This window comes from Crinia signifera, chromosome 1, assembly GCF_055691185.1.
Source record: "Crinia signifera chromosome 1, ASM5569118v1, whole genome shotgun sequence".
Taxonomy (NCBI): domain Eukaryota; kingdom Metazoa; phylum Chordata; class Amphibia; order Anura; family Myobatrachidae; genus Crinia; species Crinia signifera.
In genome coordinates this window covers 471,172,284-471,740,793 of record NC_139217.1, presented here as the reverse complement: position 1 = coordinate 471,740,793, position 568,510 = coordinate 471,172,284, and the positions used below count along the sequence as shown (strand labels likewise).

Here is a 568,510-nt window from a genome sequence, read left to right as displayed (position 1 = left end):
GTGAGAGATAGTACGTCCCACCATGAGGAAGAAGACGGGGTAATATCGCTGTACGCTATTGGTGAGAGATAGTACGTCCCGCCCTGAGGAAGAAGACGCGGTAATATCGCTGTACGTTATTGGTGAGAGATAGTACGTCCTGCCATAAGGAAGAAGACAAGGTACTATCGCTGTACGTTATTGGGGAGAGTTAGTACATACATGGTAATATCGCTGTACGCTATTGGTGAGAGACAGTACGTCCCGCCATGAGGAAGAAGACGAGGTAATATCGCTGTACGCTATTGGTGAGAGATAGTACGTCCTGCCATGAGGAAGAAGAGGAGGTAAGATCGCTGTACGCTATTGGTGAGAGATAGTACTACCCACCCTGAGGAAGAAGATGCAGTTAGATCGCTGTACGCTATTGGTGAGAGATAGTACGTCCCGCCATGAGGAAGAAGATGAGGTAATATCGCTGTACGCTATTGGTGAGAGATGGTATATCCCGCCATGAGGAAGAAGACGAGGTAAGATCGCTGTATGCTATTGGGGAGAGGTAGTACGTCCCGCCATGATGAAGAAGACGCGGTAATATCGCTGTATGCTATTGGTGAGAGTTAGTATGACCCGCCCTGAGGAAGAAGATGCAGTTAGATCTCTGTACACTATTGGTGAGAGTTAGTATGTCCCGCCCTGAGGAAGAAGACGCAGTTAGATCGCTGTACGCTATTGGTGAGAGTTAGTACGACCCGCCCCGAAGGAACAACACGCAGTAACATCGCTGTATGCTATTGGTGTGAGTTAGTACGACCCGCCCGAGGAAGAAGACGCAGTAACATCACTGTACGCTATTGGTGAGAGTTAGTATGACCCGCCCTGAGGAAGAAGATGCAGTAAGATCACTGTACGCTATTGATGAGAGTTAGTATGACCCGCCTTGAGGAAGAAGATGCAGTAAGATCGCTGTACGCTATTGATGGGAGCTAGTATGTCCCGCCCTGAGGGTGAAGACATGGTAATATCGCTGTACGCTATTGGTGAGAGATAGTACATCCTGCCATGAGGAAGAAGACGAGGTAAGATCGCTGTACGCTATTGGTGAGAGATAGTACGTCCCGCCATGAGGAAGAAGACGAGGTAAGATCGCTGTACGCTATTGGTGAGAGCTAGTATGTCCCGCCCTGAGGGTGAAGACGAGGTAATATCGCTGTACGCTATTGGTGAGAGATAGTACGTCCTGCCATGAGGAAGAAGACAAGGTAAGATCGCTGTACACTATTGGTAAGAGATAGTACGTCCCGCCATGAGGAAGAAGACGAGGTAAGATTGCTGTACGCTATTGGTGAGAGATAGTACGTCCTGCCATGAGGAAGAAGACAAGGTAAGATCGCTGTACGCTATTGGTAAGAGATAGTACGTCCCGCCATGAGGAAGAAGACGAGGTAAGATCGCTGTACGCTATTGGTGAGAGTTAGTATGACCCGCCCTGAGGAAGAAGACGCGGTAATATCGCTGTACGTTATTGGTGAGAGATAGTACGTCCTGCCATGAGGAAGAAGACGAGGTAATATTGCTGTACGTTATTGGGGAGAGTTAGTACATACATGGTATTATCGCTGTACGCTATTGGTGACAGTTAATATGTCCCGCCCTGAGGAAGAAGACGCGGTAATATCGCTGTACGCTATTGGTGAGAGATAGTACGTCCTGCCATGAGGAAGAAGACGAGGTAATATCGCTGTACGCTATTGGTGAGAGATAGTACGTCCCGCCATGAGGAAGTAGACGAGGTAATATCGCTGTACGCTATTGGTGAGAGATAGTACGTCCTGCCATGAGGAAGAAGACGAGGTAATATCGCTGTACGTTATTGGGGAGAGTTAGTACATACATGGTAATATCGCTGTACGCTATTGGTGACAGTTAATATGTCCCGCCCTGAGGAAGAAGACGCGGTAATATCGCTGTACGCTATTGGTGAGAGATAGTACGTCCTGCCATGAGGAAGAAGACGAGGTAATATCGCTGTACGCTATTGGTGAGAGATAGTACGTCCTGCCATGAGGAAGAAGACGAGGTAATATCACTGTACGCTATTGGTGAGAGTTAGTACGACCCGCCCAGAGGAAGAAGACGAGGTAATATCGCTGTACGTTATTGGTGAGAGATAGTACGTCCTGCCATGAGGAAGAAGACGAGGTAATATCACTGTACGCTATTGGTGAGAGTTAGTACGACCCGCCCAGAGGAAGAAGACGAGGTAATATCGCTGTACGTTATTGGTGAGAGATAGTACATCCCGCCATAAGGAAGAAGACGCAGTAACATTGCTGTACGCTATTGGTGGGAGTATTAGTATATGATACACTGTTAAGTGCCATATCACGGACGCCCCCTGGCTAGATTATGAAGGTAGGGATCCAGGAATGCCCATTGCAAATGCGATGGCTGCTTCAGGGAGTACCTTAGGGGCCTAATTCAGGTTGGTTTGCAAAAGCAAACTCCTTTAGTTGACAAAACCATGCTGCACTGCAGGTGGGGCAGATGTAACATGTGCAGAGAGAGTTAAGTTGGCCGTACATCAGAAAGACCTGCTTAAAATAATGATTACGCCCAACTTTCCCTTCAACTCCCCGACTGGTCCTTGGTGGTTTTTGGACACACAATCTGTCGTACAATCCAGCCGCATATACGGTCGTCTCACAATCGATTGTATGCACCTAACCTGTCTGATAACTGCCACACAATGACGCCGGTTGTATGAGCCGCTGTACGACCGATTGCCTATGCTTAATAGCGCGTGCAATCCCCAACTGATCAACTGATGCAGCGCGTCTGATCACAGGACCAATTCCCCAACCCGCAGGACCGCGCAATTGCACTTTTACGTCTTTATGATAACGATGCCTCCACTTTGTGAAGAACTGCGTCCACCCTGGAATCAGGCCCTTTGATGCTCTCTTCGTACGTCCCTTTTATAGCGTCTGTGTAGCCTGAATCAGCCATTCCAGGCTGCATCCAAGTATACGGCAGAAGAGCCTACAGCCCATACATAGGAGCTGGACCTACAAGTATACGGCAGAAGAGCCCTACAGCCCATACATAGGAGCTGGACCTCCAAGTATACGGCAGAAGAGCCTACAGCCCATACATAGGAGCTGGACCTCCAAGTATACGGCAGAAGAGCCTGCAGCCCATACATAGGAGCTGGACCTACAAGTATACGGCAGAAGAGCCCTACAGCCCATACATAGGAGCTGGACCTACAAGTATACGGCAGAAGAGCCCTACAGCCCATACATAGGAGCTGGACCTACAAGTATACGGCAGAAGAGCCCTACAGCCCATACATAGGAGCTGGACCTACAAGTATACGGCAGAAGAGCCCTACAGCCCATACATAGGAGCTGGACCTACAAGTATATGACACAAGAGCCTTCAGCCCATACATAGGAGCTGGACCTACAAGTATACGGCAGAAGAGCCTACAGCCCATACATAGGAGCTGGACCTACAAGTATACGGCAGAAGATCCCTACAGCCCATACATAGGAGCTGGACCTACAAGTATATGGCAGAAGATCCCTACAGCCCATACATAGAAGCTGGACCTACAAGTATACGGCAGAAGATCCTACAGCCCATACATAGGAGCTGGACCTACAAGTATATGGCAGAAGATCCCTACAGCCCATACATAGAAGCTGGACCTACAAGTATACGGCAGAAGATCCTACAGCCCATACATAGGAGCTGGACCTACAAGTATACGGCAGAAGAGCCTACAGCCCATACATAGGAGCTGGACCTACAAGGATACGGCAGAAGAGCCTACAGCCCATACATAGGAGCTGGACCTACAAGGATACGGCAGAAGAGCCTACAGCCCATACATAGGAGCTGGACCTACAAGTATACGGCAGAAGAGCCTACAGCCCATACATAGGAGCTGGACCTACAAGTATACGGCAGAAGATCCCTACAGCCCATACATAGGAGCTGGACCTACAAGTATATGGCAGAAGATCCCTACAGCCCATACATAGAAGCTGGACCTACAGGTATACGGCAGAAGAGCCTACAGCCCATACATAGGAGCTGGACCTACAAGTATACGGCAGAAGAGCCTACAGCCCATACATAGGAGCTGGACCTACAAGTATACGGCAGAAGAGCCTACAGCCCATACATAGGAGCTGGACCTACAAGTATAGGGCAGAAGAGCCTACAGCCCATACATAGGAGCTGGACCTACACGTATACGGCAGAAGATCCCTACAGCCCATACATAGGAGCTGGACCTCCAAATATACAGCAGAAGAGCCCTACAGCCCCATACACAGGAGCTGGACCTCCAAGTATACGGCAGAAGACCCCCCAGCCCATACATAGGAGCTGGACCTACAAGTATACGGCAAAGGATCCCTACAGCCCATACATAGGAGCTGGACCTACAAGTATACGGCAGAAGAGCCCTACAGCCCGCTGGACCTACAAGTATACGGCAGAAGAGCCTACAGCCCATACATAGGAGCTGGACCTACAAGTATACGGCAGAAGAGCCTACAGCCCATTCAGAGGAGCTGGACCTACAAGTATACGGCAGAAGAGCCTACAGCCCATTCAGAGGAGCTGGACCTACAAGTATACGGCAGAAGAGCCTACAGCCCATACATAGGAGCTGGACCTACAAGTATACGGCAGAAGAGCCCTACAGCCCATACATAGAAGCTGGACCTACAAGTATAGGGCAGAAGAGCCTACAGCCCATACATAGGAGCTGGACCTACAAGTATACGGCAGAAGAGCCTACAGCCCATACATAGGAGCTGGACCTACAAGTACACGGCAGAAGAGCCTACAGCCCATACATAGGAGCTGGACCTACAAGTATACGGCAGAAGAGCCCTACAGCCCATACATAGGAGCTGGACCTACAAGTATACGGCAGAAGAGCCTACAGCCCACACATAGGAGCTGGATCTCCAAGTATACGGCAGAAGAGCCTGCAGCCCATACATAGGAGCTGGACCTACAAGTATATGGCAGAAGAGCCTACAGCCCATACATAGGAGCTGGACCTACAAGTATACGGCAGAAGAGCCCTACAGCCCATACATAGGAGCTGGACCTACAAGTATAGGGCAGAAGAGCCTACAGCCCATACATAGGAGCTGGACCTACAAGTATACGGCAGAAGAGCCCACAGCCCATACATAGGAGCTGGACCTACAAGTATACGGCAGAAGTGCCCACAGCCCATACATAGGAGCTGGACCTACAAGTATAGGGCAGAAGAGCCCTACAGCCCATACATAGGAGCTGGACCTACAAGTATAGGGCAGAAGAGCCTACAGCCCATACTTAGGAGCTGGACCTACAAGTATACGGCAGAAGAGCCTACAGCCCATACATATGAGCTGGACCTACAAGTACACGGCAGAAGAGCCTACAGCCCATACATAGGAGCTGGACCTACAAGTACACGGCAGAAGAGCCTACAGCCCATACATAGGAGCTGGACCTACAAGTATAGGGCAGAAGAGCCTACAGCCCATACATAGGAGCTGGACCTACAAGTACACGGCAGAAGAGCCTACAGCCCATACATAGGAGCTGGACCTACAAGTATACGGCAGAAGAGCCTACAGCCCATACATAGGAGCTGGACCTACAAGTATACGGCAGAAGAGCCTACAGCCCATACATAGGAGCTGGACCTACAAGTATACGGCAGGGACAATATCTTATGAGCTGCCCCATACGTAAGCCCCAATCACATTATCTGCACATTGGGGGTGATTCACATTGACTTGCTAAGCAGCATAAATGCGCTGCACAGCGAGCCATCTAACACCCCCCACGCGAACATCCCTGCCACAATGCGAATGAATGTTTAGCACAGTGGTTCCCAAACTGTGTGCCGTGGCTCCCTGGGGTGCCTCGGGACACTTGCAGGGGTGCCTCGGGTTGGTCGTCCAGGACCAATTCAAATTATTTATGATCAATTATTTCTGGACAAAGCCAGTGCTGGTGGCTGCCAATCATAAAATATGTACAGTCAGAACCAAATCCTGCCCTTTACCACATGACTGAACCTAAGAAGCACATATAAACACAATCTACTTAATTTGATATATATTTTTTTGGGCCTAGGGGTGCCTTGGAAAAATTCTGATACTCTAGGGTGCCGTGATTAGAAAAAGATTGGGAACCCCTGGTTTAGCATAAACATCCATTCACATGGGGCAAAAATCATCCGATGGTCGCCGGGCATGAAACGATGTTTCGTCTGTTCACAAATATATGACCGATATATGCGGCGTGCGGCTCTGAGAACGGGGCAGGAAACTGATGTCCTGTGACTGTGATTTGTATTCAAAATGGACAATATCATGCTGCACTGCAGGTGGGGCAGATGGGGGTTATTCTGATTCACTCGGAAAGGCACAATCACTCTCTGATGGACAATACCATGCTGCACTGCAGGTGGGGGTTATTCTGATTCACTCGGAAAGGCACAATCACTCTCCGATGGTCAATACCATGCTGCACTGCAGGTAGGGCAGATGGGAGTTATTCTGATTCACTCGGAAAGGCACAATCACTCTCTGATGGACAATACCATGCTGCACTGCAGGTGGGGTAGATGGGAGTTATTCTGATTCACTCGGAAAGGCACAATCACTCTCCGATGGACAATACCATGCTGCACTGCAGGTGGGGTAGATGTCACGTGTGCAGAGAAAGTTAGATTTGGGTGTTTTATTGTTTCTGTGCAGGGTAAATACTGGCTGCTTTATTTTTACACTGCAATATAGATATCAGTATTGAAGTACACCCCCACCCAAATCTAACTCTCTCTGCACATGTTACATCTTCCCCACCTGCAAAGCAGCATGGTTTTGTCCAATTCTGTAGAATTACGCCACTGCCAGTGTATGGGGTTCAGGTTGCCACGATCACTTGAAAGATATGGGGGGTTGGTACTCAGGGGTTAATAGTGCAGAATACATTTCTATGGTGCAGGCAGAGCTGGGAGGTTACAGGCAAATCTGCCAGCACATGGTTAATGCTGCAGGGTAGGCTGGGTGGCTACTGGCAGTGTAATGGTAGTGCAGGGGTTAATGCTACAATGTAATCTGGGTGGGTACAAGCAGAAGAAGACAGCACAGGGATTACTGGTGCAAGGTGATCTTGGAGGGTACCGGCAAAACTGGCATTGCAAGGGTTAATGGTGCAAGGTGATCTGGGAGAGTACAGGCAAAACTGGCATTGCAAGGGTTAATGGTGCAAGGTGATCTGGGAGGGTACAGGCAACACTGGCATTGTAAGGGTTAATGGTGCAAGGTGATCTGGGAGGGTACAGGCAAAACTGGCATTGTAAGGGTTAATGGTGCAAGGTGATCTGGGAGGGTACAGGCAAAACTGGCATTGTAAGGGTTTATGGTGCAAGGTGATCTGGGAGGGTACAGGCAGAAACTGGCATTGTAAGGGTTAATGGTGCAAGGTGATCTGGGAGGGTACAGGCAGAAACTGGCATTGCAAGGGTTAATGGTGCAAGGTGATCTGGGAGGGTACAGGCAGAAACTGGCATTGTAAGGGTTAATGGTGCAAGGTGATCTGGGAGGGTACAGGCAAAACCGGCATTGCAAGGGTTAATGGTGCAAGGTGATCTGGGAAGGTACAGACAGCAGTGGCATTGTAAGGGTTAATGGTGCAAGGTGATCTGGGAAGGTACAGACAGCAGTGGCTTTGTAAGGGTTAATGGTGCAAGGTGACCTGGAAAGGTACAGGCAATACTGGCATTGCACGAGTGTAAGGAGATCTGGGAGGTTACAGGCAGAGCTGGTAATGCAATGGTTAATAGTGAAAGGTAAGTCTGGAAAGTACAAGCTGCCAGCAAGGAGTTAATGCTGCAAGGTGAGCTGGGAGGGTGCACTCAGTACAGGAGTAATGGTGCAAGGTTAGCAGGCAGGGTACAGGCAGAGCTGGTAGTGCAGGGGTTAATGCTGCAAGGTGACATGGGAAGGTACAGGCAGAGCTGGCAATGTAAAGGTTAGTGGTGCTTGGTGGGTACAGGCAGAGCTGGCAATGTAAGGGTTAGTGGTGCTGGGTGGGTACAGGCAGAGCTGGCAATGTAAGGGTTACTGGTGCTGGGTGGGTACAGGAAGAGCTTGCAATGTAAGGGTTAGTGGTGCTGAGAAGGTCCAGGCAGAGCTGGTAGTGCAGGGGTTAATGCTGCCAGGTGACGTGGGAAGGTACAGACAGAGCTGGCAATGTAAGGGTTAGTGGTGCTGGGAGGGTACAGACAGAGCTGGCAATGTAAGGGTTAGTGGTGCTGGGTGGGTACAGGCAGAGCTGGCAATGTAAGGGTTAGTGGTGCTGGGTGGGTACAGGCAGAGCTGGCAATGTAAGGGTTAGTGGTGCTGGGTGGGTACAGGAAGAGCTGGCAATGTAAGGGTTAGTGGTGCTGGGTGGGTACAGGAAGAGCTGGCAATGTAAGGGTTAGTGGTGCTGGGTGGGTACAGGAAGAGCTGGCAATGTAAGGGTTAGTGGTGCTGGGTGGGTACAGACAGAGCTGGCAATGTGAGGGTTAGTGGTGCTGGGAGGGTACAGGAAGAGCTGTCAATGTAAGGGTTAGTGGTGCCGGGTGGGTACAGGCAGAGCTGGCAATGTAAGGGTTAGTGGTGCCGGGTGGGTACAGGCAGAGCTGGCAATGTAAGGGTTACTGGTGCCGGGTGGGTACAGGCAGAGCTGGCAATGTAAGGGTTAGTGGTGCCGGGTGGGTACAGGCAGAGCTGGCAATGTAAGGGTTAGTGGTGCTGGGTGGGTACAGGAAGAGCTAGCAATGTAAGGGTTAGTGGTGCTGAGAAGGTCCAGGCAGAGCTGGTAGTGCAGGGGTTAATGCTGCCAGGTGACGTGGGAAGGTACAGACAGAGCTGGCAATGTAAGGGTTAGTGGTGCTGGGTGGGTACAGACAGAGCTGGCAATGTAAGGGTTAGTGGTGCTGGGTGGGTACAGGCAGAGCTGGCAATGTAAGGGTTAGTGGTGCTGGGTGGGTACAGGAAGAGCTGGCAATGTAAGGGTTAGTGGTGCTGGGTGGGTACAGGAAGAGCTGGCAATGTAAGGGTTAGTGGTGCTGGGTGGGTACAGACAGAGCTGGCAATGTGAGGGTTAGTGGTGCTGGGTGGCATAGGCGAATCTAGGGGGTGGTCCGGGGGTGCACAGGACCACCCATTATCCCATTTTGTAGCTGAGTGATGGAGCTTTCCAACGAGCCTAGCCCCGTGTCTCTAGCCCACTGGGAATCGAAGATACGGCCAGGCAAACCTGGAACGTTTTCCCTATAGGATAACATGGGACCCGCTAATTCCGACCCCCACCCAGTTCAACGGCTGCCAATTCCCCCTTCGGCATCACTGAAGGTTGATCTCAGTCGAACCCAAATCGCTGGGCCTTCAATCTGATACCAGGCTGGATCCATATGGGTTAATTGGTTCCAGGGATATTGAGGTTAAACCGTTTTTTCTTGAATGTAATTTCATGACTGTTTATGTTCTTTGAGGGCAGATTTCTCTTGAACCAAACAGCCCAGTTTCACGGGACCAAAATCATTCGAAGCCAACTCAAAAGTTCTTCAATATGATACTGGTCTCATGTAAATGGGTCAGTTGGTTCCGAAGATATAGCTGGTTGGTTAAAGGGGGGTAGGGAGAGGGGAGTGGTTGTCTCCCCCTCACACCAGAAAATGCAGGGACTAGGCTGGTAAATAGCAGTAAGTGACCTGGAGCGCACAGCAGCAGCAGCACCATTCACCACGACGGACCTGCTCTTTCCTCTCTCTGGCTCCTATACAGCAGGTGGGAGCGGAGGAGGGGTTGACAACCGGCGGCACTGCGCTAGAGGGCAGACGTTCTCTGGCTTGTAGGCTGCCGCGCATGCACTGAAGAGGCGGCTTTCATGTTTAAAAAAAAAAATCGAGAATAAAAGGTGAAGGCTGGCGGCGGCTGCGCGGGCCACATGAAGAGGTCTGGCGGGCCGGATTTGGCCCGCGGGCCTTGTGTTTGACACCCCTGATCTAGAGAGTATCATGGGCAGTCATGTGTTTGTGGGAGCGGTCGTGGCTAAAATGACAGGATTTATATAATTTTAGCTCCACTCGCGCTGGACGTACGCAAGGTGATTGTCAGGAAGTAGGCATCTGGGGGTTGGAAACCGTCCGTTTCATGGGGGCGCCAAGAAAAACACTGGGAGTGTCCGGGAAAACGCTAGGCCTCCCGAAGCAATTGAGGGGAGAATGTGTGATGCCAACACCAGGCCAGATATACCTGTATTCTGAGGCCACCACTAATCTGCGACTGACACAGGCTGAGCCGACGCTGACGTCACAGACCCTCTGTCTGTCAATGTGCGCATGTTATCTGCACCAAGTCAGCTGCTGCTCTGTGTCTCTTTCAGTGCTCGTTACCTGCACGCAGTCAGCTGCTGCTCTGTGTCTCTGTCAGTGCTCGTTACCTGCACGCAGTCAGCTGCTGCTCCGTGTCTCTGTCAGTGCTCGTTACCTGCACGCAGTCAGCAGCTGCTCTGTGTCTCTGTCAGTGCTCGTTACCTGCACGCAGTCAGCAGCTGCTCTGTGTCTCTGTCAGCGCTTGTTACCTGCACGCAGTCAGCTGCTGCTCTGTGTCTTTGTCAGTGCTCGTTACCTGCACGCAGTCAGCAGCTACTCTGTGTCTCTGTCAGCGCTCGTTACCTGTACACAGTCAGCTGCTGCTCTGTGTCTCTCTCAGCGCTCGTTACCTGCACGCAGTCAGCTGCTACTCTGTGTCTCTGTCAGCGCTCGTTACCTGTACACAGTCAGCAGCTGCTCTGTGTCTCTGTCAGTGCTTGTTACCTGCCCGCAGTCAGCTGCTGCTCTGTGTCTCTGTGAGCGCTCGTTACCTGCACGCAGTCAGCTGCTGCTCTGTGTCTCTGTCGGTGCTCGTTACCTGCACACAGTCAGCTGTTGCTCTATGTCACTGTCAGTGCTTGTTACCTGCACGCAGTCAGCTGCTGCTCTGTGTCTCTGTCCGTGCTCATTACCTGCATTCAGTCAGCAGCTGCTCTGTGTCTTTGTCAGTGCTCGTTACCTGCAGGCAGTCAGCTTCTGCTCTGTGTCTCTGTGAGCGCTCGTTACCTGCACGCAGTCAGCTTCTGCTCTGTGTCTCTGTCAGTGCTTGTTACCTGCACGCAGTCAGCTGCTGCTCTGTGTCTCTGTCAGTGCTTGTTAACTGCACGCAGTCAGCTGCTGCTCTGTGTCTCTGTCAGTGCTCGTTACCTGCACGCAGTGAGCGGCTGCTCTGTGTCTCTGTCAGCGCTCGTTACCTGCACGCAGTCAGCTGCTGCTCTGTGTCTCTGTCAGTGCTCGTTACCTGCACGCAGTCATCTGCTGCTGTGTCTTTGTCAGCACATGTTACCTGCACCAAATCTGCTGCTGCTCCTTGTCTCTGTCAGTGCTTGTTACCTGCACGCAGTCATCTGCTGCTCTGTGTCTTTGTCAGCACATGTTACCTGCACCAAATCTGCTGCTGCTCCTTGTCTCTGTCAGTGCTTGTTACCTGCACGCAGTCAGCTGCTGCTCTGTGTCTCTGTCGGTGCTAATTACCTGCAGTCAGCTTCTGCTCTGTGTCTCTGTGAGCACTCGTTACCTGCACGCAGTCAGCTGCTGCTCTGTGTCTCTGTCAGTGCTCGTTACCTGCACACAGTCAGCTGTTGCTCTGTGTCTCTGTCAGTGCTCATTACCTGCACACAGTCAGCTGCTGCTCTGTGTCTCTGTCAGTGCTCATTACCTGCACACAGTCAGCAGCTGCTCTGTGTCTCTGTCAGTGCTCGTTACCTGCACACAGTCAGCAGCTGCTCTGTGTCTCTGTCAGTGCTCATTACCTGCACACAGTCAGCTGTTGCTCTGTGTCACTGTCAGTGCTCGTTACCTGCACGCAGTCAGCTGCTGCTCTGTGTCCATGTTGGTGCTCGTTACCTGCAAGCAGTCAGATGCTGCTCTGTGTCACTGTCGGTGCTCGTTACCTGCATGCAGTCAGCTGCTGCTCTGTGTCTCTGTCGGTGCTCATTACCTGCATGCAGTCAGCTGCTGCTCTGTGCCTCTGTCAGTGCTCGTTACCTGCACGCAGTCAGCTGCTGCTCTGTGTCTGTCAGTGCTCGTTACCTGCACGCAGTCAGCTGCTGCTCTGTGTCTGTCAGTGCTCGTTACCTGCACACAGTCAGCTGCTGCTCTGTGTCTCTGTCACGCAGAGGTTATGCTGATTATACGAGGTGTACTTTGTATTCACAGACAAATTATTCCTCTCATGCTCTCTGGTGTAATCGCCCCAGGAGGGAGTCAGTCACCAGCTGTTTATAGCTCTCCCATGACCCTCTCCCTGCAGGCCCTGTATGTATACAGTCAGCACCAGGATCTTATCTTAGTAACCAGAGCCAGCCACGGATACTGAGAACCACAGGAAAGTGCCACCTTCAGCCATTCCTCAGTGTGACCTTTACAGTCCGCTTCTGCTTTTCCCACTTCTAAAGCAAAGTTCTTGGGCTAAAATAATGAAACAATTCGGCACAGGTAAATCAGTCAGGAAAATAGGGGGTTATTCAAATCTGATCGCTGGGCTTTGAATTCACAGGCCGGGCGATTAACGATCGTAGCACGCACGGCTGAGTCCACCCTGTGATAAAATTCTGCTACCCACTCCTGCCCCTGTTAATGCCTCAGCAAGTTTTATACTCGCCGAAGGCATTCACATGAATCAGGCCCCTATATTATCTGAACATTTTGAAATACTATTGTATTATGTAATGTAATAATGTATTATGTTTGTGCTCAGTATGTACATACCTCCCAACTGTCCCGCTTTCCATCCCGTTTATCCCGGGGGAGCTCAGGGGAAGTCGGGGCCAGATTGTCCTTAGGAGTGTGGTATGGTGCTCCGACAGGGGGATCCAGACGGTCAGTATCCCGATGTTGAAATCCTGACTGCCGGGGCTTGCAGGCTCGCTGCGCTCACCACACCCGCCAAGCTGCGGGCTCGCCACAAGTTCTATTCTCCCTCTATGGGGGTCGTGGACCCCCACAGGGGAAAATAGCCCTTGTGAGTTGGGATACCCCCTGTCGGTGCACCGCCAGCCAGGATTCCGACTTTGGGATACTGACCGTCGGGATCCCCCCTGTCGGGCAGTCATCCGGCACCCGTCCTTAGGACAAGTCGGCCTAATGTATGGGGGCCAGGTGCCCATGTGCAGGGGCTGATTTGGCCCCCTCTTCGGTGGAGACTGGCGTTGTGCCATATTCTACTGTGAATGTGAAGGTCTCCGGTAACATGGCACCCACGCCCGAAGACACCTCTATTACTCATGTGTGAATCACTGGAAAATGCTTGTGGCGGCCATTTTCCCAGTGATCTTTGTGCTGCCAGCACCGGACCGACAGAGTATCGTTAAATGGGCACCGGGTGTGTGGGCCCTCGTGGACCCATTACACATACAACAGTGGCAATCTGAATAGCTCAGGGTTGCCTACCGCTCCCAAAAATTGGGTCCCCTTCCTTGGGTCCCGGAAAGGTGGGTAACCCTCCCTGATACTGGAGACACCCCCTGAATCTCCCTGGCCACAGTGGGGAGGGGGCAGGGCTACAGATGCAAATTGTGTCTTTTAGCCCCACCCCCTCCTCGAAGACCTGCAATTGCAGGATTTGCAGTACTGGGGGATGGGGCTTGATGACATAGACATCAGGCACCTCCCCACCCCCGAAGTGCTGCTGACAGTCTCCTCGCCAGGCTTCTCCCGGAGAGGAGACTTTAAAAGTAGGCAACCCTGTACTAGCTGCCGCGCGTGGACGTATCCCCTGAGATTGGTCTGAAGAAGTACTGAGTACACCACTGAGCCAATAAAACCTGGGCCACCAGGCTATTTTACATAAATTGGGTGGAGACATGCAGATTATGCTGCTTCGATCCTCAGCAGACTGTGACACCCTGGTGTCTATGGGAAGCATCACTACCTACTATATTTACCAAGGGTCTGGGACGGATATTAGACAGCACTTACATCGACAGCCATTACATCGACACCATTAGTTTGACAGCTCAATAGGTCGACATGGTTTTAGGTCGACATACCATTAGGTCGACAGCTCATTAGGTCGACAGCTCATTAGGTCGACATGTGTTTAGGTCGACACTACCATTAGGTCGACAGTGTCTATGTCGACAGTCAAAAGGTCGACATGGGTTTTTTCACTGTTTTTTGGCCGAAATGTCGACATGGACACAGTTTGAAGTGTACCGCAGCCCCTCGCATCGCGCGCTTCGCTCGCGATGCTTCGGGCACGGTGCCTCGCTGCGCTCGGCACACTATTTTATTCTCCCACCACGCCCTAGTGGATAGTAGGGCATGAAATACCGCCTGTTGGCACATGTCGGCTCAAAAAACAGTGAAAAAACCCATGTCGACCTTTTGACTGTCGACATAGACACTGTCGACCTAATGGTAGTGTCGACCTAAAAACATGTCGACCTAATGATCTGTCGACCTCATGATCTGTCGACCTAATGACATGTCGACCTAATGGTATGTCGACCTAAAACCATGTCGACCTATTGAGCTGTCGAACTAATGGTGTCGATGTAATGGCTGTCGATGTAAGTGCTGTCTAACAATAGTCCGGATACCATTTACCAACCGTTATTTATATAGCGCACACATATTCCACAGCGCAGTCCAATTAAACTACCAGTATGTAGTGTGGGAGGAAGCTGGAGCCACTGGAGTACACCAGTGCAAACATGGGGAGAACATACAATCTCCACATAAACAGTGCCTTGGTTAGGGATTTAACGTATGACCTCAGGTCTGTAAGACTGTAATGCTAACCACTACGCTCATCATGCTGTCCCTCTATTGGAGTGTCTCACATAATACAGGTGATTATGGAATTACGGAATAATTATTTTCCTGATCATTGAATTCTCAAATATTAACTGCAGTTTTCTACGATCACTTTCACACATTTCTCTACACAAGATTAGTTTGTAGTAAGATGTAGCTGTGTTACACAATAAGTAATTCTTGTACAGCTGCATTTATATAACACAACCAATGTGGTGACTACACAATATACTTAGTTACAGTATTTGCTGAGTGTATAGAATGGATTGTTATGCGCCACATTAATACTCCTTTCACACTGCAGCTATAACACGGTATATTGCCATTTTTTAAGCGTTTCAAAATGGTTCTAGCTGCAGTGTGACAGTTCCAGAGTGAATTTACCGGTTACAAAAACCGGTATTTGAAACCGTGTTCGTACACAGTTCTGGGCCAATCCATTTTGCAGTGTGAAAGCCTCAGACCTGGTATTTAGAACTAGAGATGGGCGCTGGGGCCGAAGATTTAGATTTGAATTCGTCACGGGGATTTGGATTTGGCTTTGTCGAATGGCAGTGAAAGGCTTTGAATTTTTTTTTTTTCAAAAATGGTCAACAAATGCCCAAATCACGTAATTTTTGTGTTGTTTTTTTGTCCCTAGAGTAATATCAACCTCAATAACATTATTGTCCAGCCCTTTCCAGACAATTTTGACCACTTTACAGCTCACAATGTTGTTTTCATTCATTTTAGGCCAAGGTCTGCAGCAAGCTGGCTGGGTATTAACACACAGAACCTCTGACAGTATCAGTATGGTGTATTGGGGTGCAGTACACACAGAACCTCTGACAGTATCAGTATGGTGTTTTGGGGTGCAGTACACACAGAACCTCTGACAGTATCAGTATGGTGTATTGGGGTGCAGTACACACAGAACCTCTGACAGTATCAGTATGGTGTATTGGGGTGCAGTACACACAGAACTTCTGACAGTATCAGTATGGTGTATTGGGGTGCAGTACACACAGAACCTCTGACAGTATCAGTATGGTGTATTGGGGTGCAGTACACACAGAACCTCTGACAGTATCAGTATAGTGTTTTGGGGTGCAGTACACACAGAACCTCTGACAGTATCAGTATGGTGTATTGGGGTGCAGTACACACAGAACCTCTGACAGTATCAGTATGGTGTATTGGGGTGCAGTACACACAGAACTTCTGACAGTATCAGTATGGTGTATTGAGGTGCAGTACACACAGACAATAAAGAAGAGCAAAATAGTTTTTTATATTTAATACCTTAATTTTAATACGCAGCTTGTATAACACTGCGTGGAGGCTAAACAATCACACACGGAACTTCTGACATTATACTATGGGTGCAGTACACACAAACAATAGAGAAGAGAAAAATTGTTTGAAATTTTGGTACTTGTGTATTATCACGACGCCCACGAAATCGGCCGCAAATCGCATGCAAAAATCGGATGTGATTTTGCGGCCGATTTTCAGCCGATTTTTCACTTTTTCAGGTTGATTTGTATGCTGTTCCATCATTGCACACCTTGCACACCCCCGATTTCCATCATAGTGCATCGCATGCAATATAGTGGCATGTGATGCATGCCATGCAATGCATGTGAAACGATTCGATTTGTAATTGTACAATCACCTTAAAGGTTCTTACAATGTTAAATGCACCCCCATTTTCAACACCACCCCCACTATCAACGCCAACCCGAAGTGTGGCGAGCGCAGTGAGCCCGCGAGGGGCGGCTGTATGCGTCCTTTCGACCTTTTCATACCCCCACTATCCACGTCGGCGTGGAGTTGATTTTAGATAGTGTGGCGAGCGGATGTGGAATACATGTAAAGTAATCCGCGTCCGCTCGCCACGCTTCGGGCTCGGTGGCTCGCTGCGCTCGCCACACTATCTAAAATCAACTCCATGCCGACGTGGATAGTATGAAAAGGTCGGAGGACGCGTACCGTCGCCCCTCGCGGGCACGCTGCGCTCGCCACGCTTCGGGTTGGCGTTGATAGTGGGGGTGGCGTTAACAATGGGGGTGCATCGCATGCCACTTGCTGGCATGCGTTGCTATGTGATATTTCATTGTACAATCAGGGGCATTTTCCCGAAAATCACATCGCATACCATCGCATAGTACCTGGGGGTGTGCAAGGATGGAATAACAAATCGTCAAATCGGCTCTAAATGGCCGAAAATCTGCAAAAAATCGGCCGAAAATCGGACGCAAAATCGCATCGCAGATCAAATCGGCAAAAAAATCGGATGCGATATCAGATGCAATTTAGAGGAAATCGAGCGACATGATAATACACAAGTACCAACATTTTTACTGTTATTTTTTTGTAATGTGCAGCTTGTATAACGCTGCGTGGAGGCAGAACAATCACACATGGAACTTATAATGTATTCTATTGGGGTGCAAGTACACACAAAAACATAAAGCCCCCCCCAAATAGATATATATCTATTTTATATATATATATTTTTTTTTTTTTTTAATGGACAGGGCTTGTATAACACTGCGTGGAGGCAGAACAATCACACACGGAACTTCTGACAGTATACTATGGGTGCAGTACACACAAACAATAAAGAAGATAAAAATTATTTTTATATTTAATATATCAGTTTTAATGCACAGCTTGTATAACACTGTGTGGAGGTTGAAGAATCACACACAGAACTTCTGACAGTATAGTATATGGTGTATTAGATTGCAGTGCAGCACATAACACCACACACCACAATGAAAAAAAAAATTTGAAATGCTGACTGACAGCCTGCCTGTGTACTGTACCCCACTGCACTGACTGACAGCCTGCCTAACACACGACCAGGGGCGGATTGGTGACTAAAAACGGCCCGGGAGAAATCCCACAGCAGCCCGGGGGGGTGGGGGTGCTATTGGGTTCGCCCCCAGGGGGAGGATGCGTGCTATTGGGTTGCCATTGCTGCCGGGGGGGGGGGGGGGTTTGGGTGCTACCGGGTTGCCGTGCCGCAAGGGGGTGGGGAGGAGGGTGCTATCGGGCTGCCGACGGGGGGGATTTCAGGGTGCTATCGGGTTGCAGCGGGGGGGGGTGTGTGCCGTTCACTCACTGGGCTAGTCTGCTTCTCCCCACTTGCAGCAGCTCCGGTGGCAGGGAGGACAGCACGGCTCCAGCTCCGTGGCCGCCATCTTTATCCCTGACAGCGACAGCCCAGTCGGGGGGAAATCGGCCAAATCCAGGCTGGCCCACCGGGAAATGGCCCGGTTTCCCGGGGCCCAATCCGCCCCTGCACACGACCAGTACAATAACCCAGCACAAACCCCACTACACTGCAGAAACCCCTCGGCACTGCACAACACCCCTTTGCACAACACGTCCAGACCCCTGCACTGCAGAGCTGTGGGCAGCTTGTGGAAGCGTGTGTGGAATAGCGCTGAATTCTTGAGACGCCAAGCCTTTAAAGACTCGCCGTCTCACGGGAATCTGCCACGAGATTACCGCGTTCGGCCGTGCTTGGGTTTCTGGACAAAGCCAGAAACTCGCGAGCGTGGCTCGCGGACGTCGAGCCTGGCCGTGTTCGGAGCGGTTCGAATTCCACAGAATCCAAACCACTCATCTCTATTTAGAACACATGACTGTGCCACAGAAGGTGATAGGCCGGTATGTCGAACACATGACTGTGCCACAGAAGGTGATAGGCTGTCTCCCTGCCTGATGTCACAATGCTGAATCAGGAAACCAGAGAAATAGCATATGAAGTAGCGGAGAAGCATCGCTGGCATAGTCCTACACTACAGAACATACAGTTATAGCAACATGGACTGATGAGGAGGGGAGGGAGGTGCTTAGATAAGAGGGGAGGCAAATCACTGGCACTGTAAAGGATTCTCTAATATATAACTAAAGACATTTGTAATTGGTCCTGTACATAAACATCCACAAACAGGCTTATTTTTAGCTATAATACAAAAATGTGAGCCATAAAATTCCAATACAAATGACATCCACTGTTTTCTATGGGTGAAACGGATTCAGTGTGAAAGGCACCAACCCGGTAACGAATCAGTAATATACCGGTTACAACTGGCAATGTGAAAGGGGTTTAATACCGCTTTCACACTGCCAAAACGTTTCAAAAAACGGTATTTTGAAACGTATTTAAAACGGGTCTGAGCCTTCACATTGCAGTAGATTACCGTTTTAAATACCATTTAAGTACCATTCACATCAGTCAACCCGTTAAATCCCCTGAACACGTTTCAAGGCAGAATGCAGGGGACAGCCTATAACAGGTCTGTAATCTGTTGTTTTACTAAATACCGTTTCAGAGCCATTCACACTGCATAAAAAACGGCTCTGAAACGTGTCGGACTCTGCTTTTCAAACGTTTTGAAATACCGGTTATCTTTAACCGGTAAATCAACTCTGGCGCTTTCCCACTGCAGCCTTAAATGTTTTGAAATGGAAAAAAAAAACGTTTAACTTGCTCAGTCCCGTTTTAAGAAACGTTTTCAAATACCGGGTCTAAGCAGGTTTTGCGGTGTGAAAGCAGTAACTGTTATTCATGTAATGTCTGCTGCAGACAGATGGCGCCCCCTACTGGACATTACAGTGATAACCTCTGTTTTAGTAGTGCTATAATGCGCCTGATTCAGACCTGATTGCACAGCTGCAAATTTTTCTGTTCACCGGCCATTTGCGCAATGATTGACAAGAAGCATCCATCTAGGGGTGGTAACCATGTCAGGGAAAACGCTGCCAGTCATGGGCTACGCGGCGGCTGCGATCACTGGTGCCCAGTGTAAAAATAATTAGATGGCGAGTGGCCTCAGATGGAACTTGGACATATTCGCTCAGGTGTGAACAGATGTGAGGCTGTACACACCCACTTGCACGACGAGCACATCAAGGGCAGAGGCTAAACTGTTCGCTGGATGTGCAAATTCGCAGTGTGCGATCCGGTCTGAATCAGTCCTAGTGTACCATCAACTGCGTTTGCAGTAATTGTAGTAAATTCCTGTATAAAAGTGCCAGAAACAGGAGCGCGCCCATGATTACAGTATGGCAGCAATTTACCAAATGCAATAGCGACACTTAGTGTAGAGATTTCCTGCAGTCTCTAATCTAACGCAGGACGGCGCCGAGCTCAGGACTCCACCTGGGGAGCGCGGTCTAAAGCAATTTACCAGCTCTTATAGCTTTAGGTGACGTTAGTAATTGCAGCCTGTGTTTAGCTGCTTGCTAGTCAGCGAATATATACACTGCTTAGCAAACAGGTCTGAATCATGCCCAATGTTATCAATGGCGAACGCATGTCTACTATGCAAGCTGGGCTTAATAGGCTCCTTTTAAAAGCAATTATTCTTAATTAAATAGCTACATAAATGAATAATATAAATGTTTGAGTCAATTTTAGGACATCATTTACACTGGTAGTTATAATATAATGATATATTACATACATCAGGTAATAAATCGGATGAAGCAATGCACGAGTAATGTGCGTGTTACAGTGATGGTAAAAGTTGTGATCCACGAGTACAGTAAGGATATAAATAAGCCCTGATAATCGCTCAGCGAGAGGTGTCTGCTCATGGATTCCCAATATATAATTATCCGGTATCAGCAGGGAGGGGCAGGCGGGGGCAACACGCGTTTCACCTTCAGGGGATCTCGCCTACTTATAAACGTCTGAAGCTGTGACAGGTATTAATCAATGCTCGTCATCAGCCTCCGGAAATAGATTATAAATCTAAGTACATTGTTTGCAGTCTGAGAGAAACCGTCACGTAAGTTATTTGTAGAATTATTATTATTTATTATCATGGATTATTTATATGGTGCCTCTTAGGCTCTGCAGCACTGTACAGCGGTGAAACGTACGTAGGTCTGATTGCTTGGGCCAAATACGTCCCTGGCCCCGATGTTCGAATTTCACACTGGCCGAGCTGTTAGATCCAGGAGGGGCAGAATGTGGGAGGACAGGGGTGTTAGCAGGGGAACGTCCAGCGTGGCAATGACGTCAAATGCTCCCGCCCCAAATTGTGCAGTTCGCGTCGGGAATATAAGGCAGTCTAGAAGTCTAGACTGACTTTGTGCAACATGCAGGGGGTGGGTTAGCGAACACAGAACACAACCCCTCACATGTTAGAGAGGGGATTCGCTTTGGCAGGGCGATGGGCAGCGTTTACTTGGTCGCTAGGCTGCGAACCTAATTACATAGGGAAAAGCACTTGATACACCGCTTTTCGATCACAAAGCTGGATCCGTCCCTTTCACATTAAACCCGGGTCAACCCAGATTTGACCCTTCTTACTACCTGGGTTAAATTCCTGGGTTGATACACAAACTACTTGCACGCATGCACAAAGCTATATTTTGGCCCAATCTGTACGCATGCACACGCACACACGCACGCAACCCACTTAAACATGCTTATCACCACACTTCAATTATATATTTTGCCTTACCGCATTGTCTAAATGTAAAATAACTAAATAAATGAGTGTTAATTATCACTTTCTAATTAAGTGTTTTTTTTCAGTTTCTTTCGCTCTGGGTAATGTCCCGAATTAAACACTACTTTGAGAATTGTTGTGCTTTCAATTTCAAAATACACCTGTGCCTTTCCTATGTATAATATGAGTTTTTCCCTAAATGTGTAAATTGTTTACATTTTTGTGTCATGTGTCACAAAATATGTGGGATTGTAATCTCAGTATTTTGGATTGTAGAGACATGTCCCCCTACCCTTGTTTTCTTGGTGTCTCCACTTTCTATTGTATGTTTCTTTTTTTTTTTACATTTTATCTAAAAAATAGCCTACAATAAAAACACACTTTTTACATTAAAAAAATATGATGTTATTTGAATGCCTAACACACTATGCATATCTCCATATTGGTTGGCTTAGGTGGGATGTTGGGGTGGTTCTTGGGTAGGGGATTGGGACCATTGGGGGGGATGGGATTGACTGGAGGGATGGGGTGTAGGAAACAAGGGATGGGTATTGGGTGGGGGATTGGGACAATTTGGGAAATGGGGTAGACTGGGGGGATGGGGTGTAGGAAACAAGGGATGGGTTTTTGGTGAGGGAAAGGTCAGGTTGGAGGGATGGGGATGAGGGTGGTTGCTGGGCCAGGGGCTGATGGGCCGCCACCTGGCCCCTTGTGCTGCAGCGCCTGCGTTGGTTATCTGTGATCTTGCATTTGAGAAAATAAAAAGAAAGGGAGAATCATTAACAATCTGAAATGATATACTGTATGTTCATACCAATAATCAGTGGCGTAACTACAATTTGTGCCCCCCCCCCCCACCACCCCATCGCTGTATCTGCCACCACAGCCCAGTCTGTTGCTGCTCTGTTCCAGGCCTGCTGGGACCAGCAGATCTTCCTTTTTGCGGTACCGGCGCTCCTCCTGTTAGAATGTCACTTGCAAAATGGCCGCCGCCTTACAGCAGACCGTTATTTAGGATGCAAGAGGAGGTCGCCGCCTCCTCTAGCATCCTTAATAACCGTATGCTGTGAGGGGGCAGACATGAATCTTTTCTAATCCCGGTGGGCGGCATCAACAGATTCGGTGGTGCCCAAACCTGCCCAGCACCTCCAAGCCACAGCGGGGTCTGTGGAGCTATAGTTATGCCAATGCCAACAATTAGCACACACACATATATATATATACACACATACACACATACATACATACATACACACACACATACATACACACACACACACACACACACACACATACATACATACATACATACATACTTACATTTACTGTTTAAGCACGTCTTTGCTAACATTTGCCTGCTATATGTCACAGGTACAGTATGGAAGATGTTGCTACTTACCGTAACAGATTCTGCGCCTCAAACACAATAGGAGGGTGGGTTGCCACCTGCGGAGGTCGGACCACCGGCGCTCCAACTGCAGGATGGTCCTGCGCATACCAGTCCTCCTGCAGATCTGGCAGCGCACCTCCGCATATGCCCCTTGTTTGGTGGCAATGGAAATATAGGGCCCGACCCTGTTATCCATGGCTTTTACCAGGAGCTTGGGCTCCAGCTTACTAAATGCTGGTTTCTCATATTGCCAATGGCTTCTGGATTCTTCACTGCTTCTTCTGGAGAACCTGTGGCAGGAATTGGCACAACCCAAGGAGGACCCACAAAAGCAACACTACTACGCCACACAGTGCGTAACATAAAAAAGTGTAACCCCCCCCCCCCCCGCCGGGAAAATTTTCAGCACCCCCCCCACAGTTACAACACAAGACCCCCCCCACGGGAAGCTGGCAGGGGGGGTCCGTGCGGCGCGGGGGTACCTGAAGGCATGGAGTGGTCCCTGCGGCACTGAGTATTACATTGGCGGCAGGGTCCCTGCAGTGACCTGAAAATAACACGTTATCGCCAGGTAGGTAAAACAATGGCCGCACGCTGATTGGCTGAGATTCAGCCAATCAGCATGTGGCCAGTGTTTTCAATGTCAGAAGCGCCTCCTGCGCCGCCTTGCGGATAGTGTGTTATTTCCAGGACAGGTCACTGCAGGTACCCCGCCAACGTAGTACCCCCGCGCCGCACGGACCCCCCTGCCCACAAGGAGGGGGGAGCTGGTGTAACAATAGCGCCCTCAGACCCCCGGCACCTCCCCGCCGTCGCCGGGGCTGCGGCACTATAGTTACGCCACTGACGCCACATGTTCTGTAATACTGACCTTCATTCCATCGTTCTGACAATAAGAAGGCCACGTACTGTACTGCTGGAATACTCATTTATTCAGCTCCATCAAAAACAGAATTTCTACCGATTGCTTATTCACCAGCGTTGCAATAAAAGGAATATCAGTGTCTGTATTCTCTACATTTGAAATTGCGAATACGGCCCCATTTATGTCCGTGGTAATTTATATGGACACATTCCCCCATTACTATAACAGCACCAGTGTGCGAATAGTGCGGAACTACTAATGTGCATTACTGCTGCTGGGTTCCGCATAATCCTGGTTGCTAGAATATATTCTTACTGCACTGCTAACCAAGAAGGCCAATCAATTACCCATATCATTAATAACTAGCGACTAGTGTGGGCGAATTACAACTCTCCGGTGATACGTGCTGACCACCTGCTGACACAACGCTGTTTGTACGGCGGGATCTCTCTGTGTTCCTATTCTCTGCCATGTTTATAATTCATCCTCTGTAGAAGAGTTAATGCAGAGATGTTGGCTGCAGATGGGATCTGTCTACAGTGTATAAATAGACGACGAGGCGCTGTCATTCCCATGTAAAGGGAATTTAGGGCTTTGCACTGAGAAGCATGGAATAGATTCCACTGGGCACTTTTCTTCCAGAATAAGCAGCGGCGGATAGCCAGATAGGCAGAGTAGGCAGTGGCCTATGGGTCCCGCACCTATTAGGGGCTCCGTGACAACAGATCAAAACAATAGTGATGTGATCTTGAAAGATCCGAAACTTTACATGAGAGACTCTATTTTACTATAGAGAAAATACTGTGGTAATGTAATGTACTGTACCTAATAACAATAACAGTATTAAACCAGCACTGATAATAGAGTGGGGGGAATTTACTAAGGGAATTGCACCTAAAGTAGGCGTATTCGTATAAGCTAAATATGCGTATTTTAGGCGTATTCGTATTTTCGGCATTTACTGTGCTGAAAATATGCCTTTTTTCCTATTCATATTCATAGCATACGCCAACAAAAGAAAACTACTATTGGCCAATCAGGAGTCGCAAGGCCACTAGGCGGCCAATAGCGCTGTTTGGGAGGTGGAGCCGCAGAAAGTAAACAAAGCTTTCTGTGGCTCTACTCAGTTCATAAAGGGGGCGCGACCTGGCGGTTTTCTATTTTGCCAAGTACACGGGATGCCCACATGGAACGCAGAGGATGTGATCTACGCCGGAGGACCCTGGTGAGTATGGTTTCCTTCCACAGGTACCCATGTGGATTACTACTGGGCCAATGGACGGACGGACACTTACCTACGTGTCAAGGTAAGTATCAGTATGTATGGCCTCTTTATGTAATAAAAATTTACTCTCATTGTGTCAGTGTGTGTTTATTTAACTCTTTATACTTTTGTGGAACTACAAGTTCCAGCTTCTCCTTTAATGCCTGGCATGCTGGTTATTCTATTTTTTACAACACCACCAGGCTTCAGCCTGGGCAGGTAAATTCTGGAGGGGAGGACCCCTTTATTGGGGGAGTCCCCACTTATTCAGGTTCCCTGCCAAGGCTTACTGGTCAGGGGTAAATTATTTGGCCGGGGATACATGTATAAAAAAAAATCTCCCCCCCCCCCCCCCCCCAGCTGTGTCATTACCCTGCTGGCTGGTTAAGCCTGGAGCTGGTTTTCAAAATACGGCAGGTTAGTAAATCTGCCCTATTTCTGAATGGTATTTTTCAATAATACAGCAGTTGGCATTCGTATTGATTTGTATTAAGAATATGAATAGAGTCGTATTCGTATTCTTGGTAAATTTCCTATGATTATTGAGGGATTTGCGTTTGGGTCCTGATGTCTGTGAGTCAGATGCTGCCCTCTGCTGGCACAAACTGTAATACATGCTGGTACACAGTAAGGCGTTGGGGGGGATTTACTATTTGCAGCCATTTCTGTCTGTAAATGGCAGTAAATTCGTATTTTCTAATTTAATGCCCCGCATGCTGGGACTTGTGGTTCTCCAAGTCCCAACATGCGGTGCAGGCTTTCCGGGACTCATAGTTCCACAGCAGAACCCAATAGTTAATGATTCTATTTTTAACACAAATGGAATCAGGGGCACTGGTGACAGCCTCGGGCTTCAGACCGGGCCAGGGTGTCCTGGGGAGACCCCTTCATTGGGTGGTCTCCGCTCCCCCAGGGTCCCGGCCTGCGCTGACCAGCCAAAGGTTAATACTTTGTCCAGGGATCTTATGCCCAAAGGGACCCCTACTCCTTTTGTCCCCTGTATTTTGGGAACCAGGGCCGGACCAAGAGCCCTGGCCCTGGTCCAAGTTTCAGAAATTTAGGGGGACCCCAACTTTTCCGCCCTGAATTTCTGGCACCAGGACCAGCTGTTGTTTTTTAGTTATTAATTATTTAATCTATTTTTTACGCTGCAGCCGGCAGGGATCTGACTGATCCGTGCAGGCTGCTGACTCCTACTTGTATGTTGCGGCCGTATACTGTTTACGGCAGGCATGTCCAAACTATGGCCCTCCAGCTGTTAAACTACACATCAGGGCCTGTCCCGCTGTCCCTCCCACGGTCGGCAGTGTCCCGCGGTGAGAGGGGGCTGTTGGGAGTCCCCCCTGTCGGCTGCTAAGCAGCGGGGAATAAACTCTGTGCGCATGCGCACAGCATCTATTCCCGCAGCCAGGGGGCTGGGGGCATGGCTAGAGGCTCACAGAGCCTCTGGGTCATGCCCCCATAGCGGCAAAATGGGGGCGTGGCCTCGCGGGGAGCCGCGAGTATAGGCCACGCCCCCTAAATTAGGTCATGCCCCCAAATTTTGGCGCGCCTTCGGCGTGCATCAGCTGTGTCCCAGTTCAGGCGCGAAGAAAGTTGGGAGGTATGCCTAATAGCAAAACTGTGGCAAGGCATGATGGGACTTGTAGTTTCACAACAGCTGGAGGCCCGTAGTTTGGACATGCCTGGTTTACGGCCTTCAAATGCGAATACGAAAACGCAGCCCTGGCCATGCTCCCATAGTGACAAAAATGGGGGGCGTGGCTTACATCCATGGGGGGGGGGGTGTAATGTAAAGCAGTGGTGTGTGCACTCTGGCTGTAATATGATGGCTTTAATATGATGGGAGGGAAATGTGTATAATGTAATATAATGGTGTGTGTGTGTGTGTGTAATGTAATAGCAGTGTGTGTACTGGCTGTAATATGGATTTGCCAGGAAGCAGATCACGCCGGGCATAGTGGTGGCTTGTGTTAATGCAATAGCCGGGCAGACCAGTGGACAACCCATCCGGCTCCGGCTGTATCAGAGCAGGTCCGTGGCACAGCTGTTTCAAAATTCAAGCCAATTGGAGCTCACGGTTTGGCAGCCAATCAGGAGCGACAGTGGTAGCTCCTGACTGGCTGTTGGACTGCAATCTCTGATTGGCCCACAAGACACGCCCTCTGGGTGGAGCATGACACACCCACAGCGGCACACGGCATTCTTCTAACTAAAATCTCCCTAAAACTAGTTTTCAAAAGTGGGCAAGTATGAGTATAATAGCTATCGGGGGCCACCAATACTGCTGCACTCCTCGCTGGAATCTGCTGCAGTACCGGGGGCCACCACACTCTGAGTAAGGTCCGTGAGCCCTGTGAGCTGCCTGTCCCTAAACACTGCTGGGTCCCTGCACCTCATGAAGCAACACAGCCAGGTGAGTGCTGTGTATACTGGGGGTTGTATATAATGGGGGGGGGGGGGGGGGGGGTGGGTGTACCGGGGGCCACCAGTACTGCTGTACTCCTCACTGGGATCTGCTGCAGTACCAGGGGTCACCAATCCTGCTGTACTCCTCGCTGGGATCTGCTGCAGTACCAGGGGTCACCAATACTGCTGTACTCCTCACTGGGATCTGCTGCAGTACCGGGGGCCACCAATGCTGCTGTACTCCTCACTGGGATCTGCTGCAGTACCAGGGGTCACCAATGCTGCTGTACTCCTCGCTGGGATCTGCTGCAGTACCGGGGGTCACCAATACTGCTGTACTCCTCACTGGGATCTGCTGCAGTACCAGGGGTCACCAATGCTGCTGTACTCCTTGCTGGGATCTGCTGCAGTACCAGGGGTCTCCAATGCTGCTGTACTCCTCGCTGGGATCTGCTGCAGTACCGGGGGCCACCAATGCTGCTGTACTCCTCGCTGGGATCTGCTGCAGTACCGGGGGCCACCAATGCTGCTGTACTCCTCGCTGGGATCTGCTACAGTACCGGGGGTCACCAATGCTGCTGTACTCCTCACTGGGATCTTCTGCAGTACCGGGGGGCACCAATACTGCTGTACTCCTCACTGGGATCTGCTGCAGTACCGGGGGCCACCAATACTGCTGTACTCCTCGCTGGGATCTACTACAGTACCGGGGGTCACCAATGCTGCTGTACTCCTCACTGGGATCTTCTGCAGTACCGGGGGGCACCAATACTGCTGTACTCCTCGCTGGGATCTGCTACAGTACCAGGGGCCACCAATGCTGCTGTACTCCTCACTGGGATCTGCTGCAGTATCGGGGGCCACCAATGCTGCTGTACCCCTCACTCGGATCTGCTGCAGTACCGGGGGCCACCAATGCTGCTGTACTCCTCACTGGGATCTGCTGCAGTATCGGGGGTCACCAATGCTGCTGTACTCCTCGCTGGGATCTGCTGCAGTACCGGGGGCCACCAGTACTGCTGTACTCCTCACTGGGATCTGCTGCAGTATCGGGCCACCAATGCTGCTGTACTCCTCGCTGGGATCTACTGCAGTACCAGGGGTCACCAATGCTGCTGTACTCCTCGCTGGGATCTGCTGCAGTACCGGGGGCCACCAATGCTGCTGTACTCCTCGCTGGGATCTGCTGCAGTACCGGGGGCTACCAATATTGCTGTACTCCTCACTGGGATCTGCTGCAGTACCAGGGGTCACCAATGCTGCTGTACTCCTCGCTGGGATCTGCTGCAGTACCAGGGGTCACCAATGCTGCTGTACTCCTCGCTGGGATCTGCTGCAGTACCGGGGGCCACCAATACTGCTGTACTCCTCACTGGGATCTGCTGCAGTACCGGGGGCCACCAATATTGCTTTACTCCTCACTGGGATCTGCTGCAGTACCAGGGGTCACCAATGTTGCTGTACTCCTCGCTGGGATCTGATGCAGTACCGGGGGTCACCAATGCTGCTGTACTCCTTGCTGGGATCTGCTGCAGTACCAGGGTTCACCAATGCTGCTGTACTCCTCACTGGGATCTGCTGCAGTACCGGGGGCCACCAATGCTGCTGTACTCCTCACTGGGATCTGCTGCAGTACCGGGGGCCACCAATGCTGCTGTACTCCTCACTGGGATCTGCTGCAGTATCGGGGGCCACCAATGCTGCTGTACTCCTCACTCGGATCTGCTGCAGTACCGGGGGCCACCAATGCTGCTGTACTCCTCACTGGGATCTGCTGCAGTATCGGGGGTCACCAATGCTGCTGTACTCCTCGCTGGGATCTGCTGCAGTACCGGGGGCCACCAGTACTGCTGTACTCCTCACTGGGATCTGCTGCAGTATCGGGCCACCAATGCTGCTGTACTCCTCGCTGGGATCTACTGCAGTACCAGGGGTCACCAATGATGCTGTACTCCTCGCTGGGATCTGCTGCAGTTCCGGGGGTCACCAATACTGCTGTACTCCTCACTGGGATCTGCTGCAGTACCGGGGGCCACCAATGCTGCTGTACTCCTCACTCGGATCTGCTGCAGTACCGGGGGGCCACCAATACTGCTGTACTCCTCACTGGGATCTGCTGCAGTACCGGGGACCACCAATGCTGCTGTACTCCTCGCTGGGATCTGCTGCAGTACCGGGGGCCACCAATACTGCTGTACTCCTCGCTGGGATCTGCTGCAGTACCAGGGGTCACCAATGCTGCTGTACTCCTCACTCGGATCTGCTGCAGTACCGGGGGCCACCAATACTGCTGTACTCCTCACTGGGATCTGCTGCAGTACCGGGGGCCACCAATATTGCTGTACTCCTCACTGGGATCTGCTGCAGTACCAGGGGTCACCAATGCTGCTGTACTCCTCACTGGGATCTGCTGCAGTACCGGGGGCCACCAATGCTGCTGTACTCCTCGCTGGGATCTGCTGCAGTACCGGGGGCCACCAATACTGCTGTACTCCTCGCTGGGATCTGCTGCAGTACCGGGGGCCACCAATGCTGCTGTACTCCTCGCTGGGATCTGCTGCAGTACCGGGGGCCACCAATGCTGCTGTACTCCTCGCTGGGATCTGCTGCAGTACCGGGGGCCACCAATGCTGCTGTACTCCTCGCTGGGATCTGCTGCAGTACTGGGGGCCACCAATGCTGCTGTACTCCTCGCTGGGATCTGCTGCAGTACCGGGGGCCACCAGTACTGCTGTACTCCTCACTGGGATCTGCTGCAGTATCGGGCCACCAATGCTGCTGTACTCCTCACTGGGATCTGCTGCAGTACCGGGGGCCACCAATACTGCTGTACTCCTCGCTGGGATCTGCTGCAGTACCGGGGGCCACCAATGCTGCTGTACTCCTCGCTGGGATCTGCTGCAGTATCGGGCCACCAATGCTGCTGTACTCCTCGCTGGGATCTGCTGCAGTACCGGGGGCCACCAATATTGCTGTACTCCTCACTGGGATCTGCTGCAGTACCGGGGGCCACCAATACTGCTGTACTCCTCGCTGGGATCTGCTGCAGTACCGGGGGCCACCAATACTGCTGTACTCCTCACTGGGATCTGCTGCAGTACCGGGGGCCACCAATGTCTTTTTTAATGTTATTATTTTAATAAAATGTCAGAATTATACAGACAATAACACTATTGTACACTCATTGTTTATAACCATCAGAGCATTTATATACTATGTAGAAGATATTTGGTTGCTATGGGCAATTTCGTCACTCTTTTCACACCTTAATTCATCAACCCTACTGTGAGAAATGCAGCTGAGAACATACATGGGGATAGATGTACTAAGCCTCGGAGAGAGATAAAGTGCAGAGAGATAATATACCAACTGTCGGGAGGCCGTCTCGCACTAACAGATGGCCTGTGACAGCGGTGGTGCCTCCTTCATTGGGCAGCAGAACCCTGACACCGGATTGCTGTCACCTGTCCCTTTGTGGCATGTCATTTTGTCACTACGATCTGTGTGCATGTCCAGAGCCGGCCTTAGGCATAGGCAAACTAGGCAATTGCCTAGGGTATTTGGAATGCCTAGGGGCATCAGCAGCTTCTGCTGATTAAAATGATATGCAGCATGTCTATATTCTGTGTGTGAGTGAGGCTGTATCTGCATATGAAATAGTGTATTCATAGAAATCACTGTAACATAGCATTCTGTATGCAGGCACAGCCACAGTCGCACACAGAATATAGGCATGCTGCATATCATTATAATCATTGGAAGCTCCTTGTGTGTGCTGGTCACATAACAATGCTAATATGCGACATATGTGTAACAGGCATTATGTGTGTCATGTGTATAAGGTCATTAATAATGTGCAACATATGTGTAATGGGCATTATGTGTGTCATGTGTATAAGGGCATTAATAATGTGCAACATATGTGTAAGGGGCATTATGTGTGTCATTATGTGTATGAAGGGCATTAATAAAGGTTGGCACAATGTGTAAGGGGCATTATGTTTATAAGGACATTAATAATGTATGTTATGTGTAAGGGGCATTACTGTGTGGTATTATCAGGGTTGCCGAGAGAAAGGGGTAGGGGGTACAAATTACCCAGGCCAAAGTCTGATGGAAGGGCCCAGTCGTGGCCCTGGGCCCCCTCCCCTTAAGTGACAGCAGCAGCTGCAGCTCTTCTCCTCTGCACAGCACACACTGCTTTGTGTTGGGTTGCAATGTGGCCATGGAGGTGCTTAAAATACAATATTTTCTCAGGATTTTTTTCTAAGGGTATAATGTGAATAATGTGAGGAGTAATGTACATCAGGTAAAGTGGTACTACTGTGTGATGTAACGTGAATAAGGGAGACCATCGCATTATATAATGTGAATAATGTGAGGAGTAATGTATATAAGGTAAAGTGGTACTACTGTGTGATGTAATGTGAATAAGGGACACCATCGCATGATATAATGTGAATAAAGTTGCACTACTGTGTGGCATAATTTGAATTGGGGGTACTATTGTGTGGCCATGCCCCTTCCGAGCAAGAACACACCCCTGTTTGGGCTGCGCACCGAATGTGTGCACTGTTTCTATTTAAAATATTGCAGGTAGGAGCACCAAAATGATGACTGCTATGATGAGGGTTGATGGTGCTGGGAAAGGGGAGCAGGGTCAGAGGCGGAACTAGTGGCGGTGCTAGGGGGCACCAGCCAAAATCTTGTCTAGGGCATCATTTAGGCTAGGGCCGGCTCTGTGCATGTCTTTCACTGACCGGTCGCTGTGTGATTCGCACACCAGTGACCATAACCCCCATATTCCTGCTGCTCTGCTGTCGCTGCAGTGTCAGTTCTCTATTCCTGTGTTTACTGGAATTATACGAAGCCTTCCATAAAAGTATGACAGCGGTGTAACTGTAATGTGCTGCTCTGTGGTGTCTGACTGGTAACCACTAGGTGGCGCAGCAGTGTAACTATAATGTGCTGCTCTGTGGTGTCTGGCTGGTAACCACTAGGTGGCGCAGCAGTGTAACTATAATGTGCTGCTCTGTGGTGTCTGACTGGTAACCACTAGGTGGCGCAGCAGTGTAACTGTAATGTGCTGCTCTGTGCTGTCTGGCTGGTAACCACTAGGTGGCGCAGCAGTGTCACTAACGCCTACAGTGATGACTAGAGACAGGATAATATGCAACAAAAAAAGCTTGAAATAAGCATGCAAATATGCATGAAAAATACTTAAAATATGCATGAAAAGTGTTAAAATATGCTACATTAAATAATGAAAAAAAGTAATTTATAACTTATTTATTTAAAAATCAGCATACAATTAGTTGCAAATAAACCTCAAAAATAGGCCCACAGCATCTGCAGATGTCTAGTGCTATACACAGGATTTTTTTTCTTCCTGGCTGCTACAGCAGACAGCAGCGTCCAAAGCTCTTGTTGCATCAACTACACGGACCCTCATCTCCAGCGCTGATGGATCAAATGTCAGCATAGTGTGTGAGGGCGGCGCAGTGGAAGGCTTCCTCCCTGCACCGCATACTTACTTACTGTGAAACGGCATTTCCTCCGCGCCACGTGATGTCACAACCCTTCCGCCCACCTCCTCTGCTGCAGAAAATCTGTCTCTTGGTGTAAAGTCCCAGGCCAGGGGCAGGCATAGGTTCAGGAGCTTCGTAATGGCATCTGCCCTGACTGACTTTTATCAACATGGATTGGCAGCCTAGAGCAGTGAGAGACATATTGCCCCAGCCTGCACAGAGCAGTGTCAGACATAGCGTACATCCAAGGTTCCCCACACTGCCCACAAATTGCCCCAGCCTGCACACTCTACCACAGGGGTGTCAAACTCAAATTCATCGGGGGCCGCATCAGCAGTTTGGTCACCCTCAAAGGGCTGGTTGTATCTGTAGGTCCCCCTGTATAATTATAATGCCATGACACCACAGGCTGCTCCCCCTGTATAATATAAAATGAATGCCATGACACCACAGGCTGCTCCCCCTGTATAATAATAATGCCATGACACCACAGACTGCTCCCCCTGTATAATATAATAAAAGTAATGCCATGACACATAAATGATTATACAGGAGGAGCAGCCTGTGGTGTCATGGCATTATTATTATTATACACGGGGACACCTCAGGAAACAGCAGATATATATATATTTTTTATTGTGAGTGTGATCCTCATCCTCACTTACTGTTTCTCCGTCTGTCCTGCAGCTCCTGCGGCTTCCAGCTTTTCTTCACTGCTTGCTGCGGCCACACTGTCCCCGACTCCCGGTCCAGCTTCCCTGCCTGCTCCTACTTCTCTACAGACGCATGGGCGGGCGGCGTCATCGTCATGACGTCCCCACCCAGTGTCTGTCACTGCCGGGCATCAGAGGGAACAGGCGGCCGGGCCCTCCTCCACGTAGCCGTGGAGGCCGGCAGCCATTTTTCTGTAGCCGCATACATATGTGCCTACAGGAACATGGCCGCCGACAGTGGAGGAACAGGTAAGGCAGCCGCGGACGTGGACGCGGCCCGCAGCACTCCTGTTTTAGACACACTGCCCCTGCATGCTATCTCCTCGCGCGGGCCACATGACGAGGTCTGGCGGGCCGGATTTGGCACGCGGGCCTTGTGTTTGACACCCGGCTCTACCACTACCTAGCCAGCAGCAGCAGGGCAAAGCAGTGCTGTGACTCATGGGTGGAAAGATAGCGGGGCATAAAATATGCACCATCACTAGATTTTAGATAAAATATGCAATAACCAGTGAGAATGGGCAAAATATGCAAATGCATATAATCCTGTCTCTAGTGATGACATTGCTGGGATCTGTACAACACAGCTCAATAGGGAATCATAGCAGAGCAGGAAAAAGTATGGAGTACGGGTTATAGGGCCGACTCTATGAAGGTCGACACATGAAATAGGTCAACTTAGCTAAGGTCGACAGGGTCAGAAGGTTGACACAAGAATTAGGTCAACAATGGGAAGGTCGACAGTCAAAAAGTCGACATGAGTGTTTCATACCTCCCAACTGTCCGGCTTGTCGCGGGAACGTCCCGATATTTTGGGACATTCCCGCGTCCCTCCGGCCGCCGGCAGTGTCCCGCGGCGGGGGGGGGGGGGCAGTTGGGAGTCCCCCCCTGCAGTCCGTGAATAGACACTGTGCGCGTCTATTCTTGCAGGCTGGGGGCTGCTGGGCATTGCCCCACAGCGGTGGAAAACGGGGGCGTGGCCTCGCGGCAGTGCCGCAATTATAGACCACGCCCCCTTCCCGATAGGCCACGCCCCGAGAAATCGCCGCGCGCCCTGTCCCGACCCGGAATGTACAGGAGTTGGGAGGTATGGTGTTTCCCTTTTATTGTCCTGTATTAGTGTACCGCGTCTCCTCGCATGGCTCCCACCTCCCAGCTAGTGCCTCACACCTCCCTTCTCCCACCTAGTGCCTCACACCTCTCTGCCCACCTTCCTTCTCCCACCTAGTGCCTCACACCTCCCTGTCCACCGCCCTTCTCCCACCTAGTGCCTCGCACCTCCCTGTCCACCTCCCTTCTCCCACCTAGTGCCTCCCACCTCTCTGCCCACCTTCCTTCTCCCACCTAGTGCCTCACACCTCCCTGTCCACCTCCCTTCTCCCACCTAGTGCCTCACACCTCCCTGCCCAGCTCTCTTCTCTCACCTAGTGCCTCACACCTCCCTGCCCAGCTCTCTTCTCCCACCTAGTGCCTCCCACCTCTCTGCCCACCTTCCTTCTCCCACCTAGTGCCTCACACCTCCCTGTCCACCTCCCTTCTCCCACCTAGTGCCTCGCACCTCCCTGCCCACCTCATTTCTCCCACCTGGTGCCTCGCACCTCCCTGCCCACCTCATTTCTCCCACCTAGTGCCTCACACCTCCCTGCCCACCTCCCTTCTCCCACCTAGTGCCTCCCACCTCTCTGCCCACCTTCCTTCTCCCACCTAGTGCCTCGCACCTCCCTGCCCACCTCATTTCTCCAACCTAGTGCATCACATCCTCACACCTCCCTTCTCCTACCTATAATTTACTGCCTCATGCCCACCTCCCTTCTCTTACCTAGTGCCTCACACCTCCCTGCCCAGCTCTCTTCTCTCACCTAGTGCCTCACACCTCCCTGCCCACCTCCCTTCTCCCATCTAATGCCTCGCACCTCCCTGCCCACCTCCCTTCTCCCACCTAATGCCTCACACCTCCCTACCCACCTCCCTTCTCCCACCTAGTGCCTCATATCCTCCATGCCCACCTCCCTTCTCCCACCTAATGCCTCACACCTGCCTGCCCAGCTCTCTTCTGTCACCTAGTGCCTCGCACCTCCCTGCCCACCTCATTTCTCTGACCTAGTGCCTCACACCTCCCTGCCCAACTCCCTTCTCCCACCTAGTGCCTCACACCACCCTGCACACCTCCCTTCTCCCACCTAGTGCCTCACACCTCCCTGCCCACCACACTTCTCCCACCTAGTGCCTCACACCTATCTTTGCCCACCTATGTGTCAGTGCCTCATACCTTCATGCACAGCTCAATTCTCCCACCCACTCCACACATCACCCTGTACAGCGCTGTCACCTATAACACATCAGGTGCCTCACACCTCAGTTACCAGCTGCCATTCACACCTAAAAAACCACACCACACAACTTCCACCTGCATCAAATGTTGATTACCTGTGCCTCAAACCTCCCCCTGAATAAGCCCCCCGCATTAGTCTCCTATATAACTGACGTCAGCAATGCAAATCACAAGTGTGACGAGGCGACTGTTGTGTAAGTGTAAGAACACGCGGCTGGTATGTGAGTGTATAATGGCGGGAACACAATGTTCTCCTACGGGGAGTGTGGTTCATACGCCGAGAAGGTAACGGCAATAAAAAGGAGCCAGGAACACAGCGGTCTCCCTCACAGCCTGTAACATGGCAGTTAGGAGCTGAGAGGCCTCTCTCCCCATGGCTTAGTAAATAAGCCCCTTAATCAGTTATGGCAGAGGCTGAATGACAACCCTCACTAGAGGCGTACCTAGATACTCGTAGGCCCCATAGCAAAAGTTTGTAAGGGCCCCTATTAGCAACTGATGGTGATAAATGTATGTAAAATATTATTCAGACAGCAAAGATGGGCCCTGGATGGAGGGACTGGAGGCGCAGTGATTGACATGGGGTGTGGCTCATTATTTCAGCATCCCTGTGAAGCCACGCCCACATTTTGAGCGGCTACGCCTACTATGTGGGAGCGCGCTCCATCTTGGAAGGTACGACAATATGCGGGCCCATGCAGAAGAGCGGGAAGATCTCAGCCCAGCTATATACTGCATGCTTCGCACATATGTACATGGGGCACCGCCCCTCTGTCACCGCCGCGCACGTATTCTGTGTTTCGCGCGCACCCCTGGCAGGTTATAGAGTTGCACAGTGTCAGCTCCGGTGTGTCAGAACAATGCACCTCTTATATCACCGGCTCCGCAGATGCAGGATACCTCGTGTACAACAAGGGGGATCCGCAGGGATCCTGAGATCATTCTTCTGGATCTGAAGCCGGTGACATCATCGTAGCTGCAGCTTTGTCATTTCGTTCAAAGTCTTTTTGCTGCATTTTATTATAGACAAAGCTGGTGCGCCGCCTCACTGTGCCCCCGCCAACTGCTGGAGTTATGTGGGCAGGAGGTCTGTTAACCCCTTCTCAGCCTTGTGCACGCCGCAGATCTCACGTGCAGGGACACACCGGCTTACGTATCACACGTTGCAATACTTATGTGATGGAAATGTGCATGTATCGGTGCTATGGCGGCTAATGACGAGGGCGTAAGCTCTTGGGCCAAGTTGAGGAATGGCAAATGTTACAAGTAATTGGTTAGATATAACAATGTGCAAACATTTTCCGCAACAAATGAAACCATTTAAGGGTAATTTATTTATTCCGATACTGAGGGGGCTCATTCAGAACTCGCAACGATCTGCGCCCTGATGCGCAAAGTACAGAAAATGTCCAATTTGCAGGTCCGCAGATAGGGGATGGCGCTAAATGATGCAAATTAGTCTGTTAGTCCCACTCCCTCCAATCAGCCTCCTTTTCCTACGGGCTTCACTAGGAAGTGGGTGGGAAGCGGAAGAAGCTGTCACTATTCTGTGGCGACAGGGAACTTCCCCAAAAAATGGGAGTCTCCCTGCATTTCTGTGAGAGTAGGTAAGATGTCCTGGTATTTGCACTGTGCTGGAGGAAGTTAGTGCCCCAGTGTGTCCGGGTGTAATTGGCATGATTATAGTGCAGGAGGAGAATGCCATGGGGGTGCGCAAAATGTATAATTACACCATTGCGTATATAGTGTTACCCGAAAGCATTACTGTGTGTGGCATACTGTGTAACAGGCATTACAGTGTGTGACATAATGTGCAATAGGCATTATGGATTGTGTGGCTTAATGTCTAAGCCACACTTCTTACTATAAGAAGGAAAAATGACTGGGGGGGGGGCATACAGTTGCTCCTGGCACCATTTCACCTAGCCACTCCTCTGGCTGAGGGCGCCTCTAGGCACAACAATAATGGGACAGAATTGCAAAGTGCTCACATAACTAGGGTAGTCCCCCGCGTGCGCGGCCTAGCTGCAACCCAGCTGCGATGGCAGGCGCCGGAGCACCATTTTCCGTCTCGCAGTGGCTGCGTGTGATGTCTCACAGCTGCCGCCCCAAAAACAGTCTGGACACATCTCTGTTGTCCAGATCGTGGCCACCCAATGCCGCACCATTGCCCTGTCACCGCTCCACCCATTAGGACTGCGGTTGCATGTTTCCAGAACGTGATTGCAGGATGAGGGCTGCTGCATTGAGAGCCGAAGGGCGGGGCTTCGCAGGAGGACTGGGGGCAGAGCAAAGGCAAAGCTCTGTGTCTCAGCAATAAAGATATTCCCGGCTTGTGCATCATCGATGGTGGGAAACCATCTGCTTCTCACCCATGGCAAATGTATTGGTCATATACCATGGCGCTGCAGCATGGATCAAAATTCAAATAGGGGAGCCACACCCACTACCAGTAAGTCAGTTTGGAATGGCAGTTGGTGGCAGTGGGTGTGGCTCCCCTATTTGAATTTTGCACGGTGCTGCAGCCCCACCTCTGGGCCACCACTGGTTATATACCATCAGTGGTTTTGAAACATGGATGGTCAATGGCCACCTCTACCCTACTTACCCCCTCCTGCTCTTGTACATTGTAGTAATGGGGTTACCATGTGGTCTACTAGTATATATATTGGACAACCCCATTTAAGTGGGGCATAGTGTAGGAATTCGGCAGCAGTCAATAATGTTACCGAAGGAGGATATTTATGTGTTCCCAGCAGGTAATAATGTCTGTATGTATCTGGGCAGAACATGGCCACACAGAGGAAAGGGGTCAGCGAGATTCCACCACACAATAAACAAGCAGAAGGCATCAGTAAATGAGTGACAGCCATGACACATCAAACGCTGCCCCAGGATGTTCGTCTGCCCCAGGTTGTTTTTCTCGTGTCTGTCCACATGCAAATTTCTCTGCAAACAGTCGACAAGCAGGAAACAAATGTGAGAGAAATATTTCCCTCTGAGATGTTATCTGCATTCTCATCACCTAGAGGCTGAATACCGGCGGGCACATGGTGGTGAGGGACAGAGATGAGATACACGCCGGGCACATGGTGAGGGACAGAGATGAGATACATGCAAGGCACATGGTGGTGAGGGACAGAGATGAGATACACGCCGGGCACATGGTGGTGAGGGACAGAGATGAGATACACGCCGGGCACATGGTGAGGGACAGAGATGAGATACACGCCGGGCACATGGTGAGGGACAGAGATGAGATACACGCCGGGCACATGGTGGTGAGGGACAGAGATGAGATACACGCCAGGCACATGGTGGTGAGGGACAGAGATGAGATGCACGCCGGGCACATGGTGTGAGGAACAGAGATGAGATACACGCCATGCACATGGTGGTGAGGGACAGAGATGAGATACACGCCGGGCACATGGTGAGGGACAGAGATGAGATACATGCAAGGCACATGGTGGTGAGGGACAGAGATGAGATACACGCCAGGCACATGGTGGTGAGGGACAGAGATGAGATGCATGCCGGGCACATGGTGTGAGGGACAGAGATGAGATACACGCCAGGCACATGGTGGTGAGGGACAGAGATGAGATGCACGCCGGGCACATGGTGTGAGGGACAGAGATGAGATACATTCCAGGCACATGGTGGTGAGGGACAGAGATGAGATACATGCCAGGCACATGGTGGTGAGGGACAGAGATGAGATGCACGCCGGGCACATGGTGTGAGGGACAGAGATGAGATACACGCCAGGCACATGGTGGTGAGGGACAGAGATGAGATGCACGCCAGGCACATGGTGTGAGGGACAGAGATGAGATACACGCCATGCACATGGTGTGAGGGACAGAGATGAGATACACGCCGGGCACATGGTGTGAGGGACAGATATGAGATACACGCCATGCACATGGTGGTGAGGAACAGAGATGAGATACAGTTTGACCTTGTTTTCTGGTTTAGGTCAAACATTGAACCAGTACAGAGAATCGCATAGACCGCCGCATTTGGTGCAAAAATGATCTTATGCGCGCTACAAAAATCACACGTGTCCTGAGGCCGCCAGGAAATCCTGATTGGAGAGGACTGACCGGTGCAACAACCAAGATATTTATAGCTGCCATGACCGCCAGGAGGAGCTCCGCCCCCTGGCAGTGTTCTATGTCTCATTACATAGGAGAGGGGGAATACCAGTTGAGGTGCCCTAGGTGCTACCCCTCGGAGTATGGCATTCAGACTTATTGAGGGCATACTTATCTGCTCTCCCTAATATATATAACCCAGCAATTGTGGGCAAAGTGATATATTTAGACTGATATACTCAGATTGACCAGGAGAGGGCGCAGAACAAACTATACATCTGCGAAATACCACTCCAAAGCCCGAAATTAATTATAACAATGTGTAACTCCTATTGATCACTGTGCCCTGTGTCAAGAGGCTAAACAGCATTATACTATAAACTGGAATAGTGTGACAACAGGGTGTAACATCAGAGTCCTTACTGCTGAATAACAGCAACAACAAAACTCATTTTTCCATCAGGGCCACATAAAATGGACATTTCTCTGGGACAGACACTCGTGTAAATTTTTAAAACACATTCATTTTCTTCTCTTTGAACACACTATCTGTATTTGTGTATGTATTGTATGTGAGTTTAACTTCTTCAAAATCTCAGCTGTTTATGTAAAGTTCCCATACCCTGATATAGGGAATATTGGAATAAAAACCATTAAAAGTTATATTTTAAAGAAAAATTTCATGTGCGTTCCCACAAACAGCCCCTTCCTTCTTTTCCTGTAAAATGTATACATCCATGGTGTAGGGAACAGCACCCCCATTCTTGATTAAAAAATTCTTTTTGGGGTCTCTTTACCCTGTTTCGAATCAGGGATCCATTAATCCATTAGGTTGTGCGAACACACACCAACTCCTCACAGAGTAAAACCCCATGTGAACATCTCCCTGAAGTTGTAGAAGATTTTTAGGGAAGTCCACTGCACCCCCAGAAGAGCGGGTGCATCTCTCTCACATCCCGCCCACTTCCCAGGGAAGCAATCAGGATAGGAAGATACTAGTTCGTCTGGAGAGGGTGGTGCTCAAATTATGCAAATTAGCTATGTCTGCACTTCAAAGTACCCACCTGCTTCTCCTCTCTGGGATTTTTCCAGAAAGGAATATTAAAAAAAGTAGGCAATTATGTTACATCTGCCCTCCTGCAGTGTTGCATGGTGTTACCCAGGTGCACATGTTACATCTGCCTCCCTGCAGTGTAGCATGGTGTTACCCAGGTGCAGATGTTACATCTGCCCCCCTGCAGTGTAGCATGGTGTTACCCAGGTGCAGATGTTACATCTGCCCCCCTGCAGTGTAGCATGGTGTTACCCAGGTGCAGATGTTACATCTGCCCCCCTGCAGTGTAGCATGGTGTTACCCAGGTGCAGATGTTACATCTGCCCCCCCCCCCTGCAGTGCAGCATGGTTTTACCCAGGTGCAGATGTTACATCTGCCCCACTGCAGTGCAGCATGGTGTTACCCAGGTGCAGATGTTACATCTGCCCCCCTGCAGTGCAGCATGGTGTTACCCAGGTGCAGATGTTACATCTGCTTCCCTGCAGTGTAGAATGGTGTTACCCAGGTGCAGATGTTACATCTGCCCCCCTGCAGTGTAGCATGGTGTTACCCAGGTGCAGATGTTACATCTACCCCCCTGCAGTGTTGCATGGCGTTACCCAGGTGCAGATGTTACATCTGCCCCCCTGCAGTGTAGCATGGTGTTACCCAGGTGCAGATGTTATATCTGCCCCCCTGCAGTGTAGCATTGTGTTACCCAGGTGCAGATGTTACATCTGCCTCCCTGCAGTGTAGAATGGTGTTACCCAGTTGCAGATGTTACATCTGCCTCCCTGCAGTGTAGAATGGTGTTACCCAGGTGCAGATGTTACATCTGCCTCCCTGCAGTGTAGCATGGTGTTACCCAGGTGCACATGTTACATCTGCCCCCCTGCAGTGTAGCATGGTGTTACCCAGGTGCAGATGTTACATCTGCCCCCCTGCAGTGTAGAATGGTGTTACCCAGGTGCAGATGTTACATCTGCCTCCCTGCAGTGTAGCATGGTGTTACCCAGGTGCACATGTTACATCTGCCCCCCTGCAGTGTAGAATGGTGTTACCCAGGTGCAGATGTTACATCTGCCCCCCTGCAGTGTAGAATGGTGTTACCCAGTTGCAGATGTTACATCTGCCCCCCTGCAGTGTAGAATGGTGTTACCCAGGTGCAGATGTTACATCTGCCCCCCTGCAGTGTAGAATGGTGTTACCCAGGTGCACATGTTACATCTGCCTCCCTGCAGTGTAGCATGGTGTTACCCAGGTGCAGATGTTACATCTGCCCCCCTGCAGTGTTGCATGGTGTTACCCAGGTGCAGATGTTACATCTGCCCCCCTGCAGTGTAGAATGGTGTTACCCAGGTGCACATGTTACATCTGCCTCCCTGCAGTGTAGCATGGTGTTACCCAGGTGCAGATGTTACATCTGCCCCCCTGCAGTGTTGCATGGTGTTACCCAGGTGCAGATGTTACATCTGCCCCCCTGCAGTGTAGCATGGTGTTACCCAGGTGCAGATGTTATATCTGCCCCCCTGCAGTGTAGCATTGTGTTACCCAGGTGCAGATGTTACATCTGCCTCCCTGCAGTGTAGAATGGTGTTACCCAGGTGCAGATGTTACATCTGCCCCCCTGCAGTGTAGAATGGTGTTACCCAGGTGCAGATGTTACATCTGCCTCCCTGCAGTGTAGCATGGTGTTACCCAGGTGCACATGTTACATCTGCCCCCCTGCAGTGTAGCATGGTGTTACCCAGGTGCAGATGTTACATCTGCCCCCCTGCAGTGTAGAATGGTGTTACCCAGTTGCAGATGTTACATCTGCCCCCCTGCAGTGTAGAATGGTGTTACCCAGGTGCAGATGTTACATCTGCCCCCCTGCAGTGTAGAATGGTGTTACCCAGGTGCACATGTTACATCTGCCTCCCTGCAGTGTAGCATGGTGTTACCCAGGTGCAGATGTTACATCTGCCCCCCTGCAGTGTTGCATGGTGTAACCCAGGTGCAGATGTTAGATCAGAAACATTGATGGTTATGAACCATCCTGAAGACCATAATGCAGGCAGGTATGCCGGCTGGGTATAGCTACGCTGTAACCCCCATCGGGTCCTCGATTCCCTCTGTCTGTTATACATTATATAAAAGGCTAAAGGTGCCCATACATGCACCGATTTTGTGTGCTGAGAGTTTTGAACTTCAAGCTGCCATGCGATTTTGGCACTTGAAGTGGATGCGATGCGATTACTGTTCAGCCTCTTTTTTTGTTTTTAAGTTAATAGTTACAAATGTACATCGCATCGCATGTACTACTAAAGTACAATATTGTACCCGCTGGAACGCGCATCGCATCACATCCCCACAGGTACCCGGTGCGATTATCGCACATGTGATGCGTTTTGAACTTTAAAATTTCAAAACGCATGCGATAATTGCAGCGTGTATGGGCACCTCATCTGGAAACCAGGGGGTTAGGACAGAGCTTGGAACTGGGTGTTCTCTTCAGTAATCAAACACTTCAAAAAAAGCGACCAAATACCAGTATCAATGTTGAAAATAATATCCACATTTTAATTCAATGAATGCATGAATAAATAAAATCAAATACACAGAGTATATACACCGGCCGGTGGTTAGTAAAAAGAAAAAAAAGGAAAAAAAATCCAATATGATGCTTTAAAAAACGGCAGTCCTTTGTCTCCTAGTGGGTTAGTACAGATAATTATTTTGTCAGAAATTAGTACTGTGTTCCCATTAACAATGGTTGCTGGTAATAGTTATAAAAAACCTTTTGAGTAGGTAGCCCACCGGATATTGAGGTGGCAGGTAGACTTTGCTCCACCAAGTTCCTGACAACAGGTATATTATACTTGCGGTCTCCGCTCGCGATTTCCAGTCTGTCAGTCAAAGTGCCGGCCGGCGCTTCTCTGTGGCCACAGTTAATGAGCTGACGCGTTTCCCCTCCTTAGTGCATCGGAGGCTTTCTCAAAGATCCTCCTCACCTGTATGAAGTACCGTCACTGACCACTAGAGGCCACAATTATCTGTTTCAAACTTGCTGGCTATGGAGAGAGGGAGCTGTGAGGACAGAGATTGGAGGTAGGAGCAGATAGGGACTGGGGGTGGGGTGGTGATTGTGGGCTTAAAACAGTCACAGCTCAAAGTGAAAGTAAAAACGGTCACAGCTCAAAGTGAAAGTACATTGTAGAAACCGTCATTTTGATAGGATTTTAACTAGTGTTACATTATCATACCCTCCAACTGGCAGCTACAGTACCATTTTTTTTATGGCCTGTAGGCTTTTGTGGGGTCTCCAACTGCCCACTGTAAAGGGGGCGTCATCGCTGTGGGGGTTAATGTAGGGGCCCAGTGGGTGCCCCCATTACCAGGCAGCAGAAGCTGCTTTCTCAGCCCAACACATGCTGCTGTGTGGTCAGGGAGGGGCCTAACGTTCTGTATTGTATTCTAAGGATGCATAGCCACGCCTTCCACAATTAGGCCACACCCTCTGAAAAGTATCTGGGCCAAGCCAGTCTCTCTACTGCCCTGATGGTTCCTACCCATTGATAGTTAAGCCATTGATGTTTAATGACCGCTCCATTCACACTATGAGAGGGGTCCCGCCGCTTCAACAGGCCGCACCGCCACAACAGACCCCTCCTCCACGGAGGCGGTTCCCAGAAAATTCCCGGAGCTGGGTTTCAATCCCAATCTGCCCCCTAGGGGCAGAACATGTAATTGCTGGGACTCAAAATATTGCGTATGCCCCCTGCATAGTGCCCTTTCTGGGGGGTACAGCGCCCACGTTCACAGTTCCCTGCCACACTCTTGGTATCTCCATTACATCCATAATATAGTTGTGCTTACAAGGACCGAGCTGTGCCACTTCCTCCCGGGAAGCCAGAGGGTTAAACATACAATGGCAATAATTGCTCATTTTTAAGTGGGTGTCCTGAGTGGAAAGCCCCAGGGACCCGGATTTCTCCACTGCCAGGTTTCCAGATAAAGAGCAGTCTTACTTCATTTCCATATGCATGAGCACAAATATAATCCCAAGACAGCAAACACAAGAGCAGAGACACAAATTACAGCTTATTCATCTGCTGACATGCTATTTCTATCACTGCTCTAACTAGGACACCCTGTGCTGCCTCTCCGCAGCGAGGGCGCAAATCTGCCGCCTACAAGACCCTGCTGGGAGAGTAGAAACCAAACTCGTGAGGATCCGGGGCCTCAATGCCAGGGGGGGCTCTAAATCGGGAGTCCGTGTTCATGCCATGAATTGGCCGAAGGGTACATGTCACAGTACTTGATAAGAGGGGTGACTGACTCACAGACCTGCCATGTGTCGGGTGACTGCTGGCAAGCAATGCGCTTTTCTTAGGAAATACTGTATTAAATGTTCAGGGATGATCCTAAGTCGCACAGATCTTTGTTCATGGTCTCAAATTGAATACAGCGCATTAACAGCGCCAAATTTCCGCATTTTTAGGTTTTTTTTACGTCTCTCCATCAGAAGCCCTGTACACATGCATCGATTTTTCACGATTTTCAATTCTATTTTGCTTATAGAAGCAAAATCAAATTGAATCCTAAACAAAATCGAATGGTTTTTGTGTCACTTTCGATCTGCATTCGATTCGATGCGCACTTCCGTTTTCACAAAATCGCACAGAAAAATCTACTGTGCAGCCAAGGAAATATCAAATTCCATCTAGTAAATCGAATGTGTACAATGTACCATCATACCTCCCAACTGTCACGATTTTAGAGGGACAGTCCCGATTTTCGGGTCCTGTCCCGCTGTCCCACCCGTGGCAGGCATTGTCCCGCTGCGGGGGGTGGCAGTTGGGAGACCCCCCAATCTAGTAGAATAGACGCTGTGCGCATGCGCACAGCGTCTATTCTCGTATCAAAATGAGGTTGCGGCTAATTAGCATAAGCCACGCCCTCATTTGCATACGCCCCGACCCCTTTTCGGGCGCTCACGCAGCTTCGCCGCGCAAGTGTCCCTATTTCTTCAGGTCAAAAGTTGGGAGGTATGTACCATGAATGTATATCGAATTCGATATCGGATTCAATATCTGATGCAAAAGTACAGATCGATTGCCAAATCGAATGGAAAGATCTCATGCCAGATCTAATAGAAAATCGAATCTAACATCTTGCAAAGCTTCAAACGGGCACTGAAAGCTCACCTATTCATCAAAGCATACCCTTCCACTGCATAAACCAGCTGGTTCTCCGACCCCTTGCCTGTTTACATCCTGCTATCTAACCACCACTCCCTCGCTTGCACCTCTTGTAATCTGTCTGTCTCCCCTTCCTACTAGATTGTAAGCTCCTCCGAGCAGGGCCCTCTTCCCTCCTGTTGTCAAAGCCCACTTCTCTTCACATGTCACTCACAGCTCTCCTATACTCAAACACTCAGTGACCATCTTCATACTCATCTCCATCATTGGCCTCAAGCCTCTAGTTGTATGTTGATTGGGTCCTCACTACTTACATTTAAGCTGTAATGTGTATTGATCTGTGGCGCTCTTTATTTGTACTGTATTTTTGTTATTTATTCAATGTAATGCCAAGTTTTGTCTCCCTGTATTGTTCCTTTGTACGGCGCTGCGAAACACTTGTGGCGCCTTATAAATAAAATTATAATAATAATAATAACATCGAATCAAAAGCAAATCGATGTGTATGTACAGGGCTTTAATCTGACTTGGCCAGGTCTGTCTTTATGTGTGTATCGATTTACTTTGATTTGCCTTCGATTTCCCCTATTCCACCCGTTTCCAATTTGGCCTTTGCTTCCACATTCGATTTCAAATTCGATCTGCACTTTTGCATTCGATATCGATTTCGATATCGAATTTGATTTATCTTCAAGGTACAGTGTACACATTCGATTTACTGGATCGAGTTCGATATTTACAGTGTATTTTGCTTTTCGATATAGAGAAAACGGGAGCGCGCATCGAATCCAATGCGACGAAAGTGTCTTAAAAACCATTTAAATTTGATTCAATTTCGTTTTAATTTTGCTTCTATAAGCAAAATCGGATCCAAAACCTGTCAAAATTGAAGCGTATGTACACCCCTTTCTGTGACAAAGGGAGGAATGGGGTGTGAATCAGGCATCGATGTGATTTCTAAGTGCTCCAACGTGTGTCGCTACAGCCGCCGTGTGTTACACCCCCTAAATTAGCAGATTCCAGTTCAACATGAGTCTTTCGTGTGGTTTTTTATTACTTATTATCCATTTGGACATAAAGGGAGAATATAATAACGTGTAAATGTTTATTTATTTACATTGTCTTATATAGTGCGGCAAATTCCGTTACGCTTTACAATTGGAATCAACATTGATTGGACAAACTGGGTAATCAGGCAGACATGGAGGTAGGAGGGCCCTGCTCGCAGGCTTACAATCTATAGGGAAATAGTAAGGATACACAAGGATAGGCACTATCTATAGCATGTCGGCTTATGTCGACATAGACACAATTTTTTTTTAAACTCACGTCAACTTTTTTCTTGTTGACCTTTTGACCCACACCCATTGCAACCTAACCAATAACCACAGCCCCCATGTGGTTATTATTCCTTATTATAGTGCTTGCACCACACATAAATTAGGGAACGGGATATTAGATTGCCAACCCTAATTACCCTGTTGTGCCTTTAGTATTAGTGCGCAGTCTATAAATACTACAGAACAAACAGCTAAAACCAAACCAGTTATGGGAGGAACAACCCCTGGCGCTAACAATATATAACACAAAAAGAGAAGAAAAGCATCTTTGTATACAATACGTTCCTTTATGTGGAGATCCGGGGTCCCCTCCCAGCAGCGATGTTTTGATGTTAACGTTCCCATATATGCCTGACATATTCTTTAATTACCAGAGAGTGGGGTACGCCCATTTAATATCACCAGACAAGTCCCCGAATAAGAATAATACATTGTCACGTCATTTACTTTGAACACTTAAGTTGAAAATATAGAAACACGAATCCAACACCTTTGTAGAAATCTTTATGTTTTTTGCACGGTCTTTGTATCGATGTACGGAACATTAACACCGAAACATCGCTGCTGGGAGTGGAGAAGAAACCAGAGATCTCTACATAGAAAGGAATGTATTGTATAAAAATACGCTTTTCTTTCTCTTTTTGTGTTATATATTGTTTAGCGTTGTTTCTCTGATTCTGTATTACAGTAATTTATGTGCTTTGAAATGTGGTGACATTTTGGAAGGTATACATCCTAGGCAGCTTTACGGTGCGCCAGTGTGGCATGGACCCTCCACCCATTCCATTTCCTTAAGTAGTTACCAAACTAGCTTTAACAATGAGGGTAAGACCTACACATTTGTACATTATGTCAGTTTTAGGGATGAATTTGTGTCACACCCCTCACCTTTGTCACACCCCTCACCTGTGAAACACCCATCACCTGTGCCACACCTCTCACCTGTGTCACACCCCTCATCTGTCACACCCCTCGCCAGTGTCACACCTCTCAGCTGTGTCACACCCCTCACCTGTGAAACACCCCTCACCTGTGCCACACCCCTCACCTGTGTCACACCCCTCACCTGTGAAACACCCATCACCTGTGCCACACCCCTCACCTGCTTCACACCCCTCAATTGTGTCACACCCCCTCACCTGTGTCACGCAGCACACCTCTGTCATACCCCTCACCTGCATCATACCCCTCACTTGTGTTACAACCCTCACCTGTGTCACACCCCTACACCTGTGTCACACACCTCAGCTGTGTCATACCACTCACCTGCATCATACCCCTCACCTGTGTCACACCCCTCACCTGTGTCACACCCCTCACTTGTGTCACGACCCCTCACCTGTGTCACACCCCTCACTTGTGTCACGACCCCTCACCTGTGTCACAACCCCGCACCTGTGTCACTCCCCTCACCTGTGTCACACCCCTCACCTGTGTCACACCCCTCACCTGTGTCATACCCCTCACCTGTGTCATACCCCTCATTTGTGTCACGACCCTCACCTGTGTCATACCCCTCACCTGTGTCACACCCCTCAACTGTGTCATACCCCTCACCTGTGTCATACCCCTCACCTGCATCATACCCCTCACCTGCATCATATTCCTCACCTGTGTCACACCCCTCACCTGCGTCGTACCCCTCACCTGTGTCATTCTCCTCACTTGTGTCACGACCCTCACCTGTGTCATACCCCTCACTTGCGTCATACCCCTCACCTGCGTCATACCCCTCACCTGCTTCATACCCCTCACTTGTGTCACAACCCTCACCTGTGTCATACCCCTCACCTGTGTCATACCCCTCACCTGCATCATATTCCTCACCTGCATCATATTTCTCACCTGTGTCCCACCCCTCACCTGCGTCATACCCCTCACCTGTGTCATTCTCCTCACTTGTGTCACGACCCTCACCTGCGTCATACCCCTCACCTGTTTCATTCTCCTCACTTGTGTCATACCCCTCACCTGTGTCATACCCCTCACCTGTGTCACACCCCTCACCTGCTACATACCCCTCACTTGTGTCACGACCCTCACCTGTGTCACACCCCTCACTTGTGTCACGACCCCTCACCTGTGTCACACCCCTCACTTGTGTCACGACCCCTCACCTGTGTCACAACCCCGCACCTGTGTCACTCCCCTCACCTGTGTCACACCCCTCACCTGTGTCACACCCCTCATTTGTGTCACAACCCTCACCTGTGTCATACCCCTCACCTGTGTAACACCCCTCACCTGTGTCATACCCCTCACCTGTGTCACACCCCTCACCTGTGTCATACCCCTCACCTGTGTCATACCCCTCACCTGCATCATACCCCTCACCTGCATCATACCCCTCACCTGTGTCACACCCCTCACCTGCGTCGTACCCCTCACCTGTGTCATTCTCCTCACTTGTGTCACGACCCTCACTTGCGTCATACCCCTCACCTGCGTCATACCCCTCACCTGCTTCATACCCCTCACTTGTGTCACGACCCTCACCTGTGTCATACCCCTCACCTGTGTCATACCCCTCACCTGCATCATATTCCTCACCTGCATCATATTCCTCACCTGTGTCCCACCCCTCACCTGCGTCATACCCCTCACCTGTGTCATTCTCCTCACTTGTGTCACGACCCTCACCTGTGTCATACCCCTCACTTGCGTCATACCCCTCAACTGTTTTATTCTCCTCACTTGTGTCATACCCCTCACCTGTGTCATACCCCTCACCTGTGTCACACCCCTCACCTGCTACATACCCCTCACTTGTGTCACGACCCTCACCTGTCATACCCCTCACCTGTGTCATACCCCTCACCTGTGTCATACCCCTCACTTGTGTCACACCCCTCACTTGTGTCATACCCCTCACCTGTGTCATACCCCTCACCTGTGTCATACCCCTCACTTGTGTCACACCCCCTCACTTGTGTCACACTCCCTCACTTGTGTCACACCCCCTCACTTGTGTCACACCCCTCACCGGTGTCATACCTTTAAACGGCTAGCTTTTGCTTCTCTCTTAGTAGCTCACCCAACACCTCTATATAACGCCCATCTTACTAAATTTCTCCCTTAGTATTAGGGACCCACCAGAGAGACGAGGTCACGTAGATGCTGTTTGGGCTGTTTGGTGGGCTAGTATTTCCTGGCCAATAAATGCACCAGGATCATCGATATTGCTCAATATGAGACCACAGAGCTTACTATTATTATTGCAGCACCAGCACTGTATTTAATTGTAGAATGGGACAGCTGCCGCAGAGCACCTGCCGACATCCAACTGCCGACTGCAGACTCAAGCAGTGAGGGGCTGCTACGGTATATAACAGCACCATACATCACAGGGATAACGATTTCAGGGTTGTGTTACAGAAATGAGCTGCACATGATTTATTAGCAGTTATTTATAACGCACAGAGAATATTCCAGCCATTCGTGTCAGTCCCTGTCCCAGTCAATGTATATTTCTATTACAATGACACACACCTGGGGCGTAACAAAAGGGGAGGGGGCCAGTGTACCGCCTCTATCCAGGCCTTCTCCCCTCCCCACCTGCCAGCAGTGCGGCTCAGTGCTCGGAGCACTACAACACTCCGGCCTTGTGCCAAGAAGCAGGAAGAAGGAGGGTGACCCCCTTGGATTCAGGGGTTAATAGTACATACTGTAGTACAGGGGATTATGTGGACTCCATATTAGTTACAGAATGACTGGACAGACCTGGGTTAATAATACTGAATATATTGTACAAAAATATTAAAGAGGCTTTATAGTAAAATCTCTGTGAAGGTGAAACGCGTCGCGCACGTGGAATTAGGCGTTACTGAAGCCGCTGAGCCGCCGGTGCAGGATAAGAAGCTGAAGAGAGTCACTGAGGTGGTAACTAGTGCACTGGGCTGGGAATGTATATCAGGGGATAAGGTGACATCACAGAGAGATTTATATGAGGTAGTCACCAGAATCTAGTGCCATGGATTATTAATTCCCACCGACTTCTTGTACAGTTTAGTTTTAAGCCGCGTTATAGACTGGGAGCATCACGGTAAAACAGCCACGTTCCTAAGAAGCTTGTACCTATTAATATATGCTCACATGTATGGTCATGCCAGTACGGTCATGCCAGTATTATTAATATCATATGTATTACATTGGCTCACGCTCCGTGACACAGCCTCAGTGGTTTCGAGCAAATCCCCATTCCATAGTATTGCTGCATTTTTCTAATTTTTGGGGTGCATTTTAGAAATATACGTGAAATTAGGCAATTCTTAAGCGACCCAATTTCGCCCACAGGTGCTTGGTGCCCCATAGGGATCAAGGCAATTCTGATTACTGGTCACTGCTAATTCACACACCAGTGAATCGGACCCAAAGTGCGGCTGATGTCAGAGCGCAAAAGGGTGAGACTTTGGATGCCGTTGTCAGCGTTCGATCACTGCAGCAATAACACATTGTACCCTTCACAAACCAAGGGATTGACCCCACAGTCCTTAATCTTATTCTGCAGGAAAAATGTCCATATAGAGCTTGTTATTTATGTTCCAGGACGAGGGATAATGAGCACAATATGATTCTGAATCTGGCAGCACAACGCTCCACCGGAAGGCATCTCTCGGGTGTGTTCGCAAAGGTAGCCATCTTGCCTCATTGTATAGAGAACTGGCCGCGCAAGAGCCTCCGTCAACGCGCCTATGCCTGGTGGCACCCGTAAGCCCTGAAACTGCAGTCTAAGGGCTAGTGGGGAGCCACAACAGTGCGGCATTACGGGGGCGAATGCAGGCATGTCCAGATCTTTTATGGAGTGGGCCCTGGCGGCTGAATGACATCACACGCAGTCGCTGAGACCCAAAAGATGGCGGCCTGGTAACTGGGTTTGCAATGTTGTGATTGCATCACGGGGAGAGATGCGGCACGCAGTTCGGAAGTTTTAGTTGAATGATTATTCGTACAAATACAACTCAACCTGAATTAGGGCTTTTTATGTTAATGAATAAAAATCCAGGGAAAATGAAAAAAAAAGTTTTTTGTTTGTCGCTACTACGATACCCAACTACAGTCCCCTTGTGAACCGCCATAGGGGGGTAATCAATCTGGGATCCCGACTGTCAAAATGTCCCAACAGTCGGAATACTGGGTTGTTTTTGCTCAGCTGGACTGTAACTCAATTCAATGTTCCGGCTGTCGAGTGTCGAAAAGTGGGCGTGTCAGCAAAATCGGGCGCGGATTGTCGAAATAACAGCCGTGAATTTGACAATCCGCTGCCGTTTCCGTCAAAACAGATCCCACTTCTTTTAAAGTCGGATCTGTTTTGTCGTAATCTGTCTTCGAAGCTGTCAGAAATGGCAGCATTGAATATGTGCCAGGGTTGAAGACCCCCCCATAACAAGCCAGGAGGATAAGACCTGAGCATCTAATCACCAATAAATCTGAGAAGTTGTCACATAAACTCTGCCAAACACTCGCTTTCTGCTCCCCGGGTGCGGCTGCAAGTGGCAATCGCTATGGTATGAAAGCGGCACGCTCCAGCAGCGGGCAGCGAACAAGTTAATCTTTTCCACACAGTGATTATAGAAGGGGGCCAGGGGGACGCAGAGGAGGAGGAGGAGGAGGAGGAGGAGGAGGAGGAGGGGGGTATTATTCAGCTGTGTAATTGAGTCAGCAGTGAGTGCACAAAGCACATCTGTCTGTGGCCTCTTATCTGACCAGGAGGCATTACAGCCAAGCCTCTGATTCAGCACCACGGACAGCTCCCTGCAGGGACCATGGAGGATACAGGAAAACCACCGGTTGGGAAACTAAAGGCCGGCGGTATACCGCTACATACATCCCGGTGCAAGAGTGTGGCAATGGGCAATAAAACAAGGGGTTCTGTACTGCCCCCCACTCACCTATTACCTCCCCTATTCCCAAAATATTTGGTACTGTATCAATAATGGTACTTCGACTGTCTCAACCTTCCCATTGTCGACATAATGCTTGTGTCGTCATTCCGACTCTGTCGACCTATTTCAGTGGTCGACCTATGTTGACCTTCATACAGTCGGCCCTTTACCAATACCGCAATAATGGCCAGACACAGCACCCCTCCTTTCTGACTCATCGATATAATTCTACTCCAATGTACAATGTATATGCATATCGCCAGCATATTCTGTGGTGCTGTACAATGCCAGACCAGCCGCTGGGTTACTACGGCAGAGAGGTAACTGTGTAGTTAAAGTGGAAGGAAATGTTTTCCTGGATTACACTTGTGCAACTCTACACTTCAGGCCAAGATTCATTTCTCTCTTTGTCAAACATCTCCGGTCCCTGCCAGGAGTATGAATAGAAACTCCTATTTATACAGCGGAGGGAGAGCGCCATCGTTGTCCTGCATTTTAATCATCGCATTTAAGAATTTGAACTTGACCCCTACACATGCATGAATACCTCAGACGTCTCCAGAGCTAGAGATGGAGTCATAATGTCGACACAGCCAGTTAGGATGTTGACACTGAATATGTCTGCAAATGTGAACATTCTGCAGGGACCGGAGGGTTATGGTGAGGCTGCGGCAGTGGAGGGTTAGACTTAGGTTATGGAAGGGAAAGGTTAGGCATTAGGAGGAGGGTTAACCATTGGGGGGGGGGGGGTGTTAGGCTGCAGGAGGGGAGGTTTGGGGTTTGACACTAGAAGGAGGGTTAAGGATAAGCACTGTGATAGGGGGGGGGGTTAGAGATAAGCACTAGAGGTGCGTGAGGTCAGGGTTAGGCTACAGGAGGGGAAGGTTAGGCACAGGTATAGTGACTGCCAGAAACACAACAGAATCCACCTTAAGTTATCAGAACGTCACTGATGTCCCACCATAACAGGTAAGTCACCACTAGACCACCAGGGATATCTAGTTGCAGGGGTGCCGATTTGAGTTTTTGCTGGAGGGTGCTCAGGGAGGTGTGGCCTCGTGAGTGGGGCGTGTCATTTAGGGAGGGGGTGTGGCCCTGCAGTGTGCTGGACCTGGGCGGTCCTGTGTCATGGTGTGCAGCGGCTAGTGCTGCACACTGTATACACGGTAGGGATGGCCATCGGTGCAGACGCCATCGATGGCGATTCTGCACCCAGCCATCGATAGTGGCAAACTATTTGATGGATAACCATCGATAGTTTTAGCTATCGGTGGTCATCCATTATATTTGACTGAACGGCCCATGGGCCAATCAGAACATGGGGGCGGGACTTCCGGATGTCGGGGGTGGAGCTATGCTCCGTGTCCCGGCACCTTGAAAAAAAAAAGGAAACATTGATTCTCCTTTGACATCGATGTAGGGAAACCATCTGGTACTCCCACATCGATGGCAAAAGTATTCGACATTGGCCACAAACCATCGATGATGATTCCTAATACACGGCACATGGTGGTGTGTTTGCCTCCCACTGTGGGCACACATGCTGCACGGAGAGGGCGGTGTGTGTACGGGGAGAGCACACATTGGGCAGCACACATGCTGCAATCTGCCTGTTGGTTGTTGCTCGTCAGGTGGCAGGTTCAGTGGTGTGGGTGCAGCGGACACGAATCAGCAGGTGGATGTGGCCTGGCAGTGGGACTTGTCGCAGAGCAGCACACGGTACTCACCCGTGTGTGCGCGCTGTGGCTGCTCTTGGCAGATAGGACCCAGGGTTCAGGAGGCAGGATAGCAGCGAAGTCCTGACAGGCGGCCTGAGGGGATCTGACATAGACAGCGCTGGGAGGCCAGCATCTCCATCTTGGTTTTGGGCAAAGTACAGTCATTGGCCAACAGTAGGTCTGTCTACCCTCCCTCTCTGTGACCGCCAATGGTAGGCACCCTCTGAGTATATAGAGGGGCTACCTGGGCTATATGGCTGTCAGTATTAAAGTGTCCTTCATCGGCCTGTTGCGGGAGTCTCCTGGTGCTATCGGCCTTTCTGCTTATTCTGTGCCCCGTCTGGCTGCCGTTCGAACCCGCCCACAGGATTCCAGGCCTTTTACTCTTACTGCTGGAGCTTTTGCTCCGCTACTTGGGCCCGCTAATCCCAGCCTGACCCATCGGTCGTTATCTCAGCGCTAACCAGCTGGGTGTGCTCTGGACCAACTCCTCCCTTAGGGACTCTATTCCTCACGTTTCTCCAGCAATCAACCTCTTCCAGTACCTCGTTTCCGGATTCTCTTCATTATTCCTACCTCTTCTTCGGTTATCTTCCTCATCATTGCCTGGACTCTCTTACAGATACTAAATAAAAAGGGACTCATCTCCAAGAGGCTGATTTTCAGTTTCTCTACGAGTGTTGATGTATGTTACCAGTGCATACCTCCCAACTTTCATTGGTGGCTCAGCGGGCCCTTCGTGCGCGGCCCAAAAGTTTTTGGGGCATGGCCTCATGGCAATGGAGCGTGGCCTTCAAATTGCGTCACTCGTGCAAGGCTACGCCCCGTTTTGCCGCTGCTGTCCCTCAACGTCTATTCACCGCTGACCGTGTTCAGCTCATCCCAGATGCTCCTAAACTGTTATTGATTGAGATAAAGAGCAATAAGGTGGCCTGTAAAGATGATGGGATATATATATATATATATATATTTGTACACCACTGTGGGTCTTGTGGGACTGACCATCCACAACAGTTGTGTAACCTTCCTTACATGCACATGGGCAGTATGACTGGCGAGTCCCCGAGCGCCCAGACACATGTGTTAACAGCATTACAAGGGAAGCAGGGCCGGATTAAGGGGGGGGGGGGGCAGGGGGTCAGAACCCCTGGGCCCCACTCTAGCTAGGGACTCCCTGTGGTCCGCATGTAATTAAAAAAGTGTTTTTTTTTTTTTTTTTTTTAAGCTAAAGGAGTGGGGTAGTGATGCAGCTTCACCTGTCTGCCAATGTGACAATGATTAATGGTGCTGAGCATCGGGAGCTGAGCGTGCCGTCACTAAGCCACGCCCCCATGACGGGAAACCGGTGAATTTGCATATCTCCGTAGAGGGGACGGGGCTAAAATGACAAAATCGTACCATTTTAGCTCCGCCCCCTCCTCTGAGACCTGTGGATTGCCGCGATCGGGGGCGCAGCGGGGGTCTCCCCTGAATCCCGGAGGGTTGCCCACCCTTCCGGGGTGCCGGGAGGGGGACCCGATTTTCGGGAGACTCCCGGCTATTCCGGGAGGGTAGGCAACCCTGTGATAAGCCTGGACAGAAGCCCGGCTAGTAACTGCAGCAAATCTCTGTCCTTTCCCAGATATTCCTAAGTGGGACATTTTTTTGGTTGTAACAAGGAAAGAACACAGCAGAAGTCTCTGCAAACTTTATCGGGGAGGAATCCTCTAGATCCCTCTCCGTCGGCCCCACTAACAGAATGTGTGCAGCGCCATTCCAGAAAACAAGGTGATAGCAGTAGCTTCTTACTTTGCCTCTGGGAATCTACCAGGACAGAGCTTATTTGGATGCTCACAACAGCGCCTCAACTATGATAATTGCAAGTGATCATTTTGATAACTGCGTGGCTCATTTCTTATCATGACTGTATTATATATGCGGTTCTTGGTAAATATTCCCCAAAAGGAAACTGGTCCTTGAGGCATAGACATTGGGGAAGGAGAAAGCAGCCTTGTCATTTTGCTGAATCGGCCCCAGTGTTTCCCCCTCTTGCAGGGAAACATGGATCCCTCACCTGCCCAGTCTGCACTCCGGCACAGTGTCATCATACAACAGTGACTTGGTCTCATCAAAGCTTAGCCTACCTCATTGTGTGTGTCTGTGCCTCATGCCTCACTGAGGCCACTAGTTCCTATTTGCACGACTGCTTCTCCTCCTGTCTGTGTGTGGGTGGCTGTGGGGGGATAACAGTGTTTTCTGGCCCAGTGTGAAGCCTCCGGGAGATGTCACCGAGATGTTCTCCTGCCTAAAAATAGTCCCTTTTTGTGAATGGAGGGAAAGGAGCCCAAACATGTGACTGGGGCTATATACAGCTCAGCTTAGACACAATGACACTCTGCCTGGTGTGGGCATCCAGATGGCATGGAAGGAAGGGCACAGTACTGCAGGGCAATGAGGTGCAGAACCCCCGGATTACACACGCGTTATCCCGGCATGGTGCCAACATAATAGCCGTAATCACTGTAATAATGCCCTTCTGCTGGATTATACACATATAACTGACAGATTGTTATATGGTGCACTGATGTGTAACTCCAGCTGCCCCCTGGTGAAGGGAAGACCACCCAGAGACTGGGATATACAGGTCCCATACAGGTGTGAGAGGAGGCAGCACTGTCTAGCACAGGTGTACATTATATAAGCTGTAGCATTATATGTCAGTCAGTAGTCAGCGAAAGGAGTCCTTCATGACTTCCGTGGGAACAGGGGTGCTGAAAAGGGGGCGAGGAGGATACAAAATTCCCAGGGCACCCGCGGAGCCAGGTGTTGACAAATAGATGGGTTCCAGATAGAGACAGTAAAGGCTGGGAAGTGATCTGATTCCTAGCCTGCAACTTACCATCACTTGTTTTACCCAGGGCCGGTGTAAGGCTTCTCAGCACCCTAGGCAAAACTTTAGCCTAATCCCCCCTTACTGCCACCAATACCCACTTTCCAACTCCTTAAGGTATAATTGCCTAACATTCCAGAATGGCAGGGAGGCTCCCAAAACTTGTGTGGTCCTCCCAGCCCCCTGGAATGGAGTGAAAGTCCCCTGCTTTCCATGGAGTCTCCATTTGCCACCCACAACAGAGTACAAGAAGGAGAGGGCAGCAAAGTAGGGCTGTAAGCCTCAAGGTAAAGTATGGAGGTGAAGTCTTACAAGTTCCACAGCAGCCACCTGCATTAAGTACAACAGGGATCTTCAGAGACATCCTTGATTTTTTGATTGGCAGACTTGGTGGCGCCCCCCAGATCTTGGCGCCCTAGGCAGCTGCCTAAAGCTGCCTAATGGTAGAGCCGGCCCTGGTTTTACCAGGACTATGGGGTTATAGCATGGGTGTATTATTACTGTTATCCTTTATTTATATAAACTCATCTAGCAAGTCTCCCCTACTTATACAGCAAGTCTAACCCACTCATGCAGCAAGGCTCTAACTCATACAGCAAGGCTCCCCTACTCATACAGCAACTCTAACCCACTCATACAGCAAGGCTCCCCTACTCATACAGCAACTCTAACCCACTCATGCAGCAAGGCTCCCCTACTCATGCAGCAAGGCTCCCCCACTCATACAGCAAGTCTCCCCCACTGATACATCAAGTCTGTCCCACTCATACAGCAAGGCTCTAATTCATACAGCAAGTCTCCCCCATTCATGCAGCAAGGCTCCCCTACTCATACAGCGAAGCTCTCTAACTCATAAAGCAAGTCTCCACTACTCATACAGCGAGTCTCCCCACATGCAGTGATGCTCTCACTTAGGAGTGGGCAATAAGCTGCCCTCCAGCTGTTGATGAACTACACATCCCAGCATGCCTTGCCTGAGTTTTACTATTTGGCCATGCTGAAATGGATGCAAGGCATGCTGGGATGTGTAGTTCATCAACAGCTGGAGGGCCGCTTATTACCCAGCCCTGTTTTAACTCATACAATAAGGCTCCCCAACTCATATAGCGAGGCTCCCCTAATAAAGCAAGGCTTCCACACTCATACAGCAAAGCGCCCCCACTCATACAGTGAGGCTCCTCAAATTATATAGCAAGGATCCCCCTCATACAGCGAGGCTCCCACAATCATGCAGTGAGGCTACCCCGCTCATACAGTGAGGCCCCCACTCATACAGCGAGGCTCTCTAACTCATACAACGAAGCAAGGCTTCCGCACTCATACAGCGAGGCTCCCCCACTCATACAGGGAGGCTCCCCCACTCATACAGCAAGCCTCCCCATCTCATACAGCATGTCTCCCCCACTCATGCATCGAGGCTCTCTAACTCATACAGCGAGTCTCCCCCACTCATACAGCGAGTCTCCCCACATGCAGCGATGCTCTAACTTAAGGGTGGGCAATAAGCCACCCTCCAGCTGTTGATGAACTAAACATCTCGGCATGCCTTGCCTCACTCATGCAGTGAGCCCCACATTCGCATTCATGCAGCGAGGCTCCCACACTCATAAATTGGGGGCCCCACTGATACAGTGAGGCTCCCACACTCATACAGCGAAACGCCCCCACTCATGCAGCGAGATTGCCCCACTCATGCAGATAGATTCTGAGCTTCAAACTAATGTACTTCTATTTCGAGTCTGGGTGGGGGTAGGAATTGAGCATTCCTCTCTTCTGAAGATTGTTCATGATGATGGTTGAATCTGTGGTTGATCTGTGACTGATACTGTGATAATCCTTGTCACAATGAATGTGGCAAATTCCAAATAGAGGTCAAAATTATTGTTCCGTCCAATCAAAGGAGGGATGTGAGCTATAAATCCAAGGATGATGGGGTACTACGAGGAGAGAGGAGATGACACAGGGTCAGTGGGACCTTTACTGCACAGCATAGGAGAAGTAGTTGTGGAGACCAGATTGATGAGGTCATTCATCACCTAACCCAGTGGTTCCCAAACTGTGCGCTGTGGCTCCCTGCGGTGCCATGATGAACTTGCAGGGGTGCCCTGGATTGGTGGTCCATGTATAATTAAACTAATTTCTGACCAATGTAATAGGCTAATTGTGGACGCACATAACTGAGCCCTGATCATTACCAGTTACTTAATTTTTTTTTTGTCTGATTTGCTTATTGAGAATGTTTTTGCATAGGGGTGCAGTGAAAAAAGTTCTGATACTCTGGTGCGCCGTGTATCAAAAAAGCTTGGGAACCACTGACCTAGCCTCTGCCAGGACTGGGGGGCGCGGTGTTCCTGGCTGGGCCCAAAGTGGACCAGTGGTGGAGACTGGATACTGGAAGCTGAAGGGTTTCATGTCATGATGGGGGATCTGGTCATTGGGTTACCAGCAAGTAGTTAGACAGTCATTAGTTCGACATGCATTTAGGTCGACATGTGCCTAGGTCAGTGGCGTAACTACTGTAAGGCAGCCCCAGCAGCCGCTTGGGGGAGCAAGCAGCAGTGGGGTCTTTGTGGGCGCCGGCACCCGCTCGACGCAACAACATGCTGCTGCCTGCCTCTGCCCACTGACTGAGCACTGGAGGCGAGTCAGCCACAGCGCGGGTGCGGCCATGGCAGAGATGAGAAATACCCCACTGATTCAATTGACTGTACACAGAGCCGGCTCCTGGTCAGGAGGGCGGGCGGACGTGCTAGTGCGGCCTGGGATGTGTCGGAGCTAAGGGAAGCAGCAGTGTCGGCTGGTTTCTCTTCCTCTCTCCTGCTTTAGCTTCTCCATCATGCGTGTGATGTCATCACGTCACACACTGGGGAAACGTGCTGGAGAGGAGCCCGGGGGGGGGGGGGGGGGTCGGGCGTCACAAACTTTTTGGCAGGGGGGAGCAAAATCTATAGTTATGCCACTGGTCTAGGTCGACATGCAGGATGGTTGACATGAGTCTAGGTCGACAGGGGGGACTCCCAACAGCCCCCCCTCACCGCGGGACACTGCCGGCCGCGGGAGGGACAGCGGGAAAGGCCCTGATAATCGGGACTGTCCCGCTGTAATCGGGACTGTTGGGAGGTATGGACATGTGCCGACAGGCGGTATCTCATGCACTACCATCCACTAGGGCGTGGTGGGAGAATAAAATAGTGTGCCGAGCGCAGCAAGGCACCGAGCCCGAAGCATGACAAGTTGCACTTTAACCTGTGTCCATGTGGACTGTGTGAGGCCTGGGAGCCGATGCTGTGGCCTGGGAGCCGATGCTGTGGCCTGAAGTTACTAGGATAATGTGACCTCTGTCCAGGAGTCAGCTGACACCGTTGTCATAACAGCACCAATGTCTGGGAAATACGTCGGGGAACACCAGGCGACAACTGGCCAGTCGGGGAGGTGACAATACGATTCCTGACAACCTCCACTCTATACCTGCCATCGAGCCGGCCTCGGATCAGGTAAGTTCGGGGCGGTTCTGTTCTCTGGGAACCGACCCGCTCATCTCTCATCTATACTGAGGATAGTAAGCATCAGGCTGTAAGGAAACACTTGTGCAGGGTGGGATTCCCAGGTTGTGTCTGACTAGCAGCAATGGATTTCCGGTATCCCAGGGCAGAAGTCAGGAAACAGGCTGGGGTCAGGATCAGCGGCGGAAACAGGAATCGATGAGAAAACAGAAGACAGCCTGGAATCATGCCATGTCCTACCAGTGGCAAACGCAGGATTTTCAGAAGGGGGTTTCCAGAGGGGTGGAACAAAGCACGGAGATAGACACTTAGGTGACCCAGTATATGCCGGGTCAGTTAAAGTATTATAGATAGACCAAATGTATATAAAGAATAATTATATATATATATATATATATATATACATATACACATGGGCGTCAACAGCAGAGTAGACCCCTGGGCATAGCAATGTATTGGGGCACCTACCCATCCTCCAGAGGTAGGGGTGGGGGAAGCTTTGATGTCCCCCGGGTGGCAGGGGGTATTATATCAACCGCTCAGCATGTAGGGCCTGGATCAGTAATTTCCAATATTACCCTTTTACTGCACAGATGGTGGGAGATGGGGTGGGAGAAGGGGGCATTGGGCTGAGTGAAGGGGCCCTGATACATAACTTCCAGGGTGGTAGAGGATGTTTAATATGCAGAGGAGGGGTGTATAGTGGAGTGGGCTTATTATTCATAATTTTCTGGTGGGAGGACAGCTTGCTTGACTGCAGATATCTCCAGTTCTCAGATATCGATTTCTAAGATTTGAATTGGAATTAAAAACTAGAGAATCCCACCTACCAAACGGTATTGAGAGGGGATGAGAGTTCAGGAGGCAGAGCAATCTGCCAACGAGAATATAAAACTACATACCAGGTGTGTGGAGCTGGAGCAGTAACCAGCTGCTGGAAGGCTGATATCTCTGGTTCTGGGAAAAGTAGAGACAAGATACTAGTGTCCATCAAAGGGGGAGAGTCCCAGCTTTTGGAATATACCCTCAGAGAAACTCTAAGTCAGACAGAACCTTAAATATCTGACTGGGAAGAGCAATTAACAGGCTTGGATGGGGACCACTGCTTTGAAGTCAGATATCTCCGGTTCCCAAGGGCCGATTTTAAAAATTCTTGTACCTATGGAAAGAGGGGACCCTCAGCTTTCAGCCTAGAGCCCTTAGACTCCTGGGGGGGTTTCTGGGTACTCAGAAACCCCCCACCTGCGTGCGCTACTGTCCTACTGCAGAGACGCAGGCCAGGAATGCAGGCGCATAGGAACTACAGAGACTGGAGTTAGGAGCAAGGACTCAGAAATCTGGCGGTGTTTGCTAAAAGCTTACAATAATACAGATTTGACGACTTTGTAACTCTTATACAATTAGGCCGTGCCCCAGGCAATGGCAAAATGTCAGGAATCGGGCTCTGCGGGGCCAAAGTGTCGTGATTTGCCCCACCCTCTCAGAGCTACAATTCCTAGACCTGCCCACTTCACTTGGACGTGGGTGGGATGCGGGAGACCCATCCACGCTTCCAGTAGTGCAGGGAACTAGCTGATAAACTGGGAGTCTCCCGCACCTCCCAGGGGAGTAGGTACGTATGTAGTAATATATCCGCCGGCCGACTGTAGTTACCAACCTGATATCTCCATCAGTGTTGATTACTTGACCCCACAAGCTCACTGCCTAGGTGTCACCACTGACCCTAATCCATGTGCTCATTATTTCTTTGGGGCCTACAGTATTTGCTAAGTATTCAAGAGAGATAAATTGGAGAGAGATAAACTACCAACCAACCATCATTTTTCCAACACACGGGGGGATTTACTAAGATGGGAGTTCTATTTCAGATGGGATGAGCAACAGATCAGATACTTAAACTCAAGAAGGTATCAAATAAATAAGAAGTTGTTTCTGATTGGTTGCCAATAGCAACATCCCAGGTGAAATAGAACTCATAGTACATTTCCCCCACAGCCTGTGATGTGGCAGTTATTAAATGATTGGCTAGTATTTAATCTCCGCCCACTTTCTCTCCCAGGCTTCGCAAAGAGACCCCTTAATCCTCCTCACTACAGACACATCAGGGGGCCCTGTTATATATATCAGGCCGTGATCTCCTGGGTCTCATTCACTAGACTTATTATTACACTTTACTTCGTTTTGTCATTTTTAGCATTTTATTTATCATATTTATATAAAACCTCCCATCTTACCTGCTCTCCAGCCGCCCCCGCCCAGCCGATGTCCTACCCCTCTGGAGGCGGAGATAAGAATGTTATAAAAAAGTGAAATATCTCTTCTCCGGTTTATATAAATATCGACAGGATAAACCCCTCCCCCATAAGGTTGTATGGGGGAGGCCACCCTTGCGGTCAGGTTGAGTTGCCGGTTCCCACCATAGAAGCCAATGTTAATTCATAACATGGGCTTCTATGGAGCAGTGCTCCTCAAGAGCACTTTCCTGATTGGCTGAGGGAAGAGCCGGTGATGGATTTCATTATTCTTGGGAAGGGACTGAGAGTGTCAACACACTTGCAGCTCCCTCAGTCCACCGGAGCCGGGTATTTAGTTTTGACACAGCTGTGGATGCTACTGGAATGAAGCGGACGCGATCTACACCAGTGGCTTGCACAACAGATACTTCTAAAGTAATAGATTCTGGCCTACGTTTTCGCCACTGGGGGGGCATGCCAAGCAGCTCCGTGAGCTGCGGGCTATGCCCCCAGCCCCTCCGGCGCATGCATCTATTTATGTGTGACAGGGGCTTGCCCACTCAGCAGAGGATGCAGAGCAGGGAGGCGCCAGGTAGGAGAGGTGCTCCCCCTGCTCTCCAGCCTTTGCTGACATTCAATAATCCAATAATGTGCAACAGGCATTACGGATTGTTGCATAATGTATAATGGGCATAATGGTGTGTGGCATAATGTGAAATGGGCATTACAGTGTAGAATAATGTGCAACAGGCATTACGGATTGTTGCATAATGTATAATGGGTATTAAGATGTACATTTTTGCCGCGCATCTACAGCGTGCATTATCCTGCATTTTAATGTGCATGTATGTGGGGGGAGCACTAATTCCTTTTCTGACGCAGTGCAAAATGTCTTGTTACATCACTGCTGCTACTGGCCATATTATGTGAATGAGGCCCTGCTACAGGCATTATGCACCATTTTTTTTTCAGCATGCGCCATTTCCATAGACAGTCTCTTTGTAAAGTATGGGAGGGAGCAAATTTAAAGTTTGCAGGAGAGCGCAGAACACCCTAGCACTGGCCCTGCAGGGGGGGACTCCCAACTACCCCCCCCCCCCTGCCGTGGGACACTGTGGCCCTGGGAGGGACGCGGGAACGTCCCAACAAAAGAGGACATTAGAGCAACAAATGAGACAGTTAGGAGGTATGTAATGGACACAGCCATGTGCACAAAATATCACAAAATATCTCCCATCTCGACCACTCCACTCTGCATAAGATCTGCGTCTCTCTTCTACACGGATCACTAGCTCCCATTCACTATTGCAGGACTTTCATCGGGCTGCTCCCACTCTGTGGAATGCCCTTCCACGCACAGTAAGACTCTCCGCTAGCCTCCAAACTTTCAAGCATTCCCTGAAAACTCACCTCTTCAGGCAAGCCTATCATATTTATATACCGCACACATAACCCTCTGAGGCACTTATGTATTATATAGCTTCCCTTCTGGACTTGTAACTTGGTGGGACTGCTATGCTATTACTGGTGCCTGTCCTTGTGTTTTCCTCCTATATCCCTATAGATTGTAAGCTTGCAGCAGGGCCCTCCTACCTCCAAGTCTGTCTGTTGTTACCCAGTTTGTTTTATCACTGTCTAATATTGTAAAGCGCAACGGAATCTGCTGCGCTATATAAGACGCTGTAACGGAATCTGCTGCGCTATATAAGACACTGTAACGGAATCTGTGGCGCTATATAAGACACTGTAGGGGAATCTGCTGCGCTATATAAGACGCTGTAACGGAATCTGCTGCGCTATATAAGACGCTGTAACGGAATCTGCTGCGCTATATAAGACACTGTAACGGAATCTGCTGTGCTATATAAGACACTGTAACGGAATCTGTGGCGCTATATAAGACACTGTAGGGGAATCTGCTGCGCTATATAAGACGCTGTAACGGAATCTGCTGCGCTATATAAGACACTGTAACGGAATCTGCTGCGCTATATAAGACACTGTAACGGAATCTGATGTGCTATATAAGACTGTAACGGAATCTGCTGCGTTATATAAGACACTGTAACGGAATCTGCTGCGCTATATAAGACGCTGTAACGGAATCTGCTGCGCTATATAAGACACTGTAACGGAATCTGTTGCGCTATATAAGACACTGTAACGGAATCTGCTGCGCTATATAAGACGCTATAACGGAATCTGCTGCGCTATATAAAACGCTGTAACGGAATCTGCTGCGCTATATAAGACGCTGTAACGGAATCTGCTGCGCTATATAAGACGCTGTAACGGAATCTGCTGCGCTATATAAGACACTGTAACGGAATCTGCTGCGCTATATAACACGCTGTAATGGAATCTGCTGCGCTATATAAGACGCTGTAACGGAATCTGCTGCGCTATATAAGACACTGTAACGGAATCTGCTGCGCTATATAAGACGCTGTAACGGAATCTGCTGCGCTATATAAGACGCTGTAACGGAATCTGCTGCGCTATATAAGACGCTGTAACGGAATCTGCTGCGCTATATAGGACGCTGTAACGGAATCTGCTGCGCTATATAAGACGCTGTAACGGAATCTGCTGCGCTATATAAGACACTGTAACGGAATATGCTGCGCTATATAAGACGCTGTAACGGAATATGCTTCGCTATATAAGACACTGTAACGGAATATGCTGCGCTATATAAGACGCTGTAACGGAATATGCTGCGCTATATAAGACGCTGTAACGGAATATGCTGCGCTATATAAGACACTGTAACAGAATCTGCTGCGCTATATAAGACGCTGTAACGGAATCTGCTGCGCTATATAAGACACTGTAACGGAATCTGCTGCGCTATATAAGACGCTGTAACGGAATCTGCTGGGCTATATAAGACACTGTAACGGAATCTGCTGCGCTATATAAGACGCTGTAACGGAATCTGCTGGGCTATATAAGACACTGTAACGAAATCTGCTGCGCTATATAAGACGCTGTAACGGAATCTGCTGGGCTATATAAGACACTGTAACGGAATCTGCTGCGCTATATAAGACGCTGTAACGGAACCTGCTGCGCTATATAAGAAACTGTAAATAAATAATAAATATTTATAGGAAGCTGTGACACATGTGTGACAGCAGATGGTGTAGAAGGTTACACGCGTGCAGACCCCATTGATGTTCTGTGTACAAAGCTCCCGTCACTTGTTTTCCTCCCTTTAATCTCTGTCTTTTATATCCCGAGTGTCAATGCCTTTTCCACTTCACAGAGCATCGCTTACAGCCTTATGGTAATGATCACCAGCGGTGAGAGTCCTGGTGAGCCAGACGCAGGAGTCTGACTGCTGGGTCTCATCATCCGGATAGGACTATCAGAGTGTCAGCTGTGCGCTCCACGGGTTTGTATAAAAGATAAGACTCCCGGAGTCCACCCGAGACGTCTTCTTAAGGCCAAAGTAATAATACCCCTTTTATACCAAAACGCCGGGTCGCCCCCGGGTTTTTGCACTCAGCTTCAAGCCGGCGTTTAGTCCCTTTTCCACCAGTGCCCCCCCCTCCTGGCGCAGGCGGTTCCTGAGCCGCCGCTTGGAGATGACATCATCTCCAAGCACCGATCGCCGCCGCTGGGACCTGGACCACTGCACTGGGGGCAAGCCCAGCACTAAGGTAATCTGCTGGGCTGCCCCCAGCCCCCGTGCACCCCCCAGCCCTTGTCCGGGAGGTGAATGGATGCCGCACACAGGCCGCACACAGGCATCCATTCACCTCCTCCGCTGCTGCTGTCTGCAGAGTATAGCAGACAGCAGCGGAGGCTGTGTGTACCCCCCCCCCCCATCCAACCTGCAGACGCTGCGGTCCGCAGGTTGCACGTCCCCCATTGGGAGCCAGGTCGGATGACCCGCCGTACCCATTTACACCGCCCTCTACCCAGGTCCTAGCTGTGACGGAACATTCGGAAACCCGCCGCTACTTCTCCTGCCAGTTTGGATGCTGCAGAGTTTGGGTGGGACAGCTGAGGTGTTGGGGAGCACCGGAGCAGGTATTGATGCAGACCCGGATCTGGCCAGCTACAGGTGGCAGAGCCCAGATCTGCTGGAGGGTCTCGGGTCCCACTCCCCCTCCCTTGTTGCGAGAGGACAGGCTGCTGCTGCAACACAGCTGGGGAGAGAGACAGCTGCACCGGCAGCCTGTCCTCTCAGGGGGGCCTGCCGGCATCCCATCAGTCAGTCTCCCATATGTATTCCTGTGAGAGTATACGTTTGCAATAAATGTGGTCACATATGATGAAACAAAGTAAATGACACCCCACAAAACTCCTGTTGACTTTCTCTAGGTCAACTTTTTCCATCTCAACCTTTTGACCCTGTCGACCAAATGGGGCTGCGCTAATGACGGTCTATGTAATACTGCCACACCAATAAGAACCTGCTGTGCACAGTCATAAGTCAGCCGGGTGTGTCGCACACAGGGAGAGCCGTGTATAAAACACGCCTGTATGTCATACAGATCACTGCGGGACCACTTAGTGACCCGTCTCGCCCCATTTAGTGCCAGTGGTCTCCTGCTCTGTGGCACTGGAGGGGTTAATAGTAATTAGTCAGTGCATGATCGAATGTCGGGCTGGCAGTGCCATTTCCCGCATAAGGACCTGGCACTGGAGGTCAGGCTAAAGGACCCTTCACTGATAAGCCTGGATCGGGTCTGCGTCAGTGCCACTCAGACAGACGGCACCGTTTTACTATGGCAACCATTGGAGCACATGGAGTGTCTCTCATACAGGATGTGGTCAGTGCTAGGAGCCCGGGACACGGATTCTCTGTAACATGCCTCTGACGCGGGAGAGTCAGGGAGGAACCAGTACAGCTTCACCAGTATCACCAGTACAGCTTCACCAGTACAGCTTCACCAGTACAACTTCACCAGTACAGCTTCACCAGTATCACCAGTACAGCTTCACCAGTACAGCTTCACCAGTATCACCAGTACAGCTTCACCAGTACAGCTTCCCCAGTATCACCAGTACAGCTTCACCAGTACAGCTTCACCAGTATCCCCAGTACAGCTTCACCAGTACAGCTTCACCAGTACAGCTTCACCAGTATCACCAGTACAGCTTCACCAGTACAGCTTCACCAGTACAGCTTCCCCAGTATCACCAGTGCAGCTTCACCAGTACAGCTTCACCAGTACAGCTTCATCAGTATCACCAGTACAGCTTCACCAGTACAGCTTCACCAGTATCACCAGTACAGCTTTACCAGTACAGCTTCCCTAGTATCACCAGTACAGCTTCACCAGTATCACCAGTACAGCTTCACCAGTACAGCTTCCCCAGTATCACCAGTGCAGCTTCCCCAGTACAGCTTCACCAGTACAGCTTCATCAGTATCACCAGTACAGCTTCACCAGTACAGCTTCCCCAGTATCACCCTATACACAGGGCGTATATGCCGCTATACACAGGGCGTATGTGCCTCTATACACAGGGCGTAAGTGCCGCTAAACACAGGGCGTATGTGCCGCTATACACAGGGGTATGTGCCGCTATACACAGGGCGTATGTGCCGCTATACACAGGGCGTATGTGCCGCTATACACAGGGCGTATGTGCCGCTATACACAGGCCGTATGTGTTATGCTTTCCGCTAGGCACAGAGCACTGGAAACCGGAAACAAGGAACGGGAGGTCAGGCGTGAGCCCGTAGCCGGGACCGCCGGTTAGGACGGCCATAGCGAACCCCATGCCTCCCAACAGTCCCGATTACAGCAGGACAGTCCCGATTATCAGGGCCTGTCCCGCTGTCCCTCCCGCGGCCGGCAGTGTCCCGCGGTGAGGGGGGGCTGTTGGGAGTCCCCCCTGTCGGCTGCTAAGCAGCGGGGAATAAACGCTGTGCGCATGCGCACAGCGTCTATTCCCGCAGCCAGGGGTCTGGGGGCATGGCTAGAGGCTCACAGAGCCTCTGGGTCATGCCCCCATAGCGGCAAAATGGAGGCGGGGGAGCCGCGAGTATAGGCCACGCCCCCGAAATTAGGCCACACCCTCGAAACTTCCGACGCGCCTGCGGCGCGCACAACTACGTCCCGCCTCCGGCTCAGGCAAAGTTGGGAGGTATGGAACCCTATACTAACTCTGTTGAGTACCCCGGGCAGATGGCAAATCCCTGCGGGAACTAGGCTTCACCTGTGGCCGCCGCGTTCGAAGGAGCGAGTTAAGCCCGCTCCAACTCCGATGCAGCTAGGTCTATGAGTGGACAAGGGAAAAGCGATCGTCAGGGGTAACTCAAAAGGAAAGACTAACTACTGGGCCTAACTGAAAATAAACCCCTGTCTGCCGGCACCAGGCCAATAACGGGAATGCGACCCAGTCGCAGACACAAGGAGGACAGACGGGGAAACACCACAAGATAACAATACAAAACTAGCAAGCGAATCCCCAAAACCCCCAAGCAGGGATAGAGAAAAAAGGAAGGACCAGGAAGAGTGTAAATGACCTAAAGAAAGATGGTATGAATAAGCCCACGGCGGGGCAGGTCCAATACTCCAGCAGGGGAGCTGGATGGAGAGCAGCACAGCCTGATAACAAAAAAGGAACGTGGAGGCTCCAAAGACAAGTACCAGGCTCCAAATGAGCACTTACGTGACCCAGGGGGCACTGAGGCAGCTGATCAGGTCCCTGGAGAAAGCAGGAGAACCAGCATTCATCAGGATAGACAGGCAGGGAGACCAGGAACCAGCAGGAACAGATCCAAGGGGCAGAGAAGCACTGGGATGTGCCAGGGACCGGGAACGCGCTGGGAGACGCTATAACCGGCGTCTGTGCCCAGCAGACGCCGGCTTCTTATTCAAATTTGGCGCCGCCTGCATGACGTCAGGCGCGCCGTGCGAGCGCTGCTGCTGGGCGGAAGTTCGGGGACGTTGCCTAGCAACGCCCTGACGCCCGGACTGAGAAGGAGACTTGGAACGCTGCCAAGCAGCGTCACCAGCCTCACAGCCCCGCGCTCCATCCGCCGACCGTCCGGGTACTGGAGATACCGGACGGCGGCGTGTGACAGTACCCCCCCCTTGAGGAAGGGTTAACAAACCCTTACCCCCAGGTTTATCAGGGAACTCCCGAAAAAAATCCTTTTGAGATTGGCGCATGAAGATCCCTGTCAGGAACCCATGACCTCTCCTCTGGACCGAATCCTCTCCAGTGTACCAAGAACTGCAAAGAAGCTCTCACGAACTTGGAGTCCAGAATTTTCTCTACCGGGAACTCCTGTTGTCCCCGCACCATCACTGGGGAGGATCCAGCGCCACTCCTGCGAGGAAACTTTTGAGAAAAGAACACCGGCTTAAGCAGGGAGGCATGGAAAGTATTGGCTATCTTTAGGGATTTGGGTAGAGACAGGCGAAAGGCTACCGGATTTACCCTCTTGATGATCTGAAAGGGACCGATAAATCGAGGCCCCAACCTCGCTGAAGGTTGGTGAAGTTTGATGTTACGGGTCGAAAGCCAGACCCAGTCACCAACCTTAAAATGACAAGTACGTCTGGACCTGTCTGCCGATACCTTCTCCCTTAATGCGGCCTCCTTGAGAGCAACGTGAATACTCCTCCAAATGACTCTAAGTCGAGAGGCCGAAGAAGAACCCGAGCCGGACGCTTCAGGACTTAAGGAGTTGGCTCGCGGATGGAACCCATACACTGCAAAGAACGGAGAGGTCCTGGAGGCTGAATGATGAGCATTATTATATGCAAATTCCGCAAGCGGTAAGAAGCTTGCCCAATCATTCTGTAATTTGGACACAAAGCATCTCAGGTATGGGTTGAGTGACTGGTTCAATCGCTCAGTTTGTCCATTGGACTGTGGGTGGAAAGCCAAAGTCAGACTGGTCTTAACTTTTAATGCTGTGCAGAAGAGCCTCCAAAACTGCGCCACAAATTGTGGACCGCGATCAGAAACAATATCTGAGGGTAGACCGTGCAACCTAAAAATATGCTGCAGGAGCAGAGTTACCAACTCCTTGGCTGATGGCAATTGTTTCAAAGCCACAAAGTGCGCCATCTTAGAAAACCTGTCTATAACGACCCAAACAACCTGACAGTGAGCAGATACAGGTAGTCCTACAATAAAATCCATTGCCAAGTGTGACCAGGGTCTGACAGGAATGGATAAAGGGATAAGTTCCCCGATAGGCCGAGACCTAGGGACCTTATGCCGAGCACAACCTTGACAGGATAATACAAATTCCCGGGTGTCTCGTGACATGCCAGGCCACCAGGCGACACGGGAAAAAAGTTTTAAGGTTTTGAAGACCCCTGGATGCCCAGCCAGTTTGGAATCATGAAACTCAGAAAGGACCCTGCGTCTAAGAGATGGCGGAACATATAACTTGTTGGTGGGGGTTTGGGCTGGCGCCTGACTCTGCGCTTGACGGATGAGACCTTCCAGAGTCTGTTGGGCTCCTGCATAGATACAAGACGTAGGCACTATGGAAGTCTTGCTGGCCTTGTCATCGTATTGGGGAAGAAAACACCGAGACAGTGCGTCAGCTCTGATGTTTTTTGAGCCCGGTCTATAAGAGATCACGAAGTTAAAGCGCATAAAAAACAGCGCCCACCGAGCCTGTCGAGCGTTAAGCCTCTTAGCTGTCTCAATATATTGCAGATTCTTGTGATCCGTGAGAACGAGAATCTGATGAATTGCTACTTCTAACCAATGGCGCCACTCATCAAAGGCCCATTTGATGGCAAGCAATTCTCTGTTTCCAACATCATAGTTGGCCTCTGCCTGTGAAAACTTCCTGGACATATACGCACAGGGATGTAAATCCAGTGATTTCGGATCCCTTTGGGATAACACTGCTCCCGCCCAGACTTCGGAGGCGTCCACCTCCACAATAAAGGGAAGGTCAGGATCAGGATGTTTCAGAACAGGAGCCGAGACAAACGCTTGTTTCAGGGATTCAAAGGCCTGCTCCACTTGAGGGGACCACCGAGATGGATCAGCACCTTTTTTGGTTAAAGCCACCAATGGCGCAACAATAGAAGAAAAAGAATAAATGAAACGTCTATAATAATTGGCAAAGCCAAGAAAACGTTGGATTGCCTTCAGACTGGTAGGTCGGGCCCAATCTACCACAGCTTGAAGTTTCTTGGGGTCCATTTGAAAACCCTGAGAGGAAATAATGTAACCCAAAAAAGAAACCTGTGTGACTTTAAACTCACATTTCTCTAACTTGGCAAATAACTGATTTTCTCTCAGTCTTTGCAGGACCTGCCGAACCTGACTTCTATGTGATCTCAAGTCTTGTGAGAAAATCAAGATGTCTTCTAAATAAACGACTACAAACTGGCCCAAAAAATCACGAAGGACATCATTGATAAAGTCCTGAAAAACAGCGGGCGCATTAGAGAGGCCAAAGGGCATAACCAAATACTCATAATGCCCCGTCTGAGTACTGAAAGCTGTTTTCCACTCGTCGCCTTTCTTGATTCTAATGAGATTGTATGCCCCTCTGAGATCAATTTTAGAAAATACAGTAGCGGATCTTAATTGGTCAAAAAGTACCGTAATTAAAGGAAGGGGATAGGTGTTTTTCACCGTGATTTTGTTTAAGGCACGAAAATCAATACAAGGCCTTAAGGAACCATCCTTCTTGGCCACAAAAAAAACCCCTGCACTGAGAGGGGACTTTGACGGGCGGATGAACCCTTTCTTAAGACTCTCCTGTATGTAATCATCCATCGCCTTCGTCTCCGGGATAGATAAGGCGTACAATCTACCCTTGGGCAAAGGAGAATTGGGAATTATCTTGATGGCACAATCGTATGGACAATGGGGCGGAAGACTATCAGCTTTCCCTTTGGAAAAAACATCTGCAAAGTCCTGATAAGGGGAAGGTATCCCAGAGAGGGAGACGGAAGCCACCAAGGCCGAAGTATGAAGACAATGCTGTTTACAGTAAGGACTCCAATGGGCAATCTGCGCCGAACTCCAGTCAATAATGGGATTATGTTTAACTAACCATGGATATCCCAAAACTATGGGAACGAGAGGACAAGAAGTTAACAAAAATTAAATATGCTCCCTATGAAATAATCCAATAGTCATCGAGACTGAGGGAGTCTGAAAAGAAATAGCCCCATTGGACAAGATATTACCATCCAAACCTCGAAGAGTAACGAGGCCTTGGAGTTTTAAATGAGGAATACCCAGTTTCTGGGCTAAACTAATATCCAGGAAATTTCCGGCTGCACCACTATCAGTAAATGCAGTGCTGGAAAATTGATGTTCCTGAACAGAAATGCTACAAGGTACTAATACAGAATCGTGAGAGGAAAATAATTGCAGGCCTAAGTGAACCCTCTCCTCGTTCACTTGGCCAAGGCTTTTACTGGCCTATTGGGACAGTTCTTAAGGATATGCCCTTTATTGCCGCAATATAAACAAAGACCTGAAGTCAACCAACGATTTCTCTCCTCCGGAGAGATACGAGTCACCCCAATTTGCATGGGCTCGTCAACCTCCTCCGGAACAGGAGGAACATAGGGAAGAGACCGAGCTTGAGCGCCCTGCTCCGACCTCCGCTCCCGGAGACGACGGTCAATCTTAATAGCCAGTTCCATCAGTTTATCAAGGGAACTAGGTACGGGGTACTGGATAAGGCTATCCTTGAAAATGTCGGACAGGCCACAGCGGAATTGACTTCGTAAGGCAGGGTCATTCCACCCGCAATCATTCGACCAACGGTGGAATTCTGTACAATATACTTCTGCTGGGTTTTTCCCTTGTTTAAGGTCTCGCAGATGAGTCTCCGCGGAAGCCTCTCTATCAGGGTCATCGTATAGCAACCCTAAAGAACTAAAAAAGCTGTCAACCGAGGATAAGATCGGACTGTCAGAAGGAAGCCCAAAGGCCCAGGTCTGCGGGTCCCCCTGTAATAAAGACATAACCAGGCCTACCCGTTGAGACTCTGAACCAGAGGATTGGGGTCGAAGTCGGAAATACAACTTACAACTCTCCCTAAAGTTGAAAAAAGCCCTCCGATCCCCAGAGAATCGATCGGGCAGGTTCATCTTTGGTTCTAACACCCCTGACTCTGGAGGACGCATCCTCTGCTCCTGGGAGGTTATCTTTAGGGACAGATCCCGGACCATTTGGGTTAGCCCCTGGAGTTGATCCGAGAACGTCTGAGGAGTAGGATTCATAGGATTCCCACGGCAATTCTAAACGAGGAATTTGTTACATAAACCTCCTTTATATAACCTGTTTTGGCCGGTTATAATGTTATGCTTGCCGCTAGGCACAGAGCACTGGAAACCGGAAACAAGGAACGGGAGGTCAGGCGTGAGCCCGTAGCCGGGACCGCCGGTTAGGACGGCCACAGCGAACCCTATACTAACTCTGTTGAGTACCCCGGGCAGATGGCAAATCCCTGCGGGATTCACCTGTGGCCGCCGCGTTCGAAGGAGCGAGTTAAGCCCGCTCCAACCCCGATGCAGCTAGGTCTATGAGTGGACAAGGGAAAAGCGATCGTCAGGGGTAACTCAAAAGGAAAGACTAACTACTGGGCCTAACTGAAAATAAACCCCTGTCTGCCGGCACCAGGCCAATAACGGGAATGCGACCCAGTCGCAGACACAAGGAGGACAGACGGGGAAACACCACAAGATAACAATACAAAACTAGCAAGCGAATCCCCAAAACCCCCAAGCAGGGATAGAGAAAAAAGGAAGGACCAGGAAGAGTGTAAATGACCTAAAGAAAGATGGTATGAATAAGCCCACGGCGGGGCAGGTCCAATACTCCAGCAGGGGGGCTGGATGGAGAGCAGCACAGCCTGATAACAAAAAAGGAACTCGGAGGCTCCAAAGACAAGTACCAGGCTCCAAAGGAGCACTTACGTGACCCAGGGGGCACTGAGGCAGCTGATCAGGTCCCTGGAGAAAGCAGGGGAACCAGCATTCACCAGGATAGACAGGCAGGGAGACCAGGAACCAGCAGGAACAGATCCAAGGGGCAGAGAAGCACTGGGATGTGCCAGGGACCGGGAACGCGCTGGGAGACGCTATAACCGGCGTCTGTGCCCAGCAGACGCCGGCTTCTTATTCAAATTTGGCGCCGCCTGCATGACGTCAGGTGCGCCGTGCGAGCGCTGCTGCTGGGCGGAAGTTCGGGGACGTTGCCTAGCAACGCCCCGACGCCCGGACTGAGAAGGAGGCTTGGAACGCTGCCGAGCAGCGTCACCAGCCTCACAGCCCCGCTCTCCATCCGCCGACCGTCCGGGTACTGGAGATACCGGACGGTGGCATGTGACAGTATGTGCCGCTATACACAGGCCGTATGTGCCGCTATACACAGGGCGTATGCCTCTATAAACAGAGCGTCTGTGCCGCTATACACAGGGTGTATGTGCCGCTATACACAGGGCGTATGTGCCGCTATACACAGGGGTATGTGCCGCTATACACAGGGCGTATGTGCCGCTATACTCAGGGCGTATGTGCCGCTATACACAGGGCGTATGTGACGCTATACACAGGGCGTATGTGCCGCTATACACAGGCGTATGTGCTGCTATACACAGGTCGTATGTGCCGCTATACTGAGAGCGTATGTGCCGCTATACATAGGGCGTATGTGCCACTATACACAGGGCGTTTGTGCCGCTATACACAGGGCGTATGTGCCGCTATACACAGGGCGTATGTGCCGCTATACACAGGGTGTATGTGCCGCTATACACAGGGCGTATGTGCCGCTATACACAGGGCGTATGTGCCGCTATACACAGGCGTATGTGCCGCTATACACAGGGCGTATGTGCCGCTATACACAGGGCGTATGTGCCGCTATACACAGGGCGTATGTGCCGCTATACACAGGGCGTATGTGCCGCTATACACAGGGCGTATGTGCCGCTATACACAGGGCGTATGTGCCGCTATACACAGGGCGTATGTGCCGCTATACTGAGAGCGTATGTGCCGCTATACACAGGGCGTATGTGCCGCTATACACAGGGCGTATGTGCCGCTATACTGAGAGCGTATGTGCCGCTATACACAGGGCGTATGTGCCGCTATACTGAGAGCGTATGTGCCGCTATACACAGGGCGTATGTGCCGCTATACACAGGCGTATGTGCCGCTATACACAGGGCGTATGTGCCGCTATACACAGGGCGTATGTGCCGCTATACACAGGGCGTATGTGCCGCTATACACAGGGCGTATGTGCCGCTATACACAGGGCGTATGTGCCGCTATACACAGGGCGTATGTGCCGCTATACACAGGGCGTATGTGCTGCTATACTGAGAGCGTATGTGCTGCTATACTGAGAGCGTATGTGCCGCTATACACAGGGAGTATGTGCCGCTATACACAGGGGTATGTGCCGCTATACGCCCTGTGTACACAGGCGTATGTGCCGCTATACACAGGGCGTATGTGCCGCTATACTGAGAGCGTATGTGCCGCTATCCGGGTACTGGAGATACCGGACGGTGGCATGTGACAGTATGTGCCGCTATACACAGGCCATATGTGCCGCTATACACAGGGCGTATGCCTCTATAAACAGGGCGTCTGTGCCGCTATACACAGGGTGTATGTGCCGCTATACACAGGGCGTATGTGCCACTATACACAGGGGTATGTGCCGCTATACACAGGGCGTATGTGCCGCTATACTCAGGGCGTATGTGCCGCTATACACAGGGCGTATGTGACGCTATACACAGGGCGTATGTGCCGCTATACACAGGGCGTATGTGCCGCTATATACAGGGCGTATGTGCCGCTATACACAGGCGTATGTGCTGCTATACACAGGGCGTATGTGCCGCTATACTGAGAGCGTATGTGCCGCTATACATAGGGCGTATGTGCCGCTATACACAGGGCGTTTGTGCCGCTATACACAGGGCGTATGTGCCGCTATACACAGGGCGTATGTGCCGCTATACACAGGGCGTATGTGCCGCTATACACAGGCCGTATGTGCCGCTATACACAGGCCGTATGTGCCGCTATACACAGGCCGTATGTGCCGCTATACACAGGGTGTATGTGCCGCTATACACAGGGCGTATGTGCCGCCATACACAGGCGTATGTGCCGCCATACACAGGGCGTATGTGCCGCCATACACAGGCGTATGTGCCGCTATACACAGGGCGTATGTGCCGCTATACACAGGACGTATGTGCCGCTATACACAGGGCGTATGTGCCGCTATACACAGGGCGTATGTGCCTCTATACACAGGGCGTATGTGCCGCTATACACAGGGCGTATGTGCCGCTATACACAGGCGTATGTGCCGCTATACACAGGGCGTATGTGCCGCTATACACAGGGCGTATGTGCCGCTATACACAGGGCGTATGTGCCGCTATACACAGGGCGTATGTGCCGCTATACACAGGCCGTATGTGCCGCTATACACAGGCCGTATGTGCCGCTATACACAGGCCGTATGTGCCGCTATACACAGGGCGTATGTGCCGCTATACACAGGGCGCATGTGCCGCTATACACAGGGCGCATGTGCCGCTATACACAGGGCGTATGTGCCGCTATACACAGGGCGTATGTGCCGCTATACACAGGGCGTATGTGCCGCTATACACAGGGCGTATGTGCTGCTATACTGAGAGCGTATGTGCCGCTATACACAGGGAGTATGTGCCGCTATACACAGGGGTATGTGCCGATATACGCCCTGTGTACACAGGCTTATGTGCCGCTATACACAGGGCGTATGTGCCGCTATACTGAGAGCGTATGTGCCGCTATACACAGGGCGTATGTGCCGCTATACACAGGCGTATGTGCCGCTATACACAGGCCGTATGTGCCGCTATACACAGGCCGTATGTGCCGCTATACACAGGGCGTATGTGCCGCTATACACAGGGCGTATGTGCCGCTATACACAGAGCGTATGTGCCGCTATACACAGGCGTATGTGCCGCTATACACAGGCGTATGTGCCGCTATACACAGGGCGTATGTGCCGCTATACACAGGGCGTATGTGCCGCTATACACAGGCGTATGTGCCGCTATACACAGAGCGTATGTGCCGCTATACACAGAGCGTATGTGCCGCTATACACAGGCGTATGTGCCGCTATACACAGGGCGTATGTGCCGCTATACACAGGGCGTATGTGCCGCTATACACAGGGCGTATGTGCCGCTATACACAGGGCGTATGTGCCGCTATACACATGGCGTATGTGCCGGTATACACAGGGCGTATGTGCCGCTATACACAGGGCGTATGTGCCGCTATACACAGGGCGTATGTGGCGCTATACACAGGGCGTATGTGCCGCTATACACAGGGCGTATGTGCCGCTATACACAGGCCGTATGTGCCGCTATACACAGGCCGTATGTGCCGATATACACAGGGCGTATGTGCCGCTATACACAGGGCGTATGTGCCGCTATACACAGGGCGTATGTGCCGCTATACACAGGGCGTATGTGCCGCTATACACAGGGCGTATGTGCCGCTATACACAGGGCGTATGTGCCGCTATACTGAGAGCGTATGTGCCGCTATACACAGGGAGTATGTGCCGCTATACACAGGGGTATGTGCCGCTATACGCCCTGTGTACACAGGCGTATGTGCCGCTATACACAGGGCGTATGTGCCGCTATACTGAGAGCGTATGTGCCGCTATACACAGGGCGTATGTGCCGCTATACACAGGCGTATGTGCCGCTATACACAGAGCGTATGTGCCGCTATACACAGAGCGTATGTGCCGCTATACACAGGCGTATGTGCCGCTATACACAGGCGTATGTGCCGCTATACACAGGGCGTATGTGCCGCTATACACAGGCGTATGTGCCGCTATACACAGGGCGTATGTGCCGCTATACACAGGGAGTATGTGCCGCTATACACAGGGGTATGTGCCGATATACGCCCTGTGTACACAGGCTTATGTGCCGCTATACACAGGGCGTATGTGCCGCTATACTGAGAGCGTATGTGCCGCTATACACAGGGCGTATGTGCCGCTATACACAGGCGTATGTGCCGCTATACACAGGCCGTATGTGCCGCTATACACAGGCCGTATGTGCCGCTATACACAGGGCGTATGTGCCGCTATACACAGGGCGTATGTGCCGCTATACACAGAGCGTATGTGCCGCTATACACAGGCGTATGTGCCGCTATACACAGGCGTATGTGCCGCTATACACAGGGCGTATGTGCCGCTATACACAGGGCGTATGTGCCGCTATACACAGGCGTATGTGCCGCTATACACAGAGCGTATGTGCCGCTATACACAGAGCGTATGTGCCGCTATACACAGGCGTATGTGCCGCTATACACAGGGCGTATGTGCCGCTATACACAGGGCGTATGTGCCGCTATACACAGGGCGTATGTGGCGCTATACACAGGGCGTATGTGCCGCTATACACAGGGCGTATGTGCCGCTATACACAGGCCGTATGTGCCGCTATACACAGGCCGTATGTGCCGATATACACAGGGCGTATGTGCCGCTATACACAGGGCGTATGTGCCGCTATACACAGGGCGTATGTGCCGCTATACACAGGGCGTATGTGCCGCTATACACAGGGCGTATGTGCCGCTATACACAGGGCGTATGTGCCGCTATACTGAGAGCGTATGTGCCGCTATACACAGGGAGTATGTGCCGCTATACACAGGGGTATGTGCCGCTATACGCCCTGTGTACACAGGCGTATGTGCCGCTATACACAGGGCGTATGTGCCGCTATACTGAGAGCGTATGTGCCGCTATACACAGGGCGTATGTGCCGCTATACACAGGCGTATGTGCCGCTATACACAGAGCGTATGTGCCGCTATACACAGAGCGTATGTGCCGCTATACACAGGCGTATGTGCCGCTATACACAGGCGTATGTGCCGCTATACACAGGGCGTATGTGCCGCTATACACAGGGCGTATGTGCCGCTATACACAGGCGTATGTGCCGCTATACACAGAGCGTATGTGCCGCTATACACAGAGCGTATGTGCCGCTATACACAGGCGTATGTGCCGCTTTATACAGGGCGTATGTGCCGCTATACACAGGGCGTATGTGCCGCTATACACAGGGCGTATGTGCCGCTATACACAGGGCGTATGTGCCGCTATACACAGGGCGTATGTGCCGCTATACACAGGGCGTATGTGCCGCTATACACAGGGCGTATGTGGCGCTATACACAGGGCGTATGTGGCGCTATACACAGGGCGTATGTGGCGCTATACACAGGGCGTATGTGCCGCTATACACAGGGCTTATGTGCCGCTATACACAGGGCGTATGTGCCGCTATACACAGGGCGTATGTGCCGCTATACACAGGGCGTATGTGCCGCTATACACAGGGCGTATGTGCCGCTATACACAGGGCGTATGTGCAGCTATACACAGGGCGTATGTGCCGCTATACACAGTGCGTATGTGCCGCTATACACAGGGCGTATGTGCCGCTATACACAGGGCGTATGTGCCGGTATACACAGGGCGTATGTGCCGCTATACACAGGGCGTATGTGCCGCTATACACAGGGCGTATGTGCCGCTATACACAGGGCGTATGTGCCGCTATACACAGGGTGTATGTGCCGCTATACACAGGCCGTATGTGCCGCTATACACAGGACGTATGTGCCGCTATACACAGGCGTATGTGCCGCTATACACAGGGCGTATGTGCAGCTATACTGAGAGCATATGTGCCGCTATACACAGGGCGTATGTGCCGCTATACACAGGGCGTATGAGCCGCTATACACAGGGGTATGTGCCGCTATACTGAGAGCGTATGTGCCGCTATACACAGGGCGTATGTGCCGCTATACACAGGGCGTATGTGCCGCTATGCACAGGCGTATGTGCCGCTATACACAGGCGTATGTGCCGCTATACACAGGCCGTATGTGCCGCTATACACAGGGCGTATGTGCCGCTATACACAGGCGTATGTGCCGCTATACACAGGGCGTATGTGCCGCTATACTGAGAGCATATGTGCCGCTATACACAGGGCGTATGTGCCGCTATACACAGGGAGCATGTGCCGCTATACACAGGGCGTATGTGCCGCTATACACAGGGCGTATGTGCCGCTATACTGAGAGCATATGTGCCGCTATACACAGGGTGTATGTGCCGCTATACACAGGGCGTATGTGCCGCTATACACAGAGCGTTTGTGCCGCTATACTGAGAGCATATGTGCCGCTATACACAGGGCGTATGTGCCGCTATACACAGGCGTATGTGCCGCTATACACAGGGCGTATGTGCCGCTATACACAGGCCGTATGTGCCGCTATACACAGGTGTATGTGCCGCTATACACAGGCCCTATGTGCCGCTATACACAGGCGTATGTGCCGCTATACACAGGGCGTATGTGCCGCTATACTGAGAGCATATGTGCCGCTATACACAGGGTGTATGTGCCGCTATACACAGGCCCTATGTGCCGCTATACACAGGCGTATGTGCCGCTATACACAGGGCGTATGTGCCGCTATACTGAGAGCATATGTGCCGCTATACACAGGGCGTATGTGCCGCTATACACAGGGCGTATGTGCCGCTATACACAGGCGTATGTTTCCCGCTATACACAGGACGTATGTGCCGCTATACACAGGGCGTATGTGCCGCTATACACAGGGCGTATGTGCCGCTATACACATGGCGTATGTGCCGCTATACACAGGCCGTATGTGCCGCTATACACAGGGCGTATGTGCCGCTATACACAGGGCGTATGTGCCGCTATACACAGGCGTATGTGCCGCTATACACAGGGCGTATGTGCCGCTATACACAGGCGTATGTGCCGCTATACACAGGCGTATGTGCCGCTATACACAGGGCGTATGTGCCGCTATACACAGGGCGTATGTGCCGCTATACACAGGGCGTATGTGCCGCTATACACAGGGCGTATGTGCCGCTATACACAGGCGTATGTGCCGCTATACACAGGGCGTATGTGCCGCTATACACAGGGCGTATGTGCCGCTGTACTGAGAGCGTATGTGCCGCTATACACAGGGCGTATGTGCCGCTATACACAGGGCGTATGTGCCGCTATACACAGGGCGTATGTGCCGCTATACACATGGCGTATGTGCCGGTATACACAGGGCGTATGTGCCGCTATACACAGGGCGTATGTGCCGCTATACACAGGGCGTATGTGCCGCTATACACAGGGCTTATGTGCCGCTATATACAGGGCGTATGTGCCGCTATACACAGGCGTATGTGCCGCTATACTGAGAGCATATGTGCCGCTATACACAGGGTGTATGTGCCGCTATACACAGGGTGTATGTGCCGCTATACACAGGCCGTATGTGCCGCTATACACAGGCGTATGTGCCGCTATACACAGGACGTATGTGCCGCTATACACAGGCGTATGTGCCGCTATACACAGGGCGTATGTGCCGCTATACACAGGGCGTATGTGCCGCTATACACAGGGTGTATGTGCCGCTATACACAGGCGTATGTGCCGCTATACACAGGCGTATGTGCCGCTATACACAGGGCGTATGTGCCGCTATACACAGGCGTATGTGCCGCTATACACAGGCGTATGTGCCGCTATACACAGGGCGTATGTGCCGCTATACACAGGGCGTATGTGCCGCTATACACAGGCGTATGTGCCGCTATACACAGGGCGTATGTGCCGCTATACACAGGCGTATGTGCCGCTATACACAGGGCGTATGTGCCGCTGTACTGAGAGCATATGTGCCGCTATACACAGGGCGTATGTGCCGCTATACACAGGGCGTATGTGCCGCTATACACAGGCATATGTGCCGCTATACACAGAGCGTATGTGCCGCTATACACAGAGCGTATGTGCAGCTATACACAGGGCGTATGTGCCGCTATACACAGGGCGTATGTGCCGCTATACACAGGGCGTATGTGCCGCTATACACATGGCGTATGTGCCGGTATACACAGGGCGTATGTGCCGCTATACACAGGGCGTATGTGCCGCTATACACAGGGCGTATGTGCCGCTATACACAGGGCGTATGTGCCGCTATACACAGGGCGTATGTGCCGCTATACACAGGGCGTATGTGCCGCTATACTGAGAGCGTATGTGCCGCTATACACAGGGCGTATGTGCCGCTATACACAGGGTGTATGTGCCGCTATACACAGGCCGTATGTGCCGCTATACACAGGCGTATGTGCCGCTATACACAGGACGTATGTGCCGCTATACACAGGCGTATGTGCCGCTATACACAGGGCGTATGTGCCGCTATACACAGGGCGTATGTGCCGCTATACACAGGCGTATGTGCCGCTATACACAGGGCGTATGTGCCGCTATACACAGGCGTATGTGCCGCTATACACAGGGCGTATGTGCCTCTATACACAGGGCGTATGTGCCGCTATACACAGGGCGTATGTGCCGCTATACACAGGGCGTATGTGCCGCTATACACAGGGCGTATGTGCCGCTATACACAGGGCGTATGTGCCGCTATACACAGGGCGGTACTCTTTACCTAGAACGGCGCCCATCGCGACCATCGTATGCACTAAAAAACGGGTGCGATGCGATGCCCGCGATTTCCCATAGGGATCAATGTTTACAATCCCAAAAATACAACAATTCGTAGACCTAAAGATGGAACATTCGTATTTGTATTTACAAATACGAATGTCCTACACCATCGATAGGATACAACAGAAATCACCATTCAAAAGAATGGTGATTCCTGATGTACTAAGCAGCCGTACTGACAATACGGCTGCTAAGTGGTGTAAAACAGGCATGCAAATACGACAGTAAAATAGAACACCATTTTCCTGTTCTATTTGCGTTTTAGCCTGCACGGATCAGTCAGATCCGTGCAGGCTTCAGTGTAAAAAAATAGAAAAATTAAATAAATAAATAAAAAACCGGCGTGGGGTCCCCCCCACAGCCGTAACCAGCACCAGGCTGAAGGAGCCGGGGCCGGTAATTAAAAATCAGGGAACCCGACAAATAGGGGTTCCCCGATTTTTAACAACCAGCCCCAGGCTCCAGGTCCGGGGCTGGTTCCCAAAATACGGGGGACAAAATGACTAGGGGTCCCCCGTATTTCAAGAACCAGTCCCAGGCACAACCAGCCAGCAGGGTAATGTCACAGCCGGGGGGAGACTTTTTATACAAGTCCCCCCGGCCAAAACATTAACCCCCTGACAGGTCAGCCTGGCCAGGGGCCCTGGGGGAGTGGGGACCCCCCCAATGAAGGGGTCCCCCCCCTCCAGGACTTACCTGACCAGGCTGAAGCCTGGTACTGTCCCCGATGCCCCTGGGCGGTGGGCATCGGGCTGATTATGGTGTAAAAAAAAGACTAATCTATTGTTTTTTACTGTGGCACTACAAGTGCCAGCAAGCCTCCCCAGCAAGCTGGGACTTGGAGAACCACAAGTCCCAGCCTGCTGGGCATTAAAGGGCCCGCTGGGTCTTGTAGTTCCACAGTTAAAATAATAGTACACAAAACACACTGACACACTTTTAAAATAAAACTTTAATACATACAAAGCCCACACATACTAATACTTACCTATCTTCTTCCCATAGGTAGCCCTGGTCCTGTGTCATCTTCTGGTCCTCCTGTGTCGTCTTCTGGTCCATGTCGACGTCTTCTGGATCCATGTCGTCCTCGCTGTCGGCGGTCCGGAGTCTGACGAAATCCATGGAGGAAGCTGTGGAAGGAAACCATACTCACATGTCCCAGCGCGACGTAGTCCAGGTAAGGGTCTTGGCAAAAAAACAAACCGAACACCCCGAAACCAGACCGGACAGGGAGACGCACGGTACTCTGTGTACATCGTGCGGCTCCGCCTCCCGAATGCCACTATTGGCCGCCTTGCGGCCTAGCGGCTCCTGATTGGCCGCTAGGCCGCAAGGCGGCCAATAGCGGCATTAGGGAGGCGGAGCCGCACGATGTACACAGAGTACCGTGCGTCTCCCTGGGCCTTATTTTGGTTCACTCTTTCTGACAAAATACTTCTTAGATGGACAAAACCATGTGCACTGCAGGTGGGGCAGATGTAACATGTGCAGAGAGAATTAGATTTGGGTGAGTAATTTTGTTTCTGTGCAGGGAAAATACTGGCTGCTTTATTTTTACACTTCAATATAGATCTCACTTTGAAGTAAAACCCCACCCAAATCTAACTCTCTCTGCACATTTTGCATATGCTCCCCTGCAGTGCACATGGTTTTGTCCATCTAAGAAGGATTTTGTCAGAAAGAGTGAACCAAAATAAGGCCCCCTGTCCTGTCTGGTTTCGGGGTGTTCGGTTTGTTTTTTTGCCAAGACCCTTACCTGGACTACGTCGCGCTGGGACAGGTGAGTATGGTTTCCTTCCACAGCTTCCTCCATGGATTTCGTCGGACTCCGGACCGCCGACAGCGAGGACGACATGGATCCAGAAGACGTCGACATGGACCAGAAGACGACACAGGAGGACCAGAAGACGACACAGGACCAGGGCTACCTATGGAAAGAAGATAGGTAAGTATTAGTATGTGTGGGCTTTGTATGTATTAAAGTTTTATTTTAAATGTGTGTCAGTGTGTTTTGTGTACTATTTTTTTAACTATGGAACTACAAGTGCCAGCGGGCCCTTTAATGCCCAGCAGGCTGGGACTTGTGGTTCTCCAAGTCCCAGCTTGCTGGGGAGGCTTGCTGGCACTTGTAGTGCCACAGTAAAAAACAATAGATTAGTCTTTTTTTTACACCATAATCAGCCCGATGCCCACCGCCCAGGGGCATCGGGGACAGTACCAGGCTTCAGCCTGGTCAGGTAAGTCCTGGAGGGGGGGGACCCCTTCATTGGGGGGGTCCCCACTCCCCCAGGGCCCCTGGCCAGGCTGACCTGTCAGGGGGTTAATGTTTTGGCCGGGGGGACTTGTATAAAAAGTCTCCCCCCGGCTGTGACATTACCCTGCTGGCTGGTTTTGCCTGGGACTGGTTCTTAAAATACGGGGGACCCCAAGTCATTTTGTCCCCCGTATTTTGGGAACCAGCCCCGGACCTGGAGCCTGGGGCTGGTTGTTAAAAATCGGGGAACCCCTATTTGTCGGGTTCCCTGATTTTTAATTACCAGCCCCGGCTCCTTCAGCCTGGTGCTGGTTACAGCTGTGGGGGGGACCCCACGCCGGTTTTTTTATTTATTTATTTTTCTATTTTTTTTACACCTTGCAGCCTGCACGGATCTGACTGATCCGTGCAGACTGCTACAAATAATTTGTATTAGCGGCCGTATGTACGGCCGCTAATACGAATTGTTACACCATCGGAGGGTTACAAAGCAGTCGTATCTGACTGCTTTGTAATTTCCCCTCCGGAACACGACTTTGCATACAACTCAAACAGTCGTATGCAGCCCTAGGGGAAATACCAATACGAAAAACTAGGTTTTTCATATTGGTAAATTTCCCCCTATGTGCGCTGTCTGCGTGCCGTCTGCTGCACAGCGTCTCTGTCCGCTGCCAATGTACACCATGTGTGCTGGCAAATAAGGTGGTCTCCTCTGCTCCTCCGGTGGATGGAGCAGCTCCTGCGGGGTCTCCGGACCCGCCGCCGCCGCCATTGTGCAGAACAAACATACTTTCCCTCCACATTCGGATCTGGCTGCAGCGGTCTTGAGCTGGTGTCACCTAAGCCGGACCAGCCAATCCCTGTAAGCCTGCTTCCAGCATCATCACCCGGCCAATCGTTTTCCACCTGCAGGTATAAGAGTGCTGGGAGAACTTCAGTGCCTTGTCAGTGCTTCCTTTTTCTTCCTTGCAGATGGATGTGTGCTACTGCTCTCCAGGATCCCAGCGCCTGTGTTAAGCTACCCATCCTAAAGAGACCAGCGCCTAAATTCTTCAGTGGTGCCGTCTGTGCACCAGCATTGTTTCAGGTATGACCCTTCTTTATCTTCACCATCGATTGTCCGTCTGACATCAAACGCTTCAGCATTCTTTAATATCGATAGTTGACTCTCTAATACTTCTGCATTCTTCCGTATTTATATATTTATTCTTCAAGTTCTACAGCGATCGTTCATTCCACATCGGTACCACAGTGTCCTGAACAGTCAGTATTCTCCCGTACATCTTTCCTTTCATCAAGACCCATTCACGGTATATTATTTGGGACTTTTCTTGTCACTTCAGAGTGTCGAGTTCATGTCATTGACTGTTCCTTATTGATTGCCTGTGAAGAAATGATATTGATTACAACTGTTAGCATCTGCCGTTGTTATCACCTGACATGCTTAATAAAGACTTGTTGCCACCACTAGGCAATTTTAGGCATTTGCTGAGCCCCGTCGGGATGCCAGTATCAGTATTCTGACCGCCGGCACAATGGTTGCCGGTTGTGAGCTTCTCCTCTGGCTGCCGCCACTGCACCCCTGTGTCCCTGAGCGTTGCTGTCAGTGATCACGCCGTAGGCTCAGGGACAGGGGCTGGCGGTGGCCATCTTCTTCCGGAAGCCAGGTTGAATATAACCCGGCTCCTCTCTCGTTATGGCGCTGGTTATAGCGTCCAGTGCGCCTGTCCTGTATAATACCTCTGTCAGCGTGTTCCTGGTCTGTTCTGCGGTGCCTGCCTGTCAGTCTGCTGTGCGACTCCTGTACTGGTCCGTGTTCTCCATCTCTAAAAATAAGTCATGGGTTGCCGGCCCTTGTTTATTATTATTTTTCTGGTATCATCTCTCTTGCATTGTTGCATTTATCTCTTTGTCTTATTCACCTCAGATCCACCTTGTTTATTGTTACATTCCCTTATCATTGTTGTTACTTATATCTGATTACATCTTCTTGCATTGTTGCATTTGTTGGTAATTTCCTTCTTTGGAGGTATCTGCGCACTCAGGCTTGCTAATCCATCTTGCAGCACCTGGCCTCCTGTGGCAGCCTTGTCACCCATAAGACCTGGCGGCACCGGGGTGGGGGTGGAACTAATCTACCCCCACAAACGTGGCTGTTATAGGTGAAGCCTTAGTTCGCAGGAGGCTAACAGGACAGCCGGGTGTCCGCAAAAAGGTGCCTGCGCACCCCCTGCCAAACACCTTTATCCCATAACAAGCCCAATAAAAAAAAAAATTTAGATGATGGTGTTTGAGTCTATTGTTCCCAGATTATCAGTTCATATATGTACTCCACAATATCCCTGTGCTGAGAATTTCCCTCAGTAATGACTATTTCAGGGTTTCCCGTAACAAATTATTCTGTGTGAATAGGTCTGTATCAAGGATTGTAACAGTTTTGTATATTGAGAAGTCTATAGAGAGTCTGTGCTACTGGTTTCTGGGGTAGTTATAATAGGTCCTAGTTATTATTCTCAGGGAGGGTCTCTGTTTACAATAGGCCTGATTCAGACGTGATGGCTGATGTGCAAAGTTGCAGATGACTGCGGCAAAGTAACCGACGCCACGACAGAAAGAAAACCCTGCCCGTGCAAATCTGCAAATGTATTGTGAATGGATCCCATTCACAAGTGTGCGTAGCTCTTCCACAACTCGGCAACAGAATCAGGCTGATGGAGGCTGACACTGACGTCACAGACCCTCCCTGATGACACCTGGGCGCGCCTGCGCTTTGTCTGACACCTCCAGAAACGTCGGTTACCACCCACAAACGCCCGCTTCCTGTCAGACATAGTGTGAGGGGATTGCATTTAGATCTAGCTAGCGACCATCGAATGATTTGTCCTCCATGCTCACATGCTAGTGTGGAGATCGGTTCGGCAGGTGGGGGGGTTGCGCTGCGTGGGGCAGTGTTTACCTGCTCGGTAGGCAGCCAATAAACACATCCTAGCGAGTAAGGGAAGCTCAGCCCCGGTTACTGTTACCAATCGTTGTCCACGTGGATGGTGAATGAGATGACTTTTTAAGAGACAAAAGAAAAAGAACTTGTTTTGACGGGCTGTCACATTGACCTGCCTTTTGCACGTCAATCATTTGGGCGTGACCAATTGACCGTTTTTCTCTATACTGTGATTCTTTTCATCGGATACCTGAATTCTAAAGTGCGGTAAAGAGATCCTATAACCCAGATTAGCCAATGAGATGCTTGGAGTAACTTGCGCTGGGACAATGACCCTTCTGGCTACAGGCCGCCATTGTCTTAGATTTCCCCCCGAAATGTTCTGTTTTCTTCATGCAGAGAAGAATCAGCGTAATGTAAATGGGTTTGGAGAGGCCGCACATGCTTCCCGCCAGCTGCCATGATAACTCGGGTATAACAAATGGCGCTGGCCGCGGAAAGGTTTGTTTTCCGTGGCACCAGGTGTCCCGGTGAATGCCGGCTGATCAGCGTTGGCAGCTCCGTCAGCGCAGCGAGCAGTTAATTCCTGAGAAGCAGAGAATTGATGTGACAGCTTCTGCTGCTGCAGTAATTAATGTGGACAGGAATCAGCGGAGAAACGTGATACCCTCGAGAGCGGAGATATTAATACAGCGGGTATTAATAGGACTTGCCGGAGATTTCTTGGCGCCGTATCGCACTTGTGTGAACATACGGAGCGGCGAAATCTATGTCTGCTGTGCGGATTGTCCCATAATACAATACAAACACTCCAAAACCACAGCGCATATTGACTTAGTGTCAGTCGGTGCAGAGCAATAGGAGCGATGGGGCCTTCTGTGCCAGCAGATAACTTCAGAAGGAAGATGGGCATGGTAGTTTTGTGCCAACCGGCTGAAGAAGTAACAAGGGCTAAAGTGGAATGTGTTCCAAGGTTTGGGGGTGGGGGCAGCATGGTTCAGGTGTGTGTGTGTGTGTGTGTGTGTGTGTGTGTGTGCAACATAATTAGCAGTATAAAGTATATTAAAAGTGTGCGGTGGGCAGAGCCAGCTAGCGGAGTAGGTAAACCCTGGTATGGCAGTTATGACCCCGGACGAGCTGCCAGTGGACTGGGGTAGGGAGGAGAGAAGTCAGCTGATTTAATATAAGACTTGCTCGTAAGGTGAGACAGGTTAACAGTCTATGGCAGGTGCGGGATATCTGGAAAACGTGAAGCTGGAGATCAGCACAGCAGGATTTCCAGATAGCTTGTAGCTGGGGACACCAGCACTGCAGGAAGACAGGAAGACTGGAAGACGTGAAGCTGGAGATCAGCACAGCAGGATTTCCAGATAGCTTGTAGCTGGGGACACAGCACTGCAGGAAGACTGGAAGACGTGAAGCTGGATATCAGCACAGCAGGATTTCCAGATGACTTGTAGCTGGGGACACCAGCAATGCAGGAATACTGGAAGACGTGACGCTGGAGATCAGCACAGCAGGATTCCAGATGACTTGTAGCTCGGGACACCAGCACTGCAGGAAGACGTGACGCTGGAGATCAGCACAGCAGGATTTCCAGATGACTTGTAGCTGGGGACACCAGCACTGCAGGAAGACGTGACGCTGGAGATCAGCAGAGCAGGATTTCCAGATAGCTTGTAGCTGGGGACACCAGCACTGCAGGAAGACTGGAAGACGTGAAGCTGGAGATCAGCACAGCAGGATTTCCAGATAGCTTGTAGCTGGGGACACAGCACTGCAGGAAGACTGGAAGACGTGAAGCTGGATATCAGCAGAGCAGGATTTCCAGATGACTTTAGGCAGCGGTGTAACTAGGTGCCACGGTGCCCGGAGGAAGGGTATGTTTCGCACACCCCCCCCCCCCCCCCATTTTTTTTGCACTGTAATGCCCATTCCACATACTACAACACACCGTAATGCCCATTAAACACAATGCCACCCACCGTAATGCCCATGACACATAATGCCACCCTCCATATTGCCCATTACACGTAATGCCGCCCACCCTAATGCCCATTACACATAACGCCACCCGCCGTAATATCCAATATTAATTATACCACACAACATAATGCTTATTACATATTATGCCACATAAATCATGCCAGGGGTTCCATGCTCCATGCCAGGGATTCCATGCTCCATGCCAGTGGTTGCATGCTCTAGGCTGCATAGGAGGGCTCTGCTAGGGCAGGGCAGCAGGGGCCGGGGTGGCAACTTAGGGGAGGGCTCTCATGCTCTAGGCCAGGACAGTGGGGGGCAGCAGGGAGCAAAGGGGGCCAGCAGGGGCCAGGGAGGCAACAGCGTGTCATTTGCGGTGCGCGCCTGCGATTCTGCCCTGCACCCCTTCGGCGCCTGGAGCTTGTGCTCCACCGGCTCCACCCTCCCTACGCCCCTGACTGCAGGACAGCAGAATTTAATGAAGCTGGGAACACCAGCACTGCAGGATAGCCTGATAGCTTGAGGCTGGGGATATCAGCAGGTCAGGATAGCCAGATGGTATTGAGTCAGGAAGTGCTGGAGATGGTAACTGCACTTAAGGAGGTGAGTAAGGCAGGAGCTCTTTACATACTGACAGACAACAAAGCACTGACAACTACAAGTGCCTGGAGCTGGGCTTTATACCTCCTGCTCAGTGCTGATTGGCTGGAGTGGAACTCTGCTTGGAATCTGTCTCCTGACTGGCTGTAGCACTGGAGCAGAACCAATAAGTGTCATGGCGCTACCCATGGAGAAAACTGGAGGGGAACGGTGGCGTGGTGTGGCCTGCAGTGATGCACAGTGAGTGGCCAGGTGTCAGAGTCAGAATGCTGCAATGGCAGCACTGGAGCACCAGTTGGGACAGCGGATGAAAGACAGCGCTTGCAGGTATGACAAGGCGCGGCTGGGGAGCGCTGTTAGCCTCCGTTTTGTGACAAAAGCGATGTTTATGCACATCTGCAACATTTTAAGATCTGCACATGTACAGATTTGGGTCTGCCATGCCGCTTGCCGTGCCCCCTCAGCCGCAATGCTGCTGGCATTTGGGGGCGGTAATGGGCATTGTTACAGCAAACAGGGGCTTGTCTGTCCCATTTTCTATATGCACTCCAGGGCTACGCTGATGGAACACATACAGATGGCCTGTGGTCAACAGACCATAAGCACCATCGTGACAGGGACTTGGCAAGTATTTTTACTCCTTATCCCCTAACCTTCCCTACGTGATGACTACATGCCCCCCTCTGCAAACTACCCTAACCTTCACCCCTTAATGCCTAACAGTCCCTCTCTGCAACCTATCGCTAATCCATCGTCCCCTAGTGCCTCAACTGAACCCCCAAACACCCCACCCCAAACCAGAGCATAACTTGGCTGAGGGGATACAGCATTGGAATTCCAGCGCAGGTGCTGCGGCCGCTGGTCGGAATTTCGGCATCTGGATTTGGACTGACGGTATCCAGACCATCACCATGCTAAAAAGCAATTAACCACTAAGTGGAAAAAATCGGGCGCAGTGGGTTATAAGGTTATTTATGTCTGTATATATAGGTCCACAGCTAAGATGGCTGCTCCCAGACACCTAGAAGGACTAAATTGCCTCTCTAGAATCAAAAGAACAAGAACTAAATTAAAAATAAAGAGAGCGCGCACTGTGTTGATCTATTTGATTTTTTACTCAATTAAAAATAGGTATAATTACACAATAGATTTCAATAAAAATACACAATATAAATAATTACATATGCAGATACAAAAAAATAGATATACAATTTAATTTGATTGTGGGCATCCGACATTAATCTTAGACCTGATTAGTAAGAAGTGCCTCTGTTTAAACAGTGGAATCCTTATAGAAAAATCGGTAATAACACTCTTGAGAAGATTGATGTTAAATTCACATTGGACTGTTCATATGAAATGATATAGATATTACCAATCGCTGTCCTCGTCTGTGTGCGGTGTTAATTGCAATCCTCACATCCGTCCGCTTCAACCGGTGTTGCTCTGATGTGAATGAGCCGGTACCGGGAGCAGACTCTGTGATCTGGGTGTCTGTTCGTCCGCTACAACCAGCGTGGCCCCGAGATGGAAAGGGCTGGCGCTGGGAGCTGACAAGCCGCGATGTATGTTGCTGACGACCAGCGTGGCCCCAGGTGGAAAAGGGCTGGCGCTGGGAGCTGACAGGTCGCAGAGTGTAGATGGTAGCCCAGGAATCCTGACGGACAGACGCACCTGGAAGGCACTGGGATCGAGGACGCAGAAGGCGTTGAAGTGAAACAGCAGGTAGCCGAGTCCAATGGTATAGGAGTTAAGGAGTATAAATCACTCAGAGGCGGTCAGGTATCTTTGGAGAGGTCGGATGCCACAGGTCCTTGACGCGTTTCTCCGTCTGCGAATACTGACGGTTTCATCAGAAGGTAGTTTGTTAGTTACCTGCCCAGGTATAAAAAGGTAGTTCGGCCAATCAGCTTGTCGCAGCAATTAAGCCGCACCTGTAGCTTCATTGTGGGTCAGGCAATCAGAATATGTATGTCTGCAATTAAGCTGTACGGACTCAGATGTAGTTTGCATAACAATTCAAAAGATTTATATCTATACTTTAAAAAACTATATATACAGCAGTATAGCAACAATTTTCAATAGTTTTCATTATTTAGTTCTTAAGGCATCAACGAACGTTTAAGGAGAATAATTAAACTAAGTTTAAATGGATCTATTAGCATTTCTTTCTAGCAAGGAGGAACCAGTTCGAGTCTCATCCTGTCTCATAAAAGTATTTTTATTTTTCATCTTAATAAGCTTTAATTCTTAAATTGTCTAACAGTACAAAGACATCCGTATAACATTTATTGGGTGGTCTCAATTATAATGTATATAGATAACCCCATAATGGACTTTAGTAATTATTAGAAATATAGAGAGATTAATAATAATAATAATAATAAATATAAAATAAAATCACTATTATAATCAATACATTGTAACAGGAGAAACGATTTTTTAGAAAATATATATATATATATATATATATATATATATATATATATATATATATATATATATATATAGCAGTAAACCGATCATTTTCTATATATTAATTTATTTTTAATTACGGAGGAAGGATTTATTGGGAAGAGGCAATATAATTACATAAAATAAAATAAGATGTAAATATAAATATAAATACAAAATTAAAGTACAAAAAACATACAATTAAGTGGGGAGGACACCATTATAGTTATTATTTAAGGTCCACATCTAGCAAATTTTCGAATATTCGATCCTATGTTTAGTTCGTACGGGTATACATGGTCATAGGAGTTAAAGATATGTTTATAAACATCCAAATTTATATATCAACACAGGTGAGACATATGGTTTTATCTCAATGTTTATAATTTATATATAGGGATAGGACAGCAGAGGATGTTGTCAGGGAGAGTTTTTTTATTTTTTCTTCTTTTCATATTCAAGACTAATGAAGAGAGAAAGAAATTGTTGGATTTAAGTGAAATAAAATAAGAAAAAATAATAATAAAATCAAAGCAGAGAAAAGAGCAGTCAAACAATCAATCGGAACCTACTTTTATCCCAAAACATTTGATGATCAATGGTACAGGGAGAAACCTGCACCAAGCTATGATTATTCAAATATTATTCAGCTCTATGTTATCATTAAGACCTACTGGGAATAGGGTCCCTAGTGAAAAAATCCAGAAAGCTGGTTGTAGCGGACGAACAGACACCCAGATCACAGAGTCTGCTCCCGGTACCGGCTCATTCACATCAGAGCAACACCGGTTGAAGCGGACGGATGTGAGGATTGCAATTAACACCGCACACAGACGAGGACAGCGATTGGTAATATCTATATCATTTCATATGAACAGTCCAATGTGAATTTAACATCAATCTTCTCATCACCATGCTAAATGCTTCATGCTGTAAGTAGGAGTTCACCTTGCAATTTTCTCATTCTTGATAGTTTCAATAGATTGCTCACCTAATTATTTTCAACCATGCACCTAAGCAGACGCAACGGGTGACACCACGGCGCGCCTGGTCCTCTTTGCGACGACTGTAGTTGTAGCAGTGACATCACTATAAATTTTGGGTACTCTTTACCTAGCACGGCGCCCGCGATTACAATCGCGGGCGTCGGGGGTAAAAAATCGCGGGCATCGCGGGCATCGCGGGTAAATCAAAAACGGGTGCGACGCGATGCCCGCGATGCCCGCGATTTTCCCATAGGGATCAATGTTAAAAGTCAGATTGGTCGCGATTTTAGCGTTAATTGGCTCAATGCCCGCGATTTTTACATAGGAAACAATGTTAAATGGGCCACAGAGCCCTAATAGTCCCCCTGAAGTGTGAAATGGCCCCCACAATTTTTAACGCCACCCCACGATCAACGTGAACCCGAAGCGTGGCGAGCGCAGCGAGCCCGCGAGGGGCGGAGGTACGCGTCCTCCGACCTTTTCATACCCCCACTATCCACGTCGGCGTGGAGTTGAGAATAGAATAGTGTGGCGAGCGCAGCGAGCCACCGAGCCCGAAGCGTGGCGAGCCCCGCGAGGGGACGCGGATACCTTCACAGTTATACGCGTCCCCTCACGGGCTTCACAGGTGTCCGTGGCGACGCGGACACCTGTGAAGCCCGCGAGGGGACGCGTTTACCTGTGAAGGTATCCGCGTCCCCTCGCGGGGCTCGCTGCGCTCGCCACGCTTCGGGCTCGGTGGCTCGCTGCGCTCGCCACACTATTCTATTCTCAACTCCACGCCGACGTGGATAGTGGGGGTATGAAAAGGTCGGAGGACGCGTACCGCCGCCCCTCGCGGGCTCGCTGCGCTCGCCACGCTTCGGGTTCACAATGATCGTGGGGTGGCGTTAAAAATTGTGGGGGCCATTTCACACTTCAGGGGGACTATTAGGGCTCTGTGGCCCATTTAACATTGATTCCTATGTAAAAATCGCGACCAATCTGACTTTTAACACTAAAATCGCGACCAATCTGATTTTTAACATTGGTCCCTATGGGAAATCGCGGCCATCGCGGGCATCGCATCGCACCCGTTTTTTAGTGCATGCGATGGTCGCGATGGTCGCGATGGGCGCCGTGCTAGGTAAAGAGTACCAAATTTTGCAACCAAAAATATTTCTGCCACCCCCCCCCCATACATTTATTATAATTTGTTTACTAAATGCTCAGTTACAGGGGTTACATGCTTGTTGCCAGGGATTTACATGCTTGTTACCATGGGGGTTACATGCGCATTGCCAGGGGGCAATATTAATATATATATTCCGGGAGCAATATATATATATATCGCAACACGGAAACTTCCAGGTAGCTATATACGCTGTCCAATAGGACCTCTAGCATCTATCCATCTGTCCTGTAGAACCTCTAGAATCTGTCTCCTCCAAGGTGGTGGCCATTTTTGGAAGGACATTTTCAGATTTTGACATATGGATGGCCAGACCCAATTGAATCTGAATCTGAATTGAATCGCTTGGGCTGCAGTGACATTACTATGCCACTGAGTTGTAGGACTCTAATGACTGTTAGAAATGGTGAAAATCAGGGCCAAAAGTCCAAGTCAGAAGCTCACTACACCCGTGGACAAGCAGAGCTGCTGCAGGTAGACAATAGACTGATCCGAGCCGTATAACAGAGTGTAGCCAGGAGAATTACAAACCATAGTCAGCCATAATCAGAACCTGGAGCAGCTCGATGTAAGGGGCTAGACCACAATGATCAGGCATTGGTGACAGTGACGTCTCTTAAAAGTGGAGTGCGCTACTTTGCAGACTCCATGTTGCCAATGCTCAAGGGAGCTTCATTCCCTATACCAAGATGGGGGCTGAGGCTGCTGCTGAGCATGTGTGGAGATTCTGAGACTGTGTGAAAGCCCCACAGTAGGAGAAAGTAGTATTGTAATTAGTTCCAATGAGACCTGTGATTACCTTCTGTTTTAGCTGCTGTTCCAGCATCCAGTTCCTCACCGGTTCCGCTCAGACTCCCCGCCATCTATCAGTGTGTATAACAGTGAGTACGGCTGTCTATAGTTATAAGGGATTCACTGGTGTGTACAGAGTCTCTGCTGAATCTTCAAGACTCTACACACATATCTCCAACAACGCCCTGCCTTATATACCCACAGCCTGCAGGTGATTGGCTGTGGCCAGTAAGTGGGAGGAGACAAAGCACAGAATCTACAGCAACTGCTGTGGCTCAATAGCGGACCACTTTTACTCAGGGGCCATCGAAGACTGTACCATCGATGGTCAATGGTTTTAAACTATCAACAGAAAACCAACGATCATTTAGCCATTTCGGCTGGTATTGCTCATTTGCAGACTGGCACCACTGATATTTTTCGGGAAACATCAGATATCGCTATCATTAGCACGACATTGGTCTCACATCACCGATGGGTAAAACATTTCCAATCACTTGTAGACCGTCAGTGGTGGCAAACCATCGATGGGCGATGGCCATCACTACGCACCAGCCAATATAGATATTTAATGCTGCACCATAATATTACATAGTTACCATAAAAAACAACACAAGGCACATCCTGGCGTCTAACGCTGCCCGTATTAAAAAATGTTTATATTAAATAAAAACAGACAATTTTCCCCCATTTCCCAAATAAATATTACCAGTTGGGGTTATCCAAGAATCCTAAAATCAGTATGTGAAAACTCTGGTGTTACATGGAGAGAGTGTCGCGTTCAGCTATGATGTCACAACCAAGCGCTACACTCCCAAACTGAGGATCCAGCAGGGGGCACCAGGGTTACTGTGAAGTGCCAGAACACTGAAACCCCTGGGCAACGAGCAAGAAACTCCTGGCAACGAGCAAGAAACCCCTGGGCAACAAGCAAGAAACACTGGGCAACGAGCACGTACCCCTGGCAATGATCAAGAAACCCTTTCAATTAGCATGTATCCCCTGGCAGCAAGCAAGAAACCCCTGGCGACAAGCATGTAACCCCTGGGCAATGAGCAAGAAACTCCTGGCAACGAGCAAGAAACCCCTGGGCAACAAGCAAGAAACCCTGGGCAATGAGCACGTACCCCTGGCAATGATCAAGAAACCCTTTCAATTAGCATGTATCCCCTGGCAGCAAGCAAGAAACCCCTGGCAACGAGCATGTAACCCCTGGCAGCAAGCAATAAACCCCTGTCAACGAGCATGTAACCCCTGCAACAAGCAATAAAACCCTGGCAACGAGCATGTAACCCCTGCAACAAGCAAGGGTTGGGATCATTTGGTCTACAGCATGTTGGTTGACAAGCATTAGGTCGACACCACTAGGTCGACATGGGGAAAGGTCGACATGGTACAAGGTCAACATGGGTCTAGCTCGACATGGGTTTAGGTCGAAAGGTCATTAGGTCGACACAAGCATTAGGTCGACATGGGGTTTTTCACTGTATTTACCAGAATGTCGACACAGTCGACATGGACACAGCTTCGCTCGCGATGCTTTGGGCACGGTGCTTCGCTGCCCGCGGCACACTATTTTATTCTCCCACCATGCCCAACCTTTTGACTGTCGACCTAGACACTGTCTACCTAATGCTTGTGTTGACCTAATGACCTAGACCCATGTCGACCTTGACCCATGTTGACCTAGAACTATGTGAACTTAATGGTGTCGACGCAATGCTTGTCGACCAACATACTGTTGACCAAATGACCGTATACCCAAGCACGAAACCCCTGGCAACTAGCAAGAAAAAAAAAATCAAATTTCTTTATATGGAGCAGAAACTGTTTTGTCAGGGGGTGCGCAAAATTTCTAGTTATGCCATTTGGGGGTGGGGGCACAATACCAAGGTTCTACCAAGCTTGCGCCAAGAAGGCTCTAGTCTTTATGAACACTTATAATAATAATAATAATAATAATATCATTAATAACCGTGAACTATACTTTTACATGATTACACAGTTAAATTAGTTTCAAAATGATATAAGTAACAAACACAAAGTGAAACTGTAATGTATATGGTGGCAAAGTAGTCCTCCAGGTGTTCGCCTTGGGAGCCGTACTACTGACAGGTGTGCTCCGCCCCGCGCAGGAACACAACCCTAGAGAGCTAGTTCGGTACTACTAATACACCGCCCTCGTTACTCCGGTGCCCCACCCACCATTCGGATAACCACGCCTCCCTATCACCATTGGCTGATTTCCCAGCTCCACGTCAATCATCTCTGTCACCTGTGCGGTGTCCCCTCCCTCTCGCTGTGCCGCCTGTGCACCCCCCTGTCTCTGTGGGATGGGTCGGGCCATCCCCTGGGGCTGCTGGAGGTGGGCTGAACCACGCAGGGAGGAGAGGGGTGTGTGCTGCCGGGGTGATGGGAGGAGGAGGAGCGGGACACGGGAGCTTTCCCGTCACACTCACTCTGGCGGCTATCCGTCCTGTGTGAGGCTCCTGTCAGCGCTGTCCACGGAGGGAGGGACGGCGGTCGGGACCCTGGAGCTGCGGAGAGCAGGTGACAACGGAGCTGAGGGGATTCTTATCCAACTTACTATGACTTCTTCCCTTCACCTCCCATCATGCCTCCTGTTCTGCACTACTACTCCCATCATGCCTCCTGTTCTGCACTACTACTCCCATCATGCCTCCTGTTCTGCACTACTACTCCCATCATGCCTCCTGTTCTGCACTACTACTCCCATCATGCCTCCTGTTCTGCACTACTACTCCCAGCCTGCCCCCTGCTCTGTACTACTACTCCCAGCCTGACCCTTGCTCTGTACTACTACACCCAGCCTGCACCCTGCTCTGTACGACTACTCCCAGCCTGCACCCTGCTCTGTACGACTACTCCCAGCCTGCCCCCTGCTCTGTACTACTACTCCCAGCCTGCCCCCTGCTCTGTACTACTACTCCCAGCCTGCCCCTCTGCTATGTACTATGCTCCCACCCTGTCGTCCTGCTTTGTACCACTACTCCCATCCTGTCATATTGCTCTGCACCACTACTCCCATCCTGTTGTCCTGCTCCGCTGTACTATTACTGCCTGATATACACTACTACTGCCATCTACACTCCCTGACAACCACTACTCCCATCCTGTCCCCTGCTCAGCACTACTACTACTCCCAGCCTGTCCCCTGCTCAGCACTACTACTACTCCCAGCCTGCCCCCTTCTCAGCACTACTACTACTCCCAGCCTGTTCCCTGCTCAGCACTACTACTACTCCCAGCCTGTTCCCTGCTCAGCACTACTACTACTCCCAGCCTGCCCCCTCTTCTGCGCTACTACTATCAGCCTGCCGCTTGCTCTGCACTACTACTCCCAGCCTGCCCCTGCTATGTACTATGCTTCCACCCTGTCGTCCTGCTCTGCACCACTACTCTCATTCTCTTTTCCTGCTCCGCTGTTCCTCTCCCACCCCTGCTGTACTATTACTGCCTGATATACACTACTACTGCCATCTACGCTCCCTGACAACCACTACTCCCATCCTGTCCCCTGTTTCAAACCTACAACTTCTATCATGAACCCTGCTTTCCACTGCTACTTCCATATTGCCTCTTGTTACCCACTACTATTCCCATCATGTCTCCTGCTTTCTACTTCTACTCTCCTGCTCTTTGTTTACTACTACTACTCCCATCATTCTCCTCTCACTACACCCATCCTAGCCCCCTACTCCACATATGACACATCATGCTTCCCACTATTACTACTACTGCTGTCATCCTGCCCCATAGACCCTGCTTCACACTGTTACTCCCAGTGTGACCTCTGCTCCCAACCTGCATCATAAATCATTGCTCCTAACCAACCCCAAGCACACCCACTACTCCCATCTGACCTCAGACCCTTGTTCATCAGCTACATGTCCTTCTGCCCCCTTTCTGATATGCACTGAAAAGCCTTTCTCCCCTAATTATTCTGGTGTTCTGTCCTCCTGTTCCTCCCAGCATCCTTACTGTGCCCCTGCCATCCTGTCTTCCTATCCCTCCCAGCATCCTACCTGTGTCCTGCCATCCTGTATTGCTGTTCTTCCCAGCATCCTTCCTGTGCCCCTGCCATCTTGTATTTCTGTTCTTCCCAGCATCCTTCCTGTGCCCCTGCCATCCTGTCTTGCTGTTCTTCCCAGCATCCTTCCTGTGCCCCTGCCATCCTGTCTTGCTGTTCTTCCCAGCATCCTTTCTGTGCCCCTGCCATCCTGTCTTCCTATCCCTCCCAGCATCCTTCCTGTGCCCCTGCCATCCTGTCTTCCTATCCCTCCCAGCATCCTTCCTGTGCCCCTGCGTTCCTGTCTTCCTATCCCTCCCAGCATCCTTCCTGTGCCCCTGCCATCCTGTCTTGCTGTTCTTCCCAGCATCCTTCCTGTGCCACTGCCATCCTGTCTTGCTGTTCTTCCCAGCATCCTTTCTGTGCCCCTGCCATCCTGTCTTGCTGTTCTTCCCAGCATCCTTCCTGTGCCCCTGCCATCCTGTCTTGCTGTTCTTCCCAGCATCTTTCCTGTGCCTCTGCCGTCCTGTCTTCCTATCCCCCCCAGCATCCTTCCTGTGCCCCTGTCTTCCTATCCCTCCCTGCATCCTTCCTCTGCCCCTGCTGTCCTGTCTACCTATCCCTCCCAGCATCCTTCCTGTGCCCCTGCCATCCTGTCTTGCTGTTCTTCCCAGCATCCTTTCTGTGCCCCTGCCATCCTGTCTTCCTATCCCTCCCAGCATCCTTCCTGTGCCCCTGCCATCCTGTCTTCCTATCCCTCCCAGCATCCTTCCTGTGCCCCTGCGTTCCTGTCTTCCTATCCCTCCCAGCATCCTTCCTGTGCCCCTGCCATCCTGTCTTGCTGTTCTTCCCAGCATCCTTCCTGTGCCACTGCCATCCTGTCTTGCTGTTCTTCCCAGCATCCTTTCTGTGCCCCTGCCATCCTGTCTTGCTGTTCTTCCCAGCATCCTTCCTGTGCCCCTGCCATCCTGTCTTCCTATCCCTCCCAGCATCCTTCCTGTGCCCCTGCGTTCCTGTCTTCCTATCCCTCCCAGCATCCTTCCTGTGCCCCTGCCATCCTGTCTTGCTGTTCTTCCCAGCATCCTTCCTGTGCCCCTGCCATCCTGTCTTGCTGTTCTTCCCAGCATCCTTCCTGTGCCCCTGCCATCCTGTCTTGCTGTTCTTCCCAGCATCCTTTCTGTGCCCCTGCCATCCTGTCTTGCTGTTCTTCCCAGCATCTTTCCTGTGCCTCTGCCGTCCTGTCTTCCTATCCCCCCCAGCATCCTTCCTGTGCCCCTGTCTTCCTATCCCTCCCAGCATCCTTGCTCTGCCCCTGCTGTCCTGTCTACCTATCCCTCCCCGCATCCTTCCTCTGCCCCTGCTGTCCTGTCTTCCTATCCTTCCTGCCCCCCTGCCTTCCTATCCTTCCCCGCACCCTTCCTGCACCCCTGCCGTCCTGTCTTCCCATCCTTTCCTGCGCCCTTCCTGCACCCCTGCCGTCCTGTCTTCCCATCCTTTCCTGCGTCCTTCCTGCCTTCCTATCCCTCCCAGTGTCCTTCCTGCCCCCCTGCCTTCCTATCCATCCCAGTGTCCTTCCTGCCCCCCTGCCTTCCTATCCATCCCAGTGTCCTTCCTGCCCCCCTGCCTTCCTATCCTTCCTCGCGCCCTTCCTGCACCCCTGCCGTCCTGTCTTCCCATCCTTTCCTGCGTCCTTCCTGCACCCCTGCCTTCCTATCCCTCCCCGCGCCCTTCCTGCACCCTGCTATCCTGTCTTCCCATCCTTTCCTGCGTCCTTCCTGCACCCCTGCCTTCCTATCCCTCCCTGCACCCTTCCTGCACCCCTGCCTTCCTATCCCTCCCCGCGCCCTTCCTGCACCCCTGCCTTCCTATCCCTCCCCGCGCCCTTCCTGCACCCCTGCCTTCCTATCCCTCCCCGCGCCCTTCCTGCACCCCTGCCTTCCTATCCCTCCCCGCGCCCTTCCTGCACCCTGATATCCTGTCTTCCTATCCCTCCCAATATCCCAGTGTACTACCTTTGTGCGAATTGTGAGGTAACACCAAGCACAGCCAGGCCCGGTTGTCATCAGTAAATCCATTCTAAATATCCTAATTTATCCTTCCACAGAGTCGCCCTCCCCGCCTCATGCTCCCCGGGGTGGTCCCCACTGACCGAGGCCATGTCTCTGCTGTGCGTACGAGGTGAGTGCTAGCTGTATGTAGAATCTGGCATTACGGAGCGCTGACCCATGACCCAATGACAGTCTTCCTCAGGGCTGACAGTTCTGTGTTGCCATCAGGGTTGGCCGGTATACACCACCATGTTTTTGTGTTTTTAGTCAGTCCACGTAGACCTTGTCTGGGATATGGTCATTAGGTTTACAAGCTTAGGTCACCGTGACGGAAGGTCGACATGCAGGAAAGTCAACATGACTACCTCAGCACTATGGCGTAGTGGGAGAATAAAATAGTGTGCCAAGCGAAGCGAGGCGCCGTGCTCGAAGCATGGTGATTGCATTGGTGCTATGTTTCAGTGTCCATGTCGACTGTGTTGACGTTCGGGACAAAAAAGTGAAAAACCCCAATGTCAACCTTTTGACTGTTGACCTAATGATTGTCGACCTAATGACCGTGTCGACCTTCCTGCATGTCAACCTAGTGGTGTAGACCGAGTTGCTGTCTATCCAATGATCCATACCCACCTGTATACAGGAATGGCCAGGGGCGGATTGACCCGCCAGGAAACCGGGAAATTTCCCGGTGGGCTGGTCAAGATTTCTCCCTGGATGGGCCGCCGACCGTGCTACCAGGGGTGTTGCTGGGAATTCAGTTGTGAGCGGTGTCGGCGGCCATATTTGTTTTGGGCTATGCTGCCCCTCTTTGTGTCCAGGCTGCAGCCTCTGTTTGTGGTCTTCATTTGAGTGAGCTGAACCTATGCAGTAAATTCACCCACGATATAGAGAGTGCATCAGACCATAGAGGTACAAAATCCACCTAGCATCAGCTAAGACTCCACAAACTCCTCCCCTAACAATCCTATAGGACAGGAGAAACTCCTCCCCTAACAATCCTATAGGACAGGAGAAAACAACAACAAACGTTCTCAGTCCATTCAAATATAAATACTAAACTGGTTCAAAAAGACTGATTGTATCACAATCCGTTCCCCTCCGCTCAGCAATGTGATGAATGAGAAGTATGTGACTACACATAGTGCAGGTCACCTGAGAAACCGGAGCTGGCTGGTGTGTGCGCCGCATGTAGTGTACATGTATGTACATATGAGTTCTGCTTTCTCATAGACACCAGTTAGCAGAATGTGTGCATTATACCCAGTAACTCTCCCCCTGCAGAGATTCATGTTACTGGACGTGGCTGAATAACCCCAGGTATAAGGTTGGCGGATTTGGCTGTGCTGTATCTCCAGGTGCCCGCGCTGTGTTTGGATTGTCTGCTTCTATTGTGCAGGTGATGATATGACAGCGGAGCCTTTGTATCTGCCAGGAGTTGGGTTACATTGTACCGTGGCGCAGCCATCGCCATCTCTTGTGTACATTGTGGCGCTCTTGGTGCAGGGTCGTCCGGCATTCAGCTGTTAGTGTCTGGATCTGTCCCGTATTACAGCAGTACAGTTCTGGACCCGGCCCGTCTGATCGCTGCGCAGCGTCGGACCCGGCCCGTCTGATCACTGCGCAGCGTCGGACCCGGGCCGTCTGATCACTGCGCAGCATCGGACCCGGGCCATGTGATCACTGTGCAGTGTTGGACCCGGCCCGTGTGATCGCTGCGCAGCGTCGGTCCCGGGCCGTGTGATCGCTGCGCAGCGTCGGTCCCGGGCCGTGTTATCCCTGCGCGGCGTCGGTCCCGGGCCGTGTTATCCCTGCGCGGCGTCGGTCCCGGGCCGTGTTATCCCTGCGCGGCGTCGGTACCGGGCCGTGTTATCCCTGCGCAGCATTGGACCCGGCCCGTCTGATCGCTGCGCAGTGTCGGACCCGGCCGTCTGATCGCTGCGCAGTGTCGGACCCGGCCCGTGTGATCGCTGCGCAGTGTTGGACCCGGCCCGTGTGATCGCTGCGCAGCGTCGGTCCCGGGCCGTGTGATCGCTGCGCAGCGTCGGACCTGGCCCGTGTGATCGCTGCGCAGCGTCGGTCCCGGGCCGTGTGATCGCTGCGCAGCGTCGGACCCGGCCCGTCTGATCGCTGCGCAGCGTCGGACCCGGCCCGTCTGATCGCTGCGCAGCGTCGGACCCGGCCCGTCTGATCGCTGCGCAGCGTCGGACCCGGCCCGTCTGATCGCTGCGCAGCGTCGGACCCGGCCCGTCTGATCGCTGCGCAGCGTCGGACCCGGCCCGTCTGATCGCTGCGCAGCGTCGGACCCGGCCCGTCTGATCGCTGCGCAGCGTCGGACCAGCCGCTCCCTGTTGGAACCTGTTAATGCTTTGGAGAATGGGGGTATAAACAGGTTTTATAAAGAATCATGGAGCCAGAGCGCGATGTATAATGATCAGTCATTGTAATGAATTACTTGTGTCTGGACTAAACGCTGGCACATAGCCGACCCTCTGCCTAACACTGTTCTGCTGGCGGCTTATTCTGTGTGTGGGGCTCCTCCCATTAATGTGAATCGGACATGGGGCCTTATTTTGGTTCACTCTTTCTGACAAAATCCTTCTTAGATGGACAAAACCATGTGCACTGCAGGTGGGGCAGATGTAACTTGTGCAGATATAATTAGATTTGGGTGGGGTTTTACTTCAAAGTGAGATCTATATTGCAGTGTAAAAATAAAGCAGCCAGTATTTTCCCTTCACAGAAACAAAATAACTCACCCAAATCTAATTCTCTCTGCACATTTTACATCTGCCCCCCTGCAGTGCACATGGTTTTGTCCATCTAAGAAGGATTTTGTCAGAAAGAGTGAACCAAAATAAGGCCCATGGTCACAAGTTTCTCAGGAGCTTGTTCACATCTGTGCTGGTAAAATGGTTGTGGTGTATGAAAGAGAATCTGGTATTGGCATATTGTCAATATGGAGGTTATTCAGACCGGATTGCTGCTCTGTTAAAGTGCTGTATTTTATCAACACTCCCTGTACGTTACCTTGTAATTTGTTTTGTTGTTTGCTATGTACGGCGCTGCGGACACTTTGAGGCGCCTTATAAATAAACATACTACTACTACAGTGCCCTGCGATCAGGTGTACACCGCCACGGCAGAGTGAAATCCCGCTAATTGATTAGCACTGATTGTGAAAATGAGCTGCATCAGGGATTATCTGCAAATACATTCGTAAACAGCTCAGCATCGAATGACTTTCCCAGTGTGCGCAGTCTGTGCATAGCCCAGGTCTTGGTGACTGTGATAGAATCAGGCTGATCGGGGGCGGAGCTGATGTCACATGACTTCCCCTCACACACCTGGCCACACCCCTCACCATGGAATGATTCCCCAGTGTGCGCAGTCTGTACGTATCGCAGGATTTACTCGGGGACTGTGATAGAATCAGGCTGATTGGGGGCGGAGCTGATGTCACATGACTTCCCCTCACACACCTGGCCACACCTATGTATTACCTGCCACTCCCAGATAACAGCCGCTCACCATGTAATGATTCCCCAGTGTGTGCAGTGTGTGCGTAGCCCAGGACTTACTCAGCAGCTGTGATAGAATCAGGCTGATTGGGGGGCGGAGCTGACATCACATGACTTCCCCTCACACACCTGGGCACACCCCTCACCATGTAATGATTCCCCAGTGTGCGCAGTCTGTGCGTAGCCCAGGACTTGCTCAGAGGCTGCAATAGAATCAGGCTGATCGGGGGCGGAGCTGACATCACATGACTTCTCCTCACACACCTGGCCACACCTGCGTATTCCCTGACACTCCCAGATAACATCCGCTCCCCATGTAATGATTCCCCAGTGTGTGCAGTCTGTGCGTAGCCCAGAACTTACTCAGCGGCTGTGATAGAATCAGGCTGATCGGGGGCGGAGCTGATGTCACATGACTTCCCCTCACACACCTGGCCACACCTGCGTATTCCCTGACACTCCCAGATAACATCCGCTCACCATGTAATGATTCCCCAGTGTGTGCAGTGTGTGCGTAGCCCAGGACTTACTCAGCAGCTGTGATAGAATCAGGCTGATCGGGGGCGGAGCTGACATCACATGACTTCCCCTCACACACCTGGCCACGCCTGCGTATTCCCTGACACTCCCAGATAACAGCTGCTCACCATGTAATGATTCCCCAGTGTGTGCAGTGTGTGCGTAGCCCAGGACTTACTCAGCAGCTGTGATAGAATCAGGCTGATCGGGGGTGGAGCTGACTTCACATGACTTCCCCTCACACACCTGGCCACACCCCTCACTGTGGAATGATTCCCCAGTGTGCGCAGTCTGTGCGTAGCCCGGGACTTACTGTAGCGCGTACGATAGAGACTCAGATCGGGGGCGGAGCTGACTTCCCAGACTTTCCCCTCAAACACCTGGCCACGCCTGCGTTTTCCCTGACACTCCCATAAAATGGCCGTTACTGCCCCCCAACGCCGGCTTCCTCTCAATCAACTTGTGAATGGGCAGTGATACAAATAAATGAGCAGACTGGCCTCGCGCATGTGTGGTACAATCCATTCGCATGCGCAGTTCATCAATAATTACCCTGCCTGAGAATTCGCAGCCATGTCATCTGGTCCGAATAACCCCCTATGTCTCTCCAACAGCAAGCATAACTGACACTGCTGGGTTTTATGATTTGAGATTTTTGTCCTGCCACAATACCCTTCATACACTGGATAAACTGAGAGTCTTTTGTGTTATCTTTATTATATTTTGCTAATCTGCGAGAGAATTTACCACTAAGGGCCTGATTCATCTTTGTTCGCATGAAAATGTCTAAAACCATGCTGCACTGCAGGGGGGCAGATGTAACATGTGCATAAAGCGGATTAACGTGCTGCTTTGTAGAACTTTCTAAGCTAGTAAGTAGCACTATGTATTATTAAGACGAGCACATTGATATTAGTGGTGCGGGTGCATTATACTGAGGTCACTGTGCTGGCAGAGTTCTCCCTCCCAGGGTTCCACATGGCTGGCGGCCTATATATATGTGACACGTCATACGTGGTGCTTGGTCATACCTATGTGCCAGTGAATTGTATTGTACACCAGATGTATAGTCAGGAGACGGGTGACCAGACCATGCCATGTTATACACACATTATTGCTTTATGTATGCATCTGTCACATGACGCATCGCCAACATTTCTCAGTATCCTGCAGTTGTATGCGACGTTCCCAGGTGCGATGTGCTGCACCACTAATCTGACGCTATCCGCTAGGACGGGACCTCATTGTCCGAGCGCTATGTTAGCTGACGGGCAGCTTTGTCCTATAGTCTTCTATCCGCAGCCTGACATTATGCTGATAGTGGAGTGCGGAGCGACGGGTTCTGCTACCAGAAATATGGCCTAGAATGACACTGCGGCATTGGGGATTGTTGCCACAGGACGGGAGAGTCAGATAGCTGGAACGCACCTTTATAGCAGTTTCCCAAACTCCACCGTTACAGTCCAGCTTTTAAGGATATCAATGTAGTGTTCACTCTAAGCTAGCAGGGCACTGAACCCTGCCCTGCTACAGGCCCAGCTGCTATAACATGTGCATGGCATCTATTCACGCTGACCAGGGAGGTTGGGTGAAACCCAGCACTTCCATAGGCGCCCTCCCTCCCACAATACAATGACATCGGCAGGCCCGGTCACCAGTGCTCAAGTTTGGATATCCTTAAAACGTTTATTGTAATGGTGGAGTTATGGGAAGTCTGACTTAGCTCCTGACACAGCTCCTCCGGTGATCTGTCCAAGGCTTTACTCAAACCAATAACTTCACAATATGAAATGTGTCCTGTTTGGCAAAGGCCTTTGTCTCGGGTCCAAAAGATGTTTGTGACGGTGACATCCCAGCTGTATTGTGTACTGAGCACTGTGCTGCTGTTACCTGTGCTGTTGTAGTGTCTCAGTCACTGTAATGTTCTGTGTCCCCTGTATTGTACTAATGTGTGTCCTATGTACAGCGCTGCACCTGGTAGTACACGGACACCTCCTCTGCTTCCCTACATCCCAGCTGTATTGTGTACTGAGCATTGTGCTGCTGTTACCTGTGCTGTTGTAGTGTCTCAGTCACTGTAATGTTCTGTGTCCCCTGTATTGTACTAATGTGTTCCCTATGTACAGCGCTGCACCTGGTAGTACACTGACACCTACTCTGCTTCCCTATATCCCAGCTGTATTGTGTACTGAGCATTGTGCTGCTGTTACCTGTGCTGTTGTAGTGTCTCAGTCACTGTAATGTTCTGTGTCCCCTGTATTGTACTAATGTGTGTCCTATGTACAGCGCTGCACCTGGTAGTACACGGACACCTCCTCTGCTTCCCTACATCCCAGCTGTATTGTATACTGAGCATTGTGCTGCTGTTACCTGTGCTGTTGTAGTGTCTCAGTCACTGTAATGTTCTGTGTCCCCTGTATTGTACTAATGTGTGCCCTATGTACGGCGCTGCCCCTGTAGTACACGGACACCTCCTCTGCTTCCCTACATCCCAGCTGTATTGTGTACTGAGCATTGTGCTGCTGTTACCTGTGCTGTTGTAGTTTCTCAGTCACTGTAATGTTCTGTGTCCCCTGTATTGTACTAATTTGTGCCCTATGTATGGCGCTGCCCCTGGTAGTACACGGACACCTCCTCTGCTTCCCTACATCCCCGCTGTATTGTGTACTGAGCATTGTGCTGTTGTAGTGTCTCAGTCACTGTAATGTTCTGTATCACCTGTATTGTACTAATTTGTGCCCTATGTACAGCGCTGCCCCTGGTAGTACACGGACACCTCTTCTGCTTCCCTACATCCCAGCTGTATGGTGTACTGAGCATTGTGCTGCTGTTACCTGTGCTGTTGTAGTGTCTCAGTCACTGTAATGTTCTGTGTCCCCTGTATTGTACTAATGTGTGCCCTATGTACAGCGCTGCCCCTGGTAGTACACAGACACCTCCTCTGCTTCCCTACATCCCAGCTGTATTGTGTACTGAGCATTGTGCTGCTGTTACCTGTGCTGTTGTAGTGTCTCAGTCACTGTAATGTTCTGTGTCCCCTGTATTGTACTAATGCGTGCCCTATGTACAGCGCTGCCCCTGGTAGTACAGACACCTCCTCTGCTTCCCTACATCCAAGCTGTATTGTGTACTGAGCATTGTGCTGCTGTTACCTGTGCTGTTGTAGTGTCTCAGTCACTGTAATGTTCTGTGTCCCCTGTATTGTACTAATGTGTGTCCTATGTACAACGCTGCCCCTGGTAGTACACAGACACCTCCTCTGCTTCCTTACATCCCAGCTGTATTGTGTACTGAGCATTGTGCTGCTGTTACCTGTGCTGTTGTAGTGTCTCAGTCACTGTAATATTCTGTGTCCCCTGTATTGTACTAATGTGTGTCCTATGTACGGCACTGCCCCTGGTAGTACACGGGCACCTCCTTTGCTTCCCTACATCCCAGCTGTATTGTGTACTGAGCATTGTGCTGCTGTTACCTGTGCTGTTGTAGTGTCTCAGTCACTGTAATGTTCTGTGTCCCCTGTATTGTACTAATGTGTGCCCTATGTACGGCGCTGCACCTGGTAGTACACGGACACCTCCTCTGCTTCCCTACATCCCAGCTGTATTGTATACTGAGCATTGTGCTGCTGTTACCTGTGCTGTTGTAGTGTCTCAGTCACTGTAATGTTCTGTGTCCCCTGTATTGTACTAATGTGTGCCCTATGTACGGCGCTGCCCCTGTAGTACACGGACACCTCCTCTGCTTCCCTACATCCCAGCTGTATTGTGTACTGAGCATTGTGCTGCTGTTACCTGTGCTGTTGTAGTTTCTCAGTCACTGTAATGTTCTGTGTCCCCTGTATTGTACTAATTTGTGCCCTATGTATGGCGCTGCCCCTGGTAGTACACGGACACCTCCTCTGCTTCCCTACATCCCCGCTGTATTGTGTACTGAGCATTGTGCTGTTGTAGTGTCTCAGTCACTGTAATGTTCTGTATCACCTGTATTGTAGTAATGTGTGCCCTATGTACAGCGCTGCCCCTGGTAGTACACGGACACCTCTTCTGCTTCCCTACATCCCAGCTGTATGGTGTACTGAGCATTGTGCTGCTGTTACCTGTGCTGTTGTAGTGTCTCAGTCACTGTAATGTTCTGTGTCCCCTGTATTGTACTAATGTGTGCCCTATGTACAGCGCTGCCCCTGGTAGTACACAGACACCTCCTCTGCTTCCCTACATCCCAGCTGTATTGTGTACTGAGCATTGTGCTGCTGTTACCTGTGCTGTTGTAGTGTCTCAGTCACTGTAATGTTCTGTGTCCCCTGTATTGTACTAATGCGTGCCCTATGTACAGCGCTGCCCCTGGTAGTACAGACACCTCCTCTGCTTCCCTACATCCCAGCTGTATTGTGTACTGAGCATTGTGCTGCTGTTACCTGTGCTGTTGTAGTGTCTCAGTCACTGTAATGTTCTGTGTCCCCTGTATTGTACTAATGCGTGCCCTATGTACGGCGCTGCCCCTGGTAGTACACGGACACCTCCTCTGCTTCCCTACATCCCAGCTGTATTGTGTACTGAGCATTGGAAAAAAAGGAGAGAAGAATGTCCTTTAGCTAGGTGCACCTTAAAGAGTCTAAAATATAACTTTTATTTATTACACATATAAAAGGCTGCGTAAATTTAAAACCATGTAACAAACAAGGGTGGGTGGACACACATAAAAAGATGGGGTGGCAGGCAGACGTTTGCTGATAGGAATTAGAATATTTAGATTTTATTATATCTGCAAAGATGGCAGTGTGTAGGGCGAGTTAGGTATTAAACCAGTTATATGTCTGGTACTGTAATACGGGATATAAAGTTCAGCTCCAAGAGTCTGACTAGTCGTCCCTATTGGTTCAGGACTTGTTCGTGGCTCAATTACATTAACACAGTTGCCGTGTTTATGCTAATCACAGGCAGTATTATAACACTGACACAATTGTAGCTATAGTAATTTAGGCTTCCCGATGTGTCTGCTCTCTGTGACACTCATAATTCAGTGTACACTCGGGAGTTAATGGGGGTATTGCGGGGTAAAGGGTATCCCCAACAGTAATTTCTACCCCTATATACTAGAGTCCCTATCTAGGGTACCACTAGTCTGAGCACACTGTAGGGTAGAAGCCCTGATAAGGGCTATCAAGTCTGTACACTACTGGACATCAATCAAAATGCAATCATAAGAAAAATAATAAATCTATCAGCAAGGCAATACTGCCTGCACACCGCTAGCCGGCGCGCTTCGCAGTCAAGCTTCCTCAGGGCCCTGAGGAAGCTTGACTGCGAAGCGCGCCGGCTAGCGGTGTGCAGGCAGTATTGCCTTGCTGATAGATTTATTATTTTTCTTATGATTGCATTTTGATTGATGTCCAGTAGTGTACAGACTTGATAGCCCTTATCAGGGCTTCTACCCTACAGTGTGCTCAGACTAGTGGTACCCTAGATAGGGACTCTAGTATATAGGGGTAGAAATTACTGTTGGGGATACCCTTTACCCCGCAATACCCCCATTAACTCCCGAGTGTACACTGAATTATGAGTGTCACAGAGAGCAGACACATCGGGAAGCCTAAATTACTATAGCTACAATTGTGTCAGTGTTATAATACTGCCTGTGATTAGCATAAACACGGCAACTGTGTTAATGTAATTGAGCCACGAACAAGTCCTGAACCAATAGGGACGACTAGTCAGACTCTTGGAGCTGAACTTTATATCCCGTATTACAGTACCAGACATATAACTGGTTTAATACCTAACTCGCCCTACACACTGCCATCTTTGCAGATATAATAAAATCTAAATATTCTAATTCCTATCAGCAAACGTCTGCCTGCCACCCCATCTTTTTATGTGTGTCCACCCACCCTTGTTTGTTACATGGTTTTAAATTTACGCAGCCTTTTATATGTGTAATAAATAAAAGTTATATTTTAGACTCTTTAAGGTGCACCTAGCTAAAGGACATTCTTCTCTCCTTTTTTTCTAATGTCCATTAATCTTGTCCTGAGGTAGCACACCCCTACCAAACATCTACATAGATTATCGGTACACAGGGGTCCTTTCCATACTTCAGTCCTGTGCGATCACCCCACAACCCCCTCCCTTCTTGTACTGAGCATTGTGCTGTTGTAGTGTCTCAGTCACTGTAATGTTCTGTGTCCCCTGTATTGTACTAATGTGTGCCCTATGTACAGCGCTGCCCCTGGTAGTACACCGACACCTCCTCTGCTTCCCTACATCCAAGCTGTATTGTGTACTGAGCATTGTGCTGCTGTTACCTGTGCTGTTGTAGTATCTCAGTCACTGTAATGTTCTGTGTCCCTGTATTGTACTAATGTGTGCCCTATGTACGGCGCTGCCCCTGATAGTACAGACACCTCCTCTGCTTCCCTACATCCCAGCTGTATTGTGTACTGAGCATTGTGCGGCTGTTACCTGTGCTGTTGTAGTATCTCAGTCACTGTAATGTTCTGTGTCCCTGTATTGTACTAATGTGTGCCCTATGTACGGCGCTGCCCCTGATAGTACAGACACCTCCTCTGCTTCCCTACATCCCAGCTGTATTGTGTACTGAGCATTGTGCTGCTGTTACCTGTGCTGTTGTAGTGTCTCAGTCACTGTAATGTTCTGTGTCCCTGTATTGTAATAATGTGTGCCCTATGTACGGCGCTGCCCCTGATAGTACAGACACCTCCTCTGCTTCCCTACATCCCAGCTGTATTGTGTACTGAGCATTGTGCGGCTGTTACCTGTGCTGTTGTAGTGTCTCAGTCACTGTAATGTTCTGTGTCCCCTGTATTGTACTAATGCGTGCCCTATGTACAGCGCTGCCAACCACTTGTGGCACATTTTAGAATTAAAATGTAATAATATTATATAGAGAACTAGGTTTTGACCTGAAGGATTCGTCCTCACATTTTTGTTTTTGAGTTATTTCTATGTCACACATATGGATTACACATTGCAAACAGCCCAACTCTGGATGTGCTTCGCGTCACCCTGGTCTTCTCCTGGGCCGGGAAACACCCGCTTACATTACACACATGCTCTACCTGAGTGTCCACACGTGTTAGTCGGTGACTAATCGGCCCTGCAAGCTGATCTCCTCGCTAATTACCTGCACTGATTGTTACTAATTATGCCTTCAGGATAGATCTTTGGATTTGTTTTACTGGTTCACTTTCTGGAATTGCTCCATAATAGCCCCATATATCCTTTCCCCATATATCCGGGGTCTATGTACTAAGCCTGGAGAGATATAGGGCATATGGCCACACATCAGACCAACTTTCCTCCAACTAGTTGGTTGGTTGGACTGAAAATCTGGTACTGTATGGGGGCAAATGCCAATAAGCAATTTGCTTACAAACTCAGGGGAATGGACAAAAACATTCAGTGAAATTGTTTAAATAAAATAGGTCCAACTACAGTGCATTGTCTGAAGGCCCCCACACACAGCACAATTTTCAGGCATTTTCTGAGCGATTTTACTAAATCACTCAGAAAATGCCTGAAAATGCATGTAAATCGCTGTGTGTATAGCCCACACAGCGATTTGCATGCGCGCCCCCGCCGTTCTGAATCTGCACAAGATTCAGAACGGACCTGCCCGTCAATCAAGAGCAGTCGCTCAGAAGCTCCTGCTCATATGTGGCCTCGGATGTGAGCAGGGCCTTCTGAGCGACGCTGAACGCCGCCCTGATGTCCCCTGCTCACCGCCCCCTTGACACGCCGGACGCCGCCCCCCCCCTGCTCGCCGCACGAAGATGCTGCAAAGACCCGCCGCCCCACCGCCGCCCCCTGCTCCCTCCCCCCTCCCCCTGCTCGCCGCACGGAGACGGAGCAGGGGGAAAAAGCACAGTGCACTCACCCACTTGCCGGCAAATCTGCTGCCTACCCGCAGCAGCTCCCGGTCCCCCTGTCACCTGTCAGCGAAGTGATTCAAGCCGCCCGCCCGCTCACACGTCCCCCTGCTGCCGCAGCTCCACTGCCACCAATGATAAGTTTCTTTATAGCATATAATATATATATATAAACCACTGCCACCAATGACAAGGCTTCCATATATATATATATATATATATATATATATATATATATATATATATATATATATATATATATATATATATATATATATATATATATATGTATGTATATGTATGTATATATATGTATGTATATATATATATATATATATATGTATGTATGTATATATATGTATATATGTGTGTGTGTGTGTGTATATATATATATATATATATATATATACTGGCCGCAGGAGACATACAATCTAACGGGCTGGCACTCTGGGGTCTTAACAAAACCTGCTGTATTTCAAAGCAAACGACCATAAATAAAATAAAAATACAGCAAGTTTTGTTAAGACGCCAGAGTGCCAGCCTTTCTTTTGCTATTTACACCATATTTTGGAGGGGCACCAGGGCGCTGGGGGGGGGGGGGGGGGCGCTAGTGTGCGGTCCTGGGTCTCCTGGCAGCGGGTCTGGGGACGGGCAGCGGGGGTCCGGGGAGTGGTGTGTTAACTCCGGCTCCTAGCGCTGCTGGGCAGCAGATTTTGAAAAGACTCGCCGGACGCTGATTGGCTGAATTCAGCCAATCAGCGTCCGGCAAGTCTTTTCAAAGTCATCGGCACTTCCCGCCACCAGGCACAGACAGATAGCGCTAGGAGACGGAGTGAGTGAAGGCTGCCGCTACACCAGTCCCTGGACCCCTGGAAGCTGCCTTCCCCCGCTGGCTGCACACAGGTATGTTGGCAGCAGGGGTCCAGGGACTGGTGTAGCGGCAGCTTTCACTCACTCGTCACTCCGTCTCCTAGCGCTATTTGCCTGGAGGCGGGAAGCGCTGATGATTTTGAAAACACTTGCCGGACGCTGATTGGCAACCAAATCAGCGTCCGGCAAGTCGACCAAATGACTGCCACCCCGGGCGCCGAAACACCTAGTTTCGGCCCTGTATATAGTGACACTCCCCCAGGCTTTAGTTCAACCCCTTATTTACATTTTGAATTCTTTTTTTATTCCCCTGAAGTTTCTGTGAGAGATTTGAAATCTCTCATGCTGAATCTGCCATTATGAATCTCTGGCACAAATCTGTGTGTGTGTGGCTCATTATCTGAAAATTCAGTTTTTAGGGAAATCTCTCGTGCTGAATCTCCCGTTATGAATCTCTGGCACAAATCTCTGCGTATGTAGGCCCCTTGAGTGAGTCGTTGTCCATTTTCCGATTTGGGAAACGAATGACTTAATTACGAATTACATTTGCTCCAATCCAGTACCAGGTTTTTATTCCATCCAACCAACTAGTTGGATGGTTGGAGGAAAGTTGGTCTGATGTGTAGCCAGCATTATTCTAGTTCACTCTTTCTGACAAAATCCTTCTTAGATGGACAAAACCATGTGCACTGCAGGGGGGCAGATGTAACATGTGCAGAGAGAATTAGATTTGTGTGAGTTATTTTGTTTCTGTGCAGGGTAAATACTGGCTGCTTTATTTTTACACTGCAATATAGATCTCACTTTGAAGTAAAACCCCACCCAAATCTAACTCTCTCTGCACAAGTAACATCTGCCCCACCTGCAGTGCACATGGTTTTGTCCATCTAAGAAGGAATTTGTCAGAAAGCGTGAACTAGAATAAGGCCCATAATGTGGATAGAGAGCAAGTACCAGGCAGGAAGCTCCCAACTGTCATTTTCAAACCCAGCCTGTAATATGCTGATTGGCTGGTACTGAGGAGCATATTTACTTACAGATAGCCTTGGAGAGAGATTATATCTCTACACTTTATCTCTCTCCAAGACAGTAAATATACCCCTCAACACTAGCCAATCAGCTCCTAACTATCATGTTACAGGCTGGGTTTGAAAAATGACAGGTATGATCTGGTTGGCTGGTACTTTACCTCTCTCCAAATCCTCAGCTGGGCACACACCTATACAATCTATGTTTTCGTGCTGTGTTCGATCAGCCCTACTCCCGATTGAATGCCCCCAAACCACAGTCGATATTGCGTACACACCTGTACAATTTTACTTGCGATGTGCAGTCTCCTCCCGCCCAAACTATTGCAAGAACATGATTGGACCACCGTGCACTCTACCGGTTCTGGTTACCGGACGCTTCTTATGTTACCATTATTACCATAATGGGTGGGGTTAGGGCGTGATTACAATACTGGAACAAAGGCGTCAATCGCGCCCCTTTCACCTTGCCGCTCAGAGGACGGAGAACACAATTCTTCTTTGATCAGTGCTCCATTGTTGCTTTATGTGTTCTTGGGGGCTAAGTGGGTGATCGAGGGGCCGATGTCATATTTCTGTTTGTCGATAAATCGTTTGAATAAACGCATTTTTCAAGCACATATGTTATTACGTCTGATAGATGCGTGGGTAAAATCATTATAGTATACATAAAGCGATCTGACGTGGTTATTTATCAGATATATGTAATATATACTACTTACAATGTAATGTTATAGGAACATGAAGTTATACATATTTAAAAGATTATTATTCAACAATACTGTGTGTTCTTTAAAAATCAGAATCGGCTTTATTGGCCGGGTGTACTTGGGTATACTAGGAATTTGGTTTCGGCGTGTTTTGGCAGATAATGAGAAAGAGGGGCACTTGTTGGTGTTTACATTCGGTGCTGTCGGGGAGACCCCACAGTTAGTGAATGCCTCGGCCTTCCTGTGTATGAAGTAATATTGCAGCATATCGGTGGAACGTGTGCACACGCTGCACTCTTCTTCCGATATAGGCCCGTTCGGCCGGAGGAATCTTACACTGCACATGAGACGCAAGCGGCGGAGGATGACCGTTGCCATTTATTAAACGTAGCACGTGAGTCAGTGCAGCATACGCCTCTATACAACCCAACAGTCGTATGGCCAAGGTCCGGAGAACGGCCAGGCAGTTGTATAGGCCTAATTTGTGATTTTTTAGAGAAATTTCTTGGCGCCAATATGATTTTGAATTCGCCTCTTCTTAGTTATGGGATACATCCCTCTATCCCTAGATAGATATTGGAGATTTATGTGGTATACTCCGAATCTGGGCGCTCTCCTAACGGACATAATCGATGGTGTATGTCAAATAAGATAAAGGCAATGGTACATGGGATATATGCAATTGAAGAATACTCCCGTTAATATATTGTTGGATCCTCCTCTTATCGGTTTTCAACAATGGTTCCTCTTTCTCTCCAAATAGATGTATCGCTATAGAATGGGAGATATAAGAGGAGCCAATGTGTAACTCAAATTGCAGCAACTTCAATTATAGTCTTTGATAATGATGTACTTTAGGCATTCCCCAACTCCCTCTTATAGCATAAATACAAGCATATCCGGGTTTCTTTAAGACTGGGTAGTGTACCCGTACTCACGATCAAGTGGATGGTTGGACACATATAATGGTATCTTTTCAATTGCTTGAAGTAAAACATTTTGTATTCACAATAAAAATTAATTTCATAAAAGTTTTAACATAAAACACAGAGTGAAGGCCGTGTCAATAATAGTCAACACACAGGTTTTCTAAGGATCCGGACCTAGAGGATCCACTGGACTTGTGACTCATTATTCAGAGAAGGAGGTAAGTGTGAGAGTAGAAGTCCGGGTCCTTAGAAAACCTCTGTGTTACTCTATTATTGACACGGCCTTCACTCTGTGTTTTATGTTGAAACTTTTATGAAATGAAAATTTTTTGAAGCAATTGAAAAGATACCATTATATGTGTCCAACCATCCACTTGATCGTGAGTACGGGTACACTACCCAGTCTTAAAGAAACCCGGATATGCTTGTATTTATGCTATAAGAGGGAGTTGGGGAATGCCTAAAGTACACCATTATCAAAGACTATAATTGAAGTTGCTGCAATTTGATTTACACATTGGCTCCTCTTATATCTCCCATTCTATATCGATACATCTATTTGGAGAGAAAGAGGAACCACTTGTTGAAAACCGATAAGAGGAGGATCCAACATTATATTTACGGGGAGTATTCTTCAGTTGCATATATCCCACGTACCATTGCCTTTATCTTATTTGAATTGACATACACCACCGATTATGTCCGTTAGGAGAGCGCCCAGATTCTGAGTATACCACATAAATCTCCAGTTGTATAGGCCTGTACCCAGCATTAGAGCCTTGCTGCAGTTGACAATAAAAAGGTCGACAGGCCATAGGATGACACATGAAAAAGATCGACTTGATCAAAAGGTTGACATAATAAGGTCGACATAAGTTCTTCGCATTTCTTTTCTCCCAGAGCAGGTGGCTGTTCGTACCTTACTATCCAGGTGCACATAGAGTTACATTATAATAGTGCCTCGAATGTAACCAGGCAGTGTCCAAAGCGTGGCCAGCAAAGCGCCACTTATTAGTGTTCTAGCTTTTACAGCGGGCGGGGGCGGTCCCAGGCCCACCGACATCACAGCTGGGGGCTGTCCCGGGCCCATAACCAAAGGGAGCACAGGCCACCCCCTCCGAAGTCGCTGTGCTGCCGGGGAAGCGCCGGGCATCGCCGTCTATGGCGACCCTGGGCTTCCCCGTGAGGCTGTTTTAGCGGGGCGCTGCTAGAGGGGCTTGTTGCATTTTTCCCTTTAAAAATCGGGCATGGCGCCCCGCTAAAACAGCCTAGCGGAAACACTACTTATACGATGTCCGTGTTGACATATATCGACGGACACCGCATTTTTGTCGACCTTTCGACCCTGTTGAACAATAGTTGTCGACTTATTGACTGTCTACCTTCTGTCAGTCCGCCCTATGACCTATTTGTGACGCGGCTGTCTGCTGCTGGCATGCAGGGTTTCCTCTGCACGTTCTGTGGGTGTTACGTCTTACGCGACGAGCCACGAGGTGGATGACTTTCCTTTAGTAGGTCTCTTCCAGTACAGTCTGCACGACTCGGGGACAGAAATAGCCGCTCAGAAATGGTTTTCCCGCAAGACTTGTGAAGCAAACTGCGAACGCGCCCTGTACTGACAGGGACTCGGCGTCCTCGCCCTCTGCAGCCGCTCAGCATTTAGTGCACAGATGCCTCTCCACGTAGATGAGGTGCTGCTCTCGCACCTCACTCCTTCCTTCCCTCATGTGGATATGCTGACACTATATCATAGCTGGTGTGAATCTATATTTAACTTGCCGTTTCCTTCTCGCTAGTAAAGTAGTGGAGTCCTCTGTACACGGGATACGAAGGTAAATTCTATTCCTTCTGTTGCAGTGATTAATAGGTGTCCGTTTCACTGCAGCTTATATATATTATTATTACCGGTTATTTATATAGCGCACGCGTATTCCGCAGCGCTGTACAGAGAATATTTGACTTTTCACATCATCCCATGCCTCAGTAGAGCTTGCTGTATGTTATATATACACACACACACACAATCATTCTATGATTAATTTTTCTTTTTATTTCTTTTTCTCTCTGATCTGTGCATGGTTATGTTTAGGGTGCGATTTTAATGTTTTCAATGATAAAACATCTCGCCGTGGTGTGAATACGACGCGGATTTAAATATAAAGTTGCTGCTCCGCTCGGCCAGTTGTCTCGCGTTACATGGCTTGTTGCAGCAAGGCGACTGCTCTCAGCTCAGACTCCGCCCACAAGTTCGGCGGGCAGTGATACCACAGACACCCGCCTGCTGATCGCTGACAACCAGGGTCTCCTCTAAGGAATGTTATTTTTGTTGCCAGAATTCCGCCATTGTAGGCCGTGGGTGCAGTGTGAGCTGCCGGAGAGCTATTTCTGTCCGTCATTCGGGAATAAGGAGCCTGGTTACGTAGGGATGGAGGTGACTTCGTCTGACATCGTTCTGGGAGGGAGAAGCAGAGTGAATTCACTGATCATAGATGGCTCATTCCAGCCGCAGTGAACTACACCTCCCAGCATGCCCTGCAACTGTGTCACTGTTGGATAATGGTAAATCTGTCACAGGACATGCTGGTATATGTAGTTCTTTCACCCTGATATATTGGGAAGTGAGTCATTGGTAGTGACGGGGTAACTCCCTGGGCCTGTCCTGTATGGCCAGTGGACATGTCTGTTCTGTAAGAGCCCTTAGCACTGCCGTGTTGTCGGGATATGCTCCCGATTTCCTGTGCAGTGCCGGGTGGAGGTCTCTGCGTTCTTAGTATAATGTTTCCTTTGATTACAGTGGGGTCACGCTTAAACTATTCTATTGTACAAAGCTATAAAAAGGGGTATGGGTCATTAGGTCGACAACGGCAAGGTTAGCGGTCAAACGGTCGACATCAGTTTTTCACGTTTTTTTTTTTTTTGTTACGAATGTTGACATTGACACAGTCACAGTATACTGCGTCCCCTTGCTGCGCCAGCCATGCTTCAGGGATACTGTGTTACCCTCCCACCACGCCATCCTCACACTCCGGGGTCACGCTGGAAGACACTGTGATGAGGTTCTCGGTGGCACATCTGCACGCCTTGTGTGACGGCTTCCTCTTGTACTAAATTAATAGGGCCGTGTTCCTAGATGGTTAAATCGTTCTCTCTTGTGTTGGGAGAAGTGTAATCCTCTTACGGTAGAGATCCGGGATGAGCGCCTGTCCTAGAGATGGTGGGGGATTCCCTGCAGGCCTCTGCGCTGGCTGCAAGCTTCTCCTGCCACTGTCAGGCCTGGCGATCGGTGCTGCATGCATAGGCGTCCATTCTGTGGGTGCGCCCAGGCCTGCTGGCTCCTCGCTGCTCACCTGGGCTGCCAGCTGCCATTTGTCACTCCCCCCGCTAGTTCTGTATGTGCGTGTGTTCTCCTCTATACTGAAAATTGGACATCTGGTCGCCATTGTGGTTATTGCTGAAGGTCACAATCTCTATACAGAATAGTTGGCGAGTAATCCTATAACACCGGCGCTGGGGAAGATCTTGCAACTAGTTGTGTTGGACAGTGACGATGCTGATTTTCTTCATGTCATCAAAATAGAGTGTCGACAAAACGCAACTTTTATCCCAGCAGACAATTACTGCTCTTAGTGTCTCCAGCGTGGCCAGTGGTCATGTGACTGCTACGTGGCAAGCCCTTAATTGAGGGCTATTGAATCTGCCACTGTGGCTCGTTCAGGCACCACGCATTAGTGGCTGACTCTGAGGTGGGTATAACGCAAAACACTAGTAACGTTGCTGTAATAGAAGGGGGCAAATATATGTACTGTGTTCGCATGCAGGGTAACTACTGGCTGCTTCTGTGTGTAGCCCATACATCCTTACACTGCAACGTAGATCTCCGCTAGCACACACCCCACCCACATCTCTGCATACCTTACATCTGCCCCCCTGCAGTGCAGCATGATCTGAGCTAGGAAACGCCACACCCACATCTCTATACGTCTTACATCTGCCCCCCTGCAGTGCAGCATGATCTGAGCTAGGAAACTCCCCACCCATACCTACAGCTCTGCATACCTTACATCTGTCTCCCTGCACTGCAGCATGATCTGAGCTAGGAAACACCCCACCTTGCATCTGTCGGTACTAAGCTATTTGCTTAGTGGGCTATTCTGCGTAGGGAAATCGTGTTGCATCGCATGGGCCATTGTAAGTGCCGTGCATTGCGATCTGATTTTCCTATGTAATGTATTCAGTGCTCTTTAATTTATATTGTATAGGGTGTAAAATGCCGTTAGGTATACAATAATGACATACAAAGAGGTTTTAGGCACCCCCCTCCCCCCCACTATCCACGCCACCCCAAAGCGTGGAGAGTGGCGGAGGAACGCGTCCTACGACCTTTTTATACCCCCACTATCGACGTTGGCGTGGAGTTGATTCTATATAGTGTGGCGAGCGCAGCAAGCCACCGAGCCCGAAGCGTGGCCAGCGCAGCGGAATACATGTAAAGTAATCCGCTGCGCTCGCCACACTATATAAAATCAACTCCACGCCAACGTGGATAGTGGGGGTATGAGAAGGTCGGAGGACGCGTTCCACTGCACTCGCCGCACTTCGGGGTGGCGTGGATAGTGTGGGGGTGCCTAAAACCTCATTGTATGTCATTATTGTATACCTAATGGCATTGTACACCCTATACAATATAAATAAAAGAGCACTGAATATATTACATAGGAAAATCGCATTGCATGGCCGTTACAATTTTCCTACGGTGCCGTACGTAAGAAACTTAAGCGCCGTGACAATACACAAGTACCCATCTGTCTCCCTGCACTGCAGCATGGTGTTACCCAAAGTTTACGACTTTTTTGTGCTTTTTTTTTCCACCCCTTAATCCGCCATAAATCCCAACAAAGCAGTTGGTGTAACACTTGTTTCTCTGATCTCTGCAGCATATATGGAGGCGGTGAGGTGTGTTAGACCACCTATACGCCAGGCCTCCCACAGCGCCAATGCTTATACAGACTTGAAGTAACTGTGTAATATAACACATCCCTTTTATGCAGGCGCTGCCCCGTATTCCTGACTAAAGCTCTTTATGTTCTGTGCGACGCTGCAGAGATTTATTACCTGTAGCTACTGAGCTGAGATAATAGATGAATAATTCCCTGTTGCGATGTTTTCGGTCTGATGTCTTACCATTCAGTATTGTCTGAGAGATGAATCCAATTCACGCAGTATAATAGAATTACAGAACGTCAGGTGATGGATCTCATTTCTCTGCGCCTTCTAACCTTCTGCAGCCCTCTTGTGAGCCACGGATCTGAATATATTCATATATTGAGGCCAATCCTCAGCGGGGGACACACTTTATTTTATTTTTAAACTACAAAAACATAAATTTGATTACTGTGCGGCTTAATATCGCCCTGTTCGTATACTGGCTGCTCATACATCTGTGTCTTCTACAACACATGTCTTAATAATGGGTGTCATACATACTGTAGTTGCTTACCCTTCCGGACCCTGTGAGAGGCTCCAGTTTGAAGATCTTATCTCCTGCTGCCCTGCATAGTAAATCAGATCTCCCGGATTATTTACTGCACTCAGGGTTTTACCAATGAATTTGCAAGGACAGTGATTTGCAACAGTCTCCATGGCTGATATCTGGGAACAGCAGTCCTTAATATCGGCTCCCAGCATCCCCCCCTCTTAGTCCCATCGCAGAAGAGAACACATCCTATGTAATGTCTGCTAATGCTCTATAGTGTGAGCTGTGGCTGAGGGTGAGAAGGTTTTATTAGTAATATAAACATAGGGCGGGATATTACTGTGGACATTTTTTCTTAAAGGGGCAATCCCTTTTATAAGGCATGGTTTTGTGTAAGTGATTGCCTTTTATAAAAACATCTGAGTTCGGCCAGCATCCCACACTTCTGTCGGACACAGGCGGCATTACATCCCGTCCATAGAATTTGAAGACTTATCAGAACCACTTGGACGATCTTTAGTGAAACACACAGAAAGGACAAAACAAAGTTTTTTTATTTTTTATTTTATTGTTTTTTTTATTTGTTTTTTACCAAGCCATGACCAAAGAAGTGAGACTTTACACAAGGTTAAATTACAATTGGAATTTATTGCACATAAGTTATTGTATTTATTTATTACCAGTTTCTTATATAGCGCATACATATTCGGCAGCGCTGTACAGAGTGTAGTTGAACATTCATATCAGAAGGTAGCAGACTAGCTTTCGAAGCTTTTGCTTCCAGCGGCTTACTAGTTATGAATATTGTGCTGAGTGAGAAGAAACTAATACACCTTTTACATCACCGCAAACACCCGGGTTTTTCCGTCGTGGACCTGGATCAGCGGCTGTGTGAAAGGGGTTAACCTGTGCCCCTTTACCACGGGACTTATACCCAGGTTGGGTGGGGGGAGGGCACACAGCCTCAGCTGCTTTCTGATGTACTGTGCAGGCAGGGAGGAGGTGAATTGATGCCCATGTGCGGCATCCGGACGGGGGCTGGGGGGGTGCACGGGGCTGGGGGTAGACTGGCAGCTTACATTGGTGCTGGACTTGCCCCCAGCTCGGCGGTCCCGGCGTTTGGAGAGGATGTCCTCTCCAAGTGCCGCCCCCTTTTGCACCGCAGGCAGCCCCGCAGTTTAAATAGTGCAAATCCTGGATCTGTCCTGGCTTGAAACCATGTTCCAAATACCAGGTCGGATCTGGGATTTGGGTGTAAAAGGAGTATAAATATCACAGCAAATTCAGTATTGCAGGCAGCACTGTTATCACTTGCTACATTTCCCCAAATATATAGTTACTAATGTTACCTAGAAGTTTCTTACAATAAGCATAGACACGCCCATATACGGAGTTAGACGCACTCTGAGAGTGGAACATGACACGCCCCCTCAATGCAGCGACATTGTGAATTCTATGACCAACGATGAACTCCCTGAAACCAGGTTTCAGAAGTAGCCAAGTGCGTACTATTACTGTAAACATCCGGAGCAGTTCCTCGTAGTGACTACTCCACCTCCTTCATAAACAGGGATCCTGAGATTATGACGAGCGCTGGCAGAAGGAGTAAGGGAACCGCTAAGAATTGGCGCACTCGTCTGCAGGAACCCCTCAGGCTGTACAGTAACTGGGAGTACGTGGGATGTCGCCGCCTTCGTAGCTCCGATGGTGACCGAACACTTCCTTTGGCTTAGATCGGTGGTTCTCAGCCTGCAGGTTACTTGAATAATGTCCGGTAAAGGGTGTGACCAGGACAGGTCTGCGCCTCATATCGTTCTTGCTGCGCCAACATCAGGTGTATGGTGGCGGGGCTGGCGGACACATGGTCACACACTGAGGTGTGTCGTGTGATCATATCTGTGTGCTAGCAGCTGGAATTAATCGCCAACTTGTCTGCGCGCCGTGACCATGTCACGTAACAGGAGAATTACAGACGAACGCAAAGGATAACTGTTTGTGGGGCTATTACTGTGGTCACAGCGAATAATCTAGTTGTCGTCGTCATGCCATCTGGTAAAGTTACTCATTAAGGCACTTTCAGTCTCTCTGGTTTTGCCATCCGCTGGAGAATCTCCTACATTGTACAAGTGGTTTAGTTCTGCTGAATTCTGCTGTACTGTAGATATTCTTCTTTTTCCATAGTGAACTTACTGAAACCTTACGGGAGAGAACGTTGTGTTCAGGAGACGCAGCGCTCTCCTCTTTCTTCTGTGCGAGCCGACGGCGTTCCTGCAGATCTGTGGAATTCTATAGTGTTGTCTCTATATAATGAGTTCATCTTCATTCTTGTGGCCGGACGGGCTCGGCGGAAAGCCGCGAAGTTTGCAGCTATCGGTACAGATCAATATGGCTAACACAGCCTTATCTCTGGAAGTGGTTATTAAGCCTGGAATTATTTTTCTCCCGTTCGCAAAGAAAGTCTATACTGACTTATTTGGGTCAGATATTTCCGAGAACAGGGTGCGGGCGCTGATGTCTTCACCCGCCAGCGCTGGCTTTGCCACGTCTGCGTTCGCATGGGGGCACCCAGCGGTATTCTGAGCGCACCCACCGTTTTTGTGGGTACGCCCAGGAAACCCCTACCCGCCCGAATGTGTGCGAGAGCCTCACCAACTGTGATAGTCGTCTGGTGCTGCACATGTGCATAATCGCCCATGCACATTCCCAAAACATTGGAACGGGTCCGAATTAGGAAAAAAACGAATAAACCAGAATCAGGCCCGATATCTCCTGCCAAGTTTTGATAATTGGCACCAGTTTGGATGCAGTGTTGCGCTCGTTACAGTGGAGGTGGTATCTCTGGTACTTCCTCTGCTGAGGCCCGGTGTTGCACCATTTTGTCTCTATTCATGGAATTTGTAGTATGCCCATCCTTGGGAGAGTCAAGGCCCCATGCAATTGCACTATGCAATTAACAATATTAATAATAATAATAATAATAATGATTGTTGTATATATTTTTTTTAATTTAGCTTGTTTTGAATGTTCAGTCTCAGCTGTGCAGTAGGATAGTGTGCGCACCTAGGCCCCGCTGCCTCAGATGACACAAGATTCCAGCTTCTCTGCACAGATGACCTAATAGCGTAGATTATCGTCCAGCGCAGGGAATCTGAGACTGTACAGGAATGGCCACGTAGCACCATCGCATCATACACATCTTATCATTCCAACATCAGTGACCGCAGAATAGGTTAAAGCTCCCCATGCTCTTAATCCCCACATTTGGGTAATCCCGGGTGTTTGCTGTACTAGAGGCCGGAGATTGGGAAGAGTCTTGTAATTATGGTCTGATGCGTAGGAGCGAGGTTTTGTTTCATGAGATGTTTAGTAGCAGGCCCCTTGGGTGATGTCAGGGGCCTGGGAGAGCTGAATCATTTGTATTTGGGATGATTCTGAGGTGCACAAATACATGGACAATTTCAGCCAAGTTTCCACCCCTAGATCCTTATAGATCAGTTCTTATACACACCCAGGATCTAGGTTGGCCTTATTCACATGTGTGGTCCGATTGGCGCCTGACTGTCTGAAGCACACAATCTGCTGGATGCATGAGCCATTCACAAGCACCGGTATATCCAGCGAGATCTGTTCTCTTATGGACCCAGTAAGGGGCAGCGTTACAGCCCCCCCCCCCCCCAGGTATGATGCATGTACAGTATGGTGGGTGCCGAAAAAAGGACCAAATTCTAATAGCGCTGAAAAGTTGCCTATTCAGGCCAATGAAAAGTGTAAAAAAATTCAGCTCAGTCGCCGAATATCTTGCCCACAAAAATTGCAATTGTGCTTTAAAATGATTGTTTTCGACCCACTGTATTGTACAATGCTGGGATATTTCCTCTGGCGTCCCCTGCATGCGGGTTACCTAGCTGTCACTATATTCATGTATTATTAAGGATGCAAAACCATCAGCAACCTCTGTGCAAATAGGGGCCGGATGAAAGGCCATGTGGCCCTCGGGCTGCAAATGTGCAAGGGCCTAAAGTGAAGGAGAAGAGGGTGTGACCAGTGCTGTGTGGGTGTGACCAGTGGGGTGTGGCCAGTTACATATTGGTGTGTTCACCTTAAACGAAGTGGTCTGTTTTTTTTTTTTTTGCTGGAGAAAGCCTATAATATAGTTTCTTGCCATGGAGAATAAAGCCCCATCCACACCCCACCATCACCGGTAAATGCATACATGCGCTTTCTGATGCTGGCTGGGAAGGGAGCAGCAATAGGGGGATTGGGGGCCATGCTGCTGCACGGCTGTTGTTAACGAGCACCTCCCTCGTCAGAACATGCAGGACGAGGGAGGAAGTTGTTAGCGCTGCACGGGAGCCTTTTATCCTATAGGATGTACCCCAAAGAAACATTGAGAATAGAAATGTACAAAGGCCCGGGAGATTGTATACCATATCCAGCTGACCTGTGACCAATATTGGGGATGGAAGGGACACTGTAGTGGAACCATGAAGGTTTAAAGACTTTTTTTTTTTTTCCCTTCACCTTACTAATCCAGTCCTGCGCCCTCTGCTTTCATCTCAGCTGAGAGTTAGACACGCCCCTCTGTTGACAACTTCATGAAGGAGGAGGGGCATTGACAACCTGTGTGTGGAAGTGCGGCTGTACATTGTAGGAATAGTGTCTGTGTACAGTCCCCAGTGCTCTGTGTGTTTGTGCTGGTCTCCTCGTGGGACTCGCGGCAGGTGAATAACCCAGGCTCCTGTGTGTGAGGTAATCTGCTGTTCTCATGTTATGGAAACTCTTACGTAATGTCCTTACACCAGCCGTCCCTGGTGGACTTGTACAGACCCCGCTCAGGAGACAGCCTCCTTATTTACAAACCAGCGCGTGCAGTCACATATCCCAACAGGGAATCTTCTCCAGGCAGGTGGTAAATTCTCCAAAACCATTTGTCGGTGTGGATCCCATCATGGGCCTTATTACATGATCTTGCTGGAGCGTTATAACGGGGGACCGTTACAAATTCGCAGTTCGCAATGGCAACCCTTCCGAAAGCTGGCAGGGATAGGCTGCTGGAGTGGAGGGTAGTGTCAGGCACTAGGGTAGAAGGTTAGAGGTTACAGATGTCCACCGCCTTACATTAACATCTTCTGACTGCCAGAACCAAAAGACACCTCTGGAACCGCCAATCTAGACAGATCCTTTATTACCTGTGCTTTATGGTGTGACCAGCGCTTACACTGGGGCAGAGTGACTGTCACTGGCTCGCCTGTCTGTGCAGAGCACCCCTCTCCTCCCACCAGATGCGCAGCATGGCGGCCGGCTTACACAGGGATTGCTCCTTCGCTCTGCCAGGACTTTCCCGGTGATATGCAAATGGGAGCCGGAAATAGAAGCGGATTATCCGAACGTTTCAGATGTCAGCCCGGCCATTAGATAGATTTCCACGTACTCCTTTTAATCCGCTGCCTTGATGTGCTGCTAGTGCCGGCACTTATCTCTGAGCGGGGTGATAATGCAGGAACATCGTCCTCTGGCATGTGTTGGAAAGTCACACACGTGCAGCTCTGACCTGTTCCCGTTGCAGTGTTGGGGTTATGTGCGGTTCCCTGGACTCTGAAATGGGATAAGTTTGGCAAACTCTCCCTGTGCACATGTATGGAGACGTGGAACTCTATGGTCAGCTGGGGGCCTGGGAACTGTCAGTTACTAGCAGCCACCCACTAAGCACGGATGATTTTCAAATTCAACTCTTAAGGGGGTGAAAGGGTTACTGGTTGTAGGGTGATTTGGAAGGAATGGGGGTAGTAGGCCTTAAGCTTTGCGGCTTGGTGAGCGACCTAGCGATTAAACCTTGAACAATGTCATTATTGATATTATTCAGTGATGTCACTGGGACCCCAACATGCATTTGCTGTCTATATAGTCAGAGGTGACCACATGTTCAGGCAACAGGGGGGGGATCGTTGACGACCTGCGGGTACGCGCATCATTAATGATCTAGTTCAGGGTCCTCAAACTATTTTGCTCTGGGACCCCATCAGACATGAAAAATAATGACCGGACCCCAGCAAGTTACTGCAGAAGGTCATCATATCACACGTGTAGTCAGCAGACAGCACATACATGGCAGCATTGTGGAGGCACAGAGTGATGGGAGTCTGATATACCATAACCCATCACCTCACACGTGTAGTCAGCAGACAGCACATACATGGCAGCATTGTGGAGGCACAGAGTGATGGGAGGAGTCTGATATACCATAACCCATCACATCACACGTGTAGTCAGCAGACAGCACATACATGGCAGCATTGTGGAGGCACAGAGTGATGGGAGGAGTCTAATATACCATAACCCATCACATCACACGTGTAGTCAGCAGACAGCACATACATGGCAGCATTGTGGAGGCACAGAGTGATGGGAGGAGTCTGATATACCATAACCCATCACATCACACGTGTAGTCAGCAGACAGCACATACATGGCAGCATTGTGGAGGCACAGAGTGATGGGAGGAGTCTGATATACCATAACCCATCACATGTGTAGTCAGCAGACAGCATCTACATGGCAGCATTGTGGGGGCACAGAGTGATGGGAGGAGTCAGATATACCATAATCCATCACATCACACGTGTAGTCAGCAGACAGCACATACATGGCAGCATTGTGGAGGCACAGAGTGATGGGAGGAGTCTGATATACCATAACCCATCACATCACACGTGTAGTCAGCAGACAGCACATACATGGCAGCATTGTGGAGGCACAGAGTGATGGGAGGAGTCTGATATACCATAACCCATCACATCACACGTGTAGTCAGCAGACAGCACATACATGGCAGCATTGTGGAGGCACAGAGTGATGGGAGGAGTCTGATATACCATAACCCATCACATCACACGTGTAGTCAGCAGACAGCACATATGTGGCAGCATTGTGGAGGCACAGAGTGATGGGAGGAGTCTGATATACCATAACCCATCACATCACACGTGTAGTCAGCAGACAGCACATACATGGCAGCATTGTGGAGGCACAGAGTGAAGGGAGGAGTCTGATATACCATAACCCATCACATCACACGTGTGGTCAGCAGACAGCACATACATGGCAGCATTGTGGGGGCACAGAGTGATGGGAGGAGTCTAATATACCATAACCCATCACATCACACGTGTAGTCAGCAGACAGCACATACATGGCAGCATTGTGGAGGCACAGAGTGATGGGAGGAGTCTAATATACCATAACCCATCACATCACACGTGTAGTCAGCAGACAGCACATACATGGCAGCATTGTGGAGGCACAGAGTGATGGGGGGAGTCTAAAATAACAGACAATTCAACAGATATTTCAGATGCCTTGAATCACTGACTTAGAAAAGTCATCAGCCTGATGTCAGCTACATGGAGTCGCGACCCCATGCTGAGAAGGTCGCGACCCCATGCTGAGAAGGTCAGGACCCAGAGTTTCAGAACTGCTGCTCTAGTTTGTACACAATAGACGATATGCAGGATAATGGTGTGTACTATTGTATATTGTTATCGTGCATGTCATTTGCAAATATTTTAGTGTGTGCCCAGCTTTAGTAAATAGGTGTATTTTAAAGGAATGGGTACTTGTGTACTAGCACGGCGCCCATCACATCGCAGACCGTAAGGCATACGATGGTATGCGATGCAATGTTACGCGATGGCAGCCGATGTTATACAATTTAAAATTGTATACCATCGCATTGTATGCTGTTGTATGGCATATACAATGGTATGTGATTTAAAATTGTATAAGCACCCTAATGGGTGTTTTCAATGTTGAATGTGCCCCCTATAAGATAAGTAACCGTAATGGGTGCAAAGTATGTTCAAAGCACCCCCACTATCAACGCCAACCCGAAGCGCGGCGAGCCCGTGAGGAGCGGCGGTACGCGTCCTCCGACCTTTTCATACCTTCACTATCCACGTCGGCGTGGAGTTGATTTGATATAGTGTGGCGAGCACAGTGAGCCACCGAGCCCGAAGCGTGGCGAGCGGACAGGGAATACATGTAAAGTAATACGCAGCCCCTCGCGGGGCTCGCTGCGCTCGCCACACTATATAAAATCAGCTCCATGCCAATGTGGATAGTGGGGGTATGAAAAGGTCGGAGGACGCGTACCGTCACCCCTCGCGGGCTCGCTGCGTTCGCCACGCTTCCGGTTGGCGTTGATAGTGGGTGTGGCATTGGGGTGCATTTAACATTGTAAGCCCCCATTAGGGTGCTTATACAATTAAAAATCCTATAAGGGCTTATACAGTTTTTAAATCGCATCGGGTGTATGGCATGCGATGCGATTATATGTCATACGACTTAATATCGTGGGCGCCATGCTAGGAAACAAGTACCAAGGAATATCTTTTAAAAGCATGGCAGACTGATGGTGTGATTAGAAGAGAGGAAGAAGGGGTTCTGAAGTGACCAGGGTAGAGGTGAGGCAGCTGTCAGAGGGGGAGCCAAGAGGGTGGGAGTGAGTGTGGACAGGGATGAGGGGAGGTGGTGGTCAGAGGATGAGAGGATTGGAGTGGGCGAGTGAGGACAGTGATGAGGTGAGATGTTGGCAGAGGAGGAGAGAATTGGAGTGTGGACAGGGATGAGGGGAGTTGGTGGTCAGAGGAGGAGAGGATTGGAGTGAGTGAGGACAGGGATGATGGGAGGAGGGGACACTGGTTAGGGGGGGTGGGTGCCTGCCTTTGTGTCTGGCTGTGCTACATGCTAAGGGAGGGTGCCTGCCCTGAGTGTGCTGCATGCTTGGGGGTCTGCCTGCCCTGGGTGTGCTGCATGCTTGGGGGTCTGCCTGCCCTGGGTGTGCTGCGTGCTTGGGGGTCTGCCTGCCCTGGGTGTGCTGCCTGCCCTGGGTGTGCTGCCTGCCCTGGGTGTGCTGCCTGCTCGGGTGGCTGCCTGCCCTGGGTGTGCTGCCTGCCCTGGATGTGCTGCATGCTTGGGGGGCTGCCTGCCCTGGGTGTGCTGCCTGCCCTGGGTATGCTGCATGCTCGGGTGACTGCCTGCCCTGGGTGTACTGCATGCTCGGGTGGCTGCCTGCCCTGGGTGTGCTGCATGCTCGGGTGGCTGCCTGCCCTGGGTGTCCTGCATGCTCGGGTGGCTGCCTGCCCTGGGTGTGCTGCATGCTCGGGCGGCTGCCTGCCCTGGGTGTACTGCATGCTCGGGTGGCTGCCTGCCCTGGGTGTCCTGCATGCTCGGGTGGCTGCCTGCCCTGGGTGTGCTGCATGCTCGGGTGGCTGCCTGCCCTGGGTGTGCTGCATGCTCGGGTGGCTGCCTGCCCTGGGTGTACTGCATGCTCGATGGCTGCCTGCCCTGGGTGTCCTGCATGCTCGGGTGGCTGCCTGCCCTGGGTGTGCTGCATGCTCGGGTGGCTGCCTGCCCTGGGTGTGCTGCATGCTCGGGTGGCTGCCTGCCCTGGGTGTGCTGCATGCTCGGGGGTTACCGGCCCTGGGTGTGCTGCATGCTCGGGTGGCTGCCTGCCCTGGGTGTACTGCATGCTCGGGTGGCTGCCTGCCCTGGGTGTGCTGCATGCTCGGGTGGCTGCCTGCCCTGGGTGTGCTGCATGCTCGGGGGTTACCGGCCCTGGGTGTGCTGCATGCTCGGGTGGCTGCCTGCCCTGGGTGTACTGCATGCTCGGGTGGCTGCCTGCCCTGGGTGTACTGCATGCTCGGGGGGCTGCCTGCCCTGGGTGTGCTGCATGCTCGGGTGGCTGCCTGCCCTGGGTGTGCTGCATGCTCGGGGGTTACCGGCCCTGGGTGTGCTGCATGCTCGGGTGGCTGCCTGCCCTGGGTGTGCTGCATGCTCGGGGGGCTGCCTGCCCTGGGTGTGCTGCATGCTCGGGGGGCTGCCTGCCCTGGGTGTGCTGCATGCTCGGGTGGCTGCCTGCCCTGGGTGTGCTGCATGCTCGGGGGTTACCGGCCCTGGGTGTGCTGCATGCTCGGGGGGCTGCCTGCCCTGGGTGTGCTGCATGCTCGGGTGGCTGCCTGCCCTGGGTGTGCTGCATGCTCGGGTGGCTGCCTGCCCTGGGTGTGCTGCATGCTCGGGGGGCTGCCTGCCCTGGGTGTGCTGCATGCTCGGGTGGCTGCCTGCCCTGGGTGTGCTGCATGCTCGGGGGTTACCGGCCCTGGGTGTGCTGCATGCTCGGGGGGCTGCCTGCCCTGGGTGTGCTGCATGCTCGGGTGGCTGCCTGCCCTGGGTGTGCTGCATGCTCGGGGGGCTGCCTGCCCTGGGTGTGCTGCATGCTCGGGGGGCTGCCTCCCCTGGGTGTGCTGCATGTTAGGGGTCACGGGATGGATGCACTACATAACCGTTAGTATTTGGGGTAATACAATGCTGGAACACAGAGTATAGACGTATAATGTACTATGTTGATGGCATTCACTATATACATGAAGCCTGGCACATTGGTAGCACTGCCAGGGCTGAGGTCCCCCACGTCTGTGCCTTCCTGTGCAGTGATCAGGGATGTCCCCGCAAGGGGCACAGTGACATGTTCCTACCGTGGGTGACGGTGCCTCCTGGCACAGGGACGGTCTGTGTGCCCAGGAAGCAGCTCGTGCTGTGTGTACACACAAACCTCAGGGCAGGTGCTGCACATTCCCAGCTGGTTGCTGTGGTGACGCTGTAAATAAGGACACACACCGGATTGTGTTACAGATCCGCAGGACCACAGATACCTGTGTGACGGTGACACGTCCGGTGGCAGGATAATCCCCTGGTGACAGTCGCTGAAAGTCTTGCGCCCACGTCTAGATGCCAAATTATTATATGGCTGCATAGAATGTGGGGTCCTATTTATGGGGGGATGGGAAAAATATTTGGATTTGTGTTTGCAGAGATCCCTGGTGTCGACACTTTTTAGTTTACATGCGTATGGTCGACCTGGTGAAATGGTTGACGCATCAAAAGGTCAACGTGGGTTTAAAAAAAAAACATTCCAGACTTCACCTTCTGCACTCCAGGTTTTAGGGATATCTATGCTTGAGCACATTAGTTCCGCAGTCAATTTGATTTAACCATCTGGACCCAAGCATGGATATCCTTAAAACCTGGACTGTAATGGGGGACGTATTCTAAATACCATGACCCGGTGGCAACAGCGTCTCCGCTCCCTTTACAATCACGGCTGTGACGGGGATGTCCGTACGTGTAACCGTAGGAGCCGTGACCACTGTTACGAGGTAACATACAGCCCTTACATGCGTGTTCTGTGTAATCCCGTGTCACCAGCCACGGGTCCTAGCTGTGGCTCCCAGAGAATTTGGCGCTACCACTGGGAAGAAATGTTTGTTTGATTTGATGACGACGGTGTAAGCGTGTCCCCTGCCAGCTACTCTCACCTGTTATATGAGGACAATGCTGCATTGTGTACCGCTCGCTGCACTGTCCTCCTCCCTCTGACGTCTCCTTCTGCATCAGGGCTGACAGGAGTGAGGGGTCACTAGTAGTATTCGGGTGTGAGGGGGCTTGTGTCCTGGACACAGCCAGCCATGTCCCCGTGATCAGGGCAGCTACGAACAGTGGGGGGAGCAAGGTCCCCAGCAGCACAGAGTGTATCAGATGAGAGATGTGTCAGTGAGGTCATGGCTGCATGTGACAGGGGCAGTGACATGATGTGAGGAGGGGAATGGAGGCAGCAGGAAGCCACAGACTGAGAGTTATATAGTGGGAGGAGCAGGGTCCCCAGCAGCACAGAGTATATCAGGAGATGAGGGATGTGTCAGTGAGGACAGGGCTGCATGTGACAGGGGCAGTGACATGATGTGAGGAGGGGAATGGAGGCAGCAGGGAGCCACAGCCTGAGAGTTATATAGTGGGAAGAGCAGGGTCCCCAGCAGCACAGAGTATATCAGGAGATGAGGGATGTGTCAGTGAGGACAGGGCTGCATGTGACAGGGGCAGTGACATGATGTGAGGAGGGGAATGGGGGCAGCAGGAAGCCACAGACTAAGGGCAGTATTCAATGAGAAAAGTTCTCCGTGTTTTGTGGAGAATTTGTGCTTTGTTCGCCTTGGATGGAGCATTTTGCTCTCCAAAAGCGAGCAACCCTATTCAATGTGAAATATTCTCCGTCTTTTTAAGTGATTTTCTCCGTCTCTCTCCGTGTAGCAATTCTCCATCTTTTGATGGAGAGCTGGAATGTGAACTTTTGAACGTAAAGGTTTTTTTTTAAATTTTGGTGTCAAAAAATCAGTTTTTTTTTTCCTGTGAAGGGGCATGTTATTTTTATTCATGTGCTTATAGCACATGAATATATATTTAATTTTAAAAAAATATTTTTTTACATTTTTTTTTTTTTACACAGTGCAGCCAGCAGGGGGCCCGAGCGCTCGAGCCGCTCATTAGATATTCATATATTCACTGCAGCCGAACGTAACTATGCACGAACGGTGCAGTGAATACTGGGTCCCCCGCTGGCTATAGGGGGGTGCAGCCTGGGTCCTGGAGAGCCCCCCTCCCCTCCACAGTCCTCTGGAGCAGCCAGGGAGACTTTAATCTCTCTGGCTGCTTCCGGCTCCCTGAAAGCTCCCTGCTCCCTGCAGGGGTTAAGACTCGCCGCGAGTGGCGGCGAGTCTTAACCACATTGAATAGAGGGAGCAGGAGTGGCAGCGAGCCCTTCGGAACACGGAGAGTGCATGGAGAGCTAAATAAAACGCTCTCCATGCACGGAGAACTTTTTCATTGAATACTGCCCTGAGAGTTATATAGTGGGAGGAGCAGGGTCCCCAGCAGCACAGAGTATATCAGGAGATGAGGGATGTGTCAGTGAGGACATGGCTGCATGTGACAGGGGCTGTGACATGATGTGAGGAGGGGAATGGGGGCAGCAGGAAGCCACAGACTGAGAGTTATATAGTGGGAGGAGCAGGGTCCCCAGCAGCACAGAGTATATCAGGAGATGAGTGATGTGTCAGTGAGGTCATGGCTGCATGTGACAGGGGCAGTGACATGATGTGAGGAGGGGAATGGGGGCAGCAGGAAGCCACAGACTGAGAGTTATATAGTGGGAGGAGCAGGGACCCCAGCAGCACAGAGTGTATCAGGAGATGAGTGATGTGTCAGTGAGGACAGGGCTGCATGTGACAGGGGCAGTGACATGATGTGAGGAGGGTAATGGAGGCAACAGGAAGCCACAGACTGAGAGTTATATAGTGGGAGGAGCAGGGTCCCCAGCAGCACAGAGTATATCAGGAGATGGGTGATGTGTCAGTGAGGACAGAGCTGCATGTGACAGGGGGCAGTGACATGATGTGAGGAGGGGAATGGGGGCAGCAGGAAGCCACAGACTGAGAGTTATATAGTGGGAGGAGCAGGCTCCCCAGCAGCACAGAGTATATCAGGAGATGAGTGATGTGTCAGTGAGGACAGGGCTGCATGTGACAGGGGCAGTGACATGATGTGAGGAGGGTAATGGAGGCAACAGGAAGCCACAGACTGAGAGTTATATAGTGGGAGGAGCAGGGTCCCCAGCAGCACAGAGTATATCAGGAGATGGGTGATGTGTCAGTGAGGACAGAGCTGCATGTGACAGGGGGCAGTGACATGATGTGAGGAGGGGAATGGAGGCAACAGGAAGCCACAGACTGAGAGTTATATAGTGGGAGGAGCAGGCTCCCCAGCAGCACAGAGTATATCAGGAGATGAGTGATGTGTCAGTGAGGACAGGGCTGCATGTGACAGGGACAGTGACATGATCTGAGGAGGGGAATGGAAGCAGCTGGAAGCCACAGACTGAGAGTTATATAGTGGGAGGAGCAGGGTCCCCAGCAGCACAGAGTATATCAGGAGATGAGTGATGTGTTAGTGAGGACAGGGCTGCATGTGACAGGGACAGTGACATGATGTGAGGAGGGGAATGGGGGCAGCAGGAAGCCACAGACTGAGAGTTATATAGTGGGAGGAGCAGGGTCCCCAGCAGCACAGAGTGTATCAGGAGATGAGTGATGTGTCAGTGAGGACAGGGCTGCATGTGACAGGGGCAGTGACATGATGTGAGGAGGAGAATGGAGGCAGCAGGAAGCCACAGACTGAGAGTTATATAGTGGGAGCAGCAGGATCCCCAGCAGCACAGAGTATATCAGGAGATGAGGGATGTGTCAGTGAGGACAGGGCTGCATGTGACAGGGGCAGTGACATTATGCGAGGAGGGGAATGGGGGCAGCAGGAAGCCACAGACTGAGAGTTATATAGTGGGAGGAGCAGGGTCCCCAGCAGCACAGAGTATATCAGGAGATGAGTGATGTGTCAGTGAGGACAGGGCTGCATGTGACAGGGGCAGTGACATGATGTGAGGAGGGGAATGGGGGCAGCAGGAAGCCACAGACTGAGTTATATAGTGGGAAGAGCAGGGTCTCCAGCAGCACAGAGTATATCAGGAGATGGGTGATGTGTCAGTGAGGACAGGGCTGCATGTGACAGGGGCAGTGACATGATGTGTGGAGGGGAATGGAGGCAGCAGGAAGCCACAGACTGAGAGTTATATAGTGGGAAGAGCAGGGTCTCCAGCAGCACAGAGTATATCAGGAGATGAGTGATGTGTCAGTGAGGACAGGGCTGCATGTGACAGGGGCAGTGACATGATGTAAGGAGGGGAATGGAGGCAGCAGGAAGCCACAGACTGAGAGTTATATAGTGGAAAAGCAGGGTGACCAGCAGCACAGAGTATATCAGGAGATAAGTGATGTGTCAGTGAGGACAGGGCTGCATGTGACAGGGGCAGTGACATGATGTGAGGAAGGGAATGGGGGCAGCAGGAAGCCACAGACTGTGAGTTATATAGTGGAAAAGCAGGGTGACCAGCAGCACAGAGTATATCAGGAGATAAGTGATGTGTCAGTGAGGACAGGGCTGCATGTGACAGGGGCAGTGACATGATGTGAGGAAGGGAATGGGGGCAGCAGGAAGCCACAGCCTGAGAGTTATATAGTGGGAGGAGCAGGGTCCCAGCAGCACAGAGTATATCAGGAGACGAGGGATGTGTCAGTGAGGACAGGGCTGCATGTGACAGGGGCAGTGACATGATGTGAGGAGGGGAATGGGGGCAGCAGGAAGCCACAGCCTGAGAGTTATATAGTGGGAGGAGCAGGGTCCCAGCAGCACAGAGTATATCAGGAGATGAGTGATGTGTCAGTGAGGACAGGGCTACATGTGTCAGGGGCAGTGACATGACGTGAGGAGGGGAATGGAGGCAGCAGGAGGCCACAGACTGACAGTTATATAGTGGGAGGAGCAGGGTCCCCAGCAGCACAGAGTATATCAGGAGATGAGTGATGTGTCAGTGAGGACAGGGCTACATGTGTCAGGGGCAGTGACATGACGTGAGGAGGGGAATGGAGGCAGCAGGAGGCCACAGCCTGAGAGTTATATAGTGGGAGGAGCAGGGTCCCCAGCAGCACAGAGTATATCAGGAGATGAGTGATGTGTCCGTGAGGACAGGGCTGCATGTGACAGGGGCAGTGACATGATGTGAGGAGGGGAATGGGGGCAGCAGGGAGCCACAGCCTGAGAGTTATATAGTGGGAGGAGCAGGGTCCCCAGCAGCACAGAGTATATCAGGAGATGAATGATGTGTCAGTGAGGACAGGGCTGCAAGTGACAGGGCATGTAGCAAAAACAAAAAGGTAATTTGCGGCTCCCTGAGGTGCGAGTTTGGATTTGCGGAGTGAATTTGAAATCATGAAATCAGCCTGCACCCCCCCCGGACATGCCCTCACGGGGTTGACCCCTTGTAGTAACAGTAAGTACCGATCCTCTCCTGTCTGTCCATTCTGGCGTCTCGCAGGCACCGTACACTATATCACACATCCTGATCTCCGTCAGGCAGCTCTGAGCTGACTGTAACCACACCTGACGTGACCTGAGCAGGTAGTCTTGCTGGCATTCTGCCCTTAATAACAGCATTTCCTTGTAATTCCCTACGCGGAATAGTTGGCCGGCGTAGCGATGGCGTCACGCATTGATCCTCGTCTTGGAGCTGCACAATATTTACCGAGTCTCTGACGTGGTTTATTATGTGACAGCTGGATCTGGAAGCCTTATAATCTGATCTGGAAGGTTTGTGCCCATTCATTCACGGTGGCTGTATGATTGCCTCGTGATTGCTGGACGGGTTTTCTCGCCAGCTCTGATTTCTAATAATAATGTGGTCCCTGATAAGACCTGCTCACGCCTGAGGAACCATTAATGTGCATGCTGAATTGTTTCCGTGTAGGAGAGCCGTCACTGCCATCTCCAGGTTCCATTGCCGGCGTCTGGAACTGCTAACTACTGGGTGTTGGTGTAGCTGCTGCATCACCTCTTTGTTGGTGCTTATGGTCATTTATTTAGGACCACCACGGTAGTAGGTTTAGTAGTAGTTTGGTTTAACACTGGACAGCCAGCCAATGGATTAGAGTGTCAGCTGTAGGTGTCAGGACATGGTCACAGTGTTATAGGAAGGGTGATATATACAGGAGGGCTCAATGGTGGCTCCTCCTAGTGGACAAACCTCGCTGACAGTTGGTGGTTGTACAATTTCATTGGATGTCCTGGAAAAAGTAGGAAAACATAAAGTGGTCTTATAGTACACCTTGGAGAGAGATAAAGTACCAACCAATCACCTCCTCACTGTCATTTTTACATCACTGCAAGTAACGTAACACCTAGAAGCCGATTGGCTGATACTTTATCTGCATCCCAGGATTAGTGAATAAGCTCCGCAGTAGAACATTAGGGCTGTGTGTCTCTGTAAGGAGTTTCAGTCCAGCTTTTAAAGATATTCTGGTTTTAAATCCAATTGACTGACCTTAGTATTTCACCTTTTGCTCAAACATATCTAAACGGGTTGGGATCATTTGGTCTACAGCAGGCATGTCCAACCTGCGGCCCTCCAGATGTTGTGAAACTACACATCCCAGCATGCCTTGCCATAGTATTGCTATTAGGGAATGCTAAAACTATTGCAAGGCATGCTAGGATGTGTAGTTTCACAACATCTGGAGGGCCGCAGGTTGGACATGCCTGGTCTACAGCATGATGGTCGACAGTCATTAGGTCAACACCATTAGGTTGACATGAGGAAAGGTCGACATGGGTCTAGGGTGAAAGGTCTTTAGTTCGACAGGTCGTTAGGTCGACATGTTGTTAGTTCAACAATGTTTAGGTCGACATGGGGTTTTTCAGGTTTTTTTTTTACCTGAATGTCAACACAGTCGACATGGACACAGTTTAAAGTGCACCGCATCCCCTCGCAGCGCTCGCTGCGCTCGGCACACTATTTTATTCTCTCACCACGCCGTAGTGGATGGTAGGGCATGAAATACCGCCTGTCGGCACATGTCGGCTCAAAAAACAGTGAATAACCCCATGTCCACCTTTTTGACTGTCGACCTAGATACTGTACAACTAATGACCTTTCAACCTTTTCCCATGTTGACCTTTTCCCATGTCGTCCTACAACCTGGACTGTAAGGCGGAGTGAGGGGAACTTTGCTGTAAGGACTGTGCTGTGGGGTGATGTGCGGAGTGTTACATGGCTGCTAGAGTGGGGCTAACGCAAAGTATGAATTGGTCTGTAACTAGCAGAAAGCTCTCCCCCCCCCCCCCCCCCCCTGCCCACGACCACCTTCCTGACCGAAAAGTTAAATGCTGTCATTGGCTGACTGCGGGGGTGTGAGCTAAGTGATCCTTGATACATCAGAAGTGACCCATCATATGATGACCGGGCTGCCACTTTTGATGTATTGGTAATAGATGGAAAAAATAGTAAAATTATTGGCGAAGGTGCAAAAAATAAATTTGACAGGACTTGGAATTGGGAGTGGGGCCCAGATAGGGGGCAGGACCTGGAGCGGGCAGAGAGCTGCAGCATTAATGGCAGGGGGTGGGATCAGGATGGGGCCAAATAGGGGGCAGGACCTGGAGCGGGCAGAGGGCTGCAGCATTAATGGCAGGGGGCGGGATCAGGGTGGGGCCCAGATAGGGGGCTGGACCTGGAGCGGGCAGAGGGCTGCAGCATTAATGGCAGGGGGCGGGATCAGGGTGGGGCCCAGATAGGGGGCAGGACTGGGGGCAGGGCCTGGAAGGTGCAGAGAGCTGCAGCATTAATTGCAGGGGGTGGGATCAGGGTGTGGCCCGTATAGGGGACAGGACTGGGGGCAGGGCCTGGAAGGTGCAGAGAGCTGCAGCATTAATTGCAGGGGGCGGGATCGGGGTGGGGCCCGGATAGGGGACAGGACTGGGGGCAGGACCTGGAAGGTGCAGAGAGCTGCAGCATTAATGGCAGGGGGTGGGATCAGGGTGTGGCCCGTATAGGGGACAGGACTGGGGGCAGGGCCTGGAAGGTGCAGAGAGCTGCAGCATTAATTGCAGGGGGCGGGATCGGGGTGGGGCCCGGATAGGGGACAGGACTGGGGGCAGGACCTGGAAGGTGCAGAGAGCTGCAGCATTAATGGCAGGGGGCGGGATCAGGATGGGGCCAAATAGGGGACAGGACTGTGGGCAGGACCTGGAAGGTGCAGAGAGCTGCAGCATTAATGGCAGGGGGTGGGATCAGGGTGTGGCCCGTATAGGGGACAGGACTGGGGGCAGGGCCTGGAAGGTGCAGAGAGCTGCAGCATTAATGGCAGGGGGCGGGATCAGGGTGTGGCCCGTATAGGGGACAGGACTGGGGGCAGGGCCTGGAAGGTGCAGAGAGCTGCAGCATTAATGGCAGGGGGCGGGATCAGGGTGTGGCCCGTATAGGGGACAGGACTGGGGGCAGGGCCTGGAAGGTGCAGAGAGCTGCAGCATTAATTGCAGGGGGCGGGATCGGGGTGGGGCCCGGATAGGGGACAGGACTGGGGGCAGGACCTGGAAGGTGCAGAGAGCTGCAGCATTAATGGCAGGGGGTGGGATCAGGGTGTGGCCCGTATAGGGGACAGGACTGGGGGCAGGGCCTGGAAGGTGCAGAGAGCTGCAGCATTAATTGCAGGGGGCGGGATCGGGGTGGGGCCCGGATAGGGGACAGGACTGGGGGCAGGACCTGGAAGGTGCAGAGAGCTGCAGCATTAATGGCAGGGGGCGGGATCGGGGTGGGGCCCGGATAGGGGACAGGACTGGGGGCAGGAACTGGAAGGTGCAGAGAGCTGCAGCATTAATGGCAGGGGGCAGGATCAGGGTGGGCCCCGGATAGGGGACAGGACTGGGGGCAGGACCTGGAAGGTGCAGAGAGCTGCAGCATTAATGGCAGGGGGCGGGATCGGGGTGGGGCCCAGATAGGGGGCAGGACCTGGAAGGTGCAGAGAGCTGCAGCATTAATTGCAGGGGGCAGGATCAGGGTGGGGCCCGGATAGGGGACAGGACTGGGGGCAGGACCTGGAAGGTGCAGAGAGCTGCAGCATTAATGGCAGGGAGTGGGATCAGGGTGTGGCCCGGATAGGGGACAGGACTGGGGGCAGGACCTGGAAGGTGCAGAGAGCTGCAGCATTAATGGCAGGGGGTGGGATCAGGGTGTGGCCCGGATAGGGGACAGGACTGGTTGCAGGGCCTGGAAGGTGCAGAGAGCTGCAGCATTAATTGCAGGGGGCGGGATCGGGGTGGGGCCCAGATAGGGGGCAGGACCTGGAAGGTGCAGAGAGCTGCAGCATTAATTGCAGGGGGCAGGATCAGGGTGGGGCCCGGATAGGGGACAGGACTGGGGGCAGGACCTGGAAGGTGCAGAGAGCTGCAGCATTAATGGCAGGGGGTGGGATCAGGGTGTGGCCCGGATAGGGGACAGGACTGGGGGCAGGACCTGGAAGGTGCAGAGAGCTGCAGCATTAATGGCAGGGGGTGGGATCAGGGTGTGGCCCGGATAGGGGACAGGACTGGTTGCAGGGCCTGGAAGGTGCAGAGAGCTGCAGCATTAATTGCAGGGGGTGGGATCGGGGTGGGGCCCAGATAGGGGACAGGACTGGGGGCAGGACCTGGAGCGGGCAGAGGGCTGCAGCATTAATGGCAGGGGGCGGGATTAGGGTGGGGCCTGGATAGGGGACAGGACTGGGGGCAGGGCCTGGAAGGTGCAGAGGGCTGCAGCATTAATGGCAGCGGGTGGGATCAGGGTGGGGCCCGGATAGGGGACAGGACTGGGGGCAGGGCCTGGAAGGTGCACAGAGCTGCAGCATGTTTTTAACATCCAGGCCACTATCCCAACACCATCGGTTCATTACCATTCGATGTCCACAAACATTGGAATGGTAAAAACACCACCATCGCATGTTAACCATTGATGGTCAATAAACCTCAACCATTGATCCGACGTCAGGTCGCCCTATGTACACATGGGGTACAAGTGCAGACCTGAGCAGATTTGTGGGGGTAATAGAGCACATGGCTAAGTATTGTACTGCGCTCTTGTGTGTGCATTTTATATATAAAATAAATCGTTCCTGATGCTACAGAGAGGATTTAACATTTTATTCTACAGCTGATGGAGACGTATTTCGTAACCCTTGTGCTATTGGTATTAATTGTGTTTTATTCTTCTCTTACAGTTAAAAAGGCCAAACTTCAGGGCCCCCCAGGTAAGGGTCCCCCCCTCTCTGTGTGGTTCCCCCCCCCCCTCTCTGTGTGGTTCCCCCCCCCTCTCTGTGTGGTTCCCCCCCCCTCTCTGTGTGGTTCCCCCCCCCTCTCTGTGTGGTTCCCCCCCCCTCTCTGTGTGGTCCCCCCCCCCTCTCTCTGTGTGGTTCCCCCCCCCTCTCTGTGTGGTCCCCCCCCCCCCCTCTCTGTGTGGTCCCCCCCCTCTCTGTGTGGTCCCCCCCCTCTCTGTGTGGTTCCCCCCCCTCTCTGTGTGGTCCCCCCCCCTCTCTGTGTGGTTCCCCCCCCCTCTCTGTGTGGTTCCCCCCCCTCTCTGTGTGGTCCCCCCCCCCCCCTCTGTGTGGTCCCCCCCCCCTCTCTCTGTGTGGTCCCCCCCCCCCTCTCTCTGTGTGGTCCCCCCCCCTCTCTCTGTGTGGTCCCCCCCCCTCTCTGTGTGGTCCCCCCCCCCCTCTCTGTGTGGTCCCCCCCCCTCTCTTTGTGGTTCCCCCCCCTCTCTTTGTGGTTCTCCCCCTTCCTCTCTTTGTGGTTCTCCCCCCCCCCCCTCTCTTTGTGGTTCTCCCCCCCCCCCCTCTCTTTGTGGTTCTCCCCCCTCTCTTTGTGGTTCTCCCCCCCTCTTTGTGGTTCCCCCCCCCTCTCTGTGTGGTTCCCCCCCCCTCTCTGTGTGGTTCCCCCCCCTCTCTGTGTGGTTCCCCCCCCCCATCTCTGTGTGGTTCCCCCCCCTCTCTGTGTGGTTCCCCCCCCCCATCTCTGTGTGGTTCCCCCCCCCCATCTCTGTGTGGTTCCCCCCCCCCATCTCTGTGTGGTTCCCCCCCATCTCTGTGTGGTTCCCCCCCCATCTCTGTGTGGTTCCCCCCCCATCTCTGTGTGGTTCCCCCCCCATCTCTGTGTGGTTCCCCCCCCATCTCTGTGTGGTCCCCCCCCCATCTCTGTGTGGTTCCCCCCCCATCTCTGTGTGGTTCCCCCCCCATCTCTGTGTGGTTCCCCCCCCATCTCTGTGTGGTTCCCCCCCCATCTCTGTGTGGTTCCCCCCCCATCTCTGTGTGGTTCCCCCCCTCTCTGTGTAGTTTCCCCCCCCCCCCTCTGTGTGGTTCCCCCCCCCTCTCTGTGTGGCTTCCCCCCCCCTCTCTGTGTGGCTCCCCCCCCCCCCCCCCCCCTCTGTGTGGTTCGCCCCCCCCCTCTGTGTGGTTCGCCCCCCCCCCCCCCCCCCTCTGTGTGGTGGTCCCCCCCCCCTCTCTGTGTGGTGGCTCTCCCCCCCCCCCCCCCTCTCTGTGTGGTGGCTCTCTCCCCCCCCCCCCCCTCTCTGTGTGGTGGCTCCCCCCCCCCCCTCTCTGTGTGGTGGTCCCCCCCCCTCTCTGTGTGGTGGTCCCCCCCTCTCTGTGTGGTGGTCCCCCCCCCCCTCTCTGTGTGGTGGTCCCCCCCCCCCCCCTCTCTGTGTGGTGGTCCCCCCTCCCCTCTCTGTGTGGTGGTCCCCCCCCCCCCCTCTCTGTGTGGTTCCCCCCCCTCTGTGTGGTTTCCCCCCCCCTCCGTGTGTCGTCGTCCCCCTCCCTCTCCGTGTGTGTCGTTCCCCCCCCCCCTCTCCGTGTGTGTGTCCCCCTCTCCGTATATACGTCTCTGTAGTGCATAGGCGTGTTCCTGTGTGGTGGTCCCCCCCCCTCTCTGTGTGGTGGTCCCCCCCTCTCTGTGTGGTGGTCCCCCCCCCCCTCTCTGTGTGGTGGTCCCCCCCCCCCCCCTCTCTGTGTGGTGGTCCCCCCTCCCCTCTCTGTGTGGTGGTCCCCCCCCCCCCCTCTCTGTGTGGTTCCCCCCCCTCTGTGTGGTTTCCCCCCCTCTGTGTGGTTTCCCCCCCCCTCCGTGTGTCGTCGTCCCCCTCCCTCTCCGTGTGTGTCGTTCCCCCCCCCCCTCTCCGTGTGTGTGTCCCCCTCTCCGTATATACGTCTCTGTAGTGCATAGGCGTGTTCTCCTACATCCTATCTCATACTGTTCCGGGCAGCGCATTATATTCAGGAGCCACATGTCTGTGATATAGAGCCGTTACCACACGCGGACTAACAGAACAGGTTATTGGCCTGAGCAATAGTTATTGTGGTCCTAAGGAATATATGGGGGCCCGTAGTCAGCACAGAGCAGCCTTATTTAGGTGAGACCCCTGTACAATATCACACCATAGGAACGCGTGCTCCCCCTGTCTGATCAGGCTAATGGTACTCGCTGCATGTATAGCAGACTGGCACAGGGGACGTTATCCCAATCCCATGTCACCTTTCCTGTAACCACACACAAAGGGTTAACGTGCAGATTGTGTGATGTCTCCTGACGCATGTCGCTGTGGGCTGAATATATAGGAAGAGGTTCCGGCTGTCCTAGATAGTGAATGTCAGGGTGGTTGGTGGTCGTTGGATGAAAGACACAGCGCTTATATGCCGGATAATTCTGTACAATTGTTCCCGGGGATCTGCAGCTTTCTGCTAATACAATAATCCACAGCCGCTGCCCTGTGCGGGTTTAACCCTCTCTCTGCCGGCTTAGGTGGCAGCGCTCCAGGCTCAGACTGATAGGGCCGGGGTGCAGGCTGTCCGGAGTGGGGGTGGGGTGCAGGCTGTCCGGGGGGGGGGGGGGGGGTGCAGGCTGTCTCTGGTCCACACCTCACTAACCCAGGTGCGAGGTGTGAACGGGGTATATAAGGGGCTATCAGCCTAATGTGCCAGCTCTGGGCTCTACTCTGCCTGTCCGATGTTGGGAAGGGCTGAGCCGGACTGCGGGAAAGGGACCAAAGCCTCTGATAACATCGGAGCGGGACTGTGGGAAAGGGATCAAAGCCTGGAATAACATCGGAGCCGTACTGCGGGAAAGGGACCAAAGCCTCTGATAACATCGGAGCGGGACTGTGGGAAAGGGATCAAAGCCTGGAATAACATCGGAGCCGGACTGCGGGAAAGGGACCAAAGCCTCTGATAACATCGGAGCGGGACTGCGGGAAAGGGATCAAAGCCTGGAATAACATCGGAGCAGGACTGCGGGAAAGGGATCAAAGCCTGGAATAACATCGGAGCCGGACTGCGGGAAAGGGACCAAAGCCTGGAATAACATCGGAGCGGGACTGTGGGAAAGGGATCAAAGCCTGGAATAACATCGGAGCAGGACTGCGGGAAAGGGATCAAAGCCTGGAATAACATCGGAGCGGGACTGCGGGAAAGGGACCAAAGTCTCTAATAATATCGGAGCAGGAGTGCGGGAAAGGGACAGAAGCCTGGAATAACATCGGAGCAGGACTGCGGGAAAGGGATCAAAGCCTGGAATAACATCGGAGCAATACTGCGGGAAAGGGATCAAAGCCTGGAATAACATCGGAGCAGGACTGCGGGAAAGGGACCAAAGCCTGGAATAACATCGGAGAAGGACTGCGGGAAAGGGATCAAAGCCTGGAATAACATCGGAGAAGGACTGCGGTAAAGGGATCAAAGCCTGGAATAACATCGGAGCAGGACTGCGGGAAAGGGACCAAAGCCTGGAATAACATTAGAGCGGGACTGCGGTAAAGGGACCGAAGCCTGGAATAACATCGGAGCAGGACTGCGGGAAAGGGACCAAAGCCTGGAATAACATCGGAGCGGGACTGCGGGAAAGGGACCGAAGCCTGGAATAACATCGGAGCTGGACTGCGGGAAAGGGACCAAAGTCTCTAATAATATCGGAGCAGGAGTGCGGGAAAGGGACAGAAGCCTGGAATAACATCGGAGCAGGACTGCGGGAAAGGGATCAAAGCCTGGAATAACATCGGAGCAATACTGCGGGAAAGGGATCAAAGCCTGGAATAACATCGGAGCAGGACTGCGGGAAAGGGACCAAAGCCTGGAATAACATCGGAGAAGGACTGCGGGAAAGGGATCAAAGCCTGGAATAACATCGGAGAAGGACTGCGGTAAAGGGATCAAAGCCTGGAATAACATCGGAGCAGGACTGCGGGAAAGGGACCAAAGCCTGGAATAACATTAGAGCGGGACTGCGGTAAAGGGACCGAAGCCTGGAATAACATCGGAGCAGGACTGCGGGAAAGGGACCAAAGCCTGGAATAACATCGGAGCGGGACTGCGGGAAAGGGACCGAAGCCTGGAATAACATCGGAGCTGGACTGCGGGAAAGGGACCGAAGCCTGGAATAACATCGGAGCGGGACTGCGGGAAAGGGACCAAAGCCTGGAATAACATCGGAGCAGGTTTGCGGGAAAGGGACCCAAAGCCTGGAATAACATCGGAGCAGGACTGCGGGAAAGGGACCAAAGCCTGGAATAACATCGGAGCAGGTTTGCGGGAAAGGGACCAAAGCCTCTGATGTCTGAATATGGAGTTAAACATAGATTTTGATTGGTCTGAAAGTATTTAACCGCTGAAATATGTTATACCGGGGTGTCGGAGGAATTACGATCAGCATTTAGTGCATGAAGGAGATTCTTGCTAAATCTCCTCCAAGTCCTTTGAGAAATTCACGCTAAATAAAAATGGGAAACAATCAATGTTCTCCTGACTTATTTATACTGCTAGTATATTTCCCCAAGCATTGTGCGCTCTGTGTAATTGTGCGTTTCTCTCACCCAGTGCCATCTAGTGGTGGAGAAATGGATTGCAGGGGTTTCTGTAATCACATCTGGGAATGACCTGATTCAATCTGTCCCATATCATCCACTGTATTGTTGCGTTAAGCAGTCAGTCGGTTTTACACATGGATCTGCTGCTTCTACATCTACGGACAGTGGGCCTGATTCAGACCGTATCGCTATTGTGTTAATTTGCAGAGGTCTGTGAATAGATAGCCGCCAGCCAAAGTGAAGAACCCGCCCGGTGCAAATCTGAGAGTGATCTGCTAATAGTCGCTATTCGCAAGTCTCTGCAATTCCCAAACCATGGAATTATTTCCCAGTCTGTACAAGTAGGTGTGGCCCCTCCACAACTCTGCCATAGAATCAGGAGCTGATGTCACAGACCACGTCCCCTCCCAGATATGGCCGGTTACCACCCACTCCCCACTGTTTCACACCCTCCCGTTCTGCTCCCGTGAGACCAGGACATGTAAAATAATGATTCCCAAATGATACCCCTTTTCGTGGTCCCCTGCAAAGATGTTTTTATTGCGTGTTTCCCCCTCACCCCTCCAACAGTGTCATTTTGCCCACCACGTGCTATTCCTGTAATGTGTACCCCCCAGGTTGCACACCCTGCCAGCAGTGACCTCCGCAGTGACCCCCAGCTGGTTGCCTGGGATGGGTCCCGTGCGGGCAGGATGTGGGTCACGTGGATGTTACCATACAGGGTAGATCGTACACAAGCACCCGCTCTCCCATATCTGCATCTTCTCCCATCACCACCGGTCCTTCTAATGCAGCCATCGGGGTGTATGGCTACGTCTTCTCGGGGTCTGTGCGGTATATAAATAATACCTACTAGAAGCGGCACAACAGATAGCGACATCCCAGACAGGGAAGAGGACCGGCACGGGGTGCTAGGATGAACACTACACATCCCAACATCTTCTCACATCACCACCGGTCCTGCTAATGCCGCCATCGGGGTGTATGGCTACGTCTTCTCGGGGTCTGTGCGGTATATAAATAATACTTACTAGAAGTGGCACAACATAGAGCGACATCCCAGACAGGGAAGAGGACTGGCACGGGGTGCTAGGATGAACACTACCCATCCCAACATCTTCTCCCATCACCACCGGTCCTTCTAATGCAGCCATCGGGGTGTATGGCTACGTCTTCTCGGGGTCTGTGCGCTATATAAATAATACCTACTAGAAGCGGCACAACAGAGAGAGACATCCCAGACAGGGAAGAGGACCGGCCCGGGGTGCTAGGATGAACACTATCCATCCCGACATCTTCTCCCATCACCACCGCTCCTTCTAATGCAGCCATCGGGGTGTATGGCTACGTCTTCCCGGAGACTGTGCGCTATATAAATAATACCTACTAGAAGCGGCACAACAGAGAGCGACATCCCAGACAGGGAAGAGGACCGGCACGGGGTGCTAGGATGAACACTACCCATCCCAACGTCTTCCCACATTACCACCGCTCCTTCTAATGCAGCCATCGGTGTGTATGGCTACGTCTTCCCGGGGTCTGTGCACTATATAAATAATACTTACTAGAAGCGACACAACAGAGAGAGACATCCCAGACAGGGAAGAGGACCGGCACGGGGTGCTAGGATGAACACTACCCATCCCAACGTCTTCCCACATTACCACCGCTCCTTCTAATGCAGCCATCGGTGTGTATGGCTACGTCTTCCCGGGGTCTGTGCACTATATAAATAATACTTACTAGAAGCGACACAACAGAGAGAGACATCCCAGACAGGGAAGAGGACCGGCACGGGGTGCTAGGATGAACACTACCCATCCCAACGTCTTCCCACATTACCACCGCTCCTTCTAATGCAGCCATCGGGGTGTATGGCTACGTCTTCCCGGGGTCTGTGCACTATATAAATAATACCTACTAGAAGCGGCACAACAGATAGCGACATCCCAGACAGGGAAGAGGACTGGCACGGGGTGCTAGGATGAACACTACCCCTCCCAACATCTTCTCCCATCACCCCCGGTCCTTCTAATGCAGCCATCGGGGTGTATGGCTACATCTTCCCGGAGACTGTGCGCTATATAAATAATACCTACTAGAAGCGGCACAACAGAGAGCGACATCCCAGACAGGGAAGAGGACCGGCACGGGATGCTAGGATGAACACTACCCATCCCAACATCTTCTCACATCACCACCGGTCCTTCTAATGCAGCCATCGGGGTGTATGACTACGTCTTCCCGGGGACTCTGCGCTATATAAATAATACCTACTAGAAGTGGCACAACAGAAAGAGACATCCCAGACAGGGAAGAGGACTGGCACGGGGTGCTAGGATGAACACTACCCCTCCCAACATCTTCTCACATCACCACCGGTCCTTCTAATGCAGCCATCGGGGTGTATGGCTACGTCTTCCCGGGGACTCTGCGCTATATAAATAATACTTACTAGAAGCGGCACAACAGAGAGCGACATCCCAGACCGGGAAGAGGACCGGCACGGGGTGCTAGGATGAACACTACCCATTCCAACATCTTCTCCCATCACCACCGCTACTTCTAATGCAGCCATCGGGGTGTATGGCTACGTCTTCCCGGGGTCTGTGCGCTATATAAATAATACCTACTAGAAGCGGCACAACAGAGAGCGACATCCCAGACAGGGAAGAGGACCGACACGGGGTGCTAGGATGAACACTACCCATCCCAACATCTTCTCCCATAACCACCAGTCCTTCTAATGCAGCCATCGGGGTGTATGGCTACGTCTTCCCGGAGACTGTGCGCTATATAAATAATACTTACTAGAAGCGGCACAACAGAGAGCGACATCCCAGACCGGGAAGAGGACCGGCACGGGGTGCTAGGATGAACACTACCCATCCCAACATCTTCTCCCATCACCACCGGTCCTTCTAATGCAGCCATCGGGGTGTATGGCTACGTCTTCCAGGAGACTGTGCGCTATATAAATAATACCTACTAGAAGCGGCACAACAGATAGCGACATCCCAGACAGGGAAGAGGACCGGCACGGGGTGCTAGGATGAACACTACCCATCCCAACATCTTCTCACATCACCACCGGTCCTTCTAATGCAGCCATCGGGGTGTATGGCTACGTCTTCCCGGGGTCTGTGCGCTATATAAATAATACCTACTAGAAGCGGCACAACAGAGAGCGACATCTCAGACAGGGAAGAGGACCGACACGGGGTGCTAGGATGAACACTACCCATCCCAACATCTTCTCACATCACCACCGGTCCTTCTAATGCAGCCATCGGGGTGTATGGCTACGTCTTCCCGGAGACTCTGCGCTATATAAATAATACCTACTAGAAGCGGCACAACAGAGAGCGACATCTTAGACAGGGAAGAGGACCGGCACGGGGTGCTAGGATGAACACTACCCCTCCTATCATCTTCTCACATCACCCCCGCTCCTTCTAATGCAGCCATCGGGGTGTATGGCTACGTCTTCCCGGAGACTCTGCGCTATATAAATAATACCTACTAGAAGCGGCACAACAGAGAGCGACATCTCAGACAGGGAAGAGGACCGGCACGGGGTGCTAGGATGAACACTACCCATCCCGACATCTTCTCACATCACCACAGGTCCTTCTAATGCAGCCATCGGGGTGTATGGCTACGTCTTCCCGGAGACTGTGCGCTATATAAATAATACCTACTAGAAGCGGCACAACAGAGAGCGACATCCCAGACAGGGAAGAGGACCGGCACGGGGTGCTAGGATGAACACTATCCATCCCAACATCTTCTCACATCACCACCGGTCCTTCTAATGCAGCCATCGGGGTGTATGGCTACGTCTTCACGGAGACTGTGCGCTATATAAATAATACTTACTAGAAGCGGCACAACAGAGAGCGACATCCCAGACAGGGAAGAGGACCGGCACGGGGTGCTAGGATGAACACTATCCATCCCGACATCTTCTCCCATCACCACCGCTCCTTCTAATGCAGCCATCGGGGTGTATGGCTACGTCTTCCCGGGGTCTGTGCGCTATATAAATAATACCTACTAGAAGCGGCACAACAGAGAGCGACATCCCAGACAGGGAAGTGGTCCGGCACGGGATACTAGGATGAACACTACCCATCCCGACATCTTCTCCCATCACCCCCGGTCCTTCTAATGCAGCCATCGGGGTGTATGGCTACGTCTTCCCGGGGTCTGTGCGCTATATAAATAATACCTACTAGAAGCGGCACAACAGAGAGCGACATCCCAGACCGGGAAGAGGACCGGCACGGGGTGCTAGGATGAACACTACCCCTCCCAACATCTTCCCACATCACCACCGGTCCTTCTAATGCAGCTATCGGGGTGTATGGCTACGTCTTCCCGGGGTCTGTGCGCTATATAAATAATACTTACTAGAAGCGGCACAACAGAGAGCGACATCCCAGACAGGGAAGAGGACCGGCACGGGGTGCTAGGATGAACACTACCCATCCCAACATCTTCTCCCATCACCACCGCTCCTTCTAATGCAGCCATCGGGGTGTATGGCTACGTCTTCCCGGAGACTGTGCGCTATATAAATAATACCTACTAGAAGCGGCACAACAGAGAGCGACATCCCAGACAGGGAAGAGGACCGGCACGGGGTGCTAGGATGAACACTACCCCTCCCAACATCTTCCCACATCACCACCGCTCCTTCTAATGCAGCTATCGGGGTGTATGGCTACGTCTTCCCGGGGTCTGTGCGCTATATAAATAATACTTACTAGAAGCGGCACAACAGAGAGCGACATCCCAGACAGGGAAGAGGACCGGCACGGGGTGCTAGGATGAACACTACCCATCCCAACATCTTCTCTCATCACCACCGCTCCTTCTAATGCAGCCATCGGGGTGTATGGCTACGTCTTCCCGGGGACTCTGCGCTATATAAATAATACCTACTAGAAGCGGCACAACAGAGAGCGACATCCCAGACAGGGAAGAGGACCGGCACGGGTGCTAGGATGAACACTACCCCTCCCAACATCTTCTCACATCACCACCGGTCCTTCTAATGCAGCTATCGGGGTGTATGGCTACGTCTTCCCGGGGACTCTGCGCTATATAAATTATACTTACTAGAAGCGGCACAACAGAGAGCGACATCCCAGACAGGGAAGAGGACCGGCACGAGGTGCGAGGATGAACACTACCCATCCCAACATCTTCTCACATCACCACCGGTCCTTCTAATGCAGCCATCGGGGTGTATGGCTACGTCTTCCCGGAGACTCTGCGCTATATAAATAATACCTACTAGAAGCGGCACAACAGAGAGCGACATCCCAGACAGGGAAGAGGACCGGCACGGGGTGCTAGGATGAACACTACCCCTCCTATCATCTTCTCACATCACCCCCGCTCCTTCTAATGCAGCCATCGGGGTGTATGGCTACGTCTTCCCGGAGACTCTGCGCTATATAAATAATACTTACTAGAAGCGGCACAACAGAGAGCGACATCCCAGACCGGGAAGAGGACCGGCACGGGGTGCTAGGATGAACACTACCCATACCAACATCTTCTCCCATCACCACCGGTCCTTCTAATGCAGCCATCGGGGTGTATGGCTACGTCTTCCCGGGGTCTGTGCACTATATAAATAATACCTACTAGAAGCGGCACAACAGAGAGCGACATCCCAGACAGGGAAGAGGACCGGCACGGGTGCTAGGATGAACACTACCCCTCCCAACATCTTCTCACATCACCACCGGTCCTTCTAATGCAGCTATCGGGGTGTATGGCTACGTCTTCCCGGGGACTCTGCGCTATATAAATAATACTTACTAGAAGCGGCACAACAGAGAGCGACATCCCAGACAGGGAAGAGGACCGGCACGAGGTGCGAGGATGAACACTACCCATCCCAACATCTTCTCACATCACCACCGGTCCTTCTAATGCAGCCATCGGGGTGTATGGCTACGTCTTCCCGGAGACTCTGCGCTATATAAATAATACCTACTAGAAGCGGCACAACAGAGAGCGACATCCCAGACAGGGAAGAGGACCGGCACGGGGTGCTAGGATGAACACTACCCCTCCTATCATCTTCTCACATCACCCCCGCTCCTTCTAATGCAGCCATCGGGGTGTATGGCTACGTCTTCCCGGAGACTCTGCGCTATATAAATAATACTTACTAGAAGCGGCACAACAGAGAGCGACATCCCAGACCGGGAAGAGGACCGGCACGGGGTGCTAGGATGAACACTAACCATCCCAACATCTTCTCACATCACCACCGGTCCTTCTAATGCAGCCATCGGGGTGTATGGCTACGTCTTCCCGGGGTCTGTGCGCTATATAAATAATACCTACTAGAAGCGGCACAACAGAGAGCGACATCCCAGACAGGGAAGAGGACCGGCACGGGGTGCTAGGATGAACACTACCCATACCAACATCTTCTCCCATCACCACCGGTCCTTCTAATGCAGCCATCGGGGTGTATGGCTACTACGTCTTCCGGGAAATGGGATTTATTTTTGTTAGAAGAGGCTTCACCGGAGGAGTTGGTCGGGCACAAGACTGAGGGCTGTGCTGCACCTGTGGGAGTGTTAAAATTAATGCCCATTAGCTGGTGCCCACCAGACACCCAGCTATATGAGATGGTTAGTGGATGAGGCCTTGGTGTATGGAGCTTTGTATGGCAGCATAGACTGTGTATAATGTGTGTATAATTTTGTACATGTATTTTCTATTTCTTATACAATATTTATTGCTCAGCTTTATTTGATGAATGTAATTGGTTTAAAGGGGATTTCTATATCCGGCATTAATGAGAGCAATGTGTGTTCAAATGCAATAATTCCTGATCTCAGCGCAGGTTGCGCTTCCCCATTAGTACTAGCCTGCCGCGCGGACTCAGACGGAGCAACACTTGAATTGTCTCAATCAGGTGCCATCTGATGTCTGCCGGCGTGTACTGCACTTGAATTCCCCCCTTAGAGGCGAGGACCCTTTTATTATATAGGATTTATACCAGCGGAGCATGCTCTCTGTCCATAAAGCCCCACTTGGCGCTCACCGGGCGGAGATGGCGTTACTGCCTATAATATGGGGCACTGGTGGTGTTTCTGATCACACTGCACAGACACTGGGGAATCCCCCTCATTATGGGTGTGCGTGAGTTCCGTCATCCTCTGTGATAATATGTGTACAGACGCGTAGTGACTATTCTGCCTGTCTCCTTTCTATCTAGACAAATTCAATACCTATGTGACCTTAAAGGTGCAAAATGTGAAGAGCACGACCGTGACTGTGAGGGGGGACCAGCCCTGCTGGGAGCAAGACTTCATGTTGTAAGTGATGATGTCATACAGTATAATATGATGTCACGTGGCGGGAGGGAGGGCGCAGATGGAGTAGCACGTACAGCATGCCGTCATCAGCTCTGCAGCCTCTGTTACCCCAGATGTAGGAGCTGCTGCTGTTATAGGGGTGAACGTCCCGTTAGTGTCAGTTACATGAACGAGGAGCCGCAGTCCTCGGGGTGTCTCCTGTAGGGGATACGGAGCAGTCGTTTGTGTGTGTTCTTCATTGTTCACATTGGAGGTAAGTGTTGGGTAGAATGACTCAGTCCGATAGAGAGCGCATTGGAACAAGCAGGCCACCGTCCTTTTGCTTTTCCAGCCAGCGCCCATGATGGAACTGGTCCTTTTAAAACCTCTGTGACTGGTCATACTGGAGCATCAGTAAAGGTGCCAATACACGGTACAGTTATTGTATGCATCGCATCTCATACGTCTTGCAATGCAGTGAGATGCAATCTAGTGCAGCACATACTGTTTGATCTGTGCGATGAGATGTGTGCGGGAGCGCGCATCTTATAGCACCCAGCAATTGTACTGTGTAGGGGCACCTTAAGACCTCTCATTTATTTATTAACAGTTTCTTATATAGCGCTCACATATTCCGCAGCGCTTTACATTCACATCAGTCCCTGCCCCAGTGGAGCTTACAATCTATATTCCCTACCACATGACACAAACACAGACATTCTAGGGTTAATTTTGTTGGGAGCCAATTAACCTACCTGTATATTTTTGGATTGTGGGAACCGGAGTACCCGGAGGAAACCCATGCAAGCCAAGGGAGAATATACGAACTCTGCACAGATGGAAATGGAACCCATAACCTCTACGCTGTGAGGCGGTAACACGAACCATTATACCGTCCATGCTGTCCATATTGTGCCATGATTTGAACCTGTGCGGGGAGACTCCGTTGGATTTCAAGTCCAACATCTTACCCCAGTGATTTGCAATCCCTGTGCCGTGGCCTTGCGCTGTTCTCAGGTGTGCCCCCAGATCTAGAGCTGCCCAAACCAGTTTACAGCCACCACCAGTTCAACTGTTATTTACTGGTCTCTTCTTTTCATGTAAAGGTATCTTATTTTTGTCACCTGTGGGGACCAGTGTTATTGTTTTTTACATGGGGCCAATAGGTTTGTTTTTTATCAGCCTGTCACATTAGATTAGGGAAGATCTACAGATCTGTCCTCACACAGCATTTGAAAAGCACCAAACGTCCCTTCTCAGCGCGCCGGGTCCTATGAGACTCTGCCATTGCCAGGCATTTTTTTTTTTACAAAGATGCTTCTTCTTCACAGATGGATGTGACTAGGACACAGGAGGAGACTCTGCTGGGTATTGGGACACTTGTATGTGTGCGACTGAGTCTCTGATCTGTACATCAACAGCTACAATGTAGCAACCGCAGGTTTTTTCTCATTTCTGTTCTGCTCCGTATACAGACTCGTTCACGCACAGCATACAGGTGTCATTATTATTATTTTTTTTAATTCAATACTTTTTATAGATTTTTTTTGGGTGCACATACAATAAATAAATAAAAAAAACCTCAGCAAATAAAAGGAAAGTACAGTACGTCGCTCAGGGCGTATATAGAGACTCGTATGGCAGCACATCACAGACCGCACTGAAGAGTACATAAAAGCACCTAGTATATATGTATAGAATTCCCACAGGATCTGCTGGATAACTCTAACCTATACCGTGCCGCCTCAGTCACCCGAAGGCGCTATTCGCGTTGTGGTTATTTATTTGGTAACAGTTTGTCATATATCACTGCCAGTTCTGCTGAGCTTTACAGACTGAGGAACTACAGACACACATGGTAGCAAGCTTACACTCTATAGGGAAAGGTTTAATCTGAGGACGGTTTAGGAACTGTAGGAGTACTGTAGTGGTGTGTACACACTGTAGGTCTGAGTCCAAGAATGGAATAATATGTATTAATGTATTGTCTGTTTATAACTAATAATGGCCAATATTGTGTTATGTTTTCATTTGAAATAAACCGCAGATGATTATATTATTCCACGCAGCGCTGCTTATCTATTACAGAGGGCTTCACTGAGATCAGAGCTCGATATTACTCTATTTGCTATATAGATGGGGTTACAGGATTACTCCTGATGGGAAGAGAAGTGCAGAGATCAGTATGGGTCATTGGGTCGACACCTGAAATAGGCTGACATGGCTGAGGTCGGCATGGTCAGAAGGGATAACAGTCAAAAGATCGACATGAGTTGGTCACAATTTTTGGTCACGAATGTCGCCATGCTTCGGGCACACTGTTTTATTCTCCCACCGCGCCGTAGTGGATGGTAGGCCATGGAATACCAACTGTCGGCTCAGAAAAAAAATGTAAAAAAAAATCTTGTAGACCTTTTGACTGTCAACAGTCTCATTGTCGACCTAATGGTTATGTCAACCTTCCGACCCCGACGATGTTGGCCATGTCAACCTTTTTCAGTTGTCGACATTCAGCCCTCGACCTAACGCATGTCGACCATAATAGGGTCAACCTAATGACCATACCCCTCATCCTGTGCCGCCGTTCTAGGAATGGCCGTAAGAGGGATAATTCCACAAAACACTCGCTACATATTGTACTGTGTCCAGGTGGTTTAATGAGCGGGAATCCTATTACTGGGCCTGATTCAGAGTTCATCGTTTATGAGCGAAAATGCAATTCGATCGGTTGTTAAATGATTCTGCATGTGGACTGTGGTGAGCTAGCGACAGAGGAAGTGTACGGAGCGCAAAGGGGGCGGAGATTTACTGACAGGAAGCCGGTGTTTGTGGGATCATAAGTGTGAGGGGACGGAGATTTACTGACAGGAAGCCGGTGTTTGTGGGATTGTGAGCGCAAAGGGGGCGGAGACTTACTGACAGGAAGCCGGTGTTTGTGGGATTGTGAGCGCAAAGGGGGCGGAGACTTACTGACAGGAAGCTGGTGTTTGTGGGATTGTGAGCGCAAAGGGGGCGGAGACTTACTGACAGGAAGCCGGTGGTTGTGGCATCGTGAGGGCAAAGGGGACGGATATTTACTGACAGGAAGCCGGTGGTTCTGGGATCGTAAGGGGAAAAGGGGATGGAGATTTACTGACAGGAAGCCGGTGTTTGTGGGATCGTGAGCGCAAAGGGGACAGAGATTTACTGACAGGAAGCCGGTGGTTGTGGGATCGTGAGTGCGAGGGGATGGATATTTACTGACAGGAAGCCGGTGTTTGTGGGATTGTGAGCGCAAAGAGGGCGGAGACTTACTGACAGGAAGCCGGTGGTTGTGGGATCGTGAGTGCGAGGGGACGGAGACTTACTGACAGGAAGCCGGTGTTTGTGGGATTGTGAGCGCAAAGGGGGCGGAGACTTACTGACAGGAAGCCGGTGTTTGTGGGATCGGGAGTGCGAGGGGACGGAGATTTACTGACAGGAAGCCGGTGGTTGTGGGATCGGGAGTGCGAGGGGACGGAGATTTACTGACAGGAAGCCGGTGTTTGTGGGATCGTGAGTGCGAGGGAATGGATATTTACTGACAGGAAGCCAGTGTTTGTGGGATCGTGAGCGCAAAGGGGGCGGAAATTTACTGACAGGAAGCCGGTGTTTGTGGGATCGTGAGAGCAAAGGGGGCGGAGACTTACTGACAGGAAGCCGGTGTTTGTGGGATCGTGAGTGCGAGGGGACGGAGATTTACTGACCGGAAGCCGGTGTTTGTGGGATCGTGAGCGCAAAGGGGGCGGAGATTTACTGACAGGAAGCCGGTGTTTGTGGGATCGTGAGCGCAAAGAGGACGGAGATTTACTGACAAGAAGCCGGTGTTTGTGGGATCGTGAGCGCAAAGGGGCGGAGATTTACTGACAGGAAGCCGGTGTTTGTGGGATCGTGAGCGCAAAGAGGACGGAGATTTACTGACAAGAAGCCGGTGTATGTGGGATCGTGAGAGCAAAGGGGATGGATATTTACTGACAGGAAGCCGGTGGTAGTGGGATCGTGAGCGCAAAGGGGACGGAGATTTACTGACAGGAAGCCGGTGGTTGTGGGATCGTGAGTGCGAGGGGACGGAGATTTACTGACAGAAGCCGGTGGTTGTGGGATCGTGAGTGCGAGGGGACGGAGATTTACTGGCAGGAAGCCGGTGTTTGTGGGATCGTGAGAGCAAAGGGGACGGAGATTTACTGACAGGAAGCCGGTGTTTCAGGGATCATGAGCGCAAAGGGGATGGAGATTTACTGACAGGAAGCCGGTGGTTGTGGGATCGTAAGCGCAAAGGGGACAGAGATTTACTGACAGGAAGCCGGTGGTTGTGGGATCGTGAGCGTAAAGTGGATGGAGATTTACTGACAGGAAGCCGGTGGTTGTGGGATCGTGAGCGCAAAGGGGACAGATTTACTGACAGGAAGCCGGTGGTTGTGGGATCGTGAGTGCGAGGGGGCGGAGATTTACTGACAGGAAGCCGGTGTTTGTGGGATCGTGAGTGCGAGGGGGCGGAGATTTACTGAAAGGAAGCCGGTGTTTGTAGGATCGTGAGTGCGAGGGGACGGAGATTTACTGACAGGAAGCCGGTGTTTGTGGGATCGTGAGTGTGAGGGGACGGAGATTTACTGACAGGAAGCCGGTGGTTGTGGGATCGTGAGCGCAAAGTGGATAGAGATTTACTGACAGGAAGCTGGTTTTTGTGGGATCGTGAGCGCAAAGGGGATGGAGATTTACTGACAGGAAGCCGGTGTTTGTGGGATCGAGAGTGCGAGGGGACGGAGATTTACTGACAGGAAGCCGGTGTTTGTGGGATCGAGAGTGCGAGGGGACGGAGATTTACTGACAGGAAGCCGGTTTTTGTGGGATTGTGAGCGCAAAGGGGGCGGAGACTTACTGACAGGAAGCCGGTGGTTGTGGGATAGTGAGTGTGAGGGGATGGAGATTTACTGACAGGAAGCCGTTTTTTGTGGGATCGTGAGCGCAAAGGGGGCGGAGACTTACTGACAGGAAGCCGGTGGTTGTGGGATAGTGAGTGCGAGGGGATGGAGATTTACTGACAGGAAGCCGGTGTTTCGGAGATTTACTGACAGGAAGCCGGTGGTTGTGGGATCGTGAGCGCATAGGGGACGGAGATTTACTGACAGGAAGCCGGTAGCTGTGGGATCGTGAGCGCAAAGGGGACAGAGATTTACTGACAGGAAGCCGGTGGTTGTGGGATCGTGAGCGCAAAGGGGACAGAGATTTACTGACAGGAAGCCGGTGGTTGTGGGATCGTGAGAGCAAAGGGGACGGAGATTTACTGACAGGAAGCCGGTGGTTGTGGGATCGTGAGGGCAAAGGGGACGGAGATTTACTGACAGGAAGCCGGTGGTTGTGGGATCGTGAGGGCAAAGGGGACGGAGATTTACTGACAGGAAGCCGGTGGTTGTGGGATCGTGAGGGCAAAGGGGACGGAGATTTACTGACAGGAAGCCGGTGGTTGTGGGATCGTGAGGGCAAAGGGGATGGAGATTTACTGACAGGAAGCCGGTGGTTGTGGGATCGTGAGCGCAAAGGGGACGGAGATTTACTGACAGGAAGCCGGTGGTTGTGGGATCGTGAGTGCAAAGGGGACGGAGATTTACTGACAGGAAGCCGGTGGTTGTGGGATCGTGAGAGCAAAGGGGACGGAGATTTACTGACAGGAAGCCGGAGTTTGTGGGATCGTGAGGGCAAAGGGGATGGAGATTTACTGACAGGAAGCCGGTGTTTGTGGGATCGTGAGTGCGAGGGGATGGAGATTTACTGACAGGAAGCCGGTGGTTGTGGGATCGTGAGAGCAAAGGGGACGGAGATTTACTGACAGGAAGCCGGTGGTTGTGGGATCGTGAGGGCAAAGGGGACGGAGATTTACTGACAGGAAGCCGGTGGTTGTGGGATCGTGAGGGCAAAGGGGACGGAGATTTACTGACAGGAAGCCGGTGGTTGTGGGATCGTGAGGGCAAAGGGGACGGAGATTTACTGACAGGAAGCCGGTGGTTGTGGGATCGTGAGGGCAAAGGGGATGGGGATTTACTGACAGGAAGCCGGTGGTTGTGGGATCGTGAGCGCAAAGGGGACGGAGATTTACTGACAGGAAGCCGGTGGTTGTGGGATCGTGAGTGCAAAGGGGACGGAGATTTACTGACAGGAAGCCGGTGGTTGTGGGATCGTGAGAGCAAAGGGGACGGAGATTTACTGACAGGAAGCCGGAGTTTGTGGGATCGTGAGGGCAAAGGGGATGGAGATTTACTGACAGGAAGCCGGTGTTTGTGGGATCGTGAGTGCGAGGGGACGGAGATTTACTGACAGGAAGCCGGTGTTTGTGGGATCGTGAGCGCAAAGGGGGCGGAGATTTACTGACAGGAAACCGGTTTTTGTGGGATCGTGAGTGCGAGGGGGACGGAGATTTACTGACAGGAAACCGGTTTTTGTGGGATGCTTCTTATGGGCTTGATCGTACCGATCGCATGTAAAGCCCCATGAACACCTAACGAGTCTCCGCCAACACTGATATTGATGACGGCGGAGACGCAGGTGAGTGAGGACACAGTGATTATACAGTAATGTGTGCTCTGTGTATTGTGGCAGACTGAGGATATCTGTATACATCAGGCTGTGTCAGCAGCTGTAATCACTCCATCACCTCCGTGAGCCTGCAGTGGCGATGGTGTGACTGGTGTAGGACATCGCTCTCATATCGCCATCCTTGCACCTTTGTCGCAGGCATCAGTAGATGCTGCTGCCTGCGTCTTGCCGTCACCCGTTTTATATCCCGAAATAACTGAACCCACTATTATTGCTACATAGGAGGTGGAATATAAATCACCTTTTTGGTGGTAAATGCAAGAGTTCATATAAACTGGAAGGATTTATGACTCACATCTGCCATCTAGTGGACACTCTGCTGTTAGCTCCTGTTGTGGTTGCTGTACAAAGTTCCCAAAGAAGATTAAATTGCAGGACACTGTTTATATCTAGCCCAGTGGTTCCCGAACTGTGTGTCGTGGCACCCTGGGGTTCCTCAGGCCACTTGCCCTGGGTTGGTAGTCAAGGACCAATTCAAATTTTTGATGGTAATGTAATAGCTAAAACCAGTGCCTGTGGCTTCCAGTCAGATCTGTCCCTCACCACATACTGTACCTGGCCTAGGGGTGACCTATAAACACCTTACTTCATTTGATATATTTTCCAAAATTTCTCAATAAGAAACTTTTGGCCTAGGGGGGCCGTGGAGAAACTTCTAATACTCTAGGGCACCATGATTTAAAAAAGTTTGGGAACCACTGATCTAGCCTCATTTTTGGCAAAATATATTGTAGCTCTCTGAAGAAATTATGCATTTTCCCTTTATATGTTTATCGTCCGATTGTAACTTTCCGCTCCCTTCATTTACACGGTCGATAGTCACACGGACACCGCTACCCAGCTGAAATAAAGTCTGCTGACCTCACAGCGCAATAGTTCCTCCTTCCTCTTTTGGAATTGCGCTAGTGCATCATTGGTCCGCTGCCCCCCCCCTCCCATATTGTCGCTGACTACGAGCACGGCGTGCTAGGGTGCAGAACACAAAGTGTCTGTAGTCACTGGAGCCCTAAGGTGCCTCAGCAAACACAATTTACTGGGCCCTGGGCTTCAGCCTCGAGGGCAGCCCGACCAAGTAAGACCCCGCACTGCTGAGGCCTAGCCTGGAAGGTGCGATCAGCGAGGAGCAGCTGCAACGTGTTCCATAGATAGGAGCTCATAAGGTGCTGATGGGCCGGATACGCAACCCAGTGTGCCCCACGCCCCAAACTCATCCACAATACTACTGCCAGCGGATATGGACGCTTACACATGCGCCCGCACACAGGAAAAAGCAGCCGATGGTTGCTCACCATCAAATGATTTTTCCTCTCTTCGCAGAGCCTTTTATGCTGGCCGTTCTTCTGCAAATTGGGGGTGGGCGCTGACATCATATGACATCATCCGCCCGCTCCAAACAGGCATGCGTTCTTATTGGTCCGCCCGGCATCTCTGTTGGCACGCCCATGAAACGCTGGGCGGACCCCAGCGACCACCGCCTTCCTTTCGATCATTTTGCGAATGCTCCGGTGTATGTAAAACTCCGTCCACGCATGTGCACAGATCCCCACTATTGGAGATGGGGCTGAATTTGCGGGATGTGCAGGACTCGATTGGGTTCTCCGGCTCTGGAGAAGGCTCAATGTGCCAATAAGGCCTCCGCTGGTAGGGCATCAGGAGAAGGACTATGACCCTGCTGGTGCCAACATAAACGCCCTCTTCTGGGACTCGTGTCAAGGTGCCTAAATGTGACATAAATCCTTCCCGCTGCATCCGCTAATGCAGAGCGCAGATCCTGACGGTGACAATCTGGTGGTGATTATTACATCGGCCCAGTTATCAGCAGCGATAATGGGAGGGACATCGGGCCGGTCACTGGGTGTTAGCAGCAGTAATGGGGGGACATCGGGCCGGTCACTGGGTGTTAGCAGCAGTAATGGGGGGACATCGGGCCGATCACTGGGTGTAAGCAGCAGTAATGGGAGGGACATCGGGCCGGTCACTGGGTGCTAGAAGCAGTAATGGGGGGGGGACATCGGGCCGGTCACTGGGTGTTAGCAGCAGTAATGGGGGGACATCGGGCCGGTCACTGGGTGTAAGCAGCAGTAATGGGAGGGACATCGGGCCGGTCACTGGGTGCTAGCAGCAGTAATGGGGGGGACATCGGGCCGGTCACTGGGTGTTGGCAGCAGTAATGGGGGGGACATCGGGCCGGTCACTGGGTGTTAGCAGCAGTAATGGGGGGGACATCGGACCGGTCACTGGGTGTTAGCAGCAGTAATGGGGGGGGACATCGGGCCGGTCACTGGGTGTTGGCAGCAGTAATGGGGGGGACATCGGGCCGGTCACTGGGTGTTAGCAGCAGTAATGGGAGGGACATCGGGCCGGTCACTGGGTGTTATCAGTAATGGGAGGGACATCGGGCCGGTCACTGGGTGCTAGAAGCAGTAATGGGGGGGGGACATCGGGCCGGTCACTGGGTGTTAGCAGCAGTAATGGGGGGACATCGGGCCGGTCACTGGGTGTAAGCAGCAGTAATGGGAGGGACATCGGGCCGGTCACTGGGTGCTAGCAGCAGTAATGGGGGGGGACATCGGGCCGGTCACTGGGTGTTGGCAGCAGTAATGGGGGGGACATCGGGCCGGTCACTGGGTGCTAGAAGCAGTAATGGGGGGGGACATCGGGCCGGTCACTGGGTGTTAGCAGCGGTAATGGGAGGGACATCGGGCCGGTCACTGGGTGTTAGCAGCAGTAATGGGGGGGACATCGGGCCGGTCACTGGGTGTTAGCAGCGGTAATGGGGGGGACATCGGGCCGGTCACTGGGTGTTAGCAGCAGTAATGGGGGGGACATCGGGCCGGTCACTGGGTGTAAGCAGCAGTAATGGGGGGGGGACATCGGGCCGGTCACTGGGTGTTAGCAGCAGTAATGGGAGGGACATCGGGCCGGTCACTGGGTGTTAGCAGCAGTAATGGGGGGACATCGGGCCGGTCACTGGGTGTTAGCAATAATGGGAGGGACATCGGGCCGGTCACTGGGTGTTAGCAGCAGTAATGGGGGGGGGGGAAATCGGGCCGGTCACTGGGTGTTAGCAGTGGTAATGGGGGGGGACATCGGGCCGGTCACTGGGTGTTAGCGGCAGTAATGGGGGACATCGGGCCGGTCACTGGGAGTTAGCCGCGGTAATGGGGGGGACATCGGGCCGGTCACTGGGTGTTGGCAGCAGTAATGGGGGGGGGGGGAAATCGGGCCGGTCACTGGGTGTTAGCAGTGGTAATGGGGGGGGACATCGGGCCGGTCACTGGGTGTTAGCAGCGGTAATGGGGGACATCGGGCCGGTCACTGGGAGTTAGCAGCAGTAATGGGAGGGACATCGGGCCGGTCACTGGGTGCTAGCAGCAGTAATGGGAGGGACATCGGGCCGGTCACTGGGTGTTAGCCGCGGTAATGGGGGGGACATCGGGCCGGTCACTGGGTGTTAGCAATAATGGGAGGGACATCGGGCCGGTCACTGGGTGTTAGCAGCAGTAATGGGGGGGGGGAAATCGGGCCGGTCACTGGGTGTTAGCAGTGGTAATGGGGGGGGACATCGGGCCGGTCACTGGGTGTTAGCGGCAGTAATGGGGGACATCGGGCCGGTCACTGGGAGTTAGCCGCGGTAATGGGGGGGACATCGGGCCGGTCACTGGGTGTTGGCAGCAGTAATGGGGGGGGAAATCGGGCCGGTCACTGGGTGTTAGCAGTGGTAATGGGGGGGGACATCGGGCCGGTCACTGGGTGTTAGCAGCGGTAATGGGGGACATCGGGCCGGTCACTGGGAGTTAGCAGCAGTAATGGGAGGGACATCGGGCCGGTCACTGGGTGCTAGCAGCAGTAATGGGGGGGACATCGGGCCGGTCACTGGGTGTTAGCCGCGGTAATGGGGGGGACATCGGGCCGGTCACTGGGTGTTGGCAGCAGTAATGGGGGGGGGGAAATCGGGCCGGTCACTGGGTGTTAGCAGTGGTAATGGGGGGGGACATCGGGCCGGTCACTGGGTGTTAGCAGCGGTAATGGGGGACATCGGGCCGGTCACTGGGAGTTAGCAGCAGTAATGGGAGGGACATCGGGCCGGTCACTGGGTGCTAGCAGCAGTAATGGGAGGGACATCGGGCCGGTCACTGGGTGTTAGCCGCGGTAATGGGGGGGACATCGGGCCGGTCACTGGGTGTTGGCAGCAGTAATGGGGGGGGGAAATCGGGCCGGTCACTGGGTGCTAGCAGTGGTAATGGGGGGGGACATCGGGCCGGTCACTGGGTGTTAGCAGTGGTAATGGGGGGGCACATCGGGCCGGTCACTGGGTGTTAGCAGCGGTAATGGGGGACATCGGGCCGGTCACTGGGAGTTAGCAGCAGTAATGGGAGGGACATCGGGCCGGTCACTGGGTGCTAGCAGCAGTAATGGGAGGGACATCGGGCCGGTCACTGGGTGTTAGCCGCGGTAATGGGGGGGACATCGGGCCGGTCACTGGGTGTTGGCAGCAGTAATGGGGGGGGGGGAAATCGGGCCGGTCACTGGGTGTTAGCAGTGGTAATGGGGGGGGACATCGGGCCGGTCACTGGGTGTTAGCAGCGGTAATGGGGGACATCGGGCCGGTCACTGGGAGTTAGCAGCAGTAATGGGAGGGACATCGGGCCGGTCACTGGGTGTTCGCAGTAATGGGAGGGACATCGGGCCGGTCACTGCGTGTTAGCAGCAGTAATGGGGGACATCGGGCCGGTCACTGGGTGTTAGCAGCAGTAATGGGGGGGACATCGGGCCGGTCACTGGGAGTTAGCAGCAGTAATGGGAGGGACATCGGGCCGGTCACTGGGTGTTCGCAGTAATGGGAGGGACATCGGGTCGGTCACTGGGTGTTAGCCGCGGTAATGGGGGGGACATCGGGCCGGTCACTGGGTGTTGGCAGCAGTAATGGGGGGGAAATCGGGCCGGTCACTGGGTGTTAGCAGCGGTAATGGGAGGGACATCGGGCCGGTCATTGGGTGTTAGCAGTAATGGGGGGACATCGGGCCGGTCACTGCGTGTTAGCGGCAGTAATGGGGGGACATCGGGCCGGTCACTGCGTGTTAGCGGCAGTAATGGGGGGACATCGGGCCGGTCACTGGGTGTTAGCAGCAGTAATGGGAGGGACATCGGGCCGGTCACTGGGTGTTGGCAGCAGTAATGGGAGGGACATCGGGCCGGTCACTGGGTGTTCGCAGTAATGGGAGGGACATCGGGTCGGTCACTGGGTGTTAGCCGCGGTAATGGGGGGGACATCGGGCCGGTCACTGGGTGTTAGCAGCAGTAATGGGGGGGGAAATCGGGCCGGTCACTGGGTGTTAGCAGCGGTAATGGGAGGGACATCGGGCCGGTCATTGGGTGTTAGCAGTAATGGGGGGACATCGGGCCGGTCACTGCGTGTTAGCAGTGGTAATGAGGGGGAAATCGGGCCGGTCACTGGGTGTTAGCAGTAATGGGGGGACATCAGGCCGGTCACTGCGTGTTAGCGGCAGTAATGGGGGGACATCGGGCCGGTCACTGGGTGTTAGCAGCAGTAATGGGGGGGACATCGGGCCGGTCACTGGGTGTTAGCAGCAGTAATGGGGGGGGGACATCGGGCCGGTCATTGGGTGTTAGCAGTAATGGGGGGACATCGGGCCGGTCACTGCGTGTTAGCAGTAATGGGAGGGACATCGGGCCGGTCACTGGGTGTTAGCAGTAATGGGAGGGACATCGGGCCGGTCACTGGGTGTTAGCAGCAGTAATGGGGGGACATTGGGCCGGTCACTGCGTGTTAGCGGCAGTAATGGGGGGGACATCGGGCCGGTCACTGCGTGTTAGCGGCAGTAATGGGGGGACATCGGGCCGGTCACTGGGTGTTAGCGGCAGTAATGGGGGGACATCGGGCCGGTCACTGGGTGTTAGCGGCAGTAATGGGGGGACATCGGGCCGGTCACTGGGTGTTAGCAGCAGTAATGGGAGGGACATCGGGCCGGTCACTGCGTGTTAGCAGCAGTAATGGGAGGGACATTGGGCCGGTCACTAGGTGTTAGCAGCGGTAATGGGAGGGACATTGGGCCGGTCACTAGGTGTTAGCAGCGGTAATGGGAGGGACATCGGGCCGGTCACTGGGTGTTAGCAGCAGTAATGGGGGGGACATCTGGCCGGTCACTGGGTGTTAGCAGCAGTAATCCCATTCATTACCATTAATAATGTAATCAGCCAATCACAGATTACTGCGGCCTTGGCTCATGCTGAGATGCCTGCGGGATGTGTTTGTCTATATGTACGGTAATCTGTCCAGCGATTCTAACCGGAGAGGTTTGTGTCGGCAGTGATGTTGACACTCTCTCTGTTACCTATAACACCTTCAAGTACAAACAAATTCTCAATAATATACATAAAATATAGCAGTGCATGTACATAGCAGTCCTGGATCCCGACTGTCGGACCCCTGTACCACACCCGATCTCCACAACCAGCACTTAGTATTGTGTCTCTTATTACCCCGTCCTGACTGTCGGACCCCTGTACGACACCCAACCTCCACAACCAGCACTTAGTATTGTGTCTCTTATTACCCCGTCCCGACTGTCGGACCCCTGTACCACACCCAACCTCCACAACCAGCACTTAGTATTGTGTCTCTTATTACCCCGTCCTGACTGTCGGACCCCTGTACCACACCCAATCTCCACAACCAGCACTTAGTATTGTGTCTCTTATTACCCCGTCCTGACTGTCGGACCCCTGTACGACACCCAACCTCCACAACCAGCACTTAGTATTGTGTCTCTTATTACCCCATCCTGACTGTCGGACCCCTGTACCACACCCAACCTCCACACCCAGCACTTACTATTGTGTCTCTTATTACCCCATCCCGACTGTCGGACCCCTGTACCACACCCAACCTCCACAACCAGCACTTACTATTGTGTCTTATTACCCCATCCCGACTGTCGGACCCCTGTACCACACCCAACCTCCACAACCAGCACTTAGTATTGTGTCTCTTATTACCCCATCCCGACTGTCGGACCCCTGTACCACACCCAACCTCCACAACCAGCACTTACTATTGTGTCTTATTACCCCATCCCGACTGTCGGACCCCTGTACCACACCCAACCTCCACAACCAGCACTTAGTATTGTGTCTCTTATTACCCCGTCCTGACTGTCGGACCCCTGTACCACACCAAACCTCCACAACCAGCACTTAGTATTGTCTCTTATTACCCCATCCCGACTGTTGGACCCCTGTACCACACCCAATCTCCACAACCAGCACTTAGTATTGTCTCTTATTACCCCGTCCCGACTGTCGGACCCCTGTACCACACCCAACCTCCACAACCAGCACTTAGTATTGTGTCTCTTATTACCCCGTCCCGATTGTTGGACCCCTGTACCACACCCAACCTCCACAACCAGCACTTAGTATTGTTTCTCTTATTACCCCGTCCCGACTGTTGGACCCCTGTACCACACCCAACCCCCACAACCAGCACTTAGTATTGTCTCTTATTACCCCGTCCTGACTGTCGGACCCCTGTACCACACCCAACCTCCACAACCAGCACTTAGTATTGTGTCTCTTATTACCCCGTCTCGACTGTCGGACCCCTGTACCACACCCAACCTCCACAACCAGCACTTAGTATTGTGTCTCTTATTACCCCGTCCTGACTGTCGGGCCCCTGTACCACACCCAACCTCCACACCCAGCACTTAGTATTGTGTCTCTTATTACCCCTTCCTGACTGTCGGACCCCTGTACCACACCCAACCTCCACACCCAGCACTTAGTATTGTCTCTTATTACCCCGTCCTGACTCCTCCTCCGACGGCTACCGGCCCAGCTGGGCTCTGACATGGGGCTCTTCAGAGATATTGGGGAACAGGCCCCCCCATCCCATCCCAAGTCCTAGTATGGGGGGGGGGGGGGTGTTCCTGCTAAAATAGTAAAAAGATTTTAACACCGAACCCGTTGTTGTTGTTTGATGTAGAAATAAGGTGATACAGGCACTTGGTCGACATACATTAGGTTGACGCCTAGAATAGGTGACATGGCTAAGGTCGACACGCATTAGGTCGACAATGAGAAGGTCGACATTCAAATGGGGTTGTTCTAATGTATGGGATGTTCTAATGGTAAACTGAGGGAACTGGTTGTCCGTGGAGAACACAAAAACCATAACCAAAACCAAAGGGGGAAGCCTGGACTTTCCTGAGCCAATCACAAGTGGTTTCCTGAGCCGCCACGTTGTTATGGTATTTTAGGTCTACAGTCCTATAATCAACCACGAATGGTCAACAGGGTCAGAAGGCTGGGTTCTCCATGTTGTTTGGGTGTCTATTTCGGCATAGGGTAACATGGGCACCGTCTCAGTGTACCGCATCCCATGCTTCGGGCTCGGCACTCTGTTATATTCTCCCTCCGAGCTGCAGCGGATGGTAGGGGTATGAAATACCAGCAGTCGGCACATGGCGGCTCAAATCTTTGTAAAATAATGCATGTCCACCCTTTTCATGCAAATACTTGGACACTGTGGACCTTTGTCCCTGTTGACATTTTCACTGTCGACCAGTAGTGGCCGACCTTATGACTGTCGACCTAGAGTGAATCTTATCACACATCAACAGAGATTCATTGAAACAATGAACATTGCAGTGTGTCTCCCTTGGTGCCATTCGCCCATTCATTGCAGTGGGGTGTCTACTTCCGCAGCGCATTGGAATGAGTGAGTCATTTGGGAGGGGGGGGGGGGGGGGGTACGGCTCTTAACCCTAGTGGTGTGTAAGCTGCGCTCTCCTGCTTAGGTGAATGGATCAGTGTTGATAATGCAAACTGCTTCTAAATAATAAAAGTAATGAATACTAAAAATCTGGTGGACATTGCACATGAAAATGTCGACATGAGTTTAAAACCATTTAATTATTCTGTAGGACTTTTTCATGCTGTACGAGCCACAAGGACTCTGAATTTGGCGTCCATGTTGACATTGACGCAAAAAAAAAAAGGGAAAAATTCATGTAGGATACAGCACTGTGTGCGCACCCCCCCCCCCCCCCCCCCCCCAGCACTATGCTGTTGGTGTATAATTAGACGGTCTGCTTCTCAGCTGTAACATGTAAACCACTTTACAGTACTGAGTTTCACCACTTGGGGGCAGTAACAGTCTAGGATTCTCCAGCAGAATCTTATTCCTCCTGTAAAGCTTGTATTAACCCCTTTGCTGCCCGCAGATTCTCCCTCGCTCTCCGTCTTATTATCGCTTCTCCTTATTATGTGAATGTGACCTTGTTGGGCTTGCAGTCATTTATGAGGTTCATCGTCTCTGCGCCTCACCCGTACGCTCTGATTGATTCCACTGTAATTAAGGCTGTGTTTCTTCTGCGTGTTAATTGACCCTGTTCATTTACTATGCAAATTGGAAGTTGTGAAGGCGATAATGAAATTCTTGTTGGGTGCAAGGACAGGAGCCGTACGTGTTGCAGAATGAGCCTGAGGAGATGACATGTCACAAACACTAGATGTTAATACCTGTAGCTGAGGCTCATATACTCCTGTCTCCTACTCTGTGCTCCTGATGCTCATCCATCACTGCCAGGTTCCTCCGTCCCCGACTGTCACTGCAATAGGTCACCTGGTTATGTGGCAGTGGCCCTCTCACTGAGTTTTCACATGTAACAAGGTCCAGCAGGCTTTCCCTCTTCTGTAGGCAGCATAGTCACTATAGAAATCCAATATATGGCCTCACTCAGACCAGGTGATGTCACAGCAGCATAACTGAGTGCAGTCTCAGATTAAGACAATGTCCTGAAGATGAGGGGGGGGGGGGGGGGTTCTCTTCCACCTGCAATGGACTATTGGGGAACTCTATTTTTGTTCAGCACTTTTAAGTTTTACAGATCAGTTATTTATAATGTTCGTTATAGTAATTTAGTCCGTAGTCATGAGATCTGCAATGTGAATCTACCACATTCCTCATCTGCTTCCTATTATTTTAAATGTCCCCCAAATTCAGAGAATTATCCTGACGGTCCCCAGCTTGGACAACATGGGAATATTCTGTGTTGTTGGTTTGTATAGATGGCGGGGGCGAGGTAGGCCGGTGCAATCCTCACCGGGGGCTTATTCCACGTAATAGCGCTATGAAGTCTGACACAACCTAGCAGGCTCTGGGTAGAATTGTGTTAATAATATTTAGCTTTTGCTGGTTGAAGTAATATAGATAAAAATATAATATAAAATGTAAAACGCGGCAAAAGCTTCACATTTAGTTTTTTTATATTCTGTACGTCAACGCAGCGATAAGCGGCGGCTCCTGCGTGTCTACGCTTAGTAAATACGAACCACTAGTTGTCTTCAGGCCGCGGCGCTGCATGCAGGGGGTGATTGGATGGCTTCCTGGGGAATAGAAGTAAGCGGCGGCTCCTGCGTGTCTACGCTTAGTAAATACGAACCACTAGTTCTCTTGAGGCCGGGGCGCTGCATGCAGGGGGTGATTGGATGGCTTCCTGGGGAATAGAAGTAAGCGGCGGCTCCTGCGTGTCTACGCTTAGTAAATGCGAACCACTAGTTGTCTTGAGGCCGGGATGCTGGCATGCAGGGGGTGATTGGATGGTTTTATGCCTGATCTGGGGTGGTTGCTGCTGCTGCAGAGACCATTGGGCACTGGGTAATGGCTGCTGGGACACAGGTCTCCTCTGCCTAGTGACCACTAATAACCAAACATTCATGTCTTGCAGTGAGATCAGCCGGCTGGACCTAGGGCTGATTGTGGAAATGTGGAACAAGGGTCTCATCTGGGACACGATGGTGGGGACGCTGTGGATTCCCCTGCAGACAATCCGACAGTCAGACGAGGTGAGATCTTCCCTACCAGTAACTGGGTTCATTCATGACATGAGTTACTGTAGCTGGGGAGGCTGTGCCTGTGTACCACACCTGGGGAGGCTGTGCCTGTGTACCGCACCTGGGGAGGCTGTGCCTGTGTACCGCACCTGGGGAGGCTGTGCCGGTGTACCACACCTGGGGAGGCTGTGCCTGTGCACCACACCTGGGGAGGCTGTGCCTGTGTACCACACCTGGGGAGGCTGTGCCTGTGTACCACACCTGGGGAGGCTGTGCCTGTGTACCACACCTGGGGAGGCTGTGCCTGTGTACCGCACCTGGGGGGGAGGCTGTGCCTGTGTACCACACCTGGGGGGTAGGCTGTGCCTGTGTACCACACCTGGGGGGGAGGCTGTGCCTGTGTACCACACCTGGGGGGGAGGCTGTGCCTGTGTACCACACCTCGGGGGGAGGCTGTGCCTGTGTACCACACCTGGGGAGGAGTCTGTGCCTGTGTACCACACCTGGGGGGGGGAGGAGGCTGTGCCCTGTGTACCACACCTGGGGGGGGGGGGAGGGGAGGCTGTGCCTGTGTACCACACCTGGGGGGGGGGGCTGTGCCTGTGTACCACACCTGGGGGGGGGAGGCTGTGCATGTGTACTAGACTTGGGGGGGGGATGCGGTGTCTGTGTACTAGACTTGGGAGGGAGATGCGGTGTCTGTGTACAACACTTGGGGGGGGAGATGCGGTGTCTGTGTACAACACTTGGGGGGGAGGCTGTGCATGTGTACTACACTTGGGGGGCAGATGCGGTGTCTGTGTACAACACTTGGGGGGGGAGGATACGGTGTCTGCTTCAGTTCAGTGAATGTCATTGCTCTCTCTCTGGCAGGAGGGTCCTGGGGAGTGGGCAGCACTGGAGGCCGAGGTCTTGATGAAGGACGATGAGATCTGTGGCACCAGGAACCCGACCCTACATAAGATCCTTCTGGATTCCCGCTTCGAGTTGCCTTTTGGTGAGTGCGGGTTGTACTGGCTTTCTCTGCTTACTGCCGGTACATTACCCGGAACCTGACATTGGGCATCGGTGGTGGCGTAACTGGTGAGGAACAGATGTACGGACAGAGAGGATGTTATGTTGTCTCCCAATATGTATCATTCACTGTCTACCATTTATCTGGTCAACGTTCAGAATGCTGACACCCAGGGCTATTTTTCAGCAGGCTCCAGCAGGAACTGAGGCCCTTATTCTAGTTCACTCTTTCTGACAAAATATTTCTTAGATGGACAAAACCATGTGCACTGCAGGTGAGGCAGGTGTAAAACCCCACCCAAATCTAATTATCTCTGCACAAGTAACACCTGCCTCACCTGCAGTGCACATGGTTTTGTCCATCTAAAGGTGCCCATACACGTTAGAATTATTGTATCCAATATCGCATACAATATCGCATCTCATTGCATCTTGGTTTTGCGATGAGATCAGATGAGGTGAGATCTAGTACAAAAATGATGTGCTGCACATACTTTTTGTACTAGATCTCATCTGATCTCATCGCAAAACCGAGATCAGATGAGATTCGATATTGTATACAATATTGTATACAATAATTGTAACGTGTATGGGCACCTTTAGAAATAATTTGTCAGAAAGAGTGAACTAGAATAAGGCCCTCAGTTCCTGCTGGAGCCTGCTGAAAAATAGACCGGGAATTGTTTCCTAGCACGGCCACAACGATCATGATCGTGGGCATCGTGAGGAAAAATCGGGGGCATCGCAAGCACTAAAAAATCGGGTGCGATGGTCGCGACGCGATGCCCGCGATTTCCCCATAGGGAACAATGTTAAATGCCTCAATTTAGCCGCGATGCCCCCGATTTCCCATAGGAAACAATGTTAAATGGGTCAATTTACCCAAATCATCATAGGGAACAATGTTAAATGGGCCATAAACCCCCCAAAACACCCCTGAAGAGTGAAATGTCCCCCCAAAAGTATTTTACGCCACCCCACGATCAACGCGAACCCGAAGCGTGGCGAGCGCAGCGAGCCCGCGAGGGGCGTCGGTACGCGTCCTCCGACCTTTTCATACCCCCACTATCCACGTCGGCTTGGAGTTGAGAATAGAATAGTGTGGCGAGCCACCGAGCCCGAAGCGTGGCGAGCGCACGCGGATACCTGTGAAGCCCGCGAAGGGACGTGTTTACCTGTGAAGGTATCCGCGGGGCTCGCCACGCTTTGGGCTCGGTGGCTCGCTACGCTCGCCACACTATTCTATTCTCAACTCCACGCCGACGTGGATAGTGGGGGTATGAAAAGGTCGGAGGACGCGTACCGCCGCCCCTCGCGGGCTCGCTGCGCTCGCCACGCTTCGGGTTCGCGTTGATCGTGGGGTGGCGTAAAGTACTTTTGGGGAACATTTCACTGCTCTGGGGTGTTTTTGGGGCTTTCTGGCCCATTTACCATTGTTCCCTATGATGATTTGGTGAAATTGAGGTATTTAACATTGTTCCCTATGAGAAATCGGGGGCATCGCGGGTACATTGAGCCATTTAACATTGTTTCCTATGGGGAAATCGTGGGCATCGCGTCTGGACCATTTAAGCCTTTTTTAGCCGCATACGACGGTCGCGTCGTATACCACTAAAAATGACACACGATGCCCGCGATTGTGGCCGTGCTAGGAAACAAGTACCAATAGCCCTGCTGACACCACAATGTTGACATCCGACATCGACATGGTTCAAACTGTTCACAGGCATCCGATTAACATCCTCGAAATATCAGTTTGGTGCCTGTATGTACTGTATGGGGTCAGCAGCCCACCCCACTTACATACACAAAGGCCTGCTAATGGCCCTGGTCTCACTATGTACCTACTGGTATGGATGACGGATGGCTTAGCCAGAGCCCACCAGTGTGTATGGTGACCAGTGGACTGAGCGTGTGTGGCGACTAGTGACTGTGGCATTTCTGGTGGCTACTGGACCAGTGGACCGGGGGGCGCCGTTGGGAGGTGAGTGATGACCAGTGGATTGGAGGAGGGGTGGGGGTGCTGACCAGTAGATCGGGGTGTGTGGTAACCACGGTGTGTATGTTGCCCTGTGGACCTGGTTGTGGGGTGACCAGTGTCGGTGTTTGGTGTGTATGGTAACCTGAAATGTCCATGGTGTCCAGTGGACCCTTGGGTGTGGGGTGTCCAGTGGACCCAGGGGTGTGGGGTCTCCGGTGTGACCCTGGGGTTGCGGGGTGGCGGCTGTGACCCTGGGGTTGCGGGGTCTCCGGTGTGACCCTGGGGTTGGGGGGTCTCCGGTGTGACCCTGGGGGTGCGGGGTCTCCGGTGTGACCCTGGGGTTGGGGGGGTCTCCGGTGTGAACCTGGGGTGTTGGGTGACCATCTGCTTGGTTTCTAGTTTCCTGTTGCAGTATGATGGTCTCGGCTCTGGTGCAGCTGATGGACACCCCGGTTACCCAGCAGTTACCCCGGAAGTACACGCTGGCTGCCCGGCAATGAGGGGTTTATCCTCTGTATATGCTCCAGCGTCATTGTTGCTGTCGGTCCTCTCAGAGGAGTTGCTCATGTAGATTAAAGTGGCAGCGGGGTCTCTGAATGGGAACGTTGGAGGTTTAGCAGCAGGAATCCCGGTTGAGTGATTTCTGTGCTATTGTTACACATCGTTAAACAATCGTTCGTCTTCTGATTGAGGAAACGGCTTCATTATCGGCAGTGAGATTATTGTGTTGGTATAATTACCGTAATGACTGAGAAGCTTTTCTGTACCTAAAATATCCTTTCCCCAGCATAGACCCGGGGAGCCCTCGCTCTCACATCCATAATCATGTCTGTTACATGTAGACGGATCACGCTTGGGAAGATACTCGCATGCGGGCGTGCTGGGATCTGTAGTTCTGCACGGTGACCACCCCTGCTATAGACCATAGAACAGACATGTGCTGGAGATGGGAGTCACACACAGGAGCGTAACACAGATTGTGCACTGCGGGTGTACACCCTGCCATCACAGCCGATAGCACAGGTATAGGCAGTTACACCAACCCAGCGCTGGCTGCAAGAGATACGTCTGATAGCAGACGCAACACTCTGACGGAACGGTTCTGTTCTATGCGCTCACATCGCTATCCCCAGAAATGGGCAGTTTGTGGGTATTGAGAACGCCGACATCAGCCCTATCTGGTGTATGAGTATTCTTGCAAAGAACTGAGGCCCTAATTCTAGTTCACTCTTTCTGACAAAATCCTTCTTAGATGGACAAAACCATGTGCACTGCAGGTGGGGCAGATGTAATGTGCAGAGAGAATTAGATTTGGGTGAGTTATTTTGTTTCTGTGCAGGGAAAATACTGACTGCTTTATTTTTACACTGCAATATAGATTTCACTTTGAAGTAAAACCACACCTAAATCTAATTCTCTCTGCACAAGTAACATCTGCCCCACCTGCAGTGCACATGGTTTTGTCCATCTAAGAAGGATTTTGTCAGAAAGAGTGAACTAGAAGGTCCACGACCCCCGTAGAGGGAGAAAAAGATAGGTGGCGAGTGCAGCTCGCCTTCCAAGCTGAGGTGAGGGGGTGTCTGCCGGCAGACTCTCCCCTACGCTGTCTGTACGTGGGGATCAGGCGGGGGGGTATTGCGGTGCTTATAATTGTATGTCATATACTCCCCTTATAATTTTATATTAGTGCGATCCCTCTGAAGGCTAAATAGAGGTGCTGATTATAGCGTTTCCCCCTTTTCACTTGGAGTCTAATATACATTTAGGGTATTTGTATATAAACTTTTGTTGAATCCTGATTTGTTGTAATGGTCACATTGTGTATAATACATTGTTCTGTTTGTGTTGGTAGGGTAAGGTTGTCTGTGCTATCATCATACTGCCCTACGCGCAGACCATACCTCACCTGCACCTCTCACCTCGCTGTACAGTGTGAGGCATCCATATGTACTGTCTGTCGTTCTTATCTGTACAGGTGGTGACCCGCTACCGGGGGCTTGGCCCATACTATAGGGTACTGTATGGCCTGCCTTGCAGTGGGTGTGATTCTGCAGTATAACTTAGGGTACTGTATAATCTGCCTTGCAGTGAGTGGTACAGTGTGTGTTTGTGTGTGATTCTGCAGTGTACTATAGACTACTGTCTAATCTGCCTTGCAGTGGGTGGTACAGTGTGTGTGTGGTTCTGCAGTGTACTATAGGGTACTGTATGGCCTGCCTTGCAGTGGGTGGTACAATGTGTGTGTGGTTCTGCAGTGTACTATAGGGTACTGTATGGCCTGCCTTGCAGTGAGTGGTACAATGTGTGTGTGTGTGTGTGTGGTTCTGCAGTGTACTATAGGGTACTGTCTAATCTGCCTTGCAGTGGGTGGTACAATGTGTGTGTGATTCTGCAGTGTACTATAGGGTACTGTATGGCCTGCCCTGCAGTGAGTGGTACAATGTGTGTGTGGTTCTGCAGTGTACTATAGGGTACTGTATGGCCTGCCTTGCAGTGGGTGGTACAGTGTGTGTGGTTCTGCAGTGTACTATAGGGTACTGTATGGCCTGCCTTGCAGTGGGTGGTACAGTGTGTGTGTGGTTCTGCAGTGTACTATAGGGTACTGTATGGCCTGCCTTGCAGTGAGTGGTACAATGTGTGTGTGTGTGGTTCTGCAGTGTACTATAGGGTACTGTATGGCCTGCCTTGCAGTGGGTGGTACAGTGTGTGTGGTTCTGCAGTGTACTATAGGGCACTGTATGGCCTGCCTTGCAGTGGGTGGTACAGTGTGTGTGTGTGGTTCTGCAGTGTACTATAGGGTACTGTATGGCCTGCCTTGCAGTGGGTGGTAAAGTGTGTGTGTGGTTCTGCAGTGTACTATAGGGTACTGTATGGCCTGCCTTGCAGTGTGTGGTACAGTGTGTGTGGTTCTGCAGTGTACTATAGGGTACTGTATGGCCTATAGGGTACAGTATGGCCTGCCTTGCAGTGGGTGGTACAGTGTGTGTGATTCTGCAGTGTACTATAGGGTACTGTATGGCCTGCCTTGCAGTGGGTGGTACAGTGTGTGTGGTTCTGCAGTGTACTATAGGGTACTGTATGGCCTGCCTTGCAGTGGGTGGTACAGTGTGTGTGTGTGGTTCTGCAGTGTACTATAGGGTACTGTATGGCCTGCCTTGCAGTGAGTGGTACAATGTGTGTGTGGTTCTGCAGTGTACTGTATGGCCTGCCTCGCAGTGGGTGGTACAGTGTGTGTGGTTCTGCAGTGTACTATAGGGTACTGTATGGCCTGCCTTGCAGTGAGTGGTACAATGTGTGTGTGGTTCTGCAGTGTACTATAGGGTACTGTATGGCCTGCCTCGCAGTGGGTGGTACAGTGTGTGTGGTTTTGCAGTGTACTATAGGGTACTGTATGGCCTGCCTTGCAGTGGGTGGTACAGTGTGTGTGTGGTTCTGCAGTGTACTATAGGGTACTGTATGGCCTGCCTTGCAGTGAGTGGTACAATGTGTGTGTGATTCTGCAGTGTACTATAGGGTACTGTATGGCCTGCCTTGCAGTGGGTGGTACAGTGTGTGTGTGATTCTGCAGTGTACTATAGGGTACTGTATGGCCTGCCTTGCAGTGTGTGGTACAGTGTGTGTGGTTCTGCAGTGTACTATAGGGTACTGTATGGCCTATCCAGGGGTGGCCAACCGGTCAGAGGTAAAGAGCCGAAAAATATCGGTAGTCAAGCTAAAGAGCCGACATCATGCGCGCGCCGAAGGCGCATGCGCCAAAAAAAGAGGTGTAGTCTATTTTGACCCCTTGGGTGGGTGTGATACAAATATGCCTCCAATAGTGCAGTGCCATATATACATATGCCCCCAATAGTGCCAGATACACATATGCCCCCCACACGGTGCCAGGTATGCCCCTACGGTGCCAGAAAGCTGGTATGCCCCCACAGAGCCAAAAAGCTGATATGACCTCACAGTGCCACAAACTGCTATGTCCCCACGGGATGCAGTTGATTTGCCGGCGGTCGGGATCCCGGCGGTCGGAATCCCGACACTGGAATCCCGACCGCCGAAATCCCGAAACTTTCTCCCTCCGTGGGTGTCCACGACACCCATAGAGGGAGAATAAAATAGCGTGCCGAGCGTAGCGAGGCACCGGGCCCACTGCGTGGCGAGCGCAGCGAGCCCGCAAGGGGGGGCGATCCAAGTCCCCCCCTTGTCGGGATTCCAGTGTCGGGATTCCGAGCGCCGGGATCCCGACCGCCGGGAAATCGTATCGGATCCGTCCCCACAGTGCCACAAACTGCTATGCCCCCACAGTGCCACAAATTGCTATGCCCCCACAGTGCCACAAATTGCTATGCCCCCACAGTGCCACAAACTGCTATGCTCCCACAGTGCAAATTTCCCAGCCGCAGCACTCACCATTGTTGCTGCTGCTGCCGGGCGGGGAGAGGACAGTCTGGTGTCCCCCTGCAGTCCTCCTGTCATGTCACCGATGGGAGGAGAGCACAGCACACCGCGCGTCTCCTTCCCCCTCACTTCCCTGTGACTGGGCCGTCCACCAATCAAAGCTCGCTGGCCGGCTCCTGACTGGCTGCTGGCCCGCGAGCTCTAATTGGCGGACGGCCCAGTCACAAGGATGCACAGTAAGGGGTATGAAAGATGCGCGATACGCGCTCTCCTCCCCTCAGAAGGAGAAGGGATTCAAGGAACCGGCAGCAGGGGGGACTGGGACAGGCGGCAGGCAGCAGTGGGAGCAGGAGCCACACTTTACAAGGGGGAGAGCCGCATGAGGCTCAAGAGCCACGGGTTGGCCACCACTGGCCTATAGGGTACTATAGGGTACAGTGTGTGTGATTCTGCAGTGTACTATAGGGTACTGTGAGGCCTGCCTTGCAGTGGGTGGTACAGTGGGTGTGGTTCTGCAGTGTACTATAGGGTACTGTATGGCCTGCCTTGCAGTGGATGGTACAGTGTGTGTGTGGTTCTGCAGTGTACTATAGGGTACTGTATGGCCTGCCTTGCAGTGGGTGGTACAGTGTGTGTGTGTGTGGTTCTGCAGTGTACTATAGGGTACTGTATGGCCTGCCTTGCAGTGAGTGGTACAATGTGTGTGTGTGTGTGTGTGTGATTCTGCAGTGTACTATAGGGTACTGTATGGCCTGCCTTGCAGTGGGTGGTACAGTGTGTGTGTGTGTGTGTGTGTGTGTGTGATTCTGCAGTGTACTATAGGGAACTGTATGGCCTGCCTTGCAGTGTGTGGTACAGTGCGTGTGGTTCTGCAGTGTACTATAGGGTACTGTATGGCCTATAGGGTACTATAGGGTACTGTATGGCCTGCCTTGCAGTGGGTGGTACAGTGTGTGTGATTCTGCAGTGTACTATAGGGTACTGTATGGCCTGCCTTGCAGTGGGTGGTACAGTGTGTGTGGTTCTGCAGTGTACTATAGGGTACTGTATGGCCTGCCTTGCAGTGGGTGGTACAGTGTGTGTGTGATTCTGCAGTATACTATAGGGTACTGTATGGCCTGCCTTGCAGTGAGTGGTACAATGTGTGTTTGATTCTGCAGTGTACTATAGGGTACTGTATGGCCTGCCTTGCAGTGGGTGGTACAGTGTGTGTGATTCTGCAGTGTACTATAGGGTACTGTATGGCCTGCCTTGCAGTGTGTGTGGTTCTGCAGTGTACTATAGGGTACTGTATGGCCTGCCTTGCAGTGAGTGGTACAATGTGTGTGTGATTCTGCAGTGTACTATAGGGTACTGTGTGGCCTGCCTTGCAGTGGGTGGTACAGTGTGTGTGTGTGTGTGTGTGTGTGTGTGTGTGATTCTGCAGTGTACTATAGGGTACTGTGTGGCCTGCCTTGCAGTGGGTGGTACAGTGTGTGTGATTCTGCAGTGTACTATAGGGTACTGTATGGCCTGCCCTGCAGTGGGTGGTACAATGTGTGTGTGATTCTGCAGTGTACTATCGGGTACTGTATGGCCTGCCTTGCAGTGGGTGGTAGAGTGTGTGTGGTTCTGCAGTGTACTATAGGGTACTGTATGGCCTGCCTTGCAGTGAGTGGTACAATGTGTGTGTGATTCTGCAGTGTACTATCGGGTACTGTATGGCCTGCCTTGCAGTGGGTGGTACAGTGTGTGTGGTTCTGCAGTGTACTATAGGGTACTGTATGGCCTGCCTTGCAGTGGGTGGTACAGTGTGTGTGTGTGTGTGTGTGTGTGATTCTGCAGTGTACTATAGGGTACTGTATGGCCTGCCTTGCAGTAGGTGGTACAGTGTGTGTGATTCTGCAGTGTACTATAGGGTACTGTATGGCCTGCCTTGCAGTGAGTGGTACAGTGTGTGTGGCTCTGCAGTGTACTATAGGGTACTGTATGGCCTGCCTTGCAGTGGGTGGTACAGTGTGTGTGTTTGTGTGTGTGATTCTGCAGTGTACTATAGGGTACTGTATGGCCTGCCTTGCAGTGGGTGGTACAGTGTGTGTGATTCTGCAGTGTAATATAGGGTACTGTATGGCCTGCCTTGCAGTGAGTGGTACAATGTGTGTGTGTGTGTGTGTGATTCTGCAGTGTACTATAGGGTACTGTGTGGCCTGCCTTGCAGTGGGTGGTACAATGTGTGTGTGATTCTGCAGTGTACTATAGGGTACTGTGTGGCCTGCCTTGCAGTGGGTGGTACAATGTGTGTGTGTGTGATTCTGCAGTGTACTATAGGGTACTGTATGGCCTGCCTTGCAGTGGGTGGTACAGTGTGTGTGTGTGTGTGGTTCTGCTGTGTACTATAGGGTACTGTGTGACCTGCCTTGCAGTGTGTGTGTGTGTGTGTGTGTGTGTGATTCTGCAGTGTACTATAGGGTACTGTGTGACCTGCCTTGCAGTGTGTGTGTGTGTGTGTGGTTCTGCAGTGTACTATAGGTACTGTATGGCCTGCCTTGCAGTGTTTGGTACAGTGTGTGTGCTTCTGCAGTGTACTAAAGGGTACTGTATAATCTGCCTTGCAGTGGGTGGTACAATATGTGTGTGGTTCTGCAGTGTACTATAGGGTACTGTGTGGCCTGCCTTGCAGTGAGTGGTACAATGTGTGTGTGTGATTCTGCAGTGTACTATAGGGTACTGTATGGCCTGCCTTGCAGTGGGTGGTACAATGTGTGTGGTTCTGCAGTGTACTATAGGGTACTGTGTGGCCTGCCTTGCATTAGGTGGTACAATGTGTGTGTGGTTCTGCAGTGTACTATAGGGTACTGTATGGCATGCCTTGCAGTGGGTGGTACAGTGTGTGTGGTTCTGCAGTGTACTATAGGGTACTGTATGGCATGCCTTGCAGTGGGTGGTACAGTGTGTGTGGTTCTGCAGTGTTCTATAGGGTACTGTGTGACCTGCCTTGCAGTGGGTGGTACAGTGTGTGTGGTTCTGCAGTGTACTATAGGGTACTGTATGACCTGCCTTGCAGTGGGTGGTACAGTGTGTGTGTGGTTCTGCAGTGTACTATAGGGTACTGTATGGCCTGCCTTGCAGTGAGTGGTACAGTGTGTGTGGCTCTGCAGTGTACTATAGGGTACTGTATGGCCTGCCTTGCAGTGGGTGGTACAGTGTGTGTGTTTGTGTGTGTGATTCTGCAGTGTACTATAGGGTACTGTATGGCCTGCCTTGCAGTGGGTGGTACAGTGTGTGTGATTCTGCAGTGTAATATAGGGTACTGTATGGCCTGCCTTGCAGTGAGTGGTACAATGTGTGTGTGTGTGTGATTCTGCAGTGTACTATAGGGTACTGTGTGGCCTGCCTTGCAGTGGGTGGTACAATGTGTGTGTGATTCTGCAGTGTACTATAGGGTACTGTGTGGCCTGCCTTGCAGTGGGTGGTACAATGTGTGTGTGTGTGATTCTGCAGTGTACTATAGGGTACTGTATGGCCTGCCTTGCAGTGGGTGGTACAGTGTGTGTGTGTGTGTGGTTCTGCTGTGTACTATAGGGTACTGTGTGACCTGCCTTGCAGTGTGTGTGTGTGTGTGTGTGTGTGTGTGTGATTCTGCAGTGTACTATAGGGTACTGTGTGACCTGCCTTGCAGTGTGTGTGTGTGTGTGTGTGCTTCTGCAGTGTACTATAGGGTACTGTATGGCCTGCCTTGCAGTGGGTGGTACAGTGTGTGTGTGTGTGTGGTTCTGCTGTGTACTATAGGGTACTGTGTGACCTGCCTTGCAGTGTGTGTGTGTGTGTGTGTGTGTGTGTGTGTGTGTGTGTGTGATTCTGCAGTGTACTATAGGGTACTGTGTGACCTGCCTTGCAGTGTGTGTGTGTGTGTGTGCTTCTGCAGTGTACTAAAGGGTACTGTATAATCTGCCTTGCAGTGGGTGGTACAATATGTGTGTGGTTCTGCAGTGTACTATAGGGTACTGTGTGGCCTGCCTTGCAGTGAGTGGTACAATGTGTGTGTGTGTGTGATTCTGCAGTGTACTATAGGGTACTGTATGGCCTGCCTTGCAGTGGGTGGTACAATGTGTGTGGTTCTGCAGTGTACTATAGGGTACTGTGTGGCCTGCCTTGCAGTGGGTGGTACAGTGTGTGTGGTTCTGCAGTGTACTATAGGGTACTGTGTGACCTGCCTTGCAGTGGGTGGTACAGTGTGTGTGGTTCTGCAGTGTACTATAGGGTACTGTGTGACCTGCCTTGCAGTGGGTGGTACAGTGTGTGTGGTTCTGCAGTGTACTATAGGGTACTGTATGGCATGCCTTGCAGTGGGTGGTACAGTGTGTGTGGTTCTGCAGTGTACTATAGGGTACTGTGTGACCTGCCTTGCAGTGGGTGGTACAGTGTGTGTGGTTCTGCAGTGTACTATAGGGTACTGTATGGCCTGCCTTGCAGTGGGTGGTACAGTGTGTGTGGTTCTGCAGTGTACTATAGGGTACTGTGTGACCTGCCTTGCAGTGGGTGGTACAGTGTGTGTGGTTCTGCAGTGTTCTATAGGGTACTGTGTGACCTGCCTTGCAGTGGGTGGTACAGTGTGTGTAGTTCTGCAGTGTACTGTATGGCCTGCCTTGCAGTGGGTGGTACAGTGTGTGTGGTTCTGCAGTGTACTATAGGGTACTGTATGGCCTGCCTTGCAGTGGGTGGTACAGTGTGTGTGGTTCTGCAGTGTACTATAGGGTACTGTATGGCCTGCCTTGCAGTGGGTGGTACAGTGTGTGTGGTTCTGCAGTGTACTATAGGGTACTGTGTGACCTGCCTTGCAGTGGGTGGTACAGTGTGTGTGGTTCTGCAGTGTACTATAGGGTACTGTGTGACCTGCCTTGCAGTGGGTGGTACAATGTGTGTGGTTCTGCAGTGTACTATAGGGTACTGTATGGCCTGCCTTGCAGTGGGTGGTACAGTGTGTGTGGTTCTGCAGTGTTCTATAGGGTACTGTGTGACCTGCCTTGCAGTGGGTGGTACAGTGTGTGTGGTTCTGCAGTGTACTATAGGGTACTGTGTGACCTGCCTTGCAGTGGGTGGTACAGTGTGTGTGGTTCTGCAGTGTACTATAGGGTACTGTGTGGCCTGCCTTGCAGTGGGTGGTACAGTGTGTGTGTGATTCTGCAGTGTACTATAGGGTACTGTGTGACCTGCCTTGCAGTGGGTGGTACAGTGTGTGTGGTTCTGCAGTGTACTATAGGGTACTGTGTAACCTGCCTTGCAGTGGGTGGTACAGTGTGTGTGGTTCTGCAGTGTTCTATAGGGTACTGTGTGACCTGCCTTGCAGTGGGTGGTACAGTGTGTGTGGTTCTGCAGTGTACTATAGGTTACTGTATGACCTGCCTTGCAGTGGGTGGTACAGTGTGTGTGGTTCTGCAGTGTACTATAGGGTACTGTGTGACCTGCCTTGCAGTGGGTGGTACAGTGTGTGTGGTTCTGCAGTGTACTATAGGTTACTGTGTGACCTGCCTTGCAGTGGGTGGTACAGTGTGTGTGGTTCTGCAGTGTAGCTGCATCCTGACATCCCGCGTGCTGTGGATATCACTTACTACGGGGCTTCTAACCATTATTCTGTTCCCAGCACCGTCCGTGGCGTGCCAGCCCGTGAGTAACCCGTGTGCTGTGGGTTTATTTGGCATCACCTACTTGCCGTGGATATTCTGATTGCCGTGAGACTTATTTAAATCGCATGAAACATTTCATAGCGGCCTCCTGGCCCCCAGAGCTCGCACTTTACGTTCTACCTGTCTGTTTCCAATATATACCAGTCTTCCCATCACCTATAAGAATTGCAGTTGTCCTTGCTGTGGTGTTCCTGAATGTCCTGATTGCTTACACCTGTGTCCTTCCCCAGATATCCCAGAGGACGAGGCCAGATATTGGACCAAAAAGCTTGAACAAATTAATACCCTGGGCGAGGCGGGAGAGGTGGGTATAATTATAGCTGTGTTCCCGCTAGATTGCCGCCAGCAGGGTCACGGTGTAATGGTGCTGCCATCTCATTCACATCTCTTTGGTTCCTCTCTCCGTCACCAAACGTGATTTTGCCACTCGGAGCAGCTTCTCGCTGTGCATTGCTATGATCCACCACTGGGAGGCGCTGGGGATATCCGCTAGTTCTCTCCCTGCATTACAGATTTATAGTGAAAATCCTATTAAAGAGCGTTTCCCTCTCCTCTGTTCTTAGCACATAGAACAAAGTGGCCGCTGTTTCCATGTGTTTTATACACTGCAACACGCACAGCCACGCACAGTTGCGCACCTCCGGGGACAGGAGACAGACGTCAGGGATGAAAGTGGCGGTTTTCTTTTAAATGGACCATTTTACCTTTCACTCTGCTGTAATAGATCCTAAATCAGAGTTACTCACCATGAGGCCATTGATGCAGAACTACACATACCAGCATGCCCTCCCACAGAGTTAGCATGTCCTAGTTGCAAATCATGCTAAGATGTGTAGTTCCACCGCAGCTGGAGGGCGGCTTGTTGAGTACCACTGCCCTAAAATGTTATATCAGTTAGTTGATCGGCCAGTAACTGTGTGTGATGGGACGTATGAAACACAACCTCTGTATCTCTAGTATGGATGTATCTCTAACATTCAGCTCAGCGCTGCCCCCTTCCCTCCGCCCTGTGCACGGCGCTGCCCTCTTCCTGCTGACCTCTGCTCAGCGCTGCCCCCTTCCTGCTGCCCTGTGCACGGTGCTGCCCCCTTCACGCTGACCTCTGCCCCATTCCCACTGCCCTGTGCACGGCGCTGCCCCCATTCCCGCTGACCTCTGCCCCCTTACTGCTGCCCTGTGCTCAACGCTGTCCCCTGCTGGCTGCTTTGTGTGGCCAGAGGGGGCGTGTTGAAATATGGCAGAATTAGCCAGTTGGAAGGCCCCGTTTTCTCTCCACACCAGCTGTTGCACCCGCAGGTGATTCCTGTTTACAGAGCGGCAGGTGCTGTGTGTTCTCCCTCGCATTATTCTGGTTTCCTGATGCTAGGGAGGGCCCGGCTCCTACCTCTGTACCTGTGGAATGTGTTACATCCTGCTCACATCCTGTTTTCCCTCTAGTATTCCTACACTGACGAGGTGGAGAAGATTCCGCTGCCCATCGCTGCTTCCCAGTGCTGTAAGTTACACGCTCTGTATTATTATGTTACTAGGACTGTGGGACCTTCTGTGGGCTGCATATGATCTGTATCAGTGGTAGCCTACTACAGTCCTCGAGAGCTACCAACAGTTCACCTTTTCCAAACAACCTAGCAGGGGCACAGGTGCACTCATTACTGACTGACACATTTTAAAAGAGCCACAGGTGGAGCCAATTACTTCACTTGTGATTCTGTGAGGAGATCTGGAAAACATGAACTGTATTCGCTCTGGAGGACTGGAGTTGGCTGCCCCAGATCTATATAATATCACAACTGTTACTATGGTGCCTCGGTCCCTATAGAAGTCTTGCTGCCAGTCTGTATGACCCGGGCATCTGCATCCCCGCACAGCTTGCTCTGGCAGACGATACAATTATATTATTCTTATTGCCACTCTGTGTATTTCTTCCGTGTGTAGTATGTATATGAGTTGTATACTGCATAGTTATCATTATTATTATTGTTTATTTATATGGTGCCACAAGGGTTCCGCAGCGCCTGGCAATACATAGATGAGCAAAACAAGAAAATAAGTGATTTACTGTACAAATTAGGACAAGTACATGGTAAATACAAGACCGTTGCAGCAGCGGACACTGACGCAATTAGAACAGTGGCAGAGATACATTCTAAGAAAGGCACATGAGGAGAGAGGGCCCTGCTCGTTACAGCTTACATTCTAAAGGGAAGGGGCAGACAGACTGGGGGATAGGAGTGAGCATAAACATACGGTTAGGATAAGAGATGGTTAGCTTTAATGAAGAAGTGGGTCTTGAGAGTCCGTTGTATGCTGATAATGCAGAGAACTTGTTTGTTCTGGAATAATATTTCATCCACGGATACAGTCTATAACACACTATGTAAACAAAGACCGCCCTAAATACTGGCTGGGGGTATTAAATAATATAAATAGGCTGTATAAACATTTTTAGCAATGTATTATTTTCCTTTTATTTTGTATCTTCAGGCTGTTGTTGCTGTTGTTACTATTATATTTTATTTATAAGGCACCACAAGTGAGCGCTGTACAAAAGAACAGTACAGAGAGACAAAACTTAGCATTACCGTGAGTTAATAAGAATAATAGAGTACAGGTAAAAGAGCGCCACAATACAATACACATTACAGCTTAGATGTAAGTAGTGAGGATGTGATCAATGTACTGCTAGGGGCTGGTGGCCATAGATGGAGATGATTATGTGGTTACTGAGTGTGAGTATGGGAGAGCTGTGAGTGACATGTGATAGGAAGGGGAGACAGACAGATGACATGAGGTGCAAGCAAGTGGGAGGTGGCTTGATAGCAGGATGCAAGCAAGCATGGATGGTCAAGGCATGAGGCAGGGGGTCGGAGGACCAGCCTTTAGAACTAGTTTATGCAGTGGAAGGGTACGCTTTGATCAATAGGTGAGTTTTCAGTGCCTGTTTGAAGCTTTGCAAGGTCGGGGAGAGTCTAATGGAGCGAGGGAGTGCGTTCCACTGAAGGGGTGCAGCACGGGCAAAATCCTGTACTCTAGCGTGGGAAGCAGTGATCAGGGTGGAGGAGAGACGACAGTAGTCAGCCGACCATAGAGGGCGGGAGGGTGTATGAATTGGGATGAGGTTAGAGATATATGGAGCAGTGGAATTCGAGATGGCCCGGTATGTGAGTGTGAGGTGTTTTGAAGAGGATTCTGTAGGGGAATGGAAGCCAGTGCAGATTTTGTTGAAGGGGAGTGGCAGAGTTAGAGCGGCGGGAGAGAAAGATAAGCCTGGCTGCAGAGGACAGATTGGAGAGGAGATAGTTGAGAGCGAGCGAGGCCGGTCTGGAGAACATTGCAGTAGTCGAGCCATGAGATGACCAATGAGTGGATGATCAGCTTAGTTGCACTCTGAGAGAGAAAAGGCCTGATGCAAGGCCTGTGATTTGTGATCCTGTGTTACCCTGGCAACCACAGTCACATACCGTAGTGAGCAGAGCAATTCTCCTATGAAGTCTGCTTGGCATCTGATGACTTTGTTCCCTTCTTTCCATTACATAACATGCAGTGAGCTATGACCCTCTAGCTTTGCACCATACTGACATTGTGCCTGGCAGCCATTTTTGTTTGCAAACCAGAGCGGTTTTATAAAAAGAGATAGTGATTTGTTGTAATGTAATAAAATATAAATATCAGATGTGTATTTTATAGGTGCTTGTTGTTTTAGGGTGGCAGTGACTGCTAGAAGGCACTCTTCCGTTTTCCAGTGTCCGATTTAGTACAGTCCCCCATATAAATGAGTTCTGGAGGATGCAGTAACTCCTCCTCTTGCCTTGTCCATGAGATATTTGCTATATTTACTCTCTGAGGGGGAGTTTGCTGCATATGTTTATTAGATACCGAGGTGAGTCACATGATGGGGTGCTGATCCTGGTGGAGAATAATTAGAGGACTGTAATGATTTATCCCGTCACCACGCGCAGAGGGCGCACAATGAGCAACGGACGCCGCTGGTAATTGTTTGGGTTAATTTGTGATGGTGGCGAGTGGTTGACAATCTTCGCCTCCTATAAAATGACAGCGCTGGCGATCTGGAGCAGCTGTGTAGAGCGCAGTTCTGCGAAACCCTGGGGCGTGCTGCTGGCTTCTCAGCCTGGATTCACAAATTATGTATTTCGTGACAATCTTACCCACGACTTAGTAATTAGGAAACAGATCTGATCATTGAGGTGGCAGCTGGCAGCTCACTCGGGTGATAACACCATATTATTACCAGGGATGGCATCCTGTTGTCATGGAGAAAATGGTCCAGAACGGGGCAGCTTCTTGCCGTCTGCAATCAAACGAGGAAAGGGGATCTGAAGGGGTTAATTTTGGAATGTAATCATGTCATGGTTCAGATTTGACATGTGGCCGGGAAGCCGATGCAACCGGGGACAGAGAAAGGCTAAACGGATTAGTGAGAACAAACTTACACAATCCCCGAGTGTCCTGCAAGCCAGCGATTTACTGTATTATTACACGTACAGTATATAAACTGGCTCCAGGTACAGTATATACACTGGCTCCAGGTACAGTATATAAACTGGCTCCAGGTACAGTATATAAACTGGCTCCAGGTACAGTATATACACTGGCTCCAGGTACAGTATATAAACTGGCTCCAGGTACAGTATATAAACTGGCTCCAGGTACAGTATATAAACTGGCTCCAGGTACAGTATATAAACTGGCTCCAGGTACAGTGTATACACTGGCTCCAGGTACAGTGTATACACTGGCTCCAGGTACAGTATATAAACTGGCTCCAGGTACAGTATATAAACTGGCTCCGGGTACAGTATATAAACTGGCTCCGGGTACAGTATATAAACTGGCTCCGGGTACAGTATATAAACTGGCTCCGGGTACAGTATATAAACTGGCTCCGGGTACAGTATATACACTGGCTCCGGGTACAGTATATACACTGGCTCCGGGTACAGTATATACACTGGCTCCGGGTACAGTATATACACTGGCTCCGGGTACAGTATATACACTGGCTCCGGGTACAGTATATACACTGGCTCCGGGTACAGTATATACACTGGCTCCGGGTACAGTATATACACTGGCTCCGGGTACAGTGTATACACTGGCTCCGGGTACAGTGTATACACTGGCTCCGGGTACAGTGTATACACTGGCTCCGGGTACAGTGTATACACTGGCTCCAGGTACAGTGTATACACTGGCTCCAGGTACAGTGTATACACTGGCTCCAGGTACAGTATATACACTGGCTCCAGGTACAGTATATACACTGGCTCCAGGTACAGTATATAAACTGGCTCCAGGTACAGTATATAAACTGGCTCCAGGTAGAGTATATACACTGGCTCCAGGTAGAGTATATACACTGGCTCCAGGTAGAGTATATACACTGGCTCCAGGTAGAGTATATACACTGGCTCCAGGTACGGTATATACACTGGCTCCAGGTACGGTATATACACTGGCTCCAGGTACGGTATATACACTGGCTCCAGGTACGGTATATACACTGGTTCCAGGTACGGTATATACACTGGTTCCAGGTACGGTATATACACTGGCTCCGGGTACGGTATATACACTGGCTCCGGGTACGGTATATACACTGGCTCCGGGTACGGTATATACACTGGCTCCGGGTACGGTATATACACTGGCTCCGGGTACAGTATATACACTGGCTCCGGGTACAGTATATACACTGGCTCCGGGTACAGTATATACACTGGCTCCGGGTACAGTATATACACTGGCTCCGGGTACAGTACATACACTGGCTCCGGGTACAGTACATACACTGGCTCCGGGTACAGTACATACACTGGCTCCGGGTACAGTACATACACTGGCTCCAGGTACAGTATATACACTGGCTCCAGGTACAGTATATACACTGGCTCCAGGTACAGTATATACACTGGCTCCAGGTACGGTATATACACTGGCTCCGGGTACGGTATATACACTGGCTCCGGGTACGGTATATACACTGGCTCCGGGTACGGTATATACACTGGCTCCGGGTACGGTATATACACTGGCTCCGGGTACAGTATATAAACTGGTGGCAGTCCTTCTAGTCGTGTGTGACTAGGAGACTGCACTGAGGGGCCCATTTATCAATGAGCACGATTAATGGTACTACAACCAAATAGCTAAAAAGCCGGCATCCTGACTAGTGACCAGAACACCGGGGTGAATGCTGGCACCCCGATCATATACATCAGAACTTTTTTACCTTTTACCCCAAATATATTTAGATACGTCGAAGTTCCCCCTTGATTTGAAAGGAAGGAAATCATATAACTGTAATACACCCTGTACCCCAGAAACTGATGATATATCCTGCTAGTACGGTACAGCCTGGCAGCATGATGGTGGTGGTTATGACGTATGGCTGTGTGTGGTACAGCCATACAGTACATGGTAATCATCACCAACGGCTGCCAGGCTGTGTGTGGTACAGACATACAGTACATGGTAATCATCACCAACGGCTGCCAGGCTGTGTGTGGTACAGCCATACAGTACATGGTAATCATCACCAGCGGCTGCCAGGCTGTGTGTGGTACAGCCATACAGTACATGGTAATCATCACCAACGGCTGCCAGGCTGTGTGTGGTACAGACGTACAGTACATGGTAATCATCACCAACAGCTGCCAGACTGTGTGTGGTGCAGACGTACAGTACATGGTAATCATCACCAGTGGCTGCCAGGCTGTGTGTGGTACAGCCATACAGTACATGGTAATGATCACCAATGGCTGCCAGGCTGTGTGTGGTACATCACCAATGGCTGCCAGGCTGTGTGGTATAGCCATTGATAATGTGATGTCCAGGCAGCTATTAGTGTCAGTATTACGAGATGATATAGTGACAGTCTGGGCAATGTTTCCCCTAGACTAGAGATGGGTATTACCCTGACAGGAGCCTATAACCAGGCAAAGAAACTCGTCGCTGCAGCGGCAGTAAAGACGCGAGCTGCCAAGATGTCGCAGCAACTATTGAACTCTACTGAAGAAGTGGGCGGACTTGGAGGCAGGGCCTGGGTCATATCACGCAGGGAAGCTTGTTATACACAACGGGCTGACGCACTGCACTGCATCAGGTCCTTGTACACTACAGTACTGTAACACACACACAGCCCGCACTGCACTGCGTCAGGTCCTTGTACACTACAGTACTGTATCATATACACAGCCCGCACTGCGTCAGGTCCTTGTACACTACAGTACTGTAATACACACACAGCCCACACTGCGTCAGGTCCTTGTACACTACAGTACTGTAACACACACAGCCCGCACTGCACTGCGTCAGGTCCTTGTACACTACAGTACTGTAACACACACACAGCCCGCACTGCGTTAGGTCCTTGTACACTACAGTACTGTAATACACACACACAGCCCACACTGCGTCAGGTCCTTGTACACTACAGTACTGTAACACAAACACAGCCCGCACTGCACTGCGGCAGGTCCTTGTACACTACAGTACTGTAACACACACACAGCCCGCACTGCACTGCGTCAGGTCCTTGTACACTACAGTACTGTAACACACATAGCCGAGCATGCATATATCTATATATAGAATCTATATGCAATGAAATAAAATTTCCGGGGTAACTGGACGGTCCTGCTGCTGAAACACAGCCAGGCATGCATATATATTCATATGCATGCCTGGCTGTGTCTCGGCACCGAGACTACCCATTACCCCTAGGAGCTTTATTTTTACCCCATGTTTCCCTGATGTCGTAGGGTGGGTCAGTTTTTGGCCGGAGTGTGTGGTATGTAAGATTATGTTTAGGCTGCGGGGAAGGAGGGTTGTTGTGTGGGGTAGGAAAGTTAAGGTGTAAGGTAGGAAGATTAGGATTAGGCTGCGGAGAAGGAATGCGGGTTAGGGTGTAAGGTAGGAAGGTTAGGCTGCAGAGAAGTAATGAGGGTTAGGGTGTAAGGTAGGAAGGTTAGGGTTAGGCTGCAGAGAAGGAATGAGGGTTAGGGTGTAAGGTAGGAAGGTTAGAGTTAAGCTGCGGGAAAGAAGGGTGTAAGGTAGGAAGGTGATGGTTAGGCTGCAGAGAAGGAGGGTGTAAGGTAGGAAGGTTAGGCTGTGGAAAAGGAGAATTTGAGTGTAATGTAGGAAGGTGAGGGTTAGGCTGCGGGGAAGGAATGAGGGTTAGGGTGTAATGTAGGAAGGTGAGGGTTAGGCTGCGGGGAAGGAGGGTGTAAGGTAGGAAGGTTAGGCTGTGGAAAAGGAGGGTTTGAGTGTAATGTAGGAAGGTGAGGGTTAGGCTGCGGGGAAGGAGGGTTAGGGTGTAAGGTAGGAAGAAAAAGAAAAAAAGGGGGAGGTAGCGCTAGAACCAATGAGGAGTTCACGAATAAAAATGTAACATTTATTGGAGGCACATACAATAACATAAATATAAATGAATAATAAAAAATATAAATGAAATTAATGTTAAAATCATGTACCACTGCCCTTGGTGCCACTTGATCTAGGATTTGATAGGATCCGCTCCTATTATTGCCGCTGGAGGTGGTATTTGAAAGGGGCAGAGAATTATACACTTCCCAAGGAATTGGAGAGTTGTAGAGATGGATATATTTACCAATGTAGTTCATCTGGGAGATCTTTATATCCTGGCTGGATTATTCCTGGCAAAAGATGTGGCCACAGTATACTGGTACGGTATGGCGACATTTATGCCCCTCCCACCTCGCCCGACTACACTGGGCCCCACCTATTATTATCTATTTGCATTTAATTGAACGTTGTCTCATAACAAACAGAAAACCTTTGATTTACATGCGATTGGCTGATGACCAAGCATATATGGTGTACATTTATATTACTCCTATACTAATGTAGCCCTTGCCCTGGATGTAGGCTTGTCACTGCGCTGCCATTAGTTGCCATAGGAACTGACTTATATAATTGTGTCAATGATTTGTCTTCTTACAAAAGTCCCTTCACCTACTGACGTCCCATCCGAGTATTGGACGCAGAGGAAGAGTTTTCTGTGTGGGCTGCAGAAGCTGCCTTGTGGCTATTTTCCCACTGAATCTATGATGGCGGCGATGAAAGCGTTAATATCGGTGCTTCGCTCGCGTAAAGGATACTGGGTGTTCCAGTTGCCATGGTAACGCAAGAAGTTGTTTCCATACGTATACAGAACTTATCTGCTGAATTCTCTTCCTCCCCGTACAATGCTCTTTTCTTATTGCAGAACATAGGTTTAATTGGGGTTGGCGGAGGTGTGAGTGGGGGTTGGGGTCAGCGCTAATAGCCCTGTTTCTCCTAATCTCTGCGCCCACAATTCAGGTGCGGGTTGTCAGAGTTAATCACCTGATTGCATGTTGTGACTAACAGATGACAAGCAGCGATTGAGCCCTTGCTGCTCCTCAGTTGTCATTCCTAGTGACACGCCCACCGCGCCGAGTGGATCATTACTGTAATATTTCAGTTTTTTTTTTTTATTAATTTTTTTTAATGTTTTCGCCAAAACCGAAACTGCATTTATCCATATGTGACATCAAGTGCTGGGAGTGATCTCTTTCTCTGTGACACATATAGAGGCTGGATCTGAGGCGCAGGATATCGCGCACGTTGCCCATTTGCTTGTTGTTGCATATGTAGCTCCTCTCCAGTGTGTACATCCGTGCAGGGCCGGCAACAGAAATTGTGGGGCCTGGTACACTGATATCTCTGGCGGGCCCCCCAACTCCGCCCCCTTGAGCAAAACTTTTTTCGTATACTACATATTGAATGTTTTTTTTTTTATTGTTACAATATTTAAATAATACCGGAGGAGGGTCCGAGTAAGTACCCTTACAGGAACCAGGGGGGTGCCTTAATAAACCATTGCTAGTCACTGCATTGCCGCAGCTATGCCAACAGCCCCTGAGCCCCTCAGAACCTTGGGGCCCCTAACAAGCTTAAGGCCCGGTACAGGTGTCCCCTTTGACCCCCCCTGTCGTCTGCCCTGCATCCGTGTGGCAGAATGTGCAGAGACTATGACTCCTAGGGGGGTATTCAATTGTTATATCGTGACTTATCCAATTGATCTTTTTTTATGCATGTTGCGCTCACGTTGGTCAGGTTTAGGTACGTAACCCCTGGGGATAGCGAGCTGTAATAGTGGTGAATATCGCCCCTAATATCATGCTGTAATACTGATGGTGCGTCCTTATAGGCCACAGTCAGTCACATGATGAACCCCAGCCCTGGTGCAGGTTATCCATCTGACCATGATCTCAGGTTACGCTTGCATTGACACACGCCCACAACACTCCTAGAACACGCCCACTGAGCGGACCATCTCTGTCCCGCCACGGAACGCCCGCCATCACTGTACTACCATGTGTCTGATACCTTCTGACCTGATAGAAGCATTGCCTTTGGGTGTAACACATGCGTCCTACCGATTGCCACATGCGCGGTTTCAAATAATCACAACTGCAGCGACATTGGCTTTGCCGGCAGATTGCTTGCTGATCAGAATCCGGCCCATAGCAGTGACCGCAGCGGGGTGCTACGCCTGATTGTCCAGACATCAGCCAGGGCGCGCTGCAGTACATTGCTGTATGTGTATACTATTGCTATTACCTGTATTTGTGTTGTTGCTGTACTTCTCTCTCCCCTACCACGAGAACGTCTGTGCCCGCACGTCGCTCCGCCGTTCCTCCAGTGCTCTCCGTGCCTCACTTATGCTGAAGTTCTCTCTTTCCCCTCCTGTCCCTTGCCGCCGCTCCCAGGCAGCTGGAGTTATTTCGGATGGGGAGAAAGCCAGAGTATGTAACCCTGTATTGGTGCTCCTGCCGCAAGCATGCTTTATGACGTGACACTGTGCGGATATTCATGTGTACAGGCCTGTCACCCGCATTGTGGAAGGACAGAATCATGCCACCTGTCACCACACCTTCCAATGCCCTCTGTGACCTGTCCCCTCTGTGTAGGTTTTATATGTGGCCTTTAACATATGACCCAGCCAAAACTGCTCCCAGCCCGTGCAGTGAGTAAGCCCGGTCGACCTTTAGTGTTCCACGTAATGTATGTCCAACTTGCATACTTTTGTCCCTAGGACCCCACAAGAACGTTTCTTCCCCCCATTTCGGCCTAGGCGCGGCTGCAGTAACATTCGTCGGCTGTTCTTGTTTTCTGAGCTGACAAGGTGCAAATTCCTGCAAAGTGCCCCATGCAACTGGGTGTACAGTATGTTCCCTTCTGCTCCGCCCCCATTGTGTATAAGTCGCCCCTTGGCCCAAGGGTACCTGCTCTGGTCCTAGGATCTGCCCTAAAATAATTAGTCTAGGTTTGTGGGTTACAGGGTGGATAGATGGAGAATCCACCCCAGACCCTCACGTCAGACCCTGCACCTAGCGTCACAGATCTGCAGCAGTGTAGCTTCAGTCCTTGGGCAGAAATGTCACCAGAATATATAGAGGTAGATTTTCTCGCTAGAAGTGTTGCTTTTCTCCACCCTTACCCACCGGTTAGGTTCTGCATCGTCAGACCCCCCCCCCCCCCCATTGGTCCTCTCCCCCATCGCGGTGTCTGTCCCTGTATGCATGAATATCTGCCTTTGTCACAGAGCCAAGCATGCAGTGTTTTGCTGAGGTCACATAGTAGTCATTGTGCTGGATCTTTTAGCCGTGCCGTGTTCCCTACCCAGATATCATCTGTATAATATGTATACCCCTGTGGTGCCAACCTGCCGCTACTGGCTTGGCACCTCCTGTCACCTTTGAACCTCTCAGTTAGACCCTAGTTAATATTGGCGCAGTGCTGGTGATTTATTCTCCTGTACCCGGGCGGCACCAGTGCCGTTCACCCTCCCGCTACAATGTGCTCATGGTGGTAACCAGAGTCCTCTTTCAGTATTATATGATCCCTGTTCATCAGCGGCTTCTTCAGAAGGTTTTACAAATATTTGCCAGGTGGAGAAAGAATCCTAAAATTGTAACTGTGTTCTAATACCCTGGAAAAGGAAACCAAAGCTGAAATACTGTAACTGGAAATCCTTGCAAACGTGAGCAGACCTTGTGAAGAAGCTGCGTATATTATTACCAGGACAATCACATCTCCAGCGTACCTACAGCACCTGCAGGGAACATCCATAGAGTCTCTGCTCTTCCTGCACCGCTCCGCTGCAGAGCACTAGGGAGAAACCCACGAGGCTGGCGTAAAGCTCCGCAGCAAATCTAATCGTGATTGGTGACAGATGTGCTTTTAGTGTGGTGGCATTTTGGGTTGGCTCAGTATTCCTCTGAGAATGTAGCATTAGCAGCCTTCCAGTAATGCTGGCCGTTAACTTGAGTTTCCCAAACTCCGCCATTACAGTCCAGGATTTATGGCTATCCATGTTTGAGCCGCAGTGACTTAATTAATAACGCAGTCCATTTGATTTAACCATCTGGACTCAAGTGTGGATATCCTGAAAACCTGTATTGTGATGGCGGAGTTTGAGAAGCTCCGGTGTAGAGGTGATGGGCGATAATTCACAGAACGGAAATGGCGGTTTCCATGGTGTGGCTGGTTAGCCGACCTGTCCACACACTGAACGGTAGTTGGTTGCTTCGTCAGCTGAAGTATTATCGTTCAGCGTACGACTTCCTTGAGGCCTGGTTGCCCATAAAATGTCTCCAAACTGAGTCCCATTATGCCTCCGCGGTATCCTAGGCTCCTAATAAATCCGTAGGCTGCATTCTCAGCTATACTGTCCAGCGCACAAAATGGCTGCCCTTGGGCCCGCAGGCAATAGGCAAACCAACAAAACAGCACTGATTAATAGACTCCAAATTGGAGGCTTGGCCCCGTAGAAGAGCGTAGAGATGTGATTGTCTATAAAAGGTCCAGCGTTGGTGGTTAATGTCAGTAGTGCGGTGGTGGGTGACCCTTCCTGTTATTTGCACGTATAGTCCCATACAATAGGCCTCTGTATATGAAGTGACGATATGCTTATAAGAAGGGTGTATATTTCGGAGAGGTCTCAGTTGGCGTCCTCTCCACCACTAATTCACATAATTACTCAGTATAAAACTTTTCGGCCTCCAGACAGTCCTTATTCCTTCCCCGTTCGCCATCTGCGTCTTGTACACAACAAGCTCCTCTGTAGAACAGCATTCTGGGAGCATGTGTGCAGTCACTAACCACTCTTCTGTTCCAGCCTTTGAAGAACATGACAGCGCCGTCGATGACCGGGACAGCGACTACCGCAGTGAAACCAGCAACAGCATGCCACCGCCGTACCATACCACCTCACAGCCCAACGCCTCCATCCACCAGTTCCCTGTGCAGCCGCGGCTGCAGCAGCAGGGCGGTTCCCGGGAGTCCTGTGTAGACTCCATGCAGAGCTACGACCTGGACTTCCGGGAGAGGAGAACACTGAGGTAAGGCCTCATTTCCTAGGTCTGCGTAAGAGAATACCGGGAGAAGGCGGGTGGGGTGTGCATGATTCGCAAGAGGAAAGGTCTTTTTGAGCGGCATTGGCAAACAGCTGTCAAAATCGGGGGGAAGCAAAATACTAAGGGGGCACAGAGGGCAGGCATGGACCTAGAAGTAGGTAAGAGTTATTACCAAAGTACCAGCCATACAACCCCTAACTGCCATTTTTTTCAAGCTTTACATTGGCGGAAGCGCGCAAGGAATGACAGACGCCGATGATGGATTATTGTTACTTCCATGTATCCAGTAATTGCTGCCCTGCAGTACTACGTCTGTGCTGTACTGTACTGTAGCACCCATGCAGAAGGCGGCATATCATGGAGACATTGGGAGAATGTTCCCCTGTTATTAATGCTGTAGCTTTTCCAGTGTTTCTGCAAAGTAGTAGTAGTACGTTTATTTATAAGGCGCCGCAAAGTGTCCGCAGCGCCGTACATAGCAAACAAAAAACAAATGACAAGGTAACGTACAGGGTGTGTTGAAAGATACAGTATGAATAGGGGTATAGCTGGTAGAACTAAAATCAGCATCAGTTCTGAAGTAGGTGTCAAAATTGTCGAGGAGACTGAAGATGAAGTAGAGGAAGCGAAGAACAGGACAGGAGCACAGGTGAGGTAATGAGGTAGGGTGAGTACGTGAGGAAGGAGGGCCCTGCTCATAAGAGTTAACATACTAAAAATAGGTGGGTGGACGAATGAAAAACAATAGGATAAGTAGGAATGGAGGGGAATGGAGGCAGGATAGGAGGATCAAAAGAAACCGCAGCGCCAGTTATAAGCTTCTATGTCAGAGGATAAATGTCCCCTTTCTCTGCATCGCTCACTGCGACCCCCCCCCCCCAAGTTGTGCTTTATCCTCAGGAATAACCTGTATTTTACTTGTGACCTTTTCTCCCTGCCGCCATAAATGTCTCTGCTGTAATTTTAATTTCTATGAAGAAGTGTTTCAGAATGTAATGGGAATAAGGAGAGGCCGCCCGCACTGTATTAATGGGATTATGTTTGTGGTGCGTGCACTTTCCAGCCTTTGAGGCGATTACACCGCACAGCTCATTCCGCTCCGTCAGAAGCCATTACCGCCTTCTTCTGTATTGTTCCTATTTTTCCTTTTCTTTCCAAAGGCGATTTGATAGCATAGATTCTACCGCGAATGGACCTCACGATCTAGAGTCTGCGTCTGAATCTAGTCAGCTGACCAGCCGCCATTGTTCCTTAGAAAGCAGGCACTCTTTAGATCTGTCCGATAGGTGGGTCCACGTCTGTCACACCGTGTCCCCCCCCCCACCCCCTGCTTGTTCTGTGGCTGTGTACAGTGTTGTGGCGCTGCATGACTTGTAATCAACACACACACACATCCTGTACATTGCTGGCCATGTCTGTGCGTCCACTGGCAGCGCTGCGTTCTGGGCTCTCTATCGGAGATGAGCAGGTCACGCACTGTCTGAGAGATGACGCTGTAACCCAGGCAGTGCATATTGTATGTTTAGTGTGAGCGCTGGTTACATAATGCCGATGCTGGTCGCCTGCGCCGCCCCGCCCCCGGTTACTTGCTCCTGGTTGGGTATTGCAGGAGCGGGTGACGAATGATCTTGTATTCTGTAGTACGAGTGGGATTTTTTTTTTAGCTGCGTTTTTTTTTCAGTTTAGGTCAAATTTAAAAAAAAAAATTACCAAAAGTCTAAATATTCGATTGAGAGCGATTTGGTACATTTTACTTCAGTGTGTTCCTTGTAATTGTACTGTTGGAGGTGTCTTAATTGTGTGATGTTGCGGGGTAATCACAGGGCAGGCGTGGTGCCATATGGAGGTACTAAAACAAATAGGAGTGGTGTAATATGGGGGTACACCTGGAGTATGTAGTGTAATATGGGGATAGCCATGTAACACACATAATATGTGAGTAGCCATAGAGTAGGTTGTGGTGTAATATAAGTGTGGGTGGGTGGGGGCGGTGTTAAACATTATATTAGGGGATGCACGTGGAGCTGCTGGTGGTGGGGGGTACGCAAGGAGTTGGTATGATGTAATAGTGGGGTAAACATGACAATGTTGTTATATAATAAGGTCAGTGGTGGTATTATAGGGGGGTACACAGGTCCTTTGTGTTCTAATAGGAGTGCACACATTTGCCCTGTGGTGTAGTAGGGGGGTACAAATAGGTCCTGGGTTGTTATAGTGGTAATACATAGATCCAGTGTGGTATAAAAGGGGGTTACACATAGATCCTGTGTGGTGTAATGGGGGAGGGGGGTACACACAGGTCCTGTGTAGAATAATAAGGGGGTACACATAGATCTTGCGTTGTGGAATAGGGGGGTACAAGACATAGATCCTGTGTGGTGTAATAGGGGGGTAAACACAGGTCTTGTGTGGTATAATAGGGGGTACACATATGTGGTGTAATAAGGAGTAACACATAGATCCTGTGTGGTGTAATAGGGGGTACACATAGATGCTGTGTTGTGTTTTAGGGGGGTACACCTAGATGCTGTGTGGTGTAATGGGGGGTATACAGATTAGATATGTATTTTTGCTATTGGTACCCACTGAATGTTTTTCTTTTTCATGTCTTTCATTCTGTTTTTCTTTTCTTTCCTTTCTTTTTTCCTTTTCTTTTCTTCCTCCCTTTCTCTATCTCCCTTATATATTTGGTAGCAGCCCCTCTGTAGTTAGAAAGGGCAGTGTTAGGATCATCCCCGGAGAGCCTGGCACTGTGGATACAGACTGGGAAGAGGAGTGTGAGGTCCTCGGCAAACAGCTCATAGAAGACTTCCTCAGAGAGAGTCAGAGAACCTGGCAGGAGGAGAACCCGAGGCTTCCGCCCAGCCCGGGGCCATCAAAGCTCAGACCCGTCAAAGATTTAATTCGGAAATCCGACGCACATTCATACCCAGAGGAATATAATACAATCGATAGGCGAAAAGTCAGAAGGAATCCTCACGCCCAGCCCCATAGAAAAGAGGCCAAAGGCAAAAGTCCCAATCAAAAGGAGCATTCAGAGTTGTGTAGACCACACAGGCAACCAGCAAAGGTGCTGAACATTGAGTCTTCAAAGGACATTTTATGGGCCAATGGGTCTTATGATTGCAGTGACGAGCCTATCCTTTCCTTCTATCCAATTTTGCGACCATATAAAAATGGCCTACTGGTGAAGAGCGGAAGACGAACCCTTGACCTCCATAATCCTGAGCAGGAAGACCTACTGCAAATCAACATCTGCCAGGAACTATCTGCTAGTAAACCAGCCATTATAGGCCACAGTTCCTCCCTGGACACCTTGGAGGAGTCTGACAGCAGCGCGTCCGATGGTTTACCGGCCTCCCCTGTTTCTGATGATGATTTGGAAGAGCTGGCGGCACTTTCACAGTCTTGGGGGGGCTCTAGTCTGTTTTGCAATAATGGGATTGACTCAAGTGGCCTGAACCCAAAGTCAAATGGTCACTTAAAACCTCATCAGTACAAGAGTTCTGCTAAGGAAAGGACCAGCAACAAATATGGGTTCTCCCATCTCACGCTATCTCCAGTCGAAGAACCAAGTGAAGAGTACGTAGATACGATGGACGAGTTACAGTGTTTAGTGGAATCTGTTTCCGAATACTTGGCAGAAAAGGAGGAGGAGATTAATAGATTTCATACTGTACCCATCAGCAGCCGGAATGACGGTGGTAGCGTAACGAATAAACCAAAACCTGATGACAAAACGGATGTTGTGATTAATAATGTAGAAACCGCAAGCTTGGATAGTAGTCTTAAGTCTGAGTCACTTCCAGAGTTGTCTGGCATAAAAAGCACGGTCAACTCCTTGTTCAGCTCAATCACGCAGAAGGTTAGCTCGGGGGCAAAACACATTACAACATCGGTGGAAAAAATAGTGGCTTCAGCTCCTGAAAATCAAGAGCACCCCGTAACTGGGGGGATATCGAAAATCTTCAATAGCAGGTTCAAAAGTGGCAGTAATGTCTCTAATCTGAAACCAAATAATGAGGAAAAGACTGGTTCAGGGTGTGTCCAAAAAGACAGGTTGTCACAATGTACAGATGCCCAAAATCAGGGACTTCACAAAAACCTGGAGAACGCAGGCCGACCTTCACCAGAACCTGTAAATGCCTCTCCTGTAATCAGTAACCTTCCCCCCCCACCATACACAGACAAAACTATTAATGCTTGTAACTTCGGACAACCTCCGCAAGCTCAGAAACCAGAATGTGAGCTCTTGCAAAACATCATCAAGCTAGGCAGTTCAGAGGAACAACAACCTCCAAATACTCTGGGATCCTCTTTTAAAGAGGTTACAGCACGTATAATGGAGGAAGACACAAATGACAAGTCAAGAATTACTGCGAAAACAAGAATTGACAATTCAAATGACAAGTCAAGAATTACTGCGAAAACGTCCCACCCAATGCAATTGGGAACTTCACTTGTGACACAAGAAACGTCCAACTCTCCTTTACCCAAACCTGTCCTTCCAAGGGATGAACAAATGTCCAGCAGGATATATGAGCCCATCCCTAAGTCTGACGTAAGGGTTTTTCACCCTCTGCGAAAATCTTCTAGTCAGTCTTTCTTCCAGTCTTCTGACTATCCAACAGACATGGCATCCGCTAGGGGATTTAAATCGGAAACTGATATCTCAAACAATGATTCTTTTATTCTAGGCAAAATTAAACTCCCTTTTTTAAATTCCATGAACTTTTCAGATAAAAAAGCTGCCGATGAAAAACGCAACACCTCCTCTTTATATACATTTTCTTCTGCTGAAGATAGATCTTCTACGGATAAAGCCAATAAACAAGAGAATGTCTCAGATTTGCTCTCTAAGGAAAACATTACTAAAGAAATTGGTTTTCATGCAAGTGAAAGACACCGGCCGCATGCCCTACGTAAGGAAGACTGTTCAGTAGAAGCTGGTGGTGGTGTGAAGGCAAAACAGAACAATGCCAGCTTTTCCCTGTGTAAAAATGCAAAAGTATCTGAAGATGAAAAATGTTCTACGGACATGATGCAATACAATATAACAAAGTCAAGAAATGACCTTGATCATAATCAGAAATATTCTGTGGGCAGTATAATGAAGCCAAGCCCTAACCCAGAAAACAAAGAATCCTCTAAAGGATTTATCTCTAGGCTGTTCACGTTTTCGTCCAATGAAAGTGCAACAACCACTCGAGATGACAGTGTAAAAGAAAGAAAACGTGCGCAAGAAACAAGATCTACAGGCTTCATTTCAGGATTATTCAAATTTTCATCAAGTGAAAATCTGTCCAGTAGTAAAGAAGATGTCCCATTTCCTTTGGATCATGCACAAAAAGATCCTTCCCGGGGAAATCTAAAAGGAAATTCTGGTGGCTTGACAGATAACAGTGACTCTGGAGTGCTCACAAGACTCAAGCAGCTGATACCTGTGGTGCCGGTCAATAAAGAATCCTTAACGCAATCTGATCAAATCCTTGCCTTAAATCAGGATAAAAGAATTGGGGATGGGAGTGATGATGGCCGTAGTCACCATAAATTGCAATGCTTCTCAAGAGACGTATCTGTACAATTTGACTCTGAGACTGAAGACTCTGGTTTTTGCTGGATAGATGACTTTGAAAACAGCTTGTCCCCCACAGGTAATAAAGTTGGCATGCCAATTGGTTGCGAAGGTTTGGAAGAGACAAGGAGCCACTGCAGCTACGAGTGGGAGTATGATGTTACTGATTGGTATCCGGAAACGTGTGTCAGAGATTCTATCGCTCTTCAATCGCATATCAATCACAATGATCTCTCTAGTGAGGTGCCCGTGCTAGCAGAACTGAACGGCAGAGTCATGAACCTGTGCAAGAAAGATGTAGACACCAGAGTGGACTGGTTGTCCTTCTCCCAGTTGGTAGATGGCCATATGGACAGGGGTGGTTTAAGTTTGGCTGATGTGTCTCTCAAGCAGGACACCAACCTGGACCCTGTACAGTATGATGCCTATAGTTTGGGTGATGGACTTCCCATAGACCTGAGTTATTCAACCCACGTTGACCATTCCCTGTGGAGCTTGATTAATGGGGACTCTTTATTTTTGAGTGAAAGTGGAATGTTGTCTCTTTATAACGATGAGTACTGGGAGTGGTTAGGGTTGCTAGAATTCGGCCTGTGGTGGCAGTCGGAGGACGGAGATTGTGGCTATTACATGTACAGTGATGGACTGTATGTGTATTCCTTATTAACTGACCCAACAGGAGAATATGTATACGTCTGCACGCCAGACCATGGGTTGTACGTGGACTATGAAGATCTGAATGCTGATTTTCCTCTGACAGAAGATGAAGTTATGATGTGTGGATTCAAGGTACCTGTCAGCAGTGGTGTGCTCCCGTGGTTTGTTGCAGATGAGCAGGTTGATGAACAAACTTTAAATAGCCCTCTGGATCTAGCTTTGAATAGAGGCAACCAGTTTTTTAACTTGGAGACATTTTCCCACATATTTGAAGAATCCGTCTACTCCCAAAGGGACCAGCCTTTGGATTTCTCAACTTACAAACTTAAGAAACTAAAAATGGACCTAAAGCCAGATGGAGAAAATATTTACGATAGTCATTCTCTTAATCTGAGCAAGTGTAAGGAAAGGCATATCAGCATAGAATCTGGTGACGCCAACCTGACAAAGCGTCTTCCGGTTTGGACTTCAGAGAGTAGGACTTCAGGAACATCCAGCTTTAGTTCCATTTCTGCTGCTAATGCAGAACCTATGCCAAGAACTGAACCACAGCTTACAGAAAAAACTGAAGTGATAAAAACTATCTTCAGTCCTGTGTCCTCTTTTATTTCTACACTTGGTGGTTTAATAAGTAAGAATGAAGACGTCAAACCTTCTCCTACAATTTCTGGAGAAGATTCACCTACAGTGAGTGAGGACTTAGCCAGAACTGGAGTAATAACGAATACTCGTGATGTAATTGCAATGGACAAATCTGTAAAACCAAAATATGAAAACAGTCTGATTGATGCAAAGAGAATTCAAACCCACAAATCCCAACCAGAATTTAAAATGTTCCAGAATCCACCTTTAAGTAGTAATTGTGGTGCCCAAAATCTGACAGCTGAGAATACACATACAGACTCTCCTCTTCTGAAACAAGGCCCTCAACCTGTAAAAGAAAATCTCAAGAGGTCCAGTCAGCAGCCAACTACTTCTGATACCAGTGCCCCCCACCAAAATGTTCCTGAAAAAACACTCCTGAAGAGTGCCCTCCAACTTTTTAATATAAATGATGACGGCTCTGCCAAAACCAGTGGTGATAAAAATACATCTTCCGGTTTCTTGAGCTTCTTCAAGGCGCAAATTGAAACTGTTACATCGGGCCCAACTCAGACGCAAGAGCCATCGAACAAAAACCCCACAATCTTATCCCAAAAAGAAAAGACAGACCTACCTCTTGACACTTCTCATGATGTAAAAGAACAACATGGTCTTTCATCCATTTTTGGTTCTATTAGTGATCTCTTCAAAGGCGAACCTGTGACCACAAAACAGCCTGATGAGAAAATAGTTTCTGATAAGTCATTGGAGCTCAACCAAGATGACCAGAAAGCCCGCACTGTTGACTCATCCAGAAATAAACTGTTAAAGAAACAGGAGACCATACGAGATGGGAGCCAGGGAACAACTTTGAATTCTGCACATGACCGGTATAGCTGTGGGTCTGTAAGCCCGTTAGGTGAGCTTCCAGAAAAAGTAGCAAAAGATACTGATTCATCCTCAAATGAAAAGAATTTTAGACCAGTTACAGCTCCGCTGCAATCTGTTAAACCAGTATTCGGGCCTACAGATCAAACTGAAAAGATGTCTGGACCAACAACCTACCAAGATTGTAGACCAGAGCTGACGGCCATACCTGTCCAACAGACTAATCAAATATCTGACAGCTTGTCACAAACCGCCAACACTATATTTTCATTTTTTAGTAGATCAGGAAAACCAGAGTCCTCCCCTGTAGAAACGCCTAAAGCCCCTCAAACCAAAGAACCAGAGCCGCAAGGGATTTTTAAATTACCTGCATTTTTCTCTTCAAGTAAACCTAATGTTAGCGAATCCCCATCCCAAAATAGTAATGCATCACCTAGCTTGTTTGGATTTTCATTATTTGAGAAAAAGCCAACCCCTCCAGCCAGTTCCAGTGGCACCGTAGAGCCCAAATTTAATCTACAGTCCGCAGAAAGACCAAAGACAACATGGGAGTCCCAAGAAATTCCCTTTTATAACAAATATAACGAAAGTGGTCCAGTATGTGAACAATATAAAGACCTAGGGCGAGAAGTATTTTTGGAAGAGGATGGTCTATTTCCGGAACCTTGTATATATGGAGAAGGTCTGTTTCTGGAGGCAAGTGTGTCTGACGATGGCCAAGTAATGGAGGGACAATTTGAAGATTGTGTGACGCCGGAACATGAAGATAGTCCAGTGCTTGAAACCTTTGCACATGTAGATGATATGTTTCTGGAAACGCATCTTTATCATGAGGCTCCAGTCTCTGAGCTTTGTGAATATGCTGGTGATCTAATGCCAGAACAGTTTCAAGAGGGTCCAACCCTGGACCAATATGAAGATGTTTCAGTGCCGGAACACTGTGTGTATGGAGAGGGTCTGTTTCTGGAAACGCATGTGTATCAGGAGGCTCCAGTCTCTGAGCCTTGTGAGTATGGTGGTGATCTAATGCCCAAACAGTTTCAAGAGGATCCAGCCCTGGACCAATATGAAGATGTTTCAGTGCCGGAACACTGTGTGTATGGAGATGGTCTGTTTCTGGAAACGCATGTGTATCAGGAGGCTCCAGACTTTGAGCCTTGTGAGTATGGTGGTGATCTAATGCCCGAACAGTTTCAAGATGGTCCTGCCCTAGACCAATATGAAGATCGTTCTTGTGTGTATGGAGATGGTCCTTTGCCAGAGACTAGTGAGTCTAACCATACTCCAATTCCACAAACGTCTGAGTATAGTGGTGATCTAGTGTCCGCACAGTGTGACGATAATTCAGTGGAACTGAATGCACATGTAGATGGTCCTTTGTCAGAGGTATGGGCATGTGACGATGTTCCAGAACCTTGTCAGTATGGTGATCTAATGCCAGAGCAATGTGAAGATGGTCCAGAAACTGAACCGTACGAGCATGGAGGTGACTGGTTGATGGAGCCATGTCATGATTTTTCCGCAGCAGTGGAAGAGCCGTACAGTTGTATTTCTGAAAATGTAAGTCAGATGGATGGAGACTTTATTCCTGGCGATAATCGGGAGAGAACAATGTCAACAGCGTTTATTGAAAATGCAACACTCTTCTCTGAAGTGCAATTCCCAGCTCCTCACAAGGAATATGATAATTGTGGAGTTAGTGAAATTTCAGACGACGCCCGCTCTGTCCCCTGTGAACAAGAATCCAATATGTTAGAAATATCATGCGGCCTCGGGCCGGAGAAGGAAAGCCTGTTGAAATCCCAAGAGGATATTCATGATTCTTGCATTTCCAAGAACACATTTATGCAGAAAGGACAACCAGCTTCAAAAGAACATAGGCTTGTGCAAAGTGACTTCCATCCTAGTCCCCAACCGAAAGAAAATATTCCTTTTCTGAGATCCTCACATCATCCGGCATCAGCAAGTACATCTAAGCAGTCTGAGGAAGAAAAGTCTGTGTTTAACGCGCCAGTTGAAATGTTCTCAAGCTTTATGTCGAAGATAAATGTTTTTTCTGCAAATCCAAGCGAGGTGCAGAAAAACCAGCCAGGCTCGTTCTTTGCATCTCCGTCTTCATCTTCCGCATTCCCCAAGAAAAGCTCATTATTCGGCTTCTCATCTTCTCAGTCAAGTACTTTGTCTAATGATCTTTTTGGCATTTTTAAGTCCTCCCCCGAAGTGCCCAGCAAAATGCCTGAAGCTTCAAAGTCTGCAAATAAAGAGGTTTTATCCCTCAAGTCAAACATTCAAGTAAATAATTTTGCAAAGCAAACTGGTGTTTATGAAAGTGGCCATAATCTTCCTGGAAAGGACTCTATTAAAGTAGAGAAAGCCAGGGAAGACTCTAGCTTCACAACTGAGAACAAAGATGGCCTCGCTGTGGACTTCCATACTGCAAGTGGCGACACCGTTTCCGGTACAGGTGATGGCAAGGTGTGTAATTCAGGTCCAATGCATATGACAGAGGAGAACATTCATTTGGTGGATTCAGGCTTGGGAAATCAACTGGAGGACTCCTTACATACGGCCAATGGTACAGATAGGAATTCTCATTGGTCTTCCAAATCATTTAATGTAATTGCTAGTGATACTTCTCATGGTCCTCAAGCAGTAGATAAGGAAAACCCAACTTGGCCGCTGCTTTCTCAGCCCCAGCTTCCAGAGTCTTCCCCCCTGCAACCCGGGATCATATCTACTTTTAAAAAGTTGTCCTCTTTATTTGACACCAGTACAGAAGAAAAGTTGGAGAAGCAGTATAACAGCCAGTCTCCTGTATTTGGAGAGAAGGAACGGTTCTCGGCTTGGTGCAAGGATTCAGAAAAGGATCTCCCGGGAAATTACTTGAACAGTTTGCCACTTACTCTACACGATGGTGCTCAAAATCTCAGTGCATGCGAAAGGGAGGTCTGCTCTGACCACAGTGATCATATTACAGATGTAAATCCAGATTTGGATGTTGATTCTAGGTCGACCCCAAGAATTTCACTTGGTTCTTGCAGCTCTGAATCATCTAACACTGCGGTCCCCACTTTTACCGACAAGCCCGAAAGCTTAGATCAATCCGAAGCCATTAGGTTGAGTTCAAGTCCGTCACCTTGTTTGGAAATCCTTTCAGGAAGTCTGGATACGATTTCTGTAAAATCAGTCGATGACCAAGCTCCGTCCGAAACAAAGATCAGCGGTGTTGTCCCAAGCCCCACGGCTGGCATGGCCCCTTGTGCTGAAGACCTTCCAACAAAGCGAAGTAGAATGGAACCAAGGCCAGTTTTCAGAGCATAATAAATGGTTTCTTGCTGGCAGCCATTTATCTTGCACTTAATGTGTGTAACCTAGTAGAGTATCCTGCATATCATAACTTATTAAACATTAGTGTTAGTTGGTCATAGATTGTTGTTTTAGCTTGTATGTGACGTTAGCAATCCCAAAAACCTGCAGAATCTTCTAGTGAAGACAGACCTGACCCGCGTTGTACTCCTGTGCCCCATAGTCCCGTTTCTGTTCAATCACCAGCCTACCAGATCACCAACCATTTTCTCCAGCGACAACTCAAATGGATGAAAATAAAGGGTGGCCTGGGGTTACTAGACCGGGGGTACTCCACCGGCAATTTCTCAGCTGGGGACCGTTTGCGGTGTCCTTGTTGCATAGTATTTATGAAGGACGGGAGTGCCCCTTGTCTAGGAGCTTTCAGTGTACATTAGTGATGTCCGTTTGTTGGTGTGATGATGTCCGTGCCCATCCCTGCAGTCAGTAAAGGGGGTACTAGGAACGCAGTCATTTTATTTTTCCAAGCGACTTTTGGAACTGGCCAAGTTTCCATGGGTGAAGACCTGTGTATGAAATTCTAGTTTTATCCCCACAATAATTCTTACAGCCGGTTCTTGGTGCCCTCTTTAGCGCTATGCTTTTTTTGTTTCCTCCGACAAGTAAAATGTGTCTCAAACAAGTCAATGTTCTTGCTATATATTTTGTTTCTGTTGGACATTCAGTAAGTAGTGAGTGTGGGCTTCATGCTGATGTTATGTGCTGCCTGCTTCCCTCATCCAAACCATTCTGTTCCTGTATTGATGAGTAATATTGGGGAAATATGCAGAAGACTGGAGGACCACCTGTACAGGCCTCTCATAGCTCTGTCATCCGGCCCTCTCCTTTCACTGAAGGGCAGAACTTGGGAATAAGCTGCTGGCTACCAGGGATACTTAATGATGTAGCCTGGACAGGGCTGGATACATGTTATTTGTCCAAATCTTTTCATGTAACTGAATTACCAAAATTTATCCATCTGCCCTCGCACTACCGCCAGCTACTGCGATGGCCGGGTGTCTGGGAAACACAAGGTGTGGTAGATACTCTCCTGGGCATTTCCAACTGTGAACTTGCAGAGGCCGTAGGGCGAATGTCTGTAATTATTAGGTTATATAGCATGTCTGATCTGTAGATGATTAAGTACTCGAAAATTAATAATCGTAACGGGTTTATGCAGAAGAAAGCACCTGAGCTAAGCACATCCCGACATTATTGTCGGTGTATAGAAACGTGCTGTTTTACCAAATTTCTCGCCAATCCCCAAAGTTTTCCTCAATGCCCGAAGTAGGATTTTGGACAATTCAGTGTTCTGCTCTAAACCTTCCCCCCCCCCAAGTAACGGATACTGGTTAGTTATGTTGTACGTTCTCTCCGGTCATTGACTGACGTGTATTCTCCTTATTACAGTCCGACTGGAAGTAGCCGCTGTGGTTCATCCGGTAACGTCAGCCAAGGAAGCTCGCAGCTCAGCGAGTCTGACCACTACCACGAGAACCTGCAGTCGCTGGACCTGGATGAAGAGCGCCACCACCCAAATTTCGCTTTTCGAACTTGTGTTAATCAGAGGAGAAGTGACCAAGAGTGGTACAATGACAGCGGAGTGGAGAAAGTCGTTGAGCCGCAGGCAGTTGAGGCGCAGCCAGAAAAGATTGCCAGCAAATCGCCCGACGAGGTGGATCGCCCCAAAGATATTCTCATAGTGAGACGAGAAAGGTGGGTGCCTGGCTGTAGTGCGGTGTTATTGATTCGTCAGTCATATGTGATTCAGTTATCTGCATGGCTAGTGGGGCTTATTTTGTTGACATTCATGATGACATTCATAGTATTGACACATGATCTATCGCCAAAACATCACTGGTCCGGATGATTTCCAATAGATCCTGCAGCACTTCTGGGGGTAAAGCACCTTCCAGCTAGTCCTTTATGGCCTCATATGTATTGGGACTATGGCCTGATTCAGACCAGATCACAAATGCTAAATCTTTCTCAAATGGACAACCCCATGCTGCACTGCAGGTGGGGCAGATGTAACATGTGCAGAGAGAGTTAGATTTGGGTGGGGTGCGTTGAAACTGAAATGTACTGTATAATGCAGCCAATATTTACCCTGCTCAGAAACAAAATACCTTACCCAAATCGAACTCTCTCTGCGCCAGTTACATCTGCCCCACCTGCAGGGTGGTTTTGTCCATATAGGAAAGATTTCACATTTGTGATTACCTCAGAATCAGGCCCTGTGTCATCATCTCCCGAATGCTGGACTGGAGGATTGGGAATATCAAAACTGATCAGGATTGGCAAATCGGACATTTTTAACATGTTTAATTTCCCCAATGAATTGCGGATCATCGATGGCTGCTAAATCATGGAAATGGGGGAATTAATCCTAACTCTTCTCCCTAGTACCTAACCCTCCCCCCGATACCTAACCCCCCCCCAATGCATAACAACTCCCTGAGCCTAGCCCTAACCCTCCGCCTAGTGCCTAACCCTCCCCCCAGTGCCTAACCCTCCCCCCAGTGCCTAACCCTCCCCCCAGTGTCTAAGCCTAACCCTAGTGCCTAACCCTAACCCTCCCGCTAGTGCCTAACCCTCCCCCCGATACCTAACCCCCCCCCATGCGTAACCACTCCCCATGCCTAACCCTAACCCTCCCCCCGTGCCTAACCCTCCCCCAGTGCCTAAACCTAACCCTCCCCCCGTGCCTAACCCTCCCCCTAGTGCCTAACCCTCCCCCTAGTGCCTAACCCTAACCCTCCCCCTAGTGCCTAACCCTCCCCCCAGTGCCCAACCCTCCCCGTAGTGCCTAACCCTAACCCTCCCCATAGTGCCTAACCCTCCCCCCAGTGCCTAACCCTAACCCTCCCCCTAGTGCCTAACCCTCCCCCTAGTGCCTAACCCTCCCCCCAGTACCTAACCCTAACCCTCCGCCTAGTGCCTAACCCTAACCCTACCCCCAAGGCCTAACCCCCCCCAATACATAACCACTCCCCATGCCTAACCCTCCCCCCAGTGCCTAACCCTCCCCCCAGTGTCTAAGCCTAACCCTAGTGCCTAACCCTAACCCTCCCGCTAGTGCCTAACCCTCCCCCCGATACCTAACCCCCCCCATGCATAACCACTCCCCATGCCTAACCCTAACCCTCCCCCCGTGCCTAACCCACCCCCAGTGCCTAAACCTAACCCTCCCCCCGTGCCTAACCCTCCCCCTAGTGCCTAACCCTCCCCCTAGTGCCTAACCCTAACCCTCCCCCTAGTGCCTAACCCTCCCCCCAGTGCCCAACCCTCCCCGTAGTGCCTAACCCTAACCCTCCCCCTAGTGCCTAACCCTCCCCCCAGTGCCTAACCCTAACCCTCCCCCTAGTGCCTAACCCTTCCCCTAGTGCCTAACCCTCCCCCCAGTACCTAACCCTAACCCTCCCCCTAGTGCCTAACCCTCCCCCCAGTACCTAACCCTAACCCTCCCCCTAGTGCCTAACCCTCCCCCCAGTGCCTAACCCTAACCCTCCCCCTAGTGCCTAACCCTCCCCCTAGTGCCTAACCCTCCCCCAGTACCTAACCCTCCACCTAGTGCCTAACCCTCCCCCCAGTGCCTAACCCTAACCTCCCCCAGTGCCTAACCCTCCCCCAGTGCCTAACCCTAACTCTCTCCCCCTAGTGCCTAACCCTCCCCCTAGTGCCTAACCCTCCCCCTAGTGCCTAACCCTCCCCCTAGTGCCTAACCCTAACCCTCCACCTAGTGCCTAACCCTCCCCCCAGTGCCTAACCCTAACCTCCCCCAGTGCCTAACCCTAACCTCCCCCCAGTGCCTAACCCTAACTCTCTCCCTAGTGCCTAACCCTCCCCCTAGTGCCTAACCCTAACCCTCCCCCCAGTGCCTAACCCTAACCCTCCCCCCAGTGCCTAACCCTAACCCTCCCCCCAGTGCCTAACCCTAACCCTCCCCTTAGTGCCTAACCCTCCCCTTAGTGCCTAACCCTCCCCTTAGTGCCTAACCCTCTACCTAGTGCCTAACCCTCCCCCCAGTGCCTAATCCTAACCCTCCCCCCAGTGCCTAATCCTAACCCTCCACCCAGTGCCTAACCCTCCCCCCAGTACCTAACCCTAACCCTCCCCCCAGTACCTAACCCTAACTCTCCCCCCAGTACCTAACCCTCCCCCCAGTGCCTAACCCTAACCCTCCCCCCAGTACCTAACCCTAACCCTCCCCCCAGTACCTAACCCTCCCCCCAGTGCCTAACCCTAACCCTCCCTCCAGTACCTAACCCTAACCCTCCCCCCAGTACCTAACCCTAACCCTCCCCCCAGTACCTAACCCTAACTCTCCCCCCAGTGCCTAACCCTAACTCTCCCCCCAGTGCCTAACCCTCCCCCCAGTACCTAACCCTAACCCTCCCCCCAGTACCTAACCCTAACCCTCCCCCCCAGTGCCTAACCCTCCCCCCGGTACCTAACCCTAACCCTCCCCCTAGTGCCTAACCCTCCCCCCAGTGCCTAACCCTCCCCCCAGTACCTAACCCTAACCCTCCCCCCAGTGCCTAACCCTCCCCTCAGTACCTAACCCTCCACCCAGTGCCTAACTCTCCACCTAGTGCCTAACCCTCCCCCCAGTACCTAACCCTAACCCTCCCCCCCAGTGCCTAACCCTCCCCCCAGTGTCTAAGCCTCCCCCCAGTGCCTAACCCTCCCCCCAGTACCTAACCCTCCCCCAGTGCCTAACCCTCCACCTAGTGCCTAACCCTCCCCCCAGTACCTAACCCTAACCCTCCCCCCAGTGCCTAACCCTCCCCCCAGTGCCTAACCCTCCCCCCAGTGCCTAACCCTCCCCCCAGTACCTAACCCTAACCCTCCCCCCAGTGCCTAACCCTCCCCCCAGTGTCTAAGCCTCCGGCGTATTTATCATTATTATTATTATCCTTTATTTATATGTCGCCACAAGTGTTCTGCAGCGCCCAATTACAGAGTACACATAATCAAACAAATCCTTCCGCGCATGCGTAGACTAGGGTCCCATAGGCCAGTGGTTCTCAACCTCGGTCCTCAAGGACCCCTAACAGTTTACGTCTTGCAGGTCTCCACACAGAATCGCAAGTGAATGAATTAGCTCCACCTGTGGATCTTGTCAAATGTGTCAGTGAGTAATGAGTGCACCTGCCGGGTGACCTGGAAAACATGAACTGCTGGGGTTACTTGAGGACCAAGGTTCAGAACCACTGTCAGGCTACAGCACTGCTGGTAGAGGCGACGGGGCGGGGCCCAGACGTAGTCTGGCCTTACCCTTACCCCAGGGATGGGGAACCTTTGGCCCTCCAGCTGTTGCTGAACTACACATCCCAGCATGCACTGCTACAGTTTGGCTATTTGACCATGCTAAAACTGTAGCAAAGCATTTTGGGATGTGTAGTTTACCAGCTGGAGGGCCGAAGGGTCCCCATCCCTGCCTGGTGTGGATCATATGGTTGACCAAAAGTTGGTCGACATGCGTCTAGGTCGACATACTGAAAGATCGACATGGGACACGATCGACCAGTCCTTAGGTCGACACAAGCATTAGGTCGACATGGGCAAGGTCGACATTCAAAAGGTCGACATTAAGTTTTTTGACAGTTTTTTTACCCAAATGTCAACACAGTCGACATGGGCACTGAAACGTAGCACCGCGTCCCCACGCATGGATCACCGCGCTCGCGATGATCCATCCTATTATTCTCCCTCCACGCCCTAGTGTATGGTAGGGCATGAAATACCGCCTGTCGGCACATGTTGGCTCAAAAAACAGTGAAAAACCCCATGTCGACCTTTTGACCTTCCCCATGTCGACCTAATGCCTGTGTCGGCCTAATGACATGTCGAACCATGTCGACCTTTTAAGTATTTTGACCAACTTTTGATCGACCAATTGACCGTATCCCTCCCTGCCTTACCCTAACCCTCTGATGCGGGTCCATGTACAATTTTGATATTTCATATATTAGTTTTGTTTTTGCTTTTTATTTATTTTCATCTTAATTAAAGCCCGGGCACCTTCTCCCAGTCCCACTGCTGATGTTGTGGCGCCGGGGATCGGGAGAGGGTATTAGTATCACGGAATCACTATTCACCGCACACACTCAGCCGCGCCCCACTCTGAATACTCTGAGTGCGTCTGCAGGAGAGATGAAAGCTTTCTGCATCCGGCTTATAATACCCTTCATAATGGCTGCAGCGAGACGCGGCGGCATGTCACATTATCCCCCGATCCTCCTATTCTGAGCCACACAGACCGCGCCGAACTTACAATGCAAACTTATTAAGTAGAATTTGTTACAGTACTTTCTGCACAATCCTCCCACACATGGCCCTGTGGCACTGTGTCTGGTGCTTGGCGCACGGGCTCGCGGCTCTGCACAGGCTCTGCTGCCATTCCTATTTATTTCTCTACATAGTTACTATTGCAGACCAATATGCAGGCAAAGTGTGTATGTATATAATGTGTATATATAACTCTCAGACGACAACATTCCTGGTTATCCCACATCCCGCACCATACACATGTACATGTATAATGAGGACAAAATAAACGCCACTCCCATATTTCTGCAAAGCCCAACCCACTTCCTCTAGGCTCTTGCCAAGGTCTGTGATTGGCTGCTGACTTGACTGTGAGCCTAATTCAATACCGCTCGCTAAGCAGCAGTCGTTTGTTGCTTAACGCCGCCCCAGCCGAATGCCCCTAACCCCCCCCCCCCCCTCTGTACCACCAGAGGGGATGTCACTAACCATCAATTGATTTCCCTCCCCTCCGTTAATGAGTCAGTCGAAACTGACTTTTTTTCCCGCCGTCAGCGCAGAGCAGGGGAACGTCCAGCTTATCCTGCCTATAAAACGTAGGGCGATCACCTCCAGCTGCCCCCTCCCCCCCATACCTGTGCAAATGCCACGGACAGTGTGATACTCGCCGAACGCGGTCACACGAGGGCTCTGCACCTGCGCATATACAGATGGAGCAGCTCTCATTAGCGCTGCTCCTGGTGTTTGTCGCAAATCACTGCCTTTTGCCGAATGCCAGTTGAGGCGCTTGCACGCCCCGTTGTGATGGAGTCCTCCGCTGCCCCCCCGCAGCTCCCCGCACTAACCCTGCCCGTCTCCCAGAAGCAGAATCCGCTCCCCGCTGCCGTGTGAAAGGGACATGTCTGTGTGTGTGTGAGACACTTGTGCGTTCCTGTCAGATGCAGCGCCTCTTCGCCAGCCTGCGCCAGCTCTGGGCATCCGCTCCCCGCCGCCGTGTGAAAGGGACATGTCTGTGTGTGTGTGAGACACTTGTGCGTTCCTGTCAGATGCAGCGCCTCTCCGCCAGCTCTGGGCATCCGCTCCCCGCCGCCGTGTGAAAGGGACACATCTGTGTGTGTGTGTGAGACACTTGTGCGTCCCTGTCAGATGCAGCGCCTCTCCGCCAGCTTGCGCCAGCTCTGGGCATCCACTCCCCGCTGCCGTGTGAAAGGGACATGTCTGTGTGTGTGTGAGACACTTGTGCGTCCCTGTCAGATGCAGCACCTCTCCGCCAGCTCTGGGCATCCGCTCCCTGCTGCCGTGTGAAAGGGACACGTCTGTGTGTGTGTGTGTGTGTGCGCGTGTGAGACACTTGTGCGTCCCTGTCAGATGCAGCGCCTCTCCGCCAGCCTGCGCCAGCTCTGGGCATCCGCTCTCCGCCGACATGTGAAAGGGACACGTCTGTGTGTGTCTGAGACGCTTGTGCGTCCCTGTCAGATGCAGCGCAGTTTACGGAGACCCCCCCACCATCGAAAACGGTGCTGAATTCAGTCCTTTCCGAGCCTTAATGAATCACCCCTTCTATCACGGAAGTTGGTGACTAACCTTCAGCAGGTCATCTGCCCTGTTATATAAACCATCTGTATCCGGACTACATCTGTGGAACTACATGTGCCAGCATGCCCCTCCCAACTCCGTATCCATCGCAGAGCCGCAGGTTCTCCGTTATACACACTGTGGCCTGGTTATTAGGTACTGATTACCTCCTGTGCTTGGGCTTTGAAGTTTCCGTTATGTCTGTAACCCTGTAATAAGGTCTGATATGTGGCAAACACAGAAAATATCGCTGCAGCTATTCCTGTATTGACCAGATTTCTTCTCTCTCTGAATTGATTCCCACAGCTGCCAATCAGAAGTCGGCCCTCCTCCCTTCTCTCCCGCCAGGGCCCGCTGGCTTCGCGCTATTAATAAAGTGCGGGTGCGAATACACGAGGTAAGAAGCTTCTCAGTGATGTATTATTATGTGCTGAGATACCTCCTCTGCCAGGCGGAGTGCGGGCAGTGTGTAGCTATGTATATATTACTCCTATCACTGATACGTTATTACACCCTGAGATATCACCTCTGCCAGGCGGAGTGCGGGCAGTGTGTAGCTATGTATATATTACTATCACTGATACGTTATTACACCCTGAGATATCACCTCTGCCAGGCGGAGTGCGGGCAGTGTGTAGCTATGTATATATTACTGTATCTCTGATACGTTATTACACCCTGAGATATCTCCTCTGCCAGGCGGAGTGCGGGCAGTGTGTAGCTATGTATATATTACTATCACTAATACGTTATTACACCCTGAGATATCACCTCTGCCAGGCGGAGTGCGGGCAGTGTGTAGCTATGTATATATTACTATCACTGATACGTTATTACACCCTGAGATATCACCTCTGCCAGGCGGAGTGCGGGCAGTGTGTAGCTATGTATATATTACTCCTATCACTGATACGTTATTACACCCTGAGATATCACCTCTGCCAGGCGGAGTGCGGGCAGTGTGTAGCTATGTATATATTACTATCACTGATCCGTTATTACACCCTGAGATATCACCTCTGCCAGGCGGAGTGCGGGCAGTGTGTAGCTATGTATATATTACTATCACTAATACGTTATTACACCCTGAGATATCACCTCTGCCAGGCGGAGTGCGGGCAGTGTGTAGCTATGTATATATTACTATCACTGATACGTTATTACACCCTGAGATATCACCTCTGCCAGGCGGAGTGCAGGCAGTGTGTAGCTATGTATATATTACTGTATCTCTGATACGTTATTACACCCTGAGATATCTCCTCTGCCAGGCGAAGTGCGGGCAGTGTGTAGCTATGTATATATTACTATCACTGATACGTTATTACACCCTGAGATATCACCTCTGCCAGGCGGAGTGCGGGCAGTGTGTAGCTATGTATATATTACTATCACTGATACGTTATTACACCCTGAGATATCACCTCTGCCAGGCGGAGTGCGGGCAGTGTGTAGCTATGTATATATTACTATCACTGATACGTTATTACACCCTGAGATATCACCTTTGCCAGGCGGAGTGCGGGCAGTGTGTAGCTATGTATATATTACTATCACTGATACGTTATTACACCCTGAGATATCACCTCTGCCAGGCGGAGTGCGGGCAGTGTGTAGCTATGTATATATTACTCCTATCACTGATACGTTATTACACCCTGAGATACCTCCTCTGCCAGGCGGAGTGCGGGCAGTGTGTAGCTATGTATATATTACTATCACTGATACGTTATTACACCCTGAGATATCACCTCTGCCAGACGGAGTGCGGGCAGTGTAAGCTATGTATATATTACTCCTATCACTGATACGTTATTACACCCTGAGATATCACCTCTGCCAGGCGGAGTGCGGGCAGTGTGTAGCTATGTATATATTACTATCACTGATACGTTATTACACCCTGAGATATCACCTCTGCCAGGCGGAGTGTGGGCAGTGTGTAGCTATGTATATATTACTATCACTGATACGTTATTACACCCTGAGATATCACCTCTGCCAGGCGGAGTGCGGGCACTGTGTAGCTATGTATATATTACTATCACTGATATGTTATTACACCCTGAGATACCTCCTCTGCCAGGCGGAGTGCGGGCAGTGTGTAGCTATGTATATATTACTATCACTGATACGTTATTACACCCTGAGATATCACCTCTGCCAGGCGGAGTGCGGGCACTGTGTAGCTATGTATATATTACTATCACTGATACGTTATTACACCCTGAGATATCACCTCTGCCAGGCGGAGTGCGGGCACTGTGTAGCTATGTATATATTACTATCACTGATACGTTATTACACCCTGAGATATCACCTCTGCCAGGCGGAGTGCGGGCAGTGTGTAGCTATGTATATATTACTATCACTGATACGTTATTACACCCTGAGATATCACCTCTGCCAGGCGGAGTGCGGGCAGTGTGTAGCTATGTATATATTACTCCTATCACTGATACATTATTACACCCTGAGATATCACCTCTGCCAGGCGGAGTGCGGGCAGTGTGTAGCTATGTATATATTACTCCTATCACTGATACGTTATTACACCCTGAGATATCACCTCTGCCAGGCGGAGTGCGGGCAGTGTGTAGCTATGTATATATTACTATCACTGATACGTTATTACACCCTGAGATATCAGCTCTGCCAGGCGGAGTGCGGGCAGTGTGTAGCTATGTATATATTACTATCACTGATATGTTATTACACCCTGAGATATCACCTCTGCCAGGCGGAGTGCGGGCAGTGTGTAGCTATGTATATATTACTATCACTGATACGTTATTACACCCTGAGATACACCTCTGCCAGGCGGAGTGCGGGCAGTGTGTAGCTATGTATATATTACTATCACTGATACGTTATTACACCCTGAGATACCACCTCTGCCAGGCGGAGTGCGGGCAGTGTGTAGCTATGTATATATTACTATCACTGATACGTTATTACACCCTGAGATACCACCTCTGCCAGGCGGAGTGCGGACAGTGTGTAGCTATGTATATATTACTATCACTGATACGTTATTACACCCTGAGATATCACCTCTGCCAGGCGGAGTGCGGGCAGTGTGTAGCTATGTATATATTACTATCACTGATACGGTATTACACCCTGAGATATCACCTCTGCCAGGCGGAGTGTGGGCAGTGTGTAGCTATGTATATATTACTATCACTGATACGTTATTACACCCTGAGATATCACCTCTGCCAGGCGGAGTGCGGGCAGTGTGTAGCTATGTATATATTACTATCACTGATACGTTATTACACCCTGAGATATCACCTCTGCCAGGCGGAGTGCGGGCAGTGTGTAGCTATGTATATATTACTATCACTGATACGTTATTACACCCTGAGATATCACCTCTGCCAGGCGGAGTGTGGGCAGTGTGTAGCTATGTATATATTACTCCTGTCACTGATACGTTATTACACCCTGAGATATCACCTCTGCCAGGGGGAGTGCGGGCAGTGTGTAGCTATGTATATATTACTATCACTGATACGTTATTACACCCTGAGATACCACCTCTGCCAGGCGGAGTGCGGGCAGTGTGTAGCTATGTATATATTACTGTCACTGATACATTATTACACCCTGAGATACCTCCTCTGCCAGGCGGAGTGCGGGCAGTGTGTAGCTATGTATATATTACTATCACTGATACGTTATTACACCCTGAGATATCACCTCTGCCAGGCGGAGTGCGGGCAGTGTGTAGCTATGTATATATTACTATCACTGATACGGTATTACACCCTGAGATATCACCTCTGCCAGGCGGAGTGTGGGCAGTGTGTAGCTATGTATATATTACTATCACTGATACGTTATTACACCCTGAGATATCACCTCTGCCAGGCGGAGTGCGGGCAGTGTGTAGCTATGTATATATTACTATCACTGATACGTTATTACACCCTGAGATATCACCTCTGCCAGGCGGAGTGCGGGCAGTGTGTAGCTATGTATATATTACTATCACTGATACGTTATTACACCCTGAGATATCACCTCTGCCAGGCGGAGTGTGGGCAGTGTGTAGCTATGTATATATTACTCCTGTCACTGATACGTTATTACACCCTGAGATATCACCTCTGCCAGGGGGAGTGCGGGCAGTGTGTAGCTATGTATATATTACTATCACTGATACGTTATTACACCCTGAGATACCACCTCTGCCAGGCGGAGTGCGGGCAGTGTGTAGCTATGTATATATTACTGTCACTGATACATTATTACACCCTGAGATACCTCCTCTGCCAGGCGGAGTGCGGGCAGTGTGTAGCTATGTATATATTACTATCACTGATACGTTATTACACCCTGATATATCACCTCTGCCAGGCGGAGTGCGGGCACTGTGTAGCTATGTATATATTACTATCACTGATACGTTATTACACCCTGAGATATCTCCTCTGCCAGGCGGAGTGCGGGCAGTGTGTAGCTATGTATATATTACTATCACTGATACATTATTACACCCTGAGATACCTCCTCTGCCAGGCGGAGTGCGGGCAGTGTGTAGCTATGTATATATTACTATCACTGATACGTTATTACACCCTGAGATATCACCTCTGCCAGGGGGAGTGCGGGCAGTGTGTAGCTATGTATATATTACTCCTATCACTGATACGTTATTACACCCTGAGATATCACCTCTGCCAGGCGGAGTGCGGGCAGTGTGTAGCTATGTATATATTACTGTCACTGATACATTATTACACCCTGAGATACCTCCTCTGCCAGGCGGAGTGCGGGCAGTGTGTAGCTATGTATATATTACTATCACTGATACGTTATTATACCCTGAGATATCACCTCTGCCAGGCGGAGTGCGGGCAGTGTGTAGCTATGTATATATTACTATCACTGATACGTTATTATACCCTGAGATATCACCTCTGCCAGGGGGAGTGCGGGCAGTGTGTAGCTATGTATATATTACTATCACTGATACGTTATTACACCCTGAGATATCACCTCTGCCAGGCGGAGTGCGGGCACTGTGTAGCTATGTATATATTACTATCACTGATACGTTATTATACCCTGAGATATCACCTCTGCCAGGGGGAGTGCGGGCAGTGTGTAGCTATGTATATATTACTATCACTGATACGTTATTATACCCTGAGATATCACCTCTGCCAGGCGGAGTGCGGGCAGTGTGTAGCTATGTATATATTACTATCACTGATACGTTATTATACCCTGAGATATCACCTCTGCCAGGCGGAGTGCGGGCAGTGTGTAGCTATGTATATATTACTATCACTGATACGTTATTACACCCTGAGATATCACCTCTGCCAGGCGGAGTGCGGGCAGTGTGTAGCTATGTATATATTACTATCACTGATACGTTATTACACCCTGAGATATCACCTCTGCCAGGCGGAGTGCGGGCAGTGTGTAGCTATGTATATATTACTATCACTGATACGTTATTACACCCTGAGATATCACCTCTGCCAGGCGGAGTGTGGGCAGTGTGTAGCTATGTATATATTACTCCTGTCACTGATACGTTATTACACCCTGAGATATCACCTCTGCCAGGGGGAGTGCGGGCAGTGTGTAGCTATGTATATATTACTATCACTGATACGTTATTACACCCTGAGATACCACCTCTGCCAGGCGGAGTGCGGGCAGTGTGTAGCTATGTATATATTACTGTCACTGATACATTATTACACCCTGAGATACCTCCTCTGCCAGGCGGAGTGCGGGCAGTGTGTAGCTATGTATATATTACTATCACTGATACGTTATTACACCCTGAGATATCTCCTCTGCCAGGCGGAGTGCGGGCAGTGTGTAGCTATGTATATATTACTATCACTGATACGTTATTACACCCTGAGATATCACCTCTGCCAGGCGGAGTGCGGGCAGTGTGTAGCTATGTATATATTACTATCACTGATACGTTATTACACCCTGAGATACCTCCTCTGCCAGGCGGAGTGCGGGCAGTGTGTAGCTATGTATATATTACTATCACTGATACGTTATTACACCCTGAGATATCACCTCTGCCAGGCGGAGTGCGGGCAGTGTGTAGCTATGTATATATTACTATCACTGATACGTTATTACACCCTGAGATATCACCTCTGCCAGGCGGAGTGCGGGCAGTGTGTAGCTATGTATATATTACTATCACTGATACGTTATTATACCCTGAGATATCACCTCTGCCAGGGGGAGTGCGGGCAGTGTGTAGCTATGTATATATTACTATCACTGATACGTTATTATACCCTGAGATATCACCTCTGCCAGGCGGAGTGCGGGCAGTGTGTAGCTATGTATATATTACTATCACTGATACGTTATTATACCCTGAGATATCACCTCTGCCAGGCGGAGTGCGGGCACTGTGTAGCTATGTATATATTACTATCACTGATACGTTATTATACCCTGAGATATCACCTCTGCCAGGCGGAGTGCGGGCAGTGTGTAGCTATGTATATATTACTATCACTGATACGTTATTATACCCTGAGATATCACCTCTGCCAGGGGGAGTGCGGGCAGTGTGTAGCTATGTATATATTACTATCACTGATACGTTATTACACCCTGAGATATCTCCTCTGCCAGGCGGAGTGCGGGCAGTGTGTAGCTATGTATATATTACTGTCACTGATTCGTTATTACACCCTGAGATATCACCTCTGCCAGGCGGAGTGCGGGCAGTGTGTAGCTATGTATATATTACTGTCACTGATACATTATTACACCCTGAGATACCTCCTCTGCCAGGCGGAGTGCGGGCAGTGTGTAGCTATGTATATATTACTATCACTGATACGTTATTATACCCTGAGATATCACCTCTGCCAGGGGGAGTGCGGGCAGTGTGTAGCTATGTATATATTACTATCACTGATACGTTATTACACCCTGAGATATCTCCTCTGCCAGGCGGAGTGCGGGCAGTGTATAGCTATGTATATATTACTATCACTGATTCGTTATTACACCCTGAGATATCACCTCTGCCAGGCGGAGTGCGGGCAGTGTGTAGCTATGTATATAATACTATCACTGATACGTTATTACACCCTGAGATATCATCTCTGCCAGGCGGAGTGCGGGCAGTGTGTAGCTATGTATATATTACTGTCACTGATACATTATTACACCCTGAGATACCTCCTCTGCCAGGCGGAGTGCGGGTAGTGTGTAGCTATGTATATATTACTATCACTGATAGGTTATTACACCCTGAGATATCACCTCTGCCAGGCGGAGTGCGGGCAGTGTGTAGCTATGTATATATTACTATCACTGATACGTTATTACACCCTGAGATATCACCTCTGCCAGGCGGAGTGCGGGCAGTGTGTAGCTATGTATATATTACTATGACTGATACGTTATTACACCCTGAGATATCACCTCTGCCAGGCGGAGTGCGGGCAGTGTGTAGCTATGTATATATTACTATCACTGATACGTTATTACACCCTGAGATATCACCTCTGCCAGGCGGAGTGCGGGCAGTGTGTAGCTATGTATATATTACTATCACTGATACGTTATTACACCCTGAGATATCACCTCTGCCAGGCGGAGTGCGGGCAGTGTGTAGCTATGTATATATTACTATCACTGATACGTTATTACACCCTGAGATATCACCTCTGCCAGGCGGAGTGCGGGCAGTGTGTAGCTATGTATATATTACTATCACTGATACGTTATTACACCCCGAGATATCACCTCTGCCAGGCAGAGTGCGGGCAGTGTGTAGCTATGTATATATTACTCCTATCACTGATACGTTATTACACCCTGAGATATCACCTCTGCCAGGCGGAGTGCGGGCAGTGTGTAGCTATGTATATATTACTATCACTGATACGTTATTACACCCTGAGATATCACCTCTGCCAGGCGGAGTGCGGGCAGTGTGTAGCTATGTATATATTACTATCACTGATACGTTATTACACCCTGAGATATCACCTCTGCCAGGCGGAGTGCGGGCAGTGTGTAGCTATGTATATATTACTATCACTGATACGTTATTACACCCCGAGATATCACCTCTGCCAGGCGGAGTGCGGGCAGTGTGTAGCTATGTATATATTACTCCTATCACTGATACGTTATTACACTCTGAGATATCACCTCTGCCAGGCGGAGTGCGGGCAGTGTGTAGCTATGTATATATTACTATCACTGATACGTTATTACACCCTGAGATATCACCTCTGCCAGGCGGAGTGCGGGCAGTGTGTAGCTATGTATATATTACTCCTATCACTGATACGTTATTACACCCTGAGATATCACCTCTGCCAGGCGGAGTGCGGGCAGTGTGTAGCTATGTATATATTACTCCTATCACTGATACGTTATTACACCCTGAGATATCACCTCTGCCAGGCGGAGTGCGGGCAGTGTGTAGCTATGTATATATTACTATCACTGATACGTTATTACACCCTGAGATATCACCTCTGCGAGGCGGAGTGCGGGCAGTGTGTAGCTATGTATATATTACTATCACTGATACGATATTACACCCTGAGATATCACCTCTGCCAGGTGGAGTGCGGGCAGTGTGTAGCTATGTATATATTACTATCACTGATACGTTATTACACCCTGAGATATCACCTCTGCCAGGCGGAGTGCGGGCAGTGTGTAGCTATGTATATATTACTATCACTGATACGTTATTACACCCTGAGATATCACCTCTGCCAGGCGGAGTGCGGGCAGTGTGTAGCTATGTATATATTACTATCACTGATACGTTATTACACCCTGAGATATCACCTCTGCCAGGCGGAGTGCGGGCAGTGTGTAGCTATGTATATATTACTATCACTGATACGTTATTACACCCTGAGATATCACCACTGCCAGGCGGAGTGCGGGCAGTGTGTAGCTATGTATATATTACTATCACTGATACGTTATTACACCCTGAGATATCACCTCTGCCAGGCGGAGTGCGGGCAGTGTGTAGCTATGTATATATTACTATCACTGATACGTTATTACACCCTGAGATATCACCACTGCCAGGCGGAGTGCGGGCAGTGTGTAGCTATGTATATATTACTATCACTGATACGTTATTACACCCTGAGATATCACCTCTGCCAGGCGGAGTGCGGGCAGTGTGTAGCTATGTATGTATTACTATCACTGATACGTTATTACACCCTGAGATATCACCTCTGCCAGGCGGAGTGCGGGCAGTGTGTAGCTATGTATATATTACTATCACTTATACGTTATTACACCCTGAGATATCTCCTCTGCCAGGCGGAGTGCGGGCAGTGTGTAGCTATGTATATATTACTATCACTGATACGTTATTACACCCTGAGATATCTCCTCTGCCAGGCGGAGTGCGGGCAGTGTGTAGCTATGTATATATTACTCCTATCACTGATACGTTATTACACCCTGAGATATCACCTCTGCCAGGCGGAGTGCGGGCAGTGTGTAGCTATGTATATATTACTCCTATCACTGATACGTTATTACACCCTGAGATATCACCTTTGCAAGGCGGAGTGCGGGCAGTGTGTAGCTATGTATATATTACTATCACTGATACGTTATTACACCCTGAGATATCACCTCTGCCAGGCGGAGTGCGGGCAGTGTGTAGCTATGTATGTGTTAGAGATCCCCGGCCAGTGGCACAGTGATGGTATCTGCCCATGCCCCAAACCTTTATCACATCTACCTAAGCGACTGCCGTGTCGTCATGCCCGCTCTTCCCGTCCTGTTATTCCAGTCCTGAAATCAGATTATTTCTATTCTGATTAATGGATTATTTATGAGATCTGCTTTGCACAGCGTATTGTGATCCAATTGTATTTCCCTCAGGCCATCGTACTGGATTAAATGGCCATTATTTCTTAAATACGTATGAGCTGTGTATATAAATATAGCAATATCTAGCCACTGTCCCCGTGCATGCAGCAGGCTCCCAGCTGGCAGGCCCCTCTTTTCTCGGTGTGTATAGTTAAACCTGCCTATTCTCATACCATCCGCGCACAGAAGAAAACACAGGGACATATATCCGAAGTGTTGTGATGGCGAATAATCAGACTTATGTGTGATGCAGATCTTTACTGATAATCGCAGGCTGTATCCTGGCCTCGACGTTACACATCGGCTGTCTCCCGCAGCTAAATGCCATCAGGCAGCCGCGATTTGCAGATTGCTTCATAAACGCTGCAAAGCTGATTTACTTGCTGGGAGAGTAAAATAATAATTTTGTGATTGCGGAGGGTTTTCTGTACTGTAACACGGCGATTACACTCAGTGTGGAATGAGTGACTGGCTGGGAAGTAATTACTGATTCGCAGGGAATGAATGGTACGTGTTGGATCGTTGCTGTGTACACGGAGGATGCTGTACCACGCTGCACTCTGTGTATTATGGGCTGTTACAGGTGCAGGAAGCTGTCTGATGTGTAGTAATCCCTAGTCCGTAATCTGTCATACCATAACGTTGCAGTGCGCAGATACTGGAAGCCGGCAGGCTATGCTGGGACTTATAGTCCAACAACATCTAAATAACCGCCGGCCTTCTACCTCTCACCTGGATAAATTTGGGACACTGATGGCGTCAGTTTATACACCAATAAGTAATCACGCCGCTGCGCTCGTGTGTATTGCGTAGCAGAGACGCATTTGTGTATTAAATCTCCATTGTCGCCGCTATATCCTGAATAGATGGCAAATGTGTTACTTCATTGCAGCGATGTTATTAATGACTATATACGTACATAGTTGTTTTTTGGTATCCTAAATTGTAATTGATCACAGATCTTTACATTTTTATATTTCATTTGGTTGTATTTTATTTATTTATTTACATTTTCTTATAGCATTATTACATTATTATGTGATGCTTGTAGAAAAGTATTGTTGGTGCACTATGACGGAGAAGTCTACATGCAGATGTTAACATTCAGTACAGTTCCATTGTTTTCCTCCTCTTTCTCCTCCTTCTGTCAGTATAGTAGTGGTGTGATGTTAATGTGGTTGGGGGTATGAGGAACACTAGGCTAGGGGTTAGATACAGTGTAACAACAGTCAGACATAGTATCCATTCCTCTGCGCGTCTTCCAGACCGATATTATCTGGGTGTCGTGGCCAGGGAACCCCTAGATTATATACAGAAGGGCAGTAATATTAAATGTGTTAGAATTTTATTACGGTTTAGTCTCTGCTAACCTAATGATTACATGGACTGCCATGGCGCGATGACTGACCAATGAGCTGCCCCCAGTGATACAGTGCCCGTCTTGGGCTCTTGTGCCAGTATATCACCGCTGAGTGGATTTCAGGGTTTATCGTTCTACAAGGAATAAATGTGTCGTTTTCCTGTGGTTGGTTTATTTGATGTATGGATATCTGTACGCCATGATGGACACATATCCTGCCTGGACCTGAGCTGCAGCTGCCCCCTGACATGTAACGCTGCGCGGTAACAAGCGCTCTCTGTCATACCTCCTAATAACCCCGTGCATCAGCTCTGGACAGGACAATTGCATTGTTTTCCAGCATCTCTGGGCTGCAGGGCAATGGGATGAGAGGACAGAAATCTCATTATTCTGATTCCGCAGAACTCATTCAATAAGGGCACTTTCCATCTGTGCTGTAGCATCAGATCTTTTATTCCAGGGGCGAGTGACTGCTACGTACAGCACAGTGTACACTGAGGACTGCACATACACAGCCAGCTTATTGGGACTCTCAGTAATTATATCCTGAGGAGTTACATACTCCGACAGTCACACAGCCCCCCTTCTCTGCTACCAAACAACCGCGGTGGGCGTACGAGTCAGCGGATTTATACCGCTACGGTGTCCTTGTGTGTGATCAGCTTCCAAACACATCCTTGTGCCCCAGTGTATATTCCCTATCACATGTACACACATTACAGAGAGCATATCAATCACATCAGCCCCTGCCCCAGTGCTGCTTACACTCTATATTCCCTATCACATGTACACACATTACAGAGAGCATATCAGTCACATCAGCCCCTGCCCCAGTGCTGCTTACACTCTATATTCCCTATCACATGTACACACATTACAGAGAGCATATCAGTCACATCAGTCCCTGCCCCAGTGCTGCTTACACTCTATATTCCCTATCACATGTACACACACATTACAGAGAGCATATCAGTCACATCAGTCCCTGCCCCGGTGCTGCTTACACTCTATGTTCCCTATCACATATACACACACATTACAGAGAGCGTATCAGTCACATCAGCCCCTGCCCCAGTGCTGCTTACACTGTATATTCCCTGTCACATGTACACACATTACAGAGAGCGTATCAGTCACATCAGCCCCTGCCCCAGTGGTGCTTACACTCTATATTCCCTATCACATGTACACACATTACAGAGAGCGTATCGGTCACATCAGCCCCTGCCCCAGTGCTGCTTACACGCTATATTCCCTATCACATGTACACACATTACAGAGAGCGTATCAGTCACATCAGCCCCTGCCCCAGTGCTGCTTACACTCTATATTCCCTATCACATATACACACACATTACAGAGAGCGTATCAGTCACATCAGCCCCTGCCCCAGTGCTGCTTACACTCTATATTCCCTATCACATATACACACACATTACAGAGAGCGTATCAGTCACATCAGCCCCTGCCCCAGTGCTGCTTACACTCTTTATTCCCTATCACATATACACACATTACAGAGAGCGTATCAGTCACATCAGCCCCTGCCCCAGTGCTGCTTACACTGTATATTCCCTATCACATGTACACACACATTACAGAGAGCGTATCAGTCACATCAGCCCCTGCCCCAGTGCTGCTTAAACTCTATATTCCCTATCACATATACACACATTACAGAGAGCGTACCAGTCACATCAGCCCCTGACCCAGTGCTGCTTACACTCTATATTCCCTATCACATGTACACGCACATTACAGAGAGCATATCAGTCACATCAGTCCCTGCCCCGGTGCTGCTTACACTCTATATTCCCTATCACATGTACACACATTACAGAGAGCGTACCAGTCACATCAGCCCCTGACTCAGTGCTGCTTACACTCTATATTCCCTATCACATGTTCACACATTACAGAGAGCGTATCAGTCACATCAGTCCCTGCCCCAGTGCTGCTTACACTCTATATTCCCTATCACATGTACACACATTACAGAGAGCGTATCAGTCACATCAGTCCCTGCCCCAGTGCTGCTTACACTCTATATTCCCTATCACATGTACACACACACATTACAGAGAGCGTATCAGTCACATCAGCCCCTGACCCAGTGCTGCTTACACTCTATATTCCCTATCACATGTACACACATTACAGAGAGCATATCAGTCACATCAGTCCCTGCCCCGGTGCTGCTTACACTCTATGTTCCCTATCACATGTACACACACATTACAGAGAGCATATCAGTCACATCAGTCCCTGCCCCGGTGCTGCTTACACTCTATGTTCCCTATCACATGTACACACACACATTACAGAGAGCGTATCAGTCACATCAGCCCCTGTCCCAGTGCTGCTTACACTGTATATTCCCTATTACATGTACACACATTACAGAGAGCGTATCAGTCACATCAGCCCCTGCCCCAGTGCTGCTTACACTCTATATTCCCTATCACATGTACACACATTACAGAGAGCGTATCAGTCACATCAGCCCCTGCCCCAGTGCTGCTTACACTCTATATTCCCTATCACATGTACACACATTACAGAGAGCGTATCAGTCACATCAGCCCCTGCCCCAGTGGTGCTTACACTCTATATTCCCTATCACATGTACACACACATTACAGAGAGCGTATCAGTCACATCAGCCCCTGTCCCAGTGCTGCTTACACTCTATATTCCCTATCACATGTACACTCATTACAGAGAGCGTATCAGTCACATCAGCCCCTGACCCAGTGCTGCTTACACTCTATATTCCCTATCACATGTACACACACATTACAGAGAGCATATCAGTCACATCAGTCCCTGCACCGGTGCTGCTTACACTCTATGTTCCCTATCACATGGTACACACACACATTACAGAGAGCGTATCAGTCACATCAGCCCCTACCCCAGTGCTGCTTTCACTCTATATTCCCTATCACATGTACACACAGATTACAGAGAGCGTATCAGTCACATCAGTCCCTGCCCCGGTGCTGCTTACACTCTATATTCCCTATCACATGTACACACACATTACAGAGAGCGTATCAGCCCCTGCCCAATGCTGCTTACACTCTATATTCCCTATCACATGTACACACATTACAGAGAGCGTATCAGTCACATCAGTCCCTGCCCCAGTGCTGCTTACACTGTATATTCCCTATCACATGTACACACAATACAGAGAGCGTATCAGTCACATCAGCCCCTGCCCCAGTGGTGCTTACACTGTATATTCCCTATCACATGTACACACAGATTACAGAGAGCGTATCAGTCACATCAGTCCCTGCCCCGGTGCTGCTTACACTCTATATTCCCTATCACATGTACACACATTACAGAGAGCGTATCAGTCACATCAGCCCCTGCCCCAGTGGTGCTTACACTGTATATTCCCTATCACATGTACACACACATGACAGAGAGAGTATCAGTCACATGAGCCCCTACCCCAGTGGTGCTTACACTCTATATTCCCTATCACATGTACACACAATACATAGAGCGTATCAGTCACATCAGTACCTGCCCCAGTGGTGCTTACACTGTACAGTATATTCCCTATCACATGCACACACACATTACAGAGAGCGTATCAGTCACATCAGCCCCTACCCCAGTGGTGCTTACACTCTATATTCCCTATCACATGTACACACAATACAGAGAGCGTATCAGTCACATCAGCCCCTGCCCCAGTGGTGCTTACACTGTATATTCCCTATCACATGTACACACAGATTACAGAGAGCGTATCAGTCACATCAGTCCCTGCCCCGGTGCTGCTTACACTCTATATTCCCTATCACATGTACACACATTACAGAGAGCGTATCAGTCACATCAGCCCCTGCCCCAGTGGTGCTTACACTGTATATTCCCTATCACATGTACACACATTACAGAGAGCGTATCAGTCACATCAGCCCCTGCCCCAGTGGTGCTTACACTGTATATTCCCTATCACATGTACACACATTACAGAGAGCGTATCAGTCACATCAGCCCCTACCCCAGTGGTGCTTACACTCTATATTCCCTATCACATGTACACACAATACTTAGAGCGTATCAGTCACATCAGCCCCTACCCCAGTGGTGCTTACACTCTATATTCCCTATCACATGTACACACAATACAGAGAGCGTGTCAGTCACATCAGTACCTGCCCCAGTGGTGCTTACACTGTATATTCCCTATCACATGTACACACACATTACAGAGAGCGTATCAGCCCCTGCCCAATGCTGCTTACACTCTATATTCCCTATCACATGTATACACATTACAGAGAGCGTATCAGTCACATCAGCCCCTGCCCCAGTGGTGCTTACACTGTATATTCCCTATCACATGTACACACAGATTACAGAGAGCGTATCAGTCACATCAGCCCCTGCCCCAGTGGTGCTTACACTGTATATTCCCTATCACATGTACACACAGATTACAGAGAGCGTATCAGTCACATCAGCCCCTGCCCCAGTGCTGCTTACACTCTATATTCCCTATCACATGTACACACATTACAGAGAGCGTATCAGTCACATCAGCCCCTGCCCAGTGGTGCTTACACTCTATATTCCCTATCACATGTACACACACACACATTACAGAGAGCGTATCAGTCACATCAGCCCCTACCCCAGTGGTGCTTACACTCTATATTCCCTATCACACGTACACACAATACAGAGAGCGTATCAGTCACATCAGCCCCTGCCCCAGTGCTGCTTACACTCTATATTCCCTATCACATATACACACATTACAGAGAGCGTATCAGTCACATCAGCCCCTGCCCCAGTGGTGCTTACACTCTATATTCCCTATCACATGTACACACAATACAGAGAGCGTATCAGTCACATCAGTACCTGCCCCAGTGGTGCTTACACTGTATATTCCCTATCACATGTACACACACATTACAGAGAGCGTATCAGCCCCTGCCCAATGCTGCTTACACTCTATATTCCCTATCACATGTATACACATTACAGAGAGCGTATCAGTCACATCAGCCCCTGCCCCAGTGGTGCTTACACTGTATATTCCCTATCACATGTACACACAGATTACAGAGAGCGTATCAGTCACATCAGCCTCTGCCCCAGTGGTGCTTACACTGTATATTCCCTATCACATGTACACACAGATTACAGAGAGCGTATCAGTCACATCAGCCCCTGCCCCAGTGCTGCTTACACTCTATATTCCCTATCACATGTACACACATTACAGAGAGCGTATCAGTCACATCAGTCCCTGCCCCAGTGGTGCTTACACTCTATATTCCCTATCACATGTACACACAATACAGAGAGCGTATCAGTCACATCAGTACCTGCCCCAGTGGTGCTTACACTGTATATTCCCTATCACATGTACACACACATTACAGAGAGCGTATCAGCCCCTGCCCAATGCTGCTTACACTCTATATTCCCTATCACATGTATACACATTACAGAGAGCGTATCAGTCACATCAGCCCCTGCCCCAGTGGTGCTTACACTGTATATTCCCTATCACATGTACAAACAGATTACAGAGAGCGTATCAGTCACATCAGCCCCTGCCCCAGTGCTGCTTACACTCTATATTCCCTATCACATGTACACACATTACAGAGAGCGTATCAGTCACATCAGCCCCTGCCCAGTGGTGCTTACACTCTATATTCCCTATCACATGTACAGACATTACAGAGAGCGTATCAGTCACATCAGCCCCTGCCCCAGTACTGCTTACACTCTATATTCCCTATCACATGTACACACACACATTACAGAGAGCGTATCAGTCACATCAGCCCCTACCCCAGTGGTGCTTACACTCTATATTCCCTATCACACGTACACACAATACAGAGAGCGTATCAGTCACATCAGCCCCTGCCCCAGTGCTGCTTACACTCTATATTCCCTATCACATATACACACATTACAGAGAGCGTATCAGTCACATCAGCCCCTGCCCCAGTGGTGCTTACACTCTATATTCCCTATCACATGTACACACACATTACAGAGAGTGTATCAGTCACATCAGCCCCTGCCCCAGTGCTGCTTACACTCTATATTCCCTATCACATGTACACACACCTTACAAAAAGAGCGTATCAGTCACATCAGCCCCTGCCCCAGTGCTGCTTACACTCTATATTTCCTATCACATGTACACACGAGAGTGTATCAGTCACATCAGTCCCTGCCCCAGTGCTGCTTACACTGTATATTCCCTATCACATGTACACACATTACAGAGAGCGTATCTGTCACATCAGTCCCTGCCCCAGTGGTGCTTACACTCTATATTCCCTATCACATGTACACACATTACAGAGAGTGTATCAGTCACATCAGCCCCTGTCCCAGTGCTGCTTACACTGTATATTCCCTATCACATGTACACACACATTACAGAGAGCGTATCAGTCACATCAGCCCCTGGACCAGTGCTGCTTACACTCTATATTCCCTATCACATAAATTCAGAAGGGGGGGGGGGGGGGAGAGAGTTGGAGGTTGTCCTGGGGGTTCTGAATTAAGGCCCAACATTTGTACCTTTTTAAAATAAGGATTCCCCCACCTTTCTGCCCACTCATTGGGGTGCATACAAGAACTGCCAGATTTACTTAAATGCAGGTTTGGAATTCACAGTGAGAACTTGCTGTGAATTCACCTTGCGCTACCGCACTTGAGCTTAACTCTAAATTCCCTGGTAAGTGCCTACTTTCCTTAGTTTTATAGAATACTACTTCCATAGGTGCCTGTGGGTCGCCGTGAAGTAGACATCTTATAACATTTTCCAGCAGCCCCTGTAAGTTACTACAGAGAAGTGTGAGGTCCATCTAACAAGTGTCTACTGCTCACCTTTAATGTCAGTTTGCCTGTATGGGAAGCCACCGCTTACCCACATCTGCACCCTGTTATCTTTGCGTTGTTTGCCATGTCAATGAAGGGAATATAAGTGATGGCTGGCATATTAGGTACTTCTGCCATTCTCAGTAATTGATGCTGGGCACAGTGGGGCAGAGACGTACAGGACCCGGTTATAAATGAGCTTTTCCAAAATCATGTATTTTAAACCTTACCCCCTTAAGAGACAGGGGGCCCCTCCCCCGACCATCATTGCTGGCCAGGCTATTAGCTGGTTACACAAGTCCTGGGTATATCTGACCCTGTGTAGGGCCCAGAATATTTTAAGAACTGTCCTCAGGATTCAGAATCTATATTAATGAGTTCTGTCAATCATTCCTCGCTCGCTGTGCGGCCTGCTGGGGGGGGGGGGGGGGTTGGTGGAGGTAAGGTGTAATAGGACTGATATAAGCTTCCGTCCGCTGTGTCTTCATCCTCTCTGACATATTTAGGGCTGTACCAGTTTGTGCCCCTCTACTGACACTTGCTGGACCTATATTCCGCTGCGTAATCTCTCGGCGGCATATTTCTGACACGTCGACCTTCATAATTGAATTCATAAAGCATGTCCTGTATCAGCTTCACCGCTGCTTACATTAAGGGCGGCTAGAAAATGCCAGGCAGCCGTTATATGTCACCGGCGTACCATCAGCCGTCAGTCATGCCGACGTATATTGTTGTTGTATCATCTATAATGCCCTCGGTGGCGAGATTCTCCATGCTTTGTCTCTACGGCTGCGGACAGGCTGCAAGGGGACCTGTGACACCAGCCTCTGCCAGGACTGCTCTGCTGTAGATGCCGGGTGGTAACGATAAACGCCCTTTATTGTTACACATACACAACGGTCCATCCCGATGTCTGTGTGCGATTGTCCACATGTCCGATATCAGCCGGCGGCTGCTCACAGTTACAGATGATGGTGCACGTATGATATAAGTGCCATGCAATGTCCCACCTCACAGTGCCCTCCTGTGCCTTTCAGCCGGCGGCTGCTCACCGTTACAGATGACGGTGCACGTATGATATAAGTGCCATGCAATGTCCCACCTCACCGTGCCCTCCTGTGCCTTTCAGCCGGCGGCTGCTCACCGTTACAGATGACGGTGCACGTATGATATAAGTGCCATGCAGTGTCCCACCTCACCGTGCCCTCCTGTGCCTTTCAGCCGGCGGCTGCTCACCGTTACAGATGACGGTGCACGTATGATATAAGTGCCATGCAATGTCCCACCTCACCGTGCCCTCCTGTGCCTTTCAGCCGGCGGCTGCTCAACGTTACAGATGACGGTGCATGTATGATATAAGTGCCATGCAATGTCCCACCTCACCGTGCCTTTCAGCCGGCGGCTGCTCACCGTTACAGATGACGGTGCACGTATGATATAAGTGCCATGCAATGTCCCACCTCACCGTGCCTTTCAGCCGGCGGCTGCTCACCGTTACAGATGACGGTGCATGTATGATATAAGTGCCATGCAATGTCCCACCTCACCGTGCCCTCCTGTGTCTTTCAGCCGGCGGCTGCTCACCGTTACAGATGACGGTGCACGTATGATATAAGTGCCATGCAATGTCCCACCTCACAGTGCCCTCCTGTGCCTTTCAGCCGGCCGAAGGGATTTCTTAACCCTTTGAATGCCACGGGAGTTTGGCAAAATAGGTGTGAAGATGGCAGAGCGAACCTTTTTATTAACCCTTGGAGTGCCAACGTTGTTATGAGCGATCCTTAAAATTTCCGCTAAAAATGCCATCGCCGCTCCCAACAAGTTTTTTTTTCTTTTTTCGGGTCCAGCGTTTAACTAAACTTCAACGAATTGACTTCCCGGCATTTGTATCATTGACATTATAAGAACAGGGGCTGTGAGCGGCGCTGGCTCACAGGGTTAATGACAGGACTTTGTGTTTGCTCCTTGCAGGGGGCCTTTATAAAGGGATATAGCGGGGCCACATTTTGTCTGAGACCTTCCTAAAGTTGTGCTCTCGTATCGAAGTGCGATCGGGAAACTCCCTTTAGTGTCACAATGAAAAGTGACAATGAGGAGCTGATTGGTACTTTACCTCTCTCCACTTTATCTCCCTTCTTGCTTTGATAAGTAGCTCCTAAATGTGCCCCACAACATTTCCGGAGCCAAACACAAACGGTCCTACAGCAGTGGTGGGGAACCTTTGTCTCCAGCTGTTGAACTACACATCCCATCATGCCCTGCTACAGTTTTGCTATTTGGTGATGCTAAAGCTGTTGCAGGACATGCTGGGATGTGTAGTTCAGTAAAGGCGGGTTCCCATCCCTGCACTACACAGGTGATTTGAGCTCAAAGTAGCTCAGTTATCAGATTAAAGATGGGATGTTTCCCATAGCAACCAATCAGATTCTAGCTGACTATTACCTTTTAGAAGGTGCAAAATACATTGTAGAATCTGGTTGCTATGGGCAACGTCCCATCTTCAATACAACTCCTATCTAAGTAATTTTCCCCTAATTTTTGGCCGAATCGAAGTTGCATTTTACATTTTAGAATTTCACATGTAAAATTAAACTTGGCACTGTAGGGGCATTTACCCCTAAGTTCACAGCGAAGGTGCTGGGTATACCCCCGTCTCTCTGAAGCCTGGACTTTATTGTAACCCCACCCGGACTGGATTCGTTGTGTGGACGTTTTTCTCTTATGTGGGTTTTTCTCGATGGAGACAAAACAGGAGAATGTAAAATGAATTTCATGTTCCGAGGGCGGCAGGGGCCCGTGTCCTGTGCGATATAGTGGTTAATCCAGTCCTTATTCTGGAGACCAGGGGTAACACCCCCAGCCTGACGGACTAATCCGCTTTATAATCCATCATGTTGTCCGGCAAAGTGCTCATCCCCCGTGGTCCGATAAATCCCAGCTTCCCACGGTTACCTCGGCTGTAGGTTATTACATGAAGGAACACGCCACATTGCTGGGGGATAATTGTTCTCTCCGTTCTGTGCCCGGGTTCCCGCAGCAGCGGATGGAGGACTGTTGTGGTGTTTGAAGATTAAGCTCTGTTTTATGTTTAATTCAATTTCTAAATCGGTTTCCAGCTGTGCTCTCGCCCTACAAACTGGCAGTGCTGGAATCTGTGCTCTCGCCCTACAAACTGGCAGTGCTGGAATCTGTGCTCTCGCCCTACAAACTGGCAGTGCTGGAATCTGTGCTCTCGCCCTACAAACTGGCAGTGCTGGAATCTGTGCTCTCGCCCTACAAACTGGCAGTGCTGGAATCTGTGCTCTCGCCCTACAGACTGGCAGTGCTGGAATCTGTGCTCTCGCCCTACTGTCTGGCAGTGCTGGAATCTGTGCTCTCACCCTACAGACTGGCAGTGCTGGAATCTGTGCTCTCGCCCTACTGACTGGCAGTGCTGGAATCTGTGCTCTCGCCCTACAGACTGGCAGTGCTGGAACACAGGACATAGTGACACCTTCCACCTCCTCAGCGCCCCTTCCTTATGTATCACCCAGGACATAGTGACACCTTTTGCCTCCTCAGCGCTCCTTCCTTATGTATCACCCAGGACATAGTGACACCTTACACCTCCTCAGCACCCCTTCCTTATGTATCACCCAGGACATAGTGACACCTTTCACCTCCTCAGCGCTCCTTCCTTATGTATCACCCAGGACATAGTGACACCTTCCCCCTCCTCAGCGCTCCTTCCTTATGTATCACCCAGGACATAGTGACACCTTCCACCTCCTCAGCGCCCCTTCCTTATGTATCACCCAGGACATAGTGACACCTTTTGCCTCCTCAGCACTCCTTCCTTATGTATCACCCAGGACATAGTGACACCTTACACCTCCTCAGCGCTCCTTCCTTATGTATCACCCAGGACATAGTGACACCTTCCACCTCCTCAGCGCCCCTTCCTTATGTATCACCTAGGACATAGTGACACCTTCCACCTCCTCAGCGCCCCCTCCTTATGTATCGCCCAGGACATAGTGACACCTTTTGCATCCTCAGCGCTCCTTCCTTATGTATCACCCAGGACATAGTGACACCTTCCACCTCCTCAGCGCTCCTTCCTTATGTATCACCCAGGACATAGTGACACCTTCCACCTCCTCAGTGCTCCTTCCTTATGTACCACCCAGGACATAGTGACACCTTCCACCTCCTCAGCGCCCCTTCCTTATGTATCACCCAGGACATAGTGACACCTTCCACCTCCTCAGCGCCCCTTCCATATGTACCACCCAGGACATAGTGACACCTTTCACCTCCTCAGCGCCCCTTCCTTATGTATCACCCAGGACATAGTGACACCTTTCACCTCCTCAGCGCTCCTTCCTTATGTACCACCCAGGACATAGTGACACCTTCCACCTCCTCAGCGCCCCTTCCTTATGTATCACCTAGGACATAGTGACACCTTTCACCTCCTCAGCGCCCCTTCCTTATGTATCACCCAGGACATAGTGACACCTTTCACATCCTCAGCGCCCCTTCCTTATGTATCACCTAGGACATAGTGACACCTTTCACCTCCTCAGCGCCCCTTCCTTATGTACCACCCAGGACATAGTGACACCTTCCACCTCCTCAGCGCCCCTTCCTTATGTATCACCCAGGACATAGTGACACCTTTCACCTCCTCAGCACCCCTTCCTTATGTATCACCCGGGACATAGTGACACCTTTCACCTCCTCAGCACCCCTTCCTTATGTATCTCCCAGGACATAGTGACACCTTCCACCTCCTCAGTGCTCCTTCCTTATGTATCTCCCAGGACATAGGCCCTTATTCTGATCGGTGCGGATTTCTCCGCATGCGGTCGTACCGCCGATGTTTTTGGACTGCGCATGTGCAGAGGTTTCGCCGCACGTATTCTTTATACGCCGCACAGGGGGCGGAGAGGGGCGTGTAGGGCTACTTAGCCTCATTACCCTATGCATACGCCCCGCGTTTCATTGGCGTTCCCATGCAAACGCGGGGCGTATGCATGGTAATGAAGCCGTGACGCTTGTGTAGGGGGCGGGCATCTGACATCGCCGGGTGTCAGCTGCCCGCCCCCATACATGATTTCATACGGACAAGTGTCCGTGTGGTCTAGGGTGGCGGGAGCTGGTGGAGCGTGCGGCCCTGCATTCGATGTTCGGCGACCATCGAATGCAGGGGCTGCTCCCAAGATGGAGGAGGCGTATCCCCGTCCACTTTCATGCGGACCGCCACATATCCGCGTACGGACGGAGGTGGCGATCCGTATGGAAGGCGGGGATTCGCCTGCACGGTCCTGGCCGCATATTCTGATCGGGCCGCACCGATCAGAATAAGGGCCATAGTGACACCTTTCACCTCCTCAGCGCTCCTTCCTTATGTATCTCCCAGGACATAGTGACACCTTTCACCTCCTCAGCGCTCCTTCCTTATGTATCACCTAGGACATAGTGACACCTTTTACCTCCTCAGCGCTACTTCCTTATGTATCTCCCAGGACATAGTGACACCTTTCACCTCCTCAGCGCCCCTTCCTTATGTATCACCTAGGACATAGTGACACCTTTCACCTCCTCAGCGCTCCTTCCTTATGTACCACCCAGGACATAGTGACACCTTCCACCTCCTCAGCGTCCCTTCTTTATGTACCACCCAGGACATAGTGACACCTTCCACCTCCTCAGCGCCCCTTCCTTATGTATCACCTAGGACATAGTGACACCTTCCACCTCCTCAGCGCCCCCTCCTTATGTATCGCCCAGGACATAGTGACACCTTTTGCATCCTCAGCGCTCCTTCCTTATGTATCACCCAGGACATAGTGACACCTTCCACCTCCTCAGCGCTCCTTCCTTATGTATCACCCAGGACATAGTGACACCTTCCACCTCCTCAGTGCTCCTTCCTTATGTACCACCCAGGACATAGTGACACCTTCCACCTCCTCAGCGCCCCTTCCTTATGTATCACCCAGGACATAGTGACACCTTCCACCTCCTCAGCGCCCCTTCCATATGTACCACCCAGGACATAGTGACACCTTTCACCTCCTCAGCGCCCCTTCCTTATGTATCACCCAGGACATAGTGACACCTTTCACCTCCTCAGCGCTCCTTCCTTATGTACCACCCAGGACATAGTGACACCTTCCACCTCCTCAGCGCCCCTTCCTTATGTATCACCCACGACATAGTGACACCTTCCACCTCCTCAGCGCCCCTTCCTTATGTATCACCTAGGACATAGTGACACCTTTCACCTCCTCAGCGCCCCTTCCTTATGTATCACCCAGGACATAGTGACACCTTTCACATCCTCAGCGCCCCTTCCTTATGTATCACCTAGGACATAGTGACACCTTTCACCTCCTCAGCGCCCCTTCCTTATGTACCACCCAGGACATAGTGACACCTTCCACCTCCTCAGCGCCCCTTCCTTATGTATCACCCAGGACATAGTGACACCTTTCACCTCCTCAGCACCCCTTCCTTATGTATCACCCGGGACATAGTGACACCTTTCACCTCCTCAGCACCCCTTCCTTATGTATCTCCCAGGACATAGTGACACCTTCCACCTCCTCAGTGCTCCTTCCTTATGTATCTCCCAGGACATAGGCCCTTATTCTGATCGGTGCGGATTTCTCCGCATGCGGTCGTACCGCCGATGTTTTTGGACTGCGCATGTGCAGAGGTTTCGCCGCACGTATTCTTTATACGCCGCACAGGGGGCGGAGAGGGGCGTGTAGGGCTACTTAGCCTCATTACCCTATGCATACGCCCCGCGTTTCATTGGCGTTCCCATGCAAACGCGGGGCGTATGCATGGTAATGAAGCCGTGACGCTTGTGTAGGGGGCGGGCATCTGACATCGCCGGGTGTCAGCTGCCCGCCCCCATACATGATTTCATACGGACAAGTGTCCGTGTGGTCTAGGGTGGCGGGAGCTGGTGGAGCGTGCGGCCCTGCATTCGATGTTCGGCGACCATCGAATGCAGGGGCTGCTCCCAAGATGGAGGAGGCGTATCCCCGTCCACTTTCATGCGGACCGCCACATATCCGCGTACGGACGGAGGTGGCGATCCGTATGGAAGGCGGGGATTCGCCTGCACGGTCCTGGCCGCATATTCTGATCGGGCCGCACCGATCAGAATAAGGGCCATAGTGACACCTTTCACCTCCTCAGCGCTCCTTCCTTATGTATCTCCCAGGACATAGTGACACCTTTCACCTCCTCAGCGCTCCTTCCTTATGTATCACCTAGGACATAGTGACACCTTTCACCTCCTCAGCGCTACTTCCTTATGTATCTCCCAGGACATAGTGACACCTTCCACCTCCTCAGCGCCCCTTCCTTATGTATCTCCCAGGACATAGTGACACCTTTCACCTCCTCAGCGCCCCTTCCTTATGTATCACCTAGGACATAGTGACACCTTTCACCTCCTCAGCGCTCCTTCCTTATGTACCACCCAGGACATAGTGACACCTTCCACCTCCTCAGCGTCCCTTCTTTATGTACCACCCAGGACATAGTGACACCTTCCACCTCCTCAGCGTCTCTTCCTTATGTATCACCCAGGACATAGTGACACCTTTCACCTCCTCAGCGCTCCTTCCTTATGTATCTCCCAGGACATAGTGACACCTTCCACCTCCTCAGCGCCCCTTCCTTATGTATCTCCCAGGACATAGTGACACCTTCCACCTCCTCAGCGCCCCTTCCTTATGTATCTCCCAGGACATAGTGACACCTTTCACCTCCTCAGCGCCCCTTCCTTATGTATCACCTAGGACATAGTGACACCTTTCACCTCCTCAGCGCTCCTTCCTTATGTACCACCCAGGACATAGTGACACCTTCCACCTCCTCAGCGCCCCTTCCTTATGTACCACCCAGGACATAGTGACACCTTCCACCTCCTCAGCGCCCCTTCCTTATGTATCACCTAGGACATAGTGACACCTTTCACCTCCTCAGCGCTACTTCCTTATGTATCTCCCAGGACATAGTGACACCTTCCACCTCCTCAGCGCCCCTTCCTTATGTATCTCCCAGGACATAGTGACACCTTTCACCTCCTCAGCGCCCCTTCCTTATGTATCACCTAGGACATAGTGACACCATTCACCTCCTCAGCGCTCCTTCCTTATGTACCACCCAGGACATAGTGACACCTTCCACCTCCTCAGCGCCCCTTCCTTATGTATCACCCAGGACATAGTGACACCTTCCACCTCCTCAGCGCCCCTTCCTTATGTATCACCTAGGACATAGTGACACCTTTCACCTCCTCAGCGCCCCTTCCTTATGTATCACCCAGGACATAGTGACACCTTTCACATCCTCAGCGCCCCTTCCTTATGTATCACCTAGGACATAGTGACACCTTTCACCTCCTCAGCGCCCCTTCCTTATGTACCACCCAGGACATAGTGACACCTTTCACCTCCTCAGCGCCCCTTCCTTATGTACCACCCAGGACATAGTGACACCTTTCACCTCCTCAGTGCTCCTTCCTTATGTACCACCCAGGACATAGTGACACCTTCCACCTCCTCAGCGCCCCTTCCTTATGTATCACCCAGGACATAGTGACACCTTTCACCTCCTCAGCACCCCTTCCTTATGTATCACCCGGGACATAGTGACACCTTTCACCTCCTCAGCACCCCTTCCTTATGTATCTCCCAGGACATAGTGACACCTTCCACCTCCTCAGTGCTCCTTCCTTATGTATCTCCCAGGACATAGGCCCTTATTCTGATCGGTGCGGATTTCTCCGCATGCGGTCGTACCGCCGATGTTTTTGGACTGCGCATGTGCAGAGGTCACTCTGCTCATGTGCAAGCGGTTTCACCGCACGTATTCTTTATACGCCGCACAGGGGGCGGAGAGGGGCGTGTAGGGCTACTTAGCCTCATTACCCTATGCATACGCCCCGCGTTTCATTGGCGTTCCCATGCAAACGCGGGGCGTATGCATGGTAATGAAGCCGTGACGCTTGTGTAGGGGGCGGGCATCTGACATCGCCGGATGTCAGCTGCCCGCCCCCATACATGATTTCATACGGACAAGTGTCCGTGTGGTCTAGGGTGGCGGGAGCTGGTGGAGCGTGCGGCCCTGCATTCGATGTTCGGCGACCATCGAATGCAGGGGCTGCTCCCAAGATGGAGGAGGCGTATCCCCGTCCACTTTCATGCGGACCGCCACATATCCGCGTACGGACGGAGGTTGGCGATCCGTATGGAAGGCGGGGATTCGCCTGCACGGTCCTGGCCGCATATTCTGATCGGGCCGCACCGATCAGAATAAGGGCCATAGTGACACCTTTCACCTCCTCAGCGCTCCTTCCTTATGTATCTCCCAGGACATAGTGACACCTTTCACCTCCTCAGCGCCCCTTCCTTATGTATCTCCCAGGACATAGTGACACCTTTCACCTCCTCAGCGCCCCTTCCTTATGTATCTCCCAGGACATAGTGACACCTTTCACCTCCTCAGCGCTCCTTCCTTATGTACCACCTAGGACATAGTGACACCTTCCACCTCCTCAGCGCCACTTCCTTATGTATCTCCCAGGACATAGTGACACCTTCCACCTCCTCAGCGCCCCTTCCTTATGTATCACCTAGGACATAGTGACACCTTCCACCTCCTCAGCGCCACTTCCTTATGTATCTCCCAGGACATAGTGACACCTTTCACCTCCTCAGCGCCCCTTCCTTATGTATCACCTAGGACATAGTGACACCTTCCACCTCCTCAGCGCCACTTCCTTATGTATCTCCCAGGACATAGTGACACCTTCCACCTCCTCAGCGCCCCTTCCTTATGTATCTCCCAGGACATAGTGACACCTTCCACCTCCTCAGCGCCCCTTCCTTATGTACCACCTAGGACATAGTGACACCTTTCGCCTCCTCACTGGGAGTGCTGATCACATGACCACATGACGCAGTCTCCCTGCTGATACGTGTCTGGGTCACTGGGCGCACTGATCACATGACCAGCGGAGTCTCCCTGCTGATACGTGTCTGGGTCACTGGGACCACTGATCACATGACCAGCGCAGTCTCCCTGCTGATACGTGTCTGGGTCACTGGGAGCGCTGATCACTTGACCAGCGCAGTCTCCCTGCTGATACGTGTCTGGGTCACTGGGAACACTGATCACATGACCAGCGCAGTCTCCCTGCTGATACGTGTCTGGGTCACTGGGCGCACTGATCACATGACCAGCGGAGTCTCCCTGCTGATACGTGTCTGGGTCACTGGGAATACTGATCACATGACCAGCGCAGTCTCCCTGCTGATACGTGTCTGGGTCACTGGGATCACATAACCAGCGCAGTGTCCCTGCTGATACATGTCTGGGTCACTGGGATCACATGACCAGCGCAGTCTCCCTGCTGATACGTGTCTGGGTCACTGGGATCACATAACCAGCGCAGTGTCCCTGCTGATACGTGTCTGGGTCACTGGGAGTGCTGATCACATGACCAGCGCAGTCTCCCTGCTGATACGTGTCTGGGTCACTGGGAGTGCTGATCACATGACTGGCGCAGTCTCCCTGCTGATACGTGTCTGGGTCACTTGGATCACATGACCAGCGCAGTGTCCCTGCTGATACGTGTCTGGGTCACTGGGAGTGCTGATCACATGACTGGCGCAGTCTCCCTGCTGATACGTGTCTGGGTCACTGGGCGCACTGATCACATGACCAGCGCAGTCTCCCTGCTGATACGTGTCTGGGTCACTGGGCGGCACACAGTAATGTATTATTGGCCCAGTGCAGCTTCCTTCTGCCTCAGAGATGCCTATTCCAGTTATATTGCATATTTACTTGTGATCTTTGTGCTAATAAGTGCAGTGCAGCGATGCTAATTGCCTTTGTCTGAGGGATGAAGTGTCATTTGCCTGCAGTTCTGTAAGAAGCATCTGATATAAGTGAAGTCCCGCACCGCACGATGTTGCAGAATGTTGAAGCCGCCTGATCTGCGCGCCTCTAACCATTGTGCTCAGTGCCGCCCGGGGACAAGTCTGTGACCTTCATTGATTCCGCATCATAGCGCGCTCTTCCTCACACTTACTGCTAATGTGTAACGCCATTGGATTTTCAGAGAGTAAAGCTTATTGGCCGATTTTAAGGCATGGAATCCATGTGGTTCCGAGAATGTACTTGCATTTGGATTTTGAAAATGTTGACATAAAGGAGCGCCAAGACGTCACAGTGTTCTTCAGCAGTGTTATAGGAGTCACCTGTCCTGCTCTGTGCTGCAGGGGCCCCCGCTCTTTCCATTATATACTGTATCTCTGTATGTGGCTTCCTGCTGCCCCCATTCCTCTCCTGTCACTGCCCCTGTCACATTCAGCCCTGTCCTCACTGACATATCACACATCTCCTGATATACTCTGTGCTGCTGGGGACCCTGCTCCTCCCACTATATAACTCTCAGTCTGTGGCTTCCTGCTGCCTCCATTCCCCTCCTCACATCATGTCACTGCCCCTGTCACAAGCAGCCCTATCCTCACTGACACATCACTCATCTCCTGATATACTCTGTGCTGCTGGGGACCCTGCTCCTCCCACTATATAACTCTCAGTCTGTGGCTTCCTGCTGCCTCCATTCCCCTCCTCACATCATGTCACTGCCCCTGTCACATGTAGCCCTGTCCTCACTGACACATCACTCAACTCCTGATATACTCTGTGCTGTTTGGGACCCTGCTCCTCCCACTATATAACTCTCAGTCTGTGGCTTCCTGCTGCCTCCATTCCCCTCCTCACATCATGTCACTGCCCCTGTCACATGCAGCCCTGTCCTCACTGACACATCACACATCTCCTGATATTCTCTGTGCTGCTGAGGACCCTACACCTCCCACTATATAACTATCAGTCTGTGGCTTCCTGCTGCCTCCATTCCCCTCCTCACATCATGTCACTGCCCCTGTCACATGCAGCCCTGTCCTCACTGACACATCACACATCTCCTGATATACTCTGTGCTGCTGGGGACCCTGCTCCTCCCACTATATAACTCTCAGTCTGTGACTTCCTGCTGCCCCCATTCCCCTCCTCACATCATGTCACTGCCCCTGTCACATGCAGCCCTGTCCTCACTGATACATCACTCATCTCCTGATATACTCTGTGCTGTTTGGGACCCTGCTCCTCCCACTATATAACTCTCAGTCTGTGGCTTCCTGCTGCCCCCATTCCCCTCCTCACATCATGTCACTGCCCCTGTCACATGCAGCCCTGTCCTCACTGACACATCTCCTGATATACTCTTTGCTGCTGAGGACCCTGCACCTCCCACTATATAACTCTCAGTCTGTGGCTTCCTGCTGCCTCCATTCCCCTCCTCACATCATGTCACTGCCCCGGTCACATGCAGCCCTGTCCTCACTGACACATGACCCATCTCCTGATATACTCTGTGCTGCTGGGGACCCTGCTCCTCCCACTATGTAACTCTCAGTCTGTGGCTTCCTGCTGCCTCCATTCCCCTCCTCACATCATGTCACTGCCCCTGTCACATGTAGCCCTGTCCTCACTGACACATCACTGATCTCCTGATATACTCTGTGCTGCTGGGGACCCTGCTCCTCCCACTATATAACTCTCAGTCTGTGGCTTCCTGCTGCCTCCATTCCCCTCCTCACATCATGTCACTGCCCCTGTCACATGTAGCCCTGTCCTCACTGACACATCACTCAACTCCTGATATACTCTGTGCTGTTTGGGACCCTGCTCCTCCCACTATATAACTCTCAGTCTGTGGCTTCCTGCTGCCTCCATTCCCCTCCTCACATCATGTCACTGCCCCTGTCACATGCAGCCCTGTCCTCACTGACACATCACACATCTCCTGATATTCTCTGTGCTGCTGAGGACCCTACACCTCCCACTATATAACTATCAGTCTGTGGCTTCCTGCTGCCTCCATTCCCCTCCTCACATCATGTCACTGCCCCTGTCACATGCAGCCCTGTCCTCACTGACACATCACACATCTCCTGATATTCTCTGTGCTGCTGGGGACCCTGCTCCTCCCACTATATAACTCTCAGTCTGTGACTTCCTGCTGCCCCCATTCCCCTCCTCACATCATGTCACTGCCCCTGTCACATGCAGCCCTGTCCTCACTGACACATACCTCATCTCCTGATATACTCTGTGCTGCTGGGGACCCTGCTCCTCCCACTATATAACTCTCAGTCTGTGGCTTCCTGCTGCCCCCATTCACCTCCTCACATCATGTCACTGCCCCTGTCACATGCAGCCCTGTCCTCACTGACACATCACTCATCTCCTGATATACTCTGTGCTGCTGGGGATCATGCTCCTCCCACTATATAACTCTCAGGCTGTGGCTTCCTGCTGCCCCCATTCCCCTCCTCACATCATGTCACTGCCCCTGTCACATGCAGCCCTGTCCTCACTGACACATCACTCATCTCCTTATATACTCTGTGCTGCTGGGGACCCTGCTCCTCCCACTATATAACTCTCAGTCTGTGGCTTCCTGATGCCCCCCTCCTCGCATCATGTTGCTGCCCCTGTCACATGCAGCCCTGTGCTCACTGACACATCACTCATCTCCTGATATACTCTGTGCTGCTGGGAATCCTGCTCCTCCCACTATATAACTCTCAGTCTGTGGCTTCCTGCTGCCTCCATTCCCCTCCTCACATCATGTCACTGTCCCTGTCACATGCAGCCCTGTCCTCACTGACACATCACATATCTCCTGATATACTCTGTGCTGCTGGGGACCCTGCTCCTCCCACTATATAACTCTCAGTCTGTGGCTTCCTGCTGCCCCCATTCCCCTCCTCACATCATGTCACTGCCCCTGTCACATGCAGCCCTGTCCTCACTGACACATCCCTCATCTCCTGATATACTCTGTGCTGCTGGAGGACCCTGCTCCTGTTGTATACTGTATGCAGTGTGTCTGTTATATGCAATATAGAGTGTAAGTTCCAGGAATGATGTGAGTGACTGAAGATTCCTCTGTGCAGCACTGCAGAGTATGTGTGCGATATATACAAGTATCTGGTAATAAATAATTACGGTGTTATAACGTGTACAGTGCTGGTATATACTGGTGTCTGGGAACCTCAGCATTATCCTTATGGTGCCAATCTTTGTCCCAGGGCCCAGCTCTCACTGTGATGCCCCTTCTGTAAGACTGGGGACAGTGTGATAAATGAGAGCACCTAGATCTGTCAGTCACCCAGAGTCGGCTTCTCTGTGTGCAGTGCGTTCTCTCTGTCCATGCAGCGCATCAGTCCGTCTAGTCTCCTGTAAAGCGTTTCCTCGTCGTCGGGTTCTCCAGTCATTAATGTGGCCAAGACCATGGCATACTAGAATGAGTGTTTCCTAATAGTTTCCCTGTATACTATACACCTGGGAGCAGCGCTCTCCTCCCATCTCATATTTTGTGGTATGTGCTTCCTATGCACGGAATTTGCAGACACACGTTCAGCGGTAAAAGAATATGTCGTGAGTACACTGTAGGCTGGGGAAGGCGGTCTATCATTCTCCTGGCACTGTGACACTACTGCCTGTCCTACGAAACTCTGACCACGGTCACTTTCTCATTAATTCCCTGTGTTAGATAGTCAGCTTTTTGCAGCAGGTTCGGATGTGTCGTAGTTTATTGGGTGTGCCAGGACTCCGGGGACCAGGCACCGTTAAGTGAGAAATGTTGCAATCAAGAACACCTATGCTTGTGTCAGTATATCGCTGCCTATTTCCCCATAGATTGTAAGCCTGTAAGCAGGGCCCTCCTGTGACTGTTAAATACCCAGTTTGTTGTATCACTTTCTCCTATTGTATAGCGCAACGGAATCTGCTGCGCTATATAAGACACTGTAACGGAATCTGCTGCGCTATATAAGATGCTGTAACGGAATCTGCTGCGCTATATAAGATGCTGTAACGGAATCTGCTGTGCTATATTAGATGCTGTAACGGAATCTGCTGCACTATATAAGATGCTGTAACGGAATCTGCTGCGCTATATAAGATGCTGTAACGGAATCTGCTGCGCTATATAAGACACTGTAACGGAATCTGCTGCGCTATATAAGATGCTGTAACGGAATCTCCTGCGCTATTTAAGACACTGTAACGGAATCTGCTGCACTATATAAGACGCTGTAACGGAATCTGCCGCGCTATATAAGACGCTGTAACGGAATCTGTTGCGCTATATAAGACGCTGTAACGGAATCTGCTGCGTTATATAAGACACTGTAACGGAACCTGCTGCGCTATATAAGACACTGTAACGGAATCTGTTGCGCTATATAAGACGCTGTAACGGAATCTGCTGCGCTATGTAAGACGCTGTAACGGAACCTGCTGCGCTATATAAGACACTGTAACGGAACCTGCTGCGCTATATAAGACGCTGTAACGGAACCTGCTGCACTATATAAGACGCTGTAACGGAATCTGCTGCGCTATATAAGACACTGTAACGGAATCTGCTGCGCTATCTAAGACACTGTAACGGAATCTGCTGCGCTATATAAGACACTGTAACGGAATCTGCTGCGCTATATAAGACACTGTAACGGAATCTGCTGCGCTATATAAGACACTGTAACGGAATCTGCTGTGCTATATAAGACACTGTAACGGAATCCCCTGCGCTATATAAGACACTGTAACGGAATCTGCTGCGCTATATAAGACGCTGTAACGGAATCTGCTGCGCTATATAAGACACTGTAACGGAATCTGCTGCACTATATAAGACACTGTAACGGAATCTGCTGCGCTATATAAGATTTACTTGAATTAGATTGGGTCTATATGCGATTCTTAGCGGCAGTTATGTGGTAACGGGCAGGACTTGCTTCTGTTTGTACACATTTTATGAATGGCAGCCACCAGCACTGGTTTTGCTCATAAATAATTAACCATTAATAATTTGAGTTAGTCCTGGACCACCAACCCAGGGCACCCCTGCATGTGTCCTGAGGCACCCCAGGGAGCCACGGCGCACAGTTTGGGAAGCACTGCACTATACAGATCTATCTTTTTCAGTTTTATATTGTGTTATGTGTTATATTCCCCTGGATGGCATTCTTCCCTTCCACCACACGTGGGCGCTGTTCATGTTGCATGTTGTGCGAGATTAGTGGATGCTCCTATATTAGTAGTGCCGATATCCAAGTATGTTACCTTGCCGATATCCCTACACCTGCAGTATCACCATCGCTGTATGTTCTCTGCCTTCCATAAGACACTTCTATTTCTTGTCAGAAATTCAGAAGCGCATCTGCCGGTGTTAGCACAGGTTATAAAGCTCCGGTGGTGAAGTGGTTAAACAGTCTGACATGGGGGGGTGGGGGGATGCTGTATAGGATTCTACAGACACCGCGGTGGCTGACAGCTCTGGTGGGAGTGGGTGGAAAGCTGCAGTGGGCATTGATACTGCCATCAGACCTTCGTTAATATTACCATGCAGACTAATTTGTGATAAGCGCACGGACGGGTTTTGCAGACTGCAGCCGTCTTCCGCCCCCCTGCCCAGGACTCGTCGCTCTGTTCCAGCTCCATCCTCATTCCTGCTTCCCCGGGAGCCCTGGTTGGGAGTGAGTTTCACGCACAGTTGTGTGGAGTGGCTGTGCGTGGTTATTTCTGTGTACATGTGTGACACGCAGAGGAGGGGGGGTCGCCTTCTTGTATAAGTAGGACTGGAGGCAGGAGGCAGCTGGAGAGGAGGAGCGCACTCTCGCAAGGAGCAGAGGTTTTCTTGCGCTCGATGCTCAGCGTTTCCTCCGCCTGATTGGTCTTCGCCACTCTGCGAGTTCTCCCAGCACCCTTCGAACACTTACTGGATTACTGGAAGTTCTGCGGATCGCACATGGTGTTACTGGTCCGTCTCTGCTGAGCCCCGGGAGAGCGACGTGGGGCAAAGCTGTCTCCTCCGGGTCCTCCCGATTGGCACAGTGGTCTCTGTGCCCCTCCCGCATGGGTCAGGGGTGCTGCACCCAGGCTGTCGCCAGCCCCGGACTTTGTGAAGCAGTGAAAGTTTTATTCTCCCCCTGGGTGGGCTCTGACTACGGTCTGGGTTGTTTGGTGTAGTGGGTAAGGACCACAAGGTAAGTGTTCAGGGTGTGGTGGGGGTGCCAGGATGTGATGGAATCCGCTGGCCGGGGTGCCACCTGTGGAATGGTGATGCAGAGATGTGGGGTGGTCGCATTAGCCCTGACGCATGTAATATGTAATTGGTGAGTTCTATCCCGTGTTTGCTGGGCATGTGAGTTCTGGAAGACTGAGGGCAGATAGTAGTGCGCCAGCTGCTGCCAGGCATTTATTGCTCTCTGCTATTAATTCACATTGTTACTTAGATGGGTACAGCTCTTTGATTGTCAGCTCCCGTGACCAGTGCTTCCCATAAGCAGCTACTCAGTGATTTCCTGTTATAATGACTCAATAATGCCATTATTATTCTGACAGCTAGACCAGGTCCTTCATTCTGCACCCCAGGGGGTAATAGACTCCTCTCCAGCCTCTTCTGTTCAGTCACCTAACCCCCTCTCTGATGTACTTTATACCGTTACCCCCAGACCAACCACACCTGTCCCCCACCTCTGTGGGTGGGCGAGTCTGATAACTAACCATTACACTGTCAGAGGGTCACATTGTACTGGCCTTGTGTTCCTTCATCGTGCTCTATATAGAACGCTATAGGAATCCTGTATCTATGGCTGTAGTAGATGTACAAGTCTAAACATTTGGCAGATAGCTGTAGTGCCTGTAGTTGTAGTGTCCTGACTCTGCCGTAGCCCAGCATCTCAGTGTTCGTATAAGCTGCAGGTATCGTTACCCTGAGACGTCCAGTCTGACAATAGCTGGTTGCTGTGTTCTAGAATCGTCTGCCTTGCTCGCGGCCCCTGGTGTCGCTCTGCTCTCCCGTACTACACACCTGCGGCCACCTCCATCTCCTCTGCCTTGCTCACGGCCCCTGGTGTCACTCTGCTCTCCCGTACTACACACCTGCGGCCACCTCCGTCTCCTCTGCCTCGCTCACAGCACCTGGTGTCACTCTGCTGTCCTGTACTACACACCTGCGGCCACCTCCGTCTCCTCTGCCATGCTCGCAGCCCCTGGTGTCGCTCTGCTCTCCCGTACTACACACCTGCGGCCACCTCCGTCTCCTCTGCCTTGCTCACAGCATCTGGTGTCACTCTGCTCTCCTGTACTACACACCTGCAGCCACCTCCGTCTCCTCTGCCTCACTCGCGGCACCTGGTGTCGCTCTGCTCTCCTGTACTACACACCTGCGGCCACCTCCGTCTCCTCTGCCTCGCTCGTGGCCCCTGGTGTCGCTCTGCTCTCCCGTACTACACACCTGCAGCCACCTCCGTCTCCTCTGCCTCGCTCGTGGCCCCTGGTATTGCTCTGCTCTCCCGTACTACACACCTGCGGCCACCTCCGTCTCCTCTGCCTCGCTCGCGGCCCCTGGTGTTGCTCTGCTCTCCCGTACTACACACCTGCGGCCACATCCGTCTCCTCTGCCTCGCTCGCGGCCCCTGGTGTCGCTCTGCTCTCCCGTACTACACACTTGCGACCACCTCCGTCTCCTCTACCTCGCTCGCAGCCCCTGGTGTCGCTCTGCTCTCCCGTACTACACACCTGCGGCCACATCCGTCTCCTCTGCCTCGCTCACGGCCCCTGGTGTCGCTCTGCTCTCCTGTACTACACACCTGCGGCCACCTCCGTCTCCTCTGCCTCGCTCACAGCACCTGGTGTCGCTCTGCTCTCCCGTACTACACACCTGCGACCACCTCCGTCTCCTCTGCCTCGCTCGCGGCCCCAGGTGCAGCTCTGCTCTCCCGTACTACACACCTGCGGCCACCTCCGTCTCCTCTGCCTCGCTCCCAGCCTCTGGTGTCGCTCTGCTCTCCCGTACTACACACCTGCGGCCACCTCCGTCTCCTCTGCCTCGCTCCCAGCCTCAGGTGTCGCTCTGCTCTCCCGTATTACACACCTGCGGCCACCTCCGTCTCCTCTGCCTCGCTCACAGCCCCAGGTGCAGCTCTGCTCTCCCGTACTACACACCTGCGGCCACCTCCGTCTCCTCTGCCTCGCTCCCAGCCTCTGGTGTCGCTCTGCTCTCCCGTACTACACACCTGCGGCCACCTCCGTCTCCTCTGCCTCGCTCCCAGCCTCAGGTGTCGCTCTGCTCTCCCGTATTACACACCTGCGGCCACCTCCGTCTCCTCTGCCTCGCTCACAGCCCCTGGTGCAGCTCTGCTCTCCCGTACTACACACCTGCGGCCACCTCCGTCTCCTCTGCCTCGCTCCCAGCCTCTGGTGTCGCTCTGCTCTCCCGTACTACACACCTGCGGCCACCTCCGTCTCCTCTGCCTCGCTCCCAGCCTCAGGTGTCGCTCTGCTCTCCCGTATTACACACCTGCGGCCACCTCCGTCTCCTCTGCCTCGCTCACAGCCCCTGGTGTCGCTCTGCTCTCCCGTACTACACACCTGCGGCCACCTCCGTCTCCTCTGCCTCGCTCCCAGCCTTTGGTGTCGCTCTGCTCTCCCGTACTACACACCTCCGGCCACCTCCGTCTCCTCTGCCTCGCTCGCGGCCCCAGGTGTCGCTCTGCTCTCCCGTACTACACACCTGCGGCCACCTCCGTCTCCTCTGCCTCGCTCGCGGCCCCTGGTGTTGCTCTGCTCTCACGTACTACACACCTGCGGCCACCTCCGTCTCCTCTGCCTCGCTCGTGGCCCCTGGTATTGCTCTGCTCTCCCGTACTACACACCTGCGGCCACCTCCGTCTCCTCTGCCTCGCTCGCGGCCCCTGGTGTTGCTCTGCTCTCCCGTACTACACACCTGCGGCCACATCCGTCTCCTCTGCCTCGCTCGCGGCCCCTGGTGTTGCTCTGCTCTCCCGTACTACACACCTGCAACCACCTCCGTCTCCTCTGCCTCGCTCGTGGCCCCTGGTGTCGCTCTGCTCTCCCGTACTACACACCTGCAGCCACCTCCGTCTCCTCTGCCTCGCTCACAGCACCTGGTGTCACTCTGCTCTCCTGTACTACACACCTGCGACCACCTCCGTCTCCTCTGCCTCGCTCACAGCACCTGGTGTCGCTCTGCTCTCCTGTACTACACACCTGCGGCCACCTCCGTCTCCTCTGCCTCGCTCGCAGCCCCTGGTGTTGCTCTGCTCTCCTGTACTACACACCTGCGGCCACCTCCGTCTCCTCTGCCTCGCTCCCAGCCTCAGGTGTCGCTCTGCTCTCCCGTATTACACACCTGCGGCCACCTCCGTCTCCTCTGCCTCGCTCACAGCCCCTGGTGTCGCTCTGCTCTCCCGTACTACACACCTGCGGCCACCTCCGTCTCCTCTGCCTCGCTCCCAGCCTTTGGTGTCGCTCTGCTCTCCCGTACTACACACCTCCGGCCACCTCCGTCTCCTCTGCCTCGCTCGCGGCCCCAGGTGTCGCTCTGCTCTCCCGTACTACACACCTGCGGCCACCTCCGTCTCCTCTGCCTCGCTCGCGGCCCCTGGTGTTGCTCTGCTCTCCCGTACTACACACCTGCAACCACCTCCGTCTCCTCTGCCTCGCTCGTGGCCCCTGGTGTCGCTCTGCTCTCCCGTACTACACACCTGCAGCCACCTCCGTCTCCTCTGCCTCGCTCACAGCACCTGGTGTCACTCTGCTCTCCTGTACTACACACCTGCGACCACCTCCGTCTCCTCTGCCTCGCTCACAGCACCTGGTGTCGCTCTGCTCTCCTGTACTACACACCTGCGGCCACCTCCGTCTCCTCTGCCTCGCTCGCAGCCCCTGGTGTTGCTCTGCTCTCCTGTACTACACACCTGCGGCCACCTCCGTCTCCTCTGCCTCGCTCGCAGCCCCTGGTGTCGCTCTGCTCTCCCGTACTACACACCTCCGGCCACCTCCGTCTCCTCTGCCTCGCTCGCGGCCCCTGGTGTTGCTCTGCTCTCCCGTACTACACACCTGCGGCCACCTCCGTCTCCTCTGCCTCGCTCGTGGCCCCTGGTATTGCTCTGCTCTCCCATACTACACACCTGCGGCCACCTCCGTCTCCTCTGCCTCGCTCGCGGCCCCTGGTGTTGCTCTGCTCTCCCGTACTACACACCTGCGGCCACATCCGTCTCCTCTGCCTCGCTCGCGGCCCCTGGTGTCGCTCTGCTCTCCCGTACTACACACTTGCGACCACCTCCATCTCCTCTACCTCGCTCGCAGCCCCTGGTGTCGCTCTGCTCTCCCGTACTACACACCTGCGGCCACATCCGTCTCCTCTGCCTCGCTCGCGGCCCCTGGTGTCGCTCTGCTCTCCCGTACTACACACCTGCAACCACCTCCGTCTCCTCTGCCTCGCTCACAGCCCCTGGTGTCGCTTTGCTCTCCTGTACTACACACCTGCGGCCACCTCCGTCTCCTCTGCCTCGCTCACAGCCCCTGGTGTCGCTCTGCTCTCCCGTACTACACACCTGCGGCCACCTCCGTCTCCTCTGCCTCGCTCCCAGCCTTTGGTGTCGCTCTGCTCTCCCGTACTACACACCTGCGGCCACCTCCGTCTCCTCTGCCTCGCTCCCAGCCTCTGGTGTCGCTCTGCTCTCCCGTACTACACACCTGCGGCCACCTCCGTCTCCTCTGCCTCGCTCCCAGCCCTTGGTGTCGCTCTGCTCTCCCGTACTACACACCTGCGGCCACCTCCGTCTCTGCCTCGCTCACAGCACCTGGTGTCGCTCTGCTTTCTCGTACTACACATCTGCGGCCACCTCAGTCTCCTCTGCCTCGCTCGCAGCGCCTGGTGCCGCTCTGCTCTCCCGTACTACACACCTGCGGCCACCTCCGCCTCCTCTGCCTCGCTCGCGGCCCCTGGTGTCGCTCTGCTCTCCCGTACTACACACCTGCGACCACCTCCGTCTCCTCTGCCTCGCTCGCAGCCCCTGGTGTCGCTCTGCTCTCCCGTACTACACACCTGCGACCACCTCCCTCTCCTCTGCCTCGCTCGCGGCCCCTGGTGTCGCTCTGCTCTCCCGTACTACACACCTGCGACCACCTCCCTCTCCTCTGCCTCGCTCGCGGTCCCAGGTGTCGCTCTGCTCTACCGTACTACACACCTGCGGCCACCTCCGTCTCCTCTGCCTCGCTCGCAGGTTCAGTATATATCTGAGCCAGGACACGCCCCTCGTACACATGCTGGACAGCTGCAGTATAGATCTGAGCTAGGACATGCCCCTCCTACAGACGCTGGTCAGCTGCAGTAAAGATCTGAACTGGTTCTCGCCCCTCTCACCCACTCTGGGCAGCTGAAATATAGATCTGAGCTAGGGCACACCCCCATACACACACACACACACGTCAGCTGCAGTATAGATCTGAGCTAGTACATCCCCCCCCCCCCATTCACACACACTGGACAGCTGCAGTATAGATCTGAGCTAGTACATCCCCCCCTCCCCCCCATTCACACACACTGGACAGCTGCAGTATAGATCTGAGCTAGTACATCCCCCCCCCCCCCCCATTCACACACACTGGACAGCTGCAGTATAGATCTGAGCTAGGGCACACTACCCATACACACACTGGACAGCTGTAGTATGGGTCTGAGCTAGTACATTCCCCCCCCCCCCCATTCACACACACACTGGACAGCTGCAGTATAGATCTGAGCTAGGGCACGCTACCCATACACACACTGGACAGCTGCAGTATAGATCTGAGCTAGTACACCCCCCCCATTCACACACACACTGGACATCTGCAGTATAGATCTGAGCTAGGGCACACTACCCATACACACACTGGACAACTGCAGTATAGATCTGAGCTAGTACATCCCCCCCCCCCCCCCATCATTCACACACACTGGACAGCTGCAGTATAGATCTGAGCTAGTACATCCCCCCCCCCATTCACACACACACTGGACAGCTGCAGTATAGATCTGAGCTAGGGCACACTACCCACACACACACTGGACAGCTGTAGTATAGGTCTGAGCTAGTACACACACCCCATTTACACACACTGGACAGCTGTAGTATAGGTCTGAGCTAGGTCACGCCCCCCATACACACATTGGACAGCTGCAGTATAGATCTGAGCTAGGGCACGCCCCCCATACACACACTGGACAGCTGCAGTATAGATCTGAGCTAGTACACACACCCCATTTACACACACTGGACAGCTGTAGTATAGGTGTGAGCTAGGTCACGCCCCCCATACACACATTGGACAGCTGCAGTATAGATCTGAGCTAGGACACACACCCCTTACACATGTTGATATAGAGCTTCAGTATAGATCTGAGCGAGGACACGCCCCCACACACATGCTGGACAGGTGCTGTATAGATCTGAGCTAGGATACACCCCCCATACACATGATGGACAGCTGCAGTATAGTGCTGAGCTAGGACACCCCCCCCCCCCCCCCCCCCCCCCCATACACACGCTGGACAGTTATGTTCACATTCGGGGACCTGTTCCTATGTACTGCACGGTATTGTACTATACAGCGGGGTTATAGGGAGGCTGTTTGCAGGTAGGTTCTGATACTGCTGTAGGTCCCAGAAGAGGGCACTCTGGCAGGAGCCCCAGCAGTCTATCACTCTGTACCTGGAACAGGCGTGTCCTCCTGCTCGTATAACAGAAGTGAGGAGACCGCTCCCGATCCCCCGGTAATGCTCTTTTCCTGTGGCTGACATCGCAGCTTACACAACAGCTGGGATTCACGTTATGTACAAATGATTAAACTCATCAGCTTAAACCCTCGCTCTGCTGCTGCTGCCGGGCACCGATGTCTCTTCTCACATGTAGCACAGGGGATGGGGGGTGAGTGTCACAGAGCGCCCGTCAGACGTGCAGACATGGCGTTCTCCGCCAAGGACCTGGATACTGTGGGCACCCATTCTCCCAGGGGTAATAGTCAGACCCTAGTGATGAGGACTGTTGCTCCTGGTGACTCTCTGTATGTTAGTTGCCCTTGGTGATACCGGCCCCTGGCACAGCATTGTATATATGAACAGATACTGTAGCTGCCTGCAACTTTTTTTGAACGCTGGACATATGATTGACAGGAAGCCGGCGTCTAGGGTTGGTAACCGGACGTTTAGTGGGAGTGCAAAAAAAACCCGCAGGCGTTCTAGGAAAATACTGGGAGTGTCCGGGAAACCGCAGGCGCGCTTGAGCGTTTTACGGGAATTTGCGCCGCGCGATCATGTTTGAATCTGCTACTGAAATAACCCGATAGTTGCCTCTATTGGCCTCCTCGTTAGGCTAAGCTCGTTAGCGATCCTCAGTATTAAGGCGACGCGAGAACCTGACAGGCTGCCCGGGAAGTAGCGGGAAGCAGATCTCCCTCGTACATGCAGGAATGCAGCAGGATTTTGTTTTGACTAATTGATACAAAAAATAAGGAAGAACGTGAAGTCGTCTAGTAGAACGCAGCAGCCGCGGCGGCACAGCGGCAATTTGCCAGCATTAATCTCCTTCATGGGAGACTGTAAATATTTCCCTCTGCGAGGATTCCGTGTCAGCATTGTGTGCGTGCTCGGGCTGGAGATGCCGGCGCTTCTAGCAGCGTGTGTGAAATGTTTTCATCACTTCTCAGATTGGATAATTCAGTCTCTGGCACATACGTGTCTGACATATAAACTGACAACGTAAACGGTCCCATTAGTCTTCTGTATGCGATTACTTCAGCATCTCTAATGTATTCTGTTCCTGGAAGAGGAGATTAACCTGCACCTGCCATTCTGACTGCTGTCCGTATAGAACAGGGTATAATGCATGCATCTAGGGTGGCGGTGTACAAGTGGCACGACTAGCGCTGGAAAATCCACTCGTAACAGTGCATGTTCTATAGATTGTAAGCGTGAGAGCAGGGCCCTCCTACCTCTCTGTCAGCTGGTTTCTACCCCGTTTGTTTTATTACTGTTGTTTCCCATTTTTAAGCGGAATCTGCTTCGTTATGTAATACACTGTAACGGAATCTGCTGTACTATAGAAGACACTGTAACGTTATCTGCTGCGCTATATAAGACGCTGTAACGGAATCTGCTGCACTATATAAGACACTGTAACGGAATCTGCTGCGCTATATAAGACACTGTAATGGAATCTGCTGCGCTATATAAGACGCTGTAACGGAATCTGCTGCGCTATATAAGACACTGTAACGGAATCTGCGCTATATAAGACACTGTAACGGGATCTGCTGCGCTATATAAGACGCTGTAACGGAATCTGCTGCACTATATAAGACACTGTAACGGAATCTGCTGCGCTATATAAGACACTGTAATGGAATCTGCTGCGCTATATAAGACGCTCTAACGGAATCTGCTGCGCTATATAAGACACTGTAACGGAATCTGCGCTATATAAGACACTGTAACGGAATCTGCTGCGCTATATAAGACACTGTAACGCAATCTGCTGCGCTATATAAGACACTGTAATGGAATCTGCTGCGCTATATAAGACGCTGTAACGGAATCTGCTGCGCTATATAAGACGCTGTAACGGAATCTGCTGCGCTATATAAGACACTGTAACGGAAACTGCTGCACTATATAAGACACTGTAACGGAATCTGCTGCGCTATATAAGACACTGTAACGGAATCTGCTGTACTATATAAGACACTTTAACGGAATCTGCTGCGCTATATAAGACACTGTAATGGAATCTGCTGCGCTATATAAGACGCTGTAACGGAATCTGCTGCGCTATATAAGACGCTGTAACGGAATCTGCTGCGCTATATAAGACACTGTAACGGAATCTGCTGCGCTATATAAGACACTGTAACGGAATCTGCTGCGCTATATAAGACGCTGTAATGGAATCTGCTGCGCTATATAAGACGCTGTAACAGAATCTGCTGCACTATATAAGACGCTGTAACGGAATCTGCTGCACTATATAAGACGCTGTAACGGAATCTGCTGCGCTATATAAGACACTGTAACGGAATCTGCTGCGCTATATAAGACACTGTAACGGAATCTGCTGCGCTATATAAGACACTGTAACGGAATCTGCTACGCTATATAAGACGCTGTAATGGAATCTGCTGTGCTATATAAGACGCTGTAACGGAATCTGCTGCGCTATATAAGACGCTGTAACGGAATCTGCTGCGCTATATAAGACGCTGTAACGGAATCTGCTGCGCTATATAAGACGCTGTAACGGAATCTGCTGCGCTATATAAGACGCTGTAACGGAAACTGCTGCGCTATATAAGACGCTGTAACGGAATCTGCTGCGCTATATAAGACGCTGTAACGGAAACTGCTGCGCTATATAAGACACTGTAACGGAATCTGCTGCGCTATATAAGACACTGTAACGGAATCTGCTGCGCTATATAAGACGCTGTAATGGAATCTGCTGCGCTATATAAGACGCTGTAACAGAATCTGCTGCACTATATAAGACGCTGTAACGGAATCTGCTGCACTATATAAGACGCTGTAACGGAATCTGCTGCGCTATATAAGACACTGTAACGGAATCTGCTGCGCTATATAAGACACTGTAACGGAATCTGCTGCGCTATATAAGACACTGTAACGGAATCTGCTACGCTATATAAGACGCTGTAATGGAATCTGCTGTGCTATATAAGACGCTGTAACGGAATCTGCTGCGCTATATAAGACGCTGTAACGGAATCTGCTGCGCTATATAAGACGCTGTAACGGAATCTGCTGCGCTATATAAGACGCTGTAACGGAATCTGCTGCGCTATATAAGACGCTGTAACGGAAACTGCTGCGCTATATAAGACGCTGTAACGGAGTCTGCTGCGCTATATAAGACGCTGTAACGGAAACTGCTGCGCTATATAAGACACTGTAACGGAAACTGCTGCGCTATATAAGACACTGTAACGGAATCTGCTGCGCTATATAAGACGCTGTAACGGAAACTGCTGCGCTATATAAGACGCTGTAACGGAATCTGCTGCGCTATATAAGACACTGTAACGGAATCTGCTGCGCTATATAGGACACTGTAACGCAATCTGCTGCGCTATATAAGACACTGTAACGGAATCTGCTGCGCTATATAAGACACTGTAACGGAATCTGCTGCGCTATATAAGATGCTGTAACGGAAACTGCTGCGCTATATAAGACGCTGTAACGGAATCTGCTGCGCTATATAAGACGCTGTAACGGAAACTGCTGCGCTATATAAGACACTGTAACGGAAACTGCTGCGCTATATAAGACACTGTAACGGAATCTGCTGCTATACTCCCAGAGGGCCTGATTCTCTGGCCGATGCATCCTGCGGGTTTCTGAAAACTGCGCATGCATGGAGGAACACAATTGCAGACTGCTCAAATATTTAGCACCAGCTGCATCTATATGTGTGTAGAGAGTGCGCCTGGGATCTACAAAGGAAATGCTGAAAACATGCACTGTTTGGGTTCCCTGAGGAATTTATGACGAGCGCTGACTTCAGCAAACGTACTTGTAGTTAATGGAATATTTTTCCGTATTTTCATTTGCTAATACAGAACGTTGGTAAATGGATAAATTGCCGCCACGACCGGAGAGATATCGCGCGTTCCCGGATTGTTTCCTGTAGAGTTATATGAGGTCTCAGTCTTCCGAAGTCACAGCACAGCAAACCTGGGAGGATAGAGAATAAGGGGTGTATGTATGAAGCCTTGGATAGAGATAAAGTACCAGCCAGTCAGCCCCTAACTGCCACATTATAGTCCGTGTTTGAAAAATGCCGGTTATGGGCTGACTTGTTGGCAAACACCCCCCCCAATCCATTTTATTGCTCCTGCTCCCCAAGGCTTAGTACATAGACTCCTATATTATAGTGGTCCCCAAATGCTGTCCTCAAATCAACCCAACAGTACGGCTTTTAAGGATATCCATGCTTAGGCACAGGTGACTTAATTACCACGTCAGTTAGTTTGATTATCCATCTGTGCACAAACAGGGATATCCCAAAAACCTAGAATGATGGAGCGCCTTGAGGCCGGGGACCACTGTTATGTTATATTATATGTGTTATTATGGTTATTAATATATTTTTGATTCTGTTTTCATGTTATTAGCCACCGGCCATGTTTTCTATTTTATGTCCTGAACTTGTGTTATTGTGGCATTGCAGAGACCTATAACAGTCTGGTTCCCCAATGCTTGTGAGCAGCTATCATGCTATCTCTCTGTGCAGGAACCCTGGTTATGAAGTGCCGTGTCCTCCCCAATTTGTAAGCGTACAGATCGCAGACTGAAGTCTTGTAGCAACAGGTGAAAACCTCAATGAGGTTTCCATAGCAATAGTATAAGTCTTCCCACTATACAGAGACATGTATCTGCAGGGGTATACAATGCCTGCTGTCACCCGTCTGCATAGATTATAGTGTCCTGTGACAGAATGTAACCTTCTGTATACATTGTGGAGCTAAACATCTACCAGCTAATGTCAGCTGGCTCCTAGAACGTTTGTTGATCCTATTACGGTGAACATCTGGGGACGGACAGGCGCAGCATTCAGCGCAGGCTGGGGACGGACAGGAGCAGCATTCAGCGCAGGCTGAGGACGGACAGGCGCAGCATTCAGCACAGACTGGGGACGGACAGGAGCAGCATTCAGCGCAGGCTGGGGACGGGCAGGCGCAGCATTCAGCGCAGGCTGGGGACGGACAGGCGCAGCATTCAGCGATGGCTGGGGACGGACAGGCGCAGCATTCAGCGTTGGCTGGGGACGGACAGGCGCAGCATTCAGCGCTGGCTGGGGACTGACAGGCGCAGCAATTGTCAGGCTACGAATGGACAAATGCAGCAGTCGGCGTAGGCTGGGACGGTCAGGCGCAGCATTCAGGCAGGCTGGGGACGGACAGGCGCGGCATTCCGTGCATGCTGGGGATGGACAAGCGCGGCATTTAGCACAGGCTGGGGACGGACAGGTACAGCAATCGGCAGGCTACGGATGGACACGTGCTGGGGACGGACAGGCGCAGCATTCAGCGCAGGCTGGGGATGGACAGGCACAGCAGTCGGCAGGCTATAGATGGACATGTGCAGCAGTCGGCGTAGGCTGGGGACGGTCAGGCGCAGCATTCAGCGCAGGCTCGGGACGGACAGGCGCAGCATTCAGCATAGGCTGAGGACGGTCAGGCACAGCAATCGGCAGGCTAGGAACGGACAAGTGCAGCAGTCGGCGTAGGCTGGGCACGGAAGGCTCAACACACACACACTGGTGCATTAAATGGCTACCCACAAATCTCCACTGGTGCTGACGAGGACCTGCTCCCTCCCCGCATAATCTGGTCGACAGGCAGCAAAATCTACAGGCCAAAGCGACCTGGGGTTAATGAAACTTACACTAATTACCCCCAAACTAGTACAGTGTGACGAGGGAGCACCCTCTCTCCCCTCAGCTTTCCTGCTGGAGTAGAAACGTTCTCTGTGAATGGCTCCTTTTTATGCCTCTAGTGTGCTGAGGTCTAAACCCATTTAGAGCTGTACAAGCAGGTGAAGATTTGGTCAGTGCCATATTATTTTTGAGAATGGTGTTGGTTTTCCCTAATAGGAAAATTGTTCTCACAATACTATGTTTTCCCCACGTACTAGCTTCATCATGAAGGAACCTTTGCTGAACATTGTGCTTGGAAGCCTGACTGTACCCTAAAGTTTGCGTTGAGGCATAAAGCAATGCAAAGGTGCAGACGCTACAGTTGATGATGTTTGCCAGAAGGAAGCTGAAGAAACTAGAACATCCTACTGTCCTCCAGCACAGAAAGTATCCCGTGAAAATCTTGACCATAAAGCAGTCCAAGAGACAAAAATTAGCCCTGTGTCTTAGGGAGAAGATGAAGAGGTTACTGCAAGGCCCAGTGGACAAGATACTGACCAACCATGATCACCAGATTTCACCTGTAGAGCTTGATACCAACCTGTTTATGTGTGGCATAAAGAGAAAGTCTCTGAACGCGGAAGTCCAAGCCACTTTTGACCTCATGGAACACACTGGAGAAGCCAAGACGGGAGTGATCGTTGATCCTGATGAGGCAGGCTCCGACTGGGACACAAGGTTTCCGTTGTCTGTGAACTCAGAGGAGAAGAACAGCCAGGACCTTGCGGAGGAGACCAACACCAATAAACAGTCTTCAGAATTGCTTTCTCCTTGTGAAACTAATGGACCTGTTGACCAACAGGATCTATCCACTATTCGTATTACAATGAGCTGGAAGGAGATCACTGAAAATAGTCAGCTTCTCTGCCAGGACATCCTGTCTGAGTCCAGCTCTGGCAGCAGCTCTGTCGTAAGTGATCCGTCTGGAGACGTGGTGGATTATATCATCAAGGAACTGCAGGGTATCAGTCGAATTCAGGCCGAGATTGCAGAGCTGCGACAGCACTTGAGCTTGATAAAAGGTTCGGTGGATGAAGTCTCTACGTGCGTCGACTCTGTCCTGAGCGAGATCGAAGTGTTGCAAGTTGGCTCCTCCCCAAAAAGACCAGCACTTACAGAGTGTTGTGGTGACTCCATGATTGAAGAGACTGTGTTATGTTTTTATGGGATCTCGGAACATGATGATGAGAACGTGCTGGAGAGGGTTCACTGTCTGTTGTGTGATCATCATTGCTTTAATGGCATCCAAAGCAGAGACTATATTAAAGAGGCTTACAGGCTTGGCTCTGGATCCAATGCAGTGCTAGGCCCAAGACCAACAGTTGTTAAACTCTCCCACCCTGATCACAGAGACTTAATACTCCAACGATCAGTCAACTTCCAAAGCTCTGGAGTGAGGATCATTCCGTATGAAGAACACAGTTTCCAAAATAGGATGAGAGCAAATTCTCTCTCTGTACTTCAGCAGGGTTTGAGAGAAAACCGCTGGAGCTCCTTGAGCCTGGATAAGGAGGTGGTGCGAACGGATGACACAGGGGGCGAGCGCAAAACAGAGTCGTTCCGGATAAGGTATCAGAACAAAAGCACGGAGGCCCCATGTGGTGGAGAGGAGTTTCTTTTTGCACAAAAATGCACATTGGCAAAAAAATGCAGCTTATCGGAGGGGGAGATGGCCAGAAGTGACCTGAACGACACCAGCGAGCAGTGTCTACAAAAAAGCGTCAGTCATCTTTGCATCCGTCTGGACTCCCAGGAATCTCAGAAGAGCTCACATTCACCAAACATGTCTTCTTCCCCCTGCGAGAAATCAACATGTCGATGTTCAAGACTGCTAGCACGTTCCAATCACTTGGGCGCATCGTCTGAGGCGGAGGAAGCGGCAATTGCTATTCGTAGATGCTGCTCAATTGTGGATGACCATGATGGAATCTGTAAAGAAGGTGACCTGGTTACCTGCGATTCCAGGGTACAGTTTCGCAGTACGGAGAAAATTAATGTCATTATTAAGGATCCATCTGGCAGTTTCACCTCCTTAAGCTTTGATGACACAGTAGGCAAATGCTCTGCCGGGACCATGGGAGAATCCCTGAAGGAGGTGGTCCACATAGACATAGATGGCCAAGATAAGAGCGGCCATGTCTTCAGAGATTTCCTCGATCAGCCGGATGAGAACATAGATATAGTAGATATTAAGTTTTATGCAAATAAATTAGGAAAAGCTCTCAATCATTTCCGGTCTGCTTTAAAAGTCGTTTTTAATAAACTTGAAAGTCCGGACGCCTTTATGGAAAATAAAGAAACTGTGTTTCCAGTTCCTGATTATGACACTCTACAAAGACTCAACAGTATCGGCAGTGGTCATTTCAATGATAGTCTTCCTACACATTCCAGTATGAGTAACAGCTACAGTTCCAGCTCAAATATAAAAGAAGATGCATATTTTGTGCTCAACAGGGTACCCTCGCTGGCCCATGAGTCCTCCATCCCATCCTTGGTGCTGTCCCCTGACGTAGACTTGAGTGGCCTGCAGACCGTGGTCTCTCCCGAGCAAGTGCTAGACATTGGGGACCTCCCTGTGGGGCTGAAGGAAGGCAAACCTCTCAGACTGGACCAAGTCTGCGTGGAGACCATTTATCTCAACAAGTGCATCAACAACTTCAAAAATGTCTTGCGAGAGAAGAAGAAGATGCAGCGGAAGCTCCTGAAAGATATTGTACAGGAAACCTTCTGGACTTCGGCTGAAGAAATGAGCTCAGGTATTTCATTGTGCGGCTGAGTTGGTTGGCAGGAAGAATTGGGAGGGCAGTTAAATCCCAAACAAGTGAATGCACAGAAATGATCAATCCTCAAAACAAAAAGTATTCTAGAACTTAGCAAATTGACTAATGAGGAGTATTCTAGAAGTTTGTCAAATGACTAATGAGAAGTAATCTAGAACTTTGTCAAATGACTGATCAGGAGTAGTCTAGATATTTCTAAAATTAATATTCAGGGTTATTCAGCTGAGTTTTGGCCATGTGATAGATACATGGGTGCTGATACAGGCCTATTAGCACGGGTCCAAATTCATCCCCGTCCCCGGTGGTGGGGGTCTAATCATGCGCAAACCCCTGGAGCAAACGTCGCTCCTGTGCAGCCACCTACCTGTGTGGTGCTTCGCTCCCGTGCAGTCACCTACCTGTGTGGTGCGTCACTCCTGTGTAGCCACCGACCTGTGTGGTGCGTCACTCCTGTGCAGCCACCGACCTGTGTGGTGCGTCGCTCCTGCGCAGCCACCGACCTGTGTGGTGCGTCGCTCCTGCGCAGCCACCGACCATTGTGGTGCGTCGCTCCTGCGCAGCCACCGACCTGTGTGGTGCGTCGCTCCTGCGCAGCCACCGACCTGTGTGGTGCGTCGCTCCTGCGCAGCCACCTACCTGTGTGGTGCGTCGCTCCTGTGTAGCCACCGACCTGTGTACTGCGTCGCTCCTGTGCAGCCACCTACCTGTGTGGTCTACCGCTCCTATGTAGCCACCTACCTGAGCGGTACATTGCTGCTCACAGGACTATTCACCCAGGTACAGTATCAACGTAGACCAGGGGTTCCCAAACTTTATGGAATCAGGGCACCCTAGAGTATCAAAATTTCTTCATGGCACCCCTAGGCTAAAGGTGTTTTATAGAGATTTTGAAAAAATATATTAAATTAAGTTAATTGTGTTTAGATTTCAAACTTAAATTAAATAATGTGTTGCCGGCACGGGATTCACTTTTGTTAAATTGCCAATAAATATTTTGAATTGGTCCTGAACCACCAACCGGGGGCATCCCTGCAAGTGTCCCAAGGTACCCAGGGTGCCACGGCACACAGTTTGGGAACCACTACTAAGGTCCGTGTAGAATGTTTGTAGTAACTGGAAACACAATGTTATTTACTGTGTGATCTCTTTCTTTTTGTTTTTTTTGTGTCTCATGATTGTGTCCATTTCTAGCTATTGTCATCATCTTGCAGACTGTCATGCCAGGTCTGTGTGCGTGTGTGTCGTTATATGTGTGTGGTGACATTGTGCCGTTCTATGCTGAAAGGTGTAACAGTGAGAGGTCAGGATGTGGTTATTGCCCCTCTCCAGTAGCTGCGGTCACAGTGCCTCTGAGTGTGTTACAGTTGTGTAGTACTGCAGGGAGCAAGTGCCAAGTAACACAAGTAACATACAACATCTATCTATACATGTATCCGCGTTCTATGCTCCTCTCCTGGCAGTCTCTGGCCTCACCCCCCTCATTTCCATCTGCCCCAGCTGCACTGTGCCCTTTGGAAAGTTTCAGATGGTGCCTGAGTGCTGTGTGGAGTCTCCCGCAGCTCACTGTGATCACGCTCCGTATAAATGACAGGTTAGCAACATTTTATTACGCGTACTTAGCTGCCCACAGCTGCCAGACCCGCGCTGTGTCTCCGCCTGACCTGAATGTAGTGCTGACAGGCGGGCTTGTGCCCAGCTGCTGATGTGACATGGCGGCATGGGTGGTATAATGGCACAATACAGTTCCTGTGACGTCAGAGAGGCATGCATTTGGTCATTCTGATTTATCGGAACCCCCCCCCCCAGGGGGAACCTGTTAGCTCGGCCTGTTCCTGCCGCCTCCTGGTATTATCGTCACTTGTTCTGTTTCTGAATAATGGAAACAATGACTGTAAGCAGCAGTTACAGTAGTTGGATTATACAAAGCGTAGAAGGCGCAGGGGAACGGGGTCTGTACATTGGCATTAAAATCCATTTATCTTCCATACTTACACAGGCGTCCTGCATTGTCCAGTATAGTTACATAGTAGGTGAGGCTGAAAAAAGACTTGCGTCCATCTAGTTCAACCTCGGTTTATTAGCTTAACCCTTATTCTATGTATTGTATACTGATATTTTATTTTAAAGACATAATTTTATTCTTAATTGTACCCCTGGATGTTTTTAACCAATAAATGTTTGTCCAACCTTATTTTAAACTTATTTAATGTGTCTGCCGACACCACGTCTCCATCTGCTGACACCACCTCTCCATCTGCCGACACCACGTCTCCATCTGCCGACACAACCTCTCCAGTAAGAGAGTTCCATAGTTTGACTCCTCTGACCGTGAACAAATTTTTTCCTTCTAAGAGAACGAAATCTTTTTTCTAATTTCGTGCCCTTGCGTCCTAGAGTCCTTCCTCGTGGTTAAAAGGGCGACTGATATTGGCCCCTGATATATTTTTACATGTTTAGCATGTCCCCCCTTAAACGTCTTTTCTCTAGTGCAAACCGTCCCAATTTGTTTAATTTATCCTCGTAGCTTAAATTCTCCATTCCCTTTATTAGCTTTGTTGCTCTTCTTTGGATTCTTTCCACTTCTATGATGTCCTTTCTATAGTGCGGGGCCCAGAATTGTACTCCGTATTCAAGATGTGGTCTATCCAATGCTTTCTACAATACCCGGTTACATATGTTGGAGATCTGTTGTATTACCCGTGTTCTCTGGGCTGCACCGCACCACCTACAGCTCCTTTCTGAACAAGGCGTCTGTATATAAAACTTTAGATAGAAAGTACCAATCGACCAGCTCCTAATTGTCATTTTTCATACATATCCTGTAACACGACAGGCTCTGATTTGCCGGCCATTTATCTCTGTAGACTTTGTCTCTTCAGTAAATAAAACCCTATAGTCCCTAATTACCGCTAACATACTTTGGTTGCATTAGTTTGCGCACCTCAGTGCTTTGCGGATGCACCTTTCTGCTTTTTTTCTATAGCTGTTAGACTTTTTAAATATGTTTCTGGTAGATTTCAAACTGTTTTTAAATTGATCCAACTTGGTGGATTTCAGGGTCTAAAGTTCACATTAACCCAGTGAGAGGTGTGCAAAATATCCGGGAAAAAATCCAGCGTCCCTCACATTTGTTATATAAATTCAAATAAAAAAAAATGTTGTGTTGTGTCGGCATTCCCTACCACGTTGCACCAGAATTTGTTTTATGGTTTCCCCACGTGGTTGAGGTCTGGACCCTGGGCCTTTTCTGTCATCTGACACATGAGCGTTCGTTATCATGCCGGAAATTCGCCTTCCGCTTTCTAGGCCGCCAGGTTTTGTGCTGAAATCTAATACATTTTGGAGCTACATCTATGATTCACTCTATTCTACGTCTGCTTTGCCTCACGAGAGCGAAGAATCTATATCGCTAGTGCACACCAACCACCCGGTCCCTGACAGTGGGTTGGACACTTGAATTTGCCTTCCCAGCTGTGACGTCGGCCCCCGCAGCAAGTGGTGAGCATCCGTACACCCACGAAGATTCATAGACATCTGCAGTATATATCAGCCGTCGACTGTGATGCTGGGTCAACGCGATATGTCGGTGAACATCGTGGTTTAGACATATCGCTGGTACACTCATGCTAACGCACCCATAATCTATCAGCCAGTGTGTGCCCAGCAGAAGACGTTTCCACACATTGTTTTTTTCTGCTAACGCTAAACTGGGTGAATGGAAAACTTCTGCTTTTCCCTCTGTCCTTCCATCCTAGCCCTGGCATATACAGTATATGGGTGGCCGTTGTCACATGCAGGGTGACGTTCCTGCAGCTCCTGTACCTCTCCGGAGGTTTATATCATTGTGGAGAGGTGTCCTGATGGTCCTAGCCCTCTTTGGGCTGCTTTCTTTCATCACTAATCCCTTGTAGATGTAAATAAGTGTCCACAAACATCTATTCTCCATGCGATACACGTAAGATTACACATACCACATTAGCTCTGTGTTTTTTACGACTTTTGTCATCTTATTTGCAAAATGGAGCATATAGAAAGCACAAGCAGCTTCTGCTGAGTAACACAAGATGCATCATTTTACTCAGCAGAAGCTGCTTGCGCTTCCTATTCAGTGGAACATGTTGCAAAAAGATGCCGGTCATTACTGAGTCAGGGCTGTTTAATGCAAAAGAGGGGTATGCAATCATTAAGTTGACAGACAATAGGCCGACCTACAGTATAAAAAGGTAGACATGTAAATGGTTGACATGGAAAAGGGCTGACGTAGGTTATGTTTTTTTTGTTAAATCAGACTTTTTTACTTTACCATTTCAGTGGGCATAGAGGAAGAACATAAAAGTGCCCGGAGCATGGCAAGTGTACGCGGTAGACTCATACAATGCCCCTGCCGACATCGACTTAAAACACAAAAAACTCATGTCAACCTCTTCATGTGTCCAACTTTTTCCTGTCAACATTTTGTTTGTCAATTTATTGACCATGTCGACCATTTTTGCTGTATCAACCTTTTTGCCTGTTGACCGATAGTGATCGAGCTATTGGTCCACACCTGAGAGGAGGGTAGATGTACGTGGGGTGTATGTAGCTCTGGATTATGGATCTGCATCGGAGATGATGCCGCCATTGATGACGCGTGCGGGGAGCTAGCCGGGACACCGGGGGTTAAGCCGTATTCGTTTCAATAAGGATTTCATTCCCGCGATGGAAGGTTTAGCAGCGTTGGGATTACGGCTCTCACATAAAACCAATGTTTGCAGCTTAGAACAGACACCGGCACTTTCCACTTAATTCTGTAGATGGGAGAATTGTCAGAGATCTGTAGATTGTATGCTGTTATTGTGGGGGAAATGGATTTGCATTGTATGACAGTAATTGGTGCCTCTCCTTTTGGTAAAATCATTTCTGCTAGAGAACTACCAGTGCCAGCATGTCGTCTGCATTGTGTAGGAAACAAAGCCCAGCACAAGTATATCGGAGTGCCCGATTCCTTCATAGGCTGGTAATTACCTGTGTGGTCCCTATATGCCGTATACAGGGATGTGTCCTGCAGGGTGTCGGTGCGTGTCTGGCTGCACACCGGTGTGTTACAGTACCTGGCGGAGCCGGCAGCAGAGTAGGTGGCTGGTAATTACCTGTGTGGTCCCTACATGCCGTATACAGGGATGCGTCTTGCAGGGTGTTGGTGCGTGTCTGGCTGTATACCAGTGCGTTACAGTACCTGGCGGAGCCGGCAGCAGAGTAGGTAGCTGGTAAATTACCTGTGTGGTCCCTACATGCCGTATACAGGGATGTGTCCTGCAGGGTGTCGGTGCGTGTCTGGCTGCACACCGGTGTGTTACAGTACCTGGCGGAGCCGGCAGCAGAGTAGGTGGCTGGTAATTACCTGTGTGGTCCCTACATGCCGTATACAGGGATGTGTCCTGCAGGGTGTCGGTGCGTGTCTGGCTGGACACCGGTGTGTTACAGTACCTGGCGGAGCCGGCAGCAGAGTAGGTGGCTGGTAATTACCTGTGTGGTCCCAACATGCCGTATACAGGGATGTGTCCTGCTGGGTGTCGGTGTGTGTCTGGCTGCACACCTGTGTGTTACAGTACCTGGCGGAGCCGGCAGCAGAGTAGGTGGCTGGTAATTACCTGTGTGGTCCCTACATGCCATATACAGGGATGTGTCCTGCAGGGTGTCGGTGCGTGTCTGGCTGCACACCGGTGTGTTACAGTACCTGGCGGAGCCGGCAGCAGAGTAGGTGGCTGGTAATTACCTGTGTGGTCCCTACATGCCGTATACAGGGATGTGTCCTGCAGGGTGTCGGTGCGTGTCTGGCTGTACACCGGTGTGTTACAGTACCTGGCTGAGCCGGCAGCAGAGTAGGTGGCTGGCAATTACCTGTGTGGTCCCTACATGCCGTATACAGGGATGTGTCCTGCAGGGTGTCGGTGCGTGTCTGGCTGCACACCGGTGTGTTACAGTACCTGGCGGAGCCGGCAGCAGAGTAAGTGTCTGGTAATTACCTGTGTGGTCCCTACATGCTGTATACAGGGATGCGTCCTGCAGGGTGTCGGTGTGTGTCTGGCTGCACACCGGTGTGTTACAGTACCTGGCGGAGCCGGCAGCAGAGTAGGTCTCTGGTAATTACCTGTGTGGTCCCTACATGCCGTATACAGGGATGTGTCCTGCAGGGTGTCGGTGCGTGTCTGGCTGCACACAAGTGTGTTACAGTACCTGGCGGAGCCGGCAGCAGAGTAGGTGGCTGGTAATTACCTGTGTGGACCCTACATGCCGTATACAGGGATGTGTCCTGCAGGGTGTCAGTGCGTGTGCACACGTGTGTTACAGTACCTGGCGGAGCCGGCAGCAGAGTAGGTGGCTGGTAATTACCTGTGTGGTCCCTACATGCCGTATACAGGGATGTGTCCTGCAGGGTGTCGGTACGTGTCTGGCTGCACACCGGTGTGTTACAGTACCTGGCGGAGCCGGCAGCAGAGTAGGTGGCTGGTAATTACCTGTGTGGTCCCTACATGCCGTATACAGGGATGCGTCTTGCAGGGTGTTGGTGCGTGTCTGGCTGTATACCAGTGCGTTACAGTACCTGGCGGAGCCGGCAGCAGAGTAGGTGGCTGGTAATTACCTGTGTGGTCCCTACATGCCGTATACAGGGATGTGTCCTGCAGGGTGTCGGTGCGTGTCTGGCTGCACACCGGTGTGTTACAGTACCTGGCAGCAGAGTAGGTGGCTGGTAATTACCTGTGTGGTCCCTACATGCCGTATACAGGGATGTGTCCTGCAGGGTGTCGGTGTGTGTGCACACTTGTGTTACAGTACCTGGCGGAGCGGGCAGCAGAGTAGGTGGCTGGTAATTACCTGTGTGGTCCCCACATGCCGTATACAGGGATGTGTCCTGCAGGGTGTCGGTGTGTGTCTGGCTGCACACCGGTGTGTTACAGTACCTGGCGGAGCCGGCAGCAGAGTAGGTGGCTGGTAATTACCTGTGTGATCCCTACATGCCGTATACAGGGATGTGTCCTGCAGGGTGTCGGTGTGTGTCTGGCTGTATACCAGTGTGTTACAGTACCTGGCGGAGCCGGCAGCAGAGTAGGTGGCTGGTAATTACCTGTGTGGTCCCTACATGCCGTATACAGGGATGTGTCCTGCAGGGTGTCGGTGTGTGTCTGGCTGCACACCGGTGTGTTACAGTACCTGGCGGAGCCGGCAGCAGAGTAGGTGGCTGGTAATTACCTGTGTGGTCCCTACATGCCGTATACAGGGATGTGTCCTGCAGGGTGTCAGTGCGTGTCTGGCTGCACACCAGTGTGTTACAGTACCTGGCGGAGCCGGCAGCAGAGTAGGTGGCTGGTAATTACCTGTGTGGTCCCTACATGCCGTATACAGGGATGTGTCCTGCAGGGTGTCGGTGTGTGTCTGGCTGTACACCGGTGTGTTACAGTACCTGGCAGCAGAGTAGGTGGCTGGTAATTACCTGTGTGGTCCCTACATGCCGTATACAGGGATGTGTCCTGCAGGGTGTCGGTGTGTGTCTGGCTGCACACCAGTGTGTTACAGTACCTGGCAGCAGAGTAGGTGGCTCATAAGGACATTGAGCGCCTGGATTAGAAGGTCCGGTCTCTGAGACAATGCTTGGGGCCTGCCGTCGGCTGAATGCAGTCTCGGAGTGTAATCACCACCAGCGGGCTGTCATTATCCGCCTGCTATGTAATGGATGTGTTTTGAAAAGCTTTTCTTCTACATCCTTCTTGAGAATGTGTCCTGAAGCCTCCGCGTAATTGCTGATTGCTAATCGCTTACAGGGAAAACAAACGAATGCCAACTTCGGCTCAGCGTCTGGTTCTGTCCCGAAGTGCGGTCATCAGCTGTTGCTGTCTTGTGTCAGACGTACATCAGCACTTCTTAGCACACACACACTGCCGTGCGCCATGGACCAGTCCTGATGCCTACGTGCCCATTGTAGGCATTTACCGTGTTGGGCAGGGGTCAGCATAAGCACTGACCAGTTTGCAGCATTTTAACCTCGTTATGAGTCAAAGAATCTCAACTTAGTGGGGGGCTTGCTGCAATTAACTGTCACAGTTTCCGGACCCCCCAACGGGTCGCATGTTCCCGGTCCCTCGCACAGGGAGAGTTCAGCTGTCACGCTGGTGATGCATTGTGATTGGCTCACAGGCTTTTGCGGCACACGTCAGAAACAAGCAACTACAATGCCAATTCTGCACAGCTACCGTCCACAGGGGGTGATTCTGGTTTGCGAACTCCCTCGTATGTTCGTACAGGGAGTTCGATGTTGAAGATCTGTGCACAAGCGAATATGCTCATGGTCTGCATCCAAATGATCTCGGGCTTGCACGCCAGCCTGCGAATGGATATTTCTGCATTTAGTGGGGGCAGGCATTCACACACCCGGCAGGCGTGATTACAAGGCTCACGGATGGTGTAATGGTTAGCATTACTGCCTCACAGCACTGAGGTCACACCATGGCCCTAACTGTGCAGAGTTTGTATGTTCTCCCCGTACTTGCGTGGGTTTCCTCCGGGTACTCCAGTTTCCTCCCACAACCCAAAAATATGCTGGTAGGCTCCCAACAAAATGAACCCTAGAATGTCTGTGTGCGCGTGTACATGTGGTAGGGAATATAGATTGCAAGCTCCACTGCGGCAGGGACTGATGTGAGTGTTCAACTATTCTCTGTACAGCGCTGCGGAATATGTGTGCGCTATATAATAACTGGTAATAAATAAATAATAAGGCTCGCAATGCAGTGAGACATCCACAATCCGGCCCAAATATCTTAAATGCTTCTCACCTCTATGGGGGATCCAAGGGTGCACGGCCACAAGCTGACATATTTTTGTCATGATACTGTTATGATGGGCGTGTATAAAAACTCTATTTATTCTATGTATCCCCGCACAGCTTTCACACCAAACCTTTCATTTATATCTCTGCCGGTTCCGCCTGATAGTATCCTCCACATTAAACCATTATTTGCATTTTGCTCGGCGCCCGAGCTGTCATTTCCATACAGGTAATTGTCGGGAAAGCTTAGATCTGTCTTCTGAGGCCCCAACAATGCAGCTGTAATGTGCCGGGATCTCTGCTGGGTGACAGGTGCTGGGAATTACATGTCGCACCCAGTAGTTTATTTATCTGTGCGTCCTCCTCTAGTGGCTGCTGTGACACAGACGCGCTGCTGATTAGTCCTGCGTTCAGGCATCGGGATAAGCTAGATGGAACGGCATAAATCACCCATTAGGAACGCTGACTGCAGTGTGCCGGCATCCGTGCTGTGCGGAGCCTAATACAAGCTTGAACGCCAACTCTATAGTGTACAATGATGCCCTTAGTGTGACGGCTATAGTCCCTGTGCTGCTCAGGCGTGGCCACGAAGGGCTTATCAACAGGGGTGGTGGGGAGCACCTTGGCAAAACCATGCTGTACTGCAGTGGGGCAGATGTGAAATGTCCAGAGGTTAAGATTTGGGAGAGGCATGCACATGTGAACCCCTTATTTGCAGTGGAATAATAGCGGTGGTCAGCACATGTAGTAAACACGCGTGACTCTGAACAGGTATGGCTACAGTCTGTACCGACATGTGGTTGTGCTTAGGCAGAATGGCACACCAGAAGCAAACAATGTAAGTATGCACCTTTACACAAATTGGTTTTTGAAATGATGGTTTTTGTAAATCATCAACATTTATTATTTAAAAATTATTCAGGTGGCCACCTTTAAATACAACAGTATTGTTATACACACTAAAAGATATTTATTATGCACACTATATCTATAAAATAATTATCCACTTAAAACGGAATGCATGGACACCTTGGAAAATTGTTTGTCAATATGACAGTTGATAATGAGCCTTTGCATTTATATTTTGCAGTAGATGAGTAGCTGTAAATATAATTGCTTTAGAATGAGCACAGTCTTGTAGGTTACAATGCGCCTATTGTGGCGTTTCTCACCTGCGTCTCCGTGCGCTGTGGCTCCGGGTGATGTTATATATGTTGAGTGTCCCTCCGGTACGGGTGCGGGGAGGGGAGCTGACCGGCGTGGATGGTAAAGGGGTCTTCGCTCTTACCCTCTCAGGAGCTCTCACTGGGGCAGATGTATGATGTGTCGATATGGGGGAGAAGGGTATCAGCGCACGTTATATGCACTGATACCGCTTCTCCCCCATGTATGAAGGAGGTGAGATGCGGTAAAGGACAGGGGCGCTATGCTCCCCTGTCCATATCGGCCTGCTATCTAAATGATAGCAGGCCGAATGTATGAACGATCAGCATCGCTGACCGTTCCACCCGCTGCTGGTTTTGGCTTTGCCAGCATCAGGCTGGCGAAGCCCTATCTAAACAGCAGGGACAGCCCTGTCCCTGCTGTTAGGTCTGGGCTGCGCTGGGGATCTCGCGTGAGTAGCGGGGGACAGGAGACTGATACGCTATCTCCAGGAGCGGACATCGCCAGAGGGGGGAGTTAGCGCTCCCCCGCTGCGGCGGATAGGATGTTAATACATCTTGTCGATGTCCCTTCCTGCTTCGCCTCGTTAATGAGGTGAAGAAGGAAGTATTATAGCGGCGCGATAAGCGCTACTATAATACATCTGCCCCACTGATAGCTGTTTTTACCGACGGCGCTTCTCTCACAAGGGCTGTGGTGATCAGTGAGAGTGCACGGGAGCTGCGGACCTGTGATGGAAGGGTCCGGGCTGTGTTCTTGATCTCCCTGCTGGCACCGGTGAGTGAGAGGGGCTGGGGCGTCTCTCCCACCGAAGCTACCGTCACCCATACACTCTGGAGTTCTCAAGGCCACCGGAGATGCTGGCGCTGGAGGAGATGGTTGATATCGCAGGTGTGTCGACTTTTTCAGGATGTAGACTATTTTGCAAATAATCGGTCCAAGGTGTCTCTGGCTGGGGCTTCACTAACGCGTTTCACCCCTAACAATGGGGGCTTTTTCAAAGAATGGCACAGCAGCCCTGTAACCCTCCTGACCTCTCACCACCTTTCTGCCCGTGGCTGTCCTCTGTCTGTGTTGTGTGTACGGATGATTGGAGCGCGGCGTAACCGGGGGGGGAGGGGGGGGGCGATAATGTGGTGTGCAGTGTGTTCTGATCAGCAGCGGCGGGTGCCCCGGGATGACGCCAGTCCTGCCAATTTGTGCATCATTTAGCTGTAGATTTATAGGGGATGTAGATGTCCCACAAACCGCTACGTACACCTGGATTTAATCAGGTGCTCGAGGAGCCCATTTATCAGCAAGCTTTAGCTATTTAAAACTCTTTGCGTACGATAAATGGTGCTCCAGCCAATCCGCCCCCAACTGTCATGTGTTCAGCTCCCAACTGTTATGTGTTTGAAAAGTAACTGCTGGGAGTGGATAGGCTTGAGAGGCATTTTTCATACACAATGAGTTTTAAATGGCTAAAATTTGCTGATAAATGGGTTCCTTGATAATCCTGTGTGCGGACTTGGTTATTACATATGAAGTGCTTCCAGCTCCTCCTTAGTGATGTCACACCATGAACACCAGATGTTGGTGAATTGTATGAGAGTGTCTGTGCTTCAGTGCGATGTAAGGTTACAGATCCGTCCTCCCAGGCCTGAGTGTGCACCTCTGCACAGGGACCAACGCCCCACCAGTGGTAGGAATGAAAGTCTCTCCACCTGTAACGTTACCTGTAGTGAGATGTTTGTGGCATTCATCCTCCAATCACTGTCCATGTTATAACCTGGGGCCGGCTACATTGTCTACTAACTTCTCCCCTTCTCTCCTCTTTACCTTCACAGAGGGGAATAGAGCAGACTACCAGGTTATTTCCACATTTATTTCCGTGTGCTTGTCCCCACACACCGGCATGGCTGCCTGCATGGCCCCCTACCAGCATGCCTGTGATTATAGTGGTACCCCTGCGTCACTGACCGGAACGGCTTTATCCCATCATTGCAGCAATGTGTCGGAGAGTGAGAGCTGGTGCGGCGTGTTTGTGTGGTCAGGAGCCTATTCCGTGCAGGGGCTATGGGAGTATCTGTTATCAATAAGGCTTTATCCTGGTGGATGGCTGGTAACTGTTGTGAGGAAACGAGATGGACCCGGACAGAGAACCTTCATATTCACCTCTCATTTCTCACAGTGTAATGTACTAAGTTTTAGGTGCATTGTTATGTTCTGTTATCAGGTCCATCTTGCAGGATTGTATGTATTGGAGAGAAACCGGCTAAGAAGTGACATTCTGTCAGGGGATTGCTGTGGACACTGTTGGTTTGGATTGTGTTACTGGGCTGAGCCCATTCTGTTTAATAAACCATGGTTGGATATTTATCTATCACGGTTCCTGAGTGATTTGGAACCCCGGAACTGTAATGGTGGTAGCTACCTCTCCTTGTATTGGCATTGCCTTCCGAACTAGCCTATTGGTCACTTCACTATTTAGTGGAAAACTGAATCTAGGAGCTGAATGGGTGAAGGAGGATGTATGATAATTAGTAATACAGGTTGAGTATCCCTTATCCAGAATGCTCGGGATCAGAAGAATTTTGGATAACTGATTATTCCGTATTTCAGAATATTTTTATATTTCAATGTAGTATCTTGCATTTATGTTGTAAAAACACATGAAATACACACATCTCTGATACTGAATTTAAATGCAAAGCATTCCTTTCCTTGCACATATTTAGTGCCAGTTACCTATCATGTCCTCAGTAGTGCCAGTTACCTATCATGTCCTCAGTAGTGCTGTTACAGATGTCCTCAGTAGTGCCAGTTACATATCATGTCCTCAGTAGTGCTGTTACAGATGTCCTCAGTAGTGCCAGTTACATATCATGTCCCCAGTAGTTCCAGTTACATATCATGTCCTCAGTAGTGCCAGTTACCTATCATGTCCTCAGTAGTGCTGTTACATATCATGTCCTCAGTAGTGCTGTTACATATCATGTCCTCAGTAGTGCTGTTACATATCATGTCCTCAGTAGTGCTGTTACTTATCATGTCCTCAGTAGTGCTGTTACTGATCATGTCCTCAGTAGTGCTGTTACATATCATGTCCCCAGTAGTGCTGTTACATATGATGTCCCCAGTAGTGCCAGTTACATATCATGTCCCCAGTAGTGCCAGTTACATATCATGTCCCCAGTAGTGCCAGTTACATATCATGTCCCCAGTAGTGCCAGTTACATATCATGTCCTCAGTAGTGCCAGTTACATATCATGTCCCCAGTAGTGCCAGTTACATATCATGTCCCCAGTAGTGCCAGTTACATATCATGTCCCCAGTAGTGCCAGTTACATATCATGTCCCCAGTAGTGCCAGTTACATATCATGTCCCCAGTAGTGCCAGTTACATATCATGTCCTCAGTAGTGCCAGTTACATATCATGTCCTCAGTAGTGCCAGTTACATATCATGTCCTCAATCGTGCCAGTTACATATCATGTCCTCAGTAGTGCCAGTGCCAGTTACCTATCATGTCCTCAGTAGTGCTGTTACATATCATGTCCTCAGTAGTGCTGTTACATATCATGTCCTCAGTAGTGCTGTTACTTATCATGTCCTCAGTAGTGCTGTTACTGATCATGTCCTCAGTAGTGCCAGTTACATATCATGTCCCCAGTAGTGCCAGTTACATATCATGTCCCCAGTAGTGCCAGTTACATATCATGTCCCCAGTAGTGCCAGTTACATATCATGTCCCCAGTAGTGCCAGTTACATATCATGTCCCCAGTAGTGCCAGTTACATATCATGTCCCCAGTAGTGCCAGTTACATATCATGTCCTCAGTAGTGCCAGTTACATATCATGTCCTCAGTAGTGCCAGTTACATATCATGTCCTCAGTAGTGCCAGTTACATATCATGTCCTCAGTAGTGCCAGTGCCAGTTAACATATCATGTCCTCAGTAGTGCTGTTACATATCATGTCCCCAGTAGTGCCAGTTACATATCATGTCCCCAGTAGTGCCAGTTACATATCATGTCCCCAGTAGTGCCAGTTACATATCATGTCCCGCAGTAGTGCCAGTTACATATCATGTCCCCAGTAGTGCCAGTTACATATCATGTCCCCAGTAGTGCCAGTTACATATCATGTCCGCAGTAGTGCCAGTTACATATCATGTCCGCAAGAGTGCCAGTTACATATCATGTCCCCAGTAGTGCCAATTACATATCATGTCCCCAGTAGTGCCAATTACATATCATGTCCTCAGTAGTGCCAGTTGCATAACATGTCCCCAGTAGTGCCAGTTACATATCATGTCCCCAGTAGTGCCAGTTACATATCATGCCCTTAGTAATGCTGTTACAAACATCCCCAGTAATGCCAGTTACATACAGTATCATGTCCTCAGTAGTGCCAATTACAGACATCCCCATTAGTGCTTTTAGCAACAAAATAAATAAAAAAGAATAATTTGGATAAGGGATACTCAACCTTTACAATATATTCACTGGATTCCGCCCCGGATGGCTCTGGGGATGATGTGGCCTGCTCTTCACCCGTTATTCCAGTCTAGTGACCCCATTCTGGTGGGTGCAGGTGTGAATCCTTGTACCCAGAGTTGCAATCATGAGCAGGTTCTGGAGTAATACCCCAGCATGGTTCTATATAAAGGGCAACATTCTAGATTGGAACACTAGGGCAAATGACACTAAATGCCACACTTTCAGCTGGCAGCGCGCCCGGCTTCATTACCAGTCTGGAATTAGACTCTTCTGTTCGCGATTATCATTGGAAAAACCAGCGTGAAAGGAAACATGGATTTACCAGTATAAAGTAGTGGGAAACAGGCTTCCCAGTCTCATGGCATTAACCCTTTGCCAAGAGAATTTGGCCAAATAGGTGTGAAAATTGCCAAGCAAACCTTATTAACCCTTTGTAGTGCCAACGTTCCTTAGAGCGATCTCAAATATCCGCTAAGAATGCCAGCGCCGCTCACAGCGACGGTTCTTACCGTATAAATAAATACAAAATCCGCCGACTCTATTCATAGTTTAGTTAAGTATTGCACCCAAAAGAAGAACAGTCTTCGGCATGTTTAACGGATATTTTGAGGATCTCTCGCCGCAACGCTGGCACTCAAGGGGTTAATGAAAGGGTTGCGCGTCAATTTTCACACCTATTTTGACGAATTCCCTTGGCACCCAAAGCGCCAATAGTTTGTTAAAAACAAATGCAACAGCTGTCAAATGTCGCCCTCGGTGCCCGGCGGAGATCTCCCCTAGTCGCGGCATCATGCGGTGCGGGCTGTTCTCATTGGAGGATTCAGCCTCAGCAGTATGTCAGCGATCAGAGATTCACTGGATCAGACAGAATCCTGCGCTTTTCCAGGAGCAGCCGGCGGAGTTCTATTAATGAGGGGAAATACTGTTACCCGTTAGTGACTGGATGTATTGTGTATCCTGTGACAGGACAACCTGACACCCGGCAGAAGCTGGACATGGGATTAGTCTGTGATCTTCTACATCACAGGTCTTCAACCTGCGGCCCTCCAGATGTTGTGGAACTACATGTCCCAGCATGCCCTGACCGTTTTGGCATGCTCTTAAAGAAAAAAATGTGGCAATGCATGTTGGAACATGTAGTTTCACAACATCTGGAGGGCCGCAGGTTGAAGACCCATGATCTACAGTGATTACAGCAGAATTCTGCTAATGCAGTCACCGAGGCGTTATTCCATCCCTATGTGATCCCATGTAATCGCCTTCTCCGGTCTGTGGCACAATGTGGCGCATGCCAGGAGCGTGCACATTGCTGTGTCAGGTGATGATGCCATAACCGGTAATACGGCCCTTCGCCAGCGCCCTTGCCCAGATGTGGCCGATGGCGCATCTCTCTACCACACTGTGATATGTGAGATATTTACACACAGCAGTCAGTGACACAAACGCAGGCTGCTGGGGAATATCGCTACTAACCACCATGCAGTCTGTATGTGCCCAGTGTATGGGTGAGATGTGCGGTCACATGGTACCTGGTGGATCTGCCCTGGACAGGGTGCTGGGGAATATCACTACTAACCACCATGCAGCCTGTATGTGCTCAGTGTATGGGTGAGATATGCGGTCACATGGTACCTGGTGGATCTGCCCTGGACAGGGTGCTGGGGAATATCGCTACTAACCACCATGCAGTCTGTATGTGCTCAGTGTATGGGTGAGGTATGCGGTCACATGGTACCTGGTGGATCTGCCCTGGACAGGGTGCTGGGGAATATCACTACTAACCACCATGCAGCCTGTATGTGCTCAGTGTATGGGTGAGATATGCGGTCACATGGTACCTGGTGGATCTGCCCTGGACAGGGTGCTGGGGAATATCGCTACTAACCACCATGCAGCCTGTATGTGCTCAGTGTATGGGTGAGATATGCGGTCACATGGTACCTGGTGGATCTGCCCTGGACAGGGTTCTGGGGAATATCACTACTAACCACCATGCAGCCTGTATGTGCTCAGTGTATGGGTGAGATATGCGGTCACATGGTACCTGGTGGATCTGCCCTGGACAGGGTGCTGGGGAATATCGCTACTAACCACCATGCAGTCTGTATGTGCTCAGTGTATGGGTGAGATATGCGGTCACATGGTACCTGGTGGATCTGCCCTGGACAGGCTGCTGGGGAATATCACTACTAACCACCATGCAGCGTGTATGTGCTCAGTGTATGGGTGAGATATGCGGTCACATGGTACCTGGTGGATCTGCCCTGGACAGGCTGCTGGGGAATATCGCTACTAACCACCATGCAGTCTGTATGTGCTCAGTGTATGGGTGAGATATGCGGTCACATGGTACCTGGTGGATCTGCCCTGGACAGGCTGCTGGGGAATATCACTACTAACCACCATGCAGCGTGTATGTGCTCAGTGTATGGGTGAGATATGCGGTCACATGGTACCTGGTGGATCTGCCCTGGACAGGCTCTTCGTACCTCCCCCAGATAAGGGTGTCAGGAACCACGTATGGGCTGCATGTCACCTGGTGTGCTGTGTATAAGGGAATGGTAACTTGTACGTATTCTGGACAGGTTGGGATAGTTTGGTCTACAGCATGTTAGTCGACATGGGTCTAGTTCGACAGAAGCATTAGGTCGACAGTCAAAAGGTCAACATGGGGTTTTTCACTGTTTTTTTTTACCCGAATGTCGACACAGTTTCCAGCGCACAGCATCACTCGCTTCACTCGCCATGCTTCGGGCACGGTGCCTCTCTACGCTCTGCACACTATTTTATTCTCCCACCACGCCCTAGTGGATGGTGGGGAATGAAATACCGCCTGGACTCGTCGACCAACACAATGTAGACCCAATGACCGTATGCCTTCTGGACACAGGAAGGCTGTGCACGCTGTGTACCAGTAATTGTGAGCACTATTCTATGTGTACTGGGAATTGGATCTATTATATATGTGCCAGTTATACTGAGAGAGTACTAAGTGCTGGGTATCGGGACCGGTGTCTGTGTGTGTGCTGGGAATCGGGTCCCAGTGTCTGTGTGTGTGCTGGGAATCGGGGACTGTTATCTGTGTGTGCTGGGTATCAGGGCCCAGTGTCTGTGTGCTGGTAATCGGGGCCCAGTGTCTGTGTACTGGGAATCGGGGACTGTTATCTGTGTGTACTGGGAATCGGGGCCCAGTGTCTGTGTGTGTGTCTGTGTGCTGGGAATCGGGGACTGGTATCTGTGTGTGCTGGGAATCGGGGGCCCAGTGTCTGTGTTCTGAGTATCCGGGCCCAGTGTCTGTGTGCTGGGGGGGGGGGGGGACTGGTGTCTGTGTGTGCTGGGAATCGGGGACTGGTATCTGTGTGTGCTGGGGATCGGTGTCTGTGTGTGCTGGGAATCGGGGCCCGGTGTCTGTGTGCTGGGAATCGGGGCCCGGTGTCTGTGTGCTGGGAATCGGGGCCCGGTGTCTGTGTGCTGGGAATCGAGGACTGGTATCTGTGTGTGCTGGGGATCGGTGTCTGTGTGTGCTGGGGATCGGGGCCCAGTGTCTGTGTGCTGGGGATCGGGGCCCAGTGTCTGTGTGCTGGGTATCTGGGCCCAGTGTCTGTGTGCTGGGAATCGGGGACTGATACCTGTGTGCTGGGAATCGGGGACTGATACCTGTGTGCTGGGAATCGGGGACTGGTATCTGTGTGCTGGGTATCGGGGACTGGTATCTGTGTGCTGGGTATCGGGGACTGGTATCTGTGTGCTGGGTATCGGGGACTGGTATCTGTGTGCTGGGTATCGGGGACTGGTGTCTGTGTGTGCTGGGTATCGGGGACTGGTATCTGTGTGCTGGGAATCGGGGACTGGTGTCTCTGTGTGCTGGGAATCGGGGCCCGGTGTCTGTGTGTGCTGGGAATCGGGGACCGGTGTCTGTGTGTGCTGGGAATCGGGGCCCGGTGTCTGTGTGTGCTGGGAATCGGGGACCGTGTCTGTGTGTGCTGGGAATCGGGGACCGTTGTCTGTGTGTGCTGGGAATCGGGGACCGTTGTCTGTGTGTGCTGGGAATCGGGGACCGGTGTCTGTGTGTGCTGGGAATCGCGGACCGGTGTCTGTGTGTGCTGGGAATCGCGGACCGGTGTCTGTGTGTGCTGGGAATCGCGGACCGGTGTCTGTGTGTGCTGGGAATCGGGGACCTGTGTCTGTGTGTGCTGGGAATCGCGGACCGGTGTCTGTGTGTGCTGGGAATCGGGGACCGGTGTCTGTGTGTGCTGGGAATCGGGGACCGGTGTCTGTGTGTGCTGGGAATCGGGGACCGTTGTCTGTGTGTGCTGGGAATCGGGGACCGGTGTCTGTGTGTGCTGGGAATCGCGGACCGGTGTCTGTGTGTGCTGGGAATCGCGGACCGGTGTCTGTGTGTGCTGGGAATCGCGGACCGGTGTCTGTGTGTGCTGGGAATCGCGGACCGGTGTCTGTGTGTGCTGGGAATCGCGGACCGGTGTCTGTGTGTGCTGGGAATCGCGGACCGGTGTCTGTGTGTGCTGGGAATCGCGGACCGGTGTCTGTGTGTGCTGGGAATCGCGGACCGGTGTCTGTGTGTGCTGGGAATCGCGGACCGGTGTCTGTGTGTGCTGGGAATCGGGGACCGGTGTCTGTGTGTGCTGGGAATCGGGGACCGTTGTCTGTGTGTGCTGGGAATCGGGGACCGTTGTCTGTGTGTGCTGGGAATCGGGGACCGGTGTCTGTGTGTGCTGGGAATCGCGGACCGGTGTCTGTGTGTGCTGGGAATCGCGGACCGGTGTCTGTGTGTGCTGGGAATCGCGGACCGGTGTCTGTGTGTGCTGGGAATCGCGGACCGGTGTCTGTGTGTGCTGGGAATCGCGGACCGGTGTCTGTGTGTGCTGGGAATCGCGGACCGGTGTCTGTGTGTGCTGGGAATCGGGGACCGGTGTCTGTGTGTGCTGGGAATCGGGGACCGGTGTCTGTGTGTGCTGGGAATCGCGGACCGGTGTCTGTGTGTGCTGGGAATCGCGGACCGGTGTCTGTGTGTGCTGGGAATCGCGGACCGGTGTCTGTGTGTGCTGGGAATCGCGGACCGGTGTCTGTGTGTGCTGGGAATCGCGGACCGGTGTCTGTGTGTGCTGGGAATCGCGGACCGGTGTCTGTGTGTGCTGGGAATCGCGGACCGGTGTCTGTGTGTGCTGGGAATCGGGGACCGGTGTCTGTGTGTGCTGGGAATCGGGGCCCGGTGTCTGTGTGTGCTGGGAATCGGGGCCCGGTGTCTGTGTGTGCTGGGAATCGGGGACCGGTGTCTGTGTGTGCTGGGAATCGGGGACCGGTGTCTGTGTGTGCTGTGTTCTCTGGGAATCAGTGGAATGTGTATAAATACTGTGCTTTGTGTATAATTAGTGTGTGTTCTATCTGGTGCTTGCTGTCACCTGCTGTACTTTTCTGAGGGTTTTTAATTAATCCTGTGTTTTTTTTTCTTTATCAGACACAAGATGACGGAGACCCATCAAAGCCACCGTGGTTTAAAGGAGGGTGAGTTCTGTTCTGAGTTTACATTTTATATATATATAGTGAGTGCAGCCTAGTTCTGTTCTGTATATACTGTAAGCTGCACAATATCATCTCTCTACTGTATCCCCCACATGACTACTGAATTCTGTTAGGTATGTGCTTGAGGAATGCGATGCCGGGGCGGTGACATCACCCGACATCGCATTGCGGCACCCTGCAATACCGCCGGGATGTATCATCTCGATGCCGGGAGCCGGGGGGTCTGCACATGCGCGGTTATGCACTGACCCCCCGCTGACCGCACTGCCGCTCGGGCAGTTGCGATGTGCAGCCATAGGCTACAATGGGCTATCGCCATATCAGAATGGCGATAGCCCAGGGGTGCGATGAGGGGCTGCCCGGCGGCGCTGCAGGGAGTATCGGAGATTCCTGCTGCGGTCCCCCTTTAATACATTTAGGTGAAACTTAATATTTGCGGTTAACCCCCGAAAACAGGTGTTTTCTGGGATTTAGCCGCAAATATTAGTGGATAAATGGGCCCCTTAATCTGCTGCACAATATTATCTTTCTCTACTGAATTGTGTTAGGTATTGACAATATCACAAACCTTTGTTATTCTTCCCTTTGGAATATATAGTAAACCGGAAATGTCTGCGTGCTAGTGGGGGCAGTGGTCTGACATTGATCACACCTTTGATAAAACAATTAGGTGTGGGTGGAGTTAGAGGGTGGGAATCACAAGGATCTGTACTGCTACTTAATCATTATATGTTAGGCTGTGAGGCCTTCTGGCTGTGTAGCCTTTAGACGTGTAGCCTTATAGATGTGAAGTATTATAGTGTAAAGTATGCAGACTATATTACTATAACATCGGAGATATACAGGAGATAAAGAGGAGGACAGAGAACACTTCACCCACCACTGAAACTCCAGCAACCAACATACTGCAGTGAGCTGCCTGTCTCAGCATCACCTACAGTCTGAACAACCTGGACACTGATCTCCACACTGAACTAAATGCTGTCACACACTGCTTCTGTCTCACTTATACATTACCTATACTTCCTGTAGGCTCTCCACGCTTCCAGTACACCACCTTCTCACTGCTCATTCTAGGCCACTCCAATCTCATTCTATATCACTACTCTGACCAACTTTACACAGAAATATGGCTCCTAGATCCAGTCCCATACCAGTCCTCGCTGTCAGGACTCACCACCTCTCAACTTCCACACCTCTCACACGCACCCACAACCCACACAACCTAATTACTATCTCACCTGTCCCCTCCCTTCCTTTCTCCTGTGCTCTCTGGAATGCTAGATCAGTCTGCAACAGGCTCCCAACTATCCACGACCTCTTTATCTCCCACTTTTTTAACCTTCTCGCCATCACTGAAACCTGGCTCTCCTCCTCTGACACTACCTCCCCTGCTGCCCTCTCTTATGGAGGCCTCTCCTTCACACACTCGGTCAGACCGGATGGCCGCCAGGGTGGAGGAGTGGGCATCCTCCTCTCCCCCAACTGCACCTTCCGCGCCATCCCGCCTGAGCCCTCCCTCACATTCTCCACCTTTGAGGTACACACTATCCGCCTCTTCTACCCCATTCACCTCCTTGTGGCTACCGCCCCCTGGCCCCTGCTCCCCTTTCCTTGATAACTGCTGCGTGGCTTCCACACTTTCTTGCCTCTGACCTCCCCTCTATCATCCTCGGTGACTTTAACATTCCTATTGACATCAATAATGCTGCCTCCTCTAATCTGCTTGACTTTACCACCTCCTTTGGACTTTCTCAATGGACCTCCACCCCCACTCATAATCTCAGACACTCCCTTGACCTAGTCTTCACCCACCATTATAATCTCTCTGATTTCTCTAATTCTTCCTTCCCACTCTCTGACCACAATCTGCTCTCTTTCACCCTCTCATCCTCCCCTCTCCCCTCATTGCCCAGACCCACAGTCACCAGACGTAACCTCGGGTCTCTTCACCCTACTGTCCTGTCTTCCCTGGAGACTTTCCGCTCTCCTCTTTCCACCATGACCTGCCCCAACCAGGCTGCCTCGTTCTATTACTCTTCTCTCACCTCTGCTCTCGACTCTGTAGCCCCCCTCCACACTGTTCCCCTCCGACGCTCTAAACCACAACCCTGGCACAACAAAATAACACGATTATTGCAAAAATGTGCACGCTCTGCTGAACGCCTCTGGAGGAAATCTCACTCTCTGGCAGACTTCTTCCATTTCAAGTTTATTCTCTCCTCCTACAGTGCTGCTCTCTCCTATACCAAACAATCTTTCTTCAAATCTCTCATCTCTTTCCATTCCTCCAATCCCCGCCGTCTCTTTGAAACTTTCAACACTCTACTTCGCCCTGTACCACCCCTCCTCCCTTCATCCCTCACTGCCATTGACTTTGCCTCCTTCTTCCTCTCTAAAATTTATATAGAATTTGACATAGAAACATAGAATTTGACGGCAGATAAGAACCATTTGGCCCATCTAGTCTGCCCCTTTTTAAGAGATAATCCGACATGATATCTCCTCTCCCCCCCCCCCCCCAACTACCCAACTCTGTCATCCTTCTGCCCTACTACAGCTGAGGAAGTCCGCTCCCTCATCTCATCCTCTCCCCCCTCTACCTGTCCCATGGACCCTCTCACCTCCCGTCTCCTCAGTTCCCTCTCCCCCACTGGCTGCTCCCACCTTGCTCACCTCTTTAACCTATCCCTTTCTACTGGCATCTTTTGCTCACCCTTCAAACATGCTCTGGTCTCACCTAGTCTTAAAAAACCAAACCTGGACCCTTTATCTCCCACAAGCTACCGCCCTATCTCTCTTCTCCCATTTGCCTCTAAAATACTAGAACGGCTGGTTTACAGGCGTCTCACCAGCTACCTGTCTGACCACTCCATCCTAGATCCCCTTCAATCTGGCTTTCGCCCACTTCACTCCACTGAGACTGCCCTAGTGAAAGTCACCAATGACCTGCTGTCAGCCAAATCCAAGGGTCACTTCTCCCTGCTTATCCTTTTGGACCTATCTGCTGCCTTTGACACTGTAGATCAGCCTCTCCTCCTCCACACACTCCAAAACATTGGCCTCTGTGGCACGGTCTTCGACTGGTTTTCCTCTTACCTCTCCAAACGTTCCCTCTCAGTCTCTGCCTCTGGCTCCACCTCACCACCTTCTATCCTTCCTGTCGGGGTCCCTCAGGGTTCCGTCCTTGGCCCCATTCTGTTCTCTCTGTACACCTCCTCTCTGGGTGCACTCATTAACTCCTTTGGCTTCCAATATCACCTCTATGCAGATGACACCCAAATCTACCTCTCCTCTCCTGATCTGTCCCCCACTGTTCTCTCTCATGTTTCCAACTGCCTCTCTGCCATCTCCACCTGGATGTCTGAGCGATTTCTGAAGCTGAATATGGACAGAACCGAACTTATTATCTTAGTACTTGTGTATTTTCACGGCGCCCGATATATTGGATGCGATATCGGCCGATATATCAATGTGATCCAAACAGATTTTTGACCTGTTCATAATGATTTTATATAGTGTGGCGAGCGCAGTAATCCGTGTCCCCTCGTGGGGCTCGCTGCGCTCACCACGCTATATAAAATCAACTCCATGCCTAGTGGATAGTGGGGTTATGAACAGGTCAAAAATCGGTTTGGATCGCAGCGATATATCGGGCGATATCGCATTTGATATATCGGCCACCTTGAAAATACACAAGTACCATTATCTTTCCCCCACCCAGAGCTATGCCCCCTACTAATATCTCTATCACTGTTAACAACACCATCATCTCCCCCGTTCCCCAACTCCGCTGCCTGGGTGTCACTCTTGACTCCTCCCTCTCCTTTGCACCCCACATCCAAGCCCTGCCCATTCTTGCCGGTTCCAGTTACGCAACATTGCTCGCATCAGGCCCTTTCTCTCACAGAGTGCAACTAAGCTGATCATCCACTCATTAGTCATCTCACGGCTCGACTACTGCAATGTTCTCCTCACCGGCCTCGCTCAATCCCAACTGGCTCCTCTCCAATCTGTCCTCAATGCTGCAGCCAGGCTTATCTTCCTCTCCCGCTGCTCTACTTCTGCCACTCCCCTTCAACAAAATCTGCACTGGCTTCCATTCCCCTACAGAATCCTCTTCAAACACCTCGCACTCACATACAGGGCCATCTACAGTGTATCTGTGATCAGTCCCGATACTGAGGCATGAGTCACGCAGTACAGTATGTGAGTTTGTGCCTCACTGGTTCTTCGTACAAATCTATGAAGAAAAATTTCATAGATTGTCACCCAGCCTTTAATATGGCTACTGTCAGATCTGTCGGTGATTGTGCTGAGCGGCGGAATTAGCCAGTAGGTGGCCAGTGTGAGCCTCCGTTGTACCAGAAAACCTGCTCATGCCACAATCCATCTTTCCTGGTTTCCTCCTCATCTCTGTAGCTGATGATATTTCCCCAGTGATATAGACGTTGCACTTGGTTCCACTGCACAGATGAAGATACAAAGTATTTAATGTGATTTCCAGCATGTTGGGGTGGTGCGTCTTCATGTGTCAGCCTGTCACACAAGTAGGTCGGGTTGCTAGGAAATCACACTGAGCCGCGTTATTCTTATCGTCTGTCTATAAAATATTCCTATGTAGTGGTATACGTACAATGGCTGCGCACAGAAGGTACATGCCGAGAAGAGATAATATTCCCATGTAGTGGTATACGTACAATGGCTGCGCACAGAAGGTACATGCCGGAAAGAGATAATATTACTATGTAGTGGTATACATACAATGGCTGCGCACAGAAGGTACATGCCGGGAAGAGATAATATTACTATGTAGTGGTATACATACAATGGCTGGGCACAGAAGGTACATGCCGGGAAGAGATAATATTCCTATGTAGTGATATACATACAATGGCTGGGCACAGAAGGTACATGCCGGGAAGAGATAATATTCCTATGTAGTGGTATACATACAATGGCTGGGCACAGAAGGTACATGCCGGGAAGAGATAATATTCCCATGTAGTGGTATACATACAATGGCTGGGCACAGAAGGTACATGCTGGGAAGAGATAATATTCCTATGTAGTGGTATACATACAATGGCTGGGCACAGAAGGTACATGCCGGGAAGAGATAATATTCCTATGTAGTGGTATACGTACAATGGCTGGGCACAGAAGGTACATGCCGGGAAGAGATAATATTCCTATGTAGTGGTATACGTACAATAGCTGCGCACAGAAGGTACATGCCGGGAAGAGATAATAATCCTATGTAGTGGTATACACACAATGGCTGGGCACAGAAGGTACATGCCGGGAAGAGATAATATTCCTATGTAGTGGTATACATACAATGGCTGCGCACAGAAGGTACATGCCGGGAAGAGATAATATTCCTATGTAGTGGTATACGTACAATGGCTGGGCACAGAAGGTACATGCCGGGAAGAGATAATATTCCTATGTAGTGATATACGTACAATGGCTGGGCACAGAAGGTACATGCCGGGAAGAGATAATATTCCTATGTAGTGATATACGTACAATGGCTGGGCACAGAAGGTACATGCCGGGAAGAGATAATATTCCTATGTAGTGGTATACATACAATGGCTGGGCACAGAAGGTACATGCCGGGAAGAGATAATATTCCTATGTAGTGGTATACATACAATGGCTGCGCACAGAAGGTACATGCCGGGAAGAGATAATATTCCTATGTAGTGATATACATACAATGGCTGGGCACAGAAGGTACATGCCGGGAAGAGATAATATTCCTATGTAGTGGTATACATACAATGGCTGGGCACAGAAGGTACATGCCGGGAAGAGATAATATTCCTATGTAGTGGTATACATACAATGGCTGCGCACAGAAGGTACATGCCGGGAAGAGATAATATTCCTATGTAGTGATATACATACAATGGCTGGGCACAGAAGGTACATGCCGGGAAGAGATAATATTCCTATGTAGTGGTATACGTACAATGGCTGCGCACAGAAGGTACATGCCGGGAAGAGATAATATTCCTATGTAGTGGTATACGTACAATGGCTGGGCACAGAAGGTACATGCCGGGAAGAGATAATATTCCTATGTAGTGGTATACATACAATGGCTGCGCACAGAAGGTACATGCCGGGAAGAGATAATATTCCTATGTAGTGGTATACACACAATGGCTGGGCACAGAAGGTACATGCCGGGAAGAGATAATATTCCTATGTAGTGGTATACATACAATGGCTGCGCACAGAAGGTACATGCCGGGAAGAGATAATATTCCTATGTAGTGATATACATACAATGGCTGGGCACAGAAGGTACATGCCGGGAAGAGATAATATTCCTATGTAGTGGTATACACACAATGGCTGGGCACAGATGGTACATGCCGGGAAGAGATAATATTCCCATGTAGTGGTATACGTACAATGGCTGCGCACAGAAGGTACATGCCGGGAAGAGATAATATTCCTATGTAGTGGTATACGTACAATGGCTGCGCACAGAAGGTACATGCCGGGAAGAGATAATATTCCTATGTAGTGGTATACGTACAATGGCTGGGCACAGAAGGTACATGCCGGGAAGAGATAATATTCCTATGTAGTGGTATACATACAATGGCTGGGCACAGAAGGTACATGCTGGGAAGAGATAATATTCCTATGTAGTGGTATACATACAATGGCTGCGCACAGAAGGTACATGCCGGGAAGAGATAATATTCCTATGTAGTGGTATACGTACAATGGCTGCGCACAGAAGGTACATGCCGGGAAGAGATAATATTCCTATGTAGTGGTATACATACAATGGCTGGGCACAGAAGGTACATGCCAGGAAGAGATAATATTCCTATGTAGTGGTATACGTACAATGGCTGGGCACAGAAGGTACATCCCGGGAAGAGATACTATTCCTATGTAGTGGTATACGTACAATGGCTGGGCACAGAAGGTACATCCCGGGAAGAGATACTATTCCTATGTAGTGGTATACGTACAATGGCTGGGCACAGAAGGTACATGCCGGGAAGAGATAATATTCCTATGTAGTGGTATACGTACAATGGCTGCGCACAGAAGGTACATGCCGGGAAGAGATAATATTCCTATGTAGTGGTATATACACAATGGCTGGGCACAGAAGGTACATGCCTGGAAGAGGTAATATTCCCATGTAGTGGTATACATACAATGGCTGGTCACAGAAGGTACATGCCGGGAAGAGATAATATTCCTATGTAGTGGTATACGTACAATGGCTGCGCACAGAAGGTACATGCTGGGAAGAGATAATATTCCTATGTAGTGGTATACACACAATGGCTGCGCACAGAAGGTACATGCCGGGAAGAGATAATATTCCTATGTAGTGGTATACATACAATGGCTGCGCACAGAAGGTACATGCCGGGAAGAGATAATATTCCTATGTAGTGGTATACATACAATGGCTGGGCACAGAAGGTACATGCCGGGAAGAGATAATATTCCTATGTAGTGGTATACGTACAATGGCTGGGCACAGAAGGTACATCCCGGGAAGAGATACTATTCCTATGTAGTGGTATGCATACAATGGCTGGGCACAGAAGGTACATGCCGGGAAGAGATAATATTCCTATGTAGTGGTATACGTACAATGGCTGCGCACAGAAGGTACATGCCGGGAAGAGATAATATTCCTATTTAGTGGTATACGTACAATGGCTGGGCACAGAAGGTACATGCCGGGAAGAGATAATATTCCTATGGAGTGGTATACGTACAATGGCTGCGCACAGAAGGTACATGCCAGGAAGAGATAATATTCCTATGTAGTGGTATACACACAATGGCTGGGCACAGAAGGTACGTGCCGGGAAGAGATAATAATCCTATGTAGTGGTATACGTACAATGGCTGGGCACAGAAGGTACGTGCCGGGAAGAGATAATATTCCTATGTAGTGGTATACATACAATAGCTGGGCACAGAAGGTACGTGCCGGGAAGAGATAATATTCCTATGTAGTGGTATACACACAATGGCTGGGCACAGAAGGTACATGCCGGGAAGAGATAATATTCCTATGTAGTGGTATACGTACAATGGCTGGGCACAGAAGGTACATGCCGGGAAGAGATAATATTCCTATGTAGTGGTATACGTACAATGGCTGGGCACAGAAGGTACATGCCGGGAAGGGGATGCAGTTACGATCCCGGCGGTCGGGATCCCGGCGTTCAGAATCCCGACGCCGGAATCCCGACCGCCGAAATGCCGACACATTCTCCCTCCTGGGGTGTCCACGACACCCCTGGAGGGAGAATAAATTAGTGTGCCGAGCGTAGCGAGGCACCGGGCCCGCTGCGTGGCGAGCGCAGCGAGCCCGCAAGGGGGGGCGATCCACGTCCCCCCCTTGTCGGCATTTCGGCTGTCGGGATTCCGGCGTCGGGATTCTGAACGCCGGGATCCCGACCGCCGGGATTCAATACTGAATCCGCCGGGAAGAGATAATATTCCTATGTAGTGGTATACACACAATGGCTGCGCACAGAAGGTACATGCCGGGAAGAGATAATATTCCTATGTAGTGGTATACATACAATGGCTGTGCACAGAAGGTACATGCCGGGAAGAGATAATATTCCTATGTAGTGGTATACATACAATGGCTGGGCACAGAAGGTACATGCCGGGAAGAGATAATATTCCCATGTAGTGGTATACATACAATGTCCGGGCACAGAAGGTACATGCCGGGAAGAGATAATATTCCTATGTAGTGGTATACATACAATGGCTGGGCACAGAAGGTACATGCCAGGAAGAGATAATATTCCTATGTAGTGGTATACGTACAATGGCTGGGCACAGAAGGTACATGCCGGGAAGAGATAATGTTCCTATGTAGTGGTATACGTACAATGGCTGCACACAGAAGGTACATGCCAGGAAGAGATAATATTCCTATGTAGTGGTATACGTACAATGGCTGGGCACAGAAGGTACATGCCAGGAAGAGATAATATTCCTATGTAGTGGTATACGTACAATGGCTGGGCACAGAAGGTACATGCCGGGAAGAGATAATGTTCCTATGTAGTGGTATACGTACAATGGCTGCACACAGAAGGTACATGCCAGGAAGAGATAATATTCCTATGTAGTGGTATACGTACAATGGCTGGGCACAGAAGGTACATGCCGGGAAGAGATAATGTTCCTATGTAGTGGTATACGTACAATGGCTGCACACAGAAGGTACATGCCAGGAAGAGATAATATTCCTATGTAGTGGTATACGTACAATGGCTGGGCACAGAAGGTACATGCCGGGAAGAGATAATATTCCTATGTAGTGGTATACACACAATGGCTGCGCACAGAAGGTACATGCCGGGAAGAGATAATATTCCTATGTAGTGGTATACATACAATGGCTGTGCACAGAAGGTACATGCCGGGAAGAGATAATATTCCTATGTAGTGGTATACATACAATGGCTGGGCACAGAAGGTACATGCCGGGAAGAGATAATATTCCCATGTAGTGGTATACATACAATGTCCGGGCACAGAAGGTACATGCCGGGAAGAGATAATATTCCTATGTAGTGGTATACATACAATGGCTGGGCACAGAAGGTACATGCCAGGAAGAGATAATATTCCTATGTAGTGGTATACGTACAATGGCTGGGCACAGAAGGTACATGCCGGGAAGAGATAATGTTCCTATGTAGTGGTATACGTACAATGGCTGCACACAGAAGGTACATGCCAGGAAGAGATAATATTCCTATGTAGTGGTATACGTACAATGGCTGGGCACAGAAGGTACATGCCAGGAAGAGATAATATTCCTATGTAGTGGTATACGTACAATGGCTGGGCACAGAAGGTACATGCCAGGAAGAGATAATGTTCCTATGTAGTGGTATACGTACAATGGCTGCACACAGAAGGTACATGCCAGGAAGAGATAATATTCCTATGTAGTGGTATACGTACAATGGCTGGGCACAGAAGGTACATGCCAGGAAGAGATAATATTCCTATGTAGTGGTATACGTACAATGGCTGGGCTGGAAGGTACATGCTGGGAAGAGATAATATTCCTATGTAGTGGTATATACACAATGGCTGGGCACAGAAGGTACATGCTGGGAAGAGATAATATTCCTATGTAGTGGTATACGTACAATGGCTGGGCACAGAAGGTACATGCCAGGAAGAGATAATATTCCTATGTAGTGGTATACGTACAATGGCTGGGCTGGAAGGTACATGCTGGGAAGAGATAATATTCCTATGTAGTGGTATACGTACAATGGCTGGGCACAGAAGGTACATGCCGGGAAGAGATAATATTCCTATGTAGTGGTATACGTACAATGGCTGGGCACAGAAGGTACATGCCAGGAAGAGATAATATTCCTATGTAGTGGTATACGTACAATGGCTGGGCTGGAAGGTACATGCTGGGAAGAGCTTTCCTTCTGGGGAAGTAGGTGCGGAAAGTGGGGCACTCTCAGACTGGGGAATACAATGCGAGCACGCCACACTGCACTACCGTGTGCTATGATCTGCCGCAGTCACGCACACCATGAGCTGCCATATTTTTTTGACGCACCAGGAATACGTCTGGTTACCTTTCACCCATTTAACCTTTCCCACTTCCGCCTGACCCCCTTTTTTTCAGTGCCTTAGGAGCCGGGCACGTTTTTATCAGCTATGTTTTATTTGATCTTACTTTGTTTTTCCTGCGCCTCACACCTCCGCCATACCTCCTGGGCAGGGAACACTGGCACCAATATATACTAGTGTTTGCCGCATTGGGTAGAATTCTGCTGTATATGGGAAGAATAGGGGGTTAACAAGGTGGTTACGATGTCTCTAGATCATGTCATGGGCGACCTCCCTTAGTCATACCCGTAGACTCCTGAAGATATTAGTTTGCTCCTAGATCTACAGTAACGAAAGTTAGACGCAAGCGGTAGATCGATTGAAGCGTTGTCGCCGGTCACATGGCCCACACGAGGTTTTCACGATTTTTGGTGGCTATGTCACCCTAGCGCTTGTGTCTTTCGTTACTGTTGATCTAGATGCGTTCTGCTAAGGGTGGTTCACCATAACATGGTTGGTCTAGACATTGTAGAGCCATCGTCCGGATATGGAGCAAGGTTTGGGAAGTCCCTCCTCATGTGTATGATCCAGTAGCCGGATTTTCTATTGGGTCATTCCCACAATGATGTCATCTTTAAGGATCAGACAGATAGGATGAGTTAGATCCTGCTCATATATAGGTTTGCCTTAGCTGGTGCTTCTCTTCATCCCACCTTGTGTATTGCCTGGGTTAATAATACAATAGAGTCCTGGACAGAGCACCTGGCGTCTGGTTTACAGGCACAGGAAGATCAGATACGTGAGGCTTCTGTGGAATTAGAGATGCGTCTCCTAGATGCGGCTTCTGTACAGACGCGTTTCACCGCCTTGGCCGTTTCTCCTAGAACATCCTTTTGGCTCAAATTGTAGGACACTGACCCAGGGTCAAGGCCTTGTCTGTGAGGAGTTTGTATGTTCTTCCCATGATGCTTTAGATCAGGTATGTCCAACCGTGGCCCTCCAGATGTTGTGAAACTACACATCCCAGCATGCCTTGCAATAGTTTTAGCATTCCCTAATAGCAAAACTGTGGCAAGGCAAGATGGGACTTGTAGTTTCACAACAGCTGGAGGGCCAAGGTTGACATGCCTGCTTTAGATGGTCCGGTTTCCTCGCACTATACAAAATAACACTGTATAGTGTGTCTGTGTGGTGTGTACAGGGAATTTAGAGTGTAAGCTCCTCTGGAGCAGGGACTGATATGTGTGAAGGCCTCCTGCACAGCCCTGCGGAATATATGTGCGCTATATAATAATTGTTAATATATAATTAACATAGGGTTTCACAGAAGACCCGGCTATCGGAGTCACTTACACAGACCGGGCCGTATATATCTGTACATACTAATGACCCAGTAATCCCATACATACTGTACCCTGCGTTCTGTACTAATCGATGCATCTCTGTGTTCCCAGGTCTGGAGGGGGCCTGTATGGCATTGACAGCATGCCGGACCTGCGCAAGAAGAAGCCCATCCCGTTGGTTAGCGATTTGGTGAGTGTCCGGCGGTTGGCTGTATGTGATATATTGTGCAGAGCGTTGGGAGGTCCTTTGTCTTGTTGGTGGATCTTATCCCCGTCTCCTGGGCGTTGGGCCTGATTCAGGTTTATAAGTAAAGGAAAAGCTAGTAACGGTGTGTCCGCATCAAACCCTGCTGCCATGCAGGGGGGCAGATATATCTATATGTTTCTGTGCAAGGTAAATACGCGCTGCTTTTGCATGGAGTCGACACATGTTAGGCAGCTTTATTTGTACACGGCAGTTTAGATTTCAGTTTGAACACCCCCCCAAATCTAATCTCTCTGCACAAATTACATCTGCCTCCTGTAGAGCAGTATGGTGTAAGCCGGGTGCACATGCTGCATCTGCCTCCCTGCAGCGCAACATTGCATTACACAGGTGCACGTGTTTCATCTGCCCCCCCTGCAACCCAGCATGGTGTTACCTCTGCCCCCCGCAGTGCAGCATGGTGTTACCCAAGTGCACGTTAGAGCTGCTCCTGCAGCACAGCATTGTGTTGTCCAGTTGCGCATTACATCTGCCCCCTGCAGTGCAGCATAGTGTTGTCCAGTTGTACGTTACATCTGCCCCCCTGCAGTGCAGCATAGTGTTGTCCAGTTGCGCAATACATCTGCCCCCTGCAGTGCAGCATAGTGTTGTCCCGTTGCGCATTACATCTGCCCCCCTGCAGTGCAGCATAGTGTTGTCCAGTTGCGCATTACATCTGCCCCCCTGCAGTGCAGCATAGTGTTGTCCAGTTGCACGTTACATCTGACCCCCTGCAGTTCTGCTTTACTTACAAGCATGAATGGTACCCATGGTACACACTGAGAATTGCCTCTGTAAAAGTGACTGTTATTGATCTTGTCTCTGACTACATTAACCTCTTGCAATTCTTTTATATGCCGCCCCTCCTATTCCGCAGGCGATGGTAAGTGGCTTCCCCTACAGGTCAGCGGCAAGAGCCATGGATTCCCTTTCACCCTGCTCCATAACCCCCCCCCCCCCCCTCCCGCAACATGATTTGTTTTATGTCTGCCGCTGGCAGCCTTTCCGGCATCACTGAATTAATGGACCAGAGTACGACTGTGCGTCTGCCTCGCTGATAAGTCACCCGCTCTCCACTGTTACTAACTAAGTATACACTAAGAGGTCCCCACGTAGATCAAAGCAATCCCCAGTGTTCCGTTTGTGTAATTGGCCCCATAACCCCCCCAACCCCCCCCCCCTTTCCCGCCACCGGAGCAGCGGGTATGCCCGCCCTCCCCCTTCCCCCAGAGAGGCGGGCCTGCACCCACCCACCCACCCCTCGCTGAAGCTGCGGGTATGCCCGCCCTCCCCCGGAGCACCGGGTCTGCGCTCCGGGGGAGGACGGGCATGCCCACTACTGTGGGCGGTGGGTTGGGTGCAGACCCGCTGCTCTGGGGTTGGGGGGTGCGGGCATACATGCTGATGCAGCGGGGGAGGGGGGCTGGTGCTGGTAGATCTGCTGGGGGAGGGCAGCGGGGTTGGTGGGGGGGTTGTGTGGGGGGTGTTGGCAGACCTGCTGATGCAGCGGGGGTGGGGGTGGGGTGCCGGCAGACCCGGAGAGGGAAGGGGGGCGGTCAGCGGTGTTGATATGGGGGGGTGCAGACCCGCTGATGGGGGGGCTGCGGGCAGACACGCTTGCGGGTGGGGGGGGGTGCGCGCAGGCGAGAGGGGCTGGCAGAGCCGCTCATCCAGAGGGGGGGGGGGGGGAGGGTTGCGTTCAGGCATAACCACTAATGCGGGTGGTGGGTTGTGGGCAGCCCCACTGTTCTGTGGTAGGGGGGGTGCGAGCATACCTGCTGATGCAGCAGGGGGGTGGGTGCGGGCAGACCCACTGACCTAGGGGAGGGAAAGGGGGAGGGCGGCGGTGTCGATGGGGGGGGGGCGGTTTGCGGACAGACACGCTTGGGGTAGGTTGGTAGGAGGTGCTGGCAGAGGGGGATGGGTGCGGGCAGAACCGCTGCCTTTGGGGAGGGAAGGGGGGCGGCCAGCGGTGTTGATGGGGGGGTGTAGACCCGCTGATGGGGGGGAGGTTTTGCGGGCTGACCCCGGAGGTGATGTCAAGGGGGTGGTTGTGTGTATAACGCTGGTCTTTTCCCTAGGGGGGGGGGGGGTTGTGTATAATGCTGGGTGGGGGCCTAAGGCAGAAACTATGTGTGTATAACGCTGTCAATCACTCTTGTAACCCAGCCCAGCGTTATACACACAGGGGATGAGTGACAGACCTGGCTAAATATATAAGAGATGTAACCATCCTCCTATCCACTGGCAGCAACTGTCTGTTTCTGACCCATTACATGTCTCAGGAGTTTGTGGGTGGAGGTTACCCTGTACCCCTGTAATTGGACCATAGAGTAGTCAGTATTTGGAGCCTATCACACTGCATGCAATGAATGGTGTCGGCAACGTAGACCCGTATACATTGCAGTCTACACTCCAGCGGGTCCATTATACTCAGTGATGGGCGCTGAATGCGAGTCCCTGCTCACATTCAGACATGTTACACCTGCTCCCCCCCCCCCCATACATGTATTCCAGTACACCAGCTGATTGCACACACCTGTGGGCCTAAAGCAAATCCGGGCATCGCACTGGTCCCTCCTGCGCATGTATGAAGATCCCCGTCCCACCTGGCCGTACCCCCTACAGATATTTATTTTAATGCTTCATTTTGTTTCATTTTCTGCTTTTTGTTTTTTAATGTATGTATGTTTTCATCCGATGACACGGATGGATAGATCCGGCACCGCTGCCGGCTTCGGACAGTGACCTGCAGAAGATACAACTGTGCTCATGCCTAAATCCCTTCTAACCCCCACTCCCATCCCTCTGGGTGTATTTGGGCATTTAGTGGCTGCTTCTGTGTCGCACAATGTGACACTAACTGTGACTTCAATTAGGACACAGAGGCAATAAAATGTGTAAATGAACAACCATACTGTGCGCAAACCCCGCCTTCTGCGCCCGTATCTGCCTCAGAATCAGCCCCCTAATATCCCATGACCGCACGCAGTGATCCGTAGCGCCTCTGATCTAGCACCTGGCGTCTCTGCAGGTCACCGCCCAGAATCCCGCAGCTGGAATCTTCTTAGCAATACCCCAATGTGGGGTAAATAAGGAATCATTATGAATGACTAAGAAATGACTTGTTATTGTTCTCCGCAGTCCCTGGTCCAGTCTAGGAAAGCCGGCATCACTTCCGCCATGGCCACACGAACTTCTCTCAAGGACGAAGACCTGGTAAGCTTTCTTCCTCCAGGGCCTGAACTACCGTCTCATGGAACGGGCTTACCATGGACTCGGAGACCTCTTAGGGGAGTTACGTTTCCTGTTGTGAGTGGGTAAATGAAACCTGGGCACAAGATACGTGGAAAGATGTTGGGATTATGCCGACCGCTTCTTTTCCCTCACCCTTTTATGGCAACCCACCACACGCAGGCGCTGCCGTGGGTATTAATGTTGACCCTCATCATCGCGTTGACTTAGCCATAGTAAGAAGTGCGTTAACCCCCGCTCTACGGTTTATGGGTAGTGCCAGGATAGTTATTTATTGATGGGCGCCGTGATACAGAGCTGCACAATCTGTAGGGCCTGTATGTTCCTGTTCTGTCTACTGTGCCTCAGTGTAATGCCAGCTCTCTGCCAGCTAAGTGCTAGTGCGGGTATGGCTGCTGAGACTGGCACATCTGCCCGTGGGTGGGCACATTTCTCTCCCTCTGACCGCACACATCATTGAACCAGGCTGGGCATTGTTCATTACACAGAAGACAGCGAATACTATGTGCGCATCCAAGAAATGTCAGCTTCATCCTTGGAGATCACAGAGTATATGTTATAGGAGGAGGCGTGTGGGGGCTTTTCTTACCATATGTTAATACCATAAGGGAAATGTTCGGCACCTGGCCTATAACTGTCATGTAAAGATGGCACCATTAAGTCATTCATCTTATCTCATCATGGCTGGATTATTAATAGAGGTGCTTGACGTACAGCACAAACTCGCCCGCATTCAAGTACGACCCGAATAGTATTATTTCAATGTTGTCTTTAGTGGCGTCAGAGGGTGTGAGATCCGTATCTCACTGAGCTGTGCATGGGGGGGGGGGGGTCTGTATTGTGTCACCAGTACAGTAGTGCAGCGGTTCCCAACCTTTTATCTTTCCTGTACACCCTGATTAGGCCGTTCATTTATAATTACCCCTCCTCTCAATGTGAAATATCCACAGTACTTGTGGAAGTGAGCGGTATGCTTGTCCTTATATTAAGGAGGAGCAGTGTGCGGTCAGGAATCGGGCCCCCCTGTGTCTGGCTGCTGGTTGTGTACAGTCTCATACCTGTAGATTAATGCCGCGGCTTTCTCCACCCATGCCAGCGCAGGACAAATGATCACTTATGTCTGAGGGCAGCACAGGTAGCTCCCAGTGTATTGCTGGTCGGGCAAGAACACGAGGAGACGGCGATGACGCTGCAAATGGAACCAGAAATGACACACAGTGGTTCATCTCCAATAACAATATTATTTTCAAGTACCCCCAACCGCTCTGCAGCGTACCCCCAGTTTGGGAACCACCGCAGTAGTGGGATCCAAGTAATAACACAAATGTGTAGGAGCGTATTGTGGTTACTCTGATGCACAGCGGCCATGTTGTTACACCCGACCTTTGCCCTATGAGCTGGGCGGCACCAGCTGATGTCTCCTCTCTGCTTGTGTTTCAGAAATCGCACGTGTACAAGAAAACTCTCCAAGCCTTAATCTACCCCATCTCCTGCACAACGCCCCACAACTTCGAGGTGTGGACCGCCACTACCCCCACCTACTGCTATGAGTGTGAGGGTTTGCTGTGGGGGATCGCCAGGCAAGGGATGCGCTGCTCCGAATGTGGCGTCAAGTGTCACGAGAAGTGCCAAGACTTACTGAATGCTGACTGCCTACAACGTAAGTGCTGCCTGGGCTGGTACAGCCCCCTGTCCACTGTCCATGGCTTTCAGCTTCAAGGAAGAAGTCATTGGGCTTACCGGACACCCATCTCTCTGATGGTGGACAGGTTTGCCATAACCTGTACAAAGTATTGTGTCCCTAGTAAAATTGAGGAACGTTGTCTCCTATGCTAGTGTGGGGTGTTTAATATTCCATAGAGACCTTTCAGTAGTAGGACTGCCGCAAGAGTGATCCGGAGATTAGATCCGGTTCCTCCCTTAGGAGACAATGACATTAGTCCTCATGGACAGACGAACGCCGGTTACAGCTCTTGGCGGTTTTGCAGGATCGGACCCCAGTGCGGAGTAGAGTATTCTGTATTCTGCCCCATTGGTGAGCAGCTGATCCACAGCCTCATCTCTTTCTCATTGCGTTGCTGGTTTATGTGCAGCGATACATTACATATGGTATAAGGCAGATCCACGTGTGGCGCAGTAGATCATTATATGGAATAGATATGCGCAGTGGGGTACCGTGTTCTCCTGAGGCCAGATAGTGAGAAGTGACCGGGAGAGAGTTGCAATAAACAATAAGAACATTTTCTAGAACCTTAAAAGACATCGCTGACGGACTGGCTGGGAAGACATGCAATATTCTCTATATAACATGCGGTCTCCTGTCGGTGTCTGTTCCGTTTATATTGATGGCCTCCATGTGTCTTGTGCTCGGCAGGTGCTGCGGAGAAGAGCTCCAAGCACGGCGCGGAGGACCGAACTCAGAACATCATCATGGCAATGAAGGACCGAATGAAGATCCGGGAGAGGAACAAGCCAGAGATCTTTGACGTCATCAGAGATGTCTTTAGTGTGGGAAAAGTGGCTCATGCGCAACAGATGAAGACTGTGAAGCAAAGTGTTCTGGATGGCACGTCAAAGTGGTCCGCCAAGATCACGATCACCGGTGAGTCTGCTGCGGTGACAGATCTGCGGCGGAACCTGTGCAGAGTCTTGCTTCTGCCCTTGCAGTAATGGTCAGAGCTATATATGTAGCCGTATGCTGAGCCCAAATTTCTTTTCCACCACTTTCCCGACCAGTATTTTGTCATGTTATGCATAACACGCGACCTGTGTGTGACTATATTGTCGAGTGTCTTTTTTTGCAAACTTTTCATCAAGTAGCATCTTATTTGCAAAGCGGAGCTTATAGAAAGCACAAGCAGCTTCTGTTGACTAAAATATGATATACAGCATGCGGCAGTCACACGCCTAATATAGGCATGCTGTATATCAGTTTACTCTGCAGAAGCTGCCTCTTCACTCAAATAAGATGTTGTTTAACAGAAAAAATCGCAAAAAAGGCGCCCAGTGGCCATTTAACTGTAGAGTAGGCTAGATGTACATGGACACATCTGTACATTGTGGAAGTAAGGGGGGTGCCAGGGAATTTGGGGTAGATGTAATGGAAGTGGTATAAAACAGGCTAGCTTGCCATACTGCGCTGCATGTTGTGTAATTCTTATATGTTATAAGTTTAAGGGTCTGAGTCTGACTCGCACATATCTGCGGCTTACGCTACAACCCCCCCCCTCCCCGGAGTAGGGCCACTGAAAGACCCTCCTTTAACACACCCGTAACACACTTGCAAGGCGTTCTCAGTGTTTAGCGTGTGCGCCTGCATTCCCTGTGTAGTTTCTATACCTGATACCTGTACATAAGGCGACCTCACACGGATCTCTCCTCCCTCCCAGTTCTGTGTGCTCAGGGTCTACAAGCCAAAGACAAGACTGGCTCCAGTGATCCTTACGTCACTGTACAAGTGGGAAAGACCAAGAAGAGAACGAAGACGATATACGGGAACCTGAATCCGGTGTGGGAGGAGAAATTCCACTTGTAAGTTCGGCATGCCTGGCCTGGTGTGTATGTGCGGCACCGCGGGCTGCTCGTGTGTATGTGCGGCACCGCGGGTTGCTCGTGTGTATGTGCGGCACCGCGGGTTGCTGGTGTATATGTGTGGCACCACTATGTGATAATTATCTATAATGTAGCCGGCGGAGAGGAGCTGTGGATGTTAGTGCATATGTGATTATTATCTATAAGGTAGCCGGTGGTGTGCGGCGGAAGGAGCTGCGGATGTTAGTGCATATGTGATTATTATCTATAAGGTAGCCGGTGGTGTGCGGCGGAGAGGAGCTGCGGATGTTAGTGCATATGTGATTATTATCTATAAGGTAGCCGGCGGTGTGCGACGGAGAGGAGCTGTGGATGTTAGTGCATATGTGATTATTATCTATAAGGTAGCCGGTGGTGTGCGGCGGAAGGAGCTGCGGATGTTAGTGCATATGTGATTATTATCTATAAGGTAGCCGGTGGTGTGCGGCGGAAGGAGCTGCGGATGTTAGTGCATATGTGATTATTATCTATAAGGTAGCCGGCGGTGTGCCGCGGAGAGGAGCTGCGGATGTTAGTGCATATGTGATTATTATCTATAAGGTAGCCGGCGGTGTGCGGCGGAGAGGAGCTGCGGATGTTAGTGCATACTGTATGTGATTATTATCTATAAGGTAGCCGGCGGTGTGCGGTGGAGAGGAGCTGTGGATGTTAGTGCATATGTGATTATTATCTATAAGGTAGCCGGCGGTGTGCGGCGGAGAGGAGCTGCGGATGTTAGTGCATATGTGATTATTATCTATAAGGTAGCCAGCAGTGTGCGGCTGAGAGGAGCTGCGGATGTTAGTGCATATGTGATTATTATCTATAAGGTAGCCGGCGGTGTGCGGCGGAGAGGAGCTGCGGATGTTAATGCATATGTGATTATTATCTACAAGGTAGCCGGCGGTGTGCGGCACAGAGGAGCTGCTGATGTTGGTGCATACTGTATGTGATTATTATCTATAAGGTAGCCGGCGGTGTGCGGCGGAGAGGAGCTTCGGATGTTGGTGCCTACTGTATGTGATTATTATCTATAAGGTAGCCGGCGGTGTGCGGCGGAGAGGAGCTGCGGATGTTAGTGCATATGTGATTATTATCTACAAGGTAGCCGGCGGTGTGCGGCACAGAGGAGCTGCGGATGTTGGTGCCTACTGTATGTTATTATTATCTATAAGGTAGCCGGCGGTGTGCGGCGGAGAGGAGCTGCGGATGTTAGTGCATACTGTATGTGATTATCCCCTTCCCGACATATGACGTACATTTACGTCATATGTCGGTTGCGGGGGAATCAAGCCAGCTCACGGAGTGAGCTGGCTTGAAAGAGAGCAGGTAATGGCTGTATATTACAGCCAGGTACCTGCTCTCACGGCCACGAGCGGCGAGTTCGCCGATCGTGGCCGTTTAACCCTTTAAGCACCGCGGGCAAAGCGCCCGCAGTGCTTAAATAGCTGATCGGAGGGGGGGCGACCCCCTCCGGCGCCGATCGGGGCCCCCCGCGGCGAGATCGGAGGGTGCCGATCGGTTGCCATGGCAGCCAGGGGTCTAATGTAGACCCCTGTGCTGGCCATGTCAGCATTCCTATTACATCCTGCCTGAGGCAGGATGTAATAGGAAGTGCTGAAAATCACTATGTTCAGCCATAGAGCTCTATGGCTGAACCTAGTACAGGCGATCGCGCCCCCTAGTGGTCAAGTACACTAGGGGGCCTTGTAGTAAAAGTAAAAAAAAAAAAAAAAAAAGTTTAAAAATAAAAAAAAAATAAAAAAATATTAAAAGTTCAAATCACCCCCCTTTCCCCATTTCACAAATAAAAATAAATAAAAAATAAAAAAAATAAACATATTTGGTATCGCCGCGTTCCTAAAAGTCCGATCTATTAAAATATAACATTAGTTATCCCGCACGGTTAAAGGCGTAAACGGAAAAAAATTCCCAACGCCAAAACTACGTTTTTTGGTCGCATCGCCTACCCCAAAAAAAGTAACTAAAAGAGATCAGAAAGTCGCACATATCCCATAATGGTATTAATTAAAAAGTACACTTCAGCCCGCAAAAAATGAGCCCTCACCCAGGTCCGTAGGTGGAAAAATAAAAAAGTTATAAGCCGCAGAACATGGCGACGCAAATTAGAAAAACCGTAAAATTTTCTATTTTTTTTTTTAGTGGTAAAACGTAACGAAAACTATATAAGTTTGGTGTCACCGGAATCGTAACGACCCATAGAATAAAGATAACCCATCATTTTAAACGAACTATGAACTCCAAAAAAAACGTAACCAGCGCAAAATTGTGGAATTGCGTTTTTTTTTCTTTTTACCCCACATTGAATTATTTCCTGATTCCCCAGAATATTATACGGTATAGTAAATGGTACCATTAAAAAGTACAACTTGTCCCGCAAAAGCCCTCATGTGTCTATATAGCCGGAAAATTAAAAAAGTTACGCTTATTTGAACGCGAGGAAAAAAAAAATTAACAAAAAATGCCCCGTCGGGAAGGGGTTATTATCTATAAGGTAGCCGGCGGTGTGCGGCGGAGAGGAGCTGCGGATGTTAGTGCATACTGTATGTGATTATTATCTATAAGGTAGCTGGCGGTGTGCGGCGGAGAGGAGCTGCGGATGTTAGTGCATACTGTATGTGATTATTATCTATAAGGTAGCCGGCGGTGTGCGGCGGAGAGGAGCTGCGGATGTTAGTGCATACTGTATGTGATTATTATCTATAAGGTAGCCGGCGGTGTGCGGCGGAGAGGAGCTGCGGATGTTAGTGCATACTGTATGTGATTATTATCTATAAGGTAGCCGGCGGTGTGCGGCGGAGAGGAGCTGCGGATGTTAGTGCATACTGTATGTGATTATTATCTATAAGGTAGCCGGCGGTGTGCGGCGGAGAGGAGCTGCGGATGTTAGTGCATACTGTATGTGATTATTATCTATAAGGTAGCCGGCGGTGTGCGGCGGAGAGGAGCTGCGGATGTTAGTGCATACTGTATGTGATTATTATCTATAAGGTAGCCGGCGGTGTGCGGCGGAGAGGAGCTGCGGATGTTAGTGCATACTGTATGTGATTATTATCTATAAGGTAGCCGGCGGTGTGCGGCGGAGAGGAGCTGCGGATGTTAGTGCATACTGTATGTGATTATTATCTATAAGGTAGCCGGCGGTGTGCGGCGGAGAGGAGCTGCGGATGTTAGTGCATACTGTATGTGATTATTATCTATAAGGTAGCCGGCGGTGTGCGGCGGAGAGGAGCTGCGGCTGTTAGTGCATACTGTATATGAAATATTATCTATAAGGTAGCCGGCGGTGTGCGGCGGAGAGGAGCTGCAGATCTTAGTAAGATCAGATAGAGAAATGGATGCTAGCAGGGAGATACAGGTAAGGATTTGCTTATAGGGGCTGATTCAGAATTTCAGTCGCTGGGTCGCTCACATGGGGAAATGCCCAGCAGTTTTTGTGGCTTTGAGTTACTTCTCCGATGTATTCGCCACCCCCCCCCCCCCTTCCTCCCAATATGGTTTTAATAGTAGTGACCAATGTTCCAGCCAAATGATATAAAACAGATTGCATTTATGTCACTGTAGTGTCCTCGTCACCACTGGGATAAGATAAAAGATGGAGAGGCGCAGTATGGGGTGATACTTGTTGTGCGGGGAGGTCACACCCTTCCTTTTCGCATAAGGCGTGTCCCCATGTCAGACCTGGAAGAGTTTGGGTCTTGTCCTTTGGATGCACATTTCCACTTTCTGGTTACATATCGGTGGAAGAGCCGCTGTCCTGAACACCAGAGGAACCCACATAATACAGGGGATGGAAACACCATTATAGAAATATTAATCCTGTCTACACGCTTGATATAGGAGGAGGGTAGGTCACCAGTGTGGAAGCCATCTTGGATGCTACATGCAAAAGCGACCAGTATTTGTCCTCCATGCAATGACTGCAAAAACTGTGTTCCCACCCTGTGCAGTGCGGCTATAGTGTATTACATTGCAGCATTATATCCCCAGATATACACAGAGGACATTCTGTTTTCTCTAATGCAGCAAAGTCACATTTCTCTATACAGAGTTGCACACAGCATTGTGCCCGTTATCGTTCGCTTACGTGTTACAGCTGTGTACGTTTGATAATGAGACTTCTGCTGCGTCTCGGAGTTCTATCTCCTTCTGCAAGACATCCCTCTGCAGAGCCCATACAGTACTGTAGTTGGCGAGAGCAGGGCCCTCAGGCACTGTGAGGAGCTCTGTGTGTGCGGCACGTCAGTAGTATTAGGTCGCAGTGCGGTTTAATCCCTCGCTAAGCTTGGATCTGATGTAAGGAAACCTCATCGCTTAGTCACAGGCTTTAGGCTGCCAGGACGTGGCATTACACCGGTTTTCTTCGTGCCTCTACAGTATCTGTGTGTTCCTGAGAGCGCCGGTGGGTACGATGATGCTGGTGTATAGATGTCAGAGACTTCTGTCCCTTTGTGTGCTCATTCTCCTTCATATCGGAACTTCCTGTTACCTAGTATGTAACCCTGACTGCTGACATGAATGAAATGTACGTTTATATGTGTACAATTACTTTATCTCTCCTCAATCCCCATTCCCCATCCTGTAGGGAGCACAGGCCTGACCTGGCCTAAATATCTCACTAATGGGGATATGTATCAATCCTGATTTGGTGAAGTTACCCATAGCAACCAGCCATATTCTTTATTAGTTCATAGACTTTGCTAGACTGTTATGGGCATCTATCTCTCTGACGTATTTGATCCATTTCTGTCCTCTCACTGGTAGCTCCATTGGCGGGTCAGTGTCCTCGGGCCGGAGGGTGTCAGAGCTGGGTGCAAGCGGAGTAAATCATCTCTTCCCCGCGGTAATTTCCCATGTTGTCTGCGTTACCTTTCCGGCCAACTTCCAGCTCTGGGCCAACCACGCCAGTCTGACCCCCACCTGCGGATCCCCTCTCCATCCTGCAGTGACTCCCATTTACCTCCGCTGTGGTAGCGTTAGCTGTGCTCCCGTCTCCCGCCAGCCGTTTCTGGTGGTGTGTATTGGCGCGGGTCCCCAGGGCAGCCTCAGGTCTGCTATAGGACACTGACACTGGATTCCTGCCTTGTGGTGGCACCTGAGGTCAGATCCTGAGTAGAGGCACTTCATCAAGGACCCCGACAGTCAAAACCCTGACACATGGGGTCCCGACGGCCACCGACTATTCTCCCTTGTGGGGGTCCACGACCCCCATAGAGGGCGAATAGAATAGGTGGCGGGCATAGAGAGCCACCGTGCCTGCAGCGCAGCGATCCAACAAGGGGCTTTGTTGCTCTCACCATGCTGTCTGGGTTCGGCCAGTCAGGATATGACTTTCGGAACCCTATACCACACCCCTTCATCCTAGGTGACTCAGCAGTGCTGTAGCGAATACCCCTTTCAGATCCCACCTAATTACCAGGGACATGACAGTTTATTGCCAGTTTGACCTGGGAATAGGTGTGATCTGAAAGGGTTTACCAACAGGTCCAGCAAGCCGACAGCAACCCGGCATTACGAACCAGTAAAAAACAAGCAGGGTTCTTACTGCTTCGTTGTTGGTTTACTGTGCGGTGTGAACGGTTAATCGGGTCGAGCGACACTGTTCCCGTTCATACTAATGGAGGAGGCAGGCTTGATGCAGTGTCCGCCACCTCCCTCGCCCCGGATGCCGCTCTGCCCCGTCCCCGCAGGTACTATTGCCGGGTCGCTGTAGGGGCCTGTAAGTGCATTTTACGATATGAAAGCGGTAAAAGTGAGACACCGAAATTACTACTGTGATCTACTGGTAGCTCGCGAGTTCCAAGTTGGACACCACTAACTCTATGCGCACATGGATGGTAGAGTACTGTATGAATACATTGTTTTTTTACAAATTAAAATCACAAACAACGGATGTCGACCTTTCTTGACTGTCGACCTTTTGACTGTCGACCTAGACACTGCAGATATAATGCCTGGATATTGGTCTAGTGTGTTTCTGTCCTCTGGGGCTCAGTTAGAGAATAATTGTGTTCCGGCAGGACTGAGATGTGTAAGACACTGATAATACGGGAAGAGGTGACGTCCCAGAGTAGACTCGGTACCCTATGGTCCCAGTGGCCCTTAGTGGACTCAGAGGAAAGGATTTCACTAAGTTACATGCTGTACTCCATCTGCTCTATCTGTGATCCAGCACGTTCCCCGCTGAGGCACAACTGGTGTTAAAAGCTGCATTTCTCCCCAGTCCTTTCCATCTGACTCCTTACATGAAGCAGAAGTCATTGTCTCTCTGATTAGCTGTAATTTTCCTTTGTGCCCTGTTCACACTCATTATTAGCAGAGCGAAATCAAAACCGCTAATGATCCCTTGTGCAATTGCTGCACATACTAAAAATGTTCTGGAATTAGGATTTTTCTGTCCTGCAATTAGTGTCATAAGAGGGTGTATTTATACCCCGCTGGCTGCGCTGGGACGTACTTCTTATTCAGGGACCTGCTTTCCCGCTACAGCGATCGGTTTCTGCGTATTGATGAAGATGCCGTCCGCAGGTGACTCCTGATGGACGTATTAGTGTCCTGTCCGGTCCATCATCTCTCCTGGGCCGGGGACCGACCTGAGAGGGTCAAATGTTGGGTCCAGCCCAGGAGTCTGATCTCTTCTGTGTGTGCATTGTTATCCGGGTATCTCCCAATATTCATACAGAATAGTCTGTGACGCCGAACTGCCACCCACAATGCCCAGTTATCGCCACCTCTCTCCCAGTTATACAAGCTCCAACCGCTGCACTGCCAGGGACGTCACTGTAGCTGCGGTTAAACAGTGTGTGCGGGCAATAGAACCAGGCCAGACGATCATTGTTCTGCTGGCACAGGATCTGGTGTATTTACTTATAGTCCATTAAGTTTTTCAAGCACACTTGTCGATTTATCGTATTTTTCTGTGATGATAAAAATGTCTGGATATTACAAATTAGTGAGCGATGGTCATTTGATGTGGTTTCCATTTATCGGAGAGCACCGCTGCTAATAGGATACCCCGCACATTCTCTCTGTACAAGTCTCGTAGGCATGGGTATTAATGCGCCCAGGTCTCCGCTTGCCCACAGTAATAGCTGGGTGCTGTTATTGATGTTAGCTGGCTGTGCTGCCGCTGGGTCCTCTGCTCCAAGCCGGCAGGGAAAGCATCTGGGATGACGTTACCACTTGCCCTCAGTACTCTGTGCTGGCAGGTGGTTCTGAGACGCCTTTGCTGATGACATCCGCAAAGGTGATGATGTCATGTGATGTCACTGTGAGTGTGTGTCTATACCCAGAGGGGGTGTTCTAGACAACATATATACCTGCAATTTGTTCTGGGTGTTCCTCGGTATAGAACATCCAATCCTCTATATCTGTCTAGTGTCAGTGAGTTGGAACACCGCCATCTGCTGGCTGAGAGTAAAACTACAGCTCTTTCTCACACATGCACAGACACAGAAGGTAACAGAATAGCCTTCAAAGCTTTTTTTTCCGAGCGGGCTTACCAGTACGGATAGCAGGAACTGTGCAGGAGATCTGTCTATCTATGACGAGTGTATTGTTCATGCTTAGCATTTTATTATATATATTAGTAATATATTAATACTACTAGGTGATTCATCGCGCCCTGCGGGCGCTCTTCACACCGTCGTAAGGGGCTGCGCCCCCTTAATTTGTGAACGTTTGTATTGTGAGACATATGGTTAGAATTGTATGTAAGATGGCCTGTATTGCAACTTGAGTTATAGGTGAAATGTGTTAAATAGAGAGCATATGATTTGGAAGGGGGTGTGTATTGTATTGTATTGTTTTGTTTAATTAAAAAGTGGTAATCTCTGGAGGGGGTGGGGGGGCGCGTGAATCGCTGGAGGGGTGGGTCACGGGCGGTGCCGTGAATAGCGGGAGGGGGGGTCGTGGGGGGGGGCGCGAATGGGGGGAGGGGGGGTCGCAGGGGTCCCGCGAATGGGGGGAGGGGGGGTCGCGGGGGTCCCGCGAATGGGTTGAGGTGGGGTCGCGGGGGTCCCGCGAATGGGGGGAGGGGGGGGTGTTGCGGGGGTCCCGCGAATGGGGGGGAGGGGGGTCGCGGGGGTGCCGCGAATGGGGGGAGGGGGGGGTCCCGTGAATAGCGGGAGGGCGGGCGCCGCGAATCGCGGGAGGGGGGTCGTGGGTGTCCGGGGGGTTGCTGGCAGAGGAGGGGGTTCGGAAGTAATGGTGGATGGTGGATGTGGAGTAATGGTGCATGGTGGGCGTGTACTGTAGCCCTGGCTGGGCGGGGGGAGGTGATGTCATGGGGGTGGGATGTGTAGAACGTTATACACATAGAACACTTTTCCCTGGGGGGGGCGGGTTTGTGTATCCTGCCGGGCGGGAATGTTAGCTACACAGGGGATGAATGACAGATCTGGCTAAATATATAAGAGATTGGTCAACATTCAAGTGTTTATTAAAATGTATTTCTATGTGTACAATCCGTCCAAGTGCTTTTATAGGTTATATTGTTGCAATAAATTCAAGCGCTGCCACCCAACATTACTTCTTAGCTAACAAGTCTGCATCAGCCGCATTGTTTGGTCCATGAGCAAATGCCAACTTTACTGGCCACGTTCTCTCTGTATACTGCTATACGCGGGGCCCCTGTGGGAGACGGGGGGCCGCTGTAGCCTGCAGTGACTGTATCCGTATACTGCTATACGCGGGGCCCCTGTGGGAGACGGGGGGGCCACTGTAGCCTGCAGTGACTGTATCAGTATACTGCTATACGCGGGGCCCCTGTGGGAGACGGGGGGGCCGCTGTAGCCTGCAGTGACTGTATCAGTATACTGCTAGACGCGGGGCCCCTGTGGGAGACGGGGGGGGCACTGTAGCCTGCAGTGACTGTATCAGTATACTGCTATACTCGTGGGCCCCTGTGGGAGACGGGGGGGCCACTGTAGCCTGCAGTGACTGTATCAGTATACTGCTATACGCGGGGCCCCTGTGGGAGACGGGGGCCTCTGTAGCCTGCAGTGACTGTATCAGTATACTGCTATACGCGGGGCCCCTGTGGGAGACGGGGGGCCTCTGTAGCCTGCAGTGACTGTATCAGTATACTGCTATACGCGGGGCCCCTGTGGGAGACGGGGGCCTCTGTAGCCTGCAGTGACTGTATCAGTATACTGCTATACGCGGGGCCCCTGTGGGAGACGGGGGCCTCTGTAGCCTGCAGTGACTGTATCAGTATACTGCTATACGCGGGGCCCCTGTGGGAGACGGGGGGCCTCTGTAGCCTGCAGTGACTGTATCAGTATACTGCTATACGCGGGGCCCCTGTGGGTGATGGGGGGCCTCTGTAGCCTGCAGTGACTGTATCAGTATACTGCTATACGCGGGGCCCCTGTGGGAGACGGGGGGCCTCTGTAGCCTGCAGTGACTGTATCAGTATACTGCTATACGCGGGGCCCCTGTGGGAGACGGGGGCCTCTGTAGCCTGCAGTGACTGTATCAGTATACTGCTATACGCGGGGCCCCTGTGGGAGACAGGGGGCCTCTGTAGCCTGCAGTGACTGTATCAGTATACTGCTATACGCGGGGCCCCTGTGGGAGACGGGGGGGCCACTGTAGCCTGCAGTGACTGTATCAGTATACTGCTATACGCGGGGCCCCTGTGGGTGATGGGGGGCCTTTGTAGCCTGCAGTTACTGTATCAGTATACTGCTATATGCGGGGCCCCTGTGGGAGACGGGGGGCCTCTGTAGCCTGCAGTGACTGTATCAGTATACTGCTATACGCGGGGCCCCTGTGGGAGACGGTAGCCTCTGTAGCCTGCAGTGACTGTATCAGTATACTGCTATACGCGGGGCCCCTGTGGGTGATGGGGGGCCTCTGTAGCCTGCAGTGACTGTATCAGTATACTGCTATACGCGGGGCCCCTGTGGGAGACGGGGGCCTCTGTAGCCTGCAGTGACTATCAGTATACTGCTATACGCGGGGCCCCTGTGGGTGATGGGGGGCCTCTCTAGCCTGCAGTGACTGTATCAGTATACTGCTATACGTGGGGTCCCTGTGGGAGACAGGGGGACCTCTGTAGCCTGCAGTGACTGTATCAGTTTACTGCTATACGCGGGGCCCCTGTGGGTGATGGGGTGCCTCTGTAGCCTGCAGTGACTGTATCAGTATACTGCTATACGCGGGGCCCCTGTGGGTGATGGGGTGCCTCTGTAGCCTGCAGTGACTGTATCAGTATACTGCTATACGCAGGGCCCCTGTGGGAGACGGGGACCTCTGTAGCCTGCAGTGACTATCAGTATACTGCTATATGCGGGGCCCCTGTGGGTGATGGGGGGCCTCTGTAGCCTGCAGTGACTGTATCAGTATACTGCTATATGCAGGGCCCCTGTGGGAGACGGGGGCCTCTGTAGCCTGCAGTGACTGTATCAGTATACTGCTATATGCGGGGCCCCTGTGGGAGACGGGGGCCTCTGTAGCCTGCAGTGACTATCAGTATACTGCTATATGCGGGGCCCCAGTGGGTGATGGGGGGCCTCTGTAGCCTGCAGTGACTGTATCTGTATACTGCTATACGCGGGGCCCCTGTGGGAGACGGGGGGCCTCTGTAGCCTGCAGTGACTGTATCAGTATACTGCTATACGCGGGGCCCCTGTGGGAGACGGGGGGGCCACTGTAGCCTGCAGTGACTGTATCAGTATACTGCTATACGCGGGGCCCCTGTGGGTGATGGGGGGCCTTTGTAGCCTGCAGTGACTGTATCAGTATACTGCTATATGCGGGGCCCCTGTGGGAGACGGGGGCCTCTGTAGCCTGCAGTGACTGTATCAGTATACTGCTATACGCGGGGCCCCTGTGGGAGACGGTAGCCTCTGTAGCCTGCAGTGACTGTATCAGTATACTGCTATACGCGGGGCCCCTGTGGGTGATGGGGGGCCTCTGTAGCCTGCAGTGACTGTATCAGTATACTGCTATACGCGGGGCCCCTGTGGGAGACGGGGGCCTCTGTAGCCTGCAGTGACTGTATCAGTATACTGCTATACGCGGGGCCCCTGTGGGTGATGGGGGGCCTCTGTAGCCTGCAGTGACTGTATCAGTATACTGCTAGCTATACGTGGGGTCCCTGTGGGTGATAGGGTGCCTCTGTAGCCTGCAGTGACTGTATCAGTATACTGCTAGCTATACGCGGGGCCCCTGTGGGTGATGGGGGGCCTCTGTAGCCTGCAGTGACTGTATCAGTATACTGCTAGCTATACGCGGGGCCCCTGTGGGTGATGGGGTGCCTCTGTAGCCTGCAGTGACTGTATCAGTATACTGCTATACGCGGGGCCCCTGTGGGTGATGGGGTGCCTCTGTAGCCTGCAGTGACTGTATCAGTATACTGCTATACGCGGGGCCCCTGTGGGTGATGGGGGGCCTCTGTAGCCTGCAGTGACTGTATCAGTATACTGCTATATGCGGGGCCCCTGGGGGAGACGGGGGCCTCTGTAGCCTGCAGTGACTGTATCAGTATACTGCTATATGCGGGGCCCCTGTGGGAGATGGGGACCTCTGTAGCCTGCAGTGACTATCAGTATACTGCTATATGCGGAGCCCCTGTGGGTGATGGGGGGCCTCTGTAGCCTGCAGTGACTGTATCAGTATACTGCTATATGCGGGGCCCCTGTGGGTGATGGGGGGCCTCTGTAGCCTGCAGTGACTGTATCTGTATACTGCTATACGCGGGGCCCCTGGGGGAGACGGGGGCCTCTGTAGCCTGCAGTGACTGTATCAGTATACTGCTATATGCGGGGCCCCTGTGGGAGACGGGGGCCTCTGTAGCCTGCAGTGACTATCAGTATACTGCTATACGCGGGGCCCCTGTGGGAGACGGGGGCCTCTGTAGCCTGCAGTGACTATCAGTATACTGCTATACGCGGGGCCCCTGTGGGTGATGGGGGGCCTCTGTAGCCTGCAGTGACTGTATCAGTATACTGCTATATGCGGGGCCCCTGTGGGAGACGGGGGCCTCTGTAGCCTGCAGTGACTATCAGTATACTGCTATACGCGGGGCCCCTGTGGGTGATGGGGGGCCTCTGTAGCCTGCAGTGACTGTATCAGTATACTGCTATACGCGGGGCCCCTGTGGGTGATGGGGGGCCTCTGTAGCCTGCAGTGACTGTATCAGTATACTGCTATATGCGGGGCCCCTGTGGGTGATGGGGGGCCTCTGTAGCCTGCAGTGACTATCAGTATACTGCTATATGCGGGGCCCCTGTGGGAGACGGGGGCCTCTGTAGCCTGCAGTGACTGTATCAGTATACTGCTATATGCGGGGCCCCTGGGGGAGACGGGGGGCCTCTGTAGCCTGCAGTGACTATCAGTATACTGCTAGACACGGGGGCCCTGTGGGAGACGGGGGGCCTCTGTAGCCTGCAGTGACTGTATCAGTATACTGCTAGCTATACGCGGGGCCCCTGTGGGTGATGGGGTGCCTCTGTAGCCTGCAGTGACTATCAGTATACTGCTATACGCGGGGCCCCTGTGGGTGATGGGGGGCCTCTGTAGCCTGCAGTGACTGTATCAGTATACTGCTATACGCGGGGCCCCTGTGGGTGATGGGGGGCCTCTGTAGCCTGCAGTGACTGTATCAGTATACTGCTATATGCGGGGCCCCTGTGGGTGATGGGGGGCCTCTGTAGCCTGCAGTGACTATCAGTATACTGCTATATGCGGGGCCCCTGTGGGAGACGGGGGCCTCTGTAGCCTGCAGTGACTGTATCAGTATACTGCTATATGCGGGGCCCCTGGGGGAGACGGGGGGCCTCTGTAGCCTGCAGTGACTGTATCAGTATACTGCTAGCTATACGCGGGGCCCCTGTGGGTGATGGGGGGCCTCTGTAGCCTGCAGTGACTGTATCAGTATACTGCTAGCTATACGCGGGGCCCCTGTGGGTGATGGGGTGCCTCTGTAGCCTGCAGTGACTGTATCAGTATACTGCTATACGCGGGGCCCCTGTGGGTGATGGGGTGCCTCTGTAGCCTGCAGTGACTGTATCAGTATACTGCTATACGCGGGGCCCCTGTGGGTGATGGGGGGCCTCTGTAGCCTGCAGTGACTGTATCAGTATACTGCTATATGCGGGGCCCCTGGGGGAGACGGGGGCCTCTGTAGCCTGCAGTGACTGTATCAGTATACTGCTATATGCGGGGCCCCTGTGGGAGATGGGGACCTCTGTAGCCTGCAGTGACTATCAGTATACTGCTATATGCGGAGCCCCTGTGGGTGATGGGGGGCCTCTGTAGCCTGCAGTGACTGTATCAGTATACTGCTATATGCGGGGCCCCTGTGGGTGATGGGGGGCCTCTGTAGCCTGCAGTGACTGTATCTGTATACTGCTATACGCGGGGCCCCTGGGGGAGACGGGGGCCTCTGTAGCCTGCAGTGACTGTATCAGTATACTGCTATATGCGGGGCCCCTGTGGGAGACTGGGGCCTCTGTAGCCTGCAGTGACTATCAGTATACTGCTATACGCGGGGCCCCTGTGGGAGACGGGGGCCTCTGTAGCCTGCAGTGACTATCAGTATACTGCTATACGCGGGGCCCCTGTGGGTGATGGGGGGCCTCTGTAGCCTGCAGTGACTGTATCAGTATACTGCTATATGCGGGGCCCCTGTGGGAGACGGGGGCCTCTGTAGCCTGCAGTGACTATCAGTATACTGCTATACGCGGGGCCCCTGTGGGTGATGGGGGGCCTCTGTAGCCTGCAGTGACTGTATCAGTATACTGCTATACGCGGGGCCCCTGTGGGTGATGGGGGGCCTCTGTAGCCTGCAGTGACTGTATCAGTATACTGCTATATGCGGGGCCCCTGTGGGTGATGGGGGGCCTCTGTAGCCTGCAGTGACTATCAGTATACTGCTATATGCGGGGCCCCTGTGGGAGACGGGGGCCTCTGTAGCCTGCAGTGACTGTATCAGTATACTGCTATATGCGGGGCCCCTGGGGGAGACGGGGGGCCTCTGTAGCCTGCAGTGACTATCAGTATACTGCTAGACACGGGGGCCCTGTGGGAGACGGGGGCCTCTGTAGCCTGCAGTGACTGTATCAGTATACTGCTATATGCGGGGCCCCTGGGGGAGACGGGGGGGCCTCTGTAGCCTGCAGTGACTATCAGTATACTGCTATACGCGGGGCCCCTGTGGGTGATGGGGGGCCTCTGTAGCCTGCAGTGACTGTATCAGTATACTGCTATATGCGGGGCCCCTGGGGGAGACGGGGGCCTCTGTAGCCTGCAGTGACTGTATCAGTATACTGCTATATGCGGGGCCCCTGTGGGAGACGGGGGCCTCTGTAGCCTGCAGTGACTGTATCAGTATACTGCTATACGCGGGGCCCCTGTGGGAGACGGGGGCCTCTGTAGCCTGCAGTGACTGTATCAGTATACTGCTATACGCGGGGCCCCTGTGGGAGACGGGGGCCTCTGTAGCCTGCAGTGACTGTATCAGTATACTGCTATACGCGGGGCCCCTGTGGGAGACGGGGGGCCACTGTAGCCTGCAGTGACTGTATGAGTATACTGCTATACGCGGGGCCCCTGTGGGAGACGGGGGGCCTCTGTAGCCTGCAGTGACTGTGTCAGTATACTGCTATACGCGGGGCCCCTGTGGGAGACGGGGGCCTCTGTAGCCTGCAGTGACTGTATCAGTATACTGCTATATGCGGGGCCCCTGGGGGAGACGGGGGCCTCTGTAGCCTGCAGTGACTGTATCAGTATACTGCTATATGCGGGGCCCCTGTGGGAGATGGGGACCTCTGTAGCCTGCAGTGACTATCAGTATACTGCTATATGCGGAGCCCCTGTGGGTGATGGGGGGCCTCTGTAGCCTGCAGTGACTGTATCAGTATACTGCTATATGCGGGGCCCCTGTGGGTGATGGGGGGCCTCTGTAGCCTGCAGTGACTGTATCTGTATACTGCTATACGCGGGGCCCCTGGGGGAGACGGGGGCCTCTGTAGCCTGCAGTGACTGTATCAGTATACTGCTATATGCGGGGCCCCTGTGGGAGACGGGGGCCTCTGTAGCCTGCAGTGACTATCAGTATACTGCTATACGCGGGGCCCCTGTGGGAGACGGGGGCCTCTGTAGCCTGCAGTGACTATCAGTATACTGCTATACGCGGGGCCCCTGTGGGTGATGGGGGGCCTCTGTAGCCTGCAGTGACTGTATCAGTATACTGCTATATGCGGGGCCCCTGTGGGAGACGGGGGCCTCTGTAGCCTGCAGTGACTATCAGTATACTGCTATACGCGGGGCCCCTGTGGGTGATGGGGGGCCTCTGTAGCCTGCAGTGACTGTATCAGTATACTGCTATACGCGGGGCCCCTGTGGGTGATGGGGGGCCTCTGTAGCCTGCAGTGACTGTATCAGTATACTGCTATATGCGGGGCCCCTGTGGGTGATGGGGGGCCTCTGTAGCCTGCAGTGACTATCAGTATACTGCTATATGCGGGGCCCCTGTGGGAGACGGGGGCCTCTGTAGCCTGCAGTGACTGTATCAGTATACTGCTATATGCGGGGCCCCTGGGGGAGACGGGGGGCCTCTGTAGCCTGCAGTGACTATCAGTATACTGCTAGACACGGGGGCCCTGTGGGAGACGGGGGGCCTCTGTAGCCTGCAGTGACTGTATCAGTATACTGCTAGCTATACGCGGGGCCCCTGTGGGTGATGGGGTGCCTCTGTAGCCTGCAGTGACTATCAGTATACTGCTATACGCGGGGCCCCTGTGGGTGATGGGGGGCCTCTGTAGCCTGCAGTGACTGTATCAGTATACTGCTATACGCGGGGCCCCTGTGGGTGATGGGGGGCCTCTGTAGCCTGCAGTGACTGTATCAGTATACTGCTATATGCGGGGCCCCTGTGGGTGATGGGGGGCCTCTGTAGCCTGCAGTGACTATCAGTATACTGCTATATGCGGGGCCCCTGTGGGAGACGGGGGCCTCTGTAGCCTGCAGTGACTGTATCAGTATACTGCTATATGCGGGGCCCCTGGGGGAGACGGGGGGCCTCTGTAGCCTGCAGTGACTGTATCAGTATACTGCTAGCTATACGCGGGGCCCCTGTGGGTGATGGGGGGCCTCTGTAGCCTGCAGTGACTGTATCAGTATACTGCTAGCTATACGCGGGGCCCCTGTGGGTGATGGGGTGCCTCTGTAGCCTGCAGTGACTGTATCAGTATACTGCTATACGCGGGGCCCCTGTGGGTGATGGGGTGCCTCTGTAGCCTGCAGTGACTGTATCAGTATACTGCTATACGCGGGGCCCCTGTGGGTGATGGGGGGCCTCTGTAGCCTGCAGTGACTGTATCAGTATACTGCTATATGCGGGGCCCCTGGGGGAGACGGGGGCCTCTGTAGCCTGCAGTGACTGTATCAGTATACTGCTATATGCGGGGCCCCTGTGGGAGATGGGGACCTCTGTAGCCTGCAGTGACTATCAGTATACTGCTATATGCGGAGCCCCTGTGGGTGATGGGGGGCCTCTGTAGCCTGCAGTGACTGTATCAGTATACTGCTATATGCGGGGCCCCTGTGGGTGATGGGGGGCCTCTGTAGCCTGCAGTGACTGTATCTGTATACTGCTATACGCGGGGCCCCTGGGGGAGACGGGGGCCTCTGTAGCCTGCAGTGACTGTATCAGTATACTGCTATATGCGGGGCCCCTGTGGGAGACTGGGGCCTCTGTAGCCTGCAGTGACTATCAGTATACTGCTATACGCGGGGCCCCTGTGGGAGACGGGGGCCTCTGTAGCCTGCAGTGACTATCAGTATACTGCTATACGCGGGGCCCCTGTGGGTGATGGGGGGCCTCTGTAGCCTGCAGTGACTGTATCAGTATACTGCTATATGCGGGGCCCCTGTGGGAGACGGGGGCCTCTGTAGCCTGCAGTGACTATCAGTATACTGCTATACGCGGGGCCCCTGTGGGTGATGGGGGGCCTCTGTAGCCTGCAGTGACTGTATCAGTATACTGCTATACGCGGGGCCCCTGTGGGTGATGGGGGGCCTCTGTAGCCTGCAGTGACTGTATCAGTATACTGCTATATGCGGGGCCCCTGTGGGTGATGGGGGGCCTCTGTAGCCTGCAGTGACTATCAGTATACTGCTATATGCGGGGCCCCTGTGGGAGACGGGGGCCTCTGTAGCCTGCAGTGACTGTATCAGTATACTGCTATATGCGGGGCCCCTGGGGGAGACGGGGGGCCTCTGTAGCCTGCAGTGACTATCAGTATACTGCTAGACACGGGGGCCCTGTGGGAGACGGGGGCCTCTGTAGCCTGCAGTGACTGTATCAGTATACTGCTATATGCGGGGCCCCTGGGGGAGACGGGGGGGCCTCTGTAGCCTGCAGTGACTATCAGTATACTGCTATACGCGGGGCCCCTGTGGGTGATGGGGGGCCTCTGTAGCCTGCAGTGACTGTATCAGTATACTGCTATATGCGGGGCCCCTGGGGGAGACGGGGGCCTCTGTAGCCTGCAGTGACTGTATCAGTATACTGCTATATGCGGGGCCCCTGTGGGAGACGGGGGCCTCTGTAGCCTGCAGTGACTGTATCAGTATACTGCTATACGCGGGGCCCCTGTGGGAGACGGGGGCCTCTGTAGCCTGCAGTGACTGTATCAGTATACTGCTATACGCGGGGCCCCTGTGGGAGACGGGGGCCTCTGTAGCCTGCAGTGACTGTATCAGTATACTGCTATACGCGGGGCCCCTGTGGGAGACGGGGGGCCACTGTAGCCTGCAGTGACTGTATGAGTATACTGCTATACGCGGGGCCCCTGTGGGAGACGGGGGGCCTCTGTAGCCTGCAGTGACTGTGTCAGTATACTGCTATACGCGGGGCCCCTGTGGGAGACGGGGGCCTCTGTAGCCTGCAGTGACTGTATCAGTATACTGCTATACGCGGGGCCCCTGTGGGAGACGGGGGGGCCACTGTAGCCTGCAGTGACTGTATCAGTATACTGCTATACGCGGGGCCCCTGTGGGAGACGGGGGGCCACTGTAGCCTGCAGTGACTGTATGAGTATACTGCTATACGCGGGGCCCCTGTGGGAGACGGGGGCCTCTGTAGCCTGCAGTGACTGTATCAGTATACTGCTATACGTGGGGCCCCTGTGGGAGACGGGGGCCTCTGTAGCCTGCAGTGACTATCAGTATACTGCTATACGCGGGGCCCCTGGGGGAGACGGGGACCTCTGTAGCCTGCAGTGACTGTATCAGTATACTGCTATATGCGGGGCCCCTGTGGGTGATGGGGGGCCTCTGTAGCCTGCAGAGACTGTATCAGTATACTGCTATATGCGGGGCCCCTGTGGGTGATGGGGGGCCTCTGTAGCCTGCAGTGACTATCAGTATACTGCTATATGCGGGGCCCCTGTGGGTGATGGGGGGCCTCTGTAGCCTGCAGTGACTATCAGTATACTGCTATATGCGGGGCCCCTGTGGGTGATGGGGGGCCTCTGTAGCCTGCAGTGACTGTATCAGTATACTGCTATATGCGGGGCCCCTGTGGGTGATGGGGGGCCTCTGTAGCCTGCAGTGACTGTATCTGTATACTGCTATACGCGGGGCCCCTGGGGGAGACGGGGGCCTCTGTAGCCTGCAGTGACTGTATCAGTATACTGCTATATGCGGGGCCCCTGTGGGAGACGGGGGCCTCTGTAGCCTGCAGTGACTATCAGTATACTGCTATACGCGGGGCCCCTGTGGGAGACGGGGGCCTCTGTAGCCTGCAGTTACTATCAGTATACTGCTATACGCGGGGCCCCTGTGGGTGATGGGGGGCCTCTGTAGCCTGCAGTGACTGTATCAGTATACTGCTATACGCGGGGCCCCTGGGGGAGACGGGGGCCTCTGTAGCCTGCAGTGACTTTATCAGTATACTGCTATATGCGGGGCCCCTGTGGGAGACGGGGGCCTCTGTAGCCTGCAGTGACTATCAGTATACTGCTATACGCGGGGCCCCTGTGGGTGATGGGGGGCCTCTGTAGCCTGCAGTGACTGTATCAGTATACTGCTATACGCGGGGCCCCTGTGGGTGATGGGGGGCCTCTGTAGCCTGCAGTGACTGTATCAGTATACTGCTATATGCGGGGCCCCTGTGGGTGATGGGGGGCCTCTGTAGCCTGCAGTGACTATCAGTATACTGCTATATGCGGGGCCCCTGTGGGAGACGGGGGCCTCTGTAGCCTGCAGTGACTGTATCAGTATACTGCTATATGCGGGGCCCCTGGGGGAGACGGGGGGGCCTCTGTAGCCTGCAGTGACTATCAGTATACTGCTATACGCGGGGCCCCTGTGGGTGATGGGGGTCCTCTGTAGCCTGCAGTGACTGTATCAGTATACTGCTATATGCGGGGCCCCTGGGGGAGACGGGGGCCTCTGTAGCCTGCAGTGACTGTATCAGTATACTGCTATATGCGGGGCCCCTGTGGGTGATGGGGGGCCTCTGTAGCCTGCAGAGACTGTATCAGTATACTGCTATATGCGGGGCCCCTGTGGGTGATGGGGGGCCTCTGTAGCCTGCAGTGACTATCAGTATACTGCTATATGCGGGGCCCCTGTGGGTGATGGGGGCCTCTGTAGCCTGCAGTGACTGTCAGTATACTGCTATACGCGGGGCCCCTGTGGGAGACGGGGGCCTCTGTAGCCTGCAGTGACTATCAGTATACTGCTATATGCGGGGCCCCTGTGGGTGATGGGGGGCCTCTGTAGCCTGCAGTGACTGTATCAGTATACTGCTATACGCGGGGCCCCTGTGGGTGATGGGGGGCCTCTGTAGCCTGCAGTGACTATCAGTATACTGCTATATGCGGGGCCCCTGTGGGTGATGGGGGCCTCTGTAGCCTGCAGTGACTATCAGTATACTGCTATATGCGGGGCCCCTGTGGGTGATGGGGACCTCTGTAGCCTGCAGAGACTGTATCAGTATACTGCTATATGCGGGGCCCCTGTGGGTGATGGGGGGCCTCTGTAGCCTGCAGTGACTATCAGTATACTGCTATATGCGGGGCCCCTGTGGGTGATGGGGGCCTCTGTAGCCTGCAGTGACTGTCAGTATACTGCTATACGCGGGGCCCCTGTGGGAGACGGGGGCCTCTGTAGCCTGCAGTGACTATCAGTATACTGCTATATGCGGGGCCCCTGTGGGTGATGGGGGGCCTCTGTAGCCTGCAGTGACTGTATCAGTATACTGCTATACGCGGGGCCCCTGTGGGTGATGGGGGGCCTCTGTAGCCTGCAGTGACTATCAGTATACTGCTATATGCGGGGCCCCTGTGGGTGATGGGGGCCTCTGTAGCCTGCAGTGACTGTATCAGTATACTGCTATACGCGGGGCCCCTGTGGGAGACGGGGGCCGCTGTAGCCTGCAGTGACTGTATCAGTATACTGCTATACGCGGGGCCCCTGTGGGAGATGGGGGCCTCTGTAGCCGGCAGTGACTGTATCAGTATACTGCTATATGCGGGGCCCCTGTGGGAGATGGGTGGCCTCTGTAGCCTGCAGTGACTATCAGTAAGCTACAGCACACTTTTGGTTGATTAATGGAATATTTAGATGACTCTTTATTGGAATGTGTGGCGGCTTCTAACCTAGTTGTGTGCTTACGGTTCTCCTGTTGCTCGGCAACAGATTGGGGAAGTGAGATCAGGACGAGGAGTGTTCCAGGATCTGATAGTTACAGCACCAGTGCTCTGTGTATACTGTCCTGGGCCACAGTCTATAATGTGTATCATATAAAGCAGGGTCTCCCTCTGGTCCGTATACACAGAGGTACCGATTGGTGCATCCTTGGATTCCTGTCCCAGCCCTATGACAGGTGTAGTTTGGTCTCCTATGTCTACGAATGTACATCCATGTGTCCCTTTCACTGCCGCTCCCATAGGACAGACCGCCCCCATGTATTTGCTAAGCCACAACCGACTACCCACCCAAAAACTGCCTGTACATGTCCAATACACTTCTTCCAATAAATGTGCAGCATGTCCAACGTCAGCGGCGCCCCCACCTCTTAATCAGGCCCTGTGTGACCGCCTAGGACCTTGATGGCTAACCTTGACACTTCAGCAGTTGTTGAACTACACATCCCAGCATGCTCTGCATCAGATTTAGCATGGCCAAAATAGCAAAATGGAAGCAGAGCATGCTGGGATGTGTAGTTTAAAAACTTCTGGAGTGTCAAGGTTAGCCATCAAGGGTCTAGGTTGTCTGATGGAGGGCCATCGATGTCTGTGCTGGGAGGCTGTATTTGCAGATACGTCTCTCCAGGTGTCTGATCTCTCACCATGCAGCTTATGTAGTCTGATATAGAACTGATGAAGGCTGTACACAAGCAGTAATATAACGTGGGTCCATCCTCTTCCTCTCTCCATACTCTAGCGAGTGCCACAATTCCTCAGACCGCATCAAGGTCCGTGTCTGGGATGAGGACGATGACATCAAGTCCCGGGTTAAGCAGAGGTTGAAGCGCGAATCGGACGATTTCCTGGGACAGACCATCATAGAAGTCCGGACGCTGAGCGGAGAGATGGACGTTTGGTATAATCTCGGTGAGCACCATCGTTCTTGGAAATAGATCAGTGGTTCCCAAACTCAGACAACGAAGGACCCCAACAGTTCAGGTTTTCCAGGTCTCACAGAATCAAGGGTGAAGTAGTAAGGTTCACCTGTGGATAATTGAATTGTATTAGTGAGTAATGAGTACACCTGTGCACCTGCTAGGTGACCTGGGAAATGTGTCGGTGAGTAATCTGTGCACCTGCTGGGTGACCGGGGAAATGTGTCAGTGAGTAATGAGTACACCTGTGCTCCTGCTGGGTGACCTGGGAAATGTGTCAGTGTGTAATGAGTACACCTGTGCTCCTGCTGTGTGACCTGGGAAATGTGTCAGTGTGTAATGAGTACACCTGTGCACCTGCTGGGTGACCTGGGGAATGTGTCAGTGAGTAATGACTACACCTGTGCTCCTGCTGGTTGACCTGTGAAATGTGTTAGTGAGTAATGAGTACACCTGTGCACCTGCTGGGAGACCTCGGAAATGTGTAAGTGAGTAATGAGTACACCTGTGCATCTGCTGGGTGACCCTGGGGAATGTGTCAGTGAGTAATGAGTACACCTGTGCACCTGCTGGGAGACCTCGGAAATGTGTAAGTGAGTAATGAGTACACCTGTGCATCTGCTGGGTGACCCTGGGGAATGTGTCAGTGAGTAATGAGTACACCTGTGCACCTGCTGTGTGACCTGGGAAATGTGTCCGTGTGTTATGAGTACACCTGTGCTCCTGCTGGGTGACCTGGGAAATGTGTCCGTGTGTTATGAGTACACCTGTGCTCCTGCTGGGTGACCTGGGGAATGTGTCAGTGAGTAATGAGTACACCTGTGCACCTGCTGGGTGACCTGTGAAATGTGTAAGTGAGTAATGAGTACACCTGTGCACCTGCTGGGTGACCTGTGAAATGTGTAAGTGAGTAATGAGTACACCTGTGCACCTGCTGGGTGACCTGGGACATGTGTCTGTGAGTAATGAGTACACCTGTGCTCCTGCTGGGTGACCTGGGGAATGTGTCAGTGAGTAATGACTACACCTGTGCTCCTGCTGGGTGACCCTGGGGAATGTGTCAGTGAGTAATGATTACACCTGTGCTCCTGCTGGGTGACCTGGGGAATGTGTCAGTGAGTAATGAGTACACCTGTGCTCCTGCTGGGTGACCTGGGAAATGTGTCAGTGTGTAATGAGTACACCTGTGCTCCTGCTGGGTGAAGTCAAAGGAGAATTACAATACTGTTTACAATACTTCCAGTCCATTCCTATAATACTCATTGTCATATAATGCGTCTAGTTAATAAGGAGACGCTCCCAGGAACAGTGAATTGATACTAACAGGCTGACATAGTATCCCATCCGATGCGTTCTGTCATTCCCAGGTGAGCAGATAGACACATGAGGGGCTTTGGATCCCCTTACAGTAAATCTCTGACCACAAGCCAATACAGTTACGTGCAGCCTGTGGAGCCGATCGGGGATCTGATTCAGGCCCTGATCACTGCTCTGCTACTTTCCAGAGCCTTACAATCAAATAGCCGCCGCCCCACCAGAGTGAAATCCTGCCCCGCGCAAGCCTGCAAAAGGTGTCCGAAAATATCGCAGCCCTGCGATTAGCAACAAAGCAATCCGTCCACTCATTCACCATCGGCTGATGTTCCCACTGTGTGCGTAGCCCAGGACTTTGTTATAGAATCAGGCTGATCGGGGGCGGAGCTGATGTCACATGACTTCCCCTCGCACACCTGGCCACACCTGCGTATTCCCTGACACTCCCAGATAACAGCCGCTCACCATGTAATGATTCCCCAGTGTGTGCAGTGTGTGCGTAGCCCAGGACTTACTCGGCGGCTGCGATAGAATCAGGCTGATCGGGGGCGGAGCTGATGTCGCATGACTTCCCCTCACACACCTGGCCACACCTGCGTATTACCTGACACTCCCAGATAACAGCCGCTCACCATGTAATGATTCCCCAGTGTGTGCGTAGCCCAGGACTTACTCAGCGGCTGCGATTGAATCAGGCTGATCGGGGGCGGAGCTGACGTCACATGACTTCCCCTCACACACCTGGCCACGCCTGCGTATTACCTGACACTCCCAGATAACAGCCGCTCACCATGTAATGATTCCCCAGTGTGCGCAGTGTGTGTGTAGCCCAGGACTTACTAAGCAGCTGTGATTAGAATCAGGCTGATCGGGGGCGGAGCTGATGTCACATGACTTCCCCTCATACACCTGGCCACACCTGCGTATTACCTGACACTCCCAGATAACAGCCGCTCACCATGTAATGATTCCCCAGTGTGTGCAGTGTGTGCGTAGCCCAGGACTTACTCAGCGGCTGTGATAGAATCAGGCTGATCGGGGGCGGAGCTGATGTCACATGACTTCCCCCTCATACACCTGGCCACGCCTGCGTATTACCTGACACTCCCAGATAACAGCCGCTCACCATGTAATGATTCCCCAGTGTGTGCAGTGTGTGCGTAGCCCAGGACTTACTATGCCGGTGTTATAGAATCAGCCTGATCTCGGCCGGCACTGACGTCACGCCCTCCCTGACACTGCCTGGGCACGCTGCGACATTCCCAGAAAATGACATCCACAAATGTCAGTTTCCTGTCAATCATCTTGCGACAGTCTTCGAATGCATGTTATGATCTGTATGCAGGGGCAGTCACACGCCCTGTGAAATCGCAGGCCAGCTATCAGGTCGGAATAACCCCCCCAGGCTCCTCATTGGTGGTGGCTCCGTTTCATCTTCGCTCCCCAAATGAGATTAAATTGTCTTGTTTCTTTCATTGGGATGAACTGCGTCTGTGTCATCTCCTCCTTATATTTATTATCCATTGTTTGTTGTCTTTTGGTTCAAGTAAAGTAATAAGAAGCAACCGCCACCAGCTGGTATTAAATGTGACTGTCGGGGGTGTGGCTGGACCTCGGGTAGCATCACGTCAGTGATTGGACGCTGCATTCCTGTAACTAGAATATAGCGCGATCTGATTGGGCAGTGGTCCGTCACACTGGGGCAGATGCACTAAGGGGCCGATTCACATTGACTCGTTAAGAAGTGAAAATTCGCTGCTTAGCGAGCCCTCTAGAGCCACCTACCGGGCGCCTCCCATGCAAACATCCCCGCCGCAAACCGAATAAACGTTTAGCATAAATATCTATTCGCACGGGAGCATCTAGGCCAAAAATCATACGGTGGTTGCCGACCATCAAAAGATTTTTTCCTCTATCCGCAAATAATAGTCAGTCTTGACTGACCTATATTTACGGCGTGCGGCTCTGAGAACGGGGCAGGCGGCTGATGCCCACCCGCTTACCCATTGGAACACCCCCCTGACCACCTACAGCCCCCCCCCCCTCTGTACGAACGCATGTGCATGCATATACACATGCGCAGAGCCAAAACATTGGTCCCTGGAGCGAACACGCAGTGGACAGATTGGGCGTGAGCCAGGCCCGAAGTCTTGGAGAAGGATCAAGTAGCAGTCAATTAGCTCCTAACTGTCACGTTATAGGATGCGTGGAAAAATGACAGTTAATAGCCATTTGGTACTATCTCTCTCCGGGCCTCGGTCACTGCCTGCCTTTTGCAGCCTTATCTGCGGACTCTACCAGGAGCTCCGCGTGTCGCTAATTACCTGCATTCTCAGTGTTTCTGGGTGTCAGGAGGACCCGGGTCACGCGGGAGGTTTACTCATTCTGTCAGCGCTGGAGCGCGCGATAAGAAGGAATGCGGCACAATTCATCTGCTCATTAGGGCGACTCAGCATCGGACGCTCGTCGTGTTGTCATCTGCTTTCTCCCAGTCTTCCTGTCACCCTGCCATGCAAATGAGCTCTGCCTCTTCCTAATGAGACCGTTGGCTTAATGAATTCCTTTATTACACTTGTTGATAAAATATAATTGCTTGGCTATACTTGATCATTGAGATTTGAAGCAGCTATCCCATGAAAGAAATGTTTTATTTATTTAACGTAAACCTCGGTTTCTTCAGACTGCCAGTAATGGTTGCTAGTTCTGCACGAATTTCATAGTTCATGGTAGTCAAATTACAGTCATATGGCACATGGGGTAGTGAGCAGGGAGGCTTTGAGACACTGTTCTGAGCTCTGTCTGCATTCTGATATCGTCCTAATGCGGTCACATGACGTGTTGTGAGAACCTATGTATATGTATTAGGCTGTCTAACCTAATACGGTTCCTGCTGCCGCACAATGAGAGAATAGGCTGAGCTACATTTTGGCCAGGACATGACAGCGATCTGCGTTCTATACCTGTAACCATTCCTCTCTGTTTCCTCTTTCTCCAGAGAAAAGAACAGACAAGTCTGCGGTCTCTGGGGCTATCCGCTTGCAAATAAATGTTGAGATAAAGGGAGAGGAGAAAGTGGCACCGTACCATGTTCAGTACACGTGTCTCCATGAGGTGAGTGGTCCCCATATGTGTGTGGCTGGCGAGTGGTCTCCCGTAGGCACGTGGCTGGTGAGTGCTCTCCGTAGGCGCGTGGCTGGCGAGTGCTGTCCCGTAGGCGCGTGGCTGGCAAGTGCTCTCCTGTAGGGGCGTGGCTGGCGAGTGCTGTCCCGTAGGCGCGTGGCTGGCGAGTGCACTCCCGTAGGCGTGTGGCTGGCGAGTGCTCTCCCGTAGGCGTGTAGCTGGCGAGTGCTCTCCCGTAGGCGCGTGGCTGGCGAGTGCTCTCCCGTAAGCGCGTGTTTGGCGACTGCTCTCCCGTAGGCGCGTGGCTGGCGAGTGCTCCCCCGCAGGCGCGTGGCTGGCGAGTGCTCCCCCGCAGGCGCGTGGCTGGCGAGTGCTCCCCCGCAGGCGCGTGGCTGGCGAGTGCTCCCCCGCAGGCGCGTGGCTGGCGAGTGCTCCCCCGCAGGCGCGTGGCTGGCGAGTGCTCCCCCGCAGGCGCGTGGCTGGCGAGTGCTCTCCCGCAGGCGCGTGGCTGGCGAATGCTCCCCCGCAGGCGTGTGGCTGGCGAGTGCTCTCCCGCAGGCGCGTGGCTGGCGAGTGCTCTCCCGCAGGCGCGTGGCTGGCGAGTGCTCTCCCGCAGGCGCGTGGCTGGCGAGTGCTCTCCCGCAGGCGCGTGGCTGGCGAGTGCTCGCCCGCAGGCGCGTGGCTGGCGAGTGCTCTCCCGCAGGCGCGTGGCTGGCGAGTGCTCTCCCGCAGGCGCGTGGCTGGCGAGTGCTCTCCCGCAGGCGCGTAGCTGGCGAGTGCTCTCCCGTAGGGGCGTGGCTGGCGAGTGCTGTCCTGTAGGCGCGTGGCTGGCGAGTGCTCTCCCGTAGGCGCGTGGCTGGCGAGTGCTCTCCCGTAGGCGCGTGGCTGGCGAGTGCTCTCCCGTAAGCGCGTGTCTGGCGACTGCTCTCCCGAAGGCGCGTGTCTGGCGACTGCTCTCCCATAGGCGCGTGGCTGGCGAGTGCTCCCCCGCAGGCGCGTGGCTGGCGAGTGCTCCCCCGCAGGCGCGTGTCTGGCGAGTGCTCCCCCGCAGGCGCGTGTCTGGCGAGTGCTCTCCCGCAGGCGCGTGTCTGGCGAGTGCTCTCCCGCAGGCGCGTGGCTGGCGAGTGCTCTCCCGCAGGCGCGTGGCTGGCGAGTGCTCTCCCGCAGGCGCGTGGCTGGCGAGTGCTCTCCCGCAGGCGCGTGGCTGGCGAGTGCTCTCCTGCAGGCGCGTGGCTGGCGAGTGCTCTCCTGCGCGGTGTCTCTGGTGAGTGGGGGGATATGGAGGGCTTGTTGTTATGAGTGGGGAGAGGTGTGTGTATGTATGTATGTACTGTATACAGTATGCAGACTGAAGCATTGCCTGTTCCCTATAAAATGAGAGTATAATTGAGATGTAATCTAGGTGTTATTGTGAGCGGCTACTGTACGGCGTGGATTAATGACACAGCTGGTGAAGGTCGTCCAGCGTGGCCTTGCCTTACAATGCAGCTGGTGACAATGCTGCGATCTCTGCCATCCTACGACCCAGCACTAATCCCCTTCTGTAATAACCACGGCTCGTTACTGCCTGCTGGATTAAATTAGTGCCAGTGGTCTAAGTGGTGTACTTGGGAAGCCAATTACATGTAAATGATTGTACTGTCTCGGGTATACTGCCAGGGAATGGATTAAACCCTTTGTCTAAATTCTGTTTAGAGTGTATTATTGCGCAGCACTTTGCGGAGGCCCCTTGTGTGCACAGCGACGCAGCATCCAACACATGTTATATCACAATAACATCAATAAGATGCTCTGCAGGGCCGCTGCGGCCAAGGAGGACGTCACGACTCTGAGCAAAAGTCTGCAGGGAGCCTGCGGGAGAATCGGGAACAATGCACTTCTGTAGAACATCAAACGCTCCTTGATGTATCGGTTTACGGTCTCTCTGTCTTTCTTGGTGCTTTACGCTAAGATGAAGCCAGTGCCTGTCTTTTGTAGTCTGAGAATAGGCTCCTGTATTCTACCTGTATGCATTCATAGAACAATACCATGTCGTTCAGCCCATTCCTCCGCAGTTTCCCACAGTTACCCCTAAATCATCTGCCCCCCCCCCCCCCCAATGTTTTATGCTCCAGAACTATAATTATCGTATACTGTATGTCATTATCAGATCTTGCCTTGTGCCCAATCACTCCTCATTCAGAGGTGTCCCTGTATATCATGTGCGTGTTCTGCTGTACGGCGCGGCGAGATCTGGCGAGCGTTATGTATATAGGCAGACAGGTAAAATGTGGCTGCTAAGCTGCAGTGATTGGGATTGGCCATTATAAGCAGGGTTACTTACTGTATGTGCTGGGATCCTATCACTGGTCCTGTGAGCTGACATTCTTTTGTGTCACAGAAGTTTTTGTCCTTCAAATCAAAATGTGGTATCTGAAATAACGAAGGGGACAATTCCTTTAGCTGCGGGGTTATAGTTCCTTGGGCCGGGGTCATCAAGGAAGCAGAGGGCATGACTGTGCCAGGAGTTTACCAGGCATGCTGGGATCGCCAAGAAAGATGCCATGGGTGATTTCTGTAGTGCACGTCTCTTGGGTACAGATCTATAGGAAACATGGCACTTGGGCTACGTTCCTGGTGTGTAGCTTGGTGACTTGGCAAGAAATAATTGAGACAGGAGTTCTCCCCATGGTAAGTCCTGCGGGTAATTGAATCGCCCCCAGAAAGTATCAGAGACCAGAACATCTGTAATACACAGAGCGCACTTCTGGCGTATTAGGTTATTAGTCTGCAGTCCGGCATATACGTAACCTACATCCTTCCTCTTCCAGAACCTGTTCCACCACCTCACAGACATACAGGGCAGCGGGGTGGTGAAGATCCCAGAAGCAAAGGGTGATGATGCCTGGAAGGTTTACTTTGATGAGACGGCCCAGGAGATCGTGGATGAGTTTGCCATGCGATACGGGATTGAGTCCATTTACCAGGCTATGACGTGAGTAGCAGGAAATGGGTTATGTTGGGTTCGCTGGTAGCATTACACTGATATTCCGGTACATTGCAGGGTCTAGTGACAGCTGATCATCCTTCTGAGCCCTGGACTGCGGCTGGTACTGACCCATCACTTACTATGGGAATATCACAAGATCTCCTGTATATGTGACGCAGCCTCAGTGCTCTACAGTGCCGAGGGCTGGGACGCTGTCAGTGCTGTGACTATCATTGCTGGGATGCTGTCAGTGCTGTGACTATCATGGCTGGGATGCTGTCAGTGCTGTGACTATCATGGCTGGGATTCTGTCAGTGCTGTGACTATCATGGCTGGGACGCTGTCAGTGCTGTGACTATCATGGCTGGGACGCTGTCAGTGCTGTGACTGAGGGCTGGGACGCTGTCAGTGCTGCGACTATCATGACTGGCATGCTGTCAGTGCTGTGACTATCATGGCTGGGATGCTGTCAGTGCTGTGACTATCATGGCTGGGACGCTGTCAGTGCTGTGACTGAGGGCTGGGACGCTGTCAGTGCTGTGACTATCATGGCTGGGACGCTGTCAGTGCTGTGACTATCATGGCTGGGACGCTGTCAGTGCTGTGACTATCATGGCTGGGACGCTGTCAGTGCTGTGACTGAGGGCTGGGACGCTGTCAGTGCTGTGACTGAGGGCTGGGACGCTGTCAGTGCTGTGACTATCATGGCTGGGACGCTGTCAGTGCTGTGACTATCATGGCTGGGACGCTGTCAGTGCTGTGACTATCATGGCTGGGACGCTGTCAGTGCTGTGACTGAGGGCTGGGACGCTGTCAGTGCTGTGACTATCATGGCTGGGACGCTGTCAGTGCTGTGACTATCATGGCTGGGACGCTGTCAGTGCTGTGACTATCATGGCTGGGACGCTGTCAGTGCTGTGACTGAGGGCTGGGACGCTGTCAGTGCTGTGACTGAGGGCTGGGACGCTGTCAGTGCTGTGACTATCATGGCTGGGACGCTGTCAGTGCTGTGACTATCATGGCTGGGACGCTGTCAGTGCTGTGACTATCATGGCTGGGACGCTGTCAGTGCTGTGACTATCATGACTGGGGCACTGTCAGTGCTGTGACTATCATGGCTGGGACGCTGTCAGTGCTGTGACTATCATGGCTGGGACGCTGTCAGTGCTGTGACTATCATGACTGGGACGCTGTCAGTGCTGTGACTATCATGGCTGGGACGCTGTCAGTGCTGTGACTATCATGGCTGGGACGCTGTCAGTGCTGAGACTATCATGGCTGGGACGCTGTCAGTGCTGTGACTATCATGGCTGGGACGCTGTCAGTGCTGAGACTATCATGAATTGGACGCTGTCAGTGCCGTGACTATCATGGCTGGGACGCTGTCAGTGCTGTGACTGAGGGCTGGGACGCTGTCAGTGCTGTGACTGAGGGCTGGGACGCTGTCAGTGCTGTGACTATCATGGCTGGGACGCTGTCAGTGCTGTGACTATCATGGCTGGGACGCTGTCAGTGCTGTGACTATCATGGCTGGGACGCTGTCAGTGCTGTGACTATCATGACTGGGGCACTGTCAGTGCTGTGACTATCATGGCTGGGACGCTGTCAGTGCTGAGACTATCATGGCTGGGACGCTGTCAGTGCTGTGACTATCATGGCTGGGACGCTGTCAGTGCTGTGACTATCATGGCTGGGACGCTGTCAGTGCTGTGACTATCATGGCTGGGATGTTATCAGTGCTGTGACTATCATGACTGGGGCACTGTCAGTGCTGTGACTATCATGGCTGGGACGCTGTCAGTGCTGTGACTATCATGGCTGGGACGCTGTCAGTGCTGTGACTATCATGACTGGGACGCTGTCAGTGCTGTGACTATCATGGCTGGGACGCTGTCAGTGCTGTGACTATCATGGCTGGGACGCTGTCAGTGCTGAGACTATCATGGCTGGGACGCTGTCAGTGCTGTGACTATCATGGCTGGGACGCTGTCAGTGCTGAGACTATCATGAATTGGACGCTGTCAGTGCCGTGACTATCATGGCTGGGACGCTGTCAGTGCTGTGACTATCATGGCTGGGACGCTGTCAGTGCTGTGACTATCATGGCTGGGATGTTATCAGTGCTGTGACTCTGAGGGCTGTGGCATTGTCTGTGCTGTGACTCTGATGGCTGGGCGCTGTCAGTGCTGTGACTGATGGCTGGGACGCTGTCAGTGCTGTGACTCTGATGGCTGGGACGCTGTCAGTGCTGTGACTCTGATGGCTGGGACGCTGTCTGTGCTGTGACTCTGATGGCTGGGACGCTGTCAGTGCTGTGACTCTGATGGCTGGGACGCTGTCAGTGCTGTGACTCTGATGGCTGGGACGCTGTCTGTGCTGTGACTCTGATGGCTGGGACGCTGTCAGTGCTGTGACTCTGATGGCTGGGACGCTGTCAGTGCTGTGACTCTGATGGCTGGGCCGCTGTCTGTGCTGTGACTCTGATGGCTGGGCGCTGTCTGTGCTGTGTGACTGAGGGCTGGTGTGCGCTGTCAGTGCTGTGACTCTGATGGCTGGGACGCTGTCAGTGCTGTGACTCTGATGGCTGGGCCGCTGTCTGTGCTGTGACTCTGATGGCTGGGACGCTGTCAGTGCTGTGACTCTGGGCTGGGCCGCTGTCAGTGCTGTGACTCTGATTGCTGGGACGCTGTCTGTGCTGTGACTCTGATGGCTGGGACGCTGTCTGTGCTGTGTGACTGAGGACTGGTGTGCGCTGTCAGTGCTGTGACTCTGATGGCTGGGATTCTGTCAGTGCTGTGACTCTGATGGCTGGGACGCTGTCTGTGCTGTGTGACTGAGGACTGGTGTGCGCTGTCAGTGCTGTGACTCTGATGGCTGGGATTCTGTCAGTGCTGTGACTCTGATGGCTGGGACGCTGTCAGTGCTGTGACTCTGATGGCTGGGATGCTGTCAGTGCTGTGACTCTGATGGCTGGGATGCTGTCAGTGCTGTGACTCTGATGGCTGGGATGCTGTCAGTGCTGTGACTCTGATGGCTGGGATGCTGTCAGTGCTGTAACTGATGGCTGGGCCGCTGTCAGTGCTGTGACTCTGATGGCTGGGATGCTGTCAGTGCTGTGATTCTGATGGCTGGGACGCTGTCTGTGCTTTGACTGATGGCTGGAGTGCTGTCTGTGCTGTGACTCTAGGCTGGGCCGCTGTCAGTGCTGTGACTCTGATGGCTGGGACGCTGTGCTGTGATAGATACCTAACTGACTGACGCCTGTATCCTGTACATCCCAGCGCGTGAGCAGTGAATTATCTCCTCGCTTTGTGCTGGTAAATAATTGCTTTCTCTCCTGAAGTCATGAATCACAGGCTGCTGTATATTATCCCCAGCACAAAGCAGCTCTATAAATAGTCATTCTTATTAATAGCGTACAGATAATTCACTGTAATATCAGGTGTCAGCGAGACTGAGGAGACAGACTACAGATGTGGTGGGAAGATGTTTATATTGTAACATAATATATGGCCTACATCAGCCAATCCTAATCCAGCTTTCATGTGTGTGCCCTGAAGTAAAAGACCTCAAGCTGTCATGTGACTAGTTATATCCCGTCTCCATCTTGCGCCCCTCCCGCACTCCTTGGTCACTGTGATGTTCCTACTGTAGTATTGTCAGATATGATCTCAGCCATAACTGTGTCCAATGGAATGGAGTATACAAAAAGTGTTAGGATGAGCGCTGTCTGGTTTTGAAAGTATTTCCCCAAGAGCTGACACTCATTGTTGCATCCTGCAGGTGTGACGCAGTACGTGACAAATCGCTTGTCGTCTCTCTCCGCTACCTTTAATTCCTCTGCCTGGGAGCCTCGCTGCTGACATTTACAAATAAAAGGTTACCAGCAAACTTGACTTTGCTATTAACCTTTAATGTGGGAACAATTAGCTGGGGGGGGTGGTAATGTGTCCATCACATTCTGTGCATGGTAAGATTCAGGTTAGATGCGAGGGTCCTTGTGTATTATCACGGCGCCCACGATATTCAGTCGTACAGCATTGTATTCCATTTAAAATTGTATACCATTGTATATGACATACAATGCAATGAGATGCGATTTTAAATTGTATATACAATATTTAATTGTATAAGCACCTTAATAGGTGCTTACAATGTTAAATGCACCCCCACGCCACTGCCACTATCAACGCCAACCCGAAGCGTGACGAGCGCAGCGAGCCTGCGAGGGGCGGCGGTACGTGTCCTCCGACCTTTTCATACCCCCACTATCCACGTCGGCGTGGAGTTGAGAATAGAAAGTGTGGCGAGCGCAGCAAGCCACCGAGCCAGAAGCGTGGCGAACGGCTGCGCATTACTTCACATGTATTCTGCGTCCCCTCGCGGGGCTCGCTGCGCTCGCCACACTATATAAATTCAACTCCACGCCGACGTGGATAGTGGGGGTATGAAAAGGTCGGAGGATGCGTACCGCCGACCCTCGCGGGCTCGCTGCGCTCGCCACGCTGCGGGTTGGCATTGATAGCACGGATGGCGTGGGGGGTGCTTTTAACATTGTAAGCACCTATTACGGTGCTTATACAATTATTTATCTTATAGGGGGCACATTTAACATTGAAAACACCCATTAGGGTGCTTATACAATTTAAAATCTTATACCATTGTATATGCCATACAATGGCATACAATTCGATGGTATACAATTTGAAATTGTATAACATCTGCTAACATTATATCGCATCGTATGCCTTATTATATGCGATGCGATGGGCGCCGTGATAATATAGTACCGATGCGAGAAATCACTTCTGATTCTTCCACGTCTCTGTCAGACCCAATGGCTTCCTTCCAGAACACCTAGCCGTGAGCGGATGGAACACAGATCTGTCCCTTTAAGCTCTGTCACCATAATATTAAACAACATTAAATGCATTTTCTCCGCAGACACTTTGCCTGCCTATCATCCAAGTATATGTGTCCCGGCGTTCCAGCCGTCATGAGCACCTTACTCGCCAATATCAACGCCTACTACGCCCACACGACCGCCTCCACCAACGTGTCTGCTTCCGACCGCTTCTCAGCGTCTAACTTTGGGGTAAGTCTTGCACTTTGTCCAGCGTTCGCCTTTCTGCCTCTCATCTGTCCGCTGTTCCCGCGTTCTAGTAACCTCTCTGTTTTTTTGCGCACAGAAAGAGCGTTTCGTGAAGCTCCTGGACCAGCTGCACAATTCCCTGCGCATCGATCTCTCCATGTACCGGGTAAGCGCAGTACCGGTGGCACCACACAAAGGCCGTGATTGCAGAGTACTCGCCCCTCCTCATCAGGCTCAGAAACAATTACTCTGCGCTCTCAGCTCCCCTGTGTAATTAACGGTCTCCTGGAAAAATAAAGTATGGTATTGTAGGGAGCAGTTATCGATGCAGAACGTGTAATTACCCCGGTACGAGGGACCCGCCTGTAGCGTGCTGCATGCTGATGAGATGCAGGGTCGCTGCCAGATATAGCGGGGGGCGTAACTCTCCCCTCTCTGCGAGGTGACATGGCTATAGGTCACGGGAAGCTGCTTATTATCTCATATATAGACTGTCATCGCAACCTACATTTATTTTATTATGTTGTTATTTTATATTCCGCATAAGAATGTGTCCTGTACTGATGGTGCCAGTTTAAAATAGATTTATAAACATTGGGTTTTCTTGTGGAACTGCAAGTCCCAGCAAGCATCCTCTGCATGTAGGGATTTGGCAAACCACACGTCCCAGCATTCGGGGCATTAATGAGCCTGCTGGATCTTGTAGTTCTACAATAAAACCAATGTCCAAATTAATGAGACACACACACACACACACACACAGAAAAATAAACCTTTAATACATACTGCAATCACCCATCCCTACTTACCTATAGAGTCCACCGTAGGACTGTCCTCTTCGGCTTCAAAGCTACCCCGTATACCACATTAAGTTAAGAAAATGCATGGAAGAGGTGAATTGCAGGTGTAGTAAGCTCACCAAGGCCAAAGGTGTAAAGGGAGAAGACAAGGAGCCAGTACCCCATGGGAAGGGGGAGGCGGGGACACAGATTGGACAAGTAGGGTAACCATGATGCTGCTGTGAGTGGAGAATGTTCAGGAGGACGGGCCCTGTATATAAATGCTTGTATACTGTACCCAGTGCACACAGAGCCCTCTTGTCTTGTTCACCAGCTGCTGGCGCTCGCTTGGGTCTCCTAAGTCTTCTCATATTGGAATTGAAGAAAAATATAAAATCTGCTTCAGCCTGTGATACCGGGAACCTGCCATGATGGTAACTACAGACCCAAGGGCCCCGGCAGATGGTGACTGTCAGCTCCCTGTCCAGGTCACACATCCCATTGAAAGCCTACTCTGGGTACGACGTGCCGGCTGAGTCTTGGCGCCCGGTCACGCAGATCCTCCACCAAGCTGTCTGCCTGCTAAATAATGAATCCGTTACCATCTGCTCTGCACAGAAATCCAAAAGCCTTGGCCCAAAATGATTAACAACACCAATGTTTGTTGTGTCTGTTTCCCCGGTTCTGGTTCTCTGTGTGCGGCGGGCGACACCTTACATCCTAAATATACTGTACTGTGTTACTTACCAGCGATGAGAGATTCCTAGTAGCACCTTACAGTCTTCTCAGCCTCCAGTAACGTCAGCTGCAGGGCGTCTTATACCGGCCACAGACTCGCCCCCGGCTTATGGTTTATGTATCTGGCTTATGTAAATGTTTATGCGGCAAACTGGAGGCCAGCCGCGTCCCGATAGTAACGGTCTGCCTGACGTGCGGATCCTTCTTCTCTATCACTAGCTGGTTCCTCTGGGTTCTTGAATAGTAAGTGGGTCAACAGTGACTAGGTTCACACCTAAGAATGGTCGACAGTGACAGAAGTCGACACAAGCTGAAGGTCGATATGTACATGGGTGACTGCGTCGGTACACTAATATAATCTCACTCTATGTCCGCTTGGATGGTAAAGTCTGAACCAAGTCGGTTTCTTTTTAAAAAATTATGAAAAAACTTGTGTCAACCATGTACATGTCTACCTTTAGTTTTTGTTGACATTCTCTCATTGTCGACCTAGGCTATGTCGATTATCATAGGTGTAAATCTAGTCACTGTCGACCCAGGGACCGGATACCGTTTCTCAGATGGAGGGAGATAAGTATTGTGGGCACGATGCCGCTTCAGTCATGAAGTAAAGCAGAACGTTGTTACGAAGGACCTAAATCGCGTTTGTACGCAATGTCGATGTTTTCGCGTTAGCCGGTTCCTTCGCCATCGTGTTCACACTGGTATTTTATATGCAGAGCGATGGACAGGAGAAGACAGTTTTTCAGGCGAATTAATGTGGGTGTGTCGAACTGTCATGGCAATTTTTGAAGCATGTATCTGCGTCCATGTATGTAGAGAAACATGGCACCAACGTCGCTACTGCCGCAGCCAGCCAGGACTTTGTGGTAGCTTAAATTGCGATGGCTTCCAGAACCCGGAGAAATGCAGCCGCTGCTTAGGGAAGTGCGTACAGATGTGAACAGCAAGTATACAGTATATAACACACAGCACAGAAGTTTTATCATTCAATATTCGCAACATTGAATTTCAGGGATTCAATCTTTCAGTAATGTCCTGCAGGACAATGATTGTGTATGTTTTATTATACTGTATTACATTATTTCCTGTGTCGTCCTCCTAAGGTGCATGCTGGACGTCGGGTGACCCGAGCTCTGAGAGATGGGCGACTTTCCTCCTGCTAATCCTGTTTTGTGTCCTTCCTTCTAGAACAATTTCCCTGCCAGCAGCCCAGACAGACTGCAGGACTTAAAGTCCACCGTGGATTTGCTGACGAGCATCACGTTTTTCCGCATGAAGGTACGCGCCGTCCCATGCGCGCGTTGCCAGGAATAAAGGTGTCTGTGTAGTGCAGGCATTCCCAACCACGGTCCTCAAGGCACACCAACAGTGCAGGTTTTAGTGATATCCAGGCTTCAGCACAGATGGTTTAATCAGAATCACTCAGGTACTAATTAAGTCACCTGTGCTAAAGCCTAGACCTCTACAAAACCTGCACTGTTGGTGTGCCTTGAGGACCGTGGTTGGGAGTGCCTGGTGTAGTGGGCAGTCAGGAAGGTCTCTGTTGTGTGAATTTATGCTCTGCTCTCATATGCTCGGTCAGATGCACCCAACTCTGCGCTGATGGTATGTAAGTCCTCTTTACGTCAAGCGTACCTCGGATACACTTACTCCAAAACACAGACACATAAGAAAATAAAACACTCATTTAAATAAATCCCCCATACTAAAGCAGTTATGCTTTTTCTTCTCATGTACAAAACATGCATGTAAAATACCCTGCCAAATCATATCATACAGGCATGATCAATGGAGGCAGCACCTGTCCGCCTCAGAGGAGAATCCACCGTCAGCCAATAAGAAGCGGCAGCTAGTGTGTCGGTCAGTTCAGCAAGCATGCCCTTAGTGACCTCATCCACCTGTCCCCGGCACCAACAGGTCCTGCGGTTGGAGTAACTGGTGCGGCCCCTAGCTGGTCACATTCACTAAATAAAGTGGTGCAAAGTCCTGCTTCACTTTAGGTCCTCCCTGTTGTATTATTGTTCTTATCCTTTATTTATGTAGCGCTGTAAGGGATCTGCAGCGCCCAAGTACAGAGCACATAAACAAATACGCAAAACAGTGACTTACAGCTGTATACAATAGAGGACAAGTATAGGGCACATAACCATAGCTGCATCAGCAGAGGGCATTGACATAAGTATCAGGGGGCAGAGAACAAGGGATCTGCAGCACCCTATTACAGAGTATATAACCCAGGAGACAGTGACTTACAGCTGAATACAATAGTGGACAAGTACAGGGCAGTGACTTACAGCTGAATACAATAGTGGACAAGTACAGGGCACATAACCATAGCTGCAACAGCAGGGGACACTGACATAAGTATCAGGGGGCAGAGAACAAGGGATCTGCAGCGCCCTATTACACAGTATATAACCCAGGAGACAGTGACTTACAGCTGAATACAATAGAGGATCAGTACACGGCACATAACCATAGCTGCATCAGCAGAGGGCATTGACATAAGTATCAGGGGGCAGAGAACAAGGGATCTGCAGCATCCTATTACAGAGTATATAACCCAGGAGACAGTGACTGACAGCTGTATACAATAGAGGACAAGTACAGGCACATAACCATAGCTGCATCAGCAGGGGACACTGACATAAGTATCAGGGGGCAGAGAACAAGGGATCCACAGGGCCCTATTACAGAGTATATAACCCAGGAGACAGGGACTTACAGCTGTATACAATAGAGGACAAGTACAGGACACATAACCATAGCTGCATCAGCAGAGGACACTGACATAAGTATCAGGGGGCAGAGAACAAGGGATCCGCAGCACCCTATTACAGAGTATATAACCCAGGAGACAGGGACTTACAGCTGTATACAATAGAGGACAAGTACAGGACACATAACCATAGCTGCATCAGCAGGTGGCACTGACATAAGTATCAGGGGGCAGAGAACAAGGGATCCGCAGCACCCTATTACACAGTATATAACCCAGGAGACAGTGACTGACAGCTGAATACAATAGAGGACAAGTACAGGGCACATAACCATAGCTGCATCAGCAGGTGACACTGACATAAGTATCAGGGGGCAGAGAACAAGGGATCCACAGCGCCCTATTACAGAGTATATAACCCAGGAGACAGTGACTTACAGCTGAATACAATAGAGGACAAGTACAGGGCACATAACCATAGCTGCATCAGCAGAGGACACTGACATAAGTATCAGAGGGCAGAGAACAAGGGATCCGCAGCACTCTATTACACAGTATATAACCCGGGAGACAGTGACTTACAGCTGAATACAATAGAGGACAAGTACAGGGCACATAACCATAGCTGCATCAGCAGGCGGCACTGACATAAGTATCAGGGGGCAGAGAACAAGGGATCCGTAGCGCCCTATTACAGAGTATATAACCCAGGAGACAGTGACTTACAGCTATATACAATAGAGGACAAGTACAGGACATATAACCATAGCTGCATCAGCAGGCGGCACTGACATAAGTATCAGGGGGCAGAGAACAAGGGATCCGCAGCATCCTATTACAGAGTATATGACCCAGGAGACAGTGACTTACAGCTGAATACAATAGAGGACAAGTACAGGACATATAACCATAGCTGCATCAGCAGGCGGCACTGACATAAGTATCAGGGGGCAGAGAACAAGGGATCCGCAGCATCCTATTACAGAGTATATGACCCAGGAGACAGTGACTTACAGCTGTATACAATAGAGGACAAGTACAGGGCACATAACCATAGCTGCATCAGCAGGGGACACTGACATAAGTATCAGGGGGCAGAGAACAAGGGATACGCAGCACCCTATTACAGAGTATATAACCCAGGAGACAGTGACTGACAGCTGAATACAATAGAGGACAAGTACATGGCACATAACCATAGCTGCATCAGCAGGGGGCACTGACATAAGTATCAGGGGCAGAGAACAAGGGATCCGCAGCAGCCTATTACAGAGTATATAACCGAGGAGACAGTGACTTACAGCTGAATACAATAGAGGACAAGTACATGGCACATAACCATAGCTGCATCAGCAGGCGGCACTGACATAAGTATCGGGGCAGAGAACAAGGGATCCACAGGGCCCTATTACAGAGTATATAGCCCAGGAGACAGTGACTTACAGCTGAATACAATAGAGGACAAGTACAGGGCACATAACCATAGCTGCATCAGCAGGGGGCACTGACATAAGTATCAGGGGCAGAGAACAAGGGATCCGCAGCAGCCTATTACAGAGTATATAACCGAGGAGACAGTGACTTACAGCTGAATACAATAGAGGACAAGTACAGGGCACATAACCATAGCTGCATCAGCAGGCGGCACTGACATAAGTATCAGGGGGCAGAGAACAAGGGATCCGCAGCACCCTATTACAGAGTATATAACCCAGGAGACAGTGACTGACAGCTGAATACAATAGAGGACAAGTACATGGCACATAACCATAGCTGCATCAGCAGGCGGCACTGACATAAGTATCAGGGGCAGAGAACAAGGCATCCGCAGTGCCCTATTACACAGTATATAGCCCAGGAGACAGGGACTTACAGCCCCTGCTGGTTGCAGAACATGGTGCACAAGTGATTGCCGCATGCTGATCATTAGACAGCAATCAGTAGGGAACAGTACGTCGGTGTAATAGAGGGGCTTATCCGCACCTGTGATCTTCCACCTACAGACATTGTTTCCATTGTCCCTGTCTGTGTATTCAGCGCTGCGCCGGGGTAATGAGCACCCAGCATGGAGCCACTAACCAGGGCTTAGCCTGTGCTGCCGGGAGCCAGGGAGCTGCTCTGCCTGGTGCCTATCTCCGGCTGCTAAGTGGGGCAGCACCGTCACGGGCGGATGGGGGCTGTCAGCTCAGAGGGACGGGGAGGATTTGAAAAGCAGAAGAGCCGAGGAGCGAGTGTCACCTCGCATCTGTCTGACACCACTGAATGTGTCTCCTAGTATCTGGCTCCGTGTCACCATCCAGCACACGAGACCTGGATGGAGAGTCCGCGCACTAATGCCCGATCCGATCAGAGTCACCGGCTCTGGGGTAACGAAGATAACAGATAGGGGATATAATGATAGACACAACGCATTGCGCACATCTGTATCACTGGGTCTCCGTGATCTCTCACTGGTCCCTAGCACTATGGGGTATGGGCAGGGCCGGTGTAAGGCTTCTCAGCACCCTAGGCAAAACTTCAACCCACAGCCACCCCCCACCCCCATACTGCCACCACTACCCACTTTCCTATCCCTTAAGACATACTTGCCTAACATTCTGGAATGGCAGGGAGGCTCCCAAAAATGTGGTGGTCCTCCCAGCCCACCAGGAAGGTGGGCAAGCCTCCTGCTTTCCCAGTAGTCATCCCTTTGCCACCCACAATAGAGTACAAGGAGGAGGGGGCAGCAAAGTAGGTCTGTAAGCCTCAAGTAAAAGTATGGAGGTGAGGTCTTAGAAGTTCCACAGCAGCCACCCGCATTAAGTACAAGAAGGATCCTCATAGACAACAATGATTTTTTGATAGGCAGACTGGTGGCACCCCCCAGATCCTGGCGCCCTAGGCAGCTGCCTAATGGTAGAGCCGGCCCTGGGTATGGGTGCAGGACCTCTGCTCCATAAATCTCTGTATACTGTTCCTGCCTACATTATATGACCAATGAATGGATATGTTCCCTTACCCATATCATAATGCATGCGCTAATGCTCCAATCTGCTAGTACTGTATGTATCGCCCACCCTATACTAGTACTGTATGTATCGCCCACCCTATACTAGTACTGTATGTATCACCCACCCTATACTAGTACTGTATGTATCGCCCACCCTATACTAGTACTGTATGTATCGCCCACCCTATACTAGTACTGTATGTATCGCCCACCCTATACTAGTACTGTATGTATCACCATATACTAGTACTGTATGTATCACCATATACTAGTACTGTATGTATCACCATATACTAGTACTGTATGTATCACCATATGCTAGTACTGTATGTATCACCCACCATATACTAGTACTGTATGTATCACCATATACTAGTACTGTATGTATCACCCACCATATACTAGTACTGTATGTATCACCATATACTAGTACTGTATGTATCACCATATACTAGTACTGTATGTATCACCATATACTAGTACTGTATGTATCACCATATACTAGTACTGTATGTATCACCATATACTAGTACTGTATGTATCACCATATACTAGTACTGTATGTATCACCATATACTAGTACTGTATGTATCACCATATACTAGTACTGTATGTATCACCATATACGAGTACTGTATGTATCACCATATACTAGTACTGTATGTATCACCCTATACTAGTACTGTATGTATCACCCACCCTATACTAGTACTGTATGTATCACCATATACTAGTACTGTATGTATCACCATATACTAGTACTGTATGTATCGCCATATACTAGTACTGTATGTATCACCCACCATGTACTAGTACTGTATGTATCACCATATACTAGTACTGTATGTATCACCATATACTAGTACTGTATGTATCACCATATACTAGTACTGTATGTATCACCATATACTAGTACTGTATGTATCACCCACCATGTACTAGTACTGTATGTATCACCCACCATATACTAGTACTGTATGTATCACCATATACTAGTACTGTATGTATCACCATATACTAGTACTGTATGTATCACCATATACTAGTACTGTATGTATCACCATATACTAGTACTGTATGTATCACCCACCATATACTAGTACTGTATGTATCACCCACCATATACTAGTACTGTATGTATCACCATATACTAGTACTGTATGTATCACCCACCATATACTAGTACTGTATGTATCGCCCACCATATACTAGTACTGTATGTATCACCCACCATATACTAGTACTGTATGTATCACCCACCATATACTAGTACTGTATGTATCACCATATACTAGTACAGTATGTATCACCATATACTAGTACTGTATGTATCGCCCACCCTATACTAGTACTGTATGTATCACCCACACTATACTAGTACTGTATGTATCACCTACCATATACTAGTACTGTATGTATCACCATATACTAGTACTGTATGTATCACCATATACTAGTACTGTATGTATCACCATATACTAGTACTGTATGTATCACCCACCATATACTAGTACTGTATGTATCACCATATACTAGTACTGTATGTATCGCCCACCCTATACTAGTACTGTATGTATCACCCACACTATACTAGTACTGTATGTATCACCTACCATATACTAGTACTGTATGTATCACCATATACTAGTACTGTATGTATCACCATATACTAGTACTGTATGTATCACCCACCATATACTAGTACTGTATGTATTACCCACCATATACTAGTACTGTATGTATCACCATATACTAGTACTGTATGTATCGCCCACCCTATACTAGTACTGTATGTATCACCCATCCTATACTAGTACTGTATTTATCACCCACCATATACTAGTACTGTATGTATCACCATATACTAGTACTGTATGTATCACCCACCATATACTAGTACTGTATGTGTCGCCCACCATTTACTAGTACTGTATGTATCACCCACCATGTACTAGTACTGTATGTATCACCATATACTAGTACTGTATGTATCACCATATACTAGTACTGTATGTATCACCATATACTAGTACTGTATGTATCACCATATACTAGTACTGTATTTATCACCCACCATGTACTAGTACTGTATGTATCACCCACCATATACTAGTACTGTATGTATCACCATATACTAGTACTGTATGTATCACCATATACTAGTACTGTATGTATCACCATATACTAGTACTGTATGTATCACCATATACTAGTACTGTATGTATCACCCACCATATACTAGTACTGTATGTATCACCATATACTAGTACTGTATGTATCACCCACCATATACTAGTACTGTATGTATCGCCCACCATATACTAGTACTGTATGTATCACCCACCATATACTAGTACTGTATGTATCACCCATCCTATACTAGTACTGTGTGCATCACCCACCATATACTAGTACTGTATGTATCACCCTATACTCGTACTGTATGTATCACTCACCATTTACTAGTACTGTATGTATCACCATTTACTAGTACTGTATGTATCACCATATACTAGTACTGTATGTATCACCATATACTAGTACTGTATGTATCACCATATACTAGTACTGTATGTATCACCATATACTAGTACTGTATGTATCACCCACCATATACTAGTACTGTATGTATCACCATATACTAGTACTGTATGTATCACCCTATACTCGTACTGTATGTATCACTCACCATTTACTAGTACTGTATGTATCACCATTTACTAGTACTGTATGTATCACCATATACTAGTACTGTATGTATCACCATATACTAGTACTGTATATATCACCATATACTAGTACTGTATGTATCACCATATACTAGTACTGTATGTATCACCCACCATATACTAGTACTGTATGTATCACCATATACTAGTACTGTATGTATCACCATATACTAGTACTGTATGTATCACCCTATACTAGTACTGTATGTATCACCCACCATATACTAGTACTGTATGTCTCACCATATACTAGTACTGTATGTATCACCATATACTAGTACTGTATGTATCACCATACACTAGTACTGTATGTATCACCATATACTAGTACTGTATGTATCACCATATACTAGTACTGTATGTATCGCCCACCCTATACTCGTACTGTATGTATCGCCCACCCTATACTCGTACTGTATGTATCACTCACCATATACTAGTACTGTATGTATCACCATATACTAGTACTGTATGTATCACCATATACTAGTACTGTATGTATCGCCCACCATTTACTAGTACTGTATGTATCACCATATACTAGTACTGTATGTATCGCCCACCATATACTAGTACTGTATGTATCGCCCACCCTATACTAGTACTGTATGTATCACCGTATACTAGTACTGTATGTATCACCCACCATATACTAGTACTGTATGTATCACCATATACTAGTACTGTATGTATCACCCATCCTATACTAGTACTGTATTTATCACCCACCATATACTAGTACTGTATGTATCACCATATACTAGTACTGTATGTATCACCCACCATATACTAGTACTGTATGTGTCGCCCACCATTTACTAGTACTGTATGTATCGCCCACCCTATACTAGTACTGTATGTATCACCCTATACTAGTACTGTATGTATCGCCCACCCTATACTAGTACTGTATTTATCACCCACCATATACTAGTACTGTATGTATCACCATATACTAGTACTGTATGTATCACCCACCCTATACTCGTACTGTATGTATCGCCCACCCTATACTCGTACTGTATGTATCGCCCACCCTATACTAGTACTGTATGTATCACCCTATACTAGTACTGTATGTATCGCCCACCCTATACTCGTACTGTATGTATCACCCACCATATACTAGTACTGTATGTATCACCCATCCTATACTAGTACTGTGTGCATCACCCACCATATACTAGTACTGTATGTATCACCCTATACTCGTACTGTATGTATCACTCACCATTTACTAGTACTGTATGTATCACCATTTACTAGTACTGTATGTATCACCATATACTAGTACTGTATGTATCACCATTTACTAGTACTGTATGTATCACCATATACTAGTACTGTATGTATCACCATATACTAGTACTGTATGTATCACCCACCATATACTAGTACTGTATGTATCACCATATACTAGTACTGTATGTATCACCCTATACTCGTACTGTATGTATCACTCACCATTTACTAGTACTGTATGTATCACCATTTACTAGTACTGTATGTATCACCATATACTAGTACTGTATGTATCACCATATACTAGTACTGTATGTATCACCATATACTAGTACTGTATGTATCACCATATACTAGTACTGTATGTATCACCCACCATATACTAGTACTGTATGTATCACCATATACTAGTACTGTATGTATCACCATATACTAGTACTGTATGTATCACCATATACTAGTACTGTATGTATCACCCTATACTAGTACTGTATGTATCACCCACCATATACTAGTACTGTATGTATCACCATATACTAGTACTGTATGTATCACCATATACTAGTACTGTATGTATCACCATACACTAGTACTGTATGTATCACCATATACTAGTACTGTATGTATCACCATATACTAGTACTGTATGTATCGCCCACCCTATACTCGTACTGTATGTATCGCCCACCCTATACTCGTACTGTATGTATCACTCACCATATACTAGTACTGTATGTATCACCATATACTAGTACTGTATGTATCACCCACCATATACTAGTACTGTATGCATCAACATATACTAGTACTGTATGTATCACCATATACTAGTACTGTATGTATCACCATATACTAGTACTGTATGTATCACCATATACTAGTACTGTATGTATCACCATATACTAGTACTGTATGTATCACCCACCATATACTAGTACTGGATGTATCACCATATACTAGTACTGTATGTATCACCATATACTAGTACTGGATGTATCACCATATACTAGTACTGTATGTATCGCCCACCATTTACTAGTACTGTATGTATTACCATATACTAGTACTGTATGTATCGCCCACCATATACTAGTACTGTATGTATCGCCCACCCTATACTAGTACTGTATGTATCACCGTATACTAGTACTGTATGTATCACCCACCATATACTAGTACTGTATGTATCACCATATACTAGTACTGTATGTATCACCCATCCTATACTAGTACTGTATTTATCACCCACCATATACTAGTACTGTATGTATCACCATATACTAGTACTGTATGTATCACCATATACTAGTACTGTATGTATCACCCACCATATACTAGTACTGTATGTGTCGCCCACCATTTACTAGTACTGTATGTATCACCCACCATTTACTAGCACTGTATGTATCACCCACCATATACTAGTACTGTATGTATCACCCACCATATACTAGTACTGTATGTGTCGCCCACCATATACTAGTACTGTATGTGTCGCCCACCATATACTAGTACTGTATGTATCACCCACCATTTACTAGTACTGTATGTATCACCCACCATTTACTAGTACTGTATGTATCACCCACCATATACTAGTACTGTATGTGTCGCCCACCATTTACTAGTACTGTATGTATCACCCACCATATACTAGCACTGTATGTAACACCCACCATATACTAGTACTGTATGTATCACCCACCATATACTAGTACTGTATGTGTCGCCCACCATTTACTAGTACTCTATGTATCACCCACCATATACTAGTACTGTATGTGTCGCCCACCATTTACTAGTACTGTATGTATCACCCACCATATACTAGTACTGTATGTATCGCCATATACTAGTACTGTATGTATCACCATATACTAGTACAGTATGTATCACCCACCATATACTAGTACTGTATGTATCACACACCATGTACTAGTACTATATGTATCACCATATACTAGTACTGTATGTATCACCATATACTAGTACTGTATGTATCACCATATACTAGTACTGTATGTATCACCCACCATGTACGCGTTCCTACACCAAATAATGGTTCATTCAGATTTACAGTGTAATATTTGGATGCCCCTATGACACTGTGGACCTGATTCTGAGGATTGCACATGTATGTAGGAGCATTGTACCACGTAGCCTCACTGGGCCTCTCTTACATACGTGTGCGCAATGTTTTTTTGCAGCTGACTTTTTTGTTTGTCTTTTTGAAATGCAGCCCTCTGTATCCTCTTATTCTGTCTCCGTACTGCCAGGTACAAGAGCTGCAGAGTCCGCCGCGTGCCAGCCAGGTGGTCCGGGACTGTGTGAAAGCCTGCCTGAACTCCACCTATGAGTACATCTTCAACAACTGCCACGAGCTGTACAGCCGGGAGTACCAGACCGACCCCGTACGTAATGTACAATGTTCTATATATGTGTATAGATATGTATGTACGCACGTGTGTATATCTATAGTGCACTGGTTTTAGCTATATGTGCATATATGTCAATGTTATAACTGAAGTCTTTATACAGGGTATAGCCAGCATCATGGAACCCTAATTATGACCACTTTGAGCCTAGAACCAGTAACAGGGTCTCCAGCTATAGAATCTGCCTTTCCCTGGTTGCTGACCGTAGTTGCCGGTACTCTGATGTCATCGTTAGCTGCAGCTTATGTAGTAATATTCTATATCTCTATATGATCATGTGCTGGCTACTGGCAGCTATGATAGGAGACTCTCTGCTGCAGAAAACATTATACTCAGTCCCCAATGTCACTCGCTGGGTGCAGGTAGTATAATGATTCCAAATCTAGAATCAGCACTGGTTATAAACCAACAAAGCCAATATTACAGCTATGGTGAAGGGCAGGGGACAGACAGAATAACATTAAACACTTTTGGGGTCAGGGCTGGCAACATGCAGCAAATGTGAGCTAGGGCACCAGGTCAGCAAGAATTCCAACGGGTGTAGTAAAGAAAGGCGGGTTATTGCTTCGAGCAGGAACTATTGGCAGTAGTATTATATCTCCCCACATGACGGCCAGAACCAAAAGATCCGACAAGAACTAGATGCTCTGTACTTGGATATGGCTCTGCATTGTAGACTTGGAGCTAGTTATGGCTTGGCAGGTTAGACGTGGAGCTAGTTATGGCTTGGCAGGTTAGACGAGGAGCTAGTTATGGCTTGCAGGTTAGACCTGGAGCTAGTTATGGCTTGGCAGGTTAGACCTGGAGCTAGTTATGGCTTGGCAGCTTAGAGGTGGAGCTAGTTATGGCTTGGTTGGTTAGACGTGGAGCTAGTTATGGCTCGGCAGTATAGACTTGGAGCTAGTTATGGCTTGGCAGGTTAGACTTGGAGCTAGTTATGGCTTGGCAGGTTAGACGTGGAGCTAGTTATGGCTTGGTTGGTTAGACGTGGAGCTAGTTATGGCTCGGCAGTATAGACCTGGAGCTAGTTATGGCTTGGCAGGTTAGACCTGGAGCTAGTTATGGCTTGGCAGGTTAGACCTGGAGCTAGTTATGGCTTGGCAGGTTAGACCTGGAGCTAGTTATGGCTTGGCAGGTTAGAGGTGGAGCTAGTTATGGCTTGGTTGGTTAGACGTGGAGCTAGTTATGGCTCGGCAGTATAGACTTGGAGCTAGTTATGGCTTGGCAGGTTAGACGTGGAGCTAGTTATGGCTTGGCAGGTTAGACGTGGAGCTAGTTATGGCTTGGTTGGTTAGACGTGGAGCTAGTTAGGGCTCGGCAGTATAGACCTGGAGCTAGTTATGGCTTGGCAGGTTAGACCTGGAGCTAGTTATGGCTTGGCAGGTTAGACCTGGAGCTAGTTATGGCTTGGCAGGTTAGACCTGGAGCTAGTTATGGCTTGGCAGGTTAGACCTGGAGCCAGTTATGGCTCGGCAGGTTAGACTTGGAGCAGTTATGGCTCAGCAGGATAGACTTGGAGCTAGTTGTGGCTCGCCAGGTTAGATATGGGCATAGTTATGGCTTGGGACGTTAGACTTGGCAGGTTAGACTTGCAGCTAGCTATGGCTCGGCAGGTTAGACATGGAGCTAGTTATGGCTCGGCAGGTTAGACGTGGAGCTAGTTATGGCTTGGCAGGTTAGACGTGGAGCTAGTTATGGCTCAGCAGGTTAGACTTGGAGCTAGTTGTGCTCTGCATGTTAGATATGGGCATAGTTATGGCTTGGCACGTTAGACTTGGCAGGTTAGACTTGCAGCTAGTTATGGCTTGGCACATTAGACCTGGAGCTAGTTGTGGCTCGGCAGGTTAGACTTGGACCTAGTTATCGCTTGGCAGGTTAGACTTGGAGCTAGTTATCGCTTGGCAGGTTAGACTTGGAGCTAGTTATCGCTTGGCAGGTTAGACTTGGAGCTGGTTGTGGCTCGGCAGGTTAGACTTGCAGCTAGTTATGGCTCAGCAGGTTAGACTTGGAGCTAGTTGTGGCTCGGCAGGTTAGACTTGGATCTAGTTAAGGCTCGGCAGGTTAGATATGGCCATAGTTATGGCTCGGCAGGTTAGACTTGCAGCTAGTTATGACTCTGCAGGTTAGATCTGGAGCTAGTTATGGCTCGGCAGGTTAGACTTGGAGCTAGTTATAGCTCAGCAGGTTAGACTTGGAGCTAGTTGTGGCTCGGCAGGTTAGACTTGGATCTAGTTAAGGCTCGGCAGGTTAGATATGGCCATAGTTATGGCTTGGCAGGTTAGACTTGGAGCTAGTTATGGCTTGGCAGGTTAGACTTGGAGCTAGTTAAGGCTCGGCAGGTTAGATATGGCCATAGTTATGGCTCGGCAGGTTAGACTTGGAGCTAGTTATGGCTTGGCAGGTTAGACTTGGAGCTAGTTATGGGTCGGCAGGTTAGACTTGGAGCTAGTTGTGGCTAGGCAGGTTAGACTTGGAGCTAGTTGTGGCTCAGCAGGTTAGACTTGGAGCTAGTTGTGGCTCGGCAGGTTAGACTTGGAGCTAGACTACCTATCCCAGACATGGCTCAGTACATTATACTGCATACAAGGTGGCTCAGTGTAATATGCACAGAGCGAAGGTTCCTCTTATAGAACTAACCACTTGTTAACTTTTGATGTTTACATGGTGGCCAGTCCTATTCCACCTACGTGCTGCTGCTGAACCTTTCCCAATTTACTTAAAAACCATAGCACCTGCCGCTTCTCTACTGGTTGGTGGGTGCCTGGTGAATCTCCCACAGTTGTGATATTGACAGTCTTTCTCAGACATCAGAATCCCCAGTACATAGACAATAGGGTTCATTTTTTTGTTGGGAGCCAATTAACCTACCAGTATATTTTTGGATTGTGGGAGGAAACTGGAGTACCCGGAGGAAACCCACGCAAGCACGGGAAGAATATACAAACTCCGCACAGTTAGGGCCATGCTGGGAATGGAACCCATGACCTCAGCGCTGTGAGGCAGTTATACTAACCACTACACCGTCCATACTGCCCCGTATATATAACACATGGTGGGGATAGAACCCATGACCTCAGTGCTGTGAGGCAGTTATACTAACCACTACACCGTATGTACTGCCCCGTATATATAACACATGGTGGGAATAGAACCCATGACCTCAGCGCTGTGAGGCAGTAATGCTAATCATTACACCATCCGTACTGCCCCGTATACTGTATATAACACATGGTGGGGATAGAACCCATGACCTCAGCACTGTGAGGCAGTAATGTAACCATTACACCGTCCGTACTGCCCCGTATATATAACACATGGTGGGGATAGAACCCATGACCTCAGCACTGTGAGTCAGTAATGTAACCATTACACCATCCGTACTGCCCGGTATATATAACACATGGTGGGAATAGAACCCATGACCTCAGCGCTGTGAGGCAGTAATGTAACCATTACACCGTCCGTACTGCCCCGTATATATAACACATGGGGGAATAGAACCCATGACCTCAGTGCTGTGAGGCAGTAATGCTAACCATTACCCCATCCGTACTCCCCCGTATATATAACACATGGTGGGGATAGAACCCATGACCTCAGCGCTGTGAGGCAGTAATGCTAACCATTACACCGTCCGTACTGCCCCGTATATATAACACATGGTGGGGATAGAACCCATGATCTCAGCGCTGTGAGGCAGTAATGCTAACCATTACACCATCCGTACTGCCCTGTATATATAACACATGGTGGGGATAGAACCCATGACCTCAGCGCTGTGAGGCAGTAATGTAACCATTACACCGTCCGTACTAACCCGTATATATAACACATGATGGGGATAGAACCCGTGACCTCAGCGCTGTGAGGCAGTAATGCTAACCATTACACCATCCATACTGCCCCGTATATATAACACATGATGGGGATAGAACCCGTGACCTCAGCCCTGAGAGGCAGTAATGCTAACCACTACACCGTCCGTACTGCCCCGTATATATAACACATGGTGGGGATAGAACCCATGACCTCAGCGCTGTGAGGCAGTAATGTAACCATTACACCGTCCGTACTGCCCCGTATATATAACACATGGTGGGGATAGAACCCATGACCTCAGTGCTGTGAGGCAGTAATGTAACCATTACACCATCCGTACTGCCCCGTATATATAACACATGGTGGGGATAGAACCCATGACCTCAGTGCTGTGAGGCAGTAATGTAACCATTACACCATCCGTACTGCCCTTTATATATAACACATGGTGGGGATAGAACCCATGACCTCAGCGCTGTGAGGCAGTAATGCTAACCATTACACCATCCGTACTGCCCTGTATATATAACACATGGTACCATCCGTACTGCCCTGTATATATAACCCATGACCTCAGCGCTGTGAGGCAGTAATGTAACCATTATACCATCCGTACTGCCCCGTATATATAACACATGGTGGGGATAGAACCCATGACCTCAGCGCTGTGAGGCAGTGATGCTATAGCCATTACACCATCTGTACTGCCCCGTATATATAACACATGGTAGGGATAGAACCCATGACCTCAGCGCTGTGAGGCAGTAATGCTAACCATTACACCATCCGTACTGCCCTGTATATATAACACATGGTGGAGATAGAACCCATGACCTCAGCGCTGTGAGGCAGTAATGTAACCATTATACCATCCGTACTGCCCCGTATATATAACACATGGTGGGGATAGAACCCATGACCTCAGCGCTGTGAGGCAGTGATGCTATAGCCATTACACCATCTGTACTGCCCCGTATATATAACACATGGTAGGGATAGAACCCATGACCTCAGTGCTGTGAGGCAGTAATGCTAACCATTACACCATCCGTACTGCCCCGTATATATAACACATGGTAGGGATAGAACCCATGACCTCAGTGCTGTGAGGCAGTAATGCTAACCATTACACCAACCCATGACCTCAGCGCTATGAGGCAGTAATGCTAACCATTACACCATCCGTACTGCCCCGTATATATAACACATGGTAGGGATAGAACCCATGACCTCAGTGCTGTGAGGCAGTAATGCTAACCATTACACCATCCATACTGCCCCGTATATATAACACATGGTGGGGATAGAACCCATGACCTCAGCGCTGTGAGGCGTACTGCCCGTATATATAACACATGGTGGGGATAGAACCCATGACCTCAGTGCTGTGAGGCAGTAATGCTAACCATTACACCATCCGTACTGCCCCGTATATATAACACATGGTGGGGATAGAACCCATGACCTCAGTGCTGTGAGGCAGTAATGCTAACCATTACACCATCTGTACTGCCCCGTATATATAACACATGGTGGGGATAGAACCCATGATCTCAGTGCTGCGAGGCAGTAATGTAACCATTACACCGTCCATACTGCCCCATATATATAACACATGGTGGGGATAGAACCCATTTCCTCAGCGCTGTGAGGCAGTAATGTAACCATTACACCATCCGTACTGCCCTGTATATATAACACATGGTGGGGATAGAACCCATGACCTCAGCGCTCTGAGGCAGTAATGTAACCATTACACCATCCATACTGCCCCGTATATATAACACATGGTGGGGATAGAACCCATGACCTCAGCGCTGTGAGGCAGTGATGCTATAACCATTACACCATCTGTACTGCCCCGTATATATAACACATGGTAGGGATAGAACCCATGACCTCAGCGCTGTGAGGCAGTGATGCTATAACCATTACACCATCTGTACTGCCCCGTATATATAACACATGGTAGGGATAGAACCCATGACCTCAGTGCTGTGAGGCAGTAATGCTAACCATTATACCATCCGTACTGCCCCGTATATATAACACATGGTAGGGATAGAACCCATGACCTCAGTGCTGTGAGGCAGGAATGCTAACCATTACACCATCCGTACTGCCCCGTATATATAACACATGGTGGGGATAGAACCCATGACCTCAGCGCTATGAGGCAGTAATGCTAACCATTACACCATCCGTACTGCCCCGTATATATAACACATGGTAGGGATAGAACCCATGACCTCAGTGCTGTGAGGCAGTAATGCTAACCATTACACCATCCATACTGCCCCGTATATATAACACATGGTGGGGATAGAGCCCATGACCTCAGCTCTGTGAGGCAGTAATGCTAACCATTACACCATCTGTACTGCCCCGTATATATAACACATGGTGGGGATAGAACCCATGACCTCAGTGCTGCGAGGCAGTAATGTAACCATTACACCGTCCGTACTGCCCCGTATATATAACACATGGTGGGAATAGAACCCGTGACCTCAGTGCTGTGAGGCAGTAATGTAACCATTACACTGTCTGTTTTGAGGTCATGGCTGACAGCAGGTGGGGGCATCCTAGCAATTTGGAAGACCGTAACAGATGGTTTTGTGGGGGCATCTTAGTGGGCAATATCAGATAATGTAGAAATATCGGGACCTTGGTGGACAGTAACATATAATGTGTGCACCCTGGTGGGGTTGTGGTATTTGAATTGGGCGTGCGTCTCTTTACTGATGTCTATTTCCCCAGAGCAAGAAGCAAGATCTGCCCCCAGAAGAACAAGGTCCGTGTATAAAAAATCTGGACTTCTGGCCCAAGCTGATAACGCTGATCGTATCGATAATAGAGGAGGATAAGAACGCCTACACCCCAGTACTCAACCAGTAAGAGACCCCGCAGCTGCTGCCCACAGGCTGTGATTGGTTTCTGTGTCTCTAATCCTTCTGTGCTTTGTAGAGATGTCACCTCCTGTCAGTCTGTTTTCCTGTCTGTCTCTTGTTGTATAAGTGACTCTGACGTCAGCCATGGTGCGAGCGCTTCCTGACACCGGGTGAGTGAGGGACGCACTGCTCGTACTTGCCTGCTGCCGTTGTCTTGCATGCTCGTTACATGGTGCTCGGGAAGGAGCCGCCATCAGCCAGCGATACGTTCACATTAGTCCTTCTAGCATCATCCTCACACAAGATAAATGGGGTGGCCTGGTACATAGCAGATGGCAGTGTTCTCATATATTATTCAGTTTAGAAAAAGTGTATTTCATATCTTAGCCTAACAACCAGCTTTAGGTTTATATATGTGCCTGTCTCCTAATATACTCTGTGCTGCTGGGGACCCTGCTCCTCCCCTCACAGTCACATCATGTCACTGCCCCTGTCACATGCAGCCCTGTCCTCACTGACACATCACCCATCTCCTGATATACTCTGTGCTGCTGGGGACCCTGCTCCTCCCACTATATAACTCTCAGTCTGTGGCTTCCTGCTGCCTCCATTCCCCTCCTCACATCATGTCACTGCCCCTGTCACATGCAGCCCTGTCCTCACTGACACATCACTCATCTCCTGATATACTCTGTGCTGCTGGGGACCCTGCTCCTCCCACTATATAACTCTGTCTGTGACTTCCTGCTGCCTCCATTCCCCTACTCACATCATGTCACTGCCCCTGTCACAAGCAGCCCTGTCCTCACTGACACATCTCTCATCACCTGATATACTCTGTGCTGCTGGGGACCCTGCTCCTCCCACTATGTAACTCTCACTCTGTGGCTTCCTGCTGCCTCCATTCCCCTACTCACATCATGTCACTGCCCCTGTCACATACAGCCCTGTCCTCACTGACACATCCCTCATCTCCTGATATACTCTGTGCTGCTGGGGACCCTGCTCCTCCCACTATATAACTCTCAGTCTGTGACTTCCTGCTTCCTCCATTCCCCTCTTTACATCATGTCACTGCCCTTGTCACATGTAGCCCTGTCCTCCCTGACACATTCCCCATCTCCTGATATACTCTGTGCTGCTGGGGACCCTGCTCCTCCCACTATATAACTCTCAGTCTGTGGCTATATAACCTAATATATCAGATAGCCTGGCCACCCCCTTTATGCTTTGACCCTGTATTCGGTATATGCTGAGTGTTGGTGCCTGCTGGTAATAGCTGGAGGTCAGAGTGGATGGTGTGGCCTGTCCCTCTCGCAGTTATCAGAGGTGTAGTTGGTAGCTCAGTAGCGTCACCTGTGCAGGTGGGATTGGGAAGCGCACTGCAAGGCCTGTGGGGTTACACTACACAGCGAGTGGCAGGCTTGCAGTGTGTGCTGTGGTTTGCATGCTGCATGCCGACTCTGAGAATACAACGCTTCCTTTTATCTACAGGATTAGTTTCTCTTATGTTCCTGTTGTGGGACCACTAATAGGATCATTATTATCCTCACACGTAGAGACCCCTTGTTGTGTATCCGGTATATGATCATTATTATCCTCACACGTAGAGACCCCTTGTTGTGTATCCGGTATATGATCATTATTATCCTCACACGTAGAGACCCCTTGTTATGTATCCGGTATATGATCATTATTATCCTCACACGTAGAGACCCCTTGTTGTGTATCCGGTATATGATTGTTATTATCCTCACACGTAGAGACCCCCTTGTTGTGTATCCGGTATATGATCATTATTATCCTCACACGTAGAGACCCCTTGTTGTGTATCCGGTACATGGTCATTATTATCCTCACACGTAGAGACCCCTTGTTGTGTATCCGGTATATGGTCATTATTATCCTCACACGTAGAGACCCCTTGTTGTGTATCCGGTATATAATCATTATTATCCTCACACGTAGAGACCCCTTGTTGTGTATCCGGTACATGGTCATTATTATCCTCACACGTAGAGACCCCTTGTTGTGTATCCGGTATATGGTCGTTATTATCCTCACACGTAGAGACCCCTTGTTGTGTATCCGGTATATGATCATTATTATCCTCACACGTAGAGACACCTTGTTGTGTATCCGGTATATGATCATTATTATCCTCACACGTAGAGACCCCTTGTTGTGTATCCGGTATATGATCATTATTATCCTCACACGTAGAGACCCCTTGTTGTGTATCCGGTATATGATCATTATTATCCTCACACGTAGAGACCCCTTGTTGTGTATCCGGTATATGGTCATTATTATCCTCACACGTAGAGACCCCTTGTTGTGTATCCGGTATATGATCATTATTATCCTCACACGTAGAGACCCCTTGTTGTGTATCCGGTACATGGTCATTATTATCCTCACACGTAGAGACCCCTTGTTGTGTGTCCGGTATATGATCATTATTATCCTCACACGTAGAGACCCCTTGTTGTGTATCCGGTATATGGTCATTATTATCCTCACACGTAGAGACCCCTTGTTGTGTATCCGGTATATGGTCATTATTATCCTCACACGTAGAGACCCCTTGTTGTGTATCCGGTATATGGTCGTTATTATCCTCACACGTAGAGACCCCTTGTTGTGTAGCCGGTATATGGTCATTATTATCCTCACACGTAGAGACCTCTTGTTGTGTATCCGGTATATGATCATTATTATCCTCACACGTAGAGACCCCTTGTTGTGTATCCGGTATATGGTCATTATTATCCTCACACGTAGAGACCCCTTGTTGTGTATCCGGTATATGGTCGTTATTATCCTCACACGTAGAGACCCCTTGTTGTGTAGCCGGTATATGGTCATTATTATCCTCACACGTAGAGACCCCTTGTTGTGTATCCGGTATATGATCATTATTATCCTCACACATAGAGACCCCTTGTTGTGTATCCGGCATATGATCATTATTATCCTCACACGTAGAGACCCCTTGTTGTGTATCCGGTATATGGTCATTATTATCCTCACACGTAGAGACCCCTTGTTGTGTATCCGGTATATGGTCATTATTATCCTCACACGTAGAGACCCCTTGTTGTGTATCCGGTATATGATCATTATTATCCTCACACATAGAGACCCCTTGTTGTGTATCCGGTATATGGTCATTATTATCCTCACACGTAGAGACCCCTTGTTATGTATCCGGTATATGATCATTATTATCCTCACACGTAGAGACCCCTTGTTGTGTATCCGGTATATGGTCATTATTATCCTCACACGTAGAGACCCCTTGTTATGTATCCGGTATATGATCATTATTATCCTCACACGTAGAGACCCCTTCTTGTGTATCTGGTATATGATTGTTTTATCCTCACACGTAGAGACCCCTGGTTGTGTATCCGGTATATGATCATTATTATCCTCACACGTAGAGACCCCTTGTTGTGTATCCGGTACATGGTCATTATTATCCTCACACGTAGAGACCCCTTGTTGTGTATCCGGTATATGGTCATTATTATCCTCACACGTAGAGAACCCTTGTTGTGTATCCGGTATATGATCATTATCCTCACACGTAGAGACCCCTTGTTGTGTATCCGGTATATGATCATTATTATCCTCACACGTAGAGACCCCTTGTTGTGTATCCGGTATATGATCATTATTATCCTCACACGTAGAGATCCCTTATGTATCCGGTATATGATCATTATTATCCTCACACGTAGAGACCCCTTGTTGTGTATCCGGTATATGATCATTATTATCCTCACACGTAGAGACCCCTTGTTGTGTATCCGGTATATGGTCATTATTATCCTCACACGTAGAGACCCCTTGTTGTGTATCCGGTATATGATCATTATTATCCTCACACGTAGAGACCCCTTGTTGTGTATCCGGTATATGATCATTATTATCCTCACACGTAGAGACCCCTTGTTGTGTGTCCGGTATATGATCATTATTATCCTCACACGTAGAGACCCCTTGTTGTGTATCCGGTATATGATCATTATTATCCTCACACGTAGAGACCCCTTGTTGTGTATCCGGTATATGGTCATTATTATCCTCACACGTAGAGACCCCTTGTTGTGTATCCGGTATATGGTCATTATTATCCTCACACGTAGAGACCCCTTGTTGTGTATCCGGTATATGGTCATTATTATCCTCACACGTAGAGACCCCTTGTTGTGTATCCGGTATATGGTCGTTATTATCCTCACACGTAGAGACCCCTTGTTGTGTAGCCGGTATATGCTCATTATTATCCTCACACGTAGAGACCTCTTGTTGTGTATCCGGTATATGATCATTATTATCCTCACACGTAGAGACCCCTTGTTGTGTATCCGGTATATGGTCGTTATTATCCTCACACGTAGAGACCCCTTGTTGTGTATCCGGTATATGGTCGTTATTATCCTCACACGTAGAAGCCCCTTGTTGTGTATCCGGTATATGGTCGTTATTATCCTCACACGTAGAGACCCCTTGTTGTGTATCCGGTATATGGTCGTTATTATCCTCACACGTAGAGACCCCTTGTTGTGTATCCGGTATATGATCATTATTATCCTCACACGTAGAGACCCCTTGTTGTGTATCCGGTATATGGTCATTATTATCCTCACACGTAGAGACCCCTTGTTGTGTATCCGGTATATGATCATTATTATCCTCACACGTAGAGACCCCTTGTTGTGTATCCGGTATATGATCATTATTATCCTCACACGTAGAGGCCCCTTGTTGTGTATCCGGTATATGGTCATTATTATCCTCACACGTAGAGACCCCTTGTTGTGCATCCGGTATATGATCATTATTATCCGCACACGTAGAGACCCCTTGTTGTGTATCCTGTATATGGTCATTATTTTCCTCACACGTAGAGACCCCTCTTTGTGTATCCGGTACATGATCATTATTATCCTCACACGTAGAGACCCCTTGTTGTGTATCCGGTATATGGTCATTATTATCCTCACACGTAGAGACCCCTTGTTGTGTATCCGGTACATGGTCATTATTATCCTCACACGTAGAGACCCCTTGTTGTGTATCCGGTATATGGTCATTATTATCCTCACACGTAGAGACCCCTTGTTGTGTATCCGGTATATGATCATTATTATCCTCACACGTAGAGACCCCTTGTTGTGTGTCCGGTATATGATCATTATTATCCTCACACGTAGAGACCCCTTGTTGTGTATCCGGTATATGATCATTATTATCCTCACACGTAGAGACCCCTTGTTGTGTATCCGGTATATGGTCGTTATTATCCTCACACATAGAGACCCCTTGTTGTGTAGCCGGTATATGGTCATTATTATCCTCACACGTAGAGACCCCTTGTTGTGTATCCGGTATATGATCATTATTATCCTCACACATAGAGACCCCTTGTTGTGTATCCGGCATATGATCATTATTATCCTCACACGTAGAGACCCCTTGTTGTGTATCCGGTATATGATCATTATTATCCTCACACGTAGAGATCCCTTATGTATCCGGTATATGATCATTATTATCCTCACACGTAGAGACCCCTTGTTGTGTATCCGGTACATGATCATTATTATCCTCACTCGTAGAGGCCCCTTGTTGTGTATCCGGTATATGGTCATTATTATCCTCACACGTAGAGACCCCTTGTTGTGTATCCGGTATATGATCATTATTATCCTCACACGTAGAGACCCCTTGTTGTGTATCCGGTATATGATCATTATTATCCTCACACGTAGAGACCCCTTGTTGTGTATCCGGTATATGGTCATTATTATCCTCACACGTAGAGACCCCTTGTTATGTTTCCGGTATATGATCATTATTATCCTCACACGTAGAGACCCCTTCTTGTGTATCCGGTATATGATTGTTATTATCCTCACACGTAGAGACCCCTGGTTGTGTATCCGGTATATGATCATTATTATCCTCACACGTAGAGACCCCTTGTTGTGTATCCGGTACATGGTCATTATTATCCTCACACGAGGAGACCCCTTGTTGTGTATCCGGTATATGGTCATTATTATCCTCACACGTAGAGAACCCTTGTTGTGTATCCGGTATATGATCATTATCCTCACACGTAGAGACCCCTTGTTGTGTATCCGGTATATGATCATTATTATCCTCACACGTAGAGACCCCTTGTTGTGTATCCGGTATATGATCATTATTATCCTCACACGTAGAGATCCCTTATGTATCCGGTATATGATCATTATTATCCTCACACGTAGAGACCCCTTGTTGTGTATCCGGTACATGATCATTATTATCCTCACTCGTAGAGGCCCCTTGTTGTGTATCCGGTATATGGTCATTATTATCCTCACACGTAGAGACCCCTTGTTGTGTATCCGGTATATGATCATTATTATCCTCACACGTAGAGACCCCTTGTTGTGTGTCCGGTATATGATCATTATTATCCTCACACGTAGAGACCCCTTGTTGTGTATCCGGTATATGATCATTATTATCCTCACACGTAGAGACCCCTTGTTGTGTATCCGGTATATGGTCGTTATTATCCTCACACGTAGAGACCCCTTGTTGTGTAGCCGGTATATGGTCATTATTATCCTCACACGTAGAGACCCCTTGTTGTGTATCCGGTATATGATCATTATTATCCTCACACATAGAGACCCCTTGTTGTGTATCCGGCATATGATCATTATTATCCTCACACGTAGAGACCCCTTGTTGTGTATCCGGTATATGGTCATTATTATCCTCACACGTAGAGACCCCTTGTTGTGTATCCGGTATATGGTCATTATTATCCTCACACGTAGAGACCCCTTGTTGTGTATCCGGTATATGATCATTATTATCCTCACACGTAGAGATCCCTTATGTATCCGGTATATGATCATTATTATCCTCACACGTAGAGACCCCTTGTTGTGTATCCGGTACATGATCATTATTATCCTCACTCGTAGAGGCCCCTTGTTGTGTATCCGGTATATGGTCATTATTATCCTCACACGTAGAGACCCCTTGTTGTGTATCCGGTATATGATCATTATTATCCTCACACGTAGAGACCCCTTGTTGTGTATCCGGTATATGATCATTATTATCCTCACACGTAGAGACCCCTTGTTGTGTATCCGGTATATGATCATTATTATCCTCACACGTAGAGACCCCTTGTTGTGTATCCGGTATATGATCATTATTATCCTCACACGTAGAAGCCCCTTGTTGTGTATCCGGTATATGGTCATTATTATCCTCACACGTAGAGACCCCTTCTTGTGTATCCGGTATATGATTGTTATTATCCTCACACGTAGAGACCCCTGGTTGTGTATCCGGTATATGATCATTATTATCCTCACACGTAGAGACCCCTTGTTGTGTATCCGGTACATGGTCATTATTATCCTCACACGTAGAGACCCCTTGTTGTGTATCCGGTATATGGTCATTATTATCCTCACACGTAGAGACCCCTTGTTGTGTATCCGGTATATGATCATTATCCTAACACGTAGAGACCCCTTGTTGTGTATCCGGTATATGATCATTATTATCCTCACACGTAGAGACCCCTTGTTGTGTATCCGGTACATGATCATTATTATCCTCACTCGTAGAGGCCCCTTGTTGTGTATCCGGTATATGGTCATTATTATCCTCACACGTAGAGACCCCTTGTTGTGTATCCGGTATATGATCGTTATTATCCTCACACGTAGAGACCCCTTGTTGTGTATCCGGTATATGATCATTATTATCCTCACACGTAGAGACCCCTTGTTGTGTATCCGGTACATGATCATTATTATCCTCACTCGTAGAGGCCCCTTGTTGTGTATCCGGTATATGATCGTTATTATCCTCACACGTAGAGACCCCTTGTTGTGTATCCGGTATATGATCATTATTATCCTCACACGTAGAGACCCCTTGTTGTGTATCCGGTACATGATCATTATTATCCTCACTCGTAGAGGCCCCTTGTTGTGTATCCGGTATATGATTGTTATTATCCTCACTCGTAGAGGCCCCTTGTTGTGTATCCGGTATATGGTCATTATTATCCTCACACGTAGAGACCCCTTGTTGTGTATCCGGTATATGATCGTTATTATCCTCACACGTAGAGACCCCTTGTTGTGTATCCGGTACATGGTCATTATTATCCTCACACGTAGCGACCCCTTGTTGTGTATCCGGTATATGGTCATTATTATCCTCACACGTAGAGACCCCTTGTTGTGTATCCGGTATATGATCATTATCCTCACACGTAGAGACCCCTTGTTGTGTATCCGGTATATGATCATTATTATCCTCACACGTAGAGACCCCTTGTTGTGTATCCGGTACATGATCATTATTATCCTCACTCGTAGAGGCCCCTTGTTGTGTATCCGGTATATGGTCATTATTATCCTCACACGTAGAGACCCCTTGTTGTGTATCCGGTATATGATCGTTATTATCCTCACACGTAGAGACCCCTTGTTGTGTATCCGGTATATGATCATTATTATCCTCACACGTAGAGACCCCTTGTTGTGTATCCGGTACATGATCATTATTATCCTCACTCGTAGAGGCCCCTTGTTGTGTATCCGGTATATGATCGTTATTATCCTCACACGTAGAGACCCCTTGTTGTGTATCCGGTATATGATCATTATTATCCTCACACGTAGAGACCCCTTGTTGTGTATCCGGTACATGATCATTATTATCCTCACTCGTAGAGGCCCCTTGTTGTGTATCCGGTATATGATTGTTATTATCCTCACTCGTAGAGGCCCCTTGTTGTGTATCCGGTATATGGTCATTATTATCCTCACACGTAGAGACCCCTTGTTGTGTATCCGGTATATGATCGTTATTATCCTCACACGTAGAGACCCCTTGTTGTGTATCCGGTACATGGTCATTATTATCCTCACACGTAGCGACCCCTTGTTGTGTATCCGGTATATGGTCATTATTATCCTCACACGTAGAGCCCCCTTGTTGTGTATCCGGTACATGATCATTATTATCCTCACACGTAGAGACCCCTTGTTGTGTATCCGGTATATGATCGTTATTATCCTCACACGTAGAGACCCCTTGTTGTGTATCCGGTATATGGTCATTATTATCCTCACACGTAGAGACCCCTTGTTGTGTATCCGGTATATGATCATTATCCTCACACGTAGAGACCCCTTGTTGTGTATCCGGTATATGATCATTATTATCCTCACACGTAGAGACCCCTTGTTGTGTATCCGGTATATGGTCATTATTATCCTCACACGTAGAGACCCCTTGTTGTGTGTCCGGTATATGATCATTATTATCCTCACACGTAGAGACCCCTTGTTGTGTGTCCGGTATATGATCATTATTATCCTCACACGTAGAGACCCCTTGTTGTGTATCTGGTATATGGTCATTATTATCCTCACACCTAGAGACCCCTTGTTGTGTATCTGGTATATGATCATTATTATCCTCACACGTAGAGACCCCTTGTTGTGTATCCGGTATATGATCATTATTATCCTCACACGTAGAGACCCCTTGTTGTGTATCCGGTATATGATCGTTATTATCCTCACACGTAGAGACCCCTTGTTGTGTATCGGGTATATGGTCATTATTATCCTCACACGTAGAGACCCCTTGTTGTGTATCCGGTATATGGTCATTATTATCCTCACACGTAGAGACCCCTTGTTGTGTATCCGGTATATGGTCATTATTATCCTCACATGTAGAGACCCCTTGTTGTGTATCCGGTATAGGATCGTTATTATCCTCACACGTAGAGACCCCTTGTTGTGTATCCGGTATATGATCATTATTATCCTCACACGTAGAGACCCCTTGTTGTGTATCCGGTATATGATCGTTATTATCCTCACACGTAGAGACCCCTTGTTGTGTATCCGGTATATGATCGTTATTATCCTCACACGCAGAGACCCCTTGTTGTGTATCCGGTGTATGATCATTATTATCCTCACACGTAGAGACCCCTTGTTGTGTATCCGGTATATGATCGTTATTATCCTCACACGTAGAGACCCCTTGTTGTGTATCCGGTATATGATCGTTATTATCCTCACACGTAGAGACCCCTTGTTGTGTATCCGGTATATGATCATTATTATCCTCACACGTAGAGACCCCTTGTTGTGTATCCTGTATATGATCATTATTATCCTCACACGTAGAGACCCCTTGTTGTGTATCCGGTATATGATCATTATTATCCTCACACGTAGAGACCCCTTGTTGTGTATCCGGTATATGATCGTTATTATCCTCACACGTAGAGACCCCTTGTTGTGTATCCGGTATATGGTCATTATTATCCTCACACGTAGAGACCCCTTGTTGTGTATCCGGTATATGGTCATTATTATCCTCACACGTAGAGACCCCTTGTTGTGTATCCGGTATATGATCATTATTATCCTCACACGTAGAGACCCCTTGTTGTGTATCCGGTACATGGTCGTTATTATCCTCACACGTAGAGACCCCTTGTTGTGTATCCGGTATATGATCATTATTATCCTCACACGTAGAGACCCCTTGTTGTGTATCCGGTACATGGTCGTTATTATCCTCACACGTAGAGACCCCTTGTTGTGTATCCGGTATATGGTCATTATTATCCTCACACGTAGAGACCCCTTGTTGTGTATCCGGTACATGGTCGTTATTATCCTCACACGTAGAGACCCCTTGTTGTGTATCCGGTATATGGTCATTATTATCCTCACACGCAGAGACCCCTTGTTGTGTATCCGGTATATGATCATTATTATCCTCACACGTAGAGACCCCTTGTTGTGTATCCGGTATATGATCATTATTATCCTCACACGTAGAGACCCCTTGTTGTGTATCCGGTATATGATCATTATTATCCTCACACGTAGAGACCCCTTGTTGTGTATCCGGTATATGATCATTATTATCTTCACACGTAGAGACCCCTTGTTGTGTATCCGGTATATGATCATTATTATCCTCACACGTAGAGACCCCTTGTTGTGTATCCGGTATATGATCATTATTATCCTCACACGTAGAGACCCCTTGTTGTGTATCCGGTATATGATCATTATTATCCTCACACGTAGAGACCCCTTGTTGTGTATCCGGTATATGATCATTATTATCCTCACACGTAGAGACCCCTTGTTATGTATCCGGTATATGATCATTATTATCCTCACACGTAGAGACCCCTTGTTGTGTATCTGGTATATGATGGTCTCACGGTATGCACTGATGTCCCTGTTAGCGTCCGCTGCCCCTCATACTGTACTAGCGACTCCTTGTTGAGGGTCCCAGCTCCGCCATGGAGGTCCTCTGGTCCTATCATTATCTCATATTTCTGTCTCTTCCTACCAGGTTTCCTCAGGAGCTGAGTGTGGGGAAAGTCAGTGCGGAGGTCATGTGGAACCTCTTCTCTCAGGACATGAAATATGCAATGGAAGGTAAGAGGAGACCTACAGCCGGTCATGGTGGCCCCGCGCTCCGACCAGAACCTTGTGTAACTTCAGATATATTTAGTATCTGGCTGTGTTACTGAGATGTGTCCCACGTATTGCAGATGGGATCAATGTTCATCTTCTGTTTCCTGTAATATTCACGGGAATGTCTGTATCAATGTCTTACACACTTCTCTCCCTCCTCTTAGTATCCCCCTTGTCTCTAGCTTACCAAACCCAACACTTACTTTGCAGTTCTCCTTCACACCAATCCCACTGGTGGGGAGGGGTCATAGGTCATACCAAACCATCTCTACACACAAACAATTGTTATTACTAGAGACAGGATTATATGCATTTGCATATTTGCATATGCATTTGCATATTTTGCCCATTCTTACTGGTTATTGCATATTTTACCTAAAATCTAGTCATGGTGCATATTTTAGGCCCTGCCCCCTTTCCACTCACGAGTCACAGCACTGCTTTGCCCTGTTGCTGCTGGCCAGGTAGTGGTAGAGTGTGCAGGCTGGGGCAATAAGTGTGCAGTGTGGGGAACCTTGGATGTAAGATATGTCTGACACTGCTCTAGGCTGCCAATCCATGTTGACAAAAGTCAGTCGGGGCAGATGCCATTACAAAGCTCCTGAATCTTTGACTGCCCCTGGCCTGGGACTTTACAACAAGAGACAGACTTCTGCAGCAGAGGAGGCGGGCAGAAGGGTTGTGACATCACAGGGCACGGTGGGAATGCATTGTCACAGTGAGTATGCGACGCAGGGAGGAAGCCTTCCACTGCACCGCCCTCACACGCTATGCTGACATTTGATCCATCGGCTCTGGAGACGAGAGTCCGTGTAGTTGATGCAAGAAGAGCTTTGGACGCTGCAGTATGCTGTGGCAGCCAGGAAGAAAAAAAGTCCTGTTTATAGCACTAGAAATCTGCAGATGCTGTGGGCCTATTTTTGAGGTTTATTTGCAACTAATTTTATGCTGATTTTTAAATAAATAAGTAGCATATTTTAACACTTTTTATGCATATTTTAAGTATTTTTCATGCATATTTGCATGCATATTTCAAGCTTTTTATGGTGCATATAATCCTGTCTCTAGTTATTACATTCCAATCTTGTGACATCATTTTTATATCAGCAGTCAATTTTATTATGTACATGTAATATTGATTGTTATTGTGCGGTAGTCCCAGTATATTATATGGCTTGAGACACTTTCTTAAACAAACATGATAGTGGAGGAGTCCATCTTCAGGAGAGTAGACATAGGGGATACCCGGCCATGAGAGAATCACAGGACAAGAGAGACTGAACCCATTACACATTTGGGGTAAAGGCTGTAGCCCCTGACAGTCCTGAGTTTGGTGGTGTCCGGGCCCCCTGACAGTCCTGAGTTTGGTGGTGTCCGGGCCCCCTGACAGTCCTGAGTGTGGTGGTGGGCGGGCCCCCTGACGGTCCTGAGTGTGGTGGTGGGCGGGCCCCCTGACAGTCCTGAGTGTGGTGGTGGGCGGGCCCCCTGACGGTCCTGAGTGTGGTGGTGGGCGGGCCCCCTGACGGTCCTGAGTGTGGTGGTGGGCGGGCCCCCTGACGGTCCTGAGTGTGGTGGTGGGCGGGCCCCCTGACGGTCCTGAGTGTGGTGGTGGGCGGGCCCCCTGACGGTCCTGAGTGTGGTGGTGGGCGGCCCGCTGACCATCCTCAGGGTTATGGTGGCCCCCTGACAGTCCGGAGAGTGGTGGGCGAGCTCCCTGCCCGGCTGATAAACACTGTAACGTGCAAGCCAGGTGCCAACAGGTAAATCTGCTTTAGCATTTGTTTGGGTTTTTCCTGTTAGCGGAACATTTAGGAGAAGACAAGCAGGTGACAGGTGATTATCAGCTTCCATGGAGTAACTCCTGCAGAACACGGCGGACAGATGAACGGGGTCAGAGGTGCTCTGGGCTGCGCTGGTACAAGGCTGATGGAATCATTTCTTCTCGCCGCGTGTGCGGGAGACCCTACGACCTCCTGTATCGTGTCTGTCAGCCGTGGACCTTCTGCCTCCCACAGAAAGTTCCTTTCATTTTTCCTTTCTCCCCGACCTACATATGAGTCAGCCGGAGGTCGCACAAGGGGCAGTGTATGTAGCGGTAATTGTCTGATTAGTGTGACACAGGCCGGGATAGCGGCAGAGCCACTTCTAATCACATCGCCTGTACGGTGCTGGTGCCAGCTGTAGGTGGCTTGGCTAATGAATCACTTGCTGTGGCTGCAATGTCGGGCTGAGGGTGGCATTTGTATGGAATGAGGACAGCCTGTGCCCACACACCTCCTGCTGGGATTACTTTCCTTGCATGCTTAATGCCCACAAATATTCCTATTAATCCCAGTTTGTCATACACCTGGCATTATAAACACGACACAGGTGGTGCGGTGGTATAGAGCAGAGAACTTTACATGCCTACATTGTTCACCAAGTTGGTGTAATTGTGCAAATACTTGTGTACTAGATAAACTGTGGCACCAAACGTCACACATGATGGGGCACCTGCGCCCTCGGGGCAGATACGGGGGGTGATCAGCGCGACTGTACCCCACCCCCCACAGGCAGAGTGGACAGGTAGGGGGGGGGGGGGGCGGCAGACTCTGGTAATATCGAGGTCCAGGGCGTGACCGTCTTGGCCACACAGGATAAAATGGGCAGACATGTTTCGATGATCAAATTATTCAGGCGTGCCAGACGATATTGGTATAAATGTGCCTTAACAAAAGCAAAAAGCTGCTTCGAGTGTAGCGCTGATGTTGGGCGCTACCTTGCCAGGAAATCGGGCTGAGTGATGACAGAATGGATTAGTGCAAAGATGGGGAACCTTCGGCCCTCAGGCTGTTGTTAAACTACACATCCCAGCATGCCCTGCAACAGTTTTAGCATAGCCAAATAATACAAATGTAGCAGGACATGCTGGGATTTGTAGTACAACAACAGCTGGAGGGTCTAAGGTTCCCCCTCCCTGGGTTGGTGGGTGATTCTGGTTGTTTGCAAAAGCAAACTCCTTCTTTAATGGGCAAAACCATGCTGCACTGCAGGTGGGGCAGATGTAACATGTGCAGAGAGAGTTAGATTTGGGTGGGGTGTGTTCAAACTGAAATCTAAATTGCAGTGTATGAATAAAGCATTCAGTGATTACCCTTCACAATAACTCACCCAAATCTAACCCTCTGCACATCTGCCCCACCTGCAGTTAAAGAAGGAGTTTGCTTTTGCAAACCAACGAGCTGGCATGTGACATGTAGAACGGCAGCCGGGGACTTGCAGTAATTCTCTTTCTTCTCTCTCACTTCCAATATCCAAGTCTTGGATAAAATAAGTTGTCTCCACTGGCTGAGTGGTAAGTTCTCGGGGGGATAGGTAAATGTTTGTAGGCTTCGCTGTAGAAGAAACACATTTGTGTGTATCATTAGGCCGTAGCTGAGCTACATACCATGCATTATATTTTAGAGGTTATATATAGGGGATTTATATGCTGTACGTTACATATATGCATTATTAATCCCATTTCCTGTCCCTTCCTAGCTTCTTTCCCTGTAGTTTTGGGCGAAAATTGGTATATTATTTAAAAAAAAAAAACAGTGTAAACCGTACCAGCCAATCAGATCCTGTGAATTTTTATTTAGCGCAGTTTAGGAAATGGGGTATTGCTATGGGTTACACCAGGTTTGGGCACAGAACAGGAGGCAGGAGTTGACGGGCACATGTGAATCCGAAGCTTCCCCTGCAGTGTAGGCCATAATTATGAGGAAACAATGTGGTCATACCGGAGTCACTGGCTGCTTGGTACCACCTACTCGTTTTATCCGTGTGCGAGGCACACAGTCCTGGCCAGAGGCGCTGTAAGATTTGGGCCTCAGAAAGTGATTACATTAATGAGCCCTCATCCGCTGATGTATGAGGTATATATCGCTGTGTAGCGGGGACTGTGAGGGACAGATAGTATCCTGACACCGGAGACCCGCTTCCCCTGTCCCCCCCAACCTCTGTGACGCTCTGTAGCGGGGACTGTGAGGGACAGGTAGTATCCTGACACCGGGAGAATCGCTTTCCTGGCTTCCCCTGTCCCCCCCCCCCCCCCCCCCCATCCTCTGTGACGCTCTGTAGCGGGGACTGTGAGGGACAGATAGTATCCTGACACCAGGAGACCCGCTTTCCTGGCTTCCCCTGTCCCCCCAATCTCTGTGACGCTCTGTAGCGGGGACTGTGAGGGACAGATAGTATCCTGACACCGTAGACACGCTTTCCTGGCTTCCCCTGTCCCCCCCAACCTCTGTGACACTCTGTAGCGGGGACTGTGAGGGACAGATAGTATCCTGATACCGGGAGACCCGCTTTCCTGGCTTCCCCTGCCCCCCCCCAACCTCTGTGACGCTCTGTAGCGGGGACTGTGAGGGACAGGTAGTATCCTGACACCGGGAGAATCGCTTTCCTGGCTTCCCCTGTCCCCGTCCCCCCCCCCCCATCCTCTGTGACGCTCTGTAGCGGGGACTGTGAGGGACAGATAGTATCCTGACACCAGGAGACCCGCTTTCCTGGCTTCCCCTGTCCCCCCAATCTCTGTGACGCTCTGTAGCGGGGACTGTGAGGGACAGATAGTATCCTGACACCGTAGACACGCTTTCCTGGCTTCCCCTGTCCCCCCCAACCTCTGTGACACTCTGTAGCGGGGACTGTGAGGGACAGATAGTATCCTGATACCGGGAGACCCGCTTTCCTGGCTTCCCCTGTCCCCCCCTGCACCTCTGTGATGCTCTGTAGCGGGGACTGTGAGGGACAGATAGTATCCTGATACCGGGAGACCCGCTTTCCTGGCTTCCCCTGCCCCCCCCCCCCCCCCAACCTCTGTGACGCTCTGTAGCGGGGACTGTGAGGGACAGATAGTATCCTTATACCGGGAGACCCGCTTTCCTGGCTTCCCCTGCCCCCCCCCAACCTCTGTGACGCTCTGTAGCGGGGACTGTGAGGGACAGATAGTATCCTGACACCGTAGACACGCTTTCCTGGCTTCTCCTGTCCCCCCCAACCTCTGTGACACTCTGTAGCGGGGACTGTGAGGGACAGATAGTATCCTGATACCGGGAGACCCGCTTTCCTGGCTTCCCCTGCCCCCCCCCAACCTCTGTGACGCTCTGTAGCGGGGACTGTGAGGGACAGATAGTATCCTTATACCGGGAGACCCGCTTTCCTGGCTTCCCCTGCCCCCCCCCCCCCCCAACCTCTGTGACGCTCTGTAGCGGGGACTGTGAGGGACAGATAGTATCCTGACACCGGAGACCCGCTTTCCTGGCTTCCCGATGTCTCCCCTCCCCCTCTGTGACGCTCTGTAGCAGGGACGGTGAGGGACAGATAATATCCTGATACCGGGAGACCCGCTTTCCTGGCTTCCCCTGTCCCCCCTGCACCTCTGTGACGCTCTGTAGCGGGGACTGTGAGGGACAGATAGTATCCTGATACCGGGAGACCCGCTTTCCTGGCTTCCCCCCCCCTCCCCCCTCTGACGCTCTGTGGCTTATTCCTTTCTCTCCTCTTATCACAAGCGCCTGCCGTCTTTCGAATCCGCATGAACCATTTTTTTGGTGGTAAGAGCACAGTTTACCTAGATTATACCCGTGGGTTCTCTTCCCACGTATAGCTAGCTGTTAGATTGGGCACGGGCAGCCCCTCATGCACGGCCGTGTCCTGTGTACTTCTGTTACTGAGTGCTGTGTCCTGCGCCTGCTAGCGGTTACTGGCTGCGCTGTGTCCCCCATATGGTCACATTGGTGGTCTATGTGGTCTATGCTATAAGGGTGACCTCCTTTCTCCCCCCAAATCATTCTGCTCCACTGTGAAGCACGCCCTTGCCCACTGTGATCTCCCATCCATGTAGCAGAACGTTGCCCATTTGTGGAACCCGCTGTTACCAGGCATAATGCCATTCCCTGGGCAGTCCTATAAGAGATGATGGCACACTGCGACGTACTTGGTTCCTCTCTGCCAGGACAGTGGGTGCGGTCGTGGTCCAGGGGACCTGTGACCCACTCTCTGCCGGTTGGGAATAATTCCAGCACAGGTACGTGTCTCTCTCATTACGGTGTTAGACACGCAGGTTCGGGCGTCGTGTTTGTGCGGACACCAGAAATATCCGCCATCTCTGTAAAACAAACTGGCGGCATGCGCAGCACTGAGTAAAGGAGCCCTCGGACACCCTGTATTACTAGACTATATCATACTGCGGCCTATAGATGCTATGCCACTCCGCCAGTAGCTACGGGTACAGTAGTAATATAACGCTTGCCTATTAGCCACCTAGAAATGACAAGGCTTCACAACCTCATCTGCCGCCTGGTTCCCTCACACTTTCTTTTATTCCCTACAGTAGGAATGTTTCAATGTGCTTACGAGCTGAAAGGGGCATGCTGGGACTTTTAGTTCCACAGCAGCTGGAGAGACACTGATGGAGTATGAGTGAAATGTATAGGGCAGTGTGACTCGTTAGTGCGCCTGTGGTATTCGTGTCTCCCAGCCTGGTATAGCACTGTAGCTGTTCTCCTGTCTGGCAGTGCGGAGATGTAATTAGCTGGTGTGCGGCCCGTGTGGCCTCTGTCTGGGGTTTGTCCGTAATGAGGTGAAGGAAGCAGTGATTGTACCAGTATAGGCACACCCCCCCTGTCCATGAGGAGTACAATTACCCCTACAGCTTTCTCCCACACAGACAGCGCTGTAATATTTAGCAATATTGAACTTTAGACTCTTCCTTTTTTTTATTGCAGTCCCTTTCATTATTTGTCCGTCGCTGTGTACGGTTTATATTGTCCGACACAGATCAGCCCAGGCTCATAAAGTCGCTTGTACTCTCTCCTGACAGTCGCCACGGGTCTCATTTGTCCGTTCTAACCCTTGGGTTGTGTTTACACTGTGTGAGTTCTTTTTGTACAATACAGTGCTGCCCCCTACTGATAAGTAAGGGAATGATTACTGGCCCATACAACGCAGTGCTGCCCCCTACTGATAAGTAAGTGAATGATGTCTGTCCCGGATGGAGTCAAAATCTCAGCGGTCGGAATCCCGGCGGTCGAATATCAACACCGGAATCCCGACCACCGCAGCGCCGGCAATTTCTCCCTCTATGGGTGTCCACGACACCCATAGAGGGAGAATAAAGTAGTGTGCCGAGCGTAGCAAGGCACCGGGCCCGCTGCATGCCGAGCGCAGCGAGCCCGCGGGGGGGGGGGGGGGGGGGGGATCCATGGGCCCCCCCTGTCGGTATTTCGTCGGTCGGGATTCCGGCGTCTGTATTTTGACTGCCGGAATTCCGTACTGAATCCGTCTGACCCATGCAATACAGTGCTGCCCCTACTGATAAGTAAGTGAATGATGTCTGACCCATGCAATACAGTGCTGCCCCCTACTGATAAATAAGTGAATGATTACTGGCCCATGCAATACAGTGCTGCCCCTACTGATAAGTAAGTGAATGATGTCTGTACCATGCAATACAGTGCTGCCCCTACTGATAAGTAAGTGAATGATGTCTGACCCATGCAATACAGTGCTGCCCCCTACTGATAAATAAGTGAATGATTACTGGCCCATGCAATACAGTGCTTCCCCCTACTGATGATTAAGTGAATGGTGTCTGACCCATGCAATACAGTGCTGCCCCCTACTGATAAATAAGTGAATGATTACTGGCCCATGCAATACAGTGCTGCCCCCTACTGATAAATAAGTGAATGATTACTGGCCCATGCAATACAGTGCTGCCCCCTACTGATAAGTAAGTGAATGGTTTCTGGCCCATACAATACAGTGCTGCCCCCTACTGATAAATAAGTGAATGATTACTGGCCCATGCAATACAGTGCTGCCCCCTACTGATAAGTAAGGGAATGATGTCTGACCCATGCAATACAGTTCTGCCCCCTACTGATGATTAAGTGAATGATGTCTGACCCATGCAATACAGTGCTGCCCCCTACTGATAAATAAGTGAATGATTACTGGCCCATGCAATACAGTGCTTCCCCCTACTGATAAGTAAGGGAGTGATTACTGGCCCATACAATACAGTGCTGCCCCCTACTGATAAGTAAGGGAATGATTACTGGCCCATGCAATACAGTGCTGCCCCCTACTGATAAGTAAGGGAATGATTACTGGCCCATGCAATACAGTGCTGCCCCCTACTGATAAGTAAGGGAGTGATTACTGGCCCATGCAATACAGTGCTTCCCCCTACTGATAAGTAAGGGAGTGATTACTGACCCATGCAATACAGTGCTGCCCCTACTGATAAGTAAGTGAATGATGTCTGACCCATGCAATACAGTGCTGCCCCTACTGATAAGTAAGTGAATGATGTCTGACTCGTGCAATACAGTGCTGCCCCCTACTGATAAGTAAGTGAATGATGTCTGTACCATGCAATACAGTGCTGCCCCTACTGATAAGTAAGTGAATGATGTCTGACCCATGCAATACAGTGCTGCCCCTACTGATAAGTAAGTGAATGATGTCTGACTCGTGCAATACAGTGCTGCTCCCTACTGATAAGTAAGTGAATGATGTCTGACCCATGCAATACAGTGCTGCCCCCTACTGATAAGTAAGTGAATGATGTCTGTACCATGCAATACAGTGCTGCCCCTACTGATAAGTAAGTGAATGATGTCTGACCCATGCAATACAGTGCTGCCCCTACTGATAAGTAAGTGAATGATGTCTGACCCATGCAATACAGTGCTGCCCCTACTGATAAGTAAGTGAATGATGTCTGTACCATGCAATACAGTGCTGTCCCCTACTGATAAGTAAGTGAATGATGTCTGACTCGTGCAATACAGTGCTGCTCCCTACTGATAAGTAAGTGAATGATGTCTGACTCGTGCAATACAGTGCTGCCCCCTACTGATAAGTGAATGATGTCTGTACCATGCAATACAGTGCTGCCCCCTACTGATAAGTAAGTGAATGATGTCTGTACCATGCAATACAGTGCTGCCCCCTACTGATAAGTAAGTGAATGGTTTCTGGCCCATACAATACAGTGCTGCCCCCTACTGATAAGTAAGTGAATGATGTCTGTACCATGCAATACAGTGCTGCCCCCTACTGATAAGTGAATGATGTCTGTACCATGCAATACAGTGCTGCTCCTTACTGATAAGTGAATGATGTCTGTACCATGCAATACAGTGCTGCCCCTTACTGATAAGTAAGTGAATGATGTCTGTACCATGCAATACAGTGCTGCCCCCTACTGATAAGTAAGTGAATGATGTCTGTACCATGCAATACAGTGCTGCCCCCTACTGATAAGTAAGTGAATGATGTCTGTACCATGCAATACAGTGCTGCCCCCTACTGATAAGTGAATGATGTCTGTACCATGCAATACAGTGCTGCTCCCTACTGATAAGTGAATGATGTCTGTACCATGCAATACAGTGCTGCTCCTTACTGATAAGTGAATGATTTCTGATCCATGCAATACAGTGCTGCCCCTTACTGATAAGTAAGTGAATGATGTCTGTACCATGCAATACAGTGCTGCCCCCTACTGATAAGTGAATGATGTCTGTACCATGCAATACAGTGCTGCTCCTTACTGATAAGTGAATGATTTCTGATCCATGCAGTACAGTGCTGCCCCTTACTGATAAGTAAGTGAATGATGTCTGTACCATGCAATACAGTGCTGCCCCCTACTGATAAGTAAGTGAATGGTGTCTGACTCGTGCAATACAGTGCTGCCCCCTACTGATAAGTAAGTGAATGATGTCTGTACCATGCAATACCGTGCTGCCCCCTAGTGGTAATACAGTGCTAGGATCTCCTCCACCAGGGTCCATGCTCCTGCATTGAATGCACCTGACACCCCCTGTCCTCTCTCTCTCTCTCTCTCTGGGCAGAACATGAGAAGCACCGTCTGTGTAAGAGTGCAGACTACATGAACCTGCACTTCAAGGTGAAGTGGCTGTTTAACGAGTATGTGCGGGACCTGCCGGCTCTGAGGGATAAAGTTCCGGAGTATCCCGCGTATGTAACTCATCCCTATTTTATTTCTGCTACCTGGTGTCTCGTCCTGCTCTTCACGCAGTGTCTGTGTGCTGCAGGTGGTTCGAGCAGTTTGTCATGCAGTGGCTGGATGAGAACGAGGAGGTATCCCTGGAATTTCTGCACGGAGCGCTGGAACGCGACAAGAAAGATGGGGTACGTACTCTCTCATTGTGTATCCAGGGGAACAGATACACGGCAACCATTAGTGTAAGGGACAGAGCTGTGAGAGTGTCCAGCATTGGTCAGATACCCGGCCTCCATTAGTGTAAGGGACAGAGCTGTGAGAGAGATCGGCATTGGTCAGATACCCGGCCTCCATTAGTGTAAGGGACAGTCATGTGAGAGTGTCCGGCATTGGTCAGATACCCGGCCACCATTAGAGTAAGGGACAGTTATGTGACAGTGTCCGGCATTGGTCAGATACCCGGCCACCATTAGTGTAAGGGACAGAGCTGTGAGAGTGTCCGGCATTGGTCAAATACCCGGCCACCATTAGTGTAAGGTACAGTTATGTGACAGTGTCCGGCATTGGTCAGATACCCGGCCACCATTAGTGTAAGGTACAGTTCTGTGAAAGTGTCTGGCATTGGTCAGATACCCGGCCACCATTAAGAGTAAGGGACAGTCCTGTGAGAGTGTCCAGCATTGGTCAGATACCTGGCCACCATTAGTGTAAGGTACAGTTCTGTGAAAGTGTCTGGCATTGGTCGGATACACAGCAACCATTAGAGTATGGGACAGAGGTGTGAGAGTGTCCGGCATTGGTCAAATACACGGCCACCATTAGAGTAAGGGACAGTCCTGTGAGAGAGACCGGCATTGGTCAGATACACGGCCACCATTAGAGTAAGGGACAGTCCTGTGAGAGACCGGCATTGGTCAGATACACAGCCACCATTGGAGTAAGGGACAGTCCTGTGAGAGAGACCAGCATTGGTCAGATACACGGCCACCATTGGAGTAAGGGACAGTCCTGTGAGAGAGACCGGCATTGGTGAGATACCCGGCCACCATTAGTGTAAGGGACAGTCCTGTGAGAGTGTCCGGCATTGGTCAGATACCCGGCCACCATTAGAGTAAGGGACAGTCCTGTGAGAGTGTCCGGCATTGGTCAGATACCCGGCCACCATTAGAGTAAGGGACAGTCCTGTGAGAGTGTCCGGCATTGGTCAGATACCCGGCCACCATTAGAGTAAGGGACAGTCCTGTGAGAGAGACCGGCATTGGTCAGATACACGGCCACCATTGGAGTAAGGGACAGTCCTGTGAGAGAGACCGGCATTGGTCAGATACACGGCCACCATTGGAGTAAGGGACAGTCCTGTGAGAGAGACCGGCATTGGTGAGATACAGGGCCACCATTAGAGTAAGGGACAGTCCTGTGAGAGAGACCGGCATTGCCCATATGACACAGTTGAATATTTTTTTTATTCGCATCGGCCCCTGCCCCAGTGGAGCTTACAATCTATTTTCCCTACCACAGATACACACAAGGGTTCTTTTCTCCTACCTCCTACCTACCTACCTGAGTTGTGACTAAACCCTTGCACAAATGGGGAGTACATACAAACTAAACATGGATAGATCCCAGTATCGAAGCCATGACACCAGTGCTGTTAGGCAGCAATGGTAACCACTGTGACCCTGGGCTGTCCAGACCCATCTGTATCAACCAAATCCCATGTGTAATGGGGTTTTGTGTTACCCCCATGCTAATGCTGCTGGGGTACATCTGTCCCCTTTATTGTATATATTATCAAATGTGACATTTCTCCGGCACTGCAGGCAATGACCAGTGTCGGAGGCTCCGCTCTCTAATTGGGGATCACTGGTGTCTGTAATGACCTCGGGCAGTTACCATTAGATGTAAGGGCTGATGTGAAGGAAGTAATGGAAAGTCATTTGTAATTCTAGATCTTATTGTTCCCTGACAACCAGTTGTCCCTTCTCATATACAGATAATTACAGGAGTGCCCATTGTACACTGCTCTGTAGCGTAGCTGTAGGATTGCCAAACGTCTTTTACATTTCATGCAGAGCCTGGGTATGTGGCCATCGCCAGTTTGGGCAGAAGGGCCATCTCAGGAAGTAATTTATCCCATTCCAGCACTTTAAACCCGATTCAGAGCAATGCACAAAACTGCCACATACAAAGGAACATTGAGGTTAATGCCCTCCAATGAGTGGGGAGCATTTTAATTACTGTCCCCATCATGTGCGGGGGAGCATTGGGGTTACTGTCTACTCATGTGTGGGGAGTATACAGTATAATGTCTTCTCATGGGGTGGGAAGTATATAGTATCATTCTCCTCATGAGTGTGGAGCCCTGTGTATGTGATCTTCATGGGTTTGGAGCCCTGGAGATGTGGTCTTTGTGGGTGTGGAGCCTTGGGGATGTGGTCTTCATGGGTGTAGAGCCTTGGGGATGTGGTCTTCATGGGAGTGGAGCCTTGGGGATGTGGTCTTCATGGGTGTGGAGTCTTGGGGATGTGGTTTGCCTTCATGGGTGTGGAGCCTTGTGTCTCGGCTTTATGGATGAGGAGCCTTGGGGATGTGTCTCGGCTTTATGGATGAGGAGCCTTGGGGATGCGATCTGTTTGATGGGCCTTTGGTGATGGGGATTCCTTCATGGATGGAGAGCCTATGGGATGAGGCCTCCTTTGTGGGCGGGGAGGCCTCCTTTGTGGGCGGGGAGCCTTGGGGAATGCGGTCTCTTTCATGGGTGGGGAGCCTTGGCAATATGGTCTCCTTCATGTGTGGGGAGCCTTGGGGATGTGTCTCGGCTTTATGGATGGGGGAGCCTTGGGGATGCAGTCTCCTTCATGGGTGGGGAGCCTTGGAGGTGAGGTATTTTTCATGATTGGGGAGCCTTGCAGACACGGTCTCCTTCATGGGTGGGGAGCCTTGGCAATATGGTCTCCTTCACGGGTGGGGAGCCTTGGGGATGTGTCTCGGCTTTATGGATGGGGGAGCCTTGGGGATGCGGTTTGCTTGATGGGCCTTTGGGGATGGGGATTCCTTCATGGGTGGAGAGCCTTGGGGATGCAGTCTCTTTCATGGATGGAGAGCCTTGGGGATGCACTTTCTTTCATGGGCGGGGAGCCTTTGGGATGAGGCCTCCTTTGTGGGCAGGGAGCCTTGGTGAATGTGGTCTCTTTCATGGGTGGGGAGCCTCAGGATGCGGTCTACTTGATGGGCCTTTGGGGATGTGGTCTCCTTCATTGGCAGAGTACCTTAGGGATGCGGTCTCCTTCATGGGTGGGTAGCCTTGGGGATGAGGTCTTTTTCATGATTGGGGAGCCTTGCAGGTGCGGTCTCCTTCATGGGTGGGGAGCTTTGGCAATATGGTCTCCTTCATGGGTGGGGAGCCTTGGGGATATGGTCTCTTTCATGGTGTGGGAGCCTTGGGGATGCGGTCTCCTTCATGGATGGGAAGCCTTGGGGATGCGGTCTCTTTCATGGGAGGGGAGCCTTGGAGATATGGTCTCTTTTTCATGGTGTGGGAGCCTTGGGGATGCGGTCTCCTTCATGGATGGGAAGCCTTGGGGATGCGGTCTCTTTCATGGGAGGGGAGCCTTGGGGATGCGGTCTTTTTCATGGGCCTCTGGGGATGCGGTCTCCTTCATGGGTAGGGAACCTTAGGGATGCGGTCTCCTTTATGGGTGGCAGATGCTGTCTCCTCATGGGCGGGGAGACTTGGTTTTGCATTTCCTTCTTGGCTGGTGAGATTTTCAGGCTCTTTCCCCTTTTATGGATGGAGTGCCTGCAGAATCCGGCCCTCTCCTGTGGATGTTGCATTAGAGCTTACAACATATACTATATGAAGCAATGCTTTTATGTATCCACTGATTGAATGTGAATTGGTGATAAAGGCCTCTAACGATCACAGCATATTAAGCAGGTACTTTCTTGGCAACAGCAGAAATGTAAAGCACTCAGCAGGGATTTAATTAATGGATAACAGAATTGCTAAAAGGTTCTCTCGCCCCTGGAATCACATTTGCTGATTAACCCCTTGTGCCAGGCAGGTGCCCCTCCGGAAATCTCTCTTGATTATGCAAATGATGGCGTCAGGGCTACCCGGCAATATGTTTTGTAATTTCATGGATAGGAAGAATTATTTCTTTGTATTATATAGAATAGACTTAGGCAACGTGTGGTTTCAGCTGCTGTGGAACTACAAGTCTAAGCATGCTTTTTGTAGCTTTGTCTGTCTATTTGATTGATAAGTTTGTGTGTGCTTCCCCCGTAGTTCCAGCAGACGTCCGAGCACGCCCTGTTCTCCTGCTCCGTTGTAGACGTCTTCACCCAGCTTAACCAGAGCTTTGAGATCATTAAGAAGCTGGAATGCCCCGATCCGGTTATTGTGGCCCACTACATGCGGAGATTTGCCAAGGTGAGTGGTCTGTTGGTCCGGATCAGCCGGAAGTCAGTCACTCCTACAGTAATAATAGGAAGACATGGACATTAATCCAGATATTAACAGCAAATATCAGTTGTAGAAATATAATGGGAATATGGTTTCAGTTTTCGCAGTGGTTTACATGGGGTTGGGCACCATGTCGACACTGGTAAAATGTCCATATGGTTAGAATGTTGATAAAACAACTTGGTGGTCCAGCGGTGAATTACCGTTTTGGATGGTTCCAATGGCTGATCCTGCATTGGGGTTACTGTCTCTGTTCTTGGCCCTCACAGCAGCCTAACCCTCCCCAACCCCTCCTTCCTGAAATCTAACCCTCCTCCTAGTTCCCAACCCCTCCTTCCTGAAATCTAACCCTCCCCTAGTTCCCAACCCCTCCTTCCTGAAATCTAACCCTCCCCCTAGTTCCCAACCCCTCCTTCCTGAAATCTAACCCTCCTCCTAGTTCCCAACCCCTCCTTCCTGAAATCTAACCCTCCTCCTAGTTCCCAAACCATCTTCCTGAAATCCAACCCTTCTCCTAGTTCCCAACCCCTCCTTCCTGAAATCTAACCCTCCCCCTAGTTGCTGACCCCTGCACGTCGCCACCCGCGGCCTGGCCCGTGCGCGTCGCCACCCGCGGCCTGGCCCGTGCGCGTCGCCACCCGCGGCCTGGCCCGTGCGCGTCGCCACCCGCGGCCTGGCCCCTGCGCGTCGCCACCCGCGGCCTGGCCCCTGCGCGTCGCCACCCGCGGCCTGGCCCCTGCGCGTCGCCACCCGCGGCCTGGCCCCTGCGCGTCGCCACCCGCGGCCTGGCCCCTGCGCGTCGCCTCCCTAACCTAGCCTTCAGTTAGGGCAGGGGGACTGCAGAATGAAAGCCAATGAAAGTCTGTCTTTGTAGTTAATTATTTACGGTTTCAAATCAGAATCTCACCCCCGATTCTCTTTCTGCAGACCATCAGTAAAGTTCTGCTTCAGTACTCTGAGATCCTCTCCAAGTCTTTCCAGTCATACTGCTTCAAGGAGAAGTTGGTGAGTCTTGTCGCCCCCTAGTGGTTATTCTGTGTAATACACTGGCTATTGTTTTTATTCTGTTTGCCTGCAGGGTACAATAAGTACTGGCTGCTACTGCACATAGCCGACAATTGCTGTATGGCATTATTATCACACTGTACTGTAGATCTGAGTACGACACATATTGAACTCTCTATGCTCCGGTTACCCCTGTATGTCTCTGGTAGTAATGTCACACTTCTCTCTGTCTCGTCCAGCCCTGCATCCTGATGAACAACGTGCAGCAGCTCCGCGTGCAGCTTGAGAAGATGTTTGAGGCTATGGGAGGAAAAGAGGTGACTAATGACGTTGTCCAGTTATTTCAGCATTGATCAGGGAGCGTTCACGTCCCGCTGATTCCCAGCCTTGAACTTTAGATCCACTTAGCTCCCAGTGGCCTTCATCATGCAGGAATGCTCAGCCGCGGCGGGGTCCTGACTTCTCTGTGTGCTTTCCTCCTGAACACAATTCCCCTAGTTTCCAGCTGTGATTGCAGCCGCGGGATCCATCAGACATCTCGCCGTGATGAAGACTTTAGCGTTTTAGGCTCTGCGCTGTCAGGATTCGCTCAGTAACCCCAGCATTAATTATGTATCTCCTGCTGCTCCGTCTGTCCTGGGGCGGGAGTTCCCGGGAGCCACTTTTAAAGAGACCATTAACCCTGAATTATATGAGTAATGAACGGCGTTATCCTGCCTGTATTACTGTGTATGCTTCTGCATAGGATAACTATCCCTGCCCATGTATATGATCATTCTATGGTCACCCATGCTGCTTACTAGAGAGGCTGGAAGGACCCAGGTGCCTGTACAGAGGCCAAGCTCTGCCCCAGTTCCAGGCGCCTACGGTTCCTGTGATCCGAGTCACATGCAGGGCCCCTTATACTCTGTGCTATGTTACAGCTGGATCCTGAGGCCAGCGATACTCTGTATAGAACATGTATATACCTGCAGGGCCCCTTATACTCTGTGCTATGTTACAGCTGGATCCTGAGGCCAGCGATACTCTGTATAGTACATGTATATACCTGCAGGGCCCCTTATACTCTGTGCTATGTTACAGCTGGATCCTGAGGCCAGCGATACTGTGTATAGAACATGTATATACCTGCAGGGCCCATTATACTCTGTGCTATCTTACAGCTGGATCCTGAGGCCAGCGATACTCTGTACAGTATATGTATATACCTGCAGGGCCCCTTATACTCTGTGCTATGTTACAGCTGGATCCTGAGGACAGCGATACTGTGTATAGTACATGTATATACCTGCAGGGCCCCTTATACTCTGTGTTATGTTACAGCTGGATCCTGAGGCCAGCCATACTGTGTATAGAACATGTATATACCTGCAGGGCCCCTTATACTCTGTGCTATGTTACAGCTGGATCCTGAGGCCAGCGATACTGTGTATAGTACATGTATATACCTGCAGGGCCCCTTATACTCTGTGTTATGTTACAGCTGGATCCTGAGGCCAGCCATACTGTGTATAGAACATGTATATACCTGCAGGGCCCCTTATACTCTGTGCTATGTTACAGCTGGATCCTGAGGCCAGCGATACTGTGTATAGAACATGTATATACCTGCAGGGCCCCTTATACTCTGTGCTATGTTACAGCTGGATCCTGAGGCCAGCGATACTGTGTATAGAACATGTATATACCTGCAGGGCCCCTTATACTCTGTGCTATGTTACAGCTGGATCCTGAGGCCAGCGATACTCTGTATAGTACATGTATATACCTGCAGGGCCCCTTATACTCTGTGCTATGTTACAGCTGGATCCTGAGGCCAGCGATACTCTGTATAGTACATGTATATACCTGCAGGGCCCCTTATACTCTGTGCTATGTTACAGCTGGATCCTGAGGCCAGCAATACTGTGTATAGAACATGTATATACCTGCAGGGCCCATTATACTCTGTGCTATCTTACAGCTGGATCCTGAGGCCAGCGATACTCTGTACAGTATATGTATATACCTGCAGGGCCCCTTATACTCTGTGTTATGTTACAGCTGGATCCTGAGGCCAGCCATACTGTGTATAGAACATGTATATACCTGCAGGGCCCCTTATACTCTGTGCTATGTTACAGCTGGATCCTGAGGCCAGCGATACTGTGTATAGAACATGTATATACCTGCAGGGCCCCTTATACTCTGTGCTATGTTACAGCTGGATCCTGAGGCCAGCGATACTCTGTATAGTACATGTATATACCTGCAGGGCCCCTTATACTCTGTGCTATGTTACAGCTGGATCCTGAGGCCAGCGATACTCTGTATAGTACATGTATATACCTGCAGGGCCCCTTATACTCTGTGCTATGTTACAGCTGGATCCTGAGGCCAGCGATACTGTGTATAGAACATGTATATACCTGCAGGGCCCCTTATACTCTGTGTTATGTTACAGCTGGATCCTGAGGCCAGCCATACTGTGTATAGAACATGTATATACCTGCAGGGCCCCTTATACTCTGTGCTATGTTACAGCTGGATCCTGAGGCCAGCGATACTGTGTATAGAACATGTATATACCTGCAGGGCCCCTTATACTCTGTGCTATGTTACAGCTGGATCCTGAGGCCAGCGATACTCTGTATAGTACATGTATATACCTGCAGGGCCCCTTATACTCTGTGCTATGTTACAGCTGGATCCTGAGGCCAGCGATACTCTGTATAGTACATGTATATACCTGCAGGGCCCCTTATACTCTGTGCTATGTTACAGCTGGATCCTGAGGCCAGCGATACTGTGTATAGAACATGTATATACCTGCAGGGCCCCTTATACTCTGTGTTATGTTACAGCTGGATCCTGAGGCCAGCCATACTGTGTATAGAACATGTATATACCTGCAGGGCCCCTTATACTCTGTGCTATGTTACAGCTGGATCCTGAGGCCAGCGATACTGTGTATAGAACATGTATATACCTGCAGGGCCCCTTATACTCTGTGTTATGTTACAGCTGGATCCTGAGGCCAGTGATACTCTGTATAGTACATGTATATACCTGCAGGACTCCTTATACTCTGTGCTATGTTACAGCTGGATCCTGAGGCCAGCGATACTCTGTATAGTACATGTATATACCTGCAGGGCCTCTTATACTCTGTGTTATGTTACAGCTGGATCCTGAGGCCAGCGATACTGTGTATAGAACATGTATATACCTGCAGGGCCCCTTATACTCTGTGCTATGTTACAGCTGGATCCTGAGGCCAGCGATACTCTGTATAGTACATGTATAAACCTGCAGGGCCCCTTATACTCTGTGCTATGTTACAGCTGGATCCTGAGACCAGCGATACTCTGTATAGAACATGTATATACCTGCAGGGCCCCTTATACTCTGTGCTATGTTACAGCTGGATCCTGAGGCCAGCGATACTCTGTATAGTACATGTATATACCTGCAGGGCCCCTTATACTCTGCGCTATGTTACAGCTGGATCCTGAGGCCAGCGATACTGTGTATAGAACATGTATATACCTGCAGGGCCCCTTATACTCTGTGCTATGTTACAGCTGGATCCTGAGGCCAGCGATACTGTGTATAGAACATGTATATACCTGCAGGGCCCCTTATACTCTGTGCTATGTTACAGCTGGATCCTGAGGCCAGCGATACTCTGTATAGTACATGTATATACCTGCAGGGCCCCTTATACTCTGTGCTATGTTACAGCTGGATCCTGAGGCCAGCGATACTGTGTATAGAACATGTATATACCTGCAGGGCCCCTTATACTCTGTGCTACTGTATGTTACAGCTGGATCCTGAGGCCAGCGATACGCTGAAGGAACTCCAAGTGAAGCTTAATAACGTCTTGGATGAGCTGAGTGCTGTATTTGGGAATAGGTGAGTAGGCAGGGGAACTAGTATGGGGAAAATGGGGCTTAGGTGCATGTGGAGAGGTTATTGTGGGGAAATGTCTGGGGTGGGGGCTTGTTTTGGAGTGAGTGGAAAGAGTGGGGGCATTGGTAGGGTGAGTGACTGGGCAGGGGCACACAGTGTGGGATGAATCTGCAAGGGACACTAGGTGTGAGATGAGGGCCTGGATGTTGGCCACTTGGCATTAGGTGAGTGACTGCTTGGTGTGGGGCAAGTGACTGGGGGGGGTGATTGGTGTGGGGCAAGTGACGGGTGGGGGTGCTTGGTGTGGGGCAAGTGACTGGGTGGGTAGTGCTTGGTGTCAGGAAAGTGACTGGGTGTGGGAGGGTTTTGTGTGGGGAAAGTGGGTGGCGGGGCAAGTTGTGGGGTATATTTGGTGTCAGGAATGTCACTGGGTGGGTAGTGCCTGGTGTCTGGAAAGTGACTGGGTGTGGGTACTTGGTGTGAGGCAAGTAACTAGGTGGGGTGCTTGATGTGGGTCAAGTGACTGAATGGGCTTAGATTGCTTTGGGTAAATGTCTGGGTGGGGAATGCTTGGTGTTGGGCAAGTGAATGGGTGGGGGGATACTTTACGTGGGGTGAGTGGCTGAGTTGGGTTAGATTGCTGTGGGTAAGTGACTGGGTGGGGTGCTTGGTGACTGAGTTGTGGGGTTGTCCTTAATGTGAGGTTAGTGACTTGATGGTGTAGGCAGAGTAAGAGGACACTTGTGTGCTGTGTGAGGGGGGGTGCACTTGGTGTCAAGTGAGTGACTGGGCTGTGCATTTAGTGTGGAGTAAGTGCCTGGGTGTGCTGGGGTGAGTGGATGGGGGGACCCTTGGTGTGAGGTGAGTAACCAGGGGGAGTGTTCGGTGTGGGGTGAGGCTTAATATGGATTGAGTGGGCGGTGCGCTTGGTGTAATGTGAGTGGTTGAGTGGGGCGATACTTGGTGTCATGTGAGTGGGTCGGCACTTGGTGTCAGGTGAGTGGTTGAGTGGGTCGGCACTTGGTGTCAGGTGAGTGGTTGAGTGGGGCGGCACTTGGTGTCAGGTAAGTGGTTGAGTGGGGCGGCACTTGGTGTCGGTTGAGTGGGGCGGCCCTTGGCGTCATGTGAGTGGTTGAGTGGGGCGGCACTTGGTGTCAGGTTAATGGTGGAGTGGGGTGGCACTTGGTGTCAGGTGAGTGGTTGAGTGGGGCGGCACTTGGTGTCAGGTGAGTGGTTGAGTGGGGTGGCACTTGGTGTCAGTTGAGTGGGGCGGCCCTTGGCGTCATGTGAGTAGTTGAGTGGGGCGCACTTGGCGTCAGGTGAGTGGGGCGTCACTTGGTGTCAGGTGAGTGGTTGAGTCTGGCGGCACTTGGTGTCGGTTGAGTGGGGCGGCCCTTGGCGTCATGTGAGTGGTTGAGTGGGGCGGCACTTGGTGTCAGGTGAGTGGTTGAGTGGGGCGGCACTTGGTGTCGGTTGAGTGGGGCGGCACTTGGTGTCAGGTGAGTGGTTGAGTGGGGCGACACTTGGTGTCATGTGAGTGGGTCGGCACTTGGTGTCAGGTGAGTGGTTGAGTGGGGCGGCACTTGGTGTCAGGTGAGTGGTTGAGTGGGGCGGCACTTGGTGTCGGTTGAGAGGGGCGGCCCTTGGCGTCATGTGAGTGGTTGAGTGGGGCGGCACTTGGTGTCAGGTGAGTGGGGCGGCACTTGGTGTCGGTTGAGAGGGGTGGCACTTGGTGTCATGTGAGTGGTTGAGTGGGGCGGCACTTGGTGTCAGGTGAGTGGTTGAGTGGGGCGGCACTTGGTGTCGGTGAGTGGTTGAGTGGGGCGGCACTTGGTGTCGGGTGAGTGGTTGAGTGGGGCGGCACTTGGTGTCGGGTGAGTGGTTGAGTGAGGTGGCACTTAGTGTCATGTGAGTGGTTGAGTGGGGCGGCACTTGGTGTCAGGTGAGTGGTTGAGTGGGATGGCACTTGGTGTTGGTTGAGTGGGGCGGCCCTTGGCGTCATGTGAGTGGTTGAGTGGGGCGCACTTGGCGTCAGGTGAGTGGTTGAGTGGGGCGGCACTTGGTGTCAGGTGAGTGGTTGAGTGGGCGGCACTTGGTGTAGGTTGAGTGGGGCGGCCCTTGGCGTCATGTGAGTGGTTGAGTGGGGCGGCACTTGGTGTCAGGTGAGTGGTTGAGTGGGGCGGCACTTGGTGTCGGTTGAGAGGGGTGGCACTTGGTGTCATGTGAGTGGTTGAGTGGGGCGGCACTTGGTGTCAGGTGAGTGGTTGAGTGGGGCGGCACTTGGTGTCAGGTGAGTGGTTGAGTGGGGCGGCACTTGGTGTCAGGTGAGTGGGGCGGCACTTGGTGTCAGGTGAGTGGGGCGGCACTTGGTGTCAGGTGAGTGGTTGAGTGGGGCGGCACTTGGTGTCGGGTGAGTGTTTGAGTGGGGCGGCACTTGGTGTCATGTGAGTGGTTGAGTGGGCCGGCACTTGGTGTCGGGTGAGTGACTTGTCTTGGGCTTGGTGCAGATTGGCCGCATGCATGTTGGTATCTGGATTATAATAAAGGGAATATGGGGTAGAAGACACATCCAGTATTATAGATGGATGTGTCAGACGTGATTACGATGTTCTCGCTTTACGCTGATTCATGTGACATTCTCCTGAGTGGGCCCTCCGGCAGGTACATGATGTAATCGGAGAAGACAGTGTGTTTTCTGGCTGAATTACAGCAACAAATGGCTGACGCTAAGCTTTAATAAGGACACTTTCTGCTGAGACAATATATAATATGGTGGGAGACAGTATAAACGCCCACGTACACCGCTGCCCCCGGCCTCTGTCCTGTCCAGGCTATAATGGGAATTACATCACATGCAGTATATATACCGTATACAGCTGCCCCCAGCCGCAGTCCTGTCTGGGCTATAATGGGAATGACATCACATGCAGTATATATACTGTACACAGCTGCCCCCAGCCTCAGTCCTGTCCGGGCTATAATGGGAATGACATCACAAGCAGTATATATACTGTACACAGCTGCCCCCAGCCGCAGTCCTGTCCGGGCTATAATGGGAATGACATCACATGCAGTATATATACTGTATACAGCTGCACCCAGCTTCAGTCCTGTCCGGGCTATAATGGGAATGACATCACATGCAGTATATATACTGTATACAGCTGACCCCAGCCTCAGTCCTGTCCGGCTATAATGGGAATGACATCACAAGCAGTATATATACTGTACACAGCTGCCCCCAGCCTCAGTCCTGTCTGGGCTATAATGGGAATGACATCACATGCAGTATATATACTGTACACAGCTGCCCCCAGCCTCAGTCCTGTCCGGGCTATAATGGGAATGACATCACAAGCAGTATATATACTGTACACAGCTGCCCCCAGCCGCAGTCCTGTCCGGGCTATAATGGGAATGACATCACATGCAGTATATATACTGTATACAGCTGCACCCAGCTTCAGTCCTGTCCGGGCTATAATGGGAATGACATCACATGCAGTATATATACCGTACACAGCTGCCCCCAGCCTCAGTCCTGTCCGGGCTATAATGGGAATGACATCACATGCAGTATATATACTGTATACAGCTGCCCCCAGCCTCAGTCCTGTCCGGGCTATAATGGGAATGACATCACATGCAGTATATATACTGTATACAGCTGCACCCAGCTTCAGTCCTGTCCGGGCTATAATGGGAATGACATCACATGCAGTATATATACTGTATACAGCTGACCCCAGCCTCAGTCCTGTCCGGCTATAATGGGAATGGTTAGAGGGTTGGAGGAGATTTTAAACTAGGCGACGGGGGGGTGGGGGCAGCAAGACATTATGGGACCATCAGGGAGAGAAGCCGGACTGGGATCAGGAATCATATGGGGGAAGGAGATGGGGGGGGGGACGGAGACATAGATAAAGTCCTGGGACATAACAAGGGTATAATCGGGGGTAACTCTCAGGGTGCATCAGGAATGTCATGTAATAAAATGTTATGTTGTAACAGTCACGTTACCCCATTACAGTTCTTAGGTACAGATGATCTTAGTATACGGGAAGGAGGGAATGACAGAGGAAGAATTCCCGGAACTATGGAGAGGGCAGGCAGTGTGCATGGTGGGGAGGCCTGTAGAGAGTCTATTGAAGGGGAGAGGGGAAAGAGGAAGCTAGTAAAGAATTCAAATGGGTCCTGGGGTGAAACTAATCACAATATTAGAGCCATATCTAAAAATAAACATAAATTAAAATGCTTACTGGCTAATGCAAGAAGCTTAGTGAGTAAAATCGGGGAGCTTGAAACGGTGATCAGTAGGGATGACTACGACATCATTGGTATTACAGAAACATGGTGTAATGAGTCGCATGACTGGGCATTAAACATGGAGGGATATACACTCTACAGGAAAGACAGGGAAAATAGAAGGGGCGGGGGTGTGTGCCTATACAGTATGTAAATAATAACTTAACATCATGTGAGAAAAATATGAGCACAGACCTGGAAGACGACAACTCGGAGACAGTGTGGGCAGAGATAACCGACAATAATAAGAAACCAAAAAACAAATTTATAATAGGGGTATGCTATAGACCACCAAATATAAATGAAAGGGAAGAGTCTCTTCTTTTAAACCAAATCAAACAAGCATCAAATCAGGGTCAGGTATTAATTATGGGGGATTTTAATTTACCCGACATTGATTGGGAAAACGAAACAGGTAAATCAGCAAGAAGCAATGGGTTCTTAAGCTTACTTAAAGACCAGTTTATTACACAAACGGTAGAAACTCCAACTCGTGATGAGGCGCTCTTGGACTTAGTATTAACAAATAACACAGACTTAGTTTCAAACACAAAAGTAATTGAACAATTAGGGAATAGTGATCACAATATGGTTTCACTGGAAATCAACTTCAGTAAATTACATCAAAAAGGAACTGCAAAAATACTAAACTTCAGAAAAGCGAACTTTGAATTATTTAGGGAAGCCCTAACAGGAATTGGGTGGGAAACGGTTATGGAGGGAAAAAATGCAGAGGAAATGTGGGATACTCTAAAAAAGGTGCTTGATTCACTAACTATTGAATACATTCCTAAAGTAACTAAAGGTAAATTCAACAAAAAAAAGCCACCATGGTTGGACAAAGAAGTAAGGTCAGCTATCAACAATAAAACCAGAGCCTTTAAATTCTATAAAAATAACTTGAATGAGGAGGCATTCGCAAAATACAAAGAATCAAACAAAACTTGTAAAGGGGTAATCAAAGCAGCTAAAATATTATATGAAGAGTGCATAGCCACTGAAAGCAAAAACAACCCAAAGAAATTTTTTAAATACATAAATAGTAAACGTTTAATTAAGGAAAACATAGGCCCATTAACTGATACTAGTGGAAAAAGTGTTACTGAGGACAAGGGAAAAGCAAAACTGTTAAATGAGTTCTTCTCATCAGTATTTACTAAGGGAGAGCAGACTGTGGAACGAACATTTACCACAAACGGGACAAATAAGCCAGATCTCATTGTGGATTTTACGCCGAAAGAATTAATACTGAGGCTAAGCAAACTCAAAACAAATAAGTCACCAGGGCCAGATGGGATTCATCCGAGGGTATTAATGGAATTAAGGGATGAACTAGCTACCCCCCTACATTATATCTTTAGCAAGTCACTATCGTCAGGTATAGTACCAAAAGATTGGAGAATAGCAGAGGTAGTGCCAATATTCAAAAAAGGAAAAAAGGAAGATCCCGCTAATTACAGACCCGTTAGTTTAACATCAATTGTGGGTAAACTATTTGAAGGATTTTTAAGGGATAGTATCCAGGAATATTTAGATCATCACCTTCTACTCAGTACTAACCAACATGGGTTCGTGAAAAATCGTTCATGCCAAACTAATCTACTAGGGTTCTATGAAGAGGTTAGCAAAAACCTCGATAATGGAAATGCTGTAGATGTGATTTTCCTAGATTTCGCTAAAGCATTTGATACTGTCCCACACAAGAGATTGATTAATAAAATGGAGAACCTAGGATTGGGTGAAAATATCTGCAGATGGGTAGGGAATTGGCTGTGTAATAGAGAACAAAGAGTGGTTGTGAATGGTGCCGTATCAGATATGATACCGGTACTAAGTGGAGTGCCCCAGGGTTCGGTTTTGGGGCCCATTTTGTTTAACATTTTTATTAACGATATTGGGATAGGGTTACTCAGCAATGTATCCATCTTTGCGGACGATACAAAACTTAGCAAAGTCATCAAATCACCAGAAGATGTCACCATGCTTCAAAATGATCTTGCAATTCTAGATGAGTGGGCAAAAAAATGGAAGATGAGGTTCAATGTAGATAAATGTAAGGTTATGCACCTTGGGAGACACAACCAGTGTGCAAGTTACAACCTTAGTGGAGAGGAACTGGGTAATTCCATACTTGAAAAGGATCTAGGAGTCCAAATAGACAGCAATCTAGGATGTAGTGCCCATTGTAATGTAGCTACAAAAAAGGCCAACAAAATTCTGGCATGTATTAAGAGGGGAATGGAAACTAGGGACTCAAGGGTAATTATGCCACTATATAAAGCATTGGTGAGACCTCACCTAGAGTACGGAGTACAGTTCTGGGCCCCACACTATAAAAAGGACATCATAGAATTAGAAAAAGTCCAAAGGCGAGCAACAAAGCTTATTAGGGGAATGGAGAATTTAAGCTACGGGGAGAGATTAAGCAATTTGGGACTATTTACATTAGAAAAGAGACGTTTAAGGGGGGACATGCTCAACATGTACAAGTATATCAAGGGCCAATATAAGGAACTGTCACACACCCTATTTTCTACTAGAAAGGAATCTAGGACGCGAGGGCATGAGTATAGATTAGAAGAAAAAAGATTTCATTCAGCTAGTAGAAAGAATTTCTTTACGGTCAGAACAGTCAAACTCTGGAACTCTCTTCCCAGAGAGGTGGTAACGGCTGGCTCATTAAATGCGTTCAAGGCAAAGTTGGACAAACATTTACTGGAGAAAAACATCCATGGGTACAAATAAGAAATATAATTTGTCTGTAAAATACCAGAACCAACCAAATCAGCAATGGATATCTATACCAGGTTGAACTAGATGGACGCAAGTCTTTTTTCAGCCTTACCTACTATGTAACTATATCACAAGCAGTATATATACTGTACACAGCTGCCCCCAGCCTCAGTCCTGTCTGGGCTATAATGGGAATGACATCACATGCAGTATATATACTGTACACAGCTGCCCCCAGCCTCAGTCCTGTCCGGGCTATAATGGGAATGACATCACAAGCAGTATATATACTGTACACAGCTGCCCCCAGCCGCAGTCCTGTCCGGGCTATAATGGGAATGACATCACATGCAGTATATATACTGTATACAGCTGCACCCAGCTTCAGTCCTGTCCGGGCTATAATGGGAATGACATCACATGCAGTATATATACCGTACACAGCTGCCCCCAGCCTCAGTCCTGTCCGGGCTATAATGGGAATGACATCACATGCAGTATATATACTGTATACAGCTGCCCCCAGCCTCAGTCCTGTCCGGGCTATAATGGGAATGACATCACATGCAGTATATATACTGTATACAGCTGCCCCCAGCCTCAGTCCTGTCTGGGCTATAATGGGAATGACAACACATGCAGTATATATACTGTGCACAGCTGCCCCCAGCCTCAGTCCTGTCTGGGCTATAATGGGAATGACATCACATGCAGTATATATACTGTACACAGCTGCCCCCAGCCTCAGTCCTGTCTGGGCTATAATGGGAATGACATCACATGCAGTATATATACTGTATACAGCCTCAGTCCTGTCTGGGCTATAACGGGTATGACATCACATGCAGTATATATACTGTACACAGCTGCCCTCAGCCTCAGTCCTGTCTTGGCTATAATGGGAATGACATCACAAGTAGTACAGTATATGTACTGTATTAGTGGAGGGGATTCAGTATGAAATCCCGGCGTTCAAAATCCCGACGCCGGAATCCCGACAAGGGGGGGACGTGGATCGGCCCCCCCTTGCGGGCCCGGTGCCTCGCTACGCTCGGCGCGCTTATTTATTCTCCCTCTAGGGGTGTCGTGGACACCTACAGAGGCAGAAAGTGTCGGGATTTCGGCGGTCGGGATTCCAGCGTCGGGATTCTGAACGCCGGGAACCCGACCGCCGGGATTTAAACTGCATCCCAGTGGAGGTTGGGGTGGGCGCTGTGGGAGCGAAGGTTGGGGGTGGGCGCTGTGGGAGCGAAGGTTGGGGGTGGGCGCTGTGGGAGCGGAGGTTGGGGGCGGGTTCTTTGGGAGCGAAGGTTGGGGATGGGCGCTGTGGGCACGTAGGTTGGTGCTGTAGGATAAGAACCTCCTCACATGATGGCATTTGTTTGTGTACCTGCAGCTTCCAGTTCCGTATAGATGAATGTATTAAGCAGATGTCTGAGATTCTGGGCCATGTGAAGGGCACTGGGAATGTACCAGCCAATGCCAGGAACACTGTGGCGCAGGATGCAGACAATGTCCTCCGCCCTCTAATGGACTTCTTGGATGGAAAGTGAGTAGGATGTAACTATTCTGAGATCTACAGTATAGTACAGATGCCCTGTACACATCCCAGCAATGCTCCATCTCACACCCCGGTAGTTCCCCGTTCAGCATTCTCCCCCTCAGCGTCCCAGATCGGTGTACACACAAGGAGTTCCCTCACAGCCCCGCCTTGTTCCAGATCATCGGCTTTAATCCTAACTGGAACTAACCGATGTTTCATACCACACCTCACCACCAGAACACACACAATCACCCAGCAGTATCCAGACCATTGTGACTCTGTATTTTGCTGTTAGTAAAATAATCTCTATACCAGCAGTTATTTGTCACTGGTGAGATTGTGTTACAAGTGCTTGGCCTCTGATCTCCACAGCCTGACGCTCTTTGCCACTGTGTGTGAGAAGACTGTATTAAAACGCGTCTTGAAGGAGCTCTGGAGGGTGGTGATGAACACAATGGAGAAGATGATTGTCCTCCCGCCCCTGACAGATCAGTCGGTGAGTGTTAATGAAATGGCCAGTTAGGGGTTATGGTGTCCCCAGCTGTGAGTGACAACCATGGATCTCCCGGAAAGTGTCCCAGCACAGCTGAGATGTTCCGTCTGACTGTTCACAGCTCAGGAACTGCTGGGCTGGTGAGCAGCAGCTGTGAAGAAGAGTCACCTGGCAGACTGTGTTCCCCAGAGCACATCTGCATGCCTATAGTAACATGTCACTCTATCGGTGACAGTATGTTTGGACGTTCTCAGGACATGACGATTATGTTCTGATCCTTTTAAATTTCTCCTTCATCCACTAGGTGGCACTGGAGTGCTTTACAGTGGGGAATAGAGGACGACCACAAGGAGCATGGGCACTATAAATATTAAACAGTGTGGCTAGCTCCTCCCCTTCTACTTCCCCCCAAGGCAGATTGCTGGTCACATTTTTTTTTAGCTCTCTTTGGATTTTTCAGTTTTTTTTTACTTAGATGAGGACAGACAGGTAGCGCCTGCCACTACCTGCCTGCGGCGTGGGCTCTGCCGGGGGTCTCTATCGCCACTGAGTGCAGTGCGCGCCAGAATACCCGCAGCTGTATCCTCTGTTATAGTGAGGACCTGACGCAGCTGCGTGCGCCGCGCAACCGGGTCCTCGGCTTGCATGTCCACCGCTGGCAGCTGGGCAGCGGTGTGTATACCCTGGTTTCCAGCTAGAAGGGACTCCACACTCCAGGCAAAAAAAGGAGGGTGGGACCAAATCGGTCCCTATCTTGCCATTATCCAGTGTGTTTGCAGCTGTACTAAGATAAAGGCCTGGTCACCAGGATTGTTTAGGGCACTGTGGTATATTGTGCCGCACCCAGTGCTGGTACCTGTCATCTCACCAATTGGAGCTTTCCAGAGATGTGATCCCACAGATATAACATGTGATGCCAGAACGTAGAGACAGTTGGCAATGGGGGTTGTGTCTGAGCTTTATACAGTATATGTTTTTAGTTATACCTGGGGCAGCTGAGTGGAACGGGATGGGAGGTAATCGGCTCAGCTTAGTGTAAGCATATGTACCATGCAATGCTACATCTGGAATTAAACTTTTCTCTTCTCTCTCCCCTTTATGCCATCTCAGGGCACTCAGTTAATATTCAGTGCCGCAAAGGAACTGGGCCAGTTATCAAAACTGAAGGTAATGTGATATGTCCTCGGCTGCTTGTAACTTATACTGTGTCCGCTCAATGCTTTTACTCATCTCCCACACCGCATGCTGCATGTTCCTTATGTAACTGTTAGGCAGTCACATGACTGCACCGCATGCTGCATGTTCCTTGTGCATCTGTTAGGTGATCACATGACACAGTGTGAAAGATCACATGACTGCACCGCATGCTGCATGTTCCTTGTGCATCTGTTAGGTGATCACATGACACAGTGTGAAAGATCACATGACTGCACCGCATGCTGCATGTTTCTTGTGCATCTGTTAGGTGATCACATGACAGAGTGTGGAAGATCACATGATTGCACCGCATGCTGCATGTTCCTTGTGCATCTGTTAGGTGATCACATGACACAGTGTGGAAGATCACATGACTGCACCGCTTGCTGCATGTTCCTTATGTAACTGTTAGGCAGTCACATGACAGTGTGGAATATCACATGACACAGTGGTAAATATTCTATGACAGTGCTGCATGTTGCCTATCCGCCAGAGGTAATGGATTGCTGGCACATAGCTGTGTGCACTTCCAAGGCACCCATTCTAGTGGCTGGTGTATTCTGGGCACACTAGTACAATCCAGCCACAGAGCTGGGTGCCATGTTACCGTGTACTATAACTGTCTGCACGCCTCCTCTGACTCACGTGATGCAGAATATTAGCTTGTGGTGTAAGTTCTCGCAGTGTCATAGCCCTTATATCATCAGATACTAGAACTGTTTATTGGCAACACTGCTGCCTTGCCTTGAAGTAATGGGTCCTTGGTCGCTAGGGCTGCACATGTTGCCACTGGTGGCTGCATCACGCACACACCCACCTTATTCTGCAATCCACCTGTCTCCGTGACATGGTCCTATTGTACACCATTACCAACCATCAAATGCATTACTTACTCTTTTATTAACCCTTTGAGTGGCAACATCTCTGAGAGATGAACAAAATATGGCTAAAAATGCTCAAATTTGTTATATAATTCATATAACAAATGTGTAAAAAAAAGATTATATTTCCATTATAAAGCTGGCCATACATGTACAGATTGATTGTCAGATCTGGCTGGTTGGAACAAAAACCAGGTCATGGATGAGAGCAAATCACAGTTGACCATTTGCTTTGAAATGCTGGAAAACTGCCAAAAACAGTAAGTCAGACATTACCAGGTTTCTGTTCCAACCAGCCAGATCTGACAATTAATCTGCATATGTATGGCCAGCTTAAGGTTACATTACAGGTCATTGTGATGAATACAAATATTTCATACCTATTTTAACAAATTCAATTGGCACTTAAAGGGTTAAAAGTGTTTGTGTCACATATATTTAAGTCATACCTTTTCCTGTACCAGTTGGAGGAATTAGCGGAGTGTGTGGGGGGGGGGGGGGGGGGGGGGATCGTTGTTTCTATAGTTAAACACCAGTTGCATGCCATATGTACTAGTGCACTCGGCTACAGTTGTATATCTGACATGCATCTCATTTGCATTGTGGCAGATGTGCGTTACCTGTACAGTACAGAGAAAAACACCATTTTGAATGAATCACGAGGTGTTTAGGTACGATGCACAGTCCCGCGGGTCGAGAGGTCGATCCTCAGATCATACGTGCTGCACGTATGATCAGTCGTGATTGGGTGCAGATCATGAGTGGGGTATTTGCACATGTGATCGGTCGTTCGATGGATGGTACGACCCGTGTCATTTGACTGCCATTTTCCCAGACACTGTGATGTACAGTATACAATTGATTGTGAGACGATTGATCATGAGCGGCAGCTGGATCGTACAATGCATCGTTGGCACATCGTGTATGTCTAAAATGCGCCAAATCATGAGTCGAGGAATGCCAGAGAGTAATCGTGACACAATTGCTAAAAGGAAAATTATGAGTGGATTAATTAAGGGGTGATTCCTTTATGGGTGCCAAAGAGATTAGTTAGCCCAGTTTATAGTAAAGTGCTGGCAGTTTTAATGTTAGCCTATGAGTGGCCAAACAGTCCAATTTAAACAATAGGTAGCTCTCTCACAGCTCCTGTTTGTTAAGGAATAGTTTGCATGCAGTAACCAGTTTAGTAAGGTTAGTAATTATGGTGTTAACCTGTAGTTTTGTCCAATTCACACTGTATGGCTCTCTCACAGCTCCTGTGAGTGAATGGATCTTTGCATGTGTTAGCCAGTTAGTAAGGTTAATATTTGAAAAGCTTGGTAACTTGCCAGGTTCCGGGTTCTTTTCAGCTGCAGATTCCCTGCAAGTGCAGTGCAGCCAGGCGGACTCGTCCACGCTCCCGGAGTTTAAAGCAGTCACTCAAAGGCTTGGTTGTGGCAGTAAAGGGTACCGGTACCGGTGAAAAAGCTTCTTAACGCGTTTCCCCGCCTCTGGTCTCAGCGGCTTATATATATATCCTTCTGAGGAAGCCGCTGAGACCAGAGGTGGGGAAACGCGTTAAGGAGCTTTTTCACCGGTACCGGTACCCTTTACTGCCACAACCAAGCCTTTGAGTGACTGCTTTAAACTCCGGGAGCGTGGACGAGTCCGCCTGGCTGCACTGCACTTGCAGGGAATCTGCAGCTGAAAAGAACCCGGAACCTGGCAAGTTACCAAGCTTTTCAAATATTAACCTTACTAACTGGCTAACACATGCAAAGATCCATTCACTCACAGGAGCTGTGAGAGAGCCATACAGTGTGAATTGGACAAAACTACAGGTTAACACCATAATTACTAACCTTACTAAACTGGTTACTGCATGCAAACTATTCCTTAACAAACAGGAGCTGTGAGAGAGCTACCTATTGTTTAAATTGGACTGTTTGGCCACTCATAGGCTAACATTAAAACTGCCAGCACTTTACTACAAGTTGGGCTAACTAATCTCTTTGGCACCCATAAAGGAATCACCCCTTAATTAATCCACTCATAATTTTCCTTTTAGCAATTGTTTTTAAAAATTGTACATTGTGTACCACCGGCCGGTGATTAATTGTTAATTGTTATATTTCAAAAGATATAAATTATTTTTAATAAATTTTGATATATTTGTAAGAAAAATCTGAGTCAGCGCTATCGCTAACTTCTTTTTCACTTTGTCCTTCTACAAGGGGAGGAGTATTCCCTTGATAGTGACAGCAGCAGACTCAAATCTACTACGGTGTATATATTACGGATTTGCGCTCTGACAAACTGTCTTGTTCTCTAGTAATCGTGACACAATCAGGATCGCAGCGGTCGTTCTAATGTATGGCCATCTTAAGTCTCTGTAGCGCGGAGACATCCTCGTCCATTCGAATCACCTTGCATCCGCAGCCTCTTATGCGGCACAGTAGTAAACGCCTTTGCACAGTCCAGGTAGACCACGTGTACAGCATTGCTAATGTCCAGGTTTGTGCCAACTTCCTCTGAAAACGAGCAGGTCAGGAGTCGCAAGTTACTGGTTTCTGAAATAATCCACATCAATAACACATATTGTACTTCAATACACAGACCAAACACAGGGGTGTCTATAGTCACTGAGTGAGGCTGATTGTGTAAATAATTCTGATCTTATTTCTTGTTGGCCGCGCAGGATCACATGGTTAGAGAAGAGACTCGCAGCCTTACCCCAAAGCAGTGTGCTGTAATGGACCTTGCTCTAGATACCATCAAGGTAAGTCACTGACCTCTTCCACCTTCCCTCTAATGGTCCTATCTGTATTGAAAGATCCCTAGATGGTTGTTACTTAGCCCGTGTAGTAATGGGAAGGCTGGCCCCTTCCGTGGCATACTTACACAATAGCCCCATGTCCTGTTACCCTTTGCAGCAATACTTTCACGCTGGAGGAAATGGCCTTAAGAAAACTTTCTTGGAGAAGAGTCCGGACATGCAGTCTTTGCGTTACGCCCTGTCCTTGTACACGCAGACCACGGATACTCTCATCAAAACCTTTGTGCAAACCCAGACCGCACAAGGTTTGTATAGTACCATCTTATAATTATGTTTCTGCTTTTAGTACCCAATCCGGGAACACTTTGCATTTGCGCTGATTGACCTCTGTGCTCAGCAACAACATTTTTTTATGTTTATTTACAAGAAAAAGTGCGAAATGGCGCGTAATTGTTAGAAATATCTGCCTAGATTAACGCATTTCACTCCCTGATGACCAATGACGCGTTTCACTCCCTGATGACCAATGACGCGTTTCACTCCCTGATGACCAATGACGCGTTTCACTCCCCTATAGATTGGCCAGTGCTTGTCATCTGCGACAACTGCATTGTTTACCGGGTTGAGAAGCTGGAAAACTACATCTCATAATACTTTCCCACTTCGTTAATTATGGCGACAACAAAGCTGCGTTTTTGAGGGTTGCCCCTGCTGGTACTAATACCCCGGGCATTGAAATGGCGGTAATGGGTATATAAGGGCCCTACAGTCCGATAATACATAAATATAGTTGTCTCAGCACATTAGACGGTCACATAATACGCCGGTAAATTAGAAATGTTTTGATCTTCAAATTATCCAACATAATAAATTGCTACTTTGCCAAAGATGCCATCTTGGTTGCTGGATTGGCGCGGTGCAGAGGAAACCCATTATGACATCATTGTAAGGTTATTGGCTCCCCGCCTGTCTCGCTTATTCTTTGTTTCTTAAATAAACCCCTTTTATATAGTGTAAGACTGGGCTGTCACATTGATTGTTGTGACACTTATAATCCGCCTGATGCCTTATGGTAAATTCTGGCTGTACTGTTTTCTGGCAATCTAATAAGTGACACAGTGCAAATAACGACATGGTACAGGATTTACCATCCTATAACCTGTGATGTTTTAGTATAATGGCACGATATTGCCTTAGTGTACAATATCGGAGTGGTACAGTCCGGTGTAGAGTAGACTGTGAGTGTGACCGTTAGGTGTAAGGAACCGTCGCAGCGGTCTGACTCCACGGCGTCTTCTCTGTGTTGACTCGTTTATCGTCTGCTTCTTCTGTATAACTCTCTCTTCCTCTTTCTCCACTTGCTGTCTCTTGTGTTCATGTCCCAGTGCATGATGGGAAGGGTGTTAGGTATACAGCTAATGAGGACGCGCACCCCGAGAAGGGTATGTTCAGAGATATCCGTATAAGTCTGTCCCCCAGCGTAGACATATCCTACGTAGACTCCAGTTCCTTCACGTTTTAGTCCCGTAGAGTCACCCCATCACCCACGTTCCTCCCATACCCTTCCCCTGTAATTGAGGGTGCAGCAGTGTCACTCGTAATGTGTCCCTACCAGCTGTGCCACGGTCAGGTCCAGTTGTATTACAGGACATCCTGCCTGGCTACATACTCCTGCTGTACTCTATTCAGCCTGTGCCAGCTACAAACTGATTACTGGTGGTGGGGATGACGGAGGTCAGAATACGGACACCAGCATCCCACTGGGCCAAACCTGACAGTGGCCAGGTAAGTATACTTACCTTCCCTCTGCACCCCCCTTACCATAACTCCCCCCCTCCAGGGTTTGGAATTAGGGTTACACCTCACTATTATCACTTGATGCTAGAACTTTGCTTTAACCTTCTCTCCTCTCCCAGGTTCCGGTGTGGATGATCCTGTGGGGGAGGTATCCATTCAGATTGACCTGTTCACGCACCCAGGGACCGGGGAGCAGAAAGTGACCGTGAAAGGTATGAAAGATAAAGGGCACTAAGTCTTACCAGCTGGCAGCCATACTGTCCTCTACAACACGTCCAGATCCCCGGAGGTGGCTTTCAGTTGCCCCAATAAAAGGAACAGGAAGTAAAAGCTTCAGAAGGCCGTGTGCGGGCAGAGGACAGTTGTCTGTCTGAGGCTGTAGAAGCCGTTTAGCTCATATTTAGTCTGTAAATTGAGTTTCACTCGTAATTTTGCTAATTAAGTTTATGAACTTCAAGTACTCTGCTGCTTACCCATTGTCTATGTACTGAATATCATCCCTAAGAACATAGAATATAAGTAAAACTGGCAGCTTGTATGACATAAATCCTATTTCTAGACACCTCTCTCCCATTATTAAGTCAGTGATAGTTGATCGGTGCAGTACCTGTGTCAGCCTGGAGTGGCGCTGTCCCCTTATTGGTGTCTTCTTACCCATCAGTGGTGGCTGCAAATGACCTGAAGTGGCAGACGACCGGCATGTTCCGCCCCTTTGTGGAGGTCACCATGATTGGTCCAAATCAGAGTGACAAGAAACGGAAATTCACCACTAAATCGAAGAGCAACAACTGGGCTCCCAAGTACAACGAGACCTTCCACTTGTGAGTATGGAGGGCTGTGTCCGGTCAGAGCCTGCACCAGGATTTGTGGCAGAACAGTTGCTTTATCTGTAGATCAGAGGCATCAAAATAACCCAGATTTTTGGAGTTTCCAGAGCTATAAAGAAGAGAAAACAATAATACAATAGCATGTTACATATTCTATGGGGCACGTTAGCCAAGTGTTCACACTATGCTATATGGTATTAATGATAGATTTGTAGCATCCTCCCTGTGACTGAGGTCACCCAATGCACACTGCTACAGTAGGTTTTAATTAAATTATAATATATCATAGAATCCAATTTATAAACTATTATCCAGTGACATCACTGAGAGTGCAGCCTATCTCGTGACATCACTGAGAGTGCAGCCTATCCAGTCACTTAGGACAAATGACATCACTGAGAGTGCAGCCTATCCAGTCATTTAGGACAAATGACATCACTGAGAGTGCAGCCTATTCAGTCACTTAGGACAAATGACATCACTGAGAGTGCAGCCTATCCAGTCACTTGGGACAAATGACATTACTGAGAGTGCAGCCTATCCAGTCACTTAGGACAAATGACATCACTGAGAGTGCAGCCTATGCAGTCACTTAGGACCAGTGACATCTCTGAGAATGCAGCCTATCCAGTCACTTAGGACCAGTTACATAATCAAGAATGCAGCCTATCGAGTCACCAGTAGCCAGTGACATCACTGAGAATGCAGCCTATCCAGTCACTGGGAGCCAGTGACATCACTGAGAGTGCAGCCTATCCAGTCACTGGGAGCCAGTGACATCACTGAGAGTGCAGCCTATCCAGTCACTGGGAGCCAGTGACATCGCTGAGAGTGCAGCCTATCCAGTCCCTAGGAGCCAGTGACATCGCTGAGAGTACAGTCTATCAAGTCACTAGGAGCCAGTGACATCACTGAGAGTGCAGCCTATTCAGTCACTTAGGACAAATGACATCACTGAGAGTGCAGCCTATCCAGTCACTTGGGACAAATGACATTACTGAGAGTGCAGCCTATCCAGTCACTTAGGACAAATGACATCACTGAGAGTGCAGCCTATGCAGTCACTTAGGACCAGTGACATCTCTGAGAATGCAGCCTATCCAGTCACTTAGGACCAGTTACATAATCAAGAATGCAGCCTATCGAGTCACCAGTAGCCAGTGACATCACTGAGAATGCAGCCTATCCAGTCACTGGGAGCCAGTGACATCACTGAGAGTGCAGCCTATCCAGTCACTGGGAGCCAGTGACATCACTGAGAGTGCAGCCTATCCAGTCACTGGGAGCCAGTGACATCGCTGAGAGTGCAGCCTATCCAGTCCCTAGGAGCCAGTGACATCGCTGAGAGTACAGTCTATCAAGTCACTAGGAGCCAGTGACATCACTGAGAGTGCAGCCTATCAAGTCACTATGAGCCAGTTACATTACGGAGACTGCATCATATACAGTAACTAGTCACCAGTGACATCACTGAGAGTGCAGCCACTAGTCACCAGTGACATCACTGAGAGTGCAGCCACTAGTCACCAGGGACATCACTGAGAGTGCAGCCACTAGTCACCAGGGACATCACTGAGAGTGCAGCCACTAGTCACCAGGGACATCACTGAGAGTGCAGCCACTAGGAACCAGTGACATCACTGAGAGTGCAGCCACTAGTCACCAGGGACATCACTGAGAGTGTAGCCACTAGGAACCAGTGACATCACTGAGAGTGCAGCCACTAGAGACATTACTGAGAGTGCAGCCACTAGTCACCAGTGACATCACTGAGAGTGCAGCCACTAGTCACCAGTGACATCACTGAGAGTGTAGCCACTAGGAACCAGTGACATCACTGAGAGTGCAGCCACTAGAGACATTACTGAGAGTGCAGCCACTAGTCACCAGTGACATCACTGAGAGTGCAGCCACTAGGAGGCACTGAATGTACAGCCTATCCAGTTACTAGGAGCCAGTGACATCACTGAGATTGCAGCCTATCCAGTCACTAGGAGCCAGTGACATCACTGAGAGTGCATCTACTAGGAACCAGTGACATCACTGAGAGTGCAGCCACCAGGAGGCAATGAATGTACAGGCTGCATTCCTCCCCTCCTCTATGTGTAAAGATCGCAGGTACACAATGTAATTCTCCCCCATTTTATCTCTAGTATTCTGGGGAACGAGGATGGTCCGGAGTGCTACGAGCTGCAGGTCTGTGTAAAGGATTATTGCTTTGCCCGGGAAGACCACGTGTTGGGAATAGCTGTGTTACAGTTGCGGGACATTGCTGACAAGGGGAGCTGCGCGTGCTGGTGTCCCATGGGACGGCGCGTCCAGATGGATGAGACCGGTCTGACCATCCTGCGGATACTCTCTCAAAGGACCAACGACGAGGTGGCCCGGGAGTTTGTCAAGCTGAAATCAGAGATTCGGTCCACAGAGGAGGGCAGCTGAGGTCGGACCATGCCCTCTGTTATGTGCCAATTTGCCAGCTCCCTACCCCAAAACCCGCACATGGAGCAGGGAGCGGATCGCAAGACCTGAAGATTATTTATTTTTTCTGTATTTTCAGATATCAAGAGATACTTTTAATAAAAAAAAACAAGATATCTTCTAACTGAAATATTTATAATAAAGGGACTGTGGAGGAGGCGGACTGTGCGTGGAGCACTGCCGTCCTGTCCCTATAAAGGGGGCCATTGGACGTCCAGGAAAGACTGGAGAATGCAAAAGACACTTTTTACTGCTGCTGTGATATTTATGCGACTGTTAAGGCAATAAGTCACCGACGGCCAAACCTCCGGTGCGCGACTGTGCCGCTCAGAGACTACGGCGCGGAGCGCAGTGCGCGAATCTGCAGATTCACAGAGCAGTTGCCGACTCTATCACAATGTAACTGATGTAGCAACCAAGAACAAGACGACCCAGAGTTCCTGCATCAGCGACTCCCCCGGAACATTCTAGAATCTTGCAATACAGTTGTTTTTTGTGGGTTTTTTAAAATTCTATTTAAAGATATTGTCCGCTTTACCGATAACTTTTTATTTTTATTACAGACTTTCGTTGCCGCGTAATATTTCCGGCTTCTCAGCATTTTATTTTGTTTTTTTAAGGTTTCCAGTGCTGGTATAATATTTTAGGGTGTTCCCTTTGCAGGACGACGCCCGGGGGGGGGGGGGGCGTGACATAGAGAACGGTAGTATGTATTATCACGGGATAGTGTTACAATCAGCTCATGTGCCATAATGATTGCCTGGGTGGTGCTTTCTGCGCGAGATACGCTTCTGTTACGGTTTTTGGAAAAGGAGACGAGATTTTTTTTTTTTATGTTATTTTTGCACTATTGGGGTGGGGGGAGATTTTTTTTTTTTTAGTTCAGAATTGGGGCAAGTTTTTGCGTGGATGATCAGAACAATATTCTGGGGATGGGGTGAGTTCTGTTCTAGCTCCTTCCTAATCACAGCCGTGTATTATATATAGTATAACGATTATCGGTACATTGCATTGTACAGGTATAAGAAGCTGACTTGGACCCTTGCAGGCTTGTAGTGTGACCTCTCCTCCCAAGACTGTGATTGTGTACACCACGCCTGCCAGTGTGTGAGATATGACTGTATTATGTGTTACAATATGTGAGAATACCGTGTAGATCTGTAACCGTATGTGCCATGTGTCACAGACCAGATAGTTCTGCCCTTAATAAAGGCTCTTTAAAACCGCGCCACATCTCTCAGTGTCTTATAATAACCTCAGTGACCTTCTGTACTTGTACCAAGCGCAAATGCGGCTGCACCGACCGCGGTTGTGGTGGGCGTTCTATTGTTCATGACTTCTAAGCCACCATAATCCAGGTGATTTCCCTGTAAGATCGCATGTGTGTACATGTTACAGACCATATTAGCGCTCTCACAGTAAGGTGCGCCCTTCTGCAACTTTAGCTAAACTCATTGCTGCGTCTCGCTGGGTTATGGTACATTACATCTACAATGTCTAGGTCTACAGTAATATGGGTGACCACTAGTGGGCGACAGTCAAAAGGTCGTTAGGGTCAAAAAGTCGGTGTTTAGAAGGTCGACGTGAGTTTTTCATGTGTTTTTGAGTCTATGTCGACATTGGTCGGAATGGATACTTCTTAGTGCACCGTGTCCCGTCACATGACTTGCTACGCTCGGCGTGCTTCGGGCACGGTGCCTCGCTGCACTCAGCACGCTGTTATATTCTCCCTCCACGCCATAGTGAGTGGTAGGGTATGAAATGCTCAAAATTTCGTTAAAAAAAATCTGCGTCGACCTTTTGGCACTGTCGACCTTTTTACATTGCTGACCTTTTGACTGTTGACCTATAGTGGTCGACCCTATAACTGTCGACCTAGAGTCAATCTATGATGAGTCCAGATATGTCTCACTGCATTCTATGGTCTCACAGCGTCCTTTATATTTATTACCACTGGGTGGAGCCCAACTGCTCCGGGAATACAGCTATCAGCCTGTAGCTGGTAAGACGTTGGTGAAAAGCATGGACGCAACAAACATAAGTCTATATGCTTAGTGAGAGCGGTTTCAAAGGTTACACACAAATCCATATGTTAATGTTACCTGAAGGTGAAAGAACCTGAAAATAAATGTAATTAACCACTTGAGTGGTATGCCTGCAGCTGTACACCACTGGCGCATCACCTGTCCGGGCACACACACCCCCACAGCAGCCACTGTACGATCCCGGAGCAGAGATGGGGGGGAGAGGGGTGGGCCACAGCTCTGCGGTGAGTTTTGCTGGGCCAGGACAAACCTGCCCTGGTAGGTTTGTCCTGCCCCAGCAAAACTCACCAGTCAAGGGGTTAAATGCAAAGGCCTGATTGCACCTATAGTGGATAATTACTGTATACTGTGTGTGGTCCACCATGCTTATTCATATATATATTTGTACATAGTGACGCAAGACCACGGAGATGACCTGCCGCACCCGTCCATTGGAGGAATAGAGTGTTAGTGGAATTGTAACTCGTAAGTAGCCCACTCGTAAGGACGCAATATTAGACTTAATACTTACAAATGGTGACAGAATATCTGATGTAAATGTGGGTGAAAACCTGGGATCCCAGTGACCATCAAGCAGTATGGTTCAGAATAAAGACAGAGACCGACTCATCGCACACAAAAACAAAGGTGTTAGATTTTAGGAAGGCTGATTTTGTAGAGATGGGAAACTCTGTAAGGGATTCTTTGGCAGAGTGGAAGAACTTGGAAGGAGTGCAGGATAAGTGGGAAAAATTAAAGTGTAATACTGAAGGCAACAGAACTTTGTGTCAAAAGAGTTAGAAAAAACACATGTAAAAGGAAGCCAGTGTGCAAAAAATGTAGCAAGTATTGTGAAAGCAAAAAGTTGGCCTTTAAGAAATTTAAGCAGACGCAAATTAATGAGGACAAAGAGGTGTATCTTGTTAGACAGAAGGAGGCTAAGAAGGTAATCAGATGTGCAAAAGCCCAGGCTGAAGAGAAAATGGCCCAGTCAGCAGGTAAAGGGGGGGGAACTCTTTTTAGGCATATAAGTGAAAGGACAAAAACAAAAAGTGAAGTAATAAGACTGAAGACAGAGAGTGGAAGTCTTCTTGAGGGGGACAATGTAATAGCAGATAATATTAATATTTATTTCTGCTCAGTATTCACTGCTGAAAGAGAGGGGAAGGGGCCACAGTTAAGTTGCAAGTTTAGTCAAAAAAATGAGGGAGAAATAGATACATTTACAGAGGTGAAAGTCTCTCGAAACTGAAAGTGGATAAATCAATGGGGCCAGATGGGATACATCCACGGATAATAAAAGAGCTTAAAGGGGAGCTGGTAACACCATTAACAAAATTATTCAACCAGTCACTAGCTATGGGAGTAATCCCAGAGGACTGGAAAACAGCGAATGTAGTCCCAGTGCACAAAAGTGGAAGCATGGAAGAGGTAAGCAACTATCGACCAGTGAGCCTTACATCAGTAGTAGGGAAATTGATGGAAACACTCTTAAAACAAAGAGTTGTAGAATATCTCAAAACCAGCAACTTACAGTATCCGAAAAGGCATGGGTTTACTGGGGGAAGATCATGTCAAACAAATCTTATAGACTTTTTTTTGACTGGGTGACTAAAGTAATAGATCAAGGTGGGGCTGTAGATGTAGCTTATCTAGACTTTAGTAAAGCTTTTGACACTGTCCCAAATCACAGTCTGTTTAAATAAACTTTGAAAGCTTGGGATTGGATTCTAAGATGGTTGAATGGATAAGATCTTGGTTGCAGGACAGAAAACAGAGTTGTAAACGGAGTACAGTCAAAGGAGGGAAAGGTTACAAGTGGAGTACCCCAGGCATCTGTACTTGGACCAGTGCTTTTTAATATCTTTATTGGTGATATAGCAAATGGAATTGAGGGTAAAATGTGCCTTTTTGCAGTTGTCACAAAGGTATGCAACAAGGAGTAGTTAAACAAATGATTTGTATTTACCCAGTTTGTTTAATTACTGTTGTTTCCAATTGTAAAGCGAAATGGAATATTCTGCGCTATATAAGAAACTGTAAATAAAGAAATTAATGATCTAGGTAGATTAGAGGAATGGTCAAGAGCATGGCAACTACAATACACAAAGGGTGGAATCTACCTTCACCAGCGCTAGGATAAATAGGGGAAAAGGTACTTTCCTTGCAACTATCCGAGTGTTGTTCTCCTCAGTAGGACAGTGAATGCGTTGAATATCCTCCTATATTTTAATCATATTTTCCCATGGGATTGCACATGTAAAAAAACATATTAGGTCTCATAGTGCATAACAATTTGAGGTCACGTGAATTCACACAATTAAAAAAGCACAATGTTTCCAAATAGGTATAAAAGCCTTTTGTCATCAATGAGGCACATACATAAAGTAAACAATATTAGTAAAGTGGCGAGTGCAAAGGGAAGTTCTGCAGATAATTACCAGATGGTAATGAACCGTCAAATAACCGTTCATAAACAGCATGCAAATTACAGGTGATGTCCCGGGCATACACAGGAATCGGCACGGCTGTGGCATCTCAGAAAGGTCTCCCTTTGTAACGCCTCCACGACGCGTTTCAAAGCCAGTCTGGGTCCTTTATCAAGGTGCACCTTAGGGTTGCAGCTCTTCCGGAGATCTCAGCAGCAGCTCGCTTTGCCTTGATTAGACTGAAGAAGTGGAAATGTAGCTTTTTCCCCCTGTAACCATCTCCATTTGCTTTGGTCTAAAAATACCACATACTATATTTTCCAGCTTCTTGTAAGTATATATATACAAAAAAAGTACACTGTGCCTCATTGTACTTTAGGCTCTAGCCGTGGCTATAAAGGAAGCAAAGTTTGAACACCCAGATATGCTGGTCACCAAGGCAGTGGTGTACTGTGAGACAGCCTTTTCCTGAGGAACCTGACTCTCTCTCTTTCAGGGAGAAAATGCTCTGTTCCTGGACTTCCCTGGTAATGTAGGATTGCAGTTTAATGCCCAAAAAATGCAAAATCATGCACTTAGGTCTCAGAAATCCAAAGACTAAATATAGTATAAATGGCACTATAATGGAAACTACTGAGGAGGAGAGGGATCTAGGTGTCACTATTTCAGGGGACTTAATGGCAGGTAGGCAATGTAACAAAGCAATGAAGAAGGCAAGTCAGATGCTTGGTTGCATAGGGAGAGGTATCAGCAGTAGGAATAAAGAAGTAATAATGCCACTGTATAGGTCACTGGTACGACCTCATCTAGAGAATTGTGTTCAGTTCTGGAGGCCATATCTCCAGAAGGACATAAATACATTAGAGACTGTACAAAGAAGGGCAACTAAAATGGTGCATGGCCTACATCACAAAACGTACCAGGAAAGACTAAAATTTTTTAATATGTATACTTTAGAGCAGAGAAGGGAAAGGAAAGGGGGGACATGATAGAGACTTTCACATATATCAAGGGTTATAACAAGGTACAGGTGGGAGACATTCTTCACAGGAAGAGGAGCAGCAGAACACGAGGACATGCACTGACACTAGGGGGAGGAAGGTACAGGTGGGAGACATTCTTCACAGGAAGAGGAGCAGCAGAACACGAGGACATGCACTGACACTAGAGGGAGGAAGGTACAGGTGGGAGACATTCTTCACAGGAAGAGGAGCAGCAGAACACGAGGACATGCACTGACACTAGAGGGAGGAAGGTACAGGTGGGAGACATTAGTCACAGGAAGAGGAGCAGCAGAACACGAGGACATGCACTGACACTAGGGGGAGGAAGGTACAGGTGGGAGACATTCGTCACAGGAAGAGGAGCAGCAGAACACGGGGACATGCACTGACACTAGAGGGAGGAAGGTACAGGTGGGAGACATTAGTCACAGGAAGAGGAGCAACAGAACACGAGGACATGCACTGACACTAGGGGGAGGAAGGTACAGGTGGGAGACATTCGTCACAGGAAGAGGAGCAGCAGAACACGGGGACATGCACTGACACTAGGGGGAGGAAGGTACAGGTGGGAGACAGTAGTCACAGGAAGAGGAGCAGCAGAACACGAGGACATGCACTGACACTAGGGGGAGGAAGGTACAGGTGGGAGACATTAGTCACAGGAAGAGGAGCAGCAGAACACAAGGACATGCACTGACACTAGAGGGAGGAAGGTACAGGTGGGAGACATTCTGCACAGGAAGAGGAGCAGCAGAACACGAGGACATGCACTGACACTAGGGGGAGGAAGGTACAGGTGGGAGACATTAGTCACAGGAAGAGGAGCAGCAGAACACAAGGACATGCACTGACACTAGAGGGAGGAAGGTACAGGTGGGAGACATTCTGCACAGGAAGAGGAGCAGCAGAACACGAGGACACGCACTGACACTAGAGGGAGGAAGGTACAGGTGGGAGACATTCTTCACAGGAAGAGGAGCAGCAGAACACGAGGACATGCATTGCATGGGGCCCCAGATTGTTGCCAAAGAGGGGAAAAGCCATTTTGCTATTACAGTGTAACTGAATGTTATTGAGCAATATTATGTGACTCTCAGAGAATCAGTCAGTTGCTGGTCTGTGCACCTGTTGTGCAGCTAAACAGGAAATATTGTGTAAACATGTCAGATGATTGTGAATCACAGCGTCCAACCTCTGCTACTACTGCAAGGATTCAGTCTAAGGAGCCTATGTCCTGTCAGTGTGTAGCGCCAGTGCTCGGTCTGGGGGGGGGGGGCAGAAATCTGATACCGCCCATGCTCCAGGCGGCACCTCTACAACCGTATGCTGCGGCTACATATACAGGTGCTGCGCTAGTTGTCGCCATGTGCTAGTCCCGTGGTGATTGGCGCTATACCATCTAAGTCGCGTTGAGCGGCTATATTGCAGACTGGTGATTCCGCGGCACGGGTATGAATGTGGAGCAAGCGATGGTGATCTGGCAGCAATGAGCACGGTTCCTAATATGCCGGACAGGGGCGTGGCTGTGACAAGTGGTGGGAGGCGCACCCCAACCAGCGTCCTGATGATGGAACTGCAAGACTGTGCGCCACTGTTGCGATGGGATATGGTCGTTGGGTCGAGCTATGGGCCTTATTTTGGTTCATTCTTTCTGACAAAATCCTTCTTAGATGGACAAAACCATGTGCACTGCAGGTGGGGCAGATGTAACATGTGCAGAGAGAATTAGATTTGGGTGAGTAATTTTGTTTCTGTGCAGGGAAAATACTGACTGCTTTATTTTTACACTGCAATAAAGATCTCACTTTGAAGTAAAACCCCACCCAAATCTAATTCTCTCTGCACAAGTTACATCTGCCCCACCTGCAGTGCACATGGTTTTGTCCATCTAAGAAGGATTTTGTCAGAAAGAATGAACAAAAATAAGGCCCTATATTCAGTTGACATACATTGGGTTGAGAGGCTGTACGCTGACACCTGTAAAAGGTCGACAGGGACTTAAGGTTGACATGGTTTATAAAAGGATTTTTCCAACAACATAAAGGTGGCATTTCATCCCCTACCATCCACTAGGGCGCGGAGGGAGAACATAATAGTGTGCCGAGAGGGGATGAGGCGTAACTTATACAGTACAGTACAACAGCGCTGCTGGACGTTTCCAGGATGAACTTTGCCTTGTGCACTTTGTTCCATTATCTCAGGTGCGCTGTTATCACATACATGTTACACTGATTACATGGTGGAGGGCAGTCGGGGGGGGGGGGGGGAGCTGTAGACCAGAATAATTCCGGGTACTCATATGTTAGTTGGGCGCCAAATTAGCATACGTACGCTAACTTAGGAAAATCGCATCGCATGGGCCATTTTGAGGAGCATGCGATGCAATTTTCCTATGTAATTTATTCACTGCTCTTTCACCCCCATTATCCACGCCACCCCACTATCCACGTTGGCGTGGAGTTGATTTTATATAGCCAAAGCATGGCGAGCGGACGCGGATTACTTTACATGTATTCCGCGTCCCCTCGCGGGGCTCGTCGCGAGGGGATTTAAAATCAACTCGCCGCCGTGATTGGTGGGGGTATGAAAAGGTCGGAGGACGCGTTCCGCCGCCCCACGCGGGGCTCGCTGCGCTCGCCACACTTCGGGGTGGCGTGGATAGTGCGGGAGTGCGTAAAAGCTATTTTTAGGACATACAATCATATTATTATATACCTAATGTAATGGCATCGCACACCCTATAAAATCGCATGCGATATTGCGGCAGGTGCGATGCGATACCTTGGGGGCACACAGAGGAGTGAATAAATGACATTAAAATCGATGTGATTTCCCTAAGCAGAATAGCCCACTAAGCAAATAGCTTAGAGGGCGCCTAACTAACATATAAGTACCTAATTCCATGTAGTGACAGACGCTGGGCAGCGCCCTCTTACCACTTTGTATATCTGTTGTTTTGTTTTGGGGTTTGTGTTGATTGTAGATCTCTGTCAGTTATGCTGGTCTATACTGTATAAAATAATGTTGTTTTCTCCCAGTAGGACACAAGTGCTTTCATTTTGCATGTGACAAGGTACTGAGTAAACTAGAAATACTACTAAAGATAGTAAATAGAAAAGGACCGGCAATATGGAGTGTATGATAGTGAAATGCATCAGTGGTAGTGTCCAGGGGTGATAGTGAGGGATGGTAGTGAAACGAGTCAGTGGTAGCATCCAGATCTGGTAGTGAGGGATGATAGTGAAACGCGTCAGTGGTAGTGTCCAGGGATGGTAGTGAAACGCGTCAGGGGTAGCGTCCAGTGAGGGACTGTGGAGAGTATGGGTCTCGCGCTGTGCGGGGAAGCGTAAAGCTCGACCCCCCCATGAATCAGGGTAACATCTAGGTGTCACAAATAGTCACTTAAGTGAGCCGTAGTGACAATACGTAGTCACCTGCTGCGTCGGATCCTTTGGGTCTCGACCATGTCTAGGGCAACATTCACTAGGTTGAATCCTATGAATGGTCGACGGGGTCTAAAGGTCGACACATGCTGAAGGACTCCAGTTAAAAGGTTGACACAGTTTTTCACTTTTTTTGTCCCAAATGTCGACAAAGCCAACATGGACAATAAAAAAGTGCACTGCGTCCCCTTGCATGGATCGCTGGGCTCACCATTCTTCAAGCCCAGGGCCTGCAACGCTCGGCACACTATTTTATTCTCCCACCACGCCCTAGTGGATGGTACGGCATGAAACACTTGTCAGCCTTCCCATAGTCGACCTTTAGACCCTGTCGACCATGGGTATCTTTACCATTCATAGGTGTTGACCTACTCACTGTCAACCTAGTGTCCGGATACCCTACCAGGCACCCAGTGACCTTAATGCAGACGGCAGCTGTTACTGCCACAGTCCCACCCAGAATGTTGGGGTGGTGGTAGGATCCAGAAACACCTTGCACCGGTCGTGTGTGTCGGCACCTTTGCGATCATCTTCGGCAATGTCACTGGTCAGGGGCGCCATGGACAATAGGGAAACCCTGCACTACATGAGAGCTTTTCTGTATAGGTGTGGATTGAGAGGTCTACTGTGTCTAGGTAGACAATAGGTCGACAACAAAATGTCAACATGGAAAGGGACGACTTTAACACTTTTTTTTTCAATGTCAACACCTGTCAACATGGACCCCCAATTAGTGTAGGCCATACCTCTCTCATAGCACACTTCACCATTCCCAGTTGTACTCCATGTGGCTGGAAAAGTATAAAACATATATATTGCAAGTACTGCACCCAGAGGACATTGGCACGTGCAGTAATATGCTAGTGTAAGCCTTGTGCTGGGGAAAGAGACCCATTAGAGCAGGCATGTCCAAACTATGGCCCTCTAGCTGTAGTGAAACTACAGGTCCCATCATGCCTTGCCACAGTTTTGCTATTAGGGAATGCTAAAACTATGGCAAGGCATGCTGGGATGTGTAGTTTCACAACAGCAGCACAGGCAGTACGGACGGTGTAATGGTTAGCATCACTGCCTCACAGCACTGAGGTCATGGGTTCTATTCCCACCATGTGTTATATATACGGGGCAGCACGGATGGTGTAATGGTTAGCATTACTGCATCACAGCGCTGAGGTCATGGGTTCTATCCCCACCATGTGTTATATATACAGGGCAGTACGGATGGTGTAATGGTTATAGCATTACTACCTCACAGCGCTGAGGTCATGGGTTCTATTCCCACCATGTGTTATATATACGGGGCAGTACGGACGGTGTAATGGTTAGCATCACTGCCTCACAGCACTGAGGTCATGGGTTCTATTCCCACCATGTGTTATATATACGGGGCAGCACGGATGGTGTAATGGTTAGCATTACTGCATCACAGCCCTGAGGTCATGGGTTCTATCCCCACCATGTGTTATATATACGGGGCAGTACGGATAGTGTAATGGTTATAGCATTACTACCTCACAGCGCTGAGGTCATGGGTTCTATTCCCACCATGTGTTATATATACGGGGCAGTACGGACGGTGTAATGGTTAGCATCACTGCCTCACAGCACTGAGGTCATGGGTTCTATTCCCACCATGTGTTATATATACGGGGCAGCACGGATGGTGTAATGGTTAGCATTACTGCATCACAGCCCTGAGGTCATGGGTTCTATCCCCACCATGTGTTATATATACGGGCAGTACGGATGGTGTAATGGTTATAGCATTACTACCTCACAGCGCTGAGGTCATGGGTTCTATTCCCACCATGTGTTATATATACGGGGCAGTACGGACGGTGTAATGGTTAGCGTTACTGCCTTACAGTGCTGAGGTCATGGGTTCTATCCCCACCATATATATACGGGCAGTACGGACGGTGTAATGGTTAGCATCACTGCCTCACAGCACCGAGGTCATGGGTTCTATCCCCACCATGTGTTATATATACGGGGCAGTACGGACGGTGTAATGGTTACATTACTGCCTCACAGCACTGAGGTCATGGGTTCTATTCCCACCATGTGTTATATATACAGGGCAGTACGGATGGTGTAATGGTTACATTACTGCCTCACAGCACTGAGGTCATGGGTTCTATCCCCACCATGTGTTATATATACAGGGCAGTACGGACGGTGTAATGGTTAGCATTACTGCCTCACAGCACTAAGGTCATGGGTTCTATTCCCACCATGTGTTATATATACGGGGCAGTACGGACGGTGTAATGGTTAGCATTACTGCCTCACAGCACAGAGATCATGAGTTCTATTCCCAGTATGTGTTATATATACAGGGCAGTACGGATGGTGTAATGGTTAGCATTATTGCCTCACAGCACTGAGGTCATGGGTTCTATTCCCACCATGGCCCTAACTGTGTGGAGTTTGTATATTCGCTCCGTACTTGCGTGGGTTTCCTCCGGGTACTCTGGTTTCCTCCCACAATCCAAAGATATACTGGTAGGTTAATTGGCTTCCAGCAGAGTTATCCCTTGAATGTCTGTGTGTGCGTGTACATGTGGTAGGGAATATAGATTGTAAGCTCCACTGGGGCAGGGACTGATGTGAGTTTTCAACTATTCTCTGTACAGCGCTGTGGAATATGTGTGCGCTATATAATAACTGGTAATAATATTCTCTGTACAGCGCTGTGGAATATGTGTGCGCTATATAAATAACTACTAATAATAATCTCTGTACAGCACTGCAGAATATGTGTGCGATATGTAAATAACTGGTAATAATAATCTCTGTACAGCGCTGCGGAATATGTGTGCACTATATAATTAACTGGTAATAATAGTCTCTCTACAGCGCTGCGGAATATGTGTGCGCTATATAATTAACTGGTAATAATAGTCTCTCTACAGCGCTGTTGAATATGTGTGCGCTATATAAATAACTGGTAATAATAGTCTCTGTACAGCGCTGCGGAATATGTGTGCGCTATATAATAACTGGTAATAATAGTCTCTGTACAGCGCTGCGGAATATGTGTGCGCTATATAAATAACTGGTAATAATATTCTCTCTACAGCGCTGTGGAATATGTGTGCGCTATATAAATAACTGGTAATAATAGTCTCTGTACAGCGCTGCGGAATATGTGTGCGCTATATAATAACTGGTAATAATAGTCTCTGTACAGCGCTGTGGAATATGTGTGCGCTATATAAATAACTGGTAATTATAGTCTCTGTACAGCGCTGCGGAATATGTGTGCGCTATATAAATAACTGGTAATAATATTCTCTGTACAGAGCTGTAGAATATGTGTGCGCTATATAATAACTGGTAATAATATTCTCTGTACAGTGCTGGGGAATATGTGTGTGCTATATAATAACTGGTAATAATATTCTCTGTACAGTGCTGTGGAATATGTGTGTGCTATATAATAACTGGTAATAATAGTCTCTGTACAGCGCTGCAGAATATGTGTGCGCTATATAAATAACTGGTAATAATAGTCTCTGTACAGTGCTGCGGAATATGTGTGCGCTATGTAATAACTGGTAATAATATTCTCTGTACAGCGTTGCGGCATATGTGTGCGCTATATAAATAACTGGATAATAATAGTCTCTGTACAGCGCTGTGGAATATGTGTGCGCTATATAATAACTGGTAATAATATTCCCTGTACAGTGCTGCGGAATATGTGTGCGCTATATAATAACTGGTAATAATATTCCCTGCACAGCGCTGCGGAATATGTGTGCGCTATATAATAACTGGTAATAATATTCTCTGCACAGCGCTGCGGAATATGTGTGCGCTATATAATAACTGGTAATAATATTCTCTGTACAGTGCTGCAGAATATGTGTGCGCTATATAATAACTGGTAATAATATTCTCTGTACAGCGCTGTGGAATATGTGTGCGCTATATAATAACTGGTAATAATATTCTCTGTACAGCGCTGCGGTATATGTGTGCGCTATATAATAACTGGTAATAATATTCTCTGTACAGCACTGTGGAATATGTGTGCGCTATATAACTGGTAATAATATTCTCTGTACAGCGCTGCGGTATATGTGTGCGCTATATAATAACTGGTAATAATATTCTCTGTACAGCGCTGCAGAATATGTGTGCGCTATATAATAACTGGTAATAATAGTCTCTGTACAGCGCTGCGGAATATGTGTGCGCTATATAATAACTGGTAATAATAGTCTCTGTACAGCGCTGCGGAATATGTGTGCGCTATATAATAACTGGTAATAATAGTCTCTGTACAGCGCTGTGGAATATGTGTGCGCTATATAATAACTGGTAATAATAGTCTGTGTACAGCGCTGCGGAATATGTGTGCGCTATATAATAACTGGTAATAATAGTCTCTGTACAGCGCTGTGGAATATGTGTGCGCTATATAATAACTGGTAATAATATTCTCTGTACAGCGCTGTGGAATATGTGTGCACTATATACTGTAAGTAACTGGCAATAATATTCTCTGTACAGAGCTGTGGAATATGTGTGCGCTATATAATAACTGGTAATAATATTCTCTGTACAGCGCTGCAGAATATGTGTGCGCTATATAATAACTGGTAATAGTCTCTGTACAGCGCTGTGGAATATGTGTGCGCTATATAATAACTGGTAATAATAGTCTCTGTACAGCGCTGTGGAATATGTGTGCGCTATATAAATAACAGGTAATAATAGTCTCTGTACAGAGCTGTGGAATATGTGTGCGCTATATAATAACTGGTAATAATAGTCTCTGTACAGCGCTGTGGAATATGTGTGCGCTATATAAATAACAGGTAATAATAGTCTCTGTACAGAGCTGTGGAATATGTGTGCGCTATATAATAACTGGTAATAATAGTCTCTGTACAGCGCTGTGGAATATGTGTGCGCTATATAAATAACAGGTAATAATAGTCTCTGTACAGCGCTGTGGAATATGTGTGCGCTATATAAATAACAGGTAATAATAGTCTCTGTACAGAGCTGTGGAATATGTGTGCGCTATATAATAACTGGTAATAATAGTCTCTGTACAGCGCTGTGGAATATGTGTGCGCTATATAATAACTGGTAATAATAGTCTCTGTACAGAGCTGCGGAATATGTGTGCGCTATATAATAACTGGTAATAGTCTCTGTACAGCACTGCGGAATATGTGTGCTCTATATAATAACTGGTAATAATAGTCTCTGTACAGCGCTGTGGAATATGTGTGCGCTATATAATAACTGGTAATAATAGTCTCTGTACAGAGCTGCGGAATATGTGTGCGCTATATAATAACTGGTAATAGTCTCTGTACAGCACTGCAGAATATGTGTGCGCTATATAATAACTGGTAATAATAGTCTCTGTACAGAGCTGCGGAATATGTGTGCGCTATATAATAACTGGTAATAATAGTCTCTGTACAGCGCTGCGAATATGTGTGCGCTATATAAATAACTGGTAATAATAATCTCTGTACAGCACTGTGGAATATGTGTGTGCTATATAATAACTGGTAATAGTCTCTGTACAGCACTGCGGAATATGTGTGCGCTATATAATAACTGGTAATAATAGTCTCTGTACAGCGCTGGGGAATATGTGTGCGCTATATAATAACTGGTAATAATAGTCTCTGTACAGCGCTGCGGAATATGTGTGCGCTATATAAATAACTGGTAATAATAATCTCTGTACAGCACTGTGGAATATGTGTGTGCTATATAATAACTGGTAATAGTCTCTGTACAGCACTGCGGAATATGTGTGCGCTATATAATAACTGGTAATAATAGTCTCTGTACAGCGCTGTGGAATATGTGTGCGCTATATAATAACTGGTAATAATAGTCTCTGTACAGCGCTGCGGAATATGTGTGCGCTATATAATAACTGGTAATAATAGTCTCTGTACAGCGCTGCGGAATATGTGTGCGCTATATAATAACTGGTAATAATATTCTCTGTACAGCGCTGTGGAATATGTGTGCACTATATAATAACTGGTAATAATATTCTCTGTACAGCACTGTGGAATATGTGTGCGCTATATATAAATAACTAGTAATAATATTCCCAGTACAGCGCTGCGGAATATGTGTGCGCTATATAATAACTGGTAATAATAGTCTCTGTACAGTGCTGTGGAATATGTGTGCGCTATATAATAACTGGTAATAATAGTCTCTGTACAGCGCTGCGGAATATGTGTGCGCTATATAATAACTGGTAATAATAGTCTCTGTACAGTGCTGTGGAATATGTGTGCGCTATATAATAACTGGTAATAATAGTCTCTGTACAGCGCTGTGGAATATGTGTGCGCTATATAATAACTGGTAATAATAGTCTCTGTACAGCACTGTGGAATATGTGTGCGCTATATATAAATAACTAGTAATACCTCCAAACTTGGTCGCACCGGGTCAGCTCTGCGGATAGCGGACTAGAACATTTTGGATAATTATTATAATCCTATTATATTGATGATCGTATTAAGTAATAAAAAAGAAACCTATATGTTATATATCCAATAACGATGTAAATCTGTGCTGTGCCCCTACACGGTGACCCGCATGGGATAACGACACTGAGTTCCTGGTAACCAGAGAGCCACTTGACCGCGCTGTCACCAGACCAGTAGTCAGGACACAGGATTAGGATCCTGTCTGACGTGTGTACACTCTGCATTGTTGTGGTTACCTGGGAGAGAAGACAACTAACAGCATGTGGCCCTGGGGTGCTGCCAGTATCCCCCTCTTCTCCCCATTATCCCTTCCGTCCCCCTCCTACGCTCCCTCCCCGTGCTCAGGTGTAATATAACACCTGCTGTAAAAGAGTCCAAAGGGCGACTTCCTCTGTTTGCTCAGTCCTACCCAGTCCCATCTCCATCCTGTCACAGACCTGCTGTGCTCGTCCCCAGCTGCGGATCTCTCCTCTCCCATGAATGGATTACACCTGGTGACCGCTCGGTGACACCTGTGCTACGGTCTCCTCTCACCGGCAGACAGGTAGGGCTCTGTCTGCTGTTACACTGACTCCCACAATGGGACTTATGTATCTTGTTCTGAGCTTAAGCCTCATGGGTCAAAGAGCTTACAATCTAGTGGCGAGCAAATGTTTGCATTTGTCTGGTTTTTGTGCGGTATCTCCAGAACATGCGCTCAGTGTTGGACTAGAATTGTTTGTATACAGATCAGGACTCTTCCTAATGGTGTGTTTGTGTATGTAATGCCCAGTGTGGTTCTACCCGCCTGTGGGCACTGTTGGCTACTAGGCCCACCAGCATGCCCTGCTCCCAGCAAGCTGCATATAAGCACTGTGTACCCTGTGGTGTTAGGAGATGGGAGTGGCGGAAACTGAGTATAATTTATCAGAGCCAATTATTTTCCTGTATAAAGTTCAAACGCTCCCAATTAATGCAGAGTATATTCCTGACTATCTCATTATGTATCTGTTACCGGCCAATGAGAAGCTGCGAATGATCCACGCAGAGATCTCCAAGTTATCATTAACTAATGGTAACCTAATCTCTGCATAATCCGCCCTGTGCTCCTATTGTCTGGTGACACCTCATCCCAGGCCTCCTGCCATCGCCAAGCTGCGGGGGCTCACCGGCGGTGGGAAGTTCATCGATTACCGGGGGGACCTGTACTGTACGCAGCACTGTACAGAGTATATGGGGCCTATTTATAAAGGTTGTATGATGAAGAAGCTGCAGTTCATGATTATTGAATGAATGGCTGCTATGTACTAATAGTATAATCTCTGCGTTTTCTCAGCGATCTCCTGCAGAAGGCTAATTAGCGCCACAGACTCCATTATTATCATTGGGCACTATGATCTGACCCCGGTGTACAAACCTTTGAGAAGTAAAACTTTTACATTATCTCCAGCTGGCGGACATCACTGTGATCTTATTGGGTACTCTTTACCTAGAAGGGCGCCCACGATTTTGATCGTGGGCATCGTTAGTAAAAAAAAAATTGCGTCGGTCGCATCGCATGCGGCCAAAAAATCGCATGCGATGCGACCGACGCGATGCCCGCGATTTCCCATAGGGAACAATGTTAAATGTCCCAATTGACCCGATTTTCCTGTTCAATGTCTCAATTGACCCGATTTTCCCATAGGAAACAATGTTAAATGGCCCACAGAGGCCAAATAGCCACCCTGAAGTGTGAAATGGCCCCCACAATTGTTAACGCCACCCCACGATCAACGTTAACCTGAAGTGTGGCGCGCGCATCGAGCCCGCGAGGGCGGCAGTACGCGTCCTACGACCTTTTCATACCCCCACTATCCACGTCGGCGTGGAGTTGAGAATAGAAAGTGTGGCGAGCGCAGCGAGCCACCGAGCCCGAAGCGTGGCGAGGGGACGCGGACAGCTGTGAAGCCTGCGAGGGGACGCGGATACCTGTGAAGGTATCCGCGTCCCCTCGCGGGGCTCGCTGCGCTCGCCACACTTCGGGTTGACGTTGATCGTGGGGTGGCGTTAACAATTGTGGGGGCCATTTCACACTTCAGGGTGCCTATTTGGCCTCTGTGGGCCATTTAACATTGTTTCCTATGGGAAAATTGGGTCAATTGAGACATTGAACAGGAATATCGGGTCAATTGGGACATTTAACATTGTTCCCTATTGGAAATCGCGTCGGTCGCATCGCATGCGATTCTTTTAGTGCATGCAATGGCCGCGATGGGCGCCCTTCTAGGTAAAGAGTACCGCTTATTGAGATAGTATGGGCCTGATTCAGTAGCGCACATTCGCATAAATGCTGCCCGCCGGGTGAGTGAACTACCGCCGTGCAAATGTCATCGCCGATCATCGAATGATATTTCACCCGCTCGCAGATAAGTCCGTATGAACTGACTTTTACCTAGGCCGGAGATGGCTGACATTTCATGTGCTTCACCACGCCTGAGTTCATTTGAGGACGCCTAGCGTTTTTGTGGGCACGGCCAGGAAACATTTGGGCTTCCCCATGCGACAGACTCCTTCCCATCCACTACCTGCCCCACTGTCTGCGAACACCTCGCCAACTGTCATATTCCCCAAAGGCATTCGCACATCGGGTCTGCACTCGAGTATATTCCCTGATACACGTGCGCAGACCCAAAACATCGGTCCCCACAGGGAATTCGCAGGGGATCAATCCAAGCTGAATCAGGCCCTATATGGGCAGGAGAGGGATCTTAGATCCCTCTCCCTCCGGCCGGCTCTGGAATGTTATACTGTAATCACAGTGCCGGGGAAGTAACAGGGAGCATGGTTGTCAGTAATGCTGTCGCTGCCAGTTAGGGGTAGTACATAGCGGGATATTTTGTTATTCGCCATAATACAGCCGGGATTATGGATACATACTGTAGGGCCCAGTTTTGACGTTAATAACAGTTTGAACCCTTATAATCACCACTTCTGCGGTTACATTCCGCCCCACCGTATGTAATCCTTCACATCAGTCCTGCTGGCCCTTTGGGGCTTATTCCCTAACACTTGGGCACCCTGGCATTCGGTTCAGCACGAGCCAATGAAACTACTGTATGGTTAGACGTGTGGTAACCAACCAAAGACCATGGAGGAAAGGCACACACAGGTGGAGAGAACATACAAACTCCACACCGAGGTCAGAGAGAGGGTGGTAGAAGGTTTTTGGGTACTTGTTTCCTAGCACGGCCACAATCGTAACTAATCGTGTCCCTTAATTAAGGGACACGATTAGCCCGATGGACCCGATTTCCTTTGAAATCAGGTCCATTTTGCCGGCTAGGAAACAAAAATCGGGGGCATTGCGTCGGTCGGGACCATTAACATTGGTCCCGACGCGACCGACGCGATGCCCCCGATATTTGCATTGACTTCAATGTTAAAAAAAATTTTAACATTGAAATCTTGTCGGGAACTGTAAAATATCGGGGGCATCGCGTCGGTCGGGACCATTAACATTGGTCCCGACGCGATGCGACGCGATGCACCCGATTTTTACATAGGATTCAATGTTAAAAAAATTTTTAACATTGAAATGGTGTAAAAATGTTAAAAAATGTGAAATGGGTCAATATGACCCATTTCACATTAAAAATGTCCCCGTCGTCGCCCCACGATAGACGGCAACCCGAAGCGTGGCGAGCGCAGCGAGCCCGCGAGGGGCGGCGGTACGCGTCCTCCGACCTTTTCATGCCCTACTATCCACTAGGGCGTGGAGTGAGAATAGAATAGTGTGGCGAGCGCAGCGAGCCACCGAGCCCGAAGCGTGGCGAGCGCAGCGAGCCCCGCGAGGGGACGCGGATACCTTCACAGGTAAACGCGTCCCTTCGCGGGCTTCACAGGTGTCCGTGGCGACGCCGACAACTGTGAAGCCCGCGAAGGGACGCGATTACCTGTGAAGGTATCCGCGTCCCCTCGCGGGGCTCGCTGCGCTCGCCACACTATTCTATTCTCACTCCACGCCCTAGTGGATAGTAGGGCATGAAAAGGTCGGAGGACGCGTACCGCCGCCCCTCGCGGGCTCGCTGCGCTCGCCACGCTTCGGGTTGCCGTCTATCGTGGGGCGCTGTGTACACGCTTCAATTTGGGGGGGTTTGGAATTTTTTTCATTCAATCCAATGTAAAATTGGGTCCCAGGGACCCAATTTACATTGGATTTAATGAAAAAATCGGGTCAAAAATCGGTCGGATCGGTCGATCGCATCGCATGCGATGCGATCGACCGATTTTTTTCAGCACGACCACCCCGATCTTAATCGGTGTGGCCGTGCTAGGAAACAAGTACCGGTTTTTGTGCCAGCCCTGGTGATAGATGCATATATTCTCTGAGACAAGTTCATGCCCGCATTAGAGACCGCGAACGCCAGGCTGTTGGCACCAAGGTCTTCAGCACAAAACAGAGAGCAAGGCCGTGTATGCCAGCTGTGTGTGTGCTGCCCTCTTGTGCCATCTCTCAGTATTGCAGCGACTAAGGTTATTAAAGGCTATGGGTCATAGGGTGGACACAATGAAGGTCGACATGCATCGGGTCAACCACTGGAGGGTGACAGGGCTTAGGTCGACATGGCTAAGGTCAACAGGATTGGAAGGTCAACAGTTGAAATGGTCAACATGATTTTTTCACCTTTTTTTGTCCCAAATGACGACACAGTCGACATGGACATCGTCTAAGTGTACCACATGGCTCACTATTATATTCTCCCAGCATGCTGCAGTGTCTCCATAAAAACGTGAAAACTCATGTCAACCTTTTGACTGTCAAACTAATTTGTTGAATGCTTGTGTCGACCTATTACATGTGTTGACCTCAGCCCCATCGACCTTTATTGGTCAGCCTTCATAGTGTCGACCTAGCGAGCGTATCTTTGTGTATTGGTTCCTCCTATCCCCGTTCTCCTGTACGGTATATATTCAGGCTCTGGTTTATTGCAGTGGACCAATAGGAGATCAGTATGAAACACTGCTGCAGGGTGCTATCAGTCCTTGTCCGAGCAATGGTGGCTGATGGGTAATTCCCCGAGTGACGTCATGTCAATGTGACATTTCCTGTATAAAGTTCAAACGGTCACAAGACGCGGATAAAGCACAATTCCTGCCGAGGGTATTCCTGAATGGGAGATACCTGCAGATTATCTCACCCTGCATCTGTAATGGGCCAATGGGAAAATGATCCCCGCAGAGATCAGAAACTAAAGAAGCTCTCACAAGGCCACGCCCCCATTGTGCGGCCTTGGGGTATAGGCAGAGCTCTTTGAGCTGCTGGCCATTCCCCCTGCCTGCCGTGAATAGACCCTGTGAGCATACACATGACATCTATTCCCTGCTGCTTTGCGAAGTAATAATATTATACAGTAATAATGTTATTTATATAGAACTTTCTCCTAATAGGACTCAGTGCTGGCATTAGCCTTTTACTGCACAAAATGCAAAACAAACGTAACAACTTAACAAGGGACATTAGTGAAATGCTTGGGTGAACAGGAAAGTCTTGAGTCTATTTTTGAATGTTTCCAGAGTGGAAGCTTCTCAAACTGAGCGGGGAAGTGAGTTCCATAGAGTTGGAGCCACAGAGCTGAAAGCTTGACCCCCAGATGAATTCAGGGAGATTCTGGGTACTGTTAGTAGTCCTTCATCAACCGATCGCAGTAATCGAGTGGGACAATAAGGGATCAGAAGCTGCTGCAGGTGCCTTGGGCCCTGGTCATGTAGAGCTTTAAAAGTCAGTAAGCCAATCTTGAAAATGATTTGCCATATTACAGGCAGCCAGTGAAGGGAGTACAGAGTGGGTGTAATGTGGCTGATTGGTTAATAGTCTGGCAGCTGCAGCCAATGAAGGGAGTACAGAATGGGTGTTATGTGGCTGGAGCGGGCTGATTGGTTAATAGTCTGGCAGCTGCAGCCAATGAAGGGAGTACAGAATGGGAGTTATGTGGCTGGAGCGGGGCTGATTCGTTAATAGCCTGGTAGCTGTATTTTGTACCATCTGCAAGCGGTGCAATTCTTTTGCTGGGAAACCAAGGTAGAGGGCATTGCAGTAGTGGTAGAGCAGAACTGCCCACCCCCCTCCCCTACCCACTGCGGGACACTGCAACTCAGTAACACCATATTGCACTGCAGGTGGGGCAGATGTAACATGTGCAGGGAGATTAGATTTGGGTGGGATGTGTCCAAACAGAAGTCTAACTTTCCGTGGCACCAGGGGGGGGGGGTTACTCTGGGCCTCTTGGAAGGGCTCGATGATGGTCTGGGTCCGGCTACACTCCCCACCCCCCTATACAGAGTGAGACGGCTGGCTGTTATTTGCTATAAGTGAGGCCTCTCTCCCCTTATACATACCTCCTGCTGTCAGCACAAATAGGAATTATGGAGTGTGGCCTATGAGCACAGTGCTCCCAGACTTCGTCCCCGTGGTGGGGGGTATGGCCCGCACTGTGAGCTGCTGGCCATGTCCCCTGTCCCTCTATTCAGTAAATAGACGTGCGCGTCGGAGAAAAATCGGAAGAGTTGTGAGGCATGCCTTGCGTGATGTGTGGGGACACCTGCCCGCTGCCTGCCTGATGCATTGGAAACTGGAAAAAAAAAACACATACATTCCCTATGCAGGGCCGCCAAGAGAAATCCTGGGCCCTGGTACAACAACTTCATGGGGCCCCCACGGACGGAGCTCCCCGCACACTCTGCGGATCCTTGTTACGCCACTGCTTCCAAGGTGAATACAAAGACAAAAATTTACACCGTAATGCAGATTACACATGTCACACACCCATTACATATTATACCACATGCCATAATGCTCATTCCACATTATGCCACACACCGTAGTGGCCAGTACACATTATGCCATACACCGTAATACCTATTACATATTTTACCACATGCCATAATGTCCATTACACATTGGCCCTTATTCAGATCTGATCGCAGTACAAATTTGTTCTCAAAATGGGCAAAACCATGTTCACTGCAGGTGGGGCAGATGTAACGTGCAGAAAGAGTTAGATTTTGGTGGGGTGTGTTGAAACTGAAATCTAAATTGCAGTGTAAAAATAATGCAGCCAGTATTTACCCTGCACAGAAACAAAACAACTCACAAAAATCTAACTCTCTGCACATGTCACATCTGCCCCACCTGCAGTGCACATGGTTTTGCCCATTTTGAGAACAAATTTGTACTGTGATCAGATCTGAATAAGGGCCATTATTCCACACACCGTAATGCTCATTGCATATTATGTCACACACTGTTACACTATTACATGTAATACCACACATATTATGTCACCAAATAAAAAAAACCTGTGCGTCTCACCACACCTCCCCCAATCAATTATGCCCCCTCCCATTACCTAGACCTGGCAAGACTGTCAGCGCCCCTGCATGCAGAAGCAGACAGTATTTTATGAAGCTGCTAGGCATGGCAGCGAAACGCGTCAATATTACAAGGCCTACCGCTACACTAACTCTGCACGCTGCTACGTACTGTACTTGTATTGAGGAAGAGGAGGATCTTTGTGGTACGGACATTTATTACAGAGAGAACTGCTGTTTCCAACCGATCGCTTCATATCCATTAGGAGGAAGCAATTCGGATCCCACAGTCAAAAGGGGAACCGGACCAACCTCATCTACCTGTGTGGTGGCCAGTGTGGTAAATAACACTCCAAACTGAACTATTCAGAGCGGCACTCAGAAATTCAGCTAGGTGGAATTCCACAGCGGCCTTCGTAGATATCTGGTTGTCCAATTACTGTTGTTTTTAATAATGTCTTTGGCCATGGTATATGTTAGTACATTGAATAATATTAGTGGCCGGAGATACCAGCGCACGGGGTTAATGGCGGCCACAGCACTGACTGGGTTAACCCTCCGTGCTGCGACGCCATTTTGGACAAGTGCACTTGACATATTTTAAACTGTATGAGCAGCACTGAGCTGGGACAGGACCCCTCCTGTCCAGCTGTTCTGGGTACAAGGGTCCAGCGTCCTCCCTGTTCCGCTCTGCCAGCTACCAAAGCAGAGGTCTGGTCTGTGACCAGTGGGCGACCAACCAACGCCAGTTGGGGGTGTGTCAGCAGTGGGTCGACGCACACACTCCAACAGGTAGTACTCAGGTGCCAGCGTTTGGGCCTGAGGGGGTAACAGTGGTTCCAGGTGCCACATAGTAGGAGCCTGGCGGTGGCAGCGATATCCCCGCACAGTGGGTGGAGTCAGTAACAGGCGGTTACTGACGGTAACAGGGAATCCCCTATTGGCTAGGTTCAGTGAGACCAGGAACCGCCATCTGTGGACCCGAATATTTATATATGGCTTATTTAGTATATTTGCCTATTATATGGCTTATTTAGTATATTTATATACAATTTTTGTGTTTTCCTTGCAGCCAGTATTTACGCTGCACAGAAACAATGTAAATGGAAATGCTCCCCTCACATAGCGACGTGGTGTGTTCTAGACGAAAGTTGTTTGTTTTTTCTGCTTTATTTCCAACCCCCCCATGTCAGCGCCACGGAGCCTATGCAAGTCTCTGAAGGTGCCCGCATAGAAGCCCTGCACATGCGCACTGCTTCAACACCGGTCCCCCGTGCGAACACAGGAGGGACAGAGCAGACTTGAACCGTGCCCGTTATGTGTTCCTAGGGCCAGCAATGTAATGGTTTCACTTCCCACCATGGCCCTAACTGTGCGGAGTTTGTGGGTTTCCTCCAGGTACTCCGGTGTCCTCCCAACAAATTAACCCTAGAATGTCTGTGTGTGCGTGTACATGTGATAGGGAATATAGATAGTAAGCTCCACTGGGGCAGGGACTGATGTGAGTGTGCATATATTCTCTGTACAGCGCTGCGGAATATGTGTGCGCCATATAAATAACTGGTAATAATAGTCTCTGTACAGCGCTGCGGAATATGTGTGCGCTATATAATAACTGGTAATAATATTCTCTGTACAGCGCTGTGGAATATGTGTGCGCTATATAATAACTGGTAATAATAGTCTCTGTACAGCGCTGCAGAATATGTGTGCGCTATATAAATAACTGGTAATAATACTCTCTGTACAGCGCTGCGGAATATGTGTGCGCTATATAATAACTGGTAATAATATTCTCTGTACAGCGCTGCGGAATATGTGTGCGCTATATAATAACTGGTAATAAATCTCTGTACAGCGCTGTGGAATATGTGTGCGCTATATAACTAGCTGGTAATAATATTCTCTGTACAGTGCTGCGGAATATTTGTGCGCTATATAAATAACTGGTAATAATAGTCTCTGTACAGCGCTGCGGAATATGTATGCGCTATATAATAACTGGTAATAATAGTCTCTGTATAGCGCTTTGGAATATGTGTGCGCTATATAATAACTGGTGATAATATTCTCTATACAGTGCTGTGGAATATGTGTGCGCTATATAATAACTGGTAATAATAGTCTCTGTATAGCGCTTTGGAATATGTGTGCGCTATATAATAACTGGTGATAATATTCTCTATACAGTGCTGTGGAATATGTGTGCGCTATATAATAACTGGTGATAATATTCTCTGTACATCGCTGTGGAATATGTGTGCGCTATATAATAACTGGTAATAATATTCTCTGTACAGCGCTGTGGAATATGTGTGCGCTATATAATAACTGGTAATAATAGTCTCTGTACATCGCTGCGGAATATGTGTGCGCTATATAATAACTGGTAATAATAATCTCTGTACAGCGCTGTGGAATATGTGTGCACTATATAATAACTGGTAATAATATTCTCAGTACAGCACTGCGGAATATGTGCGCGCTATATAATAACTGGTAATAATCTCTGTACAGTGCTGCGGAATATGTGTGCGCTATATAATAACTGGTAATAATATTCTCTGTACAGCGCTGTGGAATATGTGTGCACTATATATAATAACTGGTAATAATAGTCTCTGTACAGCGCTGTGGAATATGTGTGCGCTATATAATAACTGGTGATAATAGTCTCTGTACATCGCTGCGGAATATGTGTGCGCTATATAATAACTGGTAATAATAATCTCTGTACAGCGCTGTGGAATATGTGTGCGCTATATAATAACTGGTAATAATATTCTCAGTACAGCACTGCGGAATATGTGTGCGCTATATAATAACTGGTAATAATAGTCTCTGTACAGCGCTGTGGAATATGTGTGCGCTATATAATAACTGGTAATAATAGTCTCTGTACAGCGCTGCGGAATATGTGTGCGCTATATAATAACTGGTAATAATAGTCTCTGTACAGCGCTGCGGAATATGTGTGCGCCATATAAATAACTGTTAATAATATTCTCTGTACAGTGCTGCGGAATATGTGTGCGCTATATAATAACTGGTAATAATATTCTCTGTACAGCGCTGTGGAATATGTGTGCGCTATATAAATAACTGGTAATAATAGTCTCTGTACAGCGCTGCGGAATATGTGTGCGCTATATAAATAACTGGTAATAATATTCTCTGTACAGCGCTGCGGAATATGTGTGCACTATATAATAACTGGTAATAATAGTCTCTGTACAGTGCTGTGGAATATGTGTGCGCTATATAATAACTGGTGATAATATTCTCTGTACATCGCTGCGGAATATGTGTGCGCTATATAATAACAGGTAATAATAGTCTCTGTACAGCGCTGTGGAATATGTGTGCGCTATATAATAACTGGTAATAATATTCTCTGTACAACGCTGCAGAATATGTGTGCGTTATATAATAACTGGTAATAATATTCTCTGTACAGCGCTGTGGAATATGTGTGCGCTATATAATAACTGGTAATAATAGTCTCTGTACAGCACTGTGGAATATGTGTGCGCTATATAATAACTGGTAATAATAGTCTCTGTACATCGCTGCGGAATATGTGTGCGCTATATAATAACTGGTAATAATAATCTCTGTACAGCGCTGTGGAATATGTGTGCACTATATAATAACTGGTAATAATATTCTCAGTACAGCACTGCGGAATATGTGCGCGCTATATAATAACTGGTAATAATCTCTGTACAGTGCTGCGGAATATGTGTGCGCTATATAATAACTGGTAATAATATTCTCTGTACAGCGCTGTGGAATATGTGTGCGCTATATATAATAACTGGTAATAATAGTGTCTGTACAGCGCTGTGGAATATGTGTGCGCTATATAATAACTGGTGATAATAGTCTCTGTACATCGCTGCGGAATATGTGTGCGCTATATAATAACTGGTAATAATAATCTCTGTACAGCGCTGTGGAATATGTGTGCGCTATATAATAACTGGTAATAATATTCTCAGTACAGCACTGCGGAATATGTGCGCGCTATATAATAACTGGTAATAATCTCTGTACAGTGCTGCGGAATATGTGTGCACTATATAATAACTGGTAATAATAGTCTCTGTACAGTGCTGTGGAATATGTGTGCGCTATATAATAACTGGTAATAATAGTCTCTGTACAGCGCTGTGGAATATGTGTGCGCTATATAATAACTGGTAATAATAGTCTCTGTACAGCGCTGCGGAATATGTGTGCGCTATATAATAACTGGTAATAATAGTCTCTGTACAGCGCTGCGGAATATGTGTGCGCCATATAAATAACTGTTAATAATATTCTCTGTACAGTGCTGCGGAATATGTGTGCGCTATATAATAACTGGTAATAATATTCTCTGTACAGCGCTGTGGAATATGTGTGCGCTATATAATAACTGGTAATAATAGTCTCTGTACAGCGCTGCGGAATATGTGTGCGCTATATAATAACTGGTAATAATAGTCTCTGTATAGCGCTGCGGAATATGTGTGCGCTATATAATAACTGGTAATAATATTCTCTGTACAGCGCTGTGGAATATGTGTGCGCTATAAAATAACTGGTAATAGTCTCTGTACAGCGCTGTGGAATATGTGTGCGCTATATAATAACTGGTAATAATAGTCTCTGTACAGCGCTGCGGAATATGTGTGCGCTATATAATAACTGGTAATAATATTCTCTGTACAGCGCTGTGGAATATGTGTGCGCTATATAATAACTGGTAATAATAATCTCTGTACAGCACTGCAGAATATGTGTGCGCTATATAATAACTGGTAATAATATTCTCTGTACAGTGATGTGGAATGTGTGTGCGCTATATAATAACTGGTAATAACATTCTCTGTACAGCACTGGGGAATATGTGTGCGCTATATAATAACTGGTAATAATAGTCTCTGTACAGCGCTGCGGAATATGTGTGCGCTATATAATAACTGGTAATAATAGTCTGTACAGTGCTGCGGAATATGTGTGCGCTATATAATAACTGGTAATAATAGTCTCTGTACAGCGCTGCGGAATATGTGTGCGCCATATAAATAACTTAATAATATTCTCTGTACAGTGCTGCGGAATATGTGTGCACTATATAATAACTGGTAATAATATTCTCTGTACAGTGCTGCGTAATATGTGTGCGCTATATAATAACTGGTAATAATATTCTCTGTACAGCGCTGCGGTATATGTGTGCGCTATATAATAACTGGTAATATTCTCTGTACAGCGCTGCGGAATATGTGTGCGCCATATAAATAACTGTTAATAATATTCTCTGTACAGTGCTGCGGAATATGTGTGCGCTATATAATAACTGGTAATAAAGAAATAATCTGTGATCATGGTATTATGGAAATTATTATTCTTAGTGCTCTTACTAGTTCCAAAGCTGTGCCTGCATTATGTAAGACCATTTGGCAAGGTATGACCTTGTTATCACATGGGGGTGGGGGGTGTAAGGGGGGTCAGCCCCTCGCTCTGACCAGAGACACCAACAGACTATCAGAGGACCTTCCTGCCATAAAACCTATTTGGGGTGAGGTGGGGGGGGGGGGGGGGGGTGAGAATACTCTGATTACTGATCAAAGGAATTCCTTGTTCATCCCGGAGGGCGGGGGCTACTCAGTTAGGAGGTTGAGGAACTACATCTCCCAGCAAGAGATGCTGCTGAAGGCTCATTTACAAAGGGAGAAGCGTGATGCTAGATAGGTCACTGTGCATATTATACCTGTATGTCTTATTTATTTACCTGTATTCTACGAAGTTCCAAGTATCAGCATACAGTATATGCTACTGTACATATATGTAATATGTGAGAGGCCCGTGCTACATATATGTAATAAATGTGGATTTGCAAGTGTGATCTGCGTGTCTAGCGAACGCACGAGCGCTATTGTAATACTCTTTGTGGTGGCAGCACGTCACGACGGCCCATCTGCGTCAGGTTGGCGTATCTGAGCGCAGGCTGGAGCAGGTCCCGTGACAGTTAGTATGCCGTCATATGGAACCCATACAGACAGCGGACCTGGCTGTAACCTGCTATTGTTATATAACCTCCAAAGACGTTTCAAAAGGAGCCTCCAATATTTGACGCTTTATTATTAAGATGTTGCTATAAAATGTTACCAAAGGCTTTGGATATGCTTGTTACTGCGCGTCTGCTACGTAGGATACGCGTGTCATGTAATATGCGCTCCTGTGCGGCAGTCATGTTGCAGATAATTGCATTATGGGTGTAAGAACATGAGCCGTCGAGCACAGAGGGGACAGGAGGAACAGACATTGCGACCTAACTGTACATTGAGAGCCTGATGAGGTGGTCTGGCCGTGTCTTCTGGTGGTTGCTCCACTGCAGCCTTATGCCGGTTCCACTGCACCGCCCTTCCCTGGTGCACATCCGCGTGTATGAATGCCCACTGTCAGCGCTCATAGACGCTGTAATACCACCTGGTGCCTCTATAGACTCCATCGGTGCTGTTCTGTCCGAGTACGTGAACATTGCCGCGACAGGCCTATTCCAATCCCGCAGCCGCACCTGAAAGGCGGAGCATCATTGTGCATCGGTTTAGCCACCTCCCAGTTACGCATGCGCCACAGGAGGGGATCTTGCAAACGCAAAGTAGCGACAATTCCCACAACTCCGTCAGTGTCAGCATTGCGTGAGGCTTAGAATCAGGACCGTAAACCTATTCCAGACTATGGAAGGTGCATTCTATGCTGGGAACAGAAGCCAGAGTCTGTCAGGGGGATTGTCCGGAAACTACCTATCTAGTGTGCGTGGTGCTCTTATGTCTGGTGACTCAGTAGCCGCTGTCTGCGGACAGGCTGACAGACACTTGTGGGCTTAGGAAGATAGCAGCTCTCGCCGGAGTGTGCGTCATCCGTGGTTTCTCGCTAGTGAGGGGAGGGGGGGGGGGGATCACCCCCATCCTGGTTCATAGGATGTGTTAGGGGAAGATCATTTCTAGCACAGGCTATTTATACATGACAAGGACACACGTGCTGGACTGTATTACCTGTATCCTGTACAGCTCTGCGTCTCAGCGTATGCTGCCTCCCCCATGTAATATCAGGATAAGATTATCTACCATGTTCACTGGAATATTCTCAGAACCTAGCAGTCCTATCTCTATCCAGGGCTGGTGCAAGGTGTTCCAGACCCCTAGGCAAAATCTCATCTTACAAAGGAGCGAACGGCGAATAGCCAGGAGAGACCATAAACTATTAAGTCTGGGCTACCAAAGGCCATGAAGTGCTCCCATTGTCTAGCTGTTATCAGGATGGGGGCAGGGAGGTAGCAGGAACTGAATAAGGGGAAGGAAAGAGAGAAGCAGGTAATAGGCGCCTCCCCATGGGAGTAGACCCATACTTAAGGACAGGACAGGTATGGGGGAGGATCAGAGAGAGCAAGAGGGCACGCAGGAAGGATTGATCAGAGAGAGCAAGAGGGCACGCAGTAAGGATTGTCTTTATCCAGCAAGAACATCCAGAATCCCAGATAGTGAACCAGAAATATTAGGATAAGTATCTGGGGTTAGTTATTTGGGGTATATCTGGGGATATTTATTTGCAATTGTATTCCTTCTTATTCTTTTACTTAATTCCATATTAGGCACCCTGCTACCCTGCTACAAACTCCCAATGTCTCTGTAATTTTATGAATTCAATCTTTAATGCAGCAAGAATTTTATCACATGTTTATATTATGCCGGGTAACTTTCCCCTAAGGAATAAACGCACCTAAATCAATGCACAGTAGTTTAAGGCCAAACAATTAGTACTTATGGATTTATTATTATTATACTTGCAGCAGCCTTTAGAAAAACAGCAAAGAATTAGGCCCAAAGAATTCAGGCAAGTTGCAAACAATGTCCCCTTTCCCCCTCCCCCTAATTAAATTACTGAGGGCTTATTTACATAGCATAGCATGCAGATATCATGACAATACCTTCACCTACCCCGCCCACCAGGCAGAGCAAACATTGGCTGCCCAGCAATGTAAACCATATTATTATCATAGTATTATTTATAAGGCGCCACAAGTGTTTTGCAGCGCCGTACAAACATGAAATGTATGATTACAGAGCTGAGTTATTTCAGATCACATGTATAGGGGAATTACATAGTTTTAAGTAACATAATATAATATTGTGCAGCACTGTTATTAGGATATGGCAAAGCATAAGTTTAGATAGGCAGAATGCAAATATGGGAACACATGGTTTTGTTTTTGAAGTTAATATAAGGCAAGAAAATTCATTATGTGGTGCAATTTTCAGCGTGCAAGGCATCATAGGGGTATAATAGACAGTATTACAAAGATGTTGATGATTGGGGGAATGATAAATGGTAACAGGTTACATTAAGCTGCAGTCAGCAATATAATATGGTGTCACATACAAATTAGTAAATTCATTGTTACATGCGTGTATGTACAATAAGAATAGTAGTACAGGAGATTAATAAGTGAATTCATTACGGTTGTGCATAAGCATTTTACTTCATATTAGACTTTTATATCTTTGGCAGATCCAAACTTACTGTTATTTCATGAAAAGCGCTGGGTTAATCTGCTGCTGTATACAAAATCTGTTGCTGTTTAGAATTTTGTTAAGTCAATTAATGTATAAGAAGTAATGAATATAATTAGGGCACAGGGGTGGAACCATAGTTCTCACAGCAACTAAGTTTGTAAGTTAAGTTTTTAAGGGGTACATGCTTGGCCTTAGCAGGGAAGTAATACTGCTGACGCTGGGTGCAAAGTAGATGGGCCCTTTTAACAGATTATACATTAAAAAATAAATAAATAAATGGGTGCACACATAACTGCACAGTACAGGTAACCGCTCAGTGCACGTTAGCTTGCCAATTAGGCGGAATGTGATGGAAATTCGGAAAAGGAATAAGCAAAGCAGAATAATCACAGTAAAATGAAAGTCATTTTGTGTAACATGGGTGGTAAACAGCTTAGTGAAATGTCTAATGCCAACGGGGCTTCATGGGATGTTACAAATTTCCATGGGGGTAGCTATTCAGTCACTTGTATACGGATAGAGGCAGGGTAGGAAAGGGAAAAAGGAGAATGCATGGAGGTGGCATTATAGGATTATTGCTCAGGTTTGGGAGGCGGCATGCTGCAACGTATTTACACACAGAACAAACTAACATGCTTTATGTCACCTCGCAGTGCAACCCTTCCTCTTCCACATGCAGATGTCTAATGATCGGAGGAGGTGGGCAGACTGATGACCCTGACGGACGCTGAGCTACGGCAATGCCGAAAGCGTAGTATGCAAACGGACTCTTTCTTGACAGGAATGAGTTCTAGTGTGGTGGCAAAATGATGGTATAACCAGGTTCCAATGGCACATACATTGTATGTGCATAAAGTATTGTATTGCCATAGCGAAGAAAGCATTAGTGACAGCGGCACGGAGCAGCTGCCGGTCAGTCGGAGACGTGTTAGCGCAGGGAGTCCAAAGCGCATGCCGAAAGGCCAGGTCATGGGAAATTCAGGCTCATCCAACACCTGTCATTCCCAGCAGGAAAATCAGTGAACGATGCCTTGGAAAAGCAACAGTGCAGCGTCGCTTACCAGTCTTTTCAAGAGGCGCTCAGAATAGTGCGCAGCTGCGGGGTACGGGCCCAATTGGGGAAGATATCGAATCAGCATTTAGGCTCCTCCCCCTTCACCCATATAGTCATGGATTCATGGGACTAAAGTTCAAGGGCAGTTATTATGTGGATTTATGCTTACCCATGGATGGCGCCAATTTTGAAAAATTCAGCACGTTCCTGCACTGGTGCGTTGAGGTGGGGACAGGCTGCAGGACATTTGCGCACCATCTGGAGGACTTTCTAAGGGTCAGCCAGGCGAACACTGACACATGCGAGCGTTTGTTAAAATCCATGTAGGCGCTGTTCCACACTTTTGGGGTTCCCATAGCAACGGAGAAAACAGAGGGGCCTATGAACAAACTGCCGTATCTGGGAATAGAAATAGATACCACCGACAGGCTGTGTAGGTTACCAGAGGACAAGGTTGCTGGCATTATGAGGCAGACTGGGGAGCATGCCAGAGCAGACAAGATTACACTAAAACATCTCCAATCATTGCTGGGGTCACTGAATTTCACATGCAGGGTTATCCCAATGAGCAGAATCTTCTGCCGACCAGGGCTGGCAACAGAAATCTTGGGGCCTGGTACACTGATATATCTAGGGGGCCCAATAACCCGCCCCCTTGAGCAGAACATTGTTATTATTATGCATATTAAACATGTTTTTTATTGTTACAAAGGAAATAGAATTAATATTCACTAATATCGGAGGGAGGTTCCAGTCAAGTACCCAGGAATCCAGGCAGTTGCCTTTTAAACCATTGCTAGGCACTGCACTGACACAGCCATGCTTATAGCCCCCGAGTCCCTCAGAACCTTGGGGTCCCTCACAAGCTTGAGACCCGGTACAAGTGACCCCCCCCCCTGTCGCCTGCCCTGCTGCCGACAACTGGAAAGGGCCACAGCAGGGGTAAGAAAGCCGCATCATCCGATTAAGCTGACAACAGAAATCAGAGATGGCATGTTGATGTGGGAAACATTTCTAAGGGAATTTAATGGTATTCGCATCTCTCCGGCACCGCCTGAGGCTGCAGCTGTACACCGATGCAGCAGGGTCTTGTGGTTTTGGGGCATATCTCGTGGGAGAATGGTGCGCATCCCAGTGGCCGCAGAGCTGGGTCGGAGCAGGGCTGACAAGGAACATGCTGCTGCTGTGGGGTAACAGGTTAGCCAACAAGGAAATAACCTTCTGGTGTGACAACCTGGGGGTGGTCCAGGCGGTCAACAGGCAGAGTGCCTCCTCCCCACCAGCGATCAATCTGATCAGGTATTTGGTATTGGTTTTCCTGCGGCACAACATTAACTTTCGCGCCAAGCACGTCCCAGGGGTAGATAACATCAGAGCGGATGCCTACTCAAGGGGAAAGTTGGAAGCCTTTAGGGAAGCGGCACCACATGCGCAGCCGCAAGGTTTAACATGTCCACCTCATTTATGGAAGGTTGTCAAGATGGCGTGAACAAGCTGGTGAAAGACTCGTTAGCGCCTGCGGCAGGGAGAAGCTGCAGCTCATGGCGGCAGTAAAGGGCGCATGCAAAGAGCTTGTTAAGGCAGTGATGCTCAGAGAGGCATTCGCAACACCCTTCAGGAACAGGGGTCTCCAGCGGTCTGTTTTCTTTACAGGAGGAAAATGGGGACTCCCAGAACAGGGTCCAAGGGTGAGATACGGTGGGGAAGCAGTTCAGTTCAGGAGCAGAGACGAGCGTGCAGATGGTTACATGTAGGTTCTAGATTAATAGGGCGAGGGAAGGTCACGGTGAGGTGGCGGGCTATGGTTCTAGGAACCTAGCGTTGGCGGAAGTACTGCGGGCCAGCCAAAGTTTGGCGCCAGGAAACGGAGGCACCCCAGAAGAGGGGGTGCAAGATCCAAGGCCTGGCGTCGAGGGGGGCAATTGGGGGGCCCCGGGCGGGTACAGGTTTCAGTTGCGAGAAGGGGCCCCCCTCCCCGGGCGGCTTGATTCAGTTACGTTGGAGGGCTGGTGGACCGCAGTGCTATCTTTGCCACCTAAGCGAGTAAGATTATATTTGTAATCTGATTAATAAATGTGACCTTTAATTCGCCAAAATAAATGACTCAGTTTGATTATTCCAGGTGAAGGGAAAAGGGAGGGGCGGTTTCAATGGTGGGTTTCTTAGTCTGTTAGGGTTAAAAGAATGGTGGGAGCATCAGACGCTCAGAGGTTTAAAAGGAGCGAACGGCGAATAGCCAGGAGAGACCATAAACTATTAAGTCTGGGCTACCAAAGGCCATGAAGTGCTCCCATTGTCTAGCTGTTATCAGGATGGGGGCAGGGAGGTAGCAGGAACTGAATAAGGGGAAGGAAAGAGAGAAGCAGGTAATAGGCGCCTCCCCATGGGAGTAGACCCATACTTAAGGACAGGACAGGTATGGGGGAGGATCAGAGAGAGCAAGAGGGCACGCAGGAAGGATTGTCCCACCCACCCACCCTTGGACGAAGAAGGAGCAACATCCAAACAGCATCTAGTTACAGCAGAGATAGTCTTAACAGAAACGGAAGTACTGCGGGCCAGCCAAAGTTTGGTGCCAGGAAACGGAGGCACCCCAGAAGAGGGGGTGCAAGATCCAAGGCCTGGCATCGGAGGGGGCAATTGGGGGACCCTGGGCGGTGCTAGATACAGCAGAGATTGTCTTAACAGAGGCGGAAGTACTGCGGGCCAGCCAAAGTTTGGCGCCAGGAAACGGAGGCACCCCAGAAGAGGGGGTGCAAGATCCAAGGCCTGGCGTCGAGGGGGGCAATTGGGGGGCCCCGGGCGGGTACAGGTTTCAGTTGCGAGAAGGGGCCCCCCTCCCCGGGCGGCTTGATTCAGTTACGTTGGAGGGCTGGTGGACCGCAGTGCTATCTTTGCCACCTAAGCGAGTAAGATTATATTTGTAATCTGATTAATAAATGTGACCTTTAATTCGCCAAAATAAATGACTCAGTTTGATTATTCCAGGTGAAGGGAAAAGGGAGGGGCGGTTTCAATGGTGGGTTTCTTAGTCTGTTAGGGTTAAAAGAATGGTGGGAGCATCAGACGCTCAGAGGTTTATGCTCCCAGAATCCTTGGCAGCTGGCCCTGCTTCTACCACATAGCCTGGGGGCCTGTTATATGCTGTCCAGGGAGAAGGGTTGCTCAGAAGTGTCCTTCCATCTAGAGCCGGCCATTACTGACCATTGTTCCTGGTGTCTCTGCCCCAGGGCCTACCCCCACTGAGTACCAAATGTGCACCAACTGTAGTACAGTGTAGTCACTGACGGCACCAGGCTCCCTAACCGGCTCCTGGGAAAGCTTTCTCAGTTCTGGGTATTGGTATTGCTGGTGATTTCAGTGGGATCCTCCTTGCCACGTACTTCTGGGTGTTGGTGTAGCTGCTGCAGCACCTCTTTCCTGGTAATTACAGCTGGTTCCTCCTGCAGCCACCACTCACTTTCACTCTTTCCTCTCCATGGAACGTTGGGCTTCATGTACTAAGCCTTGGAGAGAAATGACGTACCGACCAATCCACGTGGATCTGCCATGTTACAGGCTTTATCTCTCTCCGACACTTAGTACATAGACCCCCAATCATATGATGGGAAACTTAGAGCAGCTTTGTGCTTTACATCAGGGGTATTCAACATGCAGTGCTCCAGTTGCTGTGGAACTACATATCTCCGCATGCCCTGCCACATTTTTGATATTTGGTCAATTAAAGGCTCAGAGGTTATTGGGATCTCAGCTCCTCAGCCATCGCACCCCACCCTGCCACCATCCTAACTCACCACAAGCTCCTCAGCCATCACACCCCACCCTGCCACCATCCTATCTCACCACAAGCTCCTCAGCCATCGCACCCCACCCTGCCACCAGCCTATCTCACCACAAGCTTCTCAGCCATCGCACCCCACCCTGCCACCATCCTAACTCACCACAAGCTCCTCAGCCATCACACCCCACCCTGCCACCAGCCTATCTCACCACAAGCTCCTCAGCCATCACACCCCACCCTGCCACCATCCTAACTCACCACAAGCTCCTCAGCCATCACACCCCACCCTGCCACCATCCTAACTCACCACAAGCTTCTCAGCCATCGCACCCCACCCTGCCACCATCCTAACTCACCACAAGCTCCTCAGCCATCACACCCCACCCTGCCACCAGCCTATCTCACCACAAGCTTCTCAGCCATCACACCCCACCCTGCCACCATCCTAACTCACCACAAGCTTCTCAGCCATCGCACCCCACCCTGCCACCATCCTAACTCACCACAAGCTCCTCAGCCATCACACCCCACCCTGCCACCAGCCTATCTCACCACAAGCTCCTCAGCCATCGCACCCCACCCTGCCACCATCCTAACTCACCACAAGCTCCTCAGCCATCACACCCCACCCTGCCACCATCCTAACTCACCACAAGCTTCTCAGCCATCGCACCCCACCCTGCCACCATCCTAACTCACCACAAGCTTCTCAGCCATCACACCCCACCCTGCCACCATCCTAACTCACCACAAGCTTCTCAGCCATCGCACCCCACCCTGCCACCATCCCATCTCACCACAAGCTCCTCAGCCATCGCACCCCACCCTGCCACCAGCCTATCTCACCACAAGCTTCTCAGCCATCACACCCCACCCTGCCACCATCCTAACTCACCACAAGCTTTTCAGCCATCACACCCCACCCTTGCACCAGCCTATCTCACCACAAGCTTCTCAGCCATCGCACCCCACCCTGCCACCAGCCTATCTCAACACAAGCTCCTCAGCCATCGCACCCCACCCTGCCACCATCCTAACTCACCACAAGCTTCTCAGCCATCGCACCCCACCATGCCACCAGCCTATCTCAACACAAGCTCCTCAGCCATCGCACCCCACCCTGCCACCAGCCTATCTCACCACAAGCTTCTCAGCCATCACACCCCACCCTGCCACCATCCCATCTTACCACAAGCTGCTCGGCCATCACACCCCACCCTGCCACCAGCCTATCTCACCACAAGCTGCTTGGCCATCACACCCCATCCTGCCATCACATCTCACTACAAGCTTCTCATAACACTGCACCACGCCACAATCCCATCTCACCACAAGGTCCTCACCCATCACACCCCACCCTGCCACCAGCCTATCTCACCACAAGCTCCTCAGCCATCACACCCCACCCTACCACAATCCCATATCACCACAAGCTCCTCAGCCATCACACCCCACCCTACCACAATCCCATCTCATCACAAGCTTCTCAGCCATCACACCCCACCATGCCACCATCCCATCTTACCACAAGCTGCTCGGCCATCACACCCCACCCTGCCACCATCCCATCTTACCACAAGCTCCTCAGCCATCGCACCCCACCCTGCCACCAGCCTATCTCACCACAAGCTGCTTGGCCATCACACCCCATCCTGCCATCACATCTCACTACAAGCTTCTCATCACACTGCACCACGCCACAATCCCATCTCACCACAAGGTCCTCAGCCATCACACCACGCCACCATCCTATCTCACCACAAGCTTCTCAGCCATCGCACCCCACCCTGCCACCAGCCTATCTCAACACAAGCTCCTCAGCCATCGCACCCCACCCTGCCACCAGCCTATCTCACCACAAGCTCCTCAGCCATCGCACCCCACCCTGCCACCAGCCTATCTCACCACAAGCTTCTCAGCCATCACACCCCACCCTGCCACCATCCTATCTCACCACAAGCTTCTCAGCCATCACACCCCACCCTGCCACCAGCCTATCTCAACACAAGCTCCTCAGCCATCGCACCCCACCCTGCCACCATCCTAACTCACCACAAGCTCCTCACACATCACACCCCACCCTGCCACCAGCCTATCTCACCACAAGCTTCTCAGCCATCACACCCCACCCTGCCACCATCCTAACTCACCACAAGCTTCTCAGCCATCACACCCCACCCTGCCACCATCCTATCTCACCACAAGCTTCTCAGCCATCACACCCCACCCTGCCACCAGCCTATCTCACCACAAGCTGCTTGCCCATCACACCCCATCCTGCCATCACATCTCACTACAAGCTTCTCATCACACTGCACCACGCCACAATCCCATCTCACCACAAGGTCCTCAGCCATCACACCCCACCCTGCCACCAGCCTATCTCACCACAAGCTCCTCAGCCATCACACCCCACCCTACCACAATCCCATATCACCACAAGCTCCTCAGCCATCACACCCCACCCTACCACAATCCCATCTCATCACAAGCTTCTCAGCCATCGCACCCCACCATCCTCATCTTACCACAAGCTGCTCGGCCATCACACCCCACCCTGCCACCATCCCATCTTACCACAAGCTCCTCAGCCATCGCACCCCACCCTGCCACCAGCCTATCTCACCACAAGCTTCTCAGCCATCACACCCCATCCTGCCATCACATCTCACTACAAGCTTCTCATCACACTGCACCACGCCACAATCCCATCTCACCACAAGGTCCTCAGCCATCACACCACGCCACCATCCTATCTCACCCCAAGCTCCTCAGCCATCACACCCCACCCTGCCACCAGCCTATCTCACCACAAGCTCCTCAGCCATCACACCCCACCCTGCCACCATCTTATCTCACCACAAGCTCCTCAGCCATCACACCCCACCCTGCCACCAGCCTTTCTCACCACAAGCTTCTCAGCCATCACACCCCACCCTGCCACCATCCTAACTCACCACAAGCTTCTCAGCCATCACACCCCACCCTGCCACCATCCTATCTCACCACAAGCTACTCAGCCATCACACCCCACCATGCCACCATCCCATCTTACCACAAGCTGCTCGGCCATCACACCCCACCCTGCCACCATCTTATCTCACCACAAGCTGCTTGCCCATTACACCCCATCCTGCCATCACATCTCACTACAAGCTTCTCATCACACTGCACCACGCCACAATCCCATCTCACCACAAGGTCCTCAGCCATCACACCCCACCCTGCCACCAGCCTATCTCACCACAAGCTTCTCAGCCATCACACCCCACCCTGCCACCATCCTAACTCACCACAAGCTTCTCAGCCATCACAACCCACCCTGCCACCATCCTAACTCACCACAAGCTTCTCAGCCATCACACCCCACCCTGCCACCAGCCTATCTCACCACAAGCTCCTCAGCCATCACACCCCACCCTACCACCATCCCATCTCACCACAAGCTCCTCAGCCATCACACCCCACCCTGCAACCATCTTATCTCACCACAAGCTCCTCAGCCATCACGCCCCACCCTGCCACCATCTTATCTCACCACAAGCTCCTCACCCATCACGCCCCACCCTGCCACCATCCTATCTCGCCACAAGCTCCTCAGCCATCCCACCCCACCCTGCCACCATCCCATCTTACCACAAGCTGCTTGGCCATCACACCCTACAACAATCCCATCTCACCACAAGCTTCTCAGCCATCACACCCCACCCTGCCACCATCCCATCTTACCACAAGCTGCTTGGCCATCACACCCCATCCTGCCATCACATCTCACTACAAGCTTCTCATCATCACACTGCACCACGCCACAATCCCATCTCACCACAAGGTCCTCACCCATCACACTCCACCCTGCCACAATCCCATCTCACCACAAGGTCCTCACCCATCACACTCCACCCTGCCACAATCCCATCTCACCACAAGGTCCTCAGCCATCACAACCCACCCTGCCACCATCCCATCTCAGTGCAAGCTCCTCAGCCATCACACCCTACCACCATCCCATCTCACCACAAGCTCCTCAGTCCTCACATTCCACCCTGCCGCCATAACATCTCCCACAAGCTACTCAGCCATCACACCCCACCCTGCCACCATAACATCTCCCACAAGCTACTCAGCCATCACACTCCACCCTGCCACAATCCCATCTCACCACAAGGTCCTCAGCCATCACACCCCACCCTACCACCATCCCATCTCACCACAAGCTCCTCAGCCATCACACCCCACCCTGCCACCATCTTCTCACCACAAGCTCCTCAGCCATCACACCCCACCCTGCCACCATCCCATCTCACCACAAGGTCCTCACCATCACACTCCACCCTGCCACAATCCCATCTCACCACAAGCTCCTCAGCCATTACACCCCACCCTACCACCATCCCATCTCACCACAAGCTCCTCAGCCATCACACCCCACCCTGCCACCATCCCATCTCACCACAAGGTCCTCAACCATCACACTCCACCCTGCCACAATCCCATCTCACCACCAGCTCCTCACCCATCACACCCCACCCTACCACCATCCCATCTCACCACAAGCTCCTCAGCCATCACACCCCACCCTGCCACCATCTTATCTCACCACAAGATCCTCAGCCATCACACCCCACCCTGCCACCATCTTATCTCACCACAAGATCCTCAGCCATCACACCCACCCTGCCACCATCTTATCTCACCACAAGATCCTCAGCCATCACACCCCACTCTGCCACCATCTTATCTCACCACAAGATCCTCAGCCATCACACCCCACCCTGCCACCATCTTATCTCACCACAAGCTCCTCAGCCATCACACTCCACCCTGCCACCAGCCTATCTCACCACAAGCTTCTCATCATCACGCCACAATCCCATCTCAGCACAAGCTCCTCACCCATCACACCCCACCCTGCCACAATCCCATATCACCACATGGTCCTCACCCACCACACCCCACCCTGCCACCATCCCATCTCACGACAAGCTTCTCATCATCACACCACAATCCCATCTCACCACAAGGTCCTCACCCATCACACCCCACCCTGCCACCAGCCTATCTCACACAAGCTTCTCATCATCACACCACAATCCCATCTCACCACAAGCTCCTCACCCATCACACTCCACCCTTCCACCAGCCTATCTCACCAAAAGCTCCTCAGCCATCACACCGCACCACGCCACAATCCCATCTCACCACAACGTCCTCACCCATCACACTCCACCCTGCCACCATTCCATGTAACCAAAAGCTCTTCAGCCAGTGCAGCCCATTTGTCCACTGTTCCATCTCACCGCAAGCTCCATAGCCATCACTTCCCACCCTACCTCTGTCTCATCTTTGACCTCATTCATCGGATCCCGCCCTGCTTCTGTCCTATCTTCTACAAGTTTCTCAGCCATCGTACCCCACCCTGCTACTGTCCCATCCACCACAAGCTCCTCAGCCATCACACCCAAGCCTGACGCCAACCCGTCTCTCCTCTCTTCCATGTACTGTCTCACAATGACATGGTTGTGCAGACACGCCCGCAGTACCAACCTCTATTCAGCATCATTCCCCTCAACCCATGCTGAGCCACGCCCTGCCACAGGATAGGAATGGACATAGGACGCCCACAATCAAATGATGGCTGGGCATCCAACATGGGCCATCGCATCAAAAGTATTAAAAAAAAAAAAAATTATATTATGGGTGCAGGAGCACTGCAGTGTGGCTGGCTGGTGGGCAGGACCATCGGAATAGCATCAAATGTTTGCCAAACGTCGGAATGCCTCCATCGAATGGTGAAACCAGTACCATCAAAACAAAAATATCAATTGTATTGAAAAATCGCTATGCAATGTCCATGACTACCACAGGGGGCAGCGAGAATGTTGGCAGGTATGACTGTACTTATTTATTTATTATTTATTTATTAACAGTTTCTTATATAGCGCACACATATTCCGCAGCGCTGTACAGAGAATATTATTACCAGTTATTATATAGCGCACACATATTCCGCAGCGCTGTACAGAGAATATTATTACCAGTTATTATATAGCGCACACATATTTCACAGCGCTGTACAGAGACTATTATTACCAGTTATTATATAGCGCACACATATTCCGCAGTGCTGTACAGAGACTATTATTACCAGTTATTATATAGCACACACAAATTCCGCAGCGCTGTACAGAGAATATTATTACCAGTTATTATATAGCGCACACATATTCCACAGCGCTGTACAGAGAATATTATTACCAGTGATTTATATAGCGCACACATATTCCGCAGTGCTGTACAGAGAATTTTATTACCAGTTATTATATAGCGCACACATATTCCGCAGCGCTGTACAGAGAATATTATTACCAGTTATTATATAGCGCACACATATTCCGCAGCGCTGTACAGAGAATATTATTACCAGTTATTATATAGCGCACACATATTCCACAGCGGGGTACAGAGAATATTATTACCATTGATTTATATAGCGGACACATATTCCGCAGCGCTGTACAGAGACTATTTTAACACTCACATCAGTCCCTGCCTCAGTGGAGCTTACAATCTATATTCGCTACCACATGTACACACACAGACATTCCAGGGTTAATTTTGTTGGGAGCCAATTAACCTACCAGTATATTTTGGGATTGTGTGAGGAAACCGGAGTATCCGGAGGAAACCCACCCAAGCACGGGGAGAATATACAAACTCTGCACAGTTAGGGCCATGGTGGGATTCGAACCCATGACCTCAGCGCTGTGAGGCAGTAATGCTAACCATTACACCGTCTGTATCTCTTTCCACTTTATCTCTCTCCAAAGCCTAGTACAGTATATAGACCTGTGTGTGTGTCTATACGCACACGCACATACACAAATGGCTCATGTGCATAAAGAATAAATAGTGCGCCGAGCTCAGACAGGGAGAGCGGAGGGGGATGCCCTGCTCCCCGGCAGGCAATAACAGTGTAGCAGAGAATCTCTGGGTGGGAAGTCTCTGAGTCTGGGATGTTGTAACTTCCTCACTCTGAGTACTGAGCGTAGGAGCCATTCACACAACTCTCTGCAGGAAGCCTGGTTCTACTACAACCCCCCCTCTCCCCACAGCTGGGACATGGCGAGCCTGGTGCCCTACGCTGGGTAAGTGGTCTCTGTATGGGCGCAGCTGGCACAGACGGGGTTACAGGAGGGGCTGTTACATTCCAGGGGAGGGCGGCTGCACAGATAAGAAACATATGTGTACACGTGTGTGTGTGTGTATATAAATATATATATGTGTATGTGTGTGTATTGCTCTGTGTTACCTGCAGTTCTGTCCAGGGCAGATCTGTGCGGTTATTGCATTATGGGAGGATTATAACATAGGATACTGCTCATGTGGAAGCACGCTGCAGCTAAATAACACACCCGCAGGACACGGAACACATCCACTGTAGTTACCTAATTATATCACAGGAGAAGTGGTATAGCCGTTCGGAAAGCACGTGTGGTGTTTCGCTTTCGTTATAGGGTAAAGCTGCGTATTCACCATCTTAAATATCGGGGACCAGTGACCCCGATACATAACATTCCCACTCTCTGCAAGCATCGTAGTAATCCATCATTGCTCCAGTGCGGAGACAGCTGGTCCGAAAGTAATCTGTTGCCACAAACCTTTTTCCTGGCACTTTGGCAGCGCTAGTACTAGTGCACCAGGGGTTCCCTGGCATCCATTGGGAGAAACCAAGTAGTGACGGAAGGATCCATGTTTGCAAGCTGGGACTGCTCCCCTAAGTAAGTGCTGGGGTGCAGGAGCATTCGCCATCTGCTTTTTGTAATGATAATGAATTTGCCCCAGTACCGCTTTCACACAGCGGCAGTCGAATAACCTGGCAATTACTCGGCTTTAGACCTGGAGATTTGCTCTATTACACGGGGATTTCGCCTGTGTGAAAAGGCCGATCCGGATCTTTTAACTCCGGTTGTCCGATCCTGGTCATTTGCAAGGTCGGAGACCTGAAGTTTAAGATGCGGATTGATCCTTTCACACAGGAGAAGGACCTGTGTATTTCATGAAATTCCCGGGTGGAACTGCTTCATTTTCTGTGTGAAAGTGATATGAATGAGTAACACCAGGGCCGCCAACAAGGGGGTGCTGTGGGTACAGCTCTCCCGGGTGGCCAGGCAGCTAATTTTGCCCACTGCAACCCCCCCGACTGCCTCCGCTGGGCTGCCAGCTTCTTCAATGCAGGACGCTGGTGAGCGAATAAAATGCTGCACCGTCTTTTGAGCCAATCATAGCTTGTGTACCGGCTGCCGGTACATGAGCACTGATTGGCTCACCAGCTGGTGCTGCTTTTTAATTGTCCATCGGCGTCCTACATTGAAGAAGTCTGTGCTTCGGGACCTGCAGCCGGAGCCGAGCGTAAGTGATGAGAGGGAGGGGAGATGGAGATGGGGGCCCCGAGGGGAAATCAGTTCCGGCCCCCAAAATTCCTAGTGGCAGCACTGAGTAACACAGATCCTATTTGTAAGTGGCTGCTATTCTCATAACCTACAGGAGCTTCTCTCCGGCTGATCCCACCAATTGGATGCATCCTGGGGGTCGGTCCCGGTAGCTAACGCCAACTGAGGGTAACGGTAGCCATTGTACCCTACAGGCTACACTTTGCACTACAGCATATCAAGCTCTTAGACCGCCCACACCTGGTAATACACAAGGGTCCGAAGATGTGAGGTGGTCACTGATACATACAGATAGAGGGCCTTCTTCTGATTCATATGCTCGGGGTAGTGATGTGTTCCTTCCGCTCATGTGAATTTCTGCACATTTGCATACGCTGGGTGCGAGCGGGCAAGTTGAACTGCGTTGCATGTGGACTAGAAAAAAGTCCATAGTCCCACTCATCGGTGCTGCTAGTGCCTGTTAGGTGCAGCAGGTCGCACCCATCCACCAGAATCGCAACGCTGCCCCTTGTGCTACTCAATACTTTTCCATAAGATGCCTGTGCGATTTAGGTGATGGGTGTCTGCCTTTCACTACTTATGACATGTGGCGATTGGCGCAGCGGCGATGAACACGGCTATATCTGTAGTACAATGTAGGGCCTAGTTCTGTTTTGTTCAGTGTATGAGGCGATTCAGACCTGTTCACACAGGTCCGAATTCATCCCCGATGGTGTGGGTCTGCACAGACACAAACCCCCGGAGCGAATGCCTTTGCCGAGTCTCACACTCGCCGGGGCTTTCGAATAGACGGGGGGGCAGTCGCTAAGAACCACCAAAAGTTTTATGGGCGTGCCCGCATAATCCGTGTGTTATAACATAGTGCGGGGTGTGATGCGACTCTGTGTGTTATTACATAGCGCAGGGTGTGACGCGGCTCCGTGTGTTATTACATAGCGCAGGATGTGACACGGCTCCGTGTGTTATTACATAGCGCGGGGTGTGATGCGGCTCCAAGTGTTATTACATAGCGCGGGATGTGACACGGCTCCGTGTGTTATTACATAGCGCGGGGTGTGACGCGGCTCCATGTTATTACATAGCGCAGGATGTGACGCGGCTCTGTCTGTTATTACATAGCGCAGGGTGTGACGCGGCTCCATGTTATTACATAGCACAGGGTGTGACGCGGCTCTGTGTGTTATTACATAGCACAGGGTGTGACGCGGCTCTGTGTGTTATTACATAGCGCGGGGTGTGACGCGGCTCCATGTTATTACATAGCGCAGGATGTGATGCTGCTCTGTGTGTTATTACATAGCACAGGGTGTGACGCGGCTCTGTGTGTTATTACATAGCGCGGGGTGTGACGCGGCTCCATGTTATTACATAGCGCAGGATGTGACGCGGCTCTGTCTGTTATTACATAGCGCAGGGTGTGATGCTTCTCCATGTTATTACATAGCACAGGGTGTGACGCGGCTCCGCGTGTTATTACATAGCGCGGGGTGTGACGCGGCTCCGTGTGTTATTACATAGCGCGGGGTGTGACAAGGCTCCGTGTGTTATTACATAGCGCAGGGTGTGACACGGCTCCGTGTGTTATTACATAGCACAGGGTGTGACGCGGTTCCATGTGTTATTACATAGCTTAGGGTGTGACGCGGCTCCATGTGTTATTACATAGCGCGGGGTGTGACGCGGCTCCGTGTGTTATTACATAGCGCAGGGTGTGACACGGCTCCGTGTGTTATTACATAGCACAGGGTGTGACGCGGCTCCGTGTGTTATTACATAGCGCGGGGTGTGACAAGGCTCCGTGTGTTATTACATAGCGCGGGGTGTGACACGGCTCCGTGTGTTATTACATAGCGCAGGGTGTGACGCTTCTCCATGTTATTACATAGCACAGGGTGTGACGCGGCTCCGCGTGTTATTACATAGCATGGGGTGTGACAAGGCTCCGTGTGTTATTACATAGCGCAGGATGTGATGCGGCTCTGTGTGTTATTGCATAGCACAGGGTGTGACGCGGCTCTGTGTGTTATTACATAGCGCGGGGTGTGACGCGGCTCCATGTTATTACATAGCGCAGGATGTGACGCGGCTCTGTCTGTTATTACATAGCGCAGGGTGTGACGCTTCTCCATGTTATTACATAGCACAGGGTGTGACGCGGCTCCGCGTGTTATTACATAGCATGGGGTGTGACGCGGCTCCGTGTGTTATTACATAGCGCGGGGTGTGACAAGGCTCCGTGTGTTATTACATAGCGCGGGGTGTGACACGGCTCCGTGTGTTATTACATAGATCAGGATGTGATGCGGCTCTGTGTGTTATTACATAGCGCGGGATGTGATGCGGCTCCGTGTGTTATTACATAGCGTGGGGTGTGACGCGGCTCCGTGTGTTATTACATAGCGTGGGGTGTGACGCGGCTCCGTGTGTTATTACATAGCTCAGGATGTGATGCGGCTCCGTGTGTTATTACATAGCGCAGGATGTGACGCGGCTCTGTGTGTTATTACATAGCGCGGGGTGTGATGCGGCTCCATGTGTTATTACATAGCGTGGGGTGTGACGCGGCTCCATGTGTTATTACATAGCGCAGGATGTGACGCGGCTCTGTGTGTTATTACATAGCGCGGGGTGTGATGCGGCTCCATGTGTTATTACATAGCGTGGGGTGTGACGCGGCTCTGTGTGTTATTACATAGCGTGGGGTGTGACGCGGCTCCGTGTGTTATTACATAGCGCGGGGTGTGACGGGGCTCCATGTTATTACATAGCGTGGGGTGTGACGCGGCTCCATGTTATTACATAGCGCAGGGTGTGACGCGGCTCCATGTGTTATTACATAGCGCAGGATGTGACACGGCTCCGTGTGTTATTACATACAGTAGCACGGGGTGTGACGCGGCTTCGTGTGTTATTACATACCACAGGGTGTGACGCGGCTCCATGTGTTATTACATAGCTCAGGGTGTGACGCGGCTCCGTGTGTTATTACATAGCGCAGGATGTGACACGGCTCCGTGTGTTATTACATAGCGCAGGATGTGACACGGCTCCGTGTGTTATTACATAGCGCAGGATGTGACGCGGCTCCATGTGTTATTACATAGCGCAGGATGTGACACGGCTCCGTGTGTTATTACATAGCTCAGGGTGTGACACGGCTCCGTTGTGTCATTACATAGTGCGGGGTGTGACGCGGCTCCGTGTTATTACATAGCGCGGGGTGTGACGCGGCTCCGTGTGTTATTACATAGCGCAGGGTGTGACACGGCTCCGTGTGTTATTACATAGCGCAGGGTGTGACGCGGCTCTGTGTGTTATTACATAGCGCGGGGAGTGACGCGGCTCCATGTTATTACATAGCGCAGGGTGTGACTCGGCTCCGTGTGTCATTACATAGTGCAGGGTGTGACGCGGCTCCATGTTATTACATAGCGCGGGGTGTGACGCGGCTCCGTGTGTTATTACATAGCACAGGGTGTGACGCGGCTCCATGTTATTACATAGCGCAGGGTGTGACGCGGCTCCATGTTATTACATAGCTCAGGGTGTGACGCGGCTCCATGTTATTACATAGCGCGGGGTGTGACGCGGCTCCGTGTGTTATTACATAGCGCAGGGTGTGACGCGGCTCCATGTTATTACATAGCGCGGGGTGTGACGCGGCTCCATGTTATTACATAGCTCAGGGTGTGACGCTGCTCCGTGTGTTATTACATAGCGCGGGTGTGACGCGGCTCCGTGTGTTATTACATAGCGCGGGTGTGACACGGCTCCGTGTGTTATTACATAGCTCAGGGTGTGACGCTGCTCCGTGTGTTATTACATAGCGCGGGTGTGACGCGGCTCCGTGTGTTATTACATAGCGCGGGTGTGACGCGGCTCCGTGTGTTATTACATAGCGCAGGGTGTATAATCTCCCTGTTATAGGGAAAGGCAGCCGGGAACACAGGTGCTATAATCTCCTCGCTATAGGGTAATGCAGCCGGGAACACAGGTGCTATAATCTCGCTATGGCTGGAATCTCTCAGTCCTAGAACTTTCTGTGGGCAGGGCAGAACCTGGAGGTCTCAGCTGTCATCTGTGTTTCCTGGATTACGCTAATGAACTAGATAATGACTCCATCCGCGTCGGAAAGTGACGACGGGCAATTTAGCTGTGCAGCCAATTAGACCTATGAGTAATCAGTGACCACGATTCTCAGATACAATATATCATAGATGAAAGGTTATTGATGTAAAATAGTATTTGTTCCATTCTACCTGTAGAGTATTTATTTATTTGCAGTTTCTTATATAGCGCAGCAGATTCCGTTGCGCTTTACAATAGTAATAGAGAATTGATGTATATAACTAATAGGGGTGCCGGACGGGGTCCCAACAGTTGGGATCCCGACAGCCGTGCCTGCAAGGGGCTTTGTTGCACTCACCATGCTGTCTGTGTCCGGCCAGTCGGGATCCCGACTGTCGGACCCCTATACCACACCCACTAATAGTCGCTAACCTTCTCCCCTGTTCATTATCAGGAAAGCCCACAGTTACTGAGGTCATGGTGGCTTTACGGGGCTGTGCATAGCTGTAACCTCACATGCTTTATAGCAGGGATGGGGAACCTTTGGCCCTTAAGCTGTTGTTGAACTACAAATCCCAGCATGCCCTGCTACAGTTTTGCTATTTGGCTCTGCTCTGGGGTGCGTAGTTCAAGAGCTGGAGGGCCAAAGGTTTCCCATCGCTGCTCTGTAGTTAATAAATATAGTGTGTCACTGTTGCCATTAGCGATGACAGCACACTGTAAACCAGTTCTCACTGGAGCAATGACGGCGTTTCCCATGGCAAAACCGTACTTTTATGGTCCTATTTCCAGAATTTCTTATTCACTGTGATGTTAATAAAACGTAATTACATGTATTTGTTTTATAGAACGCGGTAATCTGCTGTTATAGTGCTGGGTCTGAGCCGGAAGCAAAGTCCTTGTTCCCCGAGTGCTGCTGATGTGCTCAGTGCCCGGACCAGCTGCTGTTACTGAGTGCTGCTGATGTGCTCAGTGCCCAGACCAGCTGCTGTTACTGAGTGGTGCTGATGTGCTCAGTGCACAGACCAGCTGCTGTTACTGAGTGCTGCTGATGTGCTCAGTGCCCGGACCAGCTGCTGTTACTGAGTGCTGCTGATGTGCTCAGTGCCCAGACCAGCTGCTGTTACTGAGTGCTGCTGATGTGCTCAGTGCATGGACCAGCTGCTGTTACTGAGGGCTGCTGATGTGCTCAGTGCCCGGACCAGCTGCTGTTACTGAGGGCTGCTGATGTGCTCATTGCCCGGACCTGCTGCTGTTACTGAGTGCTGCTGATGTGCTCAGTGCCCGGACCAGCTGCTGTTACTGAGTGCTGCTGATGTGCTCAGTGCCCAGACCAGCTGCTGTTACTGAGTGCTGCTGATGTGCTCAGTGCATGGACCAGCTGCTGTTACTGAGGGCTGCTGATGTGCTCAGTGCCCGGACCAGCTGCTGTTACTGAGGGCTGCTGATGTGCTCAGTGCCCGGACCAGCTGCTGTTACTGAGTGCTGCTGATGTGCTCAGTGCATGGACCAGCTGCTGTTACTGAGGGCTGCTGATGTGCTCAGTGCCCGGACCAGCTGCTGTTACTGAGGGCTGCTGATGTGCTCAGTGCCCGGACCAGCTTCTGTTACTGAGGGCTGCTGATGTGCTCAGTGCATGGACCAGCTGCTGTTACTGAGGGCTGCTGATGTGCTCAGTGCCCGGACCAGCTGCTGTTACTGAGGGCTGCTGATGTGCTCAGTGCCTATACCAGGTGCTGTTACTGAGTGCTGCTGATGTGCTCAGTGCCCGGACCAGCTGCTGTTACTGAGTGCTGCTGATGTGCTCAGTGCCCGGACCAGCTGCTATTACTGAGGGCTGCTGATGTGCTCAGTGCCCAGACCAGCTGCTATTACTGAGTGCTGCTGATGTGCTCATTGCCCGGACCAGCTGCTGTTACTGAGGGCTGCTGATGTGCTCAGTGCCCGGAGCAACTGCTGTTACTGAGTGCTGCTGATGTGCTCAGTGCCCGGACCAGCTGCTGTTACTGAGGGCTGCTGATGTGCTCAGTGCCCGGACCAGCTGCTGTTACTGAGGGCTGCTGATGTGCTCAGTGCCCAGACCAGCTGCTGTTACTGAGGGCTGCTGATGTGCTCAGTGCATGGACCAGCTGCTGTTACTGAGGGCTGCTGATGTGCTCAGTGCCCGGACCTGCTGCTGTTACTGAAGGCTGCTGATGTGCTCAGTGCCCGGACCAGCTGCTGTTACTGAGTGCTGCTGATGTGCTCAGTGCCTGGACCAGCTGCTGTTACTGAAGGCTGCTGATGTGCTCAGTGCCCAGACCAGCTGCTGTTACTGAGTGCTGCTGATGTGCTCAGTGCCCGGACCAGCTGCTGTTACTGAAGGCTGCTGATGTGCTCAGTGCCCGGACCTGCTGCTGTTACTGAAGGCTGCTGATGTGCTCAGTGCCCGGACCAGCTGCTGTTACTGAGGGCTGCTGATGTGCTCAGTGCCCGGATCAGCTGCTGTTACTGAGTGCTGCTGATGTGCTCAGTGCCCAGACCAGCTGCTGTTACTGAGGGCTGCTGATGTGCTCATTGCCCGGACCTGCTGCTGTTACTGAGTGCTGCTGATGTGCTCAGTGCCCGGACCAGCTGCTTTTACTGAGGGCTGCTGATGTGCTCAGTGCCCGGACCAGCTGCTGTTACTGAGGGCTGCTGATGTGCTCAGTGCCCGGACCAGCTGCTGTTACTGAGGGCTGCTGATGTGCTCAGTGCCCAGACCAGCTGCTGTTACTGAGGGCTGCTGATGTGCTCAGTGCATGGACCAGCTGCTGTTACTGAGGGCTGCTGATGTGCTCAGTGCCCGGACCTGCTGCTGTTACTGAAGGCTGCTGATGTGCTCAGTGCCCGGACCAGCTGCTGTTACTGAGTGCTGCTGATGTGCTCAGTGCCTGGACCAGCTGCTGTTACTGAAGGCTGCTGATGTGCTCAGTGCCCAGACCAGCTGCTGTTACTGAGTGCTGCTGATGTGCTCAGTGCCCGGACCAGCTGCTGTTACTGAAGGCTGCTGATGTGCTCAGTGCCCGGACCTGCTGCTGTTACTGAAGGCTGCTGATGTGCTCAGTGCCCGGACCAGCTGCTGTTACTGAGGGCGCTGATGTGCTCAGTGCCCGGATCAGCTGCTGTTACTGAGTGCTGCTGATGTGCTCAGTGCCCAGACCAGCTGCTGTTACTGAGGGCTGCTGATGTGCTCAGTGCCCGGACCTGCTGCTGTTACTGAGTGCTGCTGATGTGCTCAGTGCCCGGACCAGGTGCTGTTACTGAGTGCTGCTGATGTGCTCAGTGCCCGGACCAGCTGCTATTACTGAGTGCTGCTGATGTGCTCAGTGCCCGGACCAGCTGCTTTTACTGAGGGCTGCTGATGTGCTCAGTGCCCGGACCAGCTGCTGTTACTGAGTGCTGCTGATGTGCTCAGTGCCCGGACCAGCTGCTATTACTGAGTGCTGCTGATGTGCTCAGTGCCCGGACCAGCTGCTTTTACTGAGGGCTGCTGATGTGCTCAGTGCCCGGACCAGCTGCTATTACTGAGTGCTGCTGATGTGCTCAGTGCCCAGACCAGCTGCTGTTACTGAGGGCTGCTGATGTGCTCAGTGCATGGACCAGCTGCTGTTACTGAGGGCTGCTGATGTGCTCAGTGCCCGGACCTGCTGCTGTTACTGAGTGCTGCTGATGTGCTCAGTGCCCGGAACAGCTGCTGTAACTGAATGCTGCTGATGTGCTCAGTGCACAGATCATGCAGTGAGAGTATTGTTTAGCTGTGACACTTTCTGGAGGGCAGAATAGATAATGCTGTAACTGCCCAGGGGACGTGTATACGCCCCTTACTAAGGAATATATATATATATAGATGGGTGGAGCCACTGCGTGTGAGAGAGTCTGGCTGCAGTGCCAGGTCGTGTGGATGATCTCACCACAGAGGAAATAGAAGTGCCAGGGTGATTGTGTAATAGGTGTCTGGCAAGGGGCAGCCTGCTGATCTTCATGGAAAGAGAACTTTAATGAGATTTCCACAAAGCTTGGATTTCCCATAGTGCTGCCAATCCCCCAGTCATATACACTGGTATACAGCTGCAGATGGCAGGGAGTGCTGGGCCTTGTAGTCCAACCCCCGGCCTACAGGGTGGTCACTATGCCGACCTTCTACCATCTAAGACTGCACATAAATAAACATACAAGTTGTTGGGGTCAGCAGAGGGGGCTAGTAATGGCCCTCTCTGGCCCTTCCCAGAAGGCACAGAGGAATACAATAGCCACTATGAACCAGTAGGGGGAGGCAGAGGGTATCCCAGTGTGGCTTGCATACTACATTAGGGATACACAGTCACTAGTGCATCATCTATGCAGAGTGTTTAAGCAGTACCTATCCACTTATGAGAATGGCTGCATGTGACGGGGGCAGTTAGGGATTGCTGGTGGGATCCGTTTGGATCTCTCTCATGGGGAAAGATGGCAAGAAGCACAGTGGCTTCTATAGGGTAACGCCGTATACAGATGGCATTGCCCACTGAGTCCAAGCACCTAAATGCATCGCATTCTGGCGCTTGGTGCATATGCGCTGAGGTTTGTCTGCATTTGTAGCGTTGCTGCTTCCACCTCTGTCTTATGTACTAATATCATTTTGCGGATGCCGGCCTCCTGCGTGCTGGTGCGCCTGGTGCCAATATGCCAGATATCGATCTGCTTGTGCTGATTATCTGTGCGCTTAGGTACATTGTTATCAATAATGGTGGCTCGTACGTACCCTGCGATGGTCCCACCTAACTGTGAGGCTGAGTTCCTGGGAGCTGAGCTGCTGGTCTAGGTATTGATGAGGGTGGAGGTATGGAATTCCGGCTGGTGTTAGGATGTGAGATTGGGATAGCTGCCAGTCTAGGTATGGATGAGGGTGGAGTATGGCATACTGGCTCTGGTGTTAGGATGAGAGGTTGGGATAGCTGGGATAGCTCCCTCTCATACAGGGAGTATTGGGCTAGGAAGGGTTACAGCCGGAGTCTGTTATATAGATATGTGCGAGGATGTATCACTGGTGTATAGTCACAGACCTACACCTCTCATACAGGGAGTATTGGGCTAGGAAGGGTTACAGCCGGAGTCTGTTATATAGATGTGTGCCAGGATGTATCACTGGTGTATAGTCACAGACCTACACCTCTCATACAGGGAGTATTGGGCTAGGAAGGGTTACAGCCGGAGTCTGTTATATAGATATGTGCCAGGATGTATCACTGGCGTATAGTCACAGACCTACACCTCTCATACAGGGAGTATTGGGCTAGGAAGGGTTACAGCCAGAGTCTGTTATATAGATATGTGCGAGGATGTATCACTGGTGTATAGTCACAGACCTACACCTCTCATACAGGGAGTATTGGGCTAGGAAGGGTTACAGCCGGAGTCTGTTATATAGATGTGTGCGAGGATGTATCACTGGCGTATAGTCACAGACCTACACCTCTCATACAGGGAGTATTGGGCTAGGAAGGGTTACAGCCGGAGTCTGTTATATAGATATGTGCGAGGATGTATCACTGGTGTATAGTCACAGACCTGCACCTCTCATACAGGGAGTATTGGGCTAGGAAGGGTTACAGCCGGAGTCTGTTATATAGATATGTGCGAGGATGTATCACTGGCGTATAGTCACAGACCTACACCTCTCATACAGGGAGTATTGGGCTAGGAAGGGTTACAGCCGGAGTCTGTTATATAGATGTGTGCGAGGATGTATCACTGGCGTATAGTCACAGACCTACACCTCTCATACAGGGAGTATTGGGCTAGGAAGGGTTACAGCCGGAGTCTGTTATATAGATATGTGCCAGGATGTATCACTGGTGTATAGTCACAGACCTACACCTCTCATACAGGGAGTATTGGGCTAGGAAGGGTTACAGCCAGAGTCTGTTATATAGATATGTGCGAGGATGTATCACTGGTGTATAGTCACAGACCTACACCTCTCATACAGGGAGTATTGGGCTAGGAAGGGTTACAGCCGGAGTCTGTTATATAGATGTGTGCGAGGATGTATCACTGGTGTATAGTCACAGACCTACACCTCTCATACAGGCAGTATTGGGCTAGGAAGGGTTACAGCCGGAGTCTGTTATATAGATGTGTGCGAGGATGTATCACTGGTGTATAGTCACAGACCTACACCTCTCATACAGGGAGTATTGGGCTAGGAAGGGTTACAGCCGGAGTCTGTTATATAGATGTGTGCGAGGATGTATCACTGGCGTATAGTCACAGACCTACACCTCTCATACAGGGAGTATTGGGCTAGGAAGGGTTACAGCCGGAGTCTGTTATATAGATATGTGCGAGGATGTATCACTGGCGTATAGTCACAGACCTACACCTCTCATACAGGGAGTATTGGGCTAGGAAGGGTTACAGCCGGAGTCTGTTATATAGATGTGTGCGAGGATGTATCACTGGCGTATAGTCACAGACCTACACCTCTCATACAGGGAGTATTGGGCTAGGAAGGGTTACAGCCGGAGTCTGTTATATAGATATGTGCGAGGATGTATCACTGGCGTATAATCACAGACCTACACCTCTCATACAGGGAGTATTGGGCTAGGAAGGGTTACAGCCGGAGTCTGTTATATAGATATGTGCGAGGATGTATCACTGTCCTCTAGTCACAGACCTACACCTCTCATACAGGGAGTATTGGGCTAGGAAGGGTTACAGCCGGAGTCTGTTATATAGATATGTACGAGGATGTATCACTGGTGTATAGTCACAGACCTACACCTCTCATACAGGGAGTATTGGGCTAGGAAGGGTTACAGCCGGAGTCTGTTATATAGATATGTGCCAGGATGTATCACTGGTGTATAGTCACAGACCTACACCTCTCATACAGGGAGTATTGGGCTAGGAAGGGTTACAGCCGGAGTCTGTTATATAGATGTGTGCGAGGATGTATCACTGGTGTATAGTCACAGACCTACACCTCTCATACAGGGAGTATTGGGCTAGGAAGGGTTACAGCCGAAGTCTGTTATATAGATATGTGCGAGGATGTATCACTGGCGTATAGTCACAGACCTACACCTCTCATACAGGGAGTATTGGGCTAGGAAGGGTTACAGCCGGAGTCTGTTATATAGATGTGTGCGAGGATGTATCACTGGTGTATAGTCACAGACCTACACCTCTCATACAGGGAGTATTGGGCTAGGAAGGGTTACAGCCGGAGTCTGTTATATAGATATGTGCCAGGATGTATCACTGGTGTATAGTCACAGACCTACACCTCTCATACAGGGAGTATTGGGCTAGGAAGGGTTACAGCCGGAGTCTGTTATATAGATATGTGCGAGGATGTATCACTGGTGTATAGTCACAGACCTACACCTCTCATACAGGCAGTATTGGGCTAGGAAGGGTTACAGCCGGAGTCTGTTATATAGATATGTGCGAGGATGTATCACTGGTGTATAGTCACAGACCTACACCTCTCATACAGGGAGTATTGGGCTAGGAAGGGTTACAGCCGGAGTCTGTTATATAGATGTGTGCCAGGATGTATCACTGGTGTATAGTCACAGACCTACACCTCTCATACAGGGAGTATTGGGCTAGGAAGGGTTACAGCCAGAGTCTGTTATATAGATATGTGCGAGGATGTATCACTGGTGTATAGTCACAGACCTACACCTCTCATACAGGGAGTATTGGGCTAGGAAGGGTTACAGCCGGAGTCTGTTATATAGATATGTGCCAGGATGTATCACTGGTGTATAGTCACAGACCTACACCTCTCATACAGGGAGTATTGGGCTAGGAAGGGTTACAGCCGGAGTCTGTTATATAGATATGTGCGAGGATGTATCACTGGTGTATAGTCACAGACCTACACCTCTCATACAGGGAGTATTGGGCTAGGAAGGGTTACAGCCGGAGTCTGTTATATAGATATGTGCGAGGATGTATCACTGGTGTATAGTCACAGACCTACACCTCTCATACAGGGAGTATTGGGCTAGGAAGGGTTACAGCCGGAGTCTGTTATATAGATGTGTGCGAGGATGTATCACTGGTGTATAGTCACAGACCTACACCTCTCTCACAGGGAGTATTGGGCTAGGAAGGGTTACAGCCGGAGTCTGTTATATAGATATGTGCGAGGATGTATCACTGGCGTATAGTCACAGACCTACACCTCTCATACAGGGAGTATTGGGCTAGGAAGGGTTACAGCCGGAGTCTGTTATATAGATGTGTGCGAGGATGTATCACTGGTGTATAGTCACAGACCTACACCTCTCATACAGGGAGTATTGGGCTAGGAAGGGTTACAGCCGGAGTCTGTTATATAGATATGTGCCAGGATGTATCACTGGTGTATAGTCACAGACCTACACCTCTCATACAGGGAGTATTGGGCTAGGAAGGGTTACAGCCGGAGTCTGTTATATAGATATGTGCGAGGATGTATCACTGGTGTATAGTCACAGACCTACACCTCTCATACAGGGAGTATTGGGCTAGGAAGGGTTACAGCCGGAGTCTGTTATATAGATGTGTGCCAGGATGTATCACTGGTGTATAGTCACAGACCTACACCTCTCATACAGGGAGTATTGGGCTAGGAAGGGTTACAGCCAGAGTCTGTTATATAGATATGTGCGAGGATGTATCACTGGTGTATAGTCACAGACCTACACCTCTCATACAGGGAGTATTGGGCTAGGAAGGGTTACAGCCGGAGTCTGTTATATAGATATGTGCCAGGATGTATCACTGGTGTATAGTCACAGACCTACACCTCTCATACAGGGAGTATTGGGCTAGGAAGGGTTACAGCCGGAGTCTGTTATATAGATGTGTGCGAGGATGTATCACTGGTGTATAGTCACAGACCTACACCTCTCTCACAGGGAGTATTGGGCTAGGAAGGGTTACAGCCGGAGTCTGTTATATAGATATGTGCGAGGATGTATCACTGGTGTATAGTCACAGACCTACACCTCTCATACAGGGAGTATTGGGCTAGGAAGGGTTACAGCCAGAGTCTGTTATATAGATATGTGCGAGGATGTATCACTGGCGTATAGTCACAGACCTACACCTCTCATACAGGGAGTATTGGGCTAGGAAGGGTTACAGCCGGAGTCTGTTATATAGATGTGTGCGAGGATGTATTACTGGTGTATAGTCACAGACCTACACCTCTCATACAGGGAGTATTGGGCTAGGAAGGGTTACAGCCGGAGTCTGTTATATAGATGTGTGCGAGGATGTATCACTGTCCTCTAGTCACAGACCTACACCTCTCATACAGGGAGTTTTGGGCTAGGAAGGGTTACAGCCGGAGTCTGTTATATAGATATGTGCGAGGATGTATCACTGTCCTCTAGTCACAGACCTACACCTCTCATACAGGGAGTATTGGGCTAGGAAGGGTTACAGCCGGAGTCTGTTATATAGATGTGTGCGAGGATGTATCACTGGTGTATAGTCACAGACCTACACCTCTCATACAGGGAGTATTGGGCTAGGAAGGGTTACAGCCGGAGTCTGTTATATAGATGTGTGCCAGGATGTATCACTGGTGTATAGTCACAGACCTACACCTCTCATACAGGGAGTATTGGGCTAGGAAGGGTTACAGCCGGAGTCTGTTATATAGATATGTGCCAGGATGTATCACTGGTGTATAGTCACAGACCTACACCTCTCATACAGGGAGTATTGGGCTAGGAAGGGTTACAGCCAGAGTCTGTTATATAGATATGTGCGAGGATGTATCACTGTCCTCTAGTCACAGACCTACACCTCTCATACAGGGAGTATTGGGCTAGGAAGGGTTACAGCCGGAGTCTGTTATATAGATATGTGCGAGGATGTATCACTGTCCTCTAGTCACAGACCTACACCTCTCATACAGGGAGTATTGGGCTAGGAAGGGTTACAGCCGGAGTCTGTTATATAGATGTGTGCGAGGATGTATCACCGGCGTATAGTCACAGACCTACACCTCTCATACAGGGAGTATTGGGCTAGGAAGGGTTACAGCCGGAGTCTGTTATATAGATATGTGCGAGGATGTATCACTGTCCTCTAGTCACAGACCTACAACTCTCACACAGGGAGTATTGGGCTAGGAAGGGTTACAGCCGGAGTCTGTTATATAGATATGTGCGAGGATGTATCACTGGCGTATAGTCACAGACCTACACCTCTCATACAGGGAGTACTGGGCTAGGAAGGGTTACAGCCGGAGTCTGTTATATAGATATGTGCCAGGATGTATCACTGGTGTATAGTCACAGACCTACACCTCTCATACAGGGAGTATTGGGCTAGGAAGGGTTACAGCCGGAGTCTGTTATATAGATGTGTGCGAGGATGTATCACTGGCGTATAGTCACAGACCTACACCTCTCATACAGGGAGTATTGGGCTCAGAAGGGTTACAGCCGGAGTCTGTTATATAGATGTGTGCGAGGATGTATCACTGGCGTATAGTCACAGACCTACACCTCTCATACAGGGAGTACTGGGCTAGGAAGGGTTACAGCCGGAGTCTGTTATATAGATATGTGCGAGGATGTATCACTGGTGTATAGTCACAGACCTGCACCTCTCATACAGGGAGTATTGGGCTAGGAAGGGTTACAGCTGGAGTCTGTTATATAGATATGTACGAGGATGTATCACTGGTGTATAGTCACAGACCTACACCTCTCATACAGGGAGTATTGGGCTAGGAAGGGTTACAGCCGGAGTCTGTTATATAGATGTGTGCGAGGATGTATCACTGGTGTATAGTCACAGACCTACACCTCTCATACAGGGAGTATTGGGGTAGGAAGGGTTACAGCCGGAGTCTGTTATATAGATATGTGCGAGGATGTATCACTGGTGTATAGTCACAGACCTACACCTCTCATACAGGGAGTATTGGGCTAGGAAGGGTTACAGCCGGAGTCTGTTATATAGATATGTGCGAGGATGTATCACTGGTGTATAGTCACAGACCTACACCTCTCATACAGGGAGTATTGGGCTAGGAAGGGTTACAGCCGGAGTCTGTTATATAGATATGTGCGAGGATGTATCACTGGCGTATAGTCACAGACCTGCACCTCTCATACAGGGAGTATTGGGCTAGGAAGGGTTACAGCCGGAGTCTGTTATATAGATATGTGCGAGGATGTATCACTGGTGTATAGTCACAGACCTACACCTCTCATACAGGGAGTATTGGGCTAGGAAGGGTTACAGCCGGAGTCTGTTATATAGATGTGTGCGAGGATGTATCACTGGTGTATAGTCACAGACCTACACCTCTCATACAGGGAGTATTGGGCTAGGAAGGGTTACAGCCGGAGTCTGTTATATAGATATGTGCGAGGATGTATCACTGGTGTATAGTCACAGACCTACACCTCTCATACAGGGAGTATTGGGCTAGGAAGGGTTACAGCCGGAGTCTGTTATATAGATATGTGCCAGGATGTATCACTGGTGTATAGTCACAGACCTACACCTCTCATACAGGGAGTATTGGGCTAGGAAGGGTTACAGCCGGAGTCTGTTATATAGATATGTGCGAGGATGTATCACTGGTGTATAGTCACAGACCTACACCTCTCATACAGGGAGTATTGGGCTAGGAAGGGTTACAGCCGGAGTCTGTTATATAGATGTGTGCGAGGATGTATCACTGGTGTATAGTCACAGACCTACACCTCTCATACAGGGAGTATTGGGCTAGGAAGGGTTACAGCCGGAGTCTGTTATATAGATGTGTGCGAGGATGTATCACTGGTGTATAGTCACAGACCTACACCTCTCATACAGGGAGTATTGGGCTAGGAAGGGTTACAGCCGGAGTCTGTTATATAGATATGTGCGAGGATGTATCACTGGTGTATAGTCACAGACCTACACCTCTCATACAGGGAGTATTGGGCTAGGAAGGGTTACAGCCGGAGTCTGTTATATAGATGTGTGCGAGGATGTATCACTGGTGTATAGTCACAGACCTACACCTCTCATACAGGGAGTATTGGGCTAGGAAGGGTTACAGCCGGAGTCTGTTATATAGATATGTGCGAGGATGTATCACTGGCGTATAGTCACAGACCTACACCTCTCATACAGGGAGTATTGGGCTAGGAAGGGTTACAGCCGGAGTCTGTTATATAGATGTGTGCGAGGATGTATCACTGGTGTATAGTCACAGACCTACACCTCTCATACAGGGAGTATTGGGCTAGGAAGGGTTACAGCCGGAGTCTGTTATATAGATATGTGCCAGGATGTATCACTGGTGTATAGTCACAGACCTACACCTCTCATACAGGGAGTATTGGGCTAGGAAGGGTTACAGCCGGAGTCTGTTATATAGATGTGTGCGAGGATGTATCACTGGCGTATAGTCACAGACCTACACCTCTCATACAGGGAGTATTGGGCTAGGAAGAGTTACAGCCGGAGTCTGTTATATAGATATGTGCGAGGATGTATCACTGGTGTATAGTCACAGACCTACACCTCTCATACAGGGAGTATTGGGCTAGGAAGGGTTACAGCCGGAGTCTGTTATATAGATATGTGCCAGGATGTATCACTGGTGTATAGTCACAGACCTACACCTCTCATACAGGGAGTATTGGGCTAGGAAGGGTTACAGCCGGAGTCTGTTATATAGATATGTGCGAGGATGTATCACTGGTGTATAGTCACAGACCTACACCTCTCATACAGGGAGTATTGGGCTAGGAAGGGTTACAGCCGGAGTCTATTATATAGATGTGTGCGAGGATGTATCACTGGTGTATAGTCACAGACCTACACCTCTCATACAGGGAGTATTGGGCTAGGAAGGGTTACAGCCGGAGTCTGTTATATAGATATGTGCGAGGATGTATCACTGGTGTATAGTCACAGACCTACACCTCTCATACAGGGAGTATTGGGCTAGGAAGGGTTACAGCCGGAGTCTGTTATATAGATATGTGCGAGGATGTATCACTGGCGTATAGTCACAGACCTACACCTCTCATACAGGGAGTATTGGGCTAGGAAGGGTTACAGCCGGAGTCTGTTATATAGATGTGTGCGAGGATGTATCACTGGCGTATAGTCACAGACCTACACCTCTCATACAGGGAGTATTGGGCTAGGAAGGGTTACAGCCGGAGTCTGTTATATAGATATGTGCCAGGATGTATCACTGGTGTATAGTCACAGACCTACACCTCTCATACAGGGAGTATTGGGCTAGGAAGGGTTACAGCCGGAGTCTGTTATATAGATGTGTGCGAGGATGTATCACTGGTGTATAGTCACAGACCTACACCTCTCATACAGGGAGTATTGGGCTAGGAAGGGTTACAGCCAGAGTCTGTTATATAGATATGTGCGAGGATGTATCACTGGTGTATAGTCACAGACCTACACCTCTCATACAGGGAGTATTGGGCTAGGAAGGGTTACAGCCGGAGTCTGTTATATAGATATGTGCCAGGATGTATCACTGGTGTATAGTCACAGACCTACACCTCTCATACAGGGAGTATTGGGCTAGGAAGGGTTACAGCCGGAGTCTGTTATATAGATGTGTGCGAGGATGTATCACTGGTGTATAGTCACAGACCTACACCTCTCTCACAGGGAGTATTGGGCTAGGAAGGGTTACAGCCGGAGTCTGTTATATAGATATGTGCGAGGATGTATCACTGGTGTATAGTCACAGACCTACACCTCTCATACAGGGAGTATTGGGCTAGGAAGGGTTACAGCCAGAGTCTGTTATATAGATATGTGCGAGGATGTATCACTGGCGTATAGTCACAGACCTACACCTCTCATACAGGGAGTATTGGGCTAGGAAGGGTTACAGCCGGAGTCTGTTATATAGATGTGTGCGAGGATGTATTACTGGTGTATAGTCACAGACCTACACCTCTCATACAGGGAGTATTGGGCTAGGAAGGGTTACAGCCGGAGTCTGTTATATAGATGTGTGCGAGGATGTATCACTGTCCTCTAGTCACAGACCTACACCTCTCATACAGGGAGTATTGGGCTAGGAAGGGTTACAGCCGGAGTCTGTTATATAGATATGTGCGAGGATGTATCACTGTCCTCTAGTCACAGACCTACACCTCTCATACAGGGAGTATTGGGCTAGGAAGGGTTACAGCCGGAGTCTGTTATATAGATGTGTGCGAGGATGTATCACTGGTGTATAGTCACAGACCTACACCTCTCATACAGGGAGTATTGGGCTAGGAAGGGTTACAGCCGGAGTCTGTTATATAGATGTGTGCCAGGATGTATCACTGGTGTATAGTCACAGACCTACACCTCTCATACAGGGAGTATTGGGCTAGGAAGGGTTACAGCCGGAGTCTGTTATATAGATATGTGCCAGGATGTATCACTGGTGTATAGTCACAGACCTACACCTCTCATACAGGGAGTATTGGGCTAGGAAGGGTTACAGCCAGAGTCTGTTATATAGATATGTGCGAGGATGTATCACTGTCCTCTAGTCACAGACCTACACCTCTCATACAGGGAGTATTGGGCTAGGAAGGGTTACAGCCGGAGTCTGTTATATAGATATGTGCGAGGATGTATCACTGTCCTCTAGTCACAGACCTACACCTCTCATACAGGGAGTATTGGGCTAGGAAGGGTTACAGCCGGAGTCTGTTATATAGATGTGTGCGAGGATGTATCACCGGCGTATAGTCACAGACCTACACCTCTCATACAGGGAGTATTGGGCTAGGAAGGGTTACAGCCGGAGTCTGTTATATAGATATGTGCGAGGATGTATCACTGTCCTCTAGTCACAGACCTACAACTCTCACACAGGGAGTATTGGGCTAGGAAGGGTTACAGCCGGAGTCTGTTATATAGATATGTGCGAGGATGTATCACTGGCGTATAGTCACAGACCTACACCTCTCATACAGGGAGTACTGGGCTAGGAAGGGTTACAGCCGGAGTCTGTTATATAGATATGTGCCAGGATGTATCACTGGTGTATAGTCACAGACCTACACCTCTCATACAGGGAGTATTGGGCTAGGAAGGGTTACAGCCGGAGTCTGTTATATAGATGTGTGCGAGGATGTATCACTGGCGTATAGTCACAGACCTACACCTCTCATACAGGGAGTATTGGGCTCAGAAGGGTTACAGCCGGAGTCTGTTATATAGATGTGTGCGAGGATGTATCACTGGCGTATAGTCACAGACCTACACCTCTCATACAGGGAGTACTGGGCTAGGAAGGGTTACAGCTGGAGTCTGTTATATAGATATGTACGAGGATGTATCACTGGTGTATAGTCACAGACCTACACCTCTCATACAGGGAGTATTGGGCTAGGAAGGGTTACAGCCGGAGTCTGTTATATAGATATGTGCGAGGATGTATCACTGGTGTATAGTCACAGACCTACACCTCTCATACAGGGAGTATTGGGCTAGGAAGGGTTACAGCCGGAGTCTGTTATATAGATATGTGCCAGGATGTATCACTGGTGTATAGTCACAGACCTACACCTCTCATACAGGGAGTATTGGGCTAGGAAGGGTTACAGCCGGAGTCTGTTATATAGATATGTGCCAGGATGTATCACTGGTGTATAGTCACAGACCTACACCTCTCATACAGGGAGTATTGGGCTAGGAAGGGTTACAGCCGGAGTCTGTTATATAGATGTGTGCGAGGATGTATCACCGGCGTATAGTCACAGACCTACACCTCTCATACAGGGAGTATTGGGCTAGGAAGGGTTACAGCCGGAGTCTGTTATATAGATATGTGCGAGGATGTATCACTGGTGTATAGTCACAGACCTACACCTCTCATACAGGGAGTATTGGGCTAGGAAGGGTTACAGCCGGAGTCTGTTATATAGATATGTGCCAGGATGTATCACTGGTGTATAGTCACAGACCTACACCTCTCATACAGGGAGTATTGGGCTAGGAAGGGTTACAGCCGGAGTCTGTTATATAGATATGTGCCAGGATGTATCACTGGTGTATAGTCACAGACCTACACCTCTCATACAGGGAGTATTGGGCTAGGAAGGGTTACAGCCAGAGTCTGTTATATAGATATGTGCGAGGATGTATCACTGGTGTATAGTCACAGACCTACACCTCTCATACAGGGAGTATTGGGCTAGGAAGGGTTACAGCCGGAGTCTGTTATATAGATGTGTGCGAGGATGTATCACTGGTGTATAGTCACAGACCTACACCTCTCATACAGGGAGTATTGGGCTAGGAAGGGTTACAGCCGGAGTCTGTTATATAGATATGTGCGAGGATGTATCACTGGTGTATAGTCACAGACCTACACCTCTCATACAGGGAGTACTGGGCTAGGAAGGGTTACAGCCGGAGTCTGTTATATAGATGTGTGCGAGGATGTATCACTGGTGTATAGTCACAGACCTACACCTCTCATACAGGGAGTATTGGGCTAGGAAGGGTTACAGCCGGAGTCTGTTATATAGATATGTGCGAGGATGTATCGCTGGCGTATAGTCACAGACCTACACCTCTCATACAGGGAGTATTGGGCTAGGAAGGGTTACAGCCGGAGTCTGTTATATAGATATGTGCGAGGATGTATCACTGGTGTATAGTCGCAGACCTACACCTCTCATACAGGGAGTATTGGGCTAGGAAGGGTTACAGCCGGAGTCTGTTATATAGATATGTGCGAGGATGTATCGCTGGCGTATAGTCACAGACCTACACCTCTCATACAGGCAGTATTGGGCTAGGAAGGGTTACAGCCGGAGTCTGTTATATAGATGTGTGCGAGGATGTATCACTGGTGTATAGTCACAGACCTACACCTCTCATACAGGGAGTATTGGGGTAGGAAGGGTTACAGCCGGAGTCTGTTATATAGATGTGTGCGAGGATGTATCACTGGTGTATAATCACAGACCTACACATCTCATACAGGGAGTATTGGGCTAGGAAGGGTTACAGCCGGAGTCTGTTATATAGATATGTGCGAGGATGTATCACTGTCCTCTAGTCACAGACCTACACCTCTCATACAGGGAGTATTGGGCTAGGAAGGGTTACAGCCGGAGTCTGTTATATAGATGTGTGCGAGGATGTATCACTGGCGTATAGTCACAGACCTACACCTCTCATACAGGGAGTACTGGGCTAGGAAGGGTTACAGCCGGAGTCTGTTATATAGATGTGTGCGAGGATGTATCGCTGGCGTATAGTCACAGACCTACACCTCTCATACAGGGAGTATTGGGCTAGGAAGGGTTACAGCCGGAGTCTGTTATATAGATGTGTGCCAGGATGTATCACTGGTGTATAGTCACAGACCTACACCTCTCATACAGGGAGTATTGGGCTAGGAAGGGTTACAGCCGGAGTCTGTTATATAGATATGTGCCAGGATGTATCACTGGCGTATAGTCACAGACCTACACCTCTCATACAGGGAGTATTGGGCTAGGAAGGGTTACAGCCGGAGTCTGTTATATAGATGTGTGCGAGGATGTATCACTGGTGTATAGTCACAGACCTACACCTCTCATACAGGGAGTATTGGGCTAGGAAGGGTTACAGCCGGAGTCTGTTATATAGATGTGTGCCAGGATGTATCACTGGTGTATAGTCACAGACCTACACCTCTCATACAGGGAGTATTGGGCTAGGAAGGGTTACAGCCGGAGTCTGTTATATAGATGTGTGCGAGGATGTATCACTGTCCTCTAGTCACAGACCTACACCTCTCATACAGGGAGTATTGGGCTTGGAAGGGTTACAGCCGGAGTCTGTTATATAGATATGTGCGAGGATGTATCACTGGCGTATAGTCACAGACCTACACCTCTCATACAGGGAGTATTGGGCTAGGAAGGGTTACAGCCGGAGTCTGTTATATAGATGTGTGCGAGGATGTATCACTGTCCTCTAGTCACAGACCTACACCTCTCATACAGGGAGTATTGGGCTAGGAAGGGTTACAGCCGGAGTCTGTTATATAGATGTGTGCGAGGATGTATCACTGTCCTCTAGTCACAGACCTACACCTCTCATACAGGGAGTATTGGGCTTGGAAGGGTTACAGCCGGAGTCTGTTATATAGATATGTGCGAGGATGTATCACTGGCGTATAGTCACAGACCTACACCTCTCATACAGGGAGTATTGGGCTAGGAAGGGTTACAGCCGGAGTCTGTTATATAGATATGTGCGAGGATGTATCACTGGCGTATAGTCACAGACCTACACCTCTCATACAGGGAGTATTGGGCTAGGAAGGGTTACAGCCGGAGTCTGTTATATAGATGTGTGCGAGGATGTATCACTGGTGTATAGTCACAGACCTACACATCTCATACAGGGAGTATTGGGCTAGGAAGGGTTACAGCTGGAGTCTGTTATATAGATATGTGCGAGGATGTATCACTGGCGTATAGTCACAGACCTACACCTCTCATACAGGGAGTATTGGGCTAGGAAGGGTTACAGCCGGAGTCTGTTATATAGATATGTGCGAGGATGTATCACTGGCGTATAGTCACAGACCTACACCTCTCATACAGGGAGTATTGGGCTAGGAAGGGTTACAGCCGGAGTCTGTTATATAGATATGTGCGAGGATGTATCACTGGTGTATAGTCACAGACCTACACCTCTCATACAGGGAGTATTGGGCTAGGAAGGGTTACAGCCGGAGTCTGTTATATAGATATGTGCCAGGATGTATCACTGGCGTATAGACACAGACCTACACCTCTCATACAGGGAGTATTGGGCTAGGAAGGGTTACAGCCGGAGTCTGTTATATAGATGTGTGCGAGGATGTATCACTGGTGTATAGTCACAGACCTACACCTCTCATACAGGGAGTATTGGGCTAGGAAGGGTTACAGCCGGAGTCTGTTATATAGATGTGTGCGAGGATGTATCACTGGCGTATAGTCACAGACCTACACCTCTCACACAGGGAGTATTGGGCTAGGAAGGGTTACAGCCGGAGTCTGTTATATAGATGTGTGCGAGGATGTATCACTGGCGTATAGTCACAGACCTACACCTCTCATACAGGGAGTATTGGGCTAGGAAGGGTTACAGCCGGAGTCTGTTATATAGATATGTGCGAGGATGTATCACTGGTGTATAGACACAGACCTACACCTCTCATACAGGGAGTATTGGGCTAGGAAGGGTTACAGCCGGAGTCTGTTATATAGATATGTACGAGGATGTATCACTGGTGTATAGTCACAGACCTACACCTCTCATACAGGGAGTATTGGGCTAGGAAGGGTTACAGCCAGAGTCTGTTATATAGATATGTGCGAGGATGTATCACTGTCCTCTAGTCACAGACCTACACCTCTCATACAGGGAGTATTGGGCTAGGAAGGGTTACAGCCAGAGTCTGTTATATAGATATGTGCGAGGATGTATCACTGGCGTATAGTCACAGACCTACACCTCTCATACAGGGAGTATTGGGCTAGGAAGGGTTACAGCCGGAGTCTGTTATATAGATATGTGCGAGGATGTATCACTGGCGTATAGACACAGACCTACACCTCTCATACAGGGAGTATTGGGCTAGGAAGGGTTACAGCCGGAGTCTGTTATATAGATGTGTGCGAGGATGTATCACTGGTGTATAGTCACAGACCTACACCTCTCATACAGGGAGTATTGGGCTAGGAAGGGTTACAGCCGGAGTCTGTTATATAGATGTGTGCGAGGATGTATCACTGGTGTATAGTCACAGACCTACACCTCTCATACAGGGAGTATTGGGCTAGGAAGGGTTACAGCCGGAGTCTGTTATATAGATGTGTGCCAGGATGTATCACTGGTGTATAGTCACAGACCTACACCTCTCATACAGGGAGTATTGGGCTAGGAAGGGTTACAGCCGGAGTCTGTTATATAGATATGTGCGAGGATGTATCACTGGTGTATAATCACAGACCTACACATCTCATACAGGGAGTATTGGGCTAGGAAGGGTTACAGCCGGAGTCTGTTATATAGATATGTGCGAGGATGTATCACTGTCCTCTAGTCACAGACCTACACCTCTCATACAGGGAGTATTGGGCTTGGAAGGGTTACAGCTGGAGTCTGTTATATAGATATGTGCCAGGATGTATCACTGGCGTATAGTCACAGACCTACACCTCTCATACAGGGAGTATTGGGCTAGGAAGGGTTACAGCCGGAGTCTGTTATATAGATGTGTGCGAGGATGTATCACTGATGTATAGTCACAGACCTACACCTCTCATACAGGGAGTATTGGGCTAGGAAGGGTTACAGCCGGAGTCTGTTATATAGATATGTGCGAGGATGTATCACTGGCGTATAGTCACAGACCTACACCTCTCATACAGGGAGTATTGGGCTAGGAAGGGTTACAGCCGGAGTCTGTTATATAGATGTGTTCGAGGATGTATCACTGGTGTATAGTCACAGATCTACACCTCTCATACAGGGAGTATTGGGCTAGGAAGGGTTACAGCCGGAGTCTGTTATATAGATATGTGCCAGGATGTATCACTGATGTATAGTCACAGACCTACACCTCTCATACAGGGAGTATTGGGCTAGGAAGGGTTACAGCCGGAGTCTGTTATATAGATATGTGCGAGGATGTATCACTGGCGTATAGTCACAGACCTACACCTCTCATACAGGGAGTATTGGGCTAGGAAGGGTTACAGCCGGAGTCTGTTATATAGATGTGTTCGAGGATGTATCACTGGTGTATAGTCACAGACCTACACCTCTCATACAGGGAGTATTGGGCTAGGAAGGGTTAAAGCCGGAGTCTGTTATATAGATGTGTGCGAGGATGTATCACTGGCGTATAGTCACAGACCTACACCTCCCATACAGGGAGTATTGGGGTAGGAAGGGTTACAGCCCGAGTCTGTTATATAGATATGTGCGAGGATGTATCACTGGCGTATAGTCACAGACCTACACCTCTCATACAGGGAGTATTGGACTAGGAAGGGTTACAGCCGGAGTCTGTTATATAGATATGTGCGAGGATGTATCACTGGCGTATAGTCACAGACCTACACCTCTCATACAGGGAGTATTGGGCTAGGAAGGGTTACAGCCGGAGTCTGTTATATAGATATGTGCGAGGATGTATCACTGGCGTATAGTCACAGACCTACACCTCTCATACAGGGAGTATTGGGCTAGGAAGGGTTACAGCCGGAGTCTGTTATATAGATGTGTGCCAGGATGTATCACTGGCGTATAGTCACAGACCTACACCTCTCATACAGGGAGTATTGGGCTAGGAAGGGTTACAGCCGGAGTCTGTTATATAGATATGTGCGAGGATGTATCACTGGTGTATAGTCACAGACCTACACCTCTCATACAGGCAGTATTGGGCTAGGAAGGGTTACAGCCGGAGTCTGTTATATAGATGTGTGCGAGGATGTATCACTGGTGTATAGTCACAGACCTACACCTCTCATACAGGGAGTATTGGGCTAGGAAGGGTTACAGCCGGAGTCTGTTATATAGATGTGTGCCAGGATGTATCACTGGTAGATAGTCACAGACCTACACCTCTCATACAGGGAGTATTGGGCTAGGAAGGGTTACAGCCGGAGTCTGTTATATAGATATGTGCCAGGATGTATCACTGGCGTATAGTCACAGACCTACACCTCTCATACAGGGAGTATTGGGCTAGGAAGGGTTACAGCCGGAGTCTGTTATATAGATATGTGCGAGGATGTATTACTGGTGTATAGTCACAGACCTACACCTCTCATACAGGGAGTATTGGGCTAGGAAGGGTTACAGCCGGAGTCTGTTATATAGATGTGTGCAAGGATGTATCACTGGTGTATAGTCACAGACCTACACCTCTCATACAGGGAGTATTGGGCTAGGAAGGGTTACAGCCGGAGTCTGTTATATAGATATGTGCGAGGATGTATCACTGGTGTATAGTCACAGACCTACACCTCTCATACAGGGAGTATTGGGCTAGGAAGGGTTACAGCCGGAGTCTGTTATATAGATATGTGCGAGGATGTATCACTGGTGTATAGTCACAGACCTACACCTCTCATACAAGGAGTATTGGGCTAGGAAGGGTTACAGCCGGAGTCTGTTATATAGATGTGTGCGAGGATGTATCGCTGGCGTATAGTCACAGACCTACACCTCTCATACAAGGAGTATTGGGCTAGGAAGGGTTACAGCCGGAGTCTGTTATATAGATGTGTGCCAGGATGTATCACTGGTGTATAGTCACAGACCTACACCTCTCATACAGGGAGTATTGGGCTAGGAAGGGTTACAGCCGGAGTCTGTTATATAGATATGTGCCAGGATGTATCACTGGTGTATAGTCACAGACCTACACCTCTCATACAGGGAGTATTGGGCTAGGAAGGGTTACAGCCGGAGTCTGTTATATAGATATGTGAGAGGATGTATCACTGGTGTATAGTCACAGACCTACACCTCTCATACAGGGAGTATTGGACTAGGAAGGGTTACAGCCGGAGTCTGTTATATAGATATGTGCGAGGATGTATCACTGGCGTATAGTCACAGACCTACACCTCTCATACAGGGAGTATTGGGCTAGGAAGGGTTACAGCCGGAGTCTGTTATATAGATGTGTGCGAGGATGTATCACTGGTGTATAGTCACAGACCTACACCTCTCATACAGGGAGTATTGGGCTAGGAAGGGTTACAGCCGGAGTCTGTTATATAGATGTGTGCGAGGATGTATCACTGGTGTATAGTCACAGACCTACACCTCTCATACAGGGAGTATTGGGCTAGGAAGGGTTACAGCTGGAGTCTGTTATATAGATATGTACGAGGATGTATCACTGGTGTATAGTCACAGACCTGCACCTCTCATACAGGGAGTATTGGGCTAGGAAGGGTTACAGCCGGAGTCTGTTATATAGATGTGTGCCAGGATGTATCACTGGTGTATAGTCACAGACCTACACCTCTCATACAGGGAGTATTGGGCTAGGAAGGGTTACAGCCGGAGTCTGTTATATAGATGTGTGCGAGGATGTATCACTGGTGTATAGTCACAGACCTACACCTCTCATACAGGGAGTATTGGGCTAGGAAGGGTTACAGCCGGAGTCTGTTATATAGATATGTGCCAGGATGTATCACTGGTGTATAGTCACAGACCTACACCTCTCATACAGGGAGTATTGGGCTAGGAAGGGTTACAGCCGGAGTCTGTTATATAGATGTGTGCGAGGATGTATCACTGGTGTATAGTCACAGACCTACACCTCTCATACAGGGAGTATTGGGCTTGGAAGGGTTACAGCCGGAGTCTGTGACTTTGTTTAATCTACAAAGTAAACAGAGGACTGGCAGGTTGTAACTCAGCCTTGGGACACATGAAGCATGAACTCTTCTGGCAGCAACTTGTATGTAAATGGAGTTCACACCACCAACAATAATGTCACACTGAGGTGACAGACCAGTGAGCCATGTAAGTCACACGTTTATACACAGTGTATGCAGCACCTGCATTGTTACCTGTGTTGTATCTCTGGCTTATGGGGGGCACAGGTAACTAGTGTCATACAGTTACCGACAGCGGGACAACGGCCGCTATAGGACAAATGTGACACCTACTGAACTCTTTATGCAAGAGGATTACAGGTATGGAATTCCGGCTGGTGTTAGGATGTGAGGTTGGGATAGCTGCTGGTCTAGGTATGGATGAGGGTGGAGGTATGGAATACCAGCTCTGGTGTTAGGGTGTGAGGTTGGGATAGCTGCTGGTCTAGGTATGGATGAAGGTGGAGGTATGGAATACCAGCTCTGGGGTAGGATGTGAGGTTGGGATAGCTGCTGGTCTAGGTATGGATGAGGGCGGAGGTATGGAATACTAGCTCTGGTGTTAGGATGTGAGGTTGGGATAGCTGCTGGTCTAGGTATGGATGAGGGTGGAGGTATGGAATACCAGCTCTGGGGTAGGATGTGAGGTTGGGATAGCTGCTGGTATAGGTATGGATGAGGGCGGAGGTACGGAATACCAGCACTGGTGTAGGATGTGAGGTTGGTATAGCTGCTGGTATAGGTATGGATGAGGGCGGAGGTACGGAATACCAGCTCTGGTGTAGGATGTGAGGTTGGGCTAGCTGCTGGTCTAGGTATGGATGAGGATGGAGGCATGGAATACTGGCTCTGGTGTAGGATGTGAGGTTGGTATAGCTGCCAGTCTAGGTATGGATGAGGGTGGAGGTATGGAATACTAGCACAGGTGTTAGGATGTGAGGTTGGGATAGCTGCTGGTATAGGTATGGATGAGGGCCGAGGTACGGAATACCAGCACTGGTGTTAGGATGTGAGGTTGGGCTAGCTGCTGGTCTAGGTATGGATGAGGGTGGAGGTATGGAATACCAGCTCTGGGGTAGGATGTGAGGTTGGGATAGCTGCCAGTCTAGGTATGGATGAGGGGGGAGGTACGGAATACCAGCTCTGGGGTAGGATGTGAGGTTGGGATAGCTGACAGTCTAGGTATGTATGAGGGTGGAGGTATGGAATACCAGCACTGGTGTTAGGATGTGAGGTTGGGCTAGCTGCTGGTCTAGGTATGGATGAGGGTGGAGGTATGGAATACCAGCACTGGTGTTAGGATGTGAGGTTGGGCTAGCTGCTGGTCTAGGTATGGATGAGGGTGGAGGTATGGAATTCCGGCTGGTGTTAGGATGTGAGATTGGGATAGCTGCCAGTCTAGGTATGGATGAGGGTGGAGTATGGAATACTGGCTCTGGTGTTAGGATGTGAGGTTGGGATAGCTGCTGGTCTAGGTATGGATGAGGGTGGAGGTACGGAATACCAGCTCTGGGGTAGGATGTGAGGTTGGGATAGCTGCTGGTCTAGGTATGGATGAGGGTGGAGGTATGGAATACCAGCACTGGTGTTAGGATGTGAGGTTGGGCTAGCTGCTGGTCTAGGTATGGATGAGGGTGGAGGTATGGAATACCAGCTCTGGGGTAGGATGTGAGGTTGGGATAGCTGCTGGTCTAGGTATGGATGAGGGTGGAGGTATGGAATACCAGCTCTGGTGTTAGGATGTGAGGTTGGGATAGCTGCTGGTCTAGGTATGGATGAGGGTGGAGGTATGGAATTCCGGCTGGTGTTAGGATGTGAGATTGGGATAGCTGCCAGTCTAGGTATGGATGAGGGTGGAGTATGGCATACTGGCTCTGGTGTTAGGATGTGAGGTTGGGATAGCTGCTGGTCTAGGTATGGATGAGGGTGGAGGCAGGGAATACTGGCTCTGGTGTAGGATGTGAGGTTGGGATAGCTGCTGGTCTAGGTATGGATGAAGGTGGAGGCATGGAATACTGGCTCTGGTGTAGGATGTGAGTTTGGGATAGCTGCTGGTCTAGGTATGGATGGGGGTGGAGGTATGGAATACTGGTTCTGGTGTTAGGATGTGAGGTTGGGATAGCTGCTGGTGTAGGTATGGATGAGGGTGGAGTATGGAATACCAGCTCTGGTGTTAGGATGTGAGGTTGGGATAGCTGCTGGTCTAGGTTTGGATGAGGGTGGAGGTATGGAATACCAGCTCTGGGGTAGGATGTGAGGTTGGGATAGCTGCCAGTCTAGGTATGGATGAAGGTGGCAGTATGTAATAACAGCTTTGGGGTTAGGATGTGAGGTTGGGATAGCTGCCAGTCTAGGTATGGATGAGGGTGGAGGTATGGAATACCAGCTCTGGTGGTAGGATGTGAGGTTGGGATAGCTGCTGGTGTAGGTATGGATGAGGCAGGAGGTATGCAATACCATCACAGGCATTATGATGTGAGATTGGGATAGCTGCTGGTGTAGGTATGGATGAGGGTGGAGTATGGAATACCAGCTCTGGTGTTAGGATGTGAGGTTTGGATAGCTGCTGGTCTAGGTATGGATGAGGGTGGAGGTATGGAATACCAGCTCTGCTGTTAGGATGTGAGGTTGGGATAGCTGCTGGTCTAGGTATGTATGAGGGTGTAGGTATGGAATACCGGCTCTGGTGGTAGGATGTGAGGTTGGGATAGCTGCCAGTCTAGGTATGGATGAGGGTGGAGGTATGGAATACTAGCACAGGTGTTAGGATGTGAGGTTGCGATAGCTGCCAGTCTAGGTAAGGATGAGGGTGGCAGTATGGAATAACAGCTTTGGGGTTAGGATGTGAGGTTGGAATAGCTGCCAGACTAGGTATGGATGAGGGTGGAGGTATGGAGTACTAGCACAGGTATTAGGAGGTGAGGTTGGGATAGCTGCCGGTGTAGGTATGGATGAGGGTGGAGGTATGGAATAATAGCACAGGTGTTAGGATGTGAGGTTGGGATAGCTGCTGGTCTAGGTATGGATGAGGGTGGAGGTATGGAATACCAGCACAGGTATTAGGAGGTGAGGTTGGGATAGCTGCCGGTGTAGGTATGGATGAGGGTGGAGGTACGGCTTAGCAGCTCTGGTGTTAGGATGTGAGGTTGGGATAGCTGCTGGTGTAGGTATGGATGAGGACGGAGGTATGGAATACTAGCTCTGGGGTAGGATGTGAGGTTAGGATAGCTGCTGGTGTAGGTATGGAATACTAGCTCTGGGGTAGGAGGTGAGGTTGGGATAGCTGCCAGTCTATGTATGGATGAGGGCGGAGGTATGGAATACCAGCTCTGGTGTTAGGATTTGAGGTTTGGATAGCAACCTGTGTAGGTATGGACAAGGGTGGAGATATGGAAGACCAGCTCTGGTGTTAGGATGTGAGGTTGGGATAGCTGCTGGTGTAGGTATGGATGAGGGCGGAGGTATGGAATACCAGCTCTGGTAGTAGGATGTGAGGTTGGGATAGCTGCTGGTCTAGGTATGGAGGAGGGTGGCAGTATGGACTACCAGCTTTGGGGTTGGGATAGCTGCCAGTCTAGGTATGGATGAGGGTGGAGGTATGGAATACCAGCTTTGAGGTTAGGATGTGATGTTGGGATAGCTGCTGGTCTAGGTATGGATGAGGGTGGAGGTATGGAATACTAGCACAGGTAATAGGAGGTGAGGTTGGGATAGCTGCCGGTGTAGGTATGGATGAGGGTGGAGGTATGGAATACTAGCACAGGTGTTAGGATGTGAGGTTGGGATAGCTGCTGGTCTAGGTATGGATGAGGGTGGAGGTACGGAATACCAGCACAGGTATTAGGAGGTGAGGTTGGGATAGCTGCCGGTGTAGGTATGGATGAGGGTGGAGGTACGGCTTACCAGCTCTGGTGTTAGGATGTGAGGTTGGGATAGCTGCTGGTGTAGGTATGGATGAGGACGGAGGTATGGAATACTAGCTCTGGGGTAGGATGTGAGGTTGGGATAGCTGCTGGTGTAGGTATGGATGAGGGCGGAGGTATGGAATACCAGCTCTGGTGTTAGGATTTGAGGTTTGGATAGCAACCTGTGTAGGTATGGACGAGGGTGGAGATATGGAAGACCAGCTCTGGTGTTAGGATGTGAGGTTGGGATAGCTGCTGGTGTAGGTATGGATGAGGGCAGAGGTATGGAATACCAGCTCTGGTGGTAGGATGTGAGGTTGGGATAGCTGCTGGTCTAGGTATGGAGGAGGGTGGCAGTATGGACTACCAGCTTTGGGGTTGGGATAGCTGCCAGTCTAGGTATGGATGAGGGTGGAGGTATGGAATACCAGCTTTGAGGTTAGGATGTGAGGTTGGGATAGCTGCTGGTCTAGGTATGGATGAGGGTGGAGGTATGGATTACCAGCTCTGGTGTTAGGATGTGATGTTGGGATAGCTGCTGGTCTAGGTATGGATGAGGGTGGCGGTATGGAATACTAGCACAGGTATTAGGAGGTGAGGTTGGGATAGCTGCCGGTGTAGGTATGGATGAGGGTGGAGGTATGGAATACTAGCACAGGTGTTAGGATGTGAGGTTGGGATAGCTGCTGGTCTAGGTATGGATGAGGGTGGAGGTACGGAATACCAGCACAGGTATTAGGAGGTGAGGTTGGGATAGCTGCCGGTGTAGGTATGGATGAGGGTGGAGGTACGGCTTACCAGCTCTGGTGTTAGGATGTGAGGTTGGGATAGCTGCTGGTGTAGGTATGGATGAGGACGGAGGTATGGAATACTAGCTCTGGGGTAGGATGTGAGGTTGGGATAGCTGCTGGTGTAGGTATGGATGAGGGCGGAGGTATGGAATACCAGCTCTGGTGTTAGGATTTGAGGTTTGGATAGCAACCTGTGTAGGTATGGACGAGGGTGGAGATATGGAAGACCAGCTCTGGTGTTAGGATGTGAGGTTGGGATAGCTGCTGGTGTAGGTATGGATGAGGGCAGAGGTATGAAATACCAGCTCTGGTGGTAGGATGTGAGGTTGGGATAGCTGCTGGTCTAGGTATGGAGGAGGGTGGCAGTATGGACTACCAGCTTTGGGGTTGGGATAGCTGCCAGTCTAGGTATGGATGAGGGTGGAGGTATGGAATACCAGCTTTGAGGTTAGGATGTGAGGTTGGGATAGCTGCTGGTCTAGGTATGGATGAGGGTGGAGGTATGGATTACCAGCTCTGGTGTTAGGATGTGAGGTTGGGATAGCTGCTTGTCTAGGTATGGATTAGGTGGAGGTATGGAATACCAGCTCTGGTGTTAGGATGTGAGGTTGGGATAGTTGCCGGTGTAGGTATAGATGAGGGTGGAGGTATGGAATACCGGCTCTGGGGTAGGATGTGAGGTTGGGATAGCTGCTGGTCTAGGTATGGATGAGGGTGGAGGTATGGATTACCAGCTCTGGTGTTAGGATGTGAGGTTGGAATAGCTGCTGGTCTAGGTATGGATGAGGGTGGAGGTATGGAATACCAGCTCTGGGGTAGGATGTGAGGTTGGGATAGCTGCTGGTCTAGGTATGGATGAGGGTGGAGGTACGGAATACCAGCACAGGTATTAGGAGGTGAGGTTGGGATAGCTGCCGGTGTAGGTATGGATGAGGGTGGAGGTACGGCTTACCAGCTCTGGTGTTAGGATGTGAGGTTGGGATAGCTGCTGGTGTAGGTATGGATGAGGACGGAGGTATGGAATACTAGCTCTGGGGTAGGATGTGAGGTTGGGATAGCTGCTGGTGTAGGTATGGATGAGGGCGGAGGTATGGAATACCAGCTCTGGTGTTAGGATTTGAGGTTTGGATAGCAACCTGTGTAGGTATGGACGAGGGTGGAGATATGGAAGACCAGCTCTGGTGTTAGGATGTGAGGTTGGGATAGCTGCTGGTGTAGGTATGGATGAGGGCAGAGGTATGAAATACCAGCTCTGGTGGTAGGATGTGAGGTTGGGATAGCTGCTGGTCTAGGTATGGAGGAGGGTGGCAGTATGGACTACCAGCTTTGGGGTTGGGATAGCTGCCAGTCTAGGTATGGATGAGGGTGGAGGTATGGAATACCAGCTTTGAGGTTAGGATGTGAGGTTGGGATAGCTGCTGGTCTAGGTATGGATGAGGGTGGAGGTATGGATTACCAGCTCTGGTGTTAGGATGTGAGGTTGGGATAGCTGCTTGTCTAGGTATGGATTAGGTGGAGGTGTGGAATACCAGCTCTGGTGTTAGGATGTGAGGTTGGGATAGTTGCCGGTGTAGGTATAGATGAGGGTGGAGGTATGGAATACCGGCTCTGGGGTAGGATTTGAGGTTGGGATAGCTGCTGGTCTAGGTATGGATGAGGGTGGAGGTATGGATTACCAGCTCTGGTGTTAGGATGTGAGGTTGGAATAGCTGCTGGTCTAGGTATGGATGAGGGTGGAGGTATGGAATACCAGCTCTGGGGTAGGATGTGAGGTTGGGATAGCTGCTGGTCTAGGTATAGATGAGGGTGGAGGTATGGATTACCAGCTCTGGTGTTAGGATGTGAGGTTGGGATAGCTGCCGGTGTAGGTATGGATGAGGGTGGAGGTATGGAATACCGGCTCTGGGGTAGGATTTGAGGTTGGGATAGCTGCTGGTGTAGGTATGGATGAGGGTGGAGTTATGGATTACCAGCTCTGGTGTTAGGATGTGAGGTTGGGAATAGCTGCTGGTCTAGGTATGGATGAGGGTGGAGGTATGGAATACCAGCACAGGTATTAGGAGGTGAGGTTGGGATAGCTGCTGGTCTAGGTATGAATGAGGGTGGAGGTATGGAATACCAGCTCTGGTGTTAGGATATGAGGTTGGGATAGCTGCCGGTGTAGGTATGGATGAGGGTGGAGGTATGGAATACTAGCTCTGGGGTAGGAGGTGAGTTTGGGATAGCTGCTGGTGTAGGTATGGAGGAGGGTGGAGGTATGGAATACCAGTAACGCAGAACCCATGTATGTGTAACGCAGAGCACACAGGATGTATAAGCAGAGCCCATGGGGTGTGCAACGCAGAGCTTGCGGGATATGTAAAGCAGAGCACACGGGATGTGTAACTCAGAGCACATGGGGTGACTAACACAGAGCGCGCAGGATTTTTAACACAAAGCATGCGGGATGTGTAACATAGAGCACATGGGATGTGTAACGCAGAGCATACGGGATGTGCAATGCAGTGCATGCAGGATGTGTAACGCAGAGCTTGCGAGAGGTGTAACGCAGAGCTTGTATGGTCTGTAAAGCAGAGTACGTGGGATGTGTACCGCAGAGCACACAGAATGTCACGAAGAGGACGCAGGTTGTGTAACGCAGAGCACATGGGATGTGTAACGCAGAGCACACAGAATGTGTCACGAAGAGGACGCGGGTAGTGTAACGCAGAGCATACAGATGTATGGGTCTCTGTGGGAATGAGTGGAGTGTTCCCTACAGAATACCAGCAGGGCCCTCCGACCTCTTTGTCTTGTTCTGTCCCTAATTATAAAGCCGTGCTGGGACCTACCACCCTAGCTCTCTATAATATAATGTAGTCCTGTAGCTGTTATGTAACATTCACTTGTGTTTATTTGCAGGATTTCCATGGAATTGTAGCTGGAGTAAGATCTGGGAATGCCTGCGTTGGGACTGAATTGTGGGAGGAAGAAACAGGAAGGTGAGTCTCGTCCTATACTCCGACACTTGCGTCCTTACAGCTGCTGCCTGAGCGCAGTCCCATGGGATAGAGATGAGCCTTGTCTGATAGCCATCTTGTAACTGAGAACCACCTGATACATCTCTGCTGGGGTGCTCTTCTTATTCCAGGGAAACACAATCTCTGCTCTGATAAGGCGCACCTTCCAGTGTGACCACCCGTTCACCCGGGACACTGAGTTCTGCTGCACCTGTTCCTGCGCCGCTGTGAGCTGGCATTTCTGTATCTCAATGCAACAACTAATACAATGACAGCAAAACTAACATCAGGTCGTTCAGTCAGCCAAGGTCTTTGCAATCAGAAATCCTGGAGTTAGGTAAGGTGTGGTTAGGTTGAGTGGGGGTGTGGTTAGGTTGGGGAGGGCATTAGGTAAGGTGTGGCAAGATTGGTGGGGGTGCAGTTTGAGGAGAGCGTTAGGTAAGGTGTGGTTAGGTTGAGTGGGGTTGGTGTTAGGTTGGGTAGAGCGTTAGGTAAGGTGTGGTTAGGTTGGGTGGGGGTGGTGTTAGGTTGAGGAGAGCGTTAGGTAAGGTGCGATTAGGTTGAGTTAGGTTGAGGAGAGCATTATGTAAGGGTGTGGTTAGGTTGAGTGCGGGTGGAGTTAGGTTGAGGAGAGCGTTAGGTAAGGTGTGGTTAGGTTGAGTAGGGGTGGTGTTAGGTTGAGGAGAGAGTTAGGTAAGGTGTGGTGTGGTTTGGTTGTGTGGGGGTTGAGTTAGGTTGGGGAGAGCATTAGGTAAGGTGTGGTGGTACTTATGTATTATCTGGGCTCCCATGTTAAATGCACCCCATTTTTTCATACCCCTACTATCCAACTACGCATGGAGTTGATTTTATATAGTGTGGCGAGCGTAGCGAGCCACCGTGCCCGAAGCGTGGCGAGCGGACGCGGTCTCATAAGAAAAACGGGAGCCCAGATATTACATAAGTACCGGTGTGGTTAGGTTGAGTTAGGTTGGGGAGAGCATTAGGTAAGGGTGTGGTTAGTTTGAGTGCGGGTGGAGTTAGGTGTGGGAGAGCGTTAGGTAAGGTGTGGTCAGGTTGAGTGGTGGTGTGGTTAGGTTGGGGAGAGCGTTAGGTAAGGTGTGGTTTGGTTGAGTTAGGTTGGGGAGAGCATTAGATAAGGTGTGGTTAGGTTGAGTGGGGGTGTGGTTAGGTTGGGGAGAGCATTAGGTAAGGTGTGGTTAGGTTGAGTGGGGGTGTGGTTTGGTAAGGATGTGATTGGGTGGGGGTTGGAGTTAGGTTGGGGAGAGCGTTAGGTAAGGTGTGGTTAGGTTGAGTGGGGGTGGTGTTAGGTTGGGGAGAGCGTTAGGTAAGGTGTGGTTTGGTTGAGTTAGGTTGGGGAGAGCATTAGGTAAGGTGTGGTTAGGTTGAGTGGGGGTGTGGTTAGGTTGGGGAGAGCGTTAGGTAAGGTGTGGTTAGGTTGAGTGGGGGTGTGGTTAGGTTGAGGAGAGCATTAGGTAAGGTGTGGTTAGGTTGAGTGGGGGTGGTGTTAGGTTGGGGAGAGCGTTAGGTAAGGTGTGGTTAGGTTGAGTGGGGGTGTGGTTAGGTTGAGGAGAGCATTAGGTAAGGTGTGGTTAGGTTGAGTGGGGGTGGTGTTAGGTTGGGGAGAGCGTTAGGTAAGGTGTGGTTAGGTTGAGTGGGGGTGTGGTTAGGTTGGGGAGAGCATTAGGTAAGGTGTGGTTAGGTTGAGTGGGGGTGTGGTTAGGTTGAGGAGAGCATTAGGTAAGGTGTGGTTAGGTTGAGTGGGGGTGGTGTTAGGTTGGGGAGAGCGTTAGGTAAGGTGTGGTTAGGTTGAGTGGGGGTGTGGTTAGGTTGGGGAGAGCATTAAGTAAGGTGTGGTTAGGTTGAGTGGGGGTGTGGTTAGGTTGGGGAGAGCGTTAGGTAAGGGTGTGATTGGGTGGGGGTTGGAGTTAGGTTGGGGAGAGCATTAGGTAAGGGTGTGGTTAGGTTGAGTGGGGGTGGTGTTAGGTTGAGGAGAGCGTTAGGTAATGGTGTGGTTAGATTGGATGGGTGTACCCCTGGGAATGCAGGCATGTCGATGCCTGCTTGGGCGGGTGGCTGATGTCACATGACCCCAGCGCCCACCCCGAATTCGCCCATCTCCGGGTCAGTATTATCTGCGATGGGGAAAGTGAGCGACTATCGAATGACTTATCTCCCGTGAGGCTGCATGCGAGCGGATGTGTACGGGAATGCCTCCGCTCACATGCCAGTGCCGGAATGAAATGGCGGCCAGCGTTTACCTGGTCTGAATTAGACCCCATGTTGAAATGCATGGGGAGTACATACCTTTATAGTGTTTCTATGCAGTGTAAATACTGGCTGCTTTCGTATGTAACCCACATATATTATATTTACACAATGATTTATATTTCAATTTGAACATGCCCCACCCAAATCTAACTCTCTGCACCTGTTACATCTGCCCCACCTGCAGTGCAGTGTGATTTTGCCCATTGCGGGGGCCTGTATTCCTCAGTGACCAGATTTTCTTGTGTTCCTGAGGCGGAATATATTTCTCCATTTTTATTATTATTATTATTTTAATAATCTGTGTATATAAAAAGCCAAAGGTGTAAAGCGTAGGGGACAGCGAGGTAAAAGCGGAACAAGTGGGGTTACTATACCATAGTTTAGTATAGTTACTATACCATAGTCGAACCCCTGCTTCTACCAGTCGCGCACATTAATGCTGATTCCAGCGCTGCTCCCGTCCCACAGACTCCTGGATCCAGCAGCCACAGGCCGGTGACTGAGAGAATGGAAAATGCCTAAAATAGCAGAAAACAGAACAGTGTGTCCAGGCCAAACCTAACGCGTTGCTCTGCGTGCAGTGAAGGAGTTAATGGGTCCGGTCCTGACATAGAACTTATTGGGATATATTCCCAGAGCCACAGTAAGATGGATGGGATAAGTGCCCTTATATTACCCACCTGGCCTAATACCAGAGCTACCGTGTGTTGTATTGGAGAAGCTGGAATACACCGTGCACCTTATTCAGGTTGATTCATTCGCACACAGCCGAGTGAACGGCCCCCACACGCACAAAGCCAGCGAAGGCACGCCTATAACACATGCAACCATGATCCTTCGCAACGACTGACAGCGGGGAGTGGCCTCAAAGTGCGCGCACACTTAACTGTTCTTTTCACACCTCGGTGTGTTCGCAAGCCCAACCACTGTGTGTGCGAGCGAACAGGCTCTGCGGGTGATATCATTCGTAGCTCCAAGAATACGCACGCAGCCAAACCATTCTCACCCATTTACTTAATTACATGATGTTCCGCATTATATATATATATATATATATATATATATATGCTGTAGGAAGGGGGTCTGAAGACGGGGTTTGTCCCCTGAAGCGTCACCTACCCTGTATGACTTAATACATAATTTCATTTGAACTGATTGACTCCGAGTGCCGTTTTTGTCCTGTTTGGATATATATATATATATATATATACAGTACAGTATATATATATATATATATATATATATATATATATATATACACAGTATATATATATATATATATATACACAGTATATACTGTATATATATTATGTTGGGCACGGTTTTCTCATAACTGTATTGTGTGTGGATTAAGGCAACGTGTCTTGTTTGTGTTTACTATTTAAAAAGTAGATCATAGGTTAATATTATTCACATACAGATGTGTCCACATACATCATTGCTGCGTACTGTATTGCGCATGGCTCTAATAGCCGACAGACCCTTCCGTCATTTTGTCTTTACTCTGTGTACTAAGTTCTGGCTTTTATTCTCAGAATCAGCTTTATTATCTGTAAAAGTATTCCTGGTTCCGCTCCTGTAAGCCACTGCAGCACTCGCTCCCTACTGTACAGTATCTCCCAGATATGACTTCCACATGGTCTACATTGCTGTGAATGGAGATTCTGTACAGTAGGCAGCGGGTGCTACAGTGGATTACATGTAAATGGTACTTCCCCTTTAATGTGTTTTCTCCCAATAGGGGGGTTCCAACAACGAATAATGTAACGTCCAATAGATGTTTTTCAAAAGTCCAAAAGTCCAGTATACATTTTCATCAGATGATACATAGGATGAAAGATAGAGTAATAGGAAGGTTAGTGTCCCTCAGTGGTTAGTACTCTTGAAGTATTAATAAGATCTTCTCTTTATTAGGCAGCGTACCCCCACTCACACAATCAGGTAAAATAAAAAACCTATAAAGGTTTCTTTTTCCTCTTTCACCAAAGATATGAATACGAAAGGATGGGCGTACCCCCACTCACTCTCAGACGTATAGGGTTACTCCTATCAAGGTATCTTTTACACGATCAGGCACCATATCGTACCATTTACTCACATCCAGAACTTGTTGGTAAAACTTATCAAGGTATCTTTTTATTCATATAGCGTACCACACTCACGAGGTAAGTAGCAGGAACCAAGCGCATCAAGGTATCTTTGTATTTTCTATTTCTCCATAAAGAAATGTGGCGCATATGTAAAAAAGTCAATTTTTATTTTTCCATAATAAACACCACACAAAATATGAAAAAGTTAAAACAGGTAAAAAAATTCATTAAAAAAGTTTTGGAAAGCAACCCTGCGCCCCAAATGGTAACCTGGGAGAATCACACATGAGAGATCTCAAACTCACTGATAGATGGAAAAAGGTCCGGACCAAGTGAATTGGATACTATCCCAGGGTTATCTCCGCGGTGATGGACGGCTGCAGGATGCAAGTTCAGATGGTAAAAAATCCCCAAAGTGTCAACGCGTTTCGGCTCATCTAGAGCCTTTTTCAAGACATGGGGACTGAGATTTGGTGCAAGATATTTATACTAGAGACAACCAATCAGATCATAACAGGAAATTGTCATGTTCATACAATAACAAATCAAAATATACGTCGCAAAAACCATACATTCTGAAAGCCATAACTTATATTGACTGGATATAACATCGTTGTACAATTCATGATTAAAAATTCACATCGTGCCGGGAATGAACTTATTTAATATAATTATTTCATTGGCTGAATTTTCCGTCACTCTAAATAAGTCCGGAAATAGTCTCTACAAATGGCCGCCAAATGGAATGCAAATGCGTTCCACCATTTAGTTTCCACCTTTTCAGTGAGGATACCAGATTTATTTGGTATTCGACCTGTCTATAAGACGAACGTAGTTTAAACTTTAAACGTGTGGAAAAAAAGGATCTCTATATCTAACTAAAATAGGTTTCCAAACCAGCATCTAGGGCGGGCGCATATTATATGCGTCATTACTCCGTGCAGTAAGTCCCTGGAACGCACATTGCGCTCCACGGGACGTAATATCCGGTATCTTATAGACAGGTCGAATACCAAATAAATCTGGTATCCTCACTGAAAAGGTGGAAACTAAATGGTGGAACGCATTTGCATTCCATTTGGCGGCCATTTGTAGAGACTATTTCCGGACTTATTTAGAGTGACGGAAAATTCAGCCAATGAAATAATTATATTAAATAAGTTCATTCCCGGCACGATGTGAATTTTTAATCATGAATTGTACAACGATGTTATATCCAGTCAATATAAGTTATGGCTTTCAGAATGTATGGTTTTTGCGACGTATATTTTGATTTGTTATTGTATGAACATGACAATTTCCTGTTATGATCTGATTGGTTGTCTCTAGTATAAATATCTTGCACCAAATCTCAGTCCCCATGTCTTGAAAAAGGCTCTAGATGAGCCGAAACGCGTTGACACTTTGGGGATTTTTTACCATCTGAACTTGCATCCTGCAGCCGTCCATCACCGCGGAGATAACCCTGGGATAGTATCCAATTCACTTGGTCCGGACCTTTTTCCATCTATCAGTGAGTTTGAGATCTCTCATGTGTGATTCTCCCAGGTTACCATTTGGGGCGCAGGGTTGCTTTCCAAAACTTTTTTAATGAATTTTTTTACCTGTTTTAACTTTTTCATATTTTGTGTGGTGTTTATTATGGAAAAATAAAAATTGACTTTTTTACATATGCGCCACATTTCTTTATGGAGAAATAGAAAATACAAAGATACCTTGATGCGCTTGGTTCCTGCTACTTACCTCGTGAGTGTGGTACGCTATATGAATAAAAAGATACCTTGATAAGTTTTACCAACAAGTTCTGGATGTGAGTAAATGGTACGATATGGTGCCTGATCGTGTAAAAGATACCTTGATAGGAGTAACCCTATACGTCTGAGAGTGAGTGGGGGTACGCCCATCCTTTCGTATTCATATCTTTGGTGAAAGAGGAAAAAGAAACCTTTATAGGTTTTTTATTTTACCTGATTGTGTGAGTGGGGGTACGCTGCCTAATAAAGAGAAGATCTTATTAATACTTCAAGAGTACTAACCACTGAGGGACACTAACCTTCCTATTACTCTATCTTTCATCCTATGTATCATCTGATGAAAATGTATACTGGACTTTTGGACTTTTGAAAAACATCTATTGGACGTTACATTATTCGTTGTTGGAACCCCCCTATTGGGAGAAAACACATTAAAGGGGAAGTACCATTTACTTTTATCACCTACTGTGACACTTTATATTATATATATAGCGCATTGAGTAGCCAGGAGATTCCCAATATTCTTGTTCTTGTCTTGTTGGGGACCACAGGTGTAGGTCCTGAGGGATCTCAGGGCAAATCAAAGCTGCTGTAGCGCAGATTTTCAGTTACAGTCACCAATATTTTATAGTGGATTACATGTGTCTTTCCATTTAATAAGAACGGAACCAGGAATACTTTCACAAATAATAAAGCTGATTCTGAGAGTACACAGAGTAAAGACAAAATCACTAGATAACAGGACTCAATAGAGCAGTGGTTCCCAAACTGTGTGCCTAGGCTCCCTGGGGTGCCTCAGGACACTTGCAGGGGAGCCTTGGGTTGGTGGACCAGGATCAATTCATATTATTTATGGTCAATGTACCAGGCAAAACCAGTGCTGGTGGCTGCCAATCATAATATATGTGGACAAACAGAAGCAGATCCTGTCCCTCACAGATAACTGTGACATATAAACACAATGCACTTCATAAAAAAAAAAAATTCTGAAGTTCTCAACAAGAAGCACTTGGCTTAGGGGTGCCTCTAATATTTTGATGCTCAAGGGTGCAGTGATTAAAAAAAGTTTGGGAACCACTGCAATAGAGTGATCGAGTGGTAGTTTGGCATTGTATTTTGTAGAAGAGGTTTTTTTTATATAAACATATTAAGCATGAAATGTTTAAAGTGCAATAGTGTGCTTACCGTGTGCCTGCATTAAGTAGATGTGGTGAGTTAATTGGTTAATAATGAGTGAAACTTGTATGATGCACAGGTGAGTATTGTGTGCAGGTGCGTGGGTGAGTATTGTGTGCAGGTGCGTGGGTGAGTATTGTGTGCAGGTGCGTGGGTGAGTATTGTGTGCAGGTGCGTGGGTGAGTATTGTGTGCAGGTGCGTGGGTGAGTATTGTGTGCAGGTGCGTGGGTGAGTATTGTGTGCAGGTGCGTGGGTGAGTATTGTGTGCAGGTGCACGGGTGGGTATTGTGTGCTGGTGCGTGGGTGGGTATTGTGTGCAAGTGCACGGGTGAGTATTGTGTGCAGGTGCCTGGGTGAGTATTGTGTGCAGGTGCGTGGGTGAGTATTGTGTGCAGGTGCGTGGGTGAGTATTGTGTGCAGGTGCGTGGGTGAGTATTGTGTGCAGGTGCACGGGTGGGTATTGTGTGCTGGTGCGTGGGTGGGTATTGTGTGCAAGTGCACGGGTGGGTATTGTGTGCATGTGCACGGGTGAGTATTGTGTGCATGTGCACGGGTGAGTATTGTGTGCAGGTGCACGGGTGAGTATTGTGTGCAGGTGCACGGGTGAGTATTGTGTGCAGGTGCACGAGTGAGTATTGTGTGCAGGTGCACGGGTGAGTATTGTGTGCAGGTGCATGGGTGAGTATTGTGTGCAGGTGCATGGGTGAGTATTGTGTGCAGGTGCATGGGTGAGTATTGTGTGCAGGTGCACGGTGGGTATTGTGTGCAGGTGCATGGGTGAGTATTGTGTGCCGGTGCGTGGGTGAGTATTGTGTGCAGGTGCGTGGGTGGGTATTGTGTGCAGGTGCGTGGGTGAGTATTGTGTGCAGGTGAGTATTGTGTGCAGGTGAGTATTGTGTGCAGGTGCACGGGTGAGTATTGTGTGCAGGTGCGTGGGTTAGTATTGTGTGCAGGTGCGTGGGTGAGTATTGTGTGCAGGTGAGTGGGTGAGTATTGTGAGTGGGTGAGTATTGTGTGCAGGTGCACGGGTGAGTATTGTGTGCAGGTGCACTGGTGAGTATTGTGTGAAGGTGCACGGGTGAGTATTGTGTGAAGGTGCACGGGTGAGTATTGTGTGCAGGTGCACGGGTGAGTATTGTGTGCAGGTGCACGGGTGGGTATTGTGTGCAGGTGCAGGGGTGAGTACTGTGTGCAGGTGCACGGGTGAGTACTGTGTGCAAGTGCACGGGTGGGTATTGTGTGCAGGTGCACTGGTGGGTATTGTGTGCAGGTGCACGGGTGAGTATTGTGTGCAGGTGCACGGGTGAGTATTGTGTGCAGATGCGTGGGTGAGTATTGTGTGCAGGTGCACGGGTGAGTATTGTGTGCAGATGCACGGGGGAGTATTGTGTGCAGGTGCATGGTATCAGAGCAAGTCCGCGGCTATATCAAACTTCAAGGTGGAAAGCGAGCCAATCGGAGCTTGCGGTCCGAAAGCCGATCAGGAGCTACCCCTGCCACTCCTGGCTGCCAAACCGCTAGCTCCCATTGGCTCACGAGCCAGCAGGCGTTTTGAAACAGCTGCGGACCTGCTCTGATACAGCCGGGTGGGTTGTCCATCGCTGCTGCCGTTACCACAAGTGCAGTACTCTGCCCGGCCACAAGCAGGATCTGGTGGAGAATCTGGTTGCCATGGTGACCTGGCCCCCGGGATTTGCCGAGCCCTGGTCTAGAATAATAACACAGACAGCTGGGGACAGAACTAGGAAAGTGACCATGTTTGGTGATGACCGAGGAGCTCTCACTTAGTTCAGTTATTATGGAGGATGAGACGTAAACCAGTCCCTCCATCTACATACAGTTTTTACCTTGTGGTTATAGATGGTCTCCGGAGAGTGGAGCCTGCAGTACAAGAATATAAGTCATTGCGCCCCCCGTCCTCACACAGATATTATGTATATCGTACAGTATGTACTACAGGGAACCCTGAGATCCTGCCCACATGAGCTTACATTATATATGTGTGTGACAGTGACACAGTGGTGGAAAGTTACTAAGATGTGGATTCTACTTCACATGTGATGTTGCTATGGGCAACCAATCAGATCCTGTCTACTATCTTATAGAGGGTGCTAAATAGATAAAGAGTAGATTCTGATTGGTTTCCCATAGCAACATCACATGTGAAGTATGTGTGTAATAGTGATACAGTGTGTAGTATGTGTGTGATAGTGATACAGTGTGTAGTATGTGTGTAATAGTGATACAGTGTGTAGTATGTGTGTAATAGTGATACAGTGTGTAGTATGTGTGTAATAGTGATACAGTGTGTAGTATGAGTGTAATAGTGATACAGTGTGTAGTATGTGTGTAATAGTGATACAGTGTGTAGTATGTGTGTAATAGTGATACAGTGTGTAGTATGTGTGTAATAGTGATACAGTGTGTAGTATGTGTGTAATAGTGATACAGTGGGTAGTATGTGTGTAATAGTGATACAGTGTGTAGTATGTGTGTAATAGTGATACAGTGTGTAGTATGTGTGTAATAATGATACAGTGTGTAGTATGTGTGTAATAGTGATACAGTGTGTAGTATGTGTGTAATAGTGATACAGTGTGTAGTATGTGTGTAATAGTGATAGTGTGTAATAGTGATACAGTGTGTAATAGTGATACAGTGTGTAGTATGTGTGTAATAGTGATACAGTGGGTAGTATGTGTGTAATAGTGATACAGTGTGTAGTATGTGTGTGATAGTGATACAGTGTGTAGTATGTGTGTGATAGTAATACAGTGTGTAGTATGTGTGTGATAGTGATACAGTGTGTAGTATGTGTCTGATAGTGATACAGTGTGTAGTATGTGTGTGATAGTGATACAGTGTGTAGTATGTGTGTGATAGTGATACAGTGTGTAGTATGTGTGTGATAGTGATACAGTGTGTAGTATGTGTGTGATAGTGATACAGTGTGTAGTATGTGTGTGATAGTGATACAGTGTGTAGTATGTGTGTGATAGTGATACAGTGTGTAGTATGTGTGTGATAGTGATACAGTGTGTAGTATGTGTGTGATAGTGATACAGTGTGTAGTATGTGTACAATAGTGATACAGTGTGTAGTATGTGTACAATAGTGATACAGTGTGTAATAGTGATACAGTGTGTAGTATGTGTGTAATAGTGATACAGTGCGTAGTATGAGTGTAATAGTGATACAGTGCGTAGTATGAGTGTAATAGTGATACAGTGCGTAGTATGAGTGTGATAGTGATACAGTGTGTAGTATGTGTGTGATAGTGATACAGTGTGTAGTATGTGTGTAATAGTGATACAGTGTGTAGTATGAGTGTAATAGGGATACAGTGTGTAGTATGTGTGTAATAGTGACGCAGTGTGTAGTATGTGTGTAATAGTGACACAGTGGGTAGTATGTGTGTAATAGTGATACAGTGTGTAGTATGTGTGTAATAGTGATACAGTGGGTAGTATGTGTGTAATAGTGATACAGTGGGTAGTATGTGTGTAATAGTGATACAGTGTGTAGTATGTGTGTAATAGTGATACAGTGGGTAGTATGTGTGTAATAGTGATACAGTGGGTAGTATGTGTGTAATAGTGATACAGTGTGTAGTATGTGTGTGTAAAGCCCTGTACACATGCATTGATTTTTACAGATTTTCTATTCGATTTTGCTTATAGAAGCAAAATCGAATTGAATCCTAAACGAAATCGAATGGTTTTTGTGTCACTTTCGATCTACATTCGATTCGATGCGCGCTCCCGTGTTCTCAAAATCGAACAGAAAAATCTACTCCAAGGAAATATCGAATTCGATCCAGTAAATCGAATGTGTACAATGTACTATGAATGTAAATCTAATGCAAAAGTACAAATCTAATGCCAAATCTAATAGAAAATCGAATCTAACATTGAATCAAAAGCAAATCGATGTGTGTGTACAGGGCTTAATAGAGATACAGTTCATACCTGCCTACCTGCCCCTCTCCATGAGGACACAATGGGGCAGATGTATTAAGCCTTAACAAGAGATAAATGCAAGGGTGATAAAGAGAGATAAACGTCCAGCCAATCACCTGCTAACTGCCATGTTACAGGCTGTGTTTGAAAAAAGTCAGTAAGGAGCTGATTGGCTGGACGTTTATCTCTCTTTATCACCCTTGCATTTATCTCTTGTTAAGGCTTAATTCATCTGCCCCAATGCTCTGTTTGTGGACTTCCCTGGTAATGTATGAGTGCCAGCACCTGTGGGGAGCTAGGTAATTGATAAGAAAGGTGTTTCACCACAGGTGCTGGCAATCTTACATTACCAGGGAAGGCCAGGAGCAGAGCATTGTGTCCTCCTGGAGAGGGGCATGCTGGGAGGTATGGATAATGTATGATTGCAATCACCTGTGGGGAGCTAGGTAAATGATAAGAAAGGTGTCACCACAGGTCCTGGCAATCATACATTACCAGGAAAGCCCAGGAACAGAGCATTGTGTCCTCCTGGAGAGGGGCATTCTGGGAGGTATGGATAATGTAGGAGTGCCAGCACCTGTGGGGAGCTAGGTAACTGATAAGAAAGGTGTCACCACAGGTGCTGGCAATCCTACATTACCAGGGAAGCCCAGGGACAGAGCATTATGTCCTCCTGGAGAGGGGCATGCTGGGAGGTATGGATAATGTAGGATTGCCAGCACCTGTGGGGAGCTAGGTAAATGATAAGAAAGGTGTCACCACAGGTGCTGGCAATCATACATTACCAGGGAAGCCCAGGAGCAGAGCATTGTGTCCTTCTGGAGAGGGGCATGCTGGGAGGTATGGATAATGTAGGATTGCCAACACCTGTGGGGAGCTAGGTAAATGTTAAGAAAGGTGTCACCACAGGTGCTGGCAATCATACATTACCAGGGAAGCCCAGGAACAGAGCATTGTGTCCTCCTGGAGAGGGTCATGTTGGGAGGTATGGATAATGTATGATTGCCAGCACCTGTGGGGAGCTAGGTAACTGATAAGAAAGGTGTCACCACAGGTGATGGCAATCATACATTACCAGGGAAGTCCAGGAACAGAGCATTGTGTCCTCCTGGAGAGGGACATGCTAGGAGGTATGGATAATGTATGATTGCCAGCACCTGTGGGGAGCTAGGTAACTGATAAGAAAGGTGTCATCACAGGTGCTGGCAATCATACATTACCAGGGAAGCCCAGGAGCAGAGCATTGTGTCCTCCTGGAGAGGGGCATGCTGGGAGGTATGGATAATGTAGGATTGCCAGCACCTGTGGGGAGCTAGGTAAATGATATCTTATAGAGGGTGCTAAATAGATAAGGAGTAGATTCTGATTGGTTTCCCATAGCAACATCACATGTGAAGTATGTGTGTAATAGTGATACAGTGTGTAGTATGTGTGTAATAGTGATACAGTGTGTAGTATGAGTGTAATAGTGATACAGTGTGTAGTATGTGTGTAATAGTGATACAGTGTGTAGTATGTGTGTAATAGTGATACAGTGTGTAGTATGTGTGTAATAGTGATACAGTGGGTAGTATGTGTGTAATAGTGATACAGTGTGTAGTATGTGTGTAATAGTGATACAGTGTGTAGTATGTGTGTAATAATGATACAGTGTGTAGTATGTGTGTAATAGTGATACAGTGTGTAGTATGTGTGTAATAGTGATACAGTGTGTAGTATGTGTGTAATAGTGATAGTGTGTAATAGTGATACATTGTGTAATAGTGATACAGTGTGTAGTATGTGTGTAATAGTGATACAGTGGGTAGTATGTGTGTAATAGTGATACAGTGTGTAGTATGTGTGTGATAGTGATACAGTGTGTAGTATGTGTGTGATAGTAATACAGTGTGTAGTATGTGTGTGATAGTGATACAGTGTGTAGTATGTGTGTGATAGTGATACAGTGTGTAGTATGTGTGTGATAGTGATACAGTGTGTAGTATGTGTGTGATAGTGATACAGTGTGTAGTATGTGTGTGATAGTGATACAGTGTGTAGTATGTGTGTGATAGTGATACAGTGTGTAGTATGTGTGTGATAGTGATACAGTGTGTAGTATGTGTGTGATAGTGATACAGTGTGTAGTATGTGTGTGATAGTGATACAGTGTGTAGTATGTGTGTAATAGTGATACAGTGTGTAATAGTGATACAGTGTGTAGTATGTGTGTGATAGTGATACAGTGTGAAGTATGTGTGTAATAGTGATACAGTGTGTAGTATGTGTACAATAGTGATACAGTGTGTAATAGTGATACAGTGTGTAGTATGTGTGTAATAGTGATACAGTGCGTAGTATGAGTGTAATAGTGATACAGTGCGTAGTATGAGTGTAATAGTGATACAGTGCGTAGTATGAGTGTGATAGTGATACAGTGTGTAGTATGTGTGTGATAGTGATACAGTGTGTAGTATGTGTGTAATAGTGATACAGTGTGTAGTATGAGTGTAATAGGGATACAGTGTGTAGTATGTGTGTAATAGTGACGCAGTGTGTAGTATGTGTGTAATAGTGACACAGTGGGTAGTATGTGTGTAATAGTGATACAGTGTGTAGTATGTGTGTAATAGTGATACAGTGGGTAGTATGTGTGTAATAGTGATACAGTGGGTAGTATGTGTGTAATAGTGATACAGTGTGTAGTATGTGTGTAATAGTGATACAGTGGGTAGTATGTGTGTAATAGTGATACAGTGGGTAGTATGTGTGTAATAGTGATACAGTGTGTAGTATGTGTGTGTAAAGCCCTGTACACATGCATTGATTTTTACAGATTTTCTATTCGATTTTGCTTATAGAAGCAAAATCGAATTGAATCCTAAACGAAATCGAATGGTTTTTGTGTCACTTTCGATCTACATTCGATTCGATGCGCGCTCCCGTGTTCTCAAAATCGAACAGAAAAATCTACTCCAAGGAAATATCGAATTCGATCCAGTAAATCGAATGTGTACAATGTACTATGAATGTAAATCTAATGCAAAAGTACAAATCTAATGCCAAATCTAATAGAAAATCGAATCTAACATTGAATCAAAAGCAAATCGATGTGTGTGTACAGGGCTTAATAGAGATACAGTTCATACCTGCCTACCTGCCCCTCTCCATGAGGACACAATGGGGCAGATGTATTAAGCCTTAACAAGAGATAAATGCAAGGGTGATAAAGAGAGATAAACGTCCAGCCAATCACCTGCTAACTGCCAGGTTACAGGCTGTGTTTGAAAAAAGTCAGTAAGGAGCTGATTGGCTGGACGTTTATCTCTCTTTATCACCCTTGCATTTATCTCTTGTTAAGGCTTAATACATCTGCCCCAATGCTCTGTTTGTGGACTTCCCTGGTAATGTATGAGTGCCAGCACCTGTGGGGAGCTAGGTAACTGATGAGAAAGGTGTCACCACAGGTGCTGGCAATCATACATTACCAGGGAAGTCCAGGAACAGAGCATTGTGTCCTCCTGGAGAGGGGCATGCTGGGAGGTATGTATAATGTATGATTGCCAGCACCTGTGGGGAGCTAGGTAATTGATAAGAAAGGTGTTTCACCACAGGTGCTGGCAATCTTACATTACCAGGGAAGGCCAGGAGCAGAGCATTGTGTCCTCCTGGAGAGGGGCATGTTGGGAGGTATGGATAATGTATGATTGCAATCACCTGTGGGGAGCTAGGTAAATGATAAGAAAGGTGTCACCACAGGTGCTGGCAATCCTACATTACCAGGAAAGCCCAGGAACAGAGCATTGTGTCCTCCTGGAGAGGGGCATTCTGGGAGGTATGGATAATGTAGGAGTGCCAGCACCTGTGGGGAGCTAGGTAACTGATAAGAAAGGTGTCACCACAGGTGCTGGCAATCCTACATTACCAGGGAAGCCCAGGGACAGAGCATTATGTCCTCCTGGAGAGGGGCATGCTGGGAGGTATGGATAATGTAGGATTGCCAGCACCTGTGGGGAGCTAGGTAAATGATAAGAAAGGTGTCACCACAGGTGCTGGCAATCCTACATTACCAGGGAAGCCCAGGGACAGAGCATTATGTCCTCCTGGAGAGGGGCATGCTGGGAGGTATGGATAATGTAGGATTGCCAGCACCTGTGGGGAGCTAGGTAAATGATAAGAAAGGTGTCACCACAGGTGCTGGCAATCATACATTACCAGGGAAGCCCAGGAGCAGAGCATTGTGTCCTCCTGGAGAGGGGCATGCTGGGAGGTATGGATAATGTAGGATTGCCAACACCTGTGGGGAGCTAGGTAAATGTTAAGAAAGGTGTCACCACAGGTGCTGGCAATCATACATTACCAGGGAAGCCCAGGAACAGAGCATTGTGTCCTCCTGGAGAGGGTCATGTTGGGAGGTATGGATAATGTATGATTGCCAGCACCTGTGGGGAGCTAGGTAACTGATAAGAAAGGTGTCACCACAGGTGATGGCAATCATACATTACCAGGGAAGTCCAGGAACAGAGCATTGTGTCCTCCTGGAGAGGGACATGCTAGGAGGTATGGATAATGTATGATTGCCAGCACCTGTGGGGAGCTAGGTAACTGATAAGAAAGGTGTCATCACAGGTGCTGGCAATCATACATTACCAGGGAAGCCCAGGAGCAGAGCATTGTGTCCTCCTGGAGAGGGGCATGCTGGGAGGTATGGATAATGTAGGATTGCCAGCACCTGTGGGGAGCTAGGTAACTGATAAGAAAGGTGTCACCACAGGTGCTGGCAATCATACATTACCAGGGAAGCCCAGGAACAGAGCATGTTCTCCCTCATGGAGAGGGTCAGGTAGGTGAGTATGGCTTACAATCTAAGCGGTGCACCCAACACATTATAACATACATCCCAACATGACCCTCTCCAGGAGGACACAATGCTCTGCTCCTGGACTTCCCTCTTAATGTATGATTGCTATCACCAGTGGAGAAACACCTTTCTTATTAGTAAACCTGTTCAACACAGGTGATGGCAATCATACATTAAAAGGAAAGTCCAGAAGCAGAGCATTGTGTCCTCCTGGCATGGGTCATGTTGGGAGGGGTTGGGATCATTTGGTCTATTGCATTATGGTAGAAAGTCATTAGGTCGAATCCATTAGGTCGACATGCTAAAAGGTCGACATGATTCTAGGTCGACATGGGAAAAGGTCGACATGATTCTAGGTCGAAAGGTCATTAGTTCGACAGGTCATTAGTTCGACAAGGTCATTAGTTCGACATTGTCTATGTCGACATTCACAAGGTCGACATGGGGTTTTTCACTGTTTTTTTACCTGAATGTCAACACAGTCGACATGGACACAGTTTAAAGTGCACTGCATCCCCTCGCATCGCTCGCTGCGCTCGCTATGCGTCGGGCACGGTGCCTCGCTACGCTCGGCACACTATTTTATTCTCCCACCACGCCCTAGTGGATGGTAGGGCATGAAATACCGCCTGTCGGCACATGTTGGCTCAAAAAACAGTGAAAAACTCCATTTCGACCTTGTGAATGTCGACATAGACAATGTCGAACTAATGACCTTGTCGAACTAATGACCTGTCGAACTAATGACCTTTCGAACTAGAATCATGTCGACCTTTTCCCATGTCGACCTAGAGTCATGTCGACCTTTTAGCATGTCGACCTAATGGATTCGACTTAATGACTTTCTACCATAATGCAGTAGACCAAATGACCGCATCCCGTTGGGAGGTATGTTATAAGGTGCAAGACCTGGGGGGGGATGTATCAAGTTTCGGAGACAGTTAATAGGAAGAAGTTGCTCAGCCTCTGTCGTTTGTCTAGCACAGCCTGTGAAATGCCCGATGCTGCTTTGTGTAAAGTCCCTACTCTCCCCAAGGCTTGGAACGCCTCCCCCTAGTTGTGGCTGCTGGTGGGAATTTGCTTGCGGTTACAGTAAAGTTGGAGCAGGAGCTGGGGCGTGTACTGTATGCGTGCGCTGTGTGGGTGGCCTGTGTATCAGCAGATCACTGACATGATACCGGAATGCTGTGCAAATGACCTCTGCGTAGTGTCCTGGAATGAAAGTGTGCTGTGCAATCCTGGAGCAGATGCCCCCCCCCCCCCTCACACACACACACACACACACCACTTTTCCACTGACTTAAAAAGGGGATGCAGTCAAAATCCCGACAGGGTCAAAATACAGACAAGGACAAAATCCCGACATGGACAAAATCCCGACATATAGAATGTACAAGTGAAACAGTCTACATGCCTTTCGGTCGACAGGTGCGAGGTCAACATGGTTTTTTTCACTGTTTTTTGAACCGACATGTGCCGACAGGCGGTATTTCATGCCCTACCATCCACTAGGGAGTGGTTGGAGAATATCATAGTGTACCGAGCGCAGCGGAGCACCGAGCCCGAAGCATTGCGTGCGAAGCGAGCTATGCGAGGGGCTGCGGTTCACTTGCAACTGTGTCCATGTCGACTGTGTCGACATTCGGGTGAAAAAAACCCATGTCGACCTCGCACCTGTCGACCGAAAGGCATGTAGGCTGTTTCACCTGTACATTCTATATGTTGGGATTTTGACCCTGTCGGGATTTTAAATGTCGGTATTTTGTCCATGTCGGTATTTTGACCCATTCGGGATTTTGACCATCAGGATTTCATACCGAATCCCTTAAAAATCCCGGGTTTTTGCCTGTGAATGCACACCAACCCAGGATTTTTGTCAGTGGAAATGGTGACCAGGAAAAAATCCCAGGGAGAGTGACCAGGGATGCTTACCCGATCAAGCAGGGTTTTTAGCAGGTTTAAACTGCGCAAACCCGCCTGTTGCTGACCAGTCCAACCCCCCCAGTAGTGGTAGACGCCCAACGCTGAAACCCCCCTGGTGCCGGCCTGCACTTTGCTGACCCCCACCAGTGCCCACCTGCTGCTCACCAACCCCCACCGCTGACCAACCCAGGATTTTGTTGGAATAACAGTATAACTGGCGTACGCTGGTCATTGTGGCGATGAGGTGCTGCTGTATTTACCTCAGACGGCAATGAGGGTGGCCAATCCCGGGATCGGGATCGGCGGGATCCCGGGATTTGGCCCCCAAAACGCCGGGATTTCAATCCCGGGATTGGAGTTTCCAATCCCGGGATTTCGGGATTAGACTGCGCTTGCGCGCAGTCTAATGCTGGGCAGCGTCTGAGCATCGCTCAAACGCTGCCCGACTTCTCCCGGCAGCACTAAGTGCAGCGTGACCTCTCAGCGTGAGATAAGGTCACGCTGCGCAGGCAGAGGTCGCGCCCGGCATTGTAATGCCGTGCCACCCGCCCAGCCAGCGCGCCCTCCCATCCAGCCAGCGTGCCCGCCCTGCCAGCGTGCCCAGCCGCCTGCCCGCCCAGCCAGCGTGCCCAGCCGCCCGCTCGCCCAGCCCAAGCGCCCAGCCAGCATGCCCAGCCCAAGCGCCCAGCCAGCCAGCGCGCCCACCCGCTCACCCAGCCAGCGCGAAGCCAGCATGCCAGCGGCATGGACGACCCGTCCCCCCACCAGGCAACCATCAAATGTAAGTAATTACATTGTAATTACTGACTGGGGCAGTAATTGTGGGGCAGTTTTTTTATTAGGAAAACCAATCCCGGGAATCCCGGGATTGAGCATTTTTCAATCCCAAATCCCGGGATTGAAAAAATGCCCCGGGATTGGCTTCCCTAGACGGCATCATACAGTACATGTTGTGGAGAAGTGATGGGCGTTCCTGGGTGGTGACTCAAGCATGGGACCCAGCCGCTGCATTTCCCCTAGTGAGACCTTCGCACCCCAAGCCGATACTGGGTGCGGGCCCCTTATTTCCAGTTTGTGAGACTCATCGTCATGCATGTTACTGTACATAGATATCACCGCTATAATCTGATGGATACATGTTCATAAAATTATCGGTAATAATAGTTATTTTAAAGGTTGTTGAATTGCCCCAGTGACAACTGGGCCTAATTCAGACCTGATTGCATGGCCGCATACTCGCAGCGGCCAGTGTTCAGGTAGACGCTGCCCACACTGTGCAAATAGAGGTGTCCGGTTAGCGAACAATTCGAGGGTATTTGAAAATGACCAAAACCATTCGTAAGTGGTTTAGGCCATTAGTAAAAATATCGAAAGCCGCTCACCATCGATTGAATTTGCACAGCAGCGATCAGGTGTGAATTACCCCCAATGTCCTTTACGTGGGAGACTGTCCCCACTGTCACCTCTGTCTGACCGTCTCTCAAACTGCTCCTAGCACAATTATAGCCTTCTGTGGACATTCCTTCCTGACTTGTATAAACAGGATTTCCACTCAAGTGTTGTGGTGTCTGTATAATACTCAGCCCTGAGGTGCATTCCTTCTAGATCATGGGGCCTCAAACTGCGGCCCTCCAGATGTTGTGAAACTACAAATCCCAGCATGCCTTGCCACAGTTTTAACACTCCCATATAGCAAAACTGTGGCAAGGCATGCTGGGATTTGTAGTTTCACAACATCTGGAGGGCCGCCGTTTGCGGACCCATGTTCTAGATGGTCTAACACCCCTCCCAGCGTCCTCTGCGGCCTCCCTCAGTGTCAGTAAGTGGCACTCCCATTGTGTCAGAACACACAATTATTGTATAGTGTGTCAGTAAGGTGGCCGATCACAGCGGTGTGTGCACAATATCACAATTACTTTGTAGTATTTTGCTCTTGTTGAACCTATAATTATTATTTGTTTCAATACACTACCCATGCGTATGGACCGCAATACACCATGCCACTTACACGTGCGCAACTGGCCAACGATGAACTCCTGCTACACTTTTTGATCACTGGCTGTTCACACAGTGATTGACAGGAAGCCGGTGTCTGCGGTTGGTACCCGGCTGTTTCATAAGAGTTCCCAGAAAAACAATGGAAGTGTCCAGGAAAAAGCAGGTGTGCCCAGGTTTAATAGGGGAGTGTGTGCGACATCGGTATCAGGCCGGATATGTCTGTATACATTGCACCACCGAATACGTCTCTGGCTACTAACGTCACTGGGTTTCCCTTCATTCATGGGGATGAGCTGTAAGTTTAGCACACTCAGTCCGTTTTGTTTTGGGTTTTGTTTTTGTTTTTAAACCCGGTGGATATAAATGGACAGAAGAGGACCAATCTACGAGAAAGGGAGGGTGAGTATAATTTTTTTTCATAGGTACCTTTTATAGGTTTTTGCTGGAAAGTTGATTGAACCTGCGTGTCACGATAGGGGAGTATGTATGTATGTATGGTGTGTGTAATAAAATTAGGTACTTGTGAGTTATCCGGGCTGCCGATTTCTAAATCGGGTCGGATCGGGCACATCGCATCACATGCGACCATCGGATGCGATGCGATGCGATGACCCGATTTTTCCATAGGAATCAATGTTAAAATGGACTGAGTCCATTTTAACATGGAATTCAATGGGAAAAAGGGGTCCTTTTCATACCCCTACTATCCAAGTGGGCATGGAGTTGGATATAAACCTGTGGCGAGCGTAGCGAGCCACCGAGCCCGAAGCGTGGCGAGCGCAGCGAGCCCCGCGAGGGGACACAGAATACCGTCCCCTTGCGGGGCTCGCTTCGCTCGCCACGCTTCGCTCGCCACGCTTCGGGCTCGGTGGCTCGCTACGCTCGCCACAGGTTTATATCCAACTCCATGCCCACTTGGATAGTAGGGGTATGAAAAGGACCCCTTTTTCCCATTGAATTCCATGTTAAAATGGACTCAGTCAATTTTAACATTGATTCCTATGGAAAAATCGGGTCATCGCATCCGATGGTCGCATGCGATGCGATGCGATATCGCATCGCATCTGATTGTATGCCTTAACTTAAGGCATACAATCAAAAAATCAGCAGCCCGGATAACTCACAAGTACCTAAAATTATATGTTATTCGTGTTTGTATGTGTTTATTTGGGTATTGGTTCTGTGGTGGAACGACAAGTCCCAGCAGGCCCATTTATGCCACATATTCTGGGACTTATGGTTCTCCAAGTCCCATCATGCGGGCAAGGCTTGCTGGGGTTTGTAGTTCAACCACAAAACCCAATACCTTTAATTTAACTCTTTATTTTACACTTTTAACATCAGCCCGACACCCACTGCCCAGGGGCACCAGGGACAGCCCTGGAGCTTTAACCCAGGCCGGGGGTGCCCTGCAGACAGGGGACCACTTTATTAGGGAGTACCAACTCCCCCAGGGACCCGGACAGGGTTGACCAGCCACGATTGTCTTGATTTTGGCAGTGGCATGACACCGCTGGCTGTTGGAGCCCGGTGCTGATTATGAAAATGCGGGCCCCCCTATTCTTTTTTGTTCCCCGTATTTTTGTAACCAGGACCGGTCCAAGAGACTAGTGCTGGTTGCTGGAATACAGGGGACCCCTATTTATTTTGTACCTCGTATTTCTGGAAGCAGCACCAGCTCACAGATACAAGCATATGGTTGACATGTAAAAGGTTAAGGTGCCCATACACGCACCGATCCTGGCGGTGCGATCTGTGCTTTGAGGTGCGCGCTCCCGCGGCATCTCATCGCACAGTACAAAAAGTAAGTGCTGCACATACTTTTTGTACTTGCTTTTCATCGCATTGCATGCACAAGGCAAATCTATCTGTTGTTCTAGTGGTGCTATTATTACCCCGGGCCTTAATTGTTCTGTCGTTTACTGTATTTGGTGGTAAAAATAGTCTGTTTTGACTTTTTACATAAGAAATGTACTTATCACCCGCCGGACAGGCCAATGGCAGCACAGCCACAGCACAGGAACCGATGAGGCCGGACAGATACAAAAGTTTATATCAAACGTTTTTTGAGTGTTTTGGATTGTAGCAAACATAGAAAGTGAGCGGTGATATCACCACTCCAGGCCAGTGAGGTGCTTTCCGGATTACGGTTCCTGTTGGACTGCGGCCATCTGTAGAGGTTTATATTGTGCTGAGTGCTGACCTCTTGTGCTGCGACCTCTACACTCTAATCACGGCTTCCTGATAATGATTCTGTGGGAACGGGAGATTGTGTCCCCTGCTCTGTGACAGTGATGTGGTCCTATATGTGTAAGGGACACCGCCTAGTCCAGGGCTACTCAGCCATGCACATAGTGAGGAAATCCTTCCATGTTGAGTGAGCTGCAAATGGAGTTTGGTATTATCGCAGCCCATTCATAGGCTTGCCCTTGGGGCGGGACAGTGGCCATGTGATCATAGGGCTCTGTGTTTTAGCAGCCCTTCAATCGGGTCTGAATTGGTCCTAATGTCCCGGGACTCCAGGTATCAGTGTGTCATTGTTCCTGGGACCCCAGGTGCCAGTGTGTCCTTGTGCTGGGACTCCAGGTGCCAGTGTGTCCTTGTGCTGGGACTCCAGGTGTCAGTGTGTCATTGTGCTGGGACCCCAGGTGTCAGTGTGTCATTGTTCTGGGACCCCAGGTGTCAGTGTGTCATTGTTCTGGGACCCCAAGTGTCAGTGTGTCATTGTGCTGGGACCCCAGGTGTCAGTGTGTCATTGTGCTGGGACCCCAGGTGTCAGTGTGTCCTTGTGCTGGGACTCCAGGTGTCAGTGTGTCATTGTGCTGGGACCCCAGGTGTCAGTGTGTCATTGTGCTGGGACCCCAGGTGTCAGTGTGTCATTGTTCTGGGACCCCAAGTGTCAGTGTGTCATTGTCCTGGGACCCCAGGTGTCAGTGTGTCACTGTACTGGGACCCCAGGTGTCAGTGTGTCACTGTCCTGGAACCCCAGGTGTCAGTGTGTTATTGGTCTGGGAACCCAAGTGTCAGTGTGTCATTGTCCAGGGACCCCAGGTGTCAGTGTGTCATTGTCCAGGGACCCCAGGTGTCATTGTTCTCGGACCTCAGGTGTCAGTGTGTCATTGTTCCTGGACCCCAGGTGTCATTGTTCCGGGATGCGGTCATCTATTAGAATGAACTTAGGTCTACAGTCATTAGGTCGACCCCACTAGGTCGACTGGCAGGAAGGTCGACCTGACTTAAGGTCGACATGTGCCAACAGGTGGTATTTCATGCCCTACCATCCACTAGGGCGTGGTGGGAGAATAAAATAGTGTGCCGAGCGCAGCGAGGCACCGTGCTCGATGCGAGGGTCCGATTCTCATTGCCAACTGTGTCCATGTCGACTGTGTCGACATTCGGATAAAAAAAACCAGTGAAAAACCCATGTCGACCTTATGACCAGTCGACCTTTATGCAAATTCGACCTTAAGTCATGTCGACCTTGGCCCATGTCGACCTTAAGTCAGGTCGACCTTCCTGCCAGTCGACCTAGTGGGGTCGACCTAATGACTGTAGACCTAAGTTCATTCTGACAGATGTCCCGATTCCCATTGTTCCTGGGCCTCAGGTGTCAATGTGTCATTGTCCTGGGACCCCAGGTGTCAGTGTGTCATTGTACTGGGACCCCATGTGTCAGTGTGTCAATGTCCTGGAACCCCAGGTGTCAGTGTGTAATTGTTCTGGGACCCCAAGTGTCAGTGTGTCATTGTCCTGGGACCCCAGGTATCAGTGTGTCATTATTCTGGGACGTCAGTGTGTCATTGTCCAGGGACCCCAGGTGTCAGTGTGTCATAGTCCAGGGACCCCAGGTGTCATTGTTCTCGGACCTCAGATGTCAGTGTGTCATTGTTCCTGGACCCCAGGTGTCATTGTTCCTGGGCCCCAGGTGTCAGTGTGTCATTGTTCCCGGGGCCCCAGGTGTCAGTGTGTCATTGTTCTCGGACCCCAGGTGTCAGTGTGTCATTGTTCTCGGACCCCAGGTGTCAGTGTGTCATTGTTCGCGGACCCCAGGTGTCAGTGTGTCATTGTTCCCGGGACCCCAAGTGTCAGTGTGTCATTGTTCCCGGGACCCCAGGTGTCAGTGTTCTCGGACCCCAGGTGTCAGTGTGTCATTGTTCTCGGACCCCAGGTGTCAGTGTGTCATTGTTCTCGGACCCCAGGTGTCAGTATGTCATTTTCCCGGCGCCCCAGGTGTCAGTGTGTCACTGTTCCCGGGACCCCAGGTGTCAGTGTGTCATTGTTCCCGGGACCCCAGGTGTCAGTGTGTCATTGTTTTCGGACCCCAGGTGTCAGTGTGCCATTGTCCTGGGACTCCAGGTGTCAGTGTGTCATTGTTCTCGGACCCCAGCTGTCAGTGTGTCATTGTTCCCGGGACCCCAGGTGTCAGTGTGTCATTGTTCTCGGACCCCAGGTGTCAGTGTGTCATTGTTCTCGGACCCCAGGTGTCAGTGTGTCATTGTTCTCGGACCCCAGGTGTCAGTGTGTCATTGTTCTCGGAACCCAGGTGTCAGTGTGTCATTGTTCCTGGGCCCCAGGTGTCAGTGTGTCATTGTTCCCGGGGCCCCAGGTGTCAGTGTGTCACTGTTCCCGGGACCCCAAGTGTCAGTGTGTCATTGTTCCCGGGATACCCCAGGTGTCAGTGTGTCATTGTCCTGGGACCCCAGTTGTCAGTGTGCCATTGTCCTGGGACTCCAGGTGTCAGTGTGTCATTGTTCTCGGACCCCAGCTGTCAGTGTGTCATTGTTCTCGGACCCCAGGTGTCAGTGTGTCATTGTTCTCGGACCCCAGGTGTCAGTGTGTCATTGTTCCTGGGCCCCAGGTGTCATTGTTCCCGGGACCCCAGGTGTCAGTGTGTCATTGTTCCTGGGCCCCAGGTGTCATTGTTCTCGGACCCCAGGTGTCAGTGTGTCATTGTTCTCGGACCCCAGGTGTCATTGTTCTCAGACCCCAGGTGTCAGTGTGTCATTGTTCTCGGACCCCAGGTGTCAGTGTGTCATTGTTCTCGGACCCCAGGTGTCAGTGTATCATTGTTTTTGGACCCCAGGTGTCAGTGTGTCATTGTTCTCGGAACCCAGGTGTCAGTGTTCTGGGACCCATTGTTACATCTGTACATTATCACTTTGTACAGTGTTACTGGAGGCCGATGACAGTTTGGGGGCAGAACGAAGTGATAACATCAGATCGTACCCATTTTGGGTCAGATTTACACGTGATAAACTGCCGCAGCCAATCAGCTCCTAACTGTCATACATTTCAGCTGATTGGCTGTAGGATAATGTATTATGTACACAGTTATTAACTCTATATATTACCATCATTCTTGTATTACAAACATTTATTTCATATGAATAAATATCATTTGTTTTTATCCCCTGGATGTTATTCCACATTGTTCCTGAGCGGTTCTTCTGAGACTGCCCCATATTTATATAGGTTATTATGTACTGTATATGTAGTAGTTTGTAGCACCACAAAGTGTCCGCAGCGCCATACATAGCAAACACAAACATATGAGTGTATATGAGTTATAATGTACTGTATATCAGTTATAATGTACTATATATCAGTTATAATGTACTGTATATCAGTTATAATGTACTGTATATGAGTTATAATGTACTGTATATCAGTTATAATGTACTATAGGATTATATGTGAGCTCTATGTGCTTCTTTCTGTGTTTGCAGAGAAGGAGCGGTGTCTGAGGGCCAATGACCGAGAATTCAACCTGAAATTCAAGTATGCGGTAAGTTCATTTACATAATCTCCCTCATTAGTCTAGCAATCTCCCACATTACACTGTTACATCATAGTTACCTCCCCTCCCGCATTCTGCAGGAGACTCCCTAACATAGCAGCAATCTCCCTCATTAGTCTAGCAATCTCCCTCATGTCATCTAGCCTACATTACACTGTTACATCATAGTTACCTCCCCTCCTGCATTCTGCAGGAGACTCCCTGAAATAGCAGCAATCTCCCTCTCTCCCTCATTAGACTAGTAATCTTCCCCATGTCACCTAGCCCACATTACACTGTTACATCATAGTTACCTCCCCTCCTGCATTCTGCAGGAGACTCCCTGACATAGCAGCAATCTCCCTCTCTCCCTTATTAGTCTAGAAATCTCCCTCATCTCACCTAGCCCACATTACACTGTTACATCATCGTTATCTCCCCTCCTGCATTCTGCAGGAGACTCCCTGACATAGCAGCAATCTCCCTCATTAGTCTAGCAATCTCCCTCATGTCACCTAGCCCACATTACAGTGTTACATCATAGTTACCTCCCCTCCGGCATTCTGCAGGAGACTCCCTGACATAGCAGCAATCTCCCTCTCTCCCTCATTAGTCTAGCAATCTCCCTCATGTCACCTAGCCCACATTACACAGTTACATCATAGTTACCTCCCCTCCTGCATTCTGCAGGAGACTCCCTGACATAGCAGCAATCTCCCTCTCTCCCTCATTAGTCTAGCAATCTCTCATGTCACCTAACCCACATTACACTGTTACACCATAGTTACCTCCCCTCCCGCATTCTGCAGGAGACTCCCTAACATAGCAGCAATCTCCCTCTCTCCCTCATTAGTCTAGCAATCTCCCTCATCTCACCTAGCCCTCATTACACTTTTACATCATAGTTACCTCCCACCTGCATTCTGCAGGAGACTCCCTGACATAACAGCAATCTCCCTCTTTCCCTCATTAGTCTAGCAATCTCCCTCATGTCACCTAGCCCACATTACACTGTTACATCATAGTTACCTCCCCTCCTGCATTCTGCAGGAGACTCCCTGACATAGCAGCAATCTCCCTCTCTCCCTCATTAGTCTAGCAATCTCCCTCATGTCACCTAGCCCACATTACACTGGTACATTTTTGGGGAAAAAAGGAATGAGAGATAGATACATTTACACTGAATCATCAGCACCATTTCCCAGCACTTTCCCAAGTACAGTAGCTCTTACTAACTGCTTTGGGCTCATCTACATTTGGATAGAAGTCATTTTACAAGATTCCTCTCAGATGTAGCAGTGCACACCCACGCTTCTAGGTGTCACGTTCACAATCTTTTTTTTTTTTTTTTACAATCTCTCCATATATGAATTAGACCCTCCCTTTGGGTTGAGCATGATACACACCCTCAGTGGGGCGCTGTGCAAAATTCTACTACCAACTATAATCTCCCTGAAACTAGTTTTCAAAATTAGGCAAGTATGACTGAGCCCATCTACTAGTTTATCACTGAGGCACGGGGTTCATAACCTATTAGTTTGCTAGGAACTAGTGATGAGAGACATGAGGCACTGAGCCATGAGGTGCTTGGTCCTAGGAACATCACTGTGCTGGAGAACTGGACACACATAAGAGAAGCTACAATGGAACATGGTGCCGGTCAGAACGTTACACACGGAGGGATGTAGCTGCGTCACTGAGTAAAAACCGGACCCAGCAAGAAAACCGGACCGAACATCAAACTCTGCATTCCGGGGTCTTGTCCGGGTTCGGTTTTTACCCATTCCCCGTAGCTGCAGTGAGGGGGACATGCGGAGTTGGTGTGTGTGCACAGGGAACGCTGCGTCAGGTCACTGTGACTCTGTGTCACACTAATGTCACTGTGACTGAAAGCAGTGCATGCTGGGAGGTAGCTGCACTCTGCACACAGGGCGAAGGCCAGGAACACATTCCATAAGGACGTCCCTCTGACTGGGGAGCCCTGGGAATACAACTGCTCTGTTCCCCCTTACAGAGAACTACCCATTACTCATACAGGGCTGCTGGGGGGTTATGTTATTTTAGATCTACAAGGTCTAGGTCTACAGACATATGGGTGACCATTAAAGATCGACAGGGTTCAAAGGTCAGGAGTGAAAAGGTTGATGGGGTCAAAAGGTCAAAGGGGTTCAGAGGTTGACAGTGAAATGGTTGACATGGCCAAAGGTCGACATGAAAAAGTTGACATGAGTTTTTCAGGTTTATTTGGTGTCTATGTCGACATACGACATACCAAGTTCCCTCTCATGGCTCGCTACACTCGCCGCGCTTCGGGCTTTTGACCCTGTCGACCTTATGAACAGTTTGTCCCCGTCCATGATGGTGCGGTCTGAGCGTATTCGCCCATGCGCAACCCCCCATAGAGCAAATGTTAAACTTGCCGGGGGCATTCACAAAATGAGTGACAGGCAGGGACTGGTCGCTGTGGTGAACCAAAACGGTGGGCGTGCCCATGGAAACGCTGGACGGACACCTGTGAACGCAGACGTGCCCCTGCCTGCTTGGGATTGGGCGGGTGATGTCACATGACGTCAGCACCCACCCTGAATTCGCACAAGAACCGACAAGATAAAAGTAAGTTCTGGCTTCCTTTTATCTACAAGGAGAGGAGAAGTCATGTGACGGTCAGTAACCAATGAATGCTTTCTCCTCTGTGGACACATGCGAGCAGATGTGTGTATCATCTCTCTGTCACATGACCACTCTCGCTGTGTCCCGGCAGAAACGCGGCGGTAATAATGTGATATACATGTGACTATGGACAGTACGCGTCCGTTGGACCCAGCTGCAGATTGTTCGGTGAGAACGTTCCCACTTGTCGGAGTGTCGGAATAATGACGTATCTTCCCTTTTCCAGACCAATGCAATCAAGACCTCAAAATACAATATCTTCACCTTCCTCCCCATGAATCTCTTCGAGCAGTTTCAGCGTGTGGCCAACGCTTACTTCGTCTTCCTCCTCATCCTACAGGTGACGTATGTTTCACACTGCCCGCGGTACCATGTCATGTTCTTAGCACTGAAATCTCTGACACATTAAGGGGCTCATTTATCAACAAGTGATAGAACTTTCTGTGAGTAATACATGGTGCCCAACTGTCATTTTTCAAAAACATTATAGGATCTGATTGGCTGGGGCAACATTTATCATGGCCCTTATTCAGATCTGATCGCAGTACAAACTTGTTCTCAAAATGGGCAAAACCATGCTGCACTGCAAGTGGGGCAGATGTAACAGGTGCAGAGAGAGTTAGATTTATGTTAGTTATTTTGTTTCTGTGCAGGGTAAACACTGGCTGCATTGTTTTTACACTGCAATTTAGATTTCAGTTTCAACACACCCCCACCCAAATCTAATTCTGTCTGCACATGTTACATCTGCCCCACCTGCAGTGCACATGGTTTTGTCCATTTTGAGAACAAATTTGTACTGCGATCAGATCAGAATAAGGGCCCATATGCAGTTTTATCACTCTTTGATAAATGGGTCCCTGTGTGGATCCAGTTACATTCCCAGAGTGGAAATATCAGAACGGCACATCCACTGTCCCCATATGTGTCCGATCTCCTTCCGAAATCCGAAATTGTTGTTCATGACCCATAGCGCTACTTACATAAATCTGATATTTTGTGGTTGGGTTAAGTGGTGTATATGGGTTTACTCGCTGGTGGAGCAGGCTTTAGTGTAACATTAATGGATATATCTACAACAAGCTGTCAGCTGGAGGTGAGCCTTTTGTGTGTAGTTGGGGTTTGGTGTGTTATAAAAGTCTAACTGCACCTCACCTCCTGCCACTGACCACTAGACTTACACAATTACTCCTTTGTGTGCTTAAAGATGTCATAACAGAAAGTGAAAGCAATTATGCAGGGACACTGATCTGTTTCAACCTTGCTGGATATGGGGGTATTCTTGTTGATTTACTTGGATGCGAATTCGCATCCTTGCGGGTGGCCCAAATCCCTCCTTGCGAATGGTGGTACGCCCCGACTACCATTCGCAAGGTGTGTACGTTAACACTGGGGGCGGGATTCTCTAATATCCGCACCCTTGTCCGCCGCACATTGCCGGCTACCGCTGACATAATTATTGCAAATGCTGTAACATATGCGATAACTATGGCAGAGGACAGCTCGTGTGTTAAGAGATGTCCTTTGTGGGGAGCATCGGGTCCCGGCGCCCCCCCCCCCCCTCCCCCCCCCTCCCTTACCCGGCTTATGTGCTTCTGCGGGCAGGCGGGCTCTCTTCCTCCACCCCGCACCCGGAAGAGGCTTACAGTGCTGTGCTGCCCGGACACAGGTGAGGGGGGGTCGTCGGGGGTCCGTGCGGGGCGGCAGTGGGTCGCGCTAGAAGCCCATAGGCTTCTATGGGGCATCGCCAGCTTTTGCTGTCAATGCCCCTGTCGTGGTAATCCGTCGGGGGGTCCCACAATGCGGTAAAACCCCCCCCGATAAAGGGTTTTTACTGCATTTTTTGTTTAGAGAATCCCACCCTGGATGTTTTACATAAACATCTATTCGCAGGCCACTGGGAGCCTACCGCATCTTTCCATGGTCAGCGACCATCAAAAGCTGTGGAAATTGCACGCATATGTAAGACAGGCTTGCCTACCCTTCCGGAATTGCCGGGAGGCTCCCGAAAATCGGGTCCCCCTCCCGCCCCCCCGGGAAGGTCGGCAATCTTCCCACTTTTGCCTGGCAGCCCCCACACCTCACTTTCTTGCCGCACTTATTACCGTTTTTCACGGGTCCACGGCAAGGGGCGGGACTAAAATGACGCAAATCGCGTCATTTTAGCCCCGCCCCCTACTCGTGGACCCCCCCGCCCAGCGTGATATGATTTTGGTAGGCTTTTACCTTCTATTGTAGATTATAGTCATATAGTTTGGAGCAGGAATCTTTATAACGTGATTTGTTTTTTTCTGGTTCCGATTTCCTAACACTATAGATAAAGGCAGCTGGGAGTACAGATAAAGTTTACGTATGCCCTTTGTACTGACTGTATATTTATACACGCAGGGTGTGTTATCTTGGAATAAATATCATTGTGTGTGGAAAAAAAATACTTGGATACAAACCAGAAGCTCCAGACGTTCCCAGAGTCCTCCTTCCACGGCCAGGCCTCTTAGTCGCTGAGACGCACTTATATAATATTGTGTTCTGGTCATTGTGTTCTGGGGGTTGCCCCGGGTGATGCACTTGGCAATGACCTGTAAAACTCTTACTGAAACAATATCAAAGTTTTACTTTTTGCAATAACAAAAAAAGTCTCATTATAGAACAATAGCAAAGCTGCCACCTGCTGGCCGTGAGTGGGTACTGCACGTCACAGTGACCTGGTTCCATCAGTAACATCTGTGCTCCATATTTATGTTTCTCTCATCAGCTTATTCCACAAGTGTCTTCCTTGTCATGGTTCACGACTGTCGTCCCTCTTGCACTAGTGCTCACCGTGTCCGCTGTGAAAGATGCCACAGACGACTATGTAAGTCGCTGAGTTGTGTGTCAGTGTTGTACAGTATGTTAGTGCAGATTGTGATGTGACAGGACATATCTCACCTGACTGTGGTATCCTCAGCATTGTCCTCTGGGTTATATGGAACAGTCTCCTTTTCAGTCATTATGATTGACAGTCCCAGCACTCACTGCTAGGTAATGATATTCAAGGATTCCCTTCAATCGTCTTCTTGTTTTCTGGACTTGGAGTCCCAGTTTATCTATGTATACTGTCATTTAATGGAATAATCCCTTTTTGTGGATTTATACTTAACTCATTCATTTAGTTTTTCAAACATAACGGACTAGGGCATAAATCATCGTTTATACCCAGTCTGTGACTGTCATGACAACCACAGGCATATCTTACATGATATAGTGAGCAGAGAGGCTTTGGGACACTCTTAGGGCTCTAAGTCTTCCATCTCCTCCTCCTGTCATCACATCACCTGCAGACAGCCATACATGACAGAGATTTTTTAAAGGAGATGATGATTTGCTAAGGGGGTCAGGGTGTGTGTGTGTGTGTGTGTGTGTGGGGGGGGTGTGTGTGTGTGTGTGTGTGTGTGTGTGGGGGGGGGGTAACAGAATAATAATAAGTATATCTGCTTAACCAGCTTTGTTGTACTGCTATAGTGATCTGTCTGCTCTCTTATTGCAGTATCGACACAAAAGCGACAAACAGGTCAATAACCGGACAGTCCAGGTGCTCAGCAAAGGAGGGTAAGACTGCTGTATACTTAGGTTTACATTATACAAAGATCAGGGAGGGAGGGGGGGGGGGGGATAAAATGGAGAGTGATAAACCACCAGCCAATCAGCTCCTACCTGCCATGTCACAGGCTGGGTTTGCAAAATGACAGGTAGGAGCTGATTGGCTGGTGGTTTATCACACATACAGATGGTGTTAGTAGCAGTTTCCATATCCCAAATGCCAGGGGCCAGAAGGATTTGGGGTATGGGATGTTTCATTGTTTAGGAATATTTGCTATTTGCATCCCGCTATATAAGACACTGTAACGGAATCTGCTGCGCTATATAAGACACTGTAACGGAATCTGCTGCGCTATGTCATACACTGTAACGGAATCTGCTGCGCTATATAAGACGCTGTAACGGAATCTGCTGCGCTATATAAGACACTGTAACGGAATCTGCTGAGCTATATAAGACACTGTAACGGAATCTGCTGCGCTATATAAGACACTGTAATGGAATCTGCTGCGCTATATAAGACGCTGTAACGGTATCTGCTGCGCTATATAAGACACTGTAACGGAATCTGCTGCGCTATATAAGACAATGTAATGGAATCTGCTGCGCTATATAAGACACTGTAACGGAATCTGCTGCGCTATATAAGACGCTGTAACGGAATCTGCTGCGCTATATAAGACACTGTAAATAAATAAATAAATTGCTGTATTACGTGTTATATACACACAGCTGCGAATGTACTGTATATGCTATGTTTCTGCCCTGTGTACAGAGCTTGCGTCTGTTTATAGTCAGGAAGAAGATGTCCCAATTTGCAGGACCACCCTGATAGCACATCCCACATACACTCATGCACCCTGAGGTCTGGTGCCATCCGGCATCCATAGTTTATATTGCTAATACAAATCATGATTTCTAACTGTGTGTGGAAACTCAGTAACAGTGGTGACGTTATATAAAGATGAAACTGATTGTACTGACTGCTAATTAGCTCGTACTGATAAACAGCAGCTGTCAGTGAGTATGATATGGTAGTGTGATATGACAGTATGATATGACAGTGTGATATGACGGTGTGATATGATAGTATATGACGGTGTGATATGACGGTGTGATACGACAGTGTGATATGACAGTATGATATGACGGTGTGATATGACAGTATGATATGACAGTGTGATATGACAGTGTGATATGACAGTGTGATATGACGGTGTGATATGATAGTATATGACAGTGTGATATGACGGTGTGATATGATAGTATATGACAGTGTGATATGACGGTGTGATATAACGGTGTTATATGAAGGTGTGATATGACAGTATGATATGATGGTGTGATATGACGGTGTGATATGACAGTGTGATACGACAGTGTGATATAAGAGAACGATATGACAGTGTGATACGATGGTGTGATATGACAGTGTGATATGATGGTGTGATATGATGGTGTGATATGACGGTGTGATATGACGGTGTGATATGACGGTGTGATATGACAGTATGATATGATAGTGTGATATGACAGTGTGATATAAGAGAACGATATGACAGTATGATACGATGGTGTGATATGACGGTGTGATATGACGGTGTGATATGACAGTATGATACGACGGTGTGATACGACGGTGTGATACGACGGTGTGATACGACAGTATGATATGACAGTGTGATATGACAGTATGATATGACAGTGTGATATGATAATATATGACAGTGTGATATGACGGTGTGATTTGATAGTATGATACGACAGTGTGATACAACGGCGTGATACGACAGTGTGATATGACAGTGTGATATGACAGTGTGATATGACAGTGTGATATGACAGTGTGATATGACAGTATGATACGACAGTGTGATACAACGGCGTGATACGACAGTGTGATATGACAGTGTGATATGAAGGTGTGATATGATAGTATATGACAGTGTGATATGACAGTGTGATATGACGGTGTGATTTGACAGTATAATACGACAGTGTGATACAACGGCGTGATACGACAGTATGATATGACACTGTGATACGACAGTGTGATACGACAGTGTGATATGACAGTGTGATACGACGGCGTGATACGACAGTGTGATACGACGGTGTGATACGACGGTGTGATTTGACAGTATGATACGACAGTGTGATACAACGGCGTGATACGACAGTGTGATACGACAGTATGATATGACACTGTGATATGACAGTGTGATACAACGGCGTGATGCGACAGTGTGATATGACAGTGTGATATGACAGTATGATACGACAGTGTGATACAACGGCGTGATACGACAGTGTGATACGACAGTATGATATGACAGTGTGATACAACGGCGTGATGCGACAGTGTGATATGACAGTGTGATACAACGGCGTGATACGACAGTATGATATGACACTGTGATATGACAGTGTGATACAACGGCGTGATGCGACAGTGTGATACGACAGTGTGATACGACAGTGTGATACGACAGTGTGATACGACAGTGTGATACGACAGTGTGATATGACAGTGTGATATGACAGTGTGATATGACAGTGTGATACAACGGCGTGATACGACAGTGTGAAATGACAGTGTGATACGACGGTGTGATACGACGGTGTGATATGACAATGTGATATGACAGTGTGATACGACAGTATGATAGGACAGTGTGATAGGACAGTATGATATGACAGTGTGATATGACTGTGTGATATGACTGTGTGATATGACTGTGTGATATGACAGTATGATATGATAGTGTGATATAAGAGAACGATATGACAGTGTGATACGATGGTGTGATATGACGGTGTGATATGACGGTGTGATATGACGGTGTGATACAACGGTGTGATACGACAGTGTGATACGACAGTGTGATACGACAGTATGATACGACACTGTGATATGACAGTGTGATACGACAGTGTGATATGACAGTATGATATAAGAGAACGATATGACAGTGTGATACGATGGTGTGATATGACGGTGTGATATGACGGTATGATACGACGGTGTGATACGACAGTGTGATATGACAGTATGATACGACGGTGTGATATGACGGTGTGATACGACGGTGTGATATGACAGTGTGATACAACGGCGTGATACGACAGTGTGATATGACAGTGTGATATGACGGTGTGATTTGACAGTATGATACGACAGTGTGATACGACAGTATGATATGACACTGTGATATGACAGTGTGATACGACAGTGTGATATGACAGTGTGATACAACGGCGTGATATGACAGTGTGATATGACAGTGTGATATGACGGTGTGATATGATAGTATATGACAGTGTGATATGACAGTGTGATATGACGGTGTGATTTGACAGTATGATACGACAGTGTGATACAACGGCGTGATTCGACAGTGTGATACGACAGTATGATATGACACTGTGATATGACAGTGTGATACAACGGCGTGATGCGACAGTGTGATACGACAGTGTGATACGACAGTGTGATACGACAGTGTGATATGACAGTGTGATACAACGGCGTGATACGACAGTGTGATACGACAGTGTGATACGACAGTTTGATATGACGGTGTGATACGACGGTGTGATATGATAGTGTGATATGACAATGTGATATGACAGTGTGATACGACAGTGTGATAGGACAGTGTGATAGGACAGTATGATATGACAGTGTGATATGACTGTGTGATATGACAGTGTGATATGACTGTGTGATATGACAGTATGATATGATAGTGTGATATGACAGTGTGATATAAGAGAACGATATGACAGTGTGATACGATGGTGTGATATGACAGTATGATACGACGGTGTGATACGACGGTGTGATATGACAGTGTGATACAACGGCGTGATACGACAGTATGATATGACAGTGTGATATGACGGTGTGATATGACGGTGTGATATGATAGTATATGACGGTGTGATTTGACAGTATGATACGACAGTGTGATACAACGGCGTGATACGACAGTATGATATGACACTGTGATATGACAGTGTGATACAACGGCCTGATACGACAGTGTGATATGACAGTATGATATGACAGTGTGATATGACGGTGTGATATGATAGTATATGACAGTGTGATATGACAGTGTGATACAACGGCGTGATACGACAGTATGATATGACAGTGTGATATGACGGTGTGATATGATAGTATATGACAGTGTGATATGACGGTGTGATTTGACAGTATGATACGACAGTGTGATACAACGCTGTGATACGACAGTGTGATATGACAGTGTGATATGACAGTGTGATATGACAGTGTGATACAACGGCCTGATACGACAGTGTGATATGACAGTATGATATGACAGTGTGATATGACAGTGTGATATGACAGTGTGATACAACGGCCTGATACGACAGTGTGATATGACAGTGTGATACGACAGTGTGATACAACGGCGTGATGCGACAGTGTGATACGAAAGTATGATATGACACTGTGATACGACAGTGTGATACGACAGTGTGATACGACAGTTTGATATGACGGTGTGATACGACGGTGTGATATGATAGTGTGATATGACAATGTGATATGACAGTGTGATACGACAGTATGATATGACAGTGTGATATGACTGTGTGATATGACAGTATGATATGACAGTGTGATATGACAGTATGATATGATAGTGTGATATGACAGTGTGATATAAGAGAACGATATGACAGTGTGATACGATGGTGTGATATGACAGTATGATACGACGGTGTGATACGACAGTGTGATATGACAGTGTGATACAACGGCGTGATACGACAGTATGATATGACAGTGTGATATGACGGTGTGATATGATAGTATATGACAGTGTGATATGACGGTGTGATTTGACAGTATGATACGACAGTGTGATACGACGGTGTGATACGACAGTGTGATATGACACTGTGATATGACAGTGTGATATGACAGTGTGATATGACAGTGTGATATGACAGTGTGATACAACGGCCTGATACGACAGTGTGATATGACAGTATGATATGACAGTGTGATATGACAGTGTGATATGACGGTGTGATATGATAGTATATGACAGTGTGATATGACAGTGTGATACAACGGCGTGATACGACAGTATGATATGACAGTGTGATATGACGGTGTGATATGATAGTATATGACAGTGTGATATGACAGTGTGATACAACGGCGTGATACGACAGTGTGATACGACAGTGTGATACGACAGTATGATATGACGGTGTGATACAACGGCGTGATACGACAGTGTGATACGACAGTGTGATACGACAGTGTGATACGACAGTGTGATACGACAGTATGATATGACGGTGTGATACGACAGTGTGATACGACAGTGTGATATGACAGTATGATATGACACTGTGATATGACAGTGTGATATGACAGTGTGATACAACGGCGTGATGCGACAGTGTGATACGAAAGTATGATATGACACTGTGATATGACAGTGTGATACAACGGCGTGATGCGACAGTGTGATATGACAGTGTGATATGACACTGTGATATGACAGTGTGATACAACGGCGTGATACGACAGTGTGATACGACAGTGTGATATGACAGTGTGATACGACGGTGTGATACGACAGTGTGATACGACAGTGTGATACGACAGTGTGATACGACAGTGTGATACGACGGTGTGATACGACAGTGTGATACGACGGTGTGATACGACGGTGTGATACGACGGTGTGATATGATGGTGTGATATGACGGTGTGATATGACAGTGTGATACGACAGTATGATACGACACTGTGATATGACAGTGTGATACAACGGCGTGATACGACAGTGTGATACAACAGTGTGATACGACAGTGTGATACGACGGTGTGATATGACGGTGTGATATGACGGTGTGATATGACGGTGTGATATGACGGTGTGATATGACGGTGTGATACGACAGTGTGATATGATAGTGTGATAGACAATGTGATATGACAGTATGATACGACAGTGTGATACAACGGCGTGATACGACAGTGTGATATGACAGTGTGATATGACAGTGTGATATGACAGTATGATATGACAGTGTGATACGACAGTGTGATATGACAGTGTGATACGACAGTGTGATATGACAGTATGATACGACAGTGTGATACGACAGTATGATATGACACTGTGATATGACAGTGTGATACGACAGTGTGATATGACAGTGTGATACAACGGCGTGATATGACAGTGTGATATGACGGTGTGATATGATAGTATATGACAGTGTGATATGACGGTGTGATTTGACAGTATGATACGACAGTGTGATACAACGGCGTGATTCGACAGTGTGATACGACAGTATGATATGACACTGTGATATGACAGTGTGATACAACGGCGTGATGCGACAGTGTGATACGACAGTGTGATACGACAGTGTGATACGACAGTGTGATACGACAGTGTGATATGACAGTGTGATACAACGGCGTGATACGACAGTGTGATACGACAGTGTGATACGACAGTATGATATGACGGTGTGATATGATAGTGTGATATGACAATGTGATATGACAGTGTGATACGACAGTGTGATAGGACAGTATGATATGACAGTGTGATATGACAGTATGATATGATAGTGTGATATGACTGTGTGATATGACAGTATGATATGACAGTGTGATATGACAGTATGATACGACAGTGTGATACAACGGCGTGATACGACAGTGTGATATGACAGTGTGATATGACAGTGTGATATGACAGTATGATATGACAGTGTGATACGACAGTGTGATACGACAGTGTGATATGACAGTATGATACGACAGTGTGATACGACAGTATGATATGACACTGTGATATGACAGTGTGATACGACAGTGTGATATGACAGTGTGATACAACGGCGTGATATGACAGTGTGATATGACAGTGTGATATGACGGTGTGATATGATAGTATATGACAGTGTGATATGACGGTGTGATTTGACAGTATGATACGACAGTGTGATACAACGGCGTGATTCGACAGTGTGATACGACAGTATGATATGACACTGTGATATGACAGTGTGATACAACGGCGTGATGCGACAGTGTGATACGACAGTGTGATACGACAGTGTGATACGACAGTGTGATATGACAGTGTGATATGACAGTGTGATATGACAGTGTGATACAACGGCGTGATACGACAGTGTGATACGACAGTGTGATACGACAGTATGATATGACGGTGTGATACGACGGTGTGATATGATAGTGTGATATGACAATGTGATATGACAGTGTGATACGACAGTGTGATAGGACAGTATGATATGACAGTGTGATATGACAGTATGATATGATAGTGTGATATGACAGTGTGATATGACGGTGTGATATGATAGTATATGACAGTGTGATATGACGGTGTGATTTGACAGTGTGATACGACAGTGTGATATGACAGTATGATATGACAGTGTGATATGACAGTGTGATATGACAGTGTGATATGACAGTGTGATACAACGGCGTGATACGACAGTGTGATATGACGGTGTGATTTGACAGTATGATACGACAGTGTGATACGACAGTATGATATGACACTGTGATATGACAGTGTGATACAACGGCGTGATACGACAGTGTGATACGACAGTGTGATATGACAGTATGATATGACACTGTGATATGACAGTGTGATATGACAGTGTGATACAACGGCGTGATGCGACAGTGTGATACGACAGTATGATATGACACTGTGATATGACAGTGTGATACAACGGCGTGATGCAACAGTGTGATATGACAGTGTGATACGACAGTGTGATACGACAGTGTGATACGACAGTATGATACGACACTGTGATATGACAGTGTGATACAACGGCGTGATGCGACAGTGTGATACGACAGTGTGATACAACGGCCTGATACGACAGTGTGATATGACAGTGTGATATGACAGTGTGATACGACAGTGTGATACGACAGTGTGATACGACAGTATGATACGACACTGTGATATGACAGTGTGATACAACGGCGTGATATGACAGTGTGATACGACAGTGTGATATGACAGTATGATACAACGGCGTGATATGACAGTGTGATACGACAGTGTGATATGACAGTGTGATACAACGGCGTGATATGACAGTGTGATACGACAGTGTGATATGACAGTGTGATACAACGGCGTGATACGACAGTGTGATACAACAGTGTGATACGACAGTGTGATATGACGGTGTGATATGACGGTGTGATATGATGGTGTGATATGACGGTGTGATACGACGGTGTGATATGATAGTGTGATAGACAATGTGATATGACAGTGTGATACGACAGTGTGATACGACAGTGTGATATGACAGTGTGATATGACAGTATGATATGACAGTGTGATAAGACAGTGTGATACGACAGTGTGATGTGACAGTGTGATGTGACAGTGTGATGTGACAGTGTGATGTGACAGTGTGATGTGACAGTGTGATGTGACAGTGTGATGTGACGGTGTGATATGACGGTGTGATATGATAGTGTGATATGATAGTGTGATATGACAGTATATGACGGTGTGATATGACAGTAGTATAAGAGTATGATTACGTCTTTCTGATGCATTTCACCTGCAGGTTTACTAATGAGAAATGGATGACGGTCCAGGTTGGTGACATCATCAAACTGGAAAATAACAACTTTGTAACGGTGAGTTGTCTGTCCTGTGTGAGGCACATCACTGTCTGTCTGTCCTGTGAGAGGCACATCACTGTCTGTCTGTCCTGTGAGAGGCACATCGCTGTCTGTCTGTCCTGTGTGAGGCACATCACTGTCTGTCTGTCCTGTGAGAGGCACATCACTGTCTGTCTGTCCTGTGTGAGGCACATCGCTGTCTGTCCTGTGTGAGGCACATCGCTGTCTGTCTGTCCTGTGAGAGGCACATCGCTGTCTGTCTGTCCTGTGTGAGGCACATCACTGTCTGTCTGTCCTGTGTGAGGCACATCGCTGTCTGTCTGTCCTGTGTGAGGCACATCGCTGTCTGTCCTGTGTGAGGCACATCTCTGTCTGTCCTGTGTGAGGCACATCTCTGTCTGTCCTGTGTGAGGCACATCGCTGTCTGTCCTGTGTGAGGCACATCGCTGTCTGTCCCCTGTGTGAGGCGCTGTCTGTGTGTCCTTTGTGAGGCACTGTCTATCTGTCCTGTGTGAGGCGCTGTCTGTGTGTCCTGTGTGAGACACATCGCTGTCTGTCCTGTGTAAGGCACTGTCTGTCTGTCCTGTGTGAGGCGCTGTCTGTCTTTCCTGTGTGAGGCGCTGTCTGTCCTGTGTGAGGCACTGTCTGTGTGTCCTGTGTGAGGCGCTTTCTGTGTGTCCTGTGTGAGGCACATCGCTGTCTGTCCTGTGTGAGGCACTGTCTGCCTGTCCTGTGTGAGGCACATCGCTGTCTGTCCTGTGTGAGGCACTGTCTGTGTGTCCTGTGTGAGGCGCTGTCTGTCTGTCCTGTGTGAGGCACATCGCTGTCTGTCCTGTGTGAGGCACATCACTGTCTGTGTGTCCTGTGTGAGGCGCTGTCTGCCTGTCCTGTGTGAGGCGCTGTCTGTGTGTCCTGTGTGAGGCACATCGCTGTCTGTCCTGTGTGAGGCACTGTCTGTGTGTCCTGTGTGAGGCACTGTCTGTGTGTCCTGTGTGAGGCACTGTCTGTGTGTCCTGTGTGAGGCACTGTCTTTGTGTCCTGTGTGAGGCACTGTCTTTGTGTCCTGTGTGAGGCACTGTCTGTGTGTCCTGTGTGAGGCACTGTCTGTGTGTCCTGTGTGAGGCACTGTCTGCCTGTCCTGTGTGAGGCGCTGTCTGCGTGTCCTGTGTGAGGCGCTGTCTGTGTGTCCTGTGTGAGGCACTGTCTGTGTGTCCTGTGTGAGGCACTGTCTGTGTGTCCTGTGTGAGGCACTGTCTGTGTGTCCTGTGTGAGGCGCTGTCTGTGTGTCCTGTGTGAGGCACTGTCTGTCTGTCCTGTGTGAGGCACTGTCTGTCTGCCTGTCCTGTGTGAGGCGCTGTCTGTGTGTCCTGTGTGAGGCAGTGTCTGCCTGTCCTGTGTGAGGCACTGTCTGTCTGTCCTGTGTGAGGCACTGTCTGTGTGTCCTGTGTGAGGCGCTGTCTGTGTGTCCTGTGTGAGGCACTGTCTGTCTGTCCTGTGTAAGGCACTGTCTGTCTGTCCTGTGTGAGGCACTGTCTGTGTGTCCTGTGTGAGGCGCTGTCTGTGTGTCCTGTGTGAGGCACTGTCTGTCTGTCCTGTGTGAGGCACGGTCTGTCTGCCTGTCCTGTGTGAGGCGCTGTCTGTGTGTCCTGTGTGAGGCACTGTCTGTGTGTCCTGTGTGAGGCAGTGTCTGCCTGTCCTGTGTGAGGCAGTGTCTGCCTGTCCTGTGTGAGGCACTGTCTGTCTGTCCTGTGTGAGGCACTGTCTGTGTGTCCTGTGTGAGGCACTGTCTGTCTGCCTGTCCTGTGTGAGGCACTGTCTGTGTGTCCTGTGTGAGGCGCTGTCTGTGTGTCCTGTGTGAGGCACTGTCTGTCTGTCCTGTGTGAGGCACTGTCTGTCTGCCTGTCCTGTGTGAGGCGCTGTCTGTGTGTCCTGTGTGAGGCGCTGTCTGCGTGTCCTGTGTGAGGCGCTGTCTGCCTGTCCTGTGTGAGGCACTGTCTGTGTGTCCTGTGTGAGGCGCTGTCTGTGTGTCCTGTGTGAGGCACTGTCTGCCTGTCCTGTGTTAGGCACTGTCTGTGTGTCCTGTGTGAGGCGCTGTCTGTGTGTCCTGTGTGAGGCACTGTCTGTGTGTCCTGTGTGAGGCACTGTCTGTGTGTCCTGTGTGAGGCGCTGTCTGTGTGTCCTGTGTGAGGCACTGTCTGTCTGTCCTGTGTGAGGCGCTGTCTGTGTGTCCTGTGTGAGGCGCTGTCTGTGTGTCCTGTGTGAGGCACTGTCTGTCTGTGTGTCCTGTGTGAGGCGCTGTCTGTGTGTCCTGTGTGAGGCGCTGTCTGTGTGTCCTGTGTGAGGCACTGTCTGTCTGTCCTGTGTGAGGCACTGTCTGTGTGTCCTGTGTGAGGCGCTGTCTGTGTGTCCTGTGTGAGGCGCTGTCTGTGTGTCCTGTGTGAGGCGCTGTCTGTGTGTCCTGTGTGAGGCACTGTCTGTGTGTCCTGTGTGAGGCACTGTCTGTGTGTCCTGTGTGAGGCGCTGTCTGTGTGTCCTGTGTGAGGCGCTGTCTGCGTGTCCTGTGTGAGGCACTGTCTGTGTGTCCTGTGTGAGGCACTGTCTGTCTGTGTGTCCTGTGTTAGGCACTGTCTGTGTGTCCTGTGTGAGGCACATCGCTGTCTTTGTGTCCTGTGTGAGGGAAGTGCTGTATATACTGTCACACCTGACCCATCCCCTCTCCTGGTGCTCTCTTCCCTTTAGGCAGATCTGCTGTTACTGTCCAGCAGTGAACCCAACAGCCTGGTGTACATAGAGACGGCGGAGCTAGATGGGTAAGTGCCCGGGAAGAGACCCACGGGGCCTGTGTGGGGTCCAGCAATGGCTTACCCTGTTCTGCCATTGTGCACTGTACTGTGGGGGTCATACATGATCATTCCTGCAAATCCCTTAGTTACATGCGCCTCCTGTGAGGGCTAATCTTACTAAAGGTTCTAAAACTGAAAAGAGGTGATATTGCCCATAGCAACCAATCAGGTTCTGGCTGTCATTTTCTTGAATGCAATTGTGAAATGATAGACAGAATCTGAGGGTTTCTATGGACAACATCACCTCTTTTTATCTTTAGTAACCTTAGCGAGGCGGAGGCACCGGTAGTGGGGGGATGTTGCGGAGGGTAGATGACTACATCTGCCCGTATGTGTGTCTGACCGCAGCGTGGCGGCTGCACCAGGTCTCAGTCTGCGTGTGGCCAAATCTGACGAAGATCTCTTCCAGGGAGACGAACCTGAAGGTGAAGCAGTCGCTGACGGTGACCAGCGAGATGGGAGAGAATCTAACCCAGCTGTCAGAGTTCAATGGTACGTCTGTCCCTATCTGTAGGCTTACATACACCTGTGTCGCTGCAAGTAACATGATGTGAGGCAGCAGGAAGCCACAGACTGAGAGTTATATAGTGGGAGGAGCAGGGTCTCCAGCAGCACAGAGTATATCAGGAGATGAGGGATGTGTCAGTGAGGACAGGGCTGCATGTGACAGGGGCAGTGACATGATGTGAGGAGAGGAATGGGGGCAGCAGGAAGCCACAGACTGGTAGTTATATAGTGGGAGGAGCCGTGTCCCCAGCAGCACAGAGTATATCAGGAGTTGAGTGATGTGTCAGTGAGGACAGGGCTGCATGTGACAGGGGCAGTGACATGATGTGAGGAGGGGAATGGGGGCAGCAGGGAGCCACAGACTGACAGTTATATAGTGGGAGGAGCAGGGTCCCCAGCAGCACAGAGTATATCAGGAGATGAGTGATGTGTCAGTGAGGACAGGGCAGCATGTGACAGGGGCAGTGACATGATGTGAGGGGGGAATGGGGGCAGCAGGGAGCCACAGACTGATAGTTATATAGCGGGAGGAGCGGGATCCCCAGCAGCACAGAGTATATCAGGAGATGAGCAATGTGTCAGTGAAGACAGGGCTGCATGTGACAGAGGCAGTGACATGATGTAAGGAGAGGAATGGGGGCAGCAGGAAGCCACAGACTGGTAGTTATATAGTGGGAGGAGCCGTGTCCCCAGCAGCACAGAGTATATCAGGAGTTGAGTGATGTGTCAGTGAGGACAGGGCTGCATGTGACAGGGGCAGTGACATGATGTGAGGAGGGGAATGGGGGCAGCAGGGAGCCACAGACTGACAGTTATATAGTGGGAGGAGCAGGGTCCCCAGCAGCACAGAGTATATGAGGAGATGAGGGATGTGTCAGTGAGGACAGGGCTGCATGTGACAGGGGCGGTGACATGATGTAAGGAGGTGAATGGGGGCAGCAGGAAGCCACAGACTGAGAGTTACATAGTGGGAGGAGCAGGGTCCCCAGCAGCACAGAGTATATCAGGAGAGGAGGGTGGTGTCAGTGAGGTCAGGGCTGCATGTGACAGGGGCGGTGACATGATGTAAGGAGGTGAATGGGGGCAGCAGGAAGCCACAGACTGAGAGTTACATAGTGGGAGGAGCAGGGTCCCCAGCAGCACAGAGTATATCAGGAGATGAGTGATGTGTCAGTGAGGACAGGGCTGCATGTGACAGGGACAGTGACATGATGTGAGGAGGGGAATGGGGGCAGCAGGAAGCCACAGACTGAGAGTTACATAGTGGGAGGAGCAGGGTCCCCAGCAGCACAGAGTATATCAGGAGATGAGGGATGTGTCAGTGAGGACAGGGCTGCATGTGACAGGGGCAGTGACATGAGGGGAATGGAGGCAGCAGGAAGACACAGACTGAGAGTTATATAGTAGGAGGAGCAGGGTCCCCAGCAGCACGGAGTATATCAGGAGACTAGTGATATGTCAGTGAGGACAGGGCTGCATGTGACAGTGCAGTGACATGATGTGAGGAGGGGAATAGAGGCAGCAGGAGGCCACAGACTGAGAATTATATAGTGGGAGGTGCAGGGTCTCCAGCAGCACAGAGTATATCAGGAGATGAGTGATGTGTCAGTGAGGACAGGGCTGTATTTGACAGGGGCAGTGACGTGATGTGAGGAGGGTAATGGGGGCAGCAGGAAGCCACAGACTGAGAGTTACATATATAGTGGGGAGGAGCAGGGTACCCAGCAGAACAGAGCATATCAGGAGATGAGTGATGTGACAGGGGCAGTGACATGATGTGAGGAGGGGAATGTAGGCAGCTGGAAGCCGCAGACTGAGAGTTATATAGTGGGAGGAGCAGGGTCCCCAGCAGCACAGAGTATATCAGGAGATGAGTGATGTGTCAATGAGGACAGGGCTGCATGCGACAGGGGCAGTGACATGATGTGAGGAGGGAATGGAGGCAGCAGGAAGCCACAGACTGAGAGGTATATAGTGGGAGGAGCGGGATCCCCAGCAGCACAGAGTATATCAGGAGATGAGTGATGTGTCAGTGAGGACAGGGCTGCATGTGACAGGGGCAGTGACAGGATGTGAGGAAGGGAATGGAGGCAGCAGGAAGCCACAGACTGAGAGTTAGATAGTGGGAGGAGCAGGGTCCCCAGCAGCACAGAGTATATTAGGAGATGAGTGATGTGTCAGTGAGGACAGGGCTGCATGTGACAGGGGCAGTGACATGATGTGAGGAGGGGAATGGGGCAGCAGGAAGCCACAGACTGAGAGTTATATAGTGGGAGGAGCGGGATCCCCAGCAGCACAGAGTATGTCAGGAGATGAGTGATGTATTGGTAAGCCTGTGACAGAGGCAGTATTGTGATGTAAGGAGAGTTATGGAGACAGCTGGAAACAACATACAGACATTTATAATTGATGATAATAGAGTTATTGGTTTATAAGGAGCCCCTAAGTTACAAGGAAAGCAATTTAGTTATGTTGCTGGGCTGATACAGAAGTGATTGTATGTTAATTAGGTCAAATATATTTTGACTGGAATTGCCAATCTGTATGTTTTATTTTATAATAATATATAGATTACACTTACATTGGTGGTGATTTGTATCCTGATTCCCCCTAGGTGAGGTTGTGTGTGACGCCCCCAATAACAGACTGGACACCTTCACAGGAACTCTGACCTTTCAAGGGGATAAATACTCCCTAGACAATGGGAAGGTTCTGCTGCGCGGCTGCACCCTCAGGAACACGGATTGGTGTTTTGGCATGGTCATCTATGCCGGTCAGTAGAGCAGGAGCCTTTCCTAGAACTTGGAGTAGTTCAGTAGGACAGGATCAATGTACTCACGGACCCCTCTCTCATTCCATCCCTAGGACCTGACACTAAACTAATGCAGAACAGTGGCCGGACCACTCTAAAAAGAACCAGCATCGACCGACTTATGAATATCCTGGTCCTTTGGGTATGCGTCACATGACCTTGATAATGGGGCATCTACAGAAACCCCTGTTAGCTCTGTAACTCAGCAGAACGTGGATGTATTTTATTGGTAATGCCGGCCGGCCCTCTCTAGCTCTCCATGCTGGCAGCAGATAGAGAAGCACCACCTTGGCTATAGCTTCAGTAGATTGTAGTTTTCTGGCATTCTCCGGTAAAGACCTGCTGTGATTCTATCGCTGTTACTAGGATTAACTCTTATAGACCTCTTCCCTGTTGTCTGGCAGATCTTTGTCTTCCTGGCGGTCATGTGCATCATCCTGGCTATTGGAAATGGAATCTGGGAGTCCAAGCAAGGCTATTACTTCCAGGTGTATCTGCCATGGCCAGTGGATGTCCAGAATGCCGCCTTCTCAGGGTTCCTCATGTTCTGGTCGTACCTCATTATCCTGAATACTGTGGTACCAATTTCACTCTATGTCAGGTAATAACTCATCTATATTCCAGACATCCATCTAACCATCCACCCACCCATCTATCTATCCATCAGACATCCATCTAACCACCCATCTATCCATCAGACATCCTCCCACCCATCTATCCATCAGACATCCATCTAACCACCCATCTATCCATTAGACATCCATCTAACCATCCATCTATCGTGCAGACATCCAACCACCCATCCATCCATCTATCACCCAACTATCATCCACCCATCCATCCTTTGTTCAGCTATCCACCCATCCACCTATTCACCCATCTATCATCCATCCACCAATCCATCATTCATATATCCACCCATCCATCTATTGTCCAGACATCCAACCAATCATCCACCCACCTAGCTATCCATCTATCTGTCTATCTATCATGCATCCATCCATCATCCAGACATCCAACCACCCATCCATCCATCTATCATGTATCCATCTATCCATCGATCTATCTATTGATCTATCGTCCATCCATCCATCGTTCAGATATCCAACCATCCATCTATCATGTACAGTATCCATCTATCATCCAGACATCCAACCTCCCATCCATCATTCAGATATCCACTCATCCATCCATCTATCATCCCTTCACCCATCCATCATTCAGATAGCTACCCATCCATCAGTCTATCGTCCAGACAACCATCCTCCCATCCATCTATCCATCCATCTATAGTCCAGACATCCAACCACCCACCCATCCATCCCCACCCACCCATCCATCCACCCATCCATCCACCCATCCACCCATCCATCGTTCAGATATCCACCCATCTATCCATATATCTTCCAAACATCCATCAAACCCATCAATCCAACTATTCATCTATCATCCAGGCATCCATCCATCTACTGTCCATCTATCTATGTATTGTCTTCCATCCATCTATCATCCAGACATCCATCTACCCATCCATTAATCTATCATCCATCCATTCATCCACCCACCCATAAACCCATTGTCCAGACACCCACCCATCTGTCCATCTATCATGTATCCATCCATCATTCAGATATCCAACCATCCATCTATCATGTATCCATCTATCCATCGATCTATCTATTGATCTATCGTCCATCCATCCATCGTTCAGATATCCAACCATTCATCTATCATGTACAGTATCCATCTATCATCCAGACATCCAACCACCCATCCATCATTCAGATATCCACTCATCCATCCATCTATCATCCCTTCACCCATCCATCATTCAGATAGCTACCCATCCATCAGTCTATCGTCCAGACAACCATCCTCCCATCCATCTATAGTCCAGACATCCAACCACCCACCCATCCATCCACCCATCCATCGTTCAGATATCCACCCATCTATCCATATATCTTCCAAACATCCATCAAACCCATCAATCCAACTATTCATCTATCATCCAGGCATCCATCCATCTACTGTCCATCTATCTATGTATTGTCTTCCATCCATCTATCATCCAGACATCCATCCACCCATCCATTAATCTATCATCCATCCATTCATCCACCCACCCATAAACCCATTGTCCAGACACCCACCCATCTGTCCATCTATCATCCATCTACACACCAATCCATCCACTCATCCATCCATCACCCAGACACTCTCCCACCCATCCATCATCCAGACATCCATCACCCAGACACCCACCCATCCATCATCCAGACACTCTCCCACCCATCCATCCATCCAGACATCCATCATTGAAGGCGTTATTGTACTGTTTCTCTTCTACCTTTGCTAGAACTCCCCAACAATCGTCACCTCTACTAGTATAAATAATTCCTATTAACTTTGAGTAATTTTATCTATAGAATTCTACCCAATTGTGTCTTTTGCCTTCTATATGTATCATCTCCTCTCCTCATTGCCCTCAGTGTTGAGATCATCCGGCTGGGTAACAGCTACTACATCAACTGGGACCGTAAGATGTATTACCCCAGGAAAGACACCCCAGCCGAGGCCCGCACCACCACTCTCAATGAGGAGCTGGGGCAGATCAAATACATCTTCTCCGACAAGACGGGGACTCTGACCCAGAACATTATGACCTTCAATAAATGTTCCATCAACGGCAATTCCTATGGTGAGTGTGATCAAATACAAGACTTTGGGAATGTCACAAATACACAATACAGTGAGAACACCACAAATACACAATACATTCAGAACTCCACAAATACACAATACAGTCAGAACACCACACCCACCACCCCTCACCTCCTCAGCATTATATATCTGTATCCTCTGCTTGTGCGCTGTATCTCTCCCTTCCTGAGACCCATCTTATCTATTCCAGGTGATGTCTTTGACTACGCGGGAAACCGTCTGGAAATAAATGAGGTAAAAGTTCTAATGCTGATCCTGTATTTCCCAGTGGGGTTATAAGCTTCCTATATTAGTGACAGCGCTGTAGGGATGAGGAAAACGCCACTAATAGATATTCTTTTGTTCCATGTTCTGCCAACAATTTGCGACAATCACTCAGTCGCAAGGCTCCAAAGCCACCAACGCATTAACTCGCTATGCAAATTGCACCAGTTATGGCTAATGATAAAATGGCCCCTCAGGCACCCCTTAGAGGCACTGAGGAAAGGCCCTGAACCCTCAGTAAAACATCTCCCTCTCCTTCTCAGTACACAGAAAAGGTAGACTTTTCCTACAACCCGCTGGCAGATCCCAAGTTTGCTTTCCACGATCACCGTTTGGTGGAGTCGGTGAAAATGGAAGACAAGGCCGCTCAAGAGTTCTTCCGGCTGCTGGCGCTGTGCCACACGGCAATGATGGAGGAGAAGAAGGAAGGTGAGGTGGAGTCATTCTTCTATGGAGTGTGAGATGGACCCCTCAAAAGTCTAGGCTTCTAGCTTGCTCAATGTAGTCTAATAGCTCCAAGCTTCATGCCACAGTATTCTCCAGTGTTTGGTATTTAAATATTTATTGCAGCCCCGTAATTTGTATTACCCCATGCACGGGCCGATGTGGCCAACTCAACCCTTACGGGAGCACTGATAATATTTAATAGGATAATGATACTCGTTGGGAAAGGGATTTCCCAGGATTGTAGGCAAGTCCTCTACTGACATTTCCAACCTTGTCTCATTCCCAGGGGAACTGGTTTACCAGGCCCAGTCCCCGGATGAGGGGGCGCTGGTGACTGCTGCCAGAAACTTTGGCTTTGTGTTCCGCTCTCGCACACCGGACACCATTACTGTGGTGGAGATGGGGAAGACCAAGGTGTACGATTTACTGGCCATATTGGACTTCAACAATGAGCGGAAGAGGATGTCTGTGATTGGTGAGTCTTGGGGTCATAGCTGGGTGACAGCCTGTATGCATTGCCGCGTTTTTCTAATTCTCGTGTCTCCTGGTGACAGTGAGGAGCCCAGAGGGGCGTCTTACCCTATACTGTAAGGGGGCCGACACCATTGTGTACGAACTGCTGGATCGCTCCAGCGCAAATCTGAAGGAAGTGACGACTGACCATCTGAATGTAAGTCCTGAGGGGCCTGTGTGTGGGGATGGCAATCGATGGTCTATGACCAATGTTTACTACATTTACCATCGATGGGTGAAAACCAGATCGTTTCCCACTTTAGATGATACAGGGCTATGGAACTTTGTTTTGTTCTTCAAGGTTTCGGGACACGGAGCCTGGCTCTACACCTCGAACACCCGTAATGCTCCGCATCCCCCTCTCCCCTTCCTACTAGATTGTAAGCTCCTCCGAGTAGGGCCCTCTTCCCTCCTGTTGTCAAAGCCCACTTCTCTTCACATGTCACTCACAGCTCTCCTTTACTCCAACACTCAGTGACCATCTTCGTCTGCATACTCATCTCCATCATTGGCCTCAAGCCTCTAGTTGTATGTTGATTGAGTCCTCACTACTTACATTTAAGCTGTAATGTGTATTGAACTGTGGTGCTCTTTATTTGTACTGTATTTTTGTTATTTATTCAATGTTATGCCAAGTTTTGTCTCCCTGTATTGTTCCTTTGTACGGCGCTGCGAAACACTTGTGGCGCCTTATAAATAAAATTATAATAATAATAATCCCCAGAACATTAACCACTAAAGCAAGGGTGACCATCGGTGGGTGAAAACATCGATGGTTCACACCCTCGAGGTTATCCATCATTGGTACCATAGCTAATGACCGTACCTGTGTGTGACACCAGTGACCTCACAGTTCCGTAACTCAACCCCAGAGCCATAGAGACTGTAGCAGCGCCATGAGAGCGGAACGGAAGCTCAATAAATATATCATATAAATGTCATATATGTAGCACGTTTCAGCCTCATCTCCCGCTTAGCTATCACATACCCTCAGGAGCACATCATCTGCGCTTTATATCTTTTTGCTGAGCAGACTGTAATGTTCTATTTTGGAAGCATTTTGACAATAAGGTGCCACATCTGCATAAAGACATCTCGATATGTCACATCCTCTAGCCATAATACATTACTCTATTAGCCACTCCCATAGGGACATCACAAATATATTGAACTAAGTGACACTATATTAGCCACTCCCACAAGGACATCACACACATATTGGACTAAGTGACACTATATTAGCCACTCCCACAAGGACATCAAACACATATTGGACTAAGTGACACTATATTAGCCACTCCCACAAGGACATTGCACATATATTGAGCTAAGACATGCCATATTAGTCACTCCCATAATGACGACATACATATTTTGAGCTAAGTGACATTATTAGCCACTCCCACAATGACATCACACTTTTTTTGTGCTAAATGACACTATTTTACCCATTCCCACAATGACATCACACATATATTGAGCTGTGACACTATACTGGCCACTCCCACAATGACAACACACATATGTTGAGTTAAAGGATGCCTTATTAGCCACTCCCACAATGATATCCCACATATATTGAGCTAAGTGACACTATATTAGCCACTCCCACCATGACATCACAGATATATTAAGCTAAGTGACACTATATTCGCCACAACGACATCACACATATATTGAGCTGTGACACTATACTGGCCACTCCCACAATGATATCACACATATATTGAGCTGCAGTAAGTGACACTATTAGCTATTCTCACAATGACATCACACATATATTGAGCTAAGTGACACTATTAGCCATTCCCACAATGACATCACTGACAGATATTGAGCTAAGTTACGCTATCTTAGACACTCCCACAATGACATCACACTTACGCTATCTTAGACACTCCCACAATGACATCACACTTATACTGAGCTCAGTGACACTGCATTAGCCACCCCCACAATGACATCACTGACAGGTGTACATGAACACCTTTTCCACGTGTCTCTTTATTATTTTCATATTGTAATAACTGTGCTCGCCCCGTCTCCCCTTCTGGCTGCGTTGCAGGAGTTTGCAGGTGAGGGTCTCCGCACCTTGGTCTTGGCGTATAAGGACTTAGACAAGGACTACTTTAACAACTGGAAGAAACGGCACCATGAGGCCAGTACATCCATGGACAACCGCGAGGAGAACCTGGCGGCATTATACGAGGAGATTGAGAAGGACTTGCAGGTTTGTATCCCCCTCGCACAGACATGGGGGGCTGCAGTGTGGTAGAGATCAGGGGGGCTGCAGTGTGGTAGAGATCAGGGGGGCTAGCCTCCTAGGGCTGCAGTGTGGTAGAGATCAGGGAGGCTAGCCTCCTAGGGCTGCAGTGTGGTAGAGATCAGGGGGGCTGCAGCGTGGTAGAGATCAGGGGGGCTAGCCTCCTAGGGCTGCAGTGTGGTAGAGATCAGGGAGGCTAGCCTCCTAGGGCTGCAGTGTGGTAGAGATCAGGGGGGCTGCAGCGTGGTAGAGATCAGGGGGGCTAGCCTCCTAGGGCTGCAGTGTGGTAGAGATCAGGGGGGCTAGCCTCCTAGGGCTGCAGTGTGGTATAGATCAGGGGGGCTAGCCTCCTAGGGCTGCAGTGTGGTAGAGATCAGGGGGGCTAGCCTCCTAGGGCTGCAGTGTGGTAGAGATCAGGGGGGCTGCAGTGTGGTAGAGATCAGGGGGGCTAGGCTCCTAGGGCTGCAGTATGGTAGAGATCAGGGGGCTAGCCTCCTAGGGCTGCAGTGTGGTAGAGATCAGGGGGGCTGCAGTGTGGTAGAGATCAGGGGGGCTGCAGTGTGGTAGAGATCAGGGGGGCTAGCCTCCTAGGGCTGCAGTGTGGTAGGAGGGTTAGGGTTAGAGATCAGGGGGGCTAGCCTCCTAGGGCTGCAGTGTGGTAGAGATCAGGGGGGCTGCAGTGTGGTAGAGATCAGGGGGCTGCAGTGTGGTAGAGATCAGGGGGCTGCAGTGTGGTAGAGATCAGGGGGGCTAGCCTCCGAGGGCTACAGTGTGGTAGAGATCAGGGGGGCTAGCCTCCTTGGGCTACAGTGTGGTACAGATCAGGGGGGCTGCAGTGTGGTAGAGATCAGGGGGGCTGCAGTGTGGTAGAGATCAGGGGGGCTAGCCTCCTAGGGCTGCAGTGTGGTAGGAGGGTTAGGGTTAGAGATCAGGGGGGCTAGCCTCCTAGGGCTGCAGTGTGGTAGAGATCAGGGGGGCTGCAGTGTGGTAGAGATCAGGGGGCTGCAGTGTGGTAGAGATCAGGGGGCTGCAGTGTGGTAGAGATCAGGGGGGCTATCCTTCTAGGGCTGCAGTGTGGTAGAGATCAGGGGGCTGCAGTGTGGTAGAGATCAGGGGGGCTATCCTTCTAGGGCTGCAGTGTGGTATAGATCAGGGGGGCTAGCCTCCGAGGGCTACAGTGTGGTAGAGATCAGGGGGGCTAGCCTCCTTGGGCTACAGTGTGGTACAGATCAGGGGGGCTGCAGTGTGGTAGAGATCAGGGGGGCTGCAGTGTGGTAGAGATCAGGGGGGCTGCAGTGTGGTAGAGTTAACGGGGGCTAGCCTCCTAGGGCTGCAGTGTGGTAGAGTTAAGGGGGGCTAGCCTCCTAGGGCTGCAGTGTGGTAGAGTTAAGGGGGGCTAGCCTCCTAGGGCTGCAGTGCGGCAGAGATCAGGGTATTTGTATTGGCTGTATCGTTACTGTGTAACTTCTATTACGGGACGGAAGATTTTCCCACAGATTATATGTTATGTGTCCATAAATAACTGGGATATTCCTGTCCTTATTTATAAATACACAGGGGGCTATTTACTAAGCTGGGAGAGAGATATGACAGGGCCTGGTTGGTTGGTACTTTGGGACCGATTCAGATCTGTTCATTCGAACTTTCTGAAGGGGAGAAAAATATAACTCATTCTCCTTCGGCGGGACGCTGACCTGTTCAATAGGCTGTGAGTTTTCGCAGCCTAGTTCACAGGTCTGAATCAGGCCCTTTACCTATGTACACTTTATCTCTCTCCCAGGCTTAGTAAATAGACCTCTAAGCGTTTAGTAAACTCATCCCACATTCATGCAACGCGGTAATGCAGGAGCTCAGATGGGACTGCCTTGGGTGACTGGCAGGTCGGGCTTCCAATAGGAAGTCACTGCCAGTCACCGTGAAGCCCCTGCAGTCTCACAGACTATTTGTGTAATGTCAGTGTTATGTATTTGGCCACACCTAGTGTTGCCATGGGAGCTGGGGGTGTGGTTTCCTGGATACAATGGTTCTTGTACAACATAGCAACAAAGTTGTGTAGATCGCTAGGGATAATTGCCGTGTGTAATATACACCAGCAGCCACTACGGTGGAGGGATGCCGCCCTCCAAACAGCAAAGGAAAACAATTCCGTTGTGCGCTTAGTGCATATATGAGGAAACAATCAGCTGTTACTCACACACATGAGGTAAAGATGGGTGTTCCTGTATGTGGGTGTAAACACCATGGGGCACCAGAAGCATAGAGATGGGGGTTTCAGTGTCCACACTCCTTACTGACTGGGCACTTTAGGAGACTCCTGGAGCGCTAGCTGTGTGCGCCGTAGTTTCCCACATAAGATGATGCAGCTCCACTGGATTTTACCTTGGGGCCATAAACTGCCCCTAGTCACCGCCGATATCACACCATACAATGTCAGTGGGCCATGGACGTGATTATACGCACGCGCCGAACATAGGCACGCTACCCACCAATGGCTACATCTGTACATGACCGCAATCCGCCTGCCAATACAGTGATCTGTGTCTGATTCCACTGATTAACTCTCTCTCTCTCCCCCTCTTACTCCCCCTCCCCCCTCTTACTCCCCCCTCCCCCATGTCTCTCGCTCCTCCCCCCCTCTTACTTCCCCTCCCCCAATGTCTCTCTCTCTTACTCCTTTCCCCCTCTTACTCCCCCTCCCCCCATGTCTCTCTCTTACTCCTTACCCCCCTCCCCCCATGTCTCTCTCTCTCTCTCTTACTCCCCCTCCCCCCCTCTTACTCCCCCTCCCCCATGTCTCTCGCTCCTCCCCCCCTCTTACTTCCCCTCCCCCAATGTCTCTCTCTCTTACTCCTTTCCCCCTCTTACTCCCCCTCCCCCCATGTCTCTCTCTTACTCCTTACCCCCCTCCCCCCATGTCTCTCTCTCTCTCTCTCTCTCTTACTCCCCCTCCCCCATGTCCCTCTCTCTTACTCCTCCCACCCTTTTATTCCCCCTCCCCATGTCTCTCTCTCTCTTACTCCCCCATTTCTCTCTCTCTTACTCCCCCATTTCTCTATCTTACTCCCCCATGTCTATCTCTCTTACTTCCCCACCTTACTCCCCCTCCCCCCATGTCTCTCTCTCTCTTACTCCTCCCCCCTCTTACTCCCCCTCCCCCATTTCTCTCTCTTACTCCCCCATGTCTATCTCTCTTACTCCCCCACCTTACTCCCCCTTCCCCCATGTCTCTCTCTCTTACTCTTCCCCCTCCCCAATGTCTCTCTCTTACTCCCCCTCTTACTCCACCCCCATGTCTCTCTCTCTCTTGCCCCCCCCCCCCCCCCTCTGTTTCCTCATCACAGCTGATCGGGGCATCTGCTATAGAAGACAAACTCCAAGACGGGGTTCCCCAGACCATCGAGACCCTCACCAAAGCCGACATTAAGATTTGGGTCCTCACAGGAGACAAACAAGGTACCGGATCAGGATGATTGGCGCGCACAATAGACCCCTGTTCCACGGGTCTGATTCCGGTGCTTGTCAGGCCGACAGTGTGCTGCATTATGAGCATGTGTAACATTGATGTGTGTATGGGAAGGCTGCTGTTGTGTTGCCGTGTTACTCGGACACTATTATAAGCTATGGATATTTTACTGTTCCCCAGAAACGGCAGAGAACATCGGGTACGCGTGTAACATGCTGCAGGATGAGATGAAGGACGTGTTTATAATTAAAGGCTGCAGTTCAGAAGAGGTTCTGAATGAGCTGAGGTAAAACGCGTTGTCTGACCATGATGTGAGGGCGAAACGCGATGTTAAATGCTGACCTCTGGCCGATAACCATAGTCTGTTACCACTGACACAGCAATATAGGGTGTGACGCTGCCTTGTATTCTGTATTGTGCAGTATATATTGATATTATAGATCAGTGATTCCTATCCTCAGCCCTGGAGTGTAAATTACTCTGTCGACGGCTGCTTCATTAATCGTTTACTGGTCACATCACAATGGCAACCACAGTCACACGACATACTGTATGTAACTCTCCCTCTATGACACGTCTGTATGGAGAAGTTGGTACACCCACCCACCTTGACCAGTGTTTGGTCTCCCACAGGTCGGCTCGGAGGAAGATGAACCCTGACTCTTTTCTAGACGGCTTTGATTCGGAAATACAAATAAAAAGATGTTCTAAGAAGTCTCAAGTGATTCCGGACGATGAGATGAAGGGTGACGACACTTATGGCATCATTATCAATGGGCACAGCCTGGTACGTAGAGACGTAGGGGCATATGTATAAGCTTGGCGAGAGATAAAGTGCCAGCCAACCAAATTATCACTGCCATTTCTCAACCACAGCCTGTGACATGCCAGTTAGAAGCTGATTGGCTAGTGCTTTCTCTCGGACAGTAACACATGGACCTTTATAGGGAAGTAAAGGGAATTTATTTCTACATGATCAAAAGGTTGTCACTTCTTACTGTCTACTCTGACCCATACCCATAAGGCAAAGGAGCCTCAGCCAACTGTTTGCCTGGTGTTTGGTCCCACAGGCTTACGCTCTACAAGAGAACATGGAGGTGGAGCTGCTGAGGACGGCGTGCATGTGCCAGGCGGTAATCTGCTGCCGCGTCACCCCCCTCCAGAAGGCGCAGGTGGTCCAGCTGGTGAAGAAGTACAAGAAGGCAGTGACCCTGGCGATAGGAGACGGCGCTAATGACGTCAGTATGATCAAAAGTATGTGCGCCCTACTACAGAGGGTATCACCCAGCGAGTGCCAGGGAAAAGGGATGTGCGGGCATAGGAGCAGGTATTTATACAATGTTATCTCCCCAGCTGCTCACATTGGCGTGGGGATCAGCGGGCAGGAGGGCATGCAGGCGGTGCTTTCCAGCGACTTCTCCTTCGCCCAGTTTCGCTACCTGCAGCGCCTCCTCCTGGTACACGGGCGCTGGTCCTACATCCGCATGTGCCAGTTCCTGCGCTACTTTTTCTACAAGAACTTCACCTTCACTCTGGTTCATTTCTGGTACGCGTTCTTCTGCGGCTTCTCCGCTCAGGTGAGCCCCTTACCTCCTCTATACTGTGCATTACGGACACCCGCAGCAGCAAACGCAGGAATCCTCGAGGGGGGGTTTCCAAATGCCATCCACATTCTCCCACCCTGCGGAACATTCGAGCAAGTGTGGGAGTCTGCTGGAGTGGTAGAAGAACCTAGTAACGACCCCGGACATTAATGTACACACTGGTCTTTTATACACTAGATAATGCATGGGATACAGTAATAATAGTATAATACCTAACACTATAGTATGGGCTGTATCACACATTTACATAATATAAATAAGTGGTCAGGAAAAGGTTAAACATCACATAATAAATACACAAACATAATAGAACCAGCACTGCATTTTCTAACCTCGCATCCTCCCACCTTCTGGTAAGGCTCCTGTCTCTTCTTCCTGGTAGCTGCTCTTGGTAGAAGAAGCTGCTACGACTGGTCATGTGCAGCCATTCCGATCTGTCCCTTACACTGCATGATATGGCGGTAGCTCTAGTCATCTTAGTAAATACCATTGCTATTGTCATAATTTGAGCAACTTGCAAAGAGGGGGCAATCACCCTTCCTTTGCCTATGATAAAGTAGTAAATTAAGCTTCTGGAGCATCACATCCACCTTAGCTTCCCCTCAGAATCAGCCCCCAATTTACATGTTGGTGTTAGTGGGAGATGAAATCCGGACTCCTCTGAATTTTCTGTCACAGTTTAGTGCTGCCATCTTGTGTCGGTTTTCCTGTACTGCAGCGCTGCCATCCGTAACTTGCCTGTCTTGTGTCTTTATAGACTGTGTACGATCAATGGTTCATCACCCTGTATAACCTGGTGTACACCTCGCTGCCTGTGCTGGGGATGAGTCTTTTCGATCAGGTAAGTCATGGGTGAGCGACGCCTCTCAGGCCGCCTAGAGATAAGGGGGCAGTTTCTGCAGCTATAGCCACGTCTCTCCATCGCCACCCGGTGGGCATGTGGAGAACAGCTGGCAGGTGTGTGTGTGTATTTGCGTAACCCCTGCACTGTATCCCCAGGATGTGGATGACCGCTGGAGCATGGAGTACCCCCAGCTTTATGAGCCTGGGCAGAAGAACCGTTACTTCAATTTCAAGGAGTTTGTGAAGTGTGTGATCCACGGGGTGTACAGCTCCCTGGTCCTGTTCTTCGTGCCTTACGGCGCCCTCTATGACACTGTGCGGGATGACGGGAGAGTGCTGTCTGACTACCAGTCCTTTGCCTTGATGGCTCAGACCTGCCTGGTGCTTGTGGTATCTGTGCAGGTAAGGATGTCAGAATGATACCTGCATGCACACAAGTTGTGGAACTAGAAGTCCCAGGGCGCCCTGATGCTTGTACTATCCCTATACCTTGGGCGTCCCTGGGTTAGAAGCCAGGAGGGCCCACTCAAGCTTTTCTGTAGAGGATGAACTAAGCCTTCGAGAGAGATAAAGCACCAGCCATTAAGCTCCTAACTGCCATGTTACAGGCTGTGTTAGAAAAATATCAGGAGCTGATTGATTGGCATTACCTCTCTCCAACTTTATCTCTCTCCAAATGTAACTCTCTGCACTCTATGACCACGGAATATGCTGACTTCAGATGGATCTTTCTTCCTAGATCGGCCTGGACACTGCTTACTGGACGGCGGTCAACCAGTTCTTCATCTGGGGCAGTATCGCTGTGTATTTTGCCATCACCTTCACCATGTACAGCGACGGCATGTACCTCATCTTCACGGCATCGTTCCCGTTTATCGGTGAGTCATGTCATCATGTACACTCAGCCAATGAGGTCACTCACTACATCCCTCGTCCTACACCCTACATGCAGTATGGGTGGTGGTCTGGTGGTGGCACATGCAGCGTGTCCCTGGAGAGTTTCCTGGCTGTAACCTGTGTGAGTAGGTCACCCTCACTGCAGTTACTGCGCGGCTGGGAGAGGGCCGTCATCCGCAGTCACCAGCCGGGGTGTAGGCAATAACGTATTAATGTCATTAAGTGTCCATCCTACAGTACAGTATTGTCGCTTCCTTTCCCGGAACTTACTGTTTGTTTCTCCTCCAGGAACGGCGCGGAACACTCTAAACCAGCCCAGTATCTGGTTAGCCATTTTCCTGACCGCCGTGCTTTGCGTCCTGCCGGTGGTAGCCTATCGGTTCTTAAAATCCCAGCTCAGACCCACCTTCAGCGACAAGGTAGGAAGCTGCACGCAGCCTATAGGAAATATGTGTTTATGGGTCTTCTCTCAATGTCATTGTCACCCTTGTTTCTGTTTGTGACCTAACCAGTCATTTCTTTAGTAGCTTCCATCTTCTTTAAAAATGTGTCTGTATTAAACCAAACTGAGCAGTCGTTATGCTGAGCTCAGAGTCCGTGACATTGATTACAGCCCTTATCCCGAGCTCAGAGTCCTTATCAGTGATTACAGTCCTTATCCCAAGCTCAGAGTCCTTATCAGTGATTACAGTCCTTATCCCAAGCTCAGAGTCCTTATCAGTGATTACAGCCCTTATCCCAAGCTCAGAGCCCTTATCAGTGATTACAGTCCTTATCCCAAGCTCAGAGTCCTTATCAGTGATTACAGTCCTTATCCTGAACTCAGAGTCCTTATCAGTGATTACAGTCCTTATCGCAAGCTCTGAGTCCTTATCAGTGATTAAAGTCCTTATCCCGAGCTCAGAGTCCTTATCAGTGATTACAGCCCTTATCCCGAGCTCAGAGTCCTTATCAGTGATTACAGTCCTTATCCCAAGCTCTGAGTCCTTATCAGTGATTACAGTTTTTATCCCAAGCTCAGAGTCCTTATTAGTGATTACAGTCCTTATCCCGAGCTCAGAGTCCTTAACAGTTATTACAGCCCTTATTCCATTCTCAGAGCCCTTATCAGTGATTACAGTTCTTATACCGAGCTCAGAGTCCTTATCGGTTATTACAGTCCTTATCCTGAGCTCAGAGTCCTTATCAGTGATTGTAGTTCTTATCCCGAGCTCAGAGTCCTTATCGGTGATTACAGTCCTTATCCCGAGCTCAGAGTCCTTATCAGTGATTACAGTCCTTATCCCGAGCTCAGAGTCCTTATCAGTGATTACAGTCCTTATACCATGCTCAGAATCTTTATCAGTGATTACAGTCCTTATACCATGCTCAGAGTCCTTATCAGTGATTACAGTCCTTATCCTGAACTCAGAGTCCTTATCAGTGATTACAGCCCTTATCCCGAGCTCAGAGTCCTTATCAGTGATTACAGTCCTTATCCCGAGCTCAGAGTCCTTAACAGTGATTACAGCCCTTATGCCATTAGAGCTCTTATCATTGATTACAGTTCTTATCCCGAGCTCATAGCAACATAGAAACATAGAATTTGACGGCAGATAAGAACCATTTGGCCCATCTAGTCTGCCCCTTTTTTTACCCTTCAGGTAAACTCAACCCTTTTTAATCCTTATTTCTTTGTAAGGATATTCATATGCCTATCCCAAGCATGTTTAAATTGTTCTACTGTCTGAAGGTGCCCACACACTAGAATGATTTTTGGGCCGATTTTCGATAAATCTCTTTCCTCCTCAGTAGTTTCCATTATAGTACCCTTGATACTATATTGAGCCTTTGGGTTTTTGAGTCCCAAGTGCATAATTTTGCATTTTTTAGCTCAGAGTCCTTATCGGTGATTACAGTCCTTATCCTGAGCTCAGAGTCCTTATCAGTGATTACAGCCCTTTTTATCCTGAGTCAGAGCCCTTATCAGTGATTACAGTCATTATCCCGAGCTCAGAGTCCTTATCCGTGATTACAGCCCTTTTTATCCCAAGCTCAGAGTCCTTATCAGTGATTACATTCCTTATACCATGCTCAGAGTCCTTACCAGTGATTACAGTCCTTATCCGTGATTACAGCCCTTTTTATCCTGAGCTCAGAGTCCTGATCAGTGATTACATTCCTTATCCTGAGCTCAGAGTCCTTATCAGTGATTACAGCCCTTTTTATCCCGAGTCAGAGCCCTTATCAGTGATTACAGCCCTTTTTATCCCGAGTCAGAGCCCTTATCAGTGATTACAGCCCTTATCCCATTCTCAGAGCCCTTATCAGTGATTACAGCCCTTTTTTCCCCGAGCTCAGAGTCCTTATCAGTGATTACAGTCCTTATCCCGAGCTCAGAGTCCTTATCAGTGATTACATCCCTTATCCTGAGCTCAGAGTCCTTATCAATGATTACAGCCCTTATCAGTGATTACAGTCCTTATACCATGCTCAGAATCCTTATCAGTGATTACAGTCCTTATACCATGCTCAGAGTCCTTATCAGTGATTACAGTCCTTATACCATGCTCAGAGTCCTTATCAGTGATTACAGTCCTTATCCTGAACTCAGAGTCCTGATCAGTGATTACAGCCCTTTTTATCCCGAGCTCAGAGACCTTATCAGTGATTACAGTCCTTATTCCATGCTCAGAGCCCTTATCAGTGATTACAGTCCTTATCCTGAGCTCAGAGTCCTTATCAGTGATTACAACCCTTTTTATCCCGAGTCAGAGCCCTTATCAGTGATTACAGCCCTTATCCCATTCTCAGAGCCCTTATCAGTGATTACAGCCCTTTTTATCCTGAGCTCAGAGTCCTTATTAGTGATTACATCCCTTATCCTGAGCTCAGAGTCCTTATCAATGATTACAGCTCTTATCCCAAGCTCAGAGCCCTTATCAGTGATTACAGTCCTTATACCATGCTCAGAATCCTTATCAGTGATTACAGTCCTTATACCATGCTCAGAGTCCTTATCAGTGATTACAGTCCTTATCCTGAACTCAGAGTCCTTATTAGTGATTACAGCCCTTTTTATCCTGAACTCAGATTCCTGATCAGTGATTACAGCCCATTTTATCCCGAGCTCAGAGACCTTATCAGTGATTACAGTCCTTATTTCATGCTCAGAGCCCTTATCAGTGATTACAGTCCTTATCCTGAGCTCAGAGTCCTTATCAGTGATTACAACCCTTTTTATCCCGAGTCAGAGCCCTTATCAGTGATTACAGCCCTTTTTATCCCGAGTCAGAGCCCTTATCAGTGATTACAGTCCTTATCCCGAGCTCAGAGTCCTTATCAGTGATTACAGCCCTTTTTATCCCGAGCTCAGAGTCCTTATCAGTGATTACAGTCCTTATCCCGAGCTCAGAGTCCTTATCAGTGATTACAGTCCTTATACCATGCTCAGAATCTTTATCAGTGATTACAGTCCTTATACCAAGCTCAGAGTCCTTATCCTGAGCTCAGAGCCCTTATCAGTGATTACAGTCCTTATCCTGAGCTCAGAGTCCTTATCCTGAGCTCAGAGCTCTTATCAGTGATTACAGTCCTTATCCCGAGCTCAGAGCCCTTATCAGTGATTACAGTCCTTATTCTGAGCTCAGAATCCTTATCAGTGATTACAGCCCTTATCCTGAGCTCAGAGCCCTTATCAGTGATTAGAGTCCTTATCCTGAGCTCAGAGTCCTTATCAGTGATTAGAGCCCTTATCCCATGCTCAGAGCCCTTATCAGTGATTACAGTCCTTATCCCGAGCTCAAAATCCTTATCAGTGATTACAGCCCTTATCCTGAGCTCAGAGCCCTTATCAGTGATTAGAGTCCTTTCCTGAGCTCAGAAACCTTAACAGTGATTCCAGCCCTTATCCTGAGCTCAGAGTCCTTATCAGTGATTACAGCCCTTATCCCATGCTCAGAGTCTTTAACAGTGATTACAGCCCTTATCCCATGCTCAGAGCTCTTATCAGTGATTACAGTCCTTATACCATGCTCAGAGTCCTTATCAGTGATTACAGTCCTTATCCCATGCTCAGAGTCCTTAACAGTGATTACAGCCCTTATCCCATTCTCAGAGCCCTTATCAGTGATTACAGTCCTTATCCCAAGCTCAGAGTCCTTATCAGTGATTACAGTCCTTATACCATGCTCAGAATCCTTATCAGTGATTACAGTCCTTATCCCATGCTCAGAGTCCTTTACAGTGATTACAGCCCTTATCCCAAGCTCAGAGCCCTTATCAGTGATTACAGCTCTTATTCCGAGCTCAGAGTCCTTATCAGTGATTACAGTCCTTATCCCGAGCTCAGAGCCCTTATCAGTGATTACAGTCCTTATTCTGAGCTCAGAATCCTTATCAGTGATTACAGCCCTTATCCTGAGCTCAGAGCCCTTATCAGTGATTAGAGTCCTTATCCTGAGCTCAGAGTCCTTATCAGTGATTAGAGCCCTTATCCCATGCTCAGAGCCCTTATCAGTGATTACAGTCCTTATCCCGAGCTCAAAATCCTTATCAGTGATTACAGCCCTTATCCTGAGCTCAGAGCCCTTATCAGTGATTAGAGTCCTTTCCTGAGCTCAGAAACCTTAACAGTGATTCCAGCCCTTATCCTGAGCTCAGAGTCCTTATCAGTGATTACAGCCCTTATCCCATGCTCAGAGTCTTTAACAGTGATTACAGCCCTTATCCCATGCTCAGAGCTCTTATCAGTGATTACAGTCCTTATACCATGCTCAGAGTCCTTATCAGTGATTACAGTCCTTATCCCATGCTCAGAGTCCTTAACAGTGATTACAGCCCTTATCCCATTCTCAGAGCCCTTATCAGTGATTACAGTCCTTATCCCAAGCTCAGAGTCCTTATCAGTGATTACAGTCCTTATACCATGCTCAGAATCCTTATCAGTGATTACAGTCCTTATCCCATGCTCAGAGTCCTTTACAGTGATTACAGCCCTTATCCCAAGCTCAGAGCCCTTATCAGTGATTACAGCTCTTATTCCGAGCTCAGAGTCCTTATCAGTGATTACAGTCCTTATCCCGAGCTCAGAGCCCTTATCAGTGATTACAGTCCTTATTCTGAGCTCAGAATCCTTATCAGTGATTACAGCCCTTATCCTGAGCTCAGAGCCCTTATCAGTGATTAGAGTCCTTATCCTGAGCTCAGAGTCCTTATCAGTGATTAGAGCCCTTATCCCATGCTCAGAGCCCTTATCAGTGATTACAGTCCTTATCCCGAGCTCAAAATCCTTATCAGTGATTACAGCCCTTATCCTGAGCTCAGAGCCCTTATCAGTGATTAGAGTCCTTTCCTGAGCTCAGAAACCTTAACAGTGATTCCAGCCCTTATCCTGAGCTCAGAGTCCTTATCAGTGATTACAGCCCTTATCCCATGCTCAGAGTCTTTAACAGTGATTACAGCCCTTATCCCATGCTCAGAGCTCTTATCAGTGATTACAGTCCTTATACCATGCTCAGAGTCCTTATCAGTGATTACAGTCCTTATCCCATGCTCAGAGTCCTTAACAGTGATTACAGCCCTTATCCCATTCTCAGAGCCCTTATCAGTGATTACAGTCCTTATCCCAAGCTCAGAGTCCTTATCAGTGATTACAGTCCTTATACCATGCTCAGAATCCTTATCAGTGATTACAGTCCTTATCCCATGCTCAGAGTCCTTTACAGTGATTACAGCCCTTATCCCAAGCTCAGAGCCCTTATCAGTGATTACAGCTCTTATTCCGAGCTCAGAGTCCTTATCAGTGATTACAGTCCTTATCCCATGCTCAGAATCCTTATCAGTGATTACAGTCCTTATCCCGAGCTCAGAATCCTTATCAGTGATTACAGCCCTTATGCCGAGCTCAGAGTCCTTATCAGTGATTACAGTCCTTATCCCATGCTCAGAGTCCTTTTCAGTGATTACAGCCCTTGCTCTTCTGTTTGTCCACATATTCTGTTTGCCTGTTTTACTTGTCACATGAACCATAAATAATTTAAATGAATAAATGGATTGGTGTAAAGGATTTAGCATAAGTACAAAAATCTAATTTTTATCTTTACATCCCTGACGTGACACAAGGTCAGCTGGGGACGTGCAGTATAACGCTGTTCGTATTTTGCAATTGAAGTTGTCAGTAATTAGCACAAATTTGTTTCAATGTCTAGGTTCTCAGCAAAATCCGGGAAGCCAAAAAGCGCCCCGCGCCTCCACCACGCAGAGCACGGATCCGGCGCACCAGCTCTCGCCGTTCTGGATACGCCTTCTCCCACCAACAGGGCTACGGGGACCTTATAACATCGGGCAGGAACTTCCGGAACAAGCTGCACTTCCACCAAACAGGAAAGTTTTCTCCCAACGAGAGGAATCGGAACAACGAGTGAATGTAGAACGGAGACCAGCGGGCCTAGCCAGCCAACTGTCAATGTCCGCTATCCGGGGAAGCTCAAAACACAGAGTGCGGGTGGTTTTCCAACTCTTGCCATGACCAACCCTCCTCTGTGTCATAGAGACTAGATACAGAGCCATACAGCTGGGCAGCATCCTTACGGATGTCGTGCAGTGGCCATCTTGGGTCTGTCGTTGGGTGGCAGCTGTTTACTAAAGTTCTGAACTATTTAACATTTTTCCAAAACAACCGTGCCAAATCAATTTCACAGGGATCTACAAATCGCCAAAGGATGCCGAAGCGACATTTTATGGGATTTTAGTTAAATTAAAATATTGTAAATCCTACGTTGCACTTGGATTCACCAGTGGCCTTTCTGATTTTACAGAAAACCGTTTTATTGTTCTGATTTTCTATGTGACTTCTCCACATTAAAGTAAGAGGAGTATTGTATATCCACGCGTAACGCAATCTCCGCCCTAAATCCTTTTATATTAAGCCGTCTTTTTGTTTATATATTTTTTTTCATAACCAATGTACGTTTTATCCACAGCGGAGAACCGGTAGGGGCAGAAATAGCTGGCCGCGTTGGGTCTCCCTCCCCTTTATTTACAGACCGCGTGGCAGTAGCGAATAGGGGGGATAATACACTTAAGTGGGCAATCACTGCGTCCCGCTGTATATACCAAAGAGGGGATCCATTCCTCGTTACCTGAAGCCGATAGACAGGGGTGCACCAAATACAGAGGTAAGCTTGCACTGTCCATAAATACACTAACTACACCACAATATCTGACCGTCTTGTTATTTACGCTGGGAACTGGCACACCGAGAGGGACTACTTGTATAAAGCTGTATCCTTAGGTGGTAACACCATGCACAACAGACCTGCTCCGAAAAGATCGCCATGCTGGGTGCTCACACTCACCGTCATAACTCCTGACACTTGATGCAAGCCTTTTGCCTGAAATTGTCTGTTTAAAGTTTGAAACAAACTCTGCTGACTGCCAGACTGTGAATAACGCACTTTCCTGCCCGATAGCCCGAAACCATGGAAACAAGCGGTGGCCTGGACCGTTCCTATGGTTACTGTTGTTGCAGTCACTGAGTGAAGTCGCAAAGTTCTCTGCATTCTCTGGGAATTTGTTCCACTTTTGTCCCGTTTCTGTTCATTCAGATTTATTAAGAATAGTTTTAAACAAATCGTATGGTGAGAAGGTTCAGTATATGTTAGAAAGCAGCAAATCCGTAGCTGAATTTAATGCATCTGGCTGCTAAACATATGGGGATGCCATTAAAATTATATATATATATATATATATATATATATATATATATACACACACACACACACATGAGAGTGAGTCAAAAATAATGCGCACTCTGGCTGTAGAATTAATTGTAATCAATTTTCAGAAAAGACCAATACATTATTTAACCACATAATCTCCCTGCTATTGAATACACTCTGTCCATCTGGCAACAAGCTTTCGTGTTGCCTCATTAAAAAATGTTTAAGGCTGTTCTGCGCGTTCTCATGTTCTTATGAGTTGTGGACGGGTGCCCGGCTCCTTCTTCATGGCTGACACTTGTGCGACCTCCATTGTACTTCTCTATCCATTCATATATACTTGTTCACAACAAAACGCTTTCTCCATACTGCGCACCATACACACCCTCACACCACAGAAACGCTGCTCTTCTCTGCAAATCACAAGTCAGGCAGCCATTTTTTCTTTCACTGAAATAATAAACGAAGTGACGTAAAACGAGTGCGGATAATTTTTTACTTATCCCCCATATACAGAGTTTATTAAGCCTCTAAACTCCAGTACTGGCCTGCACACCCCACCCTTGCACTATCTTCCACCTCTGTATATTGCCGTCATTCAGGAGCAGCTATTAATGTTTTCTTGTTATCGGACCCTACGGTCATCTCAGTCCTGTGTTCGGGGGATCAGCCGGTGCTTACCAGTATTATATTATATAGTCACTGCCAGTCAGATAATGATTCTGTGCTTATACCATGGAACCCCCGGGTACAACGCATACAACCCCCATCCTACAAAAGACCAAACCACTAGGAAACCATGCACTGAATACCAGTTCTGTTCCCCCAAAATATATATTATTCATCATTTCATTGTATATAGTTAAAAATACCTGCATGGAGTTATTGTACTGTACTGTTATAGTAATTGTACTGTGCTGTACTGTTATAGTACTACACTGTACTGTACTGTTATAGTCGTTGTACTGTGCTGTACTGTTATAGTTATAGTACTGTACTGTACTGTTATAGTTACTGTACTGTTATAGTTATTGTACTGTACTGTACAGGTATAGTTACTGTACTGTTATTGTTACTGTACTGTTATAGTTATTGTACTGTACTGTACAGGTATAGTTACTGTACTGTTATAGTTACTGTACTGTTATAGTCATTGTACTGTGCTGTACTGTTATAGTTATAGTACTATACTGTACTGTTATAGTTACTGTACTGTACTGTTACTGTACTGTTATAGTTATTGTACTGTACTGTACTGTTATAGTTACTGTACTGTTATAGTTACTGTACTGTACAGCTATAGTTACTGTACTTTACTGTACTGCTATAGTTATTGTACTGTAGTTCTAGTGTCCTGATTTCTGGTAGTAACTTCATACAGCAGCTAAAGGGAGCTGTACACAGGACAGTTCCCCTCCACAACGTCTGTATTGCTGTCAGATTCGGGCATAGAATGTAGGGGATACTTTAGCCATATCAGTGGCAGCAATAGCTAGTGATATCTGCAGGTCAATCATCAATGCATTCGGAATTGGGCCATTACGGCGGCACTGCCGGGTCTGTATGTTGCCGCTGGACCCTCGCCAGTTGAACCCTACTAGAGACTGGTCATGTCCACAAAATGGCTGCCTCCCCAAACTACTTCCGTTATAGGTTTGGTTTCCGTTAGAATAACTCACCTGAGGGAGATTTATAAAACCTTGGGCGGAGTAAAAGACCAACCAATCAGCTTCTGTCATTTTACAGGTTGTGTTTGTGGTTGTGTCTTTCCTCCATAGTATTAATATCTGCGGCATAAGGTCAGGTGCGACAGCGGGTCCCTGGCTTATATATAATAGTAATGTCCCCGTAACATGTAACCAATGGTTTGGCTTTGAGATGCTGCCTCACAGGCCTTAAATCTGCAGTGCAGAGGAAGTAAGTGCACTTACCGGCGGCCATCTTGTGAACTACACTGATCTCCCAGAGACTGTGACCAATCATCATCTAAATTTGTTGCAAGTATTTCCCGGGGACTTTATAGGATGAATTGTTATAATATTGGTTCAGGGCACAAGATGGCCGCCCCCGTGTTGTGTGCTGCAATCATTTGTGTCTACTAACCTTGAGAAAACATTTTTATCTGTGGTATATATGTTTCCTATCTTTGTAATAATTGTATAAAACTGTTTATTACAGGTAAATAAATGACTTAATATTGGTAATGTGTTTTATTATTCAGCTGCATTGTTTTATGTATGTATGTATGTATATGTATGTATGTATGAGTAGGTCATGTGTGCACTCCACATGCTGTGAGACTACATATCCCAGCATGCCCTGATACAGTTGTAGCGTGACTGAACAGCAAACTGGCGATGCATGCTGGGATCTGTAGTTCAGCAGCAGTTGGACTGAGACAGATTACCTACCCTTGGTCTGTTCCAGTGATGGCTAACCTTGACACCCCAGCGTGGCCTGCATCAGTTTTAGCTTGGCCAAATAGTAAAACTGTAGCAGGGCCTGTGTTAGGAACCTCGGAGGTACCCACTGAACCTGAACCCTAACTCTGTCTCTCCCCGTGGTCGGCGGACGTGTGCAGTGCTAGGCTTCACCTCTAGCAGCCGCATTCCAAGGAGCTGGCAATGCCGGCTCCAACCCCGATGCCCCCAGGTCTTATGTGAGACAACGCGTCCACCGAGACAGAGAGATGACAAAAAGGATGAACTAACTAAAACTCACAGGCAACAAACCTCCGGGGAGGAATCCGGGAGCAAGCCCCCACAGGACCCCCAGGAATGCAACAATGCACAAGATGGAACCGAATTACCCAAATAGTGAATAAAACAATACACAGGGATGGTAACAGTGGTCTGAATGTGCCAAGGAGAGTTGAATGCAACAATGCACAAGATGATACCACAAGTAATAAATGCAATCAACCCCTGACTTATCGGGAAGATGGGAATCACAGGAAGCACAGAGGCTGGACAAGCTGGAAAGCTGAGGCTGGAACCTGGAAAGCTGAGGCTGGAACCTGGAAAGCTGAGGCTGGAACCTGGAAAGCTGAGGCGGTGCACAGGGACAGGCACACAGGACGCTGATGACGGCACAGGAACCGGGAACACTCTGGTACTGGCGGACCATATACAGAGCTATAACCGGCGTCTGTGCCCAGCATTATATTTCAAAAGCGCCAAGGTTGTCAAGGTTAGCCATCACTGGTCTATTCTGTAAATCTGAGTTTCTCAAATGCAGTCCAAATCGTGTAACTCCCCCCCCCCCCCCCCAAACATTAATTATAATTTTGACCTACATGCTTGTTGCCAGGGGTTACATGCTGATTGCAAGGGCTTTCATGCTTGTTGCCATCGGTTTCATGCTCCTTGCCAGGGGTTTCAAGCTTACCAGTGGCACCAGTGTTACCAGAATCCAGCGCTTCCCTGACAGACGCAAGAGATCCATTAGGCCCTATAGCTTCTGTCTCCTCGGCAGCGCCCATTTTTGGAGGGATATTTTATGCATGTAATCTGCATAGATTATGCGGCTGTGCATGGCTGGCTCCCCCAAGCAAGCGCTTTGGCTGCGGTGTCAGTGCTAGGCCACCAGGCAGTCCTCACGGCCACGCAGCACCCCAACTGTCCAGGTCTTAAGTATATCTACAGTATGTCAGAGCTGCGCAGTGTTTGCATGCCCATCTATATAAGTTTTATCACCCGCTCACCTAGCATGGTGACAGCTCGCAAGGATGCACACACACACACATAAATAGAACAGACATGCAATTATAAATACACACGTGATTAAACACGCTCGCTGGTAGTGGTGGATTCAGGGGGGGGGGGGGGGTTGCCAAGGCACATACCACCCCGGATGATATTGCAGCTTGCACGCAAGTGGCTTTCCAAATCCGTCAACCACAATGTATACGACACAGACGCCCCCTGCACTGTATTTGTGATCCGAGTACATGGTCCAGAGATAAATCTAAATCCCCCCGCAGTCTTGTAATCATGATGCTGGCAGTTAGGATTTTGTGTCGGCATCAGTGTCAATGTCGGGATTCTAAAGAACTAGAAGTCATCACCGTCTTTAGAAGGAATCGGTACATCTGTCAGAATGAACTTAGGTCTACAGTCATTAGGTCGACCCCACTAGGTCGACTGGCAGGAAGGTCGACCTGACTTAAGGTCGACATGGGCCAAGGTCGACATGACTTAAGGTCGAATTTGCATAAAGGTCGACATGAGGAAGGTCGACTGGTCATAAGGTCGACATGGGTTTTTCACTGTTTTTTATCCGAATGTCGACACAGTCGACATGGACACAGTTGGCAATGAGAAACGGACCCTCGCATCGCTCGCTTCGCTCGCAATGCTTCGGGCTCGGTGGCTCGCTTCGCTCGCCACAGCTTTAATAACCTCCTCCATGCCCTAGTGGATGGTAGGGCATGAAATACCGCCTGTCGGCACATGTCGGCTCAAAAACCAGTGAAAAACCCCATGTCGACCTTATGACCAGTCGACCTTCCTCATGTCGATCTTTATGCAAATTCGACCTTAAGTCATGTCGACCTTGGCCCATGTCGACCTTAAGTCAGGTCGACCTTCCTGCCAGTCGACCTAGTGGGGTCGACCTAATGACTGTAGACCTAAGTTCATTCTAATAGATGACCGCATCCCGTTCCTATATAATTCAACATAATTGCTGTTGTAATGTGCTATCCCCACAAGAAGGTGGCGCTGTTGCTTTTAATTTCTATGTAAACAGATTTTTTTTTTTACAACATCTACACTATTTGTAGGTATCGCTGTCCCAGGCAGGGTAAAGCTGACATCACTTGACTGAAATGACGCTTCCCCCGCCCCCTCTCCATGGTCCTGCGATTGATTTCATGTTCACTAGGCTGCAAGTACATGCAGCTTAGCAAACAGGTCTGAATAAGGCGCAAAGTTTCCACTGGCTGGTCACAACCCTCTGTGGTGGTCATGCACCATTACAGCGCCAGGGGTAATCCTGTATCTCATGCCCCCTGGCATCAGCAGGGTGACCTGTAATAAGCATAATGTAACAGCAGTGCCCCATACCGCTCCTATTGTGCTGATTATGTGACCCTCTCGTTATGCAAGTGAGGGTCCACCAGTGGCGTAACTACTGTAAGGCAGCCCCAGCTGCCGCTTGGGGGAGCAAGCAGCAGGGTCTGTGTGGGCACCAGCAACCGTTTGACGCACTGACATGCTGCTGCCCGCCACTGCCCGCTGGCTGAGCACCGGAGGCGAGTCAGCCGCACCGCGGGTGGGGCCATGTGGCAGAAATGACAAATCCCCCCACTGATTCAAATGACTGTACACAGAGCTGGCTATTGGCTACTGTGTAGAGGATGGGCGGGCGGATGGTCTTGCTAGGGCGGCCTGGGATGCGTCAGAGCCAAGGGAAGCAGCAGTGTCTGCTGGTCTCCTGCTTCAGCTTCTCCGTTATGCGTGTGACGTCATCACATCACACGCTGGAGAGGAGCCCGGGGGGGGGGCCTTATTGGGGACACTTCAATGTCAATTCTTCCGGCATCAACACGTCCGTAACCGCCAGAGACATTTTGGGGGAGATTTTATAATCCTAGGAGAGAGAGATAAAGTAGAGAGACATACCAACCAAGCGGCTCCTAACTGCCATGTTATAGACTGCTTGAAAAATGACAGTTGTAAGCTGCCAGGGGTCGTATTGTATAAATATACGAGTTATGCTAATGTGTTACGTCATCCTCTGTAATTAATAACCGTGTAACACACGTGACAGTACATGAATCACCCGTGTAAGCGGTGAGCTCAGAGTTTCTCAGGATTACTGTATATCATCAGGCCCGGTGTACTATTATTGCCGGTATTAGAGGTCACCTGGATTAGACCTGTATGTGCCGCTACGTGTTTGTTGGTGGCAGGACTGTGGTGCCATGTTTGTTATATAGCCTATCACCCACTGCCCATGGGCACCATTGTTCTCTGTAGACCATTCTGGGTCCGCTAGGCCTCAGCCCCCCCAGCCCAGCCAGCCAGCGGCCTACTCCCTGCACCAGGAATGTCTGGAATGTGGCTGGTCCCAGGCCACGAATAACAACATATTCCAGAAATGATTTGGGGAATATTTCCTCAGCCTGTCAGGAAATTCCTCCCTTCCTGCATTTGTCTCAGGCCAGAGAAGGCTGAGCCCGAGGAGAAGAGCGAGGTCTTCATATAGAGGTCTGTGCCTCGTGCCTCACTGACATCACCAGTGCCCAGTGCGGGCTGACAGGTACTGGCACAGCTGATAAGGTGGCTGCCACTACAGCAGGGGAAAAGGAGGAGGAGGAGGAGGAGGGTCTCCTCATATTAACCCCATCTCTACAATTCCAATATATACACTATATACACACTATATGCTCAGTGTATATATATCGTCCTGCCCAGTGTATATACATCATCCTGCTCAGTGTATATATATCATCCTGCCCAGTGTATATACATCATCCTGCCCAGTATATGTATATATATCATCCTGCTCAGTGTATATATATTGTCCTGCCCAGTATATACACTGAGCAGGATGATGTATATACACTGAGCAGGATGATATATATACACTGGGCAGGATTATATATATATATATATATATATATATATATATATATATATATATATACACTGGGCAAGATGATGTATATACACTGGGCCGGATGATATATATATACACTGAGCAGGATGATGTAAATACACTGAGCAGGATGATGTATATACACTGGGCAGGATGATGTATATACACTGAGCAGGATGATGTATATACACTGAGCAGGATGATGTATATACACTGAGCAGGATGATATATATACACTGGGCAGGATTATGTATATACAATGAGCAGGATGATATATATACATTGAGCCGGATGATGTATATACACTGAGCAGGATGATATATATACACCGAGCAGGATGATACATTTACACCGGGCAGGATTATACATATACACCGAGCAGAATGATACATATACACCGAGCAGAATGATATATACATCGGGCAGGATGATATATATACACCGGGCAGGATGACATATATACACCGGGCAGGATGATATTTATACACTGGTCAGGATGATGGATATACACAGAACATGGATATAAACCAGGCTCCATTACACGTTGCACCAGGCAGAGCTCTGTTATATGTTATGCCAGACAGAGCCCTCATTATGCCAGGTAGAGCCCCATATACATATTACTCTAGGTAGAGCCCCTGTTACACACATAATGACAGACAGAGCCCCTGATACATCAGGCAGACAGGTTACACATTGCAACAGGCAGAGACCCTGTTACACATTATGGCAGGCAGAGACCTCATCACACCAGCCAGAGCCCTTGTTACACGTTATGGCAGGCAGAGCCCCTGTTACACCAGGCAGAGCCCCTGTAAACATGTTATGGCAGGCAGATACCACGTTACACCAGGCAGAGCCCCTGTTACACAACATGGCAGGCAGAGACCCTGTTACACCTGGCAG

At 49.6% G+C, this 568,510-nt stretch overlaps 2 protein-coding genes and 1 long non-coding RNA gene across 12 annotated transcripts; all 3 read left to right on the top strand.

Annotated features, from left to right (window-relative positions):
• The first annotated feature begins 99,895 nt into the window (after window positions 1-99,895).
• On the top strand, window positions 99,896-414,858 carry UNC13B (unc-13 homolog B). 6 transcript variants are annotated; one of them, XM_083155406.1, is made up of 42 exons: window positions 99,896-100,105; window positions 103,690-103,763; window positions 145,085-145,114; window positions 156,959-157,058; window positions 174,401-174,518; window positions 175,380-175,503; window positions 187,784-187,857; window positions 188,991-189,048; window positions 198,329-198,364; window positions 200,740-200,962; window positions 202,138-202,263; window positions 213,435-213,740; window positions 220,179-220,269; window positions 290,153-290,199; window positions 302,286-302,364; window positions 305,563-305,637; window positions 307,114-307,333; window positions 308,048-308,275; window positions 309,063-309,204; window positions 330,670-330,839; window positions 335,157-335,272; window positions 338,092-338,255; window positions 343,194-343,344; window positions 343,439-343,507; window positions 346,050-346,139; window positions 356,817-356,951; window positions 363,555-363,688; window positions 375,131-375,216; window positions 385,146-385,272; window positions 385,350-385,446; window positions 389,547-389,690; window positions 390,651-390,728; window positions 390,968-391,045; window positions 394,537-394,625; window positions 403,057-403,209; window positions 403,576-403,699; window positions 404,807-404,863; window positions 408,452-408,532; window positions 408,687-408,834; window positions 410,446-410,538; window positions 410,988-411,147; window positions 413,307-414,858. In XM_083155406.1, the coding sequence occupies exons 2-42, from the start codon at window positions 103,742-103,744 to the stop codon at window positions 413,590-413,592; spliced, it is 4,929 nt and encodes a 1,642-aa protein (XP_083011532.1). In that variant the 5' UTR covers window positions 99,896-100,105; window positions 103,690-103,741; the 3' UTR covers window positions 413,593-414,858. The 6 variants fall into 6 exon arrangements, 5 of the variants coding, with proteins under 5 accessions (XP_083011532.1, XP_083011533.1, XP_083011534.1 ...); XM_083155407.1 differs by lacking the exon at window positions 198,329-198,364 and having other exon boundaries at window positions 99,897-100,105; XM_083155408.1 differs by lacking the exon at window positions 202,138-202,263 and having other exon boundaries at window positions 99,897-100,105.
• LOC146032503 (uncharacterized) lies at window positions 331,481-332,089 on the top strand. The gene is made up of 3 exons (XR_014457940.1): window positions 331,481-331,497; window positions 331,811-331,861; window positions 331,916-332,089. It is a non-coding gene; the product is annotated as an uncharacterized LOC146032503 (long non-coding RNA).
• Window positions 414,859-416,063: 1,205 nt separating the features above from the next.
• LOC146023865 (phospholipid-transporting ATPase ID-like) lies at window positions 416,064-563,205 on the top strand. 5 transcript variants are annotated; one of them, XM_083155404.1, is made up of 28 exons: window positions 416,064-416,141; window positions 493,277-493,356; window positions 519,113-519,171; window positions 522,059-522,172; window positions 524,588-524,686; window positions 525,359-525,420; window positions 534,064-534,136; window positions 536,861-536,931; window positions 537,374-537,456; window positions 540,086-540,244; window positions 540,337-540,425; window positions 540,688-540,884; window positions 542,776-542,984; window positions 543,198-543,241; window positions 543,535-543,700; window positions 544,005-544,193; window positions 544,273-544,388; window positions 546,297-546,461; window positions 549,836-549,947; window positions 550,138-550,243; window positions 550,591-550,744; window positions 551,028-551,211; window positions 551,311-551,534; window positions 552,319-552,402; window positions 552,561-552,806; window positions 553,144-553,282; window positions 553,590-553,720; window positions 559,490-563,205. In XM_083155404.1, the coding sequence occupies exons 2-28, from the start codon at window positions 493,314-493,316 to the stop codon at window positions 559,703-559,705; spliced, it is 3,534 nt and encodes a 1,177-aa protein (XP_083011530.1). In that variant the 5' UTR covers window positions 416,064-416,141; window positions 493,277-493,313; the 3' UTR covers window positions 559,706-563,205. The 5 variants fall into 5 exon arrangements, with proteins under 5 accessions (XP_083011530.1, XP_083011526.1, XP_083011527.1 ...); XM_083155400.1 differs by lacking the exon at window positions 416,064-416,141 and adding an exon at window positions 429,211-429,566; XM_083155401.1 differs by lacking the exon at window positions 416,064-416,141 and adding an exon at window positions 456,771-456,898.
• Window positions 563,206-568,510: the final 5,305 nt, after the last annotated feature.

Coding starts and splice junctions, on each gene's coding strand:
- UNC13B (XM_083155405.1), top strand. CDS start 267,769: ATGATGTTTGCCAGAAGGAAGCTGAAGAAACTAGAACATCCTACTGTC. Junction 346,140..356,816: donor TCACGTTTTTCCGCATGAAG/GTACGCGCCGTC, acceptor CCGTACTGCCAG/GTACAAGAGCTGCAGAGTCC. Junction 385,273..385,349: donor AAAGTTCCGGAGTATCCCGC/GTATGTAACTCA, acceptor TGTGTGCTGCAG/GTGGTTCGAGCAGTTTGTCA.
- LOC146023865 (XM_083155404.1), top strand. CDS start 493,314: ATGCCTGCGTTGGGACTGAATTGTGGGAGGAAGAAACAGGAAG. Junction 493,357..519,112: donor TGGGAGGAAGAAACAGGAAG/GTGAGTCTCGTC, acceptor CTGTGTTTGCAG/AGAAGGAGCGGTGTCTGAGG. Junction 544,389..546,296: donor TGACGACTGACCATCTGAAT/GTAAGTCCTGAG, acceptor GCTGCGTTGCAG/GAGTTTGCAGGTGAGGGTCT.